At 44.0% G+C, this 509255-nt stretch overlaps 7 protein-coding genes, 3 long non-coding RNA genes and 1 other non-coding gene across 40 annotated transcripts; 6 read left to right on the top strand and 5 right to left on the bottom strand.

Annotated features, from left to right (window-relative positions):
- Window positions 1–1314: 1314 nt before the first annotated feature.
- RABIF (RAB interacting factor) lies at window positions 1315–10567 on the top strand. Its single transcript, XM_023248012.2, has 3 exons — window positions 1315–1603; window positions 1805–1997; window positions 7982–10567. Exons 1-3 carry the CDS (start codon window positions 1551–1553, stop codon window positions 8225–8227), a joined length of 492 nt encoding a protein of 163 aa, XP_023103780.1. The 5' UTR covers window positions 1315–1550; the 3' UTR covers window positions 8228–10567.
- On the bottom strand, window positions 7505–19705 carry LOC111558415. Of its 3 annotated transcripts, none has more exons than XR_006591438.1 (3): window positions 19174–19705; window positions 18712–18827; window positions 7505–8173 (listed from the first exon to the last, which is right to left on the bottom strand). It is a non-coding gene; the product is annotated as an uncharacterized LOC111558415 (long non-coding RNA). The 3 variants fall into 3 exon arrangements; XR_002739309.2 differs by lacking the exon at window positions 19174–19705 and adding an exon at window positions 18920–18968; XR_002739308.2 differs by lacking the exon at window positions 19174–19705 and having other exon boundaries at window positions 18712–18913.
- Window positions 19042–27093, top strand: LOC101099268 (tubulin alpha-8 chain). Of its 2 annotated transcripts, none has more exons than XM_006942867.5 (5): window positions 19042–19257; window positions 20905–21127; window positions 22480–22628; window positions 24112–24792; window positions 26699–27093. In XM_006942867.5, the coding sequence occupies exons 1-5, from the start codon at window positions 19057–19059 to the stop codon at window positions 26990–26992; spliced, it is 1548 nt and encodes a 515-aa protein (XP_006942929.4). In that variant the 5' UTR covers window positions 19042–19056; the 3' UTR covers window positions 26993–27093. The 2 variants fall into 2 exon arrangements, with proteins under 2 accessions (XP_006942929.4, XP_023103779.1); XM_023248011.2 differs by lacking the exon at window positions 19042–19257 and adding an exon at window positions 20258–20278.
- Window positions 27094–49665: 22572 nt separating this feature from the next.
- On the bottom strand, window positions 49666–64996 carry LOC109495700 (alpha-1,3-mannosyl-glycoprotein 4-beta-N-acetylglucosaminyltransferase-like protein MGAT4E). Of its 6 annotated transcripts, none has more exons than XM_045049240.1 (7): window positions 64900–64978; window positions 53667–53718; window positions 53466–53549; window positions 53025–53185; window positions 52164–52311; window positions 51692–51788; window positions 49666–50855 (listed from the first exon to the last, which is right to left on the bottom strand). In XM_045049240.1, the coding sequence occupies exons 5-7, from the start codon at window positions 52287–52289 to the stop codon at window positions 49708–49710; spliced, it is 1371 nt and encodes a 456-aa protein (XP_044905175.1). In that variant the 5' UTR covers window positions 52290–52311; window positions 53025–53185; window positions 53466–53549; window positions 53667–53718; window positions 64900–64978; the 3' UTR covers window positions 49666–49707. The 6 variants fall into 6 exon arrangements, with proteins under 6 accessions (XP_044905175.1, XP_019677551.2, XP_019677550.2 ...); XM_019821992.3 differs by lacking the exon at window positions 64900–64978 and adding an exon at window positions 63060–63270; XM_019821991.3 differs by lacking the exon at window positions 53667–53718 and having other exon boundaries at window positions 64900–64996.
- On the top strand, window positions 63325–143812 carry KDM5B (lysine demethylase 5B). Of its 5 annotated transcripts, none has more exons than XM_045049239.1 (27): window positions 63325–63760; window positions 91512–91589; window positions 93224–93346; window positions 94941–95111; window positions 101614–101748; window positions 103369–103465; window positions 104690–104799; window positions 106646–106804; window positions 107270–107389; window positions 109140–109298; window positions 110292–110473; window positions 111763–111925; window positions 114978–115097; window positions 116495–116689; window positions 119545–119726; window positions 119882–120006; window positions 121642–121792; window positions 121949–122063; window positions 122767–123122; window positions 124188–124326; window positions 128707–128886; window positions 129532–129690; window positions 133963–134448; window positions 135821–135932; window positions 137046–137200; window positions 138724–139044; window positions 139578–140604. In XM_045049239.1, exons 1-27 carry the CDS (start codon window positions 63509–63511, stop codon window positions 139713–139715), a joined length of 4683 nt encoding a protein of 1560 aa, XP_044905174.1. In that variant the 5' UTR covers window positions 63325–63508; the 3' UTR covers window positions 139716–140604. The 5 variants fall into 5 exon arrangements, with proteins under 5 accessions (XP_044905174.1, XP_023103696.2, XP_023103695.2 ...); XM_023247928.2 differs by having other exon boundaries at window positions 63326–63712; XM_023247927.2 differs by lacking the exons at window positions 63325–63760; window positions 139578–140604 and adding exons at window positions 63886–64428; window positions 143663–143812.
- LOC111558397 lies at window positions 143637–150043 on the bottom strand. Its single transcript, XR_002739273.2, has 4 exons — window positions 149963–150043; window positions 145785–145962; window positions 143955–144049; window positions 143637–143758 (listed from the first exon to the last, which is right to left on the bottom strand). It is a non-coding gene; the product is annotated as an uncharacterized LOC111558397 (long non-coding RNA).
- Window positions 150044–157085: 7042 nt separating this feature from the next.
- Window positions 157086–265306, top strand: SYT2 (synaptotagmin 2). Of its 4 annotated transcripts, none has more exons than XM_019821995.3 (9): window positions 157086–157322; window positions 250445–250639; window positions 251568–251734; window positions 253166–253285; window positions 253754–253921; window positions 254293–254460; window positions 255783–255900; window positions 256826–256959; window positions 259081–265306. In XM_019821995.3, exons 2-9 carry the CDS (start codon window positions 250462–250464, stop codon window positions 259285–259287), a joined length of 1260 nt encoding a protein of 419 aa, XP_019677554.1. In that variant the 5' UTR covers window positions 157086–157322; window positions 250445–250461; the 3' UTR covers window positions 259288–265306. The 4 variants fall into 4 exon arrangements, with proteins under 4 accessions (XP_019677554.1, XP_019677556.1, XP_019677555.1 ...); XM_019821997.3 differs by lacking the exon at window positions 157086–157322 and adding an exon at window positions 157529–157553; XM_019821996.3 differs by lacking the exon at window positions 157086–157322 and adding an exon at window positions 219508–219629.
- Window positions 169949–170055, bottom strand: LOC111558481. Its single transcript, XR_002739382.1, has one exon. It is a non-coding gene; the product is annotated as a U6 spliceosomal RNA (small nuclear RNA).
- A 7667-nt stretch (window positions 265307–272973) lies between the features above and the next one.
- On the bottom strand, window positions 272974–486841 carry PPP1R12B (protein phosphatase 1 regulatory subunit 12B). 12 transcript variants are annotated; one of them, XM_019821983.3, is made up of 26 exons: window positions 486380–486833; window positions 429510–429640; window positions 423843–423961; window positions 417086–417245; window positions 415663–415807; window positions 414534–414608; window positions 411831–411910; window positions 411037–411176; window positions 405190–405302; window positions 402312–402515; window positions 401167–401249; window positions 399824–399949; window positions 396943–397125; window positions 393431–393613; window positions 363979–364069; window positions 359209–359412; window positions 357151–357340; window positions 356951–357063; window positions 354557–354598; window positions 295171–295187; window positions 292036–292186; window positions 291038–291142; window positions 287532–287585; window positions 286244–286294; window positions 280849–281029; window positions 272974–275106 (listed from the first exon to the last, which is right to left on the bottom strand). In XM_019821983.3, exons 1-25 carry the CDS (start codon window positions 486668–486670, stop codon window positions 280895–280897), a joined length of 3186 nt encoding a protein of 1061 aa, XP_019677542.2. In that variant the 5' UTR covers window positions 486671–486833; the 3' UTR covers window positions 272974–275106; window positions 280849–280894. The 12 variants fall into 12 exon arrangements, 10 of the variants coding, with proteins under 10 accessions (XP_019677542.2, XP_019677543.2, XP_044904611.1 ...); XM_019821984.3 differs by having other exon boundaries at window positions 287532–287582; XM_045048676.1 differs by lacking the exon at window positions 280849–281029 and having other exon boundaries at window positions 287532–287582.
- On the top strand, window positions 300257–309873 carry LOC109495702. Its single transcript, XR_002151316.3, has 2 exons — window positions 300257–300536; window positions 309400–309873. It is a non-coding gene; the product is annotated as an uncharacterized LOC109495702 (long non-coding RNA).
- Window positions 486842–492290: 5449 nt separating the features above from the next.
- UBE2T (ubiquitin conjugating enzyme E2 T) lies at window positions 492291–500602 on the top strand. Of its 4 annotated transcripts, none has more exons than XM_019821977.3 (8): window positions 492291–492411; window positions 494056–494213; window positions 495735–495907; window positions 496477–496546; window positions 497645–497750; window positions 497869–497967; window positions 498111–498194; window positions 500230–500602. In XM_019821977.3, exons 3-8 carry the CDS (start codon window positions 495799–495801, stop codon window positions 500353–500355), a joined length of 594 nt encoding a protein of 197 aa, XP_019677536.1. In that variant the 5' UTR covers window positions 492291–492411; window positions 494056–494213; window positions 495735–495798; the 3' UTR covers window positions 500356–500602. The 4 variants fall into 4 exon arrangements, with proteins under 4 accessions (XP_019677536.1, XP_006942928.1, XP_019677535.1 ...); XM_019821976.3 differs by lacking the exon at window positions 492291–492411 and adding an exon at window positions 492423–492730; XM_006942866.4 differs by lacking the exon at window positions 494056–494213 and having other exon boundaries at window positions 492300–492411.
- The last annotated feature ends 8653 nt before the right edge of the window (window positions 500603–509255 follow it).

Raw genomic sequence — 509255 nt, 5'->3', positions numbered from 1 at the left:
AAACTCTTTGCTGTCTTTCCACTCTTCCAATCTTGCATACTCTTCTCATACACATACACAGAGGTATGCCTGATATGGGGGTTCCTCCTGTTTTTCTAGCTCTCTTCGCTGGCAACCAGCCACTTAGTTATCCCACCTCGGAAAACTCATTTATCTTGTGTTACCCCCATTACAATACAGACATGCAATTCATTTCTGGCTTGTACGTGACATTATCTTTAATAGTTCCAAATATATTCTTATAACTGTATTCCCTCTGCTACCACTTAGTTCAAGCCTTTATCTCTTACACAGACTCATGGAGTAATAGCCTCCTGATTGCCTTACCCCTGCTCTTTTCCTGTCTTCCAGTCTAGCCCCTCCATTTAGTTATCAATGTTCTTCCTCAATTACATGTAGCATCATTACAGTGCCTAACATACAGCAAATTTTCAGTGAATATTGAACAGTTATTTCTGGCCTAAAATTCCATAGATGCCCATTTCCCACATTATGAAGTTCAAATTCCTTAGCATGACTTTAGACCCATGGTGCTCTGGACCCACTCTACCATTCTGATCTTCCTCCGCGCCTCTACTATTTTCTCTTCCCTCAGGTGTAATGTCCTTCAGTGGACTACTAACCATTCTTAAATGTGTTCTCACCTTTGTTCATGTGTTATACTGTTCTTCTGACATAGTCTTGCTTTTCAGACAAAATCCTAGTCACATTTTGATGCCTAATTAAAATGTCACCTAGGTAAAGTCTTTTCTAACTCCCCAGATGGAATTATTCCCTAATCGTGGCTTCCATTTACTTTGTTCCCATGGTTGTCTTTATCACATGGCATTTGTTTTGGGTATGTCTTCCTGTTTAGACTGTGTTCTCAAATACAAAGTGCCTATTATCATTGTATCCTCAGGGTTTAGTTATATTACGTAATTGCCAAATGTTGAATTACTGAAGGACAAAGAGGAAGAAGAAGAACCTGCAGATGGGGATGATGGGTAGATTAGACATTACCTATTTAAGTAACCTAGTTCCCCTTCATATTCTGCTTCCCTTGCCATTTCAGGATATCCATGGCCTAATGCACTAGAACTGATAAGCTAGAGATCTAAAGCTCAATCAAATGGAGTGAAAAGCATAGTGTAATGACAAAGGACAGTGGCTTTAGAGCCAGGCCTGGATCTATGGACCCTGGAAACTAGCCTCTGATCTTTACCTTCCTCAGTTGTGCACTGGGAGTAATCAGTGACAACCACATAAGGGAATTGTGATGATTCAATAGGTTTGTTTCTAAAGCACTTAAACACGGTATTTGCCACATAGTAAATAGTTGCGATGATTAGAACAGGTATCAGCAATTAAAGTCTGGAAGCATCTTTTTCCAACACCAAAAAGGTACATGTCCCTTTAAGTAGTCTCTTGTTGAAGTAACTAATGTAGATAAAACTTGCTGATGTATATAGCCTGGCCCAGATTCCCTTCGCATTGCCGCCAGAAATGTTCCCGTTCATTCAGAAGACCAAAGTCAAATCTCAGCAAACTACATGGAATGATCAACTTTAATGGCCTATTTACCCACATTTTACTCAATATTTAAGGGAAGCCCAAAGACCAGGTGAGTATGAAGAGAGGATTTGTCACGTCCCAGTAAGTGACCCTGTCACAAAGCCAGCGGACACCTAACCACTCAAGTAATGAATGAGGCGCTTGCGCAGTAGAACCCAGAGCGGGCGAGGGGGGAAGGACGCATGCGCGGGGGGGGGGGGGGAGTGACCGTGCGCTCCCCACCCCATCTCTGAAAGCCGCGCCCGCGCAGTTCCGAAAAAGCCCGCAGAGACAGCGCCTGCGCGGTCGTGGCCGAGGAAGCTGTGGCGGTAGCGGCGATGGAACCAGCTGAGCCGCTGAACGAGTTAGTGTCAGCCGAGGGCCGAAACCGGAAGGCGGTGCTGTGCCAACGCTGTGGCTCCCGAGTGCTGCAGCCAGGGACCGCTCTCTTCTCCCGCCGACAGGTAGGGAGGCAGGTTGGAGGCGGTTCACCCCCGCACGCTTTCCCAGGGGGCCGAGGTGGCTCGTGTCCCAGACCCCGCGCGCGTTTCCGGAGGCCGCGCCCCTCGTCGCGTTCGGGCTCCGCCTGAGGCTGCCTCCGCCGGAGTTGGGCGGCGGGAGCGCTGCCGGGACCCGGCCCCCGGCCCCCAGCCCCAGCCCCGCCCTAGGTCTGGGCCGGCCGGTCACCAGGTCGCCGCGGGCGCGGGGCGCGCTGGACGCTGCTCCTCCGCGTGCGGTGCAGGGCTGCGGCAAGGCGCCGGCTTCCTAGGGCCCGGCGCCTCGGGACCACGGGCAGCCCTTCCAGCTCCACCCTGCGGACTGGCCCCATGGCGCCCGGTGTACCTGGCCCGCATCACACCGCTCTCACCAGTGTCCTTTCTGATGGGCTCCTCGCCGCCCCAAAAAGAGCTCCAGAACCGACTTTAGTGTAGGGGATGTGACAGATGACTCTCGTAACCTACACGCTTTACCAAGGTACTGGGTGGAACGCAGTTTCTCCAACGAATCAGATTTCCAGTGGGACAGACCGCTCAAGTCCTGAAATCATTTTTGAAGGGAGATTTAATTTTTATTTTAATCTTTTATTTCCTTCAAGTTAGATATTTTTATATTCTTCATGCTGCCATCACCCCAAAAGGGGAAAGTTGAAAACATTTTTTTTTATTTTACTAAACTTTTTCTTGAGGTGTAACAATAACCTCAGGAAAGTGCAAAGTGTAATCTCATTTCAGCCATGTGCATACCCTCACTCAAAATTGTCTCCAAAAATATGCTGTGTCCTCATGACCTATCATATTGGGAATTAGGTTTCAACATAAGAATTTGGGAGGAACACGGTCTATAACAGGGTGCTACTGGCATCTAGTAAGGTAGAAGCCAGGGATGCGACTTAGCATCCTGCAAATGCATTAGGCAGCAACCCCCTGACCCCTGGTCCTGCAACAGACTTCTCCATCCTAGGAAGTCAGCAGTACCAAGACGGAAATCATGGCCTAAAGACTGCAAAGCACACTCACATCTATAATCTCAGTTGATCTTATGAAATTATTAGCATTTCTACCACTGGCCTATGAGGTCCTAGATCCTATCCACTTCTGTATCTCCTACACTTAGATTGTGCCCATAAGTAAGAACTTAATACTTAGATTTAAGTAAATTAGTGAACAAAAGCTATTAGCCCAGTGTAAATAATGGGTTAGCATGGGTGGAATGGATTAGGATGTCACTGTTGGTGCAGCATGTGTTAAAAAGGCCTATGGTTTCACATATAAAACGTTCATACCCTTTAGCTCGGTACTTCTTGAAATCTTACCTGAAGTCTGTGACAGAGGAATTTATAATGAAGCTGGACAGAGGTGGAGGGGACAGCAGTGTGATGTTTCAGTGTTGTTAGAGAAAGTGCAGTATGTGTGAAGAACTGCACAGTTCAACTTGGCTGGGCCTAGCTAGACAGTTCTCATTCGGGGTCTTTCATGTGCAGTCAGAAGGGTCATTTGAAACGCTCTCTACTGTCACGTGTCTGCTTGTGGCCTGGGAAGACTCAGACACCTGAGCACTGAAATAGGCTCTGGGGACACGTTGGTCTTTCGGTGGCTCTCTCCCCAAGGTCTCTCCATGTGATGCCTGGAGGGTACCTGGAGGTATTCAGAGTAGCTGGAATTCTCATATAGTAGCTGAAGGCTCCCAGAACAAGTGTGCCCAGAGAAACCAGCCAAAACGGCATGGCCTTTTCTGACCTAGCCTGTCACTTCCACTGCACTTGATTCCATTGAGGCCGTCACAGTGGCTCGCCCAGACCCAAGGTGAGAGACATGGAGTCTATGTCTTGGAAGGATTGTCAAATAATTTGTGGACATGTTTTAAAACCACCACAAGGGGCGCCTGGTGGCTCAGTCGGTTGGGCATCCGACTTCGGCTCACTCAGGTCGTGATCTCTCAGTCCGTGGGTTCGAGCCCCACATCTGGCTCTGTGCTGATGGGGGGCAAGGGGGGGGTGGGGATGGGGCTGCCTGAGATTCTCTCTCTCTGCTCCTCTCCTGCTGGCTTGCTCTCTCTCTCTCTCTCTCTCTCTCTCTCTCTCTCTCTCTCCCCCTCCCTCTGCCTCTCTCTCTCCCTCCCTTTCACATTCGATTTTGGCTCAGGTCATGACCTCACAGTTTGTGGGTTCAAGCCCCACATCGGGCTCTGTGCTGGCAGCACAAAGCCTGCTTGGGGTTCTCCTCTCCCTCTCTTTCTGCCCCTCCCCTGCTCACTCACTTGCACACATGAACTCTGTCTCTCAGAAAAAATAAGTAAACTTAAAAAAATAAAGGGTACTGTTAACAGTTATTGAAAAAGCAAAAAGAGTTCCACTGAGAATCTCACTGAGTTGTGGTATTCTACTTATCTCTGAGGAGCCAGTCCAGGATTAGGGTACAGCCTGGAGTCCGGAGTAGTTAACCCACCTGGTCAGGGATGGAACTGGCAACTTTGTCCCCCAACCAGCTGACCTAGCAGCCTCAAATTAGGCATTAATTCCTTGATTTTCACCCCAGTAGTCTATCTGGAAAGCCTAATTGTATTCTAAATGTTACATTCCAAAACTTGACCCTGCAATAGCTCTGGGCACTGCAGTGAATGGGTTGACATCCATACACCTACACATACAGTGTGCATATATGTAGGTCTAGTCTTGTGGATCTGACTTACGGGATTTCAATAAAAATGGGAATGTTGAGAAAGAGAGGGACCAGGACCCAGTAGGACCCCTTGAAGGAACGGTTACTAGTATTTCCCTTAAATCACTAATCAAGACTGCTGAGGCACTGTTTTGCATTATAAATGGGAACTGTGGGAGGGAAGCTGGTTCTCCTTTGTTGGATGTGTCCTAAGGGCTAATGCTTAGCAAGTCTTTTTCTCCCCTTAACATTTCACTCCCCTTGCATTTAGTTAAGATGTTGATTTCACACCTACAGTATGGCCCAGAAATATTTTTAGGGAAATTTAGGCCCCACAGAAAGATACCACTAGGATTGGAATCCAGGTTTCCTGGTTTCTGAATTTTGATTCCTCTTCGCATCTGCTTGTTCCAGTTTTTCACTTAGTGTAAAACAAAGCATTTGGGGGTTCGTTTAAACATCAGATGGGCAAAAAGAGTGACTGGAATGACAGTGTAACAGGAGGAGGAACTGTTCTATTTTATGATGTCCTCAGCTGATGTCTCAGGTGACACAGCGCAGGGTAGTGCACAGATACCTGTTTTAGTAAGCCAGGTGCTTGGAAGATGGGGAGTAAAAAAGTTCTGGATCAGTGCTCCCTCCTCCCTATTAGGGACACCTACTGGCTACAGTATGGCCAGAAGTGCAAACTCTGGGGTATTTAATACACGGTAGCATCTCTTGTGATTCCCTAACTAGCATTCAAGGAGAGGCTTCCTCATCCCTACCGAAGCTTTTCCCTTTTATTTTGGAATAATGTCAGTCCAGTTAGGGTTTGTTTTTGTTTTTATTTTGTTTTTTTTATTTAAAAAAATGGTGCAGGGGGAAGGGCCTGGGTCGGCTCAGTCAGTTAAGCATCCAACTGTATCTCAGCTGAGGTCTTGATTTCAGGGTCGAGTTCAAGCCTCACATTGGGCTCCACGCTTGGTCATGAATCCTACTTAAAAAAAAAAAAAACATCAAAAAATAATTTTTTTTTTTTTTTTTGCTTTTATTTTGATTGCTAATGCCAGACTAGCTCACTGAGGCCATCCTATGTTATTAGAGTTTGGGGTTGCATTAGAAACATATCATGGGTGCAGAGAAAGAAGGAACCCTTTTACACTGCTGGTGGGAATGTAAACTGGTGCAGCCACTCTGGAAAACAGTATGGAGGTTTCTCCAAAAATTAAAAATAGAACTACCCTATTACCCAGCAATTGCACTACTAGGCATTTATTCAAAAGATACAAAAATGCTGATTCAAAGGGGCACTTGCACCCCAATGTTTATAGCAGCACTATCACAATAGACAAATTATGGAAAGATCCCAGATGTCCATTGACTGACAAATGGATAAAGAAGATGGGGGGGGGGGGGTGGATATTACTCAGCAATCAAAAAGAATGAAATCTTGCCATTTGCAACAATGTAGATGGAACTAGAATGCATTATGCTAAGCGAGGTAAGTCAGTCAGAGAAAGACAAATATCATATGATTTCACACGTGTGGAATTTAAGAAACAAAACATGAACATGGGGGAAGGGAAGTGAAAAGATAAAAACAGGGAGACAAACCATAAGAGACTCTTAAATACAGAGAACAACTGAGGGTTGCTGGTGGGGTGTCAGGTGGGGGGGATGGGCTAAATGGGCAATGGGTATTAAGGAATGCACTTGTTGGGATGAGCACTTGGTTTTATGTATAAGTGATAAATCACTAGATTCTATTCCTGAAACCATTAATACGCTATATGTTAACAAACTTGGATTTAAATTAAAAAAAAAAAAATGATAGTAGGTACGTTGAAAGTTAATGCAAGAGGGGAAAAAAAAGTAAATTGTTACCTATGAAGAAAAAACTTATGAGAAAGAAACAGCCATAGACTACTACTTGGCTTTGTAGCAAATATTTTCATAGTCATAATAAAGTAAAAACTGAAAAGTGTTTCATAGGGTGGAAAATAAGTGTGTTGGCGGTAGCCCTTACGATGAGAGCTTTGCTGTATGTATCTTGCAGTACTCGGGGCTGCTAAAGGTGTGTGAACTAACCATATGGAAGAAATTAAAGGGTGTGTGTGTGCACTTACACGCGCGTGTGCCAGAGGCTTTCTCGTAGTGATTGGGAAGGCATGTTGATTTGTGGGTACAAGGATCCTTGGGATGCTATTCCGAATTCTAGAACTAGATTTTCCTTGTTAATGTTCTTTTGTAAGATAAATCCAGCACATACCCTACAGTGATGGAATAGAGCAAAGCCAGGTATCCTGTACTTATTCTTTTGACAAATATTTGACTTCCTGCTCTATACCAGTTATTACTCTAGGCACTGGGGATATAGTAGTGAACAGGAAAGGTAAGCTCCTTCCTTTCCTGGGGCTTCCATTTTAGTGGAGGGAGACCCATGGTAAATAAGCCAATACATTAAGTTCAGAGAATGGTAAGTAGAAAATAAAGAGGTAGTGGCATAAGGAGACTTTGGGGGTGATGAATATGCTTGGTATCTTGCTGGTAATGATTTATCGGTATATGCCTGGGCCAAAATGTATCAAATTGTATACTTTAAGTATTGTGCAGTATATGTGTCAACTATACCTCAGTAAAGCCATATAAAAAAACATAGGGACGCTTGGGTGGCTCCGTTGGTTAAGCGACCAGCTCTTGGTTTCAGCTTAGGTCATCATCTCACGCTTCGTGAGTTCAAGCCCCACGTTGGTCTCCATGCCGACAGTGTGGAGCCTGCTTGAGATTCTCTCTTTTCTCCCGCCCTCTCCCACTCGATCTCTCTCTCAAAATAGTTAAGTAAACTTTAAAAAGTATAAAATAAAACATAGTGGGCAGTATGGGAAGCTAATTCAGATTGTTTGGTTAGAGAAGACCTCCCGAAGAGGTTACATTTGAGCTGAATATCATGAAGGAACCGGCCTTGCCAGGATCTGAGGGCAGAGCACATTTACCCTGTTTGAAGAAGGCAAGGCCAGTGTGGCTGGAGGGAGATTAGGAACAGGCAGGGCCTTATGGACCATGGTAAGGATAGCAGTGAAGCCAGTTGGAAACAGCATGTTACCTCTTTAACGTCTCGTAAGAATCAGGGCACGGACTAGAGGCAACAGAGGAGCCGCCCAGCATCCTCATCCATCAGTGATCGGGCTCCTCATTCTGTTTTCATTCCGAGAAAGTGCTAGGGAGCAGTGTAATGTGTGAGTGGAATGGGGGTGATGACGTGACTGGCCAGTCAGCTCTTGCATTCTTTGTGTTCTTTTCCACTGCAGCTTTTCCTTCCCTCCATGAGAAAGAAGCCAGCTCTGGCTGATGGCAGCAATCCTGACGGCGAGCTTCTCCAGGAGCACTGGCTGGTTGATGACATGTTCATCTTTGAGAACGTGGGCTTCACCAAGGACGTGGGCAACGTCAAGTTTCTGGTGTGCGCAGACTGTGAAATCGGACCAATTGGCTGGCATTGCCTAGATGACAAGAACAGTTTCTATGTGGCCTTGGAACGGGTTTCCCATGAGTAACTGAGGGGAGGGGGACTCAGCTCCACCCCCAGCTCTAAAGGCTCCTCCCCTCAAGAACTGGCATTTAACCTGATGTAATTGCCCTGCTGCCGCCTTCTCGGTACTAATGTAAATTATGAGTATCAACATGTCCGGTTGAACAGAGGGCTAATCCTGCTTCCTTAAAGCCTCAAGTGCATGCCTCATGCATCACTCATCCTGCATCCCAGCATCTCCTAACCTTCCTTTTCCCCCAGTTGCAGGACACTGGAACACGTCCACAAATGTGCTCTCATCCCTGGCATCCTGCCCCGGGCTCTCTGACCCTGGGCTCCCTTGTTTCGTGTTCTGTAACAGCAGCCTTCATCCTCTTGTCCAAGATGACACATGACAGCTGATGCCCGTGCTGATAGCTGAAACTCCACCTTTTTCTCTCTCATTCAAGAAAGCATACAAGTGTCTGCGAGTGACTTGGTTGTATGGCTAACTGTATCTACAGTAATTTATTCTTTTTAAAAGTGTAGCATTCACAGACATTAGTATTTAAACTACTAATCAGAAACACATTACTTTGGACACCCCTCTAATACCATGTTTGACAGCTGAGCCTCTAGGCTGATAGTGACTTTTTATTGTGAAGATGAATATGACCCCTCTTCCCCTCAAATCTTGATATGGTTTCTCTTTATATTAGCCTGTGAGTTGAGAATCAGATTTTCAACCCTATCTGGCAGCCACCCCAAGGAAAACTCAGCCCTGGCTTAGAATCACAGTGGAGGATGTGGGATATAGGAGGGACAGGCCTTTGCCATATTATACATGACTTTATAGGTTTGCCTTATTTGGACAAGTAACTTTTCCTTTGTTCTTAGCAAAGGAATCCATCTATCTAATGGGTAGTGTCATCATTTACCGAACCTACTAAGCATGGTCCTCACAGAGTTTTGGTTCATTTGGAATGTCCGTACCAACCCAGAACAAACTTTCCATCCACATGCCACTATTTCTATAGCTGTAGCGTTGCTCTAATAGTTCAATGTTAGCAGACTTGTTTAACTCTTCAATATGATTGTCAGTTCTGTCCTCTCTCTTCTGAAGTGACTCAACTTTAGAAGGAGTCTCTCTGACCAGATCTCAGGTATCCTCCCATCAGCCCTACCTGGAAGATGGAGGAGACCCTAGAATTGACATAAGGACTAAACGGAAACCTTCCAGTTTAGAGCCCATCCTTCTGTATCTGTTTTCTGCTTGCTTCCACCTCCTTTCTCCCCAGAACTTTTCTAAGGGCTCCCCAACTAAAGTATGGGCCTTGGGCATGGTTTTGCAACCAACCTACTCCTCTAGAAAGGTGGCTTCCTTCCCCAGTCATAGCCTCGGTGAGATCTAGTTGAAAATGAGAGAACAGTTTTCTAGACAGTCAAAGGTCCATGATTACGGCATGTGCAGAAAAACAACTGTGAGAATTACCCACTCAGGTCCGAAGGAACAAAACCAGGTAGATGCCTCTGAGGGCATGTCGCCCCTCCTGCCACAAGCCAAAACCTAAGCAAGGCAGTTTTTAAATTAGGCTTTCACTTTTCTTTCCTTTTTTAATCACAGAAATTGTACACATTTGTTGCAGATAAATACAAAAATGGGTATAAAGATTTTTTTAATCACTCCTATTTCCACCATCCAGAGATTGCCTATGGTAATGTGGTATATATCCTCAGTGTTTTTCTATATGTATATATAAACATGTATGGTTTTTAAAAACAGATAGAAGATCATACTGTGCTCTTTTATAACTTGCCTTTTCCATTTAACAAAATACTGACTTCCCATTTTAACAGATAACTGTCCATGGCCACCCTTGTTTTTAGTATTCCATCGTCATTTCTGTAATCTATTTAAACAATCCCCTATTAGATTGTCTCCGGTTTCTTATAAACGGTGTGATACAACATACAACTTTAAAGTTAAACCTGTGTACACATTCGTAATTATTTCCTTGGCATACATTATTAGAAGTAGAATTGCAAGGTATGCATGTTTTCAAGGATTTGGTCTATTGACACATACTCTTCAGAAACAGCTGTAATTCACCCCCCTCCAGCAGTGTAAAAGAGCACTCATTTCTCTGAAACCTTCCTAACACGGGGTATTATGAAAAAGATATTTTGCCACTTTAATAGAAAAAGTAGTATCTCATGTTTTCATTTGCATTTCTTGTATTTTTAATGAAATTTTTAGATACTGATCATTTGTATTTTTTTTTTTTTTTTAGAAAATTGTCAAATGTTACCACAGTAGCCAAAAATATCAAATTGTTATTCTGCCTTTTCGGTATAATTTGAAAGGAATAAAGGCATTTAAACAGTAGAAATTAGATTCCTGTATGTCCTTGGGAAGAATACACAATTTGAAAAAGAGGAGAGCTGAAAACTGAACCTCAGGCTTTATCGCGAGGTCCGTCAACTAATTGATTGATCACTTAGTGTCTGCTACAAAATGGGAATGTCATCTCTTTGGTCCCTCACACATACTAGGCTCTCAGTGAAGACTTGGAAAATCCGTTAACCGCTTTGTCATAGGTAGATGGAAGTAACCCATGCTTGCTGGTAGGAGTTTAGACACCTGCAGTTCCTGTTAGAGCAAAGGATTTTTCCAAGGCCTAATTGTTTCAACAAAATTCTTTTCTAACAAAAGTTGGACAGTGGCGTACTGGCATTTTACATATTGTTCCCATGCCACGTATGTGGCTACTCAAGTGCCTCTAACATAGAACTAAGGAGGACTTTTGTTCCCGATAATGGTGGACAGGTACATTTTTTTAAGTTTATTTATTTATTTATTTTGAGAGAGAGCAAGTGGGGGAGGGGCAGAGAGAATCCCTCCCGAGGAGACTCTGTGCTGTCAACACAGAGCCCGATGCAGGGCTCCAACCCACGCAACTGTGAGATCATGACCTCAACTGAAACCAAGTCAGACACTTATGACTGAGCCACCCAGGTGCCCCTGGTGGGTAGGTAATTTAGACTCACTATCCCACCGAGGGCAGTTAGAAAAGCTGGACAAAATATTTAAAGCATCCAAAGTCAGGGCGCCTGGGTGGCTCAGTTGGTTGAGTGACCGACTCTTGATTTCAGCTCAGGTCATGATCCCAGGGTCACGGGATTGAGTCCCATGTTGGGCTCTGCACTGAACATGGAGCCTGCTTGAGATTCTCCCTCCCTCCCTCCCTCCCTCTCTCTCTCTCTCCTTCCCTCCTTCCCTCTCTGCCCTTCTCCCTCACTCATTCTCTCTCCCTCTGCCCCTCTCCTTCGCTCGTTTTCTCTCTCTCTCTCTCTCTCTCTCTCTCTCTAACCAAACGCATCAAAGAACATTTGTTTGAAGGATTACTGGGCTAGGACCACTGAGAAGAAGGTGACCCTGGAAGGAGGGCTTGGTGTTAAGGGCCAGCGCTCTCTTGGGGGCATTTGCCAAATGTGAAGGGGGCACTTCAGAGGCTGATGGGTGATTGTGACCGGCTTTTGGAAGTAGGGGTCTGTGCCGGTCAAAGAGTGGTAGACCTGGTCAGTGTTCCTCAGTTTGGGTTGAGGTCCTCAGTCCTTTGCACCCCAGGAATAGAAGTGAACCAGAAGGAGGAAATTGAAAGGCTCTCTCTGGACTGCAGCTTGGTTTCCAATGGTCTCAATCCTTGAAATTAGATTAAGTTGATCCCAAAGTGGTAGTTTCCTCACACCCTTGGCATAAGCAAACAAAAACGCTCTCTGGAGGAAAATACCGTCATCCTAAACTTCAACTTGTTTCTACAAGTAATTTTGCTAATACAATATCTTGAACACAATAAAATGTAACCAAGCATATGAGTCAAGATATTAAGAAAACCAGTGAAATAAGAGACCATGGAAAGTGGCCCACAGAGGCTGCAGACAGTGGAGCCACCAAACACTATAAAATAATTGCTTACTCTGTTCGAGGAGATAAACCAGTTTGAGGAATTTCAACAGATACCTGGGCATGTGAAAAAATACGAATTGTAGAATTTTTAAAAATCCAATAACCAAAATTAAGAATTCAGTGGAAGTTTTTAGCAGCAGATTATGCACAGCTGAAGAGAGAACTAGAAAACTGGGAGCTAGGAATAATTTGTTGTTGTTTTTCAACATTTATTTATTTTTGAGAGAGACAGGGCATGAGCAGGGAGGGGCAGAGAGAGAGGGAGACACAGAATCCAAAGCAGGATCCATGCTGGGCTGTTAGCACATAGCCTGACGCGGGGCTTGAACCCATGAACCACGAAATCATGCCCTGAGCCGAAGTTGGATGCTTAACTGACTGAGCTACCCAGGCACCCCGGAATATTTCTAACAGATCTGCAAGACCTAAACACAGTTATACAACATTACTGAGAGATACTAAAAGGAAACAAACAGGGGCCAGAAAACTATAGCCCACAGGCCAAGTCCACTCAAGACAGCATCTGATTTATAGAGAGTCAGGAGTCTGCCACCTAAGAATGGTTTCAGAGCACCTGGGTGGCTCAGTGGGTTAAGTGGCTGACTTCAGCTCAGGTCATGATCTCACAGCTCGTGAGTTCAAGCCTCACATCGGGCTCTGTGCTGACAGCTCAGAGCCTGGAGCCTGCTAAGGATTCTGTGTCTCCCTCTCTCTCTGCCCCTCCCCCACTCATGCTCTGTGTCCCTCTCTCTCAAAAATAAATGAAGATTAAAGAAAATTTAAAAAAAAAAAGAATGTTTTTTACCTTTTTAAATGGTTGTATAAGTATCTATCTAATATCTCCAATTTTACTTCTTATCCCACAAAGCCTAAAATATTAACCAGTCTTTTAAGAGAAAAGATTACCAGGGGCACCTGGGTGGCTCAGTCAGTTAAACATCCGACTTTGGCTCAGGTCATGATCTCTCAGTTCATGGGTTCGAGTCCTGCGTCGGGCTCTGTGCTGACAGCTCAGAGCCTGGAGACTGCTTTGGATTCCATGTCTCCCTCTCTCTCTGTTCCTCCCCTGCGTGTGCTTTGTCTCTCTCTCTCTCACTCTCTCTCTCTCTCTCTCTCAAAAATAAAGATGAAAAAGTAATAATAATTACAAAAAAAGAAAAAAAGATTGCCAAGTATTGACTAATTTTGTAAAGACGCCAACTTTCCTCCAAACTGATGTGTAAGTTTAATAAAATCCTAACGAAATACCCAACATTTCATGAAATTCAACAAACTGATTCTAAATGTGACATGAAAATGCAGAGGACTGAGGCTAGCCAAGACAGTCACGGAGAAAAACAGAATGGGAGAAATTCTCTACTGGATAGACCTCTATTTGTCACAAGAATGAACAAACAGGCTAGCGGAACAAAAAGGCTCAGAAACAGACCCGTGCGTGTGGCTACTTGATTTGTGACCAAGGCAGGGGTGATGACTTACAGGGTGGCGTGGGGAGGGCTCCTGCAATGTTGGAAATGCTCTATCTCCTTTTAACCTGGACAGTGGCTATGTGATGAACTCGTAAGCTATGCATCTTTTGTGAGCTTTTCTGAATATATGCTGTATTCTTATAACAAAAAAGCTTCTGAAAGATTGGAACTAACTGATCCCATCCAACCCTTACTTTCCTAAACATTAGTTCTTCCCTTCAGAATGGGATGGCATCTTTTCTGTTACCTCCTAGATCTATACACATGTAATACTGAAACCCTTGACTCTACTTACCTCTAAGGAAGATAAATTCTAGAAGTGTAGGGACCAGGAATATCCTATTTACTATTCTACCCTCGGTGCCTGGCCCCATGTCTGCCACATTTTAATAGTTTGATGAATGCTTGTTAAGGAAATTTAAAATAAACTCCACTAAATGCTGTATCATTTTAGCGGGACTAATTTAAAGTGGTTCATGCAGATGTTTTTTAATGGAGGGATTAGAGTGAATTATATTTCTGATGCAGTGAATAACAGTGGATTACAAATTAGGTGCTGCACTTTTTTTCCAAGGCTTTTTGACAAAGACCGTGAAAACGCATGTGACACAGGATCGTGTACAGAGTAAGTACATCTATGTGGTCATGACCTCGTCTAAGTCTGCATGGAGTAAGACAATAAAGGTGTTAACTTCAGAGTGCCAATCAGTCCATTGTGACCAAGGTTTCTTTACTGAATACAGTGGACTCTAACCCAAATATAAATATATTTGAAATAGTGATCTTCAGTGTTATTTGTGAAAATTACGCAAACCAACCTTTCTCGGCAATATGCTTCTTTCCTGTGCACAAATTAAAATTGGTTCTCTTGGGGGCGCCTGGGTGGCTCAGTCGGTTAAGCGGCCCACTTCGGCTCAGGTCATGATCTCGCGGTCCGTGAGTTTGAGCCCCGCATCGGGCTCTGTGCTGACAGCTCAGAGCCTGGAGCCTGTTTCAGATTCTGTGTCTCCCTCTCTCTGACCCTCCCCCGTTCATGCTCTGTCTCTCTCTGTCTCAAAAATAAAAAAACGTTAAAAAAAAAAAAAATTAAAAAAATAAAAATAAAAATAGAATTGGTTCTCTTGTAAGGTATTTGGATTTATTTCTATTATCTAGACGGCTGCAAAGTTTAGATTCTTTTTCTAATTTTTTGTCATCCTTTTCTAACCACAAGAGTGGTTAGAGAATTAAATTCCTGGAATATGTGTCTAAATGTCAGGATTTAATGGGGCACCTGGGTGGCTCAGTCAGTTAGGCGGCCGACTTCGGCTCAGGTCATGATCTCATGGTTCATGAGTTCGAGCCCCGCGTCGGGCTCTGTGCTGAAAGCTCGGAGCCTTGAGCTTGGTTCGGAATCTGTGACTCCCCCTCTCTCTGTCCCCAGCTCATGCTCTGTCTCTGTCTCTCAAAAAATAAATAAACGTTAAGAAAACATTTTTTTTTTTAATGTCAGAATTTAAGGTTAAGTGGTAAGGGTCCACCAAATTCACTTCAAATCTATTCAAACTTAGAATTCACTTTGCCTCATATAGAAACAATGTCATCCAGGCACCTGGGGGAGGCCCAGTCGGTTGAGCTTGAGCTTCTTGAGTTTGACCTTCCAACTCTTGATTTCAGCTCCAGTCATGACCCCAGAGTCATGAGATCGAGACCCACATTGGCCTCCGTGTTGAGCATGGAGACTGTATAAGATATTCTCCCCCTCTGCCCCTCTGATGCAACTCATGCTCTCTCTCTCAAATAAAAAATAATAAAATTTAAAATTCTTTAAAAAGAAACAATGTTATCCATGATGAGTAGTTTGTAGCCTATGACACAAAACTATGCATATCCAAAGCATAGTATTTCAATAAGCAGTTCTAATTTGGGATGTCATGAACAAGTCCTCTGCTATGATTAGATCGGGCTGCTCCAAATTCCAGACCTGGTGACCCCAGACAGTTTTTTTTTCAGGTTGGGGGCCAGGATGAGCCGTGACCTGGGGGAACAGTGAGGAGACAATGTGGGCTAGGAACACTTATGGTCCTAAGGAGGTGAGGGGAGAGTGCTCAACTCCTGTAGGTTTATACATTATCCCTTCCCCACTTTGTCCTGGGTGGCTTCTGGTATGAGATGTGAAATAGGGCTTGGGTGGAAATGGAGGTTCCATCCTAGGGAGCTGTTGCCCCAGTCAAAGAGGAGGTAAATTTCAAGATAATAGGGAGGAAAAACTGAGCTCATGGAGGCACCCAACCTCAGCAACTTTGCTAGCATGACCATCAATTGTTAAGTAATTCAGTCATTTGAAAGCCAGGTACTGCCTGTACAGTATTGGCACTAGCCCAAGGATGAATGGCCCTAGTGTCTTCCTGTCTACCCTGATTTCACCACTGCATGAACAGGACATTCTTGCTCCCACAAAGTCTCTCCATCTTGTCGGCCCCTCCCTTGAACAGACAGACGGCAGTTGTCCTTTCAATTCACTGTCATTTGATTCTACATGGTAGGGCAGAGGGAGTACATATAGGGAAAAGATGCAGGCTTATCAAGCATCTTTAGATGGCTTGAAACCTAGAAGCGACCATAGCCTTTCCCTCCAAACGTTAGAATATCTTAAATCCCTGAAGAACTATGTGAAAATGGTGTGTCTGCAATAGCACTAAAGTTGAAATCAGCAGGGTGACATAGAGGAAAGGATGACAAAAAAATTAGAAAAAGAATCTAAACTTTGCAGCCGTCTAGATAATAGAAATAAATTCAGGGGCGCCGGTGGCTCAGTCAGTTAAGCTTCCGACTTCAGCTCCCGTCGTGATCTCATGGTTTGTGGGTTTAAGCCTTGCATCGGGCTCTGTGCTGACAGCTCAAAGCCTGGAGCCTGCTTCAGATTCTGTGTCTCCCTCTCTCTCTCTTTGCTCCTCCCCCATTAGCTCTCCATCTCTGTCTCTCTCTCAAAAATAAATTAAAAAAAAAAAAGAAATTTAAAATGAAAGAAATTCAAATACCTTATAAGAGACCAATTTTAATTTGTGCGCTGTAAAGAAGCATATTGCCAGGAAACGTTGGTTTGTATGATTTCCAGAATTAACACTGAGGATCACTGTTTCAAATATATTTATATTTGGGTTAGAGTCCACTTTATTCAGTAAAGAAATGGACATTTAAAAAAGTGTTTGTTTATTTATTTAGAGCAAGAGACCATGTGATCGGGGGAGGGGCAGAGACAGAGGGAGAGAGAGCAAGCAGGCTCCATGCTCAGCAAGGAACCTGACTCAGGGCTCAGTCACGTGACCATGAGATCATGACCTGAGCGGAAATCAAGAGTCAGACACTTAATTGACTGAGCCACCCAGGTGCCCCTCCAAGGACATTTATTTATTTATTTTTAATGTTTATTTATTTTAGAGACAGAGCATAAGTGGGGGAGGGGCAGAGAGAGCCGGAGACAGAATCTGAAGCAGGGTGCAGGCTCTGAGCTGTCAGCACAGAGCCAGACCCGGAGCTCGAACCCACGAACCATGAGATCATGACCTGAGCTGAAGTCAGACACCCAACCGACTGAGACACCCAGGTGCGCCCAAGGGCATTTTTCACTGGCAGACACGACCAGCTGGTGAAATGAATTCCTAGTAGAGCAAGGCAAGGAAGAGATGGTATTGAGTTTATCACTTTTTTGAGTTTATGCCCAGATAGCTTCATTTTCATCACTGATATGCCCACATTCAGTGGGATGTAACATTTGACTTGTTTTGCTTGGGGCAGTGACAATGAATAATCATGCCTTAGCTTTGTATATACAAGGATTTTCAAAGTACTTATTTGAGTGTTCACCCACACTCACCGTATCCCTTGACCAGAGACATCCACTTTAAAGCTGGCAGCCTCATAGGGGCGCCTGGGTGGCGCAGTCGGTTAAGCGTCCGACTTCAGCCAGGTCACGATCTCGCGGTCCGTGAGTTCGAGCCCCGCGTCAGGCTCTGGACTGATGGCTCAGAGCCTGGAGCCTGTTTCCGATTCTGTGTCTCCCTCTCTCTCTGCCCCTTCCCCGTTCATGCTCTGTCTCTCTCTGTCCCAAAAATAAATAAAAAACGTTGAAAAAAAAAATTTAAAAGCTGGCAGCCTCATAAAACACAAGGGTTGAGATCAAAGAACACTCTTCAGAGTTTGAAGTTAACCTTTGCACCCAGGATTTAAACCACCAAGCCACCTAAACAAGTATTTAGTTTCAAAATATGTCAGGATACTGAATGGCATGTCCAGAGTCTTGTGGAAAAAAACAGGTGCAGGAATCCAGGGGGCAGCTGATCTGATGTCACACTGGTGAGTGACACAGTAACTTTGGGTCTTTCTGGGTTCTAGCAACAGAAAGTCATTACAGCTACAGATTTTCCTAAAGCAACAATTCGAGTCCCCTGGTCTGACTGGCATAATCTGGGTGCAGTCACTTTTCCAGTGGGAGGTGAGAATAGGAGATGATAGATGCTTCGGGTTCCTCTGGAATGTGCTGAACAAATACTAAGGGTAATCATTGTGGGGAGTCCAGTCACTTGACAAAACCGAATGCCAGTTAATCCTCCCAAACTAGGAAATGGATTAATTTGTTCTGCTCAGGTATTTAGAAGTAAAACGTCCATCTCAGACAGCCAGGAAACAGCTTGGGAGAGGAAGAACTGTGTGTATGCCCCTTAGCAAGGAAACATACGAAACCACCACCAGGAAAAAAAGAAATACACCAGTAACATCTATGTATTGCCTAAAATACTGCTTATCACATCACCCCTCTGATCAATAATCCTCAAGGGTGCCCCATAGCCAGGGGAATTATGTGCAAACTCTTCAGAGTAACATTCAAGGCCCCACCTTGCTTTGCCATGTTCCCCCCACGAGTCCTCCTCAATCTGCTTTAGCCAGCCTGGACCCGTTGCTCTCTTGGTAATCTGAGTCACCTGACCTGGAGCGCTGGCCACAAAGGGAAGTAAACTTCAATTACCTGCGCCTGGAATGTTCTCTCCCACACCTGTCTGGCCAACCCTCCCCCACCCTAGCCGCATTTCCTCCCGCCTCAGAGCCTCCCCGTACCTGGTTCTCATCACAGCATCTTTCCTTCTCTAGCGGTTGCTGAGCTCAAGTCTGCGCCACCGTCCGAGGTTTATGCACTTTTCGAACTAGGTCCGCCCTGTTCCCCGTGTAAAGACCTAAGGCAACAACGGAATAAGGGTATTGCTCCAGAGCTCCAACCTCTCAGATCCAGCACACGCCCCATAGAGAAAGAGAGGGTCCAGCAGACCTGGAGGACTCGGACGACCGAGGATTTCCCTCCCTTTGGTTTTACAAACTGCCCAATGACCGGCTGCGGCGGGGATATTTCATAAGCTCCCGCCCAATAACGGAGAGGGGGGCGGGCCCCGGTGAGAACAAGACCCAATGAAAGACGAGCAGGGATCGGGGCCCTGTCCTGCCGCGGCCCAATGGGAGCGCCGCTGGGAGGCATGGCCGGCGGCTCGGCGGGGATATATAAGCCCCCCACTAGCCGCCCCGCACCGGGATTCGTGGTGTTGCTGGAGACTCGTAACGCGTCCGCAGTCAACGACCCTCCGCAAACGTCACCTGTCGGGAACAACCATGGTGAGAGGGAGCTGGGGGCACTCGCGGAGTGCACGGTGAGGGGGTACTGCACGGGAGAGCGTGCTGGGGGTGCCCGGGGGTCCCCGGTAGGGGCCGGCTGTGCGGCAAAGAGGGGAGGCCGGGGCGCCAAGCAGCCCAGGGTGTGAGGGGCTGCGCGGGGCTTCTCGGAGAGTTTGGCGGGGGTTCACGGTGACCACGGTGTGGGGGCTCTGCGGAAAGCCCGGGACACCCGCGGCTTCCAGGCGCTGCTTTTCTGCGCCCCCTTCCCCGGGAGAGGCGGATGCGAGCTGGAGAAGTGCGCGCTCCAGCAGCGGACCGGAGAGAGGTGGCGCCGGGACACGGGGTCGGCGGGGCGCGGGCGGGGCTCGTCCCGCGCTGAGCTCAGCCTGGGGCCCCCAACCCCGGCGCCGCGGTGCAGCGCGCTGCGGAGTCAGGAACCTGGACCCGCCCGGGTTTCTCCCGCTGCGGCCCGGGACAAAGAGGCGCCCGCCCCCAGCTGCAGTCCCCGCCCACCTGTGAAGTCACACTCCCGCGCTGGAGGCCGGACCTGGGCGGACCGGCAAACTCCAGCAGGTTTCTCCAGTTCTGAACTGTTCCCTGAATGCCTTTGTCTTGCGCGGCCCAACTCCGGCCAGAAGTCAGACCTTGGCCCAGACCTGTCCGGGGGTGTCCGTGAGCTTCTGGTGCCTAAGGAGGAAAATCCTTTGCTGAGCTTCTGGTGCCCAAGCCCCTGAAGTCCCTCAGTTACATCGAAGAGCTCGGGGTGTGAACACAGGCCCCAGGGCCTCACAGGAATCTTGATCCCCGCCTGTGTTCCGGGCCCGTGTAAAGGCCCTGAGGCCGTCTTGCAGGACAACTGATGAAATTGCCACACTATTGCCGACTGTCTTAGAAGACCCCCTCCGCGTCTGGGAAGCGTGTGGCCCTTTCAGACAGATCCTCCAGACTCAGGGTTGGGGGTGAAGGACCAGAAGACAGGAGAGTCTGTCCCTTGCAGGAGTTATCTCAGGAGGGCTGAAAGGTGGGGTGAGCTGCCTCCTTCGTGACTGTCGAGCAGTACTTCTCTGGATGGACTCTGTACTGCAGTGGGCAAGGACAAGGGTCCAGAGTCAGGGTATAGCCCCCCAAAAGGGGAGTTTCTGGGTAAACTTTCAAATTAGCTGTAACTCCAGAGCCACTTCCTCAGTTGATCCACAACAGACCTGATACTCTTCAACACCTTCAGGGTGTGGAGGACCCAGAGTCCCCACCGGGGGAGACCCCTCCTCCTAGGGGTCCAGCGCTAGAGGCTCCCGGGGGGGGGGGCATCTTGGTGTGTGAGACTCTGGCCTTCCTGTGCCACCCCAGCCAGCACACAGGGCACTAGGCAGTGGGATTTGGCTGCTTGGCATCAGTTTTTTCTAGTTCCTGCCCCTGAGGACCTAGGCTTAGCTGCCTTTGTTCTCAAGCCCTCAGAAAATGAAAAGAAAATGAGGTAGTTTGGCTCCCAGTGTGGGGAGGTCTGGAAAGGGAACCTAGTCTTTTGGGTTTCAGACCAGGCCTCGGGCTCCAGGGAGGAAAGATAAAAGGGTGCTTCCAGGGCCTTTTCAAGCCCCACCCCACACCCTCCCTCCTCCATTCACACCACTGTTCTGCTTCCCCCAACAGCGCGAGTGTATCTCCATCCATGTGGGCCAGGCCGGGGTGCAGATGGGCAATGCCTGCTGGGAGCTCTACTGCCTGGAGCACAACATCCAGCCCAATGGCACCATGCCCAGCGACAAGGCACTGGGCAGCGGTGATGACTCCTTCAACACCTTCTTCAGTGAGACAGGGGCTGGCAAGCACGTGCCCCGGGCTGTCTTTGTGGACCTGGAGCCTGCTGTCATAGGTGAGTGGGTGCTGTGGGGGGTTCCCCTCCTCTGGCCCACGTTTTTTTTTTTGCGAGCCCCAAAGTCTGTGGGGAGCTCTGCTTAGGGGGAAAAGCTCTTGAAATGCAGGCAACGCCCTGCCAAGAACAACACTGAAGTCTGTTGCTTTTGTCTAGACTCTGACTTCAGGAGGGGTCCTGGGGGCTTTCTGTGCTGAGAGGGGATATCAGTCAATCCTCTCTGCCCGGAGACTGCCAGATGTTTGAGTCAGGGGCCAGACCCGGAATGAAGACTGCAGAAAAGTGTGGATATGAAAGCAGAAACTTTAAACTTCCTTTCTCCTACCCACAGACTCTTGAGGATAATATTGCCTAAGGAACTGGGCACTGAGAACATTCTTAATGGCCCCCTGCTAAACTTTAACTGAACCGGGCCCCTTAATAGCATGTGGACCTATGTGAACTTGGCTGTTGCTGGCTCCCAGGGGGTTCTCTGCTGCTTCCTTTCTGCATCTGGATCTCCTCAGTTTCCTATTCCTGAAAACTTTCCCCCTCCCCCCATCTTTCTAAAGACATCTTTGTAGATGGTAAACTGTGGACTGGGTTTTCTGCATTAGTCTATGTTCTTATCCCAAGCAAAAGTCAAATGAGGGGCGCCTGGGTGGCGCAGTCGGTTAAGCGTCCGACTTCAGCCAGGTCACGATCTCGCGGTCCGTGAGTTCGAGCCCCGCGTCGGGCTCTGGGCTGATGGCTCAGAGCCTGGAGCCTGTTTCCGATTCTGTGTCTCCCTCTCTCTCTCTCTGTGCCCCTCCCCTGTTCATGCTCTGTCTCTCTCTGTCCCCCAAAAAATAAATAAATGTTGAAAAAAACAAACAAACAAACAAACAAACAAAAAACAAAAGTCAAATGAGGGGCGCCAGGGTGACTCAGTCGATTAAGCGTCTCACTCTTGATTTCAGCTCAGGTCATGATCTCCTGTCCATTCCCCGCCTCTCCGCGGGGCTCTATGCTGACAGCACAGAGCCTGCTTGGGATTCTCTCTCTCCCTCTCTCTCTCTGCCCCTCTGCATGCTCTCTCTCAAGATAAATAAATCTTTAAAAAAAAAAAAAAGGTGAGATTCTCTTAGACATCCTCTGATTCCTCAGCAAGTACAAGTGGCTCTGAGGGCAGGGACTATTAAAGGCGCCCTGACCTACCCCCTCACAGGCCCAGGTAAGGACTTTGCAAGTGGGTCTCTGGAAGGCTGTTTGCTGTCCATGCTCCGTCTTGCGGTTACACCCAGGGGAGCTTAGCAGCCTAGGTCCTAGCGCCTGTGTCCTTGTGGGGGATGAGACCAGCATCTCTTACCTTTGCCCTCTTTCTTCCCCTCAAGATGGGGTAAGAACTGGCATTTATAGGCAGCTCTTCCACCCTGAGCAGCTGATATCTGGCAAGGAGGATGCTGCCAACAACTATGCCCGAGGCCACTACACTGTGGGGAAGGAGATCATCGATCTTGTGCTGGAGCGAATCCGAAAACTGGTGAGCGGACCAGGTGCCCTTGGCACCTGCAGGAGATCAATGTGTCTTTACCCTCCCTTCCTGGCCTGGGAGGCCTGCCGTGTGTGCGGAAGAAACGGAAACCACAGGCCTGTGGCTCTGACAGGAACCCCACGTGTCCTTACGGCTCCTTCCGCTTGTCTGTCTCCTTGGCTTCCCCTAGGGGGAGCTGTGTATCCTGGGTGTGGATCTAGGGCTGGCAGCCCGAATAACCTGTTCTACCCTGAGTCTGTGGACTCAGGCTTCCGGCCTGCTGGTGCCTCGCTATGCCAGGTCTAATTGTCCAATCCAAGCCTTCTTTGAGCTTTGATCCCTCTCTAGCCCCAGCAGGTAGGAGGAAGCTGCGTTGGCAGCCCGGCTTGTTCTTAGATTCCTAAACAGTACTTTTATGCCTGGGAGAGACTCCTGCTTACTGGTTAGTTTTTAACCGCTTCCCAGTTTACCTCATCCCTTGCCTGAGGCACTGAGAACCAGGAGTGAGGCCAACTAGGAGCCAGCACTTTGGCACCGGTCCTCTAGAGGGATTGTTCAGACATACTCCCTGCTGCTCCCTAGTCGAGACTGAGGACTTCCATTGACTTGAGGAATGGGATTCCATGCTTTCTAACGCAAAGTACCCCCTAGGCTTAGGATTTTCTTGAAGGGTTTTTCCAGGGTGGGGGGGTGTTTTTTGTTACCAGTTTGCATAAAGCCTGCTTTTAATGTATTTTTATTGAGAGGTAATTGGCATAGTATTAGTTTCAGGTGTACTACATAATGAATTGATACGTATATATTGCATATAAATGGAGAGTTTTTTATACTATGATGCCCATGTGTCCGGTATAGATTGATGCTCTTCTAGTCCAAGGCCCAGCTATATCAGAAGTTACCGTGTGTACTTGTTAAACCTACAGGTTCCCAGGTTCCACTCGGAAGTGAGGGGCCTGGGAACCTATATGTTCAACAGGATACCACCACTGCCTGCCCCCAACTCCCACTCTCCTGCAGCCAGGTGGCAGAGCTACTGAGCTGAGAGGGCCCAGCTCTCCGACTACAAGTCCTATGTCCCACCTGACCCTCCCCTCCCCCCTCCCCTCACTTGCCACCACATGCACACAGCAGTGTCCTTCTGGGTCATCTGTCCCCTAGAACTCCAAACCCCTTGTAGGTATTCTCTTCTCACCTCTACAGAGGCAAAGCAAAAGAGCATGAGAGAACTTTCTGGAGTCATGGAAATTTCTATATCTTGATTAGTTTGGTAATATAGGTATACACACTTGTCAAGCCATTCACTGTACATGCAATAAAATGTATACACTTCAGTACAAGTTATGCTTCAAAGTTTTTTTTTTCCTTCTAAATCTAGAAGTGAATACTGTTGTAGTTGCATCACAGTAGCCTTGCAGACAGAAGAGCGTTGTCAGAAGGGGGGGGGGTGGGTGATAGGCCATCTGTACCCTAACAGTGTTCTCTCCTACCCTAGACAGACCAGTGCACCGGGCTTCAGGGGTTCCTGATCTTCCATAGCTTTGGGGGTGGCACTGGCTCAGGCTTCACCTCCCTGTTGATGGAGCGGCTTTCTGTTGACTACGGCAAGAAGTCCAAGTTGGAATTTGCCATCTACCCCGCCCCCCAAGTGTCCACAGCGGTTGTAGAACCCTACAACTCTATTTTAACCACGCACACTACCCTGGAGCACTCAGACTGTGCCTTCATGGTGGACAACGAGGCCATCTATGACATCTGCCGCCGCAACCTGGACATCGAGCGCCCCACCTACACCAACCTCAACCGGCTCATCGGCCAGATTGTGTCCTCCATCACTGCTTCCCTGCGCTTCGATGGTGCCCTCAACGTGGACCTCACAGAGTTCCAGACCAACCTGGTGCCCTACCCCCGCATCCACTTTCCCCTGGTGACCTACTCCCCCATTGTCTCAGCCGAGAAGGCCTACCACGAGCAGCTGTCCGTGGCAGAGATCACCAACGCCTGCTTTGAACCCTCCAATCAGATGGTCAAGTGTGACCCTCGCCACGGCAAATACATGGCCTGCTGCATGCTCTACCGTGGAGAAGTGGTGCCCAAGGATGTGAACGCCGCTATTGCCACGATCAAGACCAAGCGCACCATCCAGTTTGTGGACTGGTGTCCCACGGGTTTCAAGGCAAGCCGGGAATGAAGCGGGGGAGGAGGGATTCGCATGCTGCCTGTGTACCTGCTAGAGGGGAGATTCCTAGAGAGCCCCAGAGCATGGAAACAAAAGTGCTAGGGATGGGGAGAATCGGGCAAATCACGACTTTTTTATTTGACTTGAAAGCTTGCCCTTACAAAGGGAAAAGTAGGTTTCGTGTCTCTTAGCCTGGCAAATAGGCACTCCCTAGGTTTGCCAGTCAGGTCAGGGAACCCGTCGTTCACATGTGCCAGGGACATACCCCCAGAATCCGTCTCCTCGGAAGGGAGTGCTTTTGGAAGCGCAGAAAAGCCTACCATTCAGATAATGGGCAAGACGTGGGTCAGAAGTCTATGAATGCAATCTCTTGAGGAGTAATGAGGAAGAATCTGTTTATATGCCCCGTTCTTTCGTCAGTCTACATTCCCAGAGGGTACTGGGCGTATGACCTAGTTTTAAGTTTTATGGGTTTTGTTCCAGTGTGCGCTTAGAAAGATTAAAGGTGGCAGCTGAGGCATTTAAGAAAAACAGCTTCCTTGCACTGTTGCAGACGTGACCACAACTGGAGGCGAGGCAGGGACTCCTGGTCATAAAGATAATAGCTGCTTGCTAGTTTTGAAGAGCTGTCCTATAGCTCAGAACTAGAAACCAGGGGTAGGAAGTCTGGGAGGCGGATTCTCCCAGCTCCATATTAGGAAAGCTTTAGCTACTCAGAGGAAGAGTAGACCGCCTTCAGGAAATAGTAAGCTTGCTCTCATTAGAGGCATTAAGGGGGAAGCTGACCCTTTTTTTTTTTTTTCCCCAAACACTGAATATGAAATGTATTCATACGTTCTGAATAGAGCAATGTCTAAAGTAGATTTTCCCAAGGTTTTCTATTTTTAACTATTTTCTAAACTATAGGAAAGTGGAGAGATGAGTTAACCATATACCCACTACCTAGATTCAACATCTGACTCTGCTAGGTTTCCTTTATTTTTGCTTTGCTGATCCATATAAACTCATAGGTATTACACACAAGTTTGTTTTGTGTCTAACAAAATTAATAACACTTCTGTAAAGTAAGAATACCTAGTCAGTAGTCAAACTTTCCCAATTTCCACAAATGTGCTCTGTAGTCAGTGTTTCAAAGTCAAGGTATAATCAAGGATTAGGCATTATATTTGTCTCTTAAGTCTTTTTTTTTTTTTTTTTTTATGTTTATTTTTGAGAGAGAGAGAGAGAGACAGAGCACAAGCAGGGAAGGGGCAGAGAGAAAGGGAAACACAGAATCTAAAGCGTGCTCCAGGCTCTGAGCTGTCAGCAACGAGCCCGACGCAGGGCTCGAACTCACGAACTGTGAGATCACGACCTGAGCCGAAGTTGGACGCTTAACCAATTGAGCCACACAGGCACCCCCATCTCTTAAATCTTTTAATGTAAAACATCCACCCTTTTTCTTTTCTTTTTTTTTTTTTTAATTTTTTTTTTTTCAACGTTTATTTATTTTTGGGACAGAGAGAGACAGAGCATGAACGGGGGAGGGGCAGAGAGAGAGGGAGACACGGAATCGGAAACAGGCTCCAGGCTCTGAGCCATCAGCCCAGAGCCCGACGCGGGGCTCGAACTCACGGACCGCGAGATCGTGACCTGGCTGAAGTCGGACGCTTAACCGACTGCGCCACCCAGGCGCCCCCCACCCTTTTTCTTGATGGTGACTTTGAAGGGACTAGTCTTACCATCTTGAAAGTCCACATTCTGGATTTGTTTTCTGGTGGCAGTTAACTTGTCCCATTATCCCTGTGCTTCTTGTAGCCTGGCAAATGTCACACGCCGGTTGACCGGCCCCTTTCCCAGTTATGGGAACCCCTTCCAGGGAACACAGAACCCAGGGCTTACACTACTTGCTGTCTCTTCTTAGGTTGGCATTAACTACCAGCCGCCCACCGTGGTGCCCGGGGGAGACCTGGCCAAGGTGCAGCGGGCAGTCTGCATGCTGAGCAACACCACGGCCATCGCCGAGGCCTGGGCCCGCCTCGACCACAAGTTTGACCTGATGTATGCCAAACGGGCATTTGTGCACTGGTACGTGGGCGAGGGCATGGAGGAAGGAGAGTTCTCTGAGGCCCGAGAAGACCTGGCTGCCCTGGAGAAGGATTATGAAGAAGTGGGAACAGAGTCTATGGACGGCGAGGACGAGAGTGAGGAGTTCTAGGGGTCCCGGCACCTGCAACGCCTGGGCTCTCTCCCCGGTTTTGTGTCTCTCGTTCCACTGTTTCCCTAACCCCCTACAAATACAATCAATGTCTCAAGTGATGTGGAGCTCTGTGATGTGGAGTTCTGCCCAGCTGTGGGCCTTCACTAACTTTCCCAACTGCCTTGTTGCCCTTCTAAATTAAGGGCCAGGGTGGCCTCTGCCTCTAGGGATTGCAGCCAGGGGAATACCTAATGGAGGATCGATGGTGCTGTCCCGTGCAATCAGACCACCTGACTAATGTTCAGGGGCTCAGGACCCGTGCTGTGGTGCTTTGACTTCATGTGGTGGTTCCCTGTGTATCCCCTTATCCCCAGCCCACCGCAAGGAAAGGTAAGCCTTGTAGAGGTTCTGGTGAAAGCTGCTGAAAGTTTATCTGTCCCCCTGCCATTCTGGGGCAGAACGTCTGTCTCCATCTCAATGCCAGGAAGGAATCCAGCGTTTTAACCCATCCTCCCTCCTCATGGCCAACAGAGGGCAGTAGAGGTTGAATCCACATGAATTCACAGGCCATGCTGCAGCAGCCATCTTACAATTTAGGGCTCTACCCCGATGCCATATAAGGGCACTGGGTCCAAGAACCAGCATTCCAAAAGACCGGGGTCTTTAGCCTGGGGCTGTGAACATCTGAAATAATTTTTTAAAGTGATTATGAGCCTTTTAAGGCAAAAACTGTATTTTTTATTTTCAATAGGGGTCCCTGCTGAGAAAGGAACTATTTATTGTTCTAGGATCTAGCCACATAAAGTCTTAGAGATCAGTGCATCAGTCAGGAGAAGGGCCTGGCAGGAGCTAAGCAGTAAACTGGATGGACCCTTCTAGCACAGCCCAGGTTCAAGGAGGTTTCTCTTTAATGTGCTTAACAAATCTCAGCCAGGCAGAAATGTATTCTCTGAAGAGGAGGGATATCTCCATGGGGCCAGGTTCTGCCCCTGGCAAGACCGTTGAGGAGAACCCAGCCCATTCCCCACCCCCCCACACACACACCCAGATGGGTAGGACCTGTGTTTTTGGCCTAAATCTAACTGCTTTGATTTTCAAACATTTAATTCTAGCATTTCACTCAGATGTGTCTCTGCTTTTTTTAGGCACCAGTGAGCCTTGGGGCTACCTGAATGGGTCACTTAGTGACCTTGCTTTGGGTTCAGGGGACAAGTTTATTAATGTTAACCTAGGAACTAATCCCCAACATCAATGAGCCTTGCTTGATTGATCCCTGGGAGCGGTTTAGTATCCTACAACTCATTAGCACAGTGCTCAGATCCGGAAGACTTTGACCCCTACAGTGAAGCTGCATGTACTTAATAGGGGCTGTGGACCTATGCAAATTACCAGTCCCAGGCAATGGGTCTGTTTGTGAAGGTCCTCAAGGACTTAAGGGCTTGGGTTAGAGGTGAAGTTAAGGTATAGAAGGAAGGGAAGGAGGTTAGAAAAACCTGGCCAGTGCCCATTCAAGGACCTGGATCTGTCTGTGTTCAGCAAGTACATCCAGCCTGCTCTGCCGGTATCTTCATCCAGAAACCAAGAGCAGATATTTTTTTAACTCTTTACCTGCTTTTTCCCTTACTGGACACATGAATTCACACATACTAGCACTTCTTCCTCTGTTGGTTCAAACCACCAAGTTGAGAGACCTCTCCTCCCCTACAAGTGCCCCAGGCGTTGGGAAGGAGAATGGCCAATGAGGGTTGGACACCTAACCCTGAGGCTCTCCTGTGATGAGAGACCAGATAAAGTGAGTCAGTTACAAGTGGGCGGAACAAACTAGATAATTTATTTGGATAAACCCGCAGCTGCCATTACCTTCTCTCACGGCCCCAAACTGGAATAAGTGTAAGTCACATTCTCTTTTCCCACTTCCTATATCCCTTTTCTGTGTAGATTTTCAAAATACGCAGGAAGAATCTTCAGTCTGTGTCTGGATTCAATGCCCCTCCCCCAACACCCACCCCCGACCCCCAAACAGTCATTTCCCTGGGTCCCCAGAGAGAGCCTTGCCTGGGTTCCTTTCAAATTAGGGAGTCCTTGGTGGGTTAAGGATGGAGAAGTAGAGAAATTCTTGCCTGGGGAGTTGTGGTCTGAAATTTAAAGGCACTTAAGAGTCTTTTTTTTTTTTTTTTTTTTTTTTTTTTTTTTTTAATGTTTATTTATTTTGAGAGCCTGAGAGGGCGTGCGAGCAGGGGAGAGAGAGAGAGAGAGAAGCCCGAGCAGACTCCGTGCTGTCAGCATGGAGCCCAACATGGGGCTCAACCCCACAAACAGACTGACCAGGACCCGAGCCCAAGTCAAGAGTTAGATGCTCAACCTACTGAGCCAGCCAAGTGCCCTAGGCACTTAGAGTCTTCACAAGTACTCTACTTAAAGCGTGAGCCTAAAGTAAGCATTCCCCTTACTCAGCTGGGATTTTCTCGAAGGCGTTTTTACTGGAGCTCACGGCAGACGGACTCCGGTCCTGGCCATCACAGGGTCTACACCGGCAGGTACCACCACCTTCCGTTTGTGACTGACCCAGAACCCGGGAGCCCTGTGGAAAGTGGAGTCCTTGGAGAGCAGGGTGGTCATCCTGCTGGTGATCCAGAACAACGCTAAAAGGAATTAGCCTAAGTGACAGGGAAGTTTAGAGCACCTCCAAAGCAGCTAGCTCATATCAGAAGCTTAACAAAAAATACCTGCCCTCAAAGTATAGAGGGGACAGGAGGGAGGCCTTGGCTGTTTCTCTCTCTCTCTCTCTTTCTGGTGCTGTTGCTCACTAATGCCTGGTTTCCATGCTGTTCCTGCATATTCCCTGAACTGTGCCTGAACCACCCGGCACCAGAGCCTTGTAGATTCAACTGCTCTGGGGTGTAACTTTGTTTCCTTTTTGATGTGTCTGCCAGTTTTAAGGTGGAAGGCAGGATCCTGGGGATTTTTGAGCAGGCTCGTGACTCTTGCCTCTTTCCTGCATCCTCACCTGCGGACCTTCCCAGGGCTTCTAGTTCCTTGGCCTTTTGGAGTTCGTGACGTGAGTCCTCTTGTAGGCATTCGGTGTTAATGCACTAGCCCTCCCGCTTACCCATCCGCTGCCTCTCGAAGTCTTCCCTCTTGCCCAAAGCCGTCCGATTGGGGTGAGAAATGTGCACGGTGTGCCCAGAGGAGCCAGGAAGCCCCAGCTCCACCAGGGGGAGGCTTCCGGAAGGACTGGCACTTGAGCCAGATACTGAAGGTGGGTTGGGGTATAGAGAGAGGGCGGGATGCTCAAGGCAGAGACAGGGAGAGGAGAAGCTATGGGTTAACACAGGTACATTAGATTCAAGGGACTGAGTAGTTTGTAGCTGAAACTTGAGACGGAAGAAGGAGAAGCTAGAAAAAAAGATGGCAGTAAATGACCTTGATTTTACCTTTCTTTCTTGAATATGTATTGAGCGCCCACTACACAGCATGGATTACTCTAGATGCTATAGGGAACCCATCGGGCAGCAAAGGAGTTTGAATTTTCTCCTGTATAAAATCTTCGGTGGCTGTCAAGGGCCAGCACCCAGGGATAAGCTGTCCTGAAAGCAGTGGTTCTCAACCTGGGGTGATGTTGCAAGACCTTTATGGCTGTCCCAGCTGGGGGGTTGGGGGTGGGGGGTTGTGGCGTGCCGTGGGTAGACGGCAGGGCTGCTGCTCAACATCCTACAAAGCACAGGACAGACCTCCCCTCAACAAAGAATTGTCCCGCCCGAAAGTGTCACTAGTGCTGAGAGGGGCGGGTTACCACGCACAGCGCGGTGGAGGGAGAGGCGTTTGTAGCAATCCAGGTTGATGGATAATGCCTCAACCAGAGCAGTGAGACGGGGAAGAGAAGGGGTCAGAATCCGAGTACTTAGTGATCAGTTGATGAGGCACGTGGAGAGAGTTGTGGATGACTGGATTTCTGCCTTGGACCGCATGAGATGCTGTCCTTCCGCGTTATTCCATTTAGATTTGGAGATGAACTCCGCCTTCGACACTGAATTAGTCCCGCCATATACAAAGTACCACAGACTGGGGGCGGGGCTTCCACAACAGAAATGCATTTTCTCAGGATTCTGGAGGCTGGAAGTCCGAGATCAAAGTTCTCAGCAGGATTGGTTTCTTCTGAAGCTCCTCTCCTTGCTTTATAGATGGCCGTCCTCTCCCTGCGTTTTCACATGGTCTTCCCTCTGTGCCTGTCTGTGTCCTAATTTCCTCTTACAAGGACACCAGTCATATAGGACTCACCCCTACGCCTTTATCTTAATTACTTCTTTAAAGGTCCTATCTCCAGGGGTGCCTGGGTGGCTCGGTTAAGTGTCCGACTTCGGCTCAGGTTGTGGATCTTGCGATTTGAACCCCACATCGGGCTCCGTGCTGACAGCTTGGAGCTCTGGAACTAGCTTCGGATTCCATGTCTCCCTTTCTCTCTGTCCCTCCACAACTTGCACTCTGTCTCTCTCAAAAATAAACATTTTTAAAAAAAATCCTATCTCGGGGCGCCTGGGTGGCGCAGTCGGTTAAGCGTCCGACTTCAGCCAGGTCACGATCTCGCGGTCCGTGAGTTCGAGCCCCGCGTCAGGCTCTGGGCTGATGGCTCAGAGCCTGGAGCCTGTTTCCGATTCCGTGTCTCCCTCTCTCTCTGCCCCTCCCCCGTTCATGCTCTGTCTCTCTCTGTCCCAAAAATAAATAAACGTTGAAAAAAAAAATTTTAAAAAAATCCTATCTCCAAATACAGTACCACTGGGAGGTATTTCAGCACATGAATTTTGTGGGGGCACAATTCAGCCTCTAACAGATGTTGAGCTGAAGTTGCCTGGGGGCTGGCCAGATGCTCTGAAACCCAGGAAGTCAGGATTTGAGGGTCAGGGCGTGAGGTCACCAGTGGAGAGTACAGAAGGACAGAGAGTACAGAAAGACCCCTCAGAGTGCTGCAGCCCACGGGGGAAGAGACTCCCCAGCCCAGGGGAGAGGACAGTCGCAGAAGGCAAGGGTGCAGGCTGTGTTTTAGTCCTCAGCCATAGTGTCAGCAGTAACCGGGCAGATGGCCACTTGTGCGGCTACACCTGTAGGTGGGAGGTCAGGATGCCTGGCTTCTCTTTTTTTTACTTAAAGTACAAGAATTCACCTTTGATTCATTCACATGAACGGCAGGAAAGGAGGTAGACACTATTCAAGGCTTTCGATCTTCTGGGGGAGTGGGAAGAGGCATCTGAATCCACCAGGCGTCCTTGAGGGCCCTGTGAATCTGCAAATGGCCAGTTCGTCCAGCCGCAGACATTGCCCCACCCCCTCTGAACCCTCAGGGCCCTAGACCCCTCAACACGGCCACTACCAAGGGGTCCTGGCACACAGGGCCCGGAACCTACTGCCACCTGAGTCTAAGCTTAGAAGGAAAGAAACAGGAAGAAGAGATGTGCACAGATCACAGCATAATGTGGCAAAGATGAGTAGAAATGGGCATAGAGCCTGGAAACTAGGTAGAGCGTCTCAGTGGGGTGGCCAGGCAGACCAGGAAGGAACGAGGCAGAGGGCACAGCATGATATCAGAACTACTACAGCTAGCTTTCTTTTTCTAATGCCAGGGCTGACAGTTCAGGGCAGAGTGGCGGGAAACAGGTGAAAACTCAACGGGAGCAGGCAGGCCCTGTCTTCACAGAACAGCTACCTCCTGACCCCAACAAGAGGTCCCTGTAAAGAGTGACAAGAAAGGACTCTTGTGCCTGAGCCTTTGAGGGCAAGGTCTGTGCTTTAGTCACACTTCACATAGTGCTAGCCCCTGATGTGTATTTGGGTCCTGAGTTAGGTTGAAGGACTCCCGTGTTGGGAAAATGGGAGCCGGGGGGGGGGGGGGTAGGGTGGGCAGAGAAAGACGATGATCACCTAAGACCTCGGAAGTCTGGGAATTAGGGTTCACGGAGCGCCTGGATGGCTCAGCTGGTTAAGCGTCCGACTCTCGATTGCAACTAGGTCATGATCTCACAGTTCGTGAGATTGAGCCCCATGTCCGGTTCTGCACTGGCAGCGCGGAGCCTGCTTGGGATTCTCTCTCTCCTTTCTCTCTCTGCCCCTCCCCTGCTCTCACTTTCAAAAATAATAATTTGGTTTTTTTTTTTTTTTTTTAAAGTCCGGGAGTTAAGGTTCAAGGGATGGTTATAAATGCTGCTAATTGACCATACGCCTGACTGCCTATTTCCCACTTCACAATAAGGCTGGCTCGTTCTTACTGGAGAGAAGGAACAAAGTTGGAAACGAAACTGGTGACGGAGCTCTGGGCCCACGCCTCAATAGAGACTGCTTTTGCCACCTCCTGGGGCATTCTGACCCCGCCCCGAGGAGCAGCCTGGGCGCTCTGGATGCTTGCTCCGCCACGGACTCAAACACCTGCTCAGAAAGACCTGGCAGGACTCAGCTGAGGTAGCAGCATCGGATTCCCTCATTGACAGGAAGGAAGGGGGAGCCTGCAGAGAGTAGGTGCTTCCTCTCCCCTCCTCACCGCAGCCCTCGAGAAGAAAGTGGAGCAGGCTGGGAAGACAGATCACCCACCTCTCGGAGAAGGGGTGGAGACCTTGTCAAGTAATTCTCCCCTCTGGACACTCCTTGTCTGTAAGTGGAGGGACGCGGACCAGATGTCCAGTTAAGGATACTTCCGTGTCTCTATGCACAAGGACACAGAACTTAGGCGGCGAGGAAGAAATCCAGGGATGGGGTTGTCCAAGGTGTAGGCACCCCCCATGCACAGTCTTTCTTGCTGATCTAGAGTCTGCTTCTTCCCATCAAGTCTGAGCAGGCTCCCTGCCCCGGGCAGGCTCCTCGGAAGGTTGTGGCTTGCCTGCCCTGGGAGGGGCTGCTTTTAGACTATCGCATCAGAAAGTCAGCAGGCAAGGCCCACACAGGATTTCATGCAGCAGCAACTAGGGGAGAAGCACTGGGCCCATTTGGTCACCTTATCCTAGCGAGCAGCTTACCGGGGAATAGTCCCCCCCATCCCCAATGGGGGACGGGCCGCTTGGAGCGGGTCTCACAAGCCCAAAGCCCAAGTGATCTCTAATTGCTATATTTAAGACTCTGCAGAGGCATGAGAAGCAGTGTGCAAATCCACTCAGCTGCCTTTAAAAAGCACAGAGCAGCTCCACTCATGGTGAAGAACACAGATGCTCAAACCAGAAGGCCTGGATTTGAATCCCAGCTTTGCTACTTAATCACTGTGTGGCCTTCCTCATGCTCCTGGGCCTCGGTTTCCTCATCCATGGAATGAGACTAAGACGACAGAACCTGCCTCCTAGGGTTGCCGTGAGGATTGAATACACGCTGCTTAGAATGGTGCCTGGGACACGGCAAGTGTGCTTTGCTGTTCACTACTGTCAAGTGTGGTGGCGAGCACAACCCACCGTAGGGGGAAGTCGGGAACTTTCTGTATTGGTCTGAGCACCTTGCCTTCCATCACTGTTCTCCATATAATACTCCTCTGTTCCTATTCTAAGTGATCACTTCTTTGTCTTCCCTGATGCCCTTCCTTCCCCCCAAATGAAGCTCTTTTGAAGATACTTGTTCTCAGTGGTTAATTATTCCAATTTTCCCTTCAGCCAAGGCCTCTCACTACTTGCGTTTTTCCTCTCCCCAAGTCCCAGTGTTTTGGAGGCCACACAATTGGCTCTGTGCGTCCAAGCTCTGGCTGTAGGCCCACCTACACAAAGCACCCCTCAGTACCTCTCCGCCCTCTCCCCTGCTCCCGCCTGCTCGCAGCCAGGGCCTCAGCGTCTCACTCGTGCTCTCAGAAGCTTCTAGGTAGGTCAGAGGGTGCCATTCATTATATACAAGCAGAACTTTGTCCTAATTCCCAGCCACTCAGCCAGCAGTGAGACCCAAATATTTTATCTGAGTGATACGCAGGCACTGGCTCTGGCAGAAGGCCTTCCAACAGGAAGAATTGAGTATTAATTATGAAGGCCATGTGGTATTGGAGCCTCATGGCAGTTATCTCTTTCCATCTAAAATAAGCCACCCCAGGGGCGCCTGGGTGGGTCAGTCAGTTGAGCGTCCGACTTCGGCTCAGGTCAAGATCTCACAGCTCGTGGGTTCGAGCCCCGCGTCGGGCTCTGTGCTGACGGCTCGGAGCCTGGAGCCTGCTTCGGATTCTGTGTCTCCCTCCCTGACCCACTCCCATCCTGTCTCTGTCTCTCTCAAAAATAAATAAACATTAAAAAAAAATTTAAATAAGCCACCCCAGGGGCGCCTGGGTGGCTCATTCGGTTAGGCATCCGACTTCGGCTCAGGTCATGATCTCGCGGTCCGTGGGTTCGAGCCCCGCGTCGGGCTCTGTGCTGACAGCGCAGAGCCTGGAACCTGTTTCAGATTCTGTGTCCCCCTCTCTCTCTGCCCCTCCCCTGCTCACACTCTGTCTCTCTCAAAAATAAACATTAAAAAAAATTTTTTTAAATAAGCCACCCCAAAATTTAGTGGCTTAAAACAACCACCATTTATTCGTTGACTATTCTGTAATTTGGACAGAGCTTGGTGCTGGTGGCTCACCCTTGCTATGGGAGGTTCGCTCAGGCTACCCAAGATCCCCAAATGGCCTCACTCACACAGCCGATGCCTTAGCCGAGGTGACTGGGATGGCAGGGTTGGCCTGGGCCTCCCTTTCTCTCTTGTAAGTCTCATCCAGCAGTCAAGTCAGATTTCTCTACATAGTAGCCAGCTTCCAGGCCATGAGAACTCGATGCTTCAGAGTGTGAAGATAGAAGCTCCGAGGACTCCCTCAGGTCCAGGTTCAGTGGGAGGTGTTCTGGGTTGAAATGTGGCCCCGACCCATTCAGAATCATATGGTGAAGTTCTAATCTTCGTTTGCTAAGAACGTGCCCTCAACTGGAAGGTCCTACTTGAAGTAGGGTGGACTCCTAATCCGATATGATTGGTGTCCTTAAAAAGGGAGAGATTTAGGGGCACCGGGGTGGCTCAGTGGGTTGAGCGTCCGATTTCGGCTCAGGTCATGATCTCACAGTCTGTGAGTTCGAGCCCTGCATCGGGCTCTGTGCTGATGTCTCAGAGCCTGGAGCCTGCTTCCGATTCTGTGTCTCCCTCTCTCTGCACCTCCTCTGCTCACACTCTCAAAAATAAACATTTAAAAAAAGGTGGGGGGGGAGAGATTTAGGCATATACATGGAGAATGCCGCGTGGAGACTGTGGCATTAATGCTGTCACAACTATCAGACTAGGAGAGAGGCCTGGAACAGAGACTGCCCCAGTGGTCTCAGGAAATATGGCCCTTACAACGCCTTCGTCTCAGACTTGTCACCTCCAGAACCTGACTGCCTCCAGAGACCATAAATTTCTGTTGCCTTAAGCACCCAGTTTGTGGTATTTTGTTACAACAGCCCGGCAAACGAATACCAAAGGGAAATGAAGTCTCCCTTTTGGTGGGAAGACTGACCTACATGTACAGGGATGGGAGGGTTGCGGCTGTCTTTGGTCTTTGCAGACCTTCTACTCCAAGGCGGCCCAAGAGAGGACAGACTAGAGACGAAAAGACAAAGCCCAGCTTCTAGACCGGACTCTGCCCGGAACTTGAGGGCTGAGGTTAGGGAAGCTGTGTGGCTCTGCTTCCCTTTCCCCGGATACCAAGGGCAAGCTCAGATAAGATGGACTTTCTGATTGTTGTCAGCTTGAAAATGCTGTGCCTTCCAGGGGCGCCCGAGGGGCTCAGTCGGTTAAGCATCCCGACTGACTCGATTTTGGCCCAGGTCAGGATCTTGCAGTTTGCGGGTTTGAGCCCTGAGGAGCCTGCTCGGGGATTCCCTCTCCATCCTTGCCCCTCCCCTGCTCACGCCTCTCTCTCTCTCTCTCTTTCTCTCTCTCTCACTCTCTCCTTCTCAAAATAAATAATCATTAAAAACATTTTTTTAAACAAAACAAAACAAAACCTTTGTGCCTTCATCAGAGTCCTTTAGCCTGGATCAGTGTTCCCTGGAAGGCTTGTCAACAGGATTTGCTGGTCACTGACCACCACTCTCAAGTTTCTGATTCAGTAGGTCCAGGGTGGGGCCCGAGAATTTGCAATTCTAAGAAGTTCCCAGGTGTTGCTGCTTCAAGGCCAGGCTGTCAGAGGAACTGTTCCCAGGGCAGGGGGCACAGTAGAATCACCTGGGGGAACTTTAACAAACACTGACGCCAGGGCTCTACCCTGGCACTTCTGACTAATTGGTCTCGGGTCCAAGCTCTGGTATTTTTCTGGAAATCTCCCTAGGTGACCCAAATGTGCAGCCAGAGTTGAGAGCCACTGCTCAAGGGGTCCTGGACTTTTGCAGAAATATTACAATAGAGCCATCGGTGGGCACTTTTAAGAAAAATCGTTCCTCAATGTGACCTGCACGGGTCTAAACGGAATATAGCTTTAAACAAATGGAAAACATGTTACGAACTTCCTGAGGTTAAGGAATTTGACTTTTAAGTTCCTGTCACCCCCTTTGAACACTTTGTAACTGCTTCTTATCCCCATCCTCCCTCTTACTACCAACATAGTGACACCGGCCAAGAGGTGGGGGTTCTTTCCTCAAGGGAGGGAGAAAAAGACTACCTTTTTTCTATGTCCCTGCCTCAAACATTAGCACAGATTTGCAGAAGCTCTCAGCCTTAGCAGATAAACCACCCGGGGGCCTTCAATAACCTGTGGAACTTGAATTGAAATGACCTAAACTGGAGCATCTGGGTGGCTCCGTCGGTTCAGCACCTGACTCTTGATTGCAGCTCAGGACTTGGTCTCAGCGTTCATGAGTTCAAGCCCCGCACTGGGCTCCGTGCTGGCACAGAGCCTACTTCAAAACAAAACTCTAAAACCTACTGAGCACCTGCTCTGCCCCCTGACCTTAACAGAGCACACAGTCAGGAAAGCTCTGGAGATCTGGAGGGATCTCACGAACTTAGTGAACAAGCCATGCACTTAACTTCTCTGGGCTTCAGTGACCTCAAACCCAAGATAAGGTCAATGGATTCTATCACACTGAGCTGTACAGAAGAAGGCAGGTGAAGTGCTTGGCCAGCACAGTGTCAGACACATAGATCGTAATTTACGCACCTCATAATTCCAACCATTTTGTGAAGTAGCATCCCTGTTTTGCAGATGAGGACACTAGTTACCAAAATGGATTTGTCCCAGGTCTAACCGCTAGGACAGGGCACAGCTGGGGCCCAAGCCCGTTTGCTGGGAGAGGCCCCGCTCCTCCGTTGGAAAAGAGGGAGGGGGGCAGTCAGGAGGCTTGCTGACGGGTGAACCTAATACTCCACGGAGCAGGCCCAAACCTGGAACTGAGGTGACAGAGTGAACAGGGCAAGTTCTGCTGGGGTCAGGAAAGGGAGCGAAGAGGGAAGACGGAAGTGACCGGAATTTTACGTTTTTGATGAGGAGGAGTGAGGAGGGCAAGTCCGACCAGCCCTCCCATCCTGCTGGTAGACGGAGCAGGTGCGGGGCGGCTGTCTGGGGAGGCGGGGCGACTGCCGCAGACTTCAGGCTGAGAGCTGACACTGGACACAAAGCTGCCTCAGATTCTAGAATTTTTCTTTTGGGGGCGCCTGGGTGGCTCAGTCAGTTAAGCGGCCGCCTTCGGCTCGGGTCACGATCTCACGGCTCGTGGGTTCGAGCCCCGCGTCGGGCTCTGTGCGGACAGCTCAGAGCCTGGAGCCTGCTTCTGATTCTGTGTCTCCCTCGCTCTCTGCCCCTCCCCCACTCATGCGCTGTCTCTCAAAAATAAATAAAACATTAAACAGAAAACTCTTTAGAAGCGTTCAACGGAAAATAAAACGCCTACCGTGTACCATGAAGCCTTGGGACACAGTGGGCAACAAACGGCGAGCAGGGCTGTGAGGCACCACATACTCTCGGAGGGGGCAACTGTTGTTACACAGCTCCAGCTAGAGGTGTGCAAAGAGAGCACGTGGCAGGAGGCCTGGCCTTTTGTGGGTGGGCAAGGGAGGCTCCCCTGAGGACACCTCACCAAAGCTGAGGACAAGCAGAGTTCGCCAGATGGAGGAGGTCCAGGCCAGGAAACAGTCCACGGGGAAGCCCCCGGGTCTAGCACGGACCATAGAAAGAACCGCAGGAACAGCGTTGGCTGAGTGCCCGGGGTGGAGGGAGATGAGATCAGTGAGGCTGTTGTAGGCAGCGTGTGACCCCACGAGCTGCAGGGAAGCCCCTGGAGGACTGCAAAAGGTGTTGCCGTGACCCAACACGATGCACTCCTTGCCTGAAAATTCTGAGCCCTCACGCACCACTCCCACTTGCAACCCTGTGAGGGCAACACCTTCGTCTACAGATAAGAACACTTGGGATCGCAGAGGTCAAGTGTCTGAGTTCACAGATCTGCCCCACGCCTTTCTCCTTCCGCGACCAGGTAGATACCACCAGTGCCCAAGTGGACCAGTGGGGAGGGGATGATGCCTCTGGGAGGGGGCAGGGAACCTGGGCGTCAGTCTTGTCGGGTAGCCCCCATGGTGATAACATCTAAAATTGCTCCCTGGATGTCCAGGACTTCTAAAGTAGCCCAACCAGAAGGGGAAGAATCATGCCCTGAGGTGTCCCGGTGGGAAAGTCTGCCCCTCCCCACCCACCTGGGGCTGGGCCGGCAACACAATGGAAATGCCCTACCTGCCCGGGCCCGTCTGAGTCTCCCCAGGGAAGGGGAGGAGCTCAGACTCTGTGGTAGGGCTGATTGCGCCCTGGGGGATGTGTCAGTGGGGAGCAACTTCACAGTTTCAAAGGAGCTGGCCCTTGGGAGTGAGTCACAGCCAGTGGTCCTTTATGGAGGATGAGGGGGTAGGGAAGAGGGACCTTGGCTAAGGGTGAGTGTTAGGCACCCCCGGCTCCTCTGGCGAAGGGAGAGGTAAGCTGATGGGCTCTTGAATGTCCATTATCTGCTCAGAGTGGCCAATAGCATTTAAGATCTCTCCGCTGGGCGGAGGCCCCCGAAGCCCACGTTTGGGTGACCTCAAGCCTTTCCACTGAACCGCAGTAACCTGGTAAACAGTTGACTTCTTCCCAGGGAGAGCCTCAAAGGCTTCATGGAGAATGTGAGACTTGCAGCCCCCCTCATCTCGGGTGCTTAGCACTCAGTGGGAGCTTAATAAAGGTTTGGATGAATGAGAATCCTGGCAGAAGAAGGGTTGCTGCTGAGTCCTGGAGCTGGGGGTGGGGTGGGGGGGCAGGGGTCTCATCGCGGGCTCGCGGGCTCCTCCCCAACCCTCCCGGAGTGATGGGTGTCCAGGCTCCCCAGTCTCACCATCTGCTGTCGCGCCTGGCCGGTGGGGCTTGGTAATAGGAATCCGGCTACCAAGAGACCAACGCCGTTCCCCTAAAAGGCAATTAAGGAGGACGCGGCAGGCGTAAAGGGAGGAAAAGAGGTCAGCGAGGGAGACAGCGTGGACTGACCCGAGGGGAGTCCGGGAGAGGCTGGGGGACGGGGCTCGTGCCCCCTCCGCACCCGCAGCCCCGCAGCGTGCCCCAGGTCCGGAGAAGGGAGGACCCCGCCTTGCTCGGTGTTCCCGATCCCGGGGAGGGCGGGGCCGGCACCTGCTGGGGTCGCGGGTGGGGGGCTTAAGTGCCACGGACGCTGTGGGCTGAGAGGGCTGGGACCGACGGGAATCGCCATCAGGGGAAGGGCTGGTCGCTGCAGGCAGCGCGGTGGTGACCTACCTCCGGGAAGTTTCTGGGCAGCTTTCTCCTTCCGGCGGAGGGGAGGCTGGTGGGAACCCTCTCCCCTAACCCCTACCCCAACACCCCCACCTTTAGCTGCACTCCTATCCCAGGGGCCCCAACCGGGGTCTAGGTTGCGGCAATCCCGTGGGACCCCTGCAGACTCCAGGTGATCTGTCTCATTTATATTTATATATTTTAATCTGGAAAACGGAGATCGCCCCTGCTCCTGCCTCTGAAGGTTAAGTCAGATAACTATTCCTTCCTATGAGCTTTACCAACTAAATAAAGTGGCTTTGAAAAGCAAGGGATTATTCACTCACTCAACAAACACCCACAGAGTCTGGGCAATGGATTTGGAGGTTAAGCAGGAACTCACTGTCCAGACAAATCCAACTCAAGTTGCCCTGGGAGCTCTTTGAAAGGGCCGCTGAGCTGGATCTTGCCGAAGAGGCTGGGGTTAGCCAGGCTGAAGAGGAGGGAGGGATTCCAGACTGGGCGGGGAGTCTGCGGGCACCCGGGAGCCAAGGCACACTTGATGGGAACTGTAGCATCTTTTCTCCTTTTTCTTTGGGTAATTCTAGCGATGCCTAACATGTATCCAGTGCTTACCAACTACCGGCAGTATTCTGAGGGTTTCACGTACTTCTCTTGATTCTCCCAGCTCTGCTCTTTCTTACCCCTCTTTTACCTGATGAGAAGACTGAGGTCTGGAAGTTAAAGTAACTTCCCGAAGTTGTTCCGCCAGTAAGACCGCTGAGCTCTGGACCCTGTTAGGCTGACTTCGGGGAAAGCCAACTTGTAACCACTCACCGTAAGACCTCCTTTTTTAAAAGCCCCCTTGCTGTTTTCAACGCTCCAAAACATCCTCTGAAAGCGGTATTTCCTTTCCTTAAGAATGTCACCCCTCAGGGCGCCTGGCTGGCTCAGTCAGTAGAGGATGGGACTCTTTTTTTTTTTTTTTTTTTAATTTTTTTTTCAACGTTTTTTATTTATTTTTGGGACAGAGAGAGACAGAGCATGAATGGGGGAGGGGCAGAGAGAGAGGGAGACACAGAATCGGAAACAGGCTCCAGGCTCTGAGCCATCAGCCCAGAGCCTGACGCGGGGCTCGAACTCCCGGACCGCGAGATCCTGACCTGGCTGAAGTGGGACGCTTAACCGACTGCGCCACCCAGGCGCCCCGAGGATGGGACTCTTGATCACCGGGTTGTGAGTTTGAGCCCCACGTTGGGTGTAGACATGCTTTAAAAAACATTTTTTAAAGGAAAAAAAAAAAAAAGAATGCCACTTGTCATCTTTCTCTCAAGCAAAATTCCAATTCCTTGAGCTTTTTGTGAAAGGGTGTCTGGCTTGTGAGGGGCCAGAGTAAGGTTAGCAGGACATGGAAAGAAGATTTGGAGGGAAGGTCTTAGGAAGGCATTGGGCCCTCCTTGGGTGAACCAGAAATCTGACCTAATGCTCTGCATCCCACTGATCCCCAAAAGCCCTAGCGAGGAGTTGGAGAGGGCAAGAGCAGAATCTGGGCTCAGAGAAGCAGCTTGCTTTCTCATAGCCAAGGCCAGTCTCCTTATAGAGTTCACTTCCCCAGAAAATTAAGACAACTTTGATCAAACAGTGATTTTCTGGGCTTCTCCTGCCTTAACCCTCACTCCAGACAGGGAGGAGAGCATCCACTTTAAGAGACGAAGAATGTTCCAGAGAAGGAGGTCATGGGGAAGGTAGGTCAACAAGGCTCAGTGAGACACATGGCAGCCACGAGCCCCACCCCGCTCCAACCCTTGGCCTGAGAAAGCCTGTCATTCTCAGTACTCATCACCAGAGCCCCTGTGATCACTCTCCAGTGATCTGGGTTTCTTTCTTTCCTAACTGCGTTTCATCTGCCAACCCCATAATGACTCATCATCTACCTTCACCACTCAGCCGGTTCAAGGTAAGACCCCATAACCCAACACTGGGAAAGAGGCCAGTCTTGGCGACATGGCAAGCCCACTTTGCTATCTGCGACCGGGGCTCACCTTGCCCTCCTCGGCTAGTTCAGGCACATCCCCCCAGGACCTGGCTTGAGTTACACCCCGAATCCTAAACCTTAGTGATCTCTTTGGGCTCCTCAACCTTTGGGTACCCTAATCCATAGTGACAGGGCTTCCTTTTGAATTCTAGCATCCACTGTAAATCATTTGATGGCTTATCCTAAATGATGTGGTTCTTTAGGAGGACATTAAGCCCCAAATAGGATGGCCTAGTCAATATCAGGAAGATGTCAGTCTCTGAGAGTGGAGGTAAGAAATGGAACAATTGATCCCTTCGGCCATCCGCAGACTAATCCATGCTCAAAGATGCTTTGCGCTACTGGTGGAGATGAGGGTGTGTCCTCAGACTCTATCTGGGTGACTATTGTTCCTGAAAGGAAGCCATAACCTCAACAAGGGTGCTGGAACCTGAGCTAACACTGGTCACCTGGGAAAGCCTCCCCAGAACAGAGTAGTTGCCGTTGTGTTCCAAAATTGTGTTTTTATATATTTTAAATTCCCAGCATTAAGAAAATTGAGAGGTCAAGGGGTGTCTGGCTGGCTTAGTCAGCAGAGCGTGCAACTCGTGATCTGAGGGTCAGGAGTTCGAGCCCCTTGTTGTGTATACTTTGGAAAACTCTAAAAATGTAAAAATAAACTTGAGAGGTCTAACACGAAAAAATTGGGGTTTCCAGCTTCTTCTGAAAAATCTCCAGATCTGACAACACGGGGTCCACATTCCTACAAAGCACCCATCCGGTAGAGCTAAGTGGCCCTTAACATGGGGACGCAGGCCCACAGGCCACAGGACTTCCTGCTTTCCACCGTCTCCCAGATACAGAGGCTGAGGGTCCATTGACAGTTATGACAACACTTTTGCTACCGGGTTCCTACACCAGGCCTACTTTCCCCATCAGTGTTACCTCAGGGCCCCAGTGACCAGCCACTGTCCGAGGAGAGGGTACCCTGATGAGATCTCAGTCCCCTTGCTTGAATGATTAACTTACGTCTTTCTGCCTGGCATACACTTCCCTCCATTCCTTGCCTGAGAAATAGCTCATCTATTTGTCATCTCCTCTGTGAAACTGTCCCTAATGGCTCCAGACACAATCATTCCCTCCCTCCTCCGTGTCCCCTTAATTTGGTGTTTTAGTTGTCTCGCACACTAGACCGAGAGCCGGAGCATACAGACTCTTACCTTTTATCCCTGGTGCTAGGGCCTGACCTATAATGCTCCTTGGTTTGTGGAGTTCACTGTAGAGAAATTTGAACACGAGCCTAAATGATAGGTAGGCAATGGGATGGATATGAAAATAGAAAATCATAAAGGTTGAAACAGTTTGTTTTTAAATTTTTTTTAATGTTTATTTATTTTTGAGAGACAGTGAGAGGGGGCGGGGAGAAGCAGAGAGAGAGAGAGAGGGAGACATGGAATCCAAAGCAGGCTCCACTCTCTGAGCTGTCAGCACAGAGCCTGACACGGGCTCAAACTCACGAACTGTGAGATCGTGACCTGAGCTGAAGTCAGACACTTAACCGACTGAGCCACCCCGGCCCCCGAGGTTGAAGCACTTTAATACCTATCACTCATTTATCCCATCTCCCACCCACCTCCCTCCATCAACTCTGTTCTCGAAGAGTCTCTCTTATGGTTTGTTTCCTCTTTTTTTTTTTTTCTTCCTTCCCATATGTTCATCTGTTTTGTTTCCTAAATTCCACATATGAATGAAATCATATGGTATTTGTCTTTCTCTTGACTTATTTCACTTAGCATAATACATTCTAGCTCCATCCATGTCACTGCAAATGGCAAGATTTCATTCTTTTTTGATGGCTGAGTAATACTCCATTGTTAACAGGTACCACATCTTCTTTTTTTTTATTTTTTAATGTTTATTTATTTTTCAGAGAGAGAGAGAGAGAGAGAGAGAGAGACAGAGCATGAGTGGGGAGAGTCAGAGAGAGGGAGACACAGAATCCAAAGCGGGCTCTAGGCTCTGAGCCATCAGCACAGACCCTGACATGGGGCTTGAACTCACGAACTGGGAGATCATGACCTGAGCTGAAGTTGGACGCTTAAGCAACTGAGCCACCCAGGCATCCCTGTACCACATCTTCTTTTTCCATTCATCAGTCGATGGACACTTGGGCTCTTTCCATAGTTTGGCTATTGTCGATAGTGCTGCTATAAACATCGGGGTGCATGTACCCTTTCAAATCTGTATTTTTGTGTCCTTTGGGTAAATACCCAGTAGTGCAATTGCTGTATCATAGGGTAGTTCTATTTTGAACCTTTTGAAGAGCTTCCATAGTGTTTTCCGGAATGGCTGCCCCAGTTCGCATTCCCGTGAACAGTACAAGAGGCTTCCCCTTTCTCCACATCCTCACCAAACCTGTCGTCTCTTGTGTTGTTAATTTTAGCCATTCTGATGGGTGTGAGGTGGTATCTCATCTTGGTTTTGATTTGCATTTCCCTGATGATCCAGGTGATTCTGATACAAGTGGCTTATAGACCACTGTTTTAAAGCACTGTTTTAAGATTTTGAGTTTATGTGTGTAAGGTAACTATGGCCAGAAATAGACATGTCTGGAGGGGTGTACAAGCTTAAGAATTTGGTTTTAGACACGTTGAGCTTGAGATGACCATGGAAGAGCTACGTAGAGGGTGTCCATCATCAGCTGGAGAGAAGACACTGAGGCTCAGATTGGAGACCTCAGAGGATGCTGCTGACTTAGGTAGTACCTGAAAGTTCATTCAGGTGACTCTGAGTGATGGACCAATTGAAGGAAGAAGGCATAGATGCATACAAGTAAAGCACTTTGGGGTGTCTGGGTGGCTCAGTCGGTTAAGCATCCAACTCTTAATTTCGGCTCAGGTCATGATCTCACAGTTCATGAGATCCAGCCCTACGTTGGGCTCTGTGCTGACAGCATGGAACCTGCTTGGGATTCTCTCTTTCCCTCTCTGCCTCTCCTCTGCTCACACTCTCTGTCCCTCCCTTTCTTTCTCTCTCAAAAAATAAACATAAAAAAAAAAAAGAGTAAAGGGCCTTGGAATAGTCCCATGTTTAGGGATGGATGGAGGAAACAGTGTCAATGACAGAGATCATTAGTCAGAGAGGCATGTGGAAATATAGATTTGGTGTAGAATTTATGGAAGAAAGGTGGGGAAGAGAAGGGAAGAAGGGAGAAAGATAAGGGAAGTGGGAAGTGTCATTTTATTCTATTTTATTTTATTTTATTTTATTTTATTTTATTTTATTTTATTTATGTTTATTTATTTTGAGCGAGCTAGCGAGAGAAAGAGAGAGAGAGAGAGAGAAAGTATGCACAAGAGCAGGGAAGGGACAGAGGGAGAGGGAGAGAGAGAATCCCAAGCAGGCTCCGCACTGTCAGCACAGAGCCCAACACAGCGCTCAATCCCATGACCCTGGGATCATGATCCACGTCAAAACCAAGAGCTGGACACTCAACAAACTGAGCCACCCAGGGGCCCCAGGAAGTGTCATTTATTATCTATTATACTCCAGGTACTGAGATAGACACTTTGTATACATTCTCTTGTTTAATTCTAATTGGATACCTCATCCTGACTCCCTTCAAACTAGTCTGCTCAAGATATCCATAGTGATCTTTCCAAAGCACAACAGGTCATTTCGCTGTCCTGGCTAAAACTGTTCAATGATTCCCTATTGCCATCAGGATAGTCTAAAACCCTTGATTTGCTTCTACAGCTTTTTTTTTTTTTTAATAACTGCTTTATTAGGATATAATTCACATACCATAACATTCATTTTTAAAGTACACAATTCAATAGTTTTTATATTCACCAAGTTGTGCAACCATTACCACCATTTTAGAACATTTTTTTTCCTTAAGGTTTTATTTTCAAGTAATCTCTACACCCAGTGTGGGGCTTGAACTCACAACCTCGAGATCAAGAGTCGCTCGCTCCACCAAATGAGCCAGCCAGGTGCCCCTAATTTTAGGACATTTTCATCGCCCACAAAAAGACACCCCATGCCCATTAGAAGTCATTTTCCATTTCCCTTTTCCCCAGCCCCCAGCTGCTAATCCACTTTTACTTCTATGGATTTGCTTAGTCCGGTCATTTCCTATAAATGGAATCATATAATATGTGGCCTCTTGTGACCGATTTCTTTCATGCAGCATAATGGTTCATGTGTGCTACAGAGCAGGCCCATACTCCCCATTCCTTTTTATGGCCAACTAATATTCCTTTGTATGGTTACACCACATTCTGCTTATTCATCTGTTGGGCATGTAGATTATTCTCACTTTTTGGTTATTATAAGACTGCTATGAACATTCATGTGTAAGTGTTGGTGTGGATGTATGTTTCATTTTCTTGAGTATAGACCTAGGAGTGGAATTGCTGGATCACGTGGTAATCTGTTAAACATTTTGAGGAACTTTCTCAAAGTGGCTGCACCATTTCACAACCCCACCGGCAATGTATGTGGGTCCGAATTTCTCACCAACACTTATTTTCCTTTTTTTTTTTTTTAATTAGAGCCTTAATAGTGGGTGTGAAGTGGTATTTCATTGTGGTTTTGATTTGCATGTCCCTAGTGACTAATGATGAGCATCTTTTCTTTCTTTCTTTCTTTCTTTCTTTCTTTCTTTCTTTCTTTCTTTCTTCTTTCTTTTTTTAATGTTTATTTATTTTTGAGAGGGAGAGGGGGAGAGAGAGAGAGAGAGACAATGTAGGTGAGGGGAAGAGAGATGAGACAGAGGACCTGAAGCGGGCTTTGCACTGACAGCAGAGAGCCCCATGCAGGGCTCAAATTCACAAACCATGAGATCACGCCCAGAGCTGAAGTCAGACACTCAACTGACTGAGCCACCCTGGTGCCCCGATGAGCATCTTTTCATGTATTTATTGGCCATTTGTACATCCTCTTTGGAGAAATCTCTATTCATACCCTTTGCCCATCTTTAATGGGTTATTTTATTATTATTATTGAGTATAACACTTTATAATATTCTGACTTTATAAGACTTTATAATAGTCTCTTATTGGGTATATGATTTGCAAATATTCCATTTTGTGTGTTTTCTTGTCACTGTCTTGATAGTGTCCTGTGAAGCACAAAAGTTTTTAATTTTGGTGAAGTCCAATTGATCTATTCTTTGATTTCTGATGCTTTCAGTGTCATATCTTAATATACTGTTGCCTAATCCAAGGTGACAATGATTTACACCTTCTATTTTCTTCTATGAATTTGGATTCAATTTTGTATATGGTGTGAGGTAGGAGTCCAAATTCATCCTTTTGCATGTGGATATTCAGTTGTTCCAACACCATTTATTGAAAAGACGTTTATTGAAAAGACTGTTCTTTCCCCCATTGAATTGTCTGTGGCCCTTCTTAAGCTGGTCCTCTCTCAATCCTGTGGCTTTATCTTCTGCCCCATCCCTCCTCCAGCTTGCCCTCCATCTCCTGTCCCACTAAATGATTTGCGTTTTCCCAGATGAACCATGTTCTTTCTCACCTCTTGCCTACTTCTCAGCATGCTGTTTCTTTTACTGGAAAATCTCCCTGACCTTCTTCCCACATTACCTGGCTATCTTCTCTAATTATCTGGCAGGTCTAGGCTTAGATATTGTATTTTCCAAGAAGCTTTTCCTAAGCCCCCAAGAATGTTTTAGGAGGAGCAGATCTGTGCTTCCAAAAGACCATGTACTTAACCCCACAGGGGCTTTTTTGTGTGCCTCGCACTCAGCAAATATCCAATAAATGGATGAATCCCAGAAGGAAGAAGGCTGTTTCTAGAAGAAACACTAGTGAGTATTGTATATTGCTACAGAGAGTTAAGGGGAATGAGCTCTGAAAAAATGCAGCTGGGTTTTGACTATTTTTGTCATTGCAACTAGGGAAGAGTTTCAGTAGCTTGGTGGGTGTAGACACCAGTGGGGGAGTTAAGGAGTGAATTGCTGATGACAAAGTGAAGTTTTAGTTACAAACTATTTATGTCCAAGTTTGTGAGGAAAGGAAGAAACTCATGGACACTATGAAACAGCTTAAAGGATAGAGTTAAGGGTTTAGTTTTATTGCTATCGGTCCATCTACTGCTTTTCTGAATTTCAGAGAATTTGACTTCTTTTTTTAAATGTTTATTTTTGTATTCTGAGAGAGAGAGAGAGAGAGAGAGAGCATGAGGAGGGGAGGGGCAGAGAGAGAGAGGGAAAGAGAGAATCCCAAGCAATCTCCACACCATCAACGCAGAGCCTGACACAGGGCTCGAACTCACGAATCGTGAGATCATGACCTGAGCCAACATCAAGAGTCCAACACTTAACTGACTGAGTCACCCAGGCGCCCCCAGAGAATTTGACTTCTAACGAGGGTCACTTTCTTGGCTACTTATGCTGTCAGTTTCAGGGACACCCCATGATTTCCCCATTTACCCTCCTACTACCGCATTACATCTCCCCACCTCTGACTGTGTGTCAATATATGTGTTTATACGCACACACACAAACACTCTGTGCTCATCTCAGCATCCCCCAAATCTAAACATTCTGGGAGTGACCAAGGCCGTCCCCCAAGTTGGGCCAAGCTATATCTGCTCCCAGAAAAAGATAACCTATAAGAAACACCTTATAATAGGGCATCCAGCCAGCTCAGTCCGTAGAGCATGCAACTCTTGATCTCAGGCTCATGAGTTCAAGCCCCATGTTGGGTGCAGAGCCTACTTAAAATAATAAATAAACATAAAAAGTTTTACATATATATACAAATTCATATATATATATATATATATAAATTCATATCTATCTATCTATCTATATCTATATCTATATATAGATATGAATTACTTGTTTGGGGAGAAAAAGGAACAGGTCTCTTAACATCATGGTGACACCAAAAGCATCATAGAGTCTTCTCTCCCTGCCCCTCATTCCCTGACATCTATCTCCCCATGTCACTCAGGCTGGAATGGAACAGCTTCACAACTTTAATTTTTCACATCCTTAGTGATTTATCTCCAACTCTGAGCTGCTTCCATATCTTTGGGATTTTCCTCCCAGAGGAAAATATGCCTGATTATGAGACCACCAACCTGATTAGCTTTCACCACCAGCCTTACACAGCTCACATCGTACCCCATACTTTTGAATATCTCCTGATTCACCTGCCCTTCCAAGAGATGGCCCAGCAAGGCAAAGCTGGTACAGTATTGAGGCATTCCCTCGGGGTCATAGCCCAGCTCCACTTGCCCCTTCTCTAGGGCATGCTTTCCATCCACGATGGTGCCTGTCAACACTTGCACTCTACTCAAGTTCGCTGGATGCTTCAAAATGACTGTCAGGTGGTTCCCTGCACTAACATTTTGGGTCCAGAAGAATGACTCATCCAGAGTGTAGGCCTTCCAGGGGAAATGAACATCAAAAACCTTCATATCTGTGACAATGGCTGCGGGTGGGTTGTCAGGACCATAGGGGTTCTTTTTCCGGACTGGCGTGGCCTTCTGACTGTCATTGGAGGTATAGTAGGAGAACCTGTGGTAGAAAAGGAACGGTCTGCAGAGGATTGGGTTTTTCTGAGCTAAGAGGGTACGGAAGTGGGGGATCAGTCTGTCAAGGGGCTTTTCCTTGTAGAAGAGGAGGAGGAAATGAGCCAGGAGTGGGAGGTCCCTGCTGTGGAAGAGTTTGCCGAGGAAGCCCATATTAGAGAACTCCAGTAGCACCCATGGGTCGGACCTCATTGTGTCCACCTTCCAATGAATGTGGGTGATAAAGTTGGGGGCACAAAGGACATTGTCCTCCAGTAACAGGAAGTATTCAGAGAGCTTTGCGGCAAAGCTCATGAGGAAGGCATGATCTCTATTCCGCTTGGAGTAGAATTCCCCGCGGTGGGCCTCCTTCCTCGTGTCATCCGTGGTGCGGTAGGCATCAGATGGAGCATGAATCAGCAGCAGCTTCCCTGACAAGATCTGTGGGCTGAAGAGGGTTGAAATACGGGCAATGGTTTCTCTGAGCCCGGTGAGGTCAGAATGTGCCAGATGAACCAGTACTGTGAGACGTTTCTGCTCGATCTTAGAGGAAGCACGGAACAGAGAGACCAGGGTGTACAAGAGGCCGCTTTGATCTGGTCGTGGCACTGAGGAGATCCCCACTGTCAGCCACGCTAAGGAGAGGCAAAATAGGGACAATTGTCAGAGTACGTCGGGTTTGGTAGTGAAGGTAGTCAAAGGGTTAAGGGTTGGGATGCTCTCTGGGACCTTCTCTGTTCCTTTCTTCCCTCTTCTAGTTCCCATCTGTGCTCTCTTTTGGTAGAGGGGGTGTTTAGATCATTGCTGCTCAGAATATGGTCCTCAGTCCAACAACATCAATCTTATCTGGAAGCTTATTGGAAAAGCAGAGTCTGGGTTCCTAGATAAACTGCCTTTTAACAGTATCACCAAGTACCTTCAATGCACATTAAAGTCTGAGAAGCACTAAACTAGGTGATGCTGAGTCCCTGTGGGTCCCTTTGAGTCGTCTTTGAGCCAGAATTTTGTAGCACATGGTTTAAGTGCTCAGGAGTATTAGCTAACATTATAGTTACTATAATTCTTTTTGTTTTACAGTTCACCTTCCCAAAGCTCAGCTTTAGGGGAAAGGAAAAGCGCTTCTCCATAAGTCAAGAGCCCTACGTTCTTGTCCCAGTTCCACCACTGACTGTGTGACCTCGAGCAAGTCCCTTCACTCCTGAGCTTAGGTCCTGATTCACAAAACTGAGGGATTTGGACTATGGCTCTAAGGCCCCTTCTGATCCACATGTTCTCTAATCCGGTGACTCTGCCTTCCTGTAACAATGATCTTTTCCCTCCTTCTTCCTCATTCCTGAACTGTCTGCCAGATCCCAATATTCCTGGGAGCAGTCCTGCCTTTTTTCCTCTCCCTTCTTCTTTCCTTCCTAGCTACCTTCTCTTGACGTCCCTACTTCCCTCAGGGTACCCCACTCCCCTCCTTGGAACTCACTCTTTCTTCTCTGCTGAATTGTCTTAATATACTGGAAGGTATGATTCTGCCAGCCTTCCAGCAGTCTCACATCTTTTCTTTTGCCATAACTGTCCTCCTAGATCATTGACAAAAAGCAAAACATGTACCTCCTTTCATACAAAGAAGAGTGTTTAGCCCCCTAGAGGATTCTCATAAGCTTTTCCAGGAAAGAGGAACTCTCCCTAGAGTGAGCCCAGCACATTCTCAGGATGCCTGACCACTGGCCAAAGCAATGAGGGCTCGAGCACTATTTGCTCTCTTCCTTACCTTAACAAATAGTGGGGTTGGGGGAGCAGCTTCTTTATGGACCGATGGGTCCAGGTTCATATCCCAACTCCCTTTGGAGCTTCCTGCTCGCAGGTGCAAGGGAGCAGGTGCTTTGAGAATCTACCTGTCCACACCATTCCCTCCCTACATCCTCAATTCCCACACTGAGAGCAAGGGTTGCTACTTGGCCTTTGAGGGCCATCACGTTTTGAACATCTTCAGTTTCCCTGGGGGTTTTCAAAGTGACGAGGAGCCACAGGAATCCAATGCCCACTGAGGTTATGATGCCGCGCCTGATGGAACACCGCATGGTGTCTGATGGGATACGGTTCCTATAGCAAAAAGTCAACATGTAAAGCAGCTGGGGACTCTCCCCATCCATCCATCCATCCATCCATCCATCCATGCCTAGAACTTCTCCTTTGTCTCCTGGAAGCTTTCCCCCTCAAAATCCCCCATATTCTATCCTTCCTCTTCATCATTGTTAACTTATTTCCAAAGCCTGCCTTCTTATCTGAGTTGGGGACCTGATGGAATATAGCCTTATTCCCTGGCCTAAAGAAGGAAGGTCACCTGTCCTGTGGCCTTTGTTGCTTTCTCTTTATAGGTTTGTTTGGAGATTCAACTTTCCCCAAGTTTTCCCTTTTCAAAATGATGAAGGTCAGCTGGGGCTTCAGTGATGAGGCTCCTTTATCTTAGGAAACAGATGGCCACCACCTACCCTTGCTTTTTTAAGCAAAAGTCAGTTTATTAAAATAGCTGAACTTGGGGTGTCTGGGTGCCTCAGTCGGTTAAGCATCCAACTCTTGATTTCGGCTCAGATCACGATCGAGCCCTGCACTGGGCTCTGCACTGACAGTGTGCAGCCTGCTTGGGTGTCTCTCTTTCCTTCTCTCTCTGCCCCTCCCCTGCTCGCTCGCTCTCTCAAAATAAATAAAATAACTGAACTTAAAGTATTGCTAAATACTAAGCAATGTGGTGCCTTTATTACTCTTTAACAAAGGATATCCTTAATTTATTCCAACCTTTAATCTCATTCACATACCTTGATCAGAACATGAATCTGTTAACTTAGAATGAAAAAACATCCTTTCATGAATGTTGAGCTTTGACTTCAGGCTTATTCAGCCTCAAAAGCACTTGTCTACTGCTCTCTTCCTCTGTTAGTGCCTTTTCTCCGGTGAGAATGTATTTCCCTGGTTGTTTCTAAATGATCAAAGGAAAGGTTTTAATATGCCTCGTCACCTGCTCTTGATTCTGTCCCTTATACAGTCAGTACACAAAAGAAAAGAAATTGCAATTGATAATTTCTGTGCTCCCGAAGCTATAATATTCTCCAATCTCCCTGTTGTCTGGATCCTGCCAGTGCAGCATTTTGATAGAGGTTAATACCCTTCTCTCCCTTAGCCATTTAGCTTCTTGATAAGAATTATAAACATAAAACTTATACATGGTAGGAAGCCTTCACAGAGTGAACTTTTCTTACCTGGTTTCCTTAAGTCAGGACTTTGAGTCACTTAGGTGATTCAGATACAAAGCACTTGATGTCAAGGAGGTGGGCTTCTTTTCTCTAGGACAAAAATACAAGGATACATACCTTGATTAAAAAGGCTCTACAGTGACAGCTGAAGGAGTTCACTGCCACAGCCATAGCTCAGTTCTCCTCTGCACCTCCTGTGTCATTTACCAGTCACAGCCAGAGTACTGCCCTTGTTCAGCCCCGTGAGTCCCACAGACTTCTGGGAGAGGCAGGAGAGAGAGAAAAAGAGGAGTTGGGGTGCGGAGCGCCAGTCACTCAGGTGTAATGACAGAGAAGGTGAGGCCAGGCAGAGCAACCTGCGGCCTCTCCAGTGTTCCGGCTTGGAGCTAAGCTCCCTCTGTGATGTTACCCTTGTGTCCTCTCCACCTACTCCCCTACCATCGCAGGGATGCATGTGCCGGCCTTACAGGGGAGCGGCGTGTGCTTAATTATTGCCAGCTATTATTATTCATTCCAAAGACCACCCATCAGCATCTTTTTTTTTTTTAATTAAAAACAATTGTTCTAATGCTTATTTATTTTTGAGAGAGACAGAGACAGAGCTTGAGCGGGGGAGGGGCAGAGAGAGAGAGGGAGACACACAATCGGAAGCAGGCTCCAGGCTCCGAGTTGTCAGCACAGAGCCCGACGAGGGGCTCGAACTCACAAACCGTGAGATCATGACCTGAGCCGTAGGCGGACGCCCAACCGACTGAGCCACCCGGGCGCCCCACCATCAGCATCTTTTAACAGAGAAAAGAGATATGGGGAACTATCAAACCTCCCCTCCACCATGCCCTCCACTTCCCTGAACCTCAACTCCACACTCTCCTCTTCAGGGAGTTGTGCCCTGACTCCCACTCCCCCTCACCGGCTCAGGGTGCTGCACCCCTGCAATGACCCTCTTTCTCTTCTGCGTTACCCTCTACTCTCTCTCTGCTGGACCATTCCCATCATCTTGACCGGGAGCTCTACTATCTCCCAATGGGAAAAAAAAAAAAAAAAAAAAAAAAGCAAAATTCTTCTCTAAATTCATGTTCTGTCCAAATTCTGCCCACTCCTCTGGAACCCCAACACAGCACAACTCCTTGAGAGCATTGCCTTTATTATTTAGCCCCACGTTTTCTCTCATCTTACTCAACCTCTCTGCAACTTTTGACATGGTTGACTACTTCCTCCTTGAAATGCTTTCTTCCCTAACGTCATTCTTGCCCACACTGACCATTCTGTTTCTTTCCTGGCTCATCCTCTTCCCACCCTGTAAATGGAGGAGGATCCTAGGACTCAGTCCTTGGCTCTCTTCCTATATGCTCTCCTTGGGTGATCATACCCAGTCCCATGGTTTTAAGTACTATATATTATACATGCATGTGTGTGTATAACTATCTTCATATATACAATATATGTGTGCGTGTGAGTGTGTGTGTGTGTGTATACATTATTCCATATCTGTAGGCTTTTACATATATAAGCTTGTGGGCATATACATAGATATACACACACGCTGATGACCCAGGGCAGATCTTGTCTGCAGCCCTGACTCCTGTCCTGAGCTCCAGGTTACTCGACTATTGAACATCTCCATTTGGATGAATAAAAGGTATTTCAGCTTTAACAGAGTCAAAACAGAAACATAGATCTTCATATATCCCCAATCTTTCTTTTAAATAAGTTTTTAAAGTTTACTTATTTATTACTGAGAGAGAGCACAAGTTGGGGAGAGGCAGAGAGAGAGGAAGACCCAGAATCCCAAGCAGGCTCCAGGCTCTGAGCTGTCAGCACAGAGCCTGACGCGGGGCTTGAACCCACAGACTGTAAGACCATGACCTGAGCTGAAGTCAGACACTTAACAGCCTGAACCACCCAGGCGCCCCCCTATATCCCCAATCTTTTCCTCCACAAGCTTTCCCCATCTCCCTAAATAGCACCACCATTTGCCCATTTACTCAGGGGAAAAATCTAGAAGCCATCCTCGGTGCCTCTCTCCCTTGAACACTCTACGTTCAATCTAATCAGTCCTGTTACCGTTTCCTCCAAAATGCATCCACAGCATGACCTTTCCGCACAATCTCTACCACTACCACGTGAGTCTGGGCCACAGTCGTCTCCTGCCTGGACTATTGCAAACACCTTCTAATTGGTTCCTCACCTCCGCCCTCATTCTCCTGTCATCTCTTCTCCACATGGCAGTGAGAGAGACCTTTTAAAATTGAGAATCAAATGCTATCCCTCCCTGGCCTACAATTCTCCAATGACTTGCGGCTGAAAGATGAAACCCAAACTCCTGACCATGGCCTACAAGATCCTGTCTGATCTAGCCCTTTGCCTGCCTCTTTGACTTCATCTCCCCCGACCCATTGGCTTTCTTGTGGGGAGGAGCATCATCCCTTGGACATTTCAAGCTCTTTGCAGACTCAGGTCTCCATATATGGTACTCCTCTTCTTGGAACTATCCTCTGTAGAGGTCCCAAGAGCCATCTTCTTCCCAACATTCAAATGTGAGCCCAGATGCTCTCCCTGCCTGCAGTCACTGTGCCTAAAGTAGCCACTCACCACGCCTCCCACCCAGCCTCCCATCACTCCATCACATATCCTGTTTTCCTTAGCATTGATTTCTACCAGAAACCATCTTACCTGTATGTGTTTATTGTCTGTCTCTATCCACTAGACTAGAATATAAGTCCTTGAAAGGCGGGGACCTCGTTTTATTCAACGCTATGTCTACAGCACTTTGCATAGTAATTGGCCCAGAGAACATGCTCAACGAGTATTTATAAACTCACTAATTGTCAGGCATTATGTGACAACGGTGAGTGACCATGTATTTCTTCAACAAACACTGTGCTAGGTGTCAGGGACACCGCAGTGCCAGGACTGTGCGGTGTAACAGGGGAGGGCAATATGTGGGTGATGGTTAAGAGCACAGATTCTGGACTCAGACAGCCTGGGCAGAACCTGGTTCTGCTAAACTTCTTGGCTATGTGACCTTGGCTAAGTGACTCAGCCTCTCCGAATCCCAGTCATTCATCTAGAAAATGAAGATAAAAATGATGCCTATTCTCAAGGGTTCTTAAGAAGATTTTAAGAGATCATCCACACAAAAATGCGTAGCACATGGCAAACATTCAATAAATGTTAGCTTTTTTATTATAAGGAACAAGTATCGTTTTCAACCATGACGGCACTGTCTTCTTTTCCCTCATATCTGGGAGGTCCGCCTTACTTTAATTCCTAAGCCTTCACCCCAATTTTACTTTTAGATTCTTACACTGATGCACAGCACTTTGAGAACCTTTCCATAGCTTGTCATTTGATTTCCGCTTCTCTGAGGGCTTTAGAGGAGGCAAAAAGTTGAGGGAGGGAGGAAATGTTAAAAAGCAAGGACACCCCCCAGGTCCCTCATCAACATTGCAGTTATGGGTTGGCCATCTATGACACTATGCCTCTGGCTATCGTATGTCCTGGGTGTGGGCTCCAGACTTTGCTGGAAGTCAGAGTTCTCCTTTAAGCCTAGGAGGCTGAACCTGACCCACAGGGTAGGGATGCAGCAGGAGCCCACCTCCATTCCAGCATTTCTCTCTGGGTGCCTCAGCTAGTGCTCCCTTGGCAACCATTGTTCTTTCTGAAGGTCTGAAGTGCATCAGCCCCCTAGCCTCTCCAGAGCAGGTGGCTCCACACAAAACATGGTCTGATCACAAGCTTATTTGATTGGCTCACACACTTTTTTTAAAAAAATTTGTTTGAAGATTGAATATGTAGAAACTAGGGGAACTTGGGGCACCTGGGTGGCTCAGTCGGTTAAGCATCCAACTTTGGCTCAGGTCGTGATCTCACGGTTCGCGGTTCGAGCCCTCCGTCGGGCTCTGTGCTGACAGCTCAGAGCCTGGAGCCGGGAGCTTCAGATTCTGTGTGTGTGTGTGTCTCTCTCTGTCCCTCTCCTGCTTGTGTTCTGTCTCTGTCTCTCAAAAAAGTGAATAAACATCATATGCTAACTAATGTGGATGTAAATTAAAAAAATAAAATTAAAAAAATGAATAAACGTTAAAAAAATTAAAAATTAAGGGAGCTTGTATAACAACCTAGACTTTTGGCCTCTCTTGAAAAATTGCAACTTGCTGCCACCCTGGCCTGACTCGTGACGGCCCTGGTAGCCGGACGTGCATTCTCAGTTTCCTACTCTACCTGGCTGACTTTCCTCATTTACCTTGCCCCCCTGTAGGCATTTGAGTCTTTGGCCACTGCTCCAAGTCAGGTCTTGGGAGACTGAAAGACCATGCTAGATCCTGTCTGGGATAAGGTGCTAAAAATATGAGGCACAAAGTGATCCCTGGGGTTCAAGTGCTGTGGTCAGGGGTAGGAGGAAAATGAATCGATTGCAATGAAAAACGGACGGAAGAGAAACGGGCTGATGACTGATTTTGTATATGATGTGGTCCATATCCTGGAGGACTTACAGAAGACATGAGGGGGGAGGGGCAGTGGCCAAAATGTAAGATTATACGGGTACCAGTAGAGAAAACTCACTGCTTGGTCTAGATCATCTTGAAAGCTGCCCACTCAGCAGGAAAAACTAGCTACAGAGCAGCATTTTTCAAACTGAGGCCGCAATCCGTTCATGGGTTATAAAACCAGCTTCATGGGTCTCGATCAGCATGTTTGTGTATCACTGTGTGAGGGCCAGTACTGTTTTGTGAAACTTTTGTGAAACTCTTGGTATATAAACACAGTCAAGAAGTGTGAAGCCACTGAGGCTTAGGGGAGAGAATGGATACATGTTGGCAGGTTAAGGGGCAGCGGGTGTGAGATTCTGAGCTTTAGAGAAGTCACCTTGATGTTTGGGGATGATCAAAGGCTTTAGGATCATCATTCTAGTCCTAACGCTGTTATTATCTGTGTGGCTTTGGCTAATTAACCTTTCCGAGTCTCAGTTTCTCCATCTGAAAAGCGATGACACTGCAACCCCCCTACCTCATAGTGTTGATACGTCTAAGAGACTACGGACCCCCAGCCACTGACCCTGTCTTATTCATGTTAGAACAGTATTTCAGGTTGTTCATATATCACCCCTTCCTTCCAGGGGAGAGAAGAAAGAATTACCATTTAGCGTTTAGTGTGTCTGACCCTGTGTTGGCCACTCAACCGGATTTGGTCAACACTGAATTTCAAATGAGCGTAGGAGATTCGGTAGTGCTTCCAGAAGTTCTGACATAATTAGTGTAGAAGCCATTTTCTTTGTGTTGGAAGACTTGCATCGTGGACACAGAGAATTCCAAACATTCCAACTATCCAAGGCCATAGGGCATGCTGCGAGGGGTGCCCCAGTCCAGAGACCTTAGTTGGGGTGGTGGTGCCCCAGGACGAACAGGGAACGTGAATTTCCCTCTGCCTCTCAGCTTCTCTGCACAAGGTTGCTCTGAGAAAGAGTCTAGGGCCTCTAAAGTGGTCCAACCAGAAGGGGAGGAAACACCCTGAAGCCCTGTGTGGGTAACTCTGCCCCTCCCCACCCCATGGGCAGGGCTGGCCACACACCGTGGGAACTGCCCCACTTGCCAGTGTCTGTTGGAGGCTCCCTGGGGACGGGGCCCAGACAAGGGCCTAGCTCCTGGGCCCCACACCCTTCACACCCAGGTCAACCAAAGCGCTGAACCCTGGATCCCCTTGGTCTGAGTCAGCAGAGTAGGGATCCCAGAACTGGGGAGGAAGGAAACATGGGAAGGAGGAGAAGATGGGGATTTAGTTATCAGGTGTCTCCCCAGGATCCAGACCCAACTTCCCAGGGACAGAAGCCCAGAGATGAGACCCTTGTCGTGGGATGAGCCGATCTGAAAAGACAGTCCCCACAGCTGGGGGTAGGGCAGAATAGGGAACACAGAAGTCCCACACAAGAGACAAGTCTAGCAGAGGAGGAGGGTTTGCTGGTTCCTGGGAAAGGAGCATGGCAGGGAATGGGGGAAGATGGGTTTATCCCACTATGTGGGCTCCCCCATCCCCCACATACTGATCTATTGTGAGATCTCTTCCTGCTTCACCTGAGCAACCAGATGCTTCTCCTGTCCTGTCCAAAGCTCCATCCTCAGCCGGTAGGAGCTACAGACACTCCAGGCCACTTCCCTTCCCCTTGAACAAATATTTGTGAAGTTTCTACCACGTGCCTGGTGCCAGGGCTAGAGACCATTACTCCTTCCCTCCAGCGGCTCCAATCCGGAGGAGAGGCGGGTGTAAGGGAAGAGGGCAGTGTTAAAAAGACAAATCCCGAGTTATGATTGCAGTAACAGAGAGTAGTAACGAGACGCTGTGGGAGTACACGAAATAAATAAAACAGGGAGGCCAAACAGGCTGCAGCTCATCTCGAGATCTCATGGATTGTGGGTTTCCACAGGGGACATCTGACACCAAACATTCCAGGACACCAAAAGTGGTGGGGGAGAGAGAAGATGGCATTGACTCGGAGGAGCTGAGACAAACTGTGAAGAGTCTGAGGAAAGGCCCGTGCACTGGGGAAATTGGGGGGAAGGGAGAAAGAGAGGAGAGGATCAGCAGGGCTGGGAAGGGGAGGGTGGTGTGAGAAGGGGTGCAGTGTTTGGAGGGCGCAGACACTGAGGGTTCGGGGCGGAAGGCAGGCGCACCGCAGACACCCGGAGCCCGGGAGAGTGGTCGGAGGCCGCGGGCTGCGGAGGGGGTGGAGAGCGGCCCCTACACGTGCGCTACGTGCTGCGCGGGCCACCGCCCCCTCCCAGGCTGCTGGGGAGCCGGGCCGGCCCTCCGTCCCGGAGCCCCGTCCCCCGGGAGAGCGCGGGGGGCTGGCGGCTGGAGGTGGGAGGGGAAGGGAGAAAGTCGCTCCCCTAGTTCGCAGCCCTGGAGCGTGGTCGTCCCGTCGCCGAGACCGGAAGGAACGCGGGGAGCGCCTCATCACCAGGCGGGCGGATCTAGGGGCGAAGGCTGCAGATCTGGGGCGCAGGCCGGGGGCGGGGCGGGCTCGCGGAATGAGGCCTGCGGACGGAGGGGGCGGATGAGGAGGGAGCCCCCTGAGGATGTGTCCAAAGGATCTGGGGCAGCACAAATAGGGGTAGTTTGGGGGACGGCGGCCCGGGTGGGGCGGAGTGTTGTCCAAGAGTAAGGAGGGGGTTCCTGGAGACGTGGCACTCGGAGCGGGGCTTGGTTCCGCTCCGGCTGCCTGGGCTCCAACCCCGCTCTCCCCGAGCAAGCCAAACCGGACCCCGCCCAGGCCTCGCTCCCAAGGCCTCCGGGAGACCCAGCCCCGGGACCTCCGAGCCGGGGTTGCCCAGGTCCGGCCTCTGGGGCGTCCGGCCAGCCCCAGACGAGACAATGCGGCCCCGGCCCCGCCCCCGGAGGCTGATGCGGCCCTGGCCTTGGCCAATCACTGCCTGTGGCTAGGCTCTTTAAAAAAAGAAGAGCCGGCCGCGGTGTGGCTGTCAGCTGGGGAGGGATCCCTCCGCCCATGTAAACACACATCATAAAGGGCAAGGGAAGCGTCTTCTGCGGGGCGGGGGGAGTTGTCGCCTTCCCGGAGAGCCCTCTGGGTCCCTAGGTTCCCCTGACTACCCTGGCAACCGCCCCCTCCCTCAACGTCACATCGGGTCCTCGGGGAGCCAAACAGCTGCTGCCAGATCTGGGAGCAACAAAATCTCATCACTTAGGGTCAATACCGGAAATGGAGAGAGCTTGGGAGTTGGGAGCGTGAGGGAGTTCTAGTACACGGCTGAGGATTGGGAAAGATTATCCCAGGCTCATTCTTCCTGTGCACCTCAGTTAATAGTCATTACTGATACAAGTCTAGAATTTTTCTCAAAGTTATACTTATCCGGCTTGAAGGATGCCAATGTTAAGTGTGAAAATAGTCTTAACGTTCTCCCAGGAAAGAGCACATGACAGGAAATCAGCTGCAGCAAAACCCTCAAAAGCAAATACACCCATGGCAAAGAACAGCAATGATTCTTCTCCCCAACATTTTATTATGGAAGAATTTAAAATATTCAGCAAAGTTAAAAAAATTTTGCAGCAAATTCCTCTACACCCACCACTTAGGTTCTACCATTGACATTTTATTATAATTTTATCTCATCTCTATCTTACATTGATGACTTTTTCTCTAGTAGGATGCCAGCTGCCCCTTGGCTTAAGTCTCCGTTGCAGTGGGGAGCAAAAAAGGTTTATGTAGGTCCGAAGCCCTAGAGAGCCAAGAAAAGGAGTACCTTCTGCAAGGCCCTTTTTAAACAAACAGTTTAAACATGGGGCCCCAAAACATGGGGCCAAGTATCTCTGGGAAGAGTTTGTTGAAGAGGAGGCTTCTCTCCTCCCCACTTTTTAACTTGAAGAACCCTTAAGGATAAGAGAGACTTCTTTCATCTAGGTGAATCTGAAAACAGAGCTAGGACGCTGTTGGTCCAAATGATACTTCCATGGGTTTGGCTGCTTTCTGGATGAAAGAGATCTTTTTAGTGTTGAGGTCCTACTTGTTAAATTTCCTCTCTCCCCTTTCCTGGGCAGGACACTAGGCACTCACCCTACATACACACACCCCACCCATGCCTCAAAAATGTTCTTAACTTTTAAAATTACTTAACCTCTCTGTGCCTCCATTGCTTGCTCTGCAAAATAGGGGTAATAGTAGTACCTACCCAACGGGATGGTTGTGTAGATTCAATGAGCTAATACACAAATACACGCAAAGCATTTACAACAATGCTTTCACACAGTATTAGATTAGCATTAGATAATTAATAGCTATCAGTCGTATGCTAATAACTCTAGATTTACATCTCTATTTCTGATCTCTCCCCTTCGGATTTATACTATTCAGCCTGTTGGATATTTCCAAGTGTACCGAAGAAGACACGTCAAACTCAACATATCCAGAAGTGAACACATGATCTCCCTCCTCATACCTCCTCATTTATATAATCTAGGGAAATGCATTGGCAATGCCCGTGCACCAGCAACCATTCAGGCATGTACCTAGACACCTGAATCATCCTGGATACCTTAGTGTCCTTCCCCAATTTATCACTACGTCCTAATTTTATCTCCTACATTTGCATGCATTCTTCCGAAAGAATAGCACGGCTGCCTTAATTTAGGCACCATAGTTTCTCAACTGGCTTGTTTTTAAAGTCTTTGGCTTCTCTCACGCTCAACCTTGCCATTATTTTCCTCCCGGACCACTCTTTTCTCTGGAACACCTCTCATTCCAAAAGGTAGAGTCTCTATCACTTGTTAGCTGTGTGAATTTGGGCAAATTGCTTAAACAACCTGTGCCTCACTGTCCTTATTTGTAAAATGGAAGTAAGAGTACCTGCCTCAAAGGGTTGTTGTGTAGATTAAATGATTAATTATGCAAAGCACTTAGAACAGTGCCCAGGATATGCAAGTGCTCAAGAGTGTTAGCTTATTATTAACATTATAACTAGTGTTTTCTCACCTCCATTTTGTTCTTACTTTCAAGCCGGTCCCCCTACTAGAAAATCCTTCCCCATTATGCCAAATACCTTCGGCCCCTCCCCAGGTTTTACTAAGTGTATACACTTCTGTCATGGCACCTACCACAGTGTACTGACATGACTGATATAATCCATTTATGTGTCCGATCTTCTCCACCAGAGTATTAACTTCTTGAGGGAAGGGACTCTGGCACGTAGTAAATGGTCAATAAATGTTAGCTCAACCGGACCGTAAGGATCAACTTCATCCCGAGGCCGAAGGCCCGGGCCCCGCCCGATTCGGGGGCGGGGCCGGGAGCTCGGCGCGGGGTGGGGGTGGGTGGGGGTGGGGGTGGGACTCTTTTTCCTCGCCGTGGCGGCGGAGGCGCACGGCGTGGGTTAGCGGCAAGACGTCGTCGGAGGAAGGCTGAAAAAGCCCAAGGTGCTGCCGTTGCTAGTACAAGTCGGACTTGCCGTTGCCGGAGTCGCGTCTGCACCCGTCTCGGACCCAGCGCAGCCCGCCGCCGCGGTTCCGGAGCCCACCCTGCCCTCGCCCGTGCCCGACCCGCGGTGATGGAGCCGGCCACCGCGCTGCCCCCGGGCCCGCGCCCGGCGCTGCCCCTCGGGGGCCCGGGCCCGCTGGGCGAGTTCCTGCCTCCCCCCGAGTGCCCGGTCTTCGAGCCCAGCTGGGAAGAGTTCGCGGACCCCTTCGCTTTCATCCACAAGATCCGGCCCATAGCCGAGCAGACTGGGATCTGTAAGGTGCGGCCGCCGCCGGTGAGTCACGCCGGCACCCCGGATCCTGCTCGCGGCTGGGGGAGGGAGGTAGGACGCGCGGGCCGGGGAGGCCCGAGGCGCGGGGGGCGGGGAGCGGGGGTCGCCCCGGAGGCCGCGTCAAGTTTGGGGCTGCCCCGGGGTCGGAGTTGAGGCCGGGGGAGGAGGACGGGGCTTCTTCAGGGTGGGAGATGAGGAGCGTGGGAGAGCGGGCGCTTCGGCGGTGCCACCCCGAGGGCCCCGGGCGACGCGCGGCCCGAGCGGACGGGTGTGCGGCCCGGCCGGGGGTTCGGGTTCGGTTCCGGATGGAGTGGCGGCCGGGGTGGGCGAGGGGGTGCTTCCTGCCGGAGGCTGGCGGCGGCGCGGGCGAGGAGGGCGGGCGCCGGGCCCGGCGCTGCTCGGCGGGCCGGGGCTCGCCTCCTCCCCCGGGGTGCGGGGGTGTGTGCTGGGTGGGGGTGGGGGACTTGCGAGTTGTCGTGCGCGGAGGAAAGTTTTCAATATGGCGGCGGGAGCCCCTGGTCCTTTGTGTGGTGGCGGCGTCGGCCCGGAGCGGCCCTCACCTGGGCGCCCCACCCCGCGGGCCGGGGCACCCCCTTGCCCCCCGGGCTCCGGGCTTCCTGCTGTTCCCCGGGCCGGGCTCGAGGAGGGGGCGTCCAGCGCTGCCGGGGGGCGGGGAGGAGCCGCGGGGCCGGCCCCGGAGCCGAGGTGTTGTGGGGGGCGTAAGTGTGTGGGGGGCACTTGGGGGTGGTGGGGGAGCGGGACCGGCGGCGGAGGGTCCGGGGCCCGCCCGGCCGCGCACACACCCGACTTCTGGCCCGGCCGCCCGGCTCCCCGGGGAGGTCTCGGCTGCGCTGGTGGGGTGGGGGGCGAGGCCGTGCGGTAGGGGGACATGTCAGACCAGGAGACCTGCGAAGCCGTAACGCGCACTTCCCGCGCCCCCCCCCCCACCCCAACCCCCGGAGGCTGAAATGCAGCCCCGCTTCAGCCCTGCGAGCCGTGCCTAAAGCGCCTCGGGCCTGGGGGCTGTGTGTGTGAGGGGTGGGGTGCTGCTGAAGTCATCCCTAACGGCTCCAACGTTGGCTCCAACGTTCGCTGAGGAGAGCCCGGCCGGCCCTCCGCTGGCCCCCGCGCCCGCCCCCCACCCCCGGCTGGAGCTGGGTGCGCGTCGACACCCCTGTTTTTTTGCCCACCTTGCGGATGGTCGGAGTCCGAGTTGGCCTAAAGGACGGTTGGACGGGCCGGGACCGTTGGGAAGGATGTTTAACTGCCTTTCCTACAGTTTAAGAATCTTCTCCCCACTCTTCCCCGCCCCCCACTCCACCCCCACTTCCACCCCCATTGGAGGAAGAGTCCCCCCTCCCATCCCTTTCTTTCTTAAGCTCGCTCTTTGTAATGACATTTGGAGTTGCAGGGGTTCTATATGTAGTCATTAGGGTTTGGAAATCAGCTTTGAGGGAGATCTCTTAATACGTCGTTTCTCCCGTCTCGCTTCCCCCTCCCCCCCAAATTAAAGCACGGACACCGTACTTTGGTTTTTCTTGGACAAGTTTGAAAATGAAGATGAAATCTATGCGGCAGAAAATAACTGGTCAGCTCGTATGGGGGAAATGCTTGAAAATAGAACCATTTCTCTCAAGTGGACAAGGTTGATTCTTGTTGCTTAAGGGACGTGCATTTCTTCTGGAGTGCAAAGGGGCCTGCAGAAGTTACAGCCGGAGCTGATTAGAGCCAAGGTTTTAATTCTTGAAGAATAGGTCATGTTTCAGACATTTAGCAGTTTAGTTTTATGTCATATGCTAGGAAGGGTGAGTGTGGATGTTGTACGTTTGCATTAGTGGGATTTTAGTCAGAAACGAGGCAACTTGGTTAAGTTCTTGGTAACCAAAATGTGTGAAGTCTGGTTCCTGGGAGTGAGAGTTGTCCTCCATGTTGGTATTGTGGTGTACAAGGGCTGGGGTAAACCCTTTATCTTACTTTATTACTCTGTGCCTTTTCTGGGGCCCTTCCCCAAAAAGATAGTGTTGGCTCTGGTTAGGTTTGGCTACCCATTTCCTCATCTTGGCTAGGATGGGAGTAGTAAGCTTTACAAAAGGTGTGCTCATGTTGCCTTTTCCCATTCTGAATGTCAGACAGACATGATGGCCACCATTTTGTATGGAGAGGAGTACATTCTACTGCCTGAGGAAGGGTGTTAAAGAGGCACAAATAATCTACAAACACAACCAGTGCTCTGTTTTGGAGACCTCCTTTGTGTGAGGGGGGCTTTCTTCGTCCTTTGTTTAACAAAACTCCTGTGCCAAATGGAAAGAGTTTGTTGTTGATATAACCACAAAAAGGGAAATCTTTCCAGAAGTTGTAGCTCTTGAAGAAGGGTCTTGTTGGAACAAAGGTTTCTTAAGAGATGTAAACAGTCTTTGTTTCAGAAACTGTTTTGTTTTAGGAAGCTGTGAACAAGTGGTTTCATATAGTTGAAATAAAGCAACGACAAAAAAATAAGAGGTACGAAATACCGTCCAAGGCCATGGCTGTATAATGCCTGTGTTCTAGATGATTTTTGTTTGCTAATTTTTTGGAATACAAGTGGCTGTGTTAAAATGGAGATTGGGTCTGTTGGTATTTGTCCGTTGGGAGGTTAGGGGAAGAATTGTAAAGCACTTCCATTTCCTTTTGTTCTTATCTTTGTATCTTTAATTAATGGTACTTACATAGTTTCAGTTTATAGCTGCTTTCTGTGAGGGTCCTAAACTGCTTTGCTTTTGAAAACTTGGGGTTCACAGAAATTTGTGAAAATATGGTAAGGTAAATGTGATAAAGGATAATAAATCAAGAAGACTGCTAAATCCGGAGTTAAAAGTTTAAAGAGGGAAATTAATGTTTTTCAAATTACATCGAGCATGTAGGATAACCAGGCTTGTTTCCTGGGCTTAAAAAAATTTTTTTTAAGTTTACAATTAATCTGACCTCTGGTTTTGCTACCTTTAAAATGCGCATTTTCATTTCCTCTTGATGTACTTAGATGTCTTTTTAAGGACAGATTTTCCGTGCCGCTATGTGGTATTTGGAAATGATTAATTTTAGGAGTGTAACTATTAGGCAAAAAAATAGTTGGCTGCTCAGTAAATACTTTTTTGAGTCTCCCAAGTTTGATTGGAATATATTTGATGGCTTTAATAACTTTCTTTGTTGCCCTCAAATGTCTAACATTTGGCCACAGATAGACAGATTCCACAAATTTCTTCTGTGGCAGTGTCCAAAAATCAGGGATTTAAATCAAACCCCAGATGGCATAGTAGACACATTTTTTTCAACTTTAACTTCCTGTGGGTCGTTAGTTTGATCCCTTCATTTTATAGCTAAAGTGTAATACTCTCAAATGTTTTAATATAGTCAGCGTCTTTGAGTAGGCCTGCTGGTTCTACCATTAGGAACAGGGTGGAACTTAAATACACATTTCTTTGTGTGGTTAGAGGTGTTAATGATACGGAGCTCATTTACTCTCATTCCAGCCTATCAATCTCCTTAATTTTAGGTTTGATTGACTTTGGCCTAACCCTCTCTGTTTTCCCATTTCCTTTGCTGTCACAGTATTTTTCTCTGGTTGGGATTCTTTGGCCACCTTAGACCCGCTTAACGTTTGGAGAAAAGGCTTATCAATGGAAACATCCTTGAATGAAGGAAGAACTTATAATGACTACTGAAAAATAACAGCTTTATTTAGATATAATTCATATACCATACAATTCATCAATTTAAAATGTTTTTAGTTCTAGTTGTAAGTAGTTACAGAGTTGTAAAACCATCACCACAATCAATGTTAGGACATTTTCATCACCCCCAAAAGAAACCCTGTACCCACTTGTATCTGCCTTTTAGGACAAACGTAGGACTATACTGCTCATAAGAAAAACTTTTTTCCTCACTTAATAGGAGGTTGGATTAAGTCCTACAGATGTAGTTCGAAAGTTCCTTAAACAAAGCAAAAACAAACTTCATTTGTTATAGTTTTTGAATGGGCATTTAGTTAAATTTGATCTTACCAGTGGTAAATTGTAAATTGGTCACACTAGGAGCCACAGACCTATTCACCTAGCTGTAATTTTGTTGACCTAATCAACAAAATTAATAGGCTTTTAGAATAGAATGTGAGCGATATTACAAATACATGAGGCAGCTTAAGATTCACACCCCCACGGGAAAAATTTCCCTGCCAGTGATTACAGGACTTGTTTTTAAACATGCAGCCTAAACCTCTTTAAAGAGCAAAATAAATAGAGAATTGCCTTTGAAAAGTGTTAACTAAATGTGTTAAAGCTAGGTTTTGAATTCTTCTGTTATTGAGATACAATAATAAGAAAAATTAGGGAAAATTTGTTAGCCCTCAGTTTCATTCTTTGTTTCTCTCAGGTACTTGAATTTTCTTTATGGTATGTTGGCTTAAATTTAAAAGTATTTCTGGTTGATAGAGGAGCAGAACTCATTTGTTTGTTTACTTTGGGGCACAAAAACAGTTCAAGATGCTTAGGATACTTTAATAGGCAGACAGAAATCTTCCAGGGAGAGAATTTTCTTTTAGAAAGGAAAAAAAAAAATATTGTAAACTATTTGATAAAAAACTTGACTCTGGTTTATGTGCTGTAAATGGGATCTTTTTCTAGACTTTTGTAACCTCTTGTTGTCTTAATTGGACCCCATTAAAAGTTGGCTATAGAAGAGGATAAAGGGAAAACTCGTGCCCCCACTCTCACCCCCCCCATGAAAGTGCTAATTAGGGTCCTAGATTTTAAGGTTCCAGGAAGCCTACTTGTGTACCTCTTTCCAAAGGCCATATATAGGTTTTAAAAAACCAGGAACCCAGAAGATCTTTGCTTTCTTCCTTGTACAGACCTTTCCTTTTGATTTGTGTTGATCTGGTGGTGTGATGTTTTTTCTTCCTTGCTAAGATATTCTCTGGAGATTATGCTCATATACCTTTTTTAAGTGCAGAAGATCATTGCCAACCTCAAAAAAAGTTAAGTGGAGGGGCGCCTGGGTGGCGCAGTCGGTTAAGCGCCCGACTTCAGCCAGGTCACGATCTCGCGGTCCGTGAGTTCAAGCCCCGCGTCAGGCTCTGGGCTGATGGCTCGGAGCCTGGAGCCTGTTTCGGATTCTGTGTCTCCCTCTCTCTCTGCCCCTCCCCCGCTCATGCTCTGTCTCTCTCTGTCCCAAAAATAAATAAATATTGAAAAAAAAAATTAAAAAAAAAAGTTAAGTGGAATAAACACTGGGAATTGAAGGGCTGTCTATACTTTTGTTTCTGAAATTTTTGTTAAGTTTGGGTCACTTGAAGAGGAATCACTAGAGGCAGTGTTGAGTCCCTTTGGGGTAAGTGGGTGGGTAGAGTGGTACTTTGGGAAAGCCATGTCGCTGGGCTTCTCCCATTTTGCTTTATATTACTTAAAGTTTGAGAAACTTGTAACTGGGTTTTAAAGTCCGATTTGTGAGAAACTTGTTCGAGATGTAAGAATTGTATGCTGCGTACAAGGATTTTTTTTGTTAACAGCTGTGTCTTAGCATGGAATTAAAGACAAAAATTAGATGAGATGTTACCTTTGTACATCTCCACAAGTTCTTCCAAAAATGCTTTTTCTGTCATTAACTATTAGATGATTTCTATAATGAAGGTGCTTTTTACAACTCCCAAGTTTATGAACCAGACTAATGAGGAAAAGCTGCCTCCAGGGCAGCGAGACCTTTCTATTCCATAATTGTGTGATGTTTGGAACAAAAATGTGGAATTTGACTAAATGCATTCTTAGGAGTCCTTTTTTTTTTTTTTTTTTTTAACATTCAAATCTTTCCTTGTAGACCATTGCTCTTAAAGCATCATTACCTTACACCTTTAGACGTGGCCTAGAGTCATCTCATCTGTTTATCTTTTTTTTTTTTTTTTTTTTCACGTAAACTTTCTTTCTGGATATAAAGATTACTTTGCTGTACCAGAGCCATCACTTCAAGAGTTCAAATGAAAATTCTTCTATTAAAATATTCAAGCATTCACAAAAACATAGAGAATATAATCCCTTTAGCTATTTTCCTGGATATAGGAGAGCAGAAAACAGAGTAGCAGCAGTGGGGTTGAGAGTAAGCTAATGACCTTTAGTCGTAAAGAACAACTTGGCTTAGCTTTTGTTTTATTCAGGGAACGAGTGAGATTTGGGCAGTTAGGAATGAGGTTTCTAGCCTTTAGTGAAGGTGGTCACCTTGCCCAATTAGGATAGGGATCGTATTTCTCAGTTTTTACAAAATTTAAGTTTTTTATTTATTTAATCTCTACACCCAGCATGGGGCTCGAACTCATGACCCTGAGATCAAGAGTTGTGTGCTCTTCTGACTGAGCCAGCCAGGTGATCCTGTATTTCTCAGTTTTAAACAGTGGCTTCGTTCCTTTATTACACATTTGTTGGAACCTGTGCAGAAACTTGACCGTCTTCAGGCCAACTCTTGGCATCCAGAAGTTTGATGGCAGTAGCTGGAGTAGGTGGTGGTTGGAGGGCATTCTCCACAAGCATCTTTCCGTTCTCTATTTGCCCATTTTCTTTATCTGTCTGCTAGACTATCTCAATAGAGCTGGGAGTCAGGAGTAACCAAAAAAGTAGAGTTAAGTCCCTTTCTAGAAAAGGAGTTTTAAGGAAAGGAGAATCAAAAGGGTCTAATGAGTTGTTGGTTAGGTTGTTAGGTTCACTTTTCTGTTAAGAATGGTAGTGTTTGACTTTCAACCTTGATGGTGCAGTGTCTGTTGTAGCAGAATTGCTGATTAACATTTCTGTGGCATCAAAAGTTTAAAAGGAACAATTTAACAATAGGTCATTGAAAAATATTTTCTGTCAATAACCCCTTGAAATCTAATTGCTTTTCCCACCGAAATAGTAACTTAATTTCTCAGATGGGAAACTAGTTAAACAACACCAGGCAGAAGATCACATAATGAATGGCTTTTTAGTACTTGTCGATTCCATTTCACTTGGTAATGTGTTATTTTACAGTAGATGTGAAATTTAAGGAATATTTTGCATGGGTGAAAATAAGCTTTATCAAGGGGCGTGTATGTGGATTATTACTTTTTAGAAGTCTATACTTTTATTATGTAAAGGAAGGGATATGGTGTTTCTAGATTTTAAAAAACAAACGAGTAGAGTCTTGACTCTAATTCCATCATGACCTTGGACAATGTCATTTTTCTCCCAACGTATGCCTTCTCATCTGCTGTAAGGGAATCTGACACTGACCTAGGGCTGCTGTCCAGATTAATTAATTGATGGATTGCAAGGAGCTTAAATCCCAAAGCTTTATTTGCTCACTGCTAAGAAGAGTATGGGGACAGATTTAGTGAGACAAGGGTTAGTGCCAAATACATATCCCTCCTTTTCCCCTACAGTGAAGGGATTTTTAAAAAGTGAAACTTGAAAAGTGAAAAACTAGCCTCAAAACTACAGTATATAGAATGTAATTCTTCTCCTGGCCTAGGTAGAAGCTTGTCTTTACTTATTTATTTATTTTCCTAGCTATTTCAAAAATTGGTGAGATTTTAAAAAATTAGTGAGGGGGCACCTGGGTGGCTCAGTTGGTTGAGCCTTTGACTCTTGATTTCAGCTCAGGTCATGGATCCCTGGTTCCGTGTTGAGGGTTCAGCTTGCTTGGGATTCTCTCTCTGCCTCTGTCCCTCTCCCCCGGCTTGTGCGTGCTTGCTCTTCCCCTTCTCTCTAAAAAAAAAATAAAAATAAAAAAATTAGTGGTATCAAAATCTTTTTCAAGTAGAGCTGTTATTTCAGAAAATTTGCAGGTTCACGTGTTATGTGTGTGTTGTGTACTGTGTGTATATAGGCAGGAGTTTGTATTTGGTGAGCTTTGTGTTAAGAGATGTTTAAAATTATTTTAATTTCTCTTAGTATGAGATGGCTGTGATGCTGTTGAAGCCCTGCAAATGGAGGGCGTTATATCTTACCTAACAATTCAAATAATGCCAATGCTAGCTAGATAGGAAATTGAGTTAGTACATCGAGTCTTTAATATTCCACAATGATTTTACTTATCAAGTGGTGAGAGAAGTGAAAGAGGTGGCAGGGAAAATGTTTATTTTGATCCTCAAGACAGAGCCAGATTATATTTTATTCTTTACTAAAAATTAGGCAAACTTAAAAAAAATAATAAAGTGAATGAAAACTCCCATACAAACCTGGATTCCCTGTTTTTTTTGTCCAAATATGTCTTGTTATTGGACCTCATAACATTGCCTCTTAGGTGGACCTATATATATTGTGTTTCTGCTAGTGTGGTTTTTTGTTTTTATCCTGAATCAAGCAGTTTACTCAGTATTGTTTTGTAAATAGACTTTATTTGGGGTGCATGGGTGGCTCAGTCGGTTAAGCGCCTGACTTTGGCTCAGGTCATAATCTCACGGTTTATGGGTTCTAGCCCTGCATCAGGCTCTGTGCTTACAGCTCAGAACCTAGAGCCTGCTTTGGATTCTGTGTCTCCCTCTCTCTCTGCCTCTCCCCTACTCGCGCTCTGTCTCTCAAAAATAAACAAACATAAAAAAATTAAAAAAAAAAGATTTTTTTTTTAATTTATTTTGAGAGAGAGAGAGAGTGACAGAGAATCCCATACAGGCTCCATGCCATCAGCACAGAGCTGATGTAGGGCTTGATCCCAGGAACTACGAGATCATGATCTAAGACGAAATCAAGAGTTGGATGCTTAACTGATTGAGCCACCCAGGCGCCCCTCAGTACTGCTTTCTGTATGTATTAAAAAGACTCTCTGATTGCATACATAACAAGTGTTAAGCCTTTGAATGTTGAGTATTTTAGTTGGGAGCATGCACCTAGTCTAAGATTTCTTTTCTGAGCTATGCTCCTTACTTAGCCCTAGGCAGATTTTTGTGCATTCCTGTGCTAATTCTTGCCATCTTACTGACTTGACCAGATTGTAATGTTCAGAGAACTAAAGTCTAAAACTTAGTGTGTTTTGAGCACTTGGTTGGAGCTTTTATTGAGCACATATTTCTACGTGGCGTACATACTCCATTTTTCTCTAATCTCATAACTCCAGAAACGAAGAACAAATCCCTATCAAAACCACATAATTACAAGTTCTTTAAGGCAAGATCCTCTCAATTTTCTGTGTGGTTGTACCAACTCATCATTTGATGATATTTAAACCAGATGGTAACGTCTCATCTGTGCCAGTCTTTAAAACTTGAGAGAAGAGATGTGGAGAGCAGGATCTCTTAGGATTTGTATTCTGGTATCTTTAAAAAAAATTTTTTTTTTTTTCATTTTTAGAGAAAGAGAGCAGGAACAGGGGAGAGAGGCAGAAAGAGAGAGAGGAGAGAGAGAGAGAGAGAGAGAGAGAGAGAGAAGGAGTGAGTCTTAAGCAGGTTCCACGATAGTGTGGAGCCCGATGCAGGGCTTGATCCCATGACCCTGGGATCATGACCTGAGCTGAAATCAAGACTCAGATGTTCAGCCAACTGAGCCACCCAGGCTCACCTGTATTCTGGTATCTATTTGTGGGACAGGGGTGAGGGGTGGAGATTAGAGAGGTCTACAAAGAGAATCTTTGGAGTATAACTTACATTTTGTAAAATTTCAAGTATTCCAAGCTTTTTCTTCTCCCAGAGAGGCTCTTATCCAGTATTATGATGTATTTTGGACAAATTGAGAATAGCCACCAGATTTTTCTGTAGGAGGCTGGCTTCAGGGATTTGTGTAGGGTGTGGGTTTAGGGTTTTTAAAAATTGTACTTGATGGCAGCCCATTCTTCTGGGTTCCTCTCTCACACCATTTTTTTTTTTCCATTGCTAATCTTGTGGCTTTTCTCATCTTCCATGTGTAAAATATATCTTTGACTTATATAACTGCTTATCAAGATTTTTTTTGAGAGGAACAGAGTTTAGAATTTGACTTAGGATCCAAGGTAATTTGTTTTTGGAGGTTGGTATTAGCTAGCTAGGAAATAAAAACAGATTTCATGCAAATACTAGAGTAGGAATGAAAACATTTGGTTTGTGGTGTATGTTCCATTGTTTACGTGTTATCTTTGAGCTGCTAGCCTTAAGAGGGTCATGACTATTTTCAGTTTATTCCATTAAACTGCTTATAAAGTGGGGATAATGCTAGCCCTGCTTTACATAGTGAGGCCTAAACTTCTCAGGGTCACCTGACTATTTTAAGTGGTGGAGTCAATATTTGAACCTAGACTTTGTGCACTTAACCACTATATTGAATCCTACTTCCATAGTAATGATACAGTTATGATTACATGAGATAGTTGATGGAAAATTATGAGTCTTATTTTATTAATATTTATTATTATTACATATCTGTATAATTCTGCTTATACATTTTCTGCCCTGGTATAGGCTACCCCTTTTTTCTGATAGGCTCAGCAAAAAACATTTTTATAACCTAGTTCTTGCTGCTAAGAACTGTTTTATAGATAAGGAAACTGCTGAGAGAAGTTTAGTGACTTATCTAAGGTGACACAGCTTTTAAAGGACAAATTAGGAGATTTCAAACCTTGCTTTTTACTTCCAAGTTCACTGCTCTTCCTTAAAAAAAAAAATATTTATTTATTTATTTATTTATTTATTTATTTATTTATTTGGGGGGGGGAGGGAGGGAGGAAGGGAGAGGATGTCCGTGTAAGCACACAAGTAGGGGAAGGGCAGAGAGAGGGGGAGAGAGCGAATCCCAAGCAGTCTCCACCTGTCAGTGCAGAGCCCAGTGCAGGGCTAAGATCTCACAAACTGTAAGATCATGACCTGAGCCGAAGTCAAGAGTTGTATGCTTAGCTGAATGGCCACCCAGGTGCCCCTATTTACGAAATTTTCTTTATTTTTTTTAATGTTTATTTTTTAAAATTTTATTTATTTTGAGAGAGACAGAGTGAGTGGGGGAGGGGCAGGGAGAGCAAGAATCCTAAGCAGGCTCCACATTGTCAGTCCAGAGCCTGATGTGGGGCTTGAACTCACGAACTTTGAGATCCTGGCCTAAGCCGTAATTAAGAGTCAGATGCCTAGCCGACTGAACCACCCAGGTGCCCCTGAGGTTTTTTTTTTTTTTTTTTTTTGAGAGTAAGAGAGAGCATGAGCAGGGGAGGGGCAGAGAGAGAGGGAGACACACAATCTGAAGCAGGCTCCAGGCTCTTGAGCTGTCAGCACAGAGCCCGACGCAGGGCTCGAACCCATGAACCACAGGATCCTGACCTGAGCTAAAGTCGGACGCTCAACTGACTGAGCCACCCCTGAAATTTTAAATCATATACTCTTCTTTGTTTTAGTATAGCATGTATGAGCTTCGCATTTCATGTACTGTTGGTTGCTTGGCTCATTTGTATGGAAACTCCTGGCTCATCAATCATCATCCTGGTGACCACCCAGGTTCAACTAGAAGAGTATTTAGGCCCCCAGATTGTAGCCCTCTTCCCATCAAAATCATCCTGGGCTCCATCCCAGAATTAGAATCTCATGGGATGCCCAAGTATTTGAATTTTAAGAAGCTCCTCTGGTCATTCTAAAACGCAGCTAGGTTTAAGAACTGTTGGTTTAGATAGTTCTTGATGAGGTTTAGGCAGCTGTTCATATAAGGAATTCTCTTATCTGTTGACTTTGAATTAATAGAATTTCTCACCTCCACTACCAGAAACAAGGGAGTCCTTTTTGTCAGCTCTGATGAATGAAGAAATGAATTAGGTCCTTGGGTTTAGTTGTGGGTTCAGTTCAGTACATTTATTAATATGTCAGTAAGTGCCAGGCATTGTGTTATGAGTATTAGAAATGAATTAAGCAGCTTTCATTTACAGGAATTCATATAGTCTACTGGTGAGAAAGCTCTGCAAATAGATTATATGGTGTGATGTACGCAAATAATGGAAATTGTGTGTCAAATGGTCGAAGATTAGGGCTGAAGGGATATGGAGGTAGATGGAGTAAGGGGGGAGTGGAGCTGCTTCAGATGTTTGGGAGACTTTGGATTGGGACAGGGTTAGGGAGGAAATAGGGGTGTAGAATGAGATTAGAATCTGACAGACCCTCCAGAAATACCACCATTTACACAAGGAAGAGGACCTAGTTGTAGGCTGCAGGAAAAGTGCCAGGGGACAAAGCAGGTTTGTTGAGGGCCAGTATTTGAGACTTCTGTGACTTTGTGGTGATGATTTTCTTAAGTCTCAACTCTAGACACAGCTGCAAAATCCTTTATTTATAACCTGGAAAAGTAGATAATAGAAGGGTTTTTATAGTGTGTGTCCCTTTGATACCAGGCAGCCATTCAAAAGAGGACCACTTTTATCAGGCTGGAACTTTGGCATATTTTAGGTTAAAACGGGTTATCTTTTAAATCAAATTATTATTAAATGTGGCAATAAATATGAAGTAAGTAAGGCAGTGAATAGCGCTAACTCTATAGTAGTAATACCCAGTGTGGTTTGAGATATATCATAGGATAAACTTATTTTAAGACCTTTGGACATAAGACCTATTTATCTACCATTGTAAGTTGAGCATGCCTGTGCATTAGTGGATCCTTTTCTCTTTCAAAAAGATCTATCTAGCCTTGAAGCATGTTCAGAATTACAGTATATTGAATAGACTTGCAGGTTGCCCTTACATAAATATTAAACAATCTGACAGTGGGATGAATGGAGCCACTTGCTAGCAATTCCCATTCAGGTCCAAGCTTCAGTCTTTTACTTCAGATATGGCTATTAGGGATCATACAGGTTCTAATATTATTTCTACTTTTAATGTTCGGCTTGCAGTTAATTGTGGCAGGGCTAAATAGTTGTTAAATATTTGCATCCGGTGAAATGTATGGCTTGCTATTTATGTTTCTTTTTTTTTTTTTTTTTTTTAAAGTACAATTGCCACATGTCTTTATATGAAACATCAAACCAAACAAAATTTTGTATTCTTTTGGTATCTTCTTAGAGACTCAGGTCAATTTTTAATGTCACTGTTGTCCCTTTTGTGACCTTGATTTTGAATCTTGGAGTGTCCAGTTTGTCAAGTACTAAAGATGTAGAACATGTGTTTATAGATTTAATGAGGCCTTAAAGTTAGGGTGTGTGATGTTTAACTTTCCCTGCCCTTCGTGCCCAGGTGGGTTTGGGTGTTGCTGAGGGGAAGGTTGAAGGGGCAGAGTCTAACCTTTTTCCTAAACTCCTTCCCCTGACAAATCATTTCTGGAACCTTTCTCTGAAGTATGTCATCTTTTCTTAACCTTGGTAGCCTCAATTTTCTGCCAGAAATTGTCTTTTCCTCACTGGGATCCTAGTTATGAAAGAAAACAGAATCAAAGCTACATATTAAATTTCCTTGGGGGAGAAACTGTGGCAAAATAGCTACTTGGTTGTAACATGGCTTGGTGTAGACATATTGAAGTAATATTTGCATCAATTATAATTGCTGTAGGGGAGAAGGATCTGAAATTTCTTCTGGTTCCATTCGGTGACTTGTGTTATAAGATGTCTGTGAATGATTTGAAAGAAATAATGTTTTCCTCTTAAATTTTCATGATTGACCTATCATGTCAGCCCATTTGAGTGGAAGATGATTTATTCTAGAAATTTATCTTTCTTATGATCATTCTGGGTGATTTTTAAAAGGATGCTTCCAATATAGAGAGGCCTGATGAGACTTTGAGGGTTATGCCAAAACTTTGTTGAATCACTTCAGTAGGTAACTTTGGTAGACATCTATTAGGGGCACTTTGGAAGAGTAAGGTCTTCATGTGGTCTAGTTATCCCCTTATTTTTATTGTTTATAAACAAAATGGTACTTGGATTATTCCTGTAAAGCGGTCTGGAAAGGAAACCATGCTTTTGAGGTTTAGGGGAAGCATTTTCCATAGTATTTTCATGTGGTTTTTGACAATTATAAATTGAAGTCATTTAGAGGTCCTGAAAATACAGATTATTATTACTAAGTTTTATTAAAAGTGGTGGAGGAGGTCCTTGTTGGAACTAATGTTTGAAAAAGTAAATATCATGACATGTCTGTCTTTTACCAGTGTATTTTCATTTACTAATAGATGCTCCTCCATAGAAACCGTGCTTGGATACTTTATATCCTTTTAAATAACATGTTCTGTAAAACTGAAAACTGATGGCTTTTACCAGGTCCTGTCAATTATAGGAGTTATAATTTTAATAAAAGTTCTTATTCCTTGGTCTGTAATATTTTATTTTTATTTTATTTATTATTATTATTTTTTGGTCCTTAATATTTTAGTACAACTGTTAAACGCCCCTGTATGTTTGCAAATGATTATGCAGGCATTTACAGGATCTTTTTGGTGGTAGGACTTTTAGGGATGATGACTGGGTTGACATTTAGTATACCTTTTATTTTTTAATATATATATATATTTTAACATTTATTCATTTTTGAGAGAGAGAGAGAGAGAGCAGAGAGAGCAGGGGAGGGGCAGGGAGACACAGAATCTGAAGCAGGCTCCAGGCTCTGAGCTGTCAGCACAGAGCCCGATGCGGGGCTTGAACCCACGAACCATGAGATCATGACCTGAGCTGAAGGTGGACGCTTAACCAACTGAGCAACCCAGGCGCCTCATTGGTATACCTTTTTTAAAAATGTTGGCATTTCACAAATAGGTCAAGAAATCATTGTTAGTGAATAGAGAAAACACTTGGAGATGCTGTTTTTAAAATACGGATGGATAGAGTTCCGTGGAGGGATGGATTGGATGGGATTTCTGTAGGTATTAAGATTATTAGGACAGTTGTTTTCAAGGGTTTGGATTGAGGACTGACTCTTGGAGGGTGCACAGGATCCTTCCATCAGATCCAAGGGGAACTTCCTCTTTTTGACTAAATATTTTTAGCCAGAGTTTCTTGGTATGCTTTAACTAAGCAGTATTCTACAGCTGATTGACTATAGAAGATATGAAAATCCAGTTTATTTCTGTTCAGCCAGACATTAAAGAGACTTGCAAAATATATGCTAACTAACACAATGCCATTCTTCTATTTTTTGCTTATTATTAAATAAATTAAAACATTCTTAAATTTCTTACGTAATAAAAGTGAATAGATACAAGACATATAGACCAAAGCTCTTTGAGGTCCTTAATTTTTAAGAGTTTTAGGAGGCCCTCAGGCCAAACATTTGAGAGTTGTAGTAGTAAAAAGGGAAACTTAGTTCTGCAAAGGCCTGACTCAAAAGGAATAAATCTAGGTTCTATGCATGTGTAAGAGGTACATTGATTGATTGTAGAGGCTATTAAAAAACCAGTAGAGGGTTTGGTAAAAACTTCAGTTATCTGTTCTTTCTAGGAAGTGAAGTGAAAATTTAAAAGTATTTTCTAAAGGGCAAACAACAATAAGTTTTCCTATATAACCAGTATCAATTAAAATGTCAGAAAGTGGGCCTTTTTTGTCTTATTGTCATTTTATTAAGTTTTATAAAATTTATAATAAACATGGTTGTGTTTTTGCTTCTTGAGCTGTCGTTTGGGGTCAGAAGTTTGGAACATAAACTGATCCAAGTGATTTTTTATTATTATTATTATTATTTTTAATGTTTATTTTTGAGAAAGAGAGAGAGAGAGAGAACCTGAAGCAGGCTCTAAACTCTGAGCTGTCAGCACAGAGCAAGACGTGGGGCTCATACTTAGGAACGGAGAGATCATGACCTGAGCCAAAGTTGGATGCTTAACTGACTGAGCCACCCAGTGCTCCTGATCCAAATGATTTTTTAAATTGACTTAATATTTTTAAGAACTGTTAGATTTAAAGAGAAACTGAGTAGAGTTCCCATATACTCCTTGACCTAGTTTCCCCCTTTTATTTGTTTAATTTGCTTACTGTTTATTTGTTTAATTTGAGAGAGCACATACGAGTGAGGGAGGGGGTAGAGAGAGAAAATCCCAACCAGGCTTTGCACTGTCAGTGCAGAACCCAGCATGGGGTTTGAACTTAGGAACTGTGAGATCATGCCTGAGCTGAAATCAAGAGTTGGACGCTTAACTGACTGAGCTTCCCAGGTCTCCCAAGTTTCCCCTTTTATTAATATCTTACATTATTATGACATATTTGCTATAATTAATGAACTGATACTGTTATTAACCAAAGTCCATATATTTTATTCATATTTCTTTAATTTTTAGCTAATATCTTCCTTCTGTTCCAGAATCTCATCCAGGATACACATTACACTTAGTTGTCATGTCTCTTTAGGCTTTTTTTTAGCTGTTGTTGTTTCTCAGGCTTTTTGTTGTTGTTCTTTTTTTTTTGTTTTTTAATTTTTTAATGTTTATTTTTGAGAGAGAGAGACCCACTGAGTGTGAGCAGGAGAAGGGCAGAGAGAGAGAGGGAGACAGAATCTGAAGTGGCTCCAGGCTCTGAGCTGTCAGCACAGAGCCGGACGTGGGGCTCAAACCCGCCAAGGGTGAGATCATGACCTGAGCTAAAGTCAGACACTTAACCGACTGAGCCACCTGGGTGCCCCTTGGGCTTTATTTTTATTGACCTTGACCGTTTTGAGGAGTACTCACTTGGGTATTTTGTAGGATGTCCCATTATTGGAATTTATCTGATGTTTTTCTCATGGTAAGACTGGGTATATGGGCAACTGATTTTTATTTATTTTTAAGATTTTATTTTTATTTAAAAAAAAAAAGTTGGGGGGGGGGGCGCCTGGGTGGCTCTGTTGGTTAAACATCCAACTTTTTGACTTTGGCTCAGGTCATGATCTCACGTTCGTGAGTTTGAGCCCTGCATTGGGCTCTGTGCTGACAGTGCAGAGCCTGCTTGGGATTTTCTCTCTCCTTCTCCCTGCTCCTCCCCTGCTCATGCGCTCGCTCTCTCTCTCTCTCTCTCTCTCTCTCTGAAAATAAATAAACTAAACAAAAAAATGGTAATAAAATCATAAAATTTTTAGGTTTATTTTAAAAGAGCTAAAATGAACTTCCTAGAAGGTAAGGATGTTTTATTTGTAATGATTAACATTGGAAAGTAAAGAAAATAACCTAAATGTCCAATAATAAGAAATTTTAAAAAGTATCAATACAATAAAATATTAAATATTCACAGTATAGTAAGTAAAAGGAAAAATATATACATATTTTTTAAATTATGACTTAAAATTTTTTGAAGATTATGAAGATAACTTGCATTTTAGAAAATACTGGAAAGATGTATACCAAAATACAGCAGGTTTTCTCTGAGATTCTTCTTCATATATATTTTCTGATATTTTAGTAATGAGTGTACTTTTGTATTAGAGAAAATTATTTTAAACCTATTCTATTGCTTAGCTTTTATGGCAGTAAGAGAGTATGTAGTCAGGAAGTTTTATATAGTAGATATATATGAAATGGCTTGGTTAATACAAAATATTAATATTGTGGAACCATACATAGGCTCGCCCACCACAGTGTTAATTTTTATAGTATAGAAGTTGAATTCTCTTGCAACCCTAGCAGCTTCTCTCTTCCCAGATCCATTGTTAAGTGCCTCTATCCTTGAATTACATATCTAAAACAATCTTAGAAAAAGCTCTTTAAGCATGGAAAATGTGACAGTGTATTCTCCTTTAAGTAGCAAGGTTGCATATATCTCAATAAAACTGGAAAAAAAATACAGCAAAAAAAAATGGATGGGCCTTGAATATTATATATTAACTTGTTAATGCCATGTATTAACTTGTGAATGCCATTTTTTAATGTTTATTTTTGAGAGAGACTGTGCACATGCATGCACTCGTGCGTGAGCGGGGGAGGGGCAGAGAGAGAGAGAGAGAGACAGAATCTGAAGCAGGCTCCAGGCTCTGAGCTGTCTTCACAGAGCCTGATACGGGGCTCGAACCCACGAACTGTGAGATCATGACCTGAGCCAAAGTCAACTGAGCCACCCAGGCACTCCTTATGAAATATCATTTTATACAATTTGATAATGAAGATTAGAGAATTGAAACCGTTGTTTTGTTGTTTTTTTAAAATTTTTTTTTAACATTTTTATTTTTGAGACAGGGAGAGACAGAGCATGAACAGGGGAGGGTCAGAGAGAGGGAGACACAGACTCCGAAACAGGCTCCAGGCTCTGAGCCGTCAGCACAGAGCCCGACGCGGGGCTCGAACTCACGGACTGTGAGATCATGACCTGAGCCGAAGTCGGCCGCTTAACCGACTGAGCCACCCAGGCGCCCCTTGAAACCATTGTTTTAAACATAGCCAGTCATAAAACAAAACAAGGTTACATTAGGCTTCCTGGGAACTGAAGCTCTGCAACATAAGTGTTTCCTCATAGCTAACATTTTTGACTGCTTACTTTGTAAATGCCAGGAGCTCTCTAAAGGCTTTTATCCATATTATTTAAGCCTCAGTTTCCCATTTATACATGTATTTAAGCTACAGGGAGATGAACTAGTAGAAAGCCACAGTCAGGGTTTGAACTCAGGCAGTGTGACACCAGAGTGCGTTCTCTTTAACGTGTTTTACTGTGCAAGGATAAGGGAAATGACATCATTGTGCTTTAAAAATGAGCATTGGAGAAGTAACAGTGGGGAGGAGGGTTGAAATCTAGGGGAGCCCTTTAACCTGTGTTGAAATTGGTCTAATGCCAACTAGATGCTGACTAGAGTTAGGCTGGAAGGATAGAGTCCTTAAAGGTACAGCTTAGAAGTCAGATGCTCCTTGAAAGTTGAGTTTACACTGACTTTTTGCTAGAAGAAATTATGTTTCATTGGTCAGAACTTAATGCAATATAATACTTGCTATTTTTGCTTTATAATACATAATCCTTTATATTTATAATTTTAATTTTCATCATAGTCCTGAAGGTAGATATTGTTTATACGTTTCGAATGGAAAAGTTAAGATCCCTTAAGTGGTGATTAAAGAACCAAGATGCATACCAGGTCTTCTATTTAGTGCATTGCTCTTTCTGTCCTACAGTATATATATAACCTCCTGACATTTGGAGGAGCCAAGTGTCTCATCCATTATCATGTCTTGGTTAAGTATGAGAAGGGACTGAAAAAAAGTAGGTTGGGATAGTGAGATAAGAACTTCAGGGTGCAAAAATTTTGAAAGCCACATACACTCACAGGGTTTTTTTGTGACCCCTAAGGTTACAGACCCTAACGTTACAGACCCCTTTGAGAATTTGGTGGAAGCTGTGGACTGTCCCCCCAAAATCCACATACACTCAATTCGAATACAGTATAAGAATCTCTGATTTAAGGAATAAAAGTGATTCTGTAGTCTGAAAAGAAAATCCTCAGTATTTGTTTTTACTAGTGGCTCACTAAGGATGGGAGATCTTTATTTTTTATTTTTTAATAAAGTTTATTTATTTTGAGAGAGAGAGGCGGGGTGGGGCAGAGAGAGGGAGAGAGAGAGAGAGAGAATCCCAAGCAGGCTCCACACTGTCAGTACAGAGCCCAACGTGGGGTCAAACTCAACGTGAGATCATGACCTGAGTTGAGATCAAGAGTGGAATGCTTAACTGACTGAGTCACCCCGACATCCTACGGATGGGAAATCTTAAGCAGACTTTGATCAAATGGATGGCTAATTAAAGCTGCTTGGTGCCAAGCCTACCCTGAGGGAAGTAAGAAGAAAGGGGGAAGTTAATATTATCTAACACATTTTTATTTCTGTTCCGAAGACATTGAAGTCCTTTGAATTAAAAAACTTTCCTGATAGGGGCACCTGGGTGTCTCAGTCGGTTGAGCTTCCACTTTGGCTCAGGTCACAGTCTCACGGTTCCTGGGTTCGAGCCCCGCGTGGGGCTCTGTGCTGACAGCTCAGAGCCTGGAGCCTGCTTCAGATTCTGTGTCTCCCTCTCTCTCTGCCCTTTGCCCTCTTGTGCTGTCTCTCTCTGTCTCAAAAATAAATAAACAAAAAACCAAAACCTTTCCTGATAGACACCCATCAGTGAGTGGTCATTGGACTCCACTGAGGGACTCACATATAGTAACTCTGCTTGTTTTTAAATTTATAGATGGGGACTTAACGATGATTATGGTGTGCCCAGTTCTGCCACTTTGTGCAGGTGTCTTAAGGACATCATACTGACAGAAAACTGTTAATGCCATGAAAAAGTAGTCTTTTTATGTTGTATTTCATATGTGTTACTTAAGTTTTTATTAAGGTTGATAAATCTTGTGCTGCTCAACTGAAAATTTTTCTGACTTGCCTTAAAACTACGATAAATTCTTTGTTCGGATCCTTAAAATTTTGCACTATAGTTTTATGTTAATGTGTTGATAACCTAGAAAGTGTAAGAATCTGGATTAAAATAATGGAGTTTAGCTCTGCCTCAATGGACTAAATTCCTTTGTGCATTTATTCTATGATGACAGATTTTATTATTTTTTTAAAAATTTTTTTTTCAACGTTTATTTATTTTTGGGACAGAGAGAAACAGAGCATGAACGGGGGAGGGGCAGAGAGAGAGGGAGACACAGAATCGGAAACAGGCTCCAGGCTCTGAGCCATCAGCCCAGAGCCCGACGCGGGGCTCGAACTCCCGGACCGCGAGATCGTGACCTGGCTGAAGTCGGATGCTTAACCGACTGCACCACCCAGGCGCCCCTATGATGACAGATTTTAATAGAATGTATGTAATTAGAAAATACATTGGTCCGTCCTTAATGTTATTCTTTGTAAACTAATCAGAATGAGCTTTTGACGTTGATTTTTAAAAATTAGTCTTGTCGGGGCACCTGGGTGGCTCAGTTGGTTGAGCGTCCGACTTCGGCTCAGGTCATGATCTCGCAGTTCGTGGGTTTGAGCCCCGCATCGGGCTCTGTGCTGACAGCTCAGAGCCTGGAGCCTGCTTCGGATTCTGTGTCTCCCTCTCTCTCTGCCCTCCCCCGCTTATGCTCTGTCTCTCTGTCAAAAATAAACAAACATTAAAAAAAATTTTAAAAATTAGTTTTGTCTGCAGGAGTTTTGTCTGCAGGAGAACCAACTTTTGGAGTAGATCTAGAGAATACACTTTCTCATTTTGCTGATTATTAGGTCTCAAAATGGTGATAGCTTCTCTATTAGAAAGATTAAAACAGTGTTCTAATATGTGGATGCCAACACTAGATCATTTACAGAGTGAATTTTCATGGCGTTTTTGAAAAATCCTTAGCATCCTATGAAAGTTATTGTCCCACTGGTCAATTTTATTGCACATTTCTCTCAGTTAAATGTACCATAAGTTGTTCAGTGTGGGGACTAAGGAAGAATGTTTACTTGATGTTACTCAGGCCTCTGAGGATTTCAAAGCTTCAACTTCCTCCTACTTAATTGCCTTCTGAAGGAATATATTTTTTAGCGCTCAGGTAAATAATTGGACTTTTAAATATGGTTGGACTTTTATTTTGAAAGGGGTAAAATAAAGCCATTTTAAAGTTTTAAAAGTGAGTGAATCTCAGCAGGGAATTTATATGGGATGCCTTGCAATCTATGAATTCATAACACCTAGTTAATATGGAAATGCTGTTTTTATGTTAGAAAAAGGATTTATGAACCATTATTGTTAAGAGGCTAAAAGTTTTGGTTAGATTATATGATAGCCCCTTTAGATAAAGTGTCAAACCAAAATTTATCACAGTGTTTTGTAATAGTCTCTTTCCTTCTTTGATGGCTTTGTCCCCCCTGTAAAAGTTATGGTCCATCGAGGCCAGACTCAGTCAAGGATATCTTTTTTTTTTTAATGTTTATTTTGTTTGTTTGTTTGTTTGTTTAGAGAAAGAGGGAGCGAGCACGTAAGCAGGGGAGGGGCAGAGAGAGGGAGAGAGAGAATCCCAAACAGGCTCTGTGCTCTCAGTGAGGAGCCCAATGCAGGGCTCTGTCTTACGACTGCCAGATCACAGTCTTGAGCCGATATCAAGAGTTGGGCACTTAACTGAGCCACCCAGGTGCCCCGGCCAAGGATGTCTTCCTTCTCGTATTTCAGTGAGCATTGCAAATAATATGTAATTCTTTTATTGAAGTAAAGCTTTTCAGTTGACAATGAAAGTCTTGAAATTGAATGACATTTATCCCATTTTCCTTCATTCTTTGTAACCAGAAGAAGTGAATAAGTTTTCAGTGGTTTGTGTTTAATGAAAGAATGATCTGAAACAGTATTAGTTTTATATATATTATACCCACTGTGTGATCTTCTTTAGTGACAGATATGTACTGTTTTCCTCTTACTTTATTTTTAGGATTCATCTGAAAAAGTTTCAGTATACAATAAACATAAATTATATAATACATACAATATATGTATACATATATACATATACATATATGTATACAATATATACATACAAAGACACAGCTCACTGTAATTTATGACTTTAACATATGGATGAGATGAAATTAATTTCTATATCATTGTGTTTTGGGATTAAAAGGCCTATTTGATTAGTCGGGGAATGTCATACATGACCCAAAAGTCTTAGTTTATAAAATTCTCAGGGGCGCCTGGGTGGCTCAGTCGGTTAAGCGTCCGACTTCAGCCCGGGTCACGATCTCGCGGTCCATGAGTTCAAGCCCCGCGTCAGGCTCTGGGCTGATGGCTCAGAGCCTGGAGCCTGTTTCTGATTCTGTGTCTCCCTCTCTCTCTGCCCCTCCCCCGTTCATGCTCTGTCTCTCTCTGTCCCAAAAAAAATAAAATAAACGTTGAAAAAAATTAAAAAAAAAAATTCTCAGGCCATTGGACAGTATGTTAATCATTTACTTGTATATTCTGACATATTGTCATTGATGTTTTTGGTTTTAACCTTCAACCCAGATCAATTCATTTCAGAAAGCATACAGCTTTTATGAAGTGTTAGAGCGCAAAGCTCTGAGCAATATAAAGTCTTCCTATTAGCCTGTGATAGACTATCAAGCAATGTGATTTTCTTCTATTACATTGTGTTTTGTACAATTAAAGACATTGCTTTCCTTAGCCTTAGTTATCAAAAAAAAAAAAATCACTCTCATCTTTTTGACTCAGGATGGAGCAGTATTTTTTTTTTAATTTTCTTTTTTTAACATTTATTCATTTTTGAGAGTGAGGGAGACAGAGCATGAGCGAGGGAGGGACAGAGAGAGAGGGAGACACAGAACCCGAAGCAGGCTCCAGGCTCTGAGCTGTCAGCACAGGGCCCAACGCGGGGCTCGAACTCATGGACTGTGAGATCATGACCTCAGCTGAAATGAGACGCTTAACCTACTGAGCCACCCAGGTGCCCCAGGATGGAGTAGTATTTTTTAACTTTATTAACAAAGAATAGCATTTCTTTAACTGACAACTGACATTTAAACATTAGCCATAGTCTTTGTGGAAGAGGCAGTGGAACAGCATTAAATACTTGAAGGCCTTGTCTGGAATCAGTGTAAAACAGTGCTGCCAATTTTTCTTTTTTCTTTGGTTCTTTCTGGGATGGTAGTAAATAGCGTTTTATCAGTTTGTAGTCTGCTTTTTTTCCCCTTTTAAAAAAATTCTGGTAAAATACAGTCTTTTTAACATAATACTGTATCAGGCGTTGCTGGTGGGTATTTTTATTGAAGTTTCCCTATCACTAAAACAAAACCTTGTTTTACTCTTTTTTTTTTTTAAAGTAAGCTCTACATCCAACATGGGGCCTGAATTAATGACCTGAAGATCAAGAGTTGCAGGCTCCATGGACTGAGCCAGCCAGGCACCTCAAACCTTGTTTTACTTTTTAAAAAAATGTTTATATTTGAGAGAGAGAGAGTGAGAAAGAGTGGGTGTGCTTGAGTGAGTGGGGGAGGGGCAGAGAGCGAGGGAGAGAGAGAGGATCCCAAGCAGGCTCCACACTGTCAACCCAGAGCTGAAGTGGAGCTTGAACTCACGAACTGTGAGATCATGACCTGAGCTGAAATCAAGAGTCAGATGCTTAACCGATTAAACCATCCAGGCACCCCTGTTTTCCTTTTAAACTAAAAGCAATCAACTAATTAGAATTAAAAAAAAAATTGAAAACAAATAAATAAAAGCAACCAATAGTAATAAGTTCTAACAATATAGATTTGAAATAACAGTAACCTCTTGCCCCCCTCCTAATCTGATAATCTTTAAAGTTTACATATATGTAATACTATTGGCACAGTTTTACATGTTTTAGTTTTTTTCACTCATCCAGTCTTGGCTATCTTTCTATATTTAGAACATCTAGATCTTTTTTCCTTTATTACAGCTGCAGAGTATTTTATTGCTACTTACAGGTGTGTCAAATTTACTTTGTTCTCCATTGATAGGTTTATGAAGGTCTTTTTTTTTTTTTAAATAAGTAATCTCTACACCCAATGTGGGGCTTGAATTTACAACCTGAGATCAAGAGCCACATACTCCACTGATTGAGCTAGCCAGATGCCCTAATATTTAAAAAAAATTTTTTTTAATGTTTATTTTTGAGAAAGAGAGACAGAATGCGAGTGGGGTAGGGGCAGATAGAGATGGAGACATGGAATCTGAAGCAGCTCCAGGCTCTGAGCTGTCAGCACAGAGTCTGACGTGGGGCTCAACCTCTCGAACCATGTAGATCATGACCTGAGCTGAAGTTGGAGCTTAACCAACAGAGCCACCCAGGCATACCCCACCAGATGCCCCAATATGAAGGTTTAAAAAATTTTTTTTTAATTTATTTTTTAAAATTTACATACATGTTAGTTGGCATATAGTGCAACAATGATTTCAGGAGTACATTCTATAATGCCCCTTACCCATTTAGCCCATCCCCCCCTCCCACAACCTCTCCAGTGTTTGCTCTCCATACTTAAGAGTCTCTTATGTTTTTGTCCCTCTCCCTGTTTTTATATGATTTTTGCTTTCCTTTCCTTATGTTCATCTGTTTTGTCTCTTAAAGTCCTCATGAAGTCATATGATATTTGTCTTTTTCTGACTAATTTTGCTTAGCGTAATACCCTCTAGTTCCATCCACATGGTTGCAAACGGCAAGATTTCATTCTTTCTGATTGCCGAGTAATACTCCATTGTTTATACACACACACACACACACACACACACACACACACACACACACACCCCACATCTTCTTTATCCGTTCATCCATCGATGGACATTTGGGCTGTTTCCACCTTTCCATACTTTGGCTATTGTTGATAGTGCTGCTATAAACATTGAGGTGCATGTGTCCCTTCGAAACAGCACACCTCTATTCCTTAGATAAATACTTAGTAGTGCAATTGCTGGGTCATAGGGTAGTCCTATTTTTGATTTTTTGAGGAACCTCCATACTGTTTTCCAGAGTGGCTGCACCAGTTTGCATTCCCACCAGGAGTGCAAAAGAGATCCCCTTTCTCTGCATCCTCACCACCATCTGTTGTTGCCTGAGTTGTTAACGATAGCCATTCTTACAGGGGTGAGGTGGTATCTCATTGTGATTTTGATTCGTATTTCCCTGATGCTAAGTAACGAGCATTTTTTCATGTGTCGCTTGGCCATCTGGATGTCTTCTTTGGACGTAATATTAAGGTTTTAAGTTAAAACAATTCTGTGGTGAATTTCCTTGTGCCTGTATCTTGGTGTTGTGAATGGCAACAAATATTTGGAGAGTAAATTCTCACTTGAGGAACTGCTGGCTCAGTAGGCCTTTAAAAATACGATGCTTTCTTATTGATCTCCAAAAAACATACTAATCATCAAAGTCCACATTACCTCACATGTTGCTAATACTGGTGGTGTGTGTATTTTAAGTCTTTGCTAACCTGGTAGGTAAAAACGAGAGAATCTTGTGTATTTCTTGAATTTTGTGTAAAGTTGGACACCAGTCTTTTTACAGTTGGCCATTTTTTCTTGCTGTTAACACAATTTGCCCATTTTTCTGTGTTTTCTTATATGCTGGTATGAGTTTTTTGCAAATCTAGAATTTAATTCATTAATTTATTCATTTATTTAATGTTTTATTTATTTTGCGGAGAGAGCTACATGAGTGGGGGAGGTGCAAATAGAGGTGGACAGAGGATCCGTGATGACAGCAGGGAGCTGATGTGGGGCTTGAACTCACAAACTGTGAGATAAGGCCCTGAGCTGAAGTCGGACACTCAATCAACTGAGCCACCTAGGTGCCCCCTGTAGATCTAGAACTTCAAATGCTGTGCAGTATTCAGTGTTGTTATAATACCAATCATATCTTAACATAATACTGTAGTTAATTTCATGCATGTTTTTTGTTGACTATGGGTGAATTATTTTCTTAGAACAAACGTCTGGATATGAAATTGAATAAAAGACTGTGAGCTTCCTTGTACTGACTTGTTCTCTAAACCTGAATTTATTTACTTGTTTGTTTGATTCATTTATTAGGTTGGCTCCATGCCCAATGTGGGGCTTGAACTCAAGACCCTGATATCTAGAGTTGTATGCTGTACTGACTAAGCCAGCCAAGTGCCCCTGAAGTAACTTATTTATTATTTAATAGGTGTTATTTAATGTATGAAATATATTTCAGATTGTATTCCAAATGGCTAAGGAAGCAAAAGAAAATCACCTATAAAAATCCTATTTTTGCTGTATATTTTTCCAGGTTTCATTTTTCTGTTGCATAGCCTCTCTTTTCCTTCTTTTGTTTTAATGTTCTCATTTTTATTTTTGAGAGAGACAGAGAGAGAATGCGAGTGGGTTAGGGGCAGAGAGAGAGGGAGACACAGAATCTGAAGCAGGCTCCAGGCTCTGAGCTGTCAGCACAGAGCCTGACATGGGACTCGAACTCACTAGCTGTGAGATCATGACCTGAACCGAAGTCGGACGCTCAACCGACTGAGCCACCCAGGCGTCCCTCTTTTCCTTCTTAACATATGTAAAGAACATCTTTCAATGTCAATAAACAGAACTATACCACAGCATAAGTTTTTTGTCTTTTTGCTTTTTTAATGTGTTAAAATATTAAACATAATACTGAATTTACCATTGTAATTATTTTAAAGGTACAATTTAGTGTGATGTTAAGTACATTCACAGTGCTATACAACCATCATCAAAAATTCATCTCCAAAACCTTTTCATTATTGCACACTGAAACTCTGTACCCATTAACACAGCATAATTTTTATTCCTTTAACCATTCTCTTATTGTGGAAATTTAAGTTTCCAGTTTTGTCTAGTTATTGATACCATACATACTTTCCTTATTGTCTGGTTATTTCTTCATGATAACAGTTCTTCTAAGAATCTGTAGCAGTTGATGTTTTAAAGAATCATCCTTAACATGAGCTTTGGATGGCAGTTTCTGCCATCCTATGTCCAAGAACTTATTCTTAATTTTATAATAAAAGTAAAAGTAACTAGGTTACATATATAAAAATGTAGTTTATGGATGATTTAATATTAACATAGCTATTTTGTAAAAGGATAACTTCTGTGGAATAGAGGAATCAAAGTCTCTTTAAAAGTGATGTTCCAGGGCTCCTGGCTGGCTCATTATGAGGAGCATGTGACTCTTGATCTTGGGAGTGTGAGTTTGAGGCTTATGTTGGGTGTAGAGATTACTTACAAAATAAATAATAAACTTAAAAGTCAGTGATTTTTCAACAGCTTGACGTTCAGTGACATTATTTATTTGGAAGGGTGTGAGGAGGGGTGCATGCAGGATGTATCATTTGTATGGGGAAGGGTAATCATACATATTCTGCTGTTTTGGTGCAAAGAAGATTGAGAAAGTACTACCCATGTTCTGTTTTATTTTACTGGTAGGAGGTAACTTGTGTTTTACTTAACTGGGGTTTTAACATGATTTCTTGAATGTCAGAATTATAAATTCTTCTGATAAAAGCCTTTGCTTCTCCCCTAGGATTGGCAGCCACCATTTGCATGTGATGTTGACAAACTTCATTTTACCCCACGTATCCAGAGGCTGAATGAATTGGAGGTATTGTCTTAACTACTGTTCTGGTTGCCTGTATTTCAGAGGGGTTTTCTTGGAGGAATCAGTCACAAATCTAGTGGTTTTAGTGAAGCTAAAATTTGACCAATAATTGGATAATCATGGTAAAACAAATGACATTAAGGACATTTGCAGCCAACCAGATTTCATTCAAAAAATTTTTTATTTTACTGTTTATTTTTGACGGGGGTGGGGGGGGGCAGAGAGAGGGAGAGAGAGAGAGAGAGAGAGAGAGAGAGAGAGAGGCAAACACAGAATCTGAAGCAGGCTCCAGGCTCTGAGCTGTCAGCATAGAGCCTGACGTGGGCCTCGAACTCATAAACTGTGAGATCATGACCTGAGCCAAAGCCGGATGCTTAACTGACTGAGCCACCCAGGTGTCCCGTTTTTTTTTTTTTTTTATTTTTTTTATGCTAGATTTCATTAAAAAAACACTAATTTCTGTCAATCCTTGTTGACCTATTAATTCATTTAAATACTTCTAAATTTAGGTGGCATCCACAATAATTTAGGTTTTGAAAGGAATGTACTTTGAGAACCATCTAATGGAAAAGAATCTCCAGCTGTAATTTTCTTCCAAATACACATCTTCACTTAGATTTAATAACACACTTTAATTTCCTGAGGGTGAGGTTGAGGAATACTGGGAATTTTCAAGAGAAGAGGTGATTTTTCTTCAGTCTCTAGGCTACTGAAACTCTAAAGTGCAGGGGGAATAAGGCTTGGGTATTGATAACCTGGAGGTAGTGTTTTTATTAATGTTTTGCTAACCTGATTTTCATATTGAATCATGTTTTGTTTTTCTATAAAAAACCCAAACATTTTTAACATAAATGGAACACAAATGGATTTTGTGGAATCCCAGAATTTCTGTATTTTGTGTCTGTATTTTCAAGTTGAGCTTGAAGAATAGGAAATGAGTACTAACTTTGAAGTCTTAGACTGTGGAACATCTGAACATTCATTTCAGTTTTGTTCTTGAGCAAGGTAAAACTCCTAAAATTGACTGACTTCCATTTAATTTTCCAGAAGGGGAAAGAAAAATGACCAACATAATTTTTTTGGACAAAAAAAGTTTTTAATGACTTTATAGACAATAATAATCTGTTAAAGGAATAATATTTAAGAAATTTTCCCTGGCTATCCTTTATCGTATCAGGACTTGTTAAAATTGGTATGAAATCACTGTTGTAATTCTGTTTTTAGATTTGTGTTTGAGAAAATTAGAAAATTTGTACTTGGAAAGAACAGACCTTTAAAATACCCCAGTTGTAAAAAGACTAAGAGGGACATATAGAAGCTTGTGATATAATTTTAATCAATAATAAAATTGTGCTTATAGAATTCCTTAAATGAAGTACTTTTCAGAGTGCCTACTTAAGGAAAGGCTTACTGAGTTTTTAACTCTGCCTGACACATGGTAGGGGTTGAATTAAATTTTTGTTGAGTTCATGTATAATTATTTAACCAGCTTTCTTTTGTGTATTTTTTGGCCGTTTCTCTATTGAATTCAGAAGTGATATTTCACTTAAATATTCTGAGAGTGAAAATACCACACACATAGGTAGGAGTCTTAAAATAAGCTGGGTAAGATTAAAATTCACTTCTGTGTCATTTAGGCTCAAACTCGAGTAAAACTGAATTTCTTGGACCAGATTGCAAAGTACTGGGAGTTACAGGGAAGCACTCTGAAAATTCCACATGTGGAAAGGAAGATCTTGGACTTGTTTCAGCTCAATAAGGTAAGAGGCTAATGGCCATCTCCCTCATTTAGTATCTTTTATGCCAGCATAAATTTGATCTTCTTCACTTTAAAAAGAAACTTTTTGTTTGAAATATGTAAAATGAAATTCTCCATTCACTTTAGTGATTGATTGGGCTCTACGTGTCACATCTGAAAGCCTTGAAAGCCTTATCTTATAGAATATTTTTATTTTTTATTTTTTTTTTCAACGTTTATTTATTTTTGGGACAGAGAGAGACAGAGCATGAACAGGGGAGGGGCAGAGAGAGAGGGAGACACAGAATCGGAAACAGGCTCCAGGCTCTGAGCCATCAGCCCAGAGCCTGACGCGGGGCTCGAACTCACGGACCGCGAGATCGTGACCTGGCTGAAGTCGGACGCTTAACCGACTGCGCCACCCAGGCGCCCCTCTTATAGAATATTTTTTGCCACCATTTTTGTGTGTGTCATTTTATTTTTTAATTTATTTTTATTTTTATTAAAAAAATTTTTTTTTTAACATTTATTTATTTTTGAGACAGAGAGAGAGCATGAACGGAGGGAGAGGGTCAGAGAAAGAGGGAGACACAGAATCTGAAACAGGCTCCAGGCTCTGAGCTGTCAGCACAGAGCCTGACGCGGGGCTCGAACCCACGGGCCGCGAGATCATGACCTGAGCCGAAGTTGGCCGCTTAACCGACTGAGCCACCCCGGTGCCCCTGTGTGTGTCATTTTAAAACTTTATTAGTTCCGTAAGATCTCCTTTCTGTTTTATTGGAGTTAAAACAACTGACGCTCAGGGAGAAAATTGACCAAACTCTAAAGGTTGAGTCGTAATTCAGTACTTTAACTTCAGGTTCATTCAGTGTAAAGCCTATATTCTTGCCAAACAAATGGTGCCATCTTTTCCTCCTCCTTAGTTTATGGAGAGTTTTAAGGGTCACAGAGTTAAACCAAGTACTAGGATTCGTTCTTTATTAGAGATTTAATTGTTGATGTAGTTCTTCCTCCTGGAAAATCTTGACTGCTTTGGGGAACTGAGAAGTAGTTTTGGGGGGTACAACATGTTTATGGGTATATTTTAATTTTCTAGCTTGAAATTAATAATACATATATATTTTTGTTTGGCTTGGAAAATGTATTTTTTTTAATGTTAATTTATTTTGAGAGACACACACACACAGCATGAACAAGGGAGGGGCAGAGAGAGGGAGAGAGCAAGACTCCCAGGCAGGCTCCCCACTGTCAGCATAGAACCTGATGTAGGGCTCTATCTCATGAATGGTGAGATCATGACCTAAGCCAAAATCAAGAGTCAGATGCTCAACCAGGCCACCCACGTGCCCCGGAAAATGTATTTTTAAAAATTACCGCAGCCATGGGAGGGGAGATGAGCTGAATGGATAAGGGGCATTAAGGAATCTACTCCTGAAATCATTGTTACACTATATGCTAACTAACTTGGATGTAAATTAAGAAAAAAAAAGTAAAAAAAAAAAAAAAAATTACTGCAGCCAAGAACATGTTGTTCTCAGAGTCATACCTAGGTACAAGGGAATTAGAAGTGATTTCTATGTATGTGTTTCTAATTTCTTTGCTGTTTTATTTAACAGTTAGTTGCAGAAGAAGGTGGATTTGCAGTTGTTTGCAAGGATAGAAAATGGACCAAAATTGCCACCAAGATGGGATTTGCTCCTGGCAAAGCTGTGGGCTCCCATATCAGAGGGCATTATGAGCGAATCCTCAACCCCTACAACTTATTCCTGTCAGGAGACAGTTTGAGAGTGAGTCCGATCTTAACCTATTTTATTTCACTGCTTATTGGTATGTTATCTTTTACGGTGAATGAATAGGCCTTAATTCTTTGTGGAAGATATTGTTGAGAAGAACTTTGTTTTGTGAATTTTTCCTCCAGTGTTTTTGCTGTTGTGTTTTGTGAGCAGCCATACTTAGAAGTTTGCTTTTGTAATGAACAAGGTTGTAGAGGAAATATCCTTTTGCTTCTGTCAGAAGCCAAAGTCTGTGTTTTATTTCACTAAGGCTGTGTCTTCCTTACGACAAGTACGTTATTATCGTGTTACGGCTCATGCTTTTGCACTCACGTACTATGGGTAGTGCATATTACTAGTTGTCATGTGAAAATACGACCTGTGAAAGAAGTTGCCTATCTGTTGTCTTGCCAGCTGAGAGCTCCAAGGAGATTTTCAGATAGAATGCTGATGGGGTAAAAGGTAGGGGATTTGATAATACTGAATTGCTAATGGATCCCTCTTCTAACAGTTCCTGTGTAGCCATGCTTGTTTTCTTATAAAGATGGTATTTGTCAAATTATTCAGATAAGAACTTTTGTTGTAATTAAAGTAAAACAGTATTATAAGAACTTATTTCAAGACTGTGGTAGAAAGAAGAGTGTCATTGTCGGTTGATACCCTTTGAGTTATTCTAAGGCAAGAGCAGTAAGCTCTATAATTTTAAGAATTGTTTCTGTGCTATAGAGAAGTAGAAAGATAATGACATACTTTCAGAGGGTAAACTACTAATCAAAATGGTGTCTTGATATTGTAGACATACCATCTGTAATGCTCAAATCCTTTAGATTTTTGTAACATTGCATTTTTGTTCCCTTTCTTCCTTCTTGATTCCAGGGGAGCTTTCTTTTTAGCCTGGAAGAACACGACCAGTCTGATATTCAGAAAGTTGTCATTGCTCTTAAATATACATGTGTGAATGTTTAATGAACTCAGGGATGAAATTTAGAACATTTTATGTGGAACCTTTATGCCTCTGTTTTATAGAGATTTGATTTACATATAGTTGGCTACAATAGATTTTTCTCTTTATTAACCTTTCTGTTTGAGTATGGAATTCACAGTGAGTAAGAGAAAAGAGAGCGTTTACTTGCTTTATGGGTTGCAACATTTTAAAAACATCTCCTCATACTTGGAGAGGCAGTATAGTTTCATAATTGAAAAGCACATCAGTTGGGGTGCCTGGGTGGCTCAGTCAGTTGAGCGGCCGACTTCGGCTCAGGTCATGATCTCACGGTCCGTGGGTTCGAGCCCTGCATCAGGCTCTGTGCTGACAGCTCAGAGCCTGGAGCCTGTTTCAGATTCTGTGTCTTCCTCTTTCTGACCCTTCCCCGTTCATGCTCTGTCTCTCTCTGTCTCAAAAATAAATAAACGTTAGGAAAAATTAAAAAAAAAAGAGAAAAACACATAAGCATTTACTCAATCGTAGTCTGAGAGGAATAGGTATTTAAAGCATTTACTCAATCATAGTCTGAGAGGAATAGGTATTTAAAGATACCTTTTATAAACATTAATCTACGACACAGATAAATACTTATTGAGCGGCCTGCTGTGTACCAGGTATGTTCGAGGCCCTGATAGGTATTCATTGCAGAAGGCTTAAAAACAAAGGAAAATCTGTTGACAATAAAACCTCCTGATCCTCTCACCTGTTTTTCATTTCAAGGATATTTTTATGCATATATACCCAAACTGGGATTGTATTCTTCATATACAGTATTATATTCTACCTTTTCTCTGTTTAGCATATCGTGAGCATTTGCCATGTCATTGAATATTTTTGAAGATCTAGTAGCATTCCATTTGTGTGTGTGTGTGTGTGTGTTTCTTTCTTTCTTGTTGTTTAGAGAGAGAGCACGAGCAGGGGAGAGGGGCTGAGAGCAAGAGAGAGAGAGAGAGAGAGAGAGAACGAGAGAGAGAATATGCCAAGCAGGTTCCATGCTGAGCATGGAGCCTGACGCAAGGCTCGATCCCACAACCCTGGGATTATGACGAGCCAAAATCAAGAGTTGGACACTCAACTGGCTGAGCCACTTAGGCGTGTTGGTGTTCGTTTTTATATCCAGACCTTGATTTCCTCCTGTTGTTGAATGTTTAGGTTGGTTCCAGTATATGTATTTATTATACTATGATGGCCATTTTTTGTACCTAATTTTTGGCCCGTTTCTGATTTTTGGAAATAATTCTTGGAGGAAAGAATAATTGGAATACATATATATATATTTTAATATTTTTAATGTTTATTTATTTTTGAGAGAGAGACAAGAGTGCAAGGTGGGAGGCAGGGGCAGAGAGAGAGCGAGACACAGACTCTGAAACAGGCTCCAGACACTGAGCTGTCAGCACAGAGCCTGATGCAGGGCTCAAACTCACAGATGGTGAAATCATGACCTGAGCCGAAGTCGTATACTTAACCGACTGAGCCACCCAGGTGCCCTGGAATATGTATATTTTTAAAAAGAGTCAAAAGCAATGAGATACCACCACACACCTATTAGAATGGTGAAAGACAGAACACTGACAGCACAAATGCTGGTGAGGATAACAGAAGTTTTCATTCATTGCTGCTGGAAGTGCAAAATGGCATGGCTACTTTGGAAGACAAGACACTTTGGCCGTTTCTTAGAAAACCAAACATACTCTCTTATCGTATGATCCAGCAGTCATGTTCCCTGGTATTTACACAAAAGAGTTGCAAACTTATGTCCACACAAAACCTGCACATGGATGTTTTTAGCATCTTTATTATTCATAATTGCCAAGACTTGGATGCAGCCACCCTGACCTTCAGGACGCGAATGGATAAATGAACTGTGTTATATCCAGAGAATGGAGTTCTATTGAGCATTAAAAAGAAATGAGATCTCAAGCCATGATAAGACAAGGAGAGGAACATCACTAAGTGAAAGAAACCAACATGATAAGGCTGCATACATATACTTACATATAATGTAAGATTCCAAACCGTATTGGTATTCTGGAAAAGGCGAATCTACGGAAACACTAAAAAGATCAGTAGTTGCCTGAGGTTTGGGGGTGAGAGGGAGGGAAAAATATTCACAGTATAAAGGATTGTCAGGGCAATGAAAATACTATACATGTCATTATAGGTTTGTCTAAACCCATAGAATGTCCAATACCACAAGTGAATCCTAATGTCACCTGTGGACTATGGGTGATAATGATGTGTATGTTCATGAGTTGTAACAAATATACTACTACTCTGGTAGGGGATGGTGACAGCGGGGGAGGCTGTGCATGTGTGACGGTGGGGCACATACAGTTAATCTCTACCTTCACATCTTGATTGTGCTATAAACCTAAAACTTCTCTAAAAAAATAAAGTCTTAATATTAAGGAAAAAAAAAGATGCCTAGTGAAGGAATTGTTTCAAAAGGGTGAACTGAAGCCTAGAGTCAGTTTTGGGAAATTTGAGAAATGTTGAGCAGTGAAGTCCTGGTATAGTGGGACATAAGCCTCACTATTGTATTCCTATATTTTCTAGCTGTCTCAGCATATTGCTCTGTCTCTGTAGGATGGTGTCCTCATGCTGTGGTAACAGTTACCTCTAAATCCCAGTTTATCAAATAATAGTTAAAATTAGTCTGCATATATTCGCATTAGATACAAAGCAAACATATCAGGTGTGTGTTTGAATTGTGGTTTGGAACAAAATAATAAAGCTTTTCACATATATTCTGAAAAGTTTCTGAGCTTGATTTTACCTTAGATCTCTAAAGTTCTTACAGAATGAAGCAGACCATAGTTTATGGAACCATTTTAGACTTAGTGTGGGAGATAGGGACCACATATATAATCTCTGAATTTTTAAAGAACTGTTTTATTTATTTTGAGAGAAAGCACATGCACACAAAGGGGGAAGGGCGGGGGTGGGGGAGGGGAGAGAGAGCCTTCCAAGCAGGCTCCATGTTCAGTGGGGAGCCTGACATTGGGGCTGGATCCCACGACCACAAGGTCCCAACCTGAGCCAATATTAAGAGTCAGATGCTTAACTGACCAAGCCACCCAGGTGCCCCTAGGAGTTCTGAATTTCTGACCATCCACTTAATAAAATTTTCTTGATTCAGTTCAGTTCATATCCGCACGATCATACATACTCGCTGGTTCAGTCATAAAAGCATGTTACTTTTGATCTTGGGGACATGAGTTCAAGTTCCATGTTGGGTGTAGAGATTACTTAAATATATTTTTTTAAAAGTTAATATAAAAATATAAATGAGGCTAATTTATTTGTTTTTAATGTTTATTTTGAGAGTGAGTGGGGGAGGGGCAGAGAGAGAGGGAAGACAAAGGATCTGTAGAGGGCTTTGCACTGATAGCAGAGAGCCCAGTGTGGGGCTTCAACTCACAAACCTGAACCGAAGTTGGATACTTAATGGACTGAGCCACCCAGGTGCCCCTGAAAGAGTTTAATTTAGATGATAGGCAGGTTTTGTTCCCATCTGCATGTTTTTATTTTATTTTATTTTATTTTATTTTATTTTATTTTATTTATTTATTTTTTTTGACGTTTATTTATTTTTGGGACAGAGAGAGACAGAGCATGAACAGGGGAGGGGCAGAGAGAGAGGGAGACACGGAATGGGAAACAGGCTCCAGGCTCTGAGCCATCAGCCCAGAGCCCGACGCGGGGCTCGAACTCACGGACCGTGAGATCGTGACCTGAGCCGAAGTCGGACGCTCAACCAACTGAGCCACCCAGGCGCCCCTGCATGTTTTTATTAAATATACTCTTGGGGCACCTGGTTGGCTCAGTTGGTTAAGTGTCCAAGTTCAGCTCAGGTCATGATCTTAGAGCTTGTAAGTTCGAGCCCCATGTCGGGCTCTGTGCTGACAGCTCAGAGCCTGGAGCCTGCTTTGGATTCTGTGTCTCCATCTCTCTCTGCCCTTCCTCCCCCTGCCCCTCCCCCCACTTTATCTCTCTCAGAAATAAATAAACATTAAAAAAAAAATTCAAATATACTCTAAATGCTCAATTTGAGGACTTGTTACAGAATGGAGGGTGGTATTCCATACTAATTTAGTTAATATTTCCAGATGAAATCAATGTATGAATTTAATTAGAATGAACAGAATACTTAATATACTTCGGCGGTTGTACCAGTGGTAGATTTATTACTTGTTTAAGAGTATCAGGTAATCTGCATCAGTATTATTTTCTAGTGCATCGTATTTCGTAGATGTTAGACATAGGTTGTCTTAATTACTCTGTTTTGGTTGCTATTGTTTCCACCCCTCTTCTCTGGATTCTTTCTGTACCAGTTGTGAGACTATATGGTAGTAATGGTACCCATAGAGCAGGAGTTCTAGAAGATTATTATTTCACTGTATCTTATCCCAACATAGATGATACATTATACCCTAAGTAGTTACAATTGGGAACCTGCTTTTATAAATGTTTCTTATGATAATTATGGGCCCTATTATGAAGAAGTGTTAGTTACTTGAAATTCATATTAGATTCAGTGGTAATATTTTGATGTTACTCTGTTTTGTTGTGCCTGCATTTAAATACCCTCTATCAGCAAGCTTAGAATCAAACTAAAAAAATAATCAAAGCAGGAGACTCTTGTCTGATCAGAACCAAAGTTATTGCCGTGGGCTACTTATTAACCTTTGCCTTGTGAGTTAGACCTTGTAGGAATATGTTGAAGTAAATGAAAGCACTAATCAGGGAGAACAGTTTAGTCAAATTACCCGTTTTCTCAATTCAGATGATATCTTTTGATCACAGAACATTGCTAGTTATGTTTGAAACTGCAGAATTTTAAAATTTAGAAAACCTATTGGATTCCATATTTTATTACTCTAAACACTGTAAAAAATCAAATATTCTCAATAAGGAAGGTCATTTTTGGAGCTTAAAAGGGGCCTTTTTTTTTAATTAAAAAAAATTTTTTTTGATGTTTATTTTTGAGAGAGAGCATGAGCAGGGGAAGGGCAGAGAGAGAGAGAGAGAGAGACAGAATCTGAAGCAGGCTCCAGGCTGTGGGCTGTCAGCACAGAGCCTGATGTGGGGCTCAAACCCACGAACCATGAGATCATGACCTGAGCCCAAGTCAGACACTTAACTAACTGACTGAGCCACCCAGGCACCCCTATAAGGGGCCTTTCTAACGGTTTGAGCCTTTAATTAATTGACAGTTGCAATCAGGGGTAATTGCAAGTGGCTCATTGGGAGGGCCTTGAGCCTACTGTGGCCTGGTGTAACCTGATGGCATGAACAGTTAAGTGAATTGAAGGAACACCATTCACCTGCTAAAAAATTGTTTAAGCTTTTATATGTGTGTGTATATGATTGGTAACTGCAGACTTGTGTTTATTTGGATTTTAAAAGTTGGAGACCTTTTATGTTTCTGTGTAAATAATCGTAAAATGTACCTTGCAAAATACATTGAAATTCTTAAGATTAAAAACGGAGAGGAAATTCATTAATACACTTGTGTTTTATTTCTAGTGTCTGCAGAAGCCAAACCTGAGCACAGACACAAAGGACAAGGAGTACAAACCCCATGATATTCCCCAGAGGCAGTCTGTGCAGCCCTCAGAAACATGCCCCCCAGCCCGACGAGCAAAACGCATGAGAGCGGAGGTGAGAGCCTCATGCAGTTGATCAGAATTCTTGAGCCCTGGCACTAATGCCTGACTTATGCTGGATTCCTGTCACGTGTGTACTGTTCGTAGTTATGAATCTTGTTCACCTCACAGAAGGATGCTGTGTGTATTCTAGCTTTTACACTTGGGGAAACTGTCAAAAGGGTAAAGAGAACTCTTTCTAGGTTTATGCTGCCTGGACAGACAGCTGCTTAATTAACTGAGGAAGGACAGGCATTCATTGTGATGGTATTTGGTTTGCCTGTTTTGAAATTAGACGGTGTTTGTTGGGGATTGAGGTTAGGAGATAGAAAGCTGGGAACTATCGTTTTGTTTTGTTTTGATCAGAGAGGATAGAGGATATTGAAAGCTGCTCTCCTGAGTTCCTAAAAAGGAATAGCAGATATTTATGCTAAGACAGAAAATAATTAGGCAGCATGGGAGTGGGGCATTGAATATATAAGATGAAATGAAAGTAGAACATAAGGGAAGATCAGGAGGAGAGAACTGATGAGAAAGATAGTTTGCATCAAGGTTTTTCTGCTCTGAGAGGTTTCCCCTGGGAAAGAGAAGATTATTTTCCCAGTTACTTTGTTTCCATACACACATGTGAAGGGGTGTTCTTGCCTGGCTTGATGGACATGTAAGTGTTAGCAATCAGTGATTAATGTATTAGCAACATCTTAGAGCTGACTAAGCCTCATCGCATTGATTGGTGTCTAAAACAGTCTCTGGTTATTAATAATTATTGGTCAAGATTAAAAAAGAGCAGTTTTGTTTTCTGAGGAAAGGGATATAAATAAGGCAATTATTTTTAGCTTAGGTAAGTTAGAGATAAGGAAAAAATTTGGGGCTCTATTTTTCTGAATTAAGACTGCCTCAGAATAGGAGAATAATGGTTATTTGAAGTCTGTAAGCATGCTCTTAGTTCATTAGTCTAAAAATTCTTGTTTGAGCACACCTTGGTCTTCAAATGTGTAAGACATGCCCTACTGCTCTGGATACCTAGGTCTGCCTAGATGAGAGACACATAGGGTGATGATAGCACCCTGGGAAAAATTTTGTCTGCAGTGGACATCCTGAATACCTAGAAATGAACACAGGCAAAAATGATCAAGTGTAGTTCCACAAACCCTTGCTAAAGTTGTTTTGCTTCATTATTAAGTATTACCATTTTAAGAAACATTGGAAATTGAGACTGGCTTATTTACCCTCAATGATGGGGGTGGGGAATCTTTAGCAATTTAGTGATGTTAGAAGAGTAGTAGTTTGTAATAACAGTTTAATAGAAGAATTAATAGCAAATTATTATGGAAGCTGAGTTTTCTGTAAATAATGGGCAGACTTTGGAAGAAGCTAGCAGACCCTTCTAGGCTAATGAAATTAGGATATTTATATAACTGTGAGTGGTTGGGTTTAGTGATAACTGAATAAAGCATGAGGTGGGTTGATGAGAACTGGGAAGCTTCTAGGAGGAAAATTAGAGCTGTTCCCAATTCTGGTAGTGACATTTTCCCTCATTTATTCCTATAGTCACCTTGAGATTTCAGTTGGATTTTAGAAAATTCCTTTTTTTTTTTAAAGGAAATACTTATATATGTGACACTTTTTTTTAAAGGCCATGAATATTAAAATAGAACCAGAAGAGACAGCAGAAGCCAGAACTCATAACCTGAGACGACGAATGGGTTGTCCAACTCCAAAATGTGAAACTGGTAAGAAAGTTTATCCATGAGTAGGAAAAAAGTAAAAAGTAAATAAGTACAAATATCGTTCATTTGTTAATTAAGGAAACACTGTAGCAACTATTAAATACTAATCAGTGGGTTGGGCCTTGAAATAAAATCTTAAAGTAGGTTAATGTCCCTGTTCTTGTAGTTAGTGACCAGTAGAAGTAAACATATATATATATATATATATATATATATATTAGAAATACGATTCAGTTTCTCTACTGTCACTAATTGCTACTTTGAAATTTGGTTACATTGCATTCATTGAAAAGAAGTGATTAATGAGAAGCATAATTGCCTTTGACTGGATATCTGATAAGTTTATTTCAGGCATGGCAAGCTGATGTGCTTTCTAAATCTGAATTTTAGTTGATAATTGCTTGTCTGGCCATTGCTAGATGTTAGTCGATGAGAAGTAAGTTTAGGACTAAAAAGCTGTAAGAGAGGGCTCAAACCTTGTATAGGCAGGCACATACAAATGAAGACGTTATTAAAATTGGTTGTTCTTAGTGATTGGTAAGTTATTGGAAAGGCAGCACAATGTAGTGGAAAGTAGATGATGGATTTTTAAAAATATAGGTCTGAATCTGAATCCTGGCTTAACCACTAACTAGTTGTATGACCTTCAGTATTTTTTGACTTCTTTTAATATCTGTTTTCTTGTCCTTGAAATGGATTTGTTGCAAAGGGTTAAATAATTCATGGAAAGCATTTAGCACAGCACCTACCAGAGGATAGTTCACTAATTGATAGCTAGTGTTTTAGCCAAGATTCTCAGTCTTTGGAACCAGGAAGTTGGGGTAGTATGTATCATAGTTTATGAAGGGATAATCTATATTGTGGAAGAGAGGCCGTTGGTGAATTGTTAGTCTCTTATAGTTAAGATCACGAGGAACCTGCTTCCATCAATATATGTTATGTCTCAGTAACATGTCATTAAGAAGACCACATCTTCAGCTCCTGTCTTAAAAGCTCCCAAACTGAGCAACATCTGCAGAAGTACCCACATTTAAATGTTGTGAGAGTTTGCATTTTATCATGAAGTAATGAGTACTTAGCCCTTGAACATGGCAACACTGGGTGCTGTTGCTGCAGTGAAAAGGAGGAGCAAAATTGTGTTTGTGTCCTGTGAGTGCTTGGGGTAGGGAGAGAGCAAGGTGAGTAAAGCGTAGTACCAGAAGAGCTAACTCAGACTACCTCTTACAGAGAGAGAAATGAAAAGCATCGTCAAGCAAGAACCCATTGAGAAGAAAGAGTACATTGTAGAAAGCGAGAAGGAAAAACCCAAGAGCCGATCTAAAAAAACCACCAATGCTGTGAGTTGATACGTTTAAACGCTTTTACCCCCCAGTTATCCTTTTGTGCCTTACTTAGGACTGCTGGTTTAGAGTGTGGCCATTAAAAGACCTTTTCATGTCAGTTTGTAGTATCTTTCTAATTGAGAAAATACACAAATGCCTTATGAAGATAATAACACCTGGCGGCCTTGATGCCCATTTTTCTGGAGTACATTCAATTTAGAGACAAATAATGGTGAGCTGGATTATATGTGGAATGTTCATAAATTACTGGATCACCTCCAAATGAGCTGAAAGCTAGATCCAAAAATCGTGTTGATGTTTTCCAACTTTACAACAAGGAAGGAAAAGGAAGGAAGGAAAAGAAAAGGAGTGGGGGGAATAGGAATTGAGCACCAACAGGAGTTGGAGGACTAAGTAGTCATTTTCTCAAACGGAAACTTAAAAGTGAGGCTTTAGGACATTACAGAGATCTGGTTGCTTTTCTTCTCTGCCCCCTTCCGAGAGGCCAGTGAGTAGCTTGAACAAGTGCTTTTTATCTTGGAATTTGAAATTATTCCAATTAAGTGTCCTATTGATGAGTACCATCTCTTCCCCCCTCCCCTCCCACCACCGGATAAAAAAAAAAACAAACAAAAAAACCCCACAGAAAATGATCAGAACCCAGGTGTTTATTTGATACAAAAAAAAGACTGAAAAAGTGAGACTCCCTTATTAGTTGAATTAGCTTTCCATATTTACTGGAAATGTATTAGTTTGCAAGGGCTGCCGTAACAAAGTATCACAGACTGAGTGGCTTAAACAACAGAATTTATTTTCTCACATGTCTGGAGGCTGGAAGTCTAAGACCAAGGCGTCTGTAGGGTGGATTTTTTCTGAGACCTCTCTACTTGGCTTGTAGATGGTCATCTTCTCCCTGTATCTTCACATGGTTTTCCTCTGTACACATTTGTGTCCGTATCTCCTTTTCATCAGTACTAATCATTGGATTAGGGCCCACTCATTATGATCTCATTTTACCTGCATTAACCTCTTTAAAGACTCTGGTTCCAAATCCAGTCACGTTCTGAGGTACTGGGAGTTGGGACTTCAAGATATGAATTTGGCGGGGGGGGGGGGGGGGGGGACACAATAGAACCTGTAACAGGTAATAACTGTGTATTTTTATCACTGTGTATTTGGGGAACTTCTTAACCATGAATCCTTAAATAGAATATAAAGTAATTTATTGTGGTTAATTAACTTAAACACTTTTCTTTCCTTTTGAACATGGAAAAATTGAATTTTTTATAAATTCTATTTTTGGTTAAGCTGACAATTTATTACCTGCTACTCTTCTAGATTATCATTCTCTAAACTACTAAAAGCTAGATATCTTAATAATGAACTTTAACTAAAATACACAACTGAAAAAGTTTAGAGATTATACTTTAGAGTTGGGAATGCATTAAGCATTGTGAAATATCTCTTATAAAAGGTGAAGCATTTTCATTTAAAATACTTCTTATGGGGCGCCTGGGTGGCTCAGTCGGTTAAGCATCCAACTCTTGATTTTGGCTCAGGTCATGGTCTCACGGTTTGTGGGATCAAGCTCTGCGTTGGGCTCTGTGTTGACAGCATGGAGCCTGCTTGGGATTCTCTCCCTTTCTCTCTCTCTGCCCCTCCCCACTTGTGTATGCATACACACACAACGCACACAGTCTCTCAAAATAAATAAATAAAATACCTCTTATAGAGGGTGAAGCATTTGCATTTGAAGGAGGATGGAGAGACTAGATTATGCCTGACCGATTATTCTTAGAATTTCACAAAATCAAATTGTAGCTCATGTTCCATTGTTTTGTACCTATTTTTATTGCTACAGGTGGATTTGTATGTCTGCCTCTTATGTGGCAGTGGCAATGATGAAGACCGGCTTCTTTTGTGTGATGGGTGTGATGACAGTTATCACACCTTTTGCTTGATCCCACCTCTCCATGATGTTCCCAAGGGAGACTGGAGGTGTCCTAAGTGTTTGGCCCAGGTAAGAATTAATGGCAGAGATGGCATTAGAGAATTTCCTTCAGAAAACTTTTTCTTTGCTTTTGGGTTTTAGATTTAGTAGTTGATAATAATGATGCTCAAAAAAAAAAAAAAAAAAAATTGGGCTGGACCTGAATAGGAAGGAGGTCTTGACAGTGAGTTCTGTAGCCATGCAAGGAGCTAAGAGGCAGAAAAAAAATTTTTAACTACACCTAAAATGTTTTTTTCCTTTAAGAAAGCATTGCATGCTCTTTGCAAAATGTCTTAAAGACTGAATGACGTAAAAAAAAATAGAAGTATGATTTTACAATCAGTAGGTAACGGTTATTTTGAAGTGTATCCATTCAGCTTTTTTTTCTATTTTAAACAAACACTACGTAACTAATCTGTTTTTTAAATATATATAAATGAAATATAACTAATGTATAAATAAAAATATTTTTTCTTTTCTTTTTCATTTTGGCAGGAGTGTAGTAAGCCACAAGAGGCATTTGGCTTTGAACAAGCAGCCAGGGACTATACTCTCCGTACTTTTGGGGAAATGGCAGATGCGTTCAAATCTGATTATTTCAACATGCCAGTCCACGTATGTACATACATACTGCTTTGATACAGAATTTTAATAACTTTTGTAGAAAGATGTATCTGAAGACAAATTTGACTTGGTGCTTATTTTGATAGTCATTATGCACAGTGAACTTTTAATTTGTTTAGTAATATTAAAATTCCGTAATACTTTAAAATACATCCTGATTTTTCACTTGGTTTCTCTAAAGAGGGGCTTTTCCACACAAATTATACAGCATCAGTAACAGAATATTAGTAAAGGAGACCAACAGCAGTGCTTTTAGTTGAACAAATGTACTATAAAGAAAACTTTACATGGGCGCCTGGGTGGCTCAGTCGGTTAAGCATCATACTCTTGGTTTTGGCTCAGGTCATGATCTCCCAGTTTGAGCCCTGCATTGGGCTCTGTGCTGTCAGCACAGAGCCTGCTTGGGATTGTCTCTCTCTCTCCCTGTCCCATGCAGTCTCTCTCTCTTCCAAAATAAATACATAAACTTAAAAAAAAAAAAAAAAGTTGTCAATATTTAGTAAGACATACTAAAAAAAAGAAGAGGAAAACTTTACAATGTACTGAATGACTCCTCTGTGCAGGTCAGCATGCTTGCGTATGTTGTTATGTTATCATAAGTATTATAAATTTTAGGGTGAGTTCATTTAAAATTTTCTTTTATGCTCTTAGAAGCATAAGCATGTTTCATTCAGCATTTAATGTTCCATCAAGTGAGTACACCAGAATTAAATGGTTTTCTACCGAAATTCTGGACACTTAGGTTGTATTTTTTCTCACTTACCAACAAAGTACTGTAGCAGACACTTCACACATGTAGATTTCTTTAGCTGGATTATTTTCTTGGGATGCTTACTGAGGTCAGATGAATTTTCTCCCTTCTCTAAAGGCTGTATCATTTATGGGAACCCAGCAGTATATGAGTGAATTTGTTTTTCCCTAAAAGCACTAACACTAGCTGTTAAGTTACTTAAAATGTTTGCCTATTTGATGGGCTTATAAATTCAAAATATGCTCTTTTGAATTTTCAGTTCTTTTGACACCTCATGTAGTGTATTATTTTCTGGTATGTTTGCTTCACCAGTTGGTGGTATGCATGTGACCTCTTCTATCTGTGCTTAGTTTTTCATTTTACTTAGAAGATGAGGATCTTGAGGGATCGCATTTAAGTTACCTGTCTCTAGACTCACGTGGGATTAACCACAGATCCTAGACACTCCGTCTGGTGGCTCTTTGTACTGCTGTAGAGTAATTGCTCTTTTGTTCACGTTTTGCACTCTTTTTTCATCATGGCTCCCTGCACCACTGTCAGCCAGGCCTAGTGAAAGGAGTGTAAAGTGCACCTAGGTAATGTGTTTGGACACCTCTCACGGATAAAGCGTCATTCACACACAGCTGTTACTACTGTATAATAGTCCATCAAGTTATGTATTCTATTTCCCATACAAAAAAGCATCTCCAGTTTTTGAATGTCAGAATTTTGCTTTCCTTAACTCCCTTTTAGAGTCGTAGCCAGGTTGGTGATAGAGGAACACAAATTCTTAATCAGTACTTACTCTTTAGTTAGACAGTTGCTTTCAGAAAATAATATATATGTCTGAATTGCCTGGGATCAATTGTGGAACGTTATGGATATAATTTTCCTTAGGGTGCTATCCTATGATTCCTGTCACTTAGCTAATCTCTTCAGATTGGTCATGGGTAGTTTGTGAGTGTCTGAGAAAAATTCATTTTTTTCTCTTCCTCATTGTTTTGTTTCCAGATGGTTCCCACAGAACTGGTTGAGAAAGAATTTTGGCGACTGGTAAGCACTATTGAAGAGGATGTCACAGTAGAATATGGAGCCGATATTGCCTCAAAAGAATTTGGCAGTGGCTTCCCTGTCCGAGATGGGAAAATCAAACTTTCACCTGAAGAGGAGGTAGGCTGTAGCTGTGAGGCACTTGTATTTCAAGCAGAGACCTGCATTTAAAGCTGATAGTTCAGCATATCCTTATCTAAAGGACATAGTACAGCATTCATGGCCTTACTGCAAAGATATGTATGGTTGGAACTTGAATTATCAATTAAAATTCTTTTCGGTTGGCTTAAAGTAATATTTATGATTACTTTCAGCACATTTTTGATTACTAGATTTTTAATGATTTCAAGAAAAGTAGAAGGAGCCCACAGAACAATTCTAGTCCCAGCTGTTCTACTACGTTGTGATGATGTGGGGAGATGCTTAACCTCCCCTGTGCCTTCAGTCCATAACTTTGGTTTCTCCTTCTGAAGAAAATTTGAGGGATTGGGACCAGACCTATTTATCTTTTAACTTCAGTGTTTATGAGTCTAGTATTTTCCACAATAGCAAACTTTTAGGAAGATTTTTTTTTTAAAAAAACCTTTTTGAAATCTAACATATACATAGATGAGTACATAACAGTGTGCACAGCTTGATGAGTTTTCACAAACTGAATACACCCATGTAACCATGACTAGAACAAGAATAAGGACATTACCTGTTATTACCAGACCTTACCCCTGAACTTCCCCTTTTGTCCTCCCTCTTTTCCTACCTTCCCTGTCTCAGGACAACCACTATCCTGACTTGGAGCACCATAGGTTAGCTGGCCTGTTTTTGAACTTGATATAAACAGACTGATATGATGTATTTCCTCTGTAGCCAGAACAAAGGGAGTGGGCAGATACAGAAGTGTATACTATATGAGTCCGTTTATATAAAGTTCAGAACTGAGCAGAAGTAATATATGGGCATCTAAGAAGTCAGCATAGTGGTCTCCCCTCCTTTCCTCTGATCCCAGCCTTTTTGTTTTGAAGACTGTTTTCAGTCAGCTTTCTGAAACGTGCAGAATCTAAAACATTAGCATGATGTAGCTAAACCTTTATACCTTGTTTGCTTCTTTCTTTTTAGGAATATCTTGATAGTGGCTGGAATTTGAACAATATGCCAGTGATGGAACAGTCTGTCCTTGCTCACATTACCGCTGATATATGTGGCATGAAACTTCCTTGGTTATATGTAGGAATGTGCTTTTCTTCATTCTGTTGGCATATTGAAGACCACTGGAGCTATTCGATTAACTACCTGCACTGGTAAGAAGTTCCAGATAACCTACAAATGGTATGCGAGCTGGGCTGGAAACTTTCCTTTTCGTCTCAGATGTGTCCTAACTCTTCAACTGTGTCTGAAGAGTAACGAGCTATTTCTTCCCCCCTCAAGTTTTCACTACTGTTGGAACAGGCATCTTAACAAGTTAAGGCAGTGGTTCTTAAGGATTCCTAGGAAGTCGATAAATCCCCTGAAATTGTACACACACTATTTTTCAGGTACAACATGTTTCTGCAGAGAGGGTAGACAGATTTTAGTGAAAAATCTTTACTCATGGAAAGATTAAAAAGCACTGAGCCTTGCTCTTACTATGGAAAAATCCCATTCCATGCCAGTGGCAGCTCAGATACCCTTTGGAAGAGTAGTGAAGTCTAGGTGCTAGAGTCCAGGTCCTTGGAACTGCCAGCTTCTATTTCGTGCTGCTGAATTCTGGCGTCATTATACATAGTAGAATGGGCTTCGTCAGTGTGTGTGTGCGTGGTGGCCGGGTGCACATATTCGGACTTTTTTTTAAACTCTAAGCAAAGCCATTTCTTCTTTCACATCTGTTTTTTTACCCCCTCCATTTCCCTTGCTTTTCTAAGTACAGAAATATTTGAAGATCTGTAACTCACTTAAGTCCCCACACGAGGAATTTGAGAATGTACCACAAGAAAGAGGGAGTTGGCAAATATATGTGGAGCATCAGTTCTGCTTCCCTAGGCAATTGCTCCCAGCTGTAAAATGAAGATTATATTTACCATACCTCACAGGGATGTTACAGATTAATTGGTTGACAGTTTAAAGTGCTTTGAAGAATAAGAGCTCTTTAGAAATGCTAATTGCCTTATTAGTGTTTGATTTAACCTTGCGTGTCAGAACGGACAAGGGAAAAGGATGATGGAGAATTGCCATCCCTTGTCAATTGCTATAAGAAATTGTGGTAGCTACATACCCTGTAGCTAACACGTTATCTTATATTCTTAGAAACTCTAGATATTTACACTTTCTAAAGGATCAGATAAAAATGGGAGGGAGGAGAGGGACCTGGGACAGAAAGTCTCATGTTCAAATTCTATACATTTGAAGGGGGGAAAATGCATTATATATGTTCAGATCACATTTCTAATGACACTCAGAACATTCCTATGTAGCATAATCTTAACAGAGCAGGGTCTGAAATATACGACTTGTGAACTATTTTGTTTGTGTTGTTGCAGACTGATTTTTTTCTGATGAAATTTCACGTTTATGTATTTCTTGAGATTGATTTATTTTTACAATCTGTTTCCAGGGGTGAGCCAAAAACCTGGTATGGAGTCCCAGGGTATGCTGCCGAGCAGCTAGAAAATGTAATGAAGAAACTAGCTCCAGAGCTCTTTGTGTCCCAGCCAGATCTTCTCCATCAGCTTGTGACCATCATGAACCCCAATACCCTGATGACTCATGAAGTGCCTGTATGTTCTGGGTCAATCCTCCTGCCACTCAGGCTTAATTTACCACTTCTCTTCCCTTACTCAGTTTTTTATGCATTGATTTGGTTATGTGTTCCATACCATAACTGCGCAGCAGAAACAGCTGTTTGGTGTAATTGGATACTATACTGCAATAAGCCAGTCAGACTAGATCCTTGGACACCATAAAAACTAATTTGTTGCAGCTAATAACTAGGTTGCCAAGCAGCCATATTTTGCAAATACTAAGTGTGATGCTTTCTTTTTTTTTTTTTCCAGTGTCTAATTCAAGCTTTCTAAACCATAGTTCTTCTTTATAGCTTTAGTCTTTCAATGCAACAAAACAAAGACCTTAATGTTATTTGTATAAATTACTGTGAAAATGTCTAGGTTCTGTTCTAATAATTAGATCTAAGCTCTAGTGTCAGAATCCTTTATACTCTGTCCCTACCTTAAAAAAAATTATGGAATCTATTTGAACTTAATTTTGAATGATAAACTGAAATGATCTCCATGCTTGGTAGGTCTTAGTTGTATTATACCTCCACCCCAATTAAGCTTACTTAAAGAGAAAATTTATTTCAAGCTCTTGAGCTTAGTTAGATTTCAGGGTTCCTACTCTAGACTGAAAGGTGCTGTTGTTGGTGATACCACCTCTGAGGTTGGTGTACAAAGTGACACTTACTTGTATATGGTTTCCTGTTGGAGAATGCTCTGAAGATATTTAGGGAGGCCAGAGTGAAACGTGTGAAGTTGAGGTGTCCATCTCAGTTAGCTAAGTCGAATGTAGATGGTACGGTTACTGCGCTAAAGTGCATTCCTGATGTTGCTGTGACCTAAATTTCATGCTTTGGGGGCCACAGGCTAGTAAATGGGGACAGATGGAAACGATTTTTCTTTGAGGGATCATAAATTATTCATGGAGACTAGCTTAGAAAATAATGACCAATAACTACCAAAATACCACCATCTCCTTGTGTTGGTATTTTTCACATTGATTTTCCCCCCTCATATTGACTGATCTTTCTGACTTGTTATAAGTAACTTGCCCTAAATGAGATGTCTGGCCGTGATTCTCAGTGATTTAGTTGAGGAACCCATGGGGCTTGATTCTGGACCCGCAGAGATGGATGAGTGAGCCTGTGCATTTGAGACTCAGAATTTAAGGGTTAAAGACAGATACTCTTTACACAGATAATGGAACGGTGGTGTGCTTTAACAGTGCTGTCAACTATGAGGCTGATGCACTAACTCTAGGGAGAATTAGAAAGGACTTGTAATGATCATTTGAACTAAGACTTGGAGCTCTGATAAAGAATATTTTTGGCAGATTTGGGGGTAGAGGGGAGGAACTATTCCCTGTAGAAGGGATTGTGCCCATGTGGTGGGTAGTGGTCTTCAAACTTCCGCCTATATCTGAACCCCGAATGGCTGAACGTCACCCCCAGAGCTTCTGGTTCTGTTAGTCTGGGTGGTGCTCGAGAATTTGCATTTCTGAGTTCCCAGTTGGTGTTAATACTCTTAGTCCAGGAACTACATTTTGGACAAGATGGAGAGAGAGATGTTGAAAAGATACTTAATTTTATTATTTTATGGGAGTAAGTTCAGCCTGAGGATCTGTGTGCCTAGAGCACTATAGGTTTTTTTAATTAAGAACAAATTTTTAAAAAATGTTTATTTTTGAGAGAGACACTGTGGGCGGGGGAGGGGCAGAGAGAAGAGGGGGACAGAATATCAGAAGCAGGCTCTGCACTGATAGCAGTGAGCCCACTGCGGGGCTTGAACTCATAAACCGTGAAATAGAGACTTGAGCTGAAATCGGAAACTCAACTGACTGAGCCACCCAGGCACCTCTGCTTCAGGCTCTGAGCTGTCAGCACAGAGCCCGATGCGGGGCTCAAACCCACAAGCCCTGAGATCATGACCTGAGCCGAAGTTGAATGCTTAACCATCTGAGCCACCCAGGTGCCCCTTCGTTGTCTTTTTGATACTAGCCATTCTAAGAGGTGTAAAATCTCTCATTGTGGTTTTGATTTGCATTTTCTTGATGATTAGTGATATTGGGCATCTTTTCACCTATCTGCTGGCCATCTCTGTATTTTCTTTGGCAAAATGTCTACTCATGTCTGCGTTTCAATTGGATTATTATTATTATTATTATTATATTTTTTGGTGTTGAGTTGTTGGATTATAATCCCTTAATGGATAGATAATTTGCAAATATCTTCTACCATTCAGTGGGTTGCCTTTTCATTTTTACTGATGGTTTCCTTTGCTGTGCAAAAGCTCTTTAATTTGTCGTAGTCCCAGTAGTTTATTTTTGCTTATTTCCCTTGCCTGAGGAGAACCTACCCAGAAAAATGTTGCTAAGGCTGATGTCCAAGAGACTGCTGCCTTAATACACGTTTTTTTTGTTTTTTTTTAAGTTGTTTATTTTGAGAGAGAGGGAGAAAATATGAGTCAGGGAGGGATAGACAGAGAGGGAGAGAGAGAGAATCCCAAGCATGCTCTCCATTGTCAGCACAGAGCCTGACACGGAGCTTGAACCCACAAACTGGTGAGATCGTGACCTGAGCAGAAGTCAGATGCTTAACCGACTGAGCTACTCAGGCTCCCCAATGCAGGGTTTTGTTTTGTTTTTTTCTTGAGTGGGTGGTGAGAAAAGGGGAATTGTTGGGAGGTAAGTTTGAGGCCTAAATCAAGATCGCTGTATGGGATGACTGGTGGTAGGACATCCTATTTTGGTATAATAAAATTAGAATATTCTTAACTGTAGCTATATTTAGAAAGATGTGTCCTAATCCTGGATGTAACCAAATTTTTGTAGTAAAAGCCGTGTGTTGTATTCAGATATTAATAATCAGCCTACTAGTCTGGGGTACTATTCCATCTTGTGACAGAAACGAGTATCTCTGTGATTCTTCTACCGTAGTTCTTTTTTTATGGTTCACTTTTAGTTAGCAGAAAGCTTCCCTTTCTGGAGACTTATCTGATAGTCTGTGCCCAGTTTGTCTTTCACGGATGTCACTAAAATCTCCAATTTCTGTCTCTGTAGGTTTACCGAACTAATCAGTGTGCTGGGGAGTTTGTGATTACGTTTCCAAGAGCCTACCACAGTGGTTTTAATCAAGGTTTTAATTTTGCTGAGGCTGTTAACTTCTGCACTGTTGATTGGGTATGTAATTATGACTTAGTGAGCCTTTTCAAATGTATTGTTTCCCTACAGAAATGGTATATAATACTTTAAAAGCTTTCATGTGTATGGTTGCTTAAACCTGTTGCTGCTCAAATGGCTGGTTTACAAATTGTTTACCATCCATAGTGAGATAGAGTACTTGGCACCACATTGTAAAGCAAGCCTGTAAGCGCACTACTGGGTTCAGCTGATAATGTTTTTCTTCTGTAAAAGTGAGACTTGATGAATAAATGAGTCTGTTGATTTACATTTTCGGTGAAATTCAGGATTTCACTGCAAACTCATAACAAACAGTTCAGTCTTAAGACTATACAGCAGTAGCTTAAATTATCTACAGGACAGCAATTTTCAATGATGTATTTGGTTTCGGTTGTAGATTTTTTTTTTTTTTTTAATATTTATTTATTTTTGAGAGAGAGACAGAGACAGAGCATGAGCAGGGGAGGGGTAGAGATAGAGAGGGAGACACAGAATCCAAAGCAGAATCTGAATCTGTCAGCCCAGAGCCTGACACAGGCCTCAAACCCATGAACTGCAAGATCATGACCTAAGCCGAAGTTGGATGCTTAACTGACTGAGCCACCCAGGCGCCCCTAGATTTTTTTTTTTTTTAATGTTTGTTTATTTGGAGAGAGAGAGTGCGAGCAGGTGAGAGGGAGAGAGAGAATCCCAAGCAGGCTCAGGCTCTGTGCTGTCAGCACAGAGCCTACATGGGGCTTAATCCCATGAACCACAAGGTCATGACCTGAGCCAAACCCAGGTGCCTTGTAAAGTAGACTTTTTGTATTAGTAATATTACTTTTCATTTACATAAAAAGATCTAGTTTAAGTGTGTGATGTTAAATCTAACGAATTATAACCTTGTTTCAGTGCTTTCCTGTGTAATAGTACCACCTGTATCTAAAATTATTTTCTGTTCTACTTTGGAGCATTATTATTCCCTGGAGTAGGTTAACCCACACTGGTTCAGCATAGTTGTTTCAGGAAATGTGTAAATTCACATGTCCAGTTAGAGTTTACATTGTTATAGACAATAATACATTGTTAATACTCTTTTTTTTTTTTTTAAGTTTATTTATACCCAGCATGGGGCTTGAACTCATGACAACTGAGATCAGGAGTTGCATGCTTTTCTGACTGAGCCAGCCAGTCACCCAAGTCCATTGTTTTTTTTTAACTGCCTAATATGCCAGATCTTTTGAGACGCAAAGATTAAAAAAAAAAGGTCCAAGGCTTCTTAGAGTCTGGTTTTAGGGTTGATATTTGTATTATGACCCAGAATATCATATTTAGTAATTTGATAATGGTCAAAAGTCTTTGGAAATAGGAAGGAGAAAGGTGAATGAATGTCATGTATTCTCTGTCTTTTGACCCAGCTGCCATTAGGCCGACAGTGTGTGGAGCATTATCGTTTGCTTCACCGCTATTGTGTATTTTCCCACGATGAGATGATTTGCAAGATGGCTTCCAAGGCTGATGTACTAGATGTCGTAGTGGCTTCAACTGTTCAGAAAGACATGGCCATTATGATTGAGGATGAGAAAGCTTTAAGAGAAACTGTCCGTAAATTGGTAAGGTTCTGGAATCCTTCTAATTGCATATCTCAGGGCATTACTTAGTAAAATTCTTACACATATTAGTACCATTTTAAGAAGTCTTTTCTTAGTCTAATCTCCTTTAAGACCATTCTGATAGATGTGTATTAGTATCTCTTTGTGGTTTTAATTTCTGCTTCTCTAATGGCTACTGATTTATTGAACATCTTATGTGTGTACTTATTTACTACTTGTATATGTATCTCTTTGATAAGTGTCTGTTCAAATGTTTTGTCCCAGCCCCCTTTTTATTGGATTGTTGTGAGACTTCTGTGTATTCTGGATGCCAATCCTTTATCAGATGGGTGCTCTACACATATTTTCTTCTAGTCAGTGGCTTGTCTTTTCATTCTTTTTTTTTTTTTTTTAACGTTTATTTATTTTTGAGACAGAGAGAGACAGAGCGTGAACAGGGGAGGGGCAGAGAGAGAGGGAGACACAGAATCTGAAACAGGCTCCAGGCTCTGAGCTGTCAGCACAGAGCCTGACGCGGGGCTCGAACTCACAGACCGTGAGATCACGACCTGAGCCAAAGTCGGATGCTTAACCGACTGAGCCACCCAGGCGCCCCTCTTTTCATTCTTAAAGCAGTGTCTTTGTAAAAGCAGAAGTTTATTTTGATGAAGTTCAATTAAGCAGTTGTTTCTTTTTTGCATCTCTTTTATGTCCTTAAGAAATCGTATCTAACCCAAAGTCACAAAGACTTTCTCCTGTATAGTCAGTCACCTAGAATTTTTAGTGTTAGGTTTTACATATGAATCTTTAACTCATCTCAAGTAATTTTTATTTATGGTGTAAGGTGTGGTGTGGGTTGGGATGACTCTTTTCTTCCTATGGGTGTCTCGTTGCTTTAGCACCAGGTCTTGAGAAGACTGTTCTTTTTCTGTGGAAATGCCCAGGCACCTTTGTGTTGAAATTCGACTCACCTATATGGGTCTATTTCTACATTCTGTTGTATTCTCTTAATTTATGCATTTATCTATTGCTGTTACCCTATGCTGTTGATTACTGTAACTTTGTAATAAATCTTGAAATGCGGTAGTGTGAGTTGTACAACTTTGTTCCTTTTAAAAATTGGTTTGGCTATCTTAGTTCCTTTGCTTTACATATAAATTTGAGAATCAGCTTTTTGATTTCTACCAAAAAACCTGTTAGGCTTTCATTGGAACTCCATTAAGCCCATGAATATAGTTGGGAGAATTGATATTTTAACAATGTTGACTCTTCCAGTTCATGGACATAGTATATCCACCATTTATTGAAGTCATCTTGATTTCATTCATTCAGTATTTTGTAGATTGCAGCATACAGATCTTATACATAGTTTCTTGGGTTTATAATTATATACTTTATGTTTTTTGGTACTGTTATAAATGATACTTTAAAACAATTTTTATTTCAAATGGTTTATGGCTTATATTTATAAATATAATTGACTTATGTATATTGACTACTTGTATACTGCAACCTTGCTAATAAACTCAATTGTTTATTAGCTTTTGTTAGACTGTTGGGGACAGTGGTATCTGCAAATAAATAGTCACATTCATTTTTTTTTTTAATGTGCTGTTTTAGATAGAATCCTTGAATTTTGACTCCCTGAAGCCTGTACAGATCAACAACAGCTTACTCACCTTCCCCTGATATTTTACAGTTAGGGAAAACAATGCCCAGAGGGTTTAAGTGCCTTTACCAAGGTCTTATATCAGTAATGGTAACTCATTTTTGAAACTTTGAGAACTTAAAATTTTTTTCTAGATGTGGAAATTTACAAACTAAAATTGGGCAAACTGTATATGGGTCATTCTCAAGGAAAATCTGTAAAGTTGGTCCTTAATCTCGTTTTAAGTAAAAGTGCAACCATTTTTATTTCCAAGTCCTTTTTAATGATCAGTTCCAGTTTAAAACCAAAATTCATTCATTAGTGGTTTCCTTATTCTCCTGTGTCGTTGTTGGCCCTTGTAATCAGGAAGTAAAATGGTCAAAAGGTTAAAATACAGAGTAACAGTAAAACAAAGGAGCTTGGTGTCTCATAAATTGACTTAATCAGCTTCTGGCACTTTCATGGTTGGATTTGGATTCCCTTTTAGATAAGGAGAAAAGGTGGTAAACGCTTGATCTTTGAGTGACAAAAGTATATCCTAGAGGGCTCTCTAGGTGTCAGGTGGTACAAACTGCAGTTGAAATTTACTGGTTCAGTATCTTATTTTTCTTGATACTATTTCAATTAGGAAATACTTTATTATGACTGTAGTCTTTATTGTATGTTTTTCTAATATTTTGGATAAATAATAATCCCTTTAGATAACTTTTTCATGTGAGAGCTGATCTACCACTAAGCATCTTCCCATCAATAATCCCTTCATGACAGTCTTTTCCTCTTCCTTCCTTTTTATTTACTCTTGTTCTTTTTATTACTCTGAATTCCTGTATAATATTTCCTCTGAGGTAGAAAGTATATACATTTCTTTTGCTTTTACCGTCTATGTCCAGATTATGGACAGAGCCAATTTGTAGTAGAATAAACAGCTAATGTCAGTAGTTCACGATCCTGTTGATAACTGTTTTCATACATACTCTGATCACAATGACCAAACATAAGGGCCTATCTTGTCCAAAAAGAGGTTCTCTCTAAACAAATGAGGTAGTTTACCTTGCCCATAGTAGCTAGGTTGTTGTTACTTTGTATTCCAGACATTTTTAATCATGCACTCCTATTTTCAGAAGGCCCTCCCACCCACTTTTTTTTTAACTCAGCTGTTATGTAGTTTTCTTGGGGGCCGGTGGATTATATTATCCTTTGGAGGTCTCTAAAGTACACTTTATTTTAGGGAGTAATTGATTCAGAAAGAATGGATTTTGAGCTGTTGCCAGATGATGAGCGTCAGTGTATAAAATGCAAAACGACATGCTTCATGTCTGCCATCTCCTGTTCTTGTAAACCTGGCCTGCTTGTTTGCCTGCATCATGTGAAAGAATTGTGTTCCTGTCCCCCTTATAAATATAAACTGAGGTGAGTAGGAAAAATGATCTTTTCTTTGGAAAACCCTAAATCCTTAATAAAAGCTCTGTGGCATTCCTGTTCCAGGGCTGAAGTACTGCGTGTAAAATATGTGATTTTCTCCAAGCCCAGACATCTCAAAACTATGTCTGCTCCTCTGTTTCTAGGTATAGATACACTCTGGATGATCTCTACCCCATGATGAATGCATTGAAGCTTCGAGCAGAATCTTACAACGAATGGGCCCTGAATGTGAACGAAGCTTTGGAGGCAAAGATTAACAAAAAGAAAAGTATGTGATATTCTTGGTGATTGGCAGATTGGGACTGATTGTAATGTAGCCAACATAGTTACCAATGAACAGGTTACTTGAAACGACCTGATGCTGGTTTATGGAGTGTTAGCAGAGAAAGTTATAAAGCCACTAGTGGATGAGGCAGATGCCCTTTACATCACAGGAAAATCTTGATACATGAATTGTACAAGATCGTATATTTAACAAAGATCATAGTATTTGGAAACAGAATAACTTTTACACTTCTTGTCTCAGTACAAAAGTGTTTCACATTTTATATGGAACCTTAGGAAAACATTTTTTTAAAAAAACTAGATCTCAGGACACCTGGGTAGCTTAGTTAAGTGTCCAAGTGTTGATTTCAGCTCAGGTCATGATCTCATGGTTTGTGACTCACAAACAGGGTTCATGTTGGGCCGTGTGCTGACAGCAGAGAGTCTGCTTATGATTCTCTTTGCCCCTCCTCTGGTCACTCGTGTGTGCCTGCTCTCTCAAAATAAATAAATAAACATTAAAAAAAAATTAAAACTAGATCTCAAGACAGAGGTAGCATGTTATTAAATTATGGGTCTCTGGTTTATCATTGCCCCCACCTCTCTTCTCTTTTAAGTAGGCTCTGCACCCAGGGTGGAGCCCATCGTAGGGCTTTTGAACTCAGAACCCTGAGATTAAGAGTCAGATGCTGAACCAACTGAGCCATCTAGGCACCCCTCTGGTTTGTCACATTTTAGTGCTAATCAAAGTCAAAGTTTCTGTCTCTTGTTACTACCTTGAAACTCACTACTTCCTTTCCCATCTCTTTCTTTTCTTTTCTTTTCTTTTTTTTAAGTTCGTTTATTTTGAGAGAGACAGAGACAGCATGATCAGGGGAGGGGCACAGAGAGAGGGAGACAGAAGATCCCAAGCAGGCTCTGTGCTGCCAGCAGAGAACCCGACACGGGGCTCCAACTCACGAAACTGTGAGATCATGACCTGAGTGGAAACCAAGAGTCGGACGTTTAACCGACTGAGCCACCCAGGCACACCCCCTCCCCGCCATCTCTTTCAGAGTGTTTTCACTTTCTTTCCTTTCTGTAGTTCCAACAGGTAAATCTGCCCTTCTTTTACTTAGGGGAAGGTCTCAGTATCACTCTCTCTGAGCACACTGCATACTTGCCAAGTGCAGGAGACAGGAGTGGTCTGTGTAACAATAAGAATCTGCTTTTGCTCTGTTTTGACAAATCTGTTGGTTTCCATATCTTAAACATTTCAGGTCTAGACATTTCCATATTGAAGAGCAACTCTAGGCACTTGTGAAAACACTCTAAAGTGTTCTAACACTGGCTGGCACCAGTGTTAACGGGGGCACTTGGCTGGCTCTTTTGGAAGGGCATGTGACTCTTGATCTCTAGGTCATGAGCTTGAGCCTGACATTGGGCATAGAGATTACTTAAAAATAAAGGAGACTTAAAAAATAAATAAAAACACTCTACCTTCAGCCAAAAAATAAAAATGAGATGGACAAATCTGTTAACATCTTAAAACACCACAAGTATTTTAGATAACTGATAAAAGCAAACCCTTCCTCTGTGTTTCATACCACTCGTATAAACATACTGATTACAGAAAAGATGACCTTTTGTTTATTATTAGGCCTTGTGAGCTTTAAGGCTTTAATTGAGGAATCGGAAATGAAGAAATTCCCAGACAATGATCTTTTGCGCCACCTTCGCTTAGTCACACAGGACGCGGAGAAGTGTGCTTCTGTTGCTCAGCAGCTGCTTAATGGCAAAAGGCAAACTAGGTATGTACTTCTGTTTGAGGTTGCACTCTTAAGTGGCTCTACTTGGCAACCTGTTGTGAATTGGTTTTTCCTTCTGTCCTGTATTCCTGTGACACTGAATAGGGAATGGTGAATATATTATATCCTCATGGCTTCCTCGGGCCTTTGCCTTTACAGATACCGATCTGGTGGAGGAAAATCCCAAAATCAATTGACAGTGAATGAACTCAGACAGTTTGTGACACAACTGTATGCTCTTCCATGTGTCCTCAGTCAAACGCCTTTGCTAAAGGTAACTATAGAGGGATCTGTGGGAAAGTACTTTGGTAGTCCTATACGGTGAAACCTTGGTTTGCGAGCATAATTCGTTCCAGAAACATGCTTGTGATCCAACACGCTTATATATCAAAGAGATTTTCAAGAACCGTTGGCTCAGTTGTGATCATGTGACATTTGGTGTCATGTACTACCTGTGTTATAAGACCTTGCTCGTTTATGAAGTTAACATTTATTAGAAATGTTTGCTCATCTTGCGGAACACTCGGAGAGCAAGTTATTCGCAATCCAAGGTTTCGCTGTATTTTGTAAATAAATTCAGATGACATGCTTAAGTCATCTTGGGTGGTTAGTTTGTACATTTCTTTGCAGATGTTTGTAATAACCTACTTGAGTGTTTTGTGTGTGTGTGTGTGTGTGTGTGTGTGTGTGTGTGTGTGTGTATAAAGAGATTATAACAGGTCTACAAAGGAGAAATAAAGTTGGAAATTTTTACCTTGAAAGTGACCACCTGCTACTCCTCACAGTTCGTAAAAGGTCTGTGATAGTCACTAGTTTAGCTGTCAGTTGGCTTATGTGTTATGTCATTTATCCATGTTATTGATAAAATCGCATGAGATGGAAGCAGCATCACATTGAATATGTATTAAAGATTCTAAGTATGAAAGAAGCCAGTTACTGAAATTACTATTTTTATACAACAACCTGTGTTTTTTTAGGATCTCTTGAATCGTGTAGAAGATTTCCAACAGCATAGCCAGAAATTGCTTTCTGAGGAGATGCCCAGTGCTGCTGAGCTGCAAGACTTGCTAGATGTCAGCTTTGAATTTGATGTTGAACTTCCACAGCTTGCTGAGATGCGTGTCCGTCTGGAGCAGGCCCGCTGGCTAGAAGAGGTGCAACAAGCTTGCCTAGACCCCAGCTCCCTTACACTAGATGATATGAGACGTCTCATAGACCTAGGGGTGGGTCTAGCCCCATATTCAGCAGTGGAGAAAGCAATGGCCCGGCTTCAGGAGCTGCTTACGGTGTCAGAGCACTGGGATGACAAAGCCAAGAGTCTTCTCAAGGCCAGGTGAAAAAGCAAACTCACCTCTCTCTTGGGGAGGGTTGGGTAATAATATCCATGTTAGAGCAATAGAGCACAGTCGTTGGCATGTGACAGGTGTTCAGAAGCTACAGTTGTGCGTGTAGAATACACGTAGAAAAGAAAATAGTGGAGATATTTGGGGCTGCTTTGGAACTCGGGTAAAAGAATACTAGTTTCTTCTTCACTGATTGTGAAGTGAATGATTCATATGGACTTGCCTTTTATAGAGTTGTTTTAATGAAATTTTTTTTGGAAGCCGATGAAACCATCTTTGAGAGAATAAAAGTTTTACAATTAAGTGGAAAACTATTTAAATCCGCAGTTAATAAGAACGCAAGGAGTTTTTTGAAATGTCTGAGAGTTAATATGCACTGTTCTGTAAAATGAAGATAGTGCCAGTAATTGCCAACAGGAGTGGGAATGTACATTTGTGCTGTTGCTTAGTAATTCAGGACACCTTATCTGTGTTTGAGAGATTTGATTGGACTCAGGCAAATCATCTGAGTGGAGAAAGATCAGCCCCTCCCTAATTCTGCTTTCTGTCTGATACATCTTCGTTGGTCCAATTGACAGTGTTAAAAAATTCATGGTTGTAGACATTCTTTTGTAACCCTAAAATAGTGGTCGTTGAGCAGAGAGCACAACATTTTTTGATGCTATGCTTTTGGTGTGTTGATACCCTAGAGAATTAAAATTTTCCTAACAAAATTACATGAGTCTTGACAGTATATGTAGTAAAACATAGTAAATTATCACTAAGTTACCATCTGCAAATGAAAAGTCCGTGGTTATACCAGCATAAAATCAATAATAAGTAGAACTTAAATGCTTTACCGAGTCATTTCCTTTATCTTAGGATGCTCTTAAGTTTTATGCAGACATTTGAAACTTTTGTTAAGTTGTGATATCTAGTAGCTGTTGACATTTGAAAAAATGTATTTGCTATACTGAATTTCCTTTGAAATGGTTTTTCTAGTTTCTTTAGGAAACCTTAAGAAAAATGAACCACCATATAACATGTTAAGTAGTTCTTATATTTCATTTTTGTAGACCTCGGCATTCATTGACTAGCCTTGCTACGGCAGTTAAGGAGATTGAGGAGATCCCCGCTTATCTGCCAAATGGTGCGGCTCTGAAAGACTCAGTGCAGAGAGCCAGGGACTGGCTTCAGGATGTAGAGGCCCTGCAGGTTGGTTTAAGAAAAAAATGTCTTGGGTGTGTAAGTGCATCTAAGAAGAACAGTAATTGAAAAATTGTAAAGGGTACTATGTTGGATCTCACCACACAGATTCACTGTTTTTGGTTGGCCAAATTAATAATTATAGTCAAACTTTTTTAAGCTTATTTATTTATTTTGGGAAAGAGAGCGAGAGAATTCCAAACAGGTTGTGCACCACCATTGCAGAGCCCAGTGCAGGGCTCGATCTCACAAACTGTGAGATCATGACCTGAGCTGAAGTTGGACACTTAACTGACTAAGCCACTCAGGCGCCATGATTGTATTGGAACTTATGTAGGTGTACTTACCTACCACCTATTACCCTGACCGTTTGGCTCAAATATTTAAAGTTTAGATAATTCAACCAACTTTTTTCTGGGAACTTGGGAGCCTCTCTTAACAAACTTGAGTACTTGGTAGAGGATTGAAGAAAAACTAAAATTGAACTTGTGGGAGAAAAGTAGTTCCTTCCTTCCTTCCTTCCTTCCTTCCTTCCTTCCTTCCTTCCTTCCTTCCTTCCTTCTCTCTTTTCTTTTCTTTTTAATTTTCTTTTCTTTCTGAAAAAATTTAGATTTAGGCAGTGGGATTCAGTTTAGATGATTCCAGTTTTGTTGGCAACATCCAAAGCATCATAGTCGGGAGCCAGTCAAACATATGCCTTCTCTCCATTGGGCCTGATCAGTGTGTGTTGACCTTGCCTTCTCTCCATTGGGCCTGATCAGTGTGTGTTGACCTTGTCCACGTCAGTGTCCTAGAGCTTCTTCATAGCCTGTTTGATCTGGCGCTTGTTGGCCTTGACATCCACAGTGAACACAAGTGTGTTGTTGTCTTCTATTTTCTTCATGGCTAACTTGGTAGTCAGGGAGAACTTGATGATGGCATAGTGGTTAACTTGATTCTCTTGGGGGTGCTCTTTTGAGGATATTTGGGCTGCCTTTGGAGACCCAGTGTCTTGGGCCATTGGAATGTAGGCGATTTGTGGATCTTTTTGTGTGTGTGTGTGACTGTGGATGCCATTCAGCACCGCTTTCTTGACCTTCAAAGCCTTTGCTTTGGCTTTGGGAGGGGCAGGGGCTTCCTTTTTTTTTTTTTTTTTTTTTTTTTGCCTTTGGTGCCATCTTTGTGGAAGGGTGAGAAAGGTAGTTTTCAATCTTTGATGAGTACAAGTGTCTCTTGTTGGTTTGTTAATCTGGTTGTTTGATTACATAGCCAAACTAGGCCCCAAGGCGCAGAAGTTTTCACCAAGTAGTGATTTAAACAAAAGTGCCTCCTGATCCCTACAAAAGAAATGAAACTTAACAAGTTCCAAAGTAATTCTCTATAGTAATTAGCACCAAATATATGTGGTCCAATGTTAGATGTTATATTTAAGGAGTTGCCTATATATTAAAAAAAGAGTTGAATTCACTTGTAGCATTATCAAAGTACAGACAAAATGCATTCTGTGATTTACCCAGTTTCAGCTGGATAACTTCATTCGAAAAGTTGGTGGGGAGTGTCTTCCTTTATCTCTGTAATCATTGTAAATCAGTAGTAAGTCTAATAATGGACCTATTGAGAAAAAAGACCTTTGAATTATTTAATGGGCTAGGTTTTTAAAAATTTAGTCTATCTCATTCTTGAGTCTCAAGTTCTGTTTTGTTGAAGCCATTGGATTCTAAGAATAAAATACTATCTGGTTTTCTGAATATTTAATTTTAAGTAGTGCTAATTGATCAGTTTCTAATAAGAAATGCCAAACCACACAGTTTTAGCCAGATGTTTATAACAAAATATCTGCGTATTTATTTTAGTTAAAAGGGAAGAGAAGATATATTGTTTGGTAAATATTATTACATAATTAAGATGTGACCCCAATTAGCCAAAGAAGAAATGAAGGGAAGTATTTACTGTGTACATAAACTTCCTTAATGGGAGTTTTGTTGTTTTTAAAAAAAATTTTTTTTTAATGTTTATTTATTTTTGAGACAGAGAGAGAGAGAGCATGAGCGGGGAAGGGTCAGAGAGAGGGAGACACAGAATCCGAAACAGGCCCTAGGCTCTGAGCTGTCAGCACAGAGCCCGACGCGGGGCTCGAACTCACGGACCGCGAGATCGTGACCTGAGCCTGAAGTTGGCCGCTTAACCAACTGAGCCACCCAGGCACCCCCCCCCCTTTTTTTTTTAACGTTTATTTATTTTTGAGACAGAGAGAGAGAGAGCATGAACGGGGAAGGGTCAGAGAGAGGGAGACACAGAATCCGAAACAGGCCTTAGTGGGAGTTTTAGATGCAGGTTCTTGTCAATGATGGTTGGAACTATAGTGATTAGTTTTAGTTTTGGTCCCCCTTTTCACTTATGATTGATGGCAGCCAGAAAGGTAAGGTGAGGTCATTGAATTAAGAAGAGATAAGCATGTGAAATCAGAAAGAGGACATATTTCTGGATAGTCTTATACTTTGTTCATATTTTGTAATGTATATGTTACTTACTACTGTGTTTTCAATAGTGCCCACAAGGGCAAAAATAAGTTTTGCTCCATTCCTGAAATAATAGCCTGATCTTTACTTGTATCATATACTTAAGGACATAATGGAGAGGTGTGACTAACAACAAGGAGCCTTTTCATATTTAGTGGATTATGTATTTTACAATGTTATCCAGTATTCTCTTTATACACAGGAAGTATTCCATTTGTTTCTAAATTGAATACTATAAGATAGCATATAATTTGTGAGTCACCTTTTTTAAGTGTCCAGCAGAACAATTTTGTCCGTACGGTTCCAGTCCTGTAAGAATAAATACCAAAAGCAGCGAAACATTAGGGCGCCTGGGTGGCTCAGTTGGTTAAGCACCAGACTTCGGCTCAAGGTCATGATCTCGTGGTTCGTGGGTTTGAACCCCATGTTGGGCTCTGTGCTGACAGCTCAGGGCCTGGATCCTGCTTCAGATTCAGTGTCTCTCTCTCTCTGCCCTTTATCGGCTCACACTCTGTCTCTCTCAAAAATAAATAAACGTTAAAAAAAAAAAAAGGCAGTGAAACATCAAGCTTCCTGTCTGTATTTAGTTTTCCCCATGTTTCCCAAGAATGTCCCTTCTGGTTGTTTATCTAGTCCATGACCACATGTTGCACCTAATTGAATCTTGCATTGTTTTCCTCCTTACCCTACTTTTTTTCATGTCAGTGTCTAGAACAGTTATCTTATGGTAAGTTCTATCTTCTAGATTTGTCTGGTTATTTCTTTGTGGTGTATTCTATCTTCCGTATTTCCTGTAAATTGGAAGTTAATTTCTTAGCCTTAATGGATTCAAGTTAAATATTTTTTACTTAGAATAATATTGGAATATCAGGCGATATTTGTATACTTTGTATTGTATCACATTAGGAGACACATAGGATGACTTACTTAGTGATGCTAAGATTTACCATTGTATTAGAGCGACATCAGTGTCCCCTGCCCCGCAACTTAATGCTTTTATTCTTCCACTTTGGGTATCTCATTCTCAGAGTCCCAGTACTGACAGCATCAGCATCACCTGCAAGCTTGTTAAGAAATGCAAATTCATGGACTCTTCCCTGGTGACCTCAATCAGAATATCTGGAAATGAGGCCCAGGAAACTGTTTAAATAAGCTTTCCAGATGATTCTTAACACATACTAAAGTTTGAGAAGCAGTGGGACTTTTCACCTCATTTTAGTTTTCTGAATAATTTTAAAGTTTATTTATTTTTCAGAGAGAGTGCACATGCATGTGTACATGAGCAGGGAGGGGCAGAGGGAGAGGGAGAGAGAGAATACCAAGCGGGCTCTGTGCTGTCAGCGCAGAGACTGATGTGGGGCTCGAACTCACGAATTGTGAGCTCATGATCTAAGCAGAATCAAGACTCAGACTGCTTAACTGACTGAGCCACCTGGGCACCCCAGTTTTCTGAATGATTTATACTCAGTTAATTTATCATTGGATGGATTGGAATAAAGTACTGTTGCTTTTCTTTAAGTCAGTGTGAAAACCTGTTAGTTATTGCAAGTCTACATTTCTGTTGAGTTTTTTTCAGGCTATCTGTAGGGACCAAGATGACAAGTGAATTTAGAAGGGCATAAAAACTCAGAACAAAGGGATCATCATAGTGTATGTCATGTTCATAGTTGTATCCTTGGGACCTAGCACAAAGTAGGTCTTTGACTATTTGTTAAGTGAAGGAACACAGGCCATCCCTAACCCCATCACTGTTGGTCAGCTGGAGGTTTTGTTCATCAACATCTATGAACTTAACATGTTGAAATGTAGGCCTCCTCTGAATCGTGCTTTTCCCACTTCACAGAGTTGTGTTCTTTTTTCTAAGATGCTACAATTTTTCTTGATACACTAGGTTGGAGGACGTGTGCCAGTGTTAGACACACTCATAGAACTTGTTACACGAGGCCGATCTATCCCGGTACATCTGAATTCTTTACCAAGACTGGAATTACTAGTAGCTGAGGTTCAGGCTTGGAAAGAATGTGCTGCTAATACATTCTTGACTGAGAATTCTCCATATTCTCTTTTAGAGGTAAGTTTTCAACCAGCCCTTCTACAAGACCTTAGATCTCATAGCTTGTAGAACATGCAGTCCCTTCCCTCGCAAAGGTGGCATCCCTAATTGATCTGTCATTCTAGGAGTTAGTTTTTTTCAGTAGAGCCATGAAGATTCTTCTAAACTTCCAGTGAAATAACCTTTAAATGTTACCTGGATTACATTTAGGATAGCATTTGATGGCTAAAGAAGAACATTTTTCTCGTTGAAGTTCCTCAATCTGTGTTAAAATTGGATTTTTAACCTTGGCCATGCTTCACCATTTGCATTTAATAATCCTGTAAATGATCTCATCCACCTTTCATAAAGTGCTATAGTTGTACTTTTTGTATTTTTTGTTAAGCTGATGCTGGTAGCGCATTATGACTGGAATTGGTATATTTCACATTCAACTTATTGTTTAATCCAACCTAAAATCAAAGTCAATCTTTTGTGAGATTCCTCCCTTTCTTCCTTTCTTCGAAGAGGAGAGTTTTTTGGCTTCAGAGCAGCATGTTACAAAGAAAATGTTAGATATGAAGAAATTCACATCATTTCTACTGCTTAGGCTTTTCTTTGAGGACTTCCTAATGCTTTATCTGAAATCCATTTTACTGGTGGTTGTGCTTTGTCCCACATTAGGTGCTGTGTCCTCGATGTGACATTGGCCTTTTGGGATTGAAGAGGAAGCAGAGAAAGTTAAAGGAGCCCTTGCCAAGTGGAAAGAAGAAAAGCACCAAATTAGAGAGTCTGAGTGACCTGGAGAGAGCTTTAACTGAAAGCAAAGAGACTGCTTCGGCTGTACGTAGCGGGCCTTTTTCTTCTTTCTCTGTTGCTTAGAGAGGATGATTGCTAACCTTTTCTTATGCACAGGAATATTGGTAAGACATGTACAAGAATAACCTTAAGAGCACTCCGTTTTACCAAGAATGCTTTCTGAAATTATCAAATGTAAAAGCTTTGAATAGAAGATGTGTAGAGGTGCAGCAGAGAGAGGGGCCTCCCAGTCTGAGTTTTGCAGACTCAGTCTTGTCAGTGCCTGTGAGTCGATCAGGGATGCTGACTGTGGATGTCAGGGTGAACAGATAAGTGAGACCTCAGTGCCAACTTACTAATTTACAACAAGATGTACACTGCAGGGGTGCCTGGCCAGCTCAGACCGTGGCATGTGTGATTCTTGATCTTGGGGTTGTGAGTCTAAGCCCCGTGTTGGGCATAGAGCTTACTAAGTAAGTAAGTAAATAAATATATATACATACACATAAACACACATACTTAAAAAATACGCTTAAAAGTGTATTGGATACCTTTGAGTCTAACTGCATTTGGTAAGCATTGTTGATTCAAAGATGGTATCATTTTAAGAAGCTCATGTTTAGTGAGCGATAGTATCGGGACGAAAGATAGAGATGTGATTTGGATGCTGACAATTTTTTTTTTGTTTTTTAGTTGAGCTATAAATGACATGTATTAGTTTTAGGTGTGCATCATAATGATTTGATTGGTCACTACAGTAAGTCTAGTTAACATCTGTCACCATACAAAGTTAGTTTTTTCTTAGGATGAGAACTTTAAAGATCTACTCTCTGAGCAACTTCCAAGGATACGGTACAGTGCAGTATTAATTATAGTGAACATGTTGCACCTTATATCCTTAGGACGTATTTTATAACTAGAAATCCATAACTTTTGACTACAGTTACCCAGTTTGCCCATTCCCCACCTTCTGCCTCTGGCAGCCACTAATTTATTCTCCGTTATCTGTGGGTTTGGGTATTTGTTTAGATTCATACAATATTTGTCTTTCTCTGACTTCTTTCACTTAGTCTAATGCATTTATATGTTGCAGATGGCAAGATTTCCCTTTTTTTAGGTTTTTAATGACTGAATAACATTCCATTGTATATACATATACTACATTTTCTTTATCCATTCATCCATTGATGGACATTCAGGTTGCTTCCATGTCTTGGCTGCAAGACAGTAATGATGCTGCAGTGAACATGGGGGTGTGGATATATTTTTGAGTTAGTGTTTTTCTTTCCTTGAGATAAATACTCAGAAGTGGAATTGCTGGATCATATGGTAGTCCTATTTTTAATTTCTTGATGAACCTCCATATCGTTTTCCATAGTGGCTGCACTAATTTACATTCCCATCAACAGTGCATAAAGGTTCCCTTTTCTTTACATCTTCACCAACATGTATTATTTCTTGGTTTTTTTGATAATAGCCATTCTGATAAGTGTGAGATGATCTTGCATTATGATTTTGATTTGCAGTTTTATGGTTGACCATCTTTTCGTGTACCTATTGTCATCTTTATATGTCTTCTTTGGAAAAATATTCAGATCCTCTGCCCATGTTTGCTTTTTGCCATTAAATTGTGTGAGTTCTTTATCGATTTTGGATATTAACCCCTTATCAGATATGTGCTTTGCCAGTATTTTCTCCTATTCTGTAGGTTGCCTTTTTATTTTGTTGCTGGTTTTCTTTGTTGTACAGAAACTCCCTGGTTGGATGTAGTCCCATCTGGAGGCTTTAAGTAGCACAAAGTGATGCCCATGGTAGAGCAGAACTGTAGCTGCTACGACTGGAATAGAAGGGCTCTGTCTCTGGCTAGGGCACTTTTCTCCCTGGTCTGTTCCTTTGTAGCTGCCTGACTTCTCTGGTGATGGACATGGGATTGCCTTGACTTGTGTGTTTTGACACAGACTTCCTCAGTTAGGGCATATTCCTATACTGAGTCAGGTTCTAATCAGGTTCTGCTGCTTGAGCATCATTCTGGTTTTTTTTAAGGTGCTATTATTTCTGTGGTTTATTTTTGTAAAGATACTGACTGTTGGCTTTTTTTTTTTTTTAAGTTATTTATTTTGAGAGAGAGAGCATGCGAGCAGGGAAGGGGCAGAGAGAGGGAGAGAAAGAGAATCCCAAGCAGGCTCTGCACCCCAGGTCTTTTACTGTCTTTAACATTAAGGCCTTATACCTGTGCTAGACACAGCCACTGTAGATAACGAAACCGGGTCCCTCATGAAATAATTAAATAGAAACCACTTTTCTTACACACACACGTGCACACATGTGTGCATGCTGTAAAATAAGCTCATTAGGGCATGGACAATAGCAGCTTGCTTTTCTGCAGAGTGTCAGGTGTACTTGAATCGTAAAGTCTTTCCTCTCTATTAAAATGAGAGCCGTGTGACAGGAAAGTGCTGAGTTCATTTAACCTGTTTACACGACTTGAGAATACACATAAACAGAATCAGCTTCACAGTAGAAAGCTGAAGTGATCCTGTACATATTTCTGGACAATATTTATGATATGTCCATAAGTGGAATCTTTACATGAAGACACTAAGCACCTACTATATAAGAGGTCCAAAACATAAACAAGTTGAGGTATTACAGATTTATTCCTTATGCACCATGAAGTAAAAGCTGTCTAAATGTGATAAACTAAAAATCATTAGCTACAACAAGAGTTAGCCTTACCACCTTGAACTTAATAGTCTGGGTTTCCCCAATAAAAGGCTGGACCACAGTCCTCTAGCACTCCACTGATAGACAAATACAGGTAAATAGGGGGAAACTGTAGATTTTTAAAACTGCACTTTCCCCTCTAGAAACAGAACTTATAGGCTGCAGGAGCCACTCCATTCCCCAGTCCTATTCCCAGCTCCTTGCAGTGTTAACCTGTCACAGTTAAAACCATTCCCAGTTATCACATCCACCCACTTCAGTCCCATCATGATTCGCCAGATGAGGTGCCCTAAGTCATAAGGCCAGAATGAACTCTCCATTATCCCTTTTTGGAACGGAGAAGAAAATGTATGAATGAATGTTTAAGGAAGAAACAAAAAGATGTGGAAATAAATTAGGTAACAAACCTTTGGTATATTTTTAAAATATTCTCTAATTTCTGTAGACGAAAACAATGTACAGGTAGTATATGTGGGTTATGTGACTTCTAACTTAGAAATGGAGAGCAAACGGGCACTTGGGTGGCTCAGTTGGTTAAGTGTCTGACTCTTGATTTCTGCTCAGGTCATGATCTCACAGTTGTGAGATCAAGCCTCACGACGGGCTCTGCACTGACAGCGTGGGGCCTGCTTGGGATTCTCTCTCTCCTCCTTTCTCTGCCCCTCTCCGGTGCACGTGCTTGCTAGCTCTTGCTGTCTCTCTCTCTCTGTCTCTCTGTCTCTCTGTCTCTCTCTCTCTCTCTCAAAATAAGTAAATAAATAAACATTAAACAAGAAAAGAAATGGAGAGCAAATGGCATCTCTTTCAGTGTTCTGCTATGAAATCAGTAGGTAATGGATGAGTTTTTAAGGCAGAGATCCACTAAATGGGCATACACTAGACTCTGAAAGGTACAGTATGCAAAGTTCAAAGCAGGCAGTGTCTTGGGCGCCTGAGTGGCTCAGTCAGTTGAGCATTCCAGCTCTTGGTTTCGGCTCTGGTTGAACTCTCAATTTGTGAGTTTGAGCCCTGCATCGGGCTCTTCTGCGCTGACAGCGTGGAGCCTGCTTGGGATTCTCTCTTCTCTCTCTGCCCCCTCCCCCCAAGAAACAGAGACCTCAGTTACCACTGTGTAGTGGCTACTCTAGCGACTTTTCCATCTAAAGTAGCTCTCTAAAAGAACACAGAAGCTATTGGAGCTATGCAAACATGGGGAACCTCAGCAATCCGGACGTGTAGAATGTGAAAGAAAGCCCGTGTCTTTCAAGAGAAAGTTTTCTAGGAAGGAAATGCTCAGGGAAGTTGGACTTTCAGGAAGTAGTGTGTGCAGTGTAATTGCTCACACTGTTTGTTGTGTGCCTGGCAGAGAGCGCTCTATCACACATCTCTCATTTAATCATCAGCGCAGCCCTGTGAGGTGGGCTTTACTCCATTTAACTCCATTTTAGACATGTGAAAATTTAGCCCAATGGAACACACTGCCCAGGGTCGCTCACACCAGTCAGTGTGACAGAGCCAGGATTCAAATGCAGATCATCTACTTTGGGACCCTAGAGTTTTAGGAGTGGGCTGAATTCCCTCTGGCATTGTCCTTGACCGTGAACTCCTTTTTAGATGGCAACACTTGGGGAAGCTCGCCTAAGGGAAATGGAAGCCTTGCAGTCTCTCAGACTAGCCAATGAAGGGAAGTTGCTGTCACCTGTCCAAGATGTGGAGCTGAAAGTCTGCCTGTGTCAGAAGGCCCCAGCTTCCCCTATGATCCAATGTGAACTCTGCAGGGATGCCTTCCACACTAGCTGTGTGGCAGTACCCAGTATTTCGCAAAGCCCCCGAATCTGGCTTTGTCCCCATTGTCGGAGGTCAGAGAAACCTCCATTAGAGAAAATTCTGCCCCTGCTGGCCTCCCTGCAGCGTATCCGAGTTCGCCTTCCCGAGGGAGATGCACTTCGGTATATGATCGAAAGAACCGTGAACTGGCAACACAGAGCCCAGCAACTGCTTTCATCAGGGAATCTCAAATTTGTGCAAGATCGAGTGGGCTCCGGACTGTTGTATAGCAGATGGCAAGCTTCAGCGGGACAAGTGTCAGAGACCAGCAAGGTGAGTCTGAAGTTTTCTTTGCCGGTTATTGGAAATCTGCTGGGCCCTGAACCTCTTCCCTGAACCTTCAGCTCTGGTATTGCTGCTCTTCCTGGTGGTCCCTTAACCAGCACTCACTTTTTAGCTCCCCTCTTGGAGGGGTGTGTGTACCTACATATGGGTTGTTTTAGTTTCCTCCGCTACTAGCAGTCAGAAGTTGTCTCTCAGTGAGGCAGTCTGTTTCTGTAGAGCAGATTTCACCTTATCACATATACCTACAATTTTCCCATTCGTGTGTATGAATCTAGGTACGTATTTAATATGTATGAATTTTTATAATTTTTTGCTTGACTGTTTTGCCCCCCCTGCTTCCTCTCATGGAAGCCTTTGGGTAGAAGGGAAGGAGGAAAGGCAGTGGGTTTCATACCGTCTGTGATCTTTTTGCCAAAAGCCAGATTCTTCTGACCATCATGGGGATGGGCAGAGTCTTTTGTCTTCTTCTGTAGAAGGTGTCTACAGGAAAAGAATGTGAAGATACCAGAAAAGTACAATCAGGAGGGCAGTATTCAACCTTCATAGAAATTTGACCTGATGACTTTCAGATATAGTACAGATTTCTCAGGCAGGGACTCACAGCTCCCTTGTGCTACTAACACAGACATGAAGTATAAGAATCGCATGTTAAGCAGATCAGAGATAAGGACAAAAAATTATTTTCTCATATTGGTTTCCTTTTTTTTTTTTTTTTTTTTTTTTTTTTGTAATTTCCAGGCTTTTAAAATACAGTACCTGGCACTTAGCAAATGATGAATTAAATTTTTGTGCATGGATGAGTTGAGGTTATTTGGGCAACCTACAGTGGAGATTCTTTACACAAGATACGCCAGAGATTTACCTTTATTAATGAAGGGAGAGGACACAATTGTTACTTGTTTACTAGTTCATGGTCAAAGGAGTGTTTCTCCTAGCTTCTTTAATAAACACTGAAGAGTGGATGGAGGTGGATGTGCATGAGATCTGGCAGTTCCTCAGTTGGTTTACTCAAAGGGGCACACATCTGTGTTCCTTGTGTTACAGTCTTCATTAGGAGACTTGCCCAGGGAATAAAAAAGAGACTTACATGGGGTATGATCTGTTCTCATGCAAAGAAAATGACTTATTTCCCAATGGTGCTCTTGACCTCTCTGAAATCAGTCCAAGTAGAACCAGGAAGACTGAAGGATTGGTGGATATGAGCTGATGTGGCTAAATTTAAGATACTTGGAGACTTTTCAGTTGGGAAGACTTTCTTTCCTGTTTTCCTAATTGATAACCCCAAACTACTTTCCTTGGACTGGTGGGAGAATTTTTAATCCTGAAGAAGCCTTACTATAAAATGTTTTCCTTCCATTAGGGATCTCAACCCACTGGCACAACATCCTTTTCCTTGCCTGATGACTGGGACAACAGAACCTCATATTTACACTCTCCCTTCTCTACTGGACGAAGTTGTATCCCCCTCCATGGTTTGTATTTATTATTATTGTTGTTGTTGTTGTTAGGACTGGGTAGTAATAAGTGATCTTGCAGTAGGTTTTTGTTATAAATGTTCAGATGTAAAAAAAAGGCTTTATCCTCAAATGTCAGATATGAGTTACTCTGTATTTACAAGGTAGAGAAGGATCATGTTTGAAGGTTTATAAATGCAAAGTAAATAGAGAAAGTCTTTCATACAAGTTTTCAGGGATGAAAGGGTTAACCCCATGCCAACTGACATTTAAATACCAGTCACTTCAGTCAGATGCTAAGTCAGGGCTCCCTTGGGAACTTAGAGATAATCCATACTTGAAACCTGCCTCCCTTTTTCCTTATACAGTTGACTCTTGAATAGCATGGATTGGAACTGCACAGGTCTGCTTATACAGACTTTTTTCAATAAATACAGTCCAGTACTGTAAATGTATTTCCTCCTCGTTACGGTCTTCTTAACATTCTTTTTCCTCTAGCTTAGTTTATTATAAGAATACAGTGTATAATACACAAACATACTCAAATGTGTTAATCAACTGTTCCATGTTATCAGTAAGGCTTCCAATCAGCATTAGGCTATTAGTAGTTAAACTCTGGGGGAGTCAAAAGTAACACATGATTTTCAGGGGTTCAGCACCCTCCACTCCCACGTTATTCAAGGGTCAGCTGTACTTACTATGCAAGACTGCCCCATGAGTTCCACCCAAAGCTGCAGCTGGAGTCCGGCTCCTTAGTCCTGCCAGCACAGCAGGTGTTTGGTAATGGGACTGGAGGTACTTGATCAGCTCAGATTGCCTATGCCCTGCCCTGAGGGCAAAAGCTATCCTGGCAGAGGTACTACCTCTTCTGTGTTAGCAATAAGTAAGGGAAGAGGGGATTCAGTGTAGAATTAGTACTTCCCTAGCAATCAGAAGACAGAACACCGAGTTTGGGCTCTGTTTCATTGTGGCTTTTAGTCACAGTGAGCGGACCTCACTTCAGTTGAACATAATTTTACAAGGAGAGGGTGCCAGTGGTATGAAGGGTGGTCCTGCTTTTCTTGCAGATCTGAGTGACCGTGTGAAACGCTCTGTCTTGTTGTCATGAGACTTTGGTGTGATCTTTCGCAGGTGTTAGCCCAGAAGTGAATGAGCTGTTGATGGAAGCTCAGCTGCTCCAGGTATCCCTTCCTGAAATTCAGGAACTTTACCAGACTTTACTTGCAAAGCCGACCCCTGCTCAGCAAACTGACCGGAGCTCACCAGCTAGACCCAGCGGTGAGAAGGTGGGTTGTCTGATGGGCAGCTGGGGAAGGCAGTCTGGGGTGGGGAGACTGATTCTTAGTGTCATTCCATCTAAATAGTTTGGTGAGTGAGATGCTGTCTTTGATCCAGAAGAGGATGCAAACCCTCTACCTCACAACCCCATTCCTAAGGCCGTCAAAGAGCAGATAGGTGCTAGGCATCACTTTGAGCTCACATCCTGGAGTTTGGTGCTGTTTTGTAAGTGACTATGACATTTTTTTTTTTCCTTTCTAGCCCGGTGCTTCTCCTCATCTCCATGTGATAATAGCTAGAAGCAGAATTATTTTTTTTCTGTAAGAGAAATACTGTAGAGATGAAAATGTAATTATAGCTGGGAAGGCGCCTTCTTTTGGTATAAAGCCTTCCGAATTCAAAGAATATCTCGGAGTTAACATTTAACAGATGCTTTAACTGCTCTACCCCTAACAGGACAGATGGGGTGAGGACTTGGTCACCAGACTTATAGGGTGCCCATTTTGAGTGCTGACTTACTTGAAGGGGTAGATACCACGTATGTCTTGTTTCTTAGCATGTGAAGATGCTGCTGTTTCTGTTAGTGAGCTAGCTGACCTGTGACATTGAAAGCTCCTGAGAATCTAGTGAGGATAGGGAAGAATCTCACTAAAGACAGCACGAGGACGATATCATTTCGAATTTTAGTTTTCGTGATGCTACCAAATAGTAGTGTTGTAGTACCACTGTTGATTGTGTCCAATTAATGCACCTTATTTCTATAAGGGATGGGGATGTATATCCTTAAAGAAGGAACGTATTTCCATGGTTCCTGAGAAGTCTGTAGGTCAAAGGATAACCATACACTCTTAGAAACTGCATAGTAGTCAGTCACTAACAGATTTGGTGAAAAGAAAAATGTAGGCATCTCTCCATCTCCTGGTGCTAATTTGAAAGCTAATCATGTCTTTAACATTTTCTTTTTCCACTATTTTTGATAGCACTAACGGTTAAGTCAGTTAACTCAAACAGGTTGTCCTACAGGACGTGAGGGGAGGTGGTGGCAGTTTGTTAGGATGCAGTATTTTTTTTAATGTTTATTTTTGAGAGAGCACAGGTGGGGGAGGGGCAGAGAGAGGGGAACAGAGGATCTGAAGTGGGCTCTGCACTGATAGCAGCGAGCCTGATGCGGGGCTTGAACCCATGAACTGCAAGATCACGATCTGAGCTGAGGTCAGATGCTCAACCGACCGAGCCACACAGGTGCCCTGCAGTTTTGTTGTTGTTGTTGTTGTTGTTGTTTGTTTGTTTTTTTAGCATTTTTAATTTATTTAAGTCCTCTCCACACCCAGTGTGGGCCTTGAACTCACAACCCTGAGATCAAGAGTCACATGCTCTTCAGACTGAGCCAGCCAGGTGACCCAGGATGCAGTATTTTTTTTAATGTCGATTGGAGATCATCTGGTGTCTCATACAGCTGACACTTAATTTCACTAGTTTGAGTAATGGGCAGACTGTAGGCTGAAATTGAATTTGTCCGTCCTCCACCCAGAATGACTGCTGCCGTGGGAAACGAGATGGAATCAACAGTCTTGAGAGAAAACTGAAGAGACGCCTGGAAAGAGAAGGCCTCTCCAGTGATCGGTGGGATCGAGTTAAAAACATGCGGACCCCCAAAAAGAAGAAAATCAAACTGAGCCACTCCAAGGACATGAACAATTTCAAGTTAGAGAGGGAGCGTAGCTATGAATTAGTCCGTTCTGCCGAAACTCATTCCCTGCCCTCAGACACATCCTATTCTGAACAGGAGGACTCTGAGGATGAAGATGCCATCTGCCCAGCTGTGAGCTGCCTGCAGCCAGAAGGAGATGAGGTCAGTGAGGTTTGGGCCATAGAGGACGTGCTTTCCCTTAACTCAGAAACCCTGTAAGCTACACCTCATCTCGCTGGGTCTTTCTCTTCTGCTTATCTGCTTTGAGCTGATCTGAATGGATTGCTCAGCCCTCCCCCACTGATATCTCTGCTCTTACCATCGTTCCTGGGTCTTCTCCCTTTTCTTGAAGAAACTCTTATTCTTCCCTTTTTCCTTTTCCTGCTATTCCAGCTTTCACCGTCCCGGCGCTAAGAAGGTGGGAGGGATGCTGATGTAATGCCCTTTTGCTTACTTATCACAGGGCGGCGCTGTCTTAACCCCAAAGCAGTCACGACTTGAAGAATGGCTTTGACTTGGTTGCTTTGGCTGGTGGGCCAGCTACACTCATGTGGCGTAGCTGTTGTGCCAGAGGTCCCAGTGGTGGGACGGTGGCCGTTAGTGGCAAACGGCCTGAATATCTTGAGGCTGGCCTGCCCAATTTTGAATCACCTTTTTTCCTCTGAAAACCCCATCTCCCTGCTCTTTGTAACCAGGTGGACTGGGTCCAGTGTGATGGCAGCTGCAATCAGTGGTTTCATCAGGTCTGTGTTGGTGTTTCTCCAGAGATGGCAGAGAAAGAAGACTACATCTGTGTGCGCTGTACTGTGAAGGACGCACCAAGCCGAAAATAAAACACACACACACACACGCACACACACACACGCGCACACACACACACACACACACACACACACAAAACACCCCCCCCGCCCCCAACCACTTAACGTAATTCAGGACTCCAACCAAGAAGATTTCTTCAATTTCTCAGCAAAGCTACAGGACTGGTATTCAAACCAGCCTGTAAACGGTGCTATTTCTATTCCTTACGGGATCATTTTTCCAGAACTCTTTGAAAAAAAGAAAAAAACAACTAAAAAAATTTTTGACACTTTTTGTATTTTTTTCCTTAAGAGCTGTTTGTGGTTGTTGAGGTTTGAAATGCTGACTGTTTTTTTGCAGGGGTTTCCACCAATTTGGAAGGCATTAGAGCTTGCACCTTTTCATGTACAGCATTAAAATCTTACCTCTGTCTGGGATTTACCGGCTTAAGAGTCCAACTCAGTTTCAGTGCCCAGAAGGGCACCAGAAATTCCAGTAAATCCTCATTTGAGGAATTTCTCTCTTGTTTACTCTGTTACCATATTGGGGAACTTAAGTTTTTCACTTTTGGGGTTTTTTGTTTGTTTCTTTATCCACTTTTCTTTTTCCTGGTAGACTAGGTTTATTTATCTAAGCAATAACTTCTATGTTGGTTTCAGTGGCTGGAATTAAAACAAAACAAAACAAACTTCCAAACAGTGTGTTGGTGCTTTAGCATTTGGTTGATGTACAGAACACGAATGTCTAGTTTCTAGTGTCACTGATGAACTAGTGATGTAGAAAAGAGACTGCTCTGTAAGTCATTGCCACAGCTGTATTTTGGCTTTCTCCCTGCCCCTTCGTTCCTCTCCTTATTTTTTTGGTAGCTTGTATCAAATGTTGCAGTTTATATTGTGGAATAAATCCTTGGTCCTAATTTAACACTAAATGCTGGTTATTTAGAGCCATTAGACTGCAGCTTCTCCCGCCCCTCTACCTTGTGGGCTTTGAAGAACTAGAGGGGGGTTGCTTGCTTTTGCCTCTGCCCAACTAGGCCCCAGTAGCAGTGGACGATTCTTTTGTATCCTGCTCTGTTTGGCGGGCCATGTGCCTCCAGTCTCCACTAATAAAGAACCCCAGCCAGTCTCCATGGAATAGAACTTGTCTTTAAAGCCATGCTGTTTTTAAATAAGCTTTTCAGAATGGTGGCAAATCATTCCAATGCTCAAATCGGTCTTCCTTGTGGAAATGAAGTCTTTGTTATATTTGAATTGACAGGGAAACTGGGTTTGGGTTAAGATGTCAGAAGAGCATCTGAGGAAGATGATCCTCACGGAAGGCTGCAAAAATATGGGTTGAGGGACAGCAACAGCTTGTGACACCCAGGCTCTGCGTCCCTGACTTCCTTCCCTGTCTCTTTCCAACTCTAGCTGTCGTTACTGGTTGTCAATAGTCCATAGCCTTTCCCTTCCTTTTCTTTTTTTAAAGGGCTCTGTTCTGCGGTGGAGAAGACATTCTGGTGAACAGAGCAGACTCTTGCTTGGTTTTTCTCCTTCTGTTAGTAATATTTTCCCCCACATTCTATAGCCATAAACCTGGAGATGGGTAGAACTAGTGGGTCTTTAATAAAACAACAAAACAGCAGTCTGTGATGTAGCAGAGATTTAAATGTACTACCCCCTTTTATGCAATTCAAATAATTAAATCTCTTGTAAGAATGACTTGTAATTGTCTGCAGTTTTCCCACAGTTGTTGTGATGTTTCTCCTTGTCTGATGGGGATTCTGGGGCCAACAGAGAAGAAGAAATCTCCAGAGTACAATCTGGAATAATAGTGGTTTGGCCTTTTTTAAGTATCCAAATTCTTAGAACCCCTTGACATTGGGACAGGATGCCAACTGTCCCAGTTCCATTGAGAATATAAGCTAAAAGGGGACACTGCGGCTAAAATGAAGCCTCTGCCTTTAGAGAGCTTTCGCCCATCTGGGTGTGCACCTCCCATGCCCCTGCTAGTTTTTCTTCCTCACCTTTGGGTTGTACACAATCCCTGACAATAGCATTCTTAGTGAGGTAGATTCTCTGTCTCTCTGAGTTAGGGGGAGAAGGCAAGAATGTGTGTATTTAACATCCGCGCCGTCCCCCCTTCCCCCATGCGTGAACCACTGATCTTTTTATAAAGGATGATGATACTGAAGTTAGAGTGTCATTTGCCCCAAATTCTACTGCTGGTAAATGACAACGCCTGGGTGGTGTCTTCCAAGTCTCTTTTAATATTCCTCCTACCTTGTGTGCTAACGTGGTAAATGAACAGAGGTACATTTACTTTCTAATTGATACCTTCTGTTAAGTACTCAGAACAACTACAAAGTGATGTTACCGAAAAGCCATGTTTACTGTGTATGAGCTGTGAAGCCGGCCTGCATCCTAGAGAAACATCTGCACCTAGAGAAAGAAGATAAGACACACAGAGAAACTGCTGTTTCACCTCCGTAGTCCTGCCGCTGCATGAGGTGTGAGGAGGAAGGGCTGTTAGATGGAGCCCTAGCCAACAGGGTAAAGGAGTCTAGTGAACTCGGCACCGAACGGTGGATGGGTGCCCTGCCTTATCCCGGTGACTGTGTGTTGTATTTCTATTTTTCCTTCCAAATCAGCCTCTAGGGGATTTCTTATATGGAATAAAGAAAGGGCTTGCTTGTATGTAGGCTCTGTCTAGCCTGGAGAAAGATTGTGTGATTTGAGGACTAGCCATAAAGGAGATGGACTTCTTTAGAATTTCATTTCAGTGTCCTGGGAGCTGGGAGTCCTTGTTCTATCTCAGGGTGAGCCTAAAGCCAGAGATGCTGGCTGTGGTGGTGGAGGTTGGTAAAAGCCTGAGTTTTCCTGCTTCATTCTGCCATATGGAGCTTAAAAAAAAAAGTGTAAAGATCATGAGATTTTAGGTCTTATGTTTTGGCAGAAGTATCTGAGATTCACTTAATTTGCTATTCTGCCCACCATAAAGAGCAACATTACCCTTTGGGTATTTGTGCAGGATAAGTCTGAGAACAGAGTGGATGCCTACCTGGAAGAGGGTAAAACTTGGTTTTGCCTTGTACTTTCCATTGAACTCTGAAGGCCCTTTGGAAATGGGTGTCTGCCTCTTTTTTTTTTTTTTCTTCTTAATTTCATATATAGTATTGGTGGGTATTTGGCATTCCATTAAGACCCACTTCTGGCTTGGATCAGGCATTGATTGGTATTTAGTGCCCATGGGTGTTCTGGGCTCAATCTTGCCTAGGTTTCCTGCCATATAACACAGACTGGAAGGGATTAGAGATGCTACATACCTGTAACAGGAGATAGAATTGAACAAGTATTTTAAGAATCATTACCCATTGCCAGTCAGCAACTGACTGTGCTAGTCTATGCTAGGCATCAGCCTGAATGAAAAGGTCTTTGCCGTAATGGTGCAGAAAACACACCCCCTTCTGATGAAACTTTGCCTGTTGGGAAGAAGAGCTGAGAAAAACAGTGAAGATGCCAGTGCCTTTATTTATCAGTTCCATATTCGAGTTGGAGTCCTTTCTCAGCTTCTAGTTGAGCACCAGAGTGATGGCCTCACACCTTCCGCCCCTGTCATCAGTCCCTTGCATGTGGCTCCTCAAGCCTCCCATCTCTCTCTCAGAGGTTCCACGTATAACTTGTAATAGAAATGTTAAATGACAAGCTGCCTAAACAAAACATTGTATAAAGTAGGATCTTGTGTAAAGTAATACTGTTGTAAATCCATTTTGAGAGCATAAAGAATTTGTAAAGTGTATATTTCACGTCTTCCGAATTTATGTAAACAAGTTTTCATGTTTCACGATTGCTTACATAGGAACACATCTTTACATTTTTATCAGTGTTAATGGAATGTTTAAAGCCAGCCAGTGATCATCCAGCTTCCTGTTTTGGCTCTGGGTTAATTGTACAGGATGAAGGGCTGGGACATGGTGAGTTTGGATGTCTTTTATTTTCAGGATAACCTGCTGCATTGCGATGGAGGGATGGAATTGTGATGTCATTTGATCTGTTCCAGGTGAGTGGAGGCCAAAGGACTATTCTTTCTGTTTCCCCTGGGATGGAAAAATAGAGAAATTAAAAAGTTGCCTTTCTAAGGAAACAAGTTATTTACTCTAAAATAAATGCCCACAGACACCCTCTCCCACAAAACCAAAAACAACACACACGCGTGCGCGCACCCCCACCTTCTCCCCCCCCCCCCCCCCCCCGCACACCTACACCTACACCCCTAGCTCCTGGAAAACTTACCCAACAAGAAGTTCGAGAGGAGTGCAGCTTTAAGCACTGACTCCTTGTGTCAGCCCATGCCAGTGTTTTCTCACGGACCAGAATTCTAGCAGGAACTTAAAAGAAAGCCCCTTTTATATATGATTGGGACAAGTAGTTTGACAATCAAAAAGTTAAGTATGAAAAGTTGTACCTTTAAGTTAGCCTGTCGTACGTTCAGTTAATAAACTAAAATTGAGGACAATTAGGCAAGGACCTTCATTCACAATAGTCATGATGCATTACCTACGATTTTTAGCTTGGAATTTTTTTTTTTTTTTTTTTTTTTTTTTTAAGTAAACTACCCCTCAACATGGGGCTCAAACTCACAGCCCTAGTAAGATCAAGAGTGGCATGCTCTACTGAGTGAGCCAGCCAGGTGCCCCAGCTTGGACTTCTTCCTAAATGCATAAAGAATTTAGACATTGTGAAGGAATTGGGACTCGAGAATTCTAGATAATTTACTCTTCTCCAGTCTGTATTTTTTTCCTCCAGTCTGTATTTATAGTTTCAAGTATACCTAGTTTAATAGCAAGTTTTGTAAGCAACTCAACAGCTTCTCTTTCTTTTTTTTTAAGTAATCTACAGCCAACATGGGGCTCAAACTCACAACCCCGAGATCAAGTCATGAACTCTACTGACTGAGACAGCCAACCTCCCCGGTCTAGTTTTGTTTTTGTTTTTGTTTTTTTAACTTAATTTTTAAGTTTATTTTTTGGAAAGCTAGATAGCAAGCGTGGGAGGGGCAGAGAGAGAGAGAGAGAGAGAGAGAGAGAGAGAGAGAGAGAGAGAATCCCAAGCACACTCTGTGCTATCAGCACAGAGCCCAATGTGGGGCTCGAACCCACGAACCACGAGATCGTAACCTGAGCTAAAACCAAGAGCCAGACGCTTAACTGACCCATCCAGGCACCTCCCCAATCTAGTTTTTATACAGATTATTTTTGCACAATTCATAGGTTTATGTAATAATTAGAACATAGTTACTCTAACAAATTAGCAAGTATATAATTAGGAACAAATACTGCTCTACAGGTTATGAGAAGAGAGTAGATTCCCAGGACTCCACAGGCCAATACCATCAGTGCCTTTTACAGAATGAATATCAAGTTTAGTGAAAGCTAGAGTTGGTCTAGGATTGTCTACTATGAAGTCCCTTGGTCCAGCTCTTGCAAGACTTTCTAAAAGTGGAGTCTGCTGGGCAGGGAGCCCCACACAGGACTTGAACTCATGACCCTGAGATCAAAACCTGAACTGATAAGCAAGAGTCAGAATTTTGTTCCTTTTGTTCCTTAATGCTAAGTGACTGATTACCTGTCATGGTCACTCTTCCTCAGGGTGACGTAGGCAGCAAGTATCCCCATTTCACAGGTGTGAAAACTAAAGAGATGGTCAGTCCTAGGAGGAGTGGACTTTAGAATGTAATGAGACTATTCTGGCCTCCATATTCTAAGGAAGAACCAATCCATCAGTGTGGTTTGTTGGTTCTTAGTCTAAGGCTTTTGGGGTCTCAAAGACTCAGCATATTGGCTCTTGGGGTTGGTGACCCTGCTTCACCCCCGTCCCAGCCCCCACCTTTCTCTCGTTCCCACACAGTAGAGGAGTGTGCAAATGTGACCTAGGGTTGTAGTCCCCGGTGGGTCATTTGTAGCCCTGATTGTGAGAGACTTTTATTTTCTAGATATGACTTGAAATCCAGCAGCCATTGTTGGCCTTGAAACGGCCACCCCCGAATAGGCAGAAATGCCCCAACGTTTCCTTTTCCCTACAGACACTGATCAGTAACGTGTTCTGTAACAGTGCTGGCCCTACCAGATAGCTCTGTGTATCCTTGGGCGGTTTCACGGGGGGAGGCAGATCCTGGGCACAGGCCTTTCTCTTGTATACGTGCCTTGGAAGATGATCTGGCAGAGATCATGGTGGATGGGAGTGCCCAGCCTGTTTCAGTGTTCTCTTCATTGCTGCTCCATTCCACTGCCACCCCACTGAGCTTCAAGGAACAAGAGAGGACAGCTTAGAGTGGGGCCGCTTAGCTGAATCCAAGGGAAGTGGTATCCAGAAAGCAAAGGAGAAGAGGGTTTGAAGAAGGAATAAGACAGTGGGCCTGGATTTGAAAGCTCTCAGACTCCACGGTCTTACCTCTGACGCACGTTGCCCCAACCACTACTAAAGGCAACTTTGGCTGCCACTCCAGGCATGACCACCAGAGAGCACTACTTGGTTTCCATAAATGCCATGGATCTTCCTGCCTGGATGTGGGTTTGTCCTGTTTAGATTGGCCAGGAGGGCAACAAGTGCACACCACCTTCCCTGTTTTTTGAATAGGTTTATAAGCCCGAAGGAAAAAGGGAAAAGCAGAGTTAGGAACAAAGGCCCTTGGTGCAGCGATTACAATGTGAGGGACAACCACAGGGAAAGGCCAGCCCCAATCAGAGGACTGAGGTGAGCTGACTGGAAACCTGTTAGTTTCTTTCCCCCCAGAGCCGCCATCACTGGAGAAGGGACCATAACAAAACCAACATGTATACTCCGCTTCCTCTGAATCCACAGGGGCTGGGTCTTCAGGGAAGCAGATGTGGGAACTGATCATTTTCTTTGCTAGATGGTTATAGACAGTACTGAGGAGGCTGGTATTAGGGGTCCAGGACTTGAACTGAGATACGGATAGAATTTGTATGAGGCTTGTAGCCAGTTGCTGATCCAGACCTCAAATCCATGGCCGGTTAGTAATACATGGGTCATGTTTTTCCACTGTGCTGTGACCTCTGCCACATTGTTGAGTTCTTTTTTAAATGCTTATATAGCACTAACTGCCAGATACTACTCACAGGGCTTTTACACAGATTATTTAACCCTGCTAACACAAATGAGGTGATATTGCCCTGAGCGTGGGTGGGTGGCTAGAATTTTGATGCAAAATCATGCCCTTAATTGCTAGCTTTAGAATTTGAAATAGGAAGCACGTCAGTGTTTCTCTTCCTCCACAAGAGATCCTTTGAGGATCTCTTTGAAGGAGGGACATTCAGGGTTCCTAAAGGGGAAAGCTATTTTCGAGGCTATGGCTTTTTTGCCTAGGAAGACAGTGGTCTGTTTCCTAGTCTGAACTAATGGCAGGCACAGTTCTCTTTCTTGCTTCTAGTTTTAATCCTCAAATACACTGCAGCCATGGGGTGGGGTGGCATGAGATACAGGATAGTGGGTGTTTTCCAGGCCCTGCAGGACAAGCCTGCAGGAACTTCTTAATAAGCAACACAAGAGGGCAGCAGAGGACCGGGTTTGGGCTCCTTTCCTCCCTGGTTCCCAGAGCTGGGACGGTGCTCACATAGGAGGCAGTGATAGGTTTAGACATCTGAGATCATTTTCCATTCCTTTGCTTCGTTATAACCTGCCCTCCTCAGATGCAGACTAATGCAATGTTAACCCCCCTTACAAAGGTCAGTTCTTTATTTAACTTGCTGTTTAGGAAGAGACTGAGTTGTAGATTTAAGATTGAAGCCCAGGGGGTACCTGGGTGGCTCAGTGGGTTAAGTGTCTGACTATTGGTCTCGACTCAGGTCATGATCTGACGGTTTTGTGAGTTTGAGCCCCACATCAGTCTCCATTCTGACAGTGCGGAGCCTGCTTGGGATTCTCTCCCTTTCTCCGGCCCTCCCCTGCTCTTTCTCTGTTTCTCTCTCTCAGAAGTAAATAAAAGAGTGAAGCTCAGGCTTTGGGACCTCATTCCACCTGAGGCAGAGCAAATTTCTAAACTGTTGGTGATCCCAGTTACGTGCCCAGCATATCAAGTGGCTCCTATATTTTCAGCCCTGCACTAGGTTTTACAGACTGAGGAGGCATAGAACATGGACACTGCACCCAAGGAGCTCCAAGTTTAGTGTAGGAAGGATCTGTGTGTAGAAGGGATCTATTTTCTCTAGTGGGCATGCACCATTGTGATAGAGCCAGAGAAGAGCAAGGCTTCAGAAAGGTGAACATTTGGCGCTTGAACTATGTCACTGCCAAACTGGCCACGTGGCCTTGCTGAGGATGAAGGCCTGGCGCATTTAAAATTAAGACTGGTTTACAAGATCCCCAAGGACAGTGATCCCCCCTCCCCCACTCCTTGAATTTGGTTTGACAGCAGCTACATAAAGTACCACCTAAGGTGAGTCAGACAGATGTGGACAGCAAATCGTTCCAGTGTCTAAGTAGGAACAGGACTTGCCTCAGAGTGGGACCCTTGGATACAACTCTCAGCTTGCATGAATGGAGAAGAATCAGGGGAATGGTCCCGTGTGTCTGCTTACCATCTGCAAGGGACCCACAGGGTGCCAGAACAAGATGTATGACTAGGCCAGGCTGAGGAAGAAGGCATTTCAGGCAAAGAAATGCCATGTATAATGAAGAGAAGTAAAAACCATCAAAACCCTCATTATGTGCCAGGCACATACATGCTTTGCATGTATTCACCCATTTAATCTTTATAACACCCAGTGAGGTTGGTACTATCATACCCATTTTACAGATGAGAAACTGGAATTTAGAGTGGTTAAGACTGAAGGCCATCAAGCTAGTACACAGAGGAACCAGGATTCAAACCCAGACAGTCTGTTTCCAGGATCTGGACCCATAAAAAGATGGCAGGCCTCTGAGTACCCTTGAGTCTAGCCTTTGGGATGTGTGGCTCTCCAAAGCAATAAGCCATTCCTAAAAACTCACCAACAAAGCTTCCGATGCCCAGGGCACCTGGTTGGCTCAGTCGGTTGAGCATCCAACTCTTGATTTCGGCTCAGGTCATGATCTCACAGGTGTGGGTTTGAGCCCCATTGTCGGGCTCTGTGCTGCCAGCGCAGAGCCCTTGGGATTCTCTGTCTCCCTATCTCTCCACCCCTCCCCTGCTCTCTCTCTCGCTCTCAAAAATAAAACATTAAAAAAAAATTCTGATGCCCTTAATAGCTGTGGGTTTTCTCCTTCCCACCATCAGTAGGGTGAGGCTAGTAAGGCTTATAGAAACCTTATTTTTAGAGAAGTGAGTGAACATTCTTCTCTTTCCTAAGCTGGTTTGGGTATTCAGCTGCCTCATTAACATCCTGGTATCTGCCACCTCAGGGCGTGGACACACAGGCCTGTGTGCAGGGACCCTGCCCTCAGGAGTTTCCTGGGGGTGATGGCAGTTCCACTCAGCTCCCCACACCACACGCACACCTTCACCCACCATTAGCAAAATGGGACTGAGGCCAGGCAGATTTGCTGTGTTCCTGGCAACAAGAACCAAGTCAGCACAAGAAAACCAAGACCTTTAGGGGCACCTGGGTGGCTCAGTCGGTTAAGCGGCTGTCTTTGGCTCAGGTCATGATCTCACGGTCCATGAGTTCAAGCCCCGCATCAGGCTCTGTGCAGGCAGCTCAGAGCCTGGAGCCTGTTTCAGATTCTATGTCTCCCTCTCTCTCTCTCTTGCCTCCGCCCCCCCCCCCCCCCCCCCCCGCTCACGCTCTGTGTTTCTGTCTCTGAGAAATGAATAAACCTTAAAAAAAAAAATTTAGAAAACCAAGACCTTTAGTGATGAAACTTGCATAGGCAAAAGTATGGAAAGTCTCTGGGTGACTGGCCTGACTGGGAAGAGGAAACCACAGCATCAGGTGGGCCTGGCCCAGGTTAAGCTGTTCTTGTGGTGCCTGAAGCTCCTGGTCAGTGCCTCGTAACCCAGACAGAAGACCCAACAGGCCTGTGTCACTTGTGGGGCTCAGCTGCACACACACAGAGCTGTCTTCTGTCCAGGCAGAAGCTGATACATAATACAGTGCCCTAGGGGACCAGGATCTGGCTCAGGGTGTTCAGTCCTTTTTGAACCCGCCCAGACCATAGGCTAAGCATGAGCAGGCTGGCAGTTAGCCCCTGACTTCTAGGCTTAGTGAGTTTCCTTGGGAAAGTTACTCAAGTGTTCTGGGGCAAATGAGAATTCTCTTGCTGCCTCCTAGAGCCAGAAACCACAATTACTGCTGAGTACTTACTAGGTGTCAGGCACTGTGCCAGGAACTGTATCACCTCTGTTAATCCTTGCCACATTTCTCTGAAGTGACCTAACTTGCCTGAGGGCTTGTGAGGTCACAGTGAGTTGAGATTGGAACCCAAGCTGGGCTGCTCCAGAAGCCAAAATGGTAAGCACTACGCATACAGCCTCTTTGAGGAGCCAGCAGGGGAAGGCACCTTACAGGACCTCTAACCCAACTCCCTGTGTGCGTGTTTTTTCTAAAATATAAAACTGATCCACTTCTTGTGTTCCTTCGATGGTGTCCATTCCTTCTGAAGAAAATCCAGACATCCTGGGCAGCCGGTCCCAACATGATGTTACTTTTGCCCCTCTGATCTTTTACTACTCCCCAAACCCACCCTACTCTGTAGCTCCTGTGGAACTATTTTCGTTTCCCTAAGCATAATAATAGTAGCTACCTTTTTATCAAGGCCTTGCTTGGTGTTACAAACATTACATTATTTAATTAACATTTTTTTGATGTTTATTTTTGAAGGAGAGAGAGAGAGAGCACAAGCAGGAGAGGGGCAGAGAGAGAGGGAGACACAGAATTCGAAGCAGGCTCCAGACTCTGAGCTGTCAGCACAGAGCCCAATGCAGGGTTCAAACTCATGAACCGCAAGATCATGACCTGAGCTGAAGTCGGACGCTTAACCGACTGAGCCACCCAGGCACCCCTTACATTATTTAATTTTTACAACAATGCCTTAAGGTAGGTGGTAAATTCTCCAATGGCTAAAGAAATTGAGGCTTTCGAGAGGTTAAGAAGCCTGCCCAAGGTCACAAAACCCTCTGACTCCAACTTTCAAGATCTTCAGTGGGTGCACTATCTTCTATAACCTGCTACTATTGTCTCTGCCTGGAGTGCCTTTCTCTAAATCGCCTCCCGGGACAACTAGTCCTTTCTCTGAAGGCAGCTGAAGGTTATTCTATCAGGGAAACCTGCCATTATTTCTTGCCCTCCTACCAGGTTGAGTCAGTGGCTCTTTCAGGTCCCCATGTACCTTTCACTTTTTTGTTGGGGCACACGTCTCATGCCCTGCCTCGTGGCTGGGTATTTCCATATCTGTCTTCCTGAACTAGGCTCTGAACTCCCTTGATACTTACCTCTATGTTGCCCGGCCCCAGCAGGGCTCCTGGCAGACAGTAACCTTGGTGGTGGTAAAATTTTATTGACCGTATAGAGGATGAGCACGTGAATGACTCTGTAGTTCAAGAGATTTTGCTCCAGATTTGCACCTAAGACCAAGAGAAGGGTGGCCGATGGCCCTGGGACACCCAGACAAAGAGTATATCAATCCTAGACCTTCTTCCCTAGATGTCCTCTGCTCTGGCTTCCAGTGCTTACCTCCCACAGCTAGGGCACGTCCCAGGGGGCAGGTCTGTGATACGACCTCAATTTATGGAGGGTTTTAATGGACACAGGGATATTACAGGGCCAGGATTAATTAATCAGAAAGCGTTTTAACTGACTTGTTTTCATCCCTTCGATGATGGGTAGCTTTATTTTTAAATTGTTTTTTTCTTCAAAGTAAACTCTACCCCCAACATGGGGCTCAAACTCAGCCCCAAGTTGAAGAGTCACATGCTCTACCTACTGAACCAGACGGGTGTCCCAATGATGGAGAGCTATATTATTATTTTTTTAATGTTTGTTTTTGAGAGTGAGAGAGCGAGTGTGCAAGTGGAGGAGGGGCAAAGAGAGGGAGAGGATCCCAAGCAGGCTCTGCGTTGACAGCAGAGAGCCCGACATGGGGCTCAAACTCATGAACTTTGAGATCATGATCTGAGCCCAAGTCGCTTAAGTGACTGAGCCACCCAGGTGGCGCAATGAGTAGCTTTAAAGCCCGTGTTCACCCTCTGGAAAGAAAAGACATCCTACCCTTGTGTGATTTCTAGTTCTGAGCCCCTGGTTCTTCACATTCCAGAAAGCAACCCCCTCTCTGCATACACCATCTCCCGCTTATTTGGGGATTCACTTAAGAGTGTAAGGGGAAGTAGTTGGGGAAGGGGGCAGTTTTGACATTGGGCAGAATAATCCAGAAGAACCATCTCCTCTGCTAGAGGAGTGAAAAATAACACTCGGAGTAACTAACTTACCTGGAACATAAGGCTGTGTGTGACCCATGCTTCACTGAGGAAGGAGGAATAGTCTGCTCAGGTGTTTAAAATCATTATCCCCTTTGGGGCGCCTGGGTGGCTCAGTTGGTTAAGTGTCTGACTTGGACTTAGGTCATGATCTCACGGTTCGTGAGCTCGAGCCCTGCGTTGGCCTCTGCGTTGCTGGTGCAGGGCCTGCTTGGGATTCTCGCTCTCTCCTCCCTCTCTCTCTGCCCCTCCCCCACTCATGCTTTTTCTCTCTCTCTCAAAATAAATAAACTTAAAAAAGTTATTCCCTTTGTATTTGAGAAGGAAAAAATCATTTTCAGACAAATTAGGAGATAGAAGAATGTAAAAAATGAAGTCCCCATAGTATTCATTAGTTCCTAGGATCTGATAAAATTCTGAGATTATTATTTGTGAATTTGTGGATTTCTTTTATATGCCAGACATGGTCCTGGAAACTTTAAAATGCCTCCCCTCCAGGAGTGTAAAATTATAGATAGGAAGTCCTTCGCTGCCCTCTTCCTCCTCATTCTATTATATTTAAGAGTTTTATTTGACTCCATTTTATTTTAATTTTTGTATTGTTTTGTTCATTGCATGGGGAATAAATAATTATAGTCCACTTAATCAGCTTCCTGGAGGAGCTGGCCTTCACTGGCTGTTTGGAGACCAGTTTTTTTTTTTTTTTTAATTTTTAAAATTTACATCCAAATTAGTTAGCGTATAGTGCAACAATGATTTCAGGAGTAGATTCCTTAATGCCCCTTCCCCATTTAGCCCGTCCCCCATCCCACAACCCCTCCAGAGTCTCTGTTTTGTCCCCCTCCCTGTTTTTATATTATTTTTGCTTCCCTTCAGTTTTTTTAAATTTAAACCTAAGATATTATGTGGATTGTATGATTTTTTTCTTTCCAAATAAAAATTTTTACTATTATTACATTTTAAAAATCACAGAACTCCAGGCTGAATATTATTAGACACACACACACACACACACACACACACACACAGTCACTAATTCCCAAAATCTGGCTGAGTTACGCCTCAGGGAAATTTTCCAGGGCAGCCCTACACACCAAGCTGGGATAAATAGAAACACTCAAGTATTCTGGTTTCACCCACAGCTCCAGAGTGATCTTACACATGGACTATTTGTTGGTGGAGGGCATTTTTGCTGGGATAGAATCATGTTGGTGGCCATCACTGCCCTGGATTGTATGATTTTTAACTTTATTCATGTTTCATTTTAATTTTATTTTTTTTGCTCCATCTAATTAGAGTTAGTGTTTTCTGTATTAGCATTTCCATGTGATACATAAAAGTCAAGTGGATTTTAGTATGAAATATATTAAGTAAAAAAATTTTGTGTGTGTGTGTGTGTGGATGAGAAAATGATTTTCTTTATGAACATATTGTTCGAACAGCTTTTTATACACAGCCCGGCAGTGTAGCAAACAACCAATTTTATGAATTTGTCAGTTAACACATATAGCATATAGCACATAATGCACATCATCTAAAAAAAGAAGATAAAGAGAGATGATAAAAATAAGGAGCAATAATGGTGATGAAGGCAACTGCTCCACCTATGTCTGGATTCATATTCAGGGCAGTTTTGGCATCAGTGGGGCTGAGCTTTCCAGGGATACATAGGCAGCAAACAGCAGGATAGGAAGGAACAAGGAAGCCATTTCACACATGGAATGTTCAATGTTTCTTGTCAGCTGTCCTATTGGCCACCTGACTAAGTAAAATTTAAAATACATTTGAGATTGGTATATCCAATCTCAATTCATCTCAATCTCAATTCATTCCTAGCCCCTCAAATGCACTCAGATCGCTTATACGTTCTTTGATATCCTTTGTTTCTTACTCAACAGCTAGCTACATGTGCTTCTTCCCAAAATGACTTTTACAACTCACAGAAAAATGTCAGAAGAGAACATTTTTGCCTGACACGGGAAACATGTCATGACTAACATTTTCTGTGGACTTTTAAGTCTTTTTTTTTTTAATTAAAAAAAATTTTTTTAACGTTTATTTATTTTTGAGACAGAGAGAGACAGAGCATGAACGGGGAGGGGGGCAGAGAGAGAGGGAGACACAGAACAAGAAGCAGACTCCAGGCTCTGAGCCATCAGCCCAGAGCCCGACGCAGGGTTCGAACTCACGGACCACGAGATCGTGACCTGAGCTGAAGTTGGACGCCCGACTGACTGAGCCACCCAGGCGCCCTGACTTTTGAGTCTTAAAATCAGAATAGAAGACGAAAGCTGAGACCTTCGGTGTCAGGCACTGCATATACGGACGTTTTTACAAGTGTTTGCTCAATGCCAGTCAGTAGAGCAGGTGTACTTCAGTGGAGAGTTTAATCCTTGTTTGCTTAGTTGTCAGGAACAATAGAAACCACTCCTGAAGGGGGATATGGATGTGTGCAGGGAAAGGGGGATGGGAACTATAGCTTCAGGGGCGAGTGTTTGTGTTTCACGTATGTGAACAGAAAGCAGGAAACAGGAGCTGGCCAAGGCCTGCGGGTAAGTTTGGCTGGCCTGTCTCCGGCTCTTTTCTATTTGCTCTGATGACAAGCAGAGCGTTGAAAAGCTTTGTGCAGACAAAGACTTCACCAGAACCGAGGGGAATACAATCCAAGAGTTAGAAAGTGTAAGGGCTGGCAGACCCGTGAGATAGGGAGACCCAGAATGGGATTATTTAAGCAGAAGATAAGCCACCTGTTGGGTAGGATGCTGGGACTCCGCATCTCTGGTTCCCGGGGAGAGGTGGGATGGCGTGGATGCTGCTCTTCCCTGTTCTGTCTCCTACCTGTGGAAGACTAGAAAAAGGAAACGTCCAGGCAGCGCTGTGCATTGGAAGGTGGTGAAATCATGTAGCCAGGGAGTTACAGACTCTTTCTCCCTGGAGAACTCTTGGAAGTAGTTAGGCAGCCCTCTGCCACCTTCATGGGTGCGAAGTGATGCGGCATGGAGGCAGAGGGATCAGTTACCTTGATGGTCCCTACGGGAGAGCAGGCAAGTCAGTGATGGTGGTCTAAGACAACCAAGGGCTCATCTTTTTACAAGGACCAACGGTTGAAAAGCAAAGTTTTGATAATTGGCCGGGTGTGTGTGTCTTTCTCATTCTTTCGGTTTCCAGCTGAAGCCTGGGGGAATAAGCAGGAGGGATGCTGAGCTCCTGATTGGGTTTATAACCCAGACACTGCTGGCCCTGATGAATTAAAAGAACATTAAGGCCATAGCCAGGGACACCACATTTTTCATTTAACCAAATTGATTGCAGCGTTGACTCTCTAAGTAGTCTGGAAAGGCAGGCTGGCTTCGTCTGCCCTCAGGCTCCCAGGTGTGCTTAGGGGAACTTGGAGGCAGCAGATTGATCTCAAGCCCGAGACTGGTGGGCAGTGGCACCCGGTAGCTTGGCTGGGTTCTGTGTGAGGAGCTCTCTCTCTGGCCTCCCTCTGCATGAATGTCCTGATTCATTGTCATAAGGAGCAAACTGAGCCCCTCTGACTTATGAAGCAACAAGTCCTGGGATACACCTGGCTAAGGTGGGACCGAGCATCCTCTCTGAATCCTCTCTGAAAGTGTCCGGCGGCAGCTGGATGATTGTTACTAGTCTGATTTAGTCCCGCATAGATTCAGACTCAACTCCCCACTTCCTCCTCTGCCCCTTGTTGCAGATGCTGAGCAGGGATGACCTCCCCTTTGGTGACAGCCACTGCCCCCTTGAGGGGAGGTGGCTGGTGGCGGTCTCCACGATCTACCTAGTGAGAGAGACACAGACAGAGCACAAGCAGGGGTGGGGCAGACAGCGAGGGGGACACAGAATCGGAAGCAGGCTCCAGGCTGTCAGCACAGAACCCGACGCGGGGCTCGAACTCACCAATCGGGAGATCATGACCCAAGCCCAAGTCCGACGTTCAACCGACTGAGCCACCCAGGCGCCCCAACGATCTACCTAGTATTATCGGCAAAGTGATCTGGAAGAGCGCCCTCCACCGCTGCTTCTCTCCACCTCCAAGCTTGAAATCCTATTTCCTCTTTGCAGTCCCCCGTTTGGCTTCCGCTCCCTCACCTAGTCTTTCACCGGGTAAATGTGGGTTGATCCGTCAGGCTGGATCCTGAGGGGGAGCCTCTCCCGGCATCCAGGGAGAGAGGCAGGGTGCTACTGTCCTATTACAAAGTTGACTTCACAGAATGGAAATTCAAATTGTGCTGTAAGCAATTTCTGAGGCCATACCCCCCCCCCCCCGCCCCCGCCCCCGGGCAGCCCTGGCGTCTCCGCGGTAGGCGAGGAAGGGCTCCGCCGCGGACTTGCGGCTCTTCTCCCCGGGCTCTTCAGTGCCACCACCTACTGTGTGGCTGCGGCTTCTCGGCCAAAGTACCATCCAGGGGCCGTTTCCACTGCAGACTGCTCACGATACCCACCTTAAAGAGATGTCTTAAGCATTAAGAAACCAGCATGTGTGGGAAACAGTGTCGTTTAACAAATGGGAGTTTCCTCTCCATCTCCTGCCAGACTCTCCCCCCTCCTCCCATTTTCCTTGCCGCCTCCCCAGGCTTCCTCCCACCCCCCCCCCCTTCTATTTTCCACCTGTAACTTCTCCCAAACATGCCCCTCTTCCTCATCAACGCTTTAGGCTCAGAAGCCTCTGCCCTCCAGGTGGCCTTACTTGGAGGACGGCGTGGGGAGAGGGGCTCGGAGATCCCAAATGCCTACGGGGGCTCCTGAGGCCAATAATGGAGCCTTGAGCCGCAGTTGGGCTCCGGAGGTTGGGAGAGGGAGCTGGCTCAGGGGTGACAGCCCATCTCGGGTGGGGACGATGACGTCCCGCACTGGGTCCGACTCTCCCCGACCGGGAGCAGCAGCCGTGACCTTGAGCGGGAGGCGGGGGCGCGGAGGGGACCAGTCCCCGCAGGTCCGCCCCGCCCCGGCCCGGCCGGCCCCGCCCCCCGCGCGCCCGCGTCTCCTCCCCTCACTGCAGCGCTCGCCGCGCTCGCCCAGCCATCAGCGGCCTCCCGCCGCCGCCTCGGCGCAGACTGCTAAGCTCAGCAAGTCTTGCGGCAAAGGCACTTCGGACCGAGTTGGGGCCGGCGCGGAGCGGGGACTCCGGGCCCCGGGGGAACGGACGCCCCTGCTGCACCGTGGCCGGCGTCGCGCCCTCGCAGCCCTCCGCCCCCTCACTTCGGAGACCCGGGTTCCCTCCTGCTTGGCCGCTCCCGGTAAGTCCGTGCCCCCCCCCACCCCTCCGCGCCCGTGGGGGGCACCGACTCCCCCTCCAAAGTTTCTCTGCCTGGGGCGGGTTTTCCGCTCCTGGGCCGAGGGGCCGCGGGGCGGGACCTGGCTCCCGGGGGTGGGGGGAGGGTGGGGTCCGGGAAGTTCGGGGCCAAAAGGGGGCCGGCCGGGCGCCCGCACCGTCCTTCCGGGGGAGTTTGGACGCGTCCAGGTGGAAGGTTCGTTTTGGGAAGCTGGCCCCGAGGGGCGAGGAGCCGGCTGCTCTGCGGGTTTGGGGCGGGAGGAGGGAGCAGCTTTCCTCCCTGGGGCTCGGGGGGATGAGGTGCGGAGGGCTGCGGGCCGGACGACGTCCCCGGAGCCCTCGGGCTCTGCGACCCCGTCGCTTCTGGACGTCCCCATCTACCCCCCGCCATGGCCGCCGGGGGCGTCTCCAATCCAGCTTCTTTAGCCCCCGCCTCACGCCTCGGGGACCCCACCCTCCCCGGCTCCGCCGTCGTGGGAAGGGGAAGGAGGGTCTGCGGGCTTTGGAGGCAGAGACCCTGGCTGGGGAGCGGGTGGGGGGACAGACTACAGGGACTTTCTGGAAGGGAGGGTCGAGAGGAACTGGGACAGGGACGCGAGAGGGGGATGGGAGCACCCCTCGCCTCTCTCCAAATCTCATGACTCAGCACGACCTAGGACGTCCCGTCCCTGCTTCAGCCCTCCTCCCCAGGGCTGGGCTCCTAGACCCAGAAAGTGCAGACAACCCCAGCCGGCTATTCTGGACTCCTTCATTTACCTTCCCGATTTGGGGTCGCCCCTTCCCCTGTTCAGGCCCACCTCTCTCAGGACACAGGGGCTTTTTTTTTTTTTTTTTAACTAAAAAGAGAGAGGATTTATCCTTCTACCCCATTATCTCAGTCTCTCCCCCATTCTCTTTTCCCCCTTTTCATTCCCACATTCCACAAGTGCCTCCCGGACACCCCAGCCCGTGGCGTGGGGGGTGGGAGGGTCTCGGAAGCCCTGTGTCTCCCTCTGCAGCATCCTCCCCCTCTTCACTGTAAGGTAGAGAAGTAAGTGTTCTGGCTGCTCTCTCCTGTGGCAGCAGAAAGGCGCGCAAGGACAGAAGCGGTGGTCCAGGAGGGGGCGCTGCAGTGGGGAGACAAGGGCAGAGTCCTGATGGGGTGGGTGGTGGGTGGACCCAGATAGGAATGGGGTGGGCAGGGGGATGAGGAAGTCCTTAGGCTCCTAGGCTCCGTGTACCCAGAGAGACGGGAAGGTGGGCCAAGGTCTGACCTGGAGAGCTGGAGGGTGCCCCTCCTCCTCTCCCGCTGCGGCTGCCCTGAGGGGGTCCCCCGTGTGTAATAATTATCCTCAACCTGAGCCGTCCAGCTCTTGGTAAGCTGGGCACTTCATCAAGAGGGTGTGACCGTGAGGAGAAGGATAGCCCGTAATCTTTCTAAGTCGTCTCCCCCTGCTTAGGTACAAGTGCTGACTTTGGGCTGCTAGAAACATCTCTGTGTCCACCAGAAGTGCCAAAAGTAGAGCCGTGCCCTGTGCCCCTAAGACAAGGCCGGAGGGGCAGGTGGGAGGGGCAGGGTGGTTGTGATGCAGTGGGACGTGCCTGGTGAGCAGTGGCCTGGCAGGCACTGCCAGCTGCAGCCTGTGTCAGGGCCCCAGAGGTGAGTCAGCGTCAGGGGTCCACACCGGGCAAATTGAGGCCTGGGCCAGGGAGCCCAGCCCCAACCCTGCTTCTCTTCCCCATGACCCTGGGAATGACTAGTGCCAGCTGAACCTTCAGTCCTGGGCTTCTCTCCTTGGTGCAGCCAGCTGCTGTCCTGCTTGGCACCTAGATCACTGGCTTCATCCTCTAGGACACCCCTGGGGGGACTTGCTTTTTCTGGGCACCTCTTGGGCTTGACCCAGGCCCACTCTCCATGCCTTGCCCGAGGAGGAGCTGAGGAGCTTCTGGAAAGCTAAGAAAGGGGAAGGCAGAGATAAGTGTTCTATTCCAGAGTCACATAGACCTGACTTGCTGTCTCTAGGGGGAAGAGACCAGAGGTCATTCTCCCTTTCACCCTCAGTCAACTTCCAGGCAGATGTGACAGGAATGTCCCTGGCACTGCAGAGAACTGGGGTGGGTGGGCTTTGGAGGTGGCTGGAGAATTCTCTTCCCTGCTCCCCCTCAGCCAGTATTCCCCAACCCCAGGCAAGCCTGATATCGAAGGACCCATTGCCTCTACCTGGACTCTGTCCTCTCTCAGCTGAGTCTCCTCTTTTCTCCACTGACCCTGTAGAGTCTGTGCAGCCCTCTCAGGAGAGTAGATTGAGGGACAGCAGGTGGTCTGGGATCCAGGGTGTGGGAGGGACAGTGAGGATGGAGGGGGAGGACGTTGGGGCTCAGTGGGCTAGAAGAGCGACTCGTTGTCCCCTTCCTTGGACAGAAACATCCTCAGGGATAGTCAAAGGCTGTGGACGGTAGAAATGCTGTTTCACTTGGCTTTGGGATTTGGGCTTTCCTGATCTCAGTTCTAGCTGCAGCTGGATTGTTTCTCTTGAGCAACACACACAAAAGATTCAGGTTGATGGAGATGATTTTTGAGAACTGAAGTGGCAGTCCAAAGGGAACTATAGACAGTGTTCACTCAGTACAGGGCAGTGGTTAAAATAGGAGGCAGCAAACCAACAGGCTTGGGTTCATAATCCTAATTACAAAGTGTGTGCCTTTATCAATTCATATTTAATATTTATTAAGTAGATATTTATTGGGGGCAACAGATATTTATTGGGGAGCACCTACTATGTGAGCACCTACTATGTGCATTGTTTTAGTCACTGTGGATACAGCAGCGAACAGACCGCAGTCCCTGCCCTTGTGGATTTTGCATTCCAGCCAGCCTAGGCAAATTGCATAGCTACTGTGAGCATCAGTTTCTTTTTTCTTTTTTTTCTCTTCATTTTTTTAGTAATCTCTACACCCAACACTTGAACTTACGACCCTGAGATCAAGAGTCACGTGCTCTACCGACTGAGCCAGCCAGATGCCCCTGAGCCTCAGTTTCTACATTCATTCAACTGTTAGCTTTTGAGAGTCTACTCTGTGCCAGGGGTATGTTAGGCACTGGAGATTCAGTTGGGAACAAAACAGACCTGGTTTCTGCCCTCATGGCACTTACAGTGGAGTGAATGACACACAGAATTAAACAGACGTATAATTCATCACAATTGCAACAGCTGTTAGGAGGACATACAGGGTGGTTCAAGACCGTGCAGTGGAGTGACGTGACCAGGTCTGGAAGGTTTCATCTGTAAATCAGAGGTAATAATACTTACCCCACAGGGTAGTAAGCATTCAATAAATGATAACAATTAATATGGCCCACTGGACAGATACAACCCTAAATTCTGTACCTGAATAATCATCATACATGCAACAAGTTGATTATTCTTCCTCCACTAGGTCAGAGAAGCCAGTCCTAGGTTCTCATGAGAATGGGGAGTCTGTGATGGATAGTATAGTTTAGTGAAATGTCAAGTCATAGAGCCAGTATAGTGACTCTAGCCAGATTGCCTGGGTCCCTCCTGCTTTTGTCACTCATCCTGACTTTGGGCAAGTTAACTGAATTCTGCTTTTCAGTCTGCCCATCTGTAGAGTGGAGATAAAATTCCTACCTATGACATAGGTTGTATTTGGTGAGGATTAAATGAATTAATTCCTGTCAAGGGTTTAACACAGCGCCTACCACATGGTCAAGGCCATGTAAGTGTTTTCCATCATTATGATGTCACCTACGGGCCCTCCTAGCCCTTTCACTGCCCACAGACAAGACTCTTCCTTGGGTTTCCCCACTGGAGGGAACGCTTTCCACCTCTGTTAATCTTAAAAACTCAAAGGAATGAGCTGCTATAACTTCTTCTGTGGCCATTCCAGCATTTCTTCCCTCTGACTTTCAGGCAGTTTTTTATGCCTGACAAAGCCGTATTTTGTCAAAGCTTCATTTCTGGGAAGGACTTGTCTCAGCAGTACTTCCTTTTCATCCCTGGAACTGATAGTTCAGGGTAGTAGCCAGAGTGATGGGTATATTTGGATCTGGGCCCAGAGGGACCTGACCACTCATTGCGAGTTGGCTGCAGGGAGCACCTGGCTGCCAGCCCCTCTTCTCCTCCCACCCCCCAACACAAAGAAGTCTCAGCTTCAGGAAGGGGTCTAAAATTAAACATCAGGAAGGATGCCCCAAATACATGGTATGCAAGAGAGGTTCTAAAAGCTTCCTCCCTGGACAATTTCCAGACTAGGACAGACTTCCCCACCTGTCTGGTCTAGAGACCATATGACTGAATGCCAGGGATGGGGAGGTTGAATTCTTAGGGAAGTAGGCTATGAGTTGCTCATTCTGTTATAATATCACTGAAACTCAGAGGGTTTGGTGCCACCAGGCAGCTCCCAAATTGGGGGTCAGGAACAAGAAACAAAGAGGACAGCCCTGCTGTCATAAAGTCAGAAGAGGCCCTTGTTTGACCATTTCGTCCAGGGCCTCAGGATTTCAGCGTTTGCTATAGGCAACACTCACCAGCAGGTGTAAGAAATGGCATAGCCAGAATGTACCAACTGGGCACCAAGCAACACTGCCGTCACTCACCGAGCCTGCTTCTTTTTCCAGCTCCCCCCTTCAGTTTCCCTTTCTGTAATGAAGTTTTTCTGTCTCTCATCACTGCGGGCCTTAGTACCACAGAGGCCTCGCAGCAGCCATCACGGTCCCATTTTATAATAAAGAGGCAAAGGCCCGGAGAAGTTATGTGACCGGTTTAAAATCTTGTACCATCAAGAGGTAAGAGCAAGGTCTCGAACCCAGATCGTAGACTTTGGGGGTCTTTCCAGGCCACTGTAGCTAATTGGTCAAAGCTTCTCCCCAGTGAGCCTCCCTTCCCCAGTTCCCTCTCACCAGCTCTGTCTAGAGTGTGGAACTGGCCAACATGGTCAGGGGTCCTCAGTGTCATCAGCTTTGAGTATAAGCAGGGAACCAGTAATTAAAACCAGGTAGCAGACTTTTACAAAATCAGGCAGTGATCCTTTGGAGAAATGGAATCAGCTCTCCCTCTCTGGTGTTGGGTTTCCTTGGGACTTGCCGTAAGGGCTCGGGCATCTTCAGGAGCACCTGCTCTGAAGCAAGGAGGAAAGAACCATCGTGGGTGGAGCAGAGCAAATGATGGGGCACTTGGGGAATCTGCCCCCAGCCTCAGACAGCCTTATCTGAATGGGGTGCTGGCATAATCGGCACCCAAAGCCTCTGCAAGTTCCCATTTTGGTAGAGTTTTCTTCCGAAGCCCAGCAAGACATAGGCTTGTGTACATGTGTGCGTGTCTAGTTGGTATCTGACTGCTTCTCTTCTTCAGAGAGTCCAGGATTGAGAAGTCAAGACCCCCATGGACTTAGAGCCCAGCACTCAACCCTCGCATAGAGGGGCAACTGGAGTCCAAGCACTGTCTGAGCCAGAGCACATTGTTCCTGATTTCCTCCTCTCCTCCTTTTCCTTCCACTTCCAATTCAGATGGACTCAGCACCTGTTCTGTAAGAAGCACAAGGGATTAAAAAGGGAGGTCAGAAGAACCACATATCTTCCATCGGCCTGGGAGCTCCCCAAAGTCAGAGCATGGGGCTCCTCCTCTACTGGGTCCCCCCACTTTACACCTAGAGTGGAGCTCTGTTGCCAGGGTCATTTGTGATGGCTGGGTGCACGGTGACTGGGCTCCCAGAGCTCCCCAGCCCCAGGATAGCTGCCTGGCCAGGACCAGATTTCCCTCAGACCTTGGGGCCTTCTTCACTTCCTCCCTCTGCAAAGAAACCGAGAAACCCAAGGGGTTCATCACTGGACGGTCTGGGACTAGGGTAGGGCAGTAGCTGAGCAGCGAGTCAGGGAGGCTCCCCTGAGGCATTTGTGAGGACCAGGTGCCTCTGGGTGGGACAAGGAGTCCTCAGGCCATGGAGACCCCTGGCAGGGCTTCCCATAACTGGGTTGATGCCGAAGCTCTGGAATTTAGCGATTAGAGAACATTGCAGTTGGAGGTGACATTTACCCATTACAATTATTCCATACTTACTGTTGAACGTAACTGTGAGCTTGGCAGTAGGGAGCCGGGAAAACTGAAAAGAATGGAGGAATGGGACAAGGGGGCCTCTTAGCTGGAGGATGGGGGTGGGGTGGGGAGAAATTTAACCCTTTCCATGCCAGGCCGACTGAGGAGATGACCTGGAGGGGAGACAAAGTGGGGTCGAGGCCCAACAGCCCACTGCAGATGCAGGAGGTGACTGCAGCCAAATCAAGGAGGCTCACCCCTGCTTTCTACATGATCCTTTAGTATCTTGTTCCCTGAAGTGATTGGGGAAGAAGCTTTTATGCTATATATAGAAAGGAATTCCTCTCTGATGTCTAACCTTAGTTTTTCCTGCTTTAGCCCAACTTCATATCCCCTGACTGCTCCTTGGAGAGGAGGAGACCCTGACAGGTGGCATGAGGGTGTTCTGGGGAGAGGGCATGGGCTACCGGTGGTAGAGGTCCCCGAGCACCCTCTTTGTCTCTCATCTGCTGTGTTTATTTGGAGAAAAGCATGCTTAGTAAACACATACCTCTTTATCCCTATCCTCCTTGGGGCTGCTTGGCTCTCCATTTTCATTGTTAGCCATGGATCCCTTATTGTGCCAACTGACATGGATCAAAGTCACAGGCCCAGTGAGGGGGGTCTGAGATTAGATGCCAGAACCTTTGGGTTCTTGTGTTCCACTCTGTCTGAGGAATGTATAGAGGATGAACAAGAGGCTAGTGGTTAAGTGCTCTGAGATCCTGGGGAAGCAGACCTGGGGGCTGAAATCCAGCCTCACCACTAGGAGCCAAGGAAAATTAGAAGTAAACCCCAGGAAACACAGGGTGGCTGCGGCTGGGATTGGGGTTAGCAGGAAACTTGGAGTTAATTGAGGGGAGGTAAGAGGGCTCCCTCTCCCAGTTTGACTCTCCCATGAGGAGGAAAAGGCATCACTTTAATAAGGCTGCCCTGGTTCCAGATCAATCCTAGCATTGCAGGAGGCAAATGGGGGAAGCACAACGGAGAAATTGGATTAGCTCTTTGATGCTGAGAACTGCACTTGCTGCTGTAGGAGGCAGGGGAGAAGCGAAGGCTGAGCCTGCGATTGTTAGCTCAGCCCCCCAGGGTCAAGGGCTTCCCAGGGAGACCCCGGCCCCCAGCTCCTGCTGGTGAAAGAGTAGCAGAGGTACCCAGGGGTAACAGACAGTAACAGAGCCAGATCGTCACCCCTGCAGAGGCTGGGAGGTGTCCTCAGCCTTCCCCGGGGATAAAGACGGTGAGCCCCCAAGGCATGGGAAGGAGAGGTGAGGGGGGAGGCGGAGAGAAGATGCCCAACACCCCCTGGTCCATGGCCCACAGTTGCGTGTTCTGCAGGGCATAACCGAAACGGCATGTGTGTGGCAGGGAGTCATATAGCCTAGGTTTAGGTTACACCTGCCACGTTCTGCCTGTGTCTGGGCAAGTTCCTTAACCTGTCTGAGTTTCAGGGTTCTTATCTGAAAATGGAGACAGTAACACACAAGGGATATGGCCCATGGGAAGATTACACGAGATGTCCTAGAACAGCCGTTCTCAAAGTGATCTGTGGACCCCTGGGAGCCCCCAAGAATTGTTCAGGGGGAGCCATAACGTCCAGACTGTTTTTAGAATAACCCTAAGGTGGTTTGCCGTTTTTAACGTGTTGGCAGTGATGGTCCTAAAGCAATGGGTTGAACTGCTCGTACCTCAGTGTGGATCAAGGTCAGGCACCAAACCCTTCTAACCAATGGATTCTTCTGCATCGCACAACTGCTAAATAAATAAATAGATAAATAAATGCCAGTTCCACTTAAGACTTCCTTTAATGAAGTAGCAAAGATTATAAGTTTTTATTAAATCTTCACTCTTGAGTGCACGTCTTTTTAATGTTCTTTGTGAAGAAATGAGAAGGGTGCAGAAAGCCCCTCTCATTGTAGAGCTTGTGATATTTCACCTCCTTTGTAGATGAAAACAGTGAGTCTCAGAAAGGTGAAGTGAATGTCCCCAAGGTCACACTGCTAGTGGGCAGCAGAGTCCACATCCAGACTCTGTCCCCAGTGCCACAGTCCCCCAGGCTGCACAACTGTGGACAGGGGTGGGGGGTGGTCAGGCTGGACTGTGATAGATGCCTGCACAGGCAGCTATTCACAGTCCTCTATGTAGAACTGGTCGTGCTGGTAGCGTCTGGGCACTCGTTCAGTCCACACAGCTCTGGGGATGCAGAGGAAACCCGGATCTCAGTCCCTCCCAGAAGTAAAATCTCACAAATGAGGACTGGCAGTGCTTCCCTATCTTGTGTAGGGGACTTAAAGCCCCTATTGGACAGGCCCTCCAAGGACCACCTGGTGGGAAGGAAAATCAGTCCTTAACAGGAACCCCTAAGAGTGAGGAAGTTCTTTGTGTCTAGCCATATTCTTCCTGCTGTTCTGAGTACCCGTTTCGTCTTATAATTCATCCTTCGCTGCCTCCTGCCAGGTGAGTCTGGGGCTCCATGTATACAGTCCGGCAGCCACAGAGAAGCTGCGAGCTGGGAGCAGAGTTACGGGCTCTGTCTTCCTGGACAACTGTCTGTTGTAATTAAGAGTTAGCACCCTGATCTTAGAGGCCAGGAGGTAACTGCTTCTCCCTCAGGAAGAACAGGCAGCCTTCATTGTCTCTTCCGTGGCTTTTGTGGCTTGGGCACTGAGAGAATGTGGTTGGTTCATCCTGGGAGGACAAGTGGAGGGCAGGGCAGGGAGGCTCTGGAGGACAGTGGAATAGCCACCTTCAGACGAGGTCAGGTGTCTGCACATGTACATCTGGCCCAACAGGGAACACTCGTCTCTCAGCTCTTCAGCAGCCACATGGCTGGGTAATTGATTATCCTGGCACATAGCTCCTTTCCCGGCTCAGCCATCCTGCGCTGCCCATCATAGACCAGGAATGGGGAAAGACTGAGACATAGTAAAAGATGGAAGCCTCCCTGATGAGAGGGTCACCTGAGCAGTTTGTCCTTTCCTGGGAGGGGGAGAGCATTGAGACCCTGGACACTGTCCTATGGGGTCATTGAGCTAAAGCAGGATTGGGTCCCTGATTCTCCACTCTCACAGTCCCACGAATGTATTTTTCTCCCTCTGGCTCTTCCTCTCTACCCAGGAGATGTATTGGAAACCAACCCTGGGCTTGGCGGCCAGTGGGCAGGGAGAACTCAACAGTAAATTCGGAAGTTCACAGACACAGGATAGGGCAGCCTCCATAGGGCAGGTTGGCACCCCCAGGACTCTCAGTTTGGGACACAGAGCTCTGGCCTTTAGCAAGCTAGGCGGATTCCCAAAACAGCCCCTCCCAGGGTCCATCCCATCACCCTACTTTCAGAGAGCATTTCTTGCTTGTCTCTTGTCTGGGGATTGTGACACCCCAGAGCACTTGGCTCAGAGGAGGGAAGATTCACAACTTCACATAAACACACAGATGCAAACCTACCACACATACACAGCTCTTGGCAGGTTGCCTGTGGGCAGTGGGGCCTCCCTCTCACATTCCTTGGAAATTGAGAATGAAATTGGATCTGAGACCAATCTTCAGGTTGGAGAAGACTTCTCCAGCTGACATGTGGTCTCTCTTTCCCACCACATGCCACTTCCCTTCTTGGCTCAGAAGTGCTCTGGGCAGGGTCCTAGGCTGGGGTCTGGCTTGGGGGCATGGCCGCTGTGTGGTCTCCTTGCAGACTTTGGACCCATGGTTTCTCCTATAACTATTGTTGCCTTTCCAGGCCCTGTGACAGCTGCCATCTGTGATTAGGAGCTAATGCAGGTGAAGCCTGCTTGGCTGTGACTGTTAGCTTAGACCTTTCTGGAGGCAACATTGATGGGGGACTGTGGTGCTCAGAAGCAGGAGACATGGTGGGAAGGTGAATGAGACAGTGTGTCTGGGGCCAGGGATTGGGGCACCTGTCACCGCCCTAGTGACAGAAGTGATGTGGGGGAGGTGGGGGTGGGGAGAGAGATAGATAAGAGAGCATATAGACTCATTAAATACTTTCACTAATGACTTTAGGTGAAGGGCTCACCTAAAGCAAAGGGCTGCTTCAAGTGTACATACCCCATAGTGATAAGACTCTTTTCTATGTCCCAATTCTCTAGAGAAGGAAAAGTTGTGACATTGCCTCCCTCAGTGTTAGAGCCAGGGCAAGAAGCTGGGACCCCTAGCATTGCAGGGGTCACATAGGTCACCCCTCCACAGGCTCCCATTCATTCATTTATTTATTCATTCACTCATTTGTGCAACAACCATTCATGTGCAAGGCTGCAGTGGTGACAAAGACAGGGCAGACACAGTCCCTGCCCTCATGACCTTTATAGTCTGAGGGAAGAAAGACACTGAAGACAAGAAACACACAATTGATTATTGAATTACAATTATGATAATTGATGTGAAGTAAAAAAGAACTCAACGCTCCTAGAGTTTATAACGGGGGCATCTAGCAGGGTTCATGAACTGTGGAGGAGCCATAGGCACTCCTGAGCCTTCTCTTGGGACTTCAGGTCACTCCCTGGCATTGCCAGGGAGCTGGGAGGCAGGCTCTGCGTTGTGGAGGGCAAAGGAGAGTCTAACTCTGCCTCTAATTCCCCTGGTGACCCTGAGTTTGTCATTTTTCTCTCTTTGTATTTGTTCATTCCTCTGTAAAGTGGAGATATTTGACTAGAAATCCCTGCAGTCCCTTCTTAGGGTCCCAGAAAAGCATTAGAGGTTTTCAAAGTCCAAACTATAGTTCTTCCTCTGCAGACTGAGAAAGGAATTCAGGAACAGGGATGAGACAACTCCTTGGCCACTGATTCCAGCGATCAGCAGAGAGACAGAGAACAAGCCCAGAGCCAGGGGACCATGGTTCTTTGACATCACAAATGGAGGAGTGAGCATGACAGGTGTGTCCCCAGAGTGGTTGGAATCAGGGATGGAGATATAAGAGGAGAAGGTCGCTGTCATTTCACCAAGGTTAGGACTAGAGCAAGGGTTGGAAACTGAAGCAAGCAGGGTTTAGTAAATTCGACATTAGGCAGCACTTTCTTGCTGGTTGCACTGAGACGTGGTAGGCAATCAAGGGGATGAAGAGAGAGTGTCAGAGAGATGTTCCAGAAAAGCAGGGAAAAAGCTTTTCTGAGGGAGTGTTTGTGTGGAGGTGGAGGCAGGAGTAGATAGATGACCTTACGAGGTCTCTCCCTCAGACGAGTCCATGGATCTTTTCTTCCGTTGCCACTGATGTCAGCACTGTCTGGATGTCTGTGAGAGGAAGATGTCAGGTCTTCTTGGAAATGAGTTTTTGAGCATAAACTATCCCCAGTTCACATCTCTCAATGACACATGTGGCTAACTGCAATTGTCACACTCAATCAAATCGAGCCCAATTACACCTTTGCTCTCTTGTCCTGCTGTAATATAAATATGGCTTCTGAGAAGTGTATTAGTTGCTGGCAATATGAGGCTGGGTTTGGGGGCTAAGGAAAGCTAGGTGCTTCATGTTTCAGACCCAGAAACAAGGACTGGAGATGAGCTCCTTGAGGGCATGGGATTGGCCTTCTCAGAGGACCCTGCGGTAGTCCTGTCTCTAAAAACAGGAGGTGGATCAGATGCCATCTCCAGGATTCTTTGTGTCCTTGGGCTTTTTTGTTGTTATTACCCATAGTCACAGGCTCTCCATGTGTATATAGGTAGGGGGAGTATTGCAGTCATCCATGTGTCTGCCTGCAAATTACAAAAGGTCCAATGAAACCCTGCCCCCCCCCTCCCAGTGAGGAAGATCCTTGGCATCTTTAATGATTCATGATGTCAGAAAGGCAATCTAGAACATGAAGGATTTCAGGTAGACACAAAGAGGAATTTCTGAACAGTAAATGTGGTTAGACACTGTGACAGAAGAGCAAACAGATGGTGAGATCTCCAAAGAGAAGACAGTCTCTGTGGTGCCTGTGGCTCAGTTGGTTAAGCATCTGACTCTTGATTTCGGCTCATGTCCTGATCTCGGTTCATGGGGCTGAGCCCCATGTCGGGTTCTATGTTGACAGTGTGCAGCTTGCTTGGGATTCTCTTTCTCTGCCCCTCCCCCACTCTCTAAATAAATGAATAAATAACCATTAAAAAAAGAAGAAAGTCTGGGACAGGGTAGATATTTATAAAGGATAGATTGACCACCAAGATTCTCTCTATCCCAGGGTTTATGAGTGTGGATATAGACATGCTGGAAAGAGTTGACTGTGTGCACAGTTGTTATAGTTGACTTGTATTCAATGAGTGCATCACAGCATGGGAGGAAAAGAGGAAGAGGAGGAGTAGGGTGGGGAGGAGGAAGAGGAACAGAGTAATGCTGGACATAATAGGGCTTGGGAGAGTGAAAGTCTCTTCTTTATCAGTGTTAGGATGGTGTTTCTGAGGTGAGGGATGGTGTGTGTGTGAGTGTGTGTGTGTGTGTGTGTGTGTGTGTGTGTGTGAGTGAGTGTGAACTCAGCATCAGGAGACTTCCCTTATGAGAGTCAAACCTGCAGCAGAATATACAGATGTCTGCTACCATGTGGGCTGCCCATGGAATTTGCATGTCATTCTTGTGCAGGGGCCATGCTAATCTTCTCTGTATCATTCCCATTTTAGTATATGTGCTGCCAAAGTGAGCACATGGGCTGTCCATTTAAATTCAGGGTGCTGTGCATCCCTTGTTAAACAGCTTCTTTGTTTTGTTTTAAGTAGGCTCTGTGTCCAATGCTGGGCTTCAACTCATGACTCCTGAGATCAAGAGTTGCATGCTCTACTGACTGAACCAGCCAGGTGCCCCTAAAACAGCTCCTTGTATGTGATCCATTCACACATGCTGAACGTTTGCTTTGCCAACAAGCCACTATCACTCAGCCTCAATACTGAAGAGAGTAAAGATCTAGGGATATTGTGAAGAACATGGCTTCCAGATTTTTTCAGTATGGACTCCAGTTTGGGGCTCAGGCTAGACTCAACTCCTTTTTAACACAATCCTGACAGTGCTTTTTTAATTACATACACACACACACACACACACACACACACACACACACACCCCTCCTTTCCCCACTTGACTCCAAGAACCACAGAAGGATAACAGTCATAATTCTGGACTTTGGAGGTATGACCTTGAAAAATCCTGATGCCCAGCCTCCAGGCTTATGGCAGAACCTTTCAAGATCACCCCACATCTTCTAAAGATTCTCCTATTAATCCACGTAGTCTCCAAATTTCTCTTGGCCTTCCCTTTGGTGACTTCCTTCTTAGAAAGTTTCCCCATGGTCGGGGCGCCTGGGTGGCGCAGTCGGTTAAGCGTCCGACTTCAGCCAGGTCACGATCTCGCGGTCCGTGAGTTCGAGCCCCGCGTCAGGCTCTGGGCTGATGGCTCAGAGCCTGGAGCCTGTTTCCGATTCTGTGTCTCCCTCTCTCTCTGGCCCTCCCCCGTTCATGCTCTGTCTCTCTCTATCCCAAAAATAAGTAAACGTTGAAAAAAAAAAAAAAAAAAAAAAGAAAGTTTCCCCATGGAAACTTTGAAGCTGACCAGTATAGTCATGTTTTTTCTTTTTGTTTTTTTTGTTTTTTGTTTTTTGTTTTTTTTTTTTCCTCACTTTTAGCTTCTCTGAAAGGACCTGTATCTCAGTGTCTTAAAATCAGGGGGCCATACCCTGTTCAAGGGTAGGGATAGTACACTGCCCCCTTTCCCATGCTCATATGCCTGTTTATGCCCTTAGAATTAGTCTCTGACTCCTTCATGTAAATGGTCTCCTGGATTATATTATTAACTTCCTCCCAGATCCCCCATAACACCTTTACAATGCTAGAGGCATGTCAACAATGCTTCTTGGCTGCTTGAGAGGGGAATTTCAGCACCACGGACAGAGCACTGCACTTGTGCGCGCTCTCTCTCCAGACTGGATTGTCACAGGCTAAGTCCTGACTTTCCAATTTTGGAGATAGAGGCTGTGATGAGAAGATAATTGGTGTTGTGAAGAATTGTTATCACTTTTTATTGACTGTAAGACCCTGGCCAAGCCACGTCTTCTTCCTGAATCCCACTTTTTACTCTATAAAATGAGAGGAATGAATTCCAAATATGCTATGAGCCTGACTGTCTATAATCATCTTTCACAAGAGGTATTTAAAAGTAGCTTTGACACACATGACCTAGGTTAGGGGAGGTCCAGTTTAGCTTGTAGGTTTTAGGAATACATGACCTCGGGTCTTGGAATCCACTGAGTCTCCCAAACTCAGTGACTGGCATCTCCCTCCAGCTTGCTGAAATGTTTAGCACAGGGGCATCTTCCCTGTAATATTTGTTATTCCAGATACCTCATTGCCCACTCCATTCATAGGCAAAATCTTTCCTGGGTTGGTGGGAAGGGAGGGCTTTTGTGGCATGGTGCAGTCTGTTACACGAAACTTAACTGAAGATAGATAGAGTACTGCCATGAAGCTGGAGCTGATTAGGCATCCCTGGAGGGGAGCGGCTATGTAGGAATGAGAGTGAAGAATCTAGTCTTCTCTGCACTGGCAGGTCAACAGGGTGTTAGAACTGAGCCCCTCCCTCACTTGTGGGAGCTGCAGTGGGAGTTCTTCTTACAACAGGAGGAATGGCTGCATAGATTGGCATGGGGCCCAGTGTGGGAGGAGGGTGGGCAGAGACTGGAGGCTCTTCAGAGCCCTGAGGGCTGGGGGAGTCTGCCTGTGATGGTGGGAGAGAAGATAGAGTGCCAGACCATGGCTGTGTCCTTATGTGCCTGTAGTAGGGCTACACCACCTTTTCACCCTCTTGGTTCATCTGAATGGGGTCAGTCCTTTTCTTGCAGGCCCCAGAAAATCCTGCAGACAAAAGAAGCTCTTCTTTTCTATTCTCCAGTTCCTTCATTTCTCATCTTCCCCACTTATATATTGACCACTATATACTTGACCACCATATATTTCACTAAACTGATAATCCAAACACTCCTTGTTTCCCTGTCCAGGGCACTTAGCGTCGGGGAGAATGTGTAACGATCATCCTTTGGGTGATGAGAGAAGCAGTTCAGGCTCTACTTACTGGGTGGAATCACTTGAAACTCTCCATAACTTACCTTACACAAAAGGGAAATTCCAGACAATATTCAGGTTACCTCCTATCTCTTCTTTGGGTTCTTCTCCCTTTAGAGATGTCAAGTGCCTACTGGCTGTTCTATGCTACCCAGTCCTCGCCACTCTTCCAGGCCTGCTAATCTCATCTCCCTTCCCCTAGCCCTGAAAACAGTGCGGTATGTCTTATTCTGCAGCCCCAGGCACAGATTCAAACTGCTCCTCTGCTGAACATGGCACTCCTCCCAACAAAAAGGCATCTGCATGTTGAATAGGCAGTGATGCCTACCCAGAAAAGGCTGGATAAATAACGATGGGATTCCAGGCATGGTGAAGGCTGTTTGAGGAATATATTTAAGGCACTGCTTTCCTGTGTCATTTTTAACACTGGGTGGTTCACTGCCTGCCTTACCAGTGGACAAAACCAGTTCTTGGGAGTGGAGTTGGAGTCAGAGATAGAACAAGTCTCTTGCTTGGCAGAGAAGACTGGTGTTTGCATGTGTGGGTACAATATTCTTGTTGGGGGAGGGAGAATTGGGGGCTAACACTCCACTAACACCAAGAGTACCCATTGCTCAGGTCCAAGTCCTGAAAACCATTGCCCAAACAGGGAGGTGGTTTGGGGGTGCAAGGCCAGCCTGGAGGAGCAAACTGGGTCCCATAGTCTTAACTGCAGTAAGCCCAAGGCTTTGGTCTTAAAGAGAATTGATTCTACTTCTCATCTTCTACCAGACCCAGAGAGCACAAGATACATGGAGACTAATTTTGACCCACTGTTAGGAAGACAGTTCTTTTTTTAAAAAAAAATTATTTATTTTATTTTTTGAGAGAAACTATGAGCAGGGGAGAGGGGCAGAGAGAGAGAGAGAGAGAGAGAGAGAGAGAGAGAGAGAGAGAGAATCTTAAGCAGACTCCACGCTAAGTGTGGAGCCTGACGTGGGGCTCAGTCCCATGACACTGGGATCATGATCTGAGCTGAAATCAAGAGTCAGATGCTCAACAAACTGAATTATCCAGACACCCCCAACACCCTTCAAATAGAGCAAGAATTGGTCTGTTTTGGGTGTAAACCTAGTGTCTCCATCGGTGCCTGGCACGTGGAAGATACTCAGTAAATATTTATGGAATGAATGTTGAAGGATTAGAACTGTCCAAACACTCAGTGGCTTTTCTTAGGAGACACAAGCACCTTGTCCTTAGGTACATTTCAGCAGAGGCCAGGGGCCATTTAACTGTTATGTTGCTGGCGGGGCTCCTGTCACACTGATGGCTTGGTCTTGAGGATCTTTTCTCTTCAACTCTGAGAGTCCATGATTCTGTGATTTCTTTTGAAGGAAGGAGACCTTCAGAATGGGGCCAGGGCTGGCCTGGCAGTAGGAGTCTTTATAAGGGACACATACCCGGTACCTTTGGTCCAGCCACCTCTGTGACATCAACCTGCTGCCAAATATGCTTGTTGAACTTGACAAAGAGAGTGTGTCTATTTCTTATTTCTTGGAAATCCTTACTGTGAGGCTCATGCATTGCAGTCTCAGCTTGGCCTGTGACTTGCTGGCCATCTGTTCAGTGGGGTGATATCCATCTGACTACCCGTGCATACTTTTCAGAGGTGGGTGCTCAGTAGGACCCTAGGTGGGTGGGGGGATGGGAGAGATTTCTGGTTGCCTTTGATGGGGAGTGGAGGTAGAGTGGGTGTGGGTCCCAGCTCCAGCTGCTCCCATGCTGTGTCCCTGGCGCTGGCCCTGATGAGGATGAATAATTGATGGTGACTAATGGATCATTGCTCCTGTATGAAATATTCAGCAGGGACCATGGCAGGTTTGTGTAATCAGATGTTTCATGCTGCCCTCCTGGTAGGTGTGGGGCTCCTGGGTTTCCCTGACTCTCAGAATCATGGGTGTGGGGGCACTTCCTCAAAGAGGCGTGAGTTTTGTGCAGAGGGTCCTGTGGGGCAACCTTCTCAGGGTGTACTTTACAGGGGAGGGGGCAGAGGCCCATAGTCCTTTATTCTGGACTTGCCTGCTTTATGGGGTGGCTACACTGTCCAACATTCAGAATGTTGGTGAATGACAGAGAGGATGGTTAGGGGTAAACAAAGGTGCAACATGCAGCCCCTGGGATATCTGAGAGGGCATGGTGGGATGCTGATGGTGGATGGAGGATGGTGGGGGGGGGGGGAAGCCGTCCCCTCCCACAATGCTCCCTGCCTCTTGGGTACTGAAAACAACCCTGTAGAATGGCCCTATTATGCAGATGAGTGAGATGCTCCAAGGGGTTAAATGATTTGCCTAAGATTGTACAGCTCTGGGGTTGTGGAGCTGGGCCCCTCCCACAATGCCTCTCCTTAGAGGTGTGTCTTCAGGGACAAGTCTCTTGGCCCTTTCTCCCCGTCCCAAAGCCACCTTGTTCCCTCCTCCCCTTCCCCACTGACCATGTGCGGAATGATGTCATGGGGATCCCGGGATAGAATTACAGCCACAAGCAGCTGTGCCAAGAAGGCTGGCTGGTCCCCAATGGGGGATGGGATGATGGGAGTGGCTGTGTGTGTGTGTGTGTGTGTGTGTGTGTGTGTGTGTGTTGGGGAAGTGCCCCTTCTGATCAGCTCAGTAGGGAGGAGAGTAAGCCCCTTGAGTATACCAGGAATTCAGGGAGGAGAATGGCCAGATTTGCAATGGGGGCCTGGCCCCATGGTGCGGCTGAAGGGAGTGCCTTCCCATGCTGAGCCTCAGCCACCCTATCAGTGGGTGGTAGCCTTCCTGGAGCTGCTCCCAGGAGCACTGAACCTTCTGTGAAGCTCCAGACCCCAAACAGAACCTCCAAATTCTGGCTCCCATTTGATCTTCCTCCTTTCCCATGTCTCCCATCCCCACCAGAAGCTGGACGAGGGGCCACCTGAGGACACGGCTGTAAGATGAACAGCCTAACTCAGCCTGTGCTCCTGAGTTCTGAAAGACCCCGAGGACAGAGATGGGGCCAGTGCCTCTGGCCACCCGTTTCCAAGTCTCACAGGCTCCTCCCCCATCAGGAAGTTCTTCCGGCTTCTAGTCCCATGCCCTCCTGCCGCAACCAAGTGGATCCTCTTGTTCTTTGGGTCTGCAGTTCTCTCCCTCCAAGGTCTCATGTAACATCACAGGCGTGGGAGATGGATGAGTAATGCTTGCTTAACAGAGGGGAAAACGCAATTCAGGATTTTGGGGTTAGAGCCAAATCCCTCTGTAGCTATCTCTCATTTCCAACCTGACACATTTCTCCGCTCGATACCTGGGCGCTGTCCAGGAGGCCAAATCAGAACATCTAGCAGGACTATTCCCTGCCTCATGTAGACCCTTGACTGTGTCCTCCCATGGGCACAGCTCAGAGCGTTATAATGACAGGATCATCCTTGCTAAGGAATGAGGGAAAACCTCAGTGGGCTTTTACCACATCCCTTCATTTCACCCTTCTGACACTAGGGGTGGAGGACAAGGAGTGAGGTCACTATGGCAGATTGCATTTGCCCATTTTACGGTTGGGGAAAGTGAGACTCAGCTTGCCAGAGTTCACACTGCGGTGGGAGTATGAAAGCGTGTTTGGTGTTCCGCTCTGAAATCCAGCCCCTGGGTACAGGGAACGCCAGTGACCAGGAAGCCAGGCTCTTGCCTGCGAGAAAGTTATCTCTGTTTTCTTGGCCTTTGCTGCAGGAGGGGCCCTGGCTGACCAGATGGGCTGCAGCATGGAGCAGGCCCACGCTGCCATCTGGGGCACTGTCCCTATTCCATTAATATGCCCTCAGAACTGTGATGGCTGGAAAGACTATTCTTGCTTCTTTTAGCTTCAGTTCAGTGTTAGGTGCAAAGGACTTGGCAAATAGGAAGGCACAGGGGAGGAGAAGGAGAGCTTTCACCCTCAGGTTCCCAGAGGGAAATATTAATGGTGCAGAAGAGGATCTATTCTTTTAAAAAAGAAACAAACAAGTCTGTTTCTCATAGAAAACAGCCCCCCTCCTTGTCAGAGCCACACATGCCTTTGGAGTTACCATCACAGGGTTCCCTCTCCAGTGCCTGGTCGAGAGGAGACCCCCACTCACAGAGTTCCCTTCTCTACTGAGTTTTCAAGCTCAGCTGAAGGTCTACAACACGCCCAGCCCAGGGCTAGTCTTGGCAGAGCCAAGGGTTCCTCTCTGCCTGTGGGCGACGTGGTAGAGATTCAGACTAGACTCCCAAGGGGGTGAAGGAAGTGACAGGAGACAGCAACAGAAACCTGTCACACAGATGGGGGCACTCAGCGTCCAGTGGCTGGAAGCTACACAATACAGCCTTTTGGAGTTTAAGGCAAGGGAACCAAGGGCTGCACTGTTGGGGGCCTGAGGACCTCCCAGAGGAGGACACTTCTATTGGAAACACACCTCACTGGAGTCTTTAGGAGTTCTCACTCATTCATTTGGCAAGCATTTTCCTGAGTACCCACCAAGGGCCAGGCACTCTGCTGCATGCTGGAGATACAAAGATGCTTAGTGATGACACAGCCCCTGCCCTCCATGGGCTTACAGTCCAAGCACACAAACAAGTAATCTCAGTATAGGAAGGCAAGTGCTAAGATAAAATTATAGGGTACAGTGGGATAAGAGAGGAAGCTGTCAGTTCTGCTGAAGGGACTCAGGGAGGACTTCATAAAGGAGAAGCCTGAGCTGGTGCTAGAAGAAACATCGGGCATTTTCCAGATGGACAAAGGGAAGATCGTCATTTCAAGCAGAGGGAATCACAAGAACGGAGACTTGGAGGTGGGAAGTATCCTGGAGGGACTTGAAGGGCTGGGGAGGAGGGCAAAAATACTGGGAGGCGGGCAAGGAGAAATGAGGCTGAAGGGGAACAGGAAGCAGCCACCCTCAGAAAGGCTGTGACTGCTCAGTGGGAAGGATGCAGGTGAGAGAGAAGATGTGCACTCCAGGATCTCACTCTGGCAGGGCACGAGGGATGGCTTGGAGAGCGTGACAAGAGACAGGAAGTTTGGGACCCCTGGGTGGCTCAGTCGGCTAAGTGTCGGACTCTTGATTTCAGCTCAGGTTATGATCTCTTGGTTCTTGGGCTGAAGTCCCAAGTCTGCACTGACACTGCGGAGCCTGCTTGGGATTCTCTCCCTGTGCCTCAACGCTGCTTGCGCACTCTCTCAAATTAAATGAAGAAACTTAGAGAGACAGGAAGCTAGGGTTGGGGACTTGTGAGGAATGGTGGCCTTACAGGGTGGTGGACGAAGGGACTGGTTGGAGCAGGAGCCATCTCTGCCTGCCCACGCCCAGCAGAGCGGAGGGAATGGGTGTCAGGGTAACTTGTCCTTGGCTCCTTTGGGAACCTGGAAGTGTGAGGCCCCTGCCCCAGACCATGCCTTTGCTTTCTCAGGCCAGCAGAGTCAGAGGCATCAGGACTCCACCTTCAAGGAAGAAAGAGAGAAGTTGCGGCCTGTTTTCCTTGCGACCCTATCTGTCTGTCTAAAGTAGGGGTGACAAAGAGAAGACAGGTTAAAGCAGGAAGGCAACAGGGAACAGCTGTGGACCACAGTGCTAATGAAGGCCAGGGTCAGGACCCCTGGGCCGATCCCCTCTCTGGTGGATGTGCCTGGCCCTGCCCCAGGGGGCCTCTGGCACTTACCCCCAGGAGGGTGAGACCTTGTGCACCTGTGTGCCCCATGCGCGGACCCCACGGGACTGTTTACCAGTGATCTCATTCCCTCGCCTCACTTGAGGGGAACATGCCTGCTAGCAGTGTGAGCCTGTTTCCCTAGCTAATGGAGCTGGGGAAATGTGCATTCATTTTTCCCCTGAGCTGTGACAGGCAATAGGAAATTTGCCCTGAAATATGCATCAGTGTGGATTGAAATAAAACACTCAGTGTATTTTGCAACAGAGCATTAACAAGGAATAATGTGGGGATCTCACCCGGATACCAGCTTCGAAGGGTACATTTCCCCCAGACTTTCCTCTCTGTCCCTCCTGAGCATCCCTTTGTGTGTGGGGGGTGGGTTGACAGGGAGAGATATATGGGAAAGGAGCCGTGGAGGGTCAAGGACTGCAAAGTGCCAGCGGTATCGGGAGACCTGAAACCTTGTATTTCTAGAATGATGGTGAGTTTAGAAATACAGAAGAAAGAATGAGTATGTTTCAAGCTCTGGATACCTGGGCCTGAATAATTAAATTGATTCTCTGCATCGCTGGTGGAATTCATGTTGGTGTGAGCAATGCGGTGTTAGGATGGGGACCTGGAATGGAGGGTGGGCACTGGTGCAGACCGGGTTTTTCTCCGTACACCCCACTTCTATTTCTCATAACCTGTAAACAGACTGTACCCAGCCAGCCAGGTGAATGGGAAATGGCCCTATTTTAGTTTATTTTACTCCTTAGGAGGTAAAAGTACTGTTTGTTCAGGCAGTTACTTCCTCAGCAGGTGAGTTTGCCAGGAGAGGGCTGGATTCCCAGAGCTTGATTCTGCCAAGGGCTCGGTCTCCCTCCCAAGGTGGGACGCCCCCAGGATGCCGCTCCCTTCCCAGCCTCTGCGGCCTTCTCTTCACGCGGCTGCCCTCATCCTTCCCAGGCTGGTGTCCTGGCAGGGCTGGGCTCCTGGTCACTCCCCAACCCCCACCCCCAGCCCACTGCTACATTAATGTTCCTAACATACCTTTTGAGCATATCCCTGCCAGCCCCACTCCCACTCAACTGCTGTTTCCCGGAGGGTGTCGAGGTGCCAGAGGGAGGGCTTGGGTGTCAATGCCAGGAGCAGGTGAGCTGGTTAGAGGTGGGTCAGCCGGGATGGAGAGCTTTGTCAGGACATCATAGCTCGGGGACAGAGGATCGGCTCTGCAACATGTCAAGAAATATGTTAAGTTCAGGAGGGGCCAGAGGAAGGTTTCACTACCAACTGAGACCCATTACATCAGGGGCAAGGGGTAAGTAGGAGTGGGGACACTCAGGGGCAAATTCCTGTGGACAGGGTTCTGCATATGCTCTCTTTTTAAAAACCATTGACTGAGGGGCGCCTGGGTGGCTCGGTCGGTTAAGCGTCCGACTTCGGCTCAGGTCATGATCTCACGGTCCGTGAGTTCGAGCCCCGCATCGGGCTCTGTGCTGACAGCTCGGAGCCTGGAGCCTGTTTCAGATTCTGTGTCTCCCTCTCTCTCTGCCCCTCCCCTGTTCATGCTCTGTCCCTCTCTGTCTCAAAGATAAATAAACATTAAAAAAAAATTTAAAAAAAAACCCATTGACTGAAATATAAACAGAGAAAAGTGCACAAATCGTAAGTGTATAGTTGGATGAAATTCACAAAGTGAACACACTTGTGTTACCTGCGGCCGGATGAAGAGAGAGACAGAACATCGCCAGAACCCCTGAGGGAGAAGGAGAAACGCCTCATTTCCCCAGCCGTGACTTCGAGAACTATAGATTAGTCTTCAAACTAGAATAATACTTTTCAAAACGCACTCGCGAGAACTATAGATTAGTCTTCAAACTAGAATAATACTTTTCAAAACGCACTCGCTTGTGACTGTCTTCTTCCACTTCACGTTGCTTGTGACATTAGCCGGGTCGTTATCTGTACCTGGAGATTGTTTCCTCTCATTGCTGTGTCACACTCCGTTATGACAACGTACCTCCATTTATGTGTCCATTCTATCGTTAATGACATTTTGATAGTCTTTAGTCTGGGGCTGCGATGAATAGGCTGCTGTGAACTTACTTCTGTATGCCTCCTGATAAACACATTCTCTTGCTGAGTCATCGGGCCTGTGTGTGTTTTGTTTTGTCATCGAAGGCTATGCATTTTCCAAAATGCTCTTGCCAGTTTGCACTCCCACCAGCGGTGACGGCGGATCGCTGTTGCTCCGTGTTGCCAACACTTAGTACTTTCTGTCTTTTTATTTTAGCCGGTCTGGTGGGCGTTTATGGTGTCTCCTTTTGATTCCAATGTACATGTCCCTGATGCCTGAAAAAGATGAGCTTCTTTCCGTGTACTTGTTGGCCACTTGGATATCCTTTTTTAAAGTTACTACTTAAGTTTTCACTCATTTTCCTCCCGGGTTGTCTGCCTTTTTTTGTTGATTTTTGGGCATCGTGTCCACCTCTGAAGGCCCAGGCCCTGGTCCTTCACTTGTGCTTTTCTTCTGAAAGCAGAACAGCTGGGGTGGTTTGGGAAACCAGGGTCTGGCTGGTTAATTGCATATTCCCTGTTTTCCCTCGTCATTTACCTGTGGGATTAAGTTTGTTGTTCGGCTAGTGTCCATGCTCAGCCCCACATCAGCTCTCTGGCTTTATCTCTCACTCCTCCTACCCTCAGAAACCCTGGTGGGGTCAGACTGGACCACACCCCAGCCCCAGATCTCTGCTTCCTACCTCCGTACCAGCGCTCAGGCACGGTCTTCACCTGGAATGCTTTCTAGGAGCCTTTGGGGTATTCAAATCCATGTGCTTCCCCAACCCCATTCAAGGTTCAAATGCGATCCCCCCTCTTCTCTGATGCCTTTTCCAGCAGCAAGCAGCTCACCTCAGTCCCTTCCTCCTTGACACTTGGCTTTTCATGTCTGTTTGCCTCCTTTGGCAATTAATTATATTCTGTCTTGTGATACCTCTTCTTTTTTAAAAATTTTATTTTTAATTTTTAAAAATTTAGATCCAAATTAGCATATAGTGCAACAATGATTTCAGGAGTTGATTCCTTAGGGCCCCTTACCCATTTAGCCCGTCCCCTCTCCCACAACCCCTCCAGTGACCCTCAGTTTGTTCTCCATATTTATGAGTCTCTTCTGTTTTGTCCTCCTCCCTGTTTTTAGATTATTTTTGTTTCCCTTCCCTTATGTTCATCTGTTTGGTATCTTAAAGTTCTCATATGAGTGAAGTCATATGATATTGGTCTTTCTCTGACTAATTTCACTTAGCATAATACCCTCTAGTTCCAGCCACGTAGCTGCACGTGGCAAGATTTCGTTCTTTTTGATTGCCAAGTAATACTCCATTGTATATATATATACACCACATCTTCTTTTTTTTTTTTTTAATTTTTTTTTCAACGTTTATTTATTTTTGGGACAGAGAGAGACAGAGCATGAACGGGGGAGGGGCAGAGAGAGAGGGAGACACAGAATCGGAAACAGGCTCCAGGCTCTGAGCCATCAGCCCAGAGCCTGACGCGGGGCTCGAACTCACGGACCGCGAGATCGTGACCTGGCTGAAGTCGGACGCTTAACCGACTGCGCCACCCAGGCGCCCCAGCCACATCTTCTTTATCCATTCATCCATCGATGGACATTTGGGCTCTCTCCATACTTTGGCTATTGTGGATAGTGCTACTATAAACATGGGGGTGCATGTGTCCCTTCGAAACAGCACACCTGTATCCCGTGGATAAATGCCTAGTAGTGCAATTGCTGGGACATAGGGTAGTTCTATGTTCAGTTTTTTGAGGACCCTCCATACTGTTTTCCAGAGTGGCTGTACCAGCTTGCATTGCCACCAACAATGCAAAAGAGGTCCTCTTTCTCCGCATCCTCGCCAACATCTGTTGTTGCCTGAGTTGTTCATGTTGGCCATTCTGACAGGTGTAAGGTGGTATCTCATTGTGGTTTTGATTTGTATTTCCCTGATGATGAGTGATGTTGAGATACCTCTTATCTTGTGTTATTTTATGGTTTAGCTTTTTGTGTGTTTAGGCCCAATCTCCCTGAGGTGGTGGTGGCCCTGTGTTTCCCTCAGTGCCTGGCACACTGTGGGTGCTTATTTGAGCCAGGAAAGGGGAGGGGACAGTCAGAATCAGGTCACAGGGTGACCTGGTCATGCTCCCTTTACCTTCTCTGCCTGCCCACATGTCCCATCGCTCAGTCAACCAACACGCCTTTTCTATGCCTCTGCTAAGTGCCGGCCCTGTGCTGGAGGCTGGATAGAGACGTAGCAGTGAGTAATATCTACCATGCTCACTGGGGAGACAAGACAGGGGCCCCAGAGCTGCGGAGGGGTGTTAGAGACATGTGGGTGGGGTGATTCTGGGTGGAGTGGTCTGAAGAGACCAGATTGAGAGGCCTGAGGTCACTGCCAGGCTGCCCCACATCCTCATTAGGGGGGACTATGATCAGAAGGCTCCACAGTTGACTGGTTGATGGGGGAGCTGATGAGGTCCCTGTCCCAGATCTGATCCCCACCAAGGCTCACAGCTGCTCCCAAGAAAGCAGCGTCACTCCCCTGTGCTTCATGCACCCCACTTCCCTCCTCACACGGGAGGCAGTGCTAGGAGATGGGACTTCTTCACTTCCTGCCAGTTCAGGGTGCTTATTAGTGCTGCACCTGGGGTCGGGGGGAGAAGGGGGGAAGAGGGATAGCTCATTGTCACACATTCCCCACTGCTGGGAATGGTCATCAAAGCAGCTGTAAGAGGCCCTGCCATCCCCTCCCTTTACCCCCAAGACAGCCTCAAAGACCACAGAATGGCTCTGCCACCCCTGCTACCCTGGTTCGGGAGGGCGGCCCGTTCTGCTCCCATCTGAGCCCCCGGAAGGGGAGTGGAGGGGGAGCATCCGAGGCTGTTGCCCTTGTGGCTGAAGATCCTACTCTGGTCTGAAGGCTTTTCTCAGCCCTGGAGACTGCCGGGCTTTCAGTGGGACCTCTTAGAGATTTCACTTAACATTTCCCGAGTGCTCCTGTCTGCCGGCCGCGCCTGGAGAAGAAGTTAAGGACCCTGCTCTGGGGATTTCTCCTGTTAAATAAGACGAGACACCAGTGGGGGAGGCGGAGGATTGTCTGCAGCGGCCAGCTCGCACTTTTCATCTCCTGTTCCGGGGACTCTTCCTCTAATTCGCTCTCACCCTGTGGGGCCCCTGGGCCTGGGAAGATCCTGCTGGGGGCCGCCTTGGAGTTAGACCAATGGGTAGAGTTAGCCCAATGAGCTTCAAGAAAGCTCCAAGGGGGTTGGGCAGCGAGGGAAGGTGGGCTCCCGGTTCTTGGTGGCCATGGCCTGGGAGTGTGTGTGTGTGTGTGTGACTGGAGCTGGGTGTGGCCAGGAGTCAGGCTGGGACGTGGCGGTGTCACACAGGACCTAACACCTCGCTGAGGCACCGGCTAGGCTGTATTGGCCCTGCTGGTGGCACCCGACTTTGAGTGACATTATGGCCACCTTGGAGGCATAACGGTGGGCTCCAGGCCCCGGAGCGGGAAACGGAACAGCTGTTTTGCCAAGAGCTGTTCTCTTTCTCCTCAGGTCACCGAGAGCATAGCCCAGTGCCATTTGCAATGGGGGCGGCACTCGTCACTTCCGTGGAGCCCACGGACATCCACGTGCTCGCTGAGGAGAATGGATTGTGCCCCCTCTCTGTCTACATGGCCCCTCGGTGGTTTGTTTCAGGAATTTGCTTGTTGGACAACACTAAGTGTGTGAGCTAGCTAGGGCTTCAGTTCCCTGGGAATGTTTTTAGATGGAGAGAAGCAGGGAGGCGGGGGGCGAGGAAGAAGCTGAGAATGTGTAGGAGTAACGCAAATCCTGTGGTTAAGTAGGATTGGGGGCTACTTTCCCTTTCTCCTCTTGGGCACCTCCCTCCCCACCTTCTTGTTCCATCACTTATAACAGTGACACATTTCATCACCAACTGCTTCTACATAATGAAAGAACCATTCACAAAGATTCCATAGGTAGGACAGGGAAGGTCCTGTTGCTATATATATACCCCCTAGAGGCAGGAGCTTGTATGTTCCGGTTTCCTATTTCAGCAACAATTACATAAATGGCCCACATTAATTAGAATCCTCTGAATTTTCATGTCTGATTCTTGGAAGCTCCAGAGTTAGCCAAAACGTATGGAGCCCCAACTAAGTAGAGGCACTTAGTGCTGGGTTCCGGGACACAGAGATGATCGCCATGGTTCCAGCTCTCAGAGCACCTGTATCCCCGGGAAACTGATACACAAGACATTACTTCAGTTCAGCAAGATGATGTCTGGAAGGGTAGAAATACTCAGCACGCTAGGGAGGATCTGCAGGTGGAGGTGACATGCCGTAAATGTTTCAAAGAAGTGGAGGTCGCTTGTTGAATAGAATATCCTAGGTGGAGGGAATGACACAGATACAAGTAGAAAGGTGTGATTAGTGCTGAGGGCTTTCTGGGGTATGGGCTCAAGTGGGGACCTGGTTGGGCATGAGGCCAGATCATGAAGGGCCCTGAATGCCAGGCTGGGGAGTTTCGATTTTATCCCTTGATGGAGAATAAGCAGGGGTGTGATAAGACCAGACGTGCATTTGAGAAACTTCAGTCTGGCAGAGATGTGATTCCTGATTTTCAGGGGAGCAAGGCAGAAGACAGGGAAAGCAGCTAGGAGATAATTGTGGAATCTAGGTGAGAAACGATGAGGGCCTGGGCCTCTGGGAGATGGAGTCTGCATTTGAGAGCTAATTAGGAAGAATCATGCACCAGACCTGATAACCAATTATAAGCGGGAGGCAGAGGGGAAGGAGGCTGGGGTGATCCCCAAGCCTCTGAGCCAGGCGATGAGTGAATGACGATGGTGCTGTGTGTTGAGAAGGGAAAGGGGAGAGGAAGGATGGGTTTAATTTGAGGGATGAGAATGAATTTAGCTTGGGACGGAGTGAGTTTGGAGTGCCTCTGGGACATCTGTGTGGAAATTACCAATAAACAGCTGCAAGTGTGAGTCTAGTGCTCAGGAGAGGAGGGGGCCTGAGGAGGAGACGTCAGGGGAGGTGCAGGAGTGGGGCAGGGAGGGAAGGCAGAGAAGGGGGTAGGGATGTCCTCCCCAGTGGGACAGGCATGGCCAGGGAGGCGGGGAGCTGTTGAAGCAGAAGAGGAGACGAGTGTTGCACCAGAGCCAGGGGAGAGGGGGTGAAGGGGGTGCGGGTGTTGTCAGATGCCATTGAGGTGAAGCAAGTGCCCTGAGAACTGGCACTTCAGGGGCCCCTTCCAGAGCCAGATTGTGTCAGATTATAGAGCCAGTGGGTCAGCGGTGGGGAAGAAGGGGAGTGTGAGCACCAGGACGGGTGACAGTTTGTGTCAGGAAGAAGAGGTTTATGCAGATAGCTGGAGGTTGTGCATGTGTTGAAATTTATAAAGGGAATAAACTTGAGCTTATCTGTAGATGGAAGAGGCAAGGCAAGTAGAAGATAGACGAGCCACTGGGGAGAGGTGAGGAGCAGGGCCCTGGGTGGGGGTGGGGGTGTGTGTGTGGGGAGAAGGGCACAGAGAGACTGTCCTCCCCTGGGAGACTGGGGCAGGGCAGGGAGGCAGCCCTGGAGCTGGAAACTGAATTAGAATCCCAGAGGGAAAGGATAACAATGAGAGCCATGGGGACAGCGGAGGGGAGGCAGGGAATCCGGGGAGCCTCAGAATGAAAACAAAAAGAGTGGAAGAGGTTGGAGGCTCGTTGAGAGACACAGTCTCGGTCTCCAAATCACAGACTCTATACCTGGGTTCACACAGATCGTAGACTGGATTGTTAAAAGGTTGCCACATTTTTTTTTTTAATTGGCTTTGGAAAACTAAAATAGCAGAAAAATATGACAAACATCCATTTTCCCAGAACAGCTTTTAATGTTTGTCAGTCTTTTTTCCATGTGTTTAGAAACAATACAAATAATGTATGCACACACCATCTTTTATGAAATATGTGCATGGGTGGAAAACAGATGAAGCTAGAATCCCCTCCGGAGCATCACCGCCAATCTCGCTCCCAGGCTCCCAGTCCACTTCTTCGAAGGCACCCGTGAGGATTTTGCTGTGCGCACTTTATAAGCCGTATAGTGTTGGGTTTTGGGTGTTGTATCAGTTATCTGATACCACAGCCTACCTGGCGATACTTGATAAAATGACTGAGAACAGACAACAAGCCCAAATTAGTGGCTTAAAACAACCATCATCTACTTTGCTCAGACATCTGAAATCTGAGCGGGGCTCAGCAAGGATGGCTTATCCCTTCTCCACATGGTGTCGGCTCCACTGAGGCCTGGAGAGTCCATTTCAAGATGGCCCATTTACAGGGGTACCTGGCTGGCTCGGTCCATACAGCATCCAAAATGACCCATTCACATGACCAACAAGCTGGTGCTAGCTGTAGCTGGGAGCTCAGTCGAGGCCGTGGGTTGGGGGCCTGTGTTCCTGTCTATATGAGCCCCTCCATGGCTTGCTTGAGCTTCCTCACAGCCTGATGGCTGGGTTCCAAAAATAAGGGTCCTAAGAGAACAAGGTAGAAATGCATTACATTTTTATTGCCTAGCCTTAGTCACCTAGCATCACTTCTGCCATAATTTATTGGCCAAAGCAATCACAGAATCCACCCAATTTCAAAAGACACAGACTGACAGACATCAACTGTCTGTCAATGTCAAAGTCACGTTGTAAGAAGAATGTGTTGGATGGGAGATAACAATGTGCCACAAGTGTGTGTAATACTTTTACCTAAACAGAATTTTATAGTCTATATTCTTCTTTCACTTGCTTTTCTCGCTCAGCATCATGTTGTGAAATTTAATTTTTTTTTTCAACGTTTATTTATTTTTGGGACAGAGAGAGACAGAGCATGAACAGGGGAGGGGCAGAGAGAGAGGGAAACACAGAATCGGAAACAGACTCCAGGCTCCGAGCCATCAGCCCAGAGCCTGACGCGGGGCTCGAACTCACGGACCGCGAGATCGTGACCTGGCTGAAGTCGGACGCTTAACCGACTGCGCCACCCAGGCACCCCATGTTGTGAAATTTAGAACCGAACTTACTTTTTTAATGCACTTTGTGGCTGGTGTTCAGGTTCAAGCAGTGAGGGAGAGCCGTTAGCAATATCATGGGTCTAGTTTCAGCATAGCCTTCTACTATTAAGGCCAAATGCTCGCCTGGTGGAAAGCTCCTGTTTTGGTGAGAACTGTTCTATCTGAACACTGAGCCTGGTTGTCTGTTGTGAAATGCCAGATTCACACCACTTGTTCAAACATAAGTCTCAGCAGGAAAAGGCAAAGAGAAATATAATCAGCCAATATGAATTGAGGGAGGGTCTGTCTGCTAGAAGTTGTCAGGCAGGCAAAGAAATATAAGGCCAGGTTTTTGCCCTTGAGAAACTGGTAATCTGTTGGAGACAAGCACCCCCTGGGTGGTGAGGTTTGAAAATGGAGTTCAGAGGGTGGGATTGGCATGGGTTGAGAGTTCGGATCCGGCTTTGGGTGGGATGTTCTGCCCCTGGGCTCCTGCAGGCCAGGATGGTTCTCTCCCAACCTCCTGTTCCCAACACTGTGAAGGCACCCGGCTCCATAAATGCATGTTGAATGCAGGACACAGGACTTGAGTCAGTGGCGGAAGGGAGGGAGATGGACATTCCATGGCAGGGGCCGTGGCCTGGGCACCTGGGCCGGAGTGACAGTGAGTCACCTGCCTGGCTGCAGGAATGAGAAAAGCAGTGGCCTTGGAGAAACTGGCCTTTGGAGTGAGTCGGGCTGGGATGGAACCTGGTTCTGACACTTACTCATGGGATGACCAGGGACAAGTTATTGTCTCCCCATCTGTAAACTAAGCAGACTGGTAGCTGTGCAACCGGCCGTGAGGACTAAGAGAGAGGACGCAGAGCGTTCAGTATAGGGCAACACACATAGCTCCTGGTAGGAGCATGAAAGAGGTTAGCAATGATGGCCATGTGGGCGAGGGCCAGGTGACAGGTGGCCTGAACCTCAATTGAAGAGCTTTAATTTGGCCCATTAGGTGTTGTTTCAGATTTATCAACCTGGCTGGGTGGATTGGGTAAAGGAAGTGGGGGAAGGTGGAGCCGGACCAGCCAAGAGGCCATGAGAGAGGCCCATTTGGGCATCAGCGAGTGAATATGTTTCATCCTAAAAGACTAGAAGTCCTTTCTGCTCTGCGTTCAGGATCTCTAGTGATGACAACTACAAATTAATATACTGTATACACTTTGGGTTTGAAAGTGCAAAGTGCAGCCTTTACCTGTGCTGCTTCAGCTCGGCCGTGCCTGTAGCTCTCAGGATCTCTTTGTTCAGGCCCCAACTCAGCTACATGGGCTGGTCAAATACTCTTGGCTCACTATGCTTTGCGTTCATAGTCTGGGCATAATTTTATGTTTTTGATAATTTATTATGTGTCTGTAAGCTCAATGAGAGTAGGGCCTATTAGCATGTCTCCAGGGTCTGTTAGAGTGTCTGATAGGAGCTCAGTCAATAGCGGTTGAATGGATGACTGTACATTAAATATATGGTAATACAGACTCATTCTAATTCATGCGCCCAATGTCCACAGGTAATCACCGCATCGTATTTTTCCTTATACATATCACATGGTTGTACATGTAAAGTCCTTCATTCAACAGATACTTACTGAGCCACTCCTAGGTGCCAAGCACTGCATAGACATGAACAAGAAGGTGGTGGCCCCCTCTCTGCAGCTTACATTTTGGTGGAGAGACAGTCAACAAGGTAGATACACGAACAAGATAATTTCAGGTGGTAGTAAGTGCTCTGAAGAAAATGAAATGGCGATATAATGAGGAGTGACCTCTCTAAAGAGGAGACGTTTGAGCTGAGGCAGGTGCCATGGGCTGAATGTTTGTAGTGAGATTCACGTTGAAACTTAATCCCTAATGTGATGATGTTGGGAGGTGGGACCTCTGGGAGGGGACTACGTCATGAGAACAGAGCCCTCATGAATAGGATTAACGCCCTTCTCAGGGAGACCCCTGTGAACTCCCTTGCTCCTTCCGCCATGTGAGGACATAGAAAGACAGCCATCTATGAACCAGGAAGCAGGCCCTCACCAGACACCGAATCTCCCGGCACTTAGATCTTGGACTTCCCAGCCTCCAGAACTGTGAAAAACAAATGTCCGATTATAAGCTACCCAGTCTATGGTATTTTTATAGAAGACTGAACAGACTGACACCTCGGGTGGTGAAAAAAGCAGTGAAGGGCTCAGAGCAGAGCCTGCAGGCTGGGAATCCCCAAGTATTATGATAGAGGCCAGCATGGTAGGTGGAGGAAACATTGGTGAGGCTGGTGTGACCAGAGCAGGGCGGGAAGGGGTGCCAGCCGGCAGCTGAGTGAGGTCAGTGTGGTGGGCAGGCTGGACCATGCAAGGCCTTTAAGATCAGATTAAGGAGTTGGAATTTCATCCTAAGCACACTGGGAACTCTTGAAGAGTTTTAAGCTGAGGAGAGATCATGTGGCTCACTGTTTAAGAAGAATCCTCTGGAGGCGCCTGGGTGGCTCAGTCAGTGGAGCGTCCATCTTCAGCTCAGGTCGTGATCTCACGGTTCATGGGTTCGAGCCCCGTGTTGGGCTCTGCACTGCCATTTTGGAGCCTGGAGCGTGCTTCAGATTTGTGTCTCCCTCTCTCTCTCTCTCGGCCCCTCCCCTGGTTGTGCTCTCACTCTCAAAAATAAATAAACATTAAAAATAGAAAAAATGGGGCGCCTGGGTGGCGCAGTCGGTTAAGCGTCCGACTTCAGCCAGGTCACGATCTCGCGGTCCGTGAGTTCGAGCCCCGCGTCAGGCTCTGGGCTGATGGCTCAGAGCCTGGAGCCTGTTTCCGATTCTGTGTCTCCCTCTCTCTCTGCCCCTCCCCCGTTCATGCTCTGTCTCTCTCTGTCCCAAAAATAAATAAACGTTGAAAAAAATTAAAAAAAAAATAGAAAAAGAAGAATCCTTTGGTTGGTAATGGATTGCACTCCCACTGGCTGTACAGATACAAGTGTGTGACTGGACATGCACGATCATGATGTGTACACATCATCATTTGTTAAAGCTCATCCTCCTCTATTTGTATATGTATCTAGATAACATCATATTACACAGATTTTCATACTCTTCCATACAGATGTTCACATGCTCGAATATACCATGCCAACATCTGGTTGTATGCATAATTAAATACACCTGTGCTCTCCCATCATTCACACAAGAATACTCACACAGTAGCCTGCCCACACAGGACTTCCCATGGTACACGTAAATTTCACGTCCATGTAAATGCACGTGCGCACATTCACTCCTACCCAAAGTCAGCCAACTCTCGCCGCCCATCACCCAAGCAATCTCATCCAGGTTTCTAATGGCAAATGAGATCAGAACTCTATGAGGAATTGTCCTCTCTGTTGAGCATGAATGTGCTAAATAAATCTCCCTGCCTCGAATAAATCTTGTACAGATGTAGAAAATGCATTAAAGCCTGAACAACTAGAGGTGGCTGGAGACGGTGGTGGGAACAGAGTAGTAAATCTGCGAGGGGCGTGCCAGCAGCGGGGGCCTCTCCAGTTGCCCAAGAGCAGAGAAGGGGGCTGGAAGTGTGGGCGAGTCTGCTTCCTGGAGGTCACCCCAAGGTAACTGTGGCCTCCTTCCCTGGGTAACACATTCTGTCAGCTGGCGCCGTCTGGACCTCCCCCAGGGATATGGGTAGCGTAGGTCTTCATGATACACAAACATCCATGTCATTTGATCCATTTGGCGAGGAAAAGCACTCATTGAGTCAAAACCCAGTTGTTTTGAGTTTGTTTTTGGAGTGTCTAGACAAAACATCCATGTAGTTTTGGTTTGTTTGGGCCTAATTTGGATACAGATTGCTGGTTCTTTCCTGGAAAGTAACTGAGGTTTCAGGCCCATGGTTTTATAATCTTGTTTGGGCCCTTTGCACTTACTTTTTGACTTAACCTGTTCCAACACTGAAGTTGACCTGCCACATGCCACCCACAGTCTTGTGAGATTATCCTGCTGTTTATTCCGGAAGACTTCTGATTCCCATCTCTAAGCAAGATGCCCAGTTTTTGCCGCTGCATACTGGATCATTTCTTCTGATCGATACTCTACGTCATTAATTTCCTCCTCAGCCGTATTAAACCTGTGGTGAAGCCTGCCCGTTGAATTCTTATTTTTGGCTATTGTATTTGTCAGTTCCGAGCGTTGCATGTCATTCTTTCCAAAATATCATATGGTACTTTCTATAGCTTTTGGGTCCCTGCTGAAATTTCCCAGGTTGGCTTTCTATTGACTTGAACATAGCCAACCGTGCTTCTGGAATCATCATCTGCTAGTTGTCATACCCGGAGTGCCTGTGGGTCTCTTTCTATTATCTGTTGTTCCTGCCTGTTCTCATTCAAGGTGTCTTGTTTCCTTGCATGTCTGATTTTCTTCAATTGTGTGCTAAGTACTGTATTTGACAAATTGTATGCTACCTTCCCAGGGAGAGGAGTTTCTTGTCTTTTTGTTTTTTTGGAGTTTTTTTTTTGCTTCTGCAGGCTACCTGGGGGCTTTCCTAGGGCACAGTACCTTAATTCAAGTTCAGGTCTTAGGTTTCTTATAACCAGAGAGTGAAAAGTCAGACCTGAAGCCCATCCCGTCTCATTCTGCAGTGCATTTAAAGGATGAGACTGTAGTTGAAAATAATAGGTAGTTTATCACAGTCCCATTTTGGTGGGCCCTGGGTGTTGACTTTTATTTCTCTGACCCAGGGGGGCCACCATGGGTGCAGGGGTGCCACACTCCATTTCTCAGTGGTATTGCCCTGATGGACAAATGACTAGGATGGGGTCCCGGAGCTGTGAGTTTGTCCCAGGCGAGCAGGAACAGTGATACTTCTCTCCAGCTCTGAAGTCACAGGTCACAGGGCTGACTCTGGTCTCCACTCTTCCCCAGACTTCTTTTAGCTTTTTTTCTGGAGTCAGGGAGGATGGTCATGGCTTTGTTTCTGAAAGTGGGGCTCCTCTTGTACCTCGTTCACATGCGCACTGGTTGAGGGCTAGTACCTCTGTCACTCCTGTTGTGAAGCCATGGGGGACAAGTGAAAGATGCCTTTATGTTTTGTTGATCTGACTGCTTCATGAGACCAGCTGATGTCTTAGGGAAGTGAAGAGTCACGTAGCACAACTGCTAGGTTGCCTAGATCAGCACTGACCACGTGAACAGGCACAGGCTCAGTTGGCCTCTACATCATGGAGAGGCCTTGGTATGGTGCACATTTAGGGTCCAGAAAGGGAGGGAGAGTCTGTGAAGGGAAGTCATGTTGAAACTTAGCTTCCCCATCCACAAGCCATCCACAAGAATACACTGCTTCTTTTGTTTTATCAATGATACCTGGGCTGACTATGGCTTCTTCAGAGCCTCCATTGATCAAAAAGATGAAAGAACTGGGACAAGGATTCATTTTAATGCAGAGCAGTGACCCAGGGCTGGCAGGGGCGCTCTCCTTTCATTCTGCTTCCTTTCAGCTGCCTTCAAGCATCAGGTTGTGAGAGGGTTAAGTTGCCCATCACTTCCCATACATGCTGTTCAGATCCAGACTTGGCCATTATAAATGGCCATGCCCACGTTATGCTCGCAAGCTCCCAGGGAGTGCAGTAATTAATCCTGGCGGGAACTTCATTAATCTTGATTTAGTGCCCAATGTAGTTGCATCCCCCTGCCCCCCTCTCCCTTCATTTTCCTACACAGCGAATGGCTCAAGGAAGAATGTTGGTTCCTGGTGATGGCTAGCTGGGGAAGGGGGTTCTGCAGTTCCTCAGCTCCTTGGAGCACACAGGTGCCTCACCCCAATTTTCAGCCAATAGCTCACTGCGTGCAAAAAGACATTTGGCAATGTAGGGGTTAAAGAGTTAAGTGCCTGATTCTCTCACTTTTCTATTACCTGCAACCTTCTCTCTGGAGGGTTCCTGAGCTTCTGGAATAACAGCATTTCCTAGTTTCTTCTCCATCTGCTCCAGAGCTCCTGTGAGGTAGGGTCCCCACGGGACCTGGCAACCTGCAGGGGAGTTAAATTCTAACATTCTGGCATCATCCTAAACACTGAAAGCACCCCCCCCCCCCCATAACCTCTGGCTCACAGCATTAGGGTGTTTTCTGGGTCTCCCTCCTTTCTTGGGCTGCCATGGGCCCTTCTTCCTTATGAGTGCCGCCATATATGTCTGAGAGTACACATAAGGCAATGAATGCTTGGGGTGGAGTGTGATACCATCATCCTGAACCTGCAAGCCTTCTATTCATCAGACCTTCTCCTTCCACATCAACTGGAAAAGCTGTCACCAGGCAGATGGCAGTGCTTTAGTTATGCCCAGGGCTCCTGGGTATGTGGACTGGATGAGAGGGGCACATTCATGTCTTTCCACTCAACCATAGTTCTTAAAATCTAGTAAAGGTAAGGATTAAACCTTAACTAGTATTTCTAAAAGGTGTTTTAACCCACAATTTAATGGAAAACTTAAAGAGATACAAGGACTTTGGCTAGTTATGCGACTTACAATATCTAATTTTGTATTAGTAGCTGATGTTTTCATGGCTTGTGTGGAATTAATGCGCTCTGAATTTTTTTTAAGTGTATTTATTTTGAGAGAGAGAGAGAGAGAGCGTGTACATGAGCAGAGGAGGGGCAGAGAGAGAATCCCAAGAAGACTCTGCACTGTCAGTGCAGAGCCCTACCCGAGGGCTCGATCCCATGAACTGAAATCATGACCTGAGCAGAAACCATGAGTCAGATGCCTAACTGACTCAGCCACCCAGACACTCCTGCACTCTGAATTCATTCATAGAGCTCAAGACTTTCAGGTTCATCAACGGGTTCCAGAATTTCTGAAACCTTGACAAAAATGAGATACAGACACCTGACCACCATGGCTTTTTAAACTCAAGTTTATATATTGAGAGAGAGAGAGAGAGAGAGAACGAACGAGAACATTCAAGCAGGAGAGGGGCAGAGAGAGGGAAAGAGAATCCCAAGCAGGCTCCATGCTGTTAGTGCAGAGCCCAATGTGGAGCTCGATCCCATGAATTGCAAGACCATGACCCCAGCCAATATCAAGAGCTGGATGCTCAACCAACTGAGCCACCCAAGCACCCCGACCACCATGTTTTTTTCTTCCACTCAACCATTGTTCCTCACATCCTTTCTACCTGATTTAACTCTTCTTGGGTTCTGCTTCAAGAAATACATGTGCCTTCAAAATGAAGGCCATCAGGTTCCCCAGGTCCCCTTCAGCAGTGCCTTGACTCTTTTCTTTGAGGAGATGCCTTGTACAGTGGTAGGTGGAACTTAAAACAAGACAGACCCAAGCCCAAATCCTGGCTCTGCCCTCGGCAGCCATGAGCTTTTCCACTGGTTATTTAACCTTGTTTCCTTTGGAAAACTGAGAGAATTTTCTGCCTCTCAGAAATGTTCCAAGGGATAAATAGAATAATGCACATAAAATACCTGGCATGTAGTAAGCACGCGATAAATGGGTGTTGTCCTTACGATCTTTTCCCAAAATAAAGGGTTTCTCTTTATCCCAGAATCTTTAAAGCTTGTAAATCTTAGAATAATTCCACCTATAACCATCACTAGCAGCCTCCACTTACAACAAACTAACTACAGAATAATGTTAGAATCCAGGTTCTATTTTTGTACTTGTTTGAGTAATGTGCTATAAACTTTATCCACCACTTTCACATATATTACTCTGTTTACCTCCCACATCACACCTGAGAGTTCTAGACCACATTAAAAAAAGATTTAAATCAGATATTTTGTGTTGTAGCCACAATTTATATGGTGTGTGTCTGAGTGTAAAAAATGGATGGGTATATGAGCAGATGATTATTTACATTTGTCTATGAATATGAGGGGCGGTTGTCAGAAGTATATTCCATACCTTTATATTCTGGGTGCACTCCAGGTCTCCTCCCTCTATTCTGTTCACACCAGGATGTCCACCTCCATCCCTCTGTATGCTGTTGAGCTGCTCTGTGGGCCTTGATAGTGCTAGGAGGAAGAGCTGCCTGGACATACCTAAGAAGCCTGCTGTGGGCTCGGTGAATTGCTCTCATGAAAATTATTTAGAATGGCCAACACTGGGGCCCCTGGGTGGCTTAGTCAGTTAAGCATCCGACTTCATTTCAGGTCATGATCTCACAGTTTATGGGTTCAAGCCCTGCATCGCACTCTGTGCTGACAGCTCAGAGCCTGGAGCCTGCTTCTGGATTCTGAATCTCCCTCTCTCTCTGCTCCTACCCTACCTGTAGTCTGCCTCTCTGTCTCTCAAAAATAAATAAACATTAAAAAGTTTTAGAATGGCCAGCATAAAGTATCAGTACCACTTTCTTTCTGGCAATAGGCATACAGACACACACACATACAACAAAAAGAACACACACACACACACACACACACACACACACACACACACACACAAAATGTGTTGGTTGTTTGCCTGCCCTTGGATCTATTTCCTGATCTTTACTCTGCTCTGACAGCAGGAAATACATTTTCTAAGCTCCTTTGCTAACTGGCATCTGGGCCAGTTCAGCCGAAGGTGGAGTGGAAGGCTGGTGGGGTATTTCTCCCTTTGCCTCAGGAGGCCTCTCTGTCAGCACCTGCGCCTCCTCTATGGCTCCAGTTCCTAATCGATGGCCCCAGATTCTAGTTCCTAATAGTGCCACCTCCTCCTGCTTTCCCTTTACCAGCTCTGGGAATGATCATAGTTTCTTGCTATTGTTTTTCTTTGCGATAAATCTTTCCCATTTGGCTTCTGCCATTCAAACTCTCCCTTCTTTCCATATTGTGTGTAAGACATAAAGAAGATGCAGAATCCTGGGGCGTGGGGTTGTAATCTATGCAGGATTGCTCTGCAGGGCACCAGTGTGTCCCAGTTTCCTGGATGGGAGATTTCTCTGGGTGAAGAGAATTGTACCATTTCAACAGGCAGATTGAATCCAGATTCTGCTGAAACTACCAGTCAAGCTGTCAGATCACTGGGGAAATTTAAGTTAAATTAGTTATTTGGCATTATGAAGACCAGGGACCAGGTAAACTTTTCTCCTGCTGAGAGCTGCTGACAAAACTAACTCATTTTAGTTAGCTTTTTAAAGAAATAAATTTGTGTCCCATTTATCTGCTTCTTAAATTAGGAATTGTGAACACAAGAGCCTATCAATAAGCACAAAAAATAACACAAATATAAATTTTGGGTTCACGACCAGTTAATGTGGATAGACAAGGAACCAGGGAGTGAGGGACAGATAGGAAGGGGAGAGACATGCTCCGAGGCTCTGTCAGAGACCCTGATGTACAGAACAAGAGAGAAATGTGGAGAGATACATATCACTCACAAAACGATACCCCTCTCCTGTGGCCTTTCAGGATATCACAGCTAAAGACTTGAGTAGTTTTATTTCCCAGCTATAGGCATAGACTCTATCAGGAGGCCCAAGACATGGATCCCCAAACTTCCCTGTGGTTTCAGTCCAGTGGAGAAACACAAATCACATGTTTATCTGCCTCCTTCCTGACAAGTGCCTTGAACTTGTCATGTGTCCTCAGCCCAAGGTTGAGGACATAGTAGGTGCTCGTATATATTTTTTTAAAGTAATTTCTACTCCCAGCATGGATGGGGCTCAAACTTATGACCCTGAGATCAAGAGTTGCATGCTCCACTGACAGAGCCAGCCAGTGCCCTGGTGCTCATTTCTTTTTTGATGAATGTCACAGAAATGGAATCAGCTAAAAAGCAGTGTAAGAAGTTACTTCGTTCAGTCTCTCCCCAATCCAGACATAACCTTTTGACTCCATGCTGTATGTAAGAGGTAGCAGCAAAGATTCTCCTTCTTTACTCTCTCTCTCTCTCTCTCTCTCTCTCTCTTTTTTTTTTTTACAATTTCCCTTTTTACTTTACCATGTTCATCCCAGAGACAAATTCATTATCCTCTAGAAGGCAGCAGAGTTTCTTAGAACAGGAGGTGGGGGGAAGGATAGGAACAGAAGATATAAATAACCTTTAAATTATTTTAAATTTAAATTTAAATAGGCACTCCATACAATGGCATACTATATTCAGCAACAACAACAACAAGGAATGAATTGCTGTTACCTGCAACAACGTGGGTGAATCTCAAAATAATTATGCTGAGCAAAAGAAGCCAGGCAGAAGGTTGTATATGGTATGATTCCATTTATATGAACTTTTCAAACAGATGAAATAATCTATAGTGAGAAAAACAAATCAGGGGTTACCTGGGGCTGGGGATGATGGGGGATTGAGCACAAAGAGGCAAATTTTGGGGTGATGGGGATGTTCTGCATCTACATTAGGATGGTGGTGAAGTTAACAAAACTCTTCAAACTATATCCTTAAAATTAGTATATTTTATTGTCTATATGTAATTATACTTCAGTAAAGTTGATTAGAAAACATGAATATAAGGGCAATGGAGGAACTGGGCTTTGTTGCTAGTGGTGCACTCAGGACACCCAAGTTGGGTGTAAGTGAGTTGTTTTCCTCCTGGCTAAGGCTGAACCAGGCTGAAGGGCTTGAGCGTAGACTTCATAAGGACCTCTTGGGCTTATGTTAGGAAGAAGGAATGGGAATTGCTTTCCTCATTTCACGTGGAAAGGTCTTCCCAACACCCCCTGAGCAGTCATCTCCTTTCTTTCTGGAAGGCCCAGGTTCAGGCCCTGTGTAAGTCTGCCTCTCCATCTGTGAACGCGAGGAGGAGACAATTACTTGAAGGTAGGGACAGAAGAGCACAGGGCAGGGTAGCCGATTCCTCCCAAATTCTGCCTCATGGAATAGCTCCAGAGGGCACTCTCATGGAATCGTGGAGTTTTGTAATTTGGCTGACTTGCATTCAGGGGAGGAACTTCTTGGATTTCAAGACCATCAGAAAATGAGTGCAGAGTAGAGAAAGGGGAATCCATTTTGCTAAGAGCCCAATATACAGAGCATCCAGATGCCCAGGGCTGCTGGCAAACATGTTGCTCAGGCACGGGACTGAGTCCTGGGCTCCTGGATGCATCCTGCCCTGCATCCCCCTTGCCCTGTGGCCAAAGCAGGGCTTCCTTAGCTAGGCTGGGGAGTGTCTAATTCACCGGAGGAAGGCTTGAGGGGTGATGGGGTGGGTGGCTGGAGTACTGGAGAACGTGTTGGGAGAAGAGAGGTGCCCAAGGGAATTTTCACACCCACTACCTGCTGCTACTGCTGTGTGCTGACAGCTCCCCCAGTGCCCAACGTGAGATCGCTGCCAAAACCCTGTCACTATCCTACAGCGTTGTGAGTCCAATGTCATTGATGGCGGAGTTGCATCTGTTCTGTGAATATTGATTGAATGTTTATTACGTGACAGGCATAGTGTTAGGCTCTGGGGATAGGAAGAAAATCAAAAGCCAGTCCTGACCCTCAGGAGCTCCCAGTCTAGTCGGGGGAAACCTGCAAGTAAGTGGGTAAATTAAGAACATGGAGGTGTGAACTGTAATGGGAAAGCAGAGGAAATCTAAACCATACCAGGAGGAAGAAATCAGCCAGTCCTGGAAGCAGGACATAGCACAGGACAAGTGACCTGGTTTGTGCAACAAATCAATGACAGCAAAAAAGGGAGAGGGCTCGATCATAGAATAACTTATTGGATATAATAACCAAACGCAAGGTGTAGACTCAAACAGTTTTTGAAAAAGGCAAAACTATACTACAAAGCTAGAGTAATCAAAACGGTATGGTACCGGCATCAAAGCAGACACACAGATCAGTGGAACAGAATAGAGAGCCCAGAAATAAGCCTGCACGTATACGGTCCATAGTTTCTGACAAAGGAGGCAAGAATATACAATAGGGAGAGGATGGCCTCTTCAATAAATGGTGCTGGGGAAACTGGGGAGTCACACGCAAGACAAAGAAACTGGACCACTCTCTTATACCATATGCAAAAATCAACTCAAAGTGGATTAAAGACTTGAACGTAAGATTTGAAACCATAAAACTTCTGGTGGAAAACAGAGGAGGGAAAAGAAATTTTTGAGGCAATCAGGAAAGTTTGAATACGGATTGGGTGTTATTTGCTATTAAAGAATCTTACTGTGCTACGTATGATGGTGACATGGTGGTCATGAAGATTATATTTTTAAAAAGTTCTTAGAGAGCCATGCTGAAGTATTTATGGGACAAATAACATGATGTCTGGATTCGCTTTAAAATGCTCCAGGAAAAAAAAAAAAGAAAGAAAATGTGGGGGATACTAGCTAAAACAAGACTGCAAAATGTTCATAAATGTTGAGGTTGAGTGACAAGCACATGAGGCATATTATACTCTTCTTTCTACTTCTGCATAAGTTTGAAAATGTCCATAAATAAGAAGTCTTTTAAAAAAAGAGGTCCCGGGGGCGCCTGGATGGCTCAGTTGGTTGAGTGTCTCTCTCTCTCTCTTTTTTTAAAAGGTCTGACTCTTTTTTTTTTTTAATGTTTATTTGCTTTTGAGCGAAAGAGAGAGAGACAGAGGCGTGAGTAGGGGAGGGACAGAGAGAGGGAGACACGGAATCGGAAGCAGGCTCCAGGGTCCGAGCTGTCAGCACAGAGCCTGACGCGGGGCTCGAGCTCACGAACTGTAAGATCATGACCTGAGCCGAAGTGGGATGCTTAACCAACTGAGCCGCCCAGGTGCCCCGGTTGAGTGTCTGACTCTTGATTTCAGCTCAGGTCATGATCCCAGCGTCGTGGGATCCAGACCCACATTGAGCTCCCTGCTGAGTGTGGAGCCTGCTTGGGATTCTCTCTCTCTCTCTCTCTCTCTCTCTCTCCCTCTGCCCCTCTCCCCCACTCACACTTGCCCTCTCTCTCTCTCTCTCTCTCTCTGTCTAAAATAAATAAATTAATAGATGATAGGTAGATAGATAGATAGGTGATAGATGGATGATAGATAGATGTCCTGAAGAGTTTGAGGCAGAGTAGACAGAGACACAGTCATCCATGAGCAGGCACAACGAATTCAGAAGGAAGAGCCTGCTTGGAGGAGTTTGCTCAGCAAGTACTGTGGATGGGATGCAGACGGCGTGTCTAACAAACAGCTGGACAGGGGAGGCCAGGGCTTGGGAACAAGGCTGAACTGCTAGTGTGGGAACCCACAGTCCATGCTAGAGTGACTGTTGAGGAAACACGTGAGCCCAGAGGTCTTCCTCCTGCTGAGGGTAATGGTCCCCATTGTCCCTTGGTGTGTTCCTACCTCCTTTGTCATCAGTTAACTGACCATATATGTTTGGGTCTATTTTTGATACCTTGGCCCCATCCCTTGCCCCACATTTCCATAATCTCAGGCTAATCCAGGGAAGGGTGCCCTTACTGATGCCAAGAGGGGTGGAGCAGGAGCCTAGTTCTGCAGAAGGCAGGAAGAAATATCTACTACACTGTTGCGACATGGAGGCACCTCCCATGCATAGTATGATTTAATTTCCATAATAATCCTGTGAAATATTATTATTTCCATCACAGGGAAAACTGAAAGCAACAACAAATGAAGCCGAGAGAGGTTAAGGAATTTGGGCCGGTGCGTCCAGTTAACTCTGGGCCATGGAGGTGTGTCCAAGGACTCAGGGTGGCATCCTGCTATCATTCCTCTCCTCCTCCCGTCGCCTTCCAACCCCTGTCATTATCTCCACTGTTGCCACTTACGATTTACAGACTATGTGCCAGGCACTTACACTAACCATTGTGTATACACTGTGTTTACTTTTTGGCAACCGTACAGGATGGATGTTATTAATCCTCTTTTGCAGATGATCCTGAGGCTCGGAGAGGTTGTCTGGCTTGCCCAAGGCTACTCAGATAGTTAAATGGCTGAACTGACAATTGCACCAAGCTTTGTATAATGCAGAAACCTGTATTTGTAGTCACCATACACAGTGTCCCCCAATGAGCCTGGCACATGTGCCCAGAGAAGTTGGGGGCATGTGCACTCAGCTCAGAGAAGATGGCATATTCAGGGTCTCCAACCCACTATTTTTTTTTTTTTTGATGTTTATTTCTTTCTGAGAGAGAGACAGAGCACTAGAGGGGGAGGAGTGGAGAGAGAGGGAGACACAGAATCCGAAGCAGGCTCCAGGCTCCGAGGCATCAGCACGGAGCCCGACGCGGGGCTCGAACCCACGAACCGTGAGATCCTGACCTGGGCTGAAGTCGGATGCTTCACTGAGTGAGCCACCCAGGCGCCCCTACCCCCACCCACTGTTGATTAATGGTGTGGAACAACCTAGCTCTCCTGTCCCCATGCAGGTGCAAGGGTAGCATGGGGCACTGCTCGTATCCTTGCTCGCTCCACCTGCGGAGGGGTCATTGGCCCCAACGAGTATTAGTAATTGGCATGCTCCCTTCTTGAGGTCACCTTGAACATCACTGCTAATTAGAGGGTTAACTTTGCCCCAGGCAGGCCCCACTGCACACAAGGGATCAGAAAATTGTGATTCCCTAGCAAGCCACAAGGCTGCAGAGGGAGGGGAAGACACTGGAATCTGAAGATCTGGGCCCGGCCTCAGTTATACCGCCGGCCTTGCATACGACAAGCCTCTTGCCGCTTCCTGGTCTTTGCTTATGATGTGCCCTCTGCCTGGGATGCCATGCCCTTGGGCGATTCCTGTTTTCCCTCTAAAAGTCTGCACAGAAGCCCCCTCGGCTCCTTTCTATTCCCACCACACAGATCAGTGTGCTTACTATATTGGACTATGGTGACATGTGTCTCCTAATTGGATCGTGAGCCTCTTGAGGTCAGGCACCAGATCTTCGTCATCCTTGTATGTGCAGTGACTAGCACAGCCTTAGTCCCTAACAGACTCTCAAGGTGTTTGACGAGTTAATGGATGGGTAAATGAATGAGTGAAGTAAATACGCTCCCCCGTGACCAGCCCCGAGCCTCAGTTACCCCATCTGCAAAATGAGGGGATTGGGTGCAATGGATCCTGAAGGCCCTTAGTGCTTTATAAGCACTCTGGCAGGGGTGGTGGGAATGGGCCAGAGCCTGCAGAGTGTTCTCTCTGAACACCTGCCCCCTTGGAGCAGAGACCGGAGCTGGCAGCCTGGTGATGGATGCAGGACTCCCATGAAAAATCGAGGCCAGGGGCTGAGCTCCCCCTGCCAGGTGGCTTGAGGGCCACCGAGTGGTGCGGCGCAACGACAAGGGAGCGTTATCGATGGCCTGACACCGTGTTTGGGGGAATTGGCCCGTCCTCACACGTAATTATGAGGCATAGGATTATGTAAAGAGACGGGGCTGGATCAGGAAAAAAGAAATACTTTGTATCCAGCAGTGACGATGAGTGAGCTGGGGAGAAGACCAAGCCATCCGTCTCTTCCAGATTGCCTCTCCTGCCTGACGATCCCACTCTGCATTTGGCGGAGCTGGGGTGGGGGGGGGTCTCCCCTGGGTGCCTCTGTGGGAGCCAGCCTGACACTGCCCTCTGCGTTGGGGTTTGGAGCTGAGGGGCCCCAAGGGCACTCGGTCCCTAAGGGCATCTCTTCCTTGGCCTTTTTCTGACAAGGAGGACTCTGCAAATGTCAACCTTAGCACCTGTGCAGTGCCTGGCAGAGAGTAGGCTCTCAGTACTATTCACTGAATGAATGAATGAAAGACCGAGTGACTGAGTCAATCAATACACAAATTACAAGGATTTTTGTTTTTCACTCGTTGCCCTACCTCTAGCACCTAGAAGTGTCTGGAATCGAGCGGGCACTCAGTAAGGATTTGCTGAATGGAGGACTGACCTGAGGAGTTTGGATGCAAAAGCGTGAGACTGTGGCAGGGACAAAGCACCGGAGCGTCCTTGCACCCAGAGGAGAGGAGGGCAGGGGCCAGGGTTAATACACCGGGAGCGAGCACATCCACACTCTCCGTATCCACACTGTCCTTGAGCCAGGGCCCTTGGGACGGGCTCTCCTGTCCTTTGTGGCAGTGCTTCTCAAAATGTGGCCCGCGGACCACCCGCGTCATAATCACGCAGGATGCCCAAACTAAACCTGCGGACCCAGAATCTGGGGGTTGGGCCTGGGAATCTGGACTTTATGGAAGCTTCCAGGAGATTTTGAATGCACATTAAAATCTGGGAGCCATTTGGTTAGGGTTGCTGGGGTGGAGATTCCCTGCCCTTCTCACCTACCACCCTGTGGGTAGTAGTAGGAAAACAAAGAGTAGCCTTCACTCACAGAGGTGTGTATGTATTATGTCATGTAACTTCCCAACAGCCCCATGAGGCGTGGCTGTTACAGATGAGGCAATTGAGACTCTGCAGAGTGAACGAACTCGCCCTGGGGCACACAGCTGGAGGGTAGCAGAGTTGGGACCAAAGCCTGGCTTCTAAACATTATGTGGGATTCCCATTGCTTCCCTGGTGGGATGTTTCCCGGTGGCTCATCCCGGTCCCTCTTCCCATCCTTGGAGCTGAGCCCTGCCCACCGTCCTGATCTGAGTGAGAAGAGTCGTCACTTTCACCTCCAGCCTGTGCTTTGGTGGCAATACACAGCGCAGAGGGGGCATATCCCTCAGGTGGAGGGTTGGTTCATTTTCATTTAAAGACCTACATGGCACTTGGGGCCCGGAGGCGCTTCCTGTGTGGGGCCCGTGGCTTCTGAAGGCAGCAAGGCGAGTTCCTGCAGGCCGCGGCTCTGACCCTACTAGCCCTGAGCTCCCTGCCCCTCACCCCCGACTTGCATGTCGCTGGCTGTCACCTGCTCGGCAGATGGCAGACTGGCAGCTTCTCTCCCTGGGCTGTGCCCAGATTGGCTCGGCTATGTCCTGGCTGCCCCTGAGCTAGAACCATCTGTGCCCGAGAGAGCCCCAACATCACCGAGAAGGGCAGACGTGGCCCTCGTAGCCCCTCCAGGTTGTGGGGAGAGAGCTCAGGGCACGGGAGAGCCAGCCCACAGCTGTACCTGCCCCTGCAGAGAGAGGGCTGTCGAAGTCCTTTTGAAGGCTGAAATGCCACCCACCTAGCAAATGCCGCGGACCACATTTCTTCATCGGAGCCATCTCCTGCTGCCGCTTTCGGTCAGCAGAGAGCTCACCCCCTCCAACCCCCGGGTCTCCCTGTGGCCATTGGAGTTCTGGGGAAACCGAGGGAAGGGGAGGAGCCGAGCTGGCAAGGGTAGGTCTGCCCGTGTTCCATGAGGCTTCTCATCCGGCTTTATTTTCATAGCTGATTGAACTCACCACCTTTTCGATCGGGGAAGCAGAGCTGGATTGAAAAGTTCCCTTAAAATGAAACCCAAGAACAGAAGACAGAAGAACCCAGAAGTAGAGCGTGTGCAAAATTAGTATGCTGTGCAGTGGGGCAGGGGGGGCAGGACAGGTGGTTCAAGTTCTTGGCCTTCTTGGGAACCCTGTAGCAGATTTGGGACTTGATACACCCAAGGGGGGCATTGTCCCCCCCACGCCCAAAATGCTCATTCGGGGAGAGAGAGACAGAGACAGAGACAGAGAGAGAAGGAGGGAGAGTCTCTTTGAATCTGAAGACCTCTCTGTGTGTGAGACGGAGCCTCAAGCCAGAGCCCCGGGAGATCGGGAAACTGAGAAGTGGTCTGATTCAACAAACATTCAGGTTCCATAGGTCTGTGTCCCAGGCCTTGGGAAAGGAAGCTCAGCCACTTCATGCTGCTTCCATTCGGGCCCCCTGGTCCCACCAGGAGCAGAGGGCAGGGGGCTGGCTGCACACTGGCAGGGGCCAGAGGTGGAGGCCACTACACTGAATCGGAAGGGCTGACACCTCCCCGGGCAACCTGGCCGCCCCTTTCTGGAAGCATTTGGCTGTACATTTCCCTGGGAAATGAGGACTTTTAGGAAAAAAACTAACAACAAAAAAAAATCCTACCACTGCATTGCAGAGCCTCTGAGGTTGGTGCAGGCTGCTGGGTGGCTGCTTGAGGCACACATCCGCCACACGTCGTCACCCAGCCTGCACCCGGCCCAGGGCCTCCTCGCCCCCTCTGGCAGCTGCTGTTGCAGCCCTGACGGCCAGGGAGGGGCAGGGGAGGTGGGCCACCGGCTCTCCTGCCACCCAGCCCCTGACCGGCCCCGGGGCAGGATCCGAGGGAGAGGCAAAGGTGGGGTGGCAGAGCAGGGGGAGGGGAGAGAGCAGGGGGACTGGGTGGTCGGGCTTTGTCACAATGCCCTGCTTATCTCCATCGCTGAGGGTGTGTTTAGCCGAAACCTGCATGTGCCCATTCCTGACGCCGCCCGGTGTGAGCCGTCCTTCCATTCTCTCCTTGTTCTCTCCAAAAAAGGGGGCCACATAGCCTTTGCTGTCCATCCACTTCCCGTCTCCCAGCTTGCAGACTCATGGGACCATCAGAGCTGAGAGGGACCTAAGAGACCATCTAATCTAGTCTTTTTATTGTATTAGCAAGGAGCCCAAGACCCAGAGACGTGAAGCGACTTGCCCAAGGTCACTCGGTGAACTGAGGGCAGAGCTGGTTCTAGGGCAGAGGCCCGGAGGTGGTGCCGGAAGGGACAGAACATGCGGAGTGAGACAAGTGACAGGACGCGCCGGAGGGGGTCTGGTGACTTTCTGCTGATAGGTTAGTGAGGTCCTAGATTAGCTGTTCGACGCAGCCCGGGAGGACAGCACTGACACTCGTGCCGGGGGCAGGGGCAGTGCCATCCCCCCTAACCCCGAGCCTCTTCCAGGAGGGCGGCCCCCCTGGAGCCCTCTGCCTTCACCCTCCAGAAGCCCCCTTCCCACTACTGGTTCCAGCCCATCTCACAGGGCTTGTGGAGGACAAGGCTGTCGGTTTCTGGACAGGGAGGCTGACATCAGGGCAAGTGAGAGGCCGTCCAGGGGGAGGCGTCTTCCATTCATCGCCCCAGGAGCCGTGCCCCCAAAGCCAGCTCACAGCATTCCTGTGTGAGGGAGGAGAGGGAAAAATACAGGGAACCACCAACCTTTTCCAGCTCACAGGGTTGCCTGACTGCTACCCTCCCACCCGACTTCTCCCCAGGGCCATGTGGTAACCTCCCACCCCCGTCTTCCCTTCTAAAAGCGAGGAGCAGTTCTGTCCAGGGGCCTGGCCCCCCTCTCCCAGGGAAATGGGCTTCAGGTCTGCCTGGGAGGAGACAGATTTATGGGTGGGCAAAGAGGCCCTCCCTGGGCCCTGATCATCTCTTCCGAAGGCCGCCTTTGGCACTGCTCTGGGAGGTTGCCCTAAGACCGTGGTGAACGTGCCTCCTGCCTGGGTGTATTTGGACCAGCTCTGTGCCAGGCTGTGCCGCTGACCGGAAATCTCAATCAGGTCTGGGTCACACTTCAGAACATCTCCAGATAGGATTATAAATTATGTAAACATCTGCCTCTTGACTTGATCGGGAGCAAATGATACATGGCCAACAGAAGTACATCCACGGGAAAGAAATGTAACCGTACCTTTTACCTAGGATTCTGCCAAAGTCTGACCCCTGGACTTTGGACTTAACTGCCTCATATTTGGGGTGTGTTGGACTTCTTTGGATATCCCATTCCAAGAAGGAGAGACAGACCAGGTCGTGTCTGGAAGAATTTGGCCAGGATGGTGGAGACAGTGGCAAACACCGAAGGAGAAGGGAGGGAGCACAGTAGGTAGACAAAGACGCCGTGGGGGCCACAGCAGCTGTTCTCAGAGAACGGGAGAGCCATCACCCCTTCTGGATGGCTCCACTCTCGCCAGCAGTGGAAGAGATTCAGATTATAGGGAGACAGATTATGGTTCAAGATGAGGCAGCCCCTGCTACAACGTGCAAGCAGAGGCTGGGTTATCGGGGATGCAGGTCAGGGGGCTCCTGCCCGGAGCTGGGGCTGGGACAGCTGAGCCGGGGGGCAAAGGCTGAGCCGGGGGGCAAAGGGAAGTCACATGTATGGCTGTGTCGGGCCCTCTGCGTGCGGTGTGTGTAACATTCAACGTGCTCTATAGCCATCAAAGCTTCACAACATCCTTGCTACAAGAAGTGTTATCTGCTGCTTTTATAGATGACACGTGAGCCTCAGGAAGGTTCAAGACACGTCCTCAAGGTTGTCCACTTAGAAAGCGGCAGTCAGGACTCAAACCCAGGCCAGGTCCCTTGGTCTTTGTACCCTCCCACCCTTGGCTTTGTGTCTCAGGCTCTCAGGGCCCTGGAGCAGGAGGGAGGGGCCAGATGCCCAGATAGAGAATGGCACCACTGCTGCTCTGGGTCTAGAATAAAAAGCAGCAAAAATCAAGGAGACAGGGGAGCAGAAGAAGCCCTTGGGAGCTGAGGATAGGGAGCCCAGAGAGGATTCGATTTGCCTTGGAGTCACACAGCTATGATCAGTTCAGCCTCTGGATTATTCCTGATGGGTCCAATCTCCCCGGCTGACTCTTCCGATTGGTGTGTGTGTGTCTGTGTGTGTGTCTGTGTGTGTGTCTGCGTACCTGTGTGCCTGGGTGTTCCTCACCTACACGCACATGCACGCGCGTGTGTGTACCTGCATGCATGTGTGTGTGTACATGTGTGCATGTACCTACATGCGTGTGCGCGCATGTGCGCCTGCATGTGTGTGCGTGTGCCTGTGCACCTGCACACATGTTTGTGTGCGCCTGCGTGCACGCACGTGTGTTTCACCGCCTGCCTCTCCCATCAGTGCCTCACAATCCCTTGTTGCAGCAGATCAGGAGCCGCAGGCCAGTTGCTGGGAACACCTGCTCCTCTGCCTCGTAGGGGTGCGGCAGGGAGGGCTGCCCAGCCTCCTCCCAGGAGGGCCCCCTCCCAGGCCCTCTACAGCCCCAGTAGGACAGGGTCCTACCCCATCTCCAACCTGTGGTGAAGGCCCCAGGGTGTGTATTGGGTGGGGTGGGCAGAATGCGGTGGGAGCCCCTTGGCGCTCAGGTTTGGCGGCCTCTGAACAACCCCAGACAAACCTGCTCCCTCCTCTCCTGTGCGCAGGCCCTGCCACCACCTCTTACAGTCACAGCCTCCTCTCTGTGCACAAGGCACACTTTCTGGTTCTGATTTCCTGCCCTCGGTCCGCCGCTGCTCTGACCAGGGATCACTTATCCAAACCTGTCCCCGGTTTGGCCAGCACTTCCTGCCCCATGGAAGCCCCTGTGCCCTCTCTCCCTGCATCATCGCGCAGCCCTGGGCCAGCGGGAGGAAATTAGAGACCGAATGTTCTGGCCCCTTGCACTCCTAGGGTCTCTCAGACCCTCTGGCACATACCTGTCTCTTCTGGAGAGACAGCACGTGGGAGTGAGAAGACACCACACAGACCCGTGCCTGGGAACACTGCTCATCTCTGAGCCCCAGCATCCTATTCTGAAAAGCGAGGATAGGAATATCTGTCTCACAAAGGCCAAGTGAGTGAAAACACGTAGACTCAGCACAGTGCATGGCAGATTAACGGTGCTCCCTCGCGAAGTAGCGCAGTGCTCCCTGGTCACCCAGAGAGTCTCGGGCACATGAGCCGCTGTCGGTTCAACAGTAGATAAAGGAAACCGGAAACTGCAGTGATTCTGAGATAGCAAAAGAGAACAAGGCGACGTTGTGAAAGCGGGGCGTGCACTCACGTCTCGTAGCGCCGCTGTCTGGGGTGAACCGCACCTGGCTTCCTCAAGCTGTGCCCGGGACTTTTCTGTCCTCCTGTGACATGAGCACACCCTGCGTCTTCAAGCCCCACCTCTAGGTAGGTGACGCGCAAACGTGGATCCCCGCCCCCAGCCCGCTCCCCTGCGACCCACTGGCTCAGCATCTCCATTTGGAGGCCTCAAATGTATCTCAACACGCGGCCCATGCTTATTCCCACTGCCCACACCTGGTGTGGCTCGAGGGTTTTCTGTCCCAGTGAGTGACATCCCCTGCCAGCCAGCAGCACAGAGCATAGGAGTTCTTGTTGATGCTTGCCTTTCCTCCCTTTGTATCCATCCCAATACCAACCCAGTCACTTTCTTCTCTCTTGAAACCTACTTCTCTCCCATCTCCAGCACTCTGGTCCAGCCAGTCTCTTACCTGGATTGCGCAGAAACTGTTCACTCTGCCTGGAATGCGCTTTCCCCCTCTCTGCCTGGTTAGCTTCTGCACGGCCTTCAAGCTTCAGTTCAAGGGCTGCTTCTTCCAGGAAGCCGTCCTTGATCTCCCCAAGAAGACGGTCTATTCGAGTTGTATGGAACCATCCCACACTCCTTCGCAGTACTGATTGTAGCGTAGATCTGACGTGTGCGTGCGTAAGTGTATGTTTGTGGTCATATGATTAGTGTCATATCCCTAAGTAGACGGACACCCCGTGAGGCACAGTCTTGCCCATCGTTGACTCCTCGGTGCCAAGAACAGCATGTGATGCACGAAGCAGGCAACTCACACAGAGTTGTTGAATGGATGAATGGGTTGGTGAGGGTGAGTCTAGAGTCAGGTTTTGCATGTGGACAGAGGCCGGAGGAAGGAGTTCTGGTCCCTTAAAGACACAGGCTTGGGTTCAGGGCAGAGCATGCAGGGTGGGAGGCAGCTAATACAGGATCCGGGAAAACCTCGTCCAAGAGGGAGCGTGGACAGCTGAGTGGCCTTCCTGGGAAAATGTGCCTTCTAGGTCACGTGACCGTGAAAATATTAGTCCTCAGGAACAATTACTTAAGTTAATTAGCTCATCCATTTAAGCAGCAGCTAAAGCAACAGGGCCTGAAGACCGTTTTGGGAAAGACACTCAATTATTTGCACCAATGTCACCCTAATTTCCCTGGTAAGCTTGGCTGTGGCTGGGCAAGGGAAGAGACTTGAACACTCAATTAATTTCCCCTGTTTGGGGCCTGGGATGGGAGGGAGAGAGGGACCCTGGGGGCGAGAGCTGGCTGAAAGTAGGCTGGCCGGGTACCACAAGCCCTGTGGCCACCCGAAGACTGCATCATTACCACACAGACCCTTCTGATAAAGACATAGGATTTGCAGGGCTTTGAGATGTCACCCCAGAGAGAGAATAACTTAGCCAAGGTCACACAGGGACAGACCCAGAACCCTGGTTCCCAGCCTCCTAGACCAGGACCTCCTCCTCAGGAGGGGATGTGCAAATAATAACTGGTGGCCCAGGAGGTGAGGTGACAGGGTCACAGGACATGGCTCACCCAGAGCAGCAGGGGCCCCCGCCTCCATCTGGGACTCTAGCACCCAGTCTCTGTTTCCCCATCTGGAAACTGAGGCTAGAGTTTGTTTGAAGTAGGCTTGAAGATAGCCCCACTCCCTGCTCCCCATCTCTGGGGACAGTCTTGAGTGCCAAGGTTCTAGTCTTTTTCCGACCTCCGTGTGAGGTCCACAGCCCCAACTGATTAGGCCTGTGCCCAGAACCGTGGAAGGACAAGCCCCCCACCTCACCGAGCTTACAGTCTGAAGAAGGAGGTGTGGCCACCCAGAGATGTGACTAGAGAACAGCACAGAGAGTGCCTAATGGAGTGCTGAACTGTGCCTGTGAGAACCAGTCAGGGAGGACTGGAGCCCCAACAGCAGAGATGGCACCTGGGGGGCTCTGAGGGACAATGAGAGGTGCTCCAGGTAACTATGTGAATAGTTACAGGGAGGTAGGCACAGGAAGGACGTGGATGGCTGGAAGGCTCAGGAGGCTCAGCATTGGGGGCAGAGGCAGGAGAGTTGGAACGGTCAGATGGGGCCAGTTTAGGAAGGGCCATGATGGCCAGAGAGCAGCCTTTGAGCTGGGTGCACTGGAAAAGGGTGATGCTCTGGGTTTTCAATCAAGGGAATGGCATCGAGATGCGGAGTCAGGGAAAACTGCCATGGGGAGGAACAGATTTTCCATGGTTTGCTGAGCTGGGGGACTTCTCGCAAGGCTAGGTTAGGAGGAAATCCCAAACTCTAAGGGAGATGGAAGTTGGTAGTGGAGTGATTGGCATCCAAGGGCAGCCCAAGCTCTAGGCATGGTGTTTATATGTGTCATCTTAGATGAGGTGGCTATGAATGTTCCTTCAGCAAAAGAAACTGGAGGGGCGCCTGGGTGGCTCAGTCGGTCAAGCTTCTGACTCTTGATTTCCGCTCAGGCCATGATCTCACCGTCGTGAGATCAAGCTCCGTGTTGGGCTCAGCACACAGTGTGGAGCCTGCTTGGGATGCTCTCTCCGCCCCTCTCCCACTTGTGCCTGCGTGTGCGCTCTCTCTCTCAAAACAAATAAACTTAAAAAAAATAAAAAAGAAACTGGAACTCATAGAGTTTATGTAATTCGTCCAAGTCGCACCCTTAATATTAAGGCAGAGCCGAGATTCCAGGACTGACTCTGAAGCCACAGCGGACACACTATGGTTCTGAAGCAGTCCGTTCTCCCCCCTTGGCTACACAGAGAATGACTGATGCTGGGGGGGGGGGGGCAGGCTAATTGAATCTGAATCTCTGGGCGGGGGGGGGGGGGGCTGGCCATCTTTCTTTTAAGCTCCTCAGGTGACTGATGGACAGAGAGGCTGAGAAGCCCCCGCACTGCAGCAGGTAGCCTCCTGCTTTGGCCCCGGGCTCCAGCCATCCCCTCGCGGTTGGGGGGGTGGAGGGGGAACTGACTCGTGTCACCATGTGCTAATCTATCATTGTCAAGGATGCAGAGAGCAGGGAAGACAGATTGATACATCGCACTTGATCTGGGGTGGGTCTCCCGAAGAAGGGCAGTGGCAGCCACTGAAGGAGAGTGAGAGATGAAAATTAGGGGGGGGAACTGTGTGGTGGATCCTGGGAGAACAGTGAAGCTGGAGGCTGAACCCCAAACACTCCCTGTCGCCCAGAGATGCGTGGACCAGGAGTTCCTCCTTTGCCATTACCACAGCCCTTGGCACATGTCTGCTGCTCCCCGGCAAACCAGACTTCCAAACCATCCTTCCGGCTGAGATGTCACTCCCTCAACGCAAAGGGCTGAGGGGTGTTCTGTCTCCGGTGGTGTCCCTTCCACTGACATCAACTGCCACCCGCTCTGCTGAGGGAGCAGCTCTCCCAGAGATAGTTCCAATTGAATGGCTGTGATGGACACCACTTCAGACCCTATCATCAACTTGTGCGGCTTCCTTAAAGGTGCACCTCAACTTTCCAATTCTGTAAAATGGGTAGAATAGAAACCTAGTCCTGAAAAGTAATAACTATTGATAGATAGGAACGTGCTGAGGTGGAAGGAGAACTAACCAGCAATAGAGTCTAACAGTCGAGGATCAAATCTAGTCGCTGTCACCGGGTTATTAGCGTCTTCAGAGCAAGTTTTTTTTTCTATGATTTATGAATCAATGACTTCCAAAGGTGTATCTCCTGCGTAAGCTTCCTCCCTGAACTCCAGGCCCGCATCTCTGCCTGAATCTGGTACAGGTTCCCCACCCAACATGCCCCCAAGTGAACTCACAGCTCACATCTTCCCCCCCTGCCACCCCCGTTGGGGGACTACCTCTCTTAATGAATGACTTTGCCATCTTGGAAGGTGGTGAGACACAAGCCAGAGACCAGAGTCGCCCTGGATCCCTTTCCCCCACCCTGCACTCCCAGTCGCCAGCATGAGTCTTCACCCCTTCCTCTTCACCCCCCCCCCCGCCCCGCCCCCGTGCCCGCCTTGTCCGGGATCATCTCTCACTTACCAGTGGCAGTAAGTAGCCCACCCCTTCTCTGTCCAGCACGTCTCCTGAGCTCACTGCCTGCTGATAGTGTCAAAGCCTCGCACGGTGCCCTTGCCCGTGAGGGTTAAAGCCAGGCGCCTCTAGCCCAGCCTGCGGTCCCCTCCAGCACCACTCCTGGCCACTGCCCCGCTTTGTCCAGGGTCTCCGGCCAACGTGCCCAGTGTGTTCCTGACTCCACACTTTTTAGCACTTGATAGTCCCTTGATGTGACCCCCTTTTCCTCAGGATCAAATCAGAAGCGTGCTTCGAGAATCATTTGGAAGTTGTCTTCTTTGGGTGATCTTTACATCCATTGTCACTGCCAGCAAGGCTCCGGCCAGTGGTTCCAGGGTTCTCTGTGCACTGGCTCTGGACCATGTATCCCTTGCTCCATCATTCTGTGCTTATGGGCCCGTCTCCCCCAACAGACCTACGGGCACGAGTTGTGCCCTAGAGCAGTTTATATCCTAGGGCCTAGCAGAGTGGTGGCCCTCAATAAATGCTTGAGTACTCATTTATTGAGTACACACTCAATAAATGCTTGGAAAGATCCCTACTGGGTTCCCTTTTTGTCCCTCAAAGATCCACTAGACCCATGCCACACTAGAAGGAATAGACACACATGATGTGCCCTCTCTCTATATTTGCTCTGACCAGTAGATGGCGGCAGAAATGTCACCTTGTGCAAACATAAGGCCCCTGTGGTGGTCTTAGGCTGGCTAAAATCCCTGCTCGCAGGTGGGCAGGCTTACCTGGAAACGCGAGGCTTGCCCAGGTAAACAGCGTTCCTCACTCTACAGTTTACACACCCACAGTTATGGGAGTTGCTTATGTTGGCTTCTTGAATTCTCTGGGTAGATCCTCTGACCCAAGACCCTTTTCTTCTACAGAGCCCTCTGCCAAACGTCTGTTCTTAAATGGCCTACATGTCTGGCTTGAGACTAGAGAGAACTTGGACTCACTCTTCATGTCCAGGAAAATGGGGGATATGGCGATGGTTTGTTCTCTTGTGACAGTAAGAGACTGGAGTTGGCTGTATAGTCTTGGGCAAGTCACATCACAGCCCAGGAAACGAATGAGCATTAGAGCCCCCACGGGCCAGCCCTTGGATCCTGGCCCCGGCACTTCCCAGCTGTGTGAACTTGGGCAAATCATTTGCGTTTTTTGAGCCTCACTTTACTCGGCTGTGAAATGGGGACAAACACTGATTTCATAAGGTGGGATCGAGCCCTGCATCTGGCTCCGTGCTGAGTGTGGAGCCTGCTTAAGATTCTCTCTCTCTCTGCCCCTCAGCCCCTCGCCTCTGGGCTTTCCCTGTCTCTCTCTTTCTAGAAAAACAAACAAACAACAACAACAACAAAAACAGTAAATTGTAAATCTTCTGTAGGACCCAGTGTCCACAACCTTGTCCAGCTTTTGCTTAGGAATGAGGGCACTCGATATTGATTGGCATATGGCAGAGGGGTTTAGAGCGTGACCTCAGAGGCAGAATATCAGAGTTCAAATCCTCCTTCTTCCACTTCCTAGTTGTCACCTCAAACAAGTTATTTTACCTCTGTCTACCTCAATCTTCCTGTCTGTACACTGGGAATAAGAAGGATCCCCTTTTCTAAGGTGGTCGTGTTAAGTTTGTATCAAACCCTTAAAACGGTGCCTGGCCTATTGTGAGCCCGCCACGTGTTACCTGTCTTCGTGGTCATTGCCAGCATTAGCATCTCAGTACCTATACTGCACCAGCTCCACGCACCTGCCTGTTCCTACTGGAGATCTAGTGCTCTGAATCTGCCTCGGCCAGCATGTGTTCTGGGAGCCTCCTAGAGCCGACTGGCACGTGGGTCATCACGTGGGTCTGGACTGCCGCTGGCCGCTGGTGTCAGTGCCTCGGTGTCCCACACCACCACAGCCCCACACTGCTCTGTGCAGCCTCTCTCTGCTCCTCCTGCTGACGTGCCCACCAGCCCAGGCTTCCCACCTTTCCCAGCTCTGCAGGCTCTTTCAGAGAATGGGAACCACTCCCCACCCCCATGGCGAAATGCTCATTCGAGGGGCAGGGTGGCCTGAGCCTGGAGTGTCACATTTAGCAAGCCAGCTCTCGAGACCTCCTTCAGTTGATGCACAGCTCTTTTCCTTTCCAGACCACTGAGTCAGGCAAGGTCAAGGGCCAGCCACTCTATTCAGTCTGGAGGGTCATGCCCTCTGACCCTCAAGCCCTTTGTGGGGTCTGGCTCATTTTGTCAGCTGTATTCCTTCCTTTTGATAATTTATTTATCAGAAACCTCTATTGAAAGACTGCCAGATATGTCTCCATATGCCTGGAGCCCATTTTGGGCACAATTCAAGTCTCCCTGGGGTACCGCTCGGTAACCCCATGTAAACCAATGGATGCAAATAAATACTCCGGAAGAGCCTTATCAGCACACTCCTCAGGTTTAGCGTATGCACACCGTCCTCAGCTTCGCCCACCCTGCACTTCTTGCCCCCCACGACACATAGAAACTGTCTCGCACATAGTAGGCACTAAATAAACAGCAGATATTTTTTTTTATCAGTTTTCTCATCTGCAAAATAGAGATAATATAAAAAAAAAAATAGCTAACGTTTACTGAGCACTTACTATGTCCCAAACGTTATTCTAAGTTTTTCCCATGTATTGACTCACGTAATATTCACAGTGAGGTGAATACCATTTTTGTTCCTGTTTAACAGATGAGGCGCAGAGGGGTTGAGTGGCTTGCCCAAGGTCATACAGCTAGAGCCTATGGTTTTAAACCCATGTAGTTTCCACCCTGTCACCTCCGACTGCTGTGAAGATCCAATGATTCCAAGTCTTATGGCTCCCAACGAACGCTGGGGGCCGCTGCTCCGTGCGTGTGGCTGATGAAGAGGAAGGGAGGGAGGAGGGTAGGGGCGAGGAGGGGGAAAGAGGAGGAGCGGGGCTCCGTTAGCGCTAGCGGTGGGGTGGTCGTGGTGGTGGCTGCAGGATGCAGAAGCTCTTTACAAGAATCCAACTGCATTTCTGGAAGGGGAGAACTGAGAGTCATTATTCTGTCCGGACAGGTCCGAAGCGGGGAGGGAACTTGGTCAAGGTGAAGAGCTAGGTTGGCTTATTCCAGCGCCCCCTTTCTTGTCTCAGTCAGCCTGGGCTTGGGCTGTGGGGTGGGGGTTTCCAGCAAGGCTGCCTTCAGCCAGGGTATAGGCTGCTTCCCCAGGGTACCAGCTGTGGGGCTGCTCATGGAACAGGGCTGGAGGGACAGCACTGTCAGCCTTCTCTGGCACTAGCTAGAAAGGAGGACATCTGAACAACAGGAAGCCAGCCCGGGGAGACTGCAAGGTCCTCCTCGGAGCACCTCTTCCTAACATGGCCCTCCATCCACCGGCCCGGGAAACATATGGGCCACAGGAGCCTGATCCTGCAGGGCTGGACCGGAGCCCGGAGCTCCAGGGCAGCTCCAGAATTTCTGCATAGGAGGGGCACAAGTGCTGCTCTCTCATTGGAAGGGAGGTGAGGGGATTGTTTTAGTCCGGGGACTTATGTGGAGGTGATTTTTCTGGGAGATCATGAAGGAGGCTACCCTGCTGCCCCCTGCCCCCTGCCCCCTGCCCTGGGCTCTGCCATGCCACTCCGCTCCAAGCAGGGTTGGGTTGTGCTGACACCCAGGATCAGAGCAGAGAATCCATGATGGCCCAAAAGGCAGAGCCTGGGTGGCGAGGGAAGAAGCCGCTGAACTGCATCAGCCGTCTGCTTTGTCCTGAAAGCATGGGGGGGGGGGGGCGGGCAAGGAGAGGAGACTGACTTCGCACCCCAGGGAGGAGGCTGAGAGGAGAGGAGTATGACCATTGGCCATTCCTTCATTCCTTCAACCCCCGTTTCTTCTGTATTTCTTTACATTTATTTCTTTCACACAGATATGCCAGGAATGGCACTGTGTTAATCTCTGTGCATTCATTATCCCTTTAATCCTTATGATAATCCTGTTTTATAATTAGAATCCCCATGTTGCAGATGAGAAAGCTGAGGCTCAGAGAGGTTATGTAATTCGCCCAAGGTCGCACAGCACACTAGGTGCAGTGCCAGGATTTGAAAACACCGAACCTCAGAGCCACTAGGATGTGTTGGGTGCCCACTCTGTGCCAGTGGGCCGGATGGGTAGGAAGTCCTTTCCGTTCTGGAGCTTGTAGTCTAGTGGGGGGAAAGTTTCCACTGGGAAATGGCAAGGGTGACAAGTGCCTGTCTTACAGGCAGACGAGAAGTACAGGGTACACGGAGAGGTGTCAGGGGACTGAGACTGGCGGAACAAAGAGGAGTTGGCGTCGCGATGTGGGGCAGAGAGGCCAGGGTCCTCCACCAAGAGGACAACACGTGCAAAGGCTCTGTGGCAGGGAAGAGCATAGCCCTCTCAGGACGTGCAAGGAGATCATTTGGAGCCCAGAGGGTGAGGGAGGAGGCAGTGCCAGGCAGAGCTGGAGGGGGGGCGGGGGCCACATCTAGAGATGTCTACAAGAAGCAGCTGGTAAGAGGGGTAACTGTAAGGAGCCCCTGGGGCGGAGGGCACGGCTTAGCTCTGCACCCACCTCCTGTAGATTAGAGAAGGGTCAGCATCTGAGGTCACGAGACCCAGCTCCATGCCCTAACTCTGTACCAAACTGACACAAGTACTTGGGTGGGTCACTCACCCTTTGGGGGGGTTCCTGTGCCTCAGTGGAGTGAGTCCTCCCTTCCTTGCCTTGCTACCTGCTGGCATTGTTTAAAAGGATCAAGTAAAATCAGCCCTCTGAACTTTCAGCCCTCTTCTCCCTCCTCCTGGTAAAAAAAAAAAAAAAAAAGCTTTTGGTGGATCTCCAAAGAGAAACATTTCTTCCCCCAGGGAGAAACAAGAGAAGCCACCGAGTGCCAGGCCCCCCACGGCAGCCCTGTGGTACGGGGGTGTGGCGGTGTGTGGGGGGGAAGTCAGAGGAGCATCTGACCTTGAGGCTTTGATGCTCGGTCCCCTTTTTCATCTGAAGGGTGGTGAGGGGTCAGCAGAGCCGACTAGAGAGTCTCAGGCATCTGTCTTGTCCTTTAGCCCACACGTAAACACACACACACACACACACACACACACACACACACACACACACACTTCCCAACACCGATGTGCGGCCCCAGCCCGGCGGATGGGAATGGGTGGTACACACTCCCCCACTCAGCCTGCAGCCTGGAAATCCCCGAATCAGCTATTTCTGCAGCCCAGGGTCCGTGACTAGCGAGCTGCTGTTGTAAAGAGCGGCTCCAGCCCGGCTCCAAGCAGCGGGTGCTGCAGTATTGCAGTGGCCGGGCTCTGGGGCGATGTGGATGTCATGGGGCTGGGCCAGGGAGAGGGGATTCGCTGCAGGTATTGGGACTTCCCAGGGCTCCTCGGACTCTGTGGAGATAAGAAGGCTGGAAAGCTCTGAGTGGGGCCCTCCCCAACACGTGCATATAAGGGATTTGGGGTGGGGCGGGGGGAGTCACTTCCTGGGTCAAACCCCAAACGTGATTATTCTTGACTCTGGGTGTGCAGTACAGGAGCAAGGTGAGAGTGAAGGGGAGGCTGTGGGGATGAGGGCAGGGATGGGGTGGGGCTGGGAAGGTCCAGAGACCGGCTGCGTCCTGACACCAGCAGGAATTGCACAGGGCTGAGCTGGGGGGCTGAGGTCTCAGTGGGTGAAGGCTGGGCATTGAGGGTGAGGCACCGGGGTGAGACTGAGGCACGGGAGCCATACCTGGGCCTCCAATCCTCCCTGCCCCTCCTGCCTGGTGAGTGTGGGAAAGGCCCCGTCCTCCCTGTGCTCCCGGAGGGTTGAGGCCTCCTAGCCTGCCGCAAGAGGGAGAAAGCGGAGTTGTGGCCAGCGGGGAGGCTCCGGGTCTACCTGGGAGCCAGGCCCAGGTCCTGGGCAGCACACGCTTCCTCCTCTCTCCGCAGGGGCCCCTCGACCCGCTTCCTCCCTCCCCGGGAGGCTGGGGGAGAGCCCCCGGCTCCAGTCCCGACTTCACCCTCCCGCGCGGGTGCTGGGGACCGCAGGCTGTCGGAGCTCCCCGGGCCAACTCCCCTCACCTCCCCTTCCCCTCCGCTCTCCGCCTTTTGTCTCTATCACTCCTCTTCTCCCTCCCTTTTCTTTTCGTCCCCGACTCGGGAAAACCTTCATCCGTATCCCCTGAAGCAAATCGGCTCCCTCCTACCCGATAGCCGGCTCCCGACAGCGCAGAGATCCCCCTCCCCGCCGCCCCTCCCCCAGCCAATCCCCGCTCCCCAGAGGCTCGTAAAGCTCGTGGGTGGCGCGGGTGGGGTGGGGAGTGTCGCAGGAGGGCACGGAGTGGGAGGGGACGCCTCCGCATTGCCCCTGGAGCCCCGCGGGCCTCCGGGGACCCGAGGCCGGCCCCACCCACCGCAAACTTCTCTAGGGGCGCGGCGGGTTGAACCCCTCTCCCGCACGCCGCGCGTTCTCCCTCGCACACACCTCCCCTTCCCCGTCGCCGCTCCCTCCCCGCCCACCGGCCGTCCGGCCGGGAGAAAGGGGGGCGCGGGGCGCGCGGAGGCGGCCTCCCCGGGGCGGGGATTGCCGGGGCGGGGGCCCTGCGTCCCGGTTTGCGGGGATCGCCCTCGGAGGGGCCGGCACGCGCTGTGTGCAGGCGGATGTGAGGAGCATCTCAATTGGCGGGCGGGGGAAGCGGGTTCGGGCTGTTACTACTGCAGAGAGAGAGAGAGCGCGGGCGAGCCGGCGAGCGGGGAGCGGGAGGAGAGCCGCAGCGGCCCGGCCGGCCGCGAAGTGGGAAGAGGGGACCTCGACTTCGAGACCCCGGCCGTCCCCGCGCTCTGCTCTCTCGGTGAGCTCTGGCCGAACCGCGCAAGAACGTCCCCGGTAAGAGGCGCCCCGGGCGGGGACACCCTGCGAGGGCAACCCGTGGTCCCGAGCGGAGCCGCGCTCCGACCATCGGCGGCCACCGGGAGGGCCTGGGGCGCGGGCGGGCGCAGGGTCGCCAAACTGGGACACTCCGACTTTCTGGGCTCGGCGCTCGCAGCCAGATAAACTAAGTGCCGGACGGAGCCCGCGGTGGGGGAGTGGGCTCCGAAAATCCACTTGCGTCGGAACCGCCCGGCTAGTCCCGGGGGAGGTGTCCCGAATTATCCCGGGAACCCCTCGCCCTTGCCCTGCTTCTCCTCCCGGGGAGCCCGGGACGCGCGCGGGGAGAAGGCGCGAGAGGCCGCGGTGCATCTGCGCGGGCACCCTGGGCAAGCAGGCAACCGCGGGAGGCGGTGCGGGGGAGGGTGGATGAGGTGGGCGTAGGGTGAAAAGTGGGTGTGGGGCGCGCATGGGACCCCCCGCCCGCGCCGCAGTGAGGCTGAGCCGAAGCGCCCCGTGCTCGGAGCTCGGGAGCCCCCTGGCGCAGAGCGGGACGCGCTGGGGACACTGGCGGTGCGCGGAGCTGGCTTCTTTTCCGCGCCCCCTGCCCTGCCGCTGCGGACCGGGTCTGAGATGGGCGGCGGCATCTTCGCCCCTTCCTCTTCTCGAAACTTTTTCATACTCCAGCAAACGCCGCGGCTCGTGCGTTGGAGGAAGCAGGGTCCCAAGAATTCTGGCAAACCGCAGAGCTTGGAGAGACCGGGGTGGGGGTTGGGGAAGGGGCAACGGGGCAGTAGGCGGGCATGCTCTAGTCAGTTTGCTGTGTGACCTTGGACGAGTTGTTGCACCTCTCTGAACCTCACGAAGAGGGAGACACTTGGTGCCCTCGTCGGGAACGCGGAAGAGGTCGGGTGCAGAGTGTTTGGTGAACAAGTCCGCAGGGCGCCTGCCTCTAGCCTTGGCGCTTAGGAATTCATGCCTTTGATGCGGGCCTCTCTGCGGAGAGGCTCACTTCCTGGGGAGGGGGTGGCAGTGTGGAGCTGTGTACCCAGCGTTCCACGGGAAGTCACGAAGCTTCCATTCTGACCTGGCCTATGACCTTGGACCACTCACTTACCCCTCTGAACCTCAGTCTCTTCAATGGGTTTTGGAGCTTATGGTACCCAAGGTCTCTCCCAGTTCTGACACCTGTATGCCCCAGCATGCTGGGGAGGCCAGTGGAAGGAATGGGTGGGGTGTGGCCTCACCAGCTGCATTCCTCCTGGGACATAGCCTCTGGGGAAACGGTAGGTCTCCCCCCCCCCCAAAAAAAAAGTCACCAGGGCCTTGAGACCCTCAGCCTGCTCACCTATCAACTGTTCCCACCTGCAGAATCTCCAGTATGGCTGTGAGAATGTCGGCTTCCCTGCACTAGCACAGCCCTCTTGCAGGGCTGAGCCTTCCTGGGGGAAAGATGCCCAGTGACAGTTAAGAGTCGCATGGGTTAAAGGGGGATGTCAAGGATCCCCCTCCCCCCAAGATCATGCTGTCTGACTCCCGGCTCTAGGCTGCACCCACTGCAGGCAAGGATGATCTGAAGGAATCATGTTTAGAAAGATCCCTTCTCTGGCTGGGGAGATCTCCACTACAACAGCCTGTAACACCCCATTGTGCCACCGACCTCGCAACCCTTTGCCAGAGGGAAGCCTCATCTAACTCCTTCTTGGGTGAATTCTGGTTTGGTCTGCAGTGGAGATGAAACGTTAGTTTCTCACTGGGCCTTAGGGTGTTGTAGGGAGAGTCCTGGTTTAAGACAGGAGGCCTGAGGGGCGCCTGGGTGGCTCCTTCGGTTAAGCGTCCAACTTCAGCCCAGGTCATGATCGCGCAGTTTGTGAGTTCAAACCCCGCTTCGGGCTCTGTGCTGACAGCTCAGAGCCTGGAGCCTGCTTCAGATTCTGTGTCTCCCTCTCCCTCTGCCCCTCCCCTGCTCGTGCTCTCTCTCTGTCTTTCAGTAATAAATAAATGTTAAAAAAAAAAAAAAGACAGGAAGTCTGAGTTTAATTCTAGGCTCTGCCTCCCAATTTGTGTGACCTTGTGTGACCTTGGGCAAGCCCCTTTCTTGCTTTCCTCACCTGTACACTGAGAGGGTTGAACTAGATAACTTCCCAGGGTCCTTCCAGCCTTGCTGTTCTGTGGCTGAAGTTCTGGGCTGGTGTCTGGGTAGCAGGAAGTGGGTTTGGCTGGGTGATGGGGGCGGCTGGTCTCCAGGGATTCCCATGCACTTGCCCTCGCACGCCCTTCTGTCCCCAGGGTGGAGACAATGCGAGACTAAAGAGTCCATATGAAGGGGCCACTTTCAAGGCCTTGCACACCCCTGCAGTGAACCCTCCCGAGACCCTGGGCTCTACTGTTGCTAGCTGCGTGACCTTGAGCAAGTTACAGTATTTTACATCTTGGAGCTTCACGTACTCAGTTGTCAAAATGAAAGGAGAACAGTGGTGGTATTTTAAGACTGTCGTGAGGATTAAACACAAAAGAGTACATAAAGTGCTTCGGCCGATGCAGAGCCCTCAGAGTCCTCAGTGAGTAGCATCTACTGGACGTAATCACAATAAAGCCCGTGGGGAGCAGATGGCGGGGCAGCGGCCCCTCCCTGCGCCCATGGCCCTCGGGTCTCCCCTGCAGCTTCCAAAGCTTCCCTGTGGGGTGGGAACAGCAGCACTGCCTCAGTGCCTCTCTCCCTCTCTGCCTCTGTCTCTGTCTCTTTCTCTCTCTCTCCCTGTCTCTATCTCTGTCTCTTTCTCTCTCCCTGTCTCCCTCTTCCTCTCTCCGTTAGGATCATTCTGCAGCAGAAACTTCACGTGAAAGGAAAAAACGGCTCGACTTTCCTATAACCTCACACCTGTCTGCCTCTAGCTCTCCCTTCCCCACTTTCTGCTACACCTCCGGTCCCGTCTGTGGTGAGGACACATGGGCATTTTGCTCCACTTCCTGAAGGAAGGAGCCAACTGAGGCCCAGGGAGGGCTGAGACTGGATCCCTGGAGGCAGGGGAGCCAGAGGCATGTCTGGGCCAGGGGGAAGGGGTGGCGGGGTGAGGGGGGAGAGGGGGGACTGGCAAAGGCTTGGCCTCAGGGGGACTCCCACGACCCCAGATCCCAGAGCCAGACCGAGCGGGCCGGGTGCAGGGATGGCAGGGCCAGGACTTGGGGTACCCCAGACTCACTGTGTGATGTGACCTTAGGCAAGTCCCACTCATGGGCCTCAGTTTCTTCATTTGCAAAGTCAAAAGATGGTTTAGATGAATCAAAGGTCCTTCTAACCCTTTTGGTTCAGATCCTGGTTGGCACTGCCTCGGGTGAGGCTGGGTGGGGTGGGGTGAGAGGTTTGTTGGAGTCATTTGGGCATCAGCACTCACCGCCCCTTTGTCATACTTCTGTGACAACCTGGGGAGGTGAAGCCATCTCTTTCTTAGTAAGAATGCTGAGCGTTAAGAGCTTTGCAGATGGACAGACCTGGGTTCTCATGTTAGCTCTGTCTTCTTATTAGTTGGGTGAATTTGGGCAAATCACTTAATCTCTCTGAGCCTCAGTTATCTCGTCTGGGAAATGGGAATAAAATCACCTATCTCCTAGAGCTCTTATGAAGATTATGTGGGAATAACTTCTATAAAATTCGGGCAATATGGGGGAGTTCTTACTGTGAACTGGGTGCTGCACAAGGAATGGGCTTTTGAGGCTCTCTGTCATCAGGACGGGAGGCTCAGGTGAAAGGAAGGGTGGGGACAGAGCCCACAGTCCTGCACTTGTCATCATGCACAGGCTTCCAAGAAAGGGCCCCGGTTTCCCGCATCCTCTTCCTGCTGTGCACTGGCTAGGGGCTTCAGGAGTTTGAACTGAGCTGGTTTTTGTCACAGGGCCTGTGGAGGTGCCAGCTCAACCACAGGGGGGCTGCAGGCAGAGTGTGGAGCTGCTGGAGAGAGCAGCGAGGTTCACAGAATACTTCTGGTGAGGAGGGGGATACAAGCCGGAAGCGTGACAGCCTTCCGTGCGTTAGTTGTGAAGAAAGGGCAGTAAAATGTGGTCTTGGAGAAAAGGCATCGCCACTCACCGGGGTGTGTGAGGTGAGGGGCACCACAGCATGAGGCACTGCAGGAGGCCGTAGGGTTCATCTTATCCAGTCCCTGACTTTGATTATGGGGCAACTGAGACTCAGAGAGGGAGAGAACCTTGCCCGGTATCACACATCATGGTAGCGCCAGCGCTGGGGCTGTGCTTGCACTCGTGGACCCTCCTCTGCTCTCCCCGTTAAGCACCAAGCAGATTTCTTCCGGCCCTTCTGCCATCAGACCTCAAAGAAGGATGCCTTGACTGCAGCAGAAAGGACGTGGGTCACTGACGGGAAGAAACCTCTTGACCTGGCACTGAATCGCCAAGCCTGACATTCCCATTTTGCAGATGAGAACACTGAGGTCCAAGAAAATGAAAAGACTAGCAGAAGGTTGCCCAGTGTCTGAGCCCAGAGCTCTTCTAGTCACGCCGCTTCCACGCAGCTTCTCTGGGGTCAGACACGCTACGTGGCCACGGGATAAAGGCAAATGCACTTGAGAAAGGAACAGAGGACGGAAAGACAAAGCAGAAGAGCGACACACAGAACTGTTACTCCCAGGACCGTGATTTTCCTTCTAGGCTTGCTTTCTTGACGTGTCTGTCGGCCGCTGCTTGGAGCTGTTCTGCTGACAGCCTGCCTTGCCCTCCCTGAGGAAGGAGACAATAGCCAGATCCGTTGGTCTCAGTTCCACTGGCAAGGCTGAGTGAAAGAAAGTCAATATTTGCCCAGTGGCAAAGGACAGGAAATAAGTCTGACTTGGGATGAGGGTTGTGGGGGGGGGGGGGGAGGGGGAGAAGTGATTCTGAAAAGGAAGGTTGCAGAGTATTGGGCCTCCCGTGTGAGCACTTGACTTCTAAAGGAGCCTTTGGGTTTACTGCATTAAATAACCCTTTGTATCTCGGACAGCTTCCGGCCCCATCCGCAGGCACTGTCCTCCTGGCAGCGCTGATCCCTAATAAATTTCCCCTATTGTTTGCAGCCGACGCCTCCCCAGCTCTCGGCTCCCTGGAGAAATGGGACTTTTAAAGCTTTTGCAGAGAGGCCTCGGAGCAGATGGCCCATTGAGCAAAGCTCAGGCAGAGAGCCGTGCAGAAGCTGCGAGAAAGGCTCGCTTCCTTATCTGGGCCCCTGAGCCCAGGGAAAGATGTGGAAAAAGTCCTTGGCAGGTCAGGAGAGGCTGTGAATGATTCCCCCCACCCCACCCCCCATGCCTTTGTTTTGTTATCTTTCCTTTTTATTTTTTTCCTCTGCCTCCTGCTTCCTCTGGGTCCTGAAGTTGAGTAGGGGCTGGGGGGAGGAGGGCTGAAGCCCCCAGCCTTTCCTCAACTGAAATGAAATTCTTGAACCGGCGGCAGCTGCCGGCTGCTTTAATGGCTTTTGTGATTGCTGTGTTGCTCATGGAGTCGCATCTTAGGGATTTAACAAAGGGTGCATTTGCAAGCAGAAGGCTCCCGGTCTGAGGCGACGGGGCTATACTGCAGCAGGAAGGGCTCATGTAAGGTGTGAGGTACAAGGGAGGACTTCCCATGCTGGGGACTCACCAGCCCTCGGTGAATCTGCTAGGGGGAGACAGCGGGGGGGTGGGGGGGTGGGGGGGTGGATCCATCCAGCTCACCCCCCACTCTGGGAGTGAGCTAGCTTTCTTACCTGCCGCCGAAGAGGCTTCCTGGACTAAACATGGTGCCATGGCTCCCAAACTGATCAGCAGGACTGGTAGTCCCTGGAGACCATAGAGCCAGCGTGACCTCCCATCCCAGGGTGGCCAGCTCTGCCGGCCGCTGTGGGCTTGGGGCTGAGTGACTGAGCCTGGGTGGGGGGTGGTGGGGGAGAGAAGGAGGGTCCTGGGCTTCTACCCAGCCAGCCCCACACCCACAGGGGATACTGCAGTATTATAAGCAGCTAGGAGGCAGAAGAGTCCCTCCCAGCTGCTGCTCACCGTGGGGCCGGCCAGGGCTCCCAGCTCCCAGCCTGCCTTCAGCCTGCTCCCTACTGCTTGGCTGGGGCTGGGACTCAGCTGCTCAGAGACAGATTGCAGCCTGTCCCCAGCCCCCTCCTCCCCCCCAGCACACGGCCCCTGGGCAAGAGCACAGCCCAGCTTCCCTGCAGCGGATTTCCTGCAACTATGCTCCGTCTTGAGCAGACTTTCTGAGCCTGCCGTGGACCTTAGCCCATCCTTTAGGTGGACTTGGAGCATATAGTTCCTCGTACCCCATAGATACTTGGCACGTTGTGCAGTGGTCGAGAGCTCAGGTGCCAGGGTGCCAGGTTGCCTGGGTTCAAATCCCAACTCCACTGGGATCTTGTTGTTTAAACACTTGGTACTCAATTTCTTCATCTTTAACATGGAGTTAAATTCGTTGGTATGCCTTAGGGTTGATATAAGGATTGAGTGTATTAATATTTATATTAAAAGCTCTAAGAATAGTGAGTACCTGGCATGCGGTGCTAATAAAGATTTAGCTATTGTTGGGGAGCTTGGGTGGCTCAGTCTGTTAAGTATCCGGCTCTTAATTTCCGGTTCAGGTCATGATCTCACAGTCTGTGAGATCGAGCCCCGCATCGGGCTCTGCGAGGACAGTGCAGAGCCTGCTTGGGATTCTCTCTCTCTCCCCCCCCCACCTGTCTGCCCCCTCCTCAGAATAAATAAACATTAAAAAAAAAGATTTAGCTATTGTTATGGTGTTTCTTAAAACTGAACGGGGCAATTTGTAGAAAAAGAAATGTAACACTGAAGCTAGGGGTGGGGTGAGGCAGGGGTGTAACTGTATTTGAATAGAAGGATCTGGAATCCAGCGAATTCACTGCTAAATTACTACATATGGTCCCACACAAGCTGTTTGGTCCCATTTGAAAATGTGGAGAAGGATGACTGTCCCTCTCACCTTTTCCAAGTCATCCTGGGAAGTGAGGTGGGTGATGATAGTCTGAAAAAACCCGTCGGCCTGGAGGATGCACACATTGGTGTCTTCCTGTCACCGTGTAGGACACATGCATGTGGGACATGTGGGACACATGCAGGCTTCCTGGCTGAGGCTCTGGCCTGTTGGACCTTCTACAAATGGCACCAAACCCAGTGGGCCGCTCTCCCAGGGAGGCCCCTCGGACTCCGGGTGACTCTGGGCTGAATCTGGTCTCTCTGTGTCTGCTCTTTTCCATTTGGCCGGGAAAAGGGGTGGCGGTTTTGTGTCTCCACAAGCTTCTTAGCGGTGGGGCAGGAGTGTTTCTAAACACAGGCCATAGTTGTGCAAGCAGAGAACAGGAGGGCTGGAGAGAACATCTCCTTGAAGCCGGAACACCCTGGCCAGGAACCCCAGACAGACCGGGGTGATGCCTTCCCTTGGGGGGGGCCAAAGCAGGCAGCTCTTCCTCCTCCTACCCTCGGCCAGGCTATCTGCAGGGCAGGGCAGGCAGGGAAGGGGGCTGCCTGGAAGCAGGGCATCGACTCGACGTCATATTCAGTACCTGTCCTGCCAAGTAAGTCAGGGACCCTGGTCGATAGCGCTTTTGTCCCCTCCCTCATCTGTCTCCTTCCCAGCGTGGGACATGGTGCCCACCTGACCTGCTGATAGTACTGGGTTGACGATTAGGCCAGGGGTCTCAGGTGTTGTCACCAGAGTTCTCTGCTGAAGACCGCAGGGACCCCAGGCCAGCTGCTGAGTGATGCCCGCTGTCCTCCCGGGCTGGTCATCTGGGGTGAGTGGCAGGTATGGAGAGGGGAGGCCACTTTATTTCAGAATTACTCAGGGCCTTGGCAATGTCGCCTCTGGAGCCCTCCTCAGAGCTTCTTTCCAAATATCATTTTACCAAGAGCCCCAGAGATGAGGTTGCTTTGCCAAGGTCACCTCCAAAGTCAGCCGTGAGCTCATGCCTCAGAGTCCACTGTATTTCATCTGCTCCATTTTCCCCAGGCTTCCTAAAGAAGGCATTGGGCATTGGCTAGAAATGCAGGGTCCCAGCCTGGTGCCTATCTCCTGTGACCTTGGCCTTGACCTCAAATTTCCCTGTACCTCATACCTCTGGAAGTTGGAAGGACTTAGATTAGATAGCAAAGAGAATTTGCTGAGTAGCCTTGCCAGGGGTGGGAATGGAAGATTTTCCCAAGACATTTGGGAGTCCAGGCTGGATTAGGTCTTAGCAGAAGCTTCAGGAAAGAGCCCTGGACTTGGAGTCCAATAACACAAAGCCCGAAGTCAGATCCTGCAACCTGCTAGCTGTACTGGGGCAGGTGCTGGATCTCTTTGAACCTCATCGCCCTCCCTCCCCAAATGTGATAAGACACTCCTTACTTTATAGGGGGCATATCGATTTTTTACTTAAAAAAGAAGAGATGTATCGAGATATTCACATACCACACAATTCACCCCTTTAAAGTGCACGATTCGGTGGTTTTTAGTACAGTCACAGAGTTGTGCAAACCGCCACCACAGTCTAATTTCAGAACATTTTTTTCCCACCCCAAAGAGAAAAACTGTACACATTAGCAGTCATTCCCCTATTCTTCCTTTCCTCAAGCCTTAACCAAATGATAATCTATTGCCTGCCTCTATACATCTGTCTCTTTGGAACATTTCGTATAAATAGAATCGTATAATATATGTTCTTTTGTGTCTGGCTTCTTTTCCTTACATCATGTGGTCAGGGCTCCTCCGTGGTGCACCAGGCATCACTATCTCCTTTCTATTCACTGCTGAATAATATTCTGTTGTATGGATATACCACAGCGAGTTATCCTTTTATCAGTTGTTGGACCTTTGGGTTGGATTTTGACTATTATGAACTATTACAAGTGCCATGAACATTCATGTAAAGGTTTTGTTTTGTTTTTTAAGTAATCTCTACACCCAACGTGGGGCTTGAACTTACAACCCTGAGATCAAGAGTTGCACGCTCTACTCACTGACCCAGCCAGGCACCTTCCATGTAAAGACTTTTGAGAGAACATTATTTTCATTTCTCTTGGGTACGTACTGAGGAGTGGAATTGCTGGGTCAAATGGTATAGTTTTTTGTTTTGTTTTGTTTTGTTTCATTCAAAATAAGTTTTATACCTTAGGTAGCCTTTATTTATTTTTTTTCTGCCAAATTTTTATTTAAATCCTAGTTAGTTCGCATACAGTGCAATATTGGGTTCAGGAGTAGAACTCAGTGATTCATCAATTCAAATGGTATACTTATTTTGAAAGCTCACTTTTATCAGACCCTGTTCTAAGTATTTTCTATGGATTATCTCCTTATACTCTATAAAGTAGGTACAATTATTAGCCTCATGTTACAGAATGAGGTTCAGAGACATCAAATAACTTGTCCAAGGACACTCAGCTAACAGAGCCAGGACTTGAGCCGGACAGTCTGGTGGTAGGTCTTTTACCGCCTTGCTTCTATATGCGAGCAAACAGGATAACGTACGAGAGCGTTGCCAGTAGATACTCAATAAGTGTTGCATCCTGGGAAAGATGACCAGACGCCCCGCATTCCTCTGTCTGACCTGTTGTGTGGCTGTAGGAACCTCTGTGTCCCTTTGAGCCTCTGTCCAGTTCCTCCCAGTATATAAAGCTTTTCAGTGTGGAATTTAAGAGGCAGGGTCAGGGTGTGGGAAGTGCAGTGTAGTGGAAAGTGTCCTGGATTCTAGCTCTGACTCTCTCACGGACTTGAAAGCAATCTCCCTTCTCTGGGCCTGGGTTTCCCCATTGTTCAGTGAGGGGCTGGAGTAATTGACCCTGAGGTGCCTTGCAGCTCTTGCGTCCTATGTTAAGTTCCGTGCTGTCTCCTCAGCAGCCCTAGCCCCCCCGGGGTGGGGGGAAGTGAAGCCTGGAGTACAAGTCCAGGGTCTCAGGTCACTGTGGGTGCTCACACTTCCCCCACTCAGTGTGTTAACAGGCCAGGTTGGGGGCTGAGTCAGGTGGTGGGCGAGACCCTCCCACCCCCTTCATCATAGAGCCCTTGTCATGGGCCGGGGACCTTCTCCTATGATCCAAGCCAGGAAAGAGCCATTTGACCTCCATACCTCCCCACCTCCTTCTTGGTTACCCTTCTCCGGACTCCTGCACTTCTGAAATCCGGCTCCCTCGGGTCAACGCGGCCCTCGCACCTGTCAACTACCCAGCTGGCTTCTGGTGCTTGGCCCCACCTCCCGGTTTGGGAGTGTTTATGGCAAAGTGCTGAGCACGTGGTAAGTGCCCTGTGTCAGTTGACTCTGAATCTGGTTCCCCTGGTCTTGCGCCGTTTTCAGTGAGAGCGTTAATTGTGTTTTCCAAGCCCAATCTGGCACCACTGAGCAAGGCAGCCGCAGTTATTCTGCGTCCGCCATCCAGCGCCACCACCTTTCCCAGGCCTTCCCTTTACTCCTCACTCCCCGCTTCCTGGAACCTGCTGGTCAGAGGTCCTGCTGCAGCTCCAGTACGTAATGGATAGTGCATTTAACTCTATGCGGTGGGGACCGGTGGCATTTCTATCTCATGAAAGAGGAGCCCGGTCCAGGATAGGGGAGTGCCTTCTCCGAGGTCACCATGTTGGCAGGTGGCAGCGGGAGGGTTTGAGCAAAGGCTGTCTAGTCCCAAAGCCTGCACAGCAGGCCGATAAGAGAGGTGGTATAAAGGCCTTTGGAGGGATGCACGGATCCAGGGAAACCAAGTAGAGTACCTCTGAGCAGGTGGCCTCTGAATTCCTCCAGGGCAGGCATGTGTCAGTGTGTCTTATCTCTTTTTACCTCTGCCAGGAGCTCAGTGATCCTCCGGGCCTCACCTTCTCCTGGCCCAGCGGGGCGTGGCATCTCCAACAGGGTCCCGCTCCTAGCTTACCCAGAGAATTCGGGTGATGGCTGAGCAGCCTTCCTTACACTGGCGATGGCTTCAGCGTCTCCAGGGTTTGCCGTCCCTGCCTTTGGTGTGCCGAGCTGGAGTTTCGGTCCCCGGCGCCCCTCCCCCCAATGCCTGCATGCCTCACTATTTTTAAGCTCCGTGGGCTTAATGAGCTGCCTGCCATGACACGTCTTCAGCGTTCACCTTTTTCTCTAATGAACCTCAGAGAGCTAAGCTGGCTCCCTTTTCACTTGACAACCACCCCCAACTGGGAGGCCAGAGCTGGGCTGTTGCCCACCTGGGTCCAGACTCCACTCACGAGGACTCGCCCTGCGGTGTGCCCCTAAACTCCCCTGGTGGTGGCAACATCGGAATCCAGCACCCCCGCCCCCCCACCCCCGGACCTGGCCTCTTCCAGATGTGTTGTCCTTTGTCCTGTGTTCCCCCCATCCTACCCCAACCCCTGTCAAAAACCCAGAAACGGCAAAATTTAAACCGCCAAACCATTAAATAGTATTTGGCAAGGGTTTATGATGCATTTAAGAACAGTTCGTGAACTGAGAGCTCTTAAATTCAAATACTGGAGGGGCGCCTGGGTGGCGCAGTTGGTTAAGCGTCCGACTTCAGCCAGGTCACGATCTCGCGGTCCGTGAGTTCGAGCCCCGCGTCGAGCTCTGGGCTGATGGCTCGGAGCCTGGAGCCTGTTTCTGATTCTGTGTCTCCCTCTCTCTCTGCCCCTCCCCCGTTCATGCTCTGTCTCTCTCTGCCCCAAAAATAAATAAACGTTGAAAAAAAAATTTAATAAATTCAAGTACTGGCAAGAAGCTCAGGGACAGGACAGCACAGGACGGCTTATCAAATGGGAAGGAAATACTTTACTCTTTACCTCAAGTGCTTATTACCGTGGGGGTTTCCGCTTGGCAGGGGCTTGGTTAAAGGTGATTATCTTATACCATTTTTAGGAAGAACGACTTGGCTTTGTGTTGTTTTTTTTTTTATGATTATCAGAGGCATTCACAAGAACTAATCTAAGTTAAAATTTGCTTATGTTCATGAAATAAGCTAGATTTAGTTTTGCTGATGTGGCCTAAATGGTCTTGTCTGCTCAGGGAATTCTCGATCCGGTCTCCATTTTGTATTTAATTTCAGCATCCCCGAGCCATCCCTACACGAGTGTGGCGTGTTACAAAGAGGACTGTTGAGCTCCCCCATGGACTTGGATGGTGGCCTTCCTTGAGGACGAAGTGCCTGCAGAGCTGGCCGGGCCTGGACGAATAAGGCCAATTGACAGTGAGGGGTGGGACGGAGGGGGTCAGAGATTTGGAGACTCACAAGGTTGGAGACGGGACTTCATCTAGGCCAACGCTGTGTCCCCGGTCGATGGCCTCCCTTCTAGTAGTTTCTAACCTCAGCCTGAACACCCTTCGTGATGGGGCACTTGTTACCTCACGGAACCCATCATCCTATCAGGATTTTTGGAAGCGCTATGTAGAACTCCTCCCTCATTTTGAGGCTGAATCTGTTCTCCCCACCATGAGATGGGGGAGCCCCCAGCAGAGGAAGAGCTCTGCTTTTGCTCCAGACACACTGCTGGAGTCGGAGAGGGGAAGTGGAAGGTCCACGCGCGGTGTCCGGGGCACGGGCTGAAGGAACCGCGCTGTGGTCCTCACCTTGGAGGTGACGTTGCTCGGGGGAGTGGGCACCAAGAAGAGGCGAGAGGGCTGGTAGAGAAAACTGAAGTCAGATGCCTGAAGCCCTTCCTGCTTCAGGTGTGTGGCATCTTGAATATGTGGCAGAAAATTAGAAATACCGAAACAGACCAGCTCCATATGGGGAAAAGGTTAAATGCTGCCTCCCGCGCCAGGGACTGGGGGGTCTGATGGGAGCCACACCAGGAGTTCCAGTTAAAGCTTTAACCTGGGGCCACCCCGCAGGGAGACCGAAACCCCTGGAAACTCTCCGACCAAGCCTGAGGATGTCACTGGCTTAGAAGACCACGGAATCGGGAATGAACTCTGTGGCCGTGGGCAAGTCACTTCCTCCCTCTGGCTCTCAGCGTCTTCTGCTGTGACATGTGTTGCGTGTGGACCTTCAGAAATGATGCGGGAGGCTGGGCGCCGAGGTTGGAGGATGCTGTGCATGAGGGCGGCTGGGCTTCATCCAGGCCCGCGCTTTGCAGGGCTCGGTGCCACCGGTTGTATGAAGGGGAGGATCCTCTGTCCGCTGCCTTCTGGCCTCGGGCAGAGAGCTGGACACCTGTGCATTGTATACCTGGCTACCTCAGGGCCCATTCTCCGTGTGCTTGGCAATGGTGAATGTAGAGCGATGCTTCAGCTCCCGTGAGAGAAAGCCTAGAGGCCTCTGGTGTCCTGGGCCAGGGAGGCTGTCCTGCCCCAGGTCTGGCTCTGTGGAGTACGTCCCAGAAGGCGGGGTCTCTCGAGGCGCCTGGGTGGCTCAGTTGCTTAAGTGTCCGACTTCGGCTCAGGTCATGATCTCGCGGTTCGTGGGTTCGAGCCCCGCGTGGGGCTCTGTGCTGACAGCTTGGAGCCTGGAGCCTGCTTCGGATTCTGTGTCTCCCGCTTTCTCTCTGCCCCTCCCCCACCTGTGCACATGCTCTTTCTCTCTCAAAAATGAATAAAGTTAAAAACGTAACATTAAAACAAAAAAAAGAAGGTGGGGTCTCTCGAGCCAAAGGCAGTGTCGTGCTGTACCGCCTACCCACCAGCCAAGGTCAGCTGTCATTCCAGCACCTTCCAGGGTCATGGTGGTGAGTGGTCCCATCCTGTCTTACAGTTGTCAGAAACCCACCCCTGCCATCTCTGTCAGATTTCTTGCCTAGAACTGTCCAGCCCTTTCTAAGCCCACCCCCATATCCCTGGCTCAGGGTTCCTTTCCAGGAAGCCTCCCCAGAGTGGCGCTTCTTGGCTCTTTATGCCTTCGCTCCACGGTCTCTCAGCAGGATCACCTGCACCTCACGGGGGAAGCAGGTGGGCCACCTGGTGCCCGGTGCCCTGGGCAGGGCCCACAGTAGCTCCCACAGCCGCCGTCTAGTCAAGCTCTTGCGGACCAAAGGGAGCACGTAAATGCCGGGCTGGAGCACCGACCACAGGCAAATCAGCTCGGAGAGCTTTCTCTTCTGCCCATTCTTAGTTCTGTTTGATTGCAGTATAGTTTAGATTCGATAGCGCGCACGACTTATTGGTACATTCTCCTGCACAAGCACCCCAAAAGCCGCCTGTGTCCCCTGCCCTGTCACTGCCCACCACTGTCTCACCTCTGTCAGTTTTCTCTTCTTCCTGGCTCTCCCTCCACCCTTGGCTGTTCTTCATGATGCCTTGCATTTCACCTTTTCCTGCGAATCCTCTGAATGTTGATGTTCCCCAGAGCCTGTCTCTGGTTTCCTTCTCCCCGGGAGACTGTTCTCCCGCCGCCATCCCCCTGCACCCTGCCCGGCCACCTGTGCTCATGACTCCCAGACATTAGTTCTCCCTATAGCCCCCATTCTGAGCAGCACACCGGCCCACCAGCCACCTGCTGGACGTCACGGCCACTTGGTGGCCCAGTGGCATGGCTAGGATGCGGCTGGGATGTCCTTGGGCATCAGTACGACCTTGCCTCGTTGCCTCCGAGCTCTGTCACTGCGGAATGGGAGTGGTGGCCGGAGGAAGAAGAGCCTGACTCTTCTAGCTTCTGTGGGGGGAACCCTGTCAGACCCCGCACAGAAGAATTTGAAAACTTGAGCAAACAAAATGGAGCCCCAGTGGGCCCAGTCCGAGAGGCGGGCCGATGCTGAGTGATGGACAGCGTGAGCGTGTGTGAGGGCGGGTTGGAGGTGGTGGGGGGGGGGGCTCGTCTGGACACAGGACAGTGCAGTGGCTCAGAGTCTGGAATCAGCCCAGAGATGGCCTTAAAAGGCTGGCTGGGCTGGAGTTGAGGGTACAGGATGGGGAAGCATGGTTTATTAAGAGAGGCCTGGCTGCCAGTACAGAGACCTGCAGTCTCCAGGAAGTACAGAGAAGGGTGCTGAGCTCAACCTGGGCCACAGTATGGTGTTTAGGAGAGGCCCACCCGCCCCCTAGAGCTACCCCTGTGTGCTCCTCGTGGCTCCCAGCCCCTGAGGAACAGGCTCTGGGCACAATAACTTGCTTTACGTTCATCGTCTCCGAGCCTCACAAGCCTATGAGGCAGGTACTGTTCTCATTCTCACTTTACAGATGGAGGAGCAAGACCCAGAGAGGTTAAGCTACCTGCCCAAGTTCACAGGGCTGCAAGCGGCAGAGCTGAGACTCGAAGCCAGGTCTGTCGGACCCAGGGGCCAGGCGCTCATCTGCGCCACGTGGCTGCCCCCCAGGCTTGACCTGGCTCCGTTTCCTCGCTGGTTCTGCCTCCCAGGTTTGGATCCACAGAGAATCTAAGTTGGACTTTCCAACTTGGAACTTTCCTGTATCTCTTCCCTCCTCCAGCCTGTTGGCATTTTGAGGACATGGCTTGCCTCTGTGGGCCCCTGTTTCCCATGTCTGTTCTGGCTCCCAGGTCAGGCAGGAGAAAGTTGGCTTCTTCTGGGAATATAATTGTGCCCCCGGGATTTGCATGACCCACTTTAGTTTGTGGAGACCATGAGCTGTCAGAGGTGTTGGCGGTAATGGGCATCTTCATTGGAAAAGCGAAGGGCACATCTTTTTCCCCAAGGGCCTGTCCGGCCTCTGGGAGGAAGGAGGCATTTGTGGAAATGGGGGGGAACAGACTGCATCCGCCTTGGCTGAGCCCCTCCCGGGTGCTGGTTCCCATCTCCCACTGAGGGCACACTGGGCTCCCCAGACTTCTGACTGTCCCAGCTCCCTCCTTGGCCCCAGATGAAATACTCTGCTACCTGAGGGTACAGTTCTTTCCATCCTGTGGCGAAGAGGAAACTGGACACAGTGTGAGTAAGCAACCTCTTTTACCCCGCTTAGCCTCGGTTTCCTCATCTATAAAATGGGAATAATAGTATCTGCCTTACACGACTGAGCATGAAATGAAATTCAGTGAGGCATTTACTAGAACCTCAGGGAAGGTTTCCTTCCTTTCTCTTGGCACACACCCCCACCCCGTGGGCCCAGGGCCTTCGTGATATCTCTCCCCCACAATGAGTCCCGTGAGCCAGGGCTGTTTGTTAGGAAGGAAAGAGCCCTGGGCTGGATGCCAGGAAGTCAAGGTTCAAGTTCACAGTGAGTGCTTGGGTAAGTTGATTTCTGAGCCTCAGTGGTCTCTTGTCGTGGGGAGGATCCCATCTGCTCCCTGAGAAGGCCTGAGTTTGTCATCTTCCTCGAGGACAGGGCTGAGCTCTAGTCGTCTCGTGTTCCCAGCACTTAGCGCTGACAGGGTTGGATGTGAGGGCTGACTTCTGCCTGGCCCCGCAAAAGTGAGAGAAGTCATCTTCAGGCCCTGCCCCGGCCCTAGACTCTCGGGAGGTCTGAACCGCAAGGGACTCCCTTTCCCAAGGAAGAAGCCCCAGGGAACAGTCTGCCCAAAGACTGCCGTCGTCTTGTCCTTGTTGAACAGTCCATGTCAGCAGGCTTGCCCACCCCAGGCCAATGACCATTCGGGCCGTGGGGGTGGGGGGGTGGGGGGGTGGGGGTGGGGTCTGGCCTTGACAGGCACGCCCCCAGCTTCCGTGTCTCTCTCCTCCCTTCTGAAGAAGGGGGGCTTGATGGACGTGGTTGCTGGAGGGGAGGGTGCACTACCTGGTGAGACCCCCACCTTCTCAGTTCCCTGCTGCCAAGCTCAGGGCTCAGGGCCGGTGGGGCCTGGCAGGAAATACAGAGGCAGACGAGACACGTTCCACCTGTAGCCCTCACCATCCACAGGGAGCCGAGCTGCTCACGCAAGTAAGTCTGGCACGGGCAGGAGCGGTGCAGTGTCTCTGGGAGGAGAATCCCCGGGGCCTCAGGCTCTCTGTCCTCATGCCCTCCGAAGTGCCCCTCGCTTCCTGGCTGGTGTCGCAGCCTCCTTCCCGGGACGCGAGGTCTGACCTTGTGCCCACGGTCAGCCAGCCCTGCTGAGGAGAAGCGAGGAGAAAAACCACAGGTGTCCAGGGCGTGTTGTGACTGATTTCATTCTCACGGTGCTCTGGGGGGACAGGCACCCTGCCCTGTCTTTGTAGCTGAGGAAATGATACCTGAAGCCCAAGCCCATCTCCCAGGGTTGCTGAGCTCTGGGCACCAGGTTCCAACTCAGCCCGTGTTCCAAAGTCCACGGTCTCCTCACCACACTGGCACCCCTCGTGAGGCTCATGCTCAGAGGCTGAGTCTCTGAGCATCTCAGAAGGTCCCCGGACCACTCTGGGAGGTGCAAAGGCACTTTCCAAAGCGTGGAAGTGTCGAAGGGGAGAGGCACCAGGTCTCCTGATACCTCCTTCGGGTCCTACACCCCGCCAGGAAGCAGGGGACTGAGAAGAGGTGACTGTGATGCTGTGGGGGGTGGGGGGTTGCCGGGGGCCTGCCGTCTCTCCCGCCTCCGAGGCTCTGTGGCCCTTCAAGGTGACCCACGCTGGAGTCTGTCCCCGCTCGCTATTAAGTACGGGGTCTTCACATGTTACCCCCCAGTTCCTGGACAAGCGGTGTGGTCTGACACCCCCAGTTCCCTCTTCCCAGGGCTTCTCACGTCCCTGCAGGTGGCTCTGTGGCACACACATTTGCTCGCTTGTGTAGACACACGTTCACAGTGCCGTGCAAGTGTCTTAGCAGTCACAACACACACGTGCACACACGCAGAACCTTCCCGGCACCCCCTTCCCTATCCTGTTCCCTCACTGGCTGCTGTCGCCCCAGTCGCCTGGGCCTGAGAGATGCAGAAACTCTCTCCTCTTACAGCCGCTGAGCAAACACGGCCGCACCGCGGTTCCGCTCCATCACTCGGCTAATGGAGCCTTCTGCCAGTTGCCCACCTCCTCCTTTCCAGGCCGTGAGCGTTGACTGGGGCCTAGGAGGCAGTCATCCTGGGCTGGGGGGAGCCCACTTCCCTGCCGGGGCGAAGATGGGGCCGTGGCAGGCTGCAGGCTCCTGGACAGACAGGAGCCCTGTCAGCCAGGCCCCAGGGAGGAGGCTCCTGGGTCTCTAACCTTCTCCCTCGGGGGGCCACCTAGGGCCCCTGCCACCCTGCCGTGGCTCCCCGCCCCTGCCTGCTCCTTCTCTCCCCCGCCACCCCCACCACCCCCACCACACACTCACATTCGCACGCTCACCCCCTCCGACACTCTCAGAAACACATCACACGCACTCACCCCACACCTCCACGCTCACACACTCCAATTAAAAGACTTTTGCGTTCAGCCTGAGCCTCTCACCCCCGGTCCCTTAGCGGGGCTCCCTTAGCGGGGCCGTGCTTAGCAGAGCTAGTGTGTTTCAAAGCTTGTAACATTTAGTCGGGAAGAAGATGCATCAATTTTTAATGGTTTTCAGCTCAAAATGAAGATGTGCATTCGCCACGAAGGATAACAGGGGACCGCGCTGGAAAGGACGGTGCCGGTCACATGCGGCACAGCAGGGATCCCATTGATTTGTGTCAGATCATCACTGCTGAGCCACAAGGGCTCCTCTTCCCCACGCGTGCTGCGCAAAGCAGCGGCCCCCTCCCTGGCCTGGGTCCCGCCCTTGCGCCCCACACTCACGGCACACTCGAAGTCTCCATGACACTTTGGGGGGCAGGCCTCTTCACCCCCTCCGCACCAGGCAGCCTGGGGCCCTAAGCTGGTCCCTAAGCTTTCGTGTATATTCCCACTCAGTCACCCGTCCAGGATCCCCCCCACCCTTCCTGGTCTGTTCCCAAGTATCCTGACACCCAACCCATGGAAGACCTCTCCTCCGCCCCAGGAGAGCTGCCCACAGGTTTGGGAGACACTGTCGGGTGCTGGGCAGTGGGGGGCTCTGGATGAAGGCCCAGGATTCTGAGTCTTGGGAGAAGGGGGAGGGAACGCAGCAGGTCTAGGGGTAGAGGGACCCCTTGGAGCGGCAGCGCTGGAGGCCCCGTAGGCTGTCCTGGGCTGGCCAGAGCGGCCGGAGGTGACTCAGCAGCTTTTACCCCTGCTGGAGTGAGCTGCTATAGTCTTCACTCCCTGCGGGAAGTCTGGACTCTTCCCCCAACGCGGGGGTCCCCTGTCCTGGTCCCGGCCGGGGTCTTGGCTGGGGTGGCAGAGGGAAGCGGGACCCCAGGGGCCTGGCCTGATGGGGGCATCCCTGCCCTCCACCGCCGCACCCCCTGCACCCGGCTATCGGCTGTCGTTAACCAAAGATGAACTGGAACCCGTGGGCTTGCAGGGGGTGGAGGGAGGGGGGCACCAAGAGCAGGGAGTCAGGGACTGGACGGCTCACGCCGCTCTGCCCCCACTTACCGCGATACTTGTGAGACAGGAGATAACACACGTCCCTTGGGGGCCCGTTTCCTTATTGTTCAGATGGGGGGGTTGGGCTGCATTGTCAGCCGGGTGCCCTCAGCGCTCACAGTCCAGGGCTTAATTCATCTGTGACGGAAGAATATCCCCGCCCTGAGTCTAGGTTCAGAGACAAGTACCCTGTGGGGGGGGGTGTGCAGGGCTGCAGCGTTCCAGGGGCCTCACACAGGAGCCCCCGGCCTTCGTCATCACAGGCCAGCAGAGTGGGGTGGTTGACTTACGGATGTGCCAGCAGACCGGCCCAAGGTCACGCACAGCGATTGAGTGCCGGAATGAGGACTCAGTCCCGGCCGTCACATCCTGTGCTTCAGAGCTGTGACCTCTGCCCAGGGCCTCCTCTCAGTGGACTGGGATTTACTGATCTCAGCCTAGGGGCAAAAGAAAGAAAACAAGTGTCATTGCAGCGGGAGAGATTGAAGTTAGACACTGGGCAGGACTTTTCTAGCTCTCCGGAACCTTGGAGTGGGTAGCTGCCCCGGAGCTAGTCAAGAGCAGGCCCTGCCTCGCTCTACCAGCAGTGACAACCTTGTTCCAAAGTGCAGGTGCATGTGGCCCGACCCGGGAAGGCTCATCAGGCCTCGGTACACAAGGAGCTCACAGACATGGGTAATTTGTTTTCCCAATGAGCTAGAAAAATAATTCATTAAAACTTTATCCTCTGCCTCCCGGGACCAAATGTCGGACTGGAGCATGGGTTCAAAAGACAAAGAAATGCACTTACCCTTAGGCATTGATCTTTTTAGCCTGCTAGCTTTGGTGAGAGGCATCTTGCTGGTTAACCTATTTCCATCTCATTACTTTGGTTTCCGCAACTACAACATGAGGAGAGATTAAGTAAGTTAGCTCCCCATTATCTGTATTAATGGAGGCCAGGCCTGAGTGTGATAATCTGCAGAAGTGTATGGTCCCCAGATCATATTGACTTGGTTTGGAGTGGCAGTTGGTAGCGAGTGTGTGTGTGTGTGTGTGTGTGTGTGTGCACACGCACATACATGCACATGTGCTTTTGGTGAGGGGTGGGGATCAAACTTACTCATGTTTGTTGTGGGGTCAGAATCCGATTTTTTTTTAAACTTTTTTTTTAATGTGTATTTATTTTTGAGACAGAGAGAGACAGAGCATGAATGGGGGAGGGTCAGAGAGAGACAGAGAGACACAGAATCTGAAACAGGCTCCAGGCTCTGAGCTGTCAGCACAGAGCCCGAAGCAGGGCTCGAACTCACGGACTGCGAGATCACGACCTGAGCCGAAGTCGGACGCTTAACCGACTGAGCCACCCAGGCGCCCCCCGATTTTTTTTTTTAAGGTGGTATCTGATATGAAGTGCTGGGATAGTTGAAAGGGCAGAAATTACCTTTTTTTTGGTATTTTTATGTAATTTATTTTTTAATTTGCCTCCAAGTTAGTTAGCATATAGTGCAACAATGATTTCAGGAGTAGATTCCTTAAAGGGCAGAAATTACTTTTTAAAAAAAAAATGTTTATTCATTTTTGAGAGAGAGAGAGAGTGAGCGGGCACAGGCGTGAGTGGGGGAGGGGCAAAGAGAGGCGGGTGACAGAGGGTCCCAAGCAGGCTCTGCACTGATAGCAGAGAGCCTGATGCGGGGCTCAAACTCACAAGCCATTAGCTTATGACCTGAGCCAGAGTTGGACTCTGAACAGACTGGGCCACTCAGGCGCCCCAAGAATCTGATTAAAAAAAAAAATTTTTTTAATGTTTATTTATTTTTGAGAGAGACAGAGCACAAGTGGGGGAGGGGCAGAGAGAGAGGGAGACACAGAATCCGAAGCAGGCTCCAGGCTCTCAACTGTCAGCACAGAGCCCGACGCGGGGCTTGAACCCACAAACTGTGAGATCATGACCTGAGCCGAAGTCGGGCACTCAACCAACTGAGCCACCCAGGCGCCCCAAACCCCAAGAATCTGATTTTGAAGGGAGTCTCATCTGGGAGGATATCAGTGGAGCCCAGAAGCCAGCTGGAGGCGAGTGTGGGGCTTTAGAGCTCCTGACCCATTCTAGGGCACAGGAGAAGCAGGGCGAGGAAGCAGGGTGGCCTCTGGGCAAGGCAGGGAATGTCTTGACGATGCCTCCCAGTCTGGGGCAAGTTAGGCGACTCCTGGCTGAGCTACATAAGCCCCTCATTTGTTCTCTCTCTTGTGAGGCTGGGAACTGGGCTCCTGATTCCGAAGCACCGCGGGGAGGGGGAGGGGACAGGCAGATATATTTGTGTGGTTCGAAATCACAGAAATACAGAAGGGTTCGCAGTGAAATATGTGCCAACTACTCCTTCCCAACTCCCCTCCCCTGGAGCAACAGCCAATGTCACCAGCTCCCTGTGCGTCTTTCCAGAGCCAGTCTGTGAATATCTCAGCACGTATATACACACAGCTCCCCCCTTTCCCCACAGATATTATGCTTAACTCGTGTGCATATTCATTTTTTGGTTAACATTCTCTTGAGATCATTCCATATCAGCACCCAGAGAGTCAAGCCCTGGAGTACCTCCACGATGCTCCCGCATCAGCTGACCACAAGCAGAGCCAAGGTCCTAAAAGCAGAGCTTTTCCGGAAGCTTATGGGAGTGGGTGGGAGGCCAGCTCACGCCGCCTTCTGCAACTAGTCTAACCCCCTTCCATCCTACCTGACAGGTTATGGTCAATGGCGTCTCCCTTTAGACACAAGGATTACCGCTCGGCTCTGAGCAGCCTCTCGGTGTTTGGAGTCAAGGGGACGCAGCCTCCAGATACAGGCTGTTTTCACTTGTTAGGACGCCCTACCTGGGTGTACCCCAAGGCTCTCGGTGCATATGACCCTTTTAATACCCACTGGTGGGCCTGCTTCCTGCCCTGCTTCAGGCCTCTTCCTCTGGGTTGGTCCTATGGTGACAGAGAGAAAAAGGGATAAGATAAAGGATTCAATCAGGTCGTCACTAGCCCTCCACCTCCTGCCCCGCCACCGGGCCAAATGTGGCCGTTCCCCCTGCCGGAGGGGGCCAGAGGCAGCTAGCTAGTGCTCGGAGATCCCAGCGTGATCCCAAGCGTGTAAGGATCCTTAGACCACACACACCACCTCTCCTGGCCCTGTTCACCCGAGGCCGGCCCCTCCTGGTGCAGCCACTTCCAACAGCCAGGGTGTCCAGCAAAGCTTGGCTGAAATGGCCGTATCGTTGCTTTTCTCAGTGACGGTGCAGGGGTGAGGGAGGACGGTAAAGCCTAAAGCCGGGGGAGGACGTCGGGGAGGGGTACGTGCAGGGGGGGAGGGCTAGGTGAGTGGTGGCTGCAGCCCAGAGTGGGACTGACTTCCCCTGAGGAGAGACGCAGAGGCCAGGGCGCCCAGAACTGTCACAGGAGCCAAGTGGCCACCTTGGACAGACAGACAGGTGGATGGCAGCCAGCGGGCTGGGGGAGGAGGTCCTGCATGGACTCTCCGCTCTAGCTACCTCCCTAGCTTCCGCTCCACCCCTGCTCCTCACTGGGGGAGACCCTGCCTTCCTGAGCCACCCCAGAGGCCTGTCCCCCAGCCCCACCCCGGGGGTGGGGGTGGGATAGGGATCCGGAGAGCAGGAGACTTGGCCTCAGGCAAACTTAGGCTCCAGTCTTGATGCTGACTGTCCCACAGACACTTAGCTGAGCGGAATGTGCCTTGTCTCTGAATTGGAGCTCACAACGGTGCCCTCCCAGATGGATTAACCGAGAACAAGAACAGAGACTTAACTGATTATTAAGTGTGTCGCACCTGTGGTTTCCTTCTGCGGCCTTTGATGGGAGCCAGGTGGAGGGCACTGTCCAGGTGCACAGAGCCTTCAAGGCTTAGTTTACTTCCAACCACTGGTCTTGGACTTTTGCTTCCCCTGGCAAGTCTTTCTGACTTCTTAGAACCTCGTTTTCCAGTGTGGCCACTGACCACCTGCATCAACGTGAGCCAGGGTGCTCGTTGTTAACCTGCGGGTTCCTGGGCCACACTTCCAACCTGCTGAGCAAGGCTTTGAGGGCGAGGTGTCGTGGGTGGGGGTGGTCCGCACTTCGACAAGCTTCCCAGGGGCTCCCCAGGAACGAGACCCTTCCTCATCCCTTCCCCTGTCTGTCTGCTCCTTGCTGGGTCTCCCGGCCCCTCCCCCCCTTCAGACCTTGACCCCTCCTGCTGCAGGCGCAGAACAGGTGCCTCCACCCAGCCCCCCCAGCCTGTCTCCCTGGTGTCCTGATTTTGGTGTCACGGCACCTTGCAGCCGTCCCTGCCTGATGATGCCATTTCATGCTTTCCTGCTCGGGTGATTCTGACCAGACAGAGGAGTTCAGTCTGTGCTGGGAGCCCCTGGAGCCTCAAATCATTTATCATTCTCAACCCTTCCAGCTGGCTGCCTTCCCCAGGACTGCAGCCTGAGCCACAAGAGAGGCCAAGACAGCTGTAAATCCCTGAGGATTTGACTTTTCCTCCTTGCTGTGCTTGTCTCCGCCTGTGCTCCGACGCAGGAAGCCTGCATTCTAGCGTGGGGAAGAGTCCTGGAGACGGAGGAGGCAGCTGTGCTGCGGGGGAGGGAACTGGACAGGGTTCCAGAGACTTAGAAGAAACTGACCCCTTGGGCTTACCCAAGAGGGAACATAAAAGTCGTTTTTATTTTTTTTTTATTTTTTTTTAATGTTTATTTATTTTCGAGACAGAGAGAGACAGAGCATGAACGGGGGAGGGGCAGAGAGAGAGAGGGAGACACAGAATCGGAAGCAGGCTCCAGGCTCCGAGCCGTCAGCCCAGAGCTCGACGCGGGGCTCGAACTCACGGACCGCGAGATCGTGACCTGAGCTGAAGTCGGACGCTTAACCGACTGCGCCACCCAGGCGCCCCGAAAGTCGTTTTTAGAAACGCTTAGGAAATGGTTGGTGATGTCACAAGCATTCACAACTGCGCGAGGTCTGAGGCACGATAGCCCAGGCATCGCGGACGTGAGGGGTGCGCGACTCATCCATTTCCCGAGGATATTTTTTGAGAGCCCGCTGTGTGCTAGTCAGAAATGCCTACATTCGTGAGTCTTAAAGTCGAGTGAGTGGAGACACAGATAAAATGTGTGGTGTGTCTGTTGGTGATAAGTGCTGTGCAGAAGACGAAATAAAGGGGGGCTGAGATGCCATTGGTTGGTGGGAGCTTGCCTTTTCAAAAATGGTCATCACGGATGACCTCGCTGCGCTGAACACACAGCTGTGTGGAGGCCTGCAGGGAAGAGTGTTTCAGGCCGAGGGAACAGCAGGTGCCAAGGCTCTGAGTTAAGGGTGTGCTTGGCATGAGTGAAGATCTGGAAGGAGGCCAGCGAGGCAGAGGAGGGAAGGAAGAGAACCAGGGGGGAGGAGCGAGGGCACGGGGCTGGCTGTGCAGGGCCTTGAAAACTTCTGTGAGGACTGGGTACTTTGAGGGAAGTAAGCCGCTGTAGGGTTTTGTTTTAGTAATAGGACTGCTCTGCCTGCTGGGCTGAAAACAGACTTGAGACAGACAAGAGGGAAAGAGGAAAGACCGGCTAGGAGCCTCCCATCATCCTTGTCCTGATAGAAAGGCCCCCTGAGAATGGCGGGCTGCAGAAGGCCCCAGGGTGGTTCAGAGGGGCAGAAGGGCTTGGAGGGTTCTCTGTAGGGCACCGTGGGGTCTTGAGGTGGGGGGGAAAAGGGCTTGTCGGCTTTCTCTCTTTTTACATTTTTTAAACTCCCTCGACTCTGGAAAAGACGCAGAAGAGCTAAGGGATAAGGGTCATTGAGTCACATCGGAGGGAGCGTCTCCCAAGAAGAAATGCCCAAAGGGCAGCCTTGGAAAGATGAGAAGCACTTCTCAATGCTCTGGGCAGGTTCGGGCCGTGGAAAGGGCACTCACCATCCCCGTTCACCTTAGCCTCAGCTGAAGGCATTAGGAATGCAGGCTCCGTTTGACAGTTCAGCGGTCTAAGATTGGAGAGGTAAAAGAAACCATCCAGGGTCCAACGGCTCATAAGGGAATGTGCCTGACCCCGTAGCCCGAGAGGCCGGCTGCAAAGGCAGAGGGTGGATGGACGGCTCGCGGAACCGTGGACACCGCCACTCACTCGTGCCGACTTTGGAGTCTCATCACGCACACACACGGGTGCACACGCGCACACGCTCCCCAGGCCTCGCGGGGAGCACCCTGGACCCAGCCTGGTGACTTGGAGCGGCTAGATCGAGTCTTAACAAGCCTGTGGAAAGAGCTCTGAGTCCGAGTCCTAGGCATTAATGCACCGGGTGGCCCTGGAAGGACGGGCTCCAGTGTCATCTGCAAAATGACATAACGTGTCCAGCGGTCTAGAGTCTGTGTCCTGCTCATTCCTTTTTTCATCACGTACCACATGTTTACTGAATGCCTCTCATATGTCAGACAGTCTGGTATCTGCTAGGGCAGGGTCAGCAAAATTTTTCTTCAAGGGCCAGACAGTAAAGACACGACGAGGCTTTTCAGGCCACACAACGTCGGTCACACCTACTCGACTCTGTTGTTGTAGTGCAAAAGCAGCCAGAGAGAATGTGTCAAGGGATGAGTGTGGCTGTGTTCCAATATGACTTTATTTACACAAATCAGGCCGTGGGCCCCATGGGGCCCGTGGGTCATAGTTTGCCAACCCCTGTGCCAGGGCCACGGCGGTAAACAACGCACGTGTGGTCTCTGCTTAAATACAGTCACAAGCTGTGTAAGTGCCGTGAAGGTAAGGACAGAGCTATGAAAACATATCAGGCCTCAATCTGGGGGCGGTGGTGGCAGGAGGCACGAGTGGGAGGAGGGGCCGTTTGAGCTGAGCCGAGAAAGACGTGCAGGCATTAGCTCCGTGAAGTTGGGGGGTGGGCCACAGCATGTACCAAGGCCCTGTAGCGTGTGTGTTGGTGGGAGCAGAACATCTGTATTAGAAGAGAGAAAAAAAGCCATGTGTGGCTGGTATTTGAGACTCAGGGCAGGGGAAGAGGAAATGATGATGCTGGATACAGGACACGAGGGCCTGGTAGGCGACCTTCAGGATTGTGGCTTATGTCCCTGGGATGGCTTTTACCCATAGTGACATGATCAGATTCATGTTTTAGGAAGATTGCTTTGGTGGCACCTGCAGAACTGATTGGAGGTGAGCAGGAGGAAACAGAGTATGGGTAGAATGGGTATATCGAGGGCCCAGCTGGACCTCTGGGCCTGGAGCTCAGGAGTGAGTCGGGCTTTGGCAGCCATCAGAATGGGGATGTGGCTGAGGCCAGGGTGTGCAAGAAGTCACCCGGGGGGACGCTTGGCCTGGGAAGAGAAGCCTTGGGGGCAAACCTTGAGGCAAGCGATGGAGTCCGAATTATGATGAAAATCAGGAGTGGTTGGAAGTGAACATGAGAGAAGTCAAATACAACCAAACGAAAAGCTCTGCTGGGTTTAGTGAGTGACCCTGCGGTCACCCGCGACTGTGCAGAGAGCCACTTCAGTGGAGTGATGAGGCAGAAGCCACAGTGTGGGCGCTGAGGAGAGAGAGTTGGGGGCGAGGAAATGGAGACCATTGGTGGAGTGTGACCCTGAAGGGAAGGGGAGACTGATGCAGCTGAATGAGGAGGGGTGGGGAGGCTCTTCATTGCTTGGCTGGTGGTATTTTAAAATGGGAAGAACTGAGCAGAGGGAACCTTTCTGATGCCCAACCTTTCCTGTTCCTGTCTTTGTTTGTTTGTTATTTGCACATTTCAGTCGTTTTGTATCACTCAATAACTGCCAACTCGTAAAGACATGGTAGTGGCTCAGATGAAAACATTCACTGTTCTAAAATAATTACGGAGCATACAAACAACTTTTCATAAAAGTGTGTCCTCTACCATCTGAGAGGTTGTGTGGTCTAGAGGAAAATCGCATTGGGCAGGCATTAGGAGACCCGGTTACCAGTCCCAATATGCTATAGGTCAACTAGATCTGAGCAAACTGGTTGACCAGGAAAAGTTGGGGATAAGAAAGCACATGCATCAAGAAGGTGGCCTGAGAAGGTCAGAGGGGACCCCTGAGATGGGGGGATTGGTCTTAAATAGGAGCAAAGTACTTAGCTGAAACAGGAGGTCAGGAAGAGAGGGCGGTTTATATGCAGGAAGGTCTGTGGTTTGGCGTAGGGTGGGACGTTGTCAGAGATTTCTCTTCAATGGCTTCTCATAATGACAGGCAAGGTGTTGGAGCCATGGGAAAGCCACGGGACTATGAAACAGAGGGTCTGGAGTGTCCATTGTGAAGGAAGGCAGAGTGAGTTGATGGGGAGCATATATTAAGGTTCCTGTGCAGGGTTGAAGGACTGGGTGGTGTTGAGAATCTACGGGGTGCCCAGCTGCCCTCATGCAGGATGCTCATCAGCAGTGCTTAGCACTCTGGGGGTGGCAATGGAGAGGAAAAAGCTGATAGTGGGTGTCTTAGCTCAGATTGCTATAACAAAATACCGTAAACTAGGAGGCTTATCAACAACAGAAACATATTTCTCACAGCCCTGAAGACTGGGAAATCTGAGATTGGGGTGCTGGCAACGTTGGGTTTTGGTGAGAGCTCTCTTCCAGGTTACAGACTGCCGACTCCTGGCATCCTCACATGGCAGAAGGAGCCAGCTAGCTCTCTGGCCTATTCTTCTCAGGCACTAACCCCATTCGTGAGCTCCACCATATGATCGAGACACCTCCCGGGTCCCACCTCCTAACACTATCACGTTGAGCAGTAGATTTCAACGTATGAATTTGGGGGTGGGGTGGGGGGCACACAAACCCAGTCCCTAATAGGATTTCTCCAGGAGCGGTGTTTTGCCAGGTGAGTGATGGTGCCTCCGGGAGGTCAAGGAGATTTCTGGAGGAAGAACAGTCTAGGCTGTAAATGCAAAGGCTGTGAGTTTGTTTGGTGAGCCTGTGACTGGCAGCCAGAAGGCCAACATGGCAGGAGCTGAGTGGCTGAGAGCAGAAGTGTTAGGAAATGCATTTGGGGAGCCAGCCAGGGGCCAGAGGCCAGACCATGCAGAGATTTTATCTAAGTGTGATGAGAAGCCATTGGAGGGTTTAGAATAAATGGATCTGGCTGCAGTGCAGAGATTAGACTAAGCAGAGGAGAGTGGAAAGTTTCCAGATAGGTGGCTATTGTAAGACTTCAGGTAGAGGGGTGGGAAGTGGCTGAATTTGGAAAACATTGCGAGTGGAGCTGAGAAGTTTGCAGATGCCTTGCAGGTGGGGGTGATGGCAGGAGAGAAGCTTAGGATGACCCCAAATACTTTCTAGATGTGTAGCTGAGCAGGTGGGCCCTGAATCTATAGACCCCATCCATCTCTGGGCACATGGCCCTGAACCTGCCTTTTAAAAAAACATTTATTTATTTTTGAGAGACAGAGAGAGACAGAGCATGAGTGGGGGAGGGGCAGAGAGAGAGGGAGACACAGAATCCGAAGCAGGCTCCAGGCTCTGAGCTGTCAGCACAGAGCCCGATGCAGGGCTCGAACTCACGAACCATGAGATCATGACCTGAGATGAAGTTGGACGCTTAACCGACTGAGCCACCCGGGCAGCCCTGAACCTGCCTTTTATCAAGAGCCACGTTCTCAAGCATCTTCGTTATTCCCCTGCTATCTGGGCAGCTTTGTCCTCATGTCTTATGTTAGAAGTGGATTTAAAAGGGCCTTCCAGGCACCGGGCCCTGGAAAAGCCACTGATCTGTGCCGCTGCTTTATTAACAGCCCTATGTTCCCTCCGAGTAGCTGTATGTCATTCCCCTCTGGTGATTCCCCTGGAACACTGGAGAATCTTTCATGGGAACTTGGGGATGACAAGACATCCATTATTGACTGTTTTAAACTCTTTCCCCTTCCCTCTGGAGTCATGGTGCATTCTAGGCTTCTCCTCACTGCCACCGAAGTGCAATTTGCAAGATGTAAATTTGTACACATTACCTGCATCCTTAAAACCCTCTGACAGCTTCCCATTTCTCTTTGGGTAAAGACAAAACTCTTTGCCATGGCCTGTGAGGTTATGTGCCTGGGCCAATCTGGCCCACTCTGCCAGCCCCATTTTGACCCATGCTCCTTTCACTCTGGTCTCCTTTTAAGGTTCTGTACTAATCACACTGCTTCCCACCTCAGGGACTTTGCACATGCTGTTCTCTCTGTTTAGGCTGCTTATTCCTCTCTTCCTCACCTGGATACTTCCCAGTATCCTTCAGGTCTCAGTCCGTTCCTCAGGAAAGCAATTTTTCTCTCCCAGATTAGGTCGCATATGCCCCATTATAAACTCATACCACCAAAGATACCAAAGAATCTCTCCTTTTTGGCATTTCTCAGAATTACAATCTCACATTCACTTATGTGCAGTTATTTAATCCACTTTATGGTAAGTTCCACAAGGGAAGCATGATACGAGTTCAATAAATTTGTTGAATGAATGAATGAATGAATGGCTGTCACATTTGCCCTCTGTCCTCCGTCCCCTACATTCCTATTCTCATCTGGGTCCGTGTCATCTCTGGCTGCTCTGTTGAACCAGCCCCCTCCTGGCCCCCAGGCCCAGCCCCACCTCCTCCAATGCCTGTGGAGCTATGTTCCCATAGCTCCACTTTTAACAGAGCAGGCCACTCCTCTGCCTTAAATGAATGCTACCACAGTAATATTTTTTACTAGCAAAAACTTGGAAACCATCTAAGTGTTTAATAGCAGAATATTAAACAAATATGGTACTTCCATGTAATGGGTATTATTTAGCTATTCAATAATAAAGGAAATTTTTAGTGATAAAGGAAAAGACTTATGATAAAATCTTATGTTAACAAAAGGTAGAATGTCGAATTACATGCAATCTGGTCTCAACATGTAAAACACACTCTGAAAATCTACTGTTATAAACTGCTAACCCGGGTTATCTCTGGATGGTAAAATTATGGGCGGCTTGTCTTTCAACCTCTTTTCCTCTGTTTTCCAGAGATGTTGATGTAGATTGGAGGCAGGGATGATGACAGCCGGAATGTGATAGAGACACGCAGAGAATCTAGGCAGAGTGAGGTCATGGAAGAAGTTAAGGAAAAGAGAGGCTCGAGAAGGAGTCTTTGATAGTAGAATATTGCCTCCTTCCTAGAGTTGTGCAGTTGGATTTAAACGAGATATATGAAAGTGATTAGGTTTACAGGCTTTGGAGTCAGGCTGACTGGCTTAAATATCTAAATGACCTTGGGAACCTCCATTTCCATATCTGTTAAATGGGAATAATAATCAAACATTAGGCTGTTGTTTGGATTAGAGGAGATCATGCACAGTGCCTGGCACGTATAAGTACTAACTTAATGATGACTGTTATTGTTGTTTTACCACAGTTGTTAATATTGTGTTATTATATTATGTTAATATTATGAGAAATATCTTTGAATTATAATGGGATTCTTAATAGTCTTTAGCTTTTGAAGAGTGTTCCCCAGTCCTTTGGGCAGAGCTTTCTGCACTTGGACCTCTGGGTTGTTCATCTGCTCCCATCATCCCCTCTCATCTGCAGTGATCCCCTCTGCCGCCATGAGGAACATCTTCAAGAGGAACCAGGAGCCCATTGTGGCTCCTGCCACCACCACCGCCACAATGTCAACTGGGCTCTTAGACAACTCTACCGAGAGTGGGGGCGCTGGGGAGAGTAAGGAGGACATGTTTGCCAAGCTGAAGGAGAAATTCTTCAATGAAATCCAGAAGATCCCCTGTGAGTGTCCCAGGTGGCTGAGAGGGCGGGGCAAGGCCAGGGTCAGTGCAAGGCCTTATGGGCAGGGCAGAGCTGAGGAAGGGTGGGGAACACCCCTGAGATGTGATTGGCTGAATGTTTGGATTCCAGGATGGATTATTTGGGGAGCCCCTTCAGGAATGGGGGGTGCCTGGCACTAATAAGGGGAACAAGGAGGCTTATGTGCCCCCGTCTCCCAAGGGGGAAGAAAGTTCTTACAACTTAGAAAACTGTCAAAATATGAAACCGAAAGAAGATGAAAAATTAGGAAACAGAAGCCATTGTTGAAGTTTCCCAGTCACACTTTGAAACTACCTTAGTTTGGAAGACAGAAAATACGCCCCCCACCCCTGCTTTCTGAATTCTTGGCAGTGAGCAGCCCTATCAGTGGGAGATGGTTCTTCAGGACCATGGAGAGCAGCCAGGGCCCATCCCCAAATATTTGAGCTCTGCAAAGCCAAGCTGTCTAGGTCCTTAAGGAGCTGGCCTTCTGGCTTAGGTCAGCCCTCTCAAGCCTGGGCATAAGGAATGGGTCAAAGGAGCTCTTCCTACACCTGGGTCAGATAAGGACCATCCCATTCTTTCCAATATAAGCCAGTTTTCCGTAGATCAAATGAGTCAAAACCCAATAGAGCCAAACTGACTTGTTCTTCCCTGTTATACACCTGACTGCTATCTCTCAGTTAGTAGGATGTATCCATAAGGACGGTAGGCTCAGGAGAGAACAAGTATTAATGAAAAGGCATGCAAAGTATAGGCAAGTTGCATGTAAATCACTCATGGGTGTGTGGTTAAAAAATGTAGAGTGTGGACATTGGGGTTCATCCCTCCCCCCATTTTTGCTGATGCTTTGGGGTCAGGGACTATAAGGCAGAGCACTGCTGACTTCTGGGGTCCTCTCTGTGGGCAGTACCACCCTGGGCACTGATCGCCATTGCTGTGGTCGCTGGCCTCCTGCTCCTCACCTGCTGCTTCTGTATCTGTAAGAAGTGCTGCTGTAAGAAGAAGAAGAACAAGAAGGAGAAGGGCAAGGGCATGAAGAATGCCATGAATATGAAGGACATGAAAGGGGGCCAGGTAGGAGAAGACAGTGGTGGGGGGAACTGAGAGGGGCCCAGCCCAGGCATTCCAGGTGCTGAAAGGTGAAGCAAAGGCTTCTGGGCTGTTCTACAGCCAAACCGGCTTCCCTCCTTAGAATGCCACATGACCCTCCCTATTGGCTACATCCCTAGTAAAATGTTGTCTACCCATCCCACAGTGGAAAGGGGGGGGCTTTTTCATGTGTGGTCATGGATGCATCCTTGAAAAGACAGAGGAAGAGCATAATATATTGACTCCCCCGCCAAAGAGGCTATTGGGACAAAATGTTGGAAAGAGAGCCCCTCCAACCTGCCAGGAAGTCACCATGGGAGTGACTCTGTGTTTTCCTGCCAGAGACTAGAGGACAAAATCTCACTGGAGGCACCTACTTGGTTGGGGTGGGTGGGGAATCGGATGGGGTAAAAGAATGGTCCTGAGGCACCAAGACCAGGGCCAAGGGGAATCCATCTCTTGTCATGTAATAATTTGGTTTATTTACCCCTGTTTTGGGGGTGTTAATTGGCCTGGAAAAGTCCTTTGATAAACCCAAGTGCTTTCTTCTTAATGTTTAAGTTTACAAAGGCTTCTCTGTGCTTCTCTTTTGCCCACATCTGTTCTGAGAGTGACTAGGAGAAGTCTCTTGCTCAAGGAATCAATATGGAGGATGGCAGGAAGGGTCTGATCTCAAGAAGTCAACCAGAGATTAAAATGGCCTTTGAAAAAAAAAAAAAAAAAAAAAAAAAAAAAAAAAAAAAAAATTAAAAAAAAAAAAAAAAAAAAAAAAAAAAATAAAATGGCCTTTGAGTGCTGTGTGTGTGTGTGTGTGTGTGTGTGTGTGTGTGTGCCTGAAGCCTGCAGTGCAAAGTCAGGGAAGGGGGACCCCCAAGAACGATCTGGATGTAGCCCGACCTGGTCTCACCGGGTGGCTGTGACTTCAGGGGCTGGTCTGAGATGTAGGATGTTTTCTTACATCACTTTCTTCCTTCTCTTCTTACCTCTGGGGACTCACCCTGCTCCTGAATTCCTGGAATGCACTTCTGGTAAGTCTTGCCTAGAATGGGTGGGGCCTGAGCTGGGGGAACTTTTGGGGAGGAGCTAACAAGGGAAGCACCCCTCCCCCACCTCAAGAAGTCTAGAGCATTGGTGCAGCACCTGGTCTCATAGCACTGTGTCTTGAAGGGAGAGAGGCACACCAAAACCAGAACTGGGTCTTCCAGACACGGTCTGGGGTTCTGAGGGGGCTGTCTGGGGGCTTTGAGGGGCTGTGCAGAATCAAGTCCCCTGCACAGTGCCACATTCCTTCCTGTTGCCCCACACCAGCTCTGAGTCAGGGTCTGCACAGATGGGCTGGCTTCCTGATGCCCCTGTGCCAGGCCACATGGCTCCATTCTCTCTTAACTCGCCCCTCCTTTCCTCCAGCCTTCACAGGATGACGACGATGCAGAGACAGGCCTGACTGAGGGAGAAGGTGAAGGAGAGGAGGAGAAAGAGCCAGAGAATCTGGGAAAACTGCAGTTTTCCCTGGACTATGATTTCCAGGCCAACCAGGTGTGAGGGTGGGGCTTGGCGGCAAAGTGGGGGATGGGACAGAGGGCTGGGTGGGAGGGAGATAGAAACAGCTCCACACTCCCACAGCCCTCACCCCCACTTTGGCCCATAGGCATTCCTCCTTTCCATGGAGTGGGGTGGGCTGGAAACCGCAGGCAGGTACCCCTGAACATTGACTCTGCCTTGGCCACCAGCCTGCTCTAGAGAAGGTTCCCTGGCCCAGATTGGCATCCACCAACCTTGGGCAAATCAGTTGCCCTTTAAGCTACTGCTTCTCCTGATGTCATTCCAGATTCCTGGGGGTGGAGATGGAGACCAGTCTTGCTCTCTAGCACCAGCCTGTTCCCACCTCCCCAGCTGCCCACCTCTGGTGGTGGTGGTGGGGGAGTTGGTGGGTGCTGGGTCTAGGGCCAGGGCTGGTGTTAGAGCAGTCCTGAGACTCAAGGCCCTCCCTCACTCTCTCCACAGCTTACCGTCGGCGTTCTGCAGGCTGCTGAATTGCCTGCCCTGGACATGGGAGGCACCTCAGACCCTTACGTCAAAGTCTTCCTTCTTCCAGACAAGAAGAAGAAATATGAGACCAAAGTCCATCGGAAGACATTGAACCCTGCCTTCAATGAAACCTTCACCTTCAAGGTGATGTGGGCTGGAAGGGTAATGCCACATCCCTCCCTGATCCCAATTCTGTTGGGAGTTCTACAGACCTTTCCTTGGTTCTTAGCTGTGGCTAAGGCCCTGGAATGAGCTCAGGCTGGAACAATGGCGGGCTGGACTGTGGGCTTATGTGTGAGGTCACTGCTCAGCCTCCTGTAGGACTGGGACATTCCCCTCCCCCCCATCCAGTCTGCTCCCCCAGAGCCTGAGGTCTTCTCTCTGTCTCTACAGACTCACCAGGAGTCCTGCAGGGTAGTAGGAACAGAGCTCTAACCAAAGGATCTGCCCACAGAAGCCTCTGGAGGTGCATGAGTTGGCTTTGACCCCTGTCTGATCTTGCTTGTGCCCTTCAGGTGCCATACCAGGAGCTAGGAGGCAAAACCCTGGTGATGGCCATCTACGACTTTGACCGCTTCTCCAAACATGACATCATTGGCGAGGTTAAGGTGCCTATGAACACCGTGGACCTTGGCCAGCCCATCGAGGAGTGGAGAGACCTGCAGGGCGGGGAGAAGGAAGAGGTGAGAGCAGAGACCATGTGCAAGATAAGTGTGGCTGCCCACCTGGGCTACCACCTATTGGCACGACGGAGATGGTAGGCTTTAGAGTTGGGTGAACTGGGTTAGGACCCTAGCTCCACAACCCCACCTGTGTGACCCTGGGCACATCACTTAATCTCTTTAGATCTGCATTGTCTCCTGTAGTGTTTTTGCAGGTGAGAATTACTTATCTCTGTAATGCACCTGGCATCCAGTAGGTGTTCAAGTAAAGGAGAACACCATTATTATTTTTACTCCTAAGTTTCTGGTGTCACTTAGGGCCACCGGTTTATGACTTTGTGCCTCAGTTTACCCACAAGGAAAGCCCACATTTATCTTAAAAGATTCTCAGCATGGGGGCTTGTCCTCCCAACAACTGCTACGGCTTCAAGCACTTACCCAACACTTATTGGGCGCCTACTGTGTGCCAAATATTCCATTTTAGCCACTGCTCCTTCCAAGCATCGGTCATGTGTCTTGGCCAAGCCCCTGCTGTGTGGCCAGCTCAGTACCAGGTGGTAACGGAGGGGGCGAGAAGGGACGCTGAAGACACCCTTCCTTACCTTGGGGCTCATGCTGTGTGAAAGCAGGGCTGGCACACTCGAGCCGGGATATTGGCCTGAGCGACCTGGTCTCTGAGAAGCTTGACTCTGGCATGATGTGGGCAGAGCTCTTAGAAACCAGGAGTCCAGCAGGTTTCGTCCTGCCCCCAGTGCTAAATTGTTGTGGGACTTTGTGGGAGTCTCACTGGTCACAAAGAACCCTTGCCTTATCTCCATGAAGGTGTTGCACTGACAGCACATAAGAGAAGGGACACACTGTGCTTTGAAGACCACAGGTCACACTGCGAGTGGAATGGTCGACAGGGGGCTATCGAAAGGGTTGGGAGTAATCAGAGAGGAAGGCTTCCGAGATACTCGCTTTCCCAGTGTCCTTGGAAATGAACCGTTGGGTACCATGCCCAGCCTCCTTTCTATCTCCCCTTGGCCTGGGGTGGGAGCCCGACCATGCCCCGCGTGTGTCCAGATCCATCCAGAAGTCACTCGCACATTCCTGCCCACAGCCTGTACTCTGCTCCCCTCACTCCTAAGGGCATGACTCCTGCAGCATCACTCTCAGGGGCTTTGTTGAACTGCAGCAGGAGGCCCTGCGACCTTCTCGAACATCACAGATGTGGGGACTGGGGACTGAGAGGGCTGGGGATACACCACCGCCTTGCTAGTCTTGACAAGGTGGGGTTCTGCCGTGCTAGAGGCAGTGGGCTGGCTAAGATGACCCTGGGTCCTGCTCTTCCCCCTGGACAGCCAGAGAAGTTGGGCGACATCTGCACCTCCCTGCGCTACGTGCCCACGGCTGGGAAGCTCACTGTCTGTATCCTGGAGGCCAAGAACCTGAAGAAGATGGACGTAGGTGGCCTTTCAGGTACATGCAGAACTTCTGGCTGCCATTGGGTGGCACCAGCGAGCCGGTCACTGGCCTGAGTTCTCTGTTCACTTACCCGTTGTAAGAGCACTTTCCGGCCCTGGGATACAGAGAGTATCTCCGAGCAGCTGTGGGTCTGAGCGCAGGCCTGTGGAGCCGGAGATGTCTGACTTTCCCTCCTTTCTCCACGGGTCCCCTGTCCCCGCTCTGAGCTGCTGGGCAGTATAAGCCACGGAGGGAAGGACCAGAGAAACTTGTGTAGGAAAGCTTGCCTCTGTCACGTGCCACAGTCCGGAACACTTTTCCGGGAGGTGCTCTGCTGGCCCTACCCTGGAAGGGGACTTGGGGGGTGGGGGAGCACACGGAGCGGGGCCAGCCCACAGCACAGGGTTCTGGTGGGACAGCGGAGCACGCACTTTCCCGAGAATCAGGCCTGTGCCTGGGCTTCAACTGGTGGGGCTGGCTGCCGGCTCTGTCACTGATCCGCTGTGTGACTGGGGGCACATCACTTGACTTCTGTGAGCCTCGGTTGCTCATCTGCGAGGTCAGGAGGATTGGATTGAATCGGGGATGGCAGATGTGTGTGGTGCCTTCAGCACTCCTCTGTCCCCTGCGTAGGACAGATATCACCAAGCGACCCCCTCACTCTTTCTAGACAAGGCCTTACTTAGTCTCAGGAATGTCCCCAGTGTAATGCTCCAGGCGTTACAAGAGGCCACAACCAATCAGCCCGAGGTGGTCCTTGAAGCGAAACCTTTTTGCCGCCCCTGAACTGGACGCTTACTCTGCTGCTTTTGGACTCAGCGGCCCATGCCTTAGGGCTTGCTGGGTGCCTGGCCTTGGTGGGGTGGGTGCTCTAAGTACGTTCGGTGGGAGGGTGGGGCACTAAGGCTGCCTTTCCGGGGCCGGGATTCTCCCTGCACAGACCCCTACGTGAAGATCCACCTGATGCAGAATGGGAAGAGGCTCAAGAAGAAGAAGACGACGGTGAAGAAGAAGACCCTGAACCCCTACTTCAACGAGTCCTTCAGCTTTGAGATCCCCTTTGAGCAGATTCAGGTGCTCGGGTTTTCGGGCCTGGGGGCACAGCAGTGGGGGCATGAGGGAACTCACCCAGACGCCTCGAGCCACCTCGCTCGCCCTGGTGGGAAGGGCTCTGACTCTCGTGGTGCCGTCTTGGGTCCTCCTTCCCGGGGCCCCTGCCACACAGGGCGTCCCCCTTTTCTGCGATGAACAAGAACCACTCCAAGCCATGCTACCCATCATTCCTTGCGAACTGCGAGGTACACGGGCGTTCAGTGGGCCTGTGAGGTTGGAGCTGCCGGGGAGGTAGGGGTATAGCCTCGTCCTCTTCCCGCTCCTCCTGGTGCAGCCGCTTCCTGCCTTGGCCAGCCTTCTCCCACTTCTGCTGCCCCCTGGGTCTGCTCCCAGGTACCCCTCTGCCCCCTTCCTCTCTCCTCTTCCCCTCCGTCCTTCCCTTCTCTACTGTCTCCTTCCTTCCTCCTACCAGCAAGCTCGGTAAGTGTTGGAGGTGAGGTCTGTTTTTCACCATGAGGGGGCATGAGTGAGATCTGAATGTGGCAGGACCAGACACCCACCGAGCCTCTGGAATTGCAGAGTGCTGGATCCTCTTGGAGTCTTGGTCCTTCCCTCTTTGGAGTGAGCTGCTCCCTCCTCCCTTCCTCTCCCTCCCTGCCCCCCCCCCACCGCCCCCAGGACTGGGAGGCGAAGGTGTCAAGGGAATCTCAACGATAATGTTAGACCAAGAGAAGTCCTTGTGGAAAACTTAAGACAGACATGAAGTGTACTGGCCAGGAGTTTCAAGTTCGACACGCCAAAAGCCAACATCATGATCTTCCCCAAACCCCTTCCCCTTCCCCCGCCCACACCCCAAACCTGCTTCGTCTGCATTCTCTTTTCAAGTGACAAACCTCGGCATCATCTTAGACCCCCTACCCTTTTTCCTTTCTCATTTACCCAACATGCTTTGCTGAGCATTCCCTAAGCGCCTCCCTAGGAACTGGCTAGGTGCTGGAGAAGCATGTGCAGAAGACATAGTCCTTGCTCTCGAGGGTGTCACCGTCGCGAGGGGGAGCAGGGACAGGCCATTGAAACAGGTGAGGCTTCCTGGACAAGCTTGGTCCTAAAGGTGGAGCTTGAGTAGCCTGAGTGGGCTGTGGGGCAGGATGAAGAAAGGTCCCGAGTGTCACCTCGGCCAGTCCAACTGACCACCAAGTCCTTTTGATTCTCTCCCCTCAGTGCCTCTCCAGCCTGGCCCCTGCTTCCATTCCCACCGCCCCACCTTGGTTCAGGCATTCACTACCCAGCCCCCACAGCTCCCCCCTTGGCCCCCGGCCGGCCTCCCCACCTGTCAGTCCCCGTCCTCCTCCAGTGAATCTCCCACCTCGATGTGAGGGGTCTCTTCCTGAAATATCCATGCCACTCCTCCCAGGAGTCTTTGGGAGCTCCCTGTTGCTTGCCTGAAGAACAAAAGGCACACTCCTTAGCTGACCCCACCCGGCACAGCCCACCCTGCTGACCCCATTTCCTGCCTGGTTGTTCTCACACTCAACCTCAGTGACTCTGAACTTCTTCTGTTTCCAAGATACCAAGTGCACACTTCTATTTCTATGCCTCCGCCCAGGCTCCTCTTGCTTCTTGGGATTCTCTTCTCTCTCTGCCTAGAGAAGTCCTCAGCCTTCACCTCCCAGTTTCTATGTCACCTCCTTGGTGAAGCCTTTCTTGATTGACCCGAGGAGGACTGTCGCCTCGTCTGAGTTCCCGTAGTACCTTGCGCTTACCTCTCTAGCAGAACCTGCCTCACTTTGTGTTGTAAATTTCTGAGTATGGGTCTACTGCTTTCATTAAGGTGAAGTACTCCTCTTCCCTTGTCTTCACCGCCCTCCACTTCCAGGCACTCAACAGTGGCTGGAGCACAGCACATGCTGGGTAAGTGCCTACTGGTAGGGAGAAAGGCTGTTTCCAGAATGTGCAGCCTTTGCCTCCCTTTAAGTTCAGTCTTGGAAGTAAGTTCAGAGATAGAAGCAAGCCGCCCTGGGAGGCCTCTCCTTGCGGGGCATTTGGAGTAGAGGATAGAGGAGGAGAAGTTTGGTCACGAGATCGTGCGTTTCCACCTGCCAACTCCCTCCCTCCCTCCCTCCCTCCTCTGTTTCCCCGCAGAAAGTCCAGGTGGTGGTCACTGTGCTGGACTATGACAAGCTGGGCAAGAACGAAGCCATTGGCAAGATCTTCGTGGGCAGCAACGCCACGGGCACAGAGCTGCGGCACTGGTCTGACATGCTGGCCAACCCCCGGAGGCCCATCGCCCAGTGGCACTCGCTCAAGCCCGAGGAAGAGGTGGACGCGCTTCTGGGCAAGAACAAGTAGGCAGCAGCGGCCGGGATCCCGCACCGTTACAGACACTGACAAGATCCAGAGCTATCAATACCTCAGTTATGCAACCTTAGAGGTTTTCTTTCTCATTTGTTTGTGGTTGTGTCCTTGTTTTTCCTTCCTTTATCTCTTTTGAGAGACCAACTTCCCTCTGATGGCTGTGTGAGGAGAGTCCCCTAACAGGTGAAAGAGAAGCCTGGCTCTTTTCATCGTCCCAGGAGCTGTCCTTGCTGCATGCCCTGTCACGTTTCCCTCTCACTCTTTCAAAGCTTCACTTGAACCTCACCCTGAGTGAGGCCCTCTTTCAGCAGAGAGTCACAGCACTTCCTGTGTTTTGAGTGTTCTGGACCAACAAAATGGCAGCACATCCTGTTTCCTGACAGGGAAGGCAACACAGTGGCCTATGATGTGTGTGTGTGTGTGTGTGTGTGTGTGTGTGTGTGCGCGCGCGCGCGTGTGTGTTGGAGCATCTCTCTGCATTTCTGGGATGAACCACGGACAGTGAAGTTGTGTGGGAAGAGAAGGCTCTTCGGGAACCCTGAAGTGAAGAGACGTCCACTGTCTAAGTGGGAGATCTTCCGTCAGCTCGTGGAGAGGGCTCAGAATCCTGGTCGGGTGTCAGAAGCTCCCATACTCTTTGTGGGTGGCTATTTGGGAGGCAAGATGTGGAGACTGGACTTGTCCAGAACTAGGACCAAAAACCTGATGCCATCATAGACTTCCTCTCGTCAGGCCTTGTTTCCCCACAAGTGTGGTTTCTGGGACATTCGTGGACATGAACTATTCACTAGATTGGTTAGACTCTAACAGGGACCATCAGTCCTGGGACCTCACTGTTGTTGACAGTTAACGTCAAACTATGAAGAAAGAAGACCCATTACCTAGAAAGACCAAATGAAACTCCTGGATCTTCTTTACCCCCTTCCAGTGGGAAACACAGATGCTTTCTCCCTTTCCAGAATATAAGCTATGCGGTTCATTTGCATTTTTTCCCCATCATGCTTTTGCTTCTGTTTTCTCTTTTAATCTAAGTGGAGCAACACTATCTGAAGACTGTTTTCTGTACAGAGCCAGAGACTCTAAAAAGAAGGTTTGAATTCTTGTCCCCCTGAGGTCCAGGTAAGAAGGGGGAGGATGGTGGAGAGACGGCAGAAATTTCCCGGATGAGATAGGTGGGGGTGCTGAGATCCGTGCCCCCCCGGCTCCCACTCCTCTGCCTTCCGTGCCAGATAGTTTGTGGGTAGCTGACGTGGCCCAGGGAGACCTGTGGGGAGGCCCCATCCTACTATTCCTTGGGGAGGCGTCTCTCTATGAATGCCAAGAAGCAGGACATCCATTCCAAATGGGTGGTGGAGGACACCTGCCGGGGTTTCTACCCCACGCTCGGTTGTGTCCCTTTCCCTCTTCACCTTTTGTCCCCAGCATTGATAAAAAGCCATATATATGTTAGTCAAGTTTGCACTGAGCCTCCTTCCAAACCTTCAGCCTGGGCAGGAGAGTCAGGTCCCACATGACCTAAGGCCAGCACCACTTCCTTTCGCTCCTTTCTCCCACCCTTGCCTCCCTTCCTTCAGCCTCTCTCTTCCATCCGTGAAGCCCTCAGGCCCTTGCCATTTCTTCGCCACAGAATACTCATAGCTTCCCCAAAGCTTGGGGATCTCTCTCTTTCCCAGCAAAAATGGCAGCACTTCCTGTCCTGTCCCATGGGGACCACCTCAGTTTTCTATAGGTACCTGAGACAGACGGACAGCGTTAGAGAGACTCAGGGTTTGAGGGTCCAGAGCATCTTTTTATTTTATTAAAAGAAAGGAAATGGTTTTTTTTTTTTTGTTTCCGCTGTGCCATGTGTTTTGATTAGAGCAAGGAATGAGGGAACACCTCCCCCAGAAGCAGACTGGGAAGCAGGGCTGAACCTTGCCCATCTCTCAGAGACCCTTCTCCTTCTTGCAAGTGGCCCTTGGCACATGGGAGGTCGTATTTTACTGGAGCCTGTGTGAGTTTGGGTGTGTACTTAATGATGAGAAGGTAAGACTCCGACAAGGACTATGAGCTTTGGTCCTCGGGACCAGAGTTGTGGTCCTGGTGGAGAGTTGTCGGAAAATGGGGTGCCTTCAGAACCCAGCTGACTGCAGAGTAGGATGTCCTGCTATGGGCATCAGGAGTCACTGGGCTCTTCTCCAGTCTCCAGAGCTGTGAGGTTTTGGTGCTTTCTCAGGGTCTCTCTCCCCACCGTATCCCACAAACCTTGCTCAGAGGATTGTCCATCTTGTTTTCCTTACCTTCACTCTTTTGCCCTTTCCCGATGGGCTTCCTACCGCCTGAGATTCTTCTCAGCCCATGAACCCGATTCAGCCCTTCCAGAGCCCGAGATTTGCCACTCTCCTGATGGGGAGGAAAAGAAATGGTGGGCACCTCTAGGTGGTGTGGGTGTCCATGTGCCAAGAGACAGGGGCTGGATTTTGTTACTCTGGGCCCACCTCTAGTGAGCAGGTGGGGACAGGTTGCTGAGAGACTGAGTGTTGTTGGCATTGGTGTAGAGCCAGGACGAGACCTGTGTGTGGGCAATCATTCCCCCACCCCTGCACCCCACCTAGGTTCTGGCTGGTCCTGAGATGGGTGCTTGGCCCAAACGAGCCATCCTAGTCAAGGCATCTATCCAGCCCCGTGAACTAGGCAGGTAAACTTAGAGTCGTGAGTTTTCTACACCTGAGGGCTGATGTTACTCTAACTCCGGAGCATCATTCTGAACCTTCATTGCCATGCAGGCTGGCTTATTTCTGGAGACGTTAGGGTGGGCTGTAGGCCCTAATTAGGAGCTAGGGTTTGACTAGAGAAGGGTTCTGGAGGCCTCTGTGGTTATGAGTTTCCCGTCTATTCCAGGCAGGAAATAGCGTAGAAGAGATTTTTTTCCACAGGGACTGAGACCACAAAGACTGAAACCCAATCCCACCCAGAAATGGGGTGAAGCCAGAAAACTCGGGCTCCTTTCTCCTTGAATAATCATCCCAGAAGGGAAACTAACTCCGCCAGAGCCATAGGCAGATTGTTGGTCTTTGAAAGTGGAAGCTGAGGCCTGGGGACAGCCGGGTAGAGAACCCTCGGGCAGCCCCAGACAGTGAGCGAGCAGATGCTTGGCATGAACGAGAAATGACTTGGCAGGGGTCCCTCAGGTGGAGGACGGGACAGCAGGATTTAGAGCACAGTCTCAGGTGATGTTTTTTTTTTTCTTCCCAGGCAACCATACATGGTTGTGTTTCTGCAGAATCAATTTGGGATGATTTTGCTGGCCCAGGGCTTCAGCGAGAGAGGAGAGAGGGGTTGCCTCAGTCCCTCCTGTGGGTAAAACCAGCTCCCTGACAAACCTGCCTCCATGCAGCGGGGTGGTGGTGGGTGAGCAGAGAGGTTAAGAAACTCCCCTGGGGTCGCAAGTGAGAGATTCCATGATCCTTTAATGTATGCTAACTCTCGGTCTCACCCAACCATATACAGAGAGAGGCTGTCTTTTGGTGTCCCCCCCCCCGCCCCCGTAAAGGTAGGAAGAAATCGAGCCAAGACCTGCCCTCCCACCCTCCACTCTGTCCCTTCTACCCTCCCCCTTCCCACCTCAGGCTGGTCGGGGGCCCTGTCTCCGAGCCCTGCATGGTGGCAGGCAGCGAAGGGTCCCAAGGCCTGGTCTTGGTGGCCCAGAGCGCCATGACATGGTTGTCAGATTGGCAAACAAAAATACAAGATACCCAGTTAAATTTGAATTTCGGGTAAACAGAAAATAATTTTGAGGCTAAGTATGGCCTAGGCAGAATTTGGGACATACTACGCCAAAAGTGATGTGTTGTTTACCCGGGGTTCAAATGCAACTGGCCGTCCTGTGTTTTATCTGGCACCCCTATTCTATGACCATTTGTCCCCTCTGCTCCCCCCCCCTCAGTCCCAGGGGGCCAGAGACTGGTCACCAAGGATCTTACTGCTTTTCGAGCTGCAACATTGAGAAGGGGACACTGTGACTTGAAGACACACGAATATACTTTATTTTTGAAGCGACAACAAAACAAGACCCTTCTGAAGCCATTCGAGCCTCATCTGACCCCTTCCGTGTGCATTTAGTTATCTATAAAAGACGATAGTGACCTATAAACATATGAACCGAGTCTTGTCTACTCAACATGCATGTCTCTTTCTGTAAATAGCCGCATGGCCGTGCCCCTAACCCCTAACCCCTGACCTCAGACCCATTTCACACCACTCGTTGAGGCTGCCCCTTCGATTTTATGTCACGTAAAGTCTTTGTCCCCAAGCCCCACCCGGTCTCACCCCATCGGGAATCCCCCAGTGGGAGCCGTCGGCGATGGGGGGGAGTCGGCTTCCGGCTCTGGCACCAGCCCTGCCTTCAGGGACGTGGGACGACCACCGGTGCCCTGAAGGCCCGTCCGTCCCCACTGCCTGCCGCACATCCGTCTGCAGAGCTGACCCTCCGTGTACCGTGCACCGTGTCCAGCCGGGTGTCTGGTGTCCCGGTGGCTTCCGTGTCCTGCGTGTGTGTGTGTGTGTGGTGTGCCCCTTCCTCCCACTGTTTGAATTAACTGAAAAGCCATAAAGGGGGCCTCCTGCTGGAGACCGCCCTCGGTTCCTCCCAGGAGCCCCCCGTGTCCCTCTGACTGGCTCCCCACAGAACACTTGTGAAGGGCTCACCTGTTGTCACCCCTCCTGCTCTCTCAGCCCCACGTCATGAGGACGGATGGTGTCCGGGGGTTCCGGCAGGGCCCCAGGAGACGTCCCACCTGACCCTGCCCGAGCGGGCTCCCTCCACCTGGGTTTGACAGTCCAACTCCATTTCCCCCCTGCGCGTGGACAGGGCAGTGGTGGGGATGCCATAGTTTTGGGTACCTTTCCTAAGGGCGCCGAGGAGGCAACCAGGATTTTCAGGAGCAGCTAGTCAGCGGCTCGGGTTCCCATTACCATCTGGCTTTGACAGACCCAACCCCGCGTACGTGACACCGCGGGGTCAGTGTGTGTGTGGGTGGCGAGGGAGGAGGGTCTCTTGGGGGGACACCGGAGAACGCCGTGGGTTATGCCCTTCCCGCCGTGTCCCCTCCCGCAGGCTGACAGAGAGCGCCCCAGAGTGGGCAGCTGAGGGTTGCCAGGGCTCCTTTGAGAGTGGTGGGCAGGTCTGGCCCCCCCAGACCCTCCTGTCAGCTCCCCAGGGCAGCCCCAGCCAGGAGCACCCAGTGGTCAGAGGTGCTGAGAGGGACGTGTAGCTCCCGGCCCCCGGGGCGCCGATGAGGGCAGACGACTCGTGGGAATAATGCCAGGAGGCCTCAGGCATGGCGACTAGTAAGCACGAGGAAGAAGAGAGACGAGAACAGGAGGAGGACAAGGCCAAAGGCTGCGAGGTGACTGTGTATGCTCGAGCGCGCAGAAGCCCCAGGGATCTTTGCGCTGGGGACCATCTCCGGGTGGGCGGGGATCAGGAGCTTGGAGGGGTGGAGGGACGAAGTGTCTAACCTCTTTCTGGCTCTCTCCGGGACCCTCCCACTGTTCACACCCACAATGCAGGCAAGAATTGAGGGGATCTGGCCTGGGGAGGTGGCAGAGAAGTGTGCGTGGGGCCGGAGAGGGGGTCTCTCCATCCAGCCCTCCTCAGCCATCAGGACTCCAGGAGGACCCTCTTCAAAGAAGCCTGACTAGAAGTTCTGCCCTGACTCCTCCCCATCTAAGGACTGGATTTGCTGCTTTCTGAAATCCCAGGGATCTGAAAACTTCAAAACCAGGGTGGGCAGACCCTCGTCTGCCCCAGGTCGCCCCTGGAATGCATCGGCCCCACCAGGAACACTGCCTTTGTCTTCATAGGAAGGACTCATGTATAGCCCTGCCCCCTCTCCGCCCGCCGTCCCCACCCCATGCTTGGCAATGCTCTCCACACCCCCCCTTATGTGGACTCTGTTCTTGTCCGATCTCTTGTCAAATTGTTATTTTGTAATGAGCTGCGTCTCCTTATTAAAGAAATGAGCTGAAAGAACCTGGGGGTGGGGGCTGTCTCTAGTTTTTGCTGGGCTGGGGGGAGGGGGCAGGCAGGAGCTGCCTCATGGTGGGTGAGGGTGAGGGTCTGGCCTCTAGCCCAGCATCTTCCTTCAGGGAAGCAGTACAAGAGGCCTGAGACCCATTCTCTTCTCGGGGACACACCCCATGATGGGTGGTGGGGCACACATACCCTCACGACAGCTTTCTGGGGGCAGGACTGTGGTGCTGGGGAATGCATTGTGGGAGGTTGAGGGATGGACCAGGCCCTTGATTTCTTTCCATGGGGGCTGGGCTTGGGGAACAGCCACAGTCTGAGCGCTACACAAGGAAGCTGGGCCTGGGGAAGGAGAATTTGAAGAGAATGTTTTTTTTTTAACGTGTTTATTTTTGAAAGAGAGAGTGTGAGTGTGAGCGGGGGAGGGGCAGAGAGGGAGACATGGAATCGGAAGCAGGCTCCAGGCTCTGAACTGTCAGCACAGAGCCCGACGCAGGGCTTCGAACTCACAAACCGTGAGGTCATGACCTGAGCGGAAGTCGGACGCTTAACCGACTGAGCCACCCAGGCGCCCCAGGAAAATCTGTTTTGCAGAGTGTCCAGTTATCAAGAATGAGGACGCAGCAGGCCCGTGTTCACTCATATGCCTCTGCCTAGTTCAGTAGTTCAGTTCCGGTTTTTAAAAACAGAATGAAGTTTCAGTCCCCAAAACGAGTCTCTCAAGGTTTTACACAAGCTCACCACCACCCCCCCCCCCCAAGAGCTGGAAAGGGTTAAGCTCCTTCCTCAGTTCCCTCTACAGCCCGTGGCCTGTCTCCTGGTCTTGAAGACCGGCGAGCCTCTGCCATTTTGTGAGCTTAGCCCAGGCTGAGATCCCAGCTCTGTGTAACGACAGCCAGGTGGGAGTGGGGCCTCCGGGCCCAGGCTGGGGCTGGCCGGTAAGGTCCAGGCACAGATCTGGTCTTGCTGCTTTAGTTCCTGAGCAGGGTAGGCTGGGTGGCCCGGTAAGGTGAGGGGCAGGAGCCTGCTCAGCCCAGGGACTGGGGATTTGTCCAAGGCGACTCTCCTGAGAACGTGAGCTTTCCGCCGTGGGCTCGTCCCCTCTGAAGACTGGACTACTTGGCCGCTAGGGGATACTCCGGCTCTGCCTACCTCAGCAGGTCCAGCAGGGGAGGGGTGGGGGGGGATGTGGGGGCGGGAATCCAGAAAGAGAAAGGACACTTGCTGTTCGGAAGGCCCTCGCATCACACGCGCTGCTTTGCCTCTGTTTCGGGCCCCAGGGCAGGTCTGAACTCTTCAACCATGACATCATGTGTGTTTGTTCTGTTGCTGCTCGGGCTACAAGCAGCTGGGTGACAGCAAGGGAAAAGAATCTTTCCTCCCCGACTCCCCGTGCTTGCGCCAAGTCAGTGACCAGGGATTTCTGCTTGGCAGAATGCACAGGGCTGAGAAAGCCAGAGGCAGGGCTTGCTGGATGGAGAAACCAGACCCGAACGTTGGCCGAGCGAGGTCAGACCTGGCCTCCCACCTGCCAAGGCTGCCAGCGGGCCTGAGCAGCCTCCTCCCTGCGCATGGCTCCTTCGTTGGGAGCTTGGATTTAACCTCCGATAACCCCCAAGCTAGCTACCTTTGTAGTCTGAAGCTACAGAGTGGTTTTGGCTCTTTTGTGTCAAACAGTGACCTAGGGAGGGCCATTATGTATATGGCAGAGAGCTAAGGGTGAGAGCCGGGAGACCTCCAGGAGCCCAAGAAAGCTACCGCCTCTCTAGCCCTCTTTTGTCCATACGCAAGAGTGCATTAGTGTCCATCTAGCCTGCCTCCACACCTGTCAGTGAGCCTTGCTCTCTTCAAAGAAATAACCATATTTCTAGTCACTCGACACTGGGAATCTTGATTTCTTCTAATGGTTCTTTTGAACCTCCAGCCTAGGCTTTTCCTGGGCCCGACTCCAGAGACCCTGCTCTCAAGGACAGTGATTCACTTGCGGCTCTTCCTGGGACAGAGGCAGGAGGGGGAAGCCCCCAAGTATTGGAAGGGGCTGCCCCAGATGGGAGATTCTATAAACCCATTTCCTGAATTGTGGAGACGTAGTCACAAAGTTAAAACACGGTTTTATTTACTCATTTATAAATATGGTTGTGTTTACAGGCATCATATAGATGTGAATATTATTATTCCCAAACTTTCAAACACAGAATACTTAATACTATATAATAACAACCAGTAAAACAAAATCATTCATCTCAGGGTTGAAAGGCCACTCAAAATTGCATAAAAATACATTCAATTCACAAAGCGAATCTGGCTCCCCTCCCTAAATGCCCCTAGCCCGCCCCAGGTGTATTTACAAGGGACTGAAATTAATCCACACAACTCAGCTGGAAACGTTACTTCTGGCGCTTGAACTGCGGTGGAAGTGAGGTCGGGAGTGAAGAGTGGAGTGAGTGGAGAAGACACAAAATTCAACCCTGAAAATGGGAGAGGCATGAAGACCCCAGAGTGGTTCTTATAAGCTCTTCTCGCCCCTATCTGATCAAGGTCAAGGCAGAGGAAGAACGGAGGGAGGGAAGCCATAAAGACAAAGGCTGAGTCTGAATGGCGTAAGTCCGTACATTCTCCGAGAGCAGGGAGTGCATGGGCAAAACATGTTCCCTCCCTCTTCAGGGAGATGATGGCCCTACTTAGGTGCCAGCTAGGTGGCAGGCCCGATCGTTCAAGGGCTCAAGGGACACTAACTAGAAGCAGAGTTATTGTGGATTTGTGCATCCTTCCAGAACCCTCTCTTACCCCTGCTGGTGTTCTGTGCTTGAGCCCCTACGTCCTTCTTCCTCTAATGGCTCATTATTTGGCCTTCTTCACCAGAGGACACACTGGGATCTGTCCCAGGCTTCAGTGGTGTGGGAGGGAGAAAAGGCAAGGTCAGATATGTTAAGGTGAGAGTCTAGTAAATGCTGACACCACATGTCCCTGTTCAGGATCTGCACTCATCCCCCAACTCTGGTTTTGTGGGACTTCAGAGGCTCAGACAGGCTCACTGCAGTCACTGTGCCTTTCCTGAATCTTCTCCTGCAAGGCAGCAATGGGCTGAAGTTTTCTTCTGAGAAGACACTCTGTCTCTAGCTGGAAATAGTCAAAACTCTCAGAACAAAAACTAGACATGGCTACCCATGGTCTCTCTGGCCAGTCTGTGGAGAAGTCGAACAGGCCCGCCATTCAAACCTCATTTCCGAGAGGCCATTAGCACAGCCAGGGACCTCTGAAACTAGAAGAGGGTGGTGGTGGTGGTAGTAGTTGCTGGCGTATGGAACTCCTCCAGGAATCATGGCTGATTTGTGGAAAACCTCCTCCCCTAAGTACCATCAGCTCCAAGTGAGAAAAGCAAAGAACAAAGAATGGAGGAAGATGAGAGAGGAAGGGTGAATGGTATGTTTTCCCGGGGGGAGGGGGAGAAGGACATAAGAGCACCCTCATGTTACTTTAAGGGGACACCCAAGAAGTTTATTGGAAGCGTGAGGGGGAAATTTGGAGAAATAACGGAAAGTATCACTCTGGAAGAATCACAGTGCAAAATGATAAGCAGATGGGAGAATGGCTCAGGGAGAAGTCCTTTAGGGGACTGGAAGGGCAGGGGGAAAGCAAAATATAAGAACGAACAGGACAATACACTTGGATAAAACTGGTTCATCAAGAATATGGCAGACTTCCTTCTGAAAGCTCTGTGCTAGCAAATGTGCATGTGTATGCACACAGGCTAGAAGCCAGAGTGCTCTCCAAATTGTTAAACCTCTTTAGGTAAGATCATTCGTCAATTCATCACTCATCGGTGGTGCCTGTCTGTAAACACAGCCTCTTATTACAGTTCTTCCTGAGGAGGGGCTTCCGGGACACTGGGTTGCAAGCCACACTAGGTACAATTTGACGCTCACCCACAAATCTCAAAGGACAAGTGAATGCATCTCTTCCCCTGTAGTCGTTGGCAGGCTAGTCAAGATTCTCGATTTGGTTTTTCTCCGTCCCCAGAGACCACCTCCTTCCCGAGTAGCTGTGACAATAACAGTTCCTGGGCAGCAGCGAAGTTGATCTGTTTTCCAATCTAATCAGAACACAAGCGATCAATAGCTGTTCCCTGATAGGGTCCGCTGCTCCCAAGCAATGTCGATACCCATTAGGGAAGCTGATTAAAATCTGCGCTCCGCTGGGGGCCAAAGGATGAGGGCACCAGAGAGCCAGCACTCATTCCCCTGCATGCGGCTCCGCGGCCCAGTGACCCCTTCCTCTGGGGCTGGCGGCCTCCACGCTGCTCTTTGTTCTGCCTTCTTCCCACCTTCCCACTGCAGCTCATGGCCACCTCCCCTTTCAGGGTCTCTGTCCTTCCACTCTGCTCACACCGGGTCCTGCAGGAGGCTTGTCAGGGCTGAGTGCTGTTCTATGCAATACGGCTGTGTGGACTTAGGGTCTAAAGCTTTTACTGCCCTGGTAGAGTGCTCCTGCAGACCTGCTTAAAGGAAGGACCATCGTGAACAGCACCGGAACCTCCTACTTCTAGTCCAGAATCCAGAGGAGCTCAACAGAACTAAAGGCTGAGGTTCTCACTGAGGAAAATTCTCTTGCTAATACAGGGCAGAATTTAAGACTACGAGCAAGCTGGTGCTAAGCAGAAAGGCAATGTCTGCTCTTTGGATGCGAACGGCCACGTAGACCACATTCGAGAAGGTGGAGGAAAGGTAGGTGGAGGAAATCTATGAAGGAGCAGCTCTATTTCCTATTAAAACAATTTGTCCAAAGGCTGCCTGCAACAAATTGCTTTCTATCCATTTCCCCATGAGCTCCAATTTCCACCTCTGCAGGTTTTAATATTCTTACCCAGCCATTAGGAGGGAAAGCAATTGCCAACACCATTCAATTACCCTCAGTATTAAATTCACTTTCTAACAAGGATGAGAAGCCAACCTTGACTTGCTGATGTTAAAACAGTTTGAATCCAGAAGAAACCAAGAATTTTTGCCCTTGGAAAGAGCAAAAATTCTGAGTGTAAGAAATATTCTGAAATTCCTAGGTATAAACAAATCACGGAATCTGAAGCCTAGAAGGGATCTCAAGGATTATCAGTCCAACCGCCATTTGCAGACAGGGAAGGTGCCTTTTCCCAAGGTCCCAAGAGTTGGCCCTCGAATCCGAAGTTCTGACTCCTAGGGGCTTATCCCTTCATGTTGCCTTATTCTGCCCTCAAAGCTGTCTTGCTAATTGGGTCAGAGGAATCACATCCTTTGATGGGTTGAAGTCTGTCTTAAAAACCAGCATGGAGGGGCGCCTGGGTGGCTCAGTCGGTTAAATGTCCGACTTCGGCTCAGGTCATGATCTTGTGGTCCGTGAGTTCAAGCCCCGCGTCGGGCTCTGTGCTGACAACTCAGAGCCTGGAGCCTGTTTCAGATTCTGTGTCACCCTCTCTCTCTGATCCTCCCCCATTCATGCTCTGTCTCTCTCTGTCTCAAAAATAAATAAACGTTAAAAAAAAAAAATTAAAAAAAAAAAAAACAGCATGGAGACCAAGATCTGCAGTTACAGTTGGGCCTAGATTTGGGCGGGGACCACCAATAATTGACAACTGTGTGTCTAAAGTTAGGTGCAGTGTTAGCACAAACAACGGCCCCTGAGAATGGCTGGAAGAGGGGTCCATGTAGTGTGACGTCCTTAAGCTCTAGTGAAAATGGTGGCTCACTGGGTGGGGTGGAATTAGGTGTCCCCCCTGCCTATTGGCTCAGTTGCCGAATCCTTTACACACTTTCCCTTTTGTGGTGCAAAGCAGCCTGGAGGCCGAATAGCTGACAACACATTAAATAGCTCTCTCATGTCCATGCCGCTTCTGCTCACCTTGCACCCACCACCGCACACGGAGGGCACCCATGTCGCCAGGACCTTCTCCTGTGCCAGCGGCCGGGGCTGAAACGCTGGCCATTCTCGGAGGGGAGACAGTGTATCTGTCTGTCTGGTGAGAAGAGGCTGCACTGGGGCCAGAAATCCAGAGACTGAACCAATTGCATGGCCTTGAGAGTTTCTTTTCTCATCTCTGGCTCAGTTAAAAGCCCCTGATAGCAAAACAGTTCACACACATTTTTGTGGGATTCATAGGCTGATACGTGGGGTTTCAGCCTTCTTGGAACTGACCAATAAGCACGTTTTGTTTTGGGCAGGGAAAGCATGTGAAATGATCCAAACCAGAGATCTGAAGCCTCCTTCCACCAGTGGCCTCAGACAGCAATGCATGCATCTTGGTCTCAAACATGGAATGGGGGACAGGAAGGCCCAGAAGAGAAGAGAACACATCCAGCTGTTGGATAGGACACGGCAGGGAGGTTCCAGGAAATATCAAGTGAGACTGCCCAAAAGAGAATTCAGTGCACTGAATAAGCCCGGGGCAGGTCTATTCTGTAGATTCTTTCAAGGCAACACCCCAAGATTTGCATAACCCTGTTGCACTAGAGACCAGGACTGGGGTCAGAGGCCATCATGCCCAAGAGCTATCTGGAAAAGAATAAGCAGCCCTTGAAAGACAAATAGGCAACTTCAGCCAGAGAATCTCTGGAATGGCCAAACCATTACTCCCAAAGGTGTGGCTTGGTTTTGAAAAATATCAAATTAATGAGAACAGAGGATATAAAGCTGTACTGAGAACCTTCTCTTCCTCATTCTGATATTTCATGTAAAGACTAAAGTGACACAGCCGGGCCCCAAATTGTTGGCCAGACTGGCAGTATTCATGCAGCTTTGAGCTATCTGGGGTGCTCACGGGCATCCAAACCAGCAGGTTGAGGACAGAAGTTCTGTGGCCACCAGAGAGACCAACAGCACAAGAGAACGGGGGCCTGCTGTGGCTGGCACCCAGGGTGCACAGCTGGTCATTAGGTCTCTAACCATCACTCCTGGGGCTTCCAGTCAATCCAACTGTGAAGAAAGGGTGTTTTATTTTCTGGAAAGGGACCAGAATTCAGAGTCTCTCTGTCTAATAAAATTAATTGCATAGGAGAGAGTGCCTGAAATTACCTAGCGTGGTTTACACTTTCATGAGCTCTTGGCCATAGAATTCAATATTCCTGAGATTGAGAAGCTTGTTAATTTTTCATCACAAGGAAAACTTTTCTGGCAAGAAAAGGCATCTTTAATGTGAAAGGGCTGCGTGAAGCAGCAGGGGCATAACACCACCCTAAGAGTTTTTAGACTCTGTCCCACGCTTTTGAAAGACACAAACAGATCTGAGGGAACTCTCTGTAACCCCCTTTACCCTGTCTATCTAACGGAAGAGGGTCAAAATGTTTTCCTAATAATTCTTTTTCTGAGAAAGAGGCAGCAACCACCCCCATCCCTTGCCCAACGTCCAGGATGTGCCAGGAGAACCAATTACTCAACACCTTGTGTTGATTTCCCCTCTCCCTAGAATGAAGGAGATGTTTATAGTGGAAGCGAGGAAACATTTTACTCTAATTTAGCATTCCCTGAGAACTGAGTGCACAGCGCTCCCATGATCATACAAAATCCTAATCAGTAGCAGCTTCTCTTGGAAAATAGTTGGAAATGGAAGAGAGACTTCTGTATACTCTAAAAATGGGGTTTTGCCAGGGGAGACATATTTCCTATTTTGGAATTAGGATCTTGAATTATAGCCTCTGGTTTAAAGAGCATGTAATGTTTCAAAGAGCCATGGAGAACTATATTGTCATTTTCTGGAAAGAAATAAAAAATGGACAGAGGTAGTATATGTTAAGAGAATGGATCACTCAAAGCGCTGAATATCATGGGCAGCTCTAAAATGAGGAGAATTTAAATGACTTGCACACTCAAAATAAACGAACCAAGGGAGAATACCGATAAAGAGCAAATACGTTGAGTATTAATATTGGGTCATCACCAAGGACCAATGGTTTAATTTTGTGCTAATGGAGTATCTGTCCAGGTCTGGGCATATTTTAAAAGGCTGTTTTTTCCCAAGAGACGACAGACGAGATGTGACAGACAGGAAAAGTATGCCATGTGGGGAGTGCCCCAAAGGACTGGGGAAACATCAGCTGGGAAGTAAGGTTAAGGGGAGATCCCCGCCTCCACATATCTGAAGGGTTGTCACATCAAAGGGCAGTACTGGACAACGTGGAGAACCCACAGGCAGACCTTAACTCATGTTAGGAAAAACTTTCTGGTTATCAGAGTTGCCCAACTTCCAAGGACTAAGTGCACAGCCACCAGGGAACACCTGACCGTGGTCTGTGTGTGTGAGGGGTGGTCCCTGTGACACAACAACGGAAAGCTCCATCATAGGATCTCTGGGCTTTGCCAAAGATTCCATGACTCTCATGAATGGGTTGGAAGGATCTCATCACTTTCAACCTCTGTTAAGAGCCATTGTTCCTGCTGGCTTCTAAGGAAACAAAGGTCTCTCCCCTAAATCTAGCCACCAGAAACAGTCGCATTCACCACCGTTATCACAGCACGATGGGCCGCCATCTTGTACCTTCTTTGTCACGAGGTTGCAAGTGTCCCCAGCTACTCTACTCTACACCATATGTGTCTTTCCAACCTGCTTTCACTCCCTAGTCTACCTCCCATCAATCTACCCTCCTCAGCTCTCATGCCTCCTTGCGAGGACTTCCTTTTTCGTTAGGAGCAGGTGTCAGAGTGAAGAGAGGAAAACAAGGCCAAAAGGAGGTGAGGCGGAATGGGGTGTTCAGAGCCCAGATTTTCTACTAAAGAAACTCACTGTGTAGGGAAAACACGTAGGAGATGAGAACAGTGGGCTGACGTTTATGCCATGGTCTGGCTTTTCAGCGAGAAGGCCGGTGGTGCTGCCACCAAGGCAATTCTTCTGGTCTCCAGAGTGCCCCAGGAGAAATGACCTTCCATAATGGCCAAAGGCAAGGGAGGTCAGATGCTCCGTTCTAGCTTTTACACCATGTGGTGAGGTGGTGGAGGGGAGACAGAAAGAAAAATAAAAGGATAGAAAGGAAAGGAATAAATGAAGCCAGGGTCATCTGAGCCCTGGGGAAGGGGACGAGGCATGAGGGAGGAGTAGGAGTTAAGACTAGTCAGGGATGTTACTGGGTTGTTGATAGAAAAAGTAACAGTAACACCAGCAAGGAGTTAGAGAAAAGTCAGTTCCTGAGGTGAAGACTAGCAGAGACCTTCAATGCAGAGTCACTGTCACCTTGAATCTAATGGAAACACAGCTCCAGAAGCTGTCGGGTGATTTTGCCAACATCCTGTTTCTCTTGGCATCCCAGACAGGATCCTGGAGTGGCCACCATAAGACTCACCTATATCAGAGGACACTGGAAGAGCGTGAAAGGCTGTGGGGTACTGGTTTGGGTAGAGGCCTTACATGTTTGGACCAAATCCAATGTGGACAAGTAGCTGAGCAGCAGGAAGTTGGGGTCCACAGCTGAGCCTGGTGTACTCCCCAAGGCCTTCTCCAGATGGCTCGAATGGCTCCAATTATCACAATCATGCTTCAATTAAAACTGTCATAAAACTCAGGGGGTGGGGGTACAGGAGGAACAGGGCACTGAGAGTGCAGAGGAAATGTACAGTGCAGAGAAGGTGACTGGAAGAGGGGCAGAAAGAAGTGGTCCTTCCACCAAAACATTCACTTCTTTTGGTTGGAAGACAATGGCTGGAGAAGAGGCATGGGGGCAGCAAATGCTGTCCTATCCCTCCTAAATCTGGAGCCTAGTCTATTTGGACAGTTTGCTGATGACTCTGATGAGGGCACCATTTTCATCTTTCAGCCTCTGGTTGTCGGATTTCAGTTCTGTTAACACCTGTAGGTGACAGAGGGAAAGGTGTGTTAGAGCTTGGCATGATCAACTCCTCTACCCTCCCTGACCAGACCAGGCCAGCCCAGTGGGCGGGGCCTCTGGAGGCAGCTGATACAGTGAAGTGTCACCATGCCTTCTCCCAGGGATGAACTTCCCCTGAATCTTCCTACTTATTGAGTTGGTGATGCTCATATTAAGGGAGACAACAGCCCCTCCATCTTTTGAACTAGCATATTTAGCAGTATCTTATTTCTTTGTATGCAGGCTTCATGTTCCGCACCACGTATCCTTTCATTCTCCTGAATCAGTAACTGTTTTCATTGGTTCGTGCCCTTGAACTCACTTCAAGTCTGGAGAAACTGGGGAGAATGCCAAAGTGAGCTGCTAGGGGCACAGGGAAGAAATTTAGAAAGGAGCATTGGGTCAACTAAAAGAGTCAAAGACAGACACTGCTCCACACCGCATCAAAAATAGGAATGCAGGGGAGAGGGGGCACAACTCGGCTTTCTGTCACACCCACAGGATGATTTAAGGTCCTCCTAGTGCCTTCTGTGATAAAAGCCACCAAAATTCTTGCTGGTCATACTACATGTATCCACTTTCAACCACTAAACCCAGGGGGCTTACAGATTTGGCCATCACAGAGCTGTGAAGCACAATGAGTGGTGGGTGTATGTTTAATAATCCTTGCCCAAAGCTCCCCAGTGGTAGTTACCAAGGGATACCAGGGTGCCTTATTAGCAATTTTAGGAAATGGTGTTACAAATCCAGGAAACAGGTGCTTTGGGGGATGGGGGAATAGAGGTTTCAATTCTATTGCAAAACAAAGAAAAATAGCAGCCTTTGTTTTCAATCTTTGCAAAACAAAGGCAAAATAGCAGCCCCAAGCCCCAGTCTGGATATCCAAGTCTTTATATTGTAAACAGGCACTTTGACAGGTATGTGCCGCATCAAAAAACCATAATGGGATGTTGATGAGGATGTAGTTTATGTGCAGGCCCTGGTGGCAGTTTAGGGAGACTTAGGTTAGAGGGTAAGCACATCTTCACTGTGAAGGCTACAAAAATCCACATCTATTCAATACAAAAGTGCTTTGATGGATTCGTCATCAAACCAGTGGGACTCCTGCAGCAGGTGAGGTCTCTGGTAAAGGATGGCCTGGGCTCAGGTGTCATGAGGCCAGTTTCATTCTAGTTCTGGCTCTGCTATTAACTGCTTAGGGGATCTGACTGTACCTCAAGAAATAGAATTTTCGTTTCTTCAATCTCTTACGGAGGATGTAGATTAAATGATACAAATACATATGTGTATGCGCACATGTTTGTATCACAGAGACGAAAGGATTTGTATTAATGGAACAAAAAGAAAACAGTATTGAATATCCATACTGTGGAAGGCACTGGACCAGAGGCTCTCACTCCCATGGTCTCATTAGTACCTCATGAGTCTGTGATACAGTTGCTATCCTTATGTCTACAAATGAGGAAATGAAGAATTTCGTAACTAGTCCAAAGTACCCAGCTATTAAATGGCAAAGCTGATACTGAGCCCCTGTGTGCCTGATTCCGAAGATTATTCTTTCATAACAGAGGTCACGTGGGGGTGGAAAACAAAACACCAGAAGCCCAGAAATTCCAGCACTGTCACTGTCATTAACAATCTCTATTACTTTAAGCAAACTCAATTTCTCTGAGTTTCCAGTTTTGTGTCTAAAAAGAATAATCATTTCTGCACCAGTCGCTCATCAAGCAGGGACTCTGTGAGGGCCCCAGGAGGTCCTGGATGTGAAGTGTGCTGATATACATAATGTGCTCTGCGGCACTCAGGACTCCAACTACCATATGAGTCCTCCCACGAATATGGGATGGCAAACAGCTAAACTACAAATCTTACTAAAAAGACTTTCATCCAGAAAATATCAAAATAAAGTTTTGGTCCTCTGACCCTACCTCTCCAACCTCCAACCTAATCAAAGCTGCTCTGGCTGCTCTCCTCAGTGCCTCTATCCCTGTGGCCTTGACTACCAGAACTCAGTTCTAGGAAACTCATTCCAAGAAGACTTTTAGAAAAAATCAGCCAGGATGGTCTCACAATGCTTTACCTTCCCATCTGCTCTCCAATGGCCCCATCCTGGGTCCTGCAGCCTGGGTATCAATGAGACTCTGAAAGTCATATTTCCATAATAGGATTCCATAGGTGGGGGTGGGGGTAGGGAGGGTACGGGGAGAAGCTATACATGTCAATAGATTTCATTTCCCTGCCAGCAGCCCATCAAATCAGAACTGAGCTGACCCCTCCCTGCTTTTTAAATGTATAAACAACTCCTTGAACCTTGATGATTTATTTCCGCGTTAAGAACTCAATTCTTTAAAAAAAAAAAAAAATTGGACAAGGCAATTTCCCAGCTGCAATATACTACAACTGACATCTTGAGGGAGTGTCAAAAAGTCCAAGAAGTGGAATGTAGAAATCAAGGAGGGGGGGGGGGAAGTCTCATAAACTTGACTCTCAAAAGAGAGAGGAGGAAATGAGCAGTGTTATCTGATATTCACTTGAAGTTAAAGAATGATTAAATAAGAACACATGTGGAAGCACTGTACAAGTATGAGGTTTAACAAAGCTTTATCATTTCAACCCCCTGGATGTCAGCTTTCTTAATTTCTTTTTTTCTTTCCTCTTTCTTTCTTTCTTTCTTTCTTTCTTTCTTTCTTTCTTTCTTTCTTTCTTTCTCTTTTCTTTCTTTCTTTTAATTTACATCCAAGTTAGCATATAGTGCAACAATGATTTCAGGGGTAGATTCCTGAATGCCCCTTACCCATTTAGCCCATCCCCCCTCCCACAACCCCTCCAGTAACCCTCTGTTTGTTCTCCATATTTAAGAGGCTCTTATGTTTTGTCCCGGTCCCGTTTTTATATTATTTTTGCTTCCCTTCCCTATGTTCGTCTGTTTTGTCTTTTAAAGCCCTCATATGAGTGAAGTGATATTTGCCTTTCTCTAATTTTGCTTCACATAATACCCTCTAGTTCCATCTACCAGCTTTCTAATTTCTAAATTTCCAGTTTATCATAGTTTGACGGTAAGTTATCTTGGGCAAATAAAATTATGTACATGTGTTTTCCCAAATATTACTTCATACAGCCTTCGATGAGGAATGTGTTGAAGAGGGAGAGGATATAAGGGTCTGAGACCCAGGGCAAGGCTAGCTGAAGGCTGACGGGGGCTCAGAAGGCGCTGTGCCCAGGCTGCTTTGCTTCTGACTACTCGGGAAGTGGGAAGGAAGTCCGTGCCACTGCTCACATTCTGTTGGAAGTAGCCTGTAATGCACACCGAAGCAAGATGATTTCCCTAGTGGATTATTAACAAAACAAAACAAAAACAAAAAACAAAAAAAGGCAGGGCCAACTCTCTGGACCACACTGTCAGTTTGGCTGAGTTATCCAATCTTTCCTTCTGGTAGGGGTCGGCAAGCGTTTTCTGTAAAGGTCCAGATAATAAATATCTCAGGGTTTGCAAGCCACATGGTCTCTGCTCCAACTATTCAACTCTGCTCTTGTAGCACAAAAGTACTTATGAACATAAGGTTAAGATATAAACAAATGAGCATGGCTCAGTTCCAATGAAACTATTTTTGGACACCAAGATTTGATTCCATGTATTTTCATGTGTCGGGAAATATTATCCTTTTTCTTTTTTCCGCCAAGTGTTTGTAGGGCTCACGGGCATACTGATGGGCCACAGTCTGCTGACCTGTTACAGAAGGTCATATACTATGTAACAGTTTCTTTAAGCGGTGAAAGCTTTTGGGAGGTAAATGGCTGTTTGGAAGTGAACCTCCACCAGGGAAGTCAAGAGTGCTGAGGAAGCAGAACGCCCTTCATCCTTTAGGGGCAATGGTGGGGCCACACTGTCGTCGTTTAATAGACTCTTGCACTGTTTAGGCCATATGCTTAACAAATGGCTAAAACTCTGTGCCAAATATGCAGACAGCTAATGTCACAGTGGTTGAGGGCTTGGGTTCTGGAACTGACCTATTTGGTTTGAATTTTGGTTCTACCACTTGCTCTTTGAGTGACCCTGGGCAGGTTATTCAAACTATAACTCGTTTTTCCCCCATATGTAAAATGATTGTTCTGGGGAATAAGTGAGAAAAAGCATATAAAGTGCTATGCATGGGCCTTAACAAATGACAAATGTTAACTTTACTCACTGTTGAAAGCACAAGATCTAGTTTTGCCCTATATCCTATACTATCTTGCACAAAGAAGGAACTAAAAATAACTGGGACATCTTCTGTGGGTCCCTTGTTCACCCCCATCAAATTTTCCCATAATCCTGAGGCTTATCTTAAAGCACGGAGTTTGGACCTTACAGGGCACTCAGTAAGTAGGGTAACTAAGCCGCTTGGTGTGCCAGGCCGTGGTACCCCTGCCCTTTCAGTCTTCTTTGTGTGTGTGACAGCAGCTACAGCAGGATATTAGCCCAGCCCTTATGGCAGTTTGGGTGCTGCAGATCTAGTGGGTATTAGTTGCCAGCTACTGACCCTGAAGGCACAAGCGAATAGGCAGAGAAAAGAACAGGCGTTGGTCAGGACTAATTAGACTGTTGCTGAAAATTAAAAACTCATTTCAGGGGGTGAAACTGCTCAGCAGTGGTGACCCCATCATACCATCGTTGGGTAGGAAAACAAGTGATCTGTGAGCTTGTCTTTCAGACCGACATCCAGAGAAAGGCTCCAGTTTACCAAACAAATTTTTTTGGTTCTCGGTTGAAAATAAATCCCCGCTCTCTGCTCCACTGACTGTCATCAACTTTGCAAAGCTACCCCCATTAGGGAAGGTCTCACTGTGTGAGGGTCTCATTTACAAAAGCTGTGTTCTGCCTCACAGCCCACACACTGGCTAGGGGTGGGGTTGAGGGACACATCCCTAAGGCACCGAGATTTGTGGCAGGGATCAGAGTGCTGCCTCCCGAGAGGGGGAAGAAAGCAAAGATTACTGCAGAAGGGAGGCAAAGAATGCCTAACCAGTTCTACTCATATGGTGGGATGGGCGGTGATTTTGCTGGTCATGGAGCTCTAGCCTTCAGTGCTAGTTGTCCCCATCCAGCGTGCTGTCAGATGCAAAGACTTAGTTCTGTCTGGTATCCAAAGGGCCATTTTCAATCCTGGTTTCACAGAAGAATCAACAGTGGAGGCTTGAAAAAATATTGATGCCTGGGTCTCAACCTGGACCGCTGATTTTTGGGGGAGTGGGGGTGGGCCCAGACACTACATACAGCAAAAGCTCCCAGCCCAGGTTGAGAGCACCTGCCTTTGCTTACCCCAGGCCCAGCTACATTTGGGAGTCTAGGACCAACCCCAACTGCTCTAGTGATCAGGTTGCACTTGGGCTGCTGCTGAGAAAGTTCAATCTCAATTTGGCAATGACCCCACCAAAGAAATCTGTATATACACACAGGTACGTGCATACGTATGTGTATATCTATGTGTAGCCAAGTAAGCAAATCCATATTCAGTCTCCAGGGGAGGAAAAGGTGATGTGGTGATCTTACCAAAAGGACCACCAGCCAAGGCAAGGTTTCCCCCACTGCCTCCCTTGACCTCGGCTATTATGTCCCACTCTGTTTCTCAGTCCTGGCTCTTTCCATTTCCAGATGACCGACCTTTGTAGGCACTCGCATATGGCGGCTTGGATGGAGGGGGATGAGCACAGGGCTTCTGGGCCCAACAAGAAGACTGAACGTGCCTGGAGTGGTGGAGGAGGAAAGTGAGGTGGAGAAGAGGGGCAAGAACTAGAGCTCCTGGGTTTCCGAGGACTCGACGGACTCCGAGAGTCGGGCCACAACTCGGGTCAGGGCCCTGTTCTCAGCCTGCAGTTGCTCGTTCATCTGCTTCAAGGTTTGAATCTGTTTTAGCTGGTGGAGGTTCTGTAGAGTGAAACATGGAGGGGACAGACACACAAGAGAGAGAGAGAGACAAGACAGACCAGAGGAGATAAAAGTAGGACAAAGAAATCACGTGACTTTTTGTTTTTGTTTTTAGTTGGCATGCAAGAAAGGAAATGAGAAAGGCAGGAGTAATGGTGGGGGTGGGAGGAGGGATAATGGAGACAAGCACCAACGAGGGGGAGAGCCGGGCCTATGATTCCTGGCTAAGGTCTCACTATGCTGAAGATCAGCCATCTGAATACAACCACCAGGCTCTCAAAAAGCACATCTGGATGGCTTTTGAGAAGGACAGCCCACCATGTGGCTTGGGGCGGACAGCCCACCATGTGGCTTGGGGCCTTCTCAACAGGTTTAACATGGCTGAGCCATGGCCTCGGGGCCCCTTCTTCATCATCATTGGGACCTGGAGTTCAGGACTCGGTGTGTTCCCAAATCCAGCTACTGCCCTTTTCTTTCTCCCTCCTCTTATCTTGGCCCCCTACTCCTACTTGTTCTCTTTCTGGGTCCTTCTCTTACCTCATTTATTTTTTAATTTAAGAAATAAAGCAAGGAAAATAAAAGAGGGGCTGTTGTTCAAGAGTTTTCTGTACAAGGCATGTACTGTTTAGGAGGGTGAAGTGGCACATAAACCAGCAGCTGTCAGGTGGTCCTCTAACCTGTTTTGTGGGATGCTTCACTAACCCTGCTAGCTCTCCATTGCAGTCTGGAAGCTTGTTCCAGGACCCAAGAACTGCCAACCCACCTTTGACCTGCTGTACGACTACCTGCAACACGAAATTCACAGCTAACTGTGCTCTCTTTGTCCCAGCTCATGAAGAGGCTGGGAGCTGCTTCAAAGTGTTCACATACAGATTCATCCTCTGAAAATCACAGCTGTGCACAAAAGTTGGAGAAGTCATAAATGCCCACGATAACGGAATTGGTTGGACTGATGTACTAGTCCAGACCTCACTATTTGTAAGTGTTGCAAATGGAACAGAACAACCAGCCCCCAGATATTTTTCCTAACACCTCGTATCCTCTAAAGGACCTAAAGACTTCAATAAATGGCATTATATCACAGGCCTGCTTACTGTCACTTGTCCTTTCCTAAGTGGTCATCTGGACTGACCCTGTAACTGAGACCATGAGCTCTTTGGGAGGAGGAAAATGATTTCATTATGCAAATGGAGCTTCACAGAGGAAGGTGAAAAATCCTGTGGGTCACAGTGACTACGAACCAGAGAGAAGTCTCTCGTACCCACACAGATGTGAAGGACAGAAATGAAGGATTAGTGGAGTTATAGTTGGAAGTGAAGAAGCAAGAAAATGAAAGGTAGCACGAAGGGGAAAAAACAGTGAAAAGGAAAAACAAGCAGAGACAAACTGCTCAGTAGCTCTTTCCCCAAAGAGGGAGAATGAGCGCCTTGGAAAAAAGGTTGAGCAGCCAAACACTTCCACGTAGCCATTGAAGGGCAGGGACCAAGCAATGCTCTTTACCCTCTGCGAGCATCTCGGCCACGAAGAGGACTGAGATCAGAGGAGATCATGGTGCAGCATATGGAAATATTTAAAGAAATGGGCAGGGACCAAACATAAGAACCAATGGAAAGTCCCTGGCTCTCACCCTTCTTTGGTGTTGACATTGGACCAAAGCTTTCAACATAATCATTGTCATTATATAAAGTGGTCCTTGCCTCCTAGGGAATAATATTAAAGACATAAACTATGAAAATTATTCAATCTAACATGTGAGTACAAGCAGATCGAGGTGGAAGGATTTGGAAGTTATCAGCATGAGGGAGAGAGGCAGGAAACAATCTTGTGGAATGTTCCATAGGAAAGAGTACTGAAAACAAGGCACGGCAAGTAGGAGGGAAGGGCAGGGCACAGAGCAGGGTGGGCAAGGGCAGGATCAGCTAGTGATATTTCTAGAGTGAGTAAAAATAAAAATTCCAAGACCAATCTAAAAGGGCAGTGGCTGCTGGGCCCCTCATGCAAGGACCTGGGAAAGGGAAGAGAAGGTCTGGAAAGGAGGCTGATGCTGAATGGAGGATGCAGTAGAAAAGTCCTCGGGTCTGATGTGGGCAAGACCAAGTGCAGCCTAGCACAGCTCACGCTGACATGCACGCCTGTCAGAGGCTGGCATATAATCCTACTCCATTCCAGGATCTGAGTGGAGTTTGTCCTGGGAAGAATTCATAAATACTTACCTTTCAAGTATGGCCAGAAAGGCACAACCCGTGTCACAAGCACAGAGCCTCACATACACCTGGATGAGCCCCTCTCATGGTTCATTTCACCTGGCCTTTGTACTTTATTTGCCAGAGTCACAAAAACAGGCACCAGAGTCACTTTCTGTCCTCGAGCACCTACTTTATCTTCAGGGTTCACTGGAGGTCAACTCTCAACCTGCTCCCTACTGATTGCTCCAAGAGGTTTGAGCATCTGTATGAACCAAATATGCAACAGGCATGGGGTCTAACTGGTCCTTAGTTCAACTGGGTCCCAGATTCGACAAGACAGTTACCTGTGCTGTTGCCTGACTACCTAGAACACACAGATTTTGCCCACTGATCATTCTCAAGATGTTGATTACCATAAACTGTAGCCTGGATGAAGAAGGACTTGAAGGCTAACCAAGCAGCTTCTTAGACTCCTTTAAGGCCAGTGATACCAATTTTATGATGTCTGTATCTATATATCTGAAGTTTTTGCCTATCTGAAGGTACAAACACAAGCATCCTGAAATTGGTGCTGACTGCGAGGCTTGTATGTCCCTCCCCTTTTGTCCTCTAGGGGGAGCTGGACGATTTGTAAACCTGGTATTAGGCTTTGATGTAAGCAAAGGGTATTTAGGGGCTTTAGAACTTGCAGGTGTTTCTTCATTTGACTTTGCAATTGGTAATAAAGAATAATGGAAACTGACTGGGTCGATTTTTTTAACTAAAAAAACAAACAAAAAGCAGTTTCAAATTGGTGTACCTATTGGCCTGAGGTCTAAATAATCAGGATCTGGCTCCACTTGATGATTTAAACTGAATTTGAAGCTGGCTGGCAAGTAACTCATGGCTGAGAGTGCCAACGCTTTCTTTCTTTCTTTCTCTCTCTTCCTTCCTTCCTTTTTTTTTTTTTTTTTTTTTTTTAATGTAGGCTTCATGCCCAGTGTGGAGCCCAATGTGGGGCTTCAATTCACGACCCTGAGATCAAGACTTGAGCTGAGATCAAGAGTAGGACGCTTACTCGACTGAGCCACCCGGGCACCCTGGGAGCAAACACTTTCATGTATTATGATCTCTACTGAGGAAAGAAAGGAACTTGTGGCCTAGTTTAGGAAATCATAGCAGGCTATCCCTATGGGGGATATCCTATGGGATAGGGAGAAAGAAATACGTAAGCCTGTCTCAACCCAAAGGACTGAGAGCAAATAGAACCACTGAAGGGGCTCTCATACTTGGCAATTAGAATTGGAATGGAGATAAAGAAGGGCCTCCACTGCCCCAATTTGGGACTTTCTGGGTCTTTGTGTGTGGGCCTGGGTGGATGTGGTGCAGAGTTCTGTGACTAGTGGGTATGGGCTGGTTTTGGGCTCCTGGGTACTCATTAGAAGGCACCAGCTTTGGCCTTGTTTACATGTTCCTGATCAGCATTTAGGCTATTCTTTAATGAGTACCACTGACAGCTGCTTAACAGCAGAGTACAGATGGCATGGCTCAAGGGGTTTCAAAAATGGTGGAGCCCCCAGTGCAACCAAGAGCTGTGGACATTCGTTCATCAAGAACTGTTTAGCTCTACTAACATACTGCTCTAGATGGGGGAGAATACTTATGTGTGGTAGGTGAGGTAAGTCTGGAAAAAGCAGAAGATGGAGAAGCTAATGGTGTTGGATCATCCTGTTTTTATCATCTCAGGAGAATCATTTCTTATTTAAGTGCCACTTTTTGGAGATATAAGTAGGTATCGGTTGAAATTCTATGTGAATGTGATCAGTTATAGCCTTGGAATGGTAACAACAGAACTCAAGGGCAAGGCTTGCCACATCTCCTTCATTCTGGAATTATAAAGGGTTACAGGACTATCGGCACTGCATCTTGTGTAAACTTTTACCTTGTCAGGTCCTGAGAAGTTTTCAGTAAATAATCAACTTTTTTGGCCATTGGAATAATAAACGTCTCTCCTAAAGTGCTCCAATTGCATATTAGGGATGCTTGCTCACAGAAAGGGATTTGGGGCTCTGCCTCATTATTACCCCAGTGCTTCTGGTTCCCAGGTCAGAAAAAAACAACCAAATAAACCCCTGTGTTTCACCAGATGAATGCTTTGTATCACACGTCATAAAATAAGATCCTTGAAGGAAAAAAAAAAAAAAAAGCCAAGCAAGCGCTAGGTGATTATGGGCATGTGGCATCACGCCCCGCAGGGCTCAGATGCTCCCAAATCATAGCCAGGTGGCTACCCCGAGCAGCTCTATATTCCCTGCTGCTCTACATCCCCTTTTCAAGGCAGCGAATTGACTCTTCTGGGTAGGTTACCAGGTCTTAGCACTCAAAACTGCCTATGATGGCAGTTGTTCGTTAAAGTGGCTAATGGAGATGATGGTCACTGTAGGTCATGGCGAAGAGAGAGAGGAAAGCAGTGAGCCATGAAGTGTCGCTGGTGGCATGAGCTAATTCTAGTGGGAGAATCCCGAATATTACTGAATGTTGCAGGGGAAATGGACCAGGGCAGAAAATCGACATGCAAATTAATCTGCATTCCACTGCAGAATGTCTCAAACTGTGTTCCTTCCAGCAAAGGGCTGAGACAGGGAGGGGCACCAGGCAGGAGAGTCTCTGGCCATGTTGAGCCTTCCCTAGGCACCTAGTGTGAGGCCTGGGAAGCTGGAAACCTTGTTTTAGCCTTTGTACCCTGCCCCCTGAGGGGCAAGTTATTGCTTGGAAAACCTTAGAAATTCAACTTAATTTTGTCTCCAGCCTGCCAGACACCTCTCCTTCAACCAAAGGCAGCACTGGCTCCCAGAAGGGCCTTGAGGTGTCCACAGTGGATGCTGTGTGAACCGAGAGAGTCTATGAAATGGCTGAGGAGAGGCGCTCGGCAACTCTACACATCGTCTCTTCTTGAGGGGGTTGAAGGGTGGCCCTATGCTCAACCACCCAGTCCTGGCAGGCACTCAGAGAAGGGGCACACAAAGGGAGAAAGGAGAGTTCTCCATACCTTCATCTCCTCCTCCATCTCGGACATTTTCCGCTCCAAGGCTCTCCTCTCCTGTTTAGAAACAACGAGACTGTTGAACATCTACTGGGCTTAGAAGGGAGTCAAAATGCTGCCTTCCAGCTGCCACGTGATCAGCAGCGTCATGTCTCAGGCAAACGTCAGGCAGGAGACTAAGCACTGTCTGATCCGTGGATGAAACTACTTCACTGAGAGAAATCACACGATCTAAATCTCCCATCAGACGATTAGAAGATATACAAATGGTAGAACCAGGGTACTCGGGGCTATTCTGTGGAAGCTGAAGATTTTGTGGAATTTCAAATGACTGCAAGTGACCAAGACCCTTGCTCTCTAACAACATAAAGTCATCATTATTTTCAGCAACTCTCCCCTCAAATTCCTAAGAAACTGCTTCTACCATGATGGGGAGCAGATGGTGAGTGGGGAAGTAGCCATCATTGTCTATGAAGAAATAGCACCCCTCCCCCTAACCCATTTCTTTCCCAGCAACTGACTCCTGATTTAGCTTCAACTTGATGAAGATTCCTTGATTAGATGAGATAGCAAGGAGGTTTTGTTACAGGCCAAGGAAATAAAATATAAAACTTTGCTGCTTTCCAAATTAAACAGGAGAGATGGGAACATATTATACCCTTAGGGTCACGTCACAGCTAGGGTTCATCAATAAATCTGAGTTTTCCCAATCCAAGAATGTCAAATACTAGAAAAATATTCTGAATGCAGTCGGGAGGAGGTCAGCAATTGAACCAGAACCCCCCCACCCCCACCCTCAGAGAATGTAAAAGATTCTGCCAGCTCATATTTCAAGTTATAAAACCTAAATCAATGGCAGAGGGTCCTGCTGAAACTTCCTTTCTGTTCAAGGCGATGGGAAGGGTAAAGAGACCTTGGTCCTGGGTGTGTACATGTGTGCTGATTTACAGTAAACCAAAATACACTGTAGGGGTGTGTGTGTGTGTGTGTGTGTGTGTGTGTGTGTGTATGTGTGTCCAGTCCTGTCTATATGCCAAACCAATGCATGAAATGACCTTCCGAGGACCCTTCCCACTCCAAGACTCTAATACGTGAAAAGTACTGACCCTCTGAAGAAGCCAAAAGGACTAGCAATCAAATTGCTGTCCAGAGTCACACAAAAAGAATTTATTATCAAGCTGGGAATGGAATGTGGCAGAACTCCCGCCTTCTTAAGATGAACTTTTTCCACTGGCATGAACAACAAAGTCAGAGAAACTGAGATGAAACAGAGGGGAGAGAAACACACACGTACCCGTTTCTCCATCTCCAGCATCGACGATCGGTCAGAGGTCTTTTCTTGTTTCTGCTAGTGCAAATTGAAGAGAAACAGTGGTCACTTAGGTTGTCTCAGGGTCACTAGGAAGCCCAGTCTGGTTCGGCTTCACCACTGGACATCCAGAAATAGATGTCAGGGCTTTGGGCTCTCACTGTGACTGAGGCCCCTAGTAAACAGATTCTGGTAGATCTCTAAGCCTAACGTTATCGCCTCTCTGAAGTTTACGGGATTCCCACTGGGGAGCAGAAAGCAGCAGTAGTGTTCCTTGAAACTTAACACTGCCACAAATGCAAAGACATTACCAAAATACACACACAAACACTTGCTAGGTTTTCAACACAACTATCTTCTTAAACCTCACCACCCTCTCCCTTCTTCTTTTCTGTGAGTCATCTCACGACCCAGGGGAAATGAAAAGTGGCTTTTCTTCTTTGAAAGCTAGAGACTCATGAGCTTGAGTGTCTAAGCCCTATGGCACTCTTCTTCTTCCTTTTTTTTTTTTTTTTTAATATTTATTTATTTTTGAGAGACAGCAAGCACAAGTGGGGGAAGAGGGGGAGAGAGAGAGAGATAGAGAGAGAGAGAGAGGGAGGGAGGGAGGGAGACACAGAATCTGAAGCAGGCTCCAGGCTCCGAGCTGTCAGTGTACAGCCTGATGCAGGGCTTGAAGCCACGAACTATGACATCATGACCTGAGCCAAAGTCGGATGGATGGAGGTTTAACCGACTGAGCCACCCAGGAGGCCCTCGCATGGCACTCTTCTAAGCAATGCCTTTGCACTCTATTCTTTCTGCTTTGGGCACTGAGGCTGTTTTTCTTTTAAAGTCGTGGTTTTCATGTGTGGGTGGGCCTCCAGGGCTTCCAAGGAGCCCACTCATGGATCCGCCCTGCTTTGAACTCCACAGTTGCACTCTTATCTGTTTTGTATATTGAGCTTCCAGGTAAGGTAAGATTTTATCTGAACAAAAGATTAGAACATCTTATTGTTATTATTATTTCAGAATGTCTTTGACTGTCATTATAAATTTTACAGAAGTGCTAAAAGATTTAGCCACCATAGCTAAACAGTAGAATAACTTCAGGTAGTGAGTGACTCTTAAACGAGGAATGGAAATGAACCCTTACGTTCCTTTTGGCCTTAGCATTATAAGATTTCCTATAATTAAGAAACACAGGTGATTATTTTTATTTTGTCTAGTACCATGCACAGACAACATTCAACAAATATAGAAAGTATGCTGGTCTTCTTGCAGAAACTTCTTAGTAACTTTCAAAATACTAAGGAGTAGCTAGAACTAACAGTAAAACTCTTGCTTCCTGGCTCCTGTCCTGGGCTTTCACCTTCTGTTCTGAAGGTCATGGCCGTCTGCCTTGACACTGAATCTACTATGAAGCGGAAGGAAAAGCAAAAAGGCAAAAGTAGATGCTGGAGCTCGTTTATATCCTCGTCAGCCTGTGAAGCACAGAAGCCGTACTGATTTCACTATTTCATTTAGTCCACTTCTACAAAGAACTAGGTTTTTTTTGTTTTTTTAAATCTCAACCCCCTTAGAGTTAGGGTGGAACTTTTATGTAAAACGTCATGTGTGTCCATGTGGTAACTGTCTCCCTACAATGTGCGAGGCTGACAGGCCCTCCTCCTCTCTGTCCTGCCAAACGGCTCCATTTGTGGTAAACAGCAGAGACCTGGTTTGCAGCACCATTATTTCTTCCAAATTTCAATAACTTGTATTTGGCAAAACTAAGTATATTCTGACACACCCAGCAAAGCAGTTGGCTAGAAAGTAAATCGTTTTCCCCAGTGACTGGAAGGGCTGGTTTTATTTTCAGTGTCCTCTGTGCAAGTCAGTGTCAGCAGCTTGTTAGACTGCTCACTGCTCTGAAGCGCAAGCTGGTGGAAAAGCCAAGAACCCCTAAAGGTCAAGAAATGTGCTGTCAGAAGAGGGCTTCTGGACAGAGTGGGGAGCCGGTGACAGTGGGTCCTCCCGTGGTTCCTCACATGACTGTTCCCCAGTTTTCTGTAAAATAGCCCCAGTAATTCCTGATCAGAAGCAGCATACAATCTGTATTAATTAATCATTGCTAATTGGTGGCACTCTTCAGAGTAAGTCAGTCCTAGGAATCTTCTGAGGGTGTACAGTGAATGAGACGTTTTGCCTGGCTCAGTAATGTTGGGGTCAAAATACACCCTTGAGGTTTATTTAGTTCTGTCCCCCTGCCTCGTGTGCGTGTGTGTGTTTCCTTTTGGATGGAGACCCACTTTTCTTGTCCTACTAAACCACTTTATGCCCAGCTGTCATCTGTGCTGCAGTTGGTCTTACAAATCCCCAGCACAAGAGGCACGCTCAGCTATTATAACCAGGCAGAGGGGGTGCCTCTTCCAAACTGACAGGTGGCTCACAGGCCAGGCCATTCGTTGTGCACCTGACCAAACCCTTCTCTGGAAAATGTGGGTGTCGTGGCTGTCCTTTGAAATTCCATGCAGTTCCGTGATGCTGGCTTCCAAGTGCTGGCTCGTCCCGCTCCAGAGGAATTGCAACAAGATGTTCAGAGGGCACTGAACCACCCCTGCCCCCACACCCTATGTATCCAGTACTGTACAATCCTAGCGTTTTAGTCTTTGCTTTTGGATTATATCAGAACTATGAGCCATCTCTGGTTTTCATTTATGCTTTCCCAGTAAAGAGTCGGTTTTTACCTCAGTTCAGCTTTCAAAATTCCTAGTCCTGGGCATTCCAGGAGGGCAATAACTCAATAGGTTTCCTGTTAACTCAGCAATAACCCAAGATAGCACTTGTTTCAGCTTTCAGCTGCGGCGTCTGCCACACTGTTGATGAGGTTATTGCCTCCAGTGCCCTCCAGAGTGTCACCTAATTAAATCAGGCCTGGCAGTAAAAGGAAATGGTTTATCTGGTCTGTTTGCCACTAATATTCCTTATTCCTCGGCTGGAAAACACTGGTGACTCGAGGAGGTAACATATACTTTGGGACCTGGTCGCGTGTTCTAACAACACTTGTGTCCTTGATTTCTTATATGACCTACGCAAGCCACTTATTTCTCTAGGCCTAATTTGCTACCTCTCTGTACTGGGTTTAATGGTGTCTTCTTCATTCCTCTCTAGGAGGTGACTGTAGATAAACTGGACTGAAACATGATGATCAAGACAGGAGACACTGTCTAGGACTAATCTTGTGATGCTGATTGATACTTTTCTACTAAGAAATCAATCAGGAGATAGTCCATAATATTAATTATTAGCATTCAGGCCATTAGGAATTGTTAGTGCAGGAATTTTCCATTTTAAGTTAAATGCTGATTGAACCCTGAAATCAAATTAGAATCTAAGAGGCTTCTGTCTCCCTGTCTCTGAGGAGGGTCAATCTTAGTTCTGTATTACTTCCCACCTCTAGCCCCCTAGGTTACTTTGCCTCCTCATACTCACCCCTGCCTCCCAATCTTTTTCTTCTTCTTCTCCCTTACCTGGGCCATCTTCTCAAGCTTGGACTTTATATCTGCTAGCTCTAGCTGGGCCTCTTGAAGTTTTGTTTTCAGTTTTTGGTTTTCGGTTAGGGCACTCTCGTAGAGCTGAGGGGAGGGAAAGAGAATCGGGTCACCTACTAGGCACGCCTCCCAGAATTAGAACCCACTCAGTTTCATCATATGAGAAACCCCCCAAACCATCACTGTGGGGCAGATGGAGAAAATCTAGGAAACAGAATACATTCAGACAACTGGTTTCTTGCTTCATAACACTGAAGTCCCAGGTCCCGAACACAAATACAATGGCTTCAATAATGTTAGTCTCTGGGGGAAAAATAGCCATTGTGGTTCCCCATACAAAGAGAATTATTTTTTTTAGAGCTGGCCTAGCGTGTATATTGATTTCAGTCAGGTTCTGCTTAACACAACATTAACAAAACAAACATTTCTAACAAAAATGGTTTTCTCCTCTGGTATCTAAGCACTTGAAAGGGAAGGTTTTAAAGTCTGCCCTGGGTGCTAGGTACTCTTCTGCAAGAACCAAAGGAAATGAACTGTAAAGTGTTTTAAACCCCCTCCAAACCAGATTACCATGTACTATCATCAAGAAGTATTTGGTTTGGCATTCACAGGACCTCATGAAAAGCATGTGTTCGTTAATAGTACCAGAGTCTACCAAATGATTCTCTGGGGCACACAGCATGACTTTTATTTCCCCTTTCTACAATTGTCAATCTTCACTTTTTCCTACACCTCAACATATCTGATTCTAGGCATATATTTACTGCACTAAAAACAATACACGGAGTGGTCTTTGGGAAGCTGGTGGAGAGGTGGAGCAAACCGAGAACCTGAAAGGAATTAGATGCTACTGTTTGTCATGTAAACACCTTTTCTTCTGCCTCATCAGAACTACACTCATTTTTCTACATTGGGGAAAAGGTCAAAAGATCTGCATGTCGTAACCGAAGAACAGACAAGTTGACAAGGGATCCTACTTTTTTATAATCCCTGTTGGTGTCCTCTTCCGCGCGGCTGCTCAGGCTGGCGAGGCGGGCCTCCCGTGCCTCCCGTCGGGCTCTTGCTGAAGCCCGGTCACGGTCACCGTAAGAATCGCTGCTGGTAGGGTTGCTACCTCCTGATTCCAACCTGTGGGAGACACGTTAAAGGTAAACATTGGTTTTGAGAACAAAGAAATAGGATGAAGATAATGCTTAAGGGTAGTTTAACACCCTTTCTAAGAAGCACTTGAATGCTCTGGCTGGAAACAACGCATGTTCCTTCCCTGAACCTCCCTCCTGTTCTCGGACTTCGGGGCTAAGCTGCGACAGCTTGGAGGAGGCTGTCATTTGCCAAGAATGGAGCTTACTTGAAAAGTCGGTGGTTTGGACCCATGTGCTGGCTTAAATCTTAGAGCTTTTCAAATTAGTTTAGGGTTGAATGGCTTTCCTCAAGAGTGAGTTTTTAAAAGCAGAAGTTTCTTGGATCTCAATGGCTCTTAGAAAATGATTCCAATGAACTTTCAATGAGTCAGAAACATATGGCCCCGGAGTTCTGAGCTGGAGGGTGGATGGGGGAGGAACGGAAACGAGGGCATGGTACGTACATTTTGTGAGGTGCACTGCAGGTTTCTTGGAATCTCAAGCATTTCAGGGTACCACCACCGTGCCCAAACAGCTGTTTTCTACCCTCCATTCTATATTCCACATTGAGACTGGTGGGCTATGATGAGGATTTCTACATCTTGCAGCAACTGAGCTCTGAGAGTGGATGGTAGTTCATTTTCCGTAGTGGTAAGTGCATGAAGGGCAGGGTCTGTCAGCCGATTATCCATTTAAGTGCACAACTATCATCCTGATTCTTCGCACTGGCTTACGTTTTTCTCAGACTCTGTTCTTGCCAAATGAAAATGTGGCACACAAGACCGCTATGTACAAACCAGCCCTGGAGAGCTCTACATCCCCAAACCGGGACGGTCTGAACAGTCACGGCTGGGGAACTTCCATCTGAGGTCTCTGTCCTGTGGTAGCTATTGCCAAAGTTGGGGCTGGGGGAGCTGAAATAAGTATTAAAAGAAGTAGACGAGCAATAAGGAGGACACAGGGGGGAGAGGCAAAGCTCCTAATGACATTAACGATCGCTTTGTCTTACAGAGATGGTAAGCCCTACACCATTCTTCACAACTTTGTTTCTTCTTATGCTTCATTAAAAAAAAAATGTAAATAGAAACCTCCTTACTGACTTTTCTGATTATAAAAGCAATACATGCTTGCAGAAAAATTTAAGTAGTACCAAAGTATCTAACATAGGAAGTGAAAGTCACTCCATAATCCTGCCTAAGAAATAACCCACTATTAACAGTTTACTTCGTATCCGTGCAAAAGGTTAAACACATAAATATGTTACAATATATATTGCTGTAAATAAAATCACATAATACATACAGTTGTCTAACTTTCTTTCTCCTCCCTACACTGATCACTATTCCTGGAGGCATCTTACTGTGTGAGTAAACATACATCTGCCTCATTAAAAACAAAATGACTGCACAGTCTTCCACTGTACGGCTGTATGATCATTTAATTCTCTACTGATAGACACCTAGATTATTTTGATGATGCTGCAGTGAGAAGACTGGTCTATAAATCTTAGTGCATTTGTCCATTTATTTTCTTTGGATAAAATTTTAGAAGTGAAACTCTTTAATCAAGGGGTAAGTATATTTTCCCACTTTTTATTTCTGTTTATGGCACCTTTTACTAGCAGAGATTTTAAATTTCATGTAACTAAATTTGACAATTTTTACCTGCCTGGGAGTGTCTCTCCTATATAAAGATTATTCTCTTCTACTGTTTTTGTAGTAAAATCTTTGTCTCTTAAAAACTGTAATCCATCTGGAATCTGGTTTTGTTTTTGTTTATTTGGTATGGCTTCAGGGAAGGATCTACTTTCCCAAACAGAGAGTCAATTGTCCCAATGATTACTTATTAGATAACTCTTCCCCTGCTGAACTGGAAAATCACCTGATGCACAATGACTCTGGGGGGGCTACCTGCTGTGTTCCATTAATATCTTTGTTTATTCTTGAACTAGTACCTCACTGTCTTAATCATTATTTTTATAGCACATGTTGAGGTCTGTAGGGAAGTCTCTTTTCATGAATGGCCATTATAATGTACCAGAATTCACAAAAAAAATTAACTATAGCAAAATACTATTCTGCACCAATTTTACAAAACTAATTTTCTGCTAGGTTAGATGTAAATTATTTATCTTCAGCTGGTGCCTGGTGAGAGGGTAAGCAGGAGCAGAATGCATGCAAGCTGATACATTTTGAAATACACTATTAAGGTAGAACCAGCTCAATTATCAAACAAATCAAGACTCATTTGCTCTACGCTATCCCATAAATACACCTTCTCTCAGTCTCTTCTTAATTTCTCTATCAGAGGAGCAGTGGAAAAAGAGAGATTCATACTTTTGGCTCTACAGTCTTTATTATTTTTCATTTTGTTTTTCAGGAAGATGAGTTTTGTACCCTTAGATGCTAGGTGAAAAATTACAGAGGATCATGCCTCAAACTCTGATAGGCTTCCTTAAGATTTCAGCAATTGCAAAACTGCTCTTTAGTTCATTCAATAAATTATTACTGAGCACCATCTAGGTACAAGGAATTGTGTTAGAGCCACTATTAAATGACAGTATCTAATAATCTCAATTCAGGCATCTCCCCTGCAAGCACCATGAACTACCAGATTAGGTTAATGGCCTCTTCTCTCTGTTCCTAATACCTGTCCATACTTCTATCTTGGCCCTCATGGAAGGTGAGGATAGCATTTTATTCATGTTGTTACCCCCACACAGGGCCTGGTAGGTGCTTTAGGAAAATTAACATAGTGGAAATATACAAAATGAAGTGGAAGTAGGAGAATATGAAGGAGGAGGTGAGTTGAAAAGGCACTGCATTAACTTAGGCAGGAAATAATAAAAGTATGAACAACTTTGGTGGCTGAGGAAATGAAAAGGAAGGAAAGGATGTGAGAAATACAACTACACTATATAAAGCTAAGTTTAATTAGACATGCACTTCTCACAAGTATTAAGCATGCATATAAAATAGGGAAAGGTCTTACCTAGAAAGTCTTTCATGCTAGAGAAAGGAAGAGACAAAACAAAAATAAAACCAGCATTAGAAAGGGACTGATAATTATTATTTCCATTTATAAATGCACTTTTCAAATCAGACGTCTCAACTTCACAGTTGCAGATAGGGGTGCAATTTAAGAAAAGCAATTCAACTGACTGCACAAAAGGCTACTTAGCTCACTAGATTTGAGACTTTGGGGGAGAGCATCTTTTTTAACTGGAAGTCAGCAAACTGTCAACTGACCAAAAACTACACTGTCTACCCCTATCCACCACATGACCAGCATCCTTGTGTTCTAGGAGGGACCAATTTTCTATATGGCATTTAACCTCTCTGGATATCAATATCCATTCTGTTAACTTCCTTCAGTTCACCAACCTCCAACCCTGCCCTGAGTGAATACTGCAGTCTAGAAATATTAAAACTCAGGACAGTTCCTGGCTTTATCCTACATCTCTAGTTAAAGAAGACGAGTGAGAGGGTGCAGGGAGGGGGAAATCCCATCCTAGTCCCTAGGATGTTGGTTAAAAATTGAAAAGAATAAGAGAGTACTCTGAAGTCTCAGAAGAAAGGAATTTTATAGATGCAAACTCTCAGCTTGGTTATCTATCTACGGTCACTGTAAATAACAAGAAATGGTTATGTTGATATGTTACATTTTTAAAAATCATAGATGACTGTGACACTCGTTTCCACTTTTTTTTTTTTTTTGAGGAACTCAGGCAAATAAAAACTCAGTTGATTTGAATATATTTACTTATTTCCTCTTTGGAGGTACGGAGGAACAACCAAGTCCTCAAGCACACACAAAAGAAGGAAGAAGAGAAACAAGGGCCCGATAATCTATAAAATGAATAATAAATCCTTCAACTACTGAGGAGCTACTCCAAGACACTGCTTTGCTGAAGCGCTAAAGTCCCTGGAAACCACTGGTTTGTCAACCAACACAGCATGACAGTGCAATATGCCACCCCCAAAGCTGTCCAGAAGTGTGGTGCAACAGCACATCTGACTAAAGAGGGACCAAACAGGTAAGCTTGCTGAAAGGTGGAATTCTCTCTCTAAGTCAGAGGTTGTATTCACCAGAATTCTTTCATGTACTTTTTAAAAATGTGCACATCTCAACCTCAATCCTAGAGATTCTCTTTCTGTAGGTCTAGAGTAGGGCCTGCATACACATATTTATTAAAAAGTCCCCCAGGTGATTCTGTTGTACAGCCCTAGTCAAGCACCATTGTACTAAATAAAGGCTTTTTAACGTGAGGATGTGCCCCATTTGAGCTGGGGAAGCCAGTAAGAAAAGTATATGGTGTCTCTTTAACGTTCTCATGCACTTGGAGTTGAGTATACGAAAACTTGCAAATCTGGAATTCAGGAATTTCCCTGTCTCATATTTATAGCTAAGCTTCAGTGAGAGTCATATGCATATCCTGCACTATCAATTGCTAACTTATCAACACTAACTAAGGTTTTTTTCTCTTACCTGAAGCCTATTTTCAAAAAAGAAATGAAATTTTAATCCCCTCCCAAGAATTACTTAATGGATAAAAATTCTTCAAGTATGCCCAAGTAAAACTGAAATGCTGGACTGTTGGCTATGCCCACTCACCAGCTTAGTGATAAGATCCAGCCTTTAAGGCATCTGGGTGAATTTGAATTCACATTGCAGGAAAACTGTAAATTGTGACATGCCAAAGATTCATGAATTAAGAATGGACTCCACATGAGCAATGTTAAGGGTCTATTGAATTTAAGAACTCACTGCATGCAGGGGTGCCTGGGTGGCTCAGTGGGTTAAGCATCTGACTCCTGGTTTTGGCTCAGGCCATGATCTCACAGCTTCATGGGTTCAAGCCCCATGTCGGGCTTTGCACTGGCAGCTTGGAGCCTGCTTGGGATTCTATCTCTCTCCCCCCTCTCTGCCCCTCCACCACTCATGCTGTCTCTGTCTCTCTCAAAATAAATCAATAAACTTAAAAAAAAGAACCCACTGTGTGCAGAGCCCTGTAGAAGAGGCACCAAGGAAGAATAAACAGAATCAGCTGCATGACAGAGTCAGGAGAGCACCATGAACGTAATAAACACGCTCGTCTGAAGCAATGTAGGGAAAACATGTGAGTAAGTGCTAAGGAGGTAACAGTGGTAACCAGTGGGATCCAGCTACAAAGGCTTCCAAAAAGTCACGAATTTTAAGATAAGGTTACAGAAATACAAACACGTACATACACACGTTTTAAAAAAACATGTTGTTATGGGCGGGGGGGGGGAGGGGGTTCCTTATCTGTGATCCATGCACTTATTCCCAGTTACATCCTCAGGGCCTACAGTGCAAGAACATGATAGGTGCTCAGTAAAGACTCACTGAACTAAACTGCTAATGCTTCTGGGAAGAAGCGTGATATCGTTGGCTGCACCTGAGTTCTAATTGTTGCTCTGACATCTTACTATGTGACCTTGAGCAAGTTACCACTTACTCTTACAGTAAGAACTAAATGTGATGGTTATAAAAGGCAGCGCGTTCTTAAAATGTCAGCTTCCTCTCCTGCCCTCCCTCCCCTCCCCACCCCATTCCCTTTTTGGTTGTAAAAATACTATATTGGCTGCTGGGTTAGAGTAGCAAGTTAACTTAGGACCTTTGATGCAGGGAATTGTGCTCACAACCAAATGAAACAATTTAGGAGACCATTTACTTCCTCTTGCTGCTTCTAGGCAGAACTGCCTCTTTCAAACTTCATTATCCATATGGGAGAATAAATATTAATTTTTTTTTTCCTTGGGAGAACCATTTGTGTCAGTTTCTCCAAAGACATTTCACACCATCTCTCAGGTATGGAAAGAGACCTATTTACAATCCAACTGCTCTGCCTTGTGCCATCTTTTGCTTCTTCCTACTGAAATATAAGTCTATCTTGCATGGTGTGCACTAAGGCCACCATGTGGCCTTACTGAAAAATCATGTTTATTTATTGATTTTTTTATTCCTAAAATGTGGAACTTCACTTGAAAATGTATTAGTTTCCTCTTTGCAAATATCTAATTTGTTGGGTAGGATTTTAGCTACATTTTCAGCTTTCAGTTGGCAGGCCAGCAGTGTAGACTCTGGCAGTTGCCAGCACAGTGAAGAAACAGTGTTTCTTTTCACTAAGACAAGGACATTAGGATTTTACCAGGTATCCATCTTAGCCGTGATATATATATATATATATATATATATATATATATATATATATATATATATATATATATAAAATAGCCATTTATACATATATAAATGGTTAGCATGCTAACCATTTCCACTGATTTATTCCTATAAGAAGGACATGTGATTAACCTTTTTTCATTTAGAATGGTCTGGAAGCACTATGAAGCTATTCATGTCCTGTCATCACACCCAACAAAGTTCTCAGATACGTGATGGGATGGTAGGGCTGTGTGTACCCGCATGGCCTCCACTAAGAAGGCTGATACAAAAAAATGAACACTTAAAAACAAAAAATCGGTTAGAGCTACCAAGCAGCCATCAGGTTTCTGCATGTGAAAAGGTAGACTCCACAGGGTTTTCAAGAGGCCTGGACTAATGTCTCCACAGATGACAGCATGTAGGGGAAGGTAATACGAAGGGTGCTCCAACCCGGGTGCTCCAACCTGTGCTTGTCCTACTCATTCTTGTCCCCATGGGCATGCTTGCAGGACAGGTTTCCCACAGACAGCCACTTAAGAAGTTGATGAATGACACTGGTTTCTGCCTGCGAGGAGGCAGCAAATATCACAGTCTGTGGTTTATCATTGTTTTTAAGGCAGGTTAAGATTTGTATTATCAATTGATTTTGGGGTGAACTTTAATAAACAATGTCTGGGTGATGAGTGATCCAGTAGACATGAGAGTAGACAATGTGCCTAGATCCAGATATCAGAGGAAGCAGGACTTTTTTAAAAATATTTATTCATTTTGCATAAAAATGAGGAGGAGGGGCAGAGAGAAAGGGAGAGAGAATCCCAGACAGTTAGTGAGAATCTGCACTATTAGCATGGAGCCCAATGCAGGGCTCAGTCTCACAAACCATGAGATCATGACCTGAGCCAAAATCCAAAGTTGGATACTTAACTGACTGAGCTACGTATACGCCCTGAAAGTATGACTTCTTTTCAAAAAAAAATTTATTTATTTATTTATTTATTTATTTATTTATTTATTTATGAGAGGGAGAGACAGAGTGAGCAGGGGAGGGGCAAAGAGAGAGGTAGAGAGAGAATCCAAGCAGGCTCCGCACTGTCAACATGGAGCCCAATGTCAGGCTCGAACTCACAAACCATGACATCATGACCTGAGTTGAAAACAAGAATCTGCTGCTGAACCAACTCAGCCACCCAGGGGCCCTCCAAAAGTAGGACTTCTTAATCCTTGAGCTCTCCTCACTACTTCTGATGTTCCTCCCCCACCCCCCACCAATGCTTTTACCTGACTTTTGGAGCTATCTGGAATCCTTGGGTTTTTTTAAATTGTTGTTTTCAAGGGCTACCTTAGCTATGTCCTGGGAAGGTCAACCCAACCAATTACAGGAGAATATATAAACCTCATGAATGGAGATGTGGATGCAGTAAGAGGTAGCGTATTACCATAACACAGTATCATTTCAAAGAAGGAAGATAACTGGGATTTCTAAAGACGATGGTTTTCTCATTGTAATAGAAATTAGCTCGAGTGTTCCTATAGGGCTGAAAGGCAAGCCAGCTTAAAAGTATACAGGATTTAGAGCTCAATCCCCCAGCTTCTGATAAAATGACTTAGGTTTTCAGGTCATACTTTCTCATTTTCACTGGTGGAATACCTCTAGAAATTATTGCTTTGCTTGGCTTCTTGGTATTCTAGATAATCTGGTATCTGATAAAACAACAACAACAACAACAACAACAACACTAGTTAGATTTAGGGAGAGAAAAGTTTGGGTTTCTTGGGTGAAAGGAACAGAGTTGCTGAATTGGTGGAGACTTAACTTCAATTTTCCCTCTTTATCCTGCTGTCAATCAAACTAAGCACAGTTCACTGTTACCCTGACACTGCTTCTCATTCTAAAAGGCTGACTGCCATCCCTGCAGGGAGTCTGGTGAGTGAATGGGGAGAGCGGGACACAAGATAGAGTGGGAGTTTGCCTAAGTGGTCTCAGGGGAACAGTGAGCCAGGAAGTGACATCATAAGAGGTGAGCAGAACACAGGCTAGGGAAATGAACAGTGAAGGTTCTCCCAGAGAAGATTCTAAGAAGCCAGCCTACTGGGCAGCAAATAAGGAGAGGTCCTACAACACAGGGCTCAGGGACCCCGGCCAAATCTAGGATCTTTTGGAAGCTAGGAATGTGAGTTCCTCTTACCTGTGTTCTGGCAATAGCCCTATTTTTCTCTGTAGGCTCTCTTTTAAAAACAGAACAGTTACTCTTGTTCTATTCTTTCAATAGGGTCTAAAGAGCTTATCTGTACATGATGACACCATATATTTTAGAGAAGGCATGAGTTTTCTATCCTATTTGCAGGTTAACACATACATGTGTTATGTCACAAGCTCTAGTCAGGAAGTCTTAGAAGGAACTTCTCTAAGTATTTTAGTTAAAGATTGTTGCTCTACCTTCTACTGAAGACGAATGAATGATGGCCATTAAGGCGGTATTCTTCAGTGTGTCTGAACTAGATAAAAACTGTTCACAGAAGAAATTACTTTCACAGCTTTTATGGCTCAACTGGGGGCATTAGATATTGTGAATGAGACCCTGGAGCGGAAGAGACTAAAAGTTGCTCAGAAACCAGTATGAATACAGAAAACAGAGATAAAAAAATGATTAGCTAGATAGACCATAGTTTTTAAAAAATGCTCTAAAACCAAGAAGCAGGCTCTCTCCTTTCATGCCTCATGAAATTCTCCCACAGTAATCTCATTGGTTGGGACCTGTTTCTAATAAAAGAACAGAGTGAAGATCGCCAATAATTCAGATGGCAATCCTGGAAAGGGACAGGAACCAGGCCGGTTTTGATTTGTGAAATGTGTAGGGCTCTCAAAACACCAGAGACTGGCTTAGAAAAATCCCACAAAAGCTTTTAACTTGAAAGTTATCGGGAGTTCAGGAAGGCACATAATTAAAACCAAACTCCTTTGACCAAGTTTAAAATAAAATTGTGGCTCTGGAAAGCTGGGCCCAAGGGAAAGGAATGAGACCAAGTCACATGTCCACTGCCAAGACTGAAACGGGTTTAACTTATGTTCTTTTGGAGTTAGGGCCTGACCCCACAGTGATGGGAAAAAATCTCCTATTTACATTTTCCCTGAAAGGGACTAAGCAGAAAGAACATTTTATATCATGTTCTCGTGCACTAGCTGAGCCAGGGGAAACAATTTGAGCTATTCTGGGATGGCCTACAGAGAACCAGCCTTTCCCTTCGGTGTTCTCAGATTAATGACTGATGATGAACAAGTCAAGGATGCGAGTGTGGCTGCAACATGGACCTTTCAGATTTGTAGGGCTACTGCACATCTATTCATTATCTGAGCTAATTGCAAAGTAATGTAATTCTATAACTTCTTGAGTTTAAGGACCATTCTGGTTTCCTACATACGCCTAGGAGAGACACGAAGGTTTTTTTAAGCTTTCTACCTTAAGGGAAGAATATAACCTTTATAACTCAAACAGATGGGGTTCTTGAGAAACTTGAGAGTCTCCTGGTATCCAATTGTGAAAGGGATCTTTCTGAGTCTCTGTTGTTTCTGAGTCTCTATTTGGAGATCCCGCTTAATTTGGAAATATAAAAGGGGGTGGAATAAAATTTTTCAAGATTTACATACAGATGCGATAGTAGAGGTCAGTGATGGGGAGGTCTGTATCAGGTTTTATTCCTCTACATCAAAAAAACCCGAATAATTCCTTAATATCATCAAATATTTCAATTGCATTAGATTTCTATTGCTGCTGTGACAAATATAATAAATACAGTGGCTCAAAACATCTGTTTATTGTCTCACAGGTTTTGTAGGTCAGAAGTCCAGCACTGCTCTACTGGGGAACCCTGCACTGCTCAGGTTCTCCCCAGACAGAAATCAAGGTGTCTGCTGGATGGATTCTGATCTGGAGGCTCTGGGGAAGAGTCTGCTTTTAAGATGGTTCAGGGTGTTGGCAGAATCCTGTTTCTTGTGGCTGTAGGTCTTAGATCTCCGCTTCCTTGCTGGCTGTCAGCGGGTGGCTGCTCACTGCTCCTAGAGGGGCCCACATTCCTTCCCACGTGGTCCCTTCCGTCTTCAGGCCAACAGCGGCACACTGAGTCCTTTCCACACTTCACATTTCCCTGGCTTCCCCTTCTGTCATCAACCAAGAAAGCTCTCTGCTTTTAAGGGGTCATGTGATTAGATCAGGCCCACCTAGAACATATCTCCCTGTCTTTAGGTCGATTGTGCCACATAACATAATCATAGGAGAACTACCTCACCATATTTATGGACTCTGGAGATTAGGCCAGGACACTGCTGGGGAGTCATTTTAGAACTCCAACTACCACAAGGATCCCCTTTAAAAAAAAAACATGGTTTTATAGTTTATAACTTCTTCAAAGTAAGAAATGTCGAGTATATGGCCAATTAACTACAGCTGGGTGATCATATGCATTCACAGTTAGAATAATGCTGAAAGCACAGACTTATGCTGGAGAAAAGTGTGCATCTGTGTATGCAGCTGTGTGTTAGAGTATACTTCCAAGCAAAATTTAGCTTTTAAAAATATTAAATTACATATAACTTTATCATATTATGCTCCTCGATTTATCTTTCCCAATTACTTAATACATAGGGAACAAAACGAACAAGAAATACAGTACTTAACATTCAGTTTATATCATAAATATCTCTGAAAAATATTATTGCCCGACTGTGACTATCCAATGTAATCTTGCATGTAGAATTGAGATGATGTAATGCCACCTCATGTTACTCTAGTACACCTCACTTTGTTTCAAAAGATAAATCATTGTTTACTAAATTATAGAAATAGACATCTTTGTTAAATCTATAGATCACGCTACCTAAATATTATTGGAATTTTACAGTTCTTAGTATCTTTCTTTTTATTTAGTTTTGAGAGAGAAAGAGAGAGCATGCACACATATGCATGTACAGCAGAGGAGTGGCAGAGGGACACAGGGAGAGAGAAAATCCTAAGCACGCTCCACTCTGGAAGAGTGGAGACCAACATGGGGCTCAATTGCATGAACCATGAGATCATGACCTGCACTGAAATCAAGAGTCAGATGCTTAACTGACTGAACCACCCAGGTGCTCCTGTAGTTCTGCTTTTGTGCAGGCCTATACCTTTTCTTTGTCGATATTCCTAGCTATTGAAGAATTTCTAGATTTTTTGGAACTCACATATCACACTTATTATGGAAGGAAATTTATGAATATACTAAGGCCTCTCTAAAATATTCAGGGCAAACCATCTTTATTTTTATTTATTTTTTTTTTTCAACGTTTATTTATTTTTGGGACAGAGAGAGACAGAGCATGAACGGGGGAGGGGCAGAGAGAGAGGGAGACACAGAATCGGAAACAGGCTCCAGGCTCCGAGCCATCAGCCCAGAGCCTGACGCGGGGCTCGAACTCACGGACCGCGAGATCGTGACCTGGCTGAAGTCGGACGCTTAACCGACTGCGCCACCCAGGCGCCCCTAAGCCATCTTATATTTAAGATAATTCATAAACTGTTATGATCCAAGAATATGTCTGAAGGCTCAGGCCCCTTCTCTATCTAGCCTTTCACATGCTGCACACCACATATGATGAAAATGAGAATGAGTAGCTCTAAAACTTGTGACTCTAGCACGTGGGCCACATGTCTCACATTTAACACATATTTTTCCTTTCCCCATAGCTCAAGTTTTAGGTCCGTACTGCTGAGCACAGCCACCTGAAACTACGGCAGCCCATGAAATACGTTCAGATGATTTTTAAAAACCAGGCTTAGAGAACACATGAGAAGAGATGCCTGATCATCCCCCCCACCCCCCGCCAATATTGTTAGTATTGCATGTAATAAGTCATAAATTTAGAAGCCTCTAAGTCAGTTTCCAGCTCTCAGCCTACTCCTCTGTTAAAGTTCTTCAACAGATGCTGTTACTGACCACCACTACACCTCTTTTGGGCATTAAGGTTTCCATTCCCAAAGCCTGGGAAGAGATGGATTTTTTTTTTTTTTTTTTTACACGGTATATATCGTTGTGTAGCGGCCTGTTTAGGTAGCAGTTATTTTAAATTTGGTGAATCAAAACCTTTGCAAAGGGGTTAGTGAGGCTCTCCAGACCTCACATTTCAAAAGGAAATAAATACTTGGGAAACTAAATAACAATAAGGCAAAACTTTTTACTTCTAAGTAGGTCCCACACAAGGTCAGGGACTTTCTTCGTTCTTAGCCTTTTCTCTTTCTGTCCCCACAGAAGCTCAATTTTAACTCACATACTTTAGAGCTATAGATACATGAGCAAATTGAAATAAACAGATACCTGAATTGTCTTGGGAAGACCTATGGTTGGCCTTCATTGCAGAAATGGGGATTTCTAGTATGTGTCCTCTGACTCCTTTCCAAGTGGCCAAATGGGGTAGGAACAGAGAGATCAAATGTTAATTAGGCAGTAGTGTTCATTCCTTATATTTATATTAAGTGTCTTTGTGTGCCCAGCTCTGTGAGCGATACTTAGAGGAATAATATGGATATTTGCAAGGGCGTCTGGATGGCCCAGTTGGCTAAGCAACCAATTTTTGTTTCAGCTTAGGTCTTGATCTCATGGTTCCTGAGATCAAGCCCTACATCATGCTCCACGCTGAAAGAGTGGAGCCTACTTGGGATTCTCTCTCTCTCTCCCTCTCTCTCTGCCCCTCCCTTGCTTGCATTCTCTAAACAAACAACTAAGTAGACTTAAAAAAAATTTAAAAATGGGTATCTGCAGAATCTAAGACATGGCTCTCTGATCTCAAAGAGCCTTCTTTGAGGAGGAAAGATAAGTATATCCATAAAACAATGAGAGTGATGCAAGAAAGCGATCCAACACTAGACTTTCTGCTACATATGGAAAATAAAAAAGTAGGCAGAAAAGAGAGAAACCAGTCCTGACTAGAAATATTCAGCAAGCCTTCGTGAAAAGAACAGGCCTAACGAGGTGGTCATGAAGACAGACACTATCATGAGTGATTTATAAGATGGGACCTTGTTAGGGTCACAATTATCGCAAAGTGCTACTGGAAGCTCTAGAAGATAAAGAACTGAAGCTTTTCTTGATTCTGCCACTAAATTTGACATTTTATACCCCTCATATGGATTTTAGGTCTTCAGGTGCATAAGATTCTTTGGATTTATGGGGCTAAATTTTGCTCCCAGAACAAAACAAGTATTTTACAATGAAGAAATTTGGGAGAGGGGATGTATTTGCAATTTGTTTGATTTTTGGCAGGAGAAGGGTCCCTCAGATAAGGAAAACTTCAGTAATTCAGGCTCTTCAAATTCAGGACTTGTTATAATTTAACAAGTCCTGAATTCAAGCATATTTTTGTGCCATCTGTTTAAAAATTACTTTAAAAGCAAATTAATAGCATAAACAAAATAAGAGAAATGACTTCACTTAAAAGGATCTACTTTTGAGCACTGATACGTGGCCTTAGAGTAACTACTTATGCACAGTTAATACACTCACTAAAAATTCTAGACTATAACCCTTTAAGGGTATAGATCTTTGCTCCTTAGCAACAGTTTTATCATAAACACTTAAAAATAATAAACTTATACTTATTTTGAGGCGATGCAAAATTCTTACTTTTTACTAATTTATATTTGTTTCTTCCTAAATTATGCTGTGAAGTTTTTCCTCCTTTAAATAAAGTTTAATGGTCACAATCTCTCTTTTTGAAATAGATTCAGTAGTCAGGGATTGTAACAATAATTCAGGAGCTATTTAATGGAGACATGGTAGTTTTATTGGATTGGCTACACAGCTTACTGGTTAAACGCTCCAGCACAATTATATTCATTATTTAACTTCTCCCTGCCTCAGTGCCTTCATCAGTAAAGTGGTGGAAACGGTACCCAGTGTTTAATGTTATCAAAAACACTAAATGAGACAATACGCGTAAGGGCTTGACACTGTGCCTGGCATATAGTAAATGTTCTATAAATATTTAGCTATTGATATTCCTACGGTTTTCTCTGTTTTTCCATTCTCTCTCATTCCTCTTTGGTCTTTTGGCTCTGCCAATGCTTGTTGGCTGCAAGAGTAATAAGCTCGAATAAATTCCTTGGCACTCAAGCAAAGGGTTTTGATTATTTGTAGATTTTGATTATCCAGGCTAATTCCTACTTACCCTTTTTCACCTACAGACATTTAAGGTCATTATTTTACTGTCTGGATAGTTACACTCTCTCCCAGATAACCAACCACGTGAAGTCAATAAACGCAAAAGTGTAACAACTCCTGTATGAAAATGTTGCTTTCATAATGAACTATACAGAGGTTAAAGTCCAGACATACTCTCAGTATCTTTATCTAATCATTGAACTGGTAGAACCCCCTGCATTGTGTAACCAAAGACTGTTGTGCTGAGAAAACCCCTGGTTGTGGATAACTGCTATTCACTGCGTAACAGGTTGAGAACAGAAACAAAAAGGGGCTGAAAAAGAATAAAAGGCAGATGAAAGCCAACTCTAGTTGCTTCCCTTGGGTCTTCTGATGATAATTGGTTGTCCGCTCACACAAATATTATGAGATTGAGAAAGAGAAGTAAAAAAACACTGCTGATTAAATTGGGAACTTTTTCAAATTTGAAAAACCACCCCAGGTCACATAGCTGATTATGCACTGAAAACAAAACTAGAACCCTAAACTCTTAACTGACCCTAAACTGATCTAAATTTCTGGGTTCTGGGGCGCCTGGGTGGCGCAGTCGGTTAAGCGTCCGACTTCAGCCAGGTCACGATCTCGCGGTCCGTGAGTTCGAGCCCCGCGTCAGGCTCTGGGCTGATGGCTCGGAGCCTGGAGCCTGTTTCCGATTCTGTGTCTCCCTCTCTCTCTGCCCCTCCCCCGTTCATGCTCTGTCTCTCTCTGTCCCAAAAATAAATAAACGTTGAAAAAAAAAATTAAAAAAAAAATAAATTTCTGGGTTCTTTGGGAACTAAAGAAATAAACAAACAATATATAAACATTATACATACATACATATATATATACACGCACACAAACAATATTATTATATAAACAATATATATAAAATATATATAATATATAAACAATATATATAAATAAAGAACCAAACAAACAATATATAATACCTGCTTTCCCGATGTGACTCCAGCGATAACCGAATAGGAAAAACCATGGGAAGCCACACACCTCTATCTGCTTGTTGCTACTACCTACACCGCCAGCCCCAAGGTATTATCCTCAGCTTTTTCCTTATGCTACATCTACTTCTTAGACAAGCTCACCACTCCCATGGCTTAATCATAAATATCAATGTTTTCAGCCCATAATATTCTCCTGAGGGTTAGACCAATAACTTCCTAGATATCACTATCTAAATGTTCCAAAGTACCTCTAACTCAACATATCCAAAAGTGAAATCATTTCTCCACCTCACACCTTTTTTTCCCTCCCGCATATGCCAACTAAGTTTTGTCATGCCATCTTCTAAAGAGTCATCTAAACCAGAGACCTGGGAGTCATCCTTGATTCTGCCTCTCCAGGCTCATCCTTACCCCCATTTTATTAATCCCCAACTCTTGTCAGTTTTGCCTTCTAAACAGCTGAATGCTTCTCTGTACTGCCTGAAGAATGTCTCTGTTCAGGACCTTATCATTTCTCAACCTGGAGTACAGCATTTGGGGCAACTGACTTAACCCCCAGGCCCTGCCTCTATAATCTAGCCTCCATAGATGCCAGAAATCTCCCTCAAATAAGCAACTGATCACAGCAATTTTAATTCAACTTTTCAATCCTTTATCTACAGGATAACTCCCCAAATCCTTAGAGCGACATACTAAGAACACATATGACATGGCCCCTGCTATGTCTCCAACTTCATTTCCTATTATACTCCTAAATATATCTTTTGTTCTAGCCACATTGATCTGCAGCTCAAAATAATTCTATACTTTCTCATATATTTTTTCTACTTTTGTAATGCAATTTCCTTCTTTTTTAACCACCAAGCCTCTACTGTTCTTTAAACATCAGCTTAATGTATTTACCACTTGATTGACCTCCTAAAACAAAAACACCCTGTACTTAATTTTTGTTTTTATCTCCCCAATTAGACTGTCAATTTCTTGAAGGTAGGGACTATAAATTTCATTTCTGAATCCCAGTGTCCAGTATACAGCCTATTGCATAGCAGATGCTCATGAAATGTTAATTGTGGGATGATTCAAAATAAAGTAGCTGGCCTTGATAAACATTTATCATGGAACAAGAAGACTGGAGGACCAAGGGTAGAACAGGGTTTGCATCTCTGTGTTGTCACCTGGAAATTCCAGGAAAGGAACCAATACCTTCAAAACTCCCTGTCTTTCTGGTCGAGAAACCATGACTTCAGATGCCATCTCATCCAGCTTTATGTAGAACATGGGTTAACTACTCTACTGTTTATCCAAGATTCCAGATAGGGAAACTGCTTCTGTTTTTATGGGTTCTACCACTCTTGCATAGAAGATTCCTTGGTTACAGAATTACTGCTTTGATTTTTCTTGAGTGGAATTTAAAAAAAAGGAAAAAAAAGAAATGAAACAGATACACTAGTGGTTTTAATGAGAAAGAGAAAAAATGGTTAACAGATTGCATCCTTAATAGCCTTATTCACCCAGACAAACGTTTCTCATTCTATGACAATGGATTATAAAGTAAAGTTAAAAATGAATTCTGGATTGGTAGTACCCAGATGCAGTATGAGAGGTAGAAAGGATAAGATAATAAATACACTAGGGGTGCCAGGGTGGCTCAGCTGGTTAAGCGGCCAACTCTTGATTTCGGCTCAGGTCACGATCTCACGGTTCATGGGTTCGAGCCCCGCATCGGGTGCTGTGCTCACAGCATGGAGCCTGCTTCAGATCCTCTGTCTACCTCTCTCTCTTTTTCAAAAATAAATAAATGTTAAAAATATTTTTTAAGAGATAATACATACACTAAAGAACTGTTTGGTGTTTGCCACAGGAGAGCAGAAAGGACATGCAAAGAATGACTATCAATGCTGACAGTCTGGAAGGCTAAGACGCAGAATGGAGCCTGTTAACCCGAGTGGCCACATAGACAAGGTCTCAGGAAAGCAGCAATCCTTCAACACTCACTTGTTTATCAAATGTTCTCTGATTAGTTTGTAGAGCTGGTTATAAAACAAGTTGGTTAGTTGTTCTTTTTATTTATATTAATGGCTGGAGTGAAAAACATTATGTAAAATCTTTGTATGATTTTCAGTTGAGATATAAATCCTGAAGGAGTAGCAATCCAGATTAAATGGGAAAATGCTACTGATTTTGTTTTATAGATACAGGTCCAATCCTATTATCGTAAATACCAACCAATTCAAGAAAATCTGTCTAATTAAAAGATTCCCAGGTTTCAGCTGATGACCTACTTATTTCAAGATGATTCAATATAATAAATATCAACTAAGCAATACAATTTGGACATTCTTTAGTATTGTTATCTTTGGATAGGCCTGTATTAAAAAATATTTTGTTAAATTAGCAAATAATTTGAGAGTATTGACCAATGATTACCTGGCTCTTGCTTTCAAGTTGATTTAAAACTGCTAAACCATCTAAATTGATTAATTTCTAAGCTAAAAGAATTTATATACTTGAGACCCAGTAATATAAACAGTAATTAAAAACCATGAGCCAGAGGGGCACCTGTGTGGCTCAGTCAGTTAAGCATCAGACTTTGGCTCAGGTCATGATTTCACAGTTTGTGGGTTCGAGCCCTGCATTGGGCTCTATGCTAACAGCTCAGAGCCTGGAACCTGCTTCTAATTCTGTGTCTCCCTCTCTCTCTGCCCCTAGCCCACTCACGCTCTCTCTCCCTAAAATAAATAAACATTTATAAAAAAATTAAGGAAAAACCCCCATGAACTAGAGGTGTCTAACATATTTACAGTTCAGAATTATTTTTTTTAATGTTGGAAAATTACATGAAAAGGAAGCTTTTCTACTAATTGTGTTAACCTGGCACATCAGGTGGTTGCTTCAGAGTATGAGAACAGAAGCTAAGCCTTCAAAATCTCGTAAATAAATACCTGGTGTGGTTCCTATTAGAAATCTGAATGAACCTGGAAGTTGTTCTGCTTTCCCTGAGCAAGAAAATCAGAGATGAGTAGATCTGTTACTCAGGGAGCTCCCCACATTTTAGAGACAAAAGAGATGTTGAACTAGAGTGAACCTAGTGTGGAAGCCAAAAGACTTGTTAAACAAAGTTATTTCACTACCCACCGTCAACAGAGACCAAAACCGCAATATTAGGAGCCTACCACTTAGAAGAGCCATTTTAGTGGAGGATGGGGGCGGGGGGGGGGGGGGGGTTGGGGATACTAAAAGAATAAATGATGGATATTTTCTTTATGGGAAAAGAGGTATGTAGTTTTAAAAACCATGTTTAACAGTGCGATTTTGTGTTCAGAGAATGAAAAATACTATTTTTGAAATACGAACCAGAGAAAGTAAACAAAATCTTAGCTGGCAAGACACATACTACCTTCCATATATAAGTGATTTTTTATCAGGGAGGATACTAGTTGTACAACCTCTAGGCAAGCATTAGATTTTTATACTATTAAAAAGGGTCCTAGGGGCACCTGAGTGGCTCAGTCGGTTAAGCGTCTGACTCTTGGTTTCGGCTCAGGTCATGATCTCATGATTTGTGAGTTTGAGCCCTGCATTGGGCTCTGCACTGACAGTGCGAAGTCTGCTTGGGATTCTCTCTCTCCCCACTCTCTCTGCCCCTACCCCAATTGCGCACTCTCTCTCTCAAAATAAATAAACTTAAAAAAAAAAAAAAAGAAAATGATCCTAGCTTACTGAGTACAGAAACACTGAATTACATAATGTTAAAAGTATCAGAAGCTTCTGAGAGTTTAAAAGTAAAGGTAGGTAAGATCAAGTTTTCTAGTACTAACAAATCATCCTACTATTTGTTTTCTCAAGTTACAAATAATACCTGTTTGAGTTGCAGTTTATAGTTTGCCCATCATGCTTCTTGAACATTTGACTAAGAGAAAGGTGTCCAAAATACTCTTCCCGTGTGAATAGCCACTCTTTAAGTTTCCTTTGAGGGCATTTTCCTTATATGGAAGCACTTAATATTTAGCCTCTTTAACAACAGTTAAGAAAAAACCATAAATATTTATACACTGGCTCAAGATTTCAATGTTTGTCTTGAAGAATGTTGGCTCCAGAGGCTATACCTCTTTGTGCAATTTCTAGCAAAAAACCGAAAGTGCACAAGTGAAGTTTGAGGGGAGTGAGAGTTGTTCTGATCTTAACTCTGAAATGTGCACAGACACTTCCCAGTCTCTTTAGTCAAGCATTTCTGCCTCTGAGAGAAATATGAAGACCTGTAGCCCACAAGGTCTCAGGCTCTGTGGGGTCCGTGGTTCATAGGCTCTAGGATTTGAGAATCAGGCGTGGGAGATTCAGGATAGCCTGTCAATTCCCTCCCTTGGTCTGTAGCTGCTGCCTGCCTCCTTCCTGCAATTTGTTTCCTGGGTCCTCATTATGCCTGAATTTTGGATTCCCACAGCTACCCACGCTTTTAACTGTCATCTGTGACCCTAGCATGTCCTTAACCTTCAAGTATATTTGATATGTAATCCAGTGTTGTGGATAAATATGGGTTTTGGAGCCAGAGAGACTGGGCTCTACTGCTTGTTGCTGGCTGACTGATGTGGGTAAGCAGATTTTCTTCCATGTATCTCAGTTTCCTCAGACATAAAATGGTCACAGCAACACCCACCTTTCAGGGTGACTGAGGATTAAATGAGGTAAGGAAAATGAAGTGGCCGTCAGTTAAGTAACCAGGCATCAGAAGGCATATGAGCCCAGCATCACCACCACAACACTAGGTGTTAAAGAGCACCACGTACTGAGTTAAGAGGGGGGATGGTCATAGTATCCAAAACCAGTTTGTAAGCAGCACCCCAACTAGTCAGTACATGAGAGGAAACTAGGCTACAGGGGAATCGTAGGAGATAAATCTTAGTTTTATAGCCCGTTCAGAGTGTCAACAGCCTCCAAATTAGTCTCACATACCTTTCACTCTCTCAGACAGTAAAGACACCAGCAACGTAATGGAACATGAATGATATGCGAAAACCAACACTCTCTATAGTACAGCCTCAGGCCATGTGGACCTGGAAGTTGGTTACAGTAAGCAGATGCTATTATGGGAATCCACAGCCGCTGACCACTACAATTGGGAAGTAGTCTCTTATTAAGGCCATTCACATTTTGGTTTCCTGTAATCCAAATTTTCAATTTCTCTCCCACTGTGACCTCTGTCTAAAAAGTCAGGGATGGGGGGGGGATGGTGGAAGGAGGGTGGAAAGGGTGGATGGCAGCTCTCAGGACCGAGACAAGAAGAAAACACTGTTTAACTGTAAAGAAGAAATGCACTCAAACAGGGACAAAAGGGGAGGGGTGTCACCAGACAGATTTTGTTGAATGTTCGCGAGCCATCTCATGCACTGCCCTGGGCACGCTGGTTACAGTGGTGAGAAGTGCTAACAATGGGCTCTTTACACCAAAAGGTATTGCTGATTGGGCAAGAGGGAGGGGAACAAAGGGAAACACTAACTGAAGTAAAAGCGCTCCATTTTGTGGACCTCATTTGGTAGCCACCAAAAAGTACCCAACAGCTGCCGAGGAGGAAGCATTCTGTGGCTTCTTCGAAAAGAAAGGCACGCCATCCTAAGTGTTGAAGAAACTGTCCCCGAACTCAGCGATGGTGGCACTGGAGCCTCCTAGTCCACTCACAACAAGAACTTATGAATGAAATAGCTTTTTAACAAAACGCTGAATATCCCTAGCTGATGTCCAAGACCAACATGCCACACACCAAATTCTACTCCATGGTAATTTGCCCCATGAGAAAGACATTGAAAATGAATATAAAATAAAAGAAACACAATAGTCAATTCAGGTTTCTTGCAGATTTTTTCTCCACAGCTCCCCAAATAAGGAAGCTATGACCACCGTACTACTTACTCTGTACATATACTACAGCACAACCTTGTTCCCTAAGAAGGAGCTCTACCTTGTCCGCTACCTAATATGCCCATCAGGGTTCTCATCACTTGCTATTGGTAGCACTCCTTGCTTTTGTCAGTTTCCTACAGGGGAAGACACTGAATCAGATGTAAATCACTTGTACAGAAACATTCACTAGAGGAGAAAAAAAAAATCTCAAATGGATCTGCCTGGGGTATTACAAACACTTCCACACAGCTGGTTGTCAATAGCCAGGAGTCATTTAGAACTTTAGAAGCACAAAGTTTCCTGAGGGTGACTGAGAAGTAAAGACTCCAAGTATTTTTTTCTCTCTCTTTATCACTCAGTGGACACACAAAATAGGCAAAGGTATACACTGTCTCATATACACACCTACACAAATGTTCATGAGGAACTTGCCCATAACTGAAGTTTAACATCTATAGTTTCAGCCACTTGGGAGCTTTATCTCTGGAAACGTAGTATTTGACCCACACAAAAAAACAAACAGGAAACGGAGCAATTAAAAACAGCCACAGAAATTAAGAAACGCCTGTAGGATATAGTGACAAGGACTCTAAAATCGTACTGTTAGGCAGCTTACAACTGACAGTTAAAAGCTAAAATACAGAAACCGTAGTCTGGCATATTTAAGTCTGCTTTTACTTAAGACTATAGTAAGTATTATGAACCACAACCTCTTGCAGAAAAGCTCACAGGGTCTTTACTTGCAATTTTTTTCTCCTCTACTGATTCCCATATGCTCTGAAATGCCTTTGCTCTAAACCTAACTCCCCAAGTTACGTATACGTTTTCCATCTCTGACCCAACTAAGAACATACGTAAATAAAAACTGCTTACTCGGAGCGTCTTGGCAGTCGGGGAGGGAGATGCTGGGGGAGAATCAGACTGAGACTTCCTATTCCGAGTGAATTCTTTACTTCGGGCATATAAAGAGGACATGATTCCTCAGGATGTAGACAGACACTCAACCACTGGATTCTTCACACAAAGCTGAGAAAGTGCCCCTGCAGGTTACCCTCACAGAATCTCTCCTTTTAGTTAATGCAAGAAGACTTTGGATAGAACTAAATAAAGGATAAAAGCCACCCTGTAAATTATAGTCTTGCGCTCTAAGCCAGTCCACAGTGAAACAGAGTCTGAGAGGCGTGCTCCATCAATATTTTCAGTTCAGCTTCAACCACAAGTGCCCAGGACTTGTAGCTTACGGTGAGGGTGCTGTGCTGAGCCACACCTTTTATGCCTAGATTGAGTCCTTGATTCTCCCAAAAGGACACTTCTTATTGAGACTTGCTCCCCAGTAAAACCCGAGTCTAGGTTCCCGATGACACCAGATTAAATCCCAGAGGAAAGATGACCTTGGATCCTGTCGGAGACGAGCCTGGGACGAACTACCATCGCTTTATCCAGAGGGAAGAAAGAGAAATCCTCTGGAAATCATACCGTCGTTCCTTAGCTGGACTCCACTGGGCTGGAAGGGGTTTAGAACTGCTGTGATAAATTCAGGTTAAACAACTCAAAAAAACCCCCCAAAACAAAAAACTACAAATAAGGAACCAAGAGTTTATGAGAAGGAAGCCGTCTGAGGAAGTCAAGTTTCCCTGAGTCCTGCCAGACGAAGCTGCTTTTACATATAAACACTCACAGTCATACACACATCTTTTCCCCTCCCCTCTTCTATTTTCTGACATTCCAAATCCCTATTCGCTCAGCGAGGAATGCTGGAGAAGAGCCAAGGGCAAAGATTCACTTTCAACTCAGAATTCGGGTTGCCACTTGCAGGAAGAAAAGAAAGCCTGCCAGCTTCTAGGAATAAAGGGAGGCTCTTTGGGGACATGCTCAGGGGCAAAGCCCACCAACCTTCTGGTATCCACTGCTTCGGCGGGAGTAAGCAGCACGTTCAACGGCGGACTTCTCTGAACAGTTTGCTAAATATCAGATGGGGACTTTTCAACTTCTGGATCTCTTAAGTAACAAAGCCCTGACAGACACATCAGTCAAAGCACCTTCAGGCCCTTTGTGTTCCATTTTAATGACCTGTCGTTCCTGCCGCACCACAAGGAAGCCCAGCAAACTGAAACTTTGGCCCACTGCAAAGGAAGCTCTCTGTATGTTGCAGACTTGAATGGCTGAGTCTCTAAGTATACAGCTTACCAGAGTTTTCTGAAACACCGTAATCAGGGAAGACCAAATGGGAAAGGGGTTACAGGTAAGGGAAAAGAAGGGGTCAGAAATGAAGAGAGAAAACAGAGACAGTAGCAGAAATGCAAGACCACAGGACTGAGTTACCCACAGGGAAAATTAAGAGTTAAAAAGAAAGGAATTTATTTGCTTGGTGTTGAAGGTTTTTGGATTTGGCCTTGAAACATCTCAAATTTAATCTTTTGCACTCTGTTGTCATCACTACCCTATCCAACATTTCTAGGCCAAATGCTTTCTAAGCCAATGGGTTTATCCCCAAAGTAACAACTCACTTCTCTCTGGGCTCTTGGAAACTCTACCCTGCTCTCCCTTTTCCTACGTGAAATTTATACTTTTTCCTTCAAATCTTCCTAGCATGCCACTCTTTTTTCCTCTAATTATCTTGATATCTTCATTATTCTTATGACAAATTTTGTTAAATTAATGAAGGGAAGTGATCAGCTATTTGGGGGTTGGTCTGAGGAATACAGGTTGACAAGGGTTTATAAGAGCACCTGGGCACCTGGGTGGCTCAGTTGCTTGAATGTCCTACTCTTGATTTTGGCTTCGGTCATGGTCCCAGGGTGGTGGGAGTGAGCACTGTATTGGGCTCAGTGCTAGGCATGGTGCCTGCTTGGGATTCTCTCTCTCTTTCCCTTTGCCCCTCTCCCCAACTCATGTACTCTCTCTCTAAAATAAAATAAAATAAAATAAAATAAAATAAAATAAAATAGGCTTTAACTCATTCCCAATCTAAAAAACTTAAGACTGATCAATTCCACCACAAACCAGATTATACTGTGTCTGAAAGGCCAGTTATTTTGGGAATTCAGATCTATGAATCTTACGTTTTAGATCCTACTTATACAGTTAATCTCATCTGATAAGAATGAGTTTTTCTCTATTAGATCTCTTCACCTAGAAAAGAAATATTGATGTAAATCTAAATAGTAACATTCCCACAGCAAGCATGATTGTCTAGGGAAGGATTAAGGAGGGATACTTTTCACTATCTAGAATGAAAGTTACCAGGTTACATTATTCCTCAAAGAAATGGCAAGAACAAGTCTGATCAGTTTCCTGACATGTTTCTGTAGGTTTATACAATGATTTCATTTCTCATTGGCAACTGAAGAGGAAATGTAAAAGCCTGTTACTCCCAATTATTATTCCTGTCTCTTTTCACTTCTATCTTACATCTAATTCTAGGCAGTACTAACAATGGTAAACTCTCTTATATTTTAAAGTGTTTTAACATACATTATCTCACTTGATCCTCTCAATGCTGACAGGCAGTAACCTGGTCTAGTTAGGAGATTGGCTTTATATAGGGGAGTTGAGCCAATAAATAAACATATTGAGGGTAATGGGACCTAGATTTCTCAATCTTGGAGAAGGAAGGTATAAATAAGAAAAAAGGTAAAGCTAGAATAAACCTTGTGATGATATGCTGGATTGAAGGTATCGGTGTGAACCAGTGATTTTCAATATATACTGACATAAGTAACTAGAGATGTAAGTGTGTGTGTGTGTGTGTGTGTGTGTGTGTGTGTGCGCGCGCGCGCGTCTAAGTGAATGCATCTATATGTGTGTTTCCTAGCTCTCTCCACTGCGAGATGGGGGAAGAGCAACATTCCAGTAGCATTTCACACACCTAGTGTCCAGATCATCGTTTCCACATGTACTCTCCAATAAAAGGAACACGGCTCCCTGAGAAATGGCTAATTCCAGAGCCGGGGCAGGGAAAGAAAATGAGCCTGGGTCTCTTATGTCAGAAAATAAGGAAGCACTTTAACAATAATGGGAACATAACAAAAGGACATGGAGACCTGCTTAAAAAGCCAACTTGAGATAAACTGAGCATCAAAATAAATAATGACAGTGAAAAGTTATAACCCACTGAACAAAAAAGGAGTCTGTGAACACACATTAATATAAATAAATGAGGAGAGAAAGTTCTTCCTTACAATAGAATACCTAATAATAATGTAAAGGAGTAATGAAATTAAAAAAAAATCACCATTTGGCAAACACCAATGTAAAGTCAATCCAAGGAGGGAACATTAGTGGATACCAAAGCTAGTAGGTTAAAACAGGATGAGGAACTGGATTTTATATAATCTCAAAGTATCGCCTATTAATCACAAAAGTGGAAAAGGGAGATGTACTGTGGAGAAACCTAGCAGACACCATCTTACTCAAGTGGCCAAAGGTCAACACTACCAGTAGTGGGGCAGATTGTTAGGGCATAATGAAAAGCAAAGGACTGCTTCTGTAACATTGTGGTAGAAAATGCATAAATTGGGTCTACTTAAGAGGAAACACTGGGCCCAAACTGAGGGACATACTTGACAGGCCTGTCATCTTAAAGATATCAAGGTCATGAAAAGCAAGGAAAGACTGACTAAAGAGACATGAGAATCAGGTCTAATGTGTGATCCCGTATTGGATCCTTCTGCTACAAAGAACATTATTGGGACAACCTGGTAAAAACTGAATGTGGTCTCTGGGTGAAGGATATACCAGAGTTCTCTGTACTATTCTTAAAATATTTGAAATTGTTTCAAAATAAGAAGTTAAAAAAAAAAAAAAACCCAGTTCTTTCATACTACAAGGGTGGGAAATGGGCCAAATGAGATAACTTCTTTTAACTCCAGAGAACTTTTGAAAGACAGTCTCTCATTACAGATATAATTAAGATGGTGTTCACCAAAGAACTGCGTTTATTAATGGCAGTAAGCAATCACTTGGGCTAAAGACATAATGACTATGAACTAAGATTCATTAGATGGCCACGAATCAATTTCGTGGTTCACAATCAGATCAATAGAACGTGAAACAGAACAGCAAATATGATAGCATATGACACAGAATAGAGTAAGGGAAGGCTTTCATGGAACCGTTGTTTTAGTTAGGCATAATACATTTATAAGCATACTGGGTCACAGTGTAAAATGCATTTCTTTTTTTTTTAACGGTTTGTTTATTTTTGAGAGACAGAGACAGGGGCGGGGGGAGAGAGAGAGAGAGAGAGAGAGAGAGAGAGAGAGAGAGAGAGAGGCAGAGAGAAAGGGGTCAGAGGATCCAAAGCAGGCTCTGTGCTGACAACGGAGAGTCTGATGTGGGGCTCGAACTCTCAAAATACGAGATCATGACCTAAGCCAAAGTCGGACACTTAACCAAATGAGCCACCCAGGCACCCCTAAAATGCATTTCTTATTGTGGGTCATGGTCAAAAAAGTTTGAAAGTCAAGAACAAAGAGCTAGTACAAGTCCTTTGGTGGTGAGAAGAGAAAGAACAATTTCTACTCTGGCATGACAGGAGGAGAATTATCTCATCCTTGAGTTATCAAACTGGCAAAGGATAGGTGCTTTGAACTAAATTTGGCCCAGTATTACACTGCTTCATCAGTAAAATCTGAAAACGCTATAAAAAGTCATTACTTATTCTGCAAAATTTGGGATCTGGTGGACAAAAACCAGACAGAATGATTTTGTTATGGTTGATACAATTCCCAGAAGCATCTCTAGTGTCAGACTGTCAGACTTTCACCACACAAATATTCAGACTACTCAAATGCACCCTGCAAATCCTCTGTGTGTTCTATGGCATGACTGGAGAGTCCTTGAATGTCACTGAAGGGCTTTCACTAAAGGAACCAGTATCCTCCTGACTATCATGTCAAAAAAGCATGTTTGGAATTCCAACTCTTTCTTCCTAGTTGAAGAATATGGTTTCCCCCCTTTCCCCAATAAACTGATAATTCAAGATGAATCAACAGTGTTTATTACAACATGAAGGGGGAGACCGTAGTTAGAATTTGTAAGCATATTACACTTTGGGTATCAAACATGGCATTAGTATTAAGTTCACAGAAAAAAAACCATTTTATTCTGCTTGCTGTATTTGCTATTCAACTGAGACCGGTAGCCTGCAAAAGGGTCCTGATATTTATCCAGGATAAAGTAATTAAAAATATTTCTTTAAAAACTTCATCTTGGGGTGCCTGGGTGGCTCAGTCGGTTGAGCGTCCGACTTCGGCTCAGGTCATGATCTCGCACTCCGTGGGTTCAAGCCCCGCATTGGGCTCTGTGCTGACAGCTCCGAGCCTGGAGCCTGCTTCGGATTCTGTGTCTCCCTCTCTCTCTGGCCCTCCCCCCGTTCATGCTCTGTCTCTCTCTCTCTGTCTCAAAAGTAAATGAATGTTAAAAACAAAAAACAAAAAACAAAAAAAACTTCATCTGGTAAAGATTTTGAGTAGGGCAAGGATTAAGAGTATAGAAGGTCAGACAGAATGTGAAAGCACAGGTAAAACAATAGCCAGCTAGAAAGAACATCATTTGCTCTTGGGCTCTGAGCCAAACTAAGTTTTAAAACTTTCTGAGGGTAGGGGCGCCTGGGTGGCGCAGTCGGTTAAGCGTCCGACTTAAGCCAGGTCACGATCTCGCGGTCCGTGAGTTCGAGCCCCGCGTCGGGCTCTGGGCTGATGGCTCAGAGCCTGGAGCCTGTTTCCGATTCTGTGTCTCCCTCTCTCTCTGCCCCTCCCCCGTTCATGCTCTGTCTCTCTCTGTCCCAAAAATAAATAAACGTTGAAAAAAAAATTAAAAAAAAAAACTTTCTGAGGGTAGAGCATACAAATATAAATGGGTGTGCAGTGGAAGGGGGTAGATATACCCGCAAAATGGTATATTAACTATGAACAACTTCTAGAAGTAAACCTCATAATTCTATTAGATTGTAAAACCCAGAGGCTTTATATTATCATTCTGCAAGTCACGCAAAATCTAATTTCTTGGAATTAGTTACATTTAAAATTAAAATGATCTCAGAGTGGTTTCCCAATCTCAAATGTTCCCTATCTATATTTTTCAAGTTCTTTTGTTACAAAAAAGAAAACAGGACAACAGAATAAAGTTCTGAAGTGCTTCTGGCTGAGAGATCATAAAAGACCCTCTCCATTAGCACTTGTGAATGTCAGAATCGAGTCCAAACTATGAGATGGGTAAGTCAATAAGTAAATGTTGTATGACTGTAGCCAGAAACTTCAGCCCTAGACTTTTCTGACGGGGCCCCAAACATGAAACTCAATCATCTAGAACTGCAATTCTAAAATTCTATTTTTGGCATAATGTCAAAAGAATCTTTACCAACACCCATTTCATCAGATATAGCAAAAGTATAGGAAAGTTCTTCTTGGAAAGTAAGTATGGCTTCCAAACCACAAGGTCTTTAAAGCCTAAAGGAGATTGTTAAATTGGCAGACATTACCTAGTCTTTCAAAAATTCTTATGCTGCTTCCTGCAAATCAAATTTTTTGGTAGCTTAGTTTAAAACTTCTGAGTAGTCACAATACACAGTATTTTAGTTCAGATTTCGGAAAGAAAGTAATGAGTCAAATATGACAATTAAAAAGTATAAGTAGTTTAAGATCCCTGTGCCTCCTTTTGGAACTAAGAGTTTGAAACAGAGCAATAATTTTCAGTCCCATTTATGAATATAAGTGCCAAAGAAAATACTTTTATTTTCAATCATCAATTGACACTTTTCTTACATCAATCCATCTAACCCTATTAAGTACTTACTCCATGCAACATACTATTAGGGTTATATAAAATTCTTTAAGACATGATTACTGTCTTCAAAGAGGTTACAGGATATCTCAAGATTTATATAACTGCAAAGCGAGGGCTCCATACTGCTAAAATTAACAACACTACAATCATCTCACACCAGTCAGAATGGCTATTATAAAAAAATACAAGAAATAACAAGTGTTGGCGAGAATGTGAAGAAAAGGGAACCCTCGTGCACTGTTGGTGGGAATGTAAATTGGTACAGCCACTATGGAAAACAGTATGGAGTTTCCTCAAAAACTTAAAAGCAAAAATGCCATGTAATCCAGTAATTCCATTGATGTAACTCATGGAAAGAAAATGAAAACACTATTTTAAAAAGATATATGCACCCCTGTGTTTATTGTAGCATTACTTACAATAGCCAAGATATGGAGGCAACCTAAGTGTCCATAGAGAGATGAATGCATACAGAAGTGGGGTATGTATATACAATGGAATATTACTCAGCCATAAAAAAGAATGAACTGTTGTCATTTGTGATAACATGGACAGACCTAGAGGGTACTATGCAAAGTGAATTAAGTCAGAGAAAGAGAAATACCGTACGATTTCACTTACATGTGGAATCTAAAAAAACAAAACAGGGCACCTGGGTGTCTCAGTCAGTTGAGCATCTGACTTCAGCTCAGGTCGTGATCTCATGCTTTGTGAGTTCAAGCCCCACCTCAGGCTTTGAGCTGATAGCACGGAGTCTGCTTTAGATTCTCTGCCTCCCTCTTTCTGTGTTCCTCCTCTGCTAGTACTCTTTCTCAAAAATAAGCATAATAAAATAAAATAAAATAAAATAAAATAAAATAAAATAAAGTAAAGTAAAGTAAAATAAAGTAAAGTAAAGTAAAATAAAATAAAATAAAATAAAATAAAATAAAATAAAATAAAATAAAATAAAACAAAACAGAAACAGATTCATAAACACAGAGAACAAGCTGGTGGTTGCCAGGAGAGAGGGTGGTAGAGGGATAGGCAAAACAGGTGAGGGAGGTTAAGAGGCACAAACTTCCAGTTATAAACTAAATCACAGAGATGAAAAGTCCAGTCGAGGGAACACAGTCAATAATGCCGTATTAACCTTGTGTGGTGATCGGTGGGGACCATACTTCCTGTGGTGAGCACAGCATAATATACAGAATTGTCAAGCCACTGTGCCGCACACTTGAAACCCATATAACATGGTATGCCAACTATACTTCAATTAAAGAAAAAAGAATTATAAGCACAAAAAACAAACAAAAAACCCAGTCAAGCCATACTCTTCCATACGTTCTTAAGTAATCTCTAATTTCATACTGAACAAATAAGGTGCTTTTAAAGGAGACCACCAATAGCTCACAGCCAAGTCTGAAGAACAGAGTGCAGAAGAGCTACATTTACCATTCCATGTATTTATACTGTGGTTTTTATTACTGGGCACCTAGAGGAGCCACGCCCATTATTTGAGGGATAAAGGGCGTATGTGAGAAGTTCTGAAGAGAACAGGAAGTTCTTTGTCACGTGACTCCTTTGTCCTTCCATTTTTCCATCTTCATCCTCATTTTTAATTTATATGTTACGAAAATCTTCCCCCTTCTTGGGGGGTAGGGAAGATCAATGATGTGAACTCATGTTTAATGATTTCTCCTGTGTAGATGATTCTGAGTGAGGTAGAAATACTAGGGATTTTACCACAAAATGAGTCTCCTACCCTGAACTTCTCCTTTGAAATGAGTCATTCTAGAGTGAAGTATCAGCCTTATTCCAATATACGGAAATAAAGAGCAGAAAGAAGCCATGCAATTCTTTCCACCTAATAGAGGGCTTCCGACATGTGTTCTTTATGAAAAAGCAATAAAAGCTAAAAAATCAGACCAACAAAACACATTCACTGAAAACTCTGGTGGGTTGCTTAGGGGTGAGGGAAAGAGACAGTGCCATTTTCAGGTACAAGGCAGTAACACAGAGGCAAAGTAAGATAAGACCCACAAGTTGCTGAGCATGAAGTTCACTAATTTTTATTAGTCTACAAAACATTCCCCATCTTGCCCTTATATACTTAAATAATATGCCAGTGTTATAAAAGTTTAAATCTCAGAAACTCACTTAAGGATAAGGGATTATATAGGCCCTTTGAGAAACCTGTCCCAGAATTGGTTTATAGGTTTAGTGTTTTGCAACGAAATTTAAACTGAGCAACAACTAAAAAAACAGGTGAACAGAAGTGAAAAGCTACCTCCTTTTTATGTAATAACTTATGCAGCTTTTCCTCCACTCACACTTTCTTTCTAGGCCTCACCAGATACAAACAGCCAAAAGTAAAGATAGAGGGGGCAACTCAGAAGCTGAGCTGAGGTTTTCTTTCCTTTTTTTTTTTTTTTAAGTTTATTTATTTATTTTGAGGGAGAGAGGGCATGTGCCCATAAGTGCGCAAGCAGGGGAGGGGCAGAGAGAGAGAGGAGAGAGAGAGAATCAGCGTGAGCCCGGAAGTGGGGCTCGATCCCACAAACCGTGAGGTCATGATCTGAGCCAAAATCAAGAGTTGGATGCTTAACTGATTGAGCCACCCAGGTGCTCCTGAGCAGAGGTTTTCAAGGGTGAAGGTGGGAGTGGGGGCAATACTTCCTCAGGGGCATTTGCAAATAATGTAAGGACGATGGTTCTCACAAAGACTGGAGGGTGCTATCAGCATTTAGCAAGCCAGGATCAGGGACACTGAATGTCCTACAACACTCTAGACAGAGTGTCATCATTATGATGAAGAAGTAATTACTCTGCTAAAATGCTCACAGGGCTCTGATGAGAAAAAATGCTGCAAATGATCAAGAGCACTAACAGAGCAAATTACATCTTTTTTGATTAGCTTAGAAGTAGCCCAAAGGGCTTTATAGGTTACATGGCTGGTTAAACACTGAATAAGTAGCTTATAAGAGTATGGCTTATCTAAAACTTTTGTTAGAACTTACTACAACTATAGATGTTCAGGAAAGAGTTGCTTAAAAAAGTTGTTTATCTCAATAAGGTTGCTTTAAAAAGTCAAGGAGAAAGATGTTGAATACTACCATAGTTTTATAATACTATAAAATACTTAATGATATTTTAGAGTATCCTTTAAAATACATTTGTTTAGTGCGTAAAGATATGTTTGATATTTATGTTGTGCTTGTAATCTGTGTGTCAGGCAAAACACACTACCATCTGGTGGCATGTCTAAAACGTAGGCTCAGTATTTAGGAACAGTGAGCTTCTTGATAGTGAAACCTATACTTAAAGGTATAAAATCAGAGAACCATCATAAGCTGTGAGTAGTAGAAGCCTATAAAAATAAATTATAAACATAAAGGTTCAGAAAGTCTACTTTAGGTTCAAGTGTTTTAACTATCATCAGCCTGATTTAGTTACTTTTTAATATTTTGGTAATTTTCTTTAAAACCTATAAATTTGGCTGAATGCTCCATCGGGTGGTAAGAAAAGGAAAAATATTTCCCATTACTTGTAGTTGGCAGAGTTTTAAGGAAGAAGGCCATTACTGTACTAAGAAAAGCAATCTATGTATGGATCATGTAGAAGTTTTAATTCTTCAGCTACTTTTCCTAATTGTGAATTTATAGTTGGTTCAGAAATAAAGTCTACTCCATTCATCTAAGTTTACTGAGAATCCTCCTTCCTTAGCATTAAAAATGTAGTTACAAACTCAACACTTAATTTTCCTATTTTTTAAAAAGTTTACTTATTTTGAGAGAAAGGAAGAGAGGAGGAGGAGGAGGAGGAGGAGGAGGAGGAGGAGGAGGAGAGAGAGAGCGCGAGCGCGAGCATGCATGAGCAGGGGAGGGGAAGAGAGGGAGGTAGAGAGAATCCCAAGCAGGCACTGCACTGTCAGCCTGGAGCCTGATGCAGGGCTTGAACTCACCAACCCATGAGATCATGACCAGAGCTGAAACCAGGAGTTGGATGCTTAATCAACTGAGCAACCCAGGTGCCACAACATCTAATTTTCTTATAATAGTACAAGTCCCAGAAAAGTACATAAACGAACATTCCTAGTCTACGATGAACTGGCATACACACTTTCTGCTTTGCAGATGCTGTTGACATATACAGTGTAAATGTTTGTCCATATGCTTTAGGAGTTGTCTATATACCATCTATATATGCTTTATGTCCATGCTCTCAGTTAAAAATACTTCAAGATAGTTGAAAATGGAAGACGCCATTGAACTGCTAGGTTTAGTTTTTAATGCTCTCATTTCTCTTTTGCTCAAATTACTTTCTTCTGTGCCAACTGAATCCTCTCCATATCTAAATTTTTCCTTTTTCTGCCTCTCTCATTTCCACTGGACATGAGTTTGCCCCTTCACTAGAGTTCTGCCAAAGGAAGTTTAAGCTTTCGTGCAGGCTAAACAGAACAGCTATAACTCTGAAGATGACATAAAAGTTTCTCCCTGTGCCTAAGATACAAGAGATTTAAAAAAAAAAAAAAAGCCATTCATTACAGAGAAAAAGTTGAAAGATAAAATATATCACAGGGAGAGTACTATTTTTTGTCCAGTTAATTCTTACCCATGGCAGGTAAAGAACAGTCTATGTGCTATTTAATAAGAAGTCCATTTCAAACTCCCACAGTATAATCTAACCAGAAACACAGCTCCTTCAGTCAGCCATGGGGGGAGGGGGGAAACAACTCCCAGGGTACGCAAGTTAATGGTCCTGTCAACCCTGTCATTCCCACATTGCGATGCCAATGTAATTACACACAAATACAATTACGCCGAGGCAAACACTGTTGCAGAGTGTAAGAGCTACATATGCATTTCTCTAAGAAACACAACTTGTGAGGCCCATGAAGCATGGCAATGTTTGTGGCAAACAGGACCAATGTGGGGATCAAATTAATTAGATTCCTGGAGTCTGCTGCTTAGTATGCAATTTGGGAAAGAACTAAGCTCCATGATGACTGACTGACTGGCATACATCGAACCACATACATATTGTTTTGTTTTAGCACAAAGGGCATATAAGAACTAATATTTGAGTGCCCTGGACTCTGTTCTAATCAGTTTGCAAGATTCTGCATGTAATGTTACTATCTGGTTAGTTAATTTGGGTGGTGCTAATAATGTGTTATTGGAGTTAAGTTCACAGTCTCTATATGTTTAGTTAGCACGTATTTAAACAAACAAAACAACAAATAAAATACCTCTTCCATACCACAGACTATTAGTGACCTAGCTATCTTACAAATACATACTACTGGTCCTAATACAGACTGAGTGGCAATATACAACACCTGTCATTAAAACTGGAATCGAAACTCCAAGAGCAAAGCGTATCTGTTTTTAACCACTCAGAAGGATGATCACAAAGTCTGGTGTTCCAATCACTGAAACTTGCACCACTTAGGTATAATTAGTTGAATGTCCTTTTTTTGTTAATTTTTAAATGTTCTGAGTATAATTGATACCCAATGTTACAACAGTTTCATGCGTACAACATAACGATTTGTTAGGTTTACACATTATGCTATGTTCACCACAAGTGTGGCTACCATCTATCCCGATACATCACTATTACAATATCATTGACTGTATTCCTTATCCTGTGCCTTTTATTCCCATGATATATTCCTTCCATAACTGGAAGCTTGTATCTTCCAACACTTTCCCCTCTGGCAACCATCAGTTTGTTCCTAGTACTTACAGATCTGATTCTGGTTTTTGTTTTCTTACTCATTTGTTGTTGGCTTTTATTTTTTATATTCCACTTATGAGTGAAATCATATGCTATTTGTCTTTCTTTTCAGTCTGACTTATTTTACTTAGCATAATATTCTCTAGGTCCATCCATGTTGTTTCAAACGGCGCAATCTCATCTATTTCATGGCTGCATAATATTCCACCGTGTATATATACATATACATACACACACATACACCCCATATCTCCCTTATCTGTTCATCTATTGATGGACACTTAGGCTGCTTCCATGCTTTCCTTGGCTATTGTAAATAATGCTGCAATGAACATAGGAGTGCATGCATCTTTTCAAATTAATGTTTTTGTTTTCTTTCGTTAAGTACCCCAATAGTAGAATTGTTGAATCATATATTTTATTTTTAATTTTTTGAGTAACTTCCATACCGTTTTCCACAGTGGCTATACCAACTGATATTCCCATCAACAATGTATGAGGGTTCCTTTTTCTCTATATCCTTGCCAACACTTGTTATTTTGTGTGTTTTTGATTTCAGCTATTCTAACAGGTATAAGGTGATATTGTGGTTTTGATTTGCATTTCCTTGATGATTACTAATGCTGAACATCTTTTCCTTGTCTGTTGGCTATCTGTATGTCTTCTTTGGAAAAATGTCTATTCAGGTCCTCTGCCAATTTTTTGTTAAAAACATTTTTTTTAATGTTTATTTTTTGAGAGAGAGAGCATGAGTGGGGTGGGGGGGGCACGGAGAGAGGGACAGAGGATCCACAGCAGGCTCTGTAATGACAGCAGTGAGCCGGATGTGGAGCTCAAACCTGCAAACTGTGAGATCATGACCCAAGTCAAAGTCAGACGCTCCACCAACTGAGCCACCCAGGTGCCCAGCCCCCCTTTTTAAAATAATTTAAAATATTTTATATATTTTTGACAGAGAGAGAAAGAGAGAGAAAGAGCAAGGACAGAGAGAGGGAGAGAGAGAATACCAAGCAGGCTCCATGCTGTCAATGTGGAGCCCAATGTGGGGCTTGAACCCACAAACCGTGAGATCATGACCTGAGCCAAAATCTAGAGTCAGATGCTTAACCAACTGAGCCACTCAGGTGCCTCTCCTCTGCCCATTTTTAAATCTGATTGTTTCTTTTGGTGTTGGGTTGTGTAACTTCTTTACATATTTTGGATATTAAGCCCTTATTGGATATGTCATTTGCAAACATCTTCTCCCATTCAGTAGGTTGTCTTTTTGTTTGGTTTGATGGTTTCCTTTGCTGTGCAAAAAGCATTTTATTTTGATGTAGTCCCAATTGTTTATTTTTACCTTTGTTTCCTCTGCCTTAGGAGACATAGCTAGGAAAATGTTATTATGGCCAATGTCAGAGAAATTACTGCCTGCAATCTCTTCTAGGACTTTTATGGTTTCAGATCTCACATTTAGGTCTTTAATGCATTTTAATTAGGCAAATATCTTTATTGTTCTAGTCCTTGGTCCTCTTCTCTTTCTATATTGTCTTCCCTCCATGTCATATAGTCTTATGGCTTTAAATACCATCTAAATGCTCCAAAGATGCAAAAAAGATGCAAAAGGTCTGTCAATTTTTCCAGTTGGATATCTAATAGATATCTTAAACTTAACATACCTAAAACTGGATTCCTGATTTTCCTCCCCAACCTTCGTCATCTGCAGACTGCCCCATGTCAATTGATAGCAACTGTATCTTTCCAATTGCTCAGACCAATAGACTTTGGAGTCATCTTTCCCTCACACCTCACATATTCAGAATCTTATCAACTCTCAGAACCTCCACCACTGCCACATGATCCAAGCTCCCATTATCTCTTGCCTGGATTACTTTAATAGTTCCCCAGCTCGTAAACTTGTCTCAAGTTAAATCTCAATGCAGCAGCTACAATGATTATATATATATATATATATATATACACACACACTATATATATAGTATAGTATATATATATAGTACATATCTAGTATATAGTATATATAATATATGTATATATAAATATTTTTATATATGTATATATTTATATACTTATATATTATATATTTTTAAATTCTATAAATTTAGTGATTCATCACTTACCTATAACACCCAGTACTCATCCCAACAAGTGACCTCCTTAATGCCCATCACCTATTTAGCCCACTCCCCCCAACTCCCCTCCCGCAACCCTCAGTTTGTTCTCTGTATTTCAGCATTTCTTATGGTTTGCCTCCCTCTCTGTTTTTTTATTATACATTTTTTAAAATTTATTTTGGGAGTGAGAAGAGATAGAGTGCTAGCAGGTGTGCATGAGTGCACACAAGTGGGGGAGGGGCAGAGAGGCAGAAGGAGAGAAAATCTCAAGCAGTCTCTGCACTGCCAGTGTGGAGCCTTACATGTGGATTGAAGCCATGAACCACGAGATCATGACCTGAGCTGAAGTTGGATGCTTAACTGACTGAGCTACGAGGTGTACCCCACCTCTGTTTTTATCTTATTTTTCCTTCCCTTCCCCTATGTTCACCTGTTTTGTTTCTTTTAAAATTTAAGTCAGATCATGTCACTCTGCTCAAAATCCTGCAATGGTTCTTCATTTTCCTCAGAGTAAAAGACAAAGGCTTACAATACCCTATACCCACACGATCTGATTCTCTTTCCTACTATTCTTCTCTATAACTTCTTATATGTGCCAGTACTTTCCCACCCTATGGCCTTTGATCTAGCTGTTTCCTCTGCCTGGAACACTCTTCCCCCAGATATCTTCGTGACTCCTTCAGCTTCTTCAAATCTTTGTTCAAATCTCAGTCTGTCAACGAGGGTGATTCAGACAACCTACTTGATACTACAACCAGGATCCTTTCCACCAATCCTCCTTGTCTCACTCTTTTTATTTCAAACTGCATCTATCAGTGTCTAACTTGTTATATACTTCATTATGTTTGTTGTTCGCTGCCTGCCCCCTCTTCCTACTCCCTACTAGAATGTTAAGCTTCATGAGGCCAGGATCTTTGTTTATCTTGTTGACCAATGTATTCCAAGTGCCTAGGGCAATGTTTGGCAAATATCAGGCATTCAATAAATATTTGGTGAATAAATGAGTGAATGTTGATTTTAAATTTAATGTGATCCCCATGGGGTACACATTCCGTATGTACTTTATATCTATTGGATCAAGCTGGTTAATTATGTTCTTCAAATCCTTTATGTCCTTATGTATTTTTTGCCTGTTTGACATTAGTTTCTGAGACAGGTATGTTAAAATCTGCAACTCTGAATGTTGATATACCATTTCCATGCTATTCTGTCAGCTTTTGGTTTATAAATTTTGAACCTATATTTTCAGTATCTATAGTCCATTATTTTATATCTTCTTTGTGGATTGTTCCTTCTTTACAAGTAAGAAATATCTTCCTTCCTATAATTTGATGATTTTTGTTGAAATTACCTTTTGATGGAAATTAATGTTGCCATATCAGTTTTTTCTGGGTATTTGCATGCAATTTTCCCCATATGTTTTTACCTCCTTCAGTGTCATTTTGAAGACCACATATAGTAAGTAGAATAATCTGTGTCTCTCTGGCTTTGTAGATGAATTTATATTCATTATGATTACTTACATATTTTATATTTCCTATTTACTCTGTTTTCCCTTTGCTTCTTTTTATCTCTTTTCCTGCCTTCTATTGAATTGAGTAAATACATTTTAAAAATTACCTATTTTTTCCAGGGGTGCCTGGCTGGTGCAGTTGGAAGAGCATGTGACTCTTAATCTCAGGGTCATGAGTTCAAGCCCCATGTTGGGTGTAGAGACTACTTAAACAAGTAATTAAATACACTTAACTTTTTTTTTAAATTATCTATATTTCCACTACTGATTCAGGAGTTGTACCTTTTATTTATATACTTCTATTACTTTAGTGGTTATTCCTACATTTAATATACGTATTTAAATATATTTTTCCTTTAAAAGTCTATAAAGTTAATCAGATTCCTCTCTACTCAAAACAAGGGCCTTCGCATACTTTTATATCTTTAACACATTGTGGTTGCTAGAATTTTAGATCCATCTTTTTTACGTGTAAAAGAAAAAAATTAGCTTTATTACCCTATTTTAATACTTTTTGTTTCTAGTATTCCACTGCTTTCTGCATGTACTTTTTTTTTTTTGCTGAAGAACATATTTTGGTTCTTTCATTAGCGAGAGTTTGGGTGTTTAGAAGTTAGCCCTGTGTATCTGCAAATGCCTTTATTTTGCTCTTGCATATGGAAATCACTGCATAGAACTGTAGGTTCATAACTGTTTTTCCACAGCACTTTGAAGATACTGTTTTCTGGTACCTACTGTTGCCAGAGCCTAACGCCAATTTGACTACTATTCTGTAGATACATTACCTATATCTTTTCTTAGCATTTAAAAATTTTCTCTATATCATTAACATCCTACAATTTCATTATGGAAATTATTATTAATTATTGGTTTATTTATCATGCTTTACAGGTGAGGTTTTTCTATTCTGAGGACTCCTGCCTTCATGGATTAATACTCAACTGCACTCATCATTATTATTGCCTCTTTTTTATTCTCTCTCTCTCTCTGCTCCTTTGTGCCTCCTGGCAGATGTGTGCTCGAGTTCCTCAAGCTATCTTCCCCATCTTAATTCTCTTTCATGTTTCCTACCTCCATCTCTACGCTGCATTCTGAAAGATTTTCTCCATCTTATTTTCCAGTTTACTAATTTTTCTCTTAAGCTGTAACAGTATGCTGCACAGTCTATCTCTTCTGTTATTCAATACTGTAGTATTTTTTTTCATTTCAATATTACATTTTTCACTTCCAAAATTTCTACGTGGTTCTTTTTCACATCTTTCTGTTCTTGTTTCATTACTTGTTATTCTTGTTTTATGGGATCTAACTTCTTTTATATGTTGAGAATTTTAACTTCATTTTAAAAATTTTATTTTAAAAATTATTTTCAGACAGAGAAAGAGTACAAGTGCGTGTGCAAGTGGGGGAGGGGCAGAGGATGAGGGTGGGGAGAATCTCGTGGGTTTGATCCCAGGAACTGTGAAATAATGACCTGAGTGGAAACCAAGAGTTGGATGCTTAACTGACCGACCCACCCAGGCACCCTAGAGAATTTTAACTTATTTTAAAACCCTCTTTAGATTGCTCTATTATCTTTTTTCTCAGGTATAAATTCTCTGTTTTTCATGGTCCTAAATTTTCTGAATTCTTTGTAATGTTTTGAGTACTCAATTTTTATGATTGTTTTAAAATACAAGTACCTGTCTCTATAGGGTAGTTTTAAGTTGCCTCAGCTTAGGCCTGATAAGATGCTGGTCTTAAACCAGATCTTAAATTGACAGCTCTGGGTTCTATGTTGAGTGAGTCCTTGTGCGTGCTTGCTTGCTGCCTCTGGCTGGTCCTCCTTATTTCTGGTCAGGCACAAGCAGTGTATTTCTGTGATGCTCCTGGGATGAGCTGAACTAACCCAGCCCCCATCTGCAGATAGCATTGTGGGTTCCTGGCTCCTGGATTCATGCTCTCAGTAGGCAGAATCCTTGCAAAAAAAACCCTGACCCAATTGCCTATATCCATTTATAGCTCCCTTACCAGAGTGACTTTTCTCTCCACTATTGGCCCAAAGAGACTTTCTTTCTTAAGTATTATTGTATATTTTAAAAAATCTTAAAAAAAAATATTTACCTATTACTTTTTTTTCTTTACAAAATCAATTTATCTGGTCTTTATTTTTTTACTTTTTCCCTTTTAAAAATTGTTATTCATTTTTGAGAGGGAACATATGTTGGGGAGGGGCAGAGAAGCAGGGGGTGGGGGCAGAGGATCTGAAGCAGGCTCTACGCTGATAGCAGAGAGCCCCATGTGAGGTTTGAACTCACAAACCAGGAGATCATGACCTGAGCCAAAGTTGGACGCTTAACCAACTGAGCCACCCAGGTGCCCCTCTTTTCTTCCCTTCTTGTCTCTGTTCTTCCTTTACAATCTTACGCTCCTGAAGAAAATGAGTCTACTTTTTAAATTATGGTTTTTATATTGCTATTAATACGAGGGATTTAAAAAAGAAAATTTTACTAATATTTAATATGTATAATGTCCTCTCCTTTCCCCAACTCTCCCTACAAAATGGAATTGAGTGAGTCTCAATTCCATCTATACAATTCACTGAGACACATCTATACAATCCACTGAGAAAACATTTTGATAGACGTTTCCCCTTTGCATCTTAGCTGACTTCACTGCCTGGGGACAAGATGTACCACTTACAATGTATATTGGGGAAATAAAATTCCTTCTCCTATGCCTGCGATGGTATATTATTTACCGTACTGAGGAGTGACAGATTTAACTACAGGATGCCCAATTAAATCTGAATTTTACATAAAGAAGAAATGTTTCTGGTATAAATGTGTGTCTCGAGTACTGCATGGGACATACACTAAAAATTAGTATTTGTAATTTGAAATTCAAATTTAACTGAGTGTCCTGTACTTTTACTTGCCAAATCTAGTAATCCTCACTGCACACAAAAATAAAATAAGAAAGTGTGGATTACTTGCAATGTGAGAAATATTTTTTGATCATGCAGGTTTTTGTGGAGTTTTCATCTATAACTTGAATGAACTATTGCTTGAGACTTCGATTAAACAAATTGCTCTGATGATTGACACTTACCTTGATGACAACCCAGGTATGGGGGTTTCTTCTCTAAATCTTAAGGATTGTTACTTTGGTTCTGTACCCATGTCTGTTGGCCCTTTTGGTAAAACTCAAATTTACATTTTAATAGTACTGGGCCAGACACAGCTATTATCATAGAAAATGTGTTAGGACTATAAAGAGTCTGGATTTCTCAAAATTTCTCCTTGGCTCTTCCATCACTACCAAAATGGGAATTTTGTTGGAAAAGAAAGGATGTATCCTACATCACAAACTTCAGAAACCAGCTGAAGGAGAAATACGTCAGAGAAAGACAAAGGTCATATGATTTCACTCATATGTAGAATCTAAGAACCAAAACAGATGAACACAGGGGAAGGGAAGGAAAAATAAGATAAAAACAGAGAGGGAGGCAAACCATAGAGACTCCCAAATACAGAGAACAAACCAAAGCTTGCTGGAGGGGAGAAGGGTGTAGGGAAGGGCGAAATGGGTGGTGGGCACCCACTGGGATGAGCACTGGGTGTTATATGCAAGCGATTAATCACTAAACTCCACTCCTGAAATCATTATACTATATGTTAACTAACTTGGATTTAAATGTTTAAAAGTTAAAAAATTAAAAAGAAAAAAAAGAAACAAGCTGAAACTGGGAGTTAGCAGCCTATTCCCATTCCCTGTGGTTTTCATCTTTACTCTTCCCAGAATATTGATTTCACTCCTTTCCTTGCAGATTCTTGTTGGCTTCTCATTCCACATGATAAAACAGGGGCACCCCAAAATTCTAATTGTATATGTACAGGTACACTCACAACCAAAGCCTTCATATCATTTCCAATTCCCTAAGAATAAAAAATATCACTGTCTCAATATGGAACAGATGAACACCTCTGTGTTAATAAGCTATGGTCAGGGCTGGTGTTATCCATTATATGGTCAGCTGATGGTGGTTTACTCTTGGAGAGTAGCACCTGGTTCTGTTTCCCATCTCATCTCTTAAATGTCAAGTTTTCTCTTCGCTTCTTTGCCCTTTTTTCTCTCCAGGTTTTCTCAATGAACCCATGGTTTTCCAGCATCAGCTCAATCGCTTCCAGAGAGTTCCTGAGGAGTGCCCCATTCTTCATGGACTTTTCATTACTTCTTAATTTTGTATTGAGAGGGACAGGATTCAGTATCCTTACTCTGCCATCCTGAGTCCTAGAGTAGCTTTTACTTTTTTTTTTATGTTTATTTTTGAGAGAGAGAAAGAGTATGAGTCGAGAGGGGCAGAGAGAGAGAGAGAGAGAGAGAGAGAGAGAGAGAGACACAGAATCTGAAACAGGCTCCAGGCTCCGAGCCGTCAGCACAGAGCCTGACACAGGGCTCAAACTCATGAACCATGAGATCATGACTTGAGCCGAAGTCAGACGCCCAACCGACTGAGCCACCCAGGTGCCCCGCTTTTATTTTTTAAATAATAGTTCAATTCTCTTAACCCCACCAGTCTGTAGTCATTAGCAACTACATCCAAGGTTCAAAATCAAAGTTGACCGTAGTAGAGGAATATTCTGATTATTTGGAAGTAGTTTGCATTGAAATAAACAACAGATACACTGAAAAATCAGAAATGGAGGGAAGTTCATTTTAAAAAGGTAAGAAACTTGGGACAGCAGCAGACATTATTGTAGACCTTGTGTATAAACTCTACCACTGTTTTCCATAAATGGAATCAGACTGAGCAAAAGAAAAGGGTGCTTTCCACAGCACTAGGCCCAGCACTGCAGCCAGCAGAGTCCTGTAATAAGCACCACCTGCACTCCTACACCTGGAAGACAGCCATCAGCACAGTGGAAAGAATGCTGGTCTGGGAATTCAGAACTGTTCTAGCTCATTCTCTGCCACTATGCTATTGTACAGCATAGGTTAAGTCTTGATCCCTTTTGGGTCCCCAGGTATTTTATCTGTAAAATAAGGGAGTTGGGCTAGAATAGCTTCCAAAGTACCTTCCAGAAATAATTTTCTGTGATCTCAACAGTTTGGTACTTTGTAAGTATGCTGAGTCCTCCATTCTTCAGTTTGCTAAGTAAATAACCTGCCAGGTACAGGAAGAAAAGCATGCATTCCTGAGATCAGTCTTCAAGAATGGAGACTCACCATCAGCAGACACGTGGCATTGTCTGATCACCACTCTGCAAAGGAACAGCCTACTGGTGCCTAGTGACGGGATGAAGTTTCCGTGTGGGTGTAGACACAATCTAAGTTTTAAATAGAGAAAAGCAAACCAACCCAGACCAAAACAGAACCCCTACACACAGTCTCAGGCACAGCAGAAGAAAACATGTCTTTTCTACAAACATGTCTGTCACTGACAGTTGAGAAGACAATAAAAATAAATCGCATACTGAGCATATCAAAGCGCAGAGAGGGACAAAAGTAAGCAGCAGGCAGCAAAGTCATAGGATGTGAGCGGTCTGACCCTGCACACTGTAAAGTCTGCACAGCCAGAAATTTCATGTGAATAGAAATGCAGGGAAGAGAATCAGGAAGGAAAGAGAAAAGTTGGAGTTCGACTGAAAAGGACGAATGGATTAAGAATGTAAAAATTGGGTTAAGGTGGCAAGGAAAACTCAGTAATAAATCTCAGAGTTTCTCAGAGCGTTGACTATGGTTCCAGTGTGAATTTATAAGAACTACTTAATTTCACATTACACTAAAGTAGATTCCAACTTGGGAGGTGTGAAGGATGGAGAAATAGCATATAACCAGACCCGACCCCAAGCAGTCTTCAGATAACATTCTAGAGACATTTCTAAAAACAAAAACAAAACACATTCATTGAAAGGCACCTTACCATCCACACTGCTACACGTGAGGCTCAGTACATTGCATCTACAGTGCTGTTTGTGTGAACGATATTAGGGGTGGGGTGGGTGCCCAGTAGATTTCGTAACTCCACTATCCAATACTTCCACTCCATCAGAAACACGCAACCCATCACCAGCCAGGGAAAAAATGCTCTGGCAAAATTCCCACTCGGTTCAAGCAGTCTTCACTTGCAGGCAAGCCTTCACTTTCTGGAAGTTTGTGTGGCCAAAGCATTTAAGTAAAAAACAAGAAGAGAAAAAGAAAAAAAAAGAAACAAGTAACAGGGGAGCATTAAGGAAAGTAGAAAAAAGCCAGTCATATTTAGTCTCACCTTAGAAACACAATCACTGTTAACACTGTGGTGACTGTACCCCTGGTCTTTTTACTCGGGCCTGGGTATCCTCTATACCTCCTATTACATATAGGATTGTGGATCTAGTTCATTCACTAATCTTTTATCATAAGAATTTATCCAGGCTATTACACTACCTTTGTAACTCATTTTTAAATGGCCGCCTCCTACTCTCATCTGTTCCAAGGAAACACTCCGAAATGGCTAGTAGGGAACAGTAAAGCAAACTATGATTCATAGTATTCCATTGCATGGATGAATCATAGTTTACTTAACTGCTGCCAGAACACTGGACATTTAGGTTGTTTCCAATTTTTCCACTGTTACAAATAACTAAATGGACTCAATTTGTTTTGTTCAATAGTACCTAGCAAACAGCTTTCCATATAATAGGTACTCAAGTATTTATTGAGTGAATAAACGTTTATAGAGCTACATACATACAATATATCCTGTGACAAAAATCTCTGTATATAAAGCTTCCCTTGACCCTTTTTATATTTAGGACTGTTTCTTAGTGAAAGATTTCCATAAGTGGAAATTCTGTATCAGTTTGGGGCTTTTCACAGTTTGACAATTTGCTTTCTGAAAAGGAAGTATTAACTTGCATTCTCAACAGTAAAATATGAGAAGGCCCATTTCATTATACTCTCACCTGAATTGAGCATTATCTTTTTACCTATGTTGGTTAGTAAAAAACAAAAAAACAAAAAACAAAAAAACCCCCAAACACTACTTCATTACAATACTAATTCATAGTTTTGAATACTAGTGAGGTTATATACTTCCCCTTATAGATGTTAAACAGTTGTCCATTTTGAAATAGTTTTCCAATAATCACTGCTATCTAAATCAAATTTATTCTCTGAAGCTCAGTGGTAGGTTACAGTACAAAAACATTTTTAGGAAGTAAATTCTGGAAGAACTTTCTTTAAGGAACTAACCTGAATATATAGCTGAGAACAGCTTATTCATAACCTACTTGTTATTACACTGCAATGTGCTTTTATTAATGGTAAAGTTGGAAGCTAAAACTCTCAGTTCTTGACTTTTCTCTAATATTTCTCTGTTACATAACTTTGTTTTGTTTGTGACATTTTTCTGGGGTAATAACATAACTGAGGAGGGGGAAAGCTGGGAGGAAAAAGTTCCCATACTATTCTTCTGGAATTTTTCTTTTAGGAAGCCATTCTAGATTAATCCAGAACCCACAATTGCACTCTATCGAACTTCTTTAGCTAAGATAATCTTGAGGTGGCTTAGCAGAACTTTACCAAACTTGAATCAGGCTTTCTCTCTGACGGCACTCCGTAAACAAGTGAAACACAAAAAAAGGGAGAAACACAGTCAGAGAAAACATGGTAGGTCTGGACAACATTACCAGTAATGAGAACATGACGATGACTGACAATCACATCTCACTAGCTAATCCAATAACTAACTCCTTTCATAATTGCTAGCATAATGTGGAAAATGCTCCTCTGGGGTAGAAGAATATTTGCTTTTCATTCCTTCAAAATATGCTTGCAGGATCAGGCAAGAATGTTGATCTATCGTCTGTTCTCAACAAGGGGAAGAAGCAGAAATGTGGAATAAGGATTGTTAGGAGGAAGCCCAATTCAGAGTAAAGCATGGAACCAGAAAGTCATCACAATCTGCCAATGATAGGATGATTAGATATGTTTGAACTCTTCAAGGCTTTATGAGGACTTTTTCTTTTCTTTTCTTTTCTTTTTTTTTAACAGCAAACTATTTTGGAGCTCTGCCCACAAAGCAAATGGCTACTAACCAGATGCTATTAACCCCCAGGAAACTTATCAAAATCATTATTGCAGAGGATCACAAAGAGAAGGTACCACTGCTTCAGTGCCATCCAGGCCACCAAACTGTTTGCACTAGCCAGCAAAATCTCCTTATTGCCAAATCCACTGGGTACTTCGGGGGTTCTTAGACTCTGTGTGGATTACAGAATCAAACTGGATGTGATTACAGAGGACTAGGGTAGCTATAGTTTGTCTTTCCAGCACTTTATCCCTTTCTCTTCTTTTGGTAACAGAACGCTTTCTTTCATCCTGTGGGGAACCGGTCCAAGTAGCTGACCCTCTCCTAACCCCACCCCTACAAAAAGTGGGAGCCGCTGCTACTGCTTCCTCATTATCACTACCATCACTACTGTTGTCGTTATCATTATTACAATCACCGGGGTAGCTAACATTTATTGGTGCTTACTGTGTTTAGGCACTGTCGGTAAGTTTTATCCGCATTATCTCATTTAAAGAAATGACCTATGTGATAGCTACCATTATTTCTCACATGTTAGAGTTAGGGAAACTGAGGCACAGAGAAATATGTAATTTGCCCAAGGTTATACAATAAGTCACAGAACAGGGATTTGAACTCAAATAACTTGGTTCCAGAGTTCTGGATCTTAACCACTGCGCTTCACTGCCCCTCTAACCATCTAACCTCTGGCTACAGAAATTGCTTCAGGCAAGTCGACCTGACCAAAGCCAGGTCAACTGGATATATGGACACTAGGATAGAGAAGGTATTCTTCCTCTGTGGTCTATACAAGAAGGAGGCAGAGCTCTGATGACCAAGTTTTAGCCTCCTGCACTTAGCTATGCCTGACACCAACCTGGATCAATGTGCAGATTATCCCAGTTACATAGCCTTTTGCTTGAGCTACGTGAAATTAAGTTCTGTCATCTAGAGTCCCTGAAACTTTTCACTTCCTTTTTTGGCCGAACATATTCTTTCCTCGCTCTTTTCCTGCTCTGACCATTTCCTCTCAGATCTCTTTCATGGGACCTTTCCTCCTCGGCATATCCCTTAAGCACTGGTGTGGCCCAGGCTCTGTTCTAAACTGTCTATTCTTATTTTTTCACAGCAGTGCTCCTCCTTAGCATCCCACAGACGTTCTGATAGGTCTCCCCTGGGGATGGGCTCCTTTTGCCTTTCCTGCTTCAGAATCACTGTGATACTGACCCATGGTCATTTGAGTGCATCCCTCACAACACTGGGGAAGAAAAAAAGCTGAGAACCAACTGCTCTACAAGTTATTCTTGGAAAATATCCTCCCTTTCATAATTTAAAACTATTACCAACAGGCTGCTGCCCCTCTAAATTTTTATTTCTAGCCCCAGAACCTCCCCACACTTCAGGCCTGTGTATCGAATTGCCTATAGCATATTTAATTTCATATGTCTGACAGGTACCTCAAAGTCAGTACATCCAAAAGCAAAAACATCTTCATCACAAACATGTTCTTCCTCCTGGATTCTCAATCTCATTATTAGTATATTATTCATGCAGTCATCAAAACTGGAAACATGAATGTTATTAATTGGACTGTTCTACAAATCTTCATAAAGACATACCGACATACCTAAATACTAGATATTCTGCTAGATCCTGGAAAGTTAACATAGTGAACAAGGAACAGACCTTGCTTTTAAGGATTTTTGTTTAATTGGCAAATATAATAATAGTAACAATTATCACTGTATATTACAGGTTAATTCAAGATACTGAGGAGAACCTAGTCTACTCTGAAGAGGGGGTCAAAGGAAGGGTTCCTGGAGGCCCCATGTGGGCCATAACCTAAAACATGAATGGGTGTTAAAAAGGGAAGTGGGGAGAGGAAGAGGCAATAAAGTAAGAGGAAGAGCATTCCAGGAAATGGGAATAACTTGTGTGAAAGCTCAAAGACATGGGGGGAGAGGGGGCGGGTTGGCGGCAGGGAAAGACTGGTGAAGTACTATTATACTAGCAGCCATTGTTTAACAAACACTTGCTAAGGCCGGGCACTATTTAAAGTGAAATACATTGTTATGGCCATCCTTACATTAAGCCTACAAGATAGGGATAACAATCTCATTTTTACAGCACTTTTACAATTCAGAGAGGTTAAATTTCTTTTTTAAGACCTTACAGCTAATAAGAGATGGAAGTAGCTTTGGACCTAGGTCTTCCGGCTCCAAAGCCAATACCGTGTCTACCAATCCATGCATCTTCTCAACCACTGTAGACTCTTCTTTATATTCACTCTCCACACCAGTAAAATATCAAATCCTACGGAGTTTTCGTATTTCTTAGGTTCCTCCCATTCAAACCATACTTAGCATTAGTTACCTAGTTCATTACCTTTCATTTGGACACTAATAGGCTCTAATTGCTCTCTAGGTATAAAAAAAAAAAAAAAAGTGTGTGTGTGTGTGTGTGTGTGTGTGTGTGTGTGTGTGTGAGAGAGAGAGAGAGAGAGAGAGAGAGAGAGAGAGAAGAGAGAGACAGAGACAGAGACAGAGAGACAGAAAGTCAGATCATAACTACTTCATTTTTCCCACATGAGACCCACCAATTTATCTGTATATGCTCTCCTGGTCCAATGGAAGAAATATTCCTGTTTTTGTCTAGAGCCAGCCCTGGAATAATCTAGGGCATAATCATAGACTCTTTTCCTTTCTTTATGCTCTTTTCTGGAGAGATCTCACCCAGTCCACCATCTCTAGGTATCATCTCTAAGGCAGTGACTCTCAAATATCTTTATTTCTAGCTCTATTATCTCCCATGAACACCAGATTCCTATGTTCAACTGCCTACATGATAACTCAACTTGTATGTCTAACAGGAATACCTCCTGGCCCATTAAAATGTGAGTATTATGAGGGGCAGGAACATTGTCTACCTTATACACTTCTGTATCCCTAATGCATAATGCTTGACATATACTAGGTAATAATAACTTTGTTGACTAAATAAATGTATGCTGCTATGTAAGCAAAAGACTTCCTGAATGGAACTGGACTGTCTTAGAGGGCCTTTAATAATTTGGTTCTCTGTGGGTTAAACGTCCATTTCTGGAGGAGAGGAAGGAGTAGAGATTGGCTCTAAGTCCCTTCAGGGAGCCATAGTTAATGACTCTTTAATGATGACCTACCTGGGATATTAGTAATCCCTAAATATTATACCTCTAGGAACAGTCTTTGTCAAATTTGCCTGTTAAGAATCACCTGGGAGACTTCTATTACAATATAGATTCGTAGGCTTTCCACTCTCTACCACCACATCCCCTCCTAAGTCAGAATCTCAAAGGAAGAGGCCTGAAAATCTATATTATAAACAAATGACCCCAATGATTCTTACTGACAAGTTTGAGGAAGACTACTATAGAAGCTTTACCTATTAGGTAATTATTATTGAAAATGGCTCAGCTTGCTGGATAGCGGTATCCAAACTTGCCCTTAGCTCTAAGTCAAACACCCCAGAATTATTATTATGATTATAATATAATTAATATAATATAATTATGATTATAAGTTGCCCAAATAATATGGCATTAGTTTTATTCCAGAGAGCTAGAGGTCACAAGTGACTGGAGAGACTCCTCAGACAACATATCATACATTAGGCAGACCTTTATTCTATAGAAAGGATCTTGTTTTGTTTACTTGGCACAAAATTAATTGTGCCAATCCATCACTGATTCCCATACGTGGTGTGAGTCTTTACTATGACATATCACTGTCAGCTCTCATCCTTTTTCCTTTTCAAATTTTTCCTTAAAGTTGTTCAATAACCAGAATCCACTCCAAAAATCCACTCCTCTTAACCATCATTTCAAGTAAGCCCAAGGCCAAAGCTTTGAAGATTTCTTTCACCCCTCCATAAATCTCCCCAAATTCTTCTTACATATGTACTGCAGACTGAAAGTTAACAAGGCAAGAAAACCTAATAAACTCCATAACCTACTCCTGACTAAGGAATTCAAATGACAACCAGCAATTAAAATGAATGACAGGTACCCTTCCAAGAATCTGTGAGCCTTAAAGGCATGGCCATAACCTAAAAAGCAGAATTTCTCAAGTGTCAAGTGATCACATATCCCCAAACTATCATTTTAGCCAACCTCAAAGTCAGGTCTTTGGGAGGGAAGAAGGGATAGGATCAGATGAAAAAAGCAGATAGGGATGTATTAGGAGAATAACCATTTCAGACTTTCTCCACTTGTGGTGAGCAGAGCATAACATATAGTCTTGTTGAATTACCATGTTGTATACCTGAAACTAATGTAACATGGTGTGTCAATGACACCTCAATGAAAAGATTAAAAAATGTTTAGGAAAGAAAAGAGGTAATGAACTAAGATAGAACAGAGAAACTACTTTAAAATGACATAGAAGAAACTCCCTACTTTACTCCTTCATCCAGGAATCTTTATAGCTTGCTTTCTGCAGCATGACCAAAACTGATACTTTCCCAAGTGAGGACAACAATGTGTATCCCCCTAAATGAATGACTTCCCTGACCCCACAAAGTGTCAATAATATTAAAGAATCAGAGCAATTGGAAAAAGGCTGAATTACCAGAAAAGTGCTTAGATGAGAGCAAACTGACATTTGGAGTCATGTTTACATCAGCAAACATTTATGAATCTGTAACCAAGAGCAGAGGCTGGCAAACTGTGGCCCGGGCTGTAGGCCAAATCCAGCCCACCAACCTGCTTTTATAAATAAAGTTTTATTGGAACATAGCCATTCTATTTATTGACAGATTGTCTATTGGTTACTTTCCCACTATAATAGCAAAGTTGAGTAGTTGCAACAGACTACACAGACCACAAAGTAGATAATAATTACAATCAGGCCCTTTATTATTATTATTATTATTATTACTATTTTAATCAGGCCCTTTATATAAAGTGTTTACTAAGCCCTGACCTTGAGTGTTATGTACCAAAGATGAAGATTAGGCTGGCCCTGATGTCGCTGGAGGGCCAACACATACTACTGGAGAACAGGCAAAGACATTTGCCCTCCCCATGACCTTGGAAAGGCAATGTTGACCCTCACAAGAGCCAACAAGCAGCTATACTAGTCACTTGGAGAAATGAGAAACTAAGCATTCAGTTACCACGGATAGCCCCATGTTCTACCAATTGGGTATATCACTTTTTTTTTTATGTTTATTTATTTTTGAGAGAGAGAGAGACAGAGCATGAGGGGGGGAGAGGCAGAGAGAGAGGGAGACACAGAATCTGAAGCAGGCTCCAGGTTCCGAGCTGTCAGCACAGAGCTCAATGCGGGGCTTGAACCCACAAATTGTGAGATCATGACCTGTGCCGAAGTTGGACACTTAACTGACTGAGCCACCCAGGCTCCCCTTGGGTATATCACTTTTGAAAGTCCCCCAGCACCTAAGTAATTTTAGTTTGAACTACTAACTTGCCAATGTTTTTTTTTTTTTTTTAATTGGGGCATAAATGAAATGCATTATATTAGTTTCAGGTGTACAACATGATGATTAGATTATTTGTATATATTGCAAAATAAATACCCCAATAAGTCCAGTTAATAATCTGTCACCATACATAGCTACAGAATTTTTTGCCTTATCATGAGAACTTTTTAAGATTTATTCTTTAGCAACTTTCAAACATGAGACACAGCATTATAAACTATAGTTTCCATGCTGTTTGTTATGTCTCCATGACTTACGCCAATGGTTTCAAAAATGTCCCTCCTTTCTTCTCAGTAGTCAATAACACTGGCATAGTTTAAGGTATAAGAGCTCAGGGTTTAAGAAAACAAAACATTTTTAAAGCATTAAAAAAGCCAAGTATTTTCAAAAGCACATACTGTTAAGTCACATCTGTGTGAACATTTAAGTATCTTGAAAAATCATATTTGGATATAAAGCCACATTTTTTCTGTGAAAGAAATTCACGTCACTACATGGTTGCTGATTCTTGAACTTGTTTCACTGAAAACTGAGATGGTATAGAGAAAATTAAGATGGGCAGATTGTACAGATTTATCTTTACATTTTCACCCCAACTACCCTACCTTTTAGGCCCTACCAAAGTAAGACCTTTACAGGCAACATCTGTTAGTGCCTTGAGGGCAACATTCCTGCTGGGGCAAATCTAGAAACACTCCATTTGCTGAAAAAGAGCTGCAAATCCCACACTAAGCTTTTTACCTCAATCATGGGGCTAGAACTCTGACATTAGCTAAGCCTAAGCCATGGTTAAAGCTCTCTAGCCATGCTATCAACAGAGAAATGAATACTTTCATAACTAAGGTAACCCCTAGACTCCAACAGAAAGAGGAACAATTATTCCTAGAGGTTCTCTGTAATCAAAGCCATCATAGGACTGACTATTTTGATAAAAGAGTTGAACCCAAGTGCTTTGAAGACAACATTATGAGATTGTCATCCTGGTAATGATGGGGTCCCAGGAATTCTCTGGTTGGAAATGATCCTTTTCTTAAAAATGCCATTAGTCGGTCCTGAATATGTTTAAAAAAACAAACAAACAAAAACAACTTCGCAAAAACACCAACAGAAAGTTCACCAGAATGTTAAACAGTAATTTCTTCTGAGTGGTATTTTTGGGCAATTTTTCTTATTCTTTACAGCACAAAGAGTCCTCTTTCATAATAAATATTTCTAATACCTCTTCCAATCTTTACTATCCTGAAATAAAATTCATAGACATAAAACTTAGCTAAAATTGTTTTAAAAATCAAATAAACTCTGAAGAAAAACAAAAGGAATATATAATGAAATATGTATTTCAATGCATAAATTCTTGGGCCAATAACACTAGAAGGTATAATGAAGTAGTCAGAGGCTTAGACTCATCATAGATCATTATGAAGGTAGAAGTCACATGCACATCTGTAGAATGTTTTAGAACAACGCCAGTATACAAGTGGCCCTGCTGTCAGGAATAAATAAAACTAAAACTACAGTTTTTCCTCAGTTTACATGGTAGTTGAATTTTTAGATCCTCTCTGCCATAAAATGGAAGTTTACACATAAAATCAAGTTTGGTTTTGGACTTTTTCATCCATGACTGTCCAGGGAGACAGCTGAAAGTCAAGGAAGCTGCAGGACAACTGTTATATGGGTTATATATACCTACCTATTAGGACAGGTAGTATCTCTGGGCCCTGTCCACTAAATGCATCCCCCATCACTGTGACCCCTAAAAGTACCCGCACGAATATTTATAACCTCTAGAAATGCTCCTGCTGCTTTTGAGAAGCACTGCTTTATACTTTTCTATACTTCATATATTTTCTATAATGAAATATATTACTTTTATAATCATAAAAAAATTCCAGCAGAGTTTCAAGCTCATCAGTGTCCCTCCAACAAAGAGACAGAAGGTCATGGGTTACTAACACAAACTAATACCTTGAAGGCAATCAGAGGCAGAAGAAAGATTTGGAAGAAAAGTAAATGGTCAAGGGTTAACTGTACCGTCCCTTAGTAGTTGATAAACCTTCCACATCTTTGGATAAGAAGTTTGAGCAAAACCCAAACAGATACCTTGAAGGTCAATTTATTCTATCTTAAAAAAGATTTCTGACTAGAGCAGAATTCACTGATGTAATGGGACAGTGGGTCCAAAAATTACAGGGTCTCAAAGGAATACATGTGAGCTTTGATTACTGAGATTTCCTTGGCAACAGCACGACCTAAAATTAATAGAGTCCTTAAAAGGAAGATGCCAAAAGAAACTTCGTTGGTTTATACAGCTTGGGCTAGAACAAGGCACAGTGTGACCCATATATAGAAAATCACAGCATCTGCAGTATTTTAAGAAGCTACAGTCACAAAGCAAGAGCAAATGTACAGTGAAAGGAAAGATCCTTCCAGGCTTATATGGAGTCAACCACTAGAGAAGAGTCTTCAGTGCACATTGGATAGAAGGCAGCTTCCCACACACAGAGCTGGTTGGCTGCCATGTCTCAATCTTCATCTTTTTCCTTGGGACTGCCCACTGTCATCAATTGTACAAATCCGGGACAGCTTGCTTTTCTTCATGAGAATGCTTGCCAACCCCCAGAGGCTGGCTATGACAGGGCTGTTTATAACAGCCATCGCTTATTAAATATATCCTTATAAGCATTTTTATATAACCAAATTTCTCAGACTTCTCAAAACCTTCTCATTCTGGGGACAAACTACCCTGTTCCCTTCGTCTTTTTTTTTTTTTTTTTTCTTATCTGGCTACAGATAAAGAGGCTAAGGGAGGAAAATCTGTATTTTCTTATCCTTTCACTTGATTAAAAAGAGACTTGCTTTCACAAGATTGTGGCTGTTATATTTATATGGTATGCTGTGAAAAATATTACTTTGCTACATAAATAACTAACCCTGATAGCTCTGACAGCTTACCTTCGGTGTCTTTAAACTTAGTCAAACTGTTGTTCCCTCTCAACAGTGCAGTCTTGTCAGGGGACATACCTTACCATATTAGGTAATCAAGCCCCGAGAGAGGAGAAGCAAAACAGTCCTAGGATTTTACCTAAAAGGAGAATGGCAAAGATACTGCCCAGTGGCGGAGAGCAGACAGAAAATCACTGGATGCCCTCCAGCAGATTAAGGGGCTTCATGAGATTAAGTAACAAGATTAAAAAAAAATACTGCTTGAGAGAGGAAAGAGGATCCAGCAAATAGCCAGAAGCAAAGTTGTAAAAAATTAGAGCTTACAGGCAAAGGGGTTATTATTTACCCAAAGAAAGGGGGGGGGGGGGGGGAGAGCGGGGTAAAGATCTATAAAACTAGAATTGTTGGAAATCCCTGCAGAAAAAGATAAACAGGAGGGCAACTGAGGCATAGAAATGAAAGCCTGCTTGACTGACAGAAATATGCGCGACTTGATTTGATCAGGGGCTCAGTTTCTAGCAGAAATGGAAACATTTAGTTCTTGTTTCTTCCCTTTCTCCTCATCACTTGTTCCCCCTACTTCAGCAACCCCTCTTAAGATTTATTTATCAAAATTCATCAGGTACATTTATAAAAACATATACTGGAGTTATATAGGAGCCTGGGCTACTTCTCTGACTCTCCAAATAATTAATTCTTTGTGGATAAATTCATAAATAACTTCAAAATCACATGATTCTAAGGTCAATGGATGTATTCCAAAAGCCTTACTCTGATGCAGACTGAACGTGCAGATTTGGAAAACAGTATGAATGAATTTCGATCATTTCTATTTAAGTGTATTTATTCATGTTCACTTTATGACTTTAGGAGGTAGCTACCATGACTGTCCCTACTTTACAGATGAGGAAACTGAAGTATACAGCAGTTAAGCAACTTATCCAAAGTAGTTCAGTGGCCCAAGGAGTCTACCTAGCTCCTGGGTCTGCACTCTTACCCACTATGCTATATTGCTTGTCGTAACAGTATATCACATGAGATATAGAACAGATAGAAAGATTCCCCTGAAGGTAGTACAACTGCCATGGACTAGGAACCCAGCGATGTGATCCTGGCAAGTTACTTAATCTCTCTGGACCTCAGCTGTTATCTTTAAAATGAGATGTTTAACTAGTCACCTAGAAGTTTAAGACTCTTTCAGTTCTAAAATTCAGTCTATAATTGCCATTGTAGACATTACAGAGCTAACTCAGAGTTTAGCATCTGGTAACACTCAGAAATAAGTTTTCAAAGAAACCCTCTTATTCGTAAGTGAAATGGAAGTGCTAGTTATTCAAAGATATAATAAAGCTGAGGAAAATCAGGCAAAGCAAAGGGGACCAAAAGCTGAGTGAACTTAAAAGATCACCTGCAAAGATGGTTAATCAATACAATTCTTCTGATTAAACAAAAAAGTCCTACTCATATTCCCAGAGCTAACTACTAAGATTCATCAGTTCTTCCCCTTTGTGGTTCTTCCCCTTCTCACATTGAATTTGGGAGTGTCCCAGGACTCTGTCTTTGGATTTCTTCTCCGTCTGCTTTCATTCTCTTGTGATCTCATTCCATCTCCTGGTTTTAAATACAATCTATACATTTATTGACATTCAGTTCATATGTCCAGTCTGGACCACTCATCTGAACTCCAGACTCCTACTGCTAAGTCTTCTCTTGACATTTCCATGTGGATGTCAATCAGACATTAAATTTAACACTCCTAAAACCCAAACCACATGCCTGCTCTCCCCCCACCAAATCCATTCCTTCCACAGTCATCTCTGTTTCAGTGAACGAAAACTCCATTCTTTCAGTTGCCTTAGCTAAAAGTTTTGGTGTCCACCTTGATCACTACCCCTGCCATTTTTTTCACCCTATATCCAATCCAGCAGCAAATTTCATTGGTTCCAATTTCAAACTATATGCTAAATATGAAAACTTCTCAGCATCTTTACTACCCATTCTCACTTTGGTCTAAACCACCATAAGTTTTTCCCTGGATGATTCGTAATAGCCTCCTAACTAATGTTCCTGCTTCCACCCGGATCCCTGTAGAGTATATCCTCCAAACAGTAGGCAGAGGAACTCCTTCAAATATTAAGTATAATCATGTCACTCTTCTGCTCAAGACTCTACAGGGGCTACCCACTCCTTCTGATCAAAAGCCAGAACCTTTCCAATGACTTATCAGTCTCTGCCTTTGGGCCCTTCTGCTCATTCTGCTCTACCACACTGGTCTTTTCACCTGTCCTCAAGCACGTCAGCTGTGCTTCTGCCTCAGAATCTTTGCAAGTGCTATTCCCCCTGTCTAAACTCTCTATTCCCATATGTCCACATGGCACCCCATCTTACTTCCTTTCATTCTAGGCTCAGATGATGCTTTCTCAGCAAGGTCTATCCTGACCACCCTACTTATAATGTCAACTTCCTATCCCACTCAGGCACTTCTGATTCCTTCCTATCCTACTCTACATGGGTTTTCCAAAAACACTCATCACCTTTTCACACACTATTTACTTCACACGCTTATTTTATTTATTGTCCATCTCCTCCACTAGAATGTAAACTCCTTAAGAGCAGGGCTTTTTGTTCATTGTTGCATCTCCAGTATCTGGAAAATTGCCTGACTATAATAGGTACCTTAATGTACTTGTTCAGCAAGTAAATGAGAGGAAGGTTATAGAGGAGAAGGCAGGACAGAATGGGAAATGCATTTAGTCACTTTTGGTAGTAGAGACATTTCTGGCGCCAAGTGGCTCCAAAGGCAAGTTTTATTTTCTATTAAAGCTTAGTTCAAAACCAAGTTTTGGCAGCAAATTTCTATACGCTTCTATCTTTTATTTAATTTGGAAATCTTACATTTAATGGCTTACTTCCTTTGGTACACTTTATCAACACATCTCTCCACTAGCATGCCACAGCCTTCCAAGGCACATCCACAGCCTTCCAAGGCACATACCTTAATATCCATGAATTAGTAATTCCTTAACAATACTCCTTTACCAATGCATTTTGAGGGGTGATGAGCAATCCAGATCTACTATTCCACTCTGGACTGGGAAAACTACATTGCTAGTTTTGAGGGTGAGGTTTCAGTGATTCTGTTCAGACTGACTTGCCTAAAAGCAACAGGGCTGGAACGTAGGGATGCTGAGGGAGGCATCTTGTATGGAAATTCTTACTTCATGAAAGATATAAGTACCTATCTATGTCAAGGACAACAGAGGAATGCTGATATTCTACCCACTGACTGAATCTTGATACTCAGAGTAGACTTTTTAGTCATCCTTCAAGGAGAAATTCCTTCACTTAAGGAAATGAGATACTCCTAGCAAGTCATTTGGAACATATAATCTGTTGAGTAAAAAACCCAAATGGATAAATAGGGAATGCAGAAGGATGTAAGCCCCAATTTCAAGTCTGTTTCACTAAAATCAAATAAAAAGGTTCCCTGATGCAGGGGTACAGGGTGTTCAACCAACAGAGTCTTCATGTCCCTGAATACTTCTTAACTTCTTTGGGTCTCAGTGTTCTTAACTATAACATGAGGTCCCTAACTCAAGTTATCTCAAAATTCCCAAAAGCTGGGAGGCAAGTAACTTTACTACACAAGCAGTGTTCTTTCAAAATCCCTTTAAAACAAAAGAAGCTGTCTACTGTTCAGCTTCTTTAGGGCACCATTCTGTTCACCAGCATCTTTTCTGTTGACCACTTGTGCCCTCTAGTGATAAATTTAATTATACAACAGAATTGGCTTGGCAAACAGTCTGCTCCAGAGGAGTAAATGGGGGAAAACAGCAAGAATGCAGTAGATAAACTCAGTGTTAAGCAAAAGAAAGGCAGGCCAAAGAGGTAGGTAAAAAAAGATGGAAAGATGCCAAATGGCCATCACTTTCTGCAGTGTGCCAACGACTGTGCCTTCTAGAGCAAACATTCAGTGCAATTACCTCTAGTAAAGAATACAAACACAGTCCTGAATATGTAATTTTTTTTACATATCACTGGAATACCCTTCTTCCTCACATTAAGATCTAGATACAGTTTCTTTTTTCACTTAGCGAGATAATGGATATATTAAGGCTTCTGGGAAATATCTACTACATACCTATGTGAATAATTAACAGATGTGCTCTAAACACACCTGTCAAGGAGGTGCTAAGACATTATATACCCATTGCCAGTCTCACCTGTCCATGGATTTTCCAATGGAAATGGGTTCTGACTAAAACTATGTAGTATGCCGGGCTTAAGCAAAATCCCCAGCCTTCTAAGTATCATTCCCTGGTGTCCCCACCATAAAAATGCATGACTGGTCTTTCTCTTAACACGTAATTGATAACAAATATCAGGGCCCTTCCTGGCAATAAATCTTACCTGTGTATAAGTGCTGGTTACATTTTTCTAGCATGGGTGCACAAAAAGAAGAAATGTATTTCAACAATACCAACTGGGATTAGGTTAAACAATAGAAAGGTCTTCTTAACCATGCTGTTGTTACTGATACATGGGTGAGAGGTCAAAGAATCTTCTTCTGAAATCTTTAAAAGGAGGAAACAAAATCTGTACTTAATTCTAACCCTGACTGGAACACAAGATAGGGATAATAACTAGTAAAGTTTCCTTTCTACTCCTAAAATGAAATATGACTGTATGTTTCATATATATGAAATGCAAGGACAGGCAATACTAATCCATGGTGATAGGAATCAGAAGAGTGGTTGCCTCTTGGGACAGGGAAGGGAGCATGAGGGAACTTTTCAAGGTGATGGAAAAGTTCTATATCTTAATTCGAGTGGTCTTTACATTGGTGTATACAACTGTCAAAACTCATCAAATAGTACACTTAAGTTCTGTGCAGTTTATTGATTGTGAATTATATCTCAAATACATATATATATTTGAGATATATATTATATATGCCAGTCTTGGGAAGAATTAATATTAATTTTAATTAATTTACAATTAATTTATAATTAAAAGTATTTTATAATAATATTTTATAATATTTATATTAATTTAATATTATTTTTAATTAATTTAATATAATATGTAATATACAATATATATATAATATATGTATATAATATATACATTATATATATATATATATGTATGTATGTATATATGTATGTATGTATATGCCATAGTCTTGGGAAGAATTACCTTTAAAGAAAAACCTTTAAAAATAATAGATTCTGCCACACTTCAAGAATAGGCTAAGAAAGAGAAGGGTGCTGTCATGACCTCAATAGCATATATAGTTTCACTGAACCAGAAACCAAGAAAAGAAGGAACCGCCCTGCCTTCTCAGTAGTATCCATGCTGATTAGCTAACAGTGCCATTTCAACAGAATGCCCCCTCCTTTGGCTGGCTCAATTCCACTGCCTGATGGAAAGACACGGAAGTTGGGGAGAAAGAATGGTCCTAAGATATTACTGATCGCCTTGAAGTAGAATTGCAGCAATTTACACTGGGCCATGGCCAGGCCTATTGCTCTGTGGATCCATATGATGATAATGGCATCATGCTTGCTAGTGTTAGAAGAGAGTACTTGGGAGAAGAACAGTTAAGTGTGTTTTTTTTTTTTCTTTTTTCTTCTTCAGTTAAGTAATGTTAAAGTTGTAACCCAATCTAACAGAAGCCAGACAAGACTAGGGCTGGGCTGGTTGTGCTCACCTGGGCTGGCCTACCTCCCTTCACACAGTCTGCAGCCCGAGGAGATGGTGGGGCCCAGATGGGTGTTTCATTGAAATAAACTTGAGTCATCAATCAAGCAAATGTATGCCTTTTAAAGGATTCCTCACCCTGCGCTGACTTGTCACCAGTCTTTCCTTCTACGTGGCTGGTGGGGATGCAGATGGGCCTGTACCAACTCTGGCTTGTCGGCATACATTCAAAGTGACCATTCTAGAGATAACAGACTATTTATTCTTCTCTAAGGATTCACATTGGAGTCGGCTTGACACATGGTAGACACTAGTAGATGCCTCAAGCAACTGGATGAGTGAAATGTTTCTCAGTCCGACAAATGACTTTCACGTCAAACCTCAGTAGTCTCTGCGATTCCTCACCAATCAGAAAATCCTTTCTAGAATTTTCAGTCAACTGTCCTAAAATGAAATTCTCTGGGAAGCACTGCATCAAGAACATCTTAGCTTTCCTTACCTGGTGCCCTATGTTAGGATTTTCCCATGCCAAGTGCTTTGGAAAGGTGGAGACACAGATTTTCACTGACAAAAGACATTGTGTCACAACAAAAGCCGTCCTTGTTGTTATTCCCTTTATGGATTTAAATGGCCTCTGTAACTCTCAAGGGATTACAGTCCATTGCAGTGCTCTATAATCTATTATGCAGATCCTCTCTTTAGGTATCTTATAATTCCCCAAAGCAACTTTCCTACATCCACTCTGTGTCTCCAAAAGCCTTTCCCAGCCCCCCTTGAAGAACTGAAGAATTACTGTTATTTGTGCATGCAAATAACACACACACGTATACACACATACACACACACACACACACACACTCACACATCCTGCTCCAACAGAACCTCTTTTGTGCTATTTCCACCTGACACAGCTCATCTTTGTGAAGTCACCTAGCTTCAACCAAGAGTAGGCAATTCCCACCTGTGTCACCATTAGTCACCTGGGCATTGCTTTTTGGAAGGCCACTACTGACTGTTTTGGATCTTGACTAAGATATAGGCAGGTCAATGGCATAATATAGTATTTTTATCTCTTCTGCTAAGAATGAGTTAGTTGTCAATTTTCAGGATGGGTTATCAAATATATTCTGAGAACATACTTTCAACTAACTGTAGGCTACAAGAAGGCCATCTTTTTACATAATTTCCAATAAAAATGTACATATAGTCTCAATTCATTTAGTCAAAACCACATTCCTTCGTGAACAACAGTACTAATAAGGGAACCACTAACTTTCTGTCATGTTTGAGTGGCTTTCAGGAACCTGGAGTTTCAAGAAAGCTGGGCCCGGGCTACGCACCACAGAGAAAAGTTGGATGCTAGGCTGGAGTTGTAGAAGAGTCAAGGGTTTAATCTTATTTCAAAGTCAAATATAAGTAGCTTTTGGATTGTGTAATGTTTGCATTCTTCACATTTATGTTCCTTTCTATATATAAGTGTAGATCCATAAGAGAAATAGTATCACTCTTCAATTTCCTTCCAAAGATTTCCAAGTACTTTCTATAATCCAATAACATATTCACAGGAGAGAAAAAACAGACAGATCCTACAACTGTGTGAGATATCAGCAGAAGGCATAGAGAAACGCAGGAAACTTGCTCAAGAGCATGGGCATTGTTACAGCAACTGAGACAATACCACCAACCAACACCGGCCACATCTCTCAGAGCGATGTCTACCTCCAAACTCTCCCTCAATGCAAATCTGCATAGGGCCTGCTCTTTTCTATTAAAAGTGTATGCACATGAGAAAGGCTGAACCAAAAGGGACAGGCCTCATTGACTTGCCACTTACCAGTGCTGCTTTTACCTCTTCAGAGACGTCAGTTTCATCTTCCTAAAAAGGAAGGAGGGAGAAAAACAAGAGGACCATGGTCACAGACATCCTTGAAAGCAACAAGGTCAGCTCCCATCAATTATGCATCTTGGCATTTCAAACATAGGCAATGAGAACTGACTGCCAAGTGACGCTCTGTTACTGCTGCTTTTAACAGCCGCCAAAGGCAGACAGCTTAGGAACATTGCCTGTCATTAAAAACGTCAAATAAGCCATAGCTGGAAAAGGGGGGTCATTAAGAAAGACAGACTTTATTTCATCTCTGTCAATAGTTATCTGTTTGGTCCTATAAAAATGAGATACTTTTCGGGGTGCCTCGGTGGTTCAGTTGGTTAAGCGTGAGACTCTTGATTTCAGCTCAGGTCTTGATCTCATGGTCATGAGATCGAGCCTTGTGTCGGGCTCTGCACTGACAGCACACAGCCTGTTTAATTCTCTTTCGCCTTCTCTCTCTCAAAATAAATAAAAAATAAATTTGAAAAGCTTTTTTTTTTTTTAAAAAAAAAGAGATACTTTTACCTAAAAAATAGTTTCTAACAGATGACTATATACCATCTCATTTCTTGTCTCACTGAATGGTTCATCTAACTTTCTTTTTTGAATTTTTTTTTTTTTCAGCGTTTTTTATTTATTTTTGGGACAGAGAGAGACAGAGCATGAACGGGGGAGGGGCAGAGAGAGAGGGAGACACAGAATCGGAAACAGGCTCCAGGCTCCGAGCCATCAGCCCCGGTTCATCTAACTTTCAAATGATCATTGGTATTCAGGGACCTCCTGATTATTGGTCACTTGAATTTTTAAAATGCCAATAACAGGGGTGCCTGGGTGGCTCACCTGGTTGATTTGCGCTCAGGTCATGATCTCACACTTCATGAGATCGAGCCTTGAGACAGGCTCTGCACTGACAGCATGGAGCCTGCTTGGAATTCTCTCTCTCTCTTTCTGCCCTCCCCACTATCACCCTGCTTGCACACGCGTGATCTCTCTCTCTCTCTCTCCCAAAACAAATAAACAAACATTTTTAAAAATGCCAATAACAAAGCTGAGTGAGAAGGGTATAGAAGAGGGGCTCCTGGGTGGCTCAGTTGGTTAAACATCCAACTCTTGGTTTCGGCTCAGGTCATATCTCACGGTTCCTGGGTTCGAGCCCCACCTCAGGCTCCATGCTGACAGCATGAGGCCTGCTTGGGATTCTTTCTCCCTCTCTCTCTCTGTCCCCCCTTGTTCACTCTCTCTCTCTCGCTCTCAAAATAAATTTTGTTTATTTATTTACTTTGAGAGACAGAGAGCGAGCAGGAGAGGGGCAGAGAGAGAGAGAGGGAGAGAGAGCATCCCAAGCAGGCTCCACACTGTCAGCACAGAGCCCAACATGGGGCTCAAGCTCATGAACCATGAGATGATGACCTGAGCCGACAGCAAGAGTCAGATGCTTAACTGCCTGAGCCACCCAGGTGCTCCTCAAAATTTTTTTAATAACTTCTCTTAAATACATAAACTTAAAAAAAAGAGAGAAGGGTATAGAACAAGAGGGCGAATTAAAGTACTGAATGTGTGTTTGCAGTTAGTAAGCACTGGTACATTTGTCTTTATTTTAAAGCCAAAGTTAATCTAGTTCATATTGTTTCTTTTCTCCTCCAAAAGAGTAAAATTGAGTCAGATGAACTTGTGTTACAAACAGATTTTAAGCTCCCTGAAATTCTTGTAATGCTCCTAAAGTATTTTGTTAGAGTCTCTGCTCATATGTGATATTAAGATATTGTTGTCTACCTGCATGACTTTTGGGCAATATTAGGGAGAACGGCTGATATTGGACAGGCTTATTCCCTTGTTATATTTGCTTACATGGTTGTTGTTGATTTTCAGTTTTTTTCATTCTTCACCAATTATTTACTGAGTGCCTACTATGTGCCTGGTACTACTGTTCTAGGCAGTGGGCATGCAGCCAAGAATACACCAAACGAGTCCCACACTAGGTGAGTCTTCTCTTTCCTCAGTAATGTGTCTTGATAATCTGCAAGATTTATGGGACCACATGAGGTTCTCTCTTTTTTAAATTTTTTTTTTTTCAACGTTTATTTATTTTTGGGACAGAGAGACAGAGCATGAACGGGGGGAGGGGCAGAGAGAGAGGGAGACACAGAATCGGAAACAGGCTCCAGGCTCCAAGCCATCAGCCCAGAGCCTGACGCGGGGCTCAAACTCCCGGACCGCGAGATCGTGACCTGGCTGAAGTCGGACGCTTAACCGACTGCGCCACCCAGGCTCCCCAAGGTTCTCTCTTTTTTAAAGTCAACATAAAGGACAACAGCCACGGGTGATGTGATATGTCCCAGCATGGACCAATCCACTCACGTCCTTTGTCCAGAAATTGATGCCTGTGCCTCTTCGTCGTTCCTTGGGCCTCCTCCTCTCACGGATGGACAGTCTATTAGAGGACTGATCATCCACATCTGCATCTTCACTCTCTGGCCAGAGATAAAACAAAGTGTGATCTTAGGAATCTGGGGCAGGCACACTAGCAAGGAGCCTGCATATTCTGAAGCTCCACATACCATTTTTGTCCATTTCTTTTGCAACTGCAGTGTTTGTGGTGGTCTCTGAACTCTCAGAGTCAGGGACTGAAGATCTGCTTGTCCGTAGCAGATGGGAACTGGTGTAGAGAGTGGGTCTTGATGCAGAAGGAGACACTGGTGTTGTGGGTTTGTCTGGCTGAGCTGAATACCTCAGGCGACGATAGACAGGCTGGAAATAATCCACAGGGTGAGATGTTAGAGGTCAAGTCCAACCAAATGATAAGGAGAGCAGGCTTCTTAAAGAAGGGCTTGTTTTCTATACCAAGACGCTTACTAATAGTAGATGCTCAATAAATAGCCACTGAGCTGAACTACAGTTAGTTAGTTAGCCAGAAAGGAAACAGCTTCTGGATTCCTATTCTGATAATACCATCATGTTGATAGCAGCCCAGCCAGGAAAATTTTTCCTAAATCGACCAAAGGGCACGAGGCAACACTAATCTTGTTAATAAAAATTCCTTTGATTTTGGAATGAAAATAAGAAGAATGGTGGCCTTTTCAAGATGGAGCACTGAAAGGCAAGGTTTTAGTAGAAAAATTAGAAGTTCAGGAATATGAAGAAACAATACAGTTACCTGAGAACAGAGACCAAATCTAAGCATTCTACAAATTTTTGAATATTCTACCAAACTGCCGTAACAGGCTTACTGAAACTTAAAAAAATTCCCATTTTCCCCTTTGAACTTTTTTTCCCAACGAAAAAGACAGAGTCTGATAATAAGCCTTAACTTGGTTTATTACAGATGCACAGATAATTATTGCTACATGTAGAGATTGTATACTTTTTTGTTTATAAAGACAGAAGCAATAAAATATAGTAAGCTTTGGAATCCGACAGAACTTGGTTCAAATTCTAGCTTCAGCACTTACTAGCTGTGTGGCCCTGAATAAGTTACTTAACTTCTCTGAGCCTCAGGTTCCTCATATGTAAAAGAGGGATAATATCTTCCTTAGAGAGGGCTGTGAGGATTGTATGAGATCATGTACGTTAGGTGCTTAGAACAGTAGCTAGTAATAAGTACTCAATAAACAAACAGTAGCAGATAAAAAAAAAACACAGAAAAAAACCAAAAAAACCTTAGTTAGTTGATATAGCTTAGCCATTCAGCAATGGACCAAGGGGATTCCTTTCTCCTCTAACTATGGTAATGGTAAAATTTAACATCCCAATTGAGACACTTCTCAGAGTGAAGATGAATGGTATCGCTAATTACAGAGATAACAGGTGTAATATGAACCATCCGAGGTAAACCGGGAGGAGTTACATTCACCCTAAACATAACCCTGTTTGAGAAAGGGAACAGAAGTTAACATGTCAACCTCAATAGTGACATCTTGTGGCATGGGACTGAGTGGTGCTTTGTAAAATCAGGTTTGTAGGAATCTAGAGAACAATATAATCATGGCTGAGAGAGCACTCTGGAGCCTGACTGGCCATGTTCAAGTTCTTGTTTAACCGCTTCTCATCTGTGTGAAACACTGGGCAAGTTAGTTAACCTCTTTGTGACTCAATTTCCTCATATTTAAAGTGAGGGCTCAGAGGGCTGTTTGAGGATTAGATGAATTAATACATATGAAGGAGCTGAAATAATGCCCAGGATACAGTAAACACTCAATAAATCCTCACATTTCTATTTGTATTTTTATTATACTGTAACCTCTCTTTTTAGGATAGAAAGACATCATTAGTTTAAGAATTAGTTAGCTAAACTTACTGAGGTAATCATTTCACTATAAATATCAAACCATTATGTTGTGCACCTAAAACTAATAAAATGTTATGTGTCACCATTTCAATGAAACCGGATAAAAAATAAGCATTAGTTAACTCCAAGAGGAAACAAGTGATCACTTAAGGACTGATAGCTTGAGTTCTTTCAGTCACACGGGTTTGCCAACTAGAGACAGACATTATCAGTGTTTTCTAGGAGTTGTTCACGATAAAGCCGCACGGCGCTTGACTGATCAGTGAGGAAGGGATTCCCCACGTTAATGTCCCTGCTTTTAGCACAGTACATGCCCGCAAAAGTGACTTACCTCCTCATCCAGACTCCCGCCCCAGGGTTGACGGCTCTCGCCAGCTTCCTTTGCCGGGACTGCTGAGGGCTCATGCTTCTCTGTGCTTCCCTCAAGCCCTTCAGTGCCCGCAGGCTTCTGGCTAGGCTGCTCCTGAGCTTGCCGTTCTGCCCTCGACCGGCTGAATGTCCTTTCTGCTTCTTGAAGGTCCGTTAGTGTCACGCCCTGGGAAAACGGCACAAGGTCAGGGAAGTTTCACTCTAACCAAGGAATAACTCTTAATAAATGAGCAGGGAAACCGCCTTAAAGATCTGGTAGTACCAAAGTCCAGTATCAAAGCTCCCCAAATGCATGAGGCCATTTCAAGCAAGATATGCTTAAAAATGAACACCTCAGTGTGCACAGAGCCCAGCCTGGGTCTAGGTACCTTTCAAATGCAATACTTAGCTTTCCACTTTGAGTTCCAGGAAACAGGGCAACATTGATGCCTGTCTGTTGTAGATGTACTTCTCTCATACCCCTAGTTTGCAACATCTTTGTTTGAAAGCTCCATACCCTCCCAAGAGAAAATAGCTGTCAAGAGAGATTCTCTGAAGAGCAGATACTAGAAAAACTTAATTTTACTTATGGGAAGAAAAACCAGCTCCAAAAAGGTGAAAGTTCAGAGCCAGGGTACAACAACAACAGCCAGCCAACCAAAAACATGACACGACCTAAACTAGCTTTACTCTAAGATGATTTTCTAAGTAACTCCAGGAATGTCACACAGAAACTTTCCAATAATTGATATTTCCCTCAGGCTCTCAGGAGCAGCCATGCGGAAGAAAAGCAATTAGGAGGCATCTGTAGAACAAGGGAGAAAGAGAGTAAGGACCAGAGTGAACGGATTCTAACTCAAGCAGTTATATGCTCAAGTCCTCAGGAGATGGGAGTTCTAAAGCTGGAAGGTAGTTGAGCAGGTACTATATCCACAACTTGTTTGTTTGTTTTTAAACTAATCATGAATTTAGTCACTCACTCTCTTAATAAATTATTAAGTGTCTTTAAGCACTGGAACTATAAAGACAAAATGATCCCTGTACGCAAGAACCTTTTAATCTAGTGGAAAAGACATAAGAAAGCAGTTGGGTATAATGGAATGTAAGGTTTAAGACAGAATATATGATCCACCAAATTCCGTTTCTGAGAATTTACTCAAAAGAACTGAAAGCAGGGTCTCAGAGAGATCATTTGTTTGCCCACGTTCATAGCGGTATTATTCACAACGTACAAACGGTGGAAGCAACTGAAGTGTCCACCGGCAGACGAGTGAACAAACAAAATGTGGTATATACAGAGGAATATCATTCATCCTTAAAAAAGAATGAAATACTGATACATATGCCACAACTTGAATGAACCTAGAAGACATTATGCTAAGTGAAATAAGCCAGCCACCAAAGGACAAACACTGGATGATGCCACTTGTATGAAGTACTTAGATTAGTAAATTCATAGACATAAGAAGTAGGATGGTGGCTGCCAGAAGCTGGGGGGAGAGATGGCATTATTGTTGAATGGGTATGGAGTTTCCGTTTGGGAAGATAAGAAATGTACTGGAGACAGACGGTGGTAACAGTTGCAAAATGATGTGAATTACTTAATGCCACTGAACCACACACTTGAAAAATGGTTAAAGTGGTAAATTGTATGTTATGTATATTTTACCACAAGAAACTAAACCGAAACAAAAAAATTATCGTCAGTCTTGGTCCTCATGGAGGTTATATTCCAAGAGGGGAAAACAGAGAAATAATAATCAAGCAAAAATAAAACAACAGCTGTCATAATTACTATAAAGGAAGGATACTTAGCCTATTTGGGGAAGGTCAGGGAAGACAAGGGTACCTTTGTGGCTATTTATGAAGTCCCTTTTTCAGTCCTCAGCCTTCTTACTTGACCTCTGTAGTATTTAAAACTGTTACCTTCACCTTTTACCTGGAAACTGACTTTCTCTCTCTCTCTCTCTTTCTTTTTTTTTTTTTTTTTTTTTTTTTTGAGAGAGTGCTAGCAGGGGACGGGCAGAGAGAAAGGGAGACAAAGAATCCAAAACAAGCTCCGCGCTGTCAGCACAAAGCCCGACATGGGCTCAAAGCCACCAATGGCAAGATCATGACCTGAGCTGAGGTCGGATGCTCAACCGACTGAGCCACCCAGGGGCCCCTGGAAACTGACTTTTCATTTACTTCTATACCGTTACTACTTCCTGGTTTACTTTCATCTCTCTGGCTGCTCCTTTTAATTGTGCTTCATCTGTTCATCGTCCTCTGCCTCCTTAATGCCAATTCACAGCTTTCTCTCCCTTCTCCTCACCACTGCATACTGCGTTCAAGGTCTTGGTACTCCCAGCTTGGACTACTGTAATAGTTTCCTAACCGGTCTTCTAGTTTCCTGGCTTCACAAACATACTTTTGCCTACCACTCCCATCAGTTCTCTGCATGGTGGACTTCCACAAAATATAACACAGATTATATCGAACTCTTCCCTACTTCAATGGCTCCCTTAGGAATTTTTTTTCTTTTAAAAACATCTTTATTGAAACAAATTCACATATCATAAAACCCACCATTTAAAAGTACAGGCATACCTCAGAGATGTTGAGGGTTTGATTCCAGACCACTGTGATAAAGGGAGTATCACAATACAGCCAGTCAAACAAATTTTCTGGTTTCTCGGTGCATATAAAAGTTATGTTTACACTACGTTGTGGTCTATTAATTGTGCAACAGCACTATGTTCAAAAAACAATGTATATACCTTAATAAAAAAATACTTTACTGCTAAAAAAATGCTAACAATCATCTGAGCTTTTCAGTGAGTCATAATCCTTTTGCTGGTGGAGGGTCATGCCTTTATGTTAATGGCTGCTGACTGATCAGGGTGGCTGTGGCAATTTCTTACAATACGACAACAATGAAGGAAATGTGCTGCGTGGGTTGACTCTTGCTTTCACGAACAATTTTTCTGTAGCATGCGATACTGTTTGATAGCATCTTACTCACAGTAGAACTGCTTTCAAAATTGGACTCAATCCTCTCAAACCCTGCCACTGCTTTATCAACTAAGCTTAGATAGTATTCTAAATCCTTTGTTGTCATTTCAATAATCTTCACGGCATCTTCACCAGGAGTAGATTCCATCTCAAGAAACAACTTTTTTCGCTCACCCATAAGAAGCAACTCCTCATCTGTTCAAGTTTTATCATGAGATCACAGCCTTTCATCCTGTCTTCAGGCTCCACAGCTAACTCTAGTTCTCTTGCTATTTCCACATCTGCAGTTATGCATCTCACTGAACTCTGAACTTTCAATTTGTGTGTGTGTGTGTGTGTGTGTGTGTGTGTGTATGTATATATGTACACACACACACATATATATATATACATATATATATATATATATATATATATATATATATATATATAGACAGTACCTGCAAAGTGCAATAAAATGAGGTCTGCCTGTATACAAGGCAGTGATTTTTAGCATATTCACAGACTTGTACAACCATCATCACCATCTCATTTCGGAACATTTTACCACCCCAGAAAGAAACTCCACGTTCATCAGCAGCCCCTCCCCATCCCTCCTTCTCTCCCACCCCTGGCAACCACTAATCTATTTTCTCTTTCTCTGGCTTTGCCTATTCCGGGTATTTTCATATAAATGGAATCATGTCTGGTTTCTTTCACTTAACATAAGGTTTTCTTTTTTTTTTTTCAACGTTTTTATTTATTTTTGGGACAGAGAGAGACAGAGCATGAACGGGGGAGGGGCAGAGAGAAAGGGAGACACAGAATCGGAAACAGGCTCCAGGCTCTGAGCCATCAGCCCAGAGCCTGATGCGGGGCTCGAACTCACGGACCGCGAGATCGTGACCTGGCTGAAGTCGGACGCCCAACCGACTGCGCCACCCAGGCGCCCCAACATAAGGTTTTCTTAAGGTTCATGCACATTGTAGCATTAACATGTATGAGTACTTCATTTCTTTCTATTGCCAAATAATATTCTACTGTATGAATATATAACATTTCGTTTACCCGTTTCTCTGTTAACGGAAATTTGTATTCTTTTTTTCTCCAGTTATGTTAACTGCTTAATTTATCTGGTCTGCTCAAAGGTTCAGCTTGTGCCCATTACCACTATGCCTGCTAAGGAGAGCTGAGGCACAACCACCCACACAATGCTAAACCTTGCTGCAGCTGGGAGCCCAGGACTCAACTCTACAGCAAGCCTGCAAGCTCCACACATGGAGTTTGGTATGTGTAGCAAGTTAACTCTACCCAGAGTTCAGAGATGACCCTAAATTTGGGATTTGGGCTACTGTGAATAATGCTGTTATAAACATCTATGTACAAGTTTTTGTGTGGACATATGTTTTCATTTTCCTTGAGTAGATACCTAAGAGTAGAATTGCTACATCGTATGGTATCTGTATACATAACATTTTGAGGAAGTGCCAAACTGTTCTCCTTTAGGGATCTTAAGATGTGGGTGGCCCCTTAAGCACAAATGGAATGATGAGTCTTGTGAAGGAAAGGAGATAAACCTGCTCTGAACCTGGAGATATAAAAGGGAGAGTGGGTAGGTGTAGCTATAACTTCATCTGATACCACGTAGTGTAAGATTTAAGACCGGTGAAAACTTTTACTACAGTGGCTGGAATAAGGCTCTCATCTTACTGTTTTTTCATCATAGCTCCAACAGAAAGGAAGATAGACAAAATGACATAAAAAAGAAGGTCACACTCACTTGAGTAGACCTTCGAGTCTGCCGAGCTTGTCTGGAGCGTGCTTTCCGTAAAGATTCTGCTTCCTCATCCCGTACAGGAGTCAGATATGACCTGCAAAGAAAAAAAGTAATACCAGAAGTAAGATCTTTGCTACCTGTACTTGAGGAATGACAAGGGACTTCCACATACTGAAGTGATTTCTACACTCTAGGAATGAATTTGGGCAGAATCAAAATGATAGAAACGCTATCAGTGAAAATGGCATAATCCAACACATTACTTTTAAATGTATTACTTTTCATGCAGAATCATGTCATCTGTGAAATGAGAATTTCATTTCTTCTTTCCCTATCCTTACAATTTTTATTTCTTTTCTTGATTTAATGCCCTGGCCAGAACCTCCAGGACATGTTGAAAAGGAGTAATGATAGTAAGTTTCCATGCTTTGTTCCTGCCTTTCGAGAGAAAAAGCATTCAGCATTTTATTACTGTGATGTCTAAGATTTCTGTAGACACTGCTTCTCAATTAATTGAGAAGTTAATCAATTATTTTTTAATCATTAGTGTGTGTCAAACTTATCACATGTGTTTCTCTCCCATATATTGAGATTATTATCATTTTCCTTCTTTTTTTGTTACTAAGGTGAATCACATTGAATAATTTTTGAATGATAAAATAACCTTGAATTCTTAGGATAAGCTCAACTTGGCCAAGATGCATCATATTTTTTTAAAGAAATATTTATTTTATTTTATATTTTTTTAAAGTAAGCTCTATGTCCAATTTGGGACTTGAACTCACAGCCTTGAGATCAAGTATCACATGTTCTATCGAATGAGTCAGCCAGGTACCCCTATATAGATTGACTTTTATATAAAGTCAGTATTATTTAATTTAGGATTTCTCCATCCCTGTTTATTAGAGAAATTGGTCTACAATTTTCCCTTCTTATAACAACTGGGCAAGTCTGGAAATTAAGGTTATAAAAGTTAAGAAGTGTTCTCTCCTTGTCGATTTTCTATAAGAATTTATGTAAGATTAGGGTTGTTTCCTCCTGGAATAATTAGTAAAGTGCACAATGAAGACGTCTGGATTTTAAGTGTTCTTTTTAAAATTTTTTTTTTAACATTTATTTATTTTTGAGAGACAGAGCATGAGCGGGGGAGGGGAAGACAGAGAGGGAGACACAATCCCAAGCAGGCTCCAGGCTCCAAGCTGTCAGCAGAGCCTGATGTGGGGCTCGAACTCACCAACCATGAGATCATGACCCTAGCTGAAGTCAGATGCTCAACCGACTGAGCCACCCAGGTGCCCCTTAAGTGTTCCTTATGGGAGGTTTTAAATGAAGGGTTCAATTTCTTTGATTGATTTAGTTAGGCCTAGTCAGATGTTCTGTTTTGGTAGTATTTGTTTTTCAAAGAACTTTATATTTTTACCTTTAGTGGCACAAAATTGTTCATAAAATTCTTATAGTATATTTAAAACATTTTTTTTAATGTTTATTTTTGAAGCAGAGAGAGACAGAGAGTGAGTGGGGGAGGAGCATAAGACAGGGAGACAGAAACTGAAGCAGGCTCCAGGCTCTGAGCTGTCAGCACAGAGCCTGACATGGGGCTCGAACCCACAAACCATGAGATCATGACCTGAGCTGAAGTTGGACACTTAACCAACTGAGCCACCCAGGTGCCCCAATTCTTATAGTATATTTTAATTGTCATTTTAGTATCTGTAGCAATGATTCTCAAATTCTTTGGTCTCAGGACCCTTTTACATTTTTAAAAATTACTGAGGACCCCCGAAGAACTTTTGTTTATGTGTATCTTTTAATATTTACCTTAGCAGAAATTTAAAAAATATGCACTTATGTATTTAAAAATAATCAGCCCTATTACAAAAAGTTACATCAATAACTTATCTTTTATGAAAAATAACTGTATTTTCTAAAACAAAAAAATTTAGCAAGAGTCTTTATTTCATTTTTATAAATTTTCTTTAGTGCTGGCTTAATAGGAGATAGCTGGATTTTCATACATGCTTCATTCAATATGTTGCAATGTGGTGTTTCAGTTAAAATATATAAAGAATATACAGTCTTGCACAGGTTTGTAGTTGGAAAAGGAAGGAGTATTATAATAGCTGGTAATTATGGACATTTTTCCTTGATACTATACCAAAACTGAAGTGGTAGTTTCTTAAAGATTAGCAACAATGTGGAATCTGAAACCATGTTAATTTATTGGTCTATTGGTCTATCTTGCACTTTGAATGGACCTTCTTACCCATGCATGACTTCGAGTTATTGTACACTGGTCCTTTGGAAAACATTGGTGCAGATCTTCCAAATGGTGACACATTTCATTACAGAATAATAATTTTATAAGTCACATTCGGTAACATAGGGGGTAGGTTCCTTGACGTTGGCCTTGGCAATGATTTTTTCGGATTTGATACCAAAAGCAAAGGCAACAAAAGCAAAAATAAATAAGTAGGACTATATCAAACTAAAAAGCTTCTGCACAGCAAAGCAAACAATCAACAAAATGAAACGGCAACTTACAGAATGGAAGAAACTATTGGCAAATCATATATCTGAAAAGGGATTACTGTCCCAAATAAAGAACTCATACAAATCAAGAGGGGGAGAAAAATCTGATCTCTTACATGTGAAATATTAAAAAAAAAAAAAAAAAACAACCTCATAGATATGGAGAACTGATTTGTAGTTAACAGAGGCAGGGAGTAGAAGGTGGGCAAAGTAGGTGAACATGCTCAAAAGGTACAAACTTTCGTTTATAAGATTAGTAAGTCCTGGGTATATACAGTATGGTGACTATAATTTACAATGCCGTTATTATGTATTTGAAAATTGTTAAGAGAGTAATTTTAAAAGTTCTTATCATGAGGAAAAAATTGTAATTATGTGTGATGATGGATGTTAACTACACTTAGTTGTAATCATTTTATATTTATTAAATTACTAAGTTTTACACCTAAAACTAATACAATGTTATATGTCAATTATATCTCAATAAAAATAATGGAAAAATAAAACATAAAAAATCATTCTTTAATATCATCTTTAATATTTTATTAAACATTTTTTTAAATTATTTTATTTTTTTAGAGGGGAGGGTAGAGGGGGAGAGAGAGAAAATCTTAAGCAGGCTCCATGTTCAGGAGGAGCCCGACACAGGGATCGATCCCATGACCCTGAGATTATGACCTGAGCCAAAATCCAGACCTGGAAGCTCAACCAACTGAGCCACCCAGGTGCCCCCACCTTTGAACTTAAGACAGTCTTTAAATATTGGGAAGCAGCAGTCAATAATACCACTCATAATGGGCAGACACAAGTTACCAAAATTCTAATTTCTGCTTGAAATTTAAAGTTTTATAGTTGGCAACAAATACTTTGTGACAGTCTCACTTTGTTCATTTTCAAGAAAATGTCTGCTGAATACCCAAGTCTGGAAAACCATAGCCTTCCCAGTCATTCTTTCAAGTAAAAATGGTATTCCAGGATAAAAGTAGTCAGTTCTTTTTTCTTCCTCTGGACTCCAATTATATCTACGTTAGATCTTACTGGCCATGATCTATTCATTTATTTTGCTTTTTCTGTATTTCCCATCCTTTTCTCTCTCTGGGTTTCATTCTGGATATGTATTTCTTTTTTAAAGTTTTATTTATTTAAATTGTTTCTAGATGCAATGTAGGGCTTGAACTCACAACCCTGAGAACAAGAGTAGCACACTCTTTCAACGGAGCCAGCCAAGTGCCCCCATTCTGGATATTTTCTACTGTCTATCTAACTAGTTCACTAATTATCTCTTCAGCTGGTCTACTATAAACTCACCAGTTGAGTTTCTAATTCCAATTATTAAATTTTCAGTTCTAGAATTTCTACTTGATTCTTTTTAAAATAGATTACAGTTCTTTGTTGAAATTTCCCATCTTCTATTTTCTTAACAATATTAACCATAGTTAGTTTAAAGTCCATGTCTGATAACATCAATATCTGGATCTTTTGTTATTGTTTATTTTTCTAAGTCTTTTGGTGAATCAGTCTTTTGGTAAATTTGGTATGTCTGCTAATTTCTGAATTAATGCCAAATATTTTTTAAAATATTTGAATACATGTCTTTATAAGGAAAATTATAAGTGCGGGAAGTTGCCTTCTGGACCATTTTCACATTATCTGAGAGATGCAGTTTAAACAATAAAAAATATAGTATTTATCACATTTATTATTTTTATGTGAGAGAGAGAGAAAGAGGAGCACATGAGTGGGGGAGAGGGTGAGGGAGGAGGAGAGAGGGGGGAGAGGGGGAGAGAGAGAGAGAGAGGAGAATCTCAAGCAGGCTCCACTCTGAGCATGGAGGAGACTCAATCCCACAACGCGGGGATCATGACCTAAGCAGAAATCAAGAGTCAGACCCTCAACTGACTGAGCCACCCAGTATTTATCACATTTAACACTGAACCCATCACTCCTCAGAAACTGAGAGTCCAGCAAGGTTGAGTATAACAGTCAAACACCTTTAATGAAAAATGTAGTGATAACTTGCAGCTCTGAAAGATGTCATCCTCCAGAGAGGATATTCTTTTCCTCTGGCAGTTAGGTTAAGGAAGTGATTCTCAAACTTTCATCTACATCAGAATTATTTAGGGGGTTTGTGAAATACAAATTGCTAGGCTCTACCCCTAAAAGTCCTGTTTCAGTAGGTCTGGAGTAGGGAGCGAGAATTTGCATTTCTAGTTAGACTTCCGTGATGCTTCTAACATCACACTTTGAGAACTACAGGGCCAAGACAAATGACCTCAATCTACTTTGAGATTGAGATGACTGGAAGATAGCCTTCAGTCTTTGCAAGGGCTGGTCTATTTCTGGTAAGCCTTTACTTCTAGAATGTAGCCCATCGGTGGTCCCAGATGAAGGTATGGGGCCCCTCTTCCTGAACTCTAGTTCCCTCAGCTCCATGAGACTACTGAAAATCCTGCCCAGTTTCTTAGCCTTATTGCTATGGCTTTACTACTCAGCAAATGCCTCAAGGGGAAAAGCACAGACAAATGTTGGATTCACCTCTTTTTGATTTCCTTCTCTCCGGGATCTTGATCCCTCAAGTCCTCAATTCCTTAATCCAATATCTTCAAAGATACTTGTTAATATTTGTCCAGTTTTTTTAGTTATTCTCAGTGAGAGGAGTTTGTATACTAGATAGGCCATGGCCTGAAGCAGAAGTCCCCAACCAAGCTATTCATTCATTCATTCATTCATTCATTCATTCATTCATTCATGTAGACTCCATGCCCAATGTGGGGCTTGAACTCAGCACTCTGAGATCAAGAGTCACATGTTCTACTGACTGAGCCAGCCAGGAGTCCCCAAGCTTCCCTCAACATAGATTAGTAAACGGGAATTCTGATACATTTGTCAATCCACTGTAAATTTGGTATATTTGAGTCCTTCCTTAATATGCTCCTCTCCTCTGGGTGAAATGAAAAAAAATAAGTCTCCAAATTTACAAAGCTGTGGACCAGACCCTGGAACTGATGACCACACTAAGGACTAACTCTCTATGAAATTCTGCCTCAGTTACCAACCAGCCTACTCACATGTCATTTCTACCTGCAAAATATATAGACCGTCACTATTATACTTAATTTTTGACTGTTAAAAAATCTTCAGCTGGTCTACTATAAACTCACCAGTTGAATTTCTAATTCCAATTATTAAATTTTCAGTTCTAGAATTTCTACTTGATTCTTTTTAAAATAGATTACAGTTCTTTGCTGAAATTTCCCATCTTCTATTTTCTTAACGATATTAACCATAGTCAGTTTAAAGTCCACTATCTACTATCTATGCATAGTAGATAGGAGCCACAGTGAAAGAAAAAAGCTTCAAACTGGCTTATCCCACTGCCTGCTCTAGGGTTTAATAGAATGAGAGAAACAGTGTTAGTAAAAGCAGGTCTGGTAGGTAAGATCAATAACATTTTACCTGAGTTGAAGTCTTGAATATTTGAAGTCATATATGTTTTTCATGGAAACATTAGAAAACAGACAAAAATGTAAAAACAAAAATAAATGAGAATTCCACCACATGAAAATAACCCATTTTCATTCTATAACATATATGTCTGGATTGTTATCTATGTATGTATCTATGTATTTAGGTTTTGTTAGTGAGTATCACATATACTATTTCGTTACCTGTGTCAATATGAAATGTTTATGATTTAATTTGAAAAAAAAATCTAAAGACAAAACCCAGAAAACTCCAGTACTTGAATCTATAAATATTTTTGAGGAAGGAAGAAACATTTTCATTCATTTTTCTTTACCTAGATGTGTATTCCAAGGTTCACAAAGTGATGCACCTGACCACAGCTGCCTTGAGGACGCACTAGGGTTTTGGTAGAGCCCAAGTCCTTGTACTTTCTAAAGTCTAGACCATGTGGTGAGCAAACTCTGGTCATGAGCCAAATCTGGCCTGCCATATTTTTGTAAAGTTTTACCTAACTGCGGCAACAGAGTTTAATATTTGCAAAGAACACAAAATAGCCTGCAAAGCCTAAAATATTCACTATCTGGCCTTTACAGAAAAAATTTGGCAACTCCTACACTAGGCCAGACCCACACTCAACACACCTTGCTCTCTCTGAGAAGCAAGCATTTGAGCCATCCATGAAATCTGAGTGCTATACGATTGCTATGAATCCTTACTGCTATGAAAAGAAGATAGGTCTGTGTTCACAATATAGTATAATAGAAAGTATAACAGAATCCACGGCTTTAACATATACCTCTGGCCCTCTTACATCTAGATAAAACTAGGCTAATGTCCCCAGTTCAGTGGCATAGAAAGGAATTCCAATGCCAAAATCCTTTGATTACTGTATCTGTCTACTATGTTTCCTTGAGGGCAGGAAGCATTTTTCTTTGTATTCACTATGACTTTGAGGTTGCATAATCAAATTCAAATTTGATTTGAATTCAAATAATTACAGAAATTAGCATGACTACCCAAAAATAATTTGTCCTCTGCATCTAAAATCCATAGGGTCCCTTGTATACCACAGATGGACTAATTTTGCTCCAAGAAGCTGTGTAAACAAGATGCTTAGCAAATCACCAGTGAACATGAAGAAAGTCACAATAAATAGAAGACCTAAAATATCTTCTGACAAGGACAGTGTAGTGATAAAGTACCCTGACATGGGACTCAAATTGCTTACTAGATAATCTTGGATAAACTATTTAAGTACTCTAAACCCAAGTTTCTTATACAACAAGGATATTAATAGCTGTAACAGATATTAGCAGGTATAGACAGGGTTGTTGGGAAGATTAAATAAAAAGCATATGAAGTACTTAGAACACTCGCTGGCACAGAGTAGGTACTTAGTACAGCTTAGCCGCTGCTGCTACCTGAGCACCACCACTCCTCCCATTACATTATTCTCAATACTTCATTAAAAGCTCAGCAGTGGTATTTTGGAAAAGAAAGGCTGGGTGTACTGTAATATCGATCCCATCTAATCTAATAAAGGAGTTCCCCTTAATTATTTTTACCAGAAATGGATAATTCATTTGGAAGAGGTCTTAATTCCCTTGAAAATATTCTCCATGAAGGTTCAAAGAGCTATCTAAGTAAAATAAAACTACTTTAAGTAGAAGAATGAAAGAGAAATTGCCAGGATCTCCAAGGCAAGAGCAAAAGCTGGTTTCCCTAGAATGATGAAATAAAATTTTTGTCTGGAATTACCAACAGGAAATTGATTTTTGAAATAGCTTTAAGGAGTCCTATATCTAAAATCTGCACTGAACAGAGAGGGTGCTTAAAAGGTTAACTTCAAACAGGGAAGGACCACGTTGAGTATGTGTCTTTTATAGCACTTGTGAGGCCGTGGTCATTAATTACAGAATAATTAATGGTCTTTTAAGACAGCTTTTAATTCCTTGGACTACATCCTATGTATAAGGATACATAGATAAAGGTATTCCAGAAAGGTCAAAAAGAACTGCTTCAACATCCATCTGGGAGTACACATAGCTAGCTAGCTATAGGAGAAGGCGACAATTTAGAGGAATAACAGAATCAAAAACCTGTGGCTAGAGGCTTTATGACGTCAAGAAGTCATCTGATTTAGGGGAGCCTGGGTGGCTCAATCAATTAAGCATCTGACTTCAGCTCCTGTCATGATGTCACAGTTTGTGGGTTTGAGCCCCACATTGGTCTCTTCACTGACAGTGTGGAGCCTGCTTGGGATTCTCATTCCCTCTCACTCTGTCCCTCCCCTACTCATGCTTTCTCTCTCTCAAAAATAAATAAATAAACTTAAAAAAAGTCACCTGATTTAATTCTAAGACTTCACCTAGAGATGTCAGATTCCTGTTTTGTCAGATGAGTTGATCAAAGCCTAAGGAAACATTAACATACTTACCTAAGGTCACAATGCTATTCAGCCGCAGACCTAAAGGGGTTATAACCATGGTCTCCTGCTTCCAGTACAACGTTTCTTATCTTATAGCCCTGCAATTCCACCCAGGACCATGCTATCTTAATTATGAGGATTTATGGATAAGACATTTCTTTTTCCAAATCTAGCAATATCAGGAATTAGTGAATAAAGATGTCTACCTTGCATTAGACTTCTCCTACCTTCCCCTGGTGTCTCCCAAAAGTATACCATAATCAACACTCTATCTTGGCAAAGAATGGTTTTTATATTTTCAGAGGTTGCTACCAACATGTGTCATAAAAAAACTGTAAGTGACAGGTGATATGAGGGACTAAATTCTCCTTCAGAGGATGTAGTTGACTCTACACTTGCCAGGGCCCTATCAGGTAGGTTTTAGGTCAAGTTCTCCTTGCTATTTCTAATTGGGTATGGGATGCTAACACTGTGGTACAGTAGAAAGAACACATACCTGAGTTCTAGTTTTAGTTCTGCCATTACCTACTTGTTTGGCGTTAAGAGAATCATTTAATTTCTGGTACCTTAGCTTCTTCACTTACAAAATGAAGGGTAAGTCTATAGTTTTAAGGTCCCATGTAGCTTTAAATCACAGTGAATCCATATTTATGCTGCTTCTGGACAAATAGCCTCTAAGTCTTCTCACTAAAATGCTCATTCATTGGTTCTGGTCAGATAATAAATTTCCTGTATCCTATAGGTCATTTTCTTTGGTATAGTCCAACAGAACTTTGTATGATAATGGAAAAGTTGTGTAATTTTTAATTAAATTAAATCTAAATAGCTACATATGGCTACCGGCTACCATATTGGACAGCACAGCCCCAGAAGTCTTGAGAATCCAATTAAGGGATGTTATCACCAAACTCTTTCCTTAAACTTGAAAACTCGATTCAGCTCATACAACATAAGCCTAACAGAATGCAGTTTGTCAGCCAGTTAAGTTTAAAACCAATTGATTTTATTTTCTTCTCAAAGATTAAGTTCCCATTTTCTTCTGTGCTTCTCAGAGGCATTATTACATTAATTTTGCATTTTTATATGTGGCACTTTTAAGTTGTATAATGTAGTGCTTAAAGATACCATATCTTTAAGATATTTATAGATACGGCAAATAGGATCAAGCTCACAGATACAGCACACTTCAGAGACACTTTTTTCCTTACGGCAGCATTTATACTCTGCTAACCCCATATGCCTTACCCGAACCACCCTGCTTTCCCTCTGCCCCCTTTACAAAGAGAGCGCCGAGAAAACAGACTGTTACCTCCTCGCGCAGGCCTGCATAGCAGAATGAAGGTCAAAAGATGTGTGGAGACGAATAGCAAGAAAGGTAAGTGGCTGCTGGGCAGGACTGCAGTCTCAGCACCCGGTCTCCCTTGGAAACTAGAAAAGGCTTGCACTTCCACTGCTATCCAGCAAGCCAGAGGCAAAGCTTGCAATTTGCTAAGAACCTGCTACTAAGAAGGAGGAGGAAAGGAAGGGGAGGAGAAAAGGCAGGGAAAGCAAAATCTTGGGGCTCGGTAGAGCCAATGCTGTTAATAGTGCCCAAAATATCATCCCATTAGATGTATATTTTATACACTGTACCAAACCAATCAATACTACTTCTCATTTCATAGAGAGGGGAGGGGGAACTCTCTCCTTCATGTGAAAGAAGATAGAGTTAGAGAGATGCAGCTTTCTCATTCTGGGTATGATTTCATCTGCCCTTGGGCTATCCTAGTTGCTGCATCTACCCAAGTGGGCTGTAAATACTGCCTCACTAGAGGCTCAAGCCCAGCCAACTGGCAAATGTCAACAGTGGTAAAGAGAGAGACAAAAACAACACATGACAGACAAATGCAGGGACAAATTTCAGATCTGGCATAGATAGCTTAAAGCTAAATAGAGGGAGAGTGTAAGTATTGCTCGATCGGAGAAGCTAATAACTACAGATCAGAAAGACTTCTAGATATGATTTGTGTCACATATCAGGATATGATCTGATGTCGCAGCTTAGGGACAACTGTATTCAGAAAGTGCTCCTGTGACATATTCTCTTCTCTAGTTCAACACTGAGATCAGAGCTAAAGTTTAAGCAAGGAATCAAAGCTACAACTCCGCTAATCAGAATAATTATTTTAAAAGGAGAGAGGATTTCCCTTGGCTAAATGAAGCATTTCCTGAATCCTTTAGAGCAGTAGTTCTCAACAGGGAATAATTCCACCCCCCCCCCCCCAGGGGACAATGACAAAGAATGATCTGGCTCAAAATGTCAATAGTGTCAAGGTTGCAAACTTTTTCTGTAAAGGGCCAGATAGCATATCTTTCAGGCTTTACAACGCTACTCAACAACTCCACTGTAGGGCCAAAGCAGTCATGGGCGACATATAAACGAAACGAATGGGCAAGCCTGTGCTACAAAGGCAGAATTGAGCAGTTGCAGCAGAAACCATATGGCCCATAAAGCCCCACATATTTACTGTCTGGCCCTTTACAGAAAAAGTCTGATCCCTGCTCTAAACTCTTAAGTTATATAGCACCAAACTACAGCTCAGAGAACACCTTTTGCTTTACAAACAATGTGAGTCTGGTGTTTCTGTGACCTAGCTTTGAAAAGTACTATATCACCTTGAATTCTTGTACTTCTGAACATTTGTTCTATTAAAAACACTCCAGCATCAAGTGCCAAAGCCAGTTTCACAAATGACAATGTTTTATGCATGTAGGTCACTCGACAGTTAGTTCATTGGTCAGACAGGTGTTAGGGAGGCCAAGAATGGCAGATTCAGGTGCCAAAAGTGCAAGTGCTGCTTTATTTCATACCCACAGGCTGTACCAACAGGGCTTGGCCAACTGTCTCCAATATTTATTACTAACTACAAAATAGACCAGGTCAACTTCAGCACCACCACTAAATTTTTTTTTTAAGAAAAAAATTCAAGAAAGCCAACACACAAAATATTCATGGCAAGAATCCAAATATAAAAAAATAGGGGAAACAATTGAATAGATTATGGAATATCCATAAGACACTTCCAGACACTGGAAGACAAACTAAAAATTACCACAGATACATAACTTGCAAAATATTAGTATCTTGAATATGTAAAGAACTTATACCAATTAAAAAAAAGACCAAAAACCCAAGAAAAAATAATTAACAAAGCATATAATCAGGGAATTTGCAAAACAGGAAATCCCCAAAGTCTATAAACATAAGAGAAAATGTTCAGTTTCACTTAACGATCATGAAATGCAAATTAAAACAAGGAGAAACCACTTCATCTTCCTTAGATTGGCAAAAGCAAAAACCACTGACATTATCAAGTATAACATTAGTTGTAAAGAAGTAAAAACTCTCATACACTGCTGGCGAGTGTAAACAGGAGAGCCAATCTGGCATCTCAAGTAAAGACGTACTCACTCTTTACATCCAGAAATTCCATTTGAAAATAAACACCCTTGAGAAACTGTTACGCATTTAGATAAGGAAACATGAACAAGAACGTACACAGCAGTATAATTAATTAGTATTAGAGAAAGAAAGAAAGAAAGAAAGAAAGAAAGAAAGAAAGAAAGAAAGAAAGAAAGAAAGAAAGAAAGAAAAAGAAAGATGACCTAAATGTCCAAGAGCAGACAAAAAATAAAACCAAATTGTGGTATATTTACACAATGGACTAAAGTGAACATTCAAAATGAACAAAAAAATGCTAAGTAAAAACAGCAGGTTTCAGAATGATACGTACACAACAATACAATTCATATAAGGAACAAAAACATGTAAAAGTAGTAATGTGCGTATACATAAAAAGAATAGTAACTAATAAAACTTTGCAAATGGTTTTACCAAATTCAGTATAGTGACCACTTCTAGGGAGGGAGTCCAGGGGATGATACCGGGGAGACATACACAGGGGCCTCAGCTATATTTTTAATATTTTATTTAAAAAAACACTGAAGCTGGGGTGCCTGGGTGGCTCAGTTGGTTGGGCGGCCAACTTTGGCTCAGCTCATGATCTCATGGTTCTGGGTTTGAGCCCCTTGTCGGGCTCTGTGCTGACAGCTCAGCGCCTGGAGCCTGCTTCCGATTCTGTGTCTCCCTCTCTCTCTGCCCCTCCCCCACTTACACACTGTCTCTCTCTCTCTCTCTCTCTCTCTCTCTCTCTCTCTCTCCCACTTTCTCTCTCTCTCTCTCTCAAAAATAAACAAACATTAAAAAAAATTTTTAAAAACACTGAAGCTAATATAGCCAGGGCTTGACTGGGCCAGAAAACTGATATGTTGGGTATTTATAATATTTAATAATAATATTTTAATAAGAAAAAAATACAGCATAATCTCAAAATCAATGCAACATATAAGGATGTTAGCAGAGATATTGCTGAATGGTAAGATTATAGATAACTTCTATTTTCTACTTAAAATATTCATATTGTAGAAGATTTTATAAACTTTAAGAACATTCAAAACTGATCATTAATATTCCAAGGACTGTTTCAAGCAGTAAGATGTACTTACTTATATTCCACACTTAGAAAAAAACCTTTTATTGTCATAGTCAACAGTGAGATAGAAAGCACAGGTACTTTCTATGATATACTAAAGTAACATAAATATTTCTGAAAAAAATGCCCTTGGGTCAACCCTAGAACAGAGAAGGAATGAGAGTTTAGGTTCAAGAAGGAGGCCTGTGTTAGCAGCAGGTGGGCTCTAAATACTAAGGTCAGTGGACTCACGCACTCCTCTTACCCACTCCAGAAACTGGCCTCCAGCTGCTGTAATCATGAGTATGGCCTACCTTAGGAAAAAGGGGGCACCTGGGAAATGGAAAGAACACCCAAACCTGTGGGTTTTTAACCCTTATTGGACAGTAACATACTCATACCAATGAGATTTAAACTGTCATCTTTTCCCAAGGGGGGAGGGGGGAGGGTGGGGAATAATTACATATAACAAAATTTTGCCATCAGGTTCAGAGATTTCTGGACTTTTCTGAAGCTCGGGTTAAAAAGAGAAGGGTCTAGAATGGAAGAACTCCTTAAAGGACCCAAATCAGATTTATCTTCAGGAAGGCCTATAAAACAGATCAATTATCTTCCCTATCCAATCACCCCACTTTTCAGATGACTCAGATTCCTGTAATTAAGCCTCAGTAGCACTTTTTATTTTTTTATTTTTTAGGTTCCATTGTCTTTTTTTATGTTTCTTTTTTCCTTTCTTTCTTTTTAATATATGAAATTTATTGTCAAATTGGTTTCCATACAACACCCAGTGTTCATCCCAAAAGATGCCCTCTTCAGTGCCCATCACCTACCCTCCCCTCCTTCCCACCCCCCATCAACCCTCAGTTTGTTCTCAGTTTTTAAGAGTCTCTTATGCTTTGGCTCTCTTCCATTCTAACCTCTTTTTTTTTTTCTTCCCCTCCCCCATGGTTCTCAGGATCCACATAAGAGTGAACACATATGGTATCTGTCTTTCTCTGTATGGCTTATTTCACTTAGCATCACACTCTCCAGTTCCATCCACGTTGCTACAAAGGGCCATATTTCATTCTTTCTCATTGCCACGTAGTACTCCATTGTGTATATAAACCACAATTTCTTTATCCATTCATCAGTTGATGGACATTTAGGCTTTTTCCACAATTTGGCTATTGTTGAGAGTGCTGCTATAAACATTGGGGTTCAAGTGCCCCTATGCATCAGTACTCCTGTATCCCTTGGGTAAATTCCTAGCAGTGACAGTAGCACTTTTTAAAAGTCAGGTTTCCTGAGGTATAATTTACACACAGTAAAATTTGCCCTAAAAAGTATACAGGTCTATGAGTTATGAGTTTTCACAAGTGCATATTAACCATCACCACAATCAAGATATAGAACAGTTCCATCACCCCCTAAAATTTTCATGCCTCTTTGTAGTCAGGCTCACCCAAGTCCCAGCCTAAGGAGAATTTTTTCATAATTACACAAAAGCTTGAAAACTTGCTATTGAAGGAATGCACTGACTTTTTCATTCACACTAAAAAGTAGTATGTAGGGGCACCTAAGAGGCTCAGTCAGTTAAGCATCTGTCTGACTCTGGATTTTGGCTCGGGTCATGATCTCACAGACTGTGGGATCGAGCCCTACACTGGGCTCTGTGTCAACAGCACCTAGCCTGCTTGGGATTCTCACTCTCCCTCTCTCTCTGCCCCTCCCCCACTCACACAGTTGCTCGAAGTAAATGAGTAAACTTTAAAAAAAAGTGATATATAAACCAACTAACTGCCCTAGCCCACTAAATTAGGTGTTAGCCTAACAAAAATGAGCCTAAGATCTAGTGAAAATAAAATTCCTTATATTCTATCTACTACTGGCCACTCTTTAAGTTTCACGAAAGAGGGGGCTATTTTTTATTTGTCATTACATCAGTAACATTTAGCACTGTACCTAGACAAAGTAGGTGCTCTGACATGATTACTGAACTGAATTAAGCTTATGAAGGAAATTCACAGTCTGAGTTGGTCCCAATTACTTATTCATTTATTTACCATTTTAAAAGCTTGGTCAGCAGGGTGTTGGTCCATTCATTCATTTTCTTCCTTCCATTTAATCAACAATTTTCCCATCCTACACTGGTTTTTTTTTTGTTTGTTTTTACCTACTCCAGATACTGTATTTCAAAAGAAAGAAGTGCTGATTTCCAGCAGGATCTTGTGATATATAAAGTAGTGATAATTAAGATTTAAGAAATGCCATGCCATAAAGAGATATTTTGGATAGGAAACCCCGTATTATCTGCGGGGTGAGAAGTAAAAATAAAGGAGGTGATCTGAAACGAATCTGAAGAGACCGGGAAGAGGCTTCCTAAAAAACGAGGTGGGGGACAACATTGCTTATGGCACCATTCTCGGATTCCCAGCAGGAGAGTGCGTTGCAGAGGATGGACTGGGAGGAGGGGCCGGGGGGAAGAAGGCCAAGGCCAAGGGTCCAGCTGGGAGGGCTGGAGTTAACAGAGAGTAGTGTGGATGGAGAGGAGAGGGTAGGTTTGAAGGATTCTTGAGAATGACACACAGGACTTGGTGAGAAGTAAGAGTCTAGGCTTCTAGTTTCATTTCTAAGTTTCTCAATTGGGTGACACTTATGCAGAATCACTGACAAAGGTTTTTTATAATACATGAAAACAGACCTCTCTCTCTATCCTTTTTAGGTCAGAGGGAAGGGAATGGTTTGGTTTGTTTATACTCTTTCTATAGAGGACTCAAGAACTCTTCAAGAAATGTGCATCTGTAACAATACTTCACTTTGATGAGGAGATATGGGGGAAAGGAAAACAGTGGCCAGAAATGGCTATCATTAGGTGTCAGGCACTATTCTAAGCAAGTGCTTTCCATACAGTGTCATGAAGCTCAGCAGAGAGGTATGGGCTAGAAATACAGACAAGAATGATAGCTGAGGCGACTGGAGTGGACAAGACCAGCTAGAGAGTCCTGAGACAGGAAAAGAAGGAAGCCTGAGGAATAATACGTAAAGTGTTTGCCGAAGCAAACAGGCTAAAAAGGACACAAACAAAGAGGAGAAAGGACAGAAGTGAGCCAAGAAAGAATGGCATGTCAGGAGTCAAGGTAAAAATAAAGATTTAAGAAGGCAGAAGCCAACATCGTAACGTGCTGCTGGGAGTTCAAGGCAAAAAATGAAGTGAATAAGGAATCTGATCATTAGGAACACCACAGGGCCCTTTGCTAGAGCAATTTCACTGGACAGGCGAGTGGGGCAGGATTTCTATTTTAACAGACTGAGGAGTGAATAAGAGGCTAGGAAGTGAAATGAGAGGGCTTTTCAAGAGTAAAAGGCAGAGTGAGACATGGTAACCCCAGAGGGCGGTACAGTGCCAAAGGTAAGTCTATTAAGATGGGAGAGACAAGCACCTATCAAGGACAAACAAAATCTTTGTGCAGGAGTGCTTTTGTCATAGATATAGCTCAGCTTGCAGCTCTGCTTCCCATTACTTATGAATTCTGTGTGCCAAATAGTTTTTCTTTTAAACACGGTAAGCTTCATTATAAAGAATGTGTTTCTTCACTGGCTTCCTTGAGCTATTGCTATATTTTATTTACATGTCAGCGAGCAGTGAGCCACTTTCGGCACAAGTGCACCAGACTTGTGAATCACATTCAATTTCCCTATTTCAGGTTAGAAGACTAATATTTATTCAGAGGAAACAAATTAAAGAGCTGGGTCAGTATACTACCCAGGATTAACTCAGAGGCTCTGAGGAAGAGGGAAAAAAGTGGTTTAAAGACGAACCAGAAACAAGGAATCATTCAGGTAATTGCTGTCATCCAGTTCCAACTTTTAAATGTTTCTTAAAATAGAAATAAACCTGCCCATGGCTCTGGAATTCTCCCAAAACTTCTTATATCCCGCATCCTCATAAAACACTGACTAAGCCAGGGGACCTACAAGACAACTTCTCATTTGTTTCCCCCAAACCCTTATTTCCTATTTCGATTTCAGAGAGGACAGAAAGTTTTCAGTTTGCTTTATTTTCAGAAGTGGTATCTCCCAAGGCAAATACTCTTTTCCTAGAAGTTTTTTTCTTCCCTTCAAAAAATACCAAGAGATTGTAACCACTGTGTTCAATCAATGCTAGCTTATGGTATGGAACAGCCCAACTAAGACCAAGCCCTGGCATACCAGGGCTCAGTTGTGTACAGAAAGCATGGGCTTTGAAGTCTGAGAGACCTGGTTTTGAATCTTGGTTTTTTTATTTACTAGCTCTGTGACTGTGGGCAGGTTCCATAATCCATCTTAGCCTTAATTTTCTTGTATCTTTTAAGAAAATAATATTATTTATCTCACAAAACGATGACCATTAAGTGCATCTAGGAGGGTACTGACATATAACATAACAAGCTTTCAAAAGTATGAATCCTCTTACCCCCTTTAAACCTTTCATATTTTTGAAAGCCAACTCAAATTCTATCTAAACTGGCTTCATGAAGTCCTTTCTAACCTCTCCATCCTACATCATTCACCTTCTCTGAACTCCTAATACACCTGAACACAATTTTGCACTCAAGGATATATTATTCCTTAATGTATACCCGTGGTTTACCATGTGTATATTTGATGTCCTTGATCTTCAAGGCACAACCTAGGACATATCTCTTTCTTATTATACCCATGGCTGTCAGCATAATACTGAACACATAAACGGTCAGACAGTCTCTGAATCCTGTGATTTTAGGATCCAAAATTACCTGAGAATCTCCTAACTCCACTGATCAACCAATTAAGAAACTGAAACTAAAGAAGTTAAATGGCTTGCTTGAGAAGGCAGAAATCGAGTGCTCAGCTGGAGAGTAACTCGGTCTCTTGCCTTGCAGCCCAGCAGCCTGCTGCTCTCTTGTGAAGAAGCATCGCAGCAAAGTCCACAAAGGGCCTCCATGTACTAGAAAAAGTCTGCACTCTCTATATTAAAACATTTAACATGGAATGGGGTAAAAATGCTTACCTGCAACCTTTCCTAACACAGAAGAGTCTTTGGGAGCGGTACACAAAGTAGACCGACTGACGTTCTGCTGCTGCCATCTTCTGGACGCGGAAGATTACTACCTGGGGGCTCCTTTTCACTGAGAAACCATTTCATTCAATAAATATTTACCCGACACCTACTATGTATTAGGCTCTGTGGTATGAACAACAACAGCAACAACAATAAAAAGCACCCTCAAGAAGCTCACGATGTAGTCATGAAGAGAGACAATTTAATGAATCAGTTAAACCAGTTCTAAGAAAAGTGCTACTGAAGAACACTGAGGAGAGAATACTGATCAGGCTGGAGCTGGGGAAGCATGGTAGCCAGTGGTGGGGTTTAACCTGTTCTGAAAGGATGAATAGAATTGTGTTCATCAGGGAAGATGACAGAAGGCCATTCCAGAAAGTCGAACACAGACAAAGAGAGGCATAAAAGCAGAACGTGTTCACGAAATTGAGTTTTCTACCTGAGTACATAAAATGATGCAAATACAAAAATCCAAGAAGAGTAGAGAGAGGGTGATAAGAAAAGTAGAACAGTATAGCTCTTGGTAGGCTGAGTTCAAAGAGTCTAATGAATAGTCTCTCTACAGGGTTGAAAGGACTACCCATCAGATTAGATACCTTCTATACTGCCTGGCTCAGCATGGTTTTGAATTCTGTCTAGAAACTGGTCCTTTGAGCATAAAAGATCAATTAGGAAACGTCTCATCTTATAGGTATGGGAAAACATTTACTTCCATGAAGATTCAATGTGACTGTACAGTTTGTGGTATGCAAACAGCTTTCACTCAGACCTCAAGACCTCAAAGAGCTAGTCTCTGTGTTTTGTAATTTCCTGTTCAAAGGCCAGCTCCAGGAGCAGTCTTACCCTTCATTTACCTAAACCAGCTTCTCCCTGTAATTGCCCTACATATCCAACACATTGTTTCTTTGTTTTATTTACTTAATATATATTACATATATTTAAAAATTTAAAAGATATAGGGGCGCCTGGGTGGTGCAGTCGGTTAAGCGTCCGACTTCAGCCAGGTCACGATCTCGCGGTCCGTGAGTTCGAGCCCCGCGTCGGGCTCTGTCTGGGCTGATGGCTCGGAGCCTGGAGCCTGTTTCCGATTCTGTGTCTCCCTCTCTCTCTGCCCCCCCCCCCCCGTTCATGCTCTGTCTCTCTCTGTCCCAAAAATAAATAAACGTTGAAAAAAAATTAAAAAAAAAAATTTAAAAGATATAAAGAATACAACCACCGTCTGTGTACTTTCATCCAACTTTAGAATACACTACCGGGGCGCCAGGGTGGCTCAATTGGTTAAGCATCTGACTTCGGCTCAGTTCATAATCTCATGGTTTGAGGATTCGTGCTGTCAGCACAGAGCCCACTTTGGATCCTCTGTCTCCCTCCCTCTCTCTCTGCCCCTCCCCTTCTCATGTTCTCTCTCTCTCTCCCTCTCTCAAAAACAAATAATAAACATCAAAAAAAAAAAAAACAACAAAAAACCACTACATTACCAGTATCGGTTTCCTCTTAAAAAGAGAAGCATGTTTCTACTTTTTGAAATTCTTAATCGTCCTCTGCTACCCTAACCTCCTGGGTGGGATCCTTAAGTCAATGTACGTGTTTAAATACTTTAGGAATATCGGGGCACCTGGGTGGCTCAGTCAGTTAAGCATCTGACTCGATTTCGTTGCAGGTCATGATCTTGTGGTCCCATGAATTTGAGGCCTGCGTTGAGCTCTGTGCTGACAGCTCAGAACCTAGAGCCTGCTTCAGATTCTGTGTCTCCCTCTCTCTCTCTCTCTGCCCCTCCCCTGCTCACACTCTCTCTCTCTCAAAAATAAAACATTAAAAAAATAATAGTAAATAAAAATCTTTAAAATTAATAATAAATTCTTTATGAATATGAAGAAACAACAAAGAAGTTCTAAACCAGTTATTCTGAACACCATACATCTTATTCTTACACATTCACCCTCTCCCGCTGCTCTCCCGACCACACCACCACCAAAACAATGTATGCAATCAAGTCAGCTTCCCAGAGGACCATCAGGAAGAGGACCGAGAGCAGAAACACACATCTAGGATATCAAAGCCATCAAGCAAAGACATTTTACCTGCTGCTTCTGCTATTCCATGCCCAGTACCTCCCGATGTCTCAACTCAGCACACCGAGAGTTAGCTTCCAAACACAGAAGATGTTAGTAAACTATGTGGCAGAGGCTCGTTTCCATTTCTCAGAACACAAAGATCAACTTCCCGTGCCTCGGATTTCCATAAAACCAGGAACAGAAAAGAACTCCACTGCCAGATCAAATCATTCTAGGGGAGAGCACACCTTGCAGCACACCTGTGCGGCAGCTTCCCAGAAGCTGGGAATTTTCAACAAGCAGGTGGCCACCCCTCTGGTTGTCCTTCCCTAGTAACCTAGTAAACACCAGAGCTCATTTTATGAGATTGTTACAAGTGGCTGTCTTTTTCTAACGTGGGAAAATCAACTGGTAGGAGAGAGAGGGGGAGGGGGTTTGAGAGAGAGCACAAAAGTTCGGTCCCTCCCACATGTCACCAATACTCACAGCTCTGAAAAAAGAACCACTTTATCAGAAGGAGATTAACTGTAAAAACATAGCTGATAAGGGCTTTGAGTAGCAGGTGTTAGGTGACTGCTCACTTTACGCTGAAGTGGTTGGGGAATTAGGACAGAACCACCAGAGCCTCTGCTGCATCAGCGAACGGATTCTGGTCCCTTCTTTGGAATGCGAGTGTCCCAAAGGGGAGGGGGAACATTTAAAACCTCCACTCCTGAGCTGTTAAGTGGTGTGCTGAGGAATTATGTGACAAATGCCACTGTCTCTGGAAAACGAAGTGAGTTTGTGTCTCAGTAGCTGTGTTTAGCAACAGAAATACAGGAAAAAGATAACAGACTTGGAAATTCAAGGCCCTTAAGTCTTCATGTAGCATCTCTCGGCAGGGCTCATCCAGGTCCTTTCCCAGAACAGTTCAGTGGAGCTAAATGATCTTAGTGTTATTTTTAAACAGCTTTATTGAGATAAAATTCACATACCGGGTTAAGCATATCATTCAGTGGTTTTCAGTATATCCACAGTTATGTAATTATCACCATAATCAATTTAAAAATATTTCCATCGCCCCAAAAGAAACCACATATGCATTAGCAGTCACTTTCCACTTCGTGTTTTTAAATATAGATCAACAGCATCATTCTCACTGGCTGAATAGTACCACACTGCATCACATCTAAAATATCGTCAATCGCAAGACGCACAGCCACTTTACCACAAAAGAAACAAAAAGCAGTGCCAATCACACATGCTTTTTATCACCTTTTCATCACTTGATTTAACAGTTATTGAAAGCAATCTTTTTTCCATTTTTTAAAATATTATTTGTCAAATTGGCTTCTGTGCAACACCCAGTGCTCATCCCAACAAGTGGTCTCCTCGATGCCCATCACCCACTTTCCCCTCTCCCCCACCCCCCATCAACCCTTAGTTTGTTCTCTGTATTTACGAGTCTCTTGTGGTTTGCCTCCCTCCCTCTCTGTTTGTAACTTTTTTTTTTTTTACCCTTCCCTTCCCCCATGGTCTACTGTTAAGTTTCTCAAGATCCACATATGAGTGAAAACACATGGTATCTGTCTTTCTCTGACTGACTTATTCCACTTAGCGTAACACCCTCCAGTTCCATCCATGTTGCTGCAAAAGGCATGATCATTTGCAAGCTAATAGAATAACTAATTTCATTCTTTCTCATTGCCAAGTAGTATTCCATCATATATATAAACCACTTCTTCTTTATCCATTCATCAGTTTATGGACATTTAGACTCTTTCCATAATTTGCGTATTGTTGAAAGCGCTGCTATAAACATTGGGATACATGTTGAAAACAATCTTTTAGACTTATTTAGACATATTTTGTACCAGCAATGCACATAACTCCATGGAAGTAACAGAACACCTATGACTAAATTCACACACGTGCAGGAATGGTGATTAGCATAAGACATGATGATTTCAGAGATACTGAAATGTGAAAAATGTTCACCCTAGAATCAACAGTATCAAATATTACACAGTATGGAGCGTCCTTGGTTACAAAACAACAGAAACTGACCTCACTAACTTAGGAAAGGAATCACACAAGCACAATCCATATAAGCTAACAGAATAACTAATCATCTAAGCAACCCCCAACCCCCTAGAATGGCAATATAGTAGAAAATATATCTACTGCTATATACATTTCATTTTCTTCTTGTTCCATAGTCATAGTTAGGAGGAGAGAGATGGGTTTCAATAAAGAAAAACTTAGTAAATTCAGAATTTTTTCAGTCTTTTAGATATAGAAGGAAAATACTTATTTTAGAACCAAAATTGAGAGAGTAGAGGAGCTGGGGAATCTCTTTCTAGAGTACTTTTTCCATTTGACAACTGCCTGTCTTTAGCTTGAGGCAGTGAGATGAGTCAAATGACTTTAAAAAACCATGACTCAGTGTTTAATTACTTGGTTTAAATTTCTAACATTCCAAAGATGATGCCAAATTAATTTGCTGACAGCTTCACATTAGCAGGAATAACTACCTAGCGTATAAAGACCCCAAGGGATTCAAGAAGGTCAATAAGTGTGGTGTATATGACTCAGTCAATACTGACCATATCCTGACCAAGCAGAGTTGCATGTGGGCTGGTTGGGAAAGAGAAACAATTATAGCTTCTTGTGGAGAAAAACTATTTTAGCCGTTTCTATAAAGAAAATAAAGGGCACCAATAAAAAAGATGTAAAATTCAGGGCTGGGTTGAGAGACGGAAAAAGCTAGAGGAGAAACAGAGCAAGAGCATCAAAGGCAGACGCTATCAGACTCTAATATTAGCCAAGGGAACTGTTTACATTTTTGTTGCTAAGGAAAACTTGGAGCTTTGGAAAATGAACCGAACCACTACACTATTGTGACAGTTGCCGCTTGGCTCTGATATCCCTACAGAGTTATCTGCCAACTGCTTGCCACTTGCCATTTCTGTCCTGCCGTCTGCCGGTCAAGTCAACCCCTTTACAATCAGATGACCCTGTTGGATTCTATAATCCTCAGGGGCATTCCAAAGACTGGAAGGCAGTGATTACAGTGCCTTACAGGTAGACTGTTGCATTCTGGGCTACAGATTAAGATGGAAGGGCCCCCGAATCAAAACCTTTATTCTTAAGTCCAAAAGAAGAAATGGTTAGTGAGTTCAGTGACAAGGGAAAAAGAGGCTTGGGTGATGATCTCCACTGCAAATCACTCCACGCTTTTAGGGTCTCAGTATTTCCATTTGTAAAATAGGAGCTTAACGCCTACTCTTTCCATCATGTAAAGAGAATACATTTGAGCACACTTGAGCTTTTCAGGAAAGAAAATAAAAGGAACTTTGTAAATCCAAATTCATGCCCTTCTCAAAAGTAAGAAACCACTTCAGAAGTCCTGCCCTGACCTTATGTAGCAAAATCACAGATTATCTAAAATCCTTCACACTTTGAATCTCTTGACTCTTGTGTTTATTCTTCAGCCATCTTCACAGACTTACATTATAAGAGACTGTTGTCCCTGAATTAATTTTTTTTTTCAAGCTCTCTCCTTTCCCTGCCCTCCTTATAATGGTAACACTTTATCACTCTGGAACTTTGGAAAATACAGAAAAAAAAAAAAAAAAAAGAAAAGAAAAGAAAATAGAAATGACTCATAATCCCCTCCCCAGAAAAATCTAGTGTTAAGATTTCCATGTTTATTCTATTTGGTATCACAATGTATTTTTTTGTATCTAGCTCAGTCCATTTATTAACGTAATTACTATTATATAACGTTAACAAACTGACTGAAAGAACACAGCGTGTAAAGCTGAGACTGATCGTGAAACGCCTGCACACACCCATTTATCCCTTCTTAGGACCAAACATTCTCAGAAAAGAAAAGCCAGCTGTACAGGTTTAATGGTGAGACCCACTCCCCAGTCCCCGTGCTCTAATTACACTGCAAATAGAGATTCTTTCTGAGAGGTGACTTCTCCACTGGTTAGGTCTTGCTGTGGCCAGTTTTAAAGCCCCATTTACCCCAGTGCTCACTAATTGTTTCAAATTGGACCTGTGAACGTGGGGGGGGGGGGGGGGGCTTCAGGCCTCTATCATGGTTCCCAGCAGGAGTCCAAATGCCTCCACAATGAGCTGATTACACAGAAAGCTGCAGCTTCAAGAGAAGAATTAGCACCCAGCATGCTCTTTCAGAAGGAAAATTTAGCTGTTTTCAAAACATGTGATTTTTTTTTCTTTCAGCTTGTGTTTGTCTAGAGGGAGAAATTCCAAATGGCTTTAATTCTGTAAAGGCTTAAATGGTATGTTTTATTTGATCAAGTCATTCCCCAGCTGAAAATACTTCAGTGGTATTCCATAGCTCTGCAAACAGAAGTTCAAGTTTCTTAGCATAGCACAACAACAAACATCTACATGATCTGGTTCCTGCCTACCTCTCTAACTCCACAATTTCCAAAGTATACCCAGTGGAATACCAGTCTTGGGTTTCTGTGAAAAAAACAAACAAACAAACTATTCGATGGACACAGAAATTCGGGAAATGCTGCAAATTCTAACAAGCCCACGCTCCCCCCCCCCCAAGAGAAATTATCCTGAGAAGGCTTTTGAATAATCCTGTTTAACTTCGTTTAACCCATTCTTTCACAAACTCATTTGGCCACAGGCTGCTTTTTTTTTTTTTTTTTTTTTCAAATCATCTAAATCTATTTCACATAGACACTTTCAGAAATGCTACACTGGCCTTAGCCTTCTCCCAGCTTCGGGCATATTGAACTTGTTCCCTGAATTTCTCCTGTTCTCTCTAAAATATCATCCTCTTATTACCATTTATAGTTCACTTCTAGTTGCCTTCAGAATTCACCTGCAGCCACCTCCTCTAGCACACGTTCTCTGTCACCCTATTCGGTTGAATTTAGATTCCCCTTCTTTGTGCCACCATATCAATCTACACATATCTTTACCAGAGCACTTAACAATGGACGATATTATGTGATTTATTTGCCTTCCCACAATAGATAAAGTTAAGCTCCTCAAGGACAGGAAAGATGTTTTTCTTTGACCTTGTATCTTTAACCACTGTGCCTGCCACATGGCAGGCTCTTAATGGTTGTTAGGTGCTTTATATACACGGCTTCCCATTTAAATGGGAGTCTATATAGATACAACACATCTATAAAATCTTTTATTGTAGGAACCACTTCTGACTAAATTACCATTTTTATAGACGTGTCTATCTTTAGTATAATTGGCCACTTCTAATTATTGGTTCCAATTTAAATAATAGTTTGAGGTTTCTGTTCTGCATTCAAAACTTCTATTAAATACTGACCTGCATGTAATACTTCTAAGAATATATCTGAGAAGCTGCATCTGTTAGCTCTGTCAAAGTGATTCATTTCCTTCAGTGTTTATAAGGTTCTATGCAAGTTTGTCTTTGGTAGGCAACTGTTTTATAGGAACCCCTTGTACCCTGGTTTGTCGATGTGTTTCTTCATGGTGGCTTTAAATTGCTTGTGCAACAGCCCCAGTTTTAAGAGTGCAGACCTAATTTCTATGTTAAGCTCTTGGCTTGGGATTTCCACACTATATAGGGAGTAAAAATTACCCACAAATGATTTTTCTGTCCTTGTTCAGACCCTTGGATAAGCCCCATCCTTGACACTTCTTTAGGCCATAGACAAAGTACCCTTTTCATGAATTGGGCAGTCTTTTGAGAGCTCCAACTTCTCTTGGTTACAGCTCCTAGCCTACTCAAGTCCAAAGCCATGCTTCCTACATCCATACACCTCATGAAAATCTGAGCCTCCAAATTCTAAGGTCTACTACATTAGCCACTTCATTTTTTTTTTTTTTTTTTTTTTTTTTTTTTTTTTTACCTAGCAGTTCCCTTTCACTTTTCTGAACTCACCTATATTTTCCTATGTTTGTAATGGGAAAGAGGTCCTTATAAATCCATCTACCATGTTACTAGAACTTCTTTCTTAAATAAATTTTGAGTCCATTCACTTTTCTCCATCTCTTTTACTACTATCTCAGTGCAAACCACGTTCTCTCTCATGCAACTTTCTTCTGCAATGGTCTCCTTCCTGGTCATCTCACATCTACTTCTGTCCATCCTTCCCCTGTCCAATCCATATGGAATACTATAACCAGAGTTTGAAAGCCAGAATTTTAAAAAATGTACGTCAGATCATGTTATCTTTTTGCTTCAAATCTTCTATTGGCATATTACCTGGCAATTTGACTCCTAGGTATATACCCAAGAGAAATAAGAACATATGTCCACACAAAAACTTGTACATGAATGTTTATGGTAACATTACTCAAATAGCCAAAAGGTGGAAAGAATCTAAATGTCCACCAACTTATGAACAGCAAAGAAAACTCAGTATACGCGCACAATGAAACAGTGTTTGGCCATAAAAAAGAATAAAGTGCTGATACATGCCATGCTTCAACATGGATGAACCTTGAAAACATTATTCTAAGTGAAAGAAGATAGTCACAAAAGACCACATATTGATTCCACTTTTATGAAGTGTCCAGAATAGGCAACTCTATAGAAATAGAAAGGAGATCAGTGGTTGCTAAGGTCTAGAGAATGGGGAGATGGGGTGGGAGTAGGGGGGGACAATAACTAAAGGGTATGAGATTTCTTTTTAAGGTGATAAAAATGTTCTAAAATTGTGGTAAAGGATGCACATATCTGTGAATATACTAAAAGTGACCGAATTGGACATCTTAAATTATATGGTATATAAATTTTACCTTTATAAAGCTGTTAAAAAAAATTCTTCCAGTAACTCAACATGGTTCTTAACATATAAATCCAAAATTTTTGTCCTTGGCTGTAAGACTTTGCATTATATAGCTCCTACTTATTCCTCAAGCCTCACCTTAGACTGCTCTTTCCCTAACTCTCTACAATGTTTTCTTTCAGATTCTCCAAAGGATCAAGCACCTTCCTACCTTAGTGTCTGTCTTTCCAACAACCATATTTTCTGCCTGGAATGCTTACCCCTTCCCTTGGCTATATTTGTCCTACAGATCTCAATTTGAGCAGGATACTCTTAGGATAACCGTCTCTGATCCTGCAGGAAAAGGGGAGTCTTCCGTAGGCGGAGCTTCTGTAAAACTGTCATAACAACTCACACTACCTCTTCATAGTATATATCACAATTATTTGTTTAATGTTTGTTTTTCTTCACTAGCATATTTGTTTCCCAAGGGCTAAGGCTGTTCTTGTTTATGGCTGTATCACCTGGGGTTTTTTTTATAGTACCTTGCATTGACAAATGCTCAATAAATATTTTGACAAGAATGAATGTTAGTGACTGAGTCCAACAGCTCTTTATTGAATAACCTCCTATTTACTTATCTTGTATCATTACCCTATTTAACTTCTCTAATTAAATATTATTTGTTATCTAATAAATATCTGGTATCTTGTTTATTATGTTGCACCATCCTGAAAATGCACTTGATATACCACATTCACATGATTCACTGAAATTTTGATTTATTCTTATATTTATATTCTTTTATTCTTCTATTTGCTGCTCCTTGAGGAATTATGTCCTAGTGATAATATGCAGTACATAGTAGCTAATCAATAAATATTTGTGGCCTAAATAAAACTCCTAAAACAAAATTAAAATCTGTAGCAGGTGCTATCTTATTGTTCATAGGTTATAAAAATCCCAGAAGACAGTAACTGTCTCTCTAGGTTTCTCTAAATAATGATACATGCAACTAAGTATTTAATAATGTGATTTGATTAAAAACCTGACTTACCCATCCTTTCAGGGATCATGATCTTAATGATGAATTTAACTCATTTTACTCGTCTCAGCCCAGAAGGATTTTTTAAAGGGAGTTTTTCTCAGCTAATGAAAATATTACTTTTGCATTTATTCCTAGATGAAACTAATAGTATCTAAATTATAACTGAGCTATTAAGTTTATAGGCATTAAATATTCAAGATTGATTTATTAAAATTTCCTTGGCTGGAAACCAACTAAGAGATGATGCTCTGCAATCTGTTAGACCAGAAAATGGACTTTCTCCAACTTTTATATAAAGAAATGAAAAAAAGAAAGGAAGGAAAGAAAGGAAGGAAAAGAAAGGAAGAAGAGAAACACTATTTTTCAATTCACTTAACATCTCCCTTCCACTTCTTCTCAAATTGTGTTTTAGAACTGTTTTTATAATAAACAAACATCTAAACAGTTTAATTCAAGGGGTGCCTGGGTGGCTCAGTCAGTTAAATGTCTGACTTTAGCTCAGGTCATGATCTCACAGCTCGTGAGGTCAAGCCCCATGTTGGGCTCTTTGGGGTCAGCACAGAGCCTGCTTTGGATCCTCTGTCCCCTTCTCTCTCTGCCCCTCCCCAATTTCTGCTCTCTTTCTTTCTCAAGAATTATAAATTTGGGGTGCCTGGGTGGTTCATTCGGTTAAGTGTCTGACTTCGGCTCAGATCATGATCTCACGGCTCGTGGGTTCGAGCTCCATGTCGTGCTCTGTGCTAACAGTTCAGAGTTTAGGGCCTGGAGCCTGCTCTGGATTCTGTGTCCTTCTCTGCACTCTGTCTCTATCTCTCAATAATAAATAAACGTTAAAAAAAATTTTTTTTAAAGAATTATAAAGTTTAACTTGTATCTTATAGATGGGAAGACTTCTTGATTTATTATGCATATAGACATTTCTAGTGCTTAAAAACTTAAGCATGGCTTGAGTTTTTAAAACAGCCAGATGGAGGGCACTCTATTTTTTACACTTTTTTAGGTGGAGAAAACGTCCTATTCTTGGTTACATCTTCCAAGGTCTCTTAAAACTGACAACCAAAAAGTTATTCTTAGATTCTACCTGAAATCTCTCCTAGGCCAATTCATGACTGCTCTCTCATAATTTTTCTCTAAAGAAACCGTAGAGTAACCAGTCACTATCCTTCTACCATGTCATCACATACTATGCACTTCCTTTTCTGGTATTCTTAAATTAATTAAAACTTTATATCCTAGCTTTATCTCTCTGAGCCTTTTGTCATGCCACCGCTTTTCCTTGCTGCCAGAGAAATCTTCACGGACTCCTCAGAACAAAACAAAAGATCCTTCTCTGTGCTTCATGTTCTCCATCACAAAATGGGGAAATAATGCCTGACCATGATTTCTCTTACAAGAAAAATAGAAAAAAGATATGCCTCTATTCATAACAGAATAAGTATCTTTATTAAATGATCAGAAATAATTAAGATCTTTGCCAAAAATCTCCCGGAGGCAAAACACAAAACCCAAACTATAATATAAAGATCTACTTTCATAAATGTATTTGGGATTAGGGGAAAGACTTCACACCCACCGCTGTATCTCCTACCTCAAAGCAGAACCCCACAAATGAAATCAGTACATAGCATACCTCCTCTTCTCCCTGGCTTCCACAGAGGAGTCTGTTCCAGGAGTGGAGAGCAGAGTGGCAGTTGTAACCCCATTGGCAGTGTTAGGTGGAGGGCGATTAGTGATCACACAGAGCGGGGTGCTGGAAGAGACATTGTCTGCTGTTTTCTCTGCTGTTGAGTCAGCCTGTGATTTGTAAGGAGTCCTGAAACAAAACAAAACAAAACAAAACAAAAAAACCCAAAAACACAAGCAGAAAGAGAATGGTCAGGCATGCTACATCACAAAGCACTAGCACACAAAGGGCTGGAGGTAAGTTTAACTACAGAATCTTCTTGCTCAGATTTTGTTTGTTGGTTGACTATTTTTTTTAATTCTGAGCTCTTAAATCTTAGAACAGTATGATGATACATTTAAGTCTGATATCCTCTGCACAAAGAGTTCTGGTTCATGAACATTTTTTTTTTTTTTGCCCGAGATTAAAAATTTTTTTAAAAATTAGCTAGGGCACCAGGCAAGATAGTAACATATGCAAGACTGCTTTAAATGATTCCTGAGTACCATCTGGTCTCCACACACGCATACAGAAGCAGGGTCTCTCCACACACATGAAAACAACACTAAAGTCACTTACGATATTAGTCTCCACCTGCCCCTTAATTCTTGGCAGTGAGAGTCTTTCTGGTAGTCCTCAGCCTAGATTAGATGACCATCTTCTTGGATTCCAGAGATATTTGATAAATACAACCTCAGTATGTTCAGTTCTCTTGCACCTAGCTCAGCAACTGCTTTCTTCCCATTTAACCAAATGCCTAATTGTCTGTATTCTTAAGTGCACACATGAGCAACAGGAATAAAAACTATTAAGATTCTATATGTAACCTTAACTACAGATTTTCCAACAGCAAGCTGTATAATTAAACTCATTTACATGAAAACAAGATCTTTGTTTCTTAACAAAGAGTTGAGAGCAACCATTGGCTCTCCACCCAAAAAGCTATCATTTGTGATGTCACAGCTTGTTGCTGGGGTAACAGAGATCCAAAATTGATATTCACGGAGATGGGAAAAGCAATGAAAATAATGAATGCTAAAAATCTGTTTTTTTCACCTACTCAGAATTACCAGAAATGCTTCTAAGTTGCTATAAGCTCATTTTCAAATAATCACATCATTAGAATAAGCTTGAAAGCAATAATCAGATTGTAAAAATCTAAATATGGTACCTATATACGCAAATATAAAAATAGAACAGTTTTGAAGTGGTATCTAAAAAACACAAGCCACTTCTCCAGGAGCAATTAATGACTCAGAAAAAAGGTGAAATTAAATTCCTCAGACTTATAAGATGTATAAGTCTACAGGACATGCTAATAAAATTAGCCAGAAACAAAGCTATAAAAAATTACACTTATCAAAACCTTACCTAAAATTCTTTCTAGGTTAATATCATGTTTTGTTCTCTCTGCAATTTTTCCTGCTGTAGAAATGCCAAGGATTTTATTTTAATAAATTACAGGATAGGACTTGTACTATTATTTTGAAATGCGGAGTAATTTTATAAGTAGTTTGTTAGGAGCAGAACAGGAAAAGCTCCAGAGCAGGGGCCAGAGGCTCTGGAACCATGTGGGGCTACCTTCTAGCCAAGTTAACTTCTCTAGTCTCTTCATCTGTAAAAGGGGGATAATGGTACCTTAATGTGTAGGGGTCTTGTGATAAATAAATAAAATAACGTATGTAGAACACTTAGTATACAGCCCTGAATAGCATATAAGCTCCGTGGGAACAAAATAGTGAAAGAGACAGGAGCTCTGACATGGACAAATCTAGGTTCAACCCCTGCCTCAGTTTCTTACTAGATGTGTGACCTTGGGCAGGTGATTAAGTTTTGGGTCTCAGGTTCCATATCTATAAAGTGAGAATGGTATTTCATATACTGGAGGCCTCTTTATAAACAATACACGTGTGCCTGAAATAGCTAGTTGCCTAACCCATATTCATTTTCCTTTTTTCTCCTTACTAACAGAACCCATATATTATTGAGAGAAGCAACATATGTAGTTAACAATTCATATTTTCCAAAGTCTCCCTGGCTGCTAGAGGTAGCCAATGAGATATAAGCATAATCTCAGTTTAAAGGCATTCCCTCTTTGTGCATTTCCCCCTTTCTTCCTTCTTCCTGTCTAGAAGGCAGTCATGACGGCTAGAGCTTCAGCATCTATTTTGCGCCATGAGACAACCCATGGAAATGGAAGCCATAATCTAAGGACTGTGAAGCAGAAAGACAGAAAGATTCAGGATCCTTTAATGACTCTGAAGTTGTGGTGGTACCTCTGCCTATTTCTGGACTTTCTTAAGTGAGAGAAACAAAAATACACCTTTATCATGTTTAAGCCTCAATTATTTGGATTTACTGTTACATGAGTGTAAACCGAATGCTTGTGTAATTTTTGTACAGTATTTAAGCCAATGCTTGGCACATGATAGGGTTCAACAAATGGCAGCTGTTACTGGTTTTTCCTAGTCCCAGCTCTTAATAATCCAGTAACCTCTCTGTGTCAGTTTCTTCATCTATGGGCATAATATTTAGTATGCCTGTGCAGAAGAACTCTTAAGAGAACCTAATAAATTTCTACAAAATTGTACAGTATTATTATTAACAATCCGTCATGAGCCTATCCCTCCTGGCTAAACAAATGATCACCACTTATTTTAGGGAAAGAATTCTAATAAACAGACAAATATCAATGAAGCACCACCATCAGCAGTGTTCTTGCGGCAACACTATCATCATTTATGTTTTTCATTTTCTTTGTATCAGTTCTAGAAGCGAGACCCCAAAAAGAGGTCCCTTTGCCCTGCCCCAAAGTGAAAAGGTCTCTGACCACATATAAAGGGTTGAAAGCCACAGTCAAAATCACAGCTAAAGTCCCACTGCGCTTTCGTGACAAAGCCCCGCCCATGCTGCCTCCCTGCTTCCCCTTACACGGAGTAGACACACCACTGCCCCGGAACAAAGTTTACACAAACACAAATCTCTTCCTTCCCCCTGTGTTTCCAGCAAAACGCTCTCACTGGCTGGGAATTTTCAGAAAGCTATAGGAAGCTTTTGGAACATGAGTTAGCTTTCCTTCTGATTTGGGTTGGTATACCATCCTCCAAAAACAGAGTAAATAGAAGAGATTCCTATGCACGATTATAGGAAAATTAATGTCAGCGAAGTATGAGGATATTTTTAGTCTGTGCTTTACCATAATAGGATGACCCTTACATTGTAACCACACGAAAGCAGTCATTTTAAGTTGATGCCTAAACACCCAGTACAAAGATATGTACCCTATGATTATTCAATGAGCAACTGTTGGCTGGCTAATCCAAGTCAAAACAAAAGCATCCCTGTTAAATTATAGACATTTTCACAGGAATTCACACGTGCTTCCACAGTGACAAAGTCTCTTTGGTTCAAATCTCATATGTGTATCCAGAGGCGTTAGTTTTGATGACTGTAACTCAAATGGCTCCAAGAAGCCTTACCTGCCATGGTGTACAGATGCAGTAGTGTTTGCACTGATTGGTGCAGGGCAAGAAGAGGCAGGTTGCCACTTGCTGCCCCGAGAGGTAGATGAACCAATGGTAATGGGTGAGGTAGCAGGAGATGAATTGCGATTGGCTGAAATGTAGGGACTTGTGGGGTCACTACTTCTACCAAATGAAGCACTGCAAAACAGTACACAGTCACTTTCTTCAGGACGTGCTGCTCACCCACCATTTCCCAGCACCACCTTCCCCCCAGATTGTGCATTAAAAGGAATGTAGACCAAAGAGAGGGTATGGCAACTGGGAAGTGGAGTGACCAACTCCAGCTAGAGCTGGGTCACTGGCAGCAAGCAGGCATCTGTCAATCATCCAAAAGAGTGAAGGAATGGGGAGGAGAGATAATATGCAATAAGAGAGAGCAGAAGAGTAGTATATTGGAATAGAATACAGGCTAAGAAAAAGAAATATTAGGAAATAGAATAATCGTATTAGAAAAAGTAATTCCCGACAAACCCCAAGGCAAAAAATCATGCAACCCCAAATGTCTACCTGATGCAGAAGTAGCCCCGCAGAAGCTAAAGTAAGACCAAGAATTTGGAGAGGTTTCGGAGTAGAAATTTAAAATTAAAGAGCGGAAAGGAATAAAAAGCTCTGTGGGGGGAAAACACATCTCTGAGAACCGTGGTTATTTAGCCTCAAACAAACACATCTTTGGGAGGATTCCAAGGCTGAAGTCTAGAAAGTAATATTGCATGGGCAATAGAAGGCAACTTTTTCTTGTCTCAAATGAAGATAAGTAGGAACCACCTCAACTGAAGTAAAAAAAATTTTTTGGGTTAGAATTAAAAAAAAACCAAAAACTCCTTGACTATTACAGTAATGACACACTACAGGGGGTGAGCAAAATAAGCTATGAAGTCTTCTTTGGTAACGATGCATTTTACAGGGACATAGGAAAGGAATTTCTGCCTAAGGACAAGAGGTGAACTAGAAAATGGAAAGTATGCTGAGGTCCAGCACAGCCCAAGGCTGCCAAATATCTTCTTGTGCTTTCTTTTTAAATTAGTGATAGCATATGATTCTTCCCTTTTGAAAAGATCATAAAATGAGATTTTATACAATCAAAAATTGCTTATGGGGCACCTGGGTGGCTCACTGGGTTGAACGTCCAACTCTCGATTTTGGCTCAGGTCATGATCTCATCATGATCTCATGGTTTGTGGGACTGAGCCCTGCGTTGGGTTCCATGCTGACAGTGCAGAGCCTGCTTGGGATTCTCTCTCCCTCTCTCTGCCCCTCCCCCACTCACCCACACATGCATTCTCTTTCTCTCTCTCTCAAAATAAATAAATTTAAAAAAATGCTTAAAGGGTGATAGAGGTTTAGAAATCCAAAGCATGAAGCAAGTTGTAGATCTTTTTTCAAAAAGCACTCACATTATTAAGCATGCTTTCCACCCTAAACAGAGGCAGTCCCTTTCTCTTCTGTTTACCATAATTATGCCAAACTACATTCAACCAGATGCTACTCATTCAATCCATTTGTTAATGATTTGGATCATGAAAAAGAACAACTCTACCCTACCACAGTGTACCTACGTGTTAGGAAATTAAAAGGCAGCTTTTTCTCTTTCCTAGATCTAGAACATCGTTTTCTTCGAAAAGTTTTCTTGGTCTTGGATGCAACTATGAGGAGTAATAATGTATCTAGATGGATTAAGGCCGTAGCCTTGAAGACAAAGAGGTGATAGTTTCATTGAGCCAAAAACACTGAGTTTGTATACTGAATAAAGCTTCAGTGAGGTCACTGAACTATACTTGTGTACCTTCAAAGTTGAGCCTTTTCTTACAGGATGTGTCTGCAGAACTTAAAGACCATTAAAAGGCAACAGTGGCTGTTTGTCTTATAGGTCACCAGCTCCCATGTTCTTATATTAACTAGTTGATAAGATTCTTTTGATCAAGTGGGAATAAGTTTTGAACCCAAATACATAGTTTATAACAAAAGGCCGGTTCTAGGGCAGCCAACCAATCATCTATAAAACCTAAAGATGAAGCCCATGGCATGAAGAGGCAGTTGGAGGGGCTGAGTAAATGAAAGTGAAGAAAGAATTCAAAGTAAGCAATGAGAATCAGATTCTTCCACATCAGCAGCAAAGTTCAAATTAATATACTAATTAAGTATATCTTATAGCTTAATGGCTCTGGCAAAGGTGCTTTGCTTGCTGGCTGGTACATGGCAAAGAAATAATTGCAGGAAAGACAATATAGATGAGAAAAGGGAAGGAAACCCAAGTACCTTCTCTGCACCAAACTTGCGAGTTTCTCATCTTGATGGATCTGAGGGCCATTAAAGTCATAAAAAAAAAAAAAGACTCAAGTCCCTAAATTAACAGGCTTCAATTAATGAAACTTCTTTAATGCAATACAAAACTGTCCCCATTACCCTCCCCCCTCACCACCCTACAGGGTCCCTCCCTTCCTCCCCACGAAAACGTAACTTGAGATGAGAACTACTCGAGTTTTAGAAAAAGGAAAGCTAGCTACTGGACAAAAGTGATTTAAATTCAGTCCTACTCAGAGATTACCAGAAGTCATTTTCCAGTTGAAGACTTTAATAGGACTGAGAGGAGAGAGCATAAATTCAGATCTGTCTGTGGTAAGAATTTGGAATTAGCTTACCTTAACTCAGTTAGGAAAATAAATTAATGTTAATTTAAAATTAGTCAAGGCGTTACTCCCAAGAAATCTAAAAGTAATCCATTTTTTTGATTCATTTTTGTGGTGCTAATTGGATATAAAACGACATGCAATTATTGACCCATATACCCATGGCCAGAGTGAAGAAAAATCATCTCCCACCCCTGGGAGCCTGGTACCTTTTCAAGTAGGTTGATACATAGGTGGATGGAACAGCTGTCTGCGGAGTTTCCTTTCCCTTCGCTTCATCTCTCCACAGCTGCCGAGTATAGGACCCACTCCTCACCAGATTGACAGCTGATTCTCTGTAGAGGCACAAAAGAAAAACAAAACAGAACACTGATTCCTACCACCAGTTTTGTCCCCAGTACAGTGCAAGCTGGGAGAGAAGAGCCAGAGAGGGAAAATGTAATACGGCTGAGGAAATAGATACATTTTCAAGTAATACTCTGTTTTATATACCTGTTTTCTTTATGGATTAGAGGAGGAGTCTAGTATTACTGTCTGCTTTCTTTTATCAACTTCAAAGCTAACTAATTTCAATAGGTACCAAATCCTTATGTCAAAGATCTCCTAACTCTTTTGTAATGAGAAGTCACTTTTGTCTCTCCTTTAAAGGGTTTTACAAAGCAATAGGTTGTTCATAAGTAAGCAGAGAAGAGGATGGTGGGGAAGATAAAGTCTGTCACAGAGCAAGAGGTAACTACCACAGAAGAGGAAACGGAAGAAATTGCTGGAAGCCTATTTAGTGTTACAATAATAAGCCATCCAGGAAAGGACTATAGTAGGATTTCTAATCCATAATTGTTCCCTCGGGGCTGTGGCTACAAAAGCTGTGGGTCTCCATCTTTCACAAAGCTCTCCAGAATAGTTCTTCTCAAACTTTAATGTGCATGTGAATCACCCAGAGAATTTTGTTAAAATGCAGATTCTGATTCAGCAGGTCTGAGGTGGGACCTGAGATTCTGCATTACTAACGTGCTTCCAGGTGACATCAGTGCTGCTGGTGGGGAGGACCCCACCTCGAAACGCAAGGTTCTAGGTCAGGCTCTGCTCCGAGAGGCAGCAGTACTTCAAAATCCTCACATTCATTTTAACCTATGAGGAAGACTTGAAATCTTATCTACGTACAAATTAGAAGTTGATCACTAATTAAATAACAATATTTCTGGTGTTTACTACGGAACAGGTCATGTGCCAGGCGCTAGGGGGTCCTTGTGAAACTAGACAGACATAACCCTACCTTTCCAGAGCCTGCTGGTGTACCAGAATGAATTCACCCTCGGCAGGGTCAGGGAAGACTTCCTAAAGACAATAATACCTAAGCTGAAGTGAGAGCCCGAAGGGCGGAGAACTGGCAAGGCAAGTGAGTAAAGGCTGGGAGGTGTGCTAAGCAGAAGGGAAAAACAATTCATGATGTGCTAAGGGCACCTGTGGAAAGACAGCAGCAGAGTGATGGCCAAGACATCACCATGCCTAGCAAAGTTCAAGAGGACCATCTTTGGGCCTGTATCAGGATTACCTGTTCTCCTTTTCTTCGACGTCACTTGTGTTGCTGAGCCTCCGGGGTGCTAGTGAACTAAAATAGCTCTTGTTTTCTCTCTCCTGTAAAATAAAACAAGTAAAGCACAGAGGAGGTACAACACAATACTGATTCAGTGTAACATTTTGGGTAAAAAGCAGAACTTAATATACATATATAATCTTATTTCTATATCCAATACCAATTCCGGTTTGAGTGGTATTACAAAAGGTTAGCTTTCAAAGGCTAATTCCTACTTTGCCTCTATTAAAAACCAATATGTAGGGAAATAATTCTCGTGGGAAAAGCCAGGATGATCAAATAAGGAAAACAGCAGCACAAATTACACACAGCAGCAGCCTTGCCAAGAGAGACAGAGCCTTTGAAAGGCCACAGACAGAAAGCTCCCCTCTCAAGTTCTTGATGAAATAAGTCTTATTTCTTCCCCAGTCTATCTTCTCGTGGAAACGCAGCTTCACATACAACAAATATGCTGCGGAATTAACCCAACCAATACGCCTCACCCCCTGGAGGAGTCTCCAGAAACACAATATCGAGCAAAGGGACTCGGATTACAAGAAGACCTGACCCCAGAGAAGAGCATCAAGTGAGCCCTAGAAAATCTGGAACCAAAAGGTACGAAATAAAAATGTACTGACGGTGGATGATTATGTAGATAAGCTGTTTGTGAAGTTAGCCTGATCATATACCTAGTAATGAAAAGAATGAGACATTTAAACATTTTTCTTTAAGTGCTAATTTGCCTGAGCTTCATTAGGATTGAAAGGCCAGCTAAAGAACTTTGCTTTTAAACACTGAAAGAATATATCACTGGTATTGGCTTAAGGGAGCCTTTTAGGCCATACCCAAATTTTTATGTTTCTAATTTTTTTTACCCTAGGTAAGGAGGGTAAGGAAGAATGAACATAAGGTATGCCAAAAGGTAAAGCATTTTTTCCTTTTATTGGCTGGGTAATAGCAAAAAAATAGCCACCGGATTAAACTACCATCGTGCCATCTCCTTCTAAAGACTCTGTACTTCCAGGATCAAATTAGGGACCAGAAAACTTTCATGCGTTCCTATGACTGAATTTTCACAGAAAGAAACTGCCCTGGAGTTCTCCCATACCCCGCCTAAACGGCACCTTATCTTTGTTGTCCAGCAGAGCAGAAATCCGAGGGCTTGATGATGACCGGTAGACAGAAGAGCCTCGGTCCCTTAGAGCTTCCCTGGAATTGGCCACCTCACTCAGCATGTTGTGGCTGCCAGTTTTTCTGAGTCCCAGTCTCCACGAAGAAGGAGATTCATCTTTGGGCTCTTCCGGCTTGTTAAAAAGGCTGGAGGAGAACTATGAGGGAAGAAGCAAAGAAAAGAAAAAAGAAAAGAGAAGAAAAGAAGAGAAGGGGGAAAAAGGTCTTGATGATTCTTTTCAGTCTATTTGCCTTTCCCCACACTTAACTAAGTTCAGTCCAAGGAGGACAAATACATGGCAGGCTTTCGGCCAGTGTCGCCTTCCTCACCTGGCAGACGCTAATAACCTCTCAAGGCTCCCTTTCTCCCCGAGCCAGAAATAGCCTTAGATTTGTAACACAGACAGAGTTGCTCTCTGAGAAATTAAACACTATTTGCTCTCTTAGCAATGAATGCTGACCTAGAACACCAGGAGATCCACATTCTAGTAAAAGCCTCTACTCTTGCTTGATTCACTGGGTAACTGAATATAGGACATTTTACTTTTCTAGGTCTCAACATGCTCATCTATAAAATGGTGTTAATGAGCTTAATTCCTTCTTATAATGTGTGGAGACTGGAAAACACAGAGGAGCCAACGTATAAATATGATTTAAGGTACTGTGACAAGACCGTGGGAAATTGATGTAAGTGAATACTAATAAAAATACTAAAAGCCACTCCACTCAAATTCTAATTGTTTATTTCAAGAAAATAGTTTATTTGATCTTGGCCATGTGTTTCAGATTTCACTGAGCAGCCAAATTAAAAAAGAAAAAAAAAATGGTAGAAGTCACAGAGTTGCCATCTTTTAGATTATTGCCAGGAGAACATCTTTCAAAAACATCATTACCATTTCCATCACCATCATTTCATTAAAAAAAGAAAAACATTTTAACATCAGAAAAGAAAGCTTTCTGGAAAGCTTACAGTGTCTTTAATTACCTCATTTTACCATAAACCACAGAAAACATCACAGACTTAGTGTTAGCCCAAAGACCAGTCGGGGAACAACTGGTCTTTAGAGCAGGAAAGTAGTCCTTTCCCGGGATCGGGGGACCCCTCCGCAAGATGGCTGTGGTCTTTCTCCAGCTATCAGGCCACCTTTACTGCCTGGAGTAGCGAAAATGCAATGGAACCATTAAATCACTCACCTCCAGCTCACACTCAGATTTTCCCTTTTTAATTAGTCACCTGAATGTACGTATTTATGTACTCCTTCCAACTTTAGAGGCTCAATCATGTCAACTCTTTACAAGTCACCCTGATTCTGAGAGGAAAAATGTTTTTCCCAGCATTATTTTAGCCAAGTGGAATACATCTGTGTCTCTCTCTCCCTCTCCTTCTCCCTCTGTGTGTGTGTGTGTGTGTGTGTGTGTGTGTATTTAAGTAGGCTGTATGCCCAATGTGGGGCTTGAACACATGACCCTGAAGTCATGAGTCACATGCTCTACCGACTGAGCCAGCCAGGTGCTCATGTATTTTTTTTTACTTAGTATTTTTATTTTATTTATTTTTTAAATGTTTATTTTTGAGAGAGACAGAGACAGAGACAGAGGGAGAGAGGGAGGGAAGGGCAGAGAGAGAAATGGACAGAGGATCTGAAGTGGGCTCTGCGCTGACAGAAACAAGCCCAATGCGGGGCTCAAACTCACAAACCATGAGGTCATGACCCGAGCCAAAGTTGGACGCTCGACCAACTGAGCCACCCAGGTGCCCCAATTGAGTAATTTTCTTTTTAAAAAAATAAGAAGTCTAGTCACACCTAGAAGCAGTGGGAGTATGCGAAGTACAGCTAAATGACCGGATGATGAGTGAGGGCTGTGTTCTATCTGAAACATCTCTACGGATTCACAATGATGCTCTTAGGAATAATGAGTAACCAGACCTTTGTTTCCTCATCTCCACAATGATATCACAATCCTGTCTTTTCAATTCATGAGGTACTAAGAAGATCAGTAAGTTAGTATCTGTAAAACCAGAGTTTTTTCATCAGCTTTCTTCCCAAGAACTCAGATCAATTCTTAACCTCAAAACTAACTGTTTACTTTGTAAAGCAGAGTCATTATTCAAGTCCGTCTCACTGATTAGAAGCATCTCAGAGGCCTGGGCCGAGTAGCAGGAGGAGATGTCTCTGGTATTTCAACAAGTTCTTTCTACCTCTGCTCACTACTCATCATAAAGACTTTACTTATTAAAATAAAATTTTAAACAAGAAATAAGCAAGGATAGAAGTCCTCAAGTCAATTAATACCGAATGCTAGGTATTTTCCTAGCCTAGTCTGAGATTTACATATATTTACCTTAGCCTTAGATATGAAGAAAATAGGCAATTGACAAAATGCCTTTGGTCCAGATTACTATATCCTATGTTATCTAAACACATTGTAGCCAAATTTGTTTGGTGATGGATTTGTGGTTTTTGTGAGCAATGTTATAAATGCAATTATATGTGCCCACCCTCCAATTCCATACCCTGAAGCCCTAATCCCCAACGTGACTATATTTGGAGACAAGGAGTCTGTCCGCAAACTGGGAAGAGAGTCCTTACTAGGAACTGAGTCAGCTAGCACCGTGATCTTGAACATCCTAGACTCCAGAATTGTGAGAAATAGATTTCTATTGTTTAAAGGCACCTGGTTGGTGGTATTTTGTTATAGCAAACTAAGCGGACTAAGACAGGCAAGAATCTATCTGAATTATCTTGCAAGAATGTATCTCTAAGACCTTTCAAACTGTATGTTAGGATAGTAGGGGAAATATAATATTCAAATTAATTCCAAAATACTCACTCTCCTGGCTGAAGAGGCAGAGAAGGTATTCTGAGCTGGTGCTGGTATCTGTTCCGTAATAATACTCTTGCTTTCAGAGTTGGAATGGTTGTCAATGGTTTCTGGTTTTTTATCTATTATTTAAGACAAGAGAAGCAAGAAGTGCAAGTATGAAAATCTTATCTGTGTATATGTATGCACTTTTCTGCTAACAGAAAAGGTTTACCTATTATCAAAACATTATTAAGGCTATGTAATGCTTGGACTCAAACGAAAATGAAATCTCCAGCAACTATTGCCAAAAGGAAATAAACTCAATGGTATTCCTTTCTTGGTAGGCTCTAATTCCTTGATATATAACTGAAAACTTTCTCCATATTGTGTATCATACATAAAACTCATCAGTATGTACATACTAAGAATAAACTCTGTTTTGGGAAGTTGGGCAGGAAAAACCAGATAAGATCTTGCTTTCTAGGTAATTACAATCAAGAAAAGGGATAAGATGCATAATAATAATAGCAACAACACAAGCTCATATATAAGTTAGGTGCTAAATTGGTTGAGTCAGATTAAACAGGGCTTTTTGAGTTCAGAGTAAACCCTCTGAGGGAGGAAACAACAAGGAAAGATGCCATAGAGAAAGCTGGAAGACAAATACCAATTGGCAGGAGAAAGAAATGCTATGAGTAATGACTCTGAAATCAAAATACATCTGTTGGTCAGTAAATTTAAGTCTAAGCAAGACTAATTTAAGCAGGCCTAATTAAAGTAATGAATATTCTTGGGATTACAATAGGAAATAAAGGGAGAAAGGATTACAGAAGATATTATAAGGTAAACCATAGAACTATAGTAGGTGAAGCCTCTTAACAAACAGGAATACTTCGTCTTATAGGGCCATCAAGTGGAAATCTTGTCTGTCTCATTCACTGTTATATATCAGATAACCAGTACAGAGCCTGCACCTAGTAGGTGTGCTGGGGCCTTCTGATCTATGTACTCTGGAAACAGAGTCCCAAAGTAACCCACCTATGAATTATGTGACAATTTTTAAATTTTCTTTTTAACTTTTATTTATTTTTGAGAGACAGAGACAGAGCATGAATGGGGAAGGGGCAGAGAGAGATGGAGACACAGAATCCGAAGCAGGCTCCAGGCTCTGAGCTGTCAGCACAAAGCCTGACACAGGGCTTGAACCCATGAACTGCGAGATCATGACTTGAGCCAAAGTCAGATGCTTAACCAACTGAGCCACCCAGGAACCCCGAATTATGTGACAATTTTAAGTCACATCCCAGCTGTGTGACATTGAGCAAATTACTTAACATATCTGAACCTCTATTTTCCTCACTGGCTAATCAGGGATTTAATTCTTGCCAATAAGTTGCTATAAAGACTAGAGACAAGGAGTGGCTGGGTGGCTCAGTCTGTTGAGCGTCTGACTTCAGCTCACATCATGATCTCACGGCTCGTGAGTTCGAGCCCCACATCGGGCTTTGAGCTGACAGCCTGGAGCCTGCTTCGGATTCTGTGTCTCCCTCTCTCTGCCCCTCCTCCCACTCATGCTCTGTCTCTCAAAAATAAATAAACATTAAAAAAAAAGACTAGAGACGATGTGTTTAAACTGCACAGCTCAATGTCTGGCCATAATGAGTCTCTAGTTATTAATGCTATCATTTTTTTTGTGGTTATTGTGAATATTCAAGACATTCTTTAAGTATTACCTGAGAATCTCTATCCCCAGGATATATACCTTCCTAGCCAAATGCAACAGACCATTACAGTAAGAAACTCCCAATGAATCTACAACCCTGTGTAGTGACCTCTCAAATTGACTCTGGGCTTGGCAATGTGACTTTCTATGGCCACTGGGACGTTAGCAAATGTGACATAAGCAGAGGCTTGGAAAGTGCTTGTACACTGAGTCTTGCTCTTTCTACTTGTGGAATCCAACTGACGTATGAAGAAGCAGTGGCTAGTCTCCCCGATGATAAGAGAAACACTTGCTTCAAACATCCTAACCAAACACCAGAAAGGTGAGCAAGGCTATCCAGGACCAGCCATCCCCTAGCTGACTTACCAACTGACCACCAACACATAACTAAGTCCAGTATTATTACATGGGGGAGAGAAAAGCCATCCTAGTGAAGCCCTTCCCAAATTGCCAACTCCTAGAATTGGGTCCATAAAAATGGTTGTTTTAAGCACCACTAAATTTGGGGATGGCTTGTTATTCAGCAATAGATAACTAATATACCAAATGTTTAAGCCAAATAAATAAAAGAGGAAAACAGAAATCCAAATCAAACAGCTTACATTCACCTCAAAATAGAATTAGTATTCTTTACAAATACATTTATATGTAAGACATATGAAAACTGTCATTTTATGAGGTTGTATCTATGGACCTTTAAAAACAGGATAAATGCAAAACCAAATCCAGGATAAATGCATTCAACAACTACCTGTTCAGTACATACATAATGTGTCAGGCATCATTTGGAAAGGTTTAGACATAATCCAGTTCCCCAAATTCTTCCAACATATATATATATATTTATTGAGCACCCCAGCATGTAGAAGGAAGGCCCTGTGCCAGGCTTTATGGAAGACAGAAAGATAAACAAGACACACAATACATTTCAGTACTTCTGAAACTGGTCGGTAGGGGAAGAACAGAGGAGATGAGAAATAAATAAATGGAAATAACACTCTTAGTGTAAGTAATAAAAAAGAGATTCAAACGAATAGCTACCAGTCAGAGGAGGGAAGAAACACTTGTATCTGTGATGATAAGGCTTCATAAAGGAAGTTGATTTGAGCCGGGCTTTGAGACATGAGTAAAACTTCAAACGGCAGAAATGAGCACGGTGGCTTGCTGCAACCATCTGGCTTCTGCCTACGTCGGGCTCCTGAAACTGCTCAGATTACCGGTGACTCCCTAATTGCTGTCTCTTTCTTGATCTCTCCCTTCCCACTCCTACCCTGGCTTTTCCGATGCAGAAATACATACTCTGGTTTTCCTCAACCTTTCTGACCATACCTTCTTTGCCTCCTTTACTTCCTAAACACACCATTCTTTTTCGTAACATCTTTTCTCTACAATCTCTCCCGTGGGAAATCTCATCTTTTCTACAGCTTTAGCTGTCACTTTTTAGGCAGATAATTTCTTTTTTTTTTAATGAATATACCTTATTGTCAAATTGGCTTGCATACAACACCCAGAACTCATCCCAACAAGTGCCCTCCTCAATGCCCATCACACATTTTCTCCTCTCCCCTAAACCCCATCCACCCTCAGTTTGTTTTCTGTATTTAAGAGTCTCTTGTGGTTTGCCTCCCTCCCTCTCTGTTTGTAACTATTTCCCCCTTCCCTTCCCCCATGGTCTTCTGTTCAGTTTCTCAAGATCCACATATGAGTGAAAACATATATCTGTCTTTCTCTGACTGACTTATTTCACTCAGCATAACACCTTCCAGTTCCATCCACATTGCTGCATGATTTCATTCTTTCTCATTTTAGGCAAATAATTTCTATATTTCATTCTGCCCCTGCTACTCTGAGGAGTCCCAGACCAAAGTTAGGATCTTAGACATGCCACTTGCCAGGTATGAGACCCAATCTGCCTAACCTCCTACAGGGTCAATTTCCCATGATAATACAGTGATGATGATATGTATCTCAAAATATGTGGTTGTAAGTGCATTGCAGAGTAAAAAAGCACTACACAAATGTAAAGTGTCGTTATAATCCCCCAAACTAAGTACAGTCTTTCTTTTTTTAATTGAAATGTTTATTTATTTTTGAGAGAGAAGGAGAAAGAACAGGAGCAGGAGGAGAAGGGGCAGAGAGAGAGAGGGAGACAGAGGATTCAAAGTGGGCTTTGTGCTGACAGCAGAGAGCCTGATGTGGGGCTCGAACTCACAAACCGTGAGATCATGACCTGAGCCGAAATCAGACCCTTAACCCACTGAGCCACCCAGGCGCCTAAATACAATCTTTCTTACTAGTGAATACCACTGACTACACTTATCTCTGTCATGTGGCATGTATTTGATTCATGTATCTGCCTTCCTATTCCCCTGTATCTCCTAGATGTGTTCAACAAAAGCATTTAATGAATGTGAATGCTTGTCCTGTGCCTGGCATCTCACAGAGACCTAGTTACGAGTAAATGATAAACTAGAGTTCCCAGTCGAGATGAGGAGTGCTACAACACAGATAAGTAAAAAGTGTTAGAGGGATACAAACAGGGGAGCGATTATCATGGGGTGGGAGAACAGTGAAGTGGTCCATTCCTTTTCAGCTTCTTGTATAGGAAAACTAAAGAAAGGCTTCTTCAGTGTGGTAAATCCCATGGTTTCTCACAGAAATCACTCAATAAGCACTTGACGGCCAGAAATGAATTCGAAGACACAAATAAATGTCCAGGGATAGGAAAGCTCAGGGCATGTTTGGGGAAACCAAACAATCCAGCGTGGCTAGTTGATGATGCTGCCTAGGCCCTGGAAAGCACTGGAAAGGTGGGCTGGAGATGGATTATGAAAGATCTTAAAGGTCAGGCGACGGGGTTTGGGATTACTCCACAGGCAAAGCCATGGGTGAGGAAGGTGATCGTAGACAGTTTCTGGACAGGGGTGTAGCATCACCCCTGCCAAAGGGTGCTGTGGGTGTTTGACTCCAACAAGCAATGTAGAGATGGGCTGCAGGGCACCAGAGACCTGAGGCATGGGTACATACCACAAAACAATGATAGTAGTTCAGGTAGCTCCCTCCCTCTTCTAATAGCTTGGTAGCCAACAAAGTGATCTAGCACAGAGCAAGACCAGATAGTAATACCTGAAGTCTAAGACATGTAAGTACTCAAAAAACAGTAAAAACATAAAAAAGATGAGTACTTACAAATTTTGATAGGTACTACACCAGCATTTCCAGAGTAGGCTATGCCTACTTAATAAAAGAAATTCAAGGCTCCATGAGTAAAAGGTCATCTCCCATGCTACCAACTTAGCTAGTGCTTATCTTCTCTGCACAGTCAATGGTCTCTAATTGCCTTTGGTGACATTCGATGAGCTAATACTAATACTACCAATACAAGCCAGTGAGCTCAGGACACAAGTACGGTAAAATCTTAGTTATCATGAACTTCCAATTATCCATGAGAGCTATTGTGTTGCTTTTGAACCTCTATTGAGTAAAACCCAGTATTTATCTCCTCAGCGTTTGCCTGACTGTATATCAAAACCTATGGGTGATTTTATAGCATGCTGATCTGACCATGTTTAGCAGCTCCCTCTCACTGTTGGGGGTCCTGCCTTGCCATATGATAAACTCAAGAAGTACCACATGAAGCAAATATAGTAAGAGTCATAAAGGTAAATATGATTTTGTTCCTTCTTGAATCCCCAGCTCAGGAATTGAAGGAGCTTCACATAATCAGAAGGAAAAATAAAAAGATCTTGGGATTCTGTTTAGGGAATCAGATGAACCTGAAAACTAAATGCAAATTTTCACCAGTTGGTTAAAGAGACTTGACCAAATGTGCCTCTGCAAGACCTCATCTCCTCAGTCTCTTAGCAGAGTGAGGTTTGGAATCTGGTCTCTCAATCCCACCAACCCGAGGTCAGACAGATGGTTCCTTTACATACACAAGAATTTTTTGTGCACCTTATCATATGGCTACATAGAAACTCGCACACATATTTCTAACATAGCTCACAGCTTTTACAACCGAGCTTTTACTCAAAATTGGATATCTTATCTTTGAAAACTAAACTTAAAGCTCTTTTTGGAGCCCTCTGAGGTCTCCTAGCTGTGATAAGCAGTGATCTCCTTGCATTATGGAAACAGGATCTTTGCATTACCTGCCTCCTTCTCGGTTTCTGACTCAGAAGCTTCATCTTCACCTTCCTCCTCCTCTGAGCTGGAGCTGCTGGACTCTTTGCTTTCTTCCTCCATTTCTTGGGACTTGGGGATCTCTTCTTCATAGAGCATCTTCTCTTTGCTAAATTAAAGAAGATGATTTGAGTGCAATTCAGAAATGGCAAACTATTCAAGTTCACTGATAATCAAGCATAAAGAGAACAAGTCTATAAACCTCTGTGTAGAAGGGGTAATAGAAATACATCAAATCCTTCTCAATTCTAAATTTTTTTGGATCTTTGGGTTTTTGCAGACTAAGGTTTAGTATTTAACTTCAGAGTATGACTTAAGCAGATTTCACCTGTTCAACACACAGGAAAAAGGAAGGCTATGAATCTTGATGGTGATGAAGCAAGCAAATATGTTTTAAAAGCCATTTAATAAATGTTTACTGAGTGCTTATTACATGCCAGAAATCATGCCAGGCCCTGGAATGGTGGTGAACAAAACACACCTGGTCCCTGAGTTCACAGAACATATAGTTAGGGATGCAATGAGGACTAGGAACCCCTAAGCCAGGGGGGAAAATGTTGCACACAGTCTCGATTAATTTCTAAATGTAAAACACATTCATCCATCCTCAGTGTTTCCCCATATCTCAGTGCCACGTCCTTGCCCCTCAAAGATTCAAACACAGTTTCTTTACTATATAAATTCTCAAGCTAAGTATGTCACACACACATAGCACCCACACACAGCAGAGCTCATCACATTTTGCAAGCTCCGAATGTCTTACTTCTTAAAGAGTCCACTCTGCAACTTGCTGTTCAGGTCTGACTCAATGAGCTTATTCCGTGTCTCTTTTTCACTTCGAAGCTTGAAATTGAGAAAACAGAGAAAAGGAGGGAAGTTAACTACTGGTAAAAATTAGCAACAATGAGAACTCAAAATGGTACTGTCATTCTGAAGAAGACAGGACCAAAACCAAAAAGAAAGAACTGAGAAAAAGAGAAACACATCAGTTGGGTCTCTTTAGAAGACAATGACAGAGAACAATCTTCATCCAAGGTAGGAGAAAAAGCATAGGGTTAGAGGTTCAATAAAACTGCCCATATGAAATATCCAAACCCAATCTTCAAAAAAAGCCTGGCTTCTAGGGGCACCTGGCTGGCTCAGTCAAAAGAGCATGTGACTCTTGATCTGGGGGTCATGACTTCGAGCCCTACGTTGGGTATAGAGATTAATAAAAATAAATAAATAAACTTAAAACAAAAAAAAAAAAGAAAGAAAGCCTAGCTTCTAGTAGACTAGGAAAAAAAAAAAAAGGAAGGAACTCTGAAAGAATTCTTTATGACCACCTACTGAATTAGGTCGGCAATAGTACTAACGGGGAAATAAGCCCTTAGAATAAATCATCTGGTCCTTAGATACATGCTCTGCACAAAAAGTGTTTATATCCCTGGACCCCAAAGTTAGGCATGGGGCAAAGATAAGCACCATTCCCAACATAGAAATGCTATTCAGTGAAAACATTATTTACGTTCAAAAACCAAACCATGCTGGGTAAAGGGTACACAGAAACTCTCTATATTATTTTTGCAACTTCTATGTGAGTCTAAAAATTATTTCAGAATAAAAAGTTTAAAAAAAAACAACAAAAACCAGGGGCACTGGGTGGCTCATTTGGTTGAGCATCCAACTCTTGGTTTTGGCTCAGGTCATGATCTCAGAGATCAAGCCCCAAGTCAGGGTCTGCACTGACAGCACAGAGCTTGTTAGGGATTCTTTCTCTCTCTCTCTCTGCCTCTCCCCTGCTCATGCTCTCTTACTCTCAAAATAAATAAATGGACTTAAAAAAAAACACCACCACCAAACTATGCAAAGTATACATCTTAGGAAGGTTGCTGCTGCTAAGCAACAGCACCAATACTGTGTTTGCAAAGTCCTAAGTTTTAGTTTCGATTCCAGTTGCTCACTAAAGAAAACAAAACGAACTGGAAGTTGTGTTTGTCTGAGCTGTACATATGCAATTTTCCAACTAAGCCTTGAGGTAACGAGGATTTTCACTCTACCGGTGCAGATGTGGTGAACATGGGTGAGGTGAGACATGGCTGGTCTGTGCCATCAGTGAACTATATAGAGTTCTTTCTTTCAGAGCTGCTCTACGTTTCTCTTACTGGTGCTAAACTTGAGTTCACATGCCCTGAGCCACAATCATGCGAAGGAAAGCTAGTGATTTTTTTCTGTCCAACTCTGTTCAAACATCAACCCTGATCATCAATAACTGATCTTTATTCTCTTTGCCCAAATCACTCATCTCACTTATGGGTAGAAAATGTAAATTATTTACAGTTTGTCTTTATATTGGGTGGGTTTTCTCATTCCGCAGTCTATACGTGGGTACCGGTCTCCTATGTAGCACTAAGCAACAGAATGGTACGTGCAGCCAAATAATAAAAGATTTAGAATGAGAAGGGAGAAGTGGATTGAATTCTGGATATCTGATGAATGCTGAATAAGTATGAGTCATTGACCAAGTACTGTCCAATGCCAAAAGGCAGTTTTAGTTTTGTGGCCTTGTTTGCTTTTTCAGAAAGAAATATATTCCTTTCTGTAGTGAATTTACTTTAAATAAAGATGTCCTTCCAGTCAATAGGGGAGAAAAAAGTGAATGAGATGTCCTCTACCCTGGTACTCCCTATTTGGAAAAAACTGATTTGAACATACCACATTCACTTTCTAGAACTCAAGGGTAATCATTAGCTTATTGTTCTTGTCATCTTTTTAAAAATAGATTTTATTTTATTTTCTTAATGTTTGTTTATTTTTGAGAGAGAGGGGGGAAAAACAGGAGCAGGGGTGGAGGGTGCAGAAAGAAAGGGGGACAGAAGGTCCAAAGTGGGTTCTGCACTAACAGCACAGAGCCTGATGTGGGGCTCGAACTCATGAATCATGAGATCATGACCTGAGCTGAAGTCAGATGCTTAACCAACTGAGCCACCCAGGCGCCCCTGTTCTTGTCATTTTTGACTTTCAGGTGCTTGAAGGCTATCTTATGATGAGTAAACTTTAACAACAATGGTTTCTGGAATATCTTCTAACAGACTATTGCTAGTCCCCTAAGGGAATAATGATCATCTCTGAAATGCAGATATGTCCATTTCAGCTCTCAGTAGACAACTAAAACAAGTGATTGAGATATCTGCAGTGGACTGCATTGTTATAAAAGCTTTAGAAATACATGTTTATTTATTTATTTTTCAGAGAGAGAGAGAGAGGGAGTGAGTGAGCAAGCGCCAGTGGGAGAGGGGCTGGGAGAGGGGGAGAGAGAATCCCAAGCAGGCTCCACACTGTCAGCACAGAGCCCGACTTGGGGCTCGAACCCACAAACCACGAGATCATGACCTGAGCTGAAATCAAGAGTTGGACACTTAACCACCCAGGCGCCCCCATTGTTACACTGTTACAAAAGCTTTAAAAGCATTAACTGAAGACTCACCACATTCTGCTTCTTCTGGAGCATCTCCAAGTGCTCCACAAGACCCTCATCAGCCACATCAAATGGTGTTTGGCCCTGGCAGAGAAAAAGGGGTACCATGATCAACAGAAAACAGAAACAGCGATCACGTGACTTTATGGGAAAACTATTCAATACTCACTTTATGCCTTTGTTCCAATTGATAGCTGCTTCCCTAAAATCTATTCTGCATTATAACAATGCCTTCAACTAGCACAGAGGAAGAAACAAAACAAGGAACAGCAAGTCCTTTAAATACAAGTTTTTATAGTTTGTAAAACAGTATTGAGGAAAGCATCACATCATCTCTAATGCTTTATTCCCTTTTGGCAAATAATCAATTGAAGTTTCTCCTTGTACCTGTTCTAAAATGGTCTTAATTGCTCTGATAAATTCAATAAGGGGCTTTGACAAGCCTCAGAAGGAGGTTCAGGGCACATGTCATCTCCCTTGAAGTGAGAGAAGGGTATTTTTTTTTAGGAAATGTCAGCACAATTTAGGACGCTAACCCACAATCTGAGAGAAAGCTGGGTTCAGGAGAGATGTGAGGCAGGTAAGAACATTTACTAAATAAAAAGCCATGTCTCTGGATTCCTAGAAAATCAGTATTGTTGGGATAGGAGTTCCAAGGCTTCTAAAGTTGCTTGACATGAGGCTCAACAACACTATTTTCAGCCAGAGACAAGGATCTTTGCCATTATAATGTTTTTTCAGTGACTGGATGTGAGTAGAGCTCAGCTATTAAAAGTCTTTCAATTAAAAATGAAGCAAAATAACACCTTTCATACTTCACCACAAACAACAGCCTTAGGACTTCCAATGCTCATTTTTGCCAAGGGCAAATATCTTTTTTTCCTGTTTATTTTAGGGCCTTCAACATAAATAGAATCAGAATGCTAGGTCAGTAGAGTTTTATTTAACATAGCAAACCTCTCTGTGTGGATAATGAGGCAGGGGGGAGGGAGGAGGATGTGGGGAGCAGAGCCATAGCTGCCTGTGACATATGTTTCCCTGGACAGTGAGTCTGGCCATTTAACTGAGACTTTAAGTTTTTGTTCTAGAGACCCAGCCACCAATCTCACTGCCCTTTTAGAAGGTCGGGCATACTAACCAGTTTGTTCCTGATATCCATATCACAGAGTGCTTCCGCCAGGATGGAGCAAGCCTCCTTCACACCCCAGTGCGCAGCAGCATGGAGGGGAGTCCAGCCATCATAATCCTGAACATTGAGTTCATAGCCAGCCTGGATTAAAAGTCTAAGAAGAAAACCCCAAACAAGATATTTATACCCTCTATATTATAGTTTTCTGCCACATAAACTATCACCTAATTGATATTTCAGATTTTGGCCCTGAACCACTGGGGTCTTGTGATTATTTCTGTCCTCTAAGGCAGAGCTCAGGTTTCATAGTTACTACACTGAAAACCAATCATACAGAACAGTTATCAACCCTCTCTTAAAGGTCCTATGGCACTTCCTAGGCACACCCATGTTGCACCATGGATGCAAACGTTTAGAAAGGTGTATACCTTTGAGATTAACCAAAGCCTAATTATATTAGCCAAACCACATAATTCTGTTACAAGGTGTGTTTTCCACTTCTAGTGCAGGAAGGAAGAAACATGTAAAGTGAGAACTCAATTCTCTTCAGGGCACTTTACTTACTACCTTTCTAGTTGGCCTTTCCAGGACCCTGTAAGTTTTACTGTAGGCTGTCACACTTCCAACCCTGCAAAGTATCTGCAGGGACTTCGTGCTAACTACAAAGCTATAATCTGTGTGCAAGAAGGAAGAAAGGTAGGACTCCTGAGGTCCCAAACTGCACTGGCCTGAATGAGGTTCCCTTTATCACGGGCCTCCAGACACAAAGAACTCCAGAGAACGTCAACCAGGCCAGGGAAACCCCACGGTGGGTGGAATATGAAGCACTGGAAGAGTCTGGCCACGACTACACAGACAGTGCTATTAGCTACCCACGATTTGGGAAAGCCTGTCAACAGTAAGCACCAAGAGCTACATTCAGCATGTGTGGATGTAAGGAAAAATGGAACAGGCAGACGAGTAGAAACTAAATCCCTCATGTAAGTTAAACTCTCCTAGTCTAGCTGGACACTGCACACTCAGTATCTGTAAAGTTCATCTAAAGAGCCAAAGAAATGATCTGTGTCCAAAAAGGACCAAAATGACCTGACAGAAATGATTCTGTCCTGTATTACCTGACACCAAAGGTGAAGATTGCAGGGAAAGTAGTGATAAACCAGAGAGGTCATGTAAGGTCATCTCTTAGGCCAGTCTACCTCAACTCTGTTTTATATCATGCACGTCAGTGAGAAGCTAAAGTGATAGTAGGAGGGTGGGAGACCATCTATGGATTCATATCAGCAAAACATAAGAAAAGAGTGCATGATCAGAGAAGAAAACAACAAAGAAAGAATTGCATCATAGTTGAAAATCGAATTCACCCCCTGCTCCCAAAACCCAGCTCATTTTCTCCCAGTCTACCAAATTCCTGATTGATGTAAATGCACCATACCTGAGGACCTCAGAGTAGCCCTTGGCAGCCGCCACATGGAGGGCTGTGGCCCCTGAACGAGGCTGCCTTACGTCTTCTATTTTCCCACTGTTGAGCCACTGGCGGGCATCCTGTAACATCTGTTGTTCTTCTTCTTTTCTTGACTGCTCTAGATCAACTCCTGCAGAAACCAGATAGCCAGCATTACTGCAGGTCCATTTAAATCTGACAGGATATTTTCCTTAGGTTCTAAACACATCATAAATAAAACCACAAATAACAGTTTAGTCACCAAGTTGGGTATTCATCAAGTTCACTCCTTATTTAGAAGAGCAATGGCATTTATACACATAGTAGTAGTTTTACCAGGGTTAAATCATCATTTTAAATACTATGTGATGGCAGTTCCATTAAAGGAACGTGCTTAAACTTGTTTTCAATTTTAAGAACATAAAGACCAAAAGAACATTAGTTTTGTATTATAATATTTGCACAATGCTGTACACTTCAAAGACCTTCTACATGTCATACCGTTTTAGTTGGCCGATAATCCTTTGAGGTAAATATAACAAATTACTATCACTATTTAACAGTTGAGGAAATAAGCATAGAAAGGTGAGGTGCCTTTGCTCAAGGCCACGAAATACATCAGAGCTGCCACTAGAACTCTGATATCCTAGGTCTCTGTCTGTTGCTCTTTTCCACTTACTACACCATAAGATTGGTAACCAAAAATCTTGGTTTCATGGGGCATCTGGATGGCAGTCGGTTGAGCGTCCGACTTTGGCTCAGGTCATGATCTCAAGGTCTGTAAGTTCAAGCCCCAATCGGGCTACCTGCTGTCAGCCTGTCAGTCCAGAGCCCACTCTGGATCCTCTGTCCCCTCCCTCTGCTTCTCCCCCACTTACACTCCCCCCAAAATAAATAAGTATTTTTTTAAAAATCTTGGTTTCAGGTATGATATACTTTAAAAAAATAATCTACCTCTAATGTTCAATTCCATATCAAGGGAAATATACTGACCTGAAGCTATAGAATCTAGAGTAGCTGAGTAGGTCACGTGTAGTTAAACTTCCAAGGGAATTTAGCTTTTGTTTCACTTTAAAACATTATGGAGGAACTCCCAAAAGTTCCTCCTTTTAGCCACCAACTCTCCAACATCTGTGCCAGTGAAAAGGGACAAGGGTGGGGCATTCCCCCTTATATACGATAATTACATGTCCCAAATACAAACATACCCATCCAAAGAGTTTTATACCCACAAGCAGGCTTTCTCTGTGTTTGGTCTACTCTCTTCCAACTCACTTCCTAAATGAGAACCTGTGAACTATCCAAGGCTTATCTGTCTGATTTGGGGGGACAGACAGGGTGAAAGGGTAAGCAATTTATTTTATTTCTTTCTTTCCCAGTGTCACTGAGATACGATAGATATATAATACCATGTAAGTTAATTTTTACAACATGTTGATTTGACACTGACATACTGCAAAATGATCACTACAATAAAGTTAGTTAACAACCACATCACCTCCCAAAATTACCATTTCTTTTTTGTGCTGGGAACATTTAAGATCGCCTAGCAACTTTCAAGTTCATAATAGACTATTGTTAATTATAGTTACCATGCTGTACATTAGATCCCCAGAACTTATTTTATAACTGGAAGTCTGTACCCTTTCTTTGACCAATATCTCCCCACTCATCCCCACCCCCAGCCCCCCGGACACCACTATTCCACTCTCCATTTCTATGATATCATACAATATTTGTTTCTTTCTTTGTCTGACTTATTTCACTTAGCATAACGCCCTTATTTCACTTAGCATAAGGCCTATCCATGTTGTACAGAGCAATATTTCCTCCTTTCTCATGGCTGAATAATATTCCATTATACACACACACACACACACACACACATATACACATATATATGTACGTTTTATATATATATATACACACATATATATGTATGTTATATATATACATATATATGTATGTTATATATATATACATACACACATACATGTGTGTGTGTGTGTGTGTGTGTGTGTGTATATATATATATATATATATATATATATATATATATATATATAAAATATCTTTATCCATTCATCCATAGAATGACACTTAGGTTCCTTCCATATCTTGGCTATTGTGAATAATGATGCATTGAAAATGGGAGTACAGGTTTCTCTTTAAGATCTTACTTTTATTTCCTTTGGATATATACCATGAAGTGGAACTGCTGGATCATATGGCAGTACTATTTTTAATTTTTTGAGGAAATTCCATACAGTTTTCCATAGTGACTGTACTAATATACATTCACACCAAACGTGTACAAGAGTCCCCTTTCCTCCACAGCCTCACCAACACTATTTCTTGTCTTTTTGATGATAGCCATTCAAACAGGTGTAAGGTGATATCTCACAGTGGTTTTGATTTGCATTTCCCTGATGATTAGTGCTATTAAACATTTTTTCATAACCTGTTGGCTATTTGTATGTCTTCTTTGAAAAAATGTCTATCCAGTTCCTCTGCCCATTTTTAAAAATTTTATTTAATTTATTGTTTTAACTTACATCCAAATTAGTTAGCATATAGTGCAATGATGATTTCAGGAGTAGATTCCTTAATGCCCCTTACCCATTTAGCCCATCCCCCCTCCCACAACCCCTCCAGTAACCCTCTGTTTGTTCTCCATATTTAAGAGCCTCTTATGTTTTGTCCCCCTCCCTGTTTTTATATGATTTTTGCTTCCCTTCCCTTATGTTCATCTGTCTTGTATCTTAAAGCCCTCAAATGAGTGAAGTCATATGATATTTGTCTTTCTCTGACTAATTTCGCTTAGCATAATACCCTTTAATTCCATCCACGTAGTTGCAAATGGCAAGATTTCATTCTTTCTGATTGCCAAGTAATACTCCATTGTGTGTGTGTGTGTGTGTGTGTGTGTGTGTGTGTGTGTGTGTGTGTTTGTGTATACACATACACCTCATTTTCTTTATCCATTCATCCATCAATAGACATTTGGGCTCTTTCCATACTTTGGCTATTGTTGATCGTGCTGCTATAAACATTGGGGTGCATGTGTCCCTTCAAAACAGCACACCTGTATCACTTGGATAAATACCTAGTAGTGCAATTGCTGGGTCGTAAGGTAGTTCTATTTTTAATTTTTAATTTTTCTATTTTTAATTTTAATTGTTTTCCAGAGTAGCTGCACCCAGTTTGCATTCCCACCAGCGGTTCAAAAGAGATCCTCTTTCTCTGCATCCTCGCCAACATCTGTTGTTGCCTGAGTTATTAATGTTAGCCATTCTGACAGGTGTGAGGTGGTATCTCATTGTGCTTTTGATTTGTATTTCCCTGATGGTAAGTGATATTGAGTATTTTATCATGTGTCGGTTGGCTATCTGGATGTCTTTTTTGGAGAAGTGTCTATTCATGTCTTTTGCCCATTTCTTCACTGGATTATTTGTTTTTTGGGTGTTGAGTTTGATAAGTTCTTTATAAATTTTGGATACTAACCCTTTATCTGATATGTCGTTTGCAAATACTTTCTTCCATTCTGTCAGTTGCCTTTTAGTTTTGCTGACTGTTCCCTTCGCTCTGCAGAAGCTTTTTATTTTGATGAGGTCCGAGTTGTTCATTTTTGTTTTTGTTTCCTTTGCCTCCAGAGACGTGTTGAGTAAGAAGTTGCTGCGGCCAAGGTCAAAGAGACCTGCTTTCTCCTTGAGGATTTTGATCCTCTGCCCATTTTTTAAAGTTTATTTATTTATTTTGAGAGAAGAAAGCATGTGTGCATGTGCAGGGAAAGAGCAGAGAGGGAGAGAGAGGATCTCAAGCAGGTTCCATGCTGTCAGCGCAGAGCCCATTGTGGGGCTTGATCCCACAAACTGCAAGATCGTGACCTGAGTCGAGATCGCGACCTGAGTCAAAATCAAGAGTCAGACATTTAACTGACTGAGTCACCCAGGTGCCCCCATATATGGACTTTATAATGTTGAGGTACATTCTTTCTATATCCAATTTGTTCAAATTTTTATCATGAAACGTTGTCTTTTGTCAAATGCTTTTTCTGCATCTGTTGAAATGATCATGCAATTTTTACTTTTCATTCTATTGTTGTATATCATATTTATGTATATTGAACCATCCTTGATTTTCAGAGGTAAATCCCACTTGCTAATAGTGTATTAGCTTTCTTGTGCTGTTGAATTTGGTTTACTAATATTCTGTTGAGAATTTCTGCATCTATATTCATCGGGGATATTGGCCTATAGTTTCCCTTTCTTGTACTGTCCTTATCTGGCTTTGATATAATGATAAAGCTGTCCTCATAAAATGAATTTGAGAATGTTCCCTCCTCTTCAATTTTTTTGAAAGAGTTTGAGAAAGCTTGGTATGTATTCTTCTTTAAAGGTTTGGTAGAATTCACCAGAGAAACCACATGGTTTTGAGATTTTCTTGTTGTTTGATTATTGACTCAATCTCCTTGTTAACGATGCGTTCAGATTTTCTATTTTTTCCTGATTCAGTCTTGGTAGGTTGTATATTTCTAGGAATTTATCCATTTCTTCTAGGTTATCCAATTTGTTGGCATAGTTGTTCACAGTAGCCTCTTATGATGTTTTGCACTTCTGTGGTATCAGTTGTAATACCTCTTCTTTCATTTGATTTTATTTATTTCAGTCTTTTTTTTCTTAGTCTAGCTAAAGGTTTGTCAATTTTATTTATCTCTTCAAAAAAACAGCTCTTAGTTTCATTGATCTTTTCTATTGTTTTTTTTCTGGTCCCTGTTTCACTTATTTCTGCTCTGTTTCCTTCCTTCTGCTAACTTTGGGCTTAGTTTCTTCCTTTTTCTAGTTCTCTGAGATGTAAAGGTGAGTTGTATATTTAAGATTATTTCTTTTCTCCTAATGTAAGCATTTGTCACTATAAACTTCCCTCTAAGAAAAGCTTTTGTTGCACGTAAAACATGTTTTAACATGTTGTATTTCCATTTCTGTTTGTTTTAAGATATTTTTAAAATTTTTAAAATTTTTATTTTTTTGAGAGAGAGACAGAGCACGAACAGGGGAGGGGCAGAGAGAGCGGGAGACACAGAATCCGAAGCAAGCTCTAGGCTCTGTGCTATTAGCACAGAGCCTGACATGGGGCTTGAACTCATGAACCATGAGATCGTGACCTGAGCCAAAGTTGGAGCCCAACTGACTGAGCCACCTAGGCGCCCTTCAAGATGTTTTTAAATTTTTCCTTTGATTTCTTCTTTGACCCACTGGTTGTTCAGTAACATGTTGTTTAATCCCCACATATTTGTGAATTTTCCAGTTTTCCTCCTGTTATTGATGGAATGTTCTGTATATGTCTATTAGGTCCATAGGGTCTAAAGTATAGCTCAAGTCCAATGTTTCCTTGTTGGTTTTCTGTTTGGATGACCTATCCATTGTTGAAAGTGGGGTACTAAAGTCCCCCTATTGTCAAAATAGACAATAATACAATAAATCTATTTTTCCTTCAGATCTGTCAGTATTTATTTAATACATTTAGGTGTTCCAAAGTTGGGTGCATATGTATTTATGACTGTTACACCTTCTTGTTGGATTGAAAGGAGTATCTAATTTATAACATACCAGAATTCCATGGAAAGAGTGAACTGTCATGCTGCAAAGTTAAGCATACATTTGAATACCTCTTCCAACAGAGCATATTCCTTAACTGAAGAGTCAGAAATCAAAATAGAAAAGTTTGTTTCTTAAAGCTATTTTTAAAATCTCAGTTTGTTTAAAAAAAAAGTTTTTGTATACTGTGATGCCAATCTTAGGATAAGGCTGAGTGGGACTGAATGGTAAACTAAGTATAAAGTTCTTTAATTCAAAGGGCACAAAAATTATATACAGGAAGGCAGTAAAAACAAGTATTTACTGCCCTAGAACATCATTATTTTAAGGTAGGCATTGGCATATTTTCCATAAAAAGCCAGATATCAAATATTTTCAGCTTCGTGAGACATTCAGTCTGTTCAACTCTTCTGTGGTAGTGCAAATGCAGCTTTGGATGTTATGTAAACAAATGGATGTGGCCAGAATTGGCCTGCCTGTTCTAAAGGATCACATCAGGAAAGGCCACTGGAGCTAAATCTTTTGGCATAAGTGCAGACTGTGGGTAAGGCAGTTTAATGGAAAGACTAAAATTCACTATAAATCAGGTCCACAAAGTTTCTTGATGGTTCTAGTAAACTTCCTAAAACCTGTCCTCCCTGCTATCTATTTGCAATATATTTTTTTAAAAGAACCTAGAGACCTTCAGAAAAATTCTGGCTTATTCTCTGATATGGATTCTTCTGAAAATTAAGTCATAAACAGAATTTGGCCCATATTCAAATTTACATTATATATCATCCTTTCTTTAGATGTCATAATGTCTAGCAAAATCCAATACCATGTATACTCAGAAATGTTCATGCTCCTCATCAGTCCAATTTGTATTATCAAAATCATCAGGTCACTCCCAACTATGCAATGGGTATACATCCTCAGATATGTCAAAAACAAGGAATGACTGCTCATCCTTTTGGCATTTGAACCATTCTTATGTGAATTCTTAAGAGGACACACAACACTGGTAATTGATGACTAATACTGTGCAGACAGATCTAATCCTCTCCTATCATATGATGATGAAAAGCTCTTTACGGCAAATGGATTATTTTCTAAGTGGCAATGTTTGAGAGTCTCTCCTGGCCCCCTCTAATTGCTTAAGTTTTTTTTACCTTGCTTCTTCACTTGTTCCAGAAGAAGATCCTTCATGGCAGGCTCTTCTGCAAGGTCAGAGGGGACTTCACCTTCACTATTCACAATACCCACACTGGCTCCATGGTTAATGAAATACCTGTGTAGACAAGATCCAGGATCTATATTATCTGTCAATCTGATATCAATTTAAACTCATGCATATGAGTGAGGCCACTGTTTTGAGGTTTTAAATATGGTCCCAGATGATGTGTTCCATTATTAATTTCTAACTCCATTAACCTTCAATAATTAGGACTGGAAGTGTCTCTATTTCCTGATGAACAATGCCAACAAACAAGATTTCTTTCACACTCATAGTCCCAACTTCCACCCTCTCACTCTTATTGGATAGCAAGAGACTTTCTAAATACCATAAGGAAGACATACAGCTCTAAGAATTCACCTACCATCCCTGAGGTCCAAACAGATTCCCAAAAGGATTTATTACACTTGTAATATTGAGAATGAGAGCTCTCAGAAGGTATGCAAAGAAGTAATTCTCACAAAACTTTCTCAATGCCACATTAGAATATATTAAGTAGTGCTGGGGTATGAAAATAGAAAAATAATGAATTAAAATGTGCATGAATCTGTGTAAATCGTGTCTCCACAATACCTCTCTCTTCAACCATACATCTACATGAAACCTTCTACACTCTACAAGGAAACTAAATTACTAAAGAAATAAATAGTTAAATTCTAAATAGATTCTGTATTGAAATGCAATACTCAATTCTGAGGAAGAAAGGTCTGATAATTAAAAAAAATTTTTTTTGTAATGTTTTATTTATTTTTGAGACAGAGCATGAGCAGGGGAGGGGCAGAGAGAGAGGGAGACACAGAATCTGAAGCAGGGTCCAGGCTCCAAGCTGTCGGCACAGAGCCCGACACGGGGCTCGAGCTCACAAACCGCGAGATCATGACCTGAGCCAAAGTCAGACGCTTAACCGACTGAGCCACCCAGGCACCCCAGGTCTGATAATTTTAATAGCTTGAATGGATCTTTTTTGATTTCCGAAGTGCTTTCACATAAAATTACATAATGAGTCAGATAATTTTATGAAGTAGACAATATGGGTAGTACTACCTCCACAAGAAATTGAGGCTCATCTATGTTGAGTAATTTTCTTAAAATCACATAGGTGGCAAATGACAGAGGTGACGGCCCCAGTCTTCCATCTTCAAGTCTAGTTCATCTGTTCACTATATCAAGGTGCTTTGGGGCCAGTGAGAATCCCAGTAATGCTAGGAACTCTAACAAATATTCAAAAGTATTTAAAGGAGAAAAAAAACTATTGAAATCAGATTTCAACAATTTGGTGAGCATTTATTGGACCCCTACTATGTTTAAGGCATCACATTTTATATACCATAGGAGATTTTCAAAAGATAATCAATATATGGTCATTCTCTCTTCAGAGAGTTAGCAAAAGAGAAAGAATTAATGAAGACTACATTAAAATCATGTTTTTGCTTTCTTAGTGCCTAGTACATGGTATAACAGAGCCTCAATAAATGTTTTTAATTTATAGATCAATTGCACATATATAAAGTGCAAACGCATTCACAATTCATCTGATTTCAGTGGACTCTGTCCTTCCCTCAGTCTCAGAGGAAGACAGACTTTTTTCAATTCAAAGGTTAATATCCTCTCTTTGCATTCTGAGTTCTATCAAGTACCAATCCTCTGTCCATCAATTACTCCTTCATTTCTATATATTCAATACCTTCTCTCTTCTGGTTCCTCAACTTCAGGCCAGGGGAACATTCAACTACAACTGAAAAATCACCCTGAAAAATCAAAATGGAAATAATCTACACAGTAAGCTCTCAATAAAAGCTTTTTGTAGTGAACTATACCCTATACTCTCATCAAATTGGACCACTTAATGTTCCCAAACACATCCCACTCTTACTCAGCTCTCCTCCAAAGCTTAAGTAGTTTCCTCTGACCGAATGAAACACCCTCTCTTTATCCTTTCCCTTCTAGAAACTTTCCATATCTTTCAAGGTCCATTTAAAATTCTTTTGCCTTCATGTAGCCTTTGCCTGTTCTCAACAACTGAACTTTCTGTCTCCTTCCTAAAACTCCACCCTCTCCCCTGATCCCTCCGGACCTCTGCCATGACACTATTGATGCCACTGCCCAATCAGGCTGAAAGCTACCTGAGGGCAAGAACTGTTATTATTGCCAGAACATCTCACTGTTATTATTGCCAGAACATCGTGACATCATCTCTCTTCTCTTGGCACTCCATAAATATTACCTGAAATAAATGAAACATCTTAACTACTGTGTTCTGACATCTATTCAATCTCTTATTGGATCAGTCACAGTGTCACTTGGTTATACAGGCCTCTCTGTTTTTCCCTTTTCGGACATGTTCTTATGTCAATAATCAAGAAAACTCATTTCTAGAAAGCAATCTGGCTCACTATGACTCAGGGATTACTGTTAAGCAAAGCTTCCTTCCTAGACCATTTTTAGGGGGAAAAAAAGTAAAAACCTGCTTAGTTTCACACTTTTACCTGTATAAGAATAAATATCAATCTATAGAGTAATATTTACTTTACCCCTGAGAATCTTTATAGTTATCCAGAGACTCAGAAATACCAACTAGCAAAATAAATATGCCCTTTAGAAAATAAAGCCTCCCTATTCTTCGTTACTCATCACTAATATATTAGTAAAAATACTAATATCTAAAGGAGGAAGAAAGAAAATTTAATGTGTTTAAAAACTCAGAATAAATTAACATCCCAATAAACTATAAAGCCAAACTAAATGCTGTACCCTTGGGTCAATCTGCTGCTTCTAAGTTAAACACTTACTGGTAATAAAAATATAAAACATCCTGCTAACTAGCAGTAAGCCTGAACTCAAATTAAAATGAGAAAAATAATAGCCTCTAAACCTGTTTTTAAAAACATATCATACCGAGTTCAAATATGAGACAAAAAGATAATGGAACATGAAATCGAATGCAGTTGGAGTCTTCCTAGAAAGCTAATCTGCCTTTTATTTGTCTCTATTCCCTTGAAATTTGGAATTCTGATGATTCTGAGGATAAGAATGCAAAATTTAAGATACCAAAAAAAGACAAAATGACCAAGGGCTGATCTTATCTAAAACATTGTTCACAGGCCCAAAGGTAAAGTAACCTAAATGAGTAATATAAGCAGTGAGGTTTTTTTTCCATTGTACAGAAAATAATGCTACATAATGCAAATAAATAAATAATTTCAAGATCAAACTTTCTCATAATGATATGCACAATGAAAGATAAATTAAAGAAAGCCATCCCTACCACCACCTCACCCATGCAACAAATTCTAGTCTAGATCATCTCTCTCCCGGTCAGACTTTCATTTGACTAATGAGTAATAATTTGTATGAGGAAATAGTAACTCTCACTGATTCCTTCCCCTCAAGGTAATATTTATTTGGGCAGGAGATGGTTAAATTTTGAACTTATTTCCAAAGGAACCGTGTTCATCCAGAAAGATGAATTAAAGAAACCACTGTAAAAAAGCATTTACAATCATTCTCTGTACTCAGCTTCACAAAAAGAGAAAAAAGAAAGAGACTCCATGGATAATGCCAACACAAGTGATCCTAATTCTAAGCATGAGCTCTGCTAGTTACCTGCCAATGGAAAAAAAGTGAAATTCTTGGATGTAATGAGATTTGGCAACTCAGAAATCACAAACAAGCCACCTGAACAAATAATGAAATATAAAAAATGAGGTGCTAACATGTTCTATAACTATTTCTTAGACAAATTTTTTAAGTAAAAATTGAAATCTAGGAGGAAGCCACCTTAACTCTTAGACATCAGATTGTTGGCATTAGTGGGTAAGGCTGAGAATCAGAGCCTTTTCTAGGAGACTCTAAGAAGAGGACAGTCTAAGGGATGAAGAGGTGACTGAGAACAGGGTAAAGAACCGAGACTGAAGAAAACTGCATTGTTTGCTTCTGTTGGCTTTGGGGCCGATCCCGTTGTCCACTTTTTAGAACAAGCAGCCCAGTCAAACACCAGTGCTGCTGCCTAGTGTTTCTCTGGCTCTGACTCTCCCTTTGTTTAACTTCTCCCACTGAGCATCCTGGCTCGAAAGCAAAACAGAGACACAGGCTCTCCCCCAGGAAACCTGGGTAAATCAGATTCTGTGGGAAGCCATTCCCAAGCCTCTACATAGCTGCCAACATAATTCTCCCTGCTGTTTGTTGAATAAGAGAAATATAATAGAGCTCTAATTATATGGAAAAGGGTCTTAAAACAAGCATCTGATTTTCAAAGGATCACAGAATATCATTTATTTAGTGAATTTACCTTACCAACCTAAATTTACTCTCATCTCTAGAAAACACTCAGTTGCCTCATTTTAAAGATGTTTCAACTGCCAAAGTCTCTTTCCTATTTAAAAATAACTGGGACACCTGGGTGGCTCAGTCGGTTAGGCATCCAACTTCGGCTCCAGTCGTGATCTACAGTCCATGGGTTTGAGCCGCGTGTCAGGCTCTGTGCTGACTGCTCAGAGCCTCAAGCCTGCTTCAGATTCTGTGTCTCCCTCTCTGCCCCTCCCTGGCTCACACTCTGTCTCTTTCTCTCTCAAAAATAAATAAACATTTAAAAAAGTTAAAAAAAATAATAATAACCTTGGGTGGCTGGCTGGCTCAGTCAGTGGAGCATGCAACTCTTGATCTCGGGGTCGTGACTTAGACCATGTTGGGCATAGAAACTACTTTAAAATAAATAAACAAACAAATAAAATAAAAATAAATTTCATTCCTTCATTTAACACTTATTTAGTACCTCTTACATCCTAGATACATGTGGTCAGGATTCTTCTGCCCAAGGCAAGGGCAACTAGTTGTCATGGAGGTCAGGAGCTACTTGTGTGTCTTAATAAACACACCATTCAACTAATGTGGAGAACAAACACATGCCAATCCCTACCCTTCCTTTGTTCCATGTTTAGGCTCATTCTTCTGCTATTAACCATATGGGTATTATAATCAGTATGTCAGGCATTCTCCACCTTCATTTGTACTGAACACTGATTTTTTTCTTCTTTTTTTTTGATGTTCATTTATTTATTTTTGAGATAGAGAGAGAGCAGGGGAGGGGCAGAGAGAGGAGACAGCAGACAGAGAATCCCACGGAGGCTTTGCACTGTCCACACAGAGCTTGATGCGGGGCTCAGACTCACAAACCGTGAGCTCATGACCTGAACCAAAATCAAGAATCGGATGCTTAACCAACTGAGCCACCTAGGCACCCCACTGATGTTTTTCTTAAACAATAAAACAAGTTTACAAGGAAGTCCAGAAAAAATTTCTAGGCCTGCCCACATATGTTATAGTTGCTCAAAAAGTGACCCAGATAGTGCAACAGACAGAAGCCACCTCTGAGTATGCCAAAATGTATCAGTTTCCTGAAAATAGAAGCAAACAAAAAATTTCAACTGAAAAACTGGATTTAGCAGCTATATATAAAAAATAGTATCAATTATTCCTTAAAAATGATTCATCTTCCTGCTTTTATAATTTGTAAGAGAAATTACAACTGTTTATGAATTCAAAGTTTTAAGAGAAGAAAAGAAGGCTATTCCTACAAAGAGTCCAAGCCCACACAGAGACTCACTCTGCTATGTTGAGATAGCCACAGGAAGCTGCTGCATGAAGGGGTGTCCAGCCCTCGTTGTCCTGCTGGTTTACATTGGCTCTGTTCTCCACCAGAAACTTCACCATGTCCAAATTTTCATCAATACAGGCCTGAAAAGAAAAGTCCATTCATTCACTCGACAAGTACTTATTGAGTTCTACTACGTGCCAGACACTGCTCTGGGCACTGACAATACTTTAGTTGTAATGACATATTAATTTCTATTTCTCGCAATTGCTGATACCAGCGTCCAGAGGGTGACTTGTAAGCTTTGTAATCTTATGCAAACCCCTGAATTGTCTTCAATATTCCAGCTGTGAAACAGGTATAATGACACCTAATCTTATTTACAGTACTATCAGGATTAACTGTGAAAGTGATTTCTAAAGTACTTCAAATGGCTGAGCTGTTTCATCATCATACTATAAAAAAGAGGACACGTTAGAAACTACTAATTGGCTTATGACTTTTAAAACAAAATAGTCGTACAGAATCAAATGCAATTTCCTCGGTGGAAAGCTATAGTTTAAGATTCTAGGGTTGCCAAACAATCCCCGCTTTGGTGAGAAAGGATAAGGTGATCACTTCAAACTGAAGAAACGTATTTTCTTTTCATGTATTTTCTGAATGGCTCCAACCAATATGGCGAAGTATGTTTGTAGTTATGGATAGTTATAGGGATCCTTAGCTGCCCATCACACAGTAACAATTAGGAGAAACAGCCACAAATAGCAATGAGATCTGCAGACCAAAAGGCTGTCTTAATAAATGTACAGAATAAAAAGGATCAATGCCCACAATGATAAAGGTAATCATTATCAGGGCTTTTATCGTTCCAAAACAGTTGGAATAATTCAGAACCTAGAAACAAATGAAACTCCTATTTTTAATGTCACAAAGTAAGAAAAGTCCATTCACACGGTTTCAGATTCTGCAATGCAACCAATATTTAAGAAACTACTACTTGTTGGGAGTTTGAGTATATAATATCCAAGAAGAGTATCCACAATTGTCTGTACAGGCTATTAAAATACTCCTCCCTTTTCTAAATATATATAAGGGACTTAAGTAGTATACATCTTACCAAGAGAACTTATGGGAACTCCCTCCAGAGATAAACCTCATGTCAATACTGCCTGGAAGCAGGGGCATGGATGAACAAAGGTTGATGCACTCTGGATGAAAATTTAACTGGGTAACCCTAGTTACAAAAAGCACCTTTGTTCATTTTTCCCATTTGATACTCTTTTTACAGTTACTGAGGTTAGCTAACATATCAGCCTAGATTTGATCTGATGCAATGGAATATATTCCTTTAACCTGACCTCTGGAAGCCAGATGACTTTTATAGCCACAATTCATAATGGTCTCTTTTTCAATAAGTAGCTCTAAAAGTTACATTTCTTCTGTGTGTTCTCTTAGGTTTATCAACTTCTACAAGGATTCCTAATTTACTTTTTACTTCTTTACCATGTAGAATACTTCATTATTATTATCACTAAATTCTTCTCATATATTGCATGTCTGCCAGTCTGCAAACCCCACAGAGTAAGCTTTGGCCAACTCATTGCAGAGTACCTTGAGAAAAACTTTTAACAAAGACTTTTAAGTGAAAGGATGGAAACGGGTACTTTTAAGAAAGGTACTGAAGTCCAAGGAGAAGAAAGTGTCATGCCCATGTAATAACAAAGGCCTGTATCACGAAGGTCAAATGTGCCATCGTAACCTGCGTTAAAACAGCTGGGTCAACTGCTTCCTGCCTGGTTGCAAAATTTCTTTAGCTCAACAGTCTAAAAACTTAGCTCCGATGGCCACACCACCACCAGGCAGACTTTTGGAAGCCAATGTTTTCAAGATCATTCTTTGCTCTTTGATGATGACAGCAACCAAATCCCAGGGGGCCTAAAATAAGCCCAGTGAGTCCAGGTACGAAACAGGAGAAACTTCTCTTTCCTTTCCTCTTATTTCTCTCCCTTCCTTTTCTTAATCTCCCTCACTCTATCACTCCTTCAGTTTTATTTTTCAGTTTTGTGATATTTTCATCTATAAATCTGAAATTCTTGAAAGAGTATTTTTAGAAGAATGACATTGTGACGATGTTTGGGAAGACAGTAACAAAAAGCTGGCCTGATCTGCAATGTAATTTGGCAGATCATCAATCTCCAAAGAATCCTCTCAAATAAAATAAAGTAGGTCAAGAGTGAAATTATCCCCCATGTCCTCCACAAAGTGAAGGAGAGTATATTGTTAAAAACATCAGCTTTGAAGCCAGACAGCCCTGGGATTGCATACCAGCTCTGCCAGTGCGGATAACCTTGAGTGAGGTATGTAACCTGAGTATCAGTGTACTCATCTACAGCATGAGAATACCACCTACCTCATGGGCTTTTGTGGCATTGTTGTTGTTTTTAAGCCACCAGTTTAACAAATAGCAACTTCTTGTAGAAAAAGCACAAACTGTACTAACTCCTCACCCATCACTGCCCTCCCCCACCTCCAGTATCTTCTAGGAGGAAGGCAGTTTGGTTAAAAATGTCTTTGAACTATCAGGATTTTAGAGCTTGCTTATCAAGCCTGACTTCAAAAAATTCCCTTTCTAGGGTAAAGGATCCTGCAGGTTCCCAAATTCAGGAACAATGTGAATAAAATAGTATGTATCAATGGTTAAGCTGAAAGAGAATCATCCTCAGAGACATTCAACAGAGTTGTAGGGCACTCGCTCTCATGAAATATCTTGGAGTGACCATTCTCTGTTCTTTTTTGTTTCGGTCTCCAGAAGAAGGAATATGACTAAAGCCATGAAGGAGAGACAAATAATCACTGGAAACCTTCTCGAGTGAATAACGACTAAATTTAGATGCCCTTCTGCCCACTCCATCTGCAGCTGTGCTGCTGACTCATTCACGACTGAAGCCCGGTAGATGAGCAGATTCACCCATCTGTAAAACCTGGTCCAGGGCCGTGGGCTCCAACACGATGTCTCTAGGCAGAGCTGCAATGAACCTTCCAGACAGATGAGTCTTTTCCTTTCCTTGAACAGGCAAAGGATACTAAAAAAGTTTCTGATGTTACTCATGACATCACTGGGAATATTCTTCTTTGCATTTAGCCCAATTCCTTCTGCTATGGCTTATGTTCATTTCCTTCTGCTTTTCAATCCTGAGGACACACACAATATTACTAAAATAACAAGTTCTTCTAAGCTCTTTAACAAAAGGAGATATTATTTAATTATTGGTCCAGAGAAATATTAGAAAAATTACCAGGTAAGAATTTAAAGTTTCATAAAATCGGCATGTCACATTTCCTTGGCAATGACAAGCTATCTCCAAAGAAAAAGACTTGATTTCACCAATAAAATGATAAAAGAGCACTATGATCTCTATACTGTACCTAACATTGCTCTCTCTCTATATCAAAGACAAAAGTGGCTGATGGTTGATCAGTGCCAGAGTTAAATCTGGGAGTGCAGAGAAAGCCTTACAAAACAAAGCCTCCTCCATTCCCAAAATAGCCTGCAACTGTCACCACCACCAAGTGCCGCTGGCTCCAAGAGCTGACCTTGCTCGTGTATATCAGAATACTGCTAAAACTACCTACCTTTGCCCCAGAACAACTCTCTTCCCCACAAACCCAGCTCCAGGTGCCAAGGCAGATGACACACTAGAAGCTGGGCTTGGGGCAGCATAACATCTACGTGTTTGGATTTTTCAGCTCACGCTTGTCTTGATTTCAACAAATCATGCTGACAAAAGTGTTGGGAGATGATGATCTTTGTATTATATCCCCATTCCATACATGTCACTATTTTGTCCTTTAGCCTCTCCAAATTTACATAATTCAATAATAATTGAATAATAATTAGTATTATTAATTATATTAATACTTGATAATTAATATTATTATTTACATATAAGGTATATATTCAAAATTTATATAATCCCCCAAATTATATAATTTCAACTTTATGCTAAAAACCCTAGCTGCTTGGAGATAACAGCAAAGAGCATAATTTCTTTCACACAAACATTCATCAGCCAAACACCACATTCCTGAATCACCTATATGAACATCTCAAGTCATTGCTAGCAAAGCTAGAACATAAATTCCACTAAAGGCTACTGGTTCACTGATGTAGCCCAAACACCTAGAACAGCATTTGGCACATAATAAGCCCTCCATAGATATTTGTTAAGTGGAAGAATAAATGCCCAAATGCATAGAAAGTCACGTTTTCTGTACATTTAGTTGATCCTCAGATATCTAGAATCACCCAAAGACCTGTCTAGGATGCCCAAGGTGATTCCACCAAAATCATATAGCACATCCATGTATGGATTAGGGCCAGGTCAAGGATGTTATATATTGCTGCCTCCCATCCATTTTGTATTGTCCATGTATCTCTTTTCCAGTGGTGTAGTGTGTTAAACGGTGGCCCCCCAAAAGCTATGCCCATATCCTAGTTCCTGGAACCTATGAATGTACCTTACTCGGAAAGGGGTCTCTGCAGATATAATTAAGGATGTTGAGATGACAAGGTCATCCTGAATTATCAAAGTGGGCCCTAACTCTAGTGACAAGTGTCCTTATAAGAGACAGGAAGGGGGAAATTTGAAATAGCCCAAGGGGAGGAGGCAATGCGACCACAGAGACAGAGACTGAGGTGATATGGCCACAAGTCAAGGAATGTTGACAGTCACCAGAAGCTGGAAGAGGCAAAGAACAAATATTCCCTTAGAACCTACAGAGGGAGTGTGGCCTTCACAACACCTGAGTCCCCCACATCTAGCCTCCAGATTATAAATTCTAGCCTGTGCAATAATAGATTTCTGTTTGTAAAGTTAAGCCACCACATTTACAGTAATTTGTTACTAAAGCCACAGAAAACTAACACAATTGGCAGAGAATAGGAAGTCAGAACCTGAAGGGTCTGCCTCATCCTTATTCCTTGGTATCGATGAAAATTAGAGCTGTGATTCACCCCCTCTTTGCCAGATGAAAAGTGGTCAAAACATTAATTATATCACTTTTTAAAAGACAACTACATTTAATAGAAAGTTCTAGAACACCCCCCCCCCCCGCCCCAATCATTAGTCCAAATAGCAAATGCCTTGAAAGACCTGACTGCGGTTCTCACGTTAAGTATTTTGCTGAAAGTATTCTGGCTGCTGACTGAAACTGAAACTAGGATGGCAGTACTGATGAGGAGTTTGCTCTGAAACCCAACATTTCAAAGCTCAAAGTCCCCCTGCTCCAGTGAGGTCACCTCCTCACAGAACAAGAATGTATACCAGTAAATTAACAGTGGTAAAGGAGTTAGTAAATTTGGAAATCTCAATCATCAACAGATCATCACTATGAGAGGGCTTTAATATATTAGTAGTTAAGACAGATCCAAATGCTTGAGTCACTCCTTCCAAGTACCTGTCTCTCTATTCCAATCATGTCATGACATAGTATAACTACTACTCAAGTGAGAATCAGAATAGCATTCTGCTCCAACATGACAGGTGACTCCAGCAACTGTCAGCCCTGTGTGAAAGACTCACAACCCCACTGGCATAGACAGTTTGGCTCCCAGGTGGTGAGAACTATATCTGATTATGTACTCAGTGGTCAGGCAGGCTCTGGACACTGATCTGTAGCCTTTCAGGAGAGATAGCCAAGAGAAACAGCAGAAGTAAAGAATGTTCCATGGAGTGTCATACCGATTAAGATTGTGTTCTCAGTAAATTGGCATAGTACCCACAAGACTGTAAACGTTTACAATTTGGGACTAGAAAACACCTTCCTTCAGTCAAGAGCAAGTATCATATTGCCTAAAGGTTGACAATGTTTAGATATCAAAAATATGTTCATTCTGGATGCCAATAAAGCCTACTCTAAAATGTCCCAAGGCCTGACCCTTCAAATGTTGCCTTCAACCTTCTGCATTCTCCATGCATTTATCCACTTGAATGAAGAAAGACCCATTACGTTGTCTTACAGGTATTAGTTTGGCAACTTTGTACCATACAAGGTTATACACATCTGACCTACCTCTTGTTAGATCAAGACAGGTTTTTATAAAGTTGAGTAGAAGGAGAAAGGGCCCAGGAAATGGAAGCAGCATCTTCTTAAAGTCCATGGTTACTCTTCAAACAGAACTTTTAGAGTTCCAATGTCCAAATCTCTGTTTCATTACTCGTTGATAATCCTGATTTTGAGGAACAATAAATGAGGCCTAGTAATTATGGTAAAAATCTCAAGCATGAGTTCCTCTCAGGTCAAAAGAGTGTCCACAGCTTGTAGATACTTCTACAGAAATAAGAAAGCCCTTGCTGAGGTTATTTTCTTACAAATTCTGCACATAAGAGCTGAGGCACACTAAGTATTGGGATGATTCATCTTAACAGACTTGATCAAAAGAAGTTCCTTGGAAAAAGCATATTACAACAAGGATGTAAAAGGAAAGAACGTGGTAGTTAAAGCACTAAACACTAGGACTTTTCATGTTACAGATGGAGAAACTAGTCCCAGAAAAGTTAAGTGACTTATTTAAGGTCACATATTCAGAACCACCTAAATGTTTTCTACTTACCAATTTAGAGGCATCCAAAATAGAGTTCATGGGCCAGTCTCCAGATACCACTTGGCTCATGGAACATTTTTAATACCTGATACTATCTTCCTAAAAATAACTTTGCTTTAGCATATATAGGGTAAACTGATATTAGTCTAACTCTCCAATAATTCATATGAGGAATGTGGTCAATTGGCTGATTTGAGTTGGTCACTCTTGACGAAGACTAAATGCAAAACACAAAGATCCCATTAAAGTGCTTTGGTTACCACTCTGTTTATTAACATGAGTCTGGATTAGAAACCTCCCTCATATCTTGGCTACCTGTCTTAACCACAGCCCCCCAAAGGTCTATTCTGCTGCCAACTTGGCATGTAGAGTAAATTGCTGTCCCAGGGAGAAGGATTTTACTATTTAACTCCAGATCACTCCGTGCCCATAAACAAGTGTTTCATAAGCCGCAAGAGTACGGCCTGAAAGCTATGGCATGGGCAGTGCTCCATGGCTGTCAAGTAAGCCTTGTGAAAAGAAGAAAGGCAATTCTGGGATCTGAGTTAGGTAAGGAGTAAAAGCGACAAAGAAATTACAGGAAGACTGAATTCTCATAAAGCATAAATCAATACAGCAAATTTTATCCCTAAAAGGAGATACTGAAACAAGAGGTTACTATTTTCCCAGCACATTTGATTTCCATCAAGAGTTTTACACAGGCAAAGCTGGTCCTATGAGAATCCATATCACTTACTGGCATGTCTCCCCACACGTAGGGTCCCCTACCCAGTACAGTGCACTGGTTAAGAGGGCAGACTACGGAATAAAGACTTCCTGGGCTCCAATCCCAGGTCTAGTGGTTAGTAGTGTTGTGTTCTTAAAACAAATTACCTCAGTATGCTTCAATTCCCTCATCGATAAAATTATCATACCAATCATGGTACCTACTTCATGGGGTTACGAGTGAGCTAATGGACATAAAAACACTTAGTGTCCAGCATATGGGTAAAATACCATGAAAGTGTTAGCTGCTGTTAGTATTATTATTACTACTACTACTTCCTCCTCCACCACCACCACCACTACCCTTGTCTCTAAGACTCAGCAGGAACATTCCTTTTCACACAAGACAGGGCAAGAATTACATACTTAAATATAAATACAGCATAGTCTCTATGTATGTTCTAGTAGGTGCCAACAGACCACAGTCAGGTTCTATTAACAAGAGAAGGAAGTAAATTAAAAGGATTAGAGGAAAGGGAAGACAATGAGCCAGGAGTGGAAGAATGACTCCTACAGCTGGCAAAGGAAATTCAAGGGCTGCCTACTGGGTTTTGCCATAACAGAGTCACGGCTACAGAGGGGTCCATCAAGTCTATTGTTAGCACAGGCAGAAAATCTGAGAAGACAGATGTAAGTTCCGGATCTGACACTGACTCACATTACCAAAGAACAGGTTAAGAATTTATCTTAGTAATATGCTCCTTGACTGTGAAGTATCTTTCCATTTATTCATGTAACAAACATTTACTGATGCTTATACTATGCCAGACATAGTCCTCAAGGGGAGATAAAGGAATCAGAGATGAAGAAGGCTTTACCATTTAGTGGTAGAAAGAGGTATGTAAATGATACACGCCAACAGAAATCATACTCTAATACAAAATGAGTGATATGTACAAAGTATTATAACACAGAGAAAGAAGTCACTAACTTTGGGGGTAACGGGGAACATTTCAGAGAATGGATATTATTCACCTAACTTATAAAAGGGAAGGAGTCAGCCAGTTTAAAAAAGCAGGGATGAAGAAAACCAGACGCAAAGGGAACAGCAATATTGGAGAAAAGGAAAAGGTCTGGAGAAAAGAAAAAAAAAAAAGACAGTTTTTTGGAATGGTGAGAGGTTTGGCATGTATGTACTCAGATGGGGGTGAGGGCACACACGAAAATCTGAATAGGGCTTCATTTGCCATACTGAAGAATGTTCATGGGAGATGGAAGGAAGAAAGACGGGTAGGATAGATTGGCAGCAGTGAAAATCCTTATACCTCATGATAAAGAGTTTAACTTTTACTCTGAAGGCAACAGGGAGATGCTGAGTTTTTTAAACCAGAATCGTATCTTAAGAATGATAACTGTGGGGGCACCCGGGTGGCTCAGTCGGTGAGGCATCCAACTTCAGCTCACGTCATGATCTCATGGTCTGTGGGTTTGAGCCCCACGTTGGGCTCTGTGCTGACAGCTCGGAGCCGGGAGCCTGCTTCGGATTCTGTGTGTGTGTCTCTCTCTGACTCTCTCTCTTTCCCTCTCAAGAAATAAACATTAAAAAAAAAAAAAAAAAAAAAGAATGGTAACTGTAGTGGGAATATGAATATTGAACTGCTGGCAGGAAAAACTCACAACAAAGACACCACTGAGAAAATTATAATCAAGGGCTAGAGAGGATGAGGTCTTGAAGTGAAATATTAGCAGTAGAGACATTGAGGAGGGGACAGACTTGAAAAGAAGCCTCCCTGAAGCAGAAGGGACAGTGTAGCTGATTCGAATGCCTACAGTGAAAAAGGATAAGATTTTTGAGAGCTTAGGACCCTGGGTAGACTGCGACACCACTTAGCCAAAACAGGGAATATAAGGAAGTCTTAGAAGTCTTTTCTGTGGCTGATTCCTACCTAGTGCTAATTTCTGTTAAAGCCTGAGTGAATTATATCCAGGAACTACATCTGAGCAGCAAGATAGCATGTACTGCTTGCTGCCCTTTCCCTATTAAATAATCCTAAAGTGAGCCCAGGGAAAACATGCCAACCAGCCCAACCTCACAGCTGTTCTTAGGCCCTCCCCCCCCCCCCCAGCAAAGCTTCGTTGTTGGGTCAGTGTCATGAATACGGTGGCATGGCCCTGGCACAGCATTACTGTACAGGAGCCCACAGAACAGGGGAATCGAGGTTACGGTAGAAAGCTTCAGCTACTGCTGGAATCTCTTCAGAGTCACATGTTAGTGATAACAATGGTGACTTTACAACCCAAGAGGACACCTCCAATTTTTCCTCTAAAATTAAAATCTTTGGGATAGAAGAAGGTTGGTAAATTAGAAGCATTTTGTTTTGCCCTTGTGGTATTTTAAAAATAATGATTTTTCACATTAAAAATTTCACATTCAAGATTTTTAAAAAATTAGAGTATCTGGGGGCGCCTGGGTGGCTCAGTCAGTAAGCGTCCAACTCTTGATTTTGGCTCAGGTCATGATCTCATGGTTTGTGGGATTGAGCCCCCCTGTCAGCGTGGACCCCGCTTGGGATTCTCTGTCTCCTCTCTGCCCCTGCCCTTCTCACTCTTCCTTTAGTGCTCTCTCTCAAAATAAACTTAAAAAAACAAAAACAAAAACAAAAACAAAAACAAAACAAGGTACCTGGGTGGCTCAGTCAATTAAGCATCCAACTTCAGCTCAGGTTATGATCTCATGGTTCATGGGTTTGAGCCCCACATCAGGCTCTGTGCTGACAACACAGAGCCTAGAGCCTGCTTCGGATCCTCTGTCTCCCTGTCTCTCTGTCCCTCCCCTGTTCACATGCGTGCACACTCTCGTTCTCTCTCAAAAATAAATGAACATTAAAAAAAAATTAGAATATCTGACAATGCAAAGAAACAATTAGTTGAAGTTGAGCAGCAGTTACCTTCTCTAAGCAGAGCATGAGTACCTGATGCCCCACACCCCACCATTCTCTACTGTTTTATACCTATGCTGCTTTATCAAGTTATATTACTTGCCCATCCTCTTTAGGCATTCTTCCCAAATATTTTATTATGAAAATGTTTGAACATACAGAAAAGTTGAAAGAATTTCACAGTGAATACCGATTCACCCTAACATGACCTGTAGTCCACCATTAACACTGTGCTATACTTCATCAGGTGTCCGTCCCATTGCAGACATTCTTAATAATGTCCCCAAATACCTCACAAACATGTCATTAGCAAGAGTTCAAAACTTGTTTGGAGTACTCTTTTTCTTGTGAAGTAAAATTTACATACAGTGAGAAGCACAGATCTTAAGTACATAGTCACTGAGTTTTGATAAATGTATACACTTGCGCTATCCATCACCTCAGGCATTTCAGCATCCCTGAGGCATCTAACCCCTGGGACACAGAAATGTTTTCCTACACTGCTCTGACCTCAGCACTGTCAGTGGCCAAGGAAATGCTGGCTATCAGTGGAAATATAGTTGACCTCTCTTAAGGTAGCATCTTATTTCTGCTGGGCCTTAACAGACCAAATCTGGGTATAATCAATTTTGCTGATAATATGAATTCACTATTGGGGCTGAAAGAGAAGGCACTAATGGTTAAGACTTTAGAAATCTAAATAACTTGTTTTTTCCTGAAAGCATCAAGCTCAATAATATAAGTAACGTGGCCTACAGTTTAATCCTCAGACCGCTATATCCTAGATATAGGATAGTGGGATGAATGATAAAGAGCAACAGATAAGACAAACATCCCTTGAGGTCACACCTAGAAGAGTTACACTTCACTCTCCCTGACTAGCTTGATGGTAGTGCGGAGGTCACCAGGAAAGCTCCTGTTATTTACTGATTAAGAGGCAACATTCCCGGGATGCCTGGGTGGCTCAGTCGGTTAAGTGTATGACTTCGGCTCAGGTCATGATCTCACGGTTTGTGGGTTCGGGTCCTGCATCGGGCTGGATGCAGCAGCATTGGGCTGCTCTGTGCTGACTGCTCAAAGCCTGGAGCCTGCTTCAGATTCTGTCTCTCTCTGCCCCTCCCTAGTTCATGCTCTGTCTTTCAAAAATGAATAAATGTAAAAAGATGTTTTTTTTTTTAAAAAGAGGCAGTATTCCTAAGCTCAAGAAAAGACCAAGAATAGCAAAAAAGTAAAAACTTCACCTTTTAAAGGTAGAATAATGGGGAAGTGAAAACCTAAAAAAAGGATTCAAAATTTACCGTTAGTCAAAGACTTTCCATGTAGCCCAACAATGCAATTGCATCCCTTTATGGAAACGAAAATGAGAAATGCCCCCTGTCTCCTTTGATGGTAAGTGCTTACTTATCTGAAATCAAATACAAGCCTCCTGAAGCACTTCACTGGCAGTGTGCTCAGAATAAGTTGAACGTTGCCAAGACAAAGAATTTCAGACACTGTTGCAGAGGTGCTGAAGGTTAAGGAAAGAGTGTGTGTTACCTTGTTCTTTCAATCTATCTCAACTGTCTCATCTATGGAGTGGCCTTGAGCCCCAACTCTGAGCAACTGTATATCTAGGACAGAGGTAGAGGGCAAATTTCAGAACAGAATGAGGGACATTACAAGACACTGTACAAGCAAAAGAGTGTAACTTTAATGTCACAGCCCATCCCAGTCTTCCTACAATAGAGTTTCCTGGCTGTATGATAGAAAGCACCACCAAACTTAACCTTCCTTTCATTTCAGGGTTGACAGGAGGACACACGAGATAACAAATATGAAAACAGATTTTTTAAAAGGTAAGTAGTACATAAATCCAACTATTGCTATCAATGCACGCTCTCTGTGTTATTTTAGAAAACAAACTGAGTATTTTAGGCTTTGTAGGTCATATACACTCTTGCAGATACTCATCTCTGCCACCATAGTATGAAAGCAGCCTTACATGATACTACACCAATGAGCATGGCTGTGTTCCAATAAAATTTTATAGATCCTGAAATTTGAATTTCGTGGAAGTCTCACATATCACAAAATATTATTCTTCTTTTGCTGTTTTCAACTAATTAAAAATGCAAAAACCATTTTCAGCTCATAGGCTGTACAAAACCAGGTAGCGGGCTGGATCTGGCCCATGGCTACAGTGTGCTGACACCCAATTTAGAGCACTGGCAAAAAAAAATTTGAGTTCAAATGCTAGCTGTGAAATTTAATGGCTATAAGACCATAGGTAAGTTACTTAACTTCTCTCTGCCTCGGTTATCTCATCTTTAAAATGGAAATAACAGGGGCGCCTGGGTGGAGCAGTCGGTTAAGCGTCCGACTTCAGCCAGGTCACGATCTCGCGGTCCATGGGTTCGAGCCCCGCGTCGGGCTCTGGGCTGATGGCTCAGAGCCTGGAGCCTGTTTCCGATTCTGTGTCTCCCTCTGTCTCTGCCCCTCCCCCATTCATGCTCTGTCTCTCTCTGTCCCAAAAATAAATAAAAAACATTGAAAAAAAATTAATAAAATGGAAATAACAATAATAGTTTTCCCATAGTGTCAACTTATGAGGGCTATGTGACTTCCTATGTGTAATGTTAAGCATGTCACTGGCACAGTGTAACTGCTCATGCATGTTGCTTCTAGCTATTGCACACCATTCCCATAACAATTCTCCAAACGTGCCACACTTTCATATGCCTCTATGCATTTATACCTGCCATTTCCTAAGCCTGGAATGTACTTCCCTGCTTAGAGCTTCCACATGGTCTCAAAGACTTAGTTTTTTGTTTGTTTGGTTTTTTTTTTAGTCCCCTCCTCCCACAAAGACTTAGTTTAACATTACTCCTCTTAGTTTAACATTACTCCTACAGTTAAGCGTATGACTGCAGCTCAGGTCATGATCTCACGGTTTGTGGGTTTGGGTCCTGCATCGGGCTGGATGCAGCCTGCCTTGACTGTCCTTCCCAACCTAGCAGAGGTAGTCACCGCCACCTGTGTTTCTAAGGGCCTATTATAGTGCATTGCATTCTACTGTAGTTATCTCTGGCAACTTCCCAACCAGACGGGGACCTCCTTCTATGCAGACTATCTATGCCTTACTAATTGTATCCCCAGAGCCTAGAATAGTGCTCTACACACAGAAAGCATTCAATATATATTTGCTTAATGGTCTTATTAACAATACAGAACAGAACCTAATACATTTAGTGTAACTAGGATAGAAATCTCCTGGTTATATGACAAACACGTGACTGTAACTAAATATGAAAATAACTTCAAATATCTTATTTTTAGTCTAATCAGTCATGTTAATATTCATCCCTAAGCATATCCAGTGAGCATCCAGTTTGTCCTGGCACAGTTAGCTGGTAGCCAACATCTCAGATGTTGCTCAGCCAACATCAGCAAAAATCGCAATACCAGCTTTTAGTAATACAAAAGTCCATCTCCCACCTCAATTTACACAAAATAATCTGTGTTTGGTAGTGAGTGAAAGAGGGAACTAAACAGTGAAATCTGAAATTTCCATCAACATAACACTGCATATGGCAAAAAAACAAGAAGTTAACAGAAGGGGAGCCCTTTTCTGATCCTGCTCTTAAACTCTTACAGAAATAGTCAGTGATCAAAAGGCTTCACCAAAGCCACTGAAAGAGGTATGTTTCCCTAGCCAATTAGGATCCTAACTAAAACAGAGTTACCTGGGCAACCCAAAGCACCGCCCTTGCCACTCTCAGCCTGCCAGCGATGTTCTGCCCCTCTGTTTAGACCTCTGCCACGCAAGCTACGATACCGTGCCAGCCGATTCTGTGCCAGCCACATTACCTCTGACAGAAGGTTCCTTGTGTCTGGTAATATGGAGCTAACCAGCACACCTGGCATACTACCTCTTAAATGTCAAAGCTGTTTTGGAAGGGCAGGTTAGAAAGGGGAGGGACTTCAAAGTAACGAAATAGTGAACATTTCCTGAAAGGTAATTTAATGTCATCAGAATCAACCACGAAGAGGGTCCCATGAGGACGCAGATCACAGCCTGCCAGACAACACTAACATGACATAGCATGAAGTAGAAACTGCATTTTCTACATTAATGTCACCTTTGTAAAATCCCAGCTAGCTGCTGTGGAAGTAACATCATAACTGGTTTGTCCCTGGGTTTCCATTTTTGCTTTCTGTGCTGTGAGGGGGTGGGGGATGGTGGTGTGTACCATGCACTGGCTGAGAATTCTCAGTTTCTCCAGAGGTCTCTTTCCTCTTCTAGGCCATGAGATTGCACACTGTGACAATCTGCCAAACTTAAGGAATAGAAAACTCAACATATAAAAGATACTTCTGTTAGGAATATGCTACATTTTTGTTATTGTCATTGTTCTTATTACTTCTATTATTATCATCATGCTCCTCCTCATCATTACCATTTTCTTCAGTGCCTGGAAATGGCTTCATGTATAGTATTTGAACACTGTTGAATCTGGTGACTCTCATGATTGCTAATGCATAACACAGTCATTCTAGACACATCAACAACTTTAAAAAAAAAACTTTCTTAATGTTTTATTTACTTATTTATTTCTTTAGAGAGCACATGAGTGCAAGCAAGGGAGGGGCAGAGAGAGAGGGAGAGAAAGAATCCCAAGCAGACTCCACACTATCAGCACAGAGCCTGATGCAGGACTCAGTCTCACGAACCCCAAGATCATGACCTGAGCCGAAATCAAGAGTGGGAAGCTTAATTGACTGAGCCATTCAACTGCCCCATTTTGAGAGGGGGAGGGGCAAAGACAGAGGGAGAGAGAGTCCCAAGCAGGCTCTGCACCATCAGTGCAGAGGCCAACATGAGGCTTGAACTCATGAATCATGAAATCACGACCTGAGCTGAAACCAAGAGTCAGACACTCAGTCGACTAAGCCACGCAGGTACCCCATCAACAATTTTTTTTATTCCAATACTGTAATAAAGTTGATCAGTAGGATTAAGTTTTGTTATATTTTAAAGCCAGATTAATTTCAGTGAAATAATAAAATATAAGTAAATTATAATGCCATTCTTTCTTCCAAAATACTCAAAGTTTAAATATATTCTCAGGGGTATTCCCCAAAGTCCTCCAAGGAAGGGGAAGGTGATGATATAATATATATAATAGATATTAATAATATGTAATAATGATGATGATAATAATCTTGATAGCAGCCAATGTTTTTTGAGGACTATTTGGAGCTAGACACGTGAACACGATATGGAAAAGAGAGTAGAGTGAGAAGACCCAGCACCAAGCTTTGAAAAATTCTGTCATTTAAAAACCGGGTAGAGAAGAATGTGCAAACAAGGAAGGTGTAACAAGAAGTGGGAGGAAAAGGCAAGAGAAATTTATCATGAAAGTCATAGGATAAAAAGGTTTCAAGAAGGAGAATGGTTTATGTTGCTGAAAGTCAAGTAAAACGAAGAATGAAATGTCAGAATTAGCAACCTGAAGGTCACTGATGACTTTAGCAAGAAGTTTCAATGTAGCAATGATGCAAAATTGAGATAGCAATGGAATAAGAGTGAGGGGAAAGGAAAGCATGGATTAAGTCTTTACAAATATGGCTGAGAAAGGGAGGGAAAAGGCAGGGTGGTAACTAAAGGCCAGGAAGGGGCCCAGGGGATTTTGTTATTCCAAGATGGAAGAGATCTGCGCGTGTTTAATGACAAGTGGAAGAGTCCAAATAAAAGGAAAAGACTGAAGAGAGAGATTGAACAGTGTCTGGTTGCAGAAGAAAGGTTCCAAAACAAAGATGGGAGGATGAGCCTTAGATGGGAAGGCTGCCACTGCACTAAGAGGGAAGGAAAAGAGTGTTTCAGACTAAGGCAGAGTGGTTTGGAGGTAAAAAGTTAAAGAAATTCTAATTTCTCTGTTTTCTATCTTATTTATGAAGCAGTAGTAATAATCATAATAGTAATGAAGGTGGTGGTAGGATTAATAATGCTTATTATATTAAATAATATTTAATAAATACATATTAATGTTAATTATATAATTGACAGAATGTTATTTATATAATTATTAGAAGGGTGATTATAATTAACAAGTATTAATATTATTAATCTTTTAGTACTATGGGTTAAGCATTGTCTTATACATTAATTAATTTAATCCTCCTAGCAAACTTTTAAGAAAGATATTATTATTTTCACTTTTAAAAAGTTAAGCAACTTGTCCAAGGTCACATGGCTAAGCCAGCATTCAAACCCAATCAGTCTGGATCCAAAGCTGATACTATGAGCTACTTTATTATACCAACACTCAATTTAGAGATTTTTAACAAGTCTCGATATAAAGCTCTTTAAAGAGCTTTTTTTTGGTGCAGTGATGGAGACAAAAACCAGACCAGAGATTTTGTGGAGTGGAACACAAAGTAGTAGGAGGTAATATCTGTTGAGAAAAAAGGAGAAAATAGGTGATCAGAAGGGTGGGGAGAGTAAAGAAGTGTGAAATGATCTTTTCAGGGAAAGAAGCAATGAGTTGATACATAATGAGGTTTCCAGACAATGAGAAGGATCTATTGGAATTTGGTGACCATGAAAATAAAGTGGTATAAAAATCTGCGCTATTTTGTGATTTTTAGCCACTTAGATGTAACCACAGAGAAATCAGAATTGGGTTCATCAAGGGTTAGGACTCTGCTGGATAAGTTCAAAAATTTCAGAGAGGTAAAGAAGTAACAGGGAAAGTGTTACTGAAGTGAACACAGAACCTAAACAAGATGATAAGGGAAGCTGATAAATTAGTAAGAAAGGAGATGGGAGAAGAACTGGAGGTCCCAACAAGAATTTGGTTACAAGGCAAATGACTGAACTAGAAATTACATGCTACCTTCAAAAAGCCAGATGCTTAAAGGAGAAGCAGTTTTCTAGGTGAAAACTGCCATAGATGTGACTGTGGAAGTGAGTGACACAGGCAGGTAGAGGGAGAAGTCACCGAAAATGAGGAAGCTAAAAAACTATGAGGCCAAAATGTTGGATGCTCTGATAGTAATGAGATGGAGAGGAAGCTGTGAGCGAGTGGTCTTTGAAGAATGAGAGGGTAAGAAGGCGGCCTAGCCAAATGGCATGCAAATCAAAGGAGCAGAAGGTATTTTCTTTTTATAAGAGTATGGAAAGTAATGCCCAGGAAGTGAAGAACACGGATACTAATCCTACTTCCTGACACAGAGCTACATGTGATAAAACCACTCAGGAGGGCTTATGTCTATGATTGATCATAGCTGAACTAATGCTCTGCATTTCTAACTCCCACCGCAAAGTTATATCCACTACCATGTTTTACTATAGACTTTTTCTTCAAATCGATTTAACTAATTTGTTTAAGTAACACAAGAGTATATTTTTACTGAAAGAGTGAAAAAATTGGAAAGTAAGTATCTACAGTTTGGTATATATCCTTCTAAAATGATTTCTAAACACATACTTACACAGCAACATGTTTTTACGTATCATTTAGAATTTTTAACAGCATAAATAGGGGCATATTATATGTGTTATCTGTACATTTTTCTTTTTACTTACAATATTTTTATGTTTTCCATGTTAGTAGAGGTCTACATAGGTCTACCTTTTGTTCATAACTACAAAAAATTTCCATAACATATAATTTTCCATAAACATAATTTATTTAACCATTCCCCTATTTATACAAACTTAACAGTTTTTTTTCTAATTTCTTGTTGTTATAAACAATAAACTAAAGAATATTTCTGCACAGGGGGGCCTGGGTGGCTCAGTTGGCTAAGTGTCCAACTTTGGCTCAGGTCATGATCTCATGGTTTGTGGGTTCAAGCCCTGCGTTGAGCTCTAAGCTGACAGCTCAAAGCCTAGAGCCTGCTTCTGATTCTGTGTTTCCCTCTCTCTTTCTGCCCCTTCCTACTCGTTCTCTCTCTCCCTCTCTCTTTCTCTCTCAAAAATAATAAACATTAAAAAAACCCTGGGGGGGGGGGTCAAATAATTTGCATATATTTTTATAAATTGTTCTAAACTGCCTTCTGAAAAAAATTTACTCATTTACAAGGCAATGTTTAAAAAGAAAGCCCAGTTCCTCAATTCGATACCAATATCTATATTTGACAGAAAGAATTTTAAGATTGCTATTAAAGTACTGAATAAATATAATCAGTGTTTCAATTTGCATTTTGCTGATTAATAATAAAACTCGGCAGTTTCTCATGGTTTTTGTTTAAATTTTAAAACAGCCTAAGATATAATTCACATACCATATAATTTACCCAAAGTATATAATATAATTCAATGATATGCTTACTTTTCAGTGTTTTGTTTAGGGACTTTTTGTTTGTTTTAGTATAGCCACAGATAAGTGGATCTATCATCATAGTCAATTTAAGAAAACTTTGACGCCTCAAAAAGAAACCTCATACCCTTTTAGCTGTCAGGACCTCTCCTCCTAGCCCTAAGTAACCCCTAATGTACTTTCCATCTCCACAGAGTGCCCTATTCTGGACTTTCATATTAATGGAATCATATAATACATGGACTTTTGCGACTGACTTCTTTCACTTAGTATATGTTTTTAAGGTTCATCCAAGTTGCAACATGTGTAAGTACTTTATTCCTTTATAATATTATAATAACATTCCATTGTGTAGATATACCACATTTTGGTTATCCATAAGTTGATGAATATTTGGATTATTTCTATCTTTTGGCTATTATGAATAATGCTGCTGTACACGTTCATGTTTAAGTTTTTATGAGGACACATGTTTTCATTTATCATGGATATATACCTAGGAGTAGAACTGTTAGGTCATATGGTGATTCTATGTTTAATTGTTTGAGCAACTGCCAGACTGTTTTCCAAAGTGGCTTTACCATCTTGTATTTCCATCCAACAGTGTGAGAGTTCCAATTTCCCCACACTGTCATCAACACTTATCTGGCGTTTTGATTCTAGCCATCCAGCAATCCATCAAGTGGTATCTCACTGTAATTTTGATCAAATTTCTCAGATGACTAATAATAACAAGCATATTTTCATGTGCTTTTTGGTGATTTGTGTATCTTCCTTGGAGATATGCCTGTTTAGATCCTCTACCTGTTTTTAAATTGGGATATTTGTCTTTTTATTATCGCATTGTAAGAGTGCTTTATATATCTTAGATACAAGTCTCCTCTCAGATATATGATTTGCAGTGTTTTCTCCCATTGCATGCATTGTCTTTGCTCTTTCTTGTGTCCTTTCAAGAATTAAAGCTTTTAATTTTGATGAGTTCTAATTATCTATTTTTCTTTTCTTTTTCCTCTTGTTTGTTTCTCATGATTGTGGTGTCATATCTAAGAATCCTTTGTCAAATCTAAGATCATGGAAAATATTACCCCCATATTTTCCTCTAAGAGTTTTATAGTTTTAGCCTTTGCATCCAGGTCTACGATCTATTTTGAATTAATCTTGTATATGGTATGAAGTAAAGGTCCAAGTTCATTATTTTGCATGTGACTATCCAGTTGTCACAGCACAATTTGTTGAAAAAAATATTCTTTCCTCATTGAATGGTCTTGGCACCTTTGTCAAAACTGAACTGACAATTAATGTATGGTCTTATTACTGAACTCCCAGCTCTATTCCATTGATCTATATGTCTGTTTTTGTGCCAATATCACACTGTCTTCAAATTTGAAATCAGGAAGCGTGAGCTCTCCTACTTCATTCTTCTTTTCAGAACTGTTTTGGCTATTCTTTGTCCCTTGCTATTCCATATGAGTATTAACTATACAAATAATTGTCCATTCACAGCCTTTCTTTATTTTTCTTTTGGATAAAGTTTTAAAATTGCTTAGATGGATATTAATCCTTTGATCATAAACTTTTTTCCTAGTCACCTATCTTTCAACCTTTTTTTATGGTGTCCTTTGTCATACAGAAGTTAAGTTTCATTTTATATAATATATATTTAAACATAAATATTTAAGTATACATATGTTAATATTTACCAGTATTTCCTTCTAAAAATTAGTACATTTAAAAATACATAGATAGGGGCGCCTGGGTGGCGCAGTCGGTTAAGCGTCCGACTTCAGCCAGGTCACGATCTCGCAGTCCGTGAGTTCGAGCCCCATGTCAGGCTCTGGGCTGATGGCTCAGAGCCTGGAGCCTGTTTCCGATTCTGTGTCTCCCTCTCTCTCTGCCCCTCCCCCGTTCATGCTCTGTCTCTCTCTGTCCCAAAAATAAATAAACGTTGAAAAAAAATTTTTAAATAAAAAAAAAATAAAAATACATAGATAGGGGCGCCTGGGTGGTTCAGTCGGCTGTGTCTGACTTCGGCTCAGGTCATGATCTCACAGTTCGTGGGTTCGAGCTCCATGTCAGGCTCTGTGCTGACAGCTCAGAGCCTGGAGCCTGCTTCAGATTCTGTATCTCCCTCTCTCTCTCTGCCTCTCCCCCACTCACACTCTTTTTCTCTCCCTCTCTCAAAAATAAATAAATATTAAAATTAAAAAAAAAAGAAGAAACTGGTGGGAGAGGAGGCAGTGGAAAAAGATGTATATTGTCCAGATAATATACAAACTAAATAATCCAAATGTGATTTGTTGTGATGTAGTTGTCTGATGCTAAGGAAGGTTTTCTGTAACAAACTTGTCCAATCTTTCCCTGATTTTCATAAACTTTATATGATGTTTAGTCATGCACAAACCCAAACTATCAAGCAATATTTTGCAGCTAATCACTAAGAAATCTGCAGCAACAGTCAATAGACATTTACAAATAGCATCACGCTTTGGCATTGTCTGAAAATAGTAAGCAATTATTTGAGAATCATATTAGTTTTGACCTGCCAAGTCAATGATACAAAAAAATCTGACAAAATGAAAATGTGGAGCTGTAAGAACCTTCATACGCAGTTGGAGGCCATGTAAATTGGTACAGCCAAGAATTTGGAACAGCATTATCTGATAAAGATGCACACAAACATCTGATCCTTCACATAAACCTCAGAAAAACTATAACACATTTACACATGGAACAATGAACAAGAGTGCTCACAGTAGCATTATGAGTTTTCTGTTTTTATAACATCTTCACTGAGATGTAATTCATATACCATAAAATTATTTTAAAGCACACAATTCAGCAGTTTATAGTATATTCACAGAATTGTGCAACCATTACCACTATCTAATTTCAGAACATTTCATTACCCCAGAAAGAAATCCCACATCCATTAGTCGGCACTCCCCATTCCTCCCTTGTCTAGCCTATGGCACCCACTAACCTACTTTCTATCTCTGTCTTTGTCTATTCTAGACAGTTCATACAAATGGAATCAATACACATAGGATTTTGTATCTGGTTTCTTTCACTTAGCATAATGTTTTCATGGTTCACTGAGACTGTAGCATATATCAGTACTTCATTCCTTCTAATGGCCAATCATAGTCCATTATATGGATACACCACATTTGTTTATCCATACACGGGTTGATAGGCATTTGAGTTGTTTCCACTTTTTGGCTATCATGAATAATGCTGCTGTAAACATTCATGTACCAGTTTCTATGTGGGCATATGTTTTCAATTATCTTGGATATATGCTCAAGAGCAGAATTGCTGGGTCATATGGTAACTTTGCACTCAATGCTTTGGGGAACTACCAGAGTGTTTTCCAAGGTGGCTATACCATTTTTGCCATCACACAAGCAATGCATGAGGTTCCAATTTCTTCATTTTGTCACCAATATTTGTTACTGCCATCTTTTTATTAAACCATCCAAATGGGTGGGAAGTAGTATCTCTTTGTAGTTTTGATTTTCATCTCCAGATTATGTTTTAGTAGCAAAACAAACCTCATCATCCTAAAAACAGTGTATATATCCATCAACAGAAGAAGATACTTTTAGTACAATTATGCGCTGGGCTACCTACCATATGACAATGTGAAGACGGGTAAGTTAGTGTCGCATGTATCAATGTGCAAATGAATAAACTAGTGCTTTGCATTATCAACAGATAAATCTTACAAATATAATATTAAATTGGAAAAAGCACATAGCAAAAGGATATGTAGAATATAGTGCCATTTATATAATTTTAAAAACATATAAAACAACATTATAAATTATTTAGGGATACGTTTATACGAGGTAAAAATATAAAGACATGTTAACTATATTGCTAATAGTCTATTTCTCAAACTAGTTGGCAGTTACACAGGTACTTGTTATATTATTCTCTGCAAGGTTTGAAAGAGTTTATTAAAGATAATAAATCAATGAGAGAAAAAGTCTGGTCATTACATCTGCTGTGTGCTTTCCACTGCTACCAAGTATAAACCAATGTTAAAGACTGGGAAATAGCTGAACAGTTAAATGACATCTCATCTAAGACTTCTTAGTTTAATAAGAAACAATTCTAACAAGCAATAGGGCTTCTTCCTATCCAAAATTCAAGCCCTAAAAGAATCTGTTAACCTGCATGGCTTTTAAAATATGAACAATCAGGGGCGCCTGGGTGGCTCAGTTGGTTAAGCATCTGACTCTGGCTCACGTCATGATCTCATGATTTGTCAGTTCAAGCCCCGCGTTGAGCTCTATGCTGAGAGCTCAGAGACCGCAGCCTACTTCAGATTCTGTGTCTCTCTCCCTGTGCCCTCGCCCTCTCACGCTCTGTCTCTCTCTTTCTCTCAAAAGTAAATAAACATTAAAAAATATGAACAATTGGATAAATATTAAAATTGAGTGAAAATTTGTACTTATTTGTCCTGGGTGAAAAAATTATGACAATTTCATTTTATTCTACGGCTATCTCTGCATAAGGAAATCAGTCTAAAAAAGTTAAGTGAATCAATAAGATTTAAACATTATTGATATCACTTATTAAATGAAAATATTATAAAGTACTCAGATTTAAGATACACTTTCACAACCTTTTTTTTTTTCTAAGTTTGTTTATTTTTGACACAGAGAGAGAGAGAGCGTGAGCTAGGGAGGGGCAGAGAGAGAGGAAGACACAGAATCCAAAGCAGGCTCCAAGCTCGGAGCTGTCAGCACAGAGCCTGACGCGGGGCTTGAACTCAAGAACCGTGAGACCATGACCTGGGCCGAAGTCGGACGCTTAACTGACTGAGCCACCCAGGCACCCCCACAACCTATCTTTTTGAAGTTGTCAAAGAAAGCCATTTCTCAAATTGAGAAATTTCTCACAGAAAACCCCAACACAAAATGCTTTGTATTTCTATACGTTTCAAGTTGGAAATTGGACTGCCAAAAAAAATAGAAAGAAAAAGAAAAAAAGTCACACCGCCTAAATTGACACAAGGTTAAAACAACTTGGAAATTTAAAAAGTAATTCCTAAAATAAAGAAACAAAATAAAATAACAAAATAAAAAGTAATTCCTATTGTATCTTGACTGTGTTGCTGTTATTACACAAATCTGCACATGTGATAAAATTACTATAACTATACATGCATACACATACAAATGAGTACACGTAAATCTGATTTTAAATCTGAATAAGGTTGGGGCGCCTGGGTGGCTCAGTCAGTTAAGCGTCCAACTTCGGCTCAGGTCATGATCTCATGGTTTGTGGGTTCAAGGACTGTGTCGGGCTCGGGGCTGACAGATCAGAGTCTGGAGCCTGCTTCGGAGTCAGTGTCTCCCTCTCTCTCTGCCCCTCCCCTCTTGCTCTGTTTCTGTCTCAAAAATAAATTAAACATTAAAAAAATTTTTTTTAATCTGAATAAGGTCTATGAATTGTACCAGTGTCCATTCCCTGATTTTGATAATAGCCTATAGTTATGTAAGATGTTATTAGTGGGAGAAAACTGGGTAAAGGGTTAATAGGACTTCTGTGTAAGTTTCTATGAATCTACAATTATTTCAAAATAAAAGTGTTAAAAATTCCTGGGATCTAACATGAGATACTGAGACAATAATTTGCTTATATCTCTCTGAGCTCTGCATGAGACTCCTTTACCCAGACATTTTCAATTCCACAGTTGTTGGCTTACAGATCCCCACTTCCTTTGTTTCTCCTCCTAACTTGCCACTGTTCTAATAATTCTGGCCTTTAAACTACTCACTAGCTCATGAGAGGGTAAAGAGAAAAAAGAAAGATGAAATTCTAATGATTTTAATATCTATTAGCAGATACTATAAAGGAAGGTTTTACAACTATCAGATTTCCTTTTCTTAGGCCATTTCTAGATACCACAGAAAATGACTTTCCTACTTAAAAGGAGTCTTCAAACTGGTCCTTTCAAAAGCACAGAGTAGGATACACTGGCAGCTAGATGCAGTCCCCTATGAAGAAAAACAGTGATGGAAATTCACAAGTCAAAACTGGAAGCCAAGATAAGCAGCAACCTGGCTGGAGAGCACTGATCCTTGAGTCTCAGCCTAGGCTACTGGAGGCAGTTGAGGGATGAGAAAACACATACACACTCATACACATAACCGTAATAAAGTTCATCGAAAGCACTCCAATACTCTTTAACACAAAGGGACAATAGTGATAATCTACATCAGGTCAAACCAAAAGGTGTGTTTTTCTCCCTTTTCTGTAGGAGTTAAAGTAGATGATCAGTAGGGACTTCTGCCCCACTAAAGTTCAGAAGAGACATAGCTACTGTTCTTACATTGAGTAATTGCAGATAATCTTCAGAGCCTTTTGGGGCTTTAATAACCTGAAAAGCATGCATGTATGTATGTATTTCACTAGTGAAATGTGATTAAGGGGAATGGTATTAAGAAACTATTTATTTATCTATCAATAAAAGACAGCAATCTATGAATAAGATAAATAAACATGGACAGTCAGTAGTAAAGCAAGTAACTGCTTTACAAATCCTAGTGATATCAGTACCCTATTACCCTTAAGTAACCATATAAAACCCTGATAAAAGGTGAGAGGGTGACTTTCAAAGACAACAGATACTGGAGACTTTAGTTCTTCAATCATTAGAACAGAACATGATTCAAATATGAACAGTTCAAAAGGAATATGCGTAACCATTTCCTTGGAGAAAAGGTCTCTTTTTTTAAGTTTATTCATTTTGAGAGAGAGAGAGAGACAAAGAGAGTCTGAATGGGGGAGGGACAGAGAGAATGAGAGTGAGAGAAACAGAGACAGAGACAGAGACAGAGACAGAGACAGAGACAGAGACAGGGAGAGAGAGAATCCCAAGCATGCTCCAGGCTGTCAGTGTGGAGCCCAGTGTGGCGCTCAATCCCAGGACCCTGAGATCATGACCTGAGCCAAAATCCAGCATCAGACACTTAACCGACTGAGCTACCCAAGTGCCCTGGAGAAGTAAAAGATCTTAAAACAAGTTCAGAGAAATAATCTATCAGGACAGATGGGAAAAATCTTGGAATAAATCAGTAACCAAAGCAGACTACAGCAAAGCAAAAAGAAAGCCTCTATGGACACTGCGAAGAGATGGCCAGGAAGGACAGAACCAGGGATAAGGTGGGTTTAAGAGTATAAAGCTGCAGAGGGAAGAGGCAGGGAAGAGGCAGGTGTATCCCCTCTCTACAGTGGATAGAAACAAGTACAATAATCCAAAGTTCAACTTATGTTCATAGAAATTGTTTGAAACACATTTCCTCCTTATTCACAGGTCATCATATCAACAGCAGCCCTACACTGGAAACACTAGGTGAATAATAAAACTATTTTGCCTCCCAAGTCTTCCACCTGCCACAGCATGACTTGCTCAAGAAACTCTGACGGACAGCCTATGATGCCTGAAGCTACTATGTGCCTCTAAATGTTGACCGGGGGTTGACCACAATTTACAATAATAAAATTTATGCATTTGGATGCTGAATTGGAGTCCGGGGCTAAATTTTCCCCAATGTTTAAAATATAATATCTTTGATTTTAGCAGGAACAAATAAGAACTGAGAAAGGCACAGTCTAGGTAATAAATTGCTGTTGGCAGCCATGAACCCAATGGAACCTAATAAAATTGCCTTAGGATAGGGCTAAACAGAAGCAAAATAGGAATCTTCTGGAGGCATTACCAGGAACTCATTAAAAGCAGAAATCATAGAGGAGACATGTGACTCCTCACCCTTGTCCACAAATAATCATGAAAATATAACAGCCAGTCATAATTTCCAATCACGGTGTAGTCAGAGCTCCATAATTACATGACTACTGGATTTGGGAAGGGAGAAGGGATTTCATCAACTTACTCTTATGATTTAGACCCCATAGGAAGGTAATGAGACAATTCCCTCTGGAGAATGTGTTCAGAAAAACTAGATGAGATGTTCCTCTCAGACCAGCTAAACTTCTTAAATGATTTGGTTGCTTTCCCCAGAATCTCATCAGAAAAAAATTATGATTTCTCAGATTAAAGGGAGAAAAATATTTTATCTCTCTGCCTTCGTGTAAACTTAAGAATCTATTCCAAATAGGGAGGTCCTACTCCTGGAATATAACTTGATCCAACCTACAACTAATTGGACTTTACCATCCTTAGGGAATGATGAAAAATAACAGACCTGAACCCCTACAGTGGTCAGGCATTCAGGGATGGTGTGATAGTTACATATTGGTCTTCTTTCCTCTAAAAGATGGAGGTAACTGACTGAACAATATAGAAAGAAGCCTCAATTCTGAAACTCATTAAGATAAAATCAGGTTTTTTAAGATTTTTATTTTTCTGTTTTTCTATTTCAGACACAAATACACACCCAAGTTCTCTGTAGCAAATAACATCCCTTGTTACCCAGAACAATGCCTGACACATAGTAAAAGCTCAATAAATATGTATGTATTTTAGTAAACACCTGGATGAATGAGCAATTAAACAGTCTCTTTCAAGACTTCCTTGGCTTCCCTGAAAACTAACTAGTTCTTCAGCTTTCCCTATGACCACTCTTTCTCTTCCCAAACATGTAAACTTTCCAAGGGTCAGACCTCGGTCTGCTCTTCCTGAAAATAACAGAATTCATTTTCTTTCAGAACTTTACTGAACACTGATTCATTAATTTAAGGAGTACAGTCAGCACTAAGGAGAAAAAGATGGTTGAGACATGCTTTCTGCTATCAGGGACTCTTGGTCTAACATAAGGAAAAGTAAATATGAATTTGTGTAAGATAATATCACACGTAGTTGCTAAACTAGCATGAAGAACAAGATGTTATAAGGACAAGAAGGAAAGACAAATAAACTCTGACAAGGTAGGCTTCACAGAGAAAGTGTTATCAAAGCAGAACCTTGAAAGATTTAGTAGGGTTTTACCAAGTACAGAAGGGCAGAGAGGACAATGTAGGCAAAGAGAACAACATAAACAAATGTTCACGAGAAGTGCTCAGGAAATGGCAAGTAATAAATGAGCAGGTATGTGAATATGGTTGAGGAATAGTGGGGAAAGAAACTGAGAAGACGGGTTGAAAAAATTTAGATGCCATGGAAAGAGCTAGCCTGTTTATTCTGCATGTCAATGGTTCCAAAATGCAAAATTGCATCAGAGTAACTTCAAATGCATGGAAAAAATACAGATTCCTGGATTCTACCCCCAAGCTACTGAAGTGGAATTTCCAGAGATAGGGCAGAGGCATCTGTATTTGAATGAGTATCCTAATGTGTAATAAAATTTGGTAACCATTGATGGATTGTTTTTTTTTTTAAGGAAAGTTATATTATTAGATTGATATTTTAAAGATAACTCTGAAGGTACTATTAAAAATGGACTGGGGGTGCTTGGGTGGCTCAGCCAGTTGAGTGTCCAACTTCGGCTCAGGTCATGCATGATCTCACAGTTTGTGAGTTCAGGCTCACTGCTGCCAGGACAGACCTGCTTTGGATCCTCTGACCTCTCTTTCTTTCTGCCCCTCCCCAGCTTGTGCTCCCTCTTTCTCAAAAATAAACCATTTAAAAAAATGGATTGTAATATGTGCAAAATAAGAAAAAGGGAGACCTACAGCAGACTATGGCAACAATGCATTCATTTATTCGACAAGCATTTAAAAAAATATGTGCCTACTAGTTCACATAAGAGACGACAACTTGAACTAGGGTACCAGCAATGTTAATGGAGACAAGAAGAGAGTCAAGAGACATGAAAAAGTAGAACTGACAACTCTTGATGAAGGAAGGAAGGAAGGAAGGAAGGAAGGAAGGAAGGAAGGAAGGAAGGAACAAAGGGTGGGAAGGAGAGGAAGGAACGAAGGGAGGGAGGGAGGGAAGAAGGGAGAAAGGGAGGGAGGAAGGGAGGGAGGGAGGAAGGGAGGAAGGAAGGAAGGAAGGAAGGAAGGAAGGAAGGAAGGAAGGAAGGAAGCAAATCCCAGTTTTCATCGATGATTCCCAAATTTGGATGAGCATCAGAATAAAAGAATTCCTGGCTCCTACCCCAGACCTACTGAATCAGGTTCTTTTGAGGGTAGGACTAAGAGTTTCTATCCACCCCCCCCCCCCGCCTTTTTTTTGAGAGAGAGACAGAACAGAATCTTAAGCAGGCTCCACACCCAGCACAGAGCCTGATGTAGGGCTTGATCTCATGACCATGAGACCATGACCTAAGCCGAAATCAAGCGTTGGACCCTTAACTGACTGAACCATCCAGGCACCCTTCAGAGTCTCTATTTTTAACACCTGCCCCCTGATGATTTTCATGCAGTCAGTTGAGCATCAATGGTGGCATTGACAAATAAGAACTAATGTCTTAGATGACTGAGTAGTTTATGAAGAGAAGAAGAGAAGGAGGAGGAGCGACAGCTTTTTGACCGGGATAAAAAAACAGTTTTTCTCTGGAAATATGGAGACTGAGATAAATCTGCAAGACATGGAAATCAAGATGTCAAGTAGACAACTGGGAATACAAACCTGGAGTCCAGAGAAAAGATAAAGTCTAGAGAGGTCAGAGCTGGATAGCTGGACATCATGAATACATGGCCCTAGATGAGGCCATGGGAGTAGGTAAGGTTACAAATGGAGAAACGATAGAGAAAAAAGTGGGCTGAAGATGGAAGTCTGGAAAAAGAGTGGGCAGAGGAAGAGGAATAGAGAAGAAAGTGCAGAAGAGTGATCCAGGAGGTAAGAGGAGGATCTGGGGGGGAGGGGGCGGTTTAGAAGCCAAGGGTTGAGTTTTAATTAATAAAAGGGATCAATGGACAAAACATAAAATGGTCCAAAAGGAAAGGAATTAAGAAGGTATGGCATTTAGGAAGTCTGTGGTGACCTCTGAGAAAGCAGTATCAATAGAATGGCAGGAACATAAGTAGAAAAGTAGGTATATACCACTCCTTGAGGAGAAAGGAGAGAAAGATGAGTCAGTAGTCTGAAAGAAAGAGTTAAGACAGAAAAAGTTGTTTGGGCGGTAATTTTTATCATGTATTTTTTATTGAGGTATAACTGATATATAATAGTTTCAGGGGTACGACATGATTCAATATTTGTATATATTGCAAAATGATCACCACAATAAGTCCAGTTAATGTAGTTTTTCTTTTCTTTTTTTTTTTTTAAGTTTATTCATTGGAGAAAGAGAAAAAGAGTACGTGCAAGCAAAGGAGGGGCAGAGACAGAGGAACAGAGAAGCCCAAGCAGGCTGAAGTTCATGAACCATGAGACCATGACCTGAGCCAAAATCAAGTTGGATGCTTAACCAATTGAGCCAACCAAGTGCCCCAATGTTGTTTTTATTTCTGAGAATGAAGAGAACTTGAGGAATGTTAAAGAAAAGAAGAAGAAACGAGGGGAGAAGAGAGTGAAGACACAAATGAAGAGATCACTGATCTCGTAACATCCTGGAAGTAGTGGGGAAGGATGATACTGGACCCTGAAAGGAGAGGAGGAAAAATGACAACAGAAATGGTTTGGAGGTGGAGAGAAGAGTACCGGATGTGGGTTTTTTCTTGTTTGTCTTGTTTTGTTTTGTTGGTTTCCTTTGACTAGACAGTGATTTTGTCAGCTCTTAATAAGAAAGAAATAAAAGATGTGCTTAGATACAGAGCCACTAGGAATGATTAAAACATTGGTAGGTGGTAATAAAGGCCCAGATGAGGGTATTTCATTTTATTTGCTTAACAAATACATATATTAGCACTCTCTTTGTGCCAGGCAGAGTTCTGAGCACCTTACATACATTAACTCAATTATTCCTCATAACAACTCTGAGTTTGAAACTCTTACTGTCTTCATTACACATATGATGCAACTGAGAACTCAGAAATTAAGTGACTTACATAACCAAGATTTGCACCACCAAGACTCAAATCTAGATGGTCTGGCTCTAAAGCTGTGCTTTTAGCCACTCTACTGTGCTGCCTCTTTTTTTTTTTTTTTTTTTTAATATTTCATTTATCTTTGAGAGAGAGAGAGAGAGAGAGAGAGAGAGAGAGAGAGAGAGAGACCATGAGAGGGGGAGGGGCAGAGAGAGAGGGAGACAGCATCTGAAGCGGGCTCTGCACTGACAGCAGTAAGCCTGATGTGGGGCTCAAACTCATGAACTGCGAGATTATGACCTGAGCCGAAGTCGGATGCTCAACCAACTGAGCCACCCAGGCACCCTTGTGCTGCATCTTTAATATAAAAATCTATGTTTGCCATGCAGCCAATAAGAAATACTCTACAATGTTATCTAACACTGCTGAGCGGCTTAGGAGAGCAGGATTGGGAAGAGGTGGGGTAAGTGCTGTGAATTTCACAAATTGAAGGATGTCCAGGGACCTGTGGAAGAACAGCTGTGACGACTGCTGGACCAGGGAGTCCAGCTAATTCTGACTCCACAATCTATCTTAGACCCTAAACTCTTCTCTAAATTGCAATTGTTCAGTGCACATTAGCAGTTTGGTATCTCACAATCTTACCTGAAATTAAGAGAAAGCTAAGTCCTACTCTTGCCCCATATCAGCTTCCTTTCTTGACTTCCCCATTTCTATTTACATTTTAGTGCAGAATGAAAGAAGACTGTCTTTCTCACCATTTTTCCCCCAGCACCTCGTTCAGTATGTGGCAAGGAATACATGCTTAATAAATACTTGTTGAATTTCAGTATTATTCTCAAAATCTTAAAATTGTCTTTGACCTCTCCTTCTCCTGCGTTCTATATCCAGTAAGTCTCAATACCCTATGTTTTTCCTTTTTCTTATGTTTATTTTTTATTTATTTTTGAGGGGTGGGAGACAGATAAAATTCCAAGCAGGCTCTGTGCTATCAGCACAGAGCCCGATGTGGGGCTCAAACCCCTGAACCATGAGATCATGACCCGAGCCAAAATCAAGGGCTGGACGCCTAACCAACTGAGACATCCAGGAGCCCCAATATCCTGTATTTTTCCTAAGTGCCTATTCACATCTTACTTTCTTAGACCCTTTTCACTATTGCCATAGAGCCTATTATAATAAGCTATGGTGCATCTTAACTTTTGCTTCTCCCTCAAATCAATCTATCCAATACAATTTTATCAAATTAGTCACTTAAAATACTACTCTTCTCACATTATTCCTTTGCTCCAAAATTTTCAATCTGTTTATTTAATAAGAAGTTATGAGATGGCCAACCTGCCAGAAACAGTGCCTTTCCCAATTTCCAAGTAGTAACCTCTATTTTTTAGAACATCCATACTAATTATCCAGTCTAATCATTCCACAGTTATCCCACCTTGAACACCTAGGTTTTTGGTTTTTTTTTCACGTAACTATGTCTTATCTCACCAAATGGTGTACAAGGTTCCTGAAGGAAGGGAAAGTTTCTTTTACTTTTTTTATCCTACGAGACCTTCAGCACAGTCCAGTGGACAGGAGTATCTATTGTCCTTGACAAACAGTGTCCCAGCAATCATAAAGAGAAAGATACCAGGTTGAAGAAAATGGTCCTTGATGTACTCTGGTTTGGACTAGTATCCTAGTACATTATTTAACATTTATATTATATTGAAAAAAACTTTAAAGATCCTTTCCATATTCCTTTATTACAAATAACAACCTCCAGTGTAATTTTTGTGTCAAATAAATGATAGACTAATTTTATTTAATTCATTATAATTTCTAAAGGAATGCAATTCATATCTTTACGTACAAGAGTGCATTTATATACCAAACCCCAAACTATGCTAAAAATATGTTTTAGTCTTATTACAACTCTTATATTTCTACCAATCCATTCAACTTATAGTTTTGATTTGTTTCCAACTGATTTCAAAGCTGTAACACTAATGACATAGCAAACCGTCTGAACTTCGTAAAAACTTTCTACATCAGAGACACTTATTCCTAACAGTTGCACTCTTCACATTGACACACTGCCTGAAGGTCAAGGCTCTAAATTCTGCAATATTTTTAGCATCCAAAATCCTGGTTTATACTCTCCTTCTTGTTCACTTGGTCTTTAAAAGACATAAGAACATGATATTCAATTCCTAATTCCCTCTAAATCCTAACCAACCAAAGTTTAACTAATTAAAAAAATCCAAAACAGAAACAAATTACTAAGGAAAAAAAGACATACTTTGGAGCAAATAAAGTTTTAAGGTTTGAATTATGAACCCTAGTCCCAATTTTGATTATTCGCATTAAATTACTGGCTGGAACAATTCACTCCCCCCTACCACCCCCTGCCATGAATTCATTTGTTCATTGAACAAGTATTTATTCTCAATGCCTAAAATTTAACAGATATTGTGGTAGATGCAGTTAACATAATGGCAAATAAGATGGGTAAAGTCCCTGCCCTTCCAGAGTTTAAAGTCTGGTTAAGGAAGATAGTCAATAAAATGAGAAATTCATAGGACTACATGACAAGTGCTATGACAGGAAGCCATCAATACCAAGGGAAAACACAGAAGTACCTATGGGGGAAAATACAGAATGGTAAGCTATGGGGAGGCTCCCTGGAGATAATGATGTTGAACCTGAGACCTGAAAAAGGGGTAGGCAAAGAGAGACAATAAGGATGAGAGAAGCAGAAGGAGATGTATTAAGAAGAGAACATGACATGATCCAGGAAATGAAATATAGCTGAAGTGCAGAATTCAAAGCTGGGAATGGCAAGAAGAGACACTGGAAAACAGGGCACTGGCAAACACTGGAGCATTTTAAGGAAAGTATAAAATGTTTAGCTGTTCTTGGCTGAAGTACAGGAAATGATTGGGAAAGGCAAAAGTAGAAGCAGGGAAGCTATTCAGCAAATTATTTCTGTTACTCAGGTGAGAGATAATGACAAAACAGACTGATTTGGATTACAATGGGTAGAATCCTCAGGATATGGTGACTGTAAGCTCATGAGAGCACCATGTCTGTTTTTGTTCCCTATTACATCCTCAGTGTTAATAAGCATCCAGCCATAGTAAGTGCTAGATAAACACTGCTGAACAAATGAATCAAGAAAATAAGGAGTTAGATGGGGCGCCTGGATGGCTCAGTCGGTTAAGTGTCTGACTTCAGCTCAGGTCATGATCTCTCGGTTCGTGAGTTTGAGCCCTGCATAGGGCTGGGCTCTGTGCTGACAACTCAGAGCCTAGAGCCTGCTTCGGATTCTGTCTCTCCCTCTCTCTCTGCCCCTTCCCCGCTTGTACTCTGTCTCTCAAAAATAAATAAATGTTAAAACACACACACACACACACACACACACACACACACACTAGGAAAATAAGGAGTCACAGACGTTACTCAGGTTTCACATAACTGGATAGAGAGAGGTACCATTTACTAAGATAGGAAACACAGGAAGTGTAGCAGTTGAGTTTGAGCTACCTGTGAGCCATCCAATGACAGATAATGAGAGTATAGACAGATATCAGTTACAAAGCTCAAGAGAAAAACAGATCCTGCTGGAAATGTAAAATAATGGCAGCCTCACTGCCTCAATTAAAGCTATCATTGATAACTGGCACATTTACAGAATACTGTGTGTGATATCATTCCAATAATCTCTTTAAACTTCCCAGGGATGGGGCGCCTGGGTGGCTCAGTAGGTTGAGCGTCCGACTTCAGCTCAGGTCATGATCTCACGGTTTGTGAGTTCAAGCCCCGCATCAGGCTCTATGCTGACAGCTCAGAGCCTGGAGCCTGCTTCGCATTCTGTGTCTCCTTCTCTCTCTGCCCCTCCCCCACTCACGCTTTGTCTCACTCTGTTTCTCAAAAATAAATAAATGTAAAAAAAATTTTTTTTAATAAATAAATAAAATAAACTTTCCAGGGTTATTAAATAATGGTTTTAACATCAAAAGTATAAAAAAATTAATATCCATTCTTGTTCTTTAAACCATTAGCAAATCCAGGGGCTCCTGGGTGGCTCAGTCGGTTGAGCGTCTGACTTAGGCACAGGTCATGATCTCGCGGTTTGCGAGTTTGAGCCCCGTGTCGGGCTCTGTGCTGACAGCTCAGAGCCTGGAGCCTGCTTCAGATTCTGTGTCTCCTCCTCTCTGCCTCTCCCCTACTCATGCTCTGTCTCTCTGTCTCTCAATAATAAAAAAACGTTAAAAAAATTTTGCTTAAACTATTAGCAAATCTTTAATTTCTGGACCAAGGTGGTGGTAATTCAAGCCTCTGCTTTATAAAAATCCACTAATTTGGACATTTATGGTTTATGCATACTTTTCTATATGTCTATAAAATTTTGCAATATAAAAAGGTTTTTAAAAACCTTAAAAAACCAGAAACAAAAAAATTCCTTAAATTGATCAAAAGAAACTACTGAAAACAAAGTAAACATAGTTTAATGAAGAAATACTAAAGGCAGTCTCATTAAAGAAAAAAAAAACAGAGGCGCCTGGGTGGCTCAGTTGGTTAAGTCTCTGACTTCGGCTCAGGTCATGATCTCAAGGTTCGTGGGTTTGAGCCCCGTGTCAGGCTCTGTGGTAACAACTTAGAGCCTAGAACCTGCTTCGGATTCTGTGTCTCCCTCTCTCTTTCTCTCTCTCTCTCTGTCTCTCTCTGTCCCTTCCTGCTTACACTCTGTCTCTCTCTCTCTCTCAAAAACAAATTAACATTAAAAAATTAAAAAAGAAAAAAAAACAAAGATACCTTCTATCATTGTTATACTTCAATACTTTTGAGGTTCTGGTCTAAAAATGAAGACCAGGGGCGCCTGGGTGGCGCAGTCGGTTAAGCGTCTGACTTCAGCCAGGTCACGATCTCGCGGTCCGTGAGTTCGAGCCCCGCGTCGGGCTCTGGGCTGATGGCTCAGAGCCTGGAGCCTGTTTCCGATTCTGTGTCTCCCTCTCTCTCTGCCCCTCCCCCGTTCATGCTTTGTCTCTCTCTGTCCCAAAAATAAATAAACGTTGAAAAAAAAAATTAAAAAAAAAAAAAAAAATGAAGACCAGAAAAGAAAGGTTTAAACCTTAGGGTCTTTGCAACAAATGATGCTGGAACAACTGGATATTCACATGCAAAAGAGTGAAGTTGGACCCCTACCTCACACCATATGAAAGGTTAACTCAAAATGGATCAAAGACCCAAATTAAGAGCTAAAACTATAAAACTTTTTTTTTAAGATTTTATTTTGGGGGTGCCTGGGTGGCACAGTCAGTTAAGTGGCTGACTCTTCAGCTCAGGTCATGATCTCGGTTCATGAGATTGAGCTTCACATGAGGCTCAGGCTGACAGCACAGAGCCTACTTGGGATTCTCCCTTCGTCTCTCTCCGCCCTTCTCTCACTTGAGCATGCTCTCTCTCAAAATAAATGAACTTAAAAAAAAAAAAAAAACTAAAAAAAAAAGATTTTATTTTTAAGTAATCTCTGCATTCAACATGGAACTTGAACTCATGACCCCATGATAAAGAGTCACATGTTCTTCCAAATGAGCCAGCCAGGTGCCCCAATCCAAGTGATTTTTTAAATTGACTTAATATTTAAGAACGGTTAGATTTACAGAAAAGCTGAGAAGGTAGAGTTCCCATATACTCATTCACCTAGTTCCTACTTTTATTAACATCTTACACTATTATAGCATATACTATAATTAATAAACTGACACTGTTATTAACTAACATCCATATATTTTATTCATATTTCCTTAATTTTTAGCTAATAGCCCCCTTCTCTTCCAGGATCTCATCCAGGATACCACATTACATTTAGTTATCACATCTCTTTAGGCTTTTGTTAGCTGTTGCAGTTCCTCAGACTTTGTTTTTGATGTCGACCTTGACAGTTTTGAGGAGTACTGACTGGGTATTTTGTAGGATTTCCCATTATTGGAATTTATCTGATGTTTTTCTCTTGGAAGACTAGGTATATGGGCAACTGACATTAAAAAAATTTATTTATTTATAAGATTTTATTTTTAAGTAATCTCTACACCCAATGTGGTGCTCAAATGTACAACCCCAAGATCAAGAATGGCACACTCCACTGACTGAGCTAGCCAGGCACTGCTAAACCTATGAAACTTTAAAAAAAAATTTTTTTTATGTTTATTTAATTTTGAGAGAGACAGAGCACAAGTGGGGGAGGGGCAGAGAGAGGGAGGCACAAAATCCAAAGCAGGCTCCAAAACCCACAAACTGCAAGATCATTACCTGAGCTGAAGTCAGACACTTAACCAACTGAGCCACCCAGGCTCCCCAAAGTATGAAACTCTTAAAAGAAAGTACAGATGTAAATTTTTGTGACCTCAGTCAAGCAATGGTTTCTTAGATATGACACTAAGAGCGAAAGCAACAAAGAATTGATAAACTGGACATCTTCAAATGTTAGCTTCTACGCCTCGTAGAAAAAAGGAAAAAGACAAAAGTCATCATTGTTAATCAATACTAATATCTAACTGGAAAATGCATAACTTAATAAAACTGGTAAATAAATAGTTCAGTAAGAAAATCAAACAAATGATACTATTTTTTTTATTAAAAAAAATTTTTATAATGTTTATTTATTTTTGAGACAGAGAGAGACAGAGCATGAACGGGGGAGGGGCAGAGAGAGAGGGAGACACAGAATCTGAAGCAGGCTCCAGGCTCTGAGCTGTCAGCAGAGAGCCCAACGCAGGGCTCGAATTCATGGACTGTGAGATCATGACCTGAGCTGAAGTCGGATGCTTAACAAAATGAGCCACCCAGGCGCCCCTTAAAAAATAGTTTTCCTGGGGCACCTGGGTGGCTCAGTCAGTTAAGCGACTCTTGATTTTGGCTCAGGTCATGATCTCATGGTAGTAAGATCAAGCCCTGCATCAGGCCCTGCAATGAGTATGGAGCCTGCCTAGGATTCTCTCTCTCCCTCTCCCTCTCTCTCTGCCCCCACCCCGCTCACACGTCTCTCTTTCTCTCCCTCTCTCTCTCAAAACAAACAAATAAACATTTAAAAAAATAGCTTTTCTAATCCAGGTACAAACTGGTGAGAAAATACAATAAGTTAATACCATCCAGAACATCAATAAAAAGATGATACTTAGGGCACCTGGGTGGCACTCTCTCTCAAAAATAAACATTAAAAAAAATTTTTTTTTTAAAGATGATGTCTCAGTGGGTTAAGCATCTGACTCTTGGTTTTGGTTCAGGTCATGATCTGATAGTTTGTGGGACTGAGCCCCACATCAGGCTCTGCACTGACAGTACAGAGCCTGCTTGGGATTCTCTCTCCTTCACTTTCTGCCCCTCCCCACTGCATGCACACAGTTGGTCTCTCTCTCTCCAAAAATAAATAAATAAACATTTAAAAAAAAAACCGATACTTTAAAAAAAAAAAAACAAACAAACGATACTTTTGTCAAATGTACCACAGTTTTGTGGTATGTTATGTAAGATGTTGATACTAGGGGAAGCTGGATGAAGGGTATACAAGAACTTCCTGAACTATCTTTGCAACTTTCTTAGCAATCTAAAAATTTATTAAAAAAAAAAAAGATAGGGGCGCCTGGGTGGCGCAGTCGGTTAAGCGTCCGACTTCAGCAAGGTCACGATCTCACGTTCCGTGAGTTCGAGCCCCGCATCAGGCTCTGGGCTGATGGCTCGGAGCCTGGAGCTTGCTTCCAATTCTGTGTCTCCCTCTCTCTCTGCCCCTCCCCCATTCATGCTCTGTCTCTCTCTGTCCCAAAAATAAATAAAAAACGTTGAAAAAAAATTAAAAAAAAAAAAAGATAACATGAAAACAAAACACAAAAAGTTAAGAACATGAAAAAGAAGTCAAGATTCATAGATTGAAAGAAAAGATTTACAATACCGATCTGACCAAGGATTTGTAACCAGAAAATATCAAGAATACCTACAAATCTACAAATCAATAATAAAAAGACCAAAAAATATTTTTAAGTGTAAAATATTTGAATCAGACACCTCTCTCTCTCTCTCCAAATGACAAATAAGTCCATGAGAAGGTGTTTAACATCATTAGTCATCCCAAATTAAAACTGCAATGAGAGCAATATACAAACACTAGAATGGCTGATATTAAAAAGACACAACAACAAAAAAGACTGACAATATCAAAAATTAAGAAGGAGGTGGAGCAAACAGAACTCTCATTCATGGATAGTGCTAGTGTAAAATGGTATAACCACATTGGAAGACTGGAAGTTGTTAATAAAGTTAAAATTCCATATACTTTACAACCCAGCAATTTCATCTGTCGGTATCTACCCAAAAGAAAGGAAAACATATATCTACAAAAAGACTTATACAGTAGAACAATATTTATAGCAGCTTTATTCATAATAGAAGGAAGAGGAGGAAGGAAAGAAAGAACCCAAAAGTCAATCAATATCAAGATAAACAAATTGTGAAATATTCATAAAATGGAGTACTGCTCAGTCGTAAGAAGAATGAACTACTGATACACAAAAAATGGATACTTCAAAAACATGTTCAAGAAGCCAAACACAAAGAAGCACATATTATATATTCCACTTTAAGAAGAGCCAAACTAACCTAGAATGATAGGAATCATAATAATGATTGCTCTGGGAAGAGTTCAAACGGGAACTTTTCAAGGGTGATGAAAATGTCCTATTTCTTGACTTGGGTGACAGTTACATGGTTGTATACATTGCCAAAAACCATCAATCTGTACATTTTGTTAAGTTTATTTATTTCCTTTGAGAGACAGAGAATTCTAAGCAGGCTCCACACTGCCAGCATGAAGCCCAATGTAGGGCTCAAACTCACAAACCACAAGGTCACGACCTGAGCCAAAATCCAGAGCTGAACTCTTAACCGACTGAGCCACCCAGGCGCCCCACAAACTACATTTTTAAGATCTATGCATGCGTTTTACTAACTGTGAAATATACCTCAATTTTTAAAAACAAGAAAATGAGGAAAGTTCATCTGAAATTTTTTGATAGATGTCCAGGGAGTGCTTTGTTGCAAAGGTAACATCTGAGTAAATATCTGTAGGAAGTGAAAAAGCAAGCCATGTGGCTATCTGATGAAGCCACATTCTAGGCACAAGGCACAGATACAAGCCCCTTCAGCAGGAACAGCAACTGGAGTTTTTCAGAAACAAGAAGGAGGCCAATGTGGCTGGAGTGGAATGAAAAAGAAGAAAAATGAGTTCATACAGATCACATGGAGATCAGATCAAATAGTGATGGGGATCAGATCATATAGTGCCTGGTGGGTCACGACAAGGTCTCATTAAAGATTTTGGTCTTCATCTCAAGACTAATGGAAAAATCACCTAAGTGTCTATTGAGAATCAGGCACTGTGCTCAGACAGCTTACATAAAGCTGATGTAAAATGCAAAGCTGGGACTAGAACCCAGGTATATCTTAACCATAATCTTAACCATTTTGCTATACCAACTCAACATAATAATAATCTTTACTGAGTGCTATTAATGTATTTGATCTTAAAAGCTTTCTATCAGATCTTACCAATCATATATTGTAATACAAATGGGTTACAAGATGACACAGAAATCTTCTGAAAGTTTGTATTGTTATTAAAAAATGGTTTGCAACCAATACAAATTTTAAATAGGTAAAATTATATTTAATTTATATGGCTCCTTCTGTAGACTTCCTAAATTTAGAAATAATAATTTTGGCATATAAAACACCATTGCCAGAGAGCTTGCTATAGTGACTTCATAAAATAGCCCTTTCCTTGATCTTCCTATTGAATCATTTTCATCTATATTTTAATTTTAGTCTGCACTGTTCAACACCAGTGAAGTTCTGTTTTGCATGCACATATAAAATATTTTTTCTATTTAATTTGCTCCAGTTTTCCCACATTGTTTCCAACTAGAGAGAAGATAGATGTGTCATAATTATCATCATGATCAAGATCATCAGTACTGATATGTCTGCTATCATTAGGTGTTCCTAAATAAGCGATAACTAATTTTGCTCATTTCTTGATTGTTACTTCTTGGTCTATTTATTTTTTAAATACTGATTTTCTTTTCTTATTTTTTTTTAAAGATTTTATTTTTAAGTAATCTCTACACCCAACATGGAGCCTGAACTCACACCCCAAGATCGAGAGTCACACGCTCCACCAACTGAGCCAGCCAGACACTCACTCCTATTTCTTATTTATGGATCTTAATGCTAACAATTAACCGAAGTCTGATTTTTAATAGATTTTATCATGATATGTTAAAGAGAATACAATGAATTTTTATACCAAACTACCATGTCTTCCAAGTTTACCAAGTGTGCTATATACAATGTCATTTTCTGCACGTGCCATGCCATGAAAGAGGTAGGGAGGCAATGTATCATCTCACAAAATAGACATAGAATTCTGACAATGTAAAAATCAAAGGGGCAATAGAAGGCAAAAAAGAAATCCCCTCCTCAACCCAGAATGGTATGCACCTAAGAGGCCTTTTAAAAATAAACAAAAGGTCTAGGGGTGCCTGGCTGGCTCAATCAGTGGTGACTCTTGATCTTGGGGTCATGAGTTCAAGCCCCATGTTGGGCGTAGAGCCTACTTTTAAAAAAATAAACAGAAGGTCTAAATGGAGATCAGAAAAGCAGCATAACCTAGGTAGAAAACTTGAAGCTTCTGAGTCACACAGACCTGGATTCAATGAGACCTAGGTGAGAGCAAATTACCCTCTCTGATTCTACTTCCTTATTATTAAATGGAATAATACCACCTATGTGGTAGAGTTGTTGATGTAAAAATAATTTATTATTTTTTTAAATTTTTTTAACGTTTATTTACTTTTGAGACAGAGAGAGAGCATGAATGGGGGAGAGGCAGAGAGAGAGGAAGACACAGAATCCGAAGCAGGCTCCAGGCTCTGAGCCATCAGCCCAGAGCCCGACACGGGGCTCGAACTCATGGACCGCGAGATCGTGACCTGAGTTGAAGTCGGACACTTAACTGACTGAGCCACCCAGGCGCCCCTAAAAATAATTCAAAAAGCAAAATGCATAATGCAACACTTGGTACGTGGACACTCAAGTAAACAGTGTTTGCTGTAATTATGACATGCTGTGAGTTCTACCATGTAATATATTTGTAAAAATCAACATAGCCTGGGAAAGAACAAAGAAAAATGAAAATAGTTGATATATTAGGGCAATATTTGTACTAACAAATTGTTTTTTTCTTTTACATAATTTTGCTTTAATGCTATGATGCTACTTAGCAATAAGTACAGACATGAATAAATTAAATGTAAAATGTGAATAATTACAGCATGAGGTTTCTACTATATTGAAGTCTGCAAAAGAGAAATAATAAGTTGTCATCCCAAAGTAATGTTGCAAACCACCACATTTTCACAGATAAAAAAGAGTATCAGCAGAAACTGGATCATTCATTTTATAAATAAAACATTTCATTATATTTTATTTCTCCCATGCTTATGGAATTCTTTTAGCTTCTTTCTAGGTCTCGGATTATCTCATTTGTAAAGTGACAGAGGTGGATCAGATGTTGTCCTCTAATGTTCTTTTTGCTACCAAGTCCTGGAATTTGAAAATCCTGTAACAAAACAAAAACATAATGGCTAGTCCTGCAACTCTGCTTTCAAGTGGCCGGTAACAGTCTTTTACCCTAGAGTTGGTCCCCAGAGCTGGAGCCATTGCTGAGTCTTCAGCCCAAAGGGAGCTGGAGAGTTTGAAAATCCACAGGACAGATAGCAAATTATTACTGACTTGGAATTGATCTTAAATTAAATTAAAAGGATGGTCATGTTCATTAGATTAGAGAAGGCTAATAAGGACTGAATTACACAAAGCTGAGGGCAAAGATTTGATAATCTAAAAATATACAAAGGCGGGGTGCCTGGATGACTCAGTTAGCTAAGCAATTTCAGTCATGATCTCACGGTTTGTGAGTTTAAGCCCCATGTTGGGCTCTGCGCTGACAGTAAGGAGTCTGCTCGGGATTCTCTCTCCCTCCCTCTCTCTCTGCCCCTCCCCAATTCATGCTCTCTGCTCTCGTGCTCTCTCTCTCTCTCTCAAAATAAATAAATAAACTTAAAAAAAAACCCTCAAAAACTAGACATTTATAAATAAATAAATAAATAAATAAATAAGTATTAAAAAATAAAAACATACAAAGGCAAATTATCGATAATGATCAATACCCTTTTTCCACTTTTACTATGAACAGGATAATGGGAAATGGATTCAATGCTAAATGGGAGCAATATGAACCAGATTATATCTTTAAAACTATGAGTTTCCCAATAACTGCAGAATCCCTAAGGGCAGGGACTATGCCATCTTTGTATCTCAGCATCTACTATAGGATCTGGCATCTAGAAAGTACCCAGTAAGTAATTGGCCAAAAACAATTAATAAAGGATCATGCAAATTTTTAAAGATCTAAACCACAGAAGTGCAGTATAGGCAAAACAGGAATTTTCTCTTCTCTTTATATTACAAATAAATAAGAGCCTTCTTAATAATAACTTAGATACTGAATAGAAACAGAAACACAGGGGCGCCTGGGTGGCACAGTCGGTTAAGCGTCCGACTTCAGCCAGGTCACGATCTCGCGGTCCGTGAGTTCGAGCCCCGCGTCGGGCTCTGGGCTGATGGCTCAGAGCCTGGAGCCTGTTTCCGATTCTGTGTCTCCCTCTTTCTCTGCCCCTCCCCCGTTCATGCTCTGTCTCTCTCTGTCCCAGAAATAAATAAACGTTGAAAAAAAAATTAAAAAAAAAAAACAGAAACACAAAAGTCATTATATTTCTAAGTTATTTCCCTATAAAAACCTTTGCACCTTGATCTTGTCATAGACTGACTTATAGCACAGAAAGAACTGAAATAAGGCAAATCAGAGTCTACTCTCAGCTGAAAACTGATACCAATCAAAAATGTTTCTTATTTTAAATATCTACTAAGAACTTAAGAGTTCTAGCAGTAGGGGTGCCTGGGCAGTTCAGTTTGTTGAGCGCCTAGCTCTTGTTCCCGGCTCAGGTCATGATCTCATGGTTTGTGGGTTCGGGTCCCATGTCACAGGCTCTGCACTGACAGTGCAAAGGCTGCTTGGGATCTCTTCTCTCTCTCCCTCTCTCTCTGCCCCTCCTCCTCTCTCTCAAAATAAATAAACTTAAAAAAAAAAAAAGAAAAAAGGAGTTCAGGCAGTAAAATTCTCCTCATACTAGCCCAGTACAGCACTTGGTGAGACACGAATGGAAGGGCCTTCTCACTTGGGCCCATGTGCTGCAGGAGCTCTCCACCAGGTGAAACGTTTCTCAACAGTTAGAACACAGTTCAGTCATCCTTCAAATCATTTTCCATTACCTCTGGTGATTTATAATGAAGTGAGTCATTCTTTTGACCTCATTTTTCTTGCTATTTACTGTCAAAGAAAAACAATCTAAACATGGGGAGGAAAATCAATACAAGAGGAGTGACCATAAAACACTGAAGCTGTGTCCAAAAGACCCAAACACAATCCACCTTGGCACTTTACAGTCATATCTTATAGCTAAGCCAATTGATTTAAAAAAGAAATAAATGAATTAAAACAGCTAACTAAAATAAGAAACCTGGCAAAAATGTTGCAGAGAAGCAGAAAGAAAGTAAACCTGCTTCCATGAAATGTTCATACAAATAAAACACAGTTCATAAAACCATACACCCTACTGTGAAATTCACCTTCAATTAGAAGGGCAATCTCTCCTCTGCCTCAAAGAGCACAACACAAAGTCAGCCAACCCAATCTCCATATAAATGTTCCAAATGTCACTTCCATTTTTTAAGATAAGCACATCATTTGCCTACCATTGACTGCCCCAAACATGCACTTCAAATAGACACTCTTCTCTTCCTATCTTCTCCCTTATAAGGCCAGATGTCTATAAAGAAAGTCTCTCTTCTTGTGTAGCCAATTTACTCTCTTTATTTTTTAAAATTTTCTTTGGAGGCTTTCAGGCTTTCTCTTATAATGAAGGCCAAGGGCTGGTGGTTATCTTAGGGGACAAGAAACCATGTTATGAACTGGAACTTTTTTTAATGTTTTATTTATTTTTGAGAGAGAGAGACAGAGAAAGAAAGAGCATGTGAGAATATGAGAGGGGCAGAGAGAGAGGGAGACAAGAGGATCCCAAGCGAGCCCTGCACTGACAGCAGAGAGCCGGATGCGGGGCTTGAACTCATGAACTGGAAGATCATGACCTGGGCCGAAGTAGGACACTTATCTACTGGAGCCACCCAGGTGCTCCATGAAAGTGAACGCTATTTCAAAACAAGAGGAACTTCAGTTGAGAGTTAATGAAACGGATATGAAAAGGTAATAGAGAAAGCTTACTCCATTGTGATCATCACTGACAAATATTGACACATGAAGGGTACTAATCTAAATGGGCTAAGTACCACATCAAGCCTTCCAACAGTCAATATACTATAACCTATATTAACCATTTTATTCACAATGCTCACAATTTACATTATTTGATCACTGGTATCCCAATTAGAGGGTCAGCACAAGACAATGTGATGATAATTAAAAGAATGAATGAATTCCTAAAATTCAGGTGTAGTCAAGACTGGCTGGAAACATCAAAATTCTATTAGGCCACCAACGCCATTAAACCACAATGAGAGAGATAACTAGATATTATATGCCCCCTGAGAGTAATATACACCACCAGCCATGATGTACTTTTACCAAAAAATTTAAATCTGAATCAGATCAAATCTCTAGATCTGATTACCAATTTATAGAAAATACAGGAGACAAACGAACATGTTAACACTACAAGCATACAGTCAGCAAAATCCAGATTGTGGGAAACCATAGTACAAACAATCCTGTTTTTCAACAAATAAGATGCAGAGGAAAAAAGTGAGGAGGAAACTATAGATTAAGAGGGTCTTAAGGTACATATGAACCAATGCAGACCTTATGTGAATCCTAATTTAAATAAAACTGTACAAAAAAAATCTATGAACCATCAGGGAAATTTAAACACTATTGAATATTTTATAATTTTAAGGAGTAAGTGTTCAATTTTTAGGTGTGATAAAGAGATTGTGATTGTTTTTATTACATTCCCATTTTTTAGATATACATATTGAAATATTGACAAACAAAAGTATGTTATATCTGAGGCTGGATGTAAAATAATCCAGTATATTGGGGATAAGGAGAAAAGGACCTATAAATGAAATAAGATTGGCCATGAGTTGATGTTTTTAACTTTGGTTTTTTCATTTTGTTTTTGTTTTTGTTTTTTGAGTCAGGGAGAGGGGCCGAGAGAGGGAGAAAGAATCCCAAGCAGGCCATGGAGTCCGATGCGGGGCTCAAACCCACAAAACATGAGATCATGACCTGAGCTGAAACCAAGAGCCAGATGCTTAACCAACTGAACCACTCTGATAAGTTTTGGGAATTCATTTATACTATTCTCTTTACCTTTATATTTTATATTTTGAAATAATCTATAATAAAAAAGTGGTTTTTTTTAAATGTTTATTTTTGAGAGAGACAGAGACACAGCATGAGCAGGGGAGAGGCAGAGAGTGAGGGAGACACAGATTCCAAAGCAGGCTCCAAGCTGTCAGCACAGAGCCTAACATGGGGTTTGAACTCACAAACCATGAGACCATGACCTGGGCCGAAGTCATACGCTTTACTGAGCCACCCGGTTGCCCCAATTAAAAAGCTCTCTAAAAAATAAAAAGAAAGTGGGTCATTAGACCAAAAATTCACACGTAACAGCCAAGTTGTATACTATATATATCACAGATGGATATTCAGAGCATGGCAATATAAAATGCCTTCCCAAAATTGCATTTAAATATAATTCCAAAAGATTGCCAGAGTATGACAATGTTTAAGATACTAGGTACAAAATCTTTTCTAAATTCTTACACAAATCCATCCCATAACTACAATGTACTACAATATTCATTAGAAGCCACATGCAGATCAATTTTCAATATTAAGAACTAAGGATTCAGTTTTCCAATTAAATTGACTCATGAAATGAATATAAACTCATCATTGCCTGATTAAACTTCAAGCCCCCCAAATTTACTCAAACTGGTTACAATCTAAAATCTAAGATTTAAGGGGTGCCTGGCTAGCTCAGTTGGTATAGCAAGCAACTCCTGATCTCCAGATTGTGAGTTTGAGCCCCACGATGGGTGCAGGGATTACTTAAAAAATAGATATATACACAATGGAATATTACTAAGTGATCAAAAAGAATGAAATCTTGCCATTTGCAACAATGTGGATGGAACTAGAATGTATTATGCTAAGGCAAAATCAGTCAGAGAAAAATAAATATCACATGATTTCACTCATATGTGGAATTTAAGAAACAAAACAGATGAACACAGGGGAAGGGAAGGAAAAATAAGATAAATACAGAGAGGGAGACAAATCATAAGAGACTCTAAAATATAGAGAACAGGGGCTCCTAGGTGGCTCAGTCAGTTAAGTGTCAAACTTTGGGTGAGGTCATGATCTCGTGGTCTGTGAGTTTGAGCCCCGCATCCGGCTCTGTGCTGACAGCCCAGAGCCTGGAGCCTGCTTCAGATTCTGTGTCTCCCTCTCTCTCTTTCTCTCTGTCTCTCCCTGCCCCTCCCCCATTCGCACTCTATGTCTCTCCCCAAAATAAATAAACATTAAAAAAAATTTTTTTAATAAAAAATATAATACAGAGAACAAACTGAGGGTTGCTGGAGGGGTATTGGGTCAGGGGATGGGCTAAATGGGTGATGGGCATTAAGGAGGACACTTGTTGGTATGAACACTGGGTGTTATATGTAAGTGATGACTCACTAAATTCTACTCCTGAAACCATTATTACACTATATGTTAAAAAACTAACTTGGATTTAAATTTTTAAAAAAATAGAATTTTTAAAACAATAAAAATAAAATAAATAAAAATAAAATAAATAAAATCTAAGATTTAAAAAAAGTTTTTACATTACATTTCAGGGGCGTCTGGGTGGCTCAGACAGTAAAGTGTCTGGGTCTTGATTTGGGCTCAGGTCATGATCTCACCATGGCGAGACGGAGCCCCAGGTCAGGCTCATACAGGGTGTGAATACAGCCTGCTTAAGATACTCTCTCCTTCTCTCTCTGCCCCTCTCTCACTATACACACTCACTCTCTTTCACTCTCAATAAATAAATAAATAAATAAATAATGCTTCAAAAGCGGGGGGGGGGATCCCCAACACATCCCCTGCCCCAACTTAACAAACTTAGTTAGCAATCCAAACGAGGTTTCAATTCCTTGCCCTATATAAAATTCTGGGTCAAGATCACTAATCTGAATTTATTATTACTCTGTTAAAACATAAAGATATATTAAAGGTCTCAAACTTCCACTTTTCACCATCTTTAAGTAGAAGTGTGTGAATCCACAAGCATAGATGAAAATAATCGCAAATACGGATGAATAAAATACCCAAAACCCAGAATGCTAAAATAGAAAATCACTAGGTAGCCAATTTCCTATTATAAATGATAATAGGAACCAGCTATCCTGGAGAGCATTCCCCAAATTCTAGTTCATTTCTAAAAATGTATCAATTGCTAAGTAACAAGTAACAAGAAGTACAGAGTCAAGCACCAAGTAGAGATTCAACAAATGAATGTGAAAGAATAAATGGCAAAAGAAATTGTTTATTGGTACTAACCTCCCTAATACTGCTCCCCTAAGGCTGCCAGTGCTAATGAGTGGGAAATGGGCCAAACCAGAACTGGGAAATAAAATAATCTCAACTAGCTAATCAGCTCTTCAGTAATAGGAATATAACCTTTGGGGTCCAGTATCACATTTAATATTCTAAAATATTCTTAACTCATAAATAATGAAACCATTTTCATTATTTTGAACTAGCCAAAAGCTAGCTTTTTAGGAGTCTTCTCACATATTTTGGGTCCTAATTCACAGAATCATATTGATGGCAAATCTAGTTTTTTACTTCCAAAAATCAACAGAAAGATTAATTTAAGTTATCCTTAATATGAAAAAACTTCATATAATCGCCACAAAAGCCCTCAAAAACATCCTTCTATTCAAACTGTTCTTTAACGGTTATATATGACCAAATCCAACAGTTTTTGCTTTTGTTTTTGTTGTTGTTGTTGTTGTTGTTGTTGTTGTTGTTTTGTTTTGTTTTGGTCTTCTTCTCAATTTCCTTTTACATTATTCACCATCCATTCCTTGAAACTCCTCAATATCACTGTGCTTTCCTGGTTCTCCTCTGTATTAGTTTCCTATTGCTGGTGTAACAAATTACTACAAATTTAGTAGCTTAGGGGCACCTGAGTGGCTCTACCAGTTAAGCATCTGACTTCAAGTCATGATCTCATGATTGGTGGGTTCAAGCCCTTTGTGGGGCTCTGTGCTGACAGCTCAGAGCCTGGAGCCTGCTTTGGATTCTGTGTCTCCTTCTCTCTCTGCCCCTCCCCCACGCATGCTCTGTCTCTCTCTGTCTCTCAAAAATGAACAAACGTTAAAAAAATATTTTTTTAATTTAGTAGCTTAAAACAGTACATATTTATTATCTTACAGATCTGCAGATCAGAAGTCTGAACTCGGTCTCACTGGGCTAAAATCAAGTTTTCAGCAGGGCTAACTCCTTCTTAAGACTCTGAGGGGAGGCTCCATTTCCTTGCCTTTTTCAGAGGCTGCCTGCATTCCTTGGCTCACAGCCCCTTCCTCAAATCACTCCAGTCTCTTGCTTCTATCATCGCATCTACTACTGACTATGATCTCCTGCCTGCCTCCCTCCTATAAAGACCTTTGTGATTTTATTGGACTCACTTGGATAATCCAAGATAATCTTCCCATTTCAAGACCCTAAACTTAATCACATCTACAAAGTCCCTTTGCCATACAAGGTAACATATTTACAGGTTATGGGGATTAGGATATAGACATCTTTGAGTGGACATTAGTCAGCCTACCACACACTCCTATGGCTCTAATTGGAACTCTGCATCCTCTGCCTACGACCTAATTGTGTTTTCTGTTCTTCTCTTTTATATTTTCTCCTCTTGTCTTCCACACTCACTGCTTCAACTCTCACCTTTATGCTAATATCCAACTCTCTCATTTTAAGTATGAGGAGACTGGACCCTATATAGGGAGGTGATGACTAGTCTTGAATCACGGATACAGTATTTCTACTTGGATGTCCTCAGAGCTCCTTGGTCCACAACTGTACTAACTCCTATATCCATCTGAATAACAAAATTCTTTCAGACTCACAGGCTAGAACTGTATTTTTCTTTCCTTTCTCATCTCCATCCTCTCTGCTGGTTCTTTCTTTCTTTTTAAGTTTATTTATTTATTTTAGAGGGGGAAGGAGCAGAGAGAGAGAGAGAGAGAGAGAGAGAGAGAATCCAAGCAGGTTTCGTGCTATCAGCGCAGAGCCCGACATGGGACTTGAACTCACGAACTCTGAGACCATGACCTGAACCAAAACCAAGAGTCGGATGCTTAACCAACTGACCCACCCAGGTGCTCCTCAGCTGGTTCTTTCATCTGTGTCCTTCCATTCATTCTGAAATCCAAATGCAGCTTCATATTCTTTAATGCTACTTTGGTTGGGTTAACTCCCCTGCTCAAACCCACAAAAGTCTTCTGCTAAGGACTCCATCAAGCATTCTTGGTCTGGTGTTTGATATTCAAAGTCCTCTAGGATGTTATCCTCACCCCTTCCCTAACTCTCCAAATGCATCCATTTGGACCCTGCTGTGTCCCCTCTGCCTGCACACCAGATTTACTCCTATTTCTCTGCCCACACTGCTGCACCATCATGGACTGCCTTCCTTTGTCCCTCCACTTAGGAGTGCATCTTTGCCTGTTATCATAGAAATTATCACTCTAAAACTAATTGTTTATTTATCTATCTATCTATCTATCTATCTATCTCCAAACCAGGCTCTGAGTTCCTTGAGGGCAGAAACTATACCTATCTATCAACAAACATACACTTTAGCACACAGACAATCTGCTATTAGGTATTCAATATTAGCTATAAATTAACAATCTAATAAAATCTCTCACAAGGAAGATAATACAGTAAACCATATCCAAATGATGATATATTATTCAAACATCAAAAACTTTACTTTCAAAGCATATTCAATGATATAGGAAAACAATTACAAGGAAAATTAAGTGAAAAAACCAGGAGACAGTGTATGATACCAACTTTGTAAAGACGTTCTTACACACATACATATAAACTCAATATAATGTTAAAAAAGAAATCTGAAAGGAATATACTAAAATGTTAATAGTATATTAACTATTGGAGATATACTCCAAGTAGCCTGATTTTAAATCACTCTCAATTTTTTTTATAATTTCATTTCCTAAATTTTTAAAGAATGAGAGGCAATTTAGTCCAGTAAGAGGCAACATATAGTTAAGAACACGGACTCTACAGTCAGACTGCCTGGGCTCAAATAAATTCTAGCTCTGCCATTTACTATCTGTGTGACCATGGGCAGTGTCTCAGTTTCCCCATCTCTGTAAAATCCAGACAATAATACTAATAATAATACCTTACTCATGAGCTGTTTTAAGTATTACACACAAGTTCATATATTAAAAGAACTTGGAAGAGTCCTTGGCTCAGAGTAAATACCACATAAGTGGGCGTTACAATAACTACTACTAACTACTACAGCTCCTGTTACTACTATTATTACTACAGTCATTAAAACTGACTTATCACTACGTAACTATTAGAAAGAGCTTAAATAAAAAGATAATACCAAGTACAGGAAGGATGAAGCAACTGGAACTCATACATTGCTAGTTGGAATGCAAAATGGTAAAGCCACTTAAGAAGTCTGGCAGTTTCTTTTGAAGTTCATTGCCACATGACTCAGTTATCCCACTGCTAGGAATTTAACCAAAGTGAAATGAAACATATCCACACAAAAATGTGAATGCAAATGCTTCTAGCAGTTTTACTCATTATTACCCAAAACTGGAAATAATCCAGATGTCCTTCAACTGGTGAATGGATACACAAACTGTAGTACTTCCACATATATGCTGGACTACCACTCAGCAATAAAGACCACTGAGCTACTGACACATTCAACAAAATGGATGGATGTCAATGCATTCTAGCACATGAAAGCAGCCAGATTCAAAAGGCTCCATGCTGTATGATTCATCTATATGGCACTGTGGTTATGGGAACAGAACATGGATGAATGACTGCCATGGGCTGGGGGTGGGAGGAGGAGTTGGCTACGAGGAGCACAAAGAAATCTTGGGGATAACAATAATCCTCTATATCTTGACTGCGGCGGTGGTTACACAACTGCATGTATTTGTCACAACTCACAGAACTCTACATGTAAAAAAGGTGAATTATACTGTATATACTGTATATATCCTTTAATTTAAAAAATACTTAAAAATAAAAATAAGCAAGCAATGACCTAATTTTAATTTACCAACAAAACCTGTCCAACCTTCTACCTTTAGCAGAATTATGCTTAAACTACACACACTGACAGCTTACCTATTTAAAAATACCCACAGAGAAGACTCTATAAGCCCAAATGATAGCATATAGCTACTCTACAAGATGGATTTTAAGATCGGGGCAACAAAAATTTGGCTAGGAAACAAATAAAAGTCACTTACATCTGTACTCAAACCAAACCAAAACAAAACAAAATGGAAAAATACCCCACCATAAAAATAAGCCTATTTTTCAAATCTGGCTCTGAGGTCCACTATGGCATGGAAACTTGGGACTAATACTCATAAGGCAAGGGGCCAGGTGCCCAACATAGCCTGATGCATCATATCAACCAATCTGAAGAGTAAATGACTCAGGATGATTATTCTAGATCCACAATAATGAAGCAGCCAATAAGATTTCCTTAATCCCATATTGTCTTGGGTCCTGACACTAAGCAAAATTCAATATATAGGGTAAGGCAAAGTCATTTCACAGATGGAACTATAAGAAATAAGTAATGAACTTGGAATAAAAGAGAAACGGTTAAAGGGTGCTGGGTGACTCAGTCAGTTCAGCGTCCACCTTCGCCTCGGGTCATGATCTCATGGTTCACGAGTTCGAGTCCCATGTCGGGCCCTGTGCTGACAGCTCAGAGCCTGGAGTCTGCTTTGGATTCTGTGTCTAGTTCTCTCTTTGCCCCTCTCCCCCTCGTGCTCTGTCTCTGTCTCTCAAAAATAAATGTAAAAAAAAAAGAGAGAGAGAGAGAAAGGGTTAAGAATACAAGTTCTAGGGACACCTGACTGGGTCAGTCCATACAGCACGTGACCCTTGATCCTGAGGTCATGAGTTCAAGCCCCACATTGGGCATAGAGATTTTTTTGTTGTTGTTGTTTTTTGTTTAAGTTTATTTATTTGAGAGAGAGAGAGAGAGCACATGGGATAGGAGGAGAGAGTGAGAGACAGAATCCCAAGCAGGCACTGTCAGTAAAAAACCCAATGTGTGGCTCAACCTCATGAACTGTGAGATGGTGACCTGAGCCAAAATCAAAAGTCAGACACTTACCTGACTGAGCCACCCAGGCACCCCTTATTTTATTTTCTTTCAAAGTTTATTTATTTTGAGAAAGAGAGAGCTCGAGCGAGTGAGGGGCAGAAAGAGGGAGACAATCCCAAGCAGGCTTCACATGGTCTGTGCAGAGTCCGATGCGGAGCTCAAACCCACGAACTGTGAGATCATGACCTGAGCTGAAGTCGGACACTTGACTGAGCCACCAAGGCGCCCCAAGATTACTTTAAAACACACACACACACACACACACACACACACACACACACACACACACGTTTTATTTCACCATACCTATTGGCACACATTCATACTATACTGAACTGAACACATCATCATCTTAGTCTTCTTCTGCTTAACCCTGTCTCACTCTGAATATAAATTGTTCTGCCTTTCCTCCTTCCCTTCTCATCTGTTTCTATCTCCACCTTTCTTCCTGAGAAGTAGATATTTTTAATCTCCCTGAAGCTACAGGTCAGATTGGGGCAGCTCTAGAATAACAGAAAACACTAGGAGTTGAATTCCAGTCTGGGATGACCCTGAGGGTCCAAACTCGGACTCTGAGACCATTACAAAACCAACCTGAGTTTCTGAGTCAAGTATAGACTCATTCTGGTCTCTATGTGGACTGACATTAGCATCCACTACACCCAACACAAATATAAGTCCCAATAAACTATATTTTGAAGAAATAAGCAGGCATTCATTCTAACAAATCCCAGAAAATCTCTCTGAAAACAAGCACCTGTCTCTTACAGCAGCCCAACAAGATGGCAGATACAGTTTTAAGAGCTTATATCTAGACTTAGAGCACCCAAGATCATAACACTAAGGATACAAAGATAGGTGACAATAATCAACCTTGCAAAATAAATAAATAAAATTAAATTTCAAGAAGTACCACTGCACACAAAATTATTAACCCACACTTCATGCCCTATAATGTATATAAATAAATGAAATGGGAATTCCTCTGGGAGCAAAGAAATGCTTTCAAGGGTTATCAGATCAGATTAAAGCCTTTTTCATTGGTCGCCCTGGGATACTAAGAGCATATACAATTTATTCATCCAAGCTTAGTTAGTCTGTATCAGTCCCCAAGACTTTCATAAGAGAAGGTCTAACCTTTGAGCTATTTCTTACCTCAGTCTATTTCAAGTATTATTAATAGGCCCCCTGGAGCTTATCATTGACTCAAGCACCTCGTGGCCTAAGCAAAGGCTGCCAAGAAAGAAAGGTCTCTAAGTCAAAAGTAGCATCAAGGCACCACAACCCGAAGTGTAAATCATCTACTTGTGACCTTGCGGGGAAAGGAGAAAAGTCAACCACCAGTATCATCTGGGGGCTTCTTCCAACATGCCAAGATGGTAATTCACAGTTGGTCAAGAGGCCATGACCAAACAAAAGGGAGAAAGAAAGCAATTATCCTGATAATTCATATCGTGCATATATAACAGGTGGATATTTTAAATAATTCAGATAATTGTACCACTCTCCATTTCACAGAAGGACGGTCACAGAGTCAGTTGTTCAGCTACTGGCAGCTCCAGTCTCACATTTTGAATATAACCTTTTATACCTTAAGAGTTCTTCAGATCACGGAGAAACATACTGTCACTCTATGGAAACTAACTTGAGAAAGAGTTCCTGAGCCAATAAAGGCCCCTTGTCTTGATTCAAACAAAGAGATTGTTTCTCAACATAAGATTTATTTGGCCTCAAATCTTCGAGCAGTTTAATCTTTAGCTGAATTTGTCTATTATTGAGTAAACCTATACAATTCAACTCATTGCCAGCCCTATAAACAGGGAGGAATGCCAATATTACATATGCAGGTGTTTTAAAAAACAGAACCAAACACAACTCAGAGCTGTCATCTCCTTCCTCCCCTATTTCGAAGGATTACTGAATGTGAAGAGCATACTAAGTGAGAGAAGTTGTACTTCACAATCTGGGATGGTGGTTAAGATAGAAGAAAAGGCACCAACAAGGTCAGCCTCAGGAGAAGGGAACAGAAAAGTGGTCACCTTGTATGAGAAGGAGACCTACCAGAGTGACGTCAAAGTAGGTGCTTTTCTCGGGGCATTATTAAAATGTGTTTGGTAAGGACCAGGTTCAGAGAGCAGAGTCATCTTAGAAGCAACAGGGCTACTGCGTTACACTAAGAAAAATACTTTGATAGAATCATGATTCAATAAAGGAACACAGGGACCAGAAAACTGGATTCTATTTCTCTATCATCTATAAACCCATGAAATGGTTCCTTCCAGAATCTAGATCTCAATCTCCTAAATAAAAATTCACCTTGTCAAAGAGTTCGGAAACTTAAAATAATGAATATGGTCCTCTTAGCATATATCTTATTTATACTCAGCTTCTTATTAGGTGATATATAAAGCTCTGGAATTTAAGTCTGAAAAATCCATGCCTGAGGGCAACTTCTCTCCTTCCTAATCTTGCACAAGTAACAATTTTCTGAGCTTCAGATTCCTCATCTGTAAAATGGGAATTACAACACTACTTGCCACACCTACTTCAAGAATCACTGCTGAGATTCATATAGGGGAGAGACATATGAAAGAATTTTTAAACAGCAAAGGACCACACAAATGTTGGCTGCTACCTTAGGTGGGGCACTGTTATAGTAGGAAAATAAAACAGATACAAATAGGATGAAAAGAAGTTTCCTCCATCTGAGAGAGAAGGGTTGCAAACACAGTGAGGAATAATTTTAAGCTATTGGCTGATACATTCAGTGAAGTGGTAAGACGCAAAACGGAATTGTTATTTAGAAGTGGGTTCTCATGCCAACACGTTGACTTTGCACACACAACAGAAAAAGAGAAATAAGAAAGATTAAGAGTGGGTGTCCAGCTCTCAGCTCACCGAAGTAACTGATGAAGTTCCATTTGGGAAGGGAGAGTGGAGTTAGTGCTGACAGTCAGTATATATTGAAGGTTACTGCATAAGTAAGAAAATTGTTGCATAAGATGAGACAAGTAAAAGTGTCATTACTAAGCACAGCATTGTTAAGTTATCCGCAATCCATGTACTATAGCTACAGATAGGGCAAATGATTTCTATAGAAAGCTTTAAGCAAAAAGAAAGGAAAAAGGCTATTCCACAAGTATCAAACAAACATAAGTGATTCAGTAGGTTGGTTCTCCATAGGGAGCTCTTAGGGAGGTAATGCTCCTAAGAAGACGCCTACGACGATGAGGTCAGGGGTGTTCTAGGAGCCTGTAGGAGACACAAACTGTTTCTGAATCATTACAAACCAGCAAAACAAGAGGTGTGGTTTCAGAAGATCTGCTTGCCTTAACCCAATACAGGGCTTTGCTCTCTGACTGATCGAAGATATTCTATCATAGGGTCACACAAACGGAAAACTGAATTTTCTGAGAAGGCATCAGACAAATGACGTTGACTATGCTTACACGAGTGCCGCGGTGTCCAGGCACACCAACCAGACCGAGTGAAGAAGACTAATCTATAGGGATAACACCGGAGACCAAATCATCAGTAACCATGACAACTCAAGTAGGTGGAGGGAAATACAAACACTGACCAGGCAGCTGGGTGACACTATTCCTTCAGGTAGAGACCCCGGAGTCTGAAAAAGACTTGATTAGTGGAGGAAGCTGGCCAAGAATGAAACCGACTAGCCCCAAAGGACCATGCAGGAGGGCTCGGCGGTGACACTAACACTCTCTCCATGGGCAGCCCGCAGGGGTCACAGGTTCATCGGTAGGAGACTGGACGCCCATGAAGCCGAAAAAGGAGTTACCTGGTGCAGGGCTGTCAAACCGTCCACGTTGACCGTGTTGATGTCTGCACCTCTTGCCAGAAGCTTTTTCACCTCGTCGGTGTCCCCGCTAGAGCAAGCGGCCAGGAAGACAGCACCGTCCTCGAAGCGGACTCTTGGGCTCCCGCGACGAGTCTGCGCCTGCCGCCCGGTGCCTCGTCGCTCCGCGGGTTCCTGCTCTGTCAGCGAGCCCCGCCAGCGCCGAAGCTGCTCAGCCCGCCGCATTCGCGCCGACTCCGCCCGCTTCCCGCCTAGGTGCTCCAATTCTGCCATTGCTTCGGCCTCAGCAGCCGCTGCTGAAACTACCACCACTGGATTGCTATTGCTGCCCCAGTTGCCGCTGCCGCTTCCCTCAGAGCGCTTCAGCCGGGAGCAGAAGGCGGAGACCCCCGCACCGCCATCTTTACTCCTCCCGCCACTAGCACCGCCCGCACGCTCCCTCGGCTTCAACACGCAGGCGCTGCCCGCGCCTCGGGTCATCACGGGACTTGTAGTAAGAGACGGGCCCCGAGGGCAGGCCATGGCCTTGAGGGAACTACAAATCCCTGGATGCATCATTGAAGAGGCGATGACAGCCTCTCCCTACTTAGCCGCGGGACCCAGAGGGGTCACCTTTGCCCTAAAGCTGGAATTGTTTCCCGGACCGGCGTCAGCCTCTTTGAGCATTTTGGGAGTTGTAGTTTATTCTTGTAGTGACTGCCGCCTAATCTTGGGTCCCTAATTATCACATCAGTCCTTTGAAGTGCAAAAGAGGCAGTAATTATTCCTATTTTCTGTTGGGGAAAACTAGACATAAAGTACCCGAAAGACTCAAATCTATGCCGTGGTTCTAAATTTAGAGTTTTATTTACATTATAACGTATAATACGTTAATACGTATTAATCACTAAAGGTGCATGGGGAGGAGGAGCATGGATACATATACAGTGGTACATATTATACATCAATTCTTTGAATGAGACACTTACATTTTAGGCCCTAAAAAGATCCAGGAAAGGATGCATCCCAGGATAGCGGAAAGAATATAAGCTTTCAATTCAAATTGAATTGACTTCTCTAAACAAGTTACTTGATTTCTCTGAGCCTGTTTCCTTATTTGTAAAGTGGGAATAGTAACACCTCACAGAATAGTCCTGTGGATCAAATAATACATTCAAGGATACCTACTAATATACTTGGCACATTTATGCTCACAATAAATATTAACTTCCCTTCTTTCTCCCTCGTCCTCTTCTACCCTTATCCTGGGTCTTAAATTCTTAAGAGACAGAGTGGATACCTTATCTTTCATGATTTCTAACCCCACCCCCCGCAAAGTTACAAAACGACAACTATGGGGCATACTAAATTCCCAAGGCTGCAAACAGGACATTTTCATATTCACAGTAAACTTGGTTATAAAACCTGGAAGCCTGATTTAATACCTATACCAGGGCTAAGGCCATGGACAAAATAGAATTAAATGTGGTGTCCATAATGAAAGAGAACATATACAATTATTAGGTTCTGTATGTTTTCAAATAGTCTTCTGTATATATAAAATTTTTCATTAAAAATTATTACAAGTGATTAGGTCATTGTAAAGGGAAACTTTATTATATTCCATTGTGAACATCTGTGGTTGCCTCAACTTCTCCTGAGATGAATTGAGAATTAAATGAACAATGACATGCAAATGCAAAATATTATGTTTTAGAATACCATGTGTATCCACAATAGGCTTTAATTAGATATTCTTGAATACTTTATAAATATTGTCCTACTATGGCATCTTTGTGAATGGTGAATAACAATATGCATTAAATTATCAAGGGGCGTCTGGGTGGCTCAATCAGTTAAGTGCCTGACTCTTGATCTAGGCTCACGTCATGAAATCATGATTTGTAAGATCAGCCCCTCTGTGCTGAGCATGGAGCCTGCTTGGGGTTCTCTCTCTCCCTCTCCCTCTCTGTCCCTCCCCCACTCGCTCTCGTGTGCATGTGCTCTCTCTCTCAAAATAAACTGTAATAAATAAATAAAGGGGTGCCTGGGTGGTTCAGTCGGTTAAGCATCTGACTTCGGCTCAGGTCATGATCTCACCATTCATGAGTTCGAGCCCCACATCAATCTCTGCACACGTGCAAAGCCTGCTTGGGATCCTCTCTGTCCCCCTCTCTCTTTTTCTGCCCCTCCCCCACTTGTGTGCATGTTCTCTCTCTCTCTCTCTCTCTCTCTCTCTCTCTGTCTCTCAGGATAAATAAATAAACTTTTAAAAAGAGGGTGCCTGGGTGGCTCATTGGGCGCTGTGCTGACAGCTTGGAACCTGGAACCTGCTTGGGATTCTGTGTCTCCCTCTCTCTCTGCCCCTCCCCCACTTGCTCTCTCTCTCTCTCTCTCTCTCTCTCTCTCTCTCTCTCAAAAATAAATAAACATTAAAAAAATTAAACAAAAAATAAAAATAAAATTGTTAAGATGTAATCATTTATACTTTATATAGCCTTGTTTTCCTTACTACTGTGCAGTAATTTACACTCACTGTAGAACTTGTCACCCCTCTTCATCTACTGCAATTAAAAATATTCTGTATGAGAGGCGCCTGGTTGGTTCAGTCTGTTGAGCGTCCGACTTCAGCTCAGGTCACGATCTCGCGGTCCGTGAGCTCGAGCCCCGCGTTGGGCTCTGGGCTGATGGCTCGGAGCCTGGAGCCTGCTTCCGATTCTGTGTCTCCCTCTCTCTCTGCCCCTCCCCCATTCATGCTCTGTCTCTCTCTGTCTCAAAAATAAATAAACGTAGAAAAAAAAATTTTTTTTAAATATTCTGTATGAGATTCATTTTGTAACTTGTCAACATTAAACCTCTTATTACAACTCAGCCTCTTGCTGATAATTAACATTTCCCACAAGCTCTCAAACAGAACTCTCCCTATAGGATAAAAGAAACACTGATATTATATCAGATAGGAAAGAATATCCAGCTAGATGCTTAACCTTCTTCAAGAAACCATCATTAACTAAACTCTGCCAATCTAGATAGAAGCCAAAAAGTAGAGAGGGGCAAGGTTTTGGCATAACACAAATTGCTGAAATCTCAGACAAATCTCTGGGCAGCAATCCATGTATACTATCTTAATATTATGTTCCTGATACACAATGGCTCCTCAAAAAAAGCATGTATTATTGAACTGTATATTTTACTGACCTAATGGTTTTCTAATAAGAATTTTTTAACTGGGGTAAAATTTTCAGAGATCAATAATGTTACATTTCTTTTGGCTGTATTATTTTCACATTCAGAATCAGGGAAGAAGACACATCTGGTGCTAGTGGTATAAATACGCTAAAATTGAGCAAGTCCAAGTTAAATCCTTTCATTCCTAAGAGGTACACTTAAATTTCAACAGGAAGAATTCAGTCTCAACACTAGGAAGTTCCAGGAAATACTACCTTACTGTATCTATTTTATTTGCTTTTGTTATCCTGAGGCCATTAGAGTGTAATGCCTTCTTTGGAGATTGTAAAGAAAAATATAAGTAACTAAGTTCCTTAGATAATTTAAGTGCATACCTATCTGGAAGGAGAGGAATGTATCTTCAGCTATGTGATTACAAAAAGCAGTAATAAGTATTATAAACCAATTAATTTAACTGGCTCAGGCAAAAAAAAAAAAAGCCATGCCACAAAAAATAAAACAAAATTAATCTGTGTATAATGGCTCAAAAAAGTTTTTCAAAATTAAAATCATGGAAGTTTTTCTGAAACATCTTCCCCCAACCAGGAATTTCTGAGAATAAATTTATATCATCGGTCCATTAAACAAACCTGATAGTTTAGATTTACTAAAAAAAAATACTCCATATTAAAGAAAATATATTTTATATTCAAATGAGTAAACACTGACAATCACAAATATATTTTTGCTTTTAAATGTATTAAGGGAACTAGCTATGATGCATATATATTCTTGGGTGAAGAAATTTTTGTTAAGTAATCTCCCACAATACACTTAAAAAATAAATCATAATATTAGAATACTTCCTTTATAAAAGCAATAACACCTGTATACGGTTAACAAAAATTTTTCAGCCTGGCCTCTATTCTCACCAGTTGACATACCTCCCTCTGGTGGACAAATGGAAACTGTACATTTAGCCCCTGGAGTTCTCTTTACCTTTTTTCTTTTATTCAATCCTTTCAATTTGGTTGCCAAAATTTTTGGCATTCGCTTCCTTTATGATACTATCTCTCCTTTCCACCAGACTCAACACAGTTCCTGCTTTTTCTAAGAGATGTCTTTAATATTTTTTTTTATTTTTTCTTTGAGAGAGAGTGAGAGAGAGAGAGCCAGTGCAAGAGAGGGGAAGAGGGGCAGAGGGAGCGAGAGACAGAATCCCAAGCAGGCTCCACACGGAGCCCAATGAAGGGCTGGATCCCATGATCCCGGGATCATAACCTGAGTAGAAATCAGGAGTCAGTTGCTCAACCAACTGAGACACCCAGATGCCCCTTTAAGAGACATTTTTAAGACTCATTTCTCAGACAGGGCCTGCTTGGGATTCTCTCTCTCTTTCTTTCAAAATAAATAAAAAGAAAAAAGATGTTTAAGACTCATTTCTCTTCCGAGGAAGTAATCCATTTCAATTCTGAAGATATAACTGTAATTGAGATTCAATTACAGTTGGGGTAGGAAGAAAATAAAGACACTGAAGGGATTAAAAAAAAAATCAGCAGTAACATAAGCAGCCAACTCTAGAAAACACTTCATTACAATGAGGAAATACTAGCAATAAATGCAAAACCCCAGTAGTGAACTGGAAATTAGGTTGAACAGTCCTAAGACTCCTTATGTTTGTAATTCATAAGCCACTTTAGTTGATTCATTCTTAAAATCAACGTGGGGATCCCCAGGGTAGAACCATGGACACAGAGCTAGTGAATGTGTGGGTCTCCAGGGTAGAGGTAACATACCAGGCAGTGGGCTCCCGGAACCACGTGCTACTTAACACCGTTCTGGACTACATGCAGAAATCACTGCAGCGGCCAGAATTATATCGGTTTGCAAGTTTAGGAAGACTGGTCATTACTCCTATGCCACCATTGTTCCAAAGCCACACAATGAGCTGAAAGCAGGGAGATGAGGGTTTCGTGTGTGTGCTGTTGTTGTTGTTTTCCCACCCACAGTATTCCCAAAGGCTAGTCAAGTTACAGCCGTGTCCTTTAGATTCAAGTCAGGTCCAAGCCACCATGTATGCTCACGGAGCCGAGGAACCTTTGAGAAGTCAATGCCAGCTTAGCCATAAACAGACACCTCCTTGGTCAGGTAGTACCACACTTTTAGAGTTGGAAGAAAGCCTCAAAGTCATCTATTCTAAACTTCCACCCAATGCAAGGATTCCTTTTGCACTATCCCTAATTAACTTCCACTTGAACGCTTCCAGTGATGAAGGAATTCACTACCTCTCAAGTTTACCTGTTCTGTTCTTCAAGGTTCTAATTGCTACAGTGCTTCATTGAGCTAAATTCTGCATCGCTTTAGCTTTCATCCATTGGTCTTTGATGTGTCCTCTGAAGCTGAATTTTCCATGTGAAAGAATACTTAAATGAAGAGACGTATCACGCATTCCCTTCTCCAGTTCAAATATTTCCGGTTCCCTTCATTGCTCCTCCTATGAGGCGATTTCCAACTTCTTGCCTGCTCTGACAAAGAGAGCTGACTTCATAACAGAACTTGTCACCGCACGGGCCACACCAGTTGCTGCAGCCGGGCAGAACCTACGAGCGTCTCAGCCCTGAACGACAGCTCCGCGTAAGAGATGGACGGGTGGGGTCGGAAGCGCGCTCCGATTTGAAAGCGGCGCGAGCGGAAGTCAGGTCAGAGCGCTAGCCAATAGGGCGCTGCGCTCCTCCCCCGGGCATTGCTGCGGGCCAATCGCAAGCCCCTAGGGGAGGGAGGCGGAGCCGCACCGAACTTCTGGGCTTGCGCAGGGGCGGGGAGCAGCTGCTCTGAGCGCTGCGGTGTTGCGAGTTGAGTTCGCCCAGGTAAGAGGGGAGTTTTCTGGTTGCGAGGTGGTGAAGACGCATGCCAGCGTTGGTCCCTGCGGTGCCAGGTGGAAAGGAGTCCTGTTTCTGCCTAATGGAGTTTCCACTCTTCGGAAGGGAGAAGCTGGGAAAAGCGGAGGCTTTGTAGAATCTCTGCAGCCCTTTGGTGGCCCGAGCTCCCCGAGCACAGCAGGAAGTGTGCCCCTGGGAGAAGTATGCCTCGGGGCCACGCACAGGCGGTTCTGCCTTCTTCACCATCTGGTCCAAAGTTCACGTTTCCTTCATTAGCTACTGAAACTTATTACGGGGCTGCATACTGGTAGGCATTGTTGATTAAAAAAAATTTTTTTTTTAATTTCTTTTAATGTTTGTTTATTTTTGAGAGGGAGAGAGAGAGAGAGGGAGACACAGAATCGTCGCAGGCTCCAGGCTCCGAGCTGTCAGCATAGAGCCCGATGCGGGACTCGAACCCACGAACTGGGAGATCTTGCCCTGAGCCGAAGTCGGGCGCTTAACCGACTGAGCCCCCCGGGAGCCCCTGATTCAAAAAATTTTTTAAAAGAAAGGAAAAAAACTTACATAGATAGACTAGACCTGCCCTCAAGGCATTTTGCCCTTAGGAGGAGAGGCTGTCAGAGATGAATTACCACTCACGATGCAAGTTGGTGTGGAAGCAGAGAGGGTGACCTTTGAAAGGAGTAGAGGATTGGGATGCATTATTAGAGAAGGGCAAGAAGTGATCATTTAATGTGTATATGTCTGTAGGTATGAAAGAATGAAACCCTTGTGGGCAGCAAGAAGTCGCTGTGGCTGAAGCACAAGTTTGTGGAGAGTAGTTACTGGAAATGAAGTTGGAAATAGGCGTTGGGGTTTGGTTGTAAAGAATCTTTGTGCCCAGAAAATAGGCAGTAATTGATGGCTTTTGAGCCAAGGAGTGCCATACACCAATTTGTGTTAATATCATGAGACTGGGGTCTGGTTGAAGCAACCAGAGAAATTTCTTTAGAGAAATTGTCTGGCTTGTTCTCACCGTATTCTAATCCCTTTACCATGCCTTTCCCCTGGGTTCTCATTTTATATAAAACTACACTCTGTTACTTGTGGATTCTTACTGTCCTTGCTTTCTCAGTATCTGCTTACTGAGAAAAGTAGTAAGGATCTGTATATGAAAGGTGAGGTTAATTATCTAGTAAAATAACTGCTTCCAAAAGAAGATACTCTTATAATAGTTTTTTTTTTTAATGTTTTTATTTATTTTTGAGACAGAGAGAGACAGAGCATGAGCAGGGGAGGGGCAGAGAGAGAGGGAGACAAAGAATCTGAAGCAGGCTCCAGGCTCCGAGCAAAAGATGATATTCGTAATGGGTGTGGCTAAGGAAATTTGGAAGTACTTTAAGGAATAATTTAGGGGCACCTGGGTTGCTCAGTCGTTTAAGCGCCTGCTTCAGATTCTGTGTCTCCTTCTCTCTCTCTGCCCTCCCCACCTTGCCCTCTCTCCCTCTCCTTGTCTCTCTCTCTCTCTCTCTCTCTCTCTCTCTCAAATAAAAACAAAAATTTTTAAAGAATAGTTTATATGAAAGGTTGTTGTAGTATAATTATATTTAACGATTTAATTCACTTGTAATATTATTAATCTTATTTAAGTATTTCCGGAAGAGTTTGTTAATTGTGGAGGAGCAGCAAACCTGAAGATTAGAAAAGAAAGACCCAAAGGACCAATTTATCTGCAACACAGTGCAGGAGAGTGTCTTTACCTAACCAATACACAAATTTACTCTCCTTTAAACATCCCTGTGATTGAGGTAGGTGCCTCAATCTAAATTTATGATTATCATAAATAACAACCATTCAGCTTACAATCTGTGCCCACCAGGTAATCTTCTGATTATAATTAGTTTTCCAAGTAGAAATAACTTGAGAGACTGTGTGGGATTAAAATTAAAGATTTTACTGTAGTTGTACAAATTAATTAATTGACCTTTTAATGTTTAAGCCTTTGTGAGTGAGCCTGGAACAAATTAGTACATCTAAGCCCTACTAAGTCTAGGTTTACTGCCAAGTTGAGTTTTTAGTTTATAAAACTGAGAACCAGATCCTGAGGTGTATGTATTTGTGGACTTTTATGAGGTAATTCTAAAACGTCATATGGAAGAGCAGAGGATCAAGAGTAATCAAGACATTCCTGAAAAAAAAGAACAAGGTGGAGGAACTCAACTTATATATATCAAGTCCTATTAATAAGTTATAGTAATTAAAATAGGTATTGGCTCAAAGATAATCCAATTGACCAGTGGAACAAATTGAAGAATCCCAAAACAGATCTACCCATATATGGAAATTTAATTTATGACCATATCAGCAGGAAAGGATGGACTTTCCAATAAAAGGGACTAAGACAATTGGTTATTCATATGGAGGAAGAAATCCAAAATTGGGCCTCTACCTGACAGTATACCGAAAAAGTGATTCCCACTGGATTAAAGACTTAAATCGTAACACATTTAGAAGAATATGTAGACAAATAGCTAAGTTTGGGGGTAGGGAAAATTTTAATACACAAAAGTATCCGTGTAAAGGAAAAGGTTTTAAAATTGATTATGTTAGAGTTCATAGTTGTGCGTCGGTTCAAAGACATCAAAAGTTTGTCAAAAGACAAACTGGCAGATGGTATATGTAACTCCTCTATCAAAAGATCCGTGTCCTTTGAATAGTAGCTAAAGGGAGAAGTAGAGTTAGGAAGGGTGTTGAGTGGGTGTGGATGTGGGTGTTTGTTTTAGGTGAGAGAGATTTTGAGCATATGTGAATGTTGATGGGAAGGAGATTGGAAATACTAAAGAACTGGAAGGATGTGGAATCCAAGATACATGGAGAAAACAGACATTTAAGCCTTTGCTTGTAAATATCTCAGAGTGAGACTACCTCCATATCATTCATTCCTTGCTTTCCTCACAAAGCTTATATGGACTTCCTCCCGCAGCTAATATTTGTCAATCCTTTTCTATGCCAGGCATGCTGAGGGTGCGGTGGGGGGTAAAATTAGACCCAGGCTCTACCTCATGAGTTTATAATTTGTCAACGGAAACAGACATTAATTGAAAACTTGTAGTGTGTTTGTTGTTTGTAGAACTTTTTTCATTATTTACACTTTATTTTTAAAATTTATTTGCTTGAATAGATAATAAGAAGGAAATAGAAAAAGCGTAGATTCCCTTCTCAGAATGGGGATTGATGTGAAGAATTTGTTTTTTACTGTATTGAAGCCATGTGCTAAAAACCCCAGTCACCATTGCTGACTATTTCATGGTTGCCCCTTTTCTCCCTAGTGAATCCCAGCCAGCTCCTAGGGCGGTGCAGTGAACTGTGTGTGGTTCCTTCTGCCTGGGGACCATGCAGAGAGCTTCCCGTCTGAAGAGGGAGCTGAAGTTGTTAGCCACAGAGCCACCCCCGGGCATCACTTGCTGGCAAGATAAGGACCAAATGGATGATCTGCGAGCTCGTACGTATCATGTGTTGCCTATGATGACCCTACTGGAGATTGTGCTGAAATCTGAACATTTGTATACTCTGAAGTAGAGACCAATGGCAAGGTCAAAATGCCCTGCCACCTTTCTAACCCTAATTTGTTTACATGTATAAAAAGATTTGCTTGACATTGCTTCTTTGGTCTTTTATTACACCTTTTGCTGACTTGTAGCCAGGATTTGGGCACCAGCTCTGAAGCAGTGTTTAGACCAAAGGTCACCATCTCAAATATCTGTGAGGCCAGACCGGAAACATAAATGATTAGAATACTGCAGTCCATACAAAACAAATCTGCAGCTTGTATTTGATCTATGGTCAGTATTGTCCAACTTCTGTTTTGATCTTCCATCTCTCCTTTGTTTGACGCCATGAAACAAAGTACATGGGTACATTGGTGTCTTGCATGCGAGCTTATTAAAGCCCTGAAAGAGAATTACTGTCCTAGACCTAGCTTTTCTTTAGGACCGTCAATTTTATTAGGTCTGTATGGTGTGGTCATTTGAATCATCCAATTACCTTTTAACTAGGTTTTTTTCTTTTAAGAAATATTAGGTGCGGCTGACACACCTTATGAAAAAGGTGTTTTCAAGCTGGAAGTTATCATTCCTGAGAGGTTAGTATGAATTAGATTCTAAACTTACTAAAGCACAGTTATTGGAAGATAGAGTAATGTAGTAGAGTGTTAAATGCAGGAGTTAAAGGTCCTAGGTTTTAATCCTAGTCTTAGGATTTAATGTGACCTTGGGCAAGTTATCTCTCCGGAGTTCAAATTCCTTCTCTAAAAATGGGTTAGATCACATCTAAGGCCCCTCTTTTTTTCATTGTGCTGAAATGTATGTAACATAAAATTGATCATTTAAACCACTTTTAAGTGTTTGGTATGGTGGCATTAAATACATTCACATTGTTATGCACCTATCACCATTCTTCATCTCCAGAACTTTGTCATTTTCCCAGACTGAAACTCCATACCCATTCATCAGTAACTTGCCAGTCCTCTCTTCCCCTAGCACCTGGCAACCACCATTCTACTTTCTGTTTCTGTGTTAAGGCCCCTTTTAATTCAGATCTCCTTCAAGGTTCTCATCGGGTGAGTTGCAGTTGCAGATTTGTGCAGAATGAGGAAGGAAAGAAATGAATGTCTGTTATGTAGACGTCTATTCACTAGGTCAGATCCTGGCCAAACTTGTTAAAGTCCTGAGAGAAGTTGCGTAATAGTCATGTGATAGATCAGTTCTGAAAATAGACTGGGAATTTTCCAAGGTTTGTGTCTCAGTAAAAAGGCATAATAACCAAATGGCAATGTATAAATCTTAATTGCATCCTGTTTTTAAAAAAACCATATGTAAAAAAAAAAAAAAAGACTGGGGAGCAATTGAGGATATCTGAATAGTAGATGATATTGGAGAATAAATTTTTAATTTTTTCATAGGTATACTGGTAGCACTGCAGTTATATAGGAGAATGACCTTATTCTTGGGAGACACATGATGAAGTATTTAGAGGGTGAAGTGGCTTGATCTAGGTGGTGGGTATATGAGTGTTTTTAATGCTATTATTTCAACTTTTGTAAGTTTTCATAATAAAAATTTGAGGAGAGAAAAGTTTTGCCTGTCAAAGGCTGTCTTCCTGATTAGTCATCAGGAAACTTTATAATACATTAAGAAGCAATATTTTAATAAAAATTCTCTATTGTCCTATGCTTTCAAAGGTATCCATTTGAACCCCCTCAGATCCGATTTCTTACTCCAATCTATCATCCAAACATTGATTCTGCTGGACGGATTTGTCTAGATGTTCTCAAATTGCCACCAAAAGTGAGTGCTGGGTAAAGGGTGGACTGTATAGCTGTCTGTGGTTCTCCTCTATATAACTTGAATTAGAGTATAACATTTTTAGTAATACACAAGTATCTGCCTATTTGTCTGTGTATAGGGTGCCTGGAGACCATCTCTCAACATTGCAACCGTGTTGACTTCTATTCAATTGCTCATGTCCGAACCCAACCCTGATGACCCACTCATGGCCGACATAGTAAGTATCTTCTTTTCCTCTGCGGCCCATATCCTACTTTCTTTATACCTCCGACTTCTTTTGTGAGGATAGCTGTGGCAGCTGCAGCTGAACCACTACAAATCATTTTTCTTTCCACTGACTCTTCTTTGATTTTGTCTCAGTCCTCCGAATTTAAATATAATAAGCCAGTCTTCCTCAAGAATGCCAGGCAGTGGACAGAGAAGCATGCAAGACAGAAAGAGAAGGTATGATGATTGTACAGTTCTGATTTTGCTCCTGTTGTTAGCCCATTAAAAGTGTATCTGTTTATAAATGTATACATGTTTATGAACTTTGCTAAATTTGTACTGTACTCTAGAGTAGCTAATTGATCTTTTTCTCCTATTGCAACTTTCTAAATACTTATTCAGCAAAACAGCCTAGTAGTTCAAACAAAAAGTACATTTTTCCTTAATAGTTGTCATCTATTGATAACACTAGAGGGCAGGCAGCATCTGGTTAATTTTATATATATATATATATATATATATACTTTTCAATTTAATTTTTTTTAACTTATATCCAAATTAGCATATAGTGCAACAATGATTTCAGGAGTAGATTCCTTAGTGCCCCTTACCCCTTTAGCCCATCCCCCCCACGCCCCCTCCAGTAACCCTCTGTCTGTTCTCCATATTTATGAGTCTCTTGTTTTGTCCCCCTCCTTGTTTTTATATTATTTTTGTTTCCCTTCCCTTATGTTCATCTGTTTTGTCTCTTAAAGTCTTCATATGAGTGAAGTCATATGATATTTGTCTTTCTCTGACTAATTTCACTTAGCATAATACCCTCCAGTTCCATCCACGTAGTTGGAAATGGCAAGATTTCATTCTTTTTGATTGCCGAGTAATACTCCATTGTATATGTATACCATATCTTCTTTATCCATTCATCCATTGATGGACATTTGGGCTCTTTCCATACTTTGGCTTTTGTTGATAGTGCTGCTATAAACATTGGGGTGCATGTGTCCCTTCAAAACAGCATACCTGTATCCCTTGGATAAATACCTAGTAGTGCAATTGCTGGGTCATAGGGTAGTTCTAGTTTTAGTTTTTTGAGGAACCTCCATACTGTTTTCCAGAGTGGTTGCACCAGCTTGCACTGCCACCAACAATGCAAAAGAGATCCTCTTTCTCTGCATCCTCGCCAACATCTGTTGTTGCCTGAGTTGTTAATGTTGGCCATTCTGACAGGTGTAAGGTGGTATTTCATTGTGGTTTTGATTTGTATTTCCCTGATGATGAGTGATGTTGAGCATTTTTTCATGTGTCAGTTGGCCATCTGGATGTCTTCTTTGGAGAAGTGTCTATTCATGTCTTTTGCCCATTTCTTCACTGGTTTATTTGTTTTTTGGGTGTTGAGTTTGATAAGTTCTTTATAGATTTTGGATACTAACCCTTTATCTGATATGTCGTTTGCAAATATGTTCTCCCATTCTGCAGGTTGTCTTTTAGTTTTGCTGATTGTTTCCTTCGCTATGCAGAAGCTTTTTATTTTGATGGGGTCCTAGTAGTTCATTTTTGTTTTTGTTTCCCTTGCCTCTGAAGACGTGTTGAGTAAGAAGTTGCTGTGGCCAAGATCAAAGAGGTTTTTGCCTGCTTTCTCCTCGAGGATTTTGATGGCTTCCTGTTTTACATTTAGGTCTTTCATCCATTTTGAGTTTATTTTTGTTTATGGTGTAAGAAAGTGGTCCAGGTTCATTCTTCTGCATGTCGCTGCCCAGTTTTCCCAGCACCACTTACTGAAGGGTTAATTTTTTTATATATATTCTTGGGGGTAGCATGGATAAATGAGAGATGACTTAGATTCTTTTTTCAAAGTTTTCTTTTTTAATGCTGAGAAGCGACTACTGCAGGAATCAGGAAGGAGTGAGAGAGGTAGAGGAGGGAGGGGAAAATTAACATTTCTTATGGGACCATTCATGGAAGAAGGAAAATTTCCCCGATTTAAATTGATAGAACTTCCTCCTTTAACAATACAAATTGCAGGAAAACAAAGATTTGCACGTTCTGTTTCTTGCTGAGTTATAACATCCTTCAGATTGAGTTAAGTAGCAGTTACTTATGAAAAGAAACAAAAATTTAAAATATACAAAAGATTGAGGAGGATGCTTTTGGAGGGAAAATTATATACAAGAGGCAACAAAGAAGTACTTGGAAATAATATTACAGCACTTCATTGTTCTCCATCCTGGTTTTAGTGTGAACCTTCTATCTTACCGTATCTGCTCCTTTTTAGGCTGATAAGGAGGAGATGCCTGGTGATCTGCCAGAGGCTGGTGACTCAGAAGTATGCAGCACAACACAGAAAAGGAAAGCCAGGCAGCTGGGAGGCACAGAAAAGAAATTTTGCCCTGATGCTTAGGGGTTCGTCCTGGTCTATCTTAGTTAATATATTCTTTGCTAAGATGCTCTAATTTGCTTACCTTTCTTGACTGTTTGTCTTTGTATTTGTTGACATTATCATTTTTTGTATCGTCTAAAACAGACCTTGTGTATTTACATATTCTGCTCTACATAGATGCTCTGAGGGTAGTTTGTTTTATTTAGCTTGTACATACGTATTTTGAAACCTTTTAAACCTGAAAAATAAATAATCATTTAATGTTGAATGTGTGTTTATCCTGAATGTGTGTCTGGGAGCAAACTGTCCAGAAAGCTATATAATAAGAATGTTAAAATATTTGGAATTTTCTCTTTTATTTTGCCAACTTTCCAACATCACTCAGGACACTGAATGTTTGACGTAGATGTGAAATAGCTATTGGAAACAGTTCAGTTACCACTAAGCTTTAGGGATTCTGGGTTTTCAGATTTTTATTTTATTTTATTTTATTTTATTTTATTTTATTTTATCTTTAGAAGGGTTTTTTTTTTTTAATGTTTATTTATTTTTGAGAGAGACAGAGACAGAGCTTGAGCAGGGGAGGGGTAGAGAGAGAGGGAGCCACAGAATCCGAAGCAGCTCCAGGCTCTGAGCTGTCAGCACAGAGCCTGATGCAGGGCTCGAACTCACAGACCGTGAGATCATGACCTGAGCCGAAGTCGGACGCCCAACCGACCGAGCCACCCAGGCACCCCATTTTTAGAAGCTTTAATACAATGTGGGAATAAGGTAATGTACCCTTTTGTTAATTTTTTTGCAGCTTTAACTTTTTGTGATTTTTATAGCTGGTCAGAATTACTAGGGTATAATTTTCATTTGTTCAATAAATTATTGAACACCTGCTCTGTACCAAGTATTGTGCTAGTGTTTTAGAATACAATGGTGAAAAATTCTGACAGGTTAACCAAATAATCATACAAATTTAAATAAGGATTTTTGTGTCATTTTCTGTCCCTAGCTTCATTTCATGGCAAGTACTACTCTGAACAAATAGGTGCCAAACTTGAATCCCCCACTCACAGTTTTATAATATACTTGGATTTTGTTATTCTATTTAGATGACAGAGAAAACAGATTTGAAAAAGCAGAAATCAGTTGAAGTGGAAAGAGGCTGCCCGTGCTGAGTGAAAGACTTTCTGAGGAATACAGATACTAGGAGTCTACCTAGAAAAATAAAGACTGTGATGTCCCTGTCCATATCCCAGTGTACCAGTTTTATCTCAGTGATTTTATACCTACGCCAGGCACCACCCACACAAAATAGTGCATCTCTGGGGGCTCCTGGTTGGCTCAGTTGGCTGAGCATCTGACTCTTGATTTTTGCTTAGGTCATGGTCTCAGGTTCGTGAGTTTGAGACCCGCATCAGGCTCCATGCTAACAGTGCAAAGCCTGCTTGAGATTATCTCTCTCCCTCTCTCTCTGCCCCTCCCCACTCATGCCCCTCTCAGGATAAATAAATGAACTTTAAAATCATGCCTTTCTGAATAGGCGATTTCCATTCATCCACCTCTGAGTTACCTTGTATCCTTCATTCAGCACAGCCTGCCACAAAACATGTAGGACTCAATACCCAGAAGATAAGAAATGGGAATTTATATAATCCATTGATGACAGATGATGGCCTAAGCTGAAAATATAAATTTCTTCTGTATCCCCCACTTCATCAATTTCCAACTTCTATAGAATTCATTATTTATTTATTTATTTATTTATTTATTTGATGTTTATTTTTGAGAGACAGAGACAGAGACAGAGCACAAGCTGGGGAGGGACAGAGAGAAAGGGAGACACGAATCTGAAGCAGGCTCCAGGCTCCGAGCTGTCAGCACAGAGCTCTTCACAGGGCTTGAACCCATGAACCGTGAGATCATGACCTGAGCAAAAGTCAGCCACTTAACTGACTGAGCCACCCAGGTGCCTTATTTATTTATTTGTTTATTTATTTAGATGTCCAACTTCTATAAAATTCTTTAACACATTTCTCAAAATCAGTTCTCTTTTTAAAATATTTTTTTAAATGTTTATTCATTTTGAGACAGCAAGAGAATGTGCATGCGTGGGCAGGGGAGGGGTGAGAGAGAGGGAGAGAATCCCAAGCTGTCAGCACAGAGCCTGAAGCGGGACTCAATCTCATGAACTGTGAGATCATCCCCTGAGCCAAAACCAAAAGTTGGATGCTTAACTGACTTGAGCCACCAAGGTGCCCCCAGATCAGTTCTCTTTTTAAAGCCCAGAATTGATTTTATTCCAGGCTTGTCTCCTACACTCATGCATATTTAGTTCTGATTTGGGCTTCCTAGATAACATTAGTGTATCGGTTGGGATGCTTTCAGTTGTGAGTGAAATCCAACTGGTGACCCTAACAAGGGAAGCTCTTTGCCTTACTAAGTAGAAAGTCCGGGGGTAGGGGGAGCATCTGTACTGGTATGTTCAGAGGCTCAACAATACCAAGATTTCAGTCTCTTTCCATCTGCCATCCAGAGTAACAACATTGTCTTGACGCTCTGCTCCTTAAACAAAGTCCCCTTTTAGAGTGACTACTAGCGGCAAGTAGGCTTATGTACTCTCTAATTTACACCCAATTCCTATGATTGGACCATCTTGAAACCAATCGCTGTGACCAGGGAAATGCCACATGCTGATGAGGGTGAAGCCAGAGGTGAAGTGTGAGATGAACTTAGGGAACAGTTGTAGGAAAGGAGCACCTCCTATAGGACAAACCCCCTACACAACTGATCCATCACCAAGTCTGGTCAGTTCTGCCAGCCACTTCTCTCTACCTCTTCTAACACTGGTTCAAGCTGCCATCATCCCACTTGTAGCGCAGTCATAGCCTAGGTCTCCTTGCCCCCAGCCTTGACCCTCTCTACAGTCCATCCTCACAGCAGCAAGAACAAACTTCTGATGATCTAAAAGCCAGATTTTATTTCCTTCCTTAAAACTCTCCAAGTGGCTTCCTTTAGCAGTTAGGGTGGGAAAAATTCAGTCTCCTTCCCTGAGCCATAAGACATTGATCTAGCCCCTGTTTTGCCTTATCTATCCATCCTTATCTAGAGGCATGCCCTCTACCCCTTATCTACTCTAGCCACAGAAGCCTACTTTCAATCTCTTGAACACATCTAGCTCATTCCCCCTCCAGGGATTTCTACATTGTTCATGATGGTCTCAGCTCAAATGTAGCTGCCCCAGAAAGTCCTTGTCTATTCCATCTAAAGGAGCACCTTGACTTCCAGGCACTCTGGCCTATAGCCCATTACCCTGATAGACTTTATTCATAGCACTTGTTCTTACCAGAAAATGTGTCCATTTTATGCACATTGTCTGATTCTAAGTGCTGGGGATATAGTGGCAACAAGAAATTTTTCTCTCTAATTGTAATAAAAAGAGCCAAAAATGATTAGAAGTCATCTATTCATCTCTCTGACTCAGCAAGTACAGAGGACTCGGGCTAGAGAACCGAAAGAAAGAAAATGAGAATGGGAAAAGCCCAGGTCCCTAACCCCTAGCCAAAGGAACGACAGCAAGGGTTAAAAGCATGGACACTGGAGTCAACGAGACCCCAGCCAGCCCAGGCTGGGCATTATCAGTTGGTACTGCTTACCAACTGTGGGCCCCCGGTATGCTACTCAATCTTTTTGGACTTTGGGTTTCTCCCACAGAACAGGGATAATGATAGTACCTAACTCATGAGGTTGCTGTAAGCACTGACTAAGATAATGCACATAAAGCACCCGGTACAGGGCGCAGCACGGTGCTCACATTTACTGAGTGCTTAGCTGGGGACTGGGATGGAGACAGCAGTCCAACCACAGTTTGGCCCCGAAGAGATGCTCTGCCCCTTGCCTACTCGCCTGTCTGCTCTGTTCCTAGGACAAGCAAGCTGAGCAAAGTTTCCCAGCTACAAACCCCTAATTAAAGAGGAGAGATGACATCCGTGACTGATCATATAAACATTGCAGATTCCAAGCTCCCCTCTCCTGCTGCCCCCAGTCCCTCTCCCCACCCCTCCCCAAAAACTATTTAAATAAGAACAGATTTTACCACCCACCTTGTGGGCAGTCTCTAAGCTAAGGCTGGGGACCAGCTATTTATCCTTCAGCTGCTGTGGGAATTCAACACATACAAATAAAGCTGCTTTTCCAGCCAAGTGTGTATTTTTCCATCAGCATGTGGCCCCCCTGCCCAGGTTGTCTTGTTTAGGTTGGGGTGGCCTGAGGGAGGGAAGAGCAGGGTGGGGGGTATGAGGCTGTGGTTTCAGAACCTGCTCCCCAGGATAGCTGGCTGCAGGGCAGCGTGGAGCCCCGCACAGGGCTGCGAATGAAGCCCCGGAGAGGCTGGGTTAAGCCCGGGGTGATGGACGCAGATGTGCTATGCCCAGAAACAACACATTCCACTTTTTCCTTGCTTCTTGGCCAGTCGCCCCTTGCTTCTGCCATGGCCCAGTGAGCACCCATCCCTCTCTCCAAGTCTCAGTTTCCATCACGGATGACAGGTTATCCAGTGTCTCCCTCATGCCCACCCCCATCTCCCACCCTGACCCAGGATTTCTCCCCTTCATGTGCTTTCCCTACTTGCCTTTCCCCCTGACCCCACAATCCCATAGACTATGCCCCCTTCCTTCCACGGCCTGAGTCCTTTAACCAGGACCTTGCAATTCTGCCTCAAAAACAGGCCTGCTAAGGGATCTTTCTCCCCAAACCTCCCATCAGAGGCAACTTCTTGGGGGGAGGTTTTTTGTTTTTTGTTTTTAATCCGCTAAGTTCTCTCCAGACCTGGGAGTTATGTTTGGGGAACCGCCCAAACACGGTCAGGTAGTGAAGTGGTCTCTTCTGGGGGGATGTCTGGGTTTCCTTCCCCTGTGAACCCACATACTTCCTGCCTGGCTTCAGGCCCCAGGTTTTCAGCCTTCCTCTCAGGAGTAGCCCTTCTGGGTACCCTTCTTTTTCCTTCTCAAGTGTCCTCAAGGCTGAGCATGCAGACAGCTCAGAGCCCCCGGACAGACCCCTCACTCTTCAGATTGGGCAGGTAATAACAACTGCAACTAACATTTCTCCAATACTTCCTACATGCCACCACTGCTAAGCGAAGCTCTTTACATGAAAAGATCTCTTTTAATCTTTTCAATAACATTCAGAGTTTAGGTACTATTATAATCTCCATTTTACTGATGATGAAACAGAGAGGTTAAGTAAAACCTAAGGACAACTGGCTGTTAAAGGGAAGATCTGGAATTCAAACCCAAGCGTGCCTGACTCCAGAGTCATATTTAACAACTGTATGGGTACTGTTCCAATATTGAAACCTCTGTCTCCTCAGTTCCCCCGAGAGCAGCGGCAGGATAAGGGGCAGGTCCCCTCATTCAGTTTCCTCCTCTGCAAAATGAGAAGGGAGCTAAGATGACTTCCAAGGTGTCTCCTGTGCTGCTCTTTGGCAGTTCTGTGATTCTGAAACTGACTACTTGTGGGATCCGAGGGCAGAGCCTGCTGGTCTCAGGCTCAGTGATGAACTAAGGTGAGGTTGATCTCAGCTACCCTCTCACCTGCCCTTTTGTTCTCTCCCCTCTTCCAGCACTCTCTTGCCCTGTGACGTTTACTCCCTCGGGGCCTCCCACCCAGGACACCATCCCCATACAGCCTATCCTGACAATCCTCCTCACTTCCTTATTCCCATTCTGCAACTGCCCTCTCCGCCCTAACAGTTGGTAAGAGGTTAGTGGGTTTATGCCTGGGCCATGGGGAGGAGGTGATCCAGGGAGGAGGGTGGCAAAGAAGCCTCTTTGCAAGTGACAGACTCTAACAATGTCATGTGAGCAAACAAACAAAATTGCTTCACAAACTGAGAAGTCCAAATGTACCTTCAGGTAAGCCATTAGAAGGATGTGAGACATGAGGCCATCCTTGGACCAATCACTGTGGCCAGGGAACAGAATAAACTGAGAAGCTTGGCTCACATCCCACCTCTGGAGCCTGGAGTGGAGCCAACCCCACCCGAACAGCATGCATTAGGGAGCAGTGGGAATAGTTGCCTTTAGGAAAGTCCAATTGATGTTTCTGGAGAAAGGGAAGTGGTTCCTGGTCAGGCTAAAGCAAATGATGCCCTAGGCAAAGGGCCTAACCTGAAGGAATAAGGAACTATAATAGTGGAATTTCAACCACTGTGGTAGCCAGGGGAGGAGTTGTTACAGAAAAGAGGGTCAGGGAACTTGATGGCCCTTCAAATCTCACCACAGAAATATCTGCCCACTCTGCTTTCTTATAAAGGGAAAGGACATGCCCAAAGGGCATGACAGATCTGCTGAATTGAGTGTCAGTTCTCAGGAATATAAATGTAGCTCAGACAAGGAGCTATCTGTTGTTCTGTGTTATTTGCATCTCCTGGCCACATGCCCCTCTTAGGCTGGGAAATAGAATTTCTATGGATTCCTGAAATATGTTAATTTCTTAATTATTTTTCCCCCAACAGTAATTAATTGAGCACCTTTTTGCACAAGGCCCTATGGAAAGGACTGAGGACACCACAGTGGTTAAGTCCAATATGGTCCCCGTTCTCGTGGAAACTTTCTACCAAGCCCACCCTCTGTTCTGAGAGAAGGAGCCCGTAGTCTTGCTCAAGGGACAGCTCTGAGCAGCCGTATTTTGTTCAGTGTCATCCCACATAACCATACCTATTCACATGCCACAGTTTAGTGGGCCAGGACAGGTACCTGGCCTGAGTGGTCAGTCCATCAGTTGACCATTGACCTATGATTTGACCTAGTGTAGAAAAAGAAACTTGGCTAGTCAGGTTCCCACTCAATCTCTCAGGACATTACCCTGGAAAATACCAAAAGAAAACAAGGTAATTAGCCAGAAATGGAGGCTGAAAAGGAAGAACACAGAGGGCTTAAGGAAGAACAGGGGTCATAGTGAGGCACATGTAAGCGGAAGTTATGAATGAACACAGACTATGAGTCGAAAGAATCAATGAGCCTGGGTAGCTCAGTAGGTTGAGAATCTGACTCTTGATTTCAGCTCAGATCATGATCTCAGTTTCGTGAATTCGAGCCCAGCGTTGGACTCTGCACTAACAGCCCAGTGTCTGCTTCAGATTCTCCCCCTCTCTCTACCCCTCCCCAGCCTGCGCTCTCTCTCAAAATAAGCTTTTTAAAAATTAAAAGGAATTTTTAATTCACTCACTCACTCACACCAATTACATGATCGCTGGCAAACAGTCGGATGCGGTGTCAGAGCCTGGGCCAGATCCGGGCCTTAGTGGGTTTCTTCTCAGGATCTCGGACTGCACCAGCGGGTAGGTCTGGCCTGACTGAGCCTGCCCTTTTCCTGCCAGACCAGCTCCCCCTACGGCGCCGGGCCCACCTGATCATCGGTGGGCGCCCAGGCTGGTGCTTTGGGGACTGCTGGGGCCCCACGGTACGCAAACGTGCCAGACCGCGGAGGAACTCTTGGTGGATGCCACGGCACCCACCCGCGGCCCACGAAGCCCACATGCAGCATTTGATCCGGGAGGCCGCCCGGCGAGGCTACAAGGAGCGCGTTGGGTCGATAGAGGTGCCTCGCAGGAGAGCCAGCAGCGGCTGGGTTCAAGGCGCACCCGAGGGCCTGCAGCCCAAGTGGCAGCGCCCCCCGGAGTCGCCACGTGCCCCCCCTCAGCGCGCAGCAGTGCCCACGCGCCTGACTCCACGGCTTCGGGAACAAGATCTAGAACTCTCCTTTGACCCAGCAATTCCACGTCTGGGAACGTATCTTACAGATACACTTACACGCGTGCTAAGTGACATACATCCAACGTAACGTGTTGCAGTGTTTGTAGAAGCAAAAGATTAAGCAACTCAAATGTCCATGAGAATGAGGGAGGGTTGGTAAATACAATTTCGGATTTAAACTACTGCAAAAAAAAAAGGGGGGGGAGGGGAGGAAGCATTCTATACTGATAAAGATCTTTAAGCTATGTTAGTAGATAACATAGATGAAACAAGCAGAAACAGAATCGTGGTACCTACCTTGGGCAGAAAGAAGAAAATATAGGCATTTTGTTTGTATATGCATGGAGAAACTCTGGAAGGATATATAAGAAACTTACAACAGTGGTAACCAGTGAGTTTGAGAAGTGGGCAGATAGAGACTGTTAAACGGGTGTATTTTATTTATTTTTCTTAAGTGTTATTTTTGAGAGAAAAAGAGAGACAGAGCATGAGTGGGGGAGGGGCAGAGAGAGGGGGAGACACAGAACGGGAAGCAGGCTCCAGGCTCTGAGCTGTCTGCACAGAGCCCGACGTTGGGCTAGAATCACGTACCACGAGATCATAACCTGAGCCGAAGTCGGATGCTTAATGGACTGAGCCACCCAGTTGCCCCTAAACAGGTATATTTTATTCAAACCATGTGAATGTATTCTTATTTAAAAATTAAACTTATAAAGAGGCTTTTATGTAAAAGGAGGTGAGGAGGAGCAGTTGACTGTGGTTGAGAAACTTACAGATCTCAGAACAGACCTACAGAGGGCAGTTTGCTTGCTACTGGCGGGCTCCAGGCTGACCACAAACTCCCGCTGGCTGGATCTCAGAGCTCCCTCACAACCAGGACAGCCTTCCGGGTTTAGACAGGCTGAACACAGCCCGACTGCATTTTCTGGTCTTAGATTTACTGAGAGTCTGCCTCCCTTGTTATTCCACACATATCCTCTTAAGGAACCTCCACTTGAGTTAGCCCCTGTGTCTCCTTGTTCTCCACCTGGTCCCAAAGGAACAGCCGAATGGTCTTTCTGGCCGTCGGGCCACCAGAATGGATGGGTTTGGAATTCTGTCTTCGGCAGGAGTGGAAGAAAGGTGCTCCTGGAGGCATTGTCTGGCCTCTCAGAAGGCCCTGACAGAGACTGGCGT

Source organism: Felis catus, chromosome F1, assembly GCF_018350175.1.
Source record: "Felis catus isolate Fca126 chromosome F1, F.catus_Fca126_mat1.0, whole genome shotgun sequence".
Taxonomy (NCBI): Eukaryota; Metazoa; Chordata; class Mammalia; order Carnivora; family Felidae; genus Felis; species Felis catus.
The sequence above is the reverse complement of the archived record's forward strand: the minus strand, read 5'-3'. Positions and strand labels throughout refer to the sequence as shown.

What these genes read in the sequence shown, in the direction of transcription:
- RABIF (XM_023248012.2), top strand. Translation starts at nt 1,551, where the DNA reads ATGGCCTATTTACCCACATTTTACTCAATATTTAAGGGAAGCCCAAAG. An exon ending in AAGGGAAGCCCAAAGACCAG is followed by an intron (nt 1,604 to 1,804) that starts GTGAGTATGAAG and finishes GCGCCCGCGCAG; the next exon opens with TTCCGAAAAAGCCCGCAGAG. An exon ending in CTCTCTTCTCCCGCCGACAG is followed by an intron (nt 1,998 to 7,981) that starts GTAGGGAGGCAG and finishes TTTCCACTGCAG; the next exon opens with CTTTTCCTTCCCTCCATGAG.
- LOC101099268 (XM_006942867.5), top strand. Translation starts at nt 19,057, where the DNA reads ATGAAAGACGAGCAGGGATCGGGGCCCTGTCCTGCCGCGGCCCAATGG. An exon ending in CCTGGAGCCTGCTGTCATAG is followed by an intron (nt 21,128 to 22,479) that starts GTGAGTGGGTGC and finishes CTTCCCCTCAAG; the next exon opens with ATGGGGTAAGAACTGGCATT. An exon ending in GGTGTCCCACGGGTTTCAAG is followed by an intron (nt 24,793 to 26,698) that starts GCAAGCCGGGAA and finishes GTCTCTTCTTAG; the next exon opens with GTTGGCATTAACTACCAGCC.
- LOC109495700 (XM_019821991.3), bottom strand. Translation starts at nt 52,289, where the DNA reads ATGCGGTGTTCCATCAGGCGCGGCATCATAACCTCAGTGGGCATTGGA. An exon ending in TGATGGCCCTCAAAGGCCAA is followed by an intron (nt 51,789 to 52,163) that starts GTAGCAACCCTT and finishes TCAATGATCTAG; the next exon opens with GAGGACAGTTATGGCAAAAG. An exon ending in AATTCAGCAGAGAAGAAAGA is followed by an intron (nt 50,856 to 51,691) that starts GTGAGTTCCAAG and finishes GCCTCTCCTTAG; the next exon opens with CGTGGCTGACAGTGGGGATC.
- KDM5B (XM_023247926.2), top strand. Translation starts at nt 63,901, where the DNA reads ATGAGGAGCGTGGGAGAGCGGGCGCTTCGGCGGTGCCACCCCGAGGGC. An exon ending in GAGAAACTGTCCGTAAATTG is followed by an intron (nt 116,690 to 119,544) that starts GTAAGGTTCTGG and finishes ACTTTATTTTAG; the next exon opens with GGAGTAATTGATTCAGAAAG. An exon ending in AAAGATTAACAAAAAGAAAA is followed by an intron (nt 120,007 to 121,641) that starts GTATGTGATATT and finishes GTTTATTATTAG; the next exon opens with GCCTTGTGAGCTTTAAGGCT.
- SYT2 (XM_019821995.3), top strand. Translation starts at nt 250,462, where the DNA reads ATGAGGAACATCTTCAAGAGGAACCAGGAGCCCATTGTGGCTCCTGCC. An exon ending in TGAAATCCAGAAGATCCCCT is followed by an intron (nt 250,640 to 251,567) that starts GTGAGTGTCCCA and finishes CTCTGTGGGCAG; the next exon opens with TACCACCCTGGGCACTGATC. An exon ending in ATGAAACCTTCACCTTCAAG is followed by an intron (nt 253,922 to 254,292) that starts GTGATGTGGGCT and finishes TGTGCCCTTCAG; the next exon opens with GTGCCATACCAGGAGCTAGG.
- PPP1R12B (XM_019821983.3), bottom strand. Translation starts at nt 486,670, where the DNA reads ATGGCAGAATTGGAGCACCTAGGCGGGAAGCGGGCGGAGTCGGCGCGA. An exon ending in GGAACAAGTGAAGAAGCAAG is followed by an intron (nt 417,246 to 423,842) that starts GTAAAAAAAACT and finishes TGGTTTCTGCAG; the next exon opens with GAGTTGATCTAGAGCAGTCA. An exon ending in AGATGGAGGAGGAGATGAAG is followed by an intron (nt 281,030 to 286,243) that starts GTATGGAGAACT and finishes TTCACTCTACAG; the next exon opens with AACCTCCACCAGCTAAAACA.
- UBE2T (XM_019821977.3), top strand. Translation starts at nt 495,799, where the DNA reads ATGCAGAGAGCTTCCCGTCTGAAGAGGGAGCTGAAGTTGTTAGCCACA. An exon ending in TTCTCAAATTGCCACCAAAA is followed by an intron (nt 497,751 to 497,868) that starts GTGAGTGCTGGG and finishes GTCTGTGTATAG; the next exon opens with GGTGCCTGGAGACCATCTCT. An exon ending in ACCCACTCATGGCCGACATA is followed by an intron (nt 497,968 to 498,110) that starts GTAAGTATCTTC and finishes ATTTTGTCTCAG; the next exon opens with TCCTCCGAATTTAAATATAA.